Genomic DNA, 536,745 nt, shown 5'->3' with positions numbered 1-536,745 from the left:
ACGAAGAAGACACGTTGTCTAAATGTGAAATACGCGTCGTTAGAGAGTTCCATTCTGATCTTCATCAGCAGTTCCACTTCACTAAATTGCATTTTTTTGGACGACAATGCTCGATTTGTTGATGTAAAAATTTAAAATCGCTATACGAGTGTATGCCTATAAGATTTAACTTATAGGTAACACATAAAACTTATTTTTCATATCTCATGCTCTGAAAGTGGGTCGTTGTTGTTCTAAAAGGTGCGCAGAAAGTGATACGTTTATGCTCTAGCGCAGAAAAGTGGTGTATTCCTCTGCGTCCCCGTCCCACGAACAACTGCACAGACGTAGATTTGACGGATTTAGGCGGCCAAAAGTCGATTTTGCAAAAATCAACCTATTGATAAAAAAATATCACGTGGGGGTAGCCTATAGACCCAGGTATATTGTGGTACCCTCCCCACTCCTTATCGTCAAACCTGAGCCGCACAACAGGCAGTCGAACTTTAACTATCGCTCAGAGCGCACGTTTCTGTTCTCGACGCTCCTAAAAGTTACATGTTTTCCAAAGTGTATATATTTTTTTTCTGGTATTTTCATAAAGTTTTATTGATGGAATCCAGTTACTCAGGGAAGAATTTATATATTTAAATCATTTGATATTATATTTTTGACGTTTATCATATATTTTGAGCCAGTTAAATATGACCTTTCACAAAATGTTGTTTTTTTCATAGATTTGGTTTTTCAAACGTCTTTTTCTTGTACTTCAGGGTGCGTCCCTGTAGTGTATTGTATATATTTGAATAGAATGCTTATTCCTCTTTATGTTGTTTACAAAATTATCCGCAACTAGCCGCAACTTCCGGACTTAGACGCTTACAAAGAAAATTCCTTTTCGTTTAAATTGATTAAAAAAAAATATATTTTTACAGGTAGGTAAACCTAGTGCTTCGGGGAGAAAAGTTCTCACTCGAAAATATATGTTAGAGTTAATACAAGAGCAAAATTTACCTGTTTTTAATTTTTTTTTTTTTTTTAAATTGATAAAATATAATTGTCTTTAATATAAAATCACGTTTTATAATGTTTTATCTCATTTTGAACTAATATAAACCCTAAAATAATATTGGCCGCCTAAATCGGTCAAATCTACGTCTGTGAACTGGGTGGAAACAAACTGGAAAAATAGTGCCTTTATTTCCTCGCCTGGAACAATTGGTAATTGTTTAATTTTACTAATCCCACGTTGATCCTTTTTTTATAAAAAATGATGTAAGTAAATTGTTAAAAACAAATTGTTCTTGATTTCTTTCGTTGAATTCTACTTACTAGATTTCATAAGGTGGGAACCAAAAGGAATACATCAAATAGTAGATTGTAGGTACAACAAGGGCATAAAGCGACCCATTTTTACCCGAGGCAATTTTTTGGTCTGAGCGAAGCGAAGACCAAAATAGTAGACGAGGGTAAAAATGGACATTTATGCCCTTGTTGTACACTCTGCTTTTCACTTCGATTGCGAGGAAAATATACAAAAAATCAAATATTTAGGTTATTTTAACGTATTTATTCAAGACTAAAGAAAATTGTTCTTGGGCCGGTCGGAGGCGCGGGGCACGCCGATCGGGAGAGCGCCGGTCGGGGCCGCGCCGGCAGGGCTGGCAGTTTGTATGGCAGAATTTGGACTTTATTGCTAAGTCAATAAGGGTCGTAATAGATGATTTTACTTTATGCTCTAGAGCATAAAATGCGATTTTATGTCGTCTACGCACGACATAAAGGTGCACTTTTTGAGCATGAGAAGTGAAAAATATTTTTACAACCTTACACTTGCGTAAATGAGCCAAGGCAAAATCTTATACAGCCACAGTTAAACTTTGTACGATATTAAATTGGTTTTTGAAGTATTTAGCACTATATTCATGAAAATAAAATAAAATACTAGATAAAATTTTCTTATATTATTCATTAAATTGTTATTTAATATTTAAAATACTTTTATTATGTTATTACGTGGTGCGGCGCACCAAGGTGGCGGTGCGGTCCGGTAGTCTGTTGCAGCTTTTAGAACGAAAAAGTATAAAATTAAAAAGTAAGAGGCAAAATCCCGCTGATTTTCATATTATAATGAACAAATTTAATAATTTTAAAATTACTGCAGTTCGTTAAAAAATGTGTGTTTTCGTAAATATTGCAACCTTAAGACGAAACAGGAGCTGAGTTTTAAATATTTTACGTAAATATACCCGTCTCGCTAACGGAAGCGGCACCTAAAAGTAGTGCGATAAGGGCAAGGCGAAAAATCCTGCGTAAAAATCTCAAAAATCGAGGTTTCGTACTCCTCTGTTTCCTCCTCCAAAACTTAACCAATCGTAACCAAATTTGGAAATCTAAATGATTATGAAATTATCTGTGTCGGACCGTTTTGCTTTTTTGGCTAATTGATATCAGTTTTGAATGCCACGCCTCTCATTGCGGCATAGTCAATTAGGCCATTTTGGCCATTTTTGAAGGGCTCTAGCGCCTTAAAAAACAAAAATATCAAAAAAAGCAAAACGGTCCGACACAGATATTGACAATATTAATCTGTGTTGAAAAAATCATTGCTCTAGCTTCAAAAACCACGGAGGAAAACGAGGAGTACGTTTGTATGGAGAAATGACCACTCCCGTTGGCTCTTAATATTCTTAATGATTTTCGCTAGGGGTTATTAATCTTCACACATGTAAAGACCCCGATTGCAAGTAAGTCCTAAGGAAAAAAATCATGGCCGTAGGTCTATTAGGTACTTCAATTACTGATTTTGCGAAATTGCCTTGTCTTGTTTGGTTTCCTCGCATTCGATATGAAAAGTAGAGTGTTTAACTCGGGTAAAAGGCACTACCTCGACAGAAATGGGTGCCTTTCAACCCTTGGTTAACAATCTACTATTGTTTTTCATTTCCCTAACCATCAAAACGTTTTGAGAGCAAGCTCATGTCTAGTCATCATCATCATCATCATGTCAGCCATAAGACGTCCACTGCTGAACATAGGCCTCCCCCTTTGGGGGGTGTATGCCATAATCGCCACGCTTGGCAGGCGGGTTGGCGATCGCAGTCGAATACACCGAATTTGAGGGACGCTGCTGCCCGTCCACCGGTGGTCTTGGGCGTAGTTTAAGGACATACCCGGGTCCTGGACGTAGTTTAAGGACATACCCGGGTCCATGTCTAGTGCGCACATAAAAAACGACGATTAATAAAAGCATTATTGTTCTGTGCAAATAAACTTTGAAAACCATGCTGATATATATAGATAACATGAGTTGATGCCTTGAGACCCAGTCGAGGTAATAAGTAGGTACTGGTAGCAAAACATCTCTGTCACCTGTTGCAAATTGACAAAATTAACACAGGCACCGTGACGCTATCAATATTAGAGCTACATCAAAAACCATGCAGATAACATGAGTTGATGCCTTGAGATACCAGTCGATGTAAGTACTGGTAGCAAAATTAAACATCCCTGCCACCAGTTGCAAATTGACACAGGCACCGTGACGCTATCAATATTAGAGCTACATCAAAGACCATGCAGATATCATGAGTTGATGCCTTGAGATACCAGTCGAGGTAAGTAATAAGTAGGTACTGGTAGCAAAACATCCCGGCCACCAGTTGCAAATTGACACACCGTGACGCTATTAATATTAGAGCTACATCAAAGACCATGCAGATAACATGAGTCGATGCCTTGAGATACCTACCAGTCGAGGTAAGTAGTAAGTAGGTACTGATACTGATAGCAAAACATCCCTGCCACCAGTTGCAAATTGACACAGGCACCGTGACGCTATCAATATTAGAGCTACATCAAATAAGCGACGGCAAACGGCGGGATTTAATCACTCCGCGGATAACTCACGTTAATGCAATCACCATATTGCGAGAATTATTTACTGTTTGTGAGCACAAGTTTGCTTAGGATACGTTCCTACGGTCTCAATTGATCGAATTGTAGCTGTATCGGGCTTGAATGTGGTTATTTTAATGTAGTTTTCATTTGAATCCTCTCTAGTTTATTGTTGGTAAATATACTTGAAGTGAAGGTTGAATTTTGACAAAGTAGACGTTTGCTAATTATTTTCCATAACAGCAACTTAGTACCTAGTTTAGGTTAGTTAAAAACGGAAACACGGTTAACTAAATTTAATTCGCATAAGTCATGTTTTTTTTATATTTTAGCTCGATTAACAAAAAAGGACTTAATAATCTTCTTTTTCGCATGACTTAGTGACCTAGCTAAAAAAACATTACAAAAAACCATTACTTCCCTTGGGAGTAATAGAAATCAGAGTAATAGAGTCATATAATGTCAGTCGTTCTAGTTCTTTAAGACTTGCACGGTCTAAACGTCAAAGCAATAGTAGTAAAAAAATGAATAGGTACTTGTTGTAAGTAGGTACCTACCTTTAGAAAGTTACAGGTTAGTTGGAAATCTCGCTTGACCCCACAAACCAGGGGCGGATTATGAATGTTTATACTGAAAATAATGCTCGGTTGCGGTCAGCGCAAATATTTGAAGGAGTCAAAGGGTGGCTTTTTGCGAGCTTTGAGGCCGCGGTCGCGGTCAGATAACCGGATTGCGCTTTGTCAAAGAAACTGTCATTTTATTACTAACTCGGCCCCGTTACTTCGTTTGGGATGAATTCCAATGGTATTAAAATACAGTAGGTAGGTATGTATCTAATGTATCTAAATTAATTTCCTGTACTCTAAACCATTGTTATAGGAAAAGGAGTACAAAAAATAATGTGAAATATTCTTTCAGATGGTCGCATTGATCTTGTCTGATTGCTTGAAGATCTCTGGGCCAGTTCCAAATTTAGACCTTAACTTCTTACTTTTTAAATGCAAATCAATAAGCAGACAATAAACTGTATCCATGACCCAATAAATGCTTATGTGGTGCTTTAAGATAATAAAAAAAAAGCTTTTTATGTAGCAAGAGCTACATAGGGGAAAAGCTATGTCTAAGAAGACACCCAATAAAATTAGTAAGCTTCTGTCATTTGGTCTGTGTAACGTGTTTCCAAGAGCACCACCTGCTTTAAGTTTATACTTTTAAACCTCATTCTAATTAGTTTAAACGAAGGATAATCAAATAGCCAATATTTTACACTCCAACTCCCATAAACCTACCACTAAATTTCTCAACTTTAGTAGAATCTACAAGTTTATTCGAGCACACCCAAATAACGTGCTCTATTTACGACGTACTGACACTAAAATGTTGCGAATAAAATTGCTGTCCATCAAAATATCCCATGTTCCTCTCACCGGCGGTATGTACCAAGTACGCCTACGTTACACGGAACTAAAACTACTAAAGAAAAGGGCATAGCTAATGCAGCCAAGAAAAATAGATCACAGACGTCACAGCACCCCAACTGGGACAGTGTCTTCACCTTACCACAGACCACCACCATATGATAACTAATCGTAAGTACCTACTAATTTATCCCTCTAGGAACGTTACTGTTTTACTGAAGGTTCATCTTCCTTCTCGTCACTTCGTGCGGTCATAACTCATAAGCCATGTGGACTGCACGGTGCAGATTGCCGCCAGCCGACCTCTTCGCAATATATTGAATTTTTGAGTTATTGAATTATATCTGATGACGGATAAACTGACAGCTGCGATGGATCTTGCAGATGGATCTGACACAATATAATTGTAGTAGGTACCTAAGCAGCTACCTAAGTATAAGTAAGTACGTTTACTTTCATTTTACCTGGTTGCGAAGAGTATAGGATTGTTCATGATCTCTTTTAAATAGAGTATTTCTTTTTTATATCTAGATAGATCTTTTTGTGATTTCTATTTATCATTAGTACCATTGCAAATTAATTGTTTTCTCCAAGGTGTAAGGTAGGTAAGTAAAGAACGAGTTATAAATTGTATTAAAGTACCTAATTAAACCAAATTAGATTGATCTTCTCTCTTATTGTTAAGTATAAAAACTGTAATATTGTATTTTTTTTCTTTCTTTCTTATACATATTATAGATTGTATCGTACCTACAACTTTTGTTATAATAGCTTTTATTTTTTTATATTATACCACTACTGTGTAACCTTTAGCGGAGGAATCGCTGACTCCCGAGTCACAGGCTCTAACCTATGATTCGGTCAAATTGTGTTTTTTGAAAAACTAATTATAGCCAGCCTTTTATGATTGTAGTATGATACCTTAGGGTATCGTGCTTTACGCACACTAGCGTCCCTTCCCCTCCCCCTGACGCAACCCCGCCCTTTTTGCATGAAATATGTCCCGGTTCACAGTTTTTAAAATTTTTTGAGGAAAGTATACATTACAGGAAAAAAGTGTCAATGAAAGAAATAATCCTTAATAAATTCTTAATAAAAAAAGGTTATATTCATTTTTTTTATATGATGCACCATATTCATGAATTAGCTTGTCAAAATGCGAAAGTATCCCTGATCATATTTAGAGACAAAAATGTCCTATAAACTTTTTTGAAATTCGCCTAGTTTCAGAGTTAATACCAATTTAAAAAAAAACAAGTTTTTATTGTTACATAGTGCAAAACGCCTTTTTGATGGCGATGCTGCTACTATGGGATTTAGTCTAAATATCCTTATTGATAGATGTCAAAAAGTGACATGTAGCACTAAGTTTTACGAAAAAAAAAGTAAAAATCCATTTTGGGTGACAAGTTTACCAAAAGCATTTACTTTTTATGTACAAATACATTAAAAAAATTGAAAAAAAAACAAACAAAAAAAATATTTTTTGTGAAATTGACCTAAACTTTTCCCCATCCCATCTTTTCCTTCTTTTGACCTCATGTATACATTTTAGGAAACAAGTGTCAATGAAAGAAACTATCCCTTATTGAATTCTTAATAAAAAAGGTTATATTCATTTTATAACACTTATTAACTTATTATACAAGGTGTTCTCAAGAAATGCGAAAGATTTTAATTTTGAGGTCAAAAGAAGGAAAAAACGTAATATGAATTTAGGTCAATTTCGCCAAAAAAAAATTTTATTTGTTTGTTTTTTTTTCAATTTTTTGAATATATTTGTACATAAAAATTAAAGTTATTAGTAAACTTGACAGTTAAAATGGATTTTTACTTTTTTTTCGTAAAACTTAGCTTTTGCAAAGTGTTACTTGTCACTTTTTGACATATATCAATAAGGATATTTAGACAACGTCCCATAGTAGCAACATCGCCATCAAATACGCGTTCCTCAAAAAATGTAAAAAACTGTGAACCGGGACATATTTCATGCAAAAAGAGGGGGTTGCGTCAGGGGGAGGGGAAGGGACGCTAGTGTGCGTAAAGCACCATACCCTAAGGTATCATACTACATTCATAAAAGGCTGGCTATAATTAGTTTGTCTTCCCCATACATTAGAACACAATTTAACCGAATCACTAGTTCGGGAGACAAAGGCTCGACCCTGGTGAAACTGTCACAAACCTAATTATAAGCTTTCTGTTTCTGTATCTAGCATAATATCGAAACTGTACTGTGTTAGGTTTTAAAGTTAATCAAGATTTATTTATTATTTATTTATTAGTTAAGGCAGTTGAAGACATTTCACTATCGTATCTAGTTAGCAAGATCTTCGAGTGCTGACTTATTCAGAGCCCGGCAGGCTCCGCGGCTCTGCGGTTAGGTGTAACTTAACGAACCCTCTTTGAATCTTTAATATAGTTTCGTTTAATATAAGCTAGTTGCGAATAGGGCGCGTTTATTTTGAAACGCTCAGTTTTGTGTGGACCTAAAATTAGCGACCAATGCGGACGTTTGACGTTTCTAACGGTGCGGAGTTTGATGTAACAAACTTACGTTGAGGGTTGAGGGTTAGGCATATTTCATGCTTGGAATTAAGTTGGTAACATAAAATTATGCCAGAATGTAACTTTTCAATTAGGTTCACTTCTCTACTGTAGGCTTTACGTACCTTCCCCAAAATTACGAGCTATACCTGCCATAACTTTTTGACTGAATACTATTAATCCGCATAAACAGGTAATTCTTTTCAATAGGAAAGTTAGTAAACTTCAGAATGATATAAGCATTACTTTTATGCACACAAGTTATATAAGTGTTTGTCCCCTGATGTGACAACTTTCTAAGTCTTCCTTATTCTAAGGGATGCAATGTTTGCCCATAATTTAAAAACAAATTTAACTCCATCTCTAATTCAAACATACACTTACCTGGAGGCAGAGGGCTCATCAAACGAGGCACCCGTTCTTCGTAAATTAGATTTCGTATTAAGCCTATTTTAATTTGCTTCGTGCTGGTATTGACTCTGCGCCGAGCAGCGGCCAGTTGACGTTGTGAGCAAAGCAAATACCGTGCTGGCGGAGGCTGGTGCGATAATAAGCTTACCAAGGCAGCGGGCAGCGCCGCCCGCCCTATACTTCGCTATTATTAAATTCTTTTGTTGATCCGCGCCCACGGAATGCCCAGTTATTTACGTGCGGTCCGACTCAACGGGATCAACGTAAATATTCCTACCCCGTTTTGTCTTTTGAACTCGCGTAGATGAAAGGATACAAGAGGATTATTTTCATCGCTGTTTTTTCCGAACATTTGTCTTGCACGAAAATTTCTAAGCGAAATTTCTAACAATTTGATATGGAAATGTGAAAGCAGCAGGTGTGTTAAATCTCATCGACGCTACTCAGATGTACCCATCGCATGAGAGGAAGCAGTTATAAAATAAGTTGCATAAATTAAATGTTTGTGGAAATCTGCCCTCCCTCGCACGAATTTAGACGTCTAAGCTTAGGGCGCTTCATTTCGGAACATTACTCTCTGCACAACAATAAAACTCATTAAATCGCTGGCGCGGTCGCGTTTTATAAATGTTTCAGGTATTAATAAAATTAACAAAGCGCGCGTACGCGAGAGGGCTATTTTCCGACAAAGCGTTGGGGCGGAGTACAATAGAGACTAAAATAAATACGAGGAATTTAGCAAACAGGAGGTTTCACAAAGCGTTCACCTGGCGGGCTCGGCGCGCACTATTGAAAATTAAGTGGCTGCGACGGACTTCAATTACGGCCGGAGGAGGCCGAGAGCGACAGACGGCGTCCGGCGGCCTAAACATACATTATAAGACACTGGGAACCCTACTGAGACCATTATTTTAGTCTCATTAACAATCTAGATTAAAGATAAATTCGTTGCACCCATGCGCCTTCTTATCGACGTATCGTCATCCTACTTAATAATACGATTTCGTTCAGTAATCTTCTTATCTGTAGCTAAAAAAGCAGTTCAATTTGTCGTCACATACGCGAACTATCAACCCTCGTTGGTTGGCAGATCTCTATCGTGCTCCCTCGGAACACAGAAGCGTATGACGATGGACTTCGTAGGGGAATGCGGCTTTTTTCTACTGTAGTTCATTCTGTGGCCGGCGCGCTAAACCGGCGCTTATCTAGGAAATTACACAGTTTTACTCCATCCTCTCAAAAACTGCGGAAGGTTGACTTTTTGCATGGCTCAGCAATCCCCTACTATGAGTTGTGTTTTTTTATGGACGTTACACGGGAGTATTATTGAGTTAACTTTATAAGACAGAGTTAATAAATTGTTTTGTGGAATATTATAATTAGCTTAGTATTTTTGGTAATCTAATGAATGATTCAAAGTATGTATTTAAAATAGGTATTTATAATAAAAAATTAAATTCTTCATATAAATGTTTACACATCGAGCGTGCGTATAAGGGACCTTACTTAAGTATTTTAAAATGTGGGCAACTTGAAGTTATACAACTTTTTTTGCCGCCATTTTGTTTTGGCGGCAAATATGACAGATGTTTCAGAATAAACATTATGTGTAAACACGGCAAATTTCGAGCGTATTCTGATTTTAATAACAGGCCTAATTAAAAACCTGTTAATAGTTAATACATGCTTTCAAAATAATATTGTAGACTAAGCAGATATACAGCTGATATTAAACCCATTTTCAGACTACAAAAAATACTCCATTAAGTGAACATCTCAATAGTAAGCGGTTACGTGGTAAGAGCGCGGGCTGTGGGCTTAGGCGCCAATCGCCAGTTAACCCTCGGCGCGGATTTTATTGCCATTCGTATTGTCAGAGAGATTTAGCTACTTTGACATGTTGGGAATTCGATTGTTGACTCTTTGCAGCTATTCGGCCTTTTTTATCTGGTTTTATGGCTTACTTCGAAAGACTCTTTAAAAATGCGGACAGATTTTCATTACACCTTGCATCTGCATGCATATGTTATACTAGCATCAATATAGTTAATTTATCATAAGGTATAACTTTAGGTAGATGGGTGATTCTTATATTGTGTCCAAAAAAAATTTTTTTTTTATAAATGTTTTTATTTTTACATATTATATATCAAAAGTACATACAAAAAGCAATTTTTTGATTCATATGGTCAAGCTTAATACCCTCAGGAAAGGTAAATCAAATGAGTACATAAACACGGTTGTGACAAAGTGTCCCTCAGTCGAGACATTACGGCATTTTGGTGGCCAACTCGGCTATATTGATTTATATAGTTATTTTAACATAGCCTAAGTTACTCCTATGACTACGACAAACCTAATGACAGCTCAGACGTTGAAATCCGTCAAACCATAAAGGCTGTAGAGCGTGACAAAGAATTCGATACACATCATACATACATACAAGCGAAAAACATTTTTTTTTTGCTTTGGCAGTCGGGCAATAATAGCAAATAATCTGAAGCTAATAAAAATGCATTTCTGAAAAGTGCTTGTGCCTCTAAATTAATCAAACGAATTAAGAATGACACGACCACGTGTCTATATGTCACGAACGTGGACTCAAAAGTCCGTGGCGGTGACAGATTTTTGAGGCCACGGTGGTGATAATTTGGAACATGTTCGATATTACATAAACATTTCCTTTGATTTTGCAAATGTTAAATAATTAGCTTAATCTGCAATGTATGAGGTATATCTTATGTTACAAACAATAACGTGAAACTGCAACTTACTTTTAAAACTCTAACACGGCGGTGACGCGTTAAGGTTGACCGTATTTTTTTTTCAAATGAACACAAATAAATTATTTTCGACAAAACTTCTCCCTTCAGCCATTTGTAAACCTGATTTGTAAACACAGTGTTGCTGTTCTAAAAAAACTTTAATAAGGCTGCCAGTGGTAAAGATAATTTTCTAGCGAGTACCGCATGTTTATATTACCACGCGCGGTGGTGACGCGAAAACGAATCACAAAATGTATGTTGTTTAAAATTATATAAAATCGTTATAAATCCATACACATACAATTTTTAAACAGTGTTATAGAACAAGGATTAGTGTTTTATATTTGATATAAATTATTGCAAAATCACTTTATATTAAAAAAAAAAAAAAACAAATATCACAAAATCTGGGGAAGTCACACTACACGGTCCGTGACATTTCCCACTTGTAATTTTTTTTATATGTTTCTAATACTCTTAGGACAAAACAATTAGGTTGACCTAAAACTAGAGGTAAATTGCTAAGTATATTGATATAGAGTTTACTTATTTTCACAAAAATACATGCTATTCTTACGTGTTACACAAAAAATGCATAAGAATAAGAATTACCCAGGTATTCTAAGTAATTACAAAAATGAATAATGAATTTTAATGCGAGTTTCTAGCATGTGGACGAATCACAAGTACTTACCTAGAGACAGACCGTGAAAAGTCTGCAGTGATTTTGATAGCCCACGCAGTGCAAGTGTCATTTCAAACGTCAAACTTCTATGAAATTATGACGTATAAATAACACTTACACTGCGTTGGCTATCAAATCCGCTGTAGACTTTTCTTGGTGCGACTCTAACACATGTTATTGTATAGCCTATTACGAACTCTGGCGCATCCTTTAAAATTCGAAGATGGATGACATAGTAAGCATTTAAAAAAGATTCACGCCCGCCGTCATGTCACGGGTGCTTACATAACTATACAACCTAAGAATACAATTAATCTTAAAATAATTAATATGAATTGTAAATTAATCTTAAAATAATATGATTTCCGTAAATTTATATTTTTTAAGCATTTGTTTAATCATTTAACCTATGAGTGTATCAGGTGTATACGTATGTTTAGGTGTAGTTGATGTATGAGCGGCGTGATAATTAATTAGTTTTCCCCTCAGTTTAATGGCCGTGTTGCAATGCGATGTCTCAGGTAAAATGCATAGGGTAATACGTTAACAGCATTTCGAGCCTTTGTCTGCTCTCAACGAATTACGGGAAAGGCGAAAATTTAAATACCAGCCGAGCTGTTTTACATGTAAGAGATGCACTTTGCATGTAATGTGGCGACTAAATGAGGCGACAAAACGTACGGAAATGTTCCGTGAGTGCTGCATTTGCACCTTAACCACTTGCCTAGGTAAAGTCGTTGGAATACCAAATAATAATTGTGTTGGTAAGGAAATTCTGGAATCTGAGCCGTGTATATTAGGGTACAAAAGTCTTTACATGAAATAGTGATGAAGCTGATCACATTAAACTAAGCGACGTCGTGACAACAGTAAAGTAGTACCTAGTAGAGAATCGTAATAAATAAGGTATAACGTCTCAAAAAGGTTATATCAGCAAAATAAAAAGAATATAGGTGGTGCTTGGGTGGTGCCCTAAGCACCCGGTTCCCAACGGACAGAATATGATAGTGGTCAGTGACCGAGATAGTTACTATTCTGTATCATCCCATCGGTGACTGGTCAATCGCCACACAAAGATCTCACCAGCAGACTGAAATATCGAAATTCTTTGAACCATCTTTCGCAGTCGCTTCTTTAACACAAGTTTTGATGAAAATTGTTCCTAAAATTCACGAAGGCACATTTTTGCCATGGCCATGACATTTATTTGTTCAGGTAATAACAGGCTTATTCTGATTGTAATAACTGGTTATGGTATATGAATTTTTTCTTACGTTTTCTTAGGCAAATTTAAACAGTGGCTCAAGAAAAATTTAAGATACATTATGTAAAAATAATAAATATTTGAGACTTAAAAAAAAAGTTTAAACACCGTTTAATTTTTGCCCTTTTAACAGATATTTGTATTCGATGTGGCATATAAAAAATTAAATAATCGCTTAGCTGTGCCTGGAGGTTCCTCCTAAGAAGGGGGCGGGAACCCGTTGCGGCCAACGCCCGCGGGTCGGACAGTGATAACGTGATAACGACATTGCCTCCTTTTCTATTGCAGCCTGCAATCTGAGACTCCATCTGATTCTGTTTAAGACGTTTTTAACCCACTCAAAAAATCGGTCCTCAATTTGCGAAACATTTTTATAACTTTTATAGGTAAGTTTTTTATTGTCTTAAGACACACTTTTTGACATATTTTGTATGACTTGCTTTGCCACCTATTTTTGTACTAACTTGCCACTGATATCTTAAAATAGGGTTGAAGGTACAGTCAGCATCAAATAAAGTGGCGGCCAAAGTGGCCAAATATAAAGTAACACGCCTTTGTTACCATAGAAATAAGGATGTGTTCCGCTATATTTGGCCGTCGCTATTTATTTGAAGCTGACTGTACAAGGATGACAAGGTAATTTACCCTATTTAATAATCTTAAAATCTTAATCAAATATTAGCTTGTTGCATTGACGTAAACCATTCGTAACTTTCTTTAGTAGGTATCCATGGAGAAAATTACTCAGTTTGAGAAATTTTACAACTAAAAACTGGAAAAATTAATGAAATTACATGTATGTTTTCTGGTATAGATATTGGGTAAGGAACCAACGAACATAATTTTGTCGTATCATTACATAGAGTTCATATTACAAGGGCTGATTTAAATTTTTTTGTCGGATTTCCTTTTCTGTTAGATTTGGATATGGTAGCTTAGAAAAGCTTCTCATAAAATCCGAATCTGTTCCAATAGAAATGTATGAAAATTTCCACTAAGTTACGAAAATATCATACGTTTTCGTAACGCAGGGGAAGATTTTTTAGGACATATTTAACTACGCTGAAATTGTGCTTATATTGTACAGAATAGGGAACTCCACCTATCCACCAAATATAATCCAAACCTGACAAAAAAAAAATCAGCAAATAAAAATTGGCCAAACATAGAAAAGTACGAAGTATTACATACCCTAAGTAATTTGCTGACCTAAGTAAAACTACCAATAAAACACAATATTTTCAAGAGCTTAGACGTCAATTAGGAAGTAAAACCGTCGCTATCATTTATACGGCTCTAGAATCCGAAGGGGAATTTATTTAGGACCTGGTTCATTAATTGATAGGGCTCCGCGGCGGGTTTACGAGTACTGGAAAGACTGGGGTGCGCCGTAATCGACACCGAAAATTACGACATCGCTGTATTAATCGCTAATTAGACGTAGCTATGAAAACGCGAAACGTTGACAAAATGCAACTTTTTCTTTAACTTATAACAAGTTGTCACACTTATCGTTACCTAGAAGATTTATCTACATCGTAGCCTGAATAAGATGTTTGTTGATTTTGAGTTAAAAAAATGTCGTAGAACAGTGATATTGTCACTACTTTGAAAAAATCTCGTATCTCGCCACAAACTACTAAAAAGATACTATCTTGCACTGCTGCTAAGTTAAAACGCAGTAACTCTGTAGGCATCACGTACATAGTTACCACATTTTTCTTTTGATTGACAGAACAAGATACGAGTTAAACTGTAGTAAAACAGACAAATTGAGTCGGTGTTAAAATATTTGTGGAATTTTACCATACAACAATTCTCGGTAGCTTCTTAGCAAATGAGTCAGGAAAGCAGTGATACTGTAGACTGTATACCCCTGGTATACCCACTTTATTTCCGCTATCAGCTTCTGTTCGCAATTAAACACTTCTTAGGCCAATTCAGTTTACGATTGAGCCTCCGACACTTTCGCGCCACCGGCGGTTTTACGAGCTTTTTGCCAGAAATTAGCGATTTTATTGTGAGATGAATAAAAGTTATACTGCGGCAAAGTAAACGCGCCGAGAATGCTACAGAACCTATTTATGTTCTTCTCTTAGACTTATTGGTCATTTCTTTGGCTCTCTGTAGTAATTATACGAGGACAAAATTATTGAGCATTGTGTTTCTCACTAGGTAACATCATATACGATAAATGCCTTTTTTTAATATCGAAAAATTCATAGGCGTAATTAATAACTGGCGAAGTAAGTTTTCTTATCCAACAGAAATTAAAAAAAGGGTTGAACTTATTTTGGTTGTTTTAAGATTAAGCATTATGAAAGTTTCTATTTTTTTATTTTCAAGTGAATTTATACTCGTACCAGTTTCAGCGTACTCAGTTTTAAGTTAGTAGGCGTACCTACTATGTGTGAGTGTGTGTACTAATAGGTGTATCTCAGACTTGTCTTATTAGGTAGAACTATTAACGTCTAAATATTCTGAATCAAGTCTACGCAGGAATCTGTAAATGCACTCGCTACGTAATACGTATTTCTTTATGAATCTGTGTGTCTTTACATCCCTCAAGCCGGTTGTGAGTTGTGCGGGAGTTTTAATAGCGGCGTCGCGTGGCGCCGCATGTAAATCAGGAGGGAAAACCTTATTCTGATGTTCTACTTTTACTTAAACCTTTATAAAGGAGTTAATGGCATTTATAAATATTTTATTAACACTAACAAGTTAGCTTTTGTGACACACAGCCAAGTTACGCGAACACCCAGTTACCTATGTTTTAATCCTCCTACCTATAGGTAATATCACGCATCAGAAAATAACGCAAGGAATGTTACCTATGCATTCTGCACTCAAAGATTTTCTAAAACTCGCTTGCCTCGCCCGGGACTCGAACCGACTAAAAATACCAAAAAATAAACACTCGCAATTTTATTCTACTAGTCGATACAGTTAATGTTAATGATAACATTTCTCCAAGAAACATTAGGTCTTACACTCGTCTGTCATACAAAATATCCATAAAATCTATTATTTAGTATTCAAGATTTTTTTAGACAAGCCAAATTGAAGAAAAAAAGAAAAATCATTGAATGCAGTTTTGTTTCTTTTTAAAAATAAAGGAATGTCTCCTTTAAGTAAAATGAGCCAGCTTAAGGATTTAAGGTAGTTTCCCTCCAGGGCCCGACTTATCTTTCCACACTGTATATTTAAAGGACAAGTAACTGCTTAGTTTCCGATATCTGACGTTCGCTTTATGACCAAAAAGCGCAGAAGATTTCGTTTTCTACATTAAAAACTGAATCAGGCGCCGAATTTGCGTCACCTTGTTATTTATGTAGGTAATTTGCTTCATCTCTGTAATTTTCCAGAACTTTCGATTCCAAACTTTAGCACTGACAAAATTGCCCTGCTTAACAAACAATTTCGTTTTATGGCCTTCACCAACCAACGTTCACTCAGTTTTAATGTAAAGGCGACAAAGCAGGAATACAAATTAAATGCAGCTTTATTTACAAATGTATTTTTCAATCTATAATGGTTTTTTACATATAGGTACATATTTTTATTTAACATTATAAACATCGTTACAAAAATACACTTTCAACCTCGCAAAGTCAGGTACTTGGTCCTTGAAAATTGAATTGTAATTGCAAGCCAGCTTGCTGAGTGAATTATAAAAGATTCCGAAACATACACTCGTCACTTTTAACTTAAAACACATACTTAAAATTAAAATTTGTCAGCACTGGGAAATGTACACTGGGGGCCTAGCCAACATGACAATCGTTTGTAGAAAACGAAACGAAACGCTTTCATTTCCATAGATTATTTACGCTTTTCTTATCGTTTCGTTTCGTTTTGTGCAAACGACGGTCATCTCGGCTAGGCCCCCAGAACGGCCAGAGGGCCTACCGCGAACCACGTTCGACGTGTTGCCTCTCTGTCGCACTTGTAAATTCGTACGTAAGTGTCACAGGGAAGCAACACGTCGAACGTGGTTTGCGGTAGGCCTCAAGTTCTGGAAGCGACGTTTAACATTATATTGGTGCCTCCATGCCAAATGTAAAAACTTAATGACAAAAACTTAAGTACATACTAAATAATAATAAAGTAAACATTGTGCAGTACAATAATCGACACTAATAATAAACAGTGAGTTGACAAATTTAATTTGTGCATCATGTTGCAGTTAAACAAAATTTAAGTTGCAGTCAAGTGAAAATACTAAAAAAATACTGTTACGAACAATGTGATAAGTACCTAACACCCTAAAAAATAATTACACTTACTAAAATACTAAATATCTTAGTGGAGTTTATAGATTATGCTTTCGCAATATTTACCGCTTAATGAGAATTACATAATAAAATAAAATAAAAACCTAAGATGTTTCTTTTATTGTTATAATTTATCTGAAAAATAAATAATTTTATATACCTACGTAATTATATCAATATTGAATAATGTATCATCAATTATTTGTTGCAAAGGAAGAGTCCCGAGTATCCTGAAAATGATTTTATTTGGTGAGTCCTATATACCTACACAATTTCTAGATCATCAAGTCAGAAAAATTTAGGTACTTACCTAAACTTAAATAAAATAACCTTAGCACCTAAGGTACCACCAATAACGTATTAAAGGCACCAGTAACGTATTATAAAGAAAATAAGAATGCTTAACATAGCACCTTCTTAAGTACAATATATTATTATAGTTATTGTGTTTTATTAACATGAGAAAAAGGATAAACAATGTTACAAAGCTGGCCTCCATCACTAAAACAACATGAAAATTTTATTTTATAACGTAAAATAAAACGTCACCAGGGAATTAAGTAGAAACGATGTGCAGACTCAGGAAAATAATAAAAGTTCAGACTCAGAAAAAATATGTAGGTAGGTACCTATATAATAATCAAAAATCTATTTTTGATTTAATATTGATGTGATATTAAATAATTGCTGAAAACTATTTATCGTTCAAAAGTTCTATGTTGAAAAGATCGATTATTTACCTACTTACCTAGTGTTTACCCCCTTACCTATACATAAAAACGCTACAAAGTCAAATTTATTAATTAGCTAATAATCCTTTTTAGCTGTCATTTTGACTTATGTATTTGTAGGAAAGATATAAATATATATATAGATTTTTTCTGTATTGCCTGAAGGTTGACTGGTATGGAATGCCTCGTGGCATTAAGTTCGCCTTTTGTACATTAAGCTGTTTTTTTGTGCAATAAAGTTTAAATAAATAAATAAGGTAAGCACCTAACTATTTGAGACTGGTAGCGTGTCTATGAATAAAGCCTCTAGCTAGTGATTATTTTTTAATAAATTATAACACTAGGAACTATAAAATATTATCACCTTATTTCATTCAAACGGTCATAACTCATAACGGCAGACTTTTACATTACAATCGCATTCAATTACTTAATATTTACGTTGGCCCCGTTCTTTACGTTTATTAACATGGGCAAAGAGAATTTGAAATTGAATTTTAATCTTCTGTCGAAAGATGGCAGTAAATGTACTGTGGCTACATAATTTACCATGACAGTAACTCTCTATACACTCTTTTCTCTTTGACGTAGGTAAGAGTTAGTAGGCATACACCTCCTTAACATACCCGAAAGGCTAAGACGCGTGAAGTATGGAGTACAAAGTAGACGCATAAGTATTTGACTTCTGTGGTGATTTACATATAGGTTTAGGTTGTGATAGAAAATAAAGTAACTGTGCTTGAATTCTTACACAAGTATAAATTACCTACTGAAATTACATACTTAACTTAATAAAAAGTTGTCTTACACTGACAAATTCAGACCCCTCCACACCTGCGCGGAAGTATACGAGTAGCAATACTGTGAGTATAGTCAGTAGGATATACCTACAGTCAAATTCTGAATACGTCTGGGATGAGATCCAATTCATTTTACATTTCAAAAAATAAAAAAGTATACACATTTTTTAAAGTCCAGTACCTACATAAAACGCTACTTAATACTATTAATTTAATATTTTTCAGGTATCCTATGTATTTAAGTATTATTGCAAAAAAAAATTAAGAATACAATAATATTGTCTTCGGTTACCGCGATAGTTACTCATGAAATAAAATTATTGAAACGGATTATATCGCGTATATTGAATACACACTACATCCCGATCATCATCATCATCGGGTGTTTTTCCTCGGTCACCCGTTGACCACGAACGCTGTAAAGGGTTCGAAACGTCGAGATGTAGTAAGTATGTATTCAATATACGCGATATAATCCGTTTCAATAGTTTCATTTCATATGAATACAATTTTCATTTTCATTTTTCACTGGAATTGTCAGTAAGGTACAATACAAAAATGTTTAATATGTTAAAATATGAGTACAACGTACTATGTCCGTGTCCGTCCCTATCGTTCTTGTATCATATGAGTGACAGAGACGCAGACAGATAATTTCATGCTTTCGATGTTCGCGGTAGGCCTCTGTACAAACACTGGCGGTGATGAACACAGCACAGCACATTCTACAATCTTATACCACTACTAATACCACTACCACCATAGTGAGGGAAGTAGTGTCACCCAATGTATTGGAGGTGCAAATTTTGGTATCGGATGAATTCACTTGGCACAGATGTAGTATACGTAAAGCTAAGCCAATCCAGCCCGGTAGCCATCCGGCACCCCCTAGTGGGTAGGCAGGGGGGCATCCAAAGTTACACGCCGCCGCCGCGCTTTAGGTAAAAAATCATATCGGCTTCTATTTACCTACCACCTCGAGTTTGGTATCATTTCCAGATAAATTGAGCATGAGGAATTCATTTTTGAGACATTTAATGTACAGTTTAATAGAAAAAACTAAAAATATTGACGCTCAAATCAAAATCAGTTTGCAATTTTTTTTATTCAACTATTACTATTATCAGCCGAAACTACAAATGCTAGAAAGTTAAAATTTGCACACCAGGTTACATTTATAATGTGTAAAAGAGATTAAAAGCGATTTTGAAAAATTCAACCCCTAAGGGGGTTAGAAAGGGGATGAAAGTTTGTATGGGGTTCATGTTTTATTTTAAGCTAGGAATTTCAAACTTCGTTAAAAGATATATTATTGAAATACAAGAAAACTAATTTCAGCGTTTTTGAAAATTCATCCCCTAAGGTGGCGAAATAGTGGTAGCAAATTTGTATGGAGATCAACATTTTTTGGAGTGTGGGGCTTGAAACTTTTTATATGCATATATTATTAGAATACAAGAAAAGTAATTTCAGCGTCTTTAAAAATTCATCCTCTAACGGGGTTAAAAAGGAGTTGAAAGCTTGAATCCATTACAAATTACTTTGACTGCCCCCCCTGCCTACCTGCCAGGGGGTGGCGGATGTCTACCGGGCTCAATTAGCTTAGCTTTACGTATATTACATCTGTGCTAAGTGAATTAATCCGATACCAAAATTTGCACCTTATGACACTACTTCCCGTACTACCAGTAAGATTCTGAGTGCATACAGTAAAGGGCCATAAAGTTTGCACATCGGAATTTCGGCTTCGTAGAGCGTTGTCTCTTTCATTCTCGTTGCCTCCAATATTCTCTTTCTAAATACCGATGTGCAAACTTTATGGCCCTTTACTGTACCTATACAATAGGGTATTTGACTACTAATCAAATCAGTTTCTTATTTCGAACTGTCAAAACAATTTTGCTACAATGGAATATATATGAAACACTAGCATGTGATGTCACAATCAAATTACCTACTCTTTATAGTTTTATACTGGTTTTAAAATAGAAATTGTGTCTAAAGATAACTGCTGTCTACGTTTCTCTATGAATCTTCTGGTGCTTTATTTCTTGCACGGTATAAAATAATTTATTTAAAATACAATCATATACCGTATTATTACCTACCTAACCGTAATTATACCATAGAAATATTATAGTGAAGAGATATATCACACCGCACCCCTTTTCTTGGGAATACTCCGTAACAATCACAATCCGTCACAGTCACAAACACAAATTGATTCCTCAAAGTCTTGCCACGTTTAGTATATATGTTGTGGTCATAAGTTTTGTAAGCTAAAATTCAGACCTTTTAAGTTTTTTCAGAACACAGGTCATCTGCCCGATCTGCTGGCCTCCCCGTTCATCTCCTGTAAAAATAATAAATAATACGAGTTAATTCTTGCTTACGTAAATTTGCGGCAATAATTTTGACAGGCACTTTTGTTCCATTAATTTAGAATTTTAAGTTCTCTACTTGTTATAATCTGGGAGGCCAATTCAAACATATATTCTGACATCTAAATGATATTTTGATTATTATTCGTGCATTAATTTGCTCGTACTTGTCCGTACATGTATTGGCCCGAGAGACGCACGAGCGAATGACTTCATTCAGATATAGTTTTGATGTCAAAATGTAAATTTCAATTGGTTACTGGCTTTTTTTAGCTACGGCCAAAAGTGACAATGAGCTTAAATATATTTGGAATAATAATAACACCTTAGCTCCTATGGGATTCAATATGAGCGGTGCATTCGGCGCTGGCTCCACGTCTTTATCCAACATAGCGGCTCTTCGCACCTCGCCCGCTCTCTCGTGGGCCTCGGCCGGAAGGCAGCGCCATATCGCCGGCGTGAACAGCTCCTTGTCCATCACGATGGACGACTTGCTGTCCAGCAGGTAGCCCATCACGGCCCCGACGATCAGGGTTGTGAAAAGACCGAGCGGCGCGATCCAGTGGTAGGAGATGCGGAATAGGGGGAATATTGTTTCTGGGTCCTGTTGATATAATTAGTGGGTTTTTACTAAAAAATAAACACGTTACCTACATATGTACCTGAACTAAATTTTATTAAAAATGAAATGACGAATGAAATTATAAAGGGTCACATTTGTTTTACATATTTTTCTTCCTAGTGGCATAAATATGTAACTAGAAAACTTTTTGTCATGCGTCGATACTTACCAAAACATCAGAAGCAGGCACGTACGACGAATTTCTAATACACTCCATAGTGAAGTTGAGAGGTGGAGCCCTCAGGCCTTGCGCCGAGGCGGCTTGGATACCCATGGACGTGGTGCCGGCGACGATGGCGCCCGCGATGGCGCCTGCGATGGCGCCCCGGGGTCCCACCCAGGGGAACGCCATGCCGAGCGTGAAGATGCCACAGGTGGCGCTGGCGGCGATCGCTGATAGCGCGGTTGCGACACCTGTCATCAGATTTGATGTTGTATTTTATTCTAGCAATCCTATCGTAATAGTATCAAATCCTAACATATTAGTATTTTTTTTGGAATATATCTTTTTATAAAGATGCTGATTGTACGTCACATAAATCAGATCTGTTGTTCTACGTTTTTATCTTATCGCATCATTTATTTTTTGTGGGTAGACAGAAAGGTAGTATAGTCCGACAAGAAAGGATAAAAATTTACTGAGGAAGACACCTAACAATCATATAGCGGACAACATGATATACCTATACCTATTATGCTGCATTGACGTGCAACAGTATAACACAGTGATACTTCTATCTCATACTGCCGCATAAGTGCGTCCTGTAAGATGGCTGTTTATCACTGTGAATGGGGCACGTTCAAGTGGTTTCTAAGTTGTCACTGCCCTGCAAGGAGTTTACATGAAATTTAAGGGTAAGATTTATTAGTATAAATGAACCCTCATAGTACAAAAGTAATAATTATATTTTCCTTTGGTTTTTAAATTAAATATTTATTCAACGGTCATTCTTGCGAGCCACGACATCCGCGCGAGCCAAGCAAGTGTTGGCAGTTAGTGCATTTTGTGACGCAAGTGTAAATGTGATGTGCACGTGACTTACCCTTAAAACTACTGGGTATGGCTAACAAGGCAGTGACCATATAAGGACCACGTAGCACCATTAGTAACGGGCAGCGGGCATATAAAAATCACTGGGTTTTTTTATTGGATAAGTGATAATAAAAAAAGTCAAGAAATTACTTTTCTTTTAAAGCTATTACCTACCTACCCGAACCAGTAATCAAAAGTAAAAAATGAGTCAGGCCTGTTTAAGGGTTAACTACCTATTACATCACCTATTAGATTCGTTTTTTCTCACCTTTAGCCTACGAATTGCGAAGTCGGCTGCCACGTCACAGGGTTAGCCTAGGGCCACAGGATACCTATTGATATTTGTTAACAAGGTTCTTTTCAAATAAATATTATTCTTATTCTATTCTTATTCTTATGTAGGTTGGTAACAATATTTGATGGTTTTGACACATATTTGCCAAGAAATCTGGTATCTGACTGTACTTAGTGCTATTTATATATACCAATATACGATAAAAGCAGGTATCTTTTATCAGGGTTTGAAGTTCATCTTTATCCTATTGTGTATCTTATCTTAAAATCTGCTGTCTGTATAACACAATGTTTAAATGTTTAACAAACTTACGCAACATTTGACAATCTTTACGTAAACGAGTGAATACTGAATACTAATAGGTGAACGTCAACGTAAAATTGTTTTACTAAACAAATATTGGAACAAGACGATGTTTGCACGTGTTTTTGCGTGTTAGCGGATCCGCAATTTAACTTGAAACTTGAGAATCTTTGAAGATTTATCATAATATCATATAGTTATGTATATGTGCATATAGATAGAAATTAAACTTTGCATGTGACTCTATCCTCGTTTTCTACGCGTTGTTAAGCTGCCCATTCCCCTTAATATTACGCCCATACTAACCGCGTAGTGTCGGTCACTGGTCGTATATATTAGGTACCCCACCACCCACGTGATGAAGCCTTCGTGTAAGGGCTTCAAATGCCAGTGCAACCAGCCACGCAATGTCGGCTACTTACTAGTCGTATATCCCAATATTGACTCACCCAGCACTCCGCCCAGCTTCTCAATGACAATCAGCATGATGAGGGTTATGATTGCCAGCACCACGGTCACCACCCGCGCGATGATGCCTTTGTGTAAGGGCTTCAAATGCCAGTGCAACCAGCCGCGCAATGTCGGCCACTAGTCGTATATTCCAATATTAACTCACCCAGCACTCCGCCCAGCTTCTCAATGACAATCAGCATGATGAGGGAGATGATGGCGAGCACCAGTCACCACCCACGCGATGAAGCCTTCGTGTAAGGGCTTCAAATGCCAGTGCAACTAGCCGCGCAATGTCGGCCACTAGTAGTATATCCCAATATTAACTCACCCAGCACTCTGCCCAGCTTCTCAATGACACTCAGCATGATGGCGAGCACCACGGTCACCACCCGCGCGATGAAGCCTTCGTGTAAGGGCTTCAAATGCCAGTGCAACCAGCCGCGCAATGTCGGCCACTAGTAGTATATCCCAATATTAACTCACCCAGCACTCCGCCCAGCTTCTCAATGACAATCAGCATGATGAGGGAGATGATGGCCAGCACCACGGTAACCACCCGCGCGATGATACCTTCGTGTAAGGGCTTCAAATGCCAGTGCAACCAGCCGCGCAATGTCGGCCACTAGTAGTATATCCCAATATTAACTCACCCAACACTCCGCCCAGCTTCTCAATGACAATCAGCATGATGAGGGAGACGATGGCCAGCACCACGGTAACCACCCGCGCGATGATGCCTTCGTGTAAGGGCTTCAAGTGCAAGCGCAGCCAGCCGCGCATTATGTCTTCTACTGCCACCAGCGCGCAGGCGTTCAGTACCGCCGACAGCGAGCTAAGACAACGATATTATTAACAACAGAGTTCGATAATTATTATCGTCGCAATGAAGAAACTTATAGTACCAATTATAAATAGCTAATCGCCATTTGCCAAACCTTTTCTTCAGTATGCAAACATTTTCGGAAATACTTTTCTAAACATCATCATTTCTTTAGAATGATGATGCAGGCAAAAGGGTCTTAAGCGATCCGTCATGTAAAGTTTTGCACTGACTTGGCAGTGAGAATGATCTCAATTTTAATGACTACCTAATAAGACTTACTTTAAACCGGCATCGAAAACACCAACTAGGAACACCTCAGCCAAGTGTTGCTACTTGCTAATATTATTTCTGACAAATGCAAGAAAAAGGCGGTCGCCCGCCTGCACCCATTTGGCCACGCCGCTAGGCCACACCACTCAAAGTGTAACTACTATGGCAAGGCTAATTGGTAACTGCGAAGAACATGTGTAGAGAAAAGAATGAAACAACATGTATCACTTACCTCAAACCAGCGCCGAAAACACCAGCCAAAAACACTCCAGCCAATCCCGGAAGGTGTTGCAACTTGCTGATGTAAGTGACAAAAGCAGGCAGCAGGCGGTCGTCAACCAGCGGCACCCCGCCGGGGTCGCAGCCGCCCTGCACCCACGCAGCCCACGCCGCTAGGCCGCACCACACGCAGAGCGAGATGGCCAGGACAGCCCCGAAGCAGAACATGGCTAGAGCACTGTGGACATATATAAAGTGTGAGGGTCATTGTCATGCTTCTCTTGATTTTTTTTGGGTTTATTACGCTAAATATGCTGATCTGACGTTAGCGTACGTTCTTTTAGGAACGCTTAGGATTTATCGTTATTATCGTATACCTAAATCTTTTACTTTTAATGACTTTAAGTATTTTTTAAATGTACGTGGCTACTAGCCACTCACATGCTGTAGCTACCAGCTATCACCTTTATTTTATTATAATAATAGAGGTCACTGAAAAATATCAATTATGTGAGTGGTATGAATATGATCCGTAAGGTAAACAAGCCCGAATCAAATAATCTCATTATTTGCCCAAACTATTGTCAAGTTACTACACTACAGCGAATTCTAGGTATCAGTACCTGTAAGTTCTGTTGGTACTTTCTATCTACCAATAATTATTTATTAAATAGGTACCAGATTGCAATACAATAATTGCAACCTGCGATTCAAATCTGTCATGTCAGTTAATTAATGATTTATTGACGTAGGTTCTAATTCTAACGTCGACCGCCTAGTACAATACAAAGATAATAACCAACCACAATTAAATAGTCAAAGATAATTAAACGTGACTTGTGCATTATTCCATTCTAAAATGCATTGTCACTTGTTCTCGACTTAGTCATAATATGCCGATGCCAATATACAATAAAAATTGCCGATTGTGATAGAACTTGAATTTGGGTCATATTTACATTTATACCTTCCGCGTCAAAAGATGGTCACTATGACAGTTCATTTTATACGGATCTGTCACGTATGTTTGTAGACATTTTATGGAAGTTTACCACGTTAATTTATTTAGAAATGTATGATACACATACATAAGTAATAAAAATACGGTAAAAATATTTTTATTCAATTCTTTTTTCAATTAAGCCCATCGAAAAGAGACTTAACGAAGCTGTTATATGTTATATGAAAAATAAATGATAAATTATTTTGGTATCAAAAATGCTTATTACATTCTATTGTTAGACAGTCTAGGAATAGTATCCTGAGCCCTAAACTAGGTAAACCTGTCTTATAGGGATTAGGGAATAAATTATAGGGACCATCATTCGACGAGAAAGGTAGAGTCTGTGCGGAAAGAGAAGAGTCGTGGAATGTATTGGGCCCCATACAATCCACGACTCTTCTCTTTCCGCACAGACTCTATAGGTTAGGCCTTTCCTATCCCTAATGTAAGACAGAAGTGTCTCCAAATGTGTTTTGATACCAGCTAAACCTACGAGAAAATCGCTGATATCCATGTTCTTCAGACATAGACGAATGATTTTGTTTGTTATTTTTTTTATTAAATAGGTACCAGTTTGCAATACAATAATTGCAACCTGCGTTACCCTTTGGGTACGGAACCCTATTACTAAGACTCCTCTGTCCGTCTGTCTGTCACCAGGCTGTAACTCATGAACCGTGATATTGTCTAGACAATTGAAATTTTCACAGATGATTTATTTCTGTTGCCGCTATAACAACAAATACTAAAAACAAAATAAAATAAATATTTAAGTGGGACTCCCATACAACAAACGTGATTTTTTTGCAGTTTTTGCATAATGGTACGGAGTACGACTCGCACTTGGCCGGTTTTTTATAAAGTACTCACTAGATGGCCTGCCGCTTGGAGGGCAGCGCGATATACCGCTGCACCATGGTCTGGTTGACGGAGTTGAAGCAGGTCCAGTAGATCATGCCGCCGAAGACCGCACCCCACCCCGTCTGACGTTCGTACGGAGAAAAGCTCCAACTATAAAAAAAATATAAATCGATATCCTTGGTTTTTATATTAGAGCAGATCTTAGAGCATTTAGTAACTGGAAACGTCATGGCTGTCATTTTCTGTACAAAACAGTCTGCCTATTTTTGCGGGGAAGGGGACGTCAAATTACTGGGTTGGGCAAGTCAAATCAGTATGGCAATATGTTAAGTAGAATGATTTGTGTTTTTATTTTATATTTTTAATGTATTTTAATTGATTTAGATTTTAATTGTTTTATTATTTTTAATGCAATTTAATTTTAATTTAATTTATTGATTTTACAATTTATGTACTCAACTAACATATTTTAAGCACCGTGTATACTAACAGAATATGGGTCGAGAGACCTGAAATAAAGATTTTCAATTTCAGTTTCAATTTCAAAATGTATTGCTATTTCTACATGACTTGTACGTAACGTACAAATAGCCATGTCAGTCTATACAAAAGTTTGCACAAGGTCTAGGTATGGCAAAGGGGTAAGCTCTTAAAGGCGACTCCGGTTATTAAATGCTCTAAGGAGCAGATGCTCTAATATGAAGGTTGAACTAGATAGTCTGTAAGTTTAATCCACTACTTTCTAGCAGTAAGTAGGTACCTACTTATTATTGTTTGAGCAGATAGGATGAAAACAATATTGAAAATCCTAGCATTACATACCTACATACATATGTTTAAGTATACCGTCAATGCCGTCACAGCTTTTACTCAGCTGTACGGATACGATGGTCATATATGTCTACGGCAGCGAAATAATGACAGTATCTGACTTCTCTTTCAATCAAGAGATGTTAAAAAGTGTCATTTTTTTTTATCACGTGGATAAAGCCATCCTTAATACGCCTGCTGATTACATCATGCTTTAGTAAACATAACATTTTCTGATAAGAGTCATTATTATTATTTTATTACCTTTTGTTTACATAGTAAATAAAATACAGTACCATTTTTATGGTTTATTTATTAACTACTTAGCTATAAAAATGTTTAAATTCTTTATCTATTTACTACCCAAACACAGACCAGACGAAATTATACCTTACGCTACTAATTTCACAATAGTTTTTCGCACTTTATACATAGCAATAAAAGTAAAGGTTAAATAGAATAATTAAAGTACGAGTAGAAGGTTTCTAGTATCATAAGATTCGTAAGCATTGTTTTAAATTAAGTGATTAAATGTAAATGAGAGGCCGTATAAAAACTTCCCACTACAAAAAAGTCACAAACACTGCACAGGTTTCATAAGGGGACGGCTACGCGCATATGACCCCACTTGACTTGCAGGCGTCCCTGTGCTACGATATCCGCTTATCATCATATGCCTGTCTATCACCATTGTTACCAACAAGGCAAAGAAGAAGTAATACTCTTTACTCCGGCACGGAGAAATAGCCACCGACACTGACGGTGCCAGCCGCCGCCACCAGTATGACGCCGATGGACATCACGCCCGTTAGGACAACAGAATCAACCGCAGTAATGTTCTTAAAACAATCCTGGTACTCTCTTTTCTTCCTGGTACTCTCTTTTCTTCCTAGCGTTGTCCTGGCATTTTGTACGGCTAACTTAGGGAGCCTGCGACTGTTTTTTATACCACATCGGTGGCAAACAAGCATACGGCCCGCCTGATCGTAAGCAGTCACCGTAGCCTATGGACGCCTGCAACTCCACTCACTGTGTGTGTGTGTTTACTGTGTGACATTCTACTATTTAAATTTATATATTTGCTTACTTGGATAGCTGAACTCTGCCAGACTGCGTCGCCACGTCGAGCACGGAGAAGAAGCCACCGACGGCTACGGTGCCCGCCGCCGCCACCAGTATGACGCCGATGAACATCACACCGGTCTGTACAGAGTCCGTCCACACCACTGCTCTTAACCCGCCCTGTGAAAAATAAATGACATTAAAGTCTACTCTTCTTTAAGCTCTCGTGTCTCACGGACGAGATATCAGTCCACAAGGAAATTCAGAAGGATCGTACAAAAACAGAAATGTAACACCTATATATACGCTTGTTTGACGCAAATAAACATTCATTCATTCAAGATCGGGTTATGACTGCCGAATTTCAAACCCTATAGGAGCAAAGTAAATGAAAATATCCTTGATAGATTGCGATGGTGTCGTTGAAGTATTGCTGTTGCTATATTGTTGTGCAAAGCAATTGCAATCGCCATCCAAATATAACTTTTAAGCATTACTGGACAAGCGCTACTCATTTTCAAATATAAATATTAAAAATAATGCAAGCCAAACAATACAATACTCACTAATGCTGTATAAATACCACAAATGGCCACCATGATGCCGCCCACGTAAAACACGTTGAATCCCGTCACTGCAAGGGAAGCATAAAACAAAGCTTGCAAATAAAATAGAACTTAAACTTATCTACATCTATTGCCCGATAAGCTTTATTTGTCGAACAAAAGCCCTTTTTGATAGTACATACGTTGTGTAGTGACATTTTGTATGACATGATTCACATAATCCTATGAAAACAGATGATTTTCTTCGACAACTACCTACTTTTTGCGCGCTTTCAAGTTTTCAATTCAAATTACCATACAAAATCGCTTGCGAAAAATTGTAATTGCTGCCATGCAATTTTAAATTATAATTGTTGTAAGATCACCTTTAGATTACTACGTATGAATCGATTTAGGCTAGATTTGTAATCATAAGCTACATTACGAGTACATTGGGGATAGGAGTGAGTGCTATTCTTACGATTAAATAAGCAGGTAGAGTTGGCTCTATTAAGGCTACTATAGGTACCTACGTTTTATAGCGCAAATATAGTTATAAGTAAATTCTAAATAAAAAAATATAGTTATAAAAAAGTGTTCTAATAATAACGGTTAGTTCAAGAGATTGAAATATTGTAAGCTTCATTTAAAAATCAGACTACAATGTCCAGTAAATAACATTCAATTAATATGTAACATAAAATATGCAGGTGAATAAAGGACAAAATACTACCTGTAGTGTATCGAACCATACGTATTTCTTTAACCCAGTTATCAATACAAAGTTCATCATCATCATTATTCTTAAGAGCCTAGCTCTTGTCGGTGGAGTAATCGCCATTCCGTTCTTCAATACAAAGTTACAAAGTAAAAAAGTATAAAGGCCAGTATGCTGTATAGCATTCATTACAATAATACTTACATTGATTAAATGCTAATGCAGGAACATACACGACCATAGGCAGAAACAATACCTGAAATTAAATACATAAGCGATGAGCCATTTCACTTAACTTTATTCTTGATTTTTTTCTTTCGTGCTCTAACTCTAATCCAAGAAAAGAAATCCAAATCAACATAGAGTTAAGGGTCCGCCCACTGCTTAACAGTCCGCCCGGACGGTATCGGCCTGTCAGTTGTTCGGAACTGTCAAAATTTTGTTCTAACTGACAGGCTGATACCGTCCGGCGGACTGTTAATCAGTGGGCCCCTTTAGACCAAGAAAAGTTTGCAGAGATTTTGACAGCACACGCAGTGCCAGTGTTATTTATACGTCATAAAATTAATTTCATAGAAGTATGACGTTTAAAATAACACGTGCACTGCGTGTGCTGTCAAAATCTCCGTAGGTTTTTCTTGGTCTAACTCTATGAAATTAATTAAGCTGAATTTTTGATTAGGTACGGAATTTATTCAACTTTTCTATAAAATAATATCAGACAGAGTCTGCAATTACTCGGCAATATACGAAGAGCTAGCGATAGCGATGAAAAAATACATAGGATATTACTACAATTTAATTGTATGTTTACTACATTTTGATTGTATTTGTTCACCAAAACACAATCAATCTAAATTAATTTTATATTAAACAGAGCCGTTTGCTAACCAAATAACAATTTGATCAAGCTACAATCTATAGGGACGATGACCCAAATGATCTTTCCAACTTTAGTCGATGGATACATTTCCATCGGCTTTACTTCCTACTATTGTATCCTCATTGTATCATATCAACCTTAATTGAACATTGTTGATGGATTTGATTACGATGTCAACTGTCAACCAGCGTACTTCGTTCAAAGTCCGTCTTCAGACTACGGCCTTGGCCGAGAATTTTTCTGTTACGCACGTAATCTTAATTAAGCCTCAGACAAAAATAATGTAAATGTAAATATAGAGTAAATGCATGTTAGTAATTAAGTATGTAGGTAGGTAAGGTATAGTAAAATTTGCACGCCGTAAGTCGGCAGAATTGTGCTCGACTAATTTTCGATGTAACATCTGTGTTAACCATCATGATTCTAGCAAATAAATTACCAATTACAAAAAATGCATGATTCTCTATGGAAGCAAACGTAAAATTAAATAAAAAGGTAATCTTCTTACATTAAAACGTCCTATATATCTCAAATTTAGAGATATATTATTAATGTCAAATAGGTATCCGAAATCCGATACAGTCAGAAAGCAGTTTGTCTCTTAAAAATTAGTGCCGCTAATTCTCGGGAATGGGTTTTCGAACGGATGTAGACCCACCCATTCATTTATTGGTTTTGTTTAGTTAAAACTACAAACTAGATTAATGCAATAAATTCTGGGTAATGCCTAATAAATATGCTTAAAAATAGGTCCCCTGCCATGTAACCATCACTTTTTCATCTTTAGAATTATCATAACCCACTATCGGTCTATCACAAAGTACAAACCAGACGCAGTTGACATTTTGAAATGGGCACAAGTAGGCACGATGAACTGATTGCATTGTGTGTTTAATTATCATTTTACTCAAGGGACAACGGTAGCTTTATGTCAACAAACAGATATTTTAAGATTGGTAATATTATCATACTATTCATACATTACGTCAATGTATATACTCCTATATGGCTACCTTAGTTAATTTATTATCAAGAAAAAGGGATTTATAAGATAACCTTGCGTTCTCTTGGATCTCAAATGCGACTTGGACGAGATAACGTTCATTTTTCTCAAGTCTAATTTACTTGATACACATTTTATGAGATTACTGATTGAAAACAATGGAAACTAAAGTTTTGCATAGATGTACCTACAGAACGTTAAGTCGTTTATAAAACTATGCTGGCACCATCGATAAAAACCTTTGACAGCCAGCCCTATTGTTGTGAGTTCTAAATGCCGTGATATCTTGGTTTGCAATCAATAACGAGCAATAGCGGACAATTGATGTTGACGATACCAATCAATCGACACCATACCGGACCGGGCAAAGTCCGCGTGTTGCAAATAATGCGAACGACCTCTCTAACCTGTTCAAAAAATATGCATCCGTTTTGGAACTTATCTCCAGGTACTAAGACTCATAATAAACAGTATTTTAGTCTCGACCATTATGGTCAGGTTAGCTGGCTAGCTTTTTGCACGCTCGCGCAGTAATTTTCCATCCCAATTTTGGTACAGACATGGTTTAAGACTACTCTGTTATGCTTAATTACCTACTCATAACATAAGTAGGTAGGTACGTAAAATGTAGATGTTGCACTAAATTTCGATACCTAGGTACTTTAAAATATTGTTAGAACATTTTTTAGGGATCGGCGACGGATGATTAAGGAGTATATTTGTGAAATGAATACAAACTTCTTTACTAAGTACATAGGTCACCAAAATATGTACAAGAACTTCTAACGCTCTTAAAAACTAGGTATCTAACTTACTTTTATATAACTGCCTGTCTAGTGCGCGTTTCACATTATCTAGTTAACTCAATATGTATTTTTATACTGCTTTAAAACAAAGATATATCCCCAAACCTTCCTTCAATGTCACGAACTTAAGTTATATTAGCATAACCCAGTACTCCAATTTTATTGTGTCAAATTATTTAAATGTTGAAACATCAACAAATAAATGCATTTATAACATTAACGTTATATACGCATAACTCGTCTGTACGCAAGTGAAAACTGACAGTACGTCATTGGAATAAATAATTGTTACTTTATTTTGGCGTCGGATAGTTGCATTTAATACTCACCTACACATATAATATAGACTATTTTTTATCTTCAGCTAAACTAGTGGCTCTGTGAGCTGTAGACCTCGCGAGCTGAGCTTAAAACTGAGTAAATGTATGGCTTCGTTGTTTAGAAGAATTTAAAGAATCTAATTTGACAATTAAAACCTTAACTATCGAACCTGCTTACAAAATTCGGGAATTGGTTTAGAAATGCGACCAGTAGAGTAGAACAGATGGACATACGAAACAATTTTTGGCTAACAGGCCAATTCAAACGTACACTGATATCAGAATGACGTCTAACTGATGTCATTTAGTTATCGTGCATTTCGCTGGTTCTTGTCCGTACATGTATTGGCGCAAGCGAGACGCACGATGACTACTAAATAACATGATAAAAATATCATCCCGATGTCAGTGTACGGTCGATGCCCCTTAAGTATACACGTCGCCATACTAATTGTATAGAAAAGTGGATAGAGTTAGACCAAGAAAAGTCTGCAGAGATTTTGACAGCACACACAGTGCCAATGTTATTTGTGCCAGTGTCAAAATCTCTGCAGACTTTTCTTGGTCTAACTCTACTTATGTTAGGAAACCAACATTACCTTTGAATTAACCTGTAAACTGCAACTAAGAAGCTTCGTGGACTCGCGAGTGTGGCCCATAATTTCCGAAAATCATTTTTTCTTCGAGGCAATTACTCCGTTCTCATATTTTGCGTTGCCCATAATTTCCCGAAATCATTCATTCTCGGTAGCAATTATTCCGTTCCCATATTTTCCCAATGGTTTTCTTCCGCAATCGCCTATTTTTAATATTTTTAAATTAATCTTTTCTTTCTTTTAAATATCTAGGATAATATTTTCTTGTTACTGTATGTTAATAGTGTAGTAATTATATTTGTTACTTGTAGGTATTTCACATACAACAAATATCAAAAACACTAAAATTAAAGCTTAATCTAAAAAACTACAAGTAAAAAACCAAACGCTGTCAGCCAATAACTCTAACCTACCTATCTCTGGGAGCAGATTCGTTTTTAGGGTCATCAAAAAAAAATAACCCTAACCTACCTATCTCTGGGAGCAGTTTCGTTTTTAGGGTCATCAAAAAAAAATAACCCTAACCTACCTATCTCTGGGAGCAGTTTCGTTTTTAGGGTCATCAAAAAAAATAACCCTAACCTACCTAATTGAAAAAAACCTGGTTATTTTTACCACTAGCATTAAAAAAACCGGCCAAGTGCGAGTCGGACTCGCGTTCCAAGGGTTCCGTATATTACACAATTTTTAACAATCAGTGCCGGATTAAGATATTTTGATGCCCTAAGCATTTCTAGGTGCCCCCTTTCCCTAGGGTCATCAAGATTACATTGATTTTTTGGTAAATTGAGAGAAGTTCATTGCCGCATTACAGCTGAGAATGGAAATCAGTCACATCATTTTATCACGAAAATTGACAGTGCCGCAGCAGTAATGTTGCAACAGAGTACCTAATGCTGTTGCAGTCGCCACCCGAATGTCACCTTTATCATAGCGTAGAAAGTAATAGAAACGCGAGCGAAGCGAGCGCGGAAATTTTTCGATATAAAAACGCAATATGATAGACAGTTGTACATTTTTACTTTTAGTATGGAAATCAGTCACATCATTTTATCACGGAAGTTGACAGTACTGCAGCAGTAACGTTGCAACAGAGTAATGTTGCTGCAGTCGCCACCCGAATGTCACCTTTATCATATATCCTTATAAAGTAATTGAAAACGCGAGCGAAGCGAGCGCGAAAATTTTTCGATATAAAAACGCAATTTTAATTTTAGTCCCAACCAGGCGCGAATCCAGGATTTCATACAGAGAAGGGATGGGACAGTTTTCTATCAGCCTAGCTTCACATAGGGCTCGATATTTAAGGGTCTCAGCGAGGTTGTTTTCATGCATAAAATATGCAAGAAAGCAGAGAGCTTGGAATTGAATTGGCGAAGTGTGAGAAAGGCAGTAGGCCCAGCTGCGAAAGAGGAAAGCTTGGATTTGGATCCACGCCCAAGTGTAATTAAGGCAGAAGATCAACTTTGCCGTAAGGCAGAAGGCCTCGCATAAGACCTAACGCCGAACCGCAAAAGAGTGGGTTGAAATCGAATCTATGCATGTAATCACGACTCTTCTACTGCTACCGATTGTTTCCCAAAGAATTACGCGCCATTATTTTTGCAAATTAGCTTTTGGACAGCTAAAAAAATCGTGTGGTAAAAACGATGTGTCTGTCCCTAATTTTAAAATTTGTTCACCTTTTTCAACCTGGCATTTTGGTGCCCTCCCTGAACGTGGTGCCGTAAGCACGTGCTTGTTTTGCTTATTGGTTACAAAGTCTTTATTAATTCAACCATTAAAGTCGATGAGTACAAAAAACTTTAAGCTAGCTCTCAATTTAACATTTTTTTTTAACATTATTTTTAATTTGACCTTACAATTACTCGTAAGTAGGTAAGACCGTTAAATATTTAAAATGATTATCTTATCAGAAAATTATCACCAATTACTCTAAGAAAACTACTACTCTAAGTAATCCGGCACTGTTAACAATGTATTTTTTATGTGAAACGTGAGTGAAATCTCTTTAAAAAATCCGTAGGGGTCGGATTAACTGTAATTAAGTCCGACTCACGCTTGACTGTACATTTCTAATAGGTTTTCCTGTCATCTATAGGTATAGACCTATTTTATGTATTTTTTTCAAAATTTTAGACCTAGTAGTTTCGGAGATAAGGGGGGAGGGAATGGTCATTTTTTGCCTATTTTCTTGAATAACTTCTAAACTGTTGATTCGAAATTTATAAAAAAAAAAATATTTGAAATCCTTACAATAAGCTCTTTCATTTGATATGTAACATGATATAGTTTGAAAAATTTTTTTTTTCATTTTTTCATTTACCCCCCAAAAGTGGCCCCCATGTTTAAAATTCATTTGTTTACGTTACATGTCCGTATTCGGGTCACAAACTTACATATGTGTACCAAATTTCAACTTGATGATGTCGCACACACCTTTAGCCTATCCTCAGCTAGATGGCGTGACGACACCGTTTCATATTTAACAATTTTAACACATAGATATCAGTGAATGAACATGGATCAAAATGATATAAAAATAATAAAATCATTTATCCATATATATACATTATTTGATAACTTTATGCGTTTTCATTTTAAGTTTTAGTCGTGTGTCGATAGATGGCAGTAAATTTACAGTGACTACAAAACAAAGAGGATTTGAAGAAGAGAGTTACTGTCATGGTAAATTATGTAGCTACAGTTCATTTACTGCCATCTTTCGACAGAAGATTAAACCTGTTTGAACGCCATTTGACTTTGATCCTTATTCTTTAACTGATATGTGTTAACTTTTTAAATTTTAATATTCACGCCATCTACTCGAGCATAGGCTGAAGGTTGTGGCGCCATCGCTCGAAAACATGGAACCATACCTTTGGCCTATAGTCGAGTAGATGGCGTGAATATTATATTTAATAAGTTAACACATATCACTGAAAGAATAAGGATCAAAGTCAAATGGCGTTCTAACAGTTTTATGTTCTGTCGAAAGATGGCAGTAAATTTACAGTGGCTACATAATTTACTTTGACAATCTGTCTCTATAGACTTTATTCTCTTTGCTACAAAATTTACAATGACAGGACCCCTCTATACTATCTATTCTTTTTGAGCCCGGGAAAGCGCAACGTACGAGCAACCTACAGCTAGTTCCCTGAGCCCAAGGTCGACCACTACCCTAGGCAATGTTAACCCCTCCGATTTATGGATGGTGACCGCCCATGCTATAAACGTAAGTGGAAATTGACTCCTGGAACAGCCATGCCCTTGAACTAAAACCGCTAAAAAAATGTTCAAACAAAAACTCAAACGAATACGCTTACCTCGCGCTTCGCGCTCGCTTGACCAATCAGCAATACGATGTTTAAGTGCAAAAAATAAATAGAAAAAATTGCATTTACTGGGGATCGAACCGGGTACCTATCCCATATCCTTGCTTGTAAGCGTCTTTCCAACTGCCCTATGATAGCATTTAGATGAGCTGACGAAATGTGGTTACTTATTCTCGAGTAACAATTTAAATATCTAATCTAAAGAGAATAAAGTGTATAGGGGACGTGCATGAACTATAGGGGGCAGCACAGGAGTCGTCAGATCTTTGGCGCGAAGCGTAGATGAGTAGTTTATGATTCCGATGTAGCCCACGAGATGGCAGAACCTACTATGCACAAGGAAACGTACTTACGAGAACGGTAGATGGTAGCACTTGCTTTGGCAATGTACATGTGCACATATGTTTCCGATTCAGGCCACAAGATGGCAGGCCCTCCAACGCGCACGGTCCCTATAGTGGGCGTGCGTGAACTATAGGGGGTAGCATAGGAGCCGTCAGATTTTTGGCGTGAGGCGTAAATGTGACGTTTATGCTTCCGATGTAGCCCACAAGATGACAGAACCTATACTATGCACCTATGCATAAGGAAACGTACCTACAAGAACGGTAGATGGTAGAACTTGCTTTGGCAATGTACATGTTTCCGATTTAGGCCACAAGATGGCAGACCCTCCAACGCGCACGGTCCCTATAGTAGAGGGTTATTGTCATACTAAATTTTGTAGTCACTGTAAATCAGTGCTGTAAATTTACTGCCATCTTTCGATACAGGATTAAAATGAAAATGAATAAAAAATATCAATAAATGTATATATGTATGGATAAATGATTTTTTTTATTTTTAGAACGCCATATGATTTTGACCCATGTTCTTTTACTGATATGAGTAAAAATTTTTAAATATAAAATGGTGTCGCCATCTAGACGAGCATGGAGGCCAAAGGTATGGGCGCCGTATATTCAAGAATCAAATTTTCTTTAAAGCGCAAAAAGCCATCATCTCTTGCAAAAATTAAACGAATACGCTTAGCCCGCGCTTTTCAAAATAAAATAATAAAATAAAAAACAACAATTGATACGAAATTTAAGTATAAAAAAATACAAAAAGTTGTGTAGCAGCATACGATTACTGGGGATGGAACCAGGGACCTCCCGATGCAAACAAAAAAAGCGAACGTTTGCAAAATGCGTCATGATAGTTCTTACTAAAGCTGACGAAATTTAGCTACTCATTCTCAAGTAAAAACGAAATATCTAAATACCGCCAAAACCAGCGATACAAATTTTCTGAATTTTTGGACATTTAATCTGAGCTGTAGACCTCGCGAGCAGAGCTTGAAATAACATGGTGCTAAGAGCTTTAAATACACCGTGTTTTTTTTTATTTCCGTTAATTTCAAGGGTGCATTCCTGAGCTTAAATCAAGTAACTTTCTCAAAGACACCGATGTTCTAATTAAGTCCATTTCGGAGATAATCCATAATTAATTTTTTTACTATAAGGCCTCTACAAGCGTGTACACTTGCCTTAGGGCCGGCTTACATATTGATTAGTGTTTAGAATGAGTTCATACATTTGCTACTAAACTTAAGTACAATCTCGGTCGATTGATGTACGAAATGACATTGATATGTTACAGATTTCAATTGTTTGGTTGAGTTAAATGTAATGCCCGTATTACAAAAACGCTATATGCTACATTTAATTACTTTTTAAATAAAAAAAAAACAAAAAAGAAAACAAATAAAAAAATATTTTTGAAAATTAACTATGCCATTTAGTTCTTATAAACGTACTTAACTATACCCCGAAGTTAACGGAATTCAATAAAACCACGGTGTATAGTAAATTAAAGAAAAACAATACGAAATTTATGTGTAAAAAAATACAAAAAGTTATAATATCCCAGCATACAATTACTGGGGATCGAACCCAGATCCTCTGTGCAAACAGAAAAAGCGAACGTTTACAAACTGAGCCAAATATTTCTTAGATGGGTTGACGAAATTTAGCTACTCCTTCTCAAATTAAAATTAGTTAAAATTAAATATCTAAATACCGCCTAAACCAGCGATAATTTTTTTCTGCATTTTTTGCTATTAACTCTGTAAACATGTTTCAAAAAGAAAAAAAGTCTTATGATATCGATACGACTATTTGTTTAGGCGCCAGGTATCACGACTCCGCCATTTTTTTAAATTTCCAAAAACCGGATTGACAAAAAAATTTTATTTAGTCATAAAATTCGGTCACAAAATTTCACGAGAATCGGTTAAGAATTGCGACCTGTAGAGGAGAACATCCGGACATACGAAAGCAAAATGCCCGAGTCAAAACGTAGACCTTCGCTTCGCTTCGGTCAATTATGTACCTCCTCGTACCTACTATGTTTGCGTTACGGGTTACGTCATCACGTACTGTCCATAAATACCGTGAATCCCGTCATAGTACATGACTTTTAGTTCTATAATGTGTGACAAATTGACGCCGTAACAAAGTGTTAAATATCTTACCAAGAGCGTTATGAAAATAAAATACCCATAACTGCATCATTTTTTCTCAGGGAAGTGCTAATCTCAAGTCAAAATATTACCTCGTTTAACAATTAGCATTTATTTCGTTACGGAAGGAAAATTACTAATTTTTTATCTTTAAAATGTATACTAAACAGTATTAGTTACAGAATACCGACTCCTGATTTAAAATCAAGTTTCACCTAACAGCGTTATGATAAAAACATTTGCGTAGGTAACTAATTAAAAAAGGATTTATCATCACCAACGTGAAAAACTAGACGTTTTAAATATACATCAAAAGATAAGTAAGTAAAATTTTCATTAAAGATCATAATTATTCACAAACAACCTACCTATTTATCTACGAGACTAATCAGTAAATAATTGTTCACGAGGTTTATTGAGCCCAGACTACAAATACTTAAGTACATGACATGTACGGACATGTACGTTTACACCGTATTAAACGAATTGAATAGTAGAAATATAGAGTAGAAAATTGTACTCGAAAAAAAATACAAAAAGATAGAACTTAAGGTAGAGTCCGTCGTTCGTATAAGCCTAATAATGTATGTAAATTGTTTACTGATTTCGTCTATTACTCTTAAATACGTATTTCATTTTGGCAGTAGCATACGAACGTTTTAAAGAACAAAGAACTACTTAGTTGTGTTCTAATAAAAACCGTTCTAAAAATACTTGCAATTAATGCTTACTTTGTCATCAATGGCATGAGGCATGATATACCATTATAATTGCGTAACACGAAAGTCTAACATCTTCTGCTTGATACAAAGTAAACGTTTCACACTCACGTAAAATTTTGATTAAAGTATCGTAGTTCTAATTTAACTTGTGCCAAATAATGTACTAAAAAAAATCTATTTTAAGCACCTTTACAGGAGTTCATCGAATATGTTTACAACTATATTAGTTATCTAATGTATAGTAAACTACCTATTTTGTGCACGATTTGTAACTTTGACAGGCATAAACCATAAAAAATACCATAGTCATAAAATAAATAATAAGCAGACTAGATGATCCCTATTTATTTCAGATAATAATATTTGTCGTGTGTACATTGCTAAGTATATTGCTAAGATAACATGGATGTTATGATAGTTAAAACTAACTAAGCTGCAAATAATGGGTAATTACCTGGTGCTAATCAGAGGGCTTACCGTGAACCACGTTCGACGTGTTGCCTCTCTGTCGCACTTGGAAATTCGTACGTAAGTGAGACGTGGGAGGCAACACGTCGAACGAGATTCGCGGTAGACCCTCAGTAACTTACCTCGTCCAATAAGAAAAGGAGTGACGCTACGGCGCGAACGTGACGATTGAATCTAAACTCTAAATACTGAAACAAAAGAAACAATATATTATTAACGTAGTTTAAAAGAAACATAAAATGTAATTACATCGTTAAAATATGTATAAACCTATTTATCAGTATGTATTACCTATAATAAATGCACTGTTATGTTAACTAACCTAATTAAAAAAATATACATATGTATGTATCCGCTTGGCAAATCAGCAAGCTGACATAAATTCAAATTACTTTGAAAATATAATAAAATATATATATATATATATATTTTTCAAACTAAGCTAGCTCGTTGTAAACTTGTAGCCAGGTAATCTTTCTTTGCAACAGATTTTTGTCAAAATATTTTAATACATATATGTGCAGACAAGTACATATATGTCGTTCAGACAAACATTATGAACAAAATACCTGTATGGTATTTGTTGTTGGTTATCTACTCATAATATAAATTTCAGCTATAATACAATAATTCCTCAGTCGTGTACCTACTTATTCTTGATACTCTTGATACAACAAACGGACAGATTGTTTGAGTACACTACATAAGGTTTTAATCAGTTCGTCAGTGCTAAAGTGTAATTATGTTTTATCACTGCCATAACAGACATAAATCACGAGACAGCTTTTGTTTATCATTATTCAGGTACGTCATATTACATCATAATCTGAGGAATACAAAATCGTTCCTTGTGGGCCCGCCTGTATTCGCGCGCCTTATCTATATCCGCGTAGAGACTTTGTCAGCCTTTCACTACCGGATTTGATTATGACAGATTGCCTAATGCATCGATAACGTGTAACGACCCCACTCGTATCGTATCTAGACTTACGGCCTGATTCGAATTTTAAGATAGGTACATCAAAGCTAAAGAAAAATATACGATATGGATCGAACATTTATTTATTTATTATTTTATTTATTATTTAAATACATTCACACGGCATTACAGCATATGCCAATACACCGCATAATTAAACTAATTACGTATTACAAACACAATAAATATATATAAAGTAAAATACAGGTAAACATTAAAAGTCAAATGCAAGTGCTGGAAAGCCTTTCATCCATCATCTCACAAAACCTCAGACACTCCCGGCACACATTCGCCCATCTCCACGCAAACAAGTCACACTCTGGTGCTGATGTCAGGAGTGCGTTGAGCAGCGATAACGCGCGGAGGAGTGGCGAGTTTCTGTGCGATACTGTGCGCGCCGCCGGCACGGCCAACAGTGGACGCGTTCGCGGCCTCAAACAGACTCGAGGAATATCCGGGACGTACAACCTCACGACTCGAGCTATCAGTTCCGGGCAGTCCGAGTCACCGCGCAGTATGCGACAAACAGTAGTCAGTAAGATGTTGTTACGCCTTACCTCTAGAGAATTATATCCAAGGCAGCCTAGTATGAATTTTGTTGGGTACAAAAAAGGGTAGTACCCATATCTTTTTTTGTACATAAATCTCAGAAAGGCCTTTTGGATTTTCTCTAGAAGTAGGGCGTAAGAAGACTCGTACGGGTTCCAAATAATAGATGAGGCCTCAAGCTTGCTCCTCACTAAGGCGTTGAAAACCATCGCAATGGCCCCAGTGTCACGGAAATCCTTGACATTGCGGATCACGAAGCCTAGTTTACGAAAACATCCTTTGGCGAGGGTCTGCATATGCTCATGAAAAGTGAGGCGCTCATCAAAAACCACTCCAAGATCTTTGACAGAGAAAACTCTATCAATAGTCTCGGTCCCCAGTGTGTACTGAGCATGTAGAGGAGTGGAGGAACGACTGAAAGTACATACATAACACTTCGCTGTGTTAAAAAGAAGCTTGTTTGCAATACTCCAGTTGACCACCGAAGTAATATCGTCTTGCAAAGAGGCACAGTCTCCGCTACTCTTAACATCATATATAAGTTTCAAGTCGTCGGCATATAGTAAACATTTTGCATACTTGACGACCGATTCCAAGTCGTTAATCATTATCCCAAATAAGAAAGGACCCAATATCGAGCCCTGACTTACGCCAGATCTGGTATGGTACGGAGCTGAAATAAAACACCCATGTCGAACGTACTGCCTGCGATCGCGTAGATAACTGGCAAAAAAAGCTAATAATTTTGGCGAGAAGCCTAGAGCATTCAGCTTGCTCATCAACACGTCGTTGTCTACGCGATCGAAAGCCTTTTTAAAATCGAAATACACGACATCGACCTGATTACCCCTGTCGAGATACTCAGAGATAGTGTCTGTCAATATTAGGAGGTTGGTGTTAACAGAGCGATTTGCTCTGAAACCATGCTGGGAGTTGGACAAAAAGGGTTTTAACTGAACTGCTAATATTTTATGGACGATAGACTCAAATAACTTCGCCAATGTTGACAGTACAGCTATAGGTCTGTAACTGTCAACACTGTCAGTGTCACTAGTCTTCGGGATAGGCGTAACCCTTGTTGTCTTCCACAGCTTCGGATATGTTCCAGTCGAGAGTGCTAAATTATACATAAAATGAATAGGAACTTTTAGCTGGTCTATGCATCCTTTGAGTATATACGCTGGAATATTGTCAGGTCCAATAGAACTACTAGCTTTCAGTCTCTTTATACCAGCAATAACCTCCTGAATAGATATGTTTGTAATATTAATACATTGCGCCGAACCGATCTGGTTGCAATTTTGAAGCGAGTCTACATCTAGTCGAGGGCAATCACACAAAAATACGCTAGAAAAAAACTTAGAGAAAGCTTCAGCTGCTTCGACTCCAGTAAATCGCTGCCCTTCCAATACGACTTCATTAGCAAATCCACCCCTGGACTTAAGAGTATTAACATGCTGCCAGAACGAGCGAGGGTCACTTTTCACCTTACTCTGAACTTGATCGACGTAGCTATCATACGCCGAGGCAATTCTTTGTTTAATATTTTTCCTAAGCTGGGCAAACTTGTTGTATGCATCTAAATTGTTGGTAGCCTTCCAGGTCCGGTGAACACTAGCTTTCCGCGCTATGTCAGCAATTAGGTCAACTGTGTACCATACTGGGTAGCGTCTACCAGTCTTGTTTGCGCGAACCTTTCTAGGTATACAGATGTCAAAAAAACTATAAATTACCCTATAAAAGACGTCTACTGCAGTATCAACATCTTTAGCCTCAAGAACTTCTTGCCAATTCTCTGCAGACACTAATTTATACAACGATTCATAGTTTCCTTTTTTAAAATCCCAGTCTTGCCGGGAATCTAAATTACTAGCACTAATACGCTCCGAAGTCGGTCGCAGCGTAACTTCACTTAAAGGGACCAATATCTCTAACGGCGGGTGATATGCATCCCGTTTAGGTACCAATCCACCGCCTGCGATTTCAGAGACACTTACATTACGGATACGCTCTGACACCAGCACAACGTCTAATTTACCGCCATACGCATTCGTCACTTCGTTCATCTCATACAAGCCACACGTTGCTAGAAAATAAGAGTAATAACATTGAATACTTTGCGACGTATAAAGTGGATTTAGGTTTAGGTCTCCAAATATGATCACAACCCCATTTAGTTTGTCAAACATTTGTTCTACAGTTTGGAACCAACACATGTATTTATCGTCTGTAGCACTAGGAGGAATGTAAACCACACACAGGTAACAAACGACGCCGGCAAAAGTCAAAGAAATCCACAGGTCCTCCCCAGTAGGGGTCTCTAGGTCTCGACGCCTCTTCATATTGAGTCCAGGGCGTGCGGCAAACATCACACCACCTCCACGCGAACCAGTAGCACGGTCTCGACGCATTGCGCTCCACCCACCACAGGAAAGCTCAGCATCATCAACAGAATCGGTAAGAAAGGATTCAGTCACAGCGACAACGTCAACGTTTTAGTTTGAAGAAACGTCACTTTTGACACTGACTTATCCGATCCATGTCGTATCTTTAGCAAATTTTTGATGTATCTTAGAGTTCGAATCAGGTCGTTATTAGAATAGCTGAGATCTGAGATGATTGAATTTTGATTTATTAGCTGAGATAAAAATACCTACCCACTTATGTTTATATTTTTTGTTAATAAGTATTACGTTTGTATCAATATCGAATGTATTTTTCGTTTTCAGACATAGTTTTCTGTCGCAACATATGCAAACCGAAAATGAACTAGATTCTCAAGCTTATAAATTAAAAAGTCATTAGTCATTACCTACTTATCCTGTCCCGCTTTTACTTACAAATAACGGACTAGACAATATGTATTAGTTACATACATATATATCTTTGAGCTAGCTTCTGCTGCTATTTAAATGAATAGAATTTAATACAGACAACTGTTATGTTAATGAGTTATAGCTCTCTATCTATAGTATCTATGTTACTCATAGTGATTACGGGAGAAGTCTATATTACTCAATACCTGATTTATTGGTATTTTATTGTTAATCGCTTTACTACACGTGTAGTTGATGACATCAGTATAAGTTCATATAACTACATATACACGGTACAAAAACACTCACTAAAATTACATAACATTCATTCATTTTACTGCATACGTACAAATTTATGTTTTTTTCAGCTGATAAACTCCGTTTTTTTGCTGTAGATACTGTGTTATACTGTTAGGTATTGTAATATCGTCAGGTGACAACCAAAACTCACTAAATACCATCACAAGTTCATAGCCATAGTGAATCATATTGGTACTGAAGTAAGGTTGATTTTTGTTTAATTATTTTTAGTAATTAGTGAGTTTTGGTTGTCACCTGACGATATATATTACTTAGGTACTCCGGCAAAGAAACAACAATGAGACTAATCCAGTTGTTATTGCCCAAAAGTTGACTAAATAAACGTTTAAATAAGCCCAGCATATTGCCTTGTGAAATGGGTTGACTTCTACTTCACAAAACGGCAATTATAACACAACAACTGTCGATCTTCTGCACACGCATTACGCCCAAACAGAGTGCCTAAGATGATGCAGTTGAGGAGCATTCCACGGCCTGTCCCGTACTGACGCATTTTATTTCCTGGGTTGCAACTTTTTCATCGGCATTTAAAGCAGGTGATTATTTTTCTGTGCATATGTTTGACCATTTGTCATAGAAAAGGAAACTCTTATTCTTGCAAACCTTCGGAAAATTCGCGTTCGTACGGGACAACGGTAGATAATTTCATGGGATGCTCCTTGAGCGTCACGCCAGTGATCACCAGCCCGTATTACCCACTTACTTCATAAGATGACGATAGCCTCAGCGTGCAGAACACCGGCAGATAAACAGCGGCCACGATGATACAGCTGAGCGTCACACCGATAATCACCAGCCAGTACTGCGTACCGTAGTTGTAAATCTCCGCCGGCGTGCCCAATATTGTCACTCCTGACACGTAACTGTTGACAAGATTGTTATTTTAGCAAACAAGTAAATAGGTAAAGGGCACTCTAAGTGCCAGTTGCACAATCCGCACTTGACAAACTGATCAACGTCACCCGGCGCGCCGCGCCGCGGCAGTTTAATATGAAACTTTCCATACAATAAAATTTAACGAACTCTTTAACAGTTTGGTGCAACCGACCCTTAGCCTAACATATACATAACATAACTTAGCCATACTATGGCCAATGACCATACACAGATTTAGGTCCTAACTTATCTTTTTCTATTGACAAATCAGCGGCAGCCTAAAAATATATCGGGACTATTTTGGACCGATTAGTCACAATCATAAACTCCACTCCAGTATCCTTTCGGGACAGACGGGGCGAACTTAGTTTTTCTGCTGGTACAAATAAATAGGTAAAATATTAGCTGGATATAGGTAAAGCAGGATAAAAATAGTAGATCCTAACTAGCCAATCGAGCTCTACCAAAGAATATAATACTCACTAGGAGGGCTCTACATACTGCAGTAAATTACACCCTAGATGATTATTATTTTAATTACGTTCTAAGATTTCTATCACCTATAAACTGTACCGTATAGAAAAATCACAACTATTTTATACTGGTTGGAAATATTATGGAAATATTTCACTTTACGATAGGTGTATACATTTCCTACAATAGGTATGTAATGTACACTACACGTCCAAAAGTCAATATTTTAAAACTGTATCTCCGTATTTTATAAGCACCTCTCATAGACATAAGATTAACGTGAGAATTGAATCCTGATTTTGTTATTACCTACTCTCCGTGTATGATCATTTATCACCATCGGCATATTGTTTTTAAATTCCAGTTATTAGTTGTTTCTGCACATCCTTAGACATAATCAAATGAGGTTTAAAAGCACTGAATCATCAAGTTTCTAAAGATTTGTAAGTATTGATGTTAAAATGCGATAGGTACCTTAATATACATATACAATATACAGGTATCGACACCAAGTTGAGGTAACAGTATTGCTCGGAATCCAAAGCAGTTTTGGACCTATATTAAATCGCGTAGTAATTCTCATGGTATACCAAGTTCTTTAAAGTATGGTGATAGAGTGATTTCGAATGGTGCAGATATATGTAATGCATTTTCTGACTATTTTTATACAACTTTTTCTGCTCCTACCAATAGCTCAGATGTATTGTCTTACAATGGTAACTGGAACTCACCAACCGATATATTTAAGATCGAAGTTGATCCGGATTTCATCCTTCGTTTGCTTCTTACCCTTGACCCTTCTAAATCTGCAGGTCCTGATGAGCTTCCGGCTCAGTTCTTAATGAATTGTGCTAAAGGTCTATTGAAGCCTATAGAACTGTTGTTTAAACGGTCACTTAGTGAGTGTGTTGTTCCTAATGTATGGAAATCTGCGTTTATTACTCCTGTCTACAAAAAAGGGTCTCGGATAGAAATCGTTAATTACAGACCTGTGTCTAAATTATGTATTTTAGCTAAAGTGTTTGAAAAATTAGTATATGTTCAAGTTTATGATGCTATTAAACATTCTTTTAATCATAGTCAGCATGGTTTTATGCAGCGAAAATCTACGGTGTCCAACCTGGTGCTACTAAATGATTTTATTACAGGGGCAATGGATAAAGGTAATCAGGTAGATGTCATTTATACAGACTATAGTAAAGCCTTCGATCGTATTGATCATAAGTTGCTTATTGTGAAACTCCAACGCTTAGGGATAAATGGTGACCTGTTGAGGTGGTTCTCATCATATATTAATAACCGATCTCAAGCTGTTGTTATAAGTAATTATGTTTCTAGTTGGGTTAATGTCCCGAGTGGTGTCCCACAAGGATCTTTGCTCGGTCCTTTGCTTTTCAATATTTTCATTGATGATATCTCTGTATGCTTTAAGTTTTCTAGGTTGCTTTGTTTCGCAGATGATATGAAAATTATTGCTCAGATTAAATCAGTCCAAGATGTTGCTCTATTACAAGCCGATCTCGATCGTCTTGGTATGTACTGTAGAGAAAATAAGTTGGATCTTAACCCATCTAAATGTCATGTAGTTACTTTCTCACGTCAGAAATCACCGATCACTTCTGTTTATGCTATACATAATCAATATTTATTAAGAGTATCTTTTCTAAGAGATCTGGGCGTAATACACGATTCCAAATTACTATTTGACGCTCACATTGATAGCATTGTGAAGAGCGCTACTAAGTCTCTTGGGTTCATAATGCGCAGTTGTTCCGATTTTACACAGGCAAAAACTTTCAAGATCCTATATTGTTCATTTGTAAGAAGCAAACTCGAGTATGCTTCCCAGATATGGAACCCCTGTTACAACGTTTATATAGATAGGATCGAGCGGATTCAGCGAAAATTCATGAAGTTTCTCTGCTATAAATTACGTACCCCATATAACTCATCTAATTATATTAGCGTGTGCAAAAAACACCATTTGTTACCTTTGTCACAGCGACGTGAAATTGCTGACATTATATATTTCTTGAAAATTACGAATGGCACCATTGACTGTCCTGATCTTCTAGGTAGTATTATGTTCAACACTCCTAATAGAGTTAAAAGGTATTATCCCCCTATTTCTGTTCCCTTTGCATCCTCGAATTACAGACGTAACAGTTTCCTTATTCGTGCGGGTAGAACACTTAACAGTCTGTCAAGAGAGCATGATATTGATGTGTTTAATATAAATACGCAGTCTATACGACGTATTTTAACGCTTAAATTCTTTGAGTGAGCTTGACCTTTCTATCTTGTCTGTAATGATTTTTGTCCTCAATAGTTTTTATTCTTAATTTATGTATGTACTTGCTTAGTCTACGCAGAATTGTAAACTATATATACTTACTTAGCGAAGTTATCTTCTATGTAATTTCTATCTGTGAAAACCTATAATTGGCCTTCGATTTTTATACATAGTGCTAATATGTTTCATGTGCTGTTGGTTTTCCAATAAATAAATAAATAAATAAATAAATAAATAAATAAATAAATAAATAAATAAATAAATAAATAAGAACATGTCATATAATATAACGACACCGAGATTTTTACAAAACAAATATTTGTACTGATAGCACGTTCTTCAAAAAGTTTCCTCAAGGAATTTAGGTTCAATATTTTTAACTTATATCACTCATTCGTTCATTCAGTACTATAGGTATATGTGTTCTATCATTCACTCACTTAATAATTATCGAAAATTAAATTAGGCGTTGACCTTCACGCCCTTTAACGTATTCACGTATGGCGACCACCGACCATTGTTTTTCACCGCCAATGCGTGAAGCAGGTCACAATGGTAAACACAATGGTGATAGTAGATAAACCTAGCTTAACATCGTATCGCCTATAGTCATAGATTATTAAGCTGGCGTAAAACGATAAATGTCAATGTAAACTTGATACTTAGTCACATTTTTATGTAATCGACGAAGAAGGAAGGAGGTTACGAGGAAGCAAGTTGCAAGTGGGCCTTGTTATATGGGAAAATATGAACAGTAGAATAATACGCCAATTAATAATTATTTTCAAGTTGATTAAACCAAAGAAACATATATAATACGATCATACTCGCCCCGGTAGTCTCCATCATAATTGTTATTGTGCTGAAACTATTAACATTTCTGAAAAATCATAAAACAAACTAACCCTAACCTACCTACCATATTCTACACAACCTATGCAAAATATCGAAAATACTTTCTGATTCAGCTGGAGAAAAATTATGCGAAGAGTTTTATGCGTAACATTACATTAGGACAATCAATTATTATGCGACGAGATAGTCACCGGTTCCGAGTATCTGCTCACCTGGCTATAAGCGACATGGCCACCGGCGCCGTGCTCATGGCCTTGCCGCCCAGCAGATAGTTCCTGATGTCCACCAGGGTCCGCTTGCGCGAGCCCAGCGCGCTGTACCACACGCCGCCGGCGCACGACGCCGCGCACAACAGCCCGAACGCCACGTAGTCGCCGGTTCCGAGTATCTGCTCACCTGGCTATAAGCGACATGGCCACCGGCGCCGTGCTCATGGCCTTGCCGCCCAGCAGATAATCCCTGATGTCCACCAGGGTCCGCTTGCGCGAGCCCAGCGCGCTGTACCACACGCCGCCGGCGCACGACGCCGCGCACAACAGCCCGAACGCCACGTAGTCACCGGTGCCGAAGCCGCCCTCTTTCATTGTGAACGGCATGGTGCTTTATTTTTGTTTTATTGAGCTGTAACAAAGAAAATGTATACATAATAATTAAAAAAGTCAACTGACGCGCGCGGCTACAACCCAATATCAACCTTCGTGCATTCTACAAGGTTCACGATAACGCGCCGCATGGCAAGGCATGACGTTCAAAGGGTTAGTATGTATTTGTTTAGTCTAACTAATACATAGCAACCTAAGTATACCAGTCTCCAGTGCTAGGATTGTCTTACAGTAATTTGTATACATCAATTAATTCCACTACATAGTGTACAGTCAACTGTAAAAATATGGGTGTAGCCGACTTACTTATTCAAAAACATGTCCCATACATAGTTAGTCCCATGTTCGCTGACGTAAGAGCTATGAAACATATTTTTGAGATGATTTCTGCACCCATATTTTTCAGTTGACTGTACCAAAGAGTCTATCTGACTATGTTCTTACTCGTATTAAAGTATGAACGTATGCCCTAGTTATGCCCCCTAATATTTCTATAGACATTGAAATCAAAAAGTAGCTGTCGAAAATGTTTTATGGCTTCTTTTTTTCTTATTTCATGAATAGCATACCTATTTCACGACTATTTTATGCAATAATACTACCGTGTAGTCTATTCGGAAAGAGAAGAGCCGTGGAATGTATTGGGCTCCATACCAATCACGACTCTTCTCTTTCCGCACAGACTCTAGCTAATTCATCGAACGGCAAAACAAAGGCAGGTGCAATAATGTAATCTTAATCTAGATACTTTTTCCTTGGAATTAAACGGCAAATTAGAGTCTGGTGAAATAGTGTAATGTAATCTATAGTTTGTCAAAGGACTGTCTCATTTCAACCATAGACAGAGAGAATCATTATACTATCTTTGCTTAGTTTGGGGCTAGGTTGATCTGTGTAAGATGTCCTCTAATATTTATTTATTTATTTTTTTATTTTTTTAAAAGGTACCGGAATTTCACGTGTAATTTGATAAAAAAGCTTAAACGTACTTATGACCGCAATCTGCTGGAAAACACAAAGAAAAACTCAAAAGCTCTTTGGACATCGATTAAAACCATCACCAATTACAAGGCTATAAAAACAGACAATACTGAGTTACTCAAACACAAATCGGATCCCCTAGAAGCCGTCAACCAAGTTAACTGCTTCTTTACTAACATTGGGAAAAAGTTAGCTTCAGAAATCCCTACCAATGATAATGTTGCTCATATACTCACTGAAAATAGTGCTAGATGTAACAACAACTCCAATTCGTTTGTCTTAATGGAAACGGATCCCTTGGAAGTTGAAAATACCTTAATGACCTTAAAATCTGATAGCGCACCTGGCATTGATGGGATACCCACATAATTCCTAAAGACATGTAAAACTATAATATCCCCTGTGGTTAGTCATCCAGTAAATTTATGCTTCGCTCAAGGTGTCTTCCCCAAACTATTAAAAAAATCACTTGTTACGCCGGTTTACAAGAGTGGGGAGAAAACAGAGCCGAATAACTACAGGCCAATATCGGTGCTTACAGCAATGTCAAAAATTATAGAAAAAATATTAAATAAAAGGCTCATTAACTACTTTAATAAATATAACCTACTTTCAAAATTTCAATTCGGGTTCCGTCAAGAAAAATCAACTGAAGATGCCATTTTAAACCTAACATCCACAGTCTGTAAAGTAACTGAAAATGGAAGAAAATGTCTTGCTGTTTTCCTAAATTTAAAAAAGGCATTTGATACGGTATCTCTTCCCACTCTTGTAAACAAGCTTGAAGGTTATGGCATCAGGGGCAAGCCGCTAGATGTTCTGGATGACTACCTCCGGGACCGTACCCAAAGCGTCAAAATAGGAAACTACACTAGCACGGACGCAGAAGTTTGGTGTCCCTCAGGGCAGCGTCCTGGGCCCGACCCTGTTTCTTGTCTACATAAACGACTTGGCTGACAAGTTAGTCCAAGATGGACACATAATTTTGTATGCGGACGATACTGTAGTTTTGTTTGATGGACCGAACTGGGAATCGGCCTTTGACGCTGCCGAGAGGGGCCTTTACAGGATCAGCTTGTGGCTCAAAGATAATCTACTTACGCTAAATATGAGAAATATAACTATATCTGCTTCTCAAAAAATTCTAGAACTCAACCTCATAAAAATCTTAACCTAAGAATTCACGGATGTAACTATTTAAATAACACAACTTGCCACTGTACACCTCTAATTAAAGTAGCTTCTACGAAATACCTAGGTATCATCATTGACCAACGACTATCCTGGCACGAACATATAGAATACATAACTGCTCGCGTAAGAAAACTAGTATGGTTATTTAAAATCTTAAGACATGTAGCGAATACAACTCTTTTACAACAACTATATACAACGCTAGCGCAATCGATAATGTCATACTGCATACCAGTCTGGGGAGCCGCAGACAAAACTAAATACCTGGAAGTAGAGAGTGGGCAAAGGTACCTACTAAAAACTATGTACTTTAAGCCACGAAGATACCCCACTTCAGAACTGTATGCACACTGTAAGGCACTTAGTATGCGTAAGCTGTACATAACCTCTGTAACTTTAAAACTTCACAGCTCTATACCGCTTAATCTTAATCTAGTAACCCAAAGAAGGAATCACAGAGTTGTACCTGAGCCCAGATGTAAATCAGCCTTTGCAAGGAGGCAATACGAGGTACAATCTGCAATTATATATAACATGATAAATAAGGAAATTAATATACACCCGCTAAATAATTATGAATGTAAAAAAACAATAATGAAATGGATAAGTGCGCTCGACTATAAAGCCACCGAGGATATAATTCGTAAATAAAAACACACACACACACACACACACACACAGACACACACACATACTCATATACATGCTGCCTAAATAGATATATGTAAAATAATTGTAAGAATAAGTAGCTTTAAGAATATTATGTAATATTAATAAACATAATTAAAATCAAATAATGTAAAATTTGTCAACTTTGTACAATTTACCAATTTGTTAATTCATTATAGAATTTATAATGTTAACTTCATTAACTTTTCTTAGGATAGATTTTAAAAAATGTAATCTGGAAGAGCGAGGTCTCCTGATACAGGTACTTTATACCTAATAGGAGGACTCGACCACTATGTATTTACCAACTAAGATTGAAATGAAATGAAATAAATTATTATGTTAAATTATTATTTGTCCTAGCACCCAAAAGAAAAGGATGAGTATAGTTCTCCTGGTTGTTACCGACTGACAAATTGGTTTGAGCAACTATAGAAACGTTTTCTTAATATAATTTATATGGACTGTCCCAGATTCTTAAAGAATTAACGTCGACTCTGTATTTAGATACGCAGACAATTATTTTGCAATTCTTAGTAACCTTGTAGAGTTGCAGCCGCCGCGATTCAACGACCTTTAATTCTCGTTCTGTATGTCCGTATTATACAGCGATTTGTCCTTCGTCCACCGAATTCTTATAAAAAAAAATAATTAATTAAAATATACTAGTAGTTCGCCCCGAACTGAGAACTCGCGGTTTGCCAAAAATTATATAGAGCGATTGACTTTGTTGCACCTACTTACTCGTATAGTTCGACATAAAATAGTAGAAAATAATTTTCAAGAAAAAAAACCGACTTCTATGGGGACCGGTGAAAGATTATTGTACATAGATGGTGCACTATGTAGAAAAGGAGGTAAAACCACCCACTTTTCTAGTAGGTAGCATTTCGTTTCTGTAAGGATCGCAGTTTTAGCCTCACGAACCCACTTCTCTGATAGCAGTTCGGTTCTGTGAGGACTGCAGTTCGAACCTAACCAAAACTACTTTTCTAGTAGCATTTCGTTTCTGTAAGGCTCGCAGTTCTAACCTAACCTAACCCACTTTTTTCGGTTCTGTGAGGATCGCAGTTCAAACCTAACCTAACCCACTAAACGGCGCGTGCGGTGCGGTGTACGGAGGTTTGAGCGGGAGGGGCCAGTAAGTTTGGCATCATTATACTTTATACCTACATGTTATGGTAGGTAATCATAGTGGTTTATTTAGCTTAGGTATCAGTGGTTTTCCGGGTCAAGGTCCGAGTCCGGGTCCGAGTCCGGGTCCGGGTCCAGTTCCGGGTCCAGGACCAGGTCCAGGTCGAGGTCCAGGTCTAGGTCTTGGTCCAGGTTCAAGTCCAGGTTCAAGTCCGGGTCCAGGTCCGGGTTCAGGTCCAGATAAGAGCCCGGATCCGGGTCAGGTCTGGCTCCAGGGCCAGCTCCGTCAAAATCGAAATTGGAAATCGCCAAACGTGTAGTCATTGAAGAGTTCTATTCTGATCATCATCAGCAGTTCCACTTCATCAAATGCGACAGTTTTTAATGTAAATTCTTGATTTGAGGAGTTCCCTCGATTCCTCATGGATATCATCATCAGACCTCGAGTTTGACAAAAATGTGACTTAAAAACTTAACTTGCTTAACAAACATAACGAAGAGGACAAATCGCCAAACGTGAACTATGCGTCGTTGAAGAGTTCCGTTCTGATCATCATCAGCAGTTCCGCTTCATCAAATGCGACAGTTTTTAATGAAAATACTTGATTTTCTGATGAAAATACTAAAATCTCTACACGCATGCCTTTAAGATTTTAGGAGTTCCCTCGATTCCTCATGGATACCATCATCAGACCTCGAGCTTGACAAAAATGTGGCTTAAAAACTTAACTTGCTTAACAAACATAACGAAGAGGACAAATCGCCAAGCGTGAACTATGCGTCGTTGAAGAGTTCCGTTCTGATCATCATCAGCAGTTCCACTTCATCAAATGCTACAGTTTTTAATGAAAATGCTTGATTTTCTGATGAAAATACAAAAATCTCTATACGCATGCCTTTAAGATTTGAGGAGTTCCCTCGATTCCTCGTGGATACCATCATCAGAACTCGAGCTTGACAAAAATGTGCCTTAAAACTTAACTTGCTAACAAACATAACGAAGAGGACAAATCGCCAAACGTGAACTATGCTTCGTTTAAGAGTTCCGTTCTGATCATCATCAGCAGTTCCACTTCATCAAATGTCACTTTTTTTAATGTATATGCTTGATTTGTTGATAAAACACATAGATCACTACATATATGTATGCCTTTAAGATTTGTGTAGTTCCCTCGATTCCTCATGGATCCCATCATCAGAACTGGGTTTTGACAAAAACGGGACCAATCTGTATGCATATACATACAATCAAAAAAATAATTTTCAAAATCGGTCCAGTAATGACGGAGATATGGAGTAACATAAAAAAAAAACACAATCGAATCTCCTCCTTTTGAGATTTGGAAGTCGGTTAATAATTGGGGGCGCCACTTTCTACGTAGCTGTCACATTTTTGACGTATAATGCTTACACATGGCAACAATTTATAGTCTGTCATGCCAATTCCGTCAGTAGAAAAAAGCGGCTAAAAAATGTAGGCGCGAAGGGTTATCGTCCCATAGAAAATTTTAATATCGCGCTTTTTTCTACTGACAAACTTGTTTGACCGACTATAGTATGGAAATTTTAGAGTTCCATTTTATTTCTACAATTTTATGTCCCACTATCTAGCGGCAAAATGGATCAAAAATCGCGTGGATATATTACAAGGTCTGTGGAGCCCTTAACTGATACTGTATCTGTGGTAAGCCGAAATATTTCCTGTTAAATGTCAAATACCTATATTATGTTTATTTTTATCTTGCTAATTATTTCAAAATGGTAAATTTAAAAACGATATTGTAAAAGTGCCAGCCGAGCACCTTCATTTGATACCAAACTCGACCATACTTTCTTGCAAAAAGATGACCAGAATAGCAAGACCCCTCACAAATAGCTTTTTAGCCTTCTAAGCTCTTCTAGCTCAATAACCCCTGGATCGAGCCTGCTCATAATTTAATGACTAAAATATAATGCCCTCAACTACACGTTTACCCAATTTCATTTAAATTAGAAAATATTTACTTAAGTTCTTGAGTATCAAACTATCCTCTGATAGTTCAGCTTAAAAACATCGAAATGCCGGGACGTGCCCCTAGCCAGCCGCGTGTCCCAAGTCGAATGTAAGAACTTCGTTCGCTTCGCTCGCTCGTTCGAAGAACTTCGTTCGCTTCGCTCGCTCGTTCGATTATAAAAATTCAAAGAACTTAGGCTAATATTGGTATGTAATTGTCAGAATTATTTTAGAGTATTTTCTTAAGTATTTTTGAATACAAAGTAATAATTTTATGTCACCATAGAGAATAATTCATTTTTTTAGATTTTCCTATAAAGGTAGCTAAGTTAAAGAAAAGTCCTAGCTACTGGTAATTTCTAATAAATTAACAATTTAAATCTACAATTACTTTGTAAATCCTAAATATGTATAATACTCAACAAGAATGAATAAAAGATACTGCTGCCAAAAAGAGTTCCCCATTCATGCGCAACGTTCTATTAATAACCGTACTAATTTATCGTCACATCAGGAAATATTGACACGGTTCGAGTGATCACTCACATTATGCAAACTTTTCATCTATTTATAGCCAATCTGAAGGTCGAAAAAGATGTTGAATTGCTGATTGTTTTCTCCTTAAAGTAGATATAGGACTTTGTTTCATAAAATTACCTAAAATATTAGTTAGGTAAGGTTTTAGTTCAAGTCAATATTAGAAATCTAAAATAGATTAATTAAAAAAAAATCCAAACCTGCCTACATAATCGTATTTAGAGATGTTTATTGCCACTATTTCCAGTCAATGGTCAATACGATCAAAACCGTATCTACTGTTTGCCGTATTTTATAAGTTTTTTGAGACTATGTATTAGGTACGTGTTAAAACTTGTTTGCAACTTTGCAGCGCCTACTCGAAAAGGCTCATTTCATTATTTGAAACCAGTGTGCAAAGCTGCATTTTCCAATGTAGAGCTTAAAATGTTAAATACGAAATCCCAATTTGATACACAAAAAAAATAGTTTGCAGTTCAGTTACGAAAATAACATACGTTTTGGTACCTCAGAATAAGGTTTTTAGGACATTCAGTAAATTTGCGATCTCTACATATCCACCAATAAAATCTTAGTGGCTATAATATTGATTAAAATCTTGGGTCTCCTGTTATGGCTTCAAGTCACCAGAAAGATTATGACCAAGGTATAATCTCTTTAAACTCCTTCAATAAGAAATATCACATCCATATCCACAATCACTCTACCTCTACATTACAAAATAACATAAGTACACTATAAAATAATTTTTAGGGTTCCGTACCCAAAGGGTAAAAAAGGGACCCTATTACTAAGACTCCGCTGTACATCCGTCTGTCTGTCCGTTTGTCTGTCTGTCTGTCACCAGGCTGTATCTCAGGAACCGTGATAGCTAGGCAGTTTAAATTTTCACAGATGTATTTCTGTTGCCACTATGACAGACAGACAGACGGACAGACAGACGGATGGACAGTGGAGTCTTAGTAATAGGGTCCCGTTTTTACCCTTTGGGTACGGAATTCTAAAAATCACCTATTGTATGGTTAAGTGGTCATATTAAATCATAACTGTAAAAACACTTTCCCTCCTTTTCCTGATCGTCAATCACATACATTACGCAATCCGAAAAGTACAGTTTTCACAATATCAATTATGAATTCAATTCAAATTATTTGTTTAGAGTCTGTGCGGAAAGAGAAGAGTCGTGGAATGTATGGGGCCCAATACATTCCAAGACTCTTCTCTTTCCGAACAGACTCTATAAATATACCCGATGAATAGTCCGCGAGACTCAAAATAATGTCTAGTTCTTTGAAAACATCAGTGCATCTACTTTACTCACTTGATAAAAAAATCCTCAGTAAGGTATTCAACAGACAACCACACCACAGGCATTTCAGAATCACCTATGTATATTGGTAACCACATTCTAATAAATGCTTTACACTGCACGTGTAATTTTCCTTACATTTTCCCGTCTTTTCTAAACTACGATGTATCCGGTTTCAACTACATTTTACCGATCGATGAGTTAAATTTCTTGAGTTTTATGATTCATTTTATGGTCAGTACTTTTCAATTTAAAATATCGATTATCTGAACCACTTCCAAGAGAAAGATGATTTAAGAATTTTCACAATCCGCAAAACAGGCATCAATCGGTTCGATCGGATTTCAGTGTTAATCTGCACATTTACGATAGGTTAGATACCGAGACAGGTAAATAAATTTGTTTTCCGAAAACGGTCCATATTTTCAATTGTTCTGCCCAAAGGTTGACTGGTAGAGACAGTGTTATTTATTAAATCCGCCTCTGGTACTTTAGTTTGCACATTCTTATGCAATAAGATTTAAATAAATATATTTTTACACCTCACAAATTACAGGTACATCAACATTACGAAACAATTGAATAACATACCTTCTATAACAACACTTACATATTCAAACAACTTGGACAAACTGTTGTTTTTTCTCGTATTTCAACTAGAGCGACGCAAATATCTTCACAGGCTTCCAAAAATAATGTATGTCGTACCCGAATATTTATGAGAAAGCCATTGTTTACATTTCTCTAATCAAGACGCGCAAAATCACGTAACACACGATCGCATAGCAACATACGGCTCACCTCTGCAGTTAGTGTAGTAAATGAAGCAAGTTGTTGTATGGGGACCCATGCATTAATTTCTCAGTCGATGAAATTTTGCTTGGTTATTGTATAGTATGAGCCGAAACTAACATATAAATATCCAAAAAAAAAAACACTTCTAAGTTAGGTATTTATACGTAAAATACAAATCTCTTTATATATTGAACCGAGTAATTCCTCCGTCCAAAATTATATTACCAAATAAGTTATTTGTATCAGTATGTGATACTAGAAAAAAATCGAAAACTTTTGTCGAACATGAGAATATTTTTTTTACGATAATTCCTTTTTTGACGCCCATGTCATCGGAAAATTGCTCTGCCATTTTTTCCTTCTTATATGATCTTAGAATATAATTTGGCGTAATGGGTAAGAAAATCCAAAAAAAATTCATATCCAAGTTTATGTATTTTAGAACTATTAAAAACTGAGAGTGGAAAATTTCTCAGCCTGATTTCTTTTTAAATATATACTAAGTAGTCACGTATATACTTAAATCCAAAATATCCAAAAGAAATATCATCCCTTGTACACCCCGCACCCTATACACTGCTCCCGATATGTTTAGTTTTTAATACGCTCGTTATTTTTTTGGATGTTTTTATAGTTGAATGGAAAGGAAACTGTGAACTTAATTCAATAAATAAAATGGATAGAGAAATTTTCCACAGCGAGTAAAAAGGCAATTTCTGAAAAAAGTATAGTTACATGGTAACTTTTTTTAGATTTTCAATTTGTAGGTATAAATCGGCAATAAAATGGCATTCCAGTGAAAAAATTAGACTGAGCAATTTTCCGGTTCAAGACACGCCAAAAAATTACATTTTGTTAATATTGGTATTTCTGCGGGGATATTTTTTTTGATATTTCATATATTGTTGCAATACGTTACATGAATATGTCCGGAGAAGAAAGTTTAAACGGAGCCTTTTTCCGTATAAAGAAGACTTTAGGTATTTACTTAAATCCTATTATTATTATTCTTTGCAAATTTATACAATACTTTTTATTTATTGATACTTTATCATACTGTAAAGTTTTTTCTGACTGAGGAATTACTGCGGGGTCCACTACCTTTATTTACTACACTAAGGCCCACTTGCACCATCCCATAAACCCGGGGTTAAGCCATTTAACCGTCAACCCAGTGTCAATTGTACTGGTAACCATGGTAACTCCAGGTTTAACCGGTTAACCCCGGGTTAGTGGAATGGTGCAAGTGGGCCTAAGTAACCTAACGACGGGACGGGACGACTTTTTTTTAGTTATTGGATAGCTCACAATAAAATTGCATCACACTCGCCAATTTCAGAGTGTACGGGGCGGGATATTGGGAGAACTTTATGAGGAATTTTAAGGGCTCTGCCGAAAAATTACTTAAGGCACCCAAGGGTAAACACAGCACAACCAGCCTTAAAGGCTATCATGCAGTATGACTTCGATTCCCTCCTGCTGTATCTGATATGGAAATGGGTCTATCCTCAAAAAAGTATGAGGTCTACTGTTCTACACCATTAACCTCGTGTCTGTGTATGGTAAGAATTATGACCGAATTATTTGTCAAGTTTATTGCATTTTTTTCGATAACGCGTTTTTTCTGCTCTACATGTATTTAGATGTAGAGTCTGCAGACTCTACACAGCACAACCGAGGTTTGATCCACGACTATTGACAATCGTATTTGTATGAAAGGTTAATTAAAGTAGAGTAGATATGGGAAACAACGTCATAAAAAATAGCCAGATACTTTGGACAAAATTTGTGAAAGTGTAAATTTTTGGCGTTTGAATTGAATTTAAGTCACTAAAATTTACAGCTACTTGTTTAGCCCCAACAGCTTGAGCATTAATATTTACAATCTAGCCAGGGGGCCAAGATAACAATCGTTAATAGAAAACGCCAATCGAAACTTTAATATTGTATGGAACTATTGGGAATAGTCACATGACTTTTGGTAGCAGTTTCTATTCATCTCGTCATCAGTCATCTTGGTTAGGCCCCCAGAGATTGCTAATAATATCACCTGATAGAAAGCGATGGCAAAGCCTAAGATGCAGCTCAATATTTATATATTATTAATTTGTAGTACCTACAGTGGCGGATTTGTCCTAAGGCCCTCTGTTTTGACATTTTGCTGGGACATCAGTCAACCGCGACCACGACCAGTGAAACCTGTGTCGAAACGTCGGTAAATCAAGGTAATTGAATAAAATTCGCGTTAGACCCGTCTATAAATGTGAGTTAATATGTGTTCAAAACGCGAAAGTTTAAAATATTATATTACATGATCAAATAATGTAGATTAAAGTCAGGTAGTTCAGTGACGGCTCCAGGCTGTTTTGTATTTGGTTGGTTAACCAATAAATGTCTACCCAAAAATGTACATATTCTTCATCTTGCATCTTGTGATTTTCAATGTTTTGATTCAGTTCAATAGCTTGCTACGTACAGGCCGCATAGCCAACATGCCAATCGCTTACGCTCCGTAGCGATCGAAACGCAACTGTCACTTTCGCACTAATATAGAAGAGTAATAGAAAGACACAAAGCGTTTCGTTGTCGTAGCGAATAGCGATTGTCACCTTGGCTAGGCCGGCAGGTTAAAGGCGTGTCCAGACGGGGACAATTTTTCGCCAATCTGATTAAATTGTCCGATCAAATCAGGCCGAACGGACGCAAACGCAATTGCTCGCCGAATTCAACCGATTATGACCGATATTACCGATAAAATGGGGTGAGAACGCAAGAATACCAATTTGTGACGCTAGTATTCGCGTTTGGGGCCATTCTTTTAATTTAGGACGCTCAAATATTACCATAAATTTAAAATTGCTGAAAGTGGGCAAATTGGCGTTTGCGTCCGCACAACCTGATTTGATCGGATAATTTAATCAGATTACCGAAAAATTGTTCTCATCTGGACAGGTCTTTATTCACGAAAGCAGGCACGAATGGAATCAACGAAACTTTCATTGTAAGTGACACCTGGCCGCGTAGCCAAGATGCCAATCGCTTACGCTCCGTAGCGATCGAAACGCAACTGTCACTGTCACACTAATATTGAAGAGTGATAGAGAGACATAATGCTTTTCGTTGTCGAAGCGATAGCGATTGTAACCTTGGCTAGGCCGGCTGTATCGGTATACAGTCAGAGCCACAACTTTAATGTGTATACACCACCATTTGTACTTATAAAGTTTAAATAAATAAATATTTTCATTCACTCATTCATTCCATTCGTGCCAGCTCTTGTGAATCTACCTCTACTTATAGTAAATACTTACCAAATACTTACCCTTAGGTCGAGTCAAAGTACAAAAAGGTAATAGTGATTTATCATCTATGTGCCAGTTTGTAAAAACAAAACTACATTAACTTCGATTATACGTAACATAATATTATACACTACACCGTATTAAAAATATTTTTGGTAAGTACATACTTATAGTAACAGCACCAGTCATGGGACATTTAAGAGGAAATTTGGAGTATTTATGATATTTCCCTTGTACATGTAAATGGTCTTCCGCTTAGCGTGCTAAAGGATGAAAGTCCTATCCGCCTTTCATGTTTTAGGCGTGTTGTATCAAAGATACTGCAATGAATTTCCACATAATTAACAAATTAAAAATATGCTTTTTTTCTCCAGTCATGGACACCAAAGCTCCAGTAATGGGCCCCCGGTAATGGACGTGGATCCAGTAATGGGCCCCCTATTATGGACATTGCTCTATCAGTATAAAATTTTGAAATGGGGAATAAGTTCTGGCAAAAAAATAAATTTTTGGTATAAGCTTTTATCGCTGAATGTATTTTTCTTTCCACAGCCAATTATTATTGTATTAGATTCATCGAGACAATTCTAATATACCCAAACACAATTAGTTAGGGTTTATTGCGATAAAGTTCCCATGGCCACCTCCTGTCTCCATCATCAGGTCAAGTCCATGTTATCATAATATTGCATTATCATCCGATTTGCATACTTAATTACGTACTTACACAAAATTTCAACTGAGTCGGAAATCGAAAAGTGGGTCAAATTCAGCTACCAAGATTTGACCCACACTAACGTCACTAACTAACAAGGCAAGTTAAATAAAAGTTTGGAAAAACGATATTAATTTATCCTAAGTCCGAGAATACCTCCTGGTTGACATATTTCGTAACTACATTTTACTTCTGTATTGTTTAAAACATGAAATTATGGCAAGGCAAGCATCATTATGTCAATTGTCCCATCATAGGAGGTATGCAGTTTTACAGCTCCTATAATGGGATTGGGCCAAATACCACTATTTTTTTACATCTGTGGAGTCACAACATAGTGTGTTGTATACCTTATCTCATGGTAAATGCAATTAACAAAACACATTCTAGTTTTCATCAAGTATTAATCAATTAAAATTTAATAAATTAACTCACCTCTCTTAGCGAAGTTGTTAAGAATTTTTAGTGATATTTTTTTTCAGTGGCACGACAACTTTTGGGTTGACGCACATTTCTTAAAAAATAACCGAATTTAATAAAAATTCAAACATAATCAGCTCTAGGACTCTTATTTATGATAAAAATATATCCAGTGTTTATAAACTACTTTTATATACTTATTTTAGAGGAATTGTGTTTTTTTGTCCCATTACTGGTTCCGTGTCCATTATAGGGTATACTACTATACATCTCATTAAGATCGTTACTATTAAGAGCATAAACACATATATCTAAACCTTTATAATTGTATTTACTTCCATACTTACAAAGTACCTGCAAGTACTTTTCGGCTTAGATACATGTATTTGAGTTGTTACAAACAAACAACTACAATTCCGGAAGTTGAATTGCAAACACATACCTAAGTACAATGTCTTGCCAATCACACACGGGCGACCAGAACTGCTGGCAACATTACTGCCGCTCCATAACCGCATCTCAAGCAACTTTCACTCTACAAACTCCGAGAACAAACACTAAATTAGACGTGGGACACTACATTCTTTACAAAACTTCACTCGAAATTCCCGCTCACCGAACGTCAATGTCATAATACAGTGCGCACAGCACACGTTACAGCAATTTCAGGAGGTTATTATTTCACACGCGATTTTTAATAATAATGGTCCGATAATGTCGGCAGATGTATACAGTTCGCATCCACCGCGGCGGAGGCCAGCTACATTATGAATCGAGTCGGCGTTCATACGGCAGAATGTATTCGTTTTCTACAAGACAACGTGCACTTTGACCGCTGTCGTGTGTCGCGAATAAACACACCTACTCCCGCGCCATCTAGTTTAGTTTCGACGAACCACTAGCGACGCACTGTTTTACCGACAGGGAAATCCATGGAAAATGGAAAATCAACATTGACACTGCTGAAAGTTTTCTTACATGTATCACGTTGTTTTTTATTTATACGGATTGAATAAGAACATTTTAATTGCGATTTTTTTTTAATTGTCGAATATTTAGCCCCGTCAACAATATGGATAGGAAAATGCCGCCAAAAGAACCGGTAAAAAAATCTCTAGCGCCGATTGTACGTCAACCAATAAGTGACTCAAGTCTTATTTTTTTACCCGATGGTGTTTTAGAAGGTATTGCAATACACTTATAATTATAATTTTGTTTTCCCTACTGCTAACATATTTTTAGAATTGACTTTTTTATTCTCACGCGCACAAAAGGTAATAAATAAAACTTAAATGTCAAGATGTCATTTCAGGGGATCTCAAAGCACCGGTCAGGAATAGGTACGGAATAAATGAGTATAAAGTTTTCATTTCGTTCGAACTGTGACATTGCATATATTGAAATAAAAAATAAAATCACACCAATTTGTAAAACGGAGCCAATTCGTATGTATTTATTTTATATTAAACTTAAGGAAAAATCGATATCAAGCAATACGAGAATGACATCAAACGGGCCCTGGCTTTATCACCTAGGTGTATGGGGAACGTGATAGCCTCATGGTGATAGCAAGTGGATAGCAATCCAATGCATCATACAAAATAATATTGTCTTTTAATATGTGAAGCAAATTAAATCAGGATCTCTTTTATCCAGATGGAAACCGCTTTTTTATAAATATGTATACAAAGTCGATTTTATTTAAATACTAGACGGGCCCGCAGCTCCGCTCGCGTAAATAAAATAAAGAATGTGTCAACCCTGCCAGGGTTCATAACGGTGATAGGGATTTCTTATTTGTACCCGTTATTTGGATAACTTAATACGCAAAACATCTGAAAAAAATTATGTGATTTGATAAAAGGCAAAATTATACTTTTTCATCTACGTAGTTAATTACATAAAACTCGTTTCAACATAAAATTATTATTTATTTTTATAAGCCTAATTGCAAAAACGTTCATTAGATTAATTTCCGCCTTAAGACGAATATGGACGTCCACCGCCCATAAATCGCCTTTTGGTACAAACGTACGTACTCCCGATTTCCCTTTCTGAATACTAACATTACTTACCACGGTTATGTGAATCCTGGCCTCCGAGAAAAGACAAAACAAAACACACCATGTTTCTCGGTCTTGCGATAGCTTTCGCCAGTCCCCATGGCCGAGGATAAGCAGATCTCGAGCAACTACGTCGTTCCAGCGGTAGGTACCTATGACGTCCAATTGGGCGTCTCCCATTTCGTTGTCCCAAGTACGCTCTCGTCACGGCACGATCCTCTCCCATTCTCTCTAAATGTCCGAGCCAATGTAAGCTTAGCCACTTTTGTCTCTCAGTATTCCGCCAGTATATCGGAACACATCCTTATTTCTATAGCAACAGAGTTATATTACGATATTTGGCCGACTGCTGACTGTACGTTTGCTTATTTTCACCAGGTCGTTTCGCTCAAAAATATCTGAACATCCACTTAAATTTTATCTACCTACATTATAACTTGCTATCAACTTTGTATTTTTGGCCCATCTCGGCAGCCCGGTCCCCGGACGAATTTGTTTGCCGAAGCTGTGAAAGTAAATCTGAATAACATAACTCAAAAAGAAATTTAAAACAACAAAATACAAATTACTATTGATATTGATAAGTCATTATCAGTCATTATATGGCATGTCACTCGTGTGACGTCCAGGCTCCGTTGTGTACTGGGTGATCAAATGAAACAACTGTTATCACTCGTGCACTCCGCCAGCTACCCACTCGCCATGACCTTCTCCACGGAGTGAAGCTAGCGGGTAGTTGCGTCGTACTGTTTATTGTGTAATCGTCACATCTCTCCCTTTTTATAATGATTTATTTATTTTACTTTATATATTTATCATGCAACAATAGTTCAGTTTATCGTATTATCTTATACTCGCTAGGTTAATTTATTTTTCCAATCTAGGTATACTACCACCGGTTCGGAAAGGTTAACCTCAGACCCGAGAAGAACCGGCGTAAGAAACTCGGCGAGGTGTGGATGTATTCATTTTACAACAGTTAAATAATAAATATTTTCCAACACTAGCAAGCCTTTAAATCTGTAAAACTATTATTTTACTTTTACAATTTCTTCTTAGGTGTCAGTCCCTCTCCTTCTCCTATTTGCAGTTTTGAGTTTTTTATTCAATTGCTTATAACTCAAAGATTTACTTTTCCTTTTGATGCTTACACATTTCCAGGTATTTTCATTAGCATACAATATAATATTTGCCTAATTAATACCTATTTCATGATTTAGGTACAATAACATTGTAAGCTTGCCAAGCGTCTTGGACATTAGTTACTTATTGGCAATAACTGATTGACTCTGTTTTACTAGTCTTGTATGATGTTAATATATATAATGCAATTTAAAATAGTTGAAGATAATCCAAGGTCAAATAAAGTAGGAATGTTACATTCGTTGTAGAGGTACCACGTCAAGTATGATTAGTTTTACTTATGAATAGGTTAAGCAAACAATAATCTATATAAATAGATTTATATATTATTAATTTGTTAGGTACCTACTAAGATTTACCTGCCTATTTGACCATTATTATTATTAATTGCATTGCATACATATCTAATTATCGTTCTTTAATTATAATACTTGAATAATATAATCTTGACATCAATTAATCCAAATATTTATTTTATTAATTTTATTGCTCAAAAAGTAACACAGCAAATATAATATCGAATGTAATATTATTCTAGCAACTTACTTATGCGAAGAATCATAATTACAATTTATGTTATGAAAATAACGTAGGTAACACTTTACTAATTGAAAGCTGATTTTTCAATTGAATTGTGACCAGTAAGTATTGTATTATTATTTCCACAATAATTACTGGCAGACTGTCACATAAATATTATTATTTGTACTTGTACACTTTTTCTTCGGTTTATTTCAATTACTTGCAACATATTTTATAAACCTGAAACATAGGTATACACCTTGTATGTCTGCTTCCTATATCCTGCCATTGGTAAGTATGTCATTTAATTTCAATAAACATCTTCCAACGAACCAATGGAATTCCATTATTCTAACCATGATCCCATGAAATACTGAGTACACCAGAGTACAGTTCGAATGTTTAGGTCCTTTACCATTTTATCGTTACGTTTAACATTTCTAAATGATAAGACCTAGGTTTTTGGTCTTTTGAGTCTTAGTGCTCAATTAGTACAATAAATGTGTACTCTTGGGTAGATCAATGAAGTGGTTCAAGCTACAACTTTAATCTACTAGTTTTTCTTAATTAGTTAGCCTCAACAAATTAAACATCAGGCAAACTGTCATTGAGAGCGATCAAAATCACGGTTAATTCGAATACTTATTGTTTTTATTTTATAATGTGTAGGTACGTACACACAGTATTTAGTTATTTGTTTCTGTTTTGATTTAATGTATCGGTGCTGAGACTATGTATAATTTCTAATGTATGTATTGTCTCAACCGCATACCTAAGCGTTTTGGCATCCTTAATTATTGTAAGTTTATGCATGTGACTGAAATAAGGAAATATATTTTCCGGTAAAGTGCCTTTTTTAATTACACTTAATTATAATTAGTCATCACATCACACACATCACTCATCTTCATCTGAGTAGGTGTACCTACTACCTAGGTAGTTAAAAAGGAACTTCGTCATCTACACTGTTAACCGACAAAAGTCGTATGTCTATTTACAAGACATTAGGTTAACTGCTGGTCACTAGAGTTTTTTCTGTTAGTACCTTAGTCATGGTTGCCTTGGGTATAGTTTCGTAGTTTAGTTAAGTAAGCAGTGCTTCCTCACCGTGTAAGGCTCCCCGCATCGCCACTTCAGTTTTTACAGCATTGACTTTAGGTACTGCATGACATGATGTATTATGACAGGCCCAGCGTCTATTTACGTACCTGTTGTACTTGGGTTTGTAATTGAGCTTTGCCCTGATTATTATTCTACAGAATCATGTATTCCGGCTCTAAAATAGATTGGAATTGGGATTTATTATATGAAATCTGGGTCATATACGATTTTGAAGAATTGTATATCCTCATCTATTTATAGGTTTTATTTGGGCAGTTTAGGCATGCCTCTGTGTTCCACAATTTCCACGGCTACTTACGCAGAATGCATTATTACTCTTATCCTGGTCACCTGCTTGTTTCTCTTAAACTATAATTTAACCTGTCTTCTAACTGTTCCAACAGGATTGCTACAACAATCTTTAACCGGAATACCGTCTAAGTAGTCGTATAATATATTTAAGCTGATACATTAAGTTCTTACCCATACGAACATCTGCAAAATGCAGTAAATTTATGATACGGGTATAGGTTAGAAGAAGGTTAAATTGTAATACTTTACAGGAAATGTTTTCCAACTGCCGTATTTTTTTTTTGTATAATTGAAATCTATCCTGAATCTACATTAGTAGATATGCCTATTCCCGAGGCCATCCATCTATACCTACGCCTTAAGTTAACTGGAACAGTAGGCAGAGGCACTAAACTGCTTATTATATAATTCCGAATTCAATAAATACATTACATAATAGGAGGTCACTCTATACTAACATAATGTCAGTTTATGACTATTTTGCCTCCCTATTAAGTTTTGGTGGGCCAAAGAATCCATCTAATGGTGGTATCTAGGACATTTTGGATGACCTAAAACAAGATACTATCGTTAGTACCAACCAACACTATATCGCGTCAGTTTACTTTTAAGTACTATGTTGTACTAATTTGGACGACCTATAACAAAAGGTCCTATCGTTAGTACCAACCACCACTATCGCGTCTACTAGACTAGTTACTAGGTACATTTGACTCTTTTGGTTTGTTAGTACCAGTCCAACATTCAACTTACTAATTATTCTCTGTTTGTATCGCAGGTAAGTGTTATGATTTCGCTTATCATTTCTTTTGTTTTGCTAGTACTAGTTGAACATTCAACCTACTACTTATTTATTTTGCTAGTACCAGTTGAAAGTTCCAACCTACTAATTATTTGTTTTGCTAGTACCAGTTGAAAATTCCAACCTACTAATTATTTGTTTTGCTAGTACCAGTTGAAAGTTCCAACCTACTAATTATTTGTTTTGCTAGCAACAGTTGAACAATCAACCTACTAATTATTTGTTTTGCTAGTACCAGTTGAACATTCAACCTACTACTTATTTATTTTGCTAGTACCAGTTGAACGTTTCAACCTACTAATTATTTGTTTTGCTAGTACCAGTTGAACGTTTCAACCTACTAATTATTTGTTTTGCTAGTACCGGTTGAAAGTTTCAACCTACTAACTATTTGTTTTGCTAGTACCAGTTGAAAGTGTCAACCTACTAATTATTTGTTTTGCTAGTACCGGTTGAAAGTTTCAACCTACTAATTATTTGTTTTGCTAGTACCGGTTGAAAGTTTCAACCTACTAATTATTTGTTTTGCTAGTACCGGTTGAAAGTTTCAACCTACTAATTATTTGTTTTGCTAGTACCAGTTGAAAGTTTCAACCTACTAATTATTTGTTTTGCTAGTACCAGTTGAACGTTTCAACCTACTAATTATTTGTTTTGCTAGTACCAGTTGAACGTTTCAACCTACTAATTATTTGTTTTGCTAGTACCAGTTGAACGTTTCAACCTACTAATTATTTGTTTTGCTAGTACCAGTTGAACATTTCAACCTACTAATTATTTGTTTTGCTAGTACCGGTTTAACATTTCAACCTACTAATTATTTATTTTGCTAGTACCGGTTGAAAGTTTCAACCTACTAATTATTTGTTTTGCTAGTACCGGTTGAAAGTTTCAACCCACTAACTATTTGTTTTGCTAGTACCAGTTGAAAGTTTCAACCTACTAATTATTTGTTTTGCTAGTACCAGTTGAACATTTCAACCCACTAATTATTTGTTTTGCTAGTACCGGTTGAAAGTTTCAACCTACCAATTATTTGTTTTGCTAGTACCGGTTGAAAGTTTCAACCTACTAATTATTTGTTTTGCTAGTACCTGTTGAAAGTTTCAACCTACTAATTATTTGCTTTGCTAGTACCGGTTGAAAGTTTCAACCTACTAATTATTTGTTTTGCTAGTACCGGTTGAAAGTTTCAACCCACTAATTATTTGTTTTGCTAGTACCGGTTGAAAGTTTCAACCTACTAATTATCTGTTTTGCTAGTACCGGTTGAAAGTTGCAACCTACTAATTATTTGTTTTGCTAGTACCAGTTGAACATTTCAACCTACTAATTATTTGTTTTGCTAGTACCGGTTGAAAGTTTCAACCTACTAATTATTTGTTTTGCTAGTACCGGTTGAAAGCTTCAACCTACTAACTATTTGTTTTGCTAGTACCAGTTGAACGTTTCAACCTACTAATTATTACTTATACCAACTGCAGCATAGATGTGATGTACAGTTTACTTCTTGCAATTTATTTTTCTTGTTAGTCCGACTCCGACTTACTAATCAATTCATTTGATGCTGAGTTTACGTGTCTACTCCTACAGTAAAACAATAACAAAGCCCTCGGCATTCATCAGTCTAAGTACGCTATCTATAGTTCTTGACTCACTTGACATCGTAACGGTCCTTGATAATTTAACTGGTCCGTTACCTGTTAGCATTGTTTATTATCATAAACAGCACATACCTATGTATATATGAATACATGTTAAATCGACACCAAGTTAACATCGATTCATACCCATATCGTGCTATAAATAGCATTTCAATTGATTATAACTGGTTATTTTAACCGAACAATATTTCTTTTAGGACATAAGGTCCATAAAATGTATACAACTATACCGACTTGATATGCAGGTTTCTCTATACGTTCCCTCATGTAAAAATATCTTAGTATTTAATTACACGACTAAATAGGTCGGTATATTTTAAGTATGAACGGTAAATACACAACTCATAATAATCATGATTTCCGCGAAGGTAGTTTGATTATTTACCCTTTATATCATATGAATTCTAATATACGATTTTGAGTCAGAAAATAAACCATGTACCATCTGTATTTGTAACACGCAAACCATTAGCATATTCGTTTCTGTCATTTCATGGAAAAATTCATGGCTAATACGTCGGTGCCACATCATAGGAATAATGTAACATGAGTACATTATTTTTTGTAGTGACCCCAATTATTGATCTATCTTGCATTGATTACACTTTTGGATTTACATTTGGTAACCAGGCTCACGCACAGTAGCCATTGTCAAAGAGTTAGTGTAATAAGCACGCGTATATTTCTTCTTTGCTTAGTAAACATTCCTCCCGAGCTACGTATCATCTATTATTTACTCAATAATAGTTGTAAAGTTAACCACTGTTCTTATGTAAACAGTCGACAAAATCAACTGTGCATATACATAATTGTTTTTATTAACATTGATTGTAAACAAAACTATAAAATTAGGTATAGGTACTAGATCTACGTTTTTACAGTAATATTTAAATTCTGCATTAGTTTCTTTAATACTCCTCTTACGTGAGTTTGGAATTTCATAACCTACTTACGTAAGTACCGCCTAACAAAATCGTTGCAGTTTTAATATTTTCGTATTATGTACAACCGTACGTCAATCGTTACACAGAATATCACCTCGCCCAAAATTTTGTATTACCTGAATACAATCGGCAGCTCGGGAGGAAATGGACAAATACGGTAGCTATTAGGTTAGGATTTCCATACCTTAGATTTGTTTTTTTTTTATTCCGCCACCGTTACCTTTCCTTTCCGTAATTTTTTGTAATATTTTACCCTCGTCGCCATCTGTGACGTCCAGGCTCCGTTGTGTACTGGGTGATCAAATGAAACAACTGTTATCACTCGTGCACTCCGCCAGCTACCCACTCGCCATGACCTTCTCCACGGAGTGAAGCTAGCGGGTAGTTGCGTCGTACTGTTTATTGTGTAATCGTCACAACTCGTATGGGCATAAACTAAGGTAAAAGATTGAGGTTGACAGCACTTTTTATTTTACTTCGAGTAAAAAAGGCCGAAATCACTGCATACCAACATAACAAACATAATTTTGGTTATTTGAAGTTCGAAGCGAAACCAACCGAGAGTTTCCGAAAATAGCCGATCGGAAGCGATAGTTTTTAAGCTCTAGTTCTATTCCCATATGTAGATAATTGATTTGAACAGGTTTTTCTTATCATACGTGCGTCGTATTCGAGAAACGTGTCAAAAACTTTTTTAGAAATTTGTAAGGCGCCATCTCGCTTCTTCCCTCGTTTTTTATCTCGTTCTGGTTTTTCAATTTTATATATATGATGATGATGATGATGATGATACCGTAATAGAGTTTCGTATCTTCGATTGGATTTTGACACTTTTCCTAAAAAATCTCTCAAATTTGAAAGCATTTTAATCCGTTAAGACGAAAAAAATTTTTTTAGTACTCCCAACTATCAGTATAGACCACTAAAACTTAGAATTTCATTGGTTAAGTTGGTCATAAATGGCCCCAAAGGCAATAAGCGATGTTTGGGTATTTTTCCCAATCTTCGCCTATGGCATGCCTTGCCGCTAATACTTACTTTTCTGTGACTTACACATGTTAAGTCGTATCTCCTTGGAATGTACTAATATACTATGAACCTTAACTACACCAGACTAGGCATATTTTTAAAAAACGGGGTAGTAGGCGAAGTTTGGTAACAGTCTGAAGTTGTTTTCATACATTTTCTATAATGAAACTAGGGCTGCCAAAAATTAACCAACATGCCAAATAAAGGGGAGTAATGGTTTATAATTTTATTTTATTTTTATTTTTAACGAAATTGTATAATTGTTGCAAAATTATTGTTATTATCGTAATTGACAGCAAATCAACCTTATTTACATAAAGTGAGACATAAAAATACCTATTTGGTACCTACTCAACATCGGTAAGAGTAGAAATAAACATTTGCATGTATAGCGTAAACTAAAATAACCAAACATAAGATAATATTTAAATTTGGAAACAAGTAATGTCATCCACCAATGAATGTGGTACATAAAATTTGTCAACCCTAGGGGTAGGCGAAATTTGGCAACAAGATGGACGCAAAGTACCCTCGCCAATGTTTTATCCAATTAAGTATGACTTCTAAACGTAAGCTAGCCGTTAAATAATAGTTTCATATGAAAAAAAAGAAAAAAAAAGAAATAGTTATAGGATATAATCATGTAAAAAGTTTATCATTACCGGGTCCAAATCACCGTTTAAAACTGAAGTTAAAACACTGGTTCAAAAAAACGTGTGGTCGGTGTCACGAAAAAACCTCACTAAAGGTCAACTGTGTGAAGTTAGCCGCAGATTGTTCGAAGAATGTTGACACCCGTGAAAAATACTTTGTATTTAGCAGTTTTATGTAAGGCTTACATAAGAAATATTTTGTTAATGGCAACTTATGTCAAACTAGGCGAAAATAGGTAGCGCAGGCAAAGATACGAAACTCTACGGTATGCTTTTTGTTAACAGTAACACTTTTGATTACGTTATTTTGGGAATAAAAAAGTATATTTTATCGGCCTCCATGGCCGCCCTCCGGAGACGCCCTTGCGTAGATTTATGCATAGATAAAATTTAGATCTAATTTTATAAAACAGTCGTAATAAACTTCAGAATAGTAATAAAAGTTCTTTAATGTAATGGAATAAAGTATACTTACTTACATACTTATTCGATTTCAAATACCTTCCCCACTACCCACTTTTTTGGTCGTAACCCTAATTCTTCTTCCAAGGATTCCAAGAACGAATTGAAACGGGTATCGACTGGACACTCGAAGCACTAGCTCGAAGGTTTCATCGGTCAAAATGCCTAATTGAGGATATACCTACAGTACCCTTCAGTGAAGGCCTTCAGAACAGAATTCAGAAAAGTATCCTCAGCGGATTTCTAGACGAAAACTCACCTATTAGCCTTCAGGACCAATGGGAGATACTTTTACCCTTAACTCAATGGGATATAAGTAGAAGTAATGAAGAAGGGAAGGTTTGCTTCCGCAGTGTCAACTGTATCACCGATAATGTTGAGAAACTTATAAAGAGAGCAGTGAAAGCTGGAGATCGTGCCCTTTTGAGGAAAGACTTAAAGGAGGTTCCGATGCTGAGAATTTTAGACTCAGAGGTAACTAGACCTATTAGTAAGCTTAAATTTTATCACGTTAGTGGCAAATAAGCATATAACCTGCCGGACGCTTTTACCTCCAAGGACACTCGTAAAAAACCGGGCAAGTGCAAGTCGGACTCGCGCACAAAGGGTTCCGTACCATAATGCAAAAAACGGCAAAAAAACGGTCACCCATCCAAGTACTGACCCCGCCCGACGTTGCTTAACTTCGCTCAAAAATCACGTTTGTTGTATGGGAGCCCCACTTAAATCTTTATTTTATTCTGTTTTTAGTATTTGTTGTTATAGCGGCAACAGAAATATATCATCTGTGAAAATTTCAACTGTCTAACTATCATGGTTCGTGAGATACAGCCTATATGTAGCGTTTGTAAAGTTTTGTGATACAATAAATTGTAGACTTGTCGATACAATTTACATATTTGTATGAATTTTCCACTACAAATTTGTTACTTGTATATTTTGTGGTACGCACATTTGTATTATTACAAATTTGTAACTTGACACTTGTAAAATTGTAATTGTAAGTTTTGTGGGATAGGCCACTGGTGGCAGACGGACGGACGGACGGACAGCGGAGTCTTAGTAATAGGGTCCCGTTTTACTCTTTGGGTACGGAACCCTAAAAAAAGAAAACCATGCCCTACTCCTGCGATTTAATTTTGTCAGAGATAGTCTTACCGTCGGTTGTACTTGTATAGGTATCTAAAATCTTAAAGTAATAATACTAATAATCAATCCATCGAATAGGTAACTACGTTAAACAAATGACTATTTATTTTTATAGATAACCAACTTAGACAGCAGCCTCACCGAATTCACCAAACTGGTAACATTGAATCTGTGCGGCAATTACATTGGTGACATCGACACCGCCTTCCTACCTCCAGGGCTGAAACTACTAGAGCTCCAAGCTAATCGGATATCGAGAACTGAAACGTTCGCGGAACACCTGCCGCCGACCTTGCTGTATTTGGGCTTGGCTAAGAATTTATTGACAAACGGTAATCCAATTAGATAAATATGGTAGTCATTGCTAACACACATAGCAAAAAAACTTGAGTCTTCTTTTTACATCACCGTAATTGGTTACCAAAAATGATTGATATATGTTCTAAAGGCAGTTTCGATGTGATGAGGTGAAACAATTCTATGCTACATACCCTAAATTTAGTAATATCTAGACAAACATGAAGTAGTAGGTACCTATTCCAATGCTAGGTAGTAGGCTATTGTTTGAAGTAAGTAGGTATGTATATTTTTTCAGAAAGTCTTCAAGGATTACCAAGACTACCACGCGTTATCACAACTTTGGATTTGTCTGATAACGACATCTATAATCTTCAAACGGTACTAAATGGCCTGGGTTCGCTGCCGTATCTCAAGGCATTATCGCTTGCCGGCAACCCGTGTTCAGTAAGCTACCAAATTCACTTGCTTCGTAGTTAAAGTGTTTTCGGAAAGATGGCGCTGGTAGTCTTAAAATATACTATAATTTTCCTGTTATTTTGTCCGAGATTATGAAAAATATTAAAAACCATCAAGCAGAAGTACTTGGATTGTTATATTATATTCCAGCTTATGAGAGCGTGATAAATGGTGGAGTCACTAGCAAACTAAATAAGTATTTCGTCTTAGTTCTCAAATTGAGCAATACCTCCAAAGATTTAGGCGCACACAGATTCTGGGGGACCAACGGAATACCATTATGCTCATTTTATTGGTCTGATCGCTAACTAAAAGAAAAAAATCTGTATCACATCTTTCCAGGTATGTATGGGCTACAGCTCCATAATTTCCATGAGACTACCGCAACTACAATGGCTAGACTCTCGAGAGATCCTACCCACGGATAGACCCGACGAAGATTTCTGGGACCCACACCCTGATGACTACCGGTCCAATTACTTCAACTTTACTATACTGAGAATCATGTCTATACCTCAGCCACCAAAACCTGATAAGGTATAATAAAAAAACGCTAAAAAAGTAGAACTGTACCCTTAGCCTTATTACCAGTGATCGGGGATTTCTATGCGACTTGGGGTGAATGACCTCAATCATTATGCTAGTATGGATATGCCGCGGGATTCCGGGATTCGTGTGCGATATAGGAGAGTGTTTTGGCATATTACTGTTAATCAATTAATCATGTATTGCGTTTATTATTATTAATAATTGAAAATTTGATTACATATCAATTGAATATATCAATAAAACCACTAAGCTCGCGTTACCTTATCAGTTTTGCATTGCCTTTCAACGACCGACCCATGTTGCAGGTAGTAAACGCGTAAAAATAAATGTCAGTAGAACGATACATTGGTTACGCGTTGGTTTACTTTTAATAAAAAACGCACTGCAGCTGCTTTTTGCACTCATTATACAGTGAAACCTGGATAAGTGAGACTTCAAGGGACGAGCAGATTTGTCTCACTTAAAGAGGTATTCCACTTACCCAGGCTCTCAGTTAGCCAGGTACAAATAAATGTCTGTCTCATTTACAGAGGGTTCCATTAATAGAGGTGAGAATAGAATATATTTCAGTTAGAGATGTGGTTAATAAGGTATTTTGTAATTATCTTTAAAAATAAATAAGGTAAAATAATCCTTGTCCCTAAATATTTTTAAGTCTGTTTAAATATTTCTTTGAATTTATTTTGAATGATTCTCTAAAGGATAGATGTATTAAAATTAAATTATATTTGATACGGACTTCATTGCGTCTTAGAAATGTATTAAATGAAAATTTGTTTATTCGTGTTACTTATCAAGATTCAGCTTTCATTTCGATAGTCTTAACTATATAAAGTAATAAATCAAACTTGAAGTCGTTTAGATACAATTAAGCAATAATAGACTAAGAGTTAGTGAGAATACGGAAATTGATCAATAAAGTCCAAGTTAGAGAGGTCATAGATTGACGTTATCTCAGATACAGAGGTCAATTCCTATAAAATTCTAAAAAACAATTAGGAAAATGTAATCTTATAAATATAATCTCAGTAAAAGAGGTAAAATACACTCTCTGTCTCAATTATAGAGGTAAATGTGACTGTAAAATCACAACAACTAATCCCAGTTATAGAGGTTCTTTTTATCTCACTAACAGAGGTAATTCAGTGCTAAAGTGTCGGGACCGCACCATGAGTCCCAGCTATAGAGGTTTCTCACTTATCCAGGTCCCACTTAACCAGGTTTCACTGTATTATTAAGTGCAAAAATACCACGTGTCTTAATGACAAACTACATCCCGACATAACTGTTAAAATAGAAATACGTACGTACACATGTACGGTTCTTTAAAAATGTTTTACTTAAATTATTATATGTACTTATAAGAATATTTTTGTATAACTTTTTTTGAATAACATTTTTTCTTTAAACCAACACTGTTTTTTTAGTCCTTTTTGTTTTATAAACGAATTACCAACACCGAAATAGCGTTAACTTTTCTAACAGTTTTGTTCCTATCGCGGGCCAAGCGGCGTATCCATATTACCATTTCGACTTGATGTCCCGCGGTGTGGCATAGAAATCCCCGATCACTGCTTATTACCCATCCCGTATCCCGTATTTTAAATGGGGACCTGTAACCTAAACCCAAACCAAAACTCATGGTGTTTAGCGACTGACATCATACTTTTCAGTACGTATCAATAGAATTAAGAATATTCTCTTTGCAGTAAGGTAGACTTAGAATCTAATATACTTACTAAGAAAAAGCCTGCTGTTATTTGAAAATATTTTATAAAATAATTTGATGTATTCCCTAGTTGTACGCAATATTATCGTATAGACTTAACGTTGTTCGATTAGGTACCAGTAGAGAGGTAGAGTCTTTACCATATTTAAGAGCCCATCAACGTGCACACTAGCACCACAGCTAAATAATCGTGATTATTTAAATTTAACGAAAGATATTGAAAAAAGGGGGCCGCTACGTACTGTACTGTGTTTTTAAATCTTTTGAATACATCAAACTAGTTTTTATGTTGCTGGTTTCGTCGATCTAGGAACTCAAAACAAAAGCGGCCGTTTTAACTTTGGATGCATAGATTGACGAATCCAGCAACATAAAAACTAGTTTGATGTATTCACAAGGTACTTAAATACACAGTACAGTACGTAGCGGCCCCCTTTTTTCAATATCTTTCGTTAAATTTAAATAATCACGATTATTTCGCTGTGGCGCTAGTGTGCACGTTGAGGGGCTCTTAAGATATAAAAAATGATATTGCTCATAGGGCGCTACGACGACGTTCCACGTGGAACTAGAGCTGCCCCTCTTGGACTCAAAGAGAAGGAATTTCCTGATGTTCAGACGCAACGAATCTTTGAGAGAGATGCTGCCGCAGCCTGAATACGATTCCGAAGTGTTATTGGGAGGAAAAACGCAGCCGTCATCGCTCGCGGAGCCCAGTAAAGCAGACTTAGGTATCGGCATAGAGAAATAAGTTTTTGGCAAACATTTCATTTTTGGTACAAGCTTTTATCGCTGACTGTACTTTTCTTACGACATACAACTAATACTCATCGACATAATTCTAAAAACCAGGTAAAGTACTACCCAACTAGCCTTCTCTCTTCTATACTCTAACATTTAATCTTTCACTTCTACCTATCTCTTTCACACTCCTTTCACTCTTGGCAGTGCCGCGGCCCTTCAGGCCGCAGCACTGACCCCACTCACACCATAAGCTGTTACTGGCCCCTGGCGAGGCCAAACAGTAAAAGCCATGAATAAAAAAAAAAAAACTACCCAACTAGCAAAACAGTCGTATAAGAATTGATTTACTCAGCCTGTAATCGTATAACAGCCGAGTTACGATTGTTGAAACACCAATATATCGTATAATAGCGGTTATCTCGACTATTTAGTGATTTTCGCTAATTAGTGCTATAATCACGTCGTATAAACGTTTATAGCACTATCTTTTAGCACTTTTATTCAACCTTTTAACAAATGCCGAGTTAACGCTACTAAATCACCTTTATTCAGCGTAATTGTTATATAACAATCATATAACAGCTATTGAATAGCTAATTGCCTGAATCATCATCATCATCATCATCATCATCATCATCATCATCAGCCTACTCTCGTCCACTGCTGGACATAGGCCTCTCCTATTGCACGCCATTGAGCACGATTTGCGGCAACTCTGATCCAGCTCTTGCCAGCCGCCTTGCGAAGGTCATCGCTCCATCTAGTCTGAGGGCGTCCTACGCTACGTTTGCCGATGCACGGTCTTCACTTGAGAACTCGTCTACCCCAACGGTTATCGGTTCTACGGCTAATATGACTGGCCCACTGCCACTTCAGCTTGCTAATCCGGTGGGCTATGTCGACGACTTTAGTTCGATCCCTCAGAGAGACTCCGAGCATAACCCTTTCCATAGCTCGCTGAGCGACTTTGAATTTATGGACCAGTCCTACCGTGAGTGTCCACGTTTCGGCTCCGTATGTCATCACGGGTAGGACGCACTGATTGAAGACTTTTGTCTTCAGACTCTGTGGGATTGACGACGTGAAGACTCGACGCAGCTTCCCATATGCTGCCCAGCCCAGCTGTATCCTTCTATTCGACTCTTTCTCGAAGTTGTTCCTTCCTAACTGCAGTATTTGCCCGAGGTAGACGTATTCCTGAACAACCTCGAGAACAGCCCCTTGTACTGCAATAGGTCCCGGAGCAACACGTTCGTTGAACATAACTTTCGTTTTGTCCAAGTTAATCCGGAGACCTATGCGTTGAGAAGAATCAGCTAGACCGGTCAGCATATGCTCTAGATCCTGCAACGTCTCAGCCATGATGACGATGTCGTCCGCAAATCGCAAGTATGAGATGTATTCGCCATTAATGTTAATACCATGTTCCTTCCAGTCGAGCGTTTTAAACATATCCTCCAATGCATTTGTGAACAATTTGGCGGAAATCACATACCCTTGTCTCACACCACGATGCATGGGGATAGGCTTAATCTGCTGGTTTTGGACTTGGACGGCCATTGGTAGCTGCGTTGTACAGACATCTCAACACTTGGATATATCGCCAGTCGACTTGGCATCGCTGCAGGGAATCCAGAACAGCCCAGACTTCAATGGAGTCATAGGCTTTCTCATAGTTCACAAATGCTAAGCACAGGAGCCGATTATACTCTTCAATCTTCTGTATAATCTGCCGCACTGTGAAGATGTGGTCTATGGTGCCGTATCCTCCTCGAAATCCGGCCTGCTCCGGTGGCTGAAATTCGTCGAGTCTTCGTGCTAGGCGGTTCGTGATGACCCTCGAAAACAGCTTGTAGATGTGGCTTAGGAGCGAAATGGGTCGGTAGTTCTTCAATAGGGCCTTATTTCCCTTTTTGGAGAACAGCACGACAACACTCCTACTCCACACCTCTGGAGTTCTCCCATCGAAGAGAACGGCGTTAAAGATGTTCTGGAGCTCCTTCTGTGCAGGTTTGCCTCCCGCTTTCAGAAGCTCAGTTGTAACGCCGTCCTCGCCTGGGGCTCTTCCATTTTTAAGCTGCCTGAACATCAAATAATTGAAATATAATCGCTTACCTGAGATCGTTTTTAGCACATATTAGTTGAATAATAGTTATTTGTACAACAAGAGATCAAAGTTTGATATTTCTTCGAGTGCTTATTTTGAGTCCCGTGCAAGCGAAAGATTCTATAATAGATTCACGAGCGTAGCGAGTGAATCTAATTTAGAATCTTGAGCGTAGTAAGGGATTCAAAAGCGCACGAGATGTAAATAAGTTTGATCTCGTGTAGTACACAAAATTTTTCACCCTAAGCAGTGAGAACATACCTAGAGGGACAGAGAAAATAGAACCCAAGTATATCGAACTTGTATTAGACCCCGCATGTTGAAATGACATTTGACTATAAAGGTCACTTGAATGTCATTTTGTCTCACTCAGTGAGCAAAATCGCATTTTGCTCACTGTTTTTAAGAAGCAAAGTACCCTTGTTTGAGCTGCTGAGGTGAAAAAGAATTTACTGCACTCTTATACATTAAAAATGCCGAGTAAAAGCAATTCGGCTACTTTTACGAAACATTCTTGCTGAGAAAAAGCAATACGGCTGCTTTTATAGAACACTTTCACTGAGTAATAGTTGCTAATGTTTATAGAACAAATAATCGAATAAAAGCACTATCGTTGCTATTAAAACACTAGAAGCACTTTTATCCACTTTTACTCAACTCTTACAGCATCGATTTGCTTCTTATACAGCACTTACTCTATTTTTATAACACTTTTAGTCTGTATAAGTGCGCCTTTTTCGCGTTGAGTAAACGTTTACAAGACTTTTATTCGAGTGTTTATAGCACCAAAAAGCGAAAATAAAAACGTGCTCTCAACTTTTATAGCACATAGATTTGCTAGTTGGGTATTTAGTGTATTTTTTTCAAAATTTTAGGCTCAGGGGGCCGATTTTTGAAATTCGATCGCTCGATTTCGTCACTCGAAAATCGGTGGAAAACGGCGAAATGCTAATTTTTGAAATACGAGGGATCGAAATTTGGAATCTATTGGTATTGACGACTCGATTTCAATTCTATTAGTAGAATTTAAATGCCTAGTAGTGGAGATATTATTTAATGAAATACGCGAAATCGAGTAGTCGAAATTCAAAAATCGGCCCCCAGTAGTTTCAGAGATAAAGCGCGGGGGGGAATGGTCGGACAGACAGACAGACGCACGAGTGATCCTATAAGGAGTATAAGGGTTCCGTTTTTTCCTTTTGAGGTACGGAACCCTAAAAAGTACATAAAGTTCTCACTCCATATATCAGTTTTGGTACCAAGATTAGGGTGTTGCTTATTTCGTCGAAGTTAAAATTTTCTATTTGTCATGTGTCAGACGCTGGATGCGGGTCGCTTCCAACGGGTGCGTATGGAGGTCCACGGGGGAGGCCTATGTTCAGCAGTGGACGTCTTATGGCTGAGATGATGATGATGATGTCTCACCCGCTTAATTTATTATATTTGACTAAGAAACAAATGTGGATTTTTCCAGAATTTTCAATTACGTTTTAGGGGTTGCTACGAGGTTGCTACCGAATTTTGAAAATTTGAACCCTCCATACAAGATTAAGTTTTTTTTTTTTATGAGACCACAGGGTGTATTAATGTGCAGTTTAACATAAAATAATACCACTATTTTTTTAAAGCTTATTATGCGTGTTTTAGGCGTTCTAAATATTGATTCAGCAGTGCGCACTCCTAAAACAGGAATAATAATTATTTAAAAATATATATTAACTATACCTAGTATTGAATTACATATAAATAGCTTCCATATACTTTGACTCACTGTCTCACTAAAAAAAAATAAAAAAAAAATCATCATGTATGAAGGATCCAAATTTTCTAAATTCGGTAGCGACCCCTAAAACGAAATTAAAAATTCTGAAATAAATCCACATTTGTTTTTTAGTGAAAGAGAACAATTTAAGGGGGTGAGACATAGACAATTTCAATTTCGACGAAATAAGCAACACCCTAACCAAGATTACTATTATTTTCGTAGTCGACATCTAGCATCGAGTAGCGGAATTATCAGTAGGTACTGCTACTTGTCAATAGATGTTGCGGCGACCGAAAAGTCTAATGCTCAACAATTTTCAGTTAATGTTATAACCGGATTAACCGGAACTCTATATTCAACTCGTTCTGCTTTTAATATTAGTTGTAAATTGTTGATCATTACAATTTTCGAGAGTCGCCACACGAGAGAGCGGAATTATCAGTATACCGCTACTCGATGCTAGATGTCGACTACGAAAATAATAGTCGTTTTGGTACCAAAACGGATGTACGGAGTGAGCACTCTATTCTTACTATATTTTTCTATCGTATCCATATTATAATACATTTCCTATTAAAACAAATGTAATTATGTATTATAAATTAAAACACTGCGTAAATTTAATTAAAAATGGATTAGTTTCAAAATAATATACCGCAACAAATAGAATTTGTCTAGTTATGCATAAAGTTTGATGTTTGTGTTGTGTAGGCTGCATCCTACACTATGCATTTAAGGGTTAAATGCAATTAGTAGTACAGCATTTATATAATGCAAAAATATCGACAGAACCTGAAACCAGTTCACATGAATCCGATATCTACGCCCGCCTGGTACCCAAGGAGTCCCGGGAAATCCTCAACTACACCGTCTTTGAGAGCAACAAAGTGCAGTGGAACAAGATGATGAATTTCCAAGAGCCGACCGTCAGGATCTTCTGTCCGGATCTAGTTGCTCTGAGAGACACCTTTCAGACTGTGGTCACTATAAGACTGGTGTATACATTGGTAAGTTATGTGCTACTGCTCGTTTTAGGTTCGACTAGAGCAGAATCTAGTCGTATAATAATTCGTTTCTTTCAAGCAATATTTTCCGATTGATATAAATGCATATTTCTCATCAGTTTTTGAACAATCAAGAGAGCCTTTACCAGCTGATGTAGTGAAAATATATTTATTTCAGGTAATGGGGAAACCAGGTAAACCAGAAAAGAGCCGGAAAAGCACTACAACGATCAAGCAATCGCCAGGCGAATCCCGTGTAGTCCTCGCCACCATACGCTGCGCCTTGAAGAACCCGGACTGGAGCCAGCGCTCCCAGCACTTTCATTGGGACGACTCGCTCGGCACCAATGATGCGATACATTGGGGCGACGGGGACCTTGCGGTAATATATAAAGATTAGCCTCTAAAGCCTGCATCATGAATCCAGAGTATTTCTCGCCACTATCCGCTGCGTTTTGAAGAACCCAGACTGGAGCCAGCCCTTTCAGCACTTTCGCTCGCTCGGTAACAATGACGCGAAACATTGGGGCGATGGGGACTTTCCGATAATATTCTAAAATATAAATTAGCACACCCTTGTTCTTGTTCCTGCTTATGAGGATTATTTGGCGAATCGCATCGCGCTCAACAATAGTACAAATAATCATACTTATAAATTAAAAAATATAGCTTGACGCGTTTGCTGACAGTACGATAGGCGGGCTGTTTGTGGACTTAACAACACTTAACTGCAGTACTGTCACCCTGTCAGCGAAAGTGTTAAGATACCTTTATTACTTTTTTCTTTCTTTGAATTTCATAATTTCCTTAATTATTAGTTTATTAGATTAGTTTCTTCTTAACCTTTTGCTTACAAATTGAAAACTCGGCTGCCACGTCACAGGCATAGCCTAGTGTGTATTGTCAACAAGGTTATTTCAAATAAATATTAAGCTTATTCATATATGATTCTTACTTCAAAGATTTTGATTGAGAAATTCAATAAGCACTTTTCATATTCAGATTCTCCAGTATTCCAACGCTCCGACAAAATCCGTTAAAGGAAAACCAGAAGCAGACCTGTCCAAGCAACCGATTCCTGATAATCTGACGTGCCAGTTCAGCTTCGGAATTGATGCCATCCGGTTCTAAAAAACAAGGAAGCAAACCTTATAAAATAAACCGTTGTCAATTCAATTTGTATATCCTTTATTAGGACCTACCAGTACCCAACAACTCATTATCCTATTGACTTGAATACGATTTGTAATCTCTCTTGACTCAGTGTCGCGAGGACCCCTATCGTTTGCGTTGGGACGTGACTGGTCAGTTGCTAAAAAAAGAATCTGGGTTAGTAAACAAAAAATATCAAAGCAGTGCAAATATTGTTATCAGTGTTTTCAACAATCTTACGAGAACAAATGACGGGGGCGCCTCGTGAACGCTGGGGCAGCCAGATCGAGTATTTGTTATCATGTTTAGGGTACGCGGTTGGCATTGGGAACGTCTGGAGATTTCCTTATCTATGCTATAGGAATGGTGGAGGTAAATATTTACCGCTAAATCAGCAGATCAACGCTGATCATTCCTCGATTAAGGATTTATGAATAAGACTGTATATCAATACCTACATATCATAGGTATCAACCTGTGCTAAAAAACATATTGCAAGTGGGATTTCTCCTCAACTATCGATAAACACTTATTGCCTGAATTCAAAGGATCCTAGACATGTGGTTATGAAGCAAACTTAGAGGAAAAATATCCTCATTATTGATAATTAACATCAGCATTTTAGTATGATTTATTGATTTATATCGGTCCCTATTTTAATCAAAATGAGGTAAGTACATTAAAGCTATACAATAAGTCAGAATTTAGAATTAAAGTCGGTCGGTCTTACTTCTAGCCAGCTTCTAGCTGAGAACGCCTCGTACTAAATGAAATTATGTGACGATACAGGGCTAAGTAGATACCTTACTTGGCTGGCGCGATGACCCAAAATGAGTCATGGCCTCCAACACAAGATCACGCCACCTTCCTCGGTCCTGAGCGGTATCACGCCAGCTCTTGCTGACGCCGAGCTCACGGAGATCTGCCTCCACTCTATCTGCCCAACGATATTTAGGATGACCAACAGGACGGCGTCCAGTTGGTGGTTGGTTGTGAAATTTTGGAATGTTGTTGTTGGTAACTCGACTGTACATCAGTACATGTTATTTTAAATAAAATGCTGTTAAACTAAAACGACATATGCGTCATATCATAGCTTCTATTGTCATTATTTGCAGGCGCATTCCTCGTGCCATATTTCCTCACCCTGTTCGTTTGCGGGATTCCGCTGGTTTACCTGGAAACGACACTCGGACAGTTCGCCAGTGCAGGATGCATTTCCGTATTCAACATGAACCCTTTGCTCAAAGGTAATATAAAAAGAATTTCTAAGAAGTACTTGTTTAATTACAAAAAAAATACAATTGACTTGCTGTTCGCTTGGATTTTTAAACTTAATCCTATTATATATAAAACGTTAAAACGGTTCACCTTTCAGTCCTTTTAAAAAATATGTATTTGTGTGTATTTGTGGCATTGTAGCTCTTGAACAGTCATAGCTATGTGAACATATATATGTATTATTTAATTAATGCTTTGTATTTTAATGTTTTTTTTCCCTGATAAGTAAATCTCTTCCTGTAATAAGTAGGTAGAAGATATATGTAATATCTCATATAAGTGTGACATAAAATAGTAGAAATTAAATAAAATGGAACTAAAAAAAAACATACTAAATTGTTGCCATGTTTAAGCATTTTACGACAAAAATGTGACAGTTACGTAGGAAGTGGCGCCCTCAATAATTTTCTACAATTTCGTGTCAGTGTAAATTTATTTACAGGGGCCGGATATGCTGTTGTAGTTCTAAACGTGATAGCCATAGTTTATTTCTCCACCATTCTGGCATACCCGATCCTGTTCATCTACCATTCGTTCACCTCGCCGCTGCCGTGGCAGCACTGCGGGAATCCCTGGAACACTGACAAATGTGTTGAGGTAAATGTAACGTCCACTGTTATCGTGAGGGGGCTTGCTCAGTAAAACACAAGGTTTAGTTCCGTTCACGTGCGATACGTCCACCGTCTGCGCGACCTACCCTCAGTCTGACGCGACAGCGGGCGCTTCGCCGTGTACATTTATTTATGTATACATTACATCTCTTCCTTTTTATAATGATTTATTTATTTTACTTTATGTGTTGGCCATGCAACAATAGTTCAGTTTTGTTTATATTATAAGTGCTAGGTTAATTTATTGTTTAAATCTTACATACTACTACCGGTTCGGAAATGTTAACCTCAGACCCGAGAAGAACCGGCGTAAGAAACTCGGCGAGGGGTGGATCTATTCATTTATAATAGTTAAAACAATAAACATTTTCCAACACTATCAAACTTTGGAATGTGTACAACTATTCCTAGCATCTATCTCAGTTGCTTAACGGTTAACTGGAAGAGATCCCTTGAAGGAACAAGCTCGACCTTGTATACATTTATTATAATTCTCTCTTCGTTACGTACTTGCTTTGTGCAATAAAGTTTTTACTCTCTCTTCCTCTTTCTTCCTCAGCGAGCATGCGTCCACTGTTGGCCATACGCCTCTCCAAATCTCCTCCAAGCAGCCCGATTTGCTACTTCTCTCCTCCAGAGTGGGCGTGCAATCTTTTTAATATCATCCTCTAATCTTGTTGGAGGTCTGTGATCTGGTCTTTTTGAACGAGGCCTCCACGCTAGGACACGCTTGCTCCATCTCCTATCATCTTTACGACATATGTGCCCGGCCCGGGCCCATTTTAGAGTAGCAATCCGTCGGCCGATGTCTACTACTTTGGTCCGTCGCCGGATCTCCTCGTTTCGGATTCTATCGCAGAGAGATAAACTGCCGTATTCGAACTTCAAGATATTCACAAGAGACGACACGTACTAGATCCATTCTAGATACGTTATAGTTTAGATATCAACTAGTTCTCTTTTGCAGCGCAATTCGGGCAACCAATGTTGCTGTTACGTTAGATAGCGTAAGATATCTATTAGATGTGAATTGGATCTCCAACTCATATCCTGAGGAAATCGTTCAAGAGAAGATCTCTAGAATCGCGCAAATGTCATATTTGACAGGTTAGATCTTAAACATATCGTTATCGTATCTTGGTGATGTCTAAAAGATATCTAATAGATGTCTATTTCAAAATCCGAATCGAGCCCATACCGAGCATACTGCGTTGGTGCGTTCCATCGCTCTTTGTGCAACTTTGAGCCTCTTTATTCCGCACATCGTTAGTGTTTTACTACTATTTTTTTTTTTACAATTTGTTAGGTTCCTCTCCATTACCGTTTTCGCGGTTTTGAATCAGTTTCCTTTTATTCTAATTGTTAATAGAGTCTGGCTACTGAAATTTTACACAAATGTTTGAAATGAAATGTAGTATAAATAAGACCTAGCTCGATAATACCGTAATATTAATCCATCACCAAAAAAATACATAAGTACTATGCCAAATATGCTAAATGCTAAGTATCAAAATATTTATAGAGCACCAACCTCCGAATTTGTTTACATTTGTTCAGGAGTTGTAAACATTGCAGTTTTTCGTTATACAACGCTACACCTCGACTTCGCACATTGTCGTAATTATTTACCAGCTTAAATAATAGTTTGCGAACCTCACTCAGTATAGACATTATTAATATTATTTAAAATAAATCCATTATAAGCCGCAAACAATTTGAATGAATGACATAAATTGACAACTGACTTTTAGCTTTTTTTTTAAATCATAGACAATTGGTGATACAACAACGAAATATTTGTCAACAATTTTTGGCTAGCCAGACTCTAACTCGGTTTATCTTTTAACCTTACTTGGTACATATTTTCTTTTGATGCATACACATTTCTAGGTATTGTCATTAGCATTGGTACAAGCTATGTACATACAAGTTTCACAAAATTAAACCTATTTTGTGAATTAACAATAAAATTTGTAACCCAACAGGTTGTTTCGTCGCAATTACGCCTTGTACTTACATGTACATTACTTATTGGCAACAACCTGATTGCCTTAGTTTTACTTGACTTGTTTGATAATACCGTATATATAGATATGATGCAATTTATAATACTCATACATAGTCCAATGTTAAGTTAGGTAGGAATGTCATACTATTTGTTACAGTAGATACCACAACAAGTTGCTGTTTTACTTGTGTATAGATATATAAGATAAGGTAAGTTATTTTAGCAAACACTGTTGTATATAAATAATAATATTTTTACTATTCAGGTTTTTAGGAATGTACTTATAATGATGTTCCTACCTAATTGACCGTTATTATTATAAATAACTTGCATTGGATATACTATTTGATTATCATTTTTAATTAGAATACTTGCTGAATACAATATTGACATATTCAAATAAGGTATATCGGCTGTAATGTTCAGGGGCCTTATTCGAGATGTACAACTATCAGACTTTGCATCTACATCAAATGTTTAGTTCCGTTCACGTGCGATACGTCCACCGTCTGCGCGACCTACCCTCAGTCTGACGCGACAGCGGGCGCTTCGCCGTGTACATTTATTTATGTATACATTACAGTAAATATAGTAAACAACTTAATTACTATAGCATGTTACAGACGTTAAGGCCCATGTACATATTGGGCCAGCGTGGGCCAGTCTGGGGGACGCATTTATGCGTTATAGGGAGCAAGTGATATTGCTATCTCATTCTACCGCATGGCTGCGTCCCTTGGACTGGCCGGCGTTGGCCCAATATGTACAGGGGCCTTTAGAGCGTTTTGGGTAAAACATGTCTAGACCAACAGTCTGATTCATATTTTACTCGTACAACTTGATACGGTTTTGATATGACTTTGACGGGCGTCTTGGTGTTTAGCGCGCATCTCACGCACAACTTTCATTCAACTTTGTATGCACAAATAAGCGTACATGCGAACTTATAGGTCATAGGTTGCATCAAAAATATCAAAATCGTTACAAGTTTTAAAATCTGAATCGGGCTCCAAGTTACCCGACGTCGCGAACTGTTTTAGAGCCTGGCCAGCGTTTTTTTTGTGCAGTCGTGGCACAAAAAAAACGCGGGAATTTCAATAAAAACCGCACCTGACAATAAAATTACTATGAAATTAAATGACAGCTTGAAACTGACAGCTTATTTGATAGATAAAAAAGTTGCCATATGAAGAATTTAAAAAAATAGCTTGTGACACGAGTCGCTGGCCAGAGTCTAAAACCAAAACGAAAGTTCACAAAAAAATAAGTTTTACAATATCACAAAGTTAGAACACGGAGGTATTTGAGCAAAAAACATACATAGGTATTCAGTATTCATAGATGCACGCGCTATCTATTACATAACTCGCTTCTTCAGCTCATCTCAAACAAGTTGTCTCCGTGGAAACAATTAAAAGTATAATATTTTATTTGCAGATAACGAGTAATTCGAGCATATTTACCAGCAATGGATCTTTTACAACTCCTGAAGACGAATTCTATCAGTAAAAGCAATGTTTTTATTTAATTTAAAATATCGAATAAGTAAAAGAAATCCTTTTCACGGATAAATCACAATCATAAATTTACACGGTTGTTTAGGTACCTACTTATTTTTCATTCTCAACAACTCAAATAAATTGAAATAATACTTCAAGAATGATTAATCATTATTAATAACTGATGATTTTCGCAAAGGTCGATGATTATTAATCGGCATAATGATTAACAGCATATGGCTATGTAAAAAGAATTCTCTTGTTGTTCCAGCATACGTTTGTTGCGAATGTCGTCAGGCATACACGAAATCGGCGGCATGGTGTGGCCTGTCTTCTGGTGCAACTTGATAGGCTACGTGCTCGTATACCTGTCCATCTGCAACGGTGTCAAAAGTGTTGGTAAGGTGAGTCGATTAACAACAATTCTCAGGTTGATTGTGGCCTCGAATGTCCACTTCCCCGAATGTCCAGTCCCTGTACGTCAAATTCCCCAAACATCCAATCCCTTTACGTCCAATTCCCCGAATGTATAGTCGCTGTACGTCCAATTTCCCGAATGTCCAATCGTTGTACGTACGTCGATTGGGAAATCTTTTCACCACCCCATGCTCTCTTTGTTTTTCAAAAACTGATGAGTTGTTTTGCCTCCTCGCAACGCTAAAGATTCCATACGAGTATTTGAATTTTGTACTTTCCCTTGCTCGAGTAGGTAACAATATTAGCGCAATTTAAATGAAAACCGGGTCACTTTGTCAACTTCCCAAAAATACTCAAAGCTTACTTAGCAATGTGCATCAGACTTCAACCCGCACTTGGTGTCGGACCAATGGAAGGTTCTGTACGATACGATATAAAAAGCAATACCTCACAGCAATAGGGTGTATATCTTCCCGGCATTTGCGTCTTTTTAATAAGAAGAAAAGGGTTTTTTAAAAACTCAACAATGGGTCAACCATCATATTTAAAATAATTTTCTTGCCATCCTCTTCCTCGCGTTGTTCCGGTTTTTTTAACACAGCTCATGAGAGCCTGGGGTCCGCTTAGCAAGTAATCCCAAAAATTGGCGTGTGATCCAAATTTTAAACAAATGTACGTTATAGATTTTGAGATAAATGGCTGTGACATACGGACAGACGGACGGCCGGACAGACGGACATGACGAAACCACCGGCTTTCGTTTTTGCCATTCTGACTACGGAACCCTAAAAAACGATGGTAAGGTGAGTCAACCTGGCACGCTGCCACTGTCACTCACAAAACTTTCTGAAAAACTTTTTTTACTTGTTTATTTGGGTTGCATTTATTTTGGTCATGAAAATTTTACTGCTGTACATAAATTAATTCTAAATTACTGTTGCCAAATCTGTAATATTGTGATCACTATTATTTTTAGTGTGTTAACTATAAAAAAAATAGGCTGCAGATCCAAGACATTTAAAATACTTGTCAAGGGAGAGGTATTTATCAACAGTTCCATTACACCAAATAGCAATGTTTACGCAAATGCTTGGTTTTCACCTAAAAATAAAAAAACGCTTTGCTTATATCTACAGCACTGGATTTTGAATAAATGGGACCAAATTTGTAAGTACCTATACAAACTCAAACAAAAACTAATAATATTCAAATCGCTTGAAAAATGACGGAATTCTGAGGCAGCAAACATTAAAAATAATTATAAAAACACATACAACCGACTTGAGAACCTCCTCCATCAATTAAAATATAAAGCCTGACCAGGAATATATGATCAGGATCACTCGCCATGATGCGGAATTTCACTTGAACTATTTTTTCATACCTACTATATTGAACTATCACCCTACACATGAGAATAACAGCGCCCTCTTGACAATTATCATATATTACCGGTCAGACTTTAAAACTTTAAAGTTGGTTAAAAAACATGAGTTCCTTGCTCTATGTATTGAGTACTGATCCCTCTTGTCACATATGACCTTTCAAAGAGACTCAGGGACGCAACTGGGGACCCAAGAGCTGGCAGTTACCTCGCTCAACGCTTCAGTCTGGCAGTTCAGCGGGGTAACGCAGCCAGCATCTTGGGGACCTTGCCACGGGAGCCTTTTTTAGATTTAGTTTAGTTTAGTTTTATTTTATTTTAGAATAGTTTTTATTTAGTTTAATTGTAATTTTAAGTTATTTTTATTTATTGTTTTTTGACTTGTTTTTGTACCATATATATGAATAAATGACATATATTATGTGTTTATTCGCAGATCGTGTACTTCACAGTGGTATTCCCCTACGTGGTATTATGCGTATTGTTCATTCGCGGCATTACGCTGCCTGGCGCTTGGCAGGGCATTATTTTCTACGTGTGGCCTGACTGGCAGAAACTGGCGAATTCAAAGGTACAATCTAATATGTAATAGGATGTAAATCATGCATCCTATTGGGATAGCGTGGGGACTATAGTATAATCCAAACCACATGAATCATGAAGTATATTTAATATATGAGGGAAAGCCTATAGGTACTCTGCAGCGCCTCGGATATCTACCTATAAAGCTTGTATAACGATCCGCTTACAGAAGGTCGGTAGATCAGAAGGAGTAAAGCTCTTCCTCTCTGACTATGTCTAAGCGACCTACGTATACAAATAAGAGAGTTCTTGATAACTATTTTCCCCACAATAACTTTTATATGTCAGTCTTTCTCACATTGACCTTCCTTACTTAGTAACTTAACCGCACAGAACAACTCCTATTAACTTTACCGCACAGACCAAATCCTCTAGACAAATAGACAGAGCTTATAGGACGACTCGCGGTCTGCGGTCTGCGGTATGGTGTATACAGGGCTATACCCGCGAAAATCGAAGTTCGCAAATTGCGGGCATCTTTCTCTGTCACTCTAATTACGCCTTCATTGGAGTAAAAGAGAAAGATCCCCGCAATTTGCGAATTTCGGTTTTCGCGGTAGCCCCCCTGGTGTTATATTATAAAATATCGCACGCGCGCGGCTCCGAGCAGATGCGCCCAAACTTGCGACCTGTTAGCTGTGTGTCTAAAAAAAAAAACAACGGGTTGCACTCCGGGAGTGCCGGCAGAAGTGAAAACTCAATGACATTGCACAGCGCCGCTAAAGAAGTTTTAACTATGTATAATTGAGGTTAACGCCATCTAGCGTTATTTCGTCGCATTACTTGAAACCCCTAAGCACATCACTGTTAATACTCGAGTTATATTAGTACCAGTTAGAGGGAAACTCACTAGATGGCATTTAAATCAATAAAGAAAAACTCAATGACACGTGACGTCACGTCTTACGAATCTTAAGCTCTCGCGAGTTTAACATTTTTTCCCTATCACAAAAAGTGCACAGCGCCGCTAAAGAAGTTTTCACTTCAATAAATCGTAAACTATTGTATTCAAAATCATGGGATATTGCAGCGTAAAATGATGTGGTTTTCGGTTTTCTGTGCACAACCGTCAACCGTGTATATTTTACTTAGGTATTTAGTTAGGTATTTACCGAGTAAGTTATTTTCAGGTTTGGGCAGACGCCGCTATGCAACTGTTCTATTCGCTTGGACCTGGTTGGGGAGGATTAGTCAGTATGGCGAGTTTCAATCAATTTCATTACAAAAATTTAAGGTTAGTAACGCTTTAAAAACCTCTAGTAATTTGACCGAGCGTGAAAGAAGGTCTCCGTTCAGCTTGGGCAATATGCTTTAAATTGTCTGTTCGGCTGTTCTCGCTACCATCACTAAATGTCGCATTTTTCAACTAGGTACTATTTTGTTTTTGGATATTTTTCAAAGTGGTGAAACCGTTGGGATTCTCGAGGTGCTCACAGAGTCTCTAGCACAGTACACTAAGAACAGTAGTGAATCTAAGGCCGCTCGGCAAGTTATTTGCCTACTCTTGCGTTGGCGCTTAGGGTTGTCACTTTTATTTTTAGTTAAATATTATTTGCGTATTATGAGTAGCACTGCGTTTCTATTTATTATAATATAATGAAATGTTCTATCAATTCATAAATGAAGTATAAATAAAACGCTTTTTAAATATTAACATTAGGAAATGGCAGTTATTAAAAAAATTATAAATTCGATACAAAAAAAAATCCTCCGGTTTCTGCATGTTCGGAACGCTTTATTGTTAGCGGTTAAAGTAAAGTAAATTCTCATCCTTACGTATAAATTTAGTAAAAAGGTTTTAGGGAAGCATGGTCAAGTAGGTATTATGAAGAATGACAAGTCCGGGTTTGAGGAGTCGTTATTGAGACACTATATTTTTTTCTACTGTACGACTGTAATTTTTGAATTAAGATTTCTTATACCAAACTGCAAATGGGTATTTTTAATGTACGGGCTCCCAACTCAACTATAATATTCATTTCGATACAGTTTAGTCAACTATAATGAAAATGACCAATTACAGCTCGCCGCGGTCAAGAGGGCGAAACAAAACCATAGCTCAAATTAATTATTAATTTTAGGTTGTATAGTAGAAACAATTGGTTCATAAATCAGAAACGCGCATGTGACACCCTTAATATAGCAACATCCATAGACTACGAAAACCACTTAGTGTTGCTTGTTAGTCTCCATAGGCTACGGTGGCCAAAATCGAGAAAACAACTGTCTAAAAATTGAATTTAGCGCGGAGCAAGTACCAGGGCCTCATGAGTTACGAGAAGGTGTCATTGACCAACCAACGCGGCGGCCGGGGCGCGTACCAGTATTATGAAGGTATCGCGGCTGCTCCCGTATCTTAGCTGTATACTTTTGGTTTGGTTTGTTTGTATGATTCTACTAGTTTAAAGTATTATTTTTGTTGATTCGTAGAAAAAGTATTGTATACAATAGTGATATAATCAAGCTTTTCAATCTAGTACCTTACTTATACTATTGCCTCTGTTCATAGTCATGATCAAAAAAATTAAAGCGTACCGTCAGAGCAGACAAATGCGAGCGGGCGGGTAGCGTACTCGAATGCGCGCGATCACAGTCGTCGCGGTACGGCCCACACTGCCGCCACCGTATTCCCCCGTATATTATGCTAATGTGTGCGTGGCAGCGCGTGCGTACACGGCGCCCGGCGCGCACGCACACATTCAAGCCGGCAGCGGCACATTTCTATGAAGATTCACTACTGTTCTTATACTGTGTCTCTAGTTTGCTTATGTAAATTAATTTTACGCAACCATACTTCGGTTATAAGTTCTAACTTAATAACATTAACTAAACTAAAGTCTTCATTTTATTTCAGATCATCTATATTAATTCCCCTAATCAACAGTGGAACCAGTATCTGGGCAGGTTTCGTAGTGTTCTCCGTGCTAGGGTTCGCCGCAGAACGGGCAGGGGTCCCCATAGACAAAGTGGCTACTGCGGGTCCGGGGCTCGCGTTTGTCACATACCCTGCCGCTGTGTCCATGATGCCCGCATCCAACTTCTGGGCCCTCACATTCTTTGTAATGCTGTTCCTCTTGGGCATCGATACTATGGTAAGTAAAATCATTTCCTGGGCCTATCTACCTGGCCTGGATAGAAAACTTCAAACTTAAATGATGTATCTATTTGAATAACAATGTGGGCAGGATTCCAATCCAATACACAGTATAATCGAAAATTCAATTCCATTCCGTGTCAATTTCTCTCACGATATGATAAAACCCAATATTGTTTCAGTTCGTGACAATAGAAGCCATAATCGCTGGCTTTATGGACGAGTTTTCGAAATTACGGGCTTATAAACGATTGATAACATTACTAACGTGTGTTGTGCTCTTCCTTTCGGGCATCATTTGTAATACAGAGGTAAGCGGTAAACAATATTACATTACGTCCGAGAAAGTCGACTACGCGGACGTGGAATTATAAACGCTATAACGACATACTTTGTGGGGATGATTTAGTCAAGTATTTGCCCGAATACGGCGTTGGCTTTCTTTTATTTTTCTATACTAAGAAAATAGATGTAACACGAATATTTATGCAAACAACTCCAAAATGATTTTATAGCTTTAAGTATAATTAATTAATTATGCATCTGTAAACTGCAAAGTATGGTGCGATGCGATAGTGGATAACATGGCATTAGTAACCTAGTTTTATCTAGCAAACATAGTTCAAAAAGACCTAGGCATGTTGCGTGACTCTGGCTTTCGCATAGTTTCACGACTTTCACGATAACCACGAGTCTCAGTGTAGCTTTAAATTGCGACTATAACTTTGTATGTAACGACACATTACATTTTTGCTTTATGTGCTTTTGTCAAGCAAGGTCGTGCTTAACAGGTAAAGCCTGACAACAGTTTATTTGACCCTCGCCATTTTGCGGATTTTCAATGTTACTAATTTATTTTACTGGCAACAAGTACTCTTTGACAACGAACGATGGATGTCATCGAATGTCACCGATGTAAACAAACGGAAAATATCTACGAATATATTCAAATATTATTACAAAAACGGTTTTATTACAAAAATGCCAAAAAATTACCAATTTGCGAAAAAAATTGTAGTCAATGCAATCAAATACTTACAGCTTAAAAAAGACGAAGGATTACATAGCAACTGCGATCATATATAACCATGGATACCGCCTTTAGGAACATTACCGTTCAAATTCTCGGGCCAAATTAGCACACATACACAATTACGCCTACATTCAAATAAGACGACGCGTTTACAGAGCCTGTAATCAAAGCTGGTAAACAAAATAAGAGTCATCTTTATTACACTAATGGTACATAGCTAAGTGTAGATGAAATGCATATAATGTCAATAACTACCAATCAGCGACATTAATCCGCTAATAACCTTCTTGCTGTACGTACTGGCCGCTGAGAGTTCGCGGTTCATATTTGATTAGAATATGACTTGGACAGGGATAGGTTTATGCCATACAGTGAAGAACCAGTCAAATAATTCACGTATAATAATTTAATGCAGATTAAAAGATAACTAGTTAAAATGTTGTTATGACACGACAGACTAACTCAACATAAGTAAATATATCATTGTTGTGTAAATGTATTCCGCTATAATAAGTATTTTGTATATTTTATTATCAATCTGCATGGCAGTGCGAAGTCACGTTCAGGTATAGTCTGTCCATTTTTCTAAGGTCAAGTACGCCATAGTAAATGTATGGCGAACTTGATCTTAGAAATCGGACTGGCTATACAGTCTGCAAAATTTACATGGGTACACGAATCGGGTCAAAAATATTTGAACAGGCGGAGTCACAATAAATCCCCACTTTCAGTTCAGAATATTTTATATGTATATAGCCGGTCAAGCAAGTTTGTCAGTAGAAAAAGGTGCAAAATTAAAATGTTGTATAGGACCACAGCCGTTCGCGTGCTTACATTTTCTAAATTTGCCGCTCTTATAATATTTTAAACTTTTGCATTTTGAACACATATTAACTCACATTATACGAAACGAAACTGATTTACGTCGGTAAATCAAGGTAATTGAATATACTTCGCGTTAGACCCGTCTATAATGTGAGTTAATATGTTTGCCGCTCTTTTCTACTGACGGAAATGGCTTGAGAGAGAACCTACATATATGTGACAGTAGAGGGTGGATTCAAATGATCAACATTTTCAGATAATGTGTGTATTTGTTAAATTAATTCAGTGAAAGCATGATAGGAAAAATGTATCTACATATAGGAGATCGGGTATGATTATCTCACGGGTTATATCTCATGAATGAACATATTCTAGATATCTTGCCAGGCATCCACTCAATTTCATGTCTCTCTAATTGGACAGCTTTTTTCCATAGTTCTCTGCGAATAGCATCTTGTGGGAATCTGAATGGAAAGTAATGTAAAATGACAATACCAAATTTGATTATTAATTTGAAATAACTAGGTAGTTTTTTTATAGCTCCATCTCATGAAATAAAAAATTGGCCAAGTGCGAGTCGGACTCGCACACGAAGGGTTCCGTACCATTATCTATAAAAACGGTCACCCATCCAAGTACTGACCCCGCCCGACGTTGCTTAACTTCGGTCAAAAATCACGTTTGTTGTATGGGAGCCCCACTTAAGTCTTTATTTTATTCTGTTTTTAGTATTTGTTGTTATAGCGGCAACGGAAATACATCATCTGTGAAAATTTCAGCTGTCTAGCTATCACAGATCACGAGATACAGCCTGGTGACAGACGGACGGATGGACGGACGGACGGACGGACGGACGGACAGCGGAGTCTTAGTAATAGGGTCCCGTTTTACCCTTTGGGTACGGAACCCTAAAAAGGAAAATACAAATCTGTAAGAAGGAATTTATTACTACATTTATAATTATATAGAAAATACCTAAACCAAACACAAGTTAATAAAATAGTCTACTCCATTTAGCATAACACCATCCCTATTATCCTCGCAATTTAAAAAGTCGTATGTTGTTATGAAAGTCGTATGCAGTTGTTACGTTTTAGCTTAGCACGGTAGTATTGAAAACAAATCGTCATGTTTTTTCCAATTTCTACTGAAGTTATCTGTTTAGTACAAGTGAAAAGTGATTCCACTGTCCTTGGTATGAACTAAAATAACTTCTGCACCACTTCACGACACATGAATATATTTTTAATTACAAAAAAACGTTGTTTTTGTAAATCAATTTAGCCATTTGTCACTGACTGTCATCTCGGTGGTACTGAGATTGCCAATCGAGCAGTTTGTAAGTACCGCCTATCGCGGGGTAGTTTGCGTTGGGTCATAATTGAGCGGACAGAATACTTCCATGTATAGCATTTCGCTGCATAGCAATCCAATCTGCGATCATATATAACCATGGATACCGCCTTTAGGAACATTACCGTTCAAATTCTCGGGCCAAATTAGCACACATACACAATTACGCCTACATTCAAATAAGACGACGCGTTTACAGAGCGTGTGATCAAAGCTGGTAAACAAAATAAGAGTCATCTTTATTACACTAATGGTACATAGCTAAGTGTAGATGAAATGCATATAATGTCAATAACTACCAATCAGCGACATTAATCCGCTAATAACCTTCTTACTGTGCGTACTGGCCGCTGAGAGTTCGCGGTTCATATTTGATTAGAATATGACTTGGACAGGGATAGGTTTATGTCATACAGTGAAGAACCAGTCAAATAATTCACGTATAATAATTTAATGCAGATTAAAAGATAACTAGTTAAAATGTTGTTATGACATGACAGACTAACTCAACATAAGTAAATATATCATTGTTGTATAAATGTATTCCGCTATAATAAGTATTTTGTATATTTTATTATCAATCTGCATGGCAGTGCGAAGTCACGTTCAGGTATATAGTCTGTCCGTTTTTCTAAGATCAAGTACGCCATAGTAAATTTATGGCGAAATTGATCTTAGAAATCGGACTGGCTATACAGTCTGCAAAATTTACATGGGTACACGAATCGGGTCAAAAATATTTGAACAGGCGGAGTCATAATAAATCCCCACTTTCAGTTCAGAATATTTTATATGTATATAGCCGGTCAAGCAAGTTTGTCAGTAGAAAAAGGTGCAAAATTAAAATGTTGTATAGGACCACAGCCGTTCGCGTGCTTACATTTTCTAAATTTGCCGCTCTTATAATATTTTAAACTTTCGCGTTTTGAACACATATTAACTCACATTATACGAAACGAAACTGATTTACGTCGGTAAATCAAGGTAATTGAATATAATTTGCGTTAGACCCGTCTATAATGTGAGTTAATATGTTTGCCGCTCTTTTCTACTGACGGAAATGGCTTGAGAGAGAACCTACATATATGTGACAGTAGAGGGTGGATTCAAATGATCAACATTTTCAGATAATGTGTGTATTTGTTAAATTAATTCAGTGAAAGCATGATAGGAAAAATGTATCTACATATAGGAGACCGGGTATGATTATCTCACGGGTTATATCTCATGAATAGAACATATTCTAGATATCTTGCCAGGCATCCACTCAATTTCATGTCTCTCTAATTGGACAGCTTTTTTCCATAGTTCTCTGCGAATAGCATCTTGTGGGAATCTGAATGGAAAGTAATGTAAAATGGCAATACCAAATTTCCAAATTTGATTATTAATTTGAAATAACTAGGTACTTTTTTTATAGCTCCATCTCATGAAATAAAAAAGGAAAATACAAATCTGTACGAAGGAATTTATTACTACATTTATAATTATATAGAAAATACGTAAACCAAACACAAGTTAATAAAATAGTCTACTTCATTTAGCATAACACCATCCCTATTATCCTCGCAATTTAAAAAGTCGTATGTTGTTATGAAAGTCGTATGCAGTTGTTACGTTTTAGCTTAGCACGGTAGTATTGAAAACAAATCGTCGTGTTTTTTCCAAATTCTACTGAAGTTATCTGTTTAGTAAACAGAGTTTACTACAAGTGAAAAGTGATTCCACTGTCCTTGGTATGAACTAAAATAACTTCTGCACCACTTCACGACACATGAATATATTTTTAATTACAAAAAAACGTTGTTTTTATAAATCAATTTAGCCATTTATCACTGACTGTCATCTCGGTGGTACTGAGATTGCCAATCGAGCAGTTTGTAAGTACCGCCTATCGCGGGGTAGTTTGCGTTGGGCAGCGAAATGCTATACATGGAAGTATTCTGTCCGCTCAATTATGACCCAACGCAAACTACCCCGCGATAGGCGGTACTTACAAACTGCTCGATTGGCAATCTCAGTACCACCGAGATGACAGTCAGTGACAAATGGCTAAATTGATTTATAAAAACAACGTTTTTTTGTAATTAAAAATATATTCATGTGTCGTGAAGTGGTGCACAAGTTATTTTAGTTCATACCAAGGACAGTGGAATCACTTTTCACTTGGAGTAAACAGATAACTTCAGTAGAATTTGGAAAAAACATGACGATTTGTTTTCAATACTACCGTGCTAAGCTAAAACGTAACAACTGCATACGACTTTCATAACAACATACGACTTTTTAAATTGCGAGGATAATAGGGATGGTGTTATGCTAAATGAAGTAGACTATTTTATTAACTTGTGTTTTCTATATAATTATAAATGTAGTAATAAATTCCTTCTTACAGATTTGTATTTTCCTTTTTTATTTCATAATATGGAGCTATAAAAAAACTACCTAGTTATTTCAAATTAATAATCAAATTTGGTATTGTCATTTTACATTACTTTCCATTCAGATTCCCACAAGATGCTATTCGCAGAGAACTATGGAAAAAAGCTGTCCAATTAGAGAGACATGAAATTGAGTGGATGCCTGGCAAGATATCTAGAATATGTTCTATTCATGAGATATAACCCGTGAGATAATCATACCCGATCTCCTATATGTAGATACATTTTTCCTATCATGCTTTCACTGAATTAATTTAACAAATACACACATTATCTGAAAATGCTGATCATTTGAAATTTTGAATCCACCCTCTACTGTCACATATATGTAGGTTCTCTCTCAAGCCATTTCCGTCAGTAGAAAAGAGCGGCAAACATATTAACTCACATTATAGACGGGTCTTACGCGAATTATATTCAATTACCTTGATTTACCGACGTAAATCAGTTTCGTTTCGTATAATGTGAGTTAATATGTGTTCAAAATGCGAAAGTTTAAAATATTATAAGAGCGGCAAATTTAGAAAATGTAAGCGCGCGAACGGCTGTGGTCCTATACAAAATTTTAATTTTGCACCTTTTTCTACTGACAAACTTGCTTGACCGGCTATATACATATAAAATATTCTGAACTGAAAGTGGGGATTTATTGTGACTCCGCCTGTTCAAATATTTTTGACTCGATTCGTGTACCCATGTAAATTTTGCAGACTGTATAGCCAGTCCGATTTCTAAGATCAAGTTCGCCATACATTTACTATGGCGTACTTGATCTTAGAAAAACGGACAGACTATACCTGAACGTGACTTCGCACTGCCATGCAGATTGATAATAAAATATACAAAATACTTATTATAGCGGAATACATTTATACAACAATGATATATTTACTTATGTTGAGTTAGTCTGTCATGTCATAACAACATTTTAACTACATAGTTATATTTTAATCTGCATTAAATTATTATACGTGAATTATTTGACTGGTTCTTCACTGTATGGCATGAACCTATCCCTGTCCAAGTCATATTCTAATCAAATATGAACCGCGAACTCTCAGCGGCCAGTACGTACAAGAAGGTTATTAGCGGATTAATGTCACTGATTGGTAGTTATTGACATTATATGCATTTCATCTACACTTAGCTATGTACCATTAGTGTAATAAAGATGACTCTTATTTTGTTTACCAGCTTTGATTACAGGCTCTGTAAACGCGTCGTCTTATTTGAATGTAGGCGTAATTGTGTATGTGTGCTAATTTGGCCCGAGAATTTGAACGGTAATGTTCCTAAAGGCGGTATCCATGGTTATATATGATCGCAGGCGTTGGGTCATAATTGAGCGGACAGAATACTTCCATGTATAGGCATTTCGCTGAATCCAATAAACAATGTTTTAAAGTTGGTTGTTGACATGACCGGTATTGACATTTTATAGTGCGGTTTTATTGAACTGGTTAGTTGTTTGGTTTAAACTTTAATATTTCATTTAAGGTTTATGCAGATCGACGATAAAAATCCTATAGGTAATCGAATTGGAGACTGAACATTTTATAATCGAGGTTGGTGGTCCTGAAAGCGACACAACATCTGATGAAAATCAGACTTCGTCAGAGTCAGAAAACGAAGAATATATAAATATTGAATATTTAGAATGAGATTTTGACGAATAGATAAATTGAAAGAACCGAATTCTCTGTAAGCAATGTTTTGACATTATACGAGTATCAACATGAAGCCAATGCCCACTACCCCGACTATACATGACGTACGCACATTATTGCCATACGTGAGCTGTTTGCAGCGACACTATCTCAGGGTTAAATAAACTGTTGTCAGGCTTTAGTTTGACTTAATTTTAAAGTCGGGCAAAATCTTTGACTTAGACTCATTTGAGACAAGGTTAATTATAATATTCTAGTGTACGTATGTGTATGGTCTCTGTCAAAATTTCTTTGATATGTTCGTAGGAAAAGCCAATTAAAAGGGAGACATTTTTTTAGACTTTCATTAATTTTACATATTTGATAATTATATTCCATATCGAAGACTTCGTAACAGATAGCGTCTTTTTTTAGGATTCCGTACCTCAAAAGGAAAAAGCGGAACCCTTATAGGATCACTTTGTTGTCCGTCCGTCTGTCTGGCTGTCCGTCAAGTATTGTACTTTATTGTTTGTACCTTCGAGCAACACGGAAGGGAGGCGGCATTCGCACTATTTCCCCTCTGCCGAGGTACAAGATTAGCGCGTCAATCTAATCTAGCGCGGGTAATAAAACTAGTTGCACTTGGATTTTTCACTAGACCGAGTCCAGACGCGCGCGTGAACACTGCTGCACAAAAATGCCTGTTTGCTCGGTTTTTTGTTATAAAAAGAGGTCGGGGACATCAAATTTACAAAAAGAAAGTGTTACATTTCACATGTAATATTTTTTTTTACATATCATACGTTTAATTACATTCAAACACAATTATTATATTTTAGTCTCATGTAATTGTTGGATTTATCGATTTTGCTCGCTCAGTACAAATTGTGGATCGGTCGAGCGACAAATCCGACTTCTCATCTCTCAGAATACAATAACATACTTCAACGAAAATGTGTTAGTGTGCGTGTTGTGACACTTGTCACTCGTCCGTACACAAAAAGAGATCGAGGTTTGCAAGATTTGTCTTTGACGTGTGTCATTTTCTATGTATTTGTGTCGTCATTACAGATTGGATTTTGTATGTAAGTGTGTGAGAAGTGCGACTGTGTGCACCTTTCCCCCCGCGAAAAATGGCAGAAAGATTTGTACGGTGAGATATCGCTTGGGCCCCTCCCTTCCGATGTGTCGGAAGCCGGTGTTGCTCGAAGGTTTGTACCTATCGTCGTCGTAAATTTAAGAGTTAGACTCTTGTCGGTGTAGCTCTCTCCATTTGACTCTATCCAGGGCCGCCTCCTTGATTTCCTTATAAGACATTACAGCTACCTATAGCTATGATTTATTTCACAGATAAGCTATGAGCAATTTAGAGTTAGGTATGTTTTCATTGGCTTTAAAAGAACTTCGACCAGTGCAAAAAGCTTCACATCAACAATAATAAAACCTCTTTTCAGGGAGGCCTCCACGTCATTGGCCTCCTAGATGCACACGTGGCCATCGCCGCCGCACCGGTGGTGTGCCTGATGGAGCTCATAGCCGCGGTGTACACGTACGGCGCCTCAAACCTGAGTCTGGATGTACGCTTCATGACAGGGCGACCGCTGAGACCGTTCTGGCTTTTTGTGTGGCGTTATATAGTGCCACCTTTCTTATTGGTAAGTGTATGGCATTTATAGCTTGTGGTCATCGCTGCGGCACCGGTAGTGTACTCGATGGAACTCATAGCCGCGGTGTACACGTACGGCGCCTCAAACCTGAGTCTGGATGTACGCTTCATGATAGGACGACCGCTGAGACCGTTCTGGCTTTTTGTGTGGCGGTATACACGGTGTAACATGAGGAAACCGAATAATTTTAACAGCGTATTCCTGATCATATTTATTTAGAGACAAAAATGTCCTATAAACTTTTTTGAAATTCGCCTAGTTTAGAGATAATATTAATTTTATAAAAAACAAGTTTTTATTGTTACATAGTGTAAAAGGCCTATTTGATGGTGATGTTGCTGCTATGGGACGTAGTCTAAATGTCCTTATTGATAGATATCTTTGCAAAACTTCGCAAAACCAAAAAAATACATAAAAATCAATTTTAAGTGACAAGTTTACCTATAATATTTATTTTTTATGTACAAATACATTAAAAAAATTGAAAAAACAAAACCAAAAAAAAATATCTTGAAATTGACCTAAACTCATATTATATTTTTTTCCTTCTTTTGACCTCAGAAATGCGTGGTTAAAATTATTCGGTTTCCTCATGTTACACCGTGTATAGTGCCACCTTTCTTATTGGTAAGTGTATCTTTTACAGCTAGTGTAGGGTTGCCATACGTCCCGGTACGCCGGGACATGTCCCGGTTTGAAGCATGGAGTCCCGGTGTCCCGGCCGATAAGAAAATTGTCCCGGTTTAAAGATCATAGTTACTTAGTAGGGGGCTGGACTTGGTAAATATATACCAACAGTCCAACAATAAACACGACTAACTAGCTAGGCTAATCGTACGTGGATAGAACGATGTAAGCGCTGACACTTGTCCGTTCACTATTTACGAATTTACGTCAACAGTGTCAACACATTTAGTCTACTCGAGAAACTGAAAACGGTGAAAAATAGAGATACTACTCCTAAAAATACGTGTGATACCTCATTAGATTCATAATGTTGTCTAGAAAAATGTATTGGAAGCGTTTATTAGCACACAAAAAATATCAGAAGTAATAAACAAAAAAAGGGGGAAAAGGTAGATATTTCTTATTTCCCCAATATCTCAAAAAGTATTCATATTTAAGAAACCAAATTAATATTATAAAAGTGGAGGATATTTCCTATAAAAAAAGTCTATACTTGCAGAACTCTATCTCCATTATTTATACTTTTTATTCAACGCTGAACACAGCCCTCCGCGCCTCATTTTTGGGAAACGCGCCGGGGTGAAAAAGCGAGTAAGTACGTAACATTAAATATCATTTTAAAGGTATTAAATGTTCATTAAAAAATTAGAAAAAAATGGTGTAAGTATTTTAAATATGTCAGAAAATGTACTACTTGTAGAAATTTCATCATCATCTCAGCCATAAGACGTCCACTGCTGAACATAGGCCTCCCCCTTGGACCTCCATACGTGCCGGTTGGAAGCGACCCGCATCCAGCGTCTTCCGGCGACCTTAACAAGATCGTCTGTCCATCTTGTGGGTGGACGTCCTACGCTGCGCTTGCTAGTCCGTGGTCTCCACTCGAGCACTTTTCGACCCCATCGGCCATCTTCTCTGCGTGCAATGTGGCCTGCCCATTGCCACTTCAGCTTGCTAATCCGGTGGGCTATGTCGGTGACTTTAGTTCGTCTACGGATCTCCTCATTTCTGATTCGATCACGTAGAGAAACTCCGAGCATAGCCCTCTCCATAGCTCGTTGAGCGACTTTAAGTTTTGAGATGAGGCCGATAGTGAAAGACCACGTTTCGGAGCCGTAAGTCATCACTGGTAACACACATTGATTAAAGACTTTCGTCTTGAGGCACTGAGGTATGTCGGACGAAAAGACATTACGTAGTTTCCCGAACGCTGCCCAACCGAGTTGGATTCGGCGGTTGACCTCTTTCTCGAAGTTGGACCTACCTAATTGGACTACTTGTCCTAGGTAGATGTACGAGTCAACAACTTCGAGTACCGAGTTCCCAACAGAGACTGGGATGGGCACAACATTGGCATTTGACATAAGTTTCGTCTTGTCCATGTTCATTTTCAAGCCCACCCGTTGTGAAACTCGGTTGAGGTCATCGAGCATCATGCTGAGTTCCTCCATCGACTTTGCCATGACTACGATATCGTCGGCAAACCGAAGGTGAGTGATGTATTCGCCGTTGATGTTGATGCCAAGTCCTTCCCATTCCAGGAGCTTGAAGGCGTCTTCCATTACGGCAGTAAACAGTTTCGGAGAGATAACGTCTCCCTGCCTTACGCCTCTTCGCAATGGAATCGCCCTCGTGCTCTGCTCCTGTACTCGGACCGACATGGTGGCGTTACTATACAAACACTTCAACACTTCGATGTACCGATAGTCAATATGGCATCGCTGAAGAGACTCAAGCACCGCCCATGTTTCCACCGAATCGAAGGCTTTCTCATAGTCCACAAACGCTAAGCATAATGGCAAGTTATACTCTTCGGTCTTCTGTATAACTTGCCGCAGCGTATGGATGTGGTCTATGGTACTATAGCCTTTTCGGAAACCGGCTTGTTCGGGAGGCTGGAAGTCATCAAGTCTGTGTTCGAGACGGTTCGTGATGACCCTTGAAAACAGCTTATAGACATGGCTCAGAAGCGTGATGGGTCTGTAGTTCTTCAATAGGTTGTTATCACCTTTTTTGAAGAACAGCACCACCTCGCCTCTATTCCATGTTTCAGGCGTTATGCCCTCGGACAAGACGGAATTAAAGAGCTTCTGGAGGACTTTAAGTACCGGTGTTCCACCCGCTCTCAGAAGCTCTGAAGTGATTCCGTCTTTGCCCGGCGCCTTGTTGTTCTTAAGCTGCTTCAGGGCCATCCTAATCTCGTACAGACTGATGTCCGGGATATCTTCGGTATAATGTCGGGACAGCTTGGCTCTTGGATCTCCTACCAAGCTGTCAACGGGCTTTGCGATCGAAGTGTATAACTGTCCATAGAACCTCTCGATCTCACCTAAAACCTCCGCTTTGCTCGACGCTATGCTGCCATCTTCCCGTTTCAGCTTTGTCAGCTGGCTTTGCCCAATAGACTTGTCCTTTGCGAACACTTTGGAGCCTTGGTTTCGCTCAATAGTCTCTTTAATACGGTTAGTATTAAAGAGACGCAGATCATGTCGCAAGGACTTAGATATACGTCTATTGAGCTGCCTATATGACTCCGCGTCATCGGGAGACTGCAACTGTAGCGAGCGTCGTTCAGCCATGAGGTTTAAGGTTTGCTCGGTCAATTTCTGAGGTCTATCTTTACGGCGGGATCTAAAAAACTTAGACCCTACTGTGTGGACAGTTTCCACTAGCCCGTCGTTGATTTCGTCCACTGAAGCCAAGTTCTCTAGGCAAGCAAAGCGGTTAGAGAGCTCGAGTTGAAAGCTTTCGGGGTTTTGAACATAGGCTCGAGTAGGTCGGAGCGTAGACTTCATCAGGCTGGACCTTTCAAGTTTAATATTGATATTCAGTGTGCCTCTTACGATTCGGTGATCACTACCGGTCTTTACCCTGTTGATCACAGAGACATCACTGAATATCCGTTTCTTGTCGGTCATGATGAAGTCTATCTCGTTTCTCGTGGAACCGTCAGGGCTCATCCAGGTCCATTTCCTGTGAGGCGGCTTCTGGAAGAAAGAGTTCATCATGAAGAGTTCCTCTCTCTCCAGAAAGTCGGCCAGCCTCTGACCCCTAGGGTTCCGTTGCCCATACCCAAATTGCCCCACTCTCAACTCATCCCCGCTTCTCTTGCCCAACTTTGCGTTGAAGTCCCCCATAACAACAGTAAAGTAGGTTTTAGAAGTATGTATGGCCCTACTTACGTCCTCATACATAGCTTCTACTTCATCATCGGAGTGCGACGAGGTCGGTGCGTATACCTGAATGACCTTCAGCGAATATCTTTTGGATATTCTGAGTATTAGGTATACCACCCTGCTCGACACACTGTCGATGGTTATTATGTTGTTTACGAGGGACTTGTGAACGAGAAACCCGACACCACCTTGGGACTGTTGGTCGCCCTCCCGGTGGTAGAGCAAGTTACCAGACTTCAGGGTTGTCGTGTCCTCCCCCTCTCTACGGACTTCGCATAACCCTACAATGTCCCAGTGTAACCTGCTCAGTTCCTCTTCCAGCTCGCAGATCTTTTCGTCAGTCCTCATAGTGCGTATGTTGTGTGTTACCAGGGCCAGTCGTCGTCGGGGCGGGTAGCCGGATCTTTGCCGGAGATTCTTAGCACCCCTGACCCCGCTAATGCCCTGACCGCTACCATAGCCAGAGCACCGGGGGTCGCCGGAACCTCGGGGCCGTGGTTCTATTGTGCTCATCATGATGGGGGGTGAATGCCATAATCGCCACGCTTGGCAGGCGGGTTGGCGATCGCAGTCGAGTACACCGAATTTGAGGGACGCTGCTGCCCGTCCACCGGTGGTCTTGGACGTAGTTTAAGGACATACCCGGGTCTATGATATATAGAAATTTATCTTAAGTTATTTTTTTAACAAGTTAGGCAATTGTTAAGTAACAAAATTTTCTCGTACTTCCTTCTTTATTGAAAACTAAACAAAAATGGTAAAATAACTATCGTATTTTTTTTTACTTTTTAAAGTCCTTCTCAGATACATGCGAAGTTTTAGAATAACATTGAAAATCAACAAAAACGAAAAATCAAGGTAAAATATAAAACAATATAACGTGCATTTTCCGCTTTGTAGCGAAAAGCGACTACAAACAGAGAACCCGACTGGCGGGTTGCTGGCATTGAATGACCGTGTTAAAAGTTGAGTTGTGTTTAGGCAAGGGCTAAACCTTTTAAGTTACCTATTGTAGTAATAAAAGTTCCTTTTTTTCTATTTTTAGGGTTTCGTAGTCACCTAGAAACCCTTATAGTTTCGCCATGTCTGTCTGTCTGTCTGTCCGAGGCTTTGCTCCGTGGTCGTTAGTACTAGAAAGCTGCAATTTGGCAAGGCATGGATACATAATTCATGCATTGTGATTGTGACAGAATGGTAAAAGAAAAACTACCTATAAAAAAAAATTTGATGCTTTTTTTTTAATGTTTATTGCTTTGTCCCAATAGTGTGGGGTATCGTTGGATAGGTCTTTCAAAACGAATAAGATTCTCCAAAAACCATTTTTTGATATTGTAAATATTTTCGAAAATAATCGCCCCGAAAGAAAAAAGAAATGTGTCGTCGTCCCCCCCCCTCTAACGTTTGAACCATGGGTCCAAAAAATATAAAAAAAATCGTGAAACAGAAGCATAATAAATACTTTCCATGAAAACTATAGCGAACATGATCGGTCCAGTCGGTTTTGAGTTATTGCAAAAAATCTTCTTTTCTTAGTAAAAGTACTCCCTTACATGCTTCCATAATATACATAATATCAAAAAGAATACATAGTATAGAGGGGTCCTGTCATTGTAAGTTTTGTAGTCACTGTAAATTTACTGCCATCTATCGACACACGACTAAAACTCAAATTGAAAACGTATAAAGTTATCAAAAAATGTATATATATGGATAAATGACTTTATTATTTTTATATCATTTTGATCCATGTTCATTCACTGATATCTATGTGTTAAAATTGTTAAATATGAAACGGTGTCGTCACGCCATCTAGCCGAGGATAGGCTAAAGGTGTGTGCGGCATCTATTCGAGAATGACTTTTACTTGAATTCCGAGGCACGTTTTTTCCTTAGACTTTATTCGTCTTATACGAAGTTACATATTATTATGTCTTTGATAATATACATTACAATAAATGTACTTACATAATACTTACCTACTATTAGCCCCCATTTGGCCTATTTTGACAGAATGGAAACTACGAAACCCTACGCTGAGCATGGCCCGACATGCTCTTGGCCGATTATTCTTTAAATATCCCGGTCTGAGTCCCCACACTTATGGCAACCCTAAGCTAGTGGCTATCGCCGCCATAGCAATGTAAGTGCAATATTACGAGGCATGAAAAATTCATATCGATTATACAAGCCTCAGAATTCCCATAGCAATGCTAATTCAAAACAGTTTTGGACTGGTGTTAGGAAAACTTACTTCGGGAACCAACCCCGAAAACGCGGAAAAAAAAATTGGATGTTTCATACATTTTGCTGGTCTGATGTTGAAATTTCCTATGGGAGAGTCAATTTTTTCTCCGCGTTTTCGGGGTTGGTCCCATAGTAAAAGTTGCTCAGTATGACCTAAACATTAATGGGTCTCTTTCTTTGCCTTTCGTTCTGATACATACTGTATTCATACAGGTAATCATCGTGTATGGGATGCGAGACACTACAGGCGTTGCGGGGTTGTGTATCGCCTTGTGCTCCGTCCTGTGCATACCGTTATACGCCATCAGGGTCCTGTATCTATCCAGAGGTCCTCTGATGCAGGTAATTATTAAATATGATCTTATTTCTTATTCTTAGACGCTATGAAATTGTTATTTTTTCCAAATTTTGTATAACAAATCTCCACATAATGCCTCATGTTGCTGGAAGAGCGTTAATTTAGTCCTTAACGTTCGTCACAAAACTGTCAAATGCCATATTTTATCTATCACAAAGTAAAGTCAGACGTAACTGAAATAAAAATTAGACCTAATCTTAATTTAGGTTACAATTTAAACTATTTTAAACCAAGTTAAAATAATAATGCCCTTAAATAATATTTCCATAATTTTTCTCTGGAAAATTACTAATTCAAGTAGTAAGCAGACATAAAATCCCCTATGTACGTTATTAAAAATTGTTTCAAAACATAATGCATTTTTGTATAAAATTTGGTGGTGTCACATTTGATTTGATTTTTCAGATATTATTTTTTCTATAATATCAAATAGTTTGAGCACGGTGACAGCTGTTATCTACGTAGAGTTAGACCAAGAAAAGTTGCAGCGATTTTGATAGCCCACGCAGTGCAAATGTTATTTATACCTACGTCATCATTTCATAGACGTTTGACGTTTAAAATAACACTTGCACTGCGTAGGCTATCAAAATCGCTACAGACTTTTCTTGGTCTAACTTTACCTACATTGGTATAATAATAAACCTAAAACGCAAAATTGTATTGAGATGACAGCGGCTATCTGAAAATATGACAAATTGTTTTCATTACATAATCAAAATCACTTATAAAAGTTTTAAATTATGGCACTTAAAAAAGGCACAGCGATGTCAAGAAAAGTGGCATGTACTCTCAGAGGCAAGATTTATAAGTTAATTCAGAACAAGGTCGTATATTATTTATTCATGAATTCAGGCAGGCCGTAAAACACTCAAAAATAACTTTATTTATCCATACTGTATACTGCTAGCTGGCGGTATAAATCGCGACAGTAAAGAATAGATGTGAGCTCCATTTCATACAGGTTTAGGAACAAAAATATGTTGACCTATTGATTAATAGTCCTTCGGGGGGCTGATTTTTGAATTTCGATCGCTTGTTTTCGTCACTCGAAACTCGGTGGAAAACGGCGAAATGCTAATTTTTGAAATGTGAGCGATCGCAAGTTGTAATCTAGTGGTATTGTAGAATTTAAATGCCTAGTAGTGGAGATATTATTGAACTAAATACTCGAAATCGAGCGGTCGAAATTCAAAAATCGGCCCCAATACATCATTTTAAAGTTGTTGCCATACAAAATTTCAAATCGTTTTTGTCCCGCTGCGGGACTTTGTCACGCGAATGAATATGCCATACGTCGATTTTTCCTTTTTTTTACTTTTAGAAATATGATATGGAGTCCTTCCTAAAATATTGTTTTTATTTTTTCTTTTATGTTTTAAATTTCATTAAAATATACCTTATAGTTTTTGAGTAAAATAGTAGTGACACATGGACCAGACCAGACGGACATCACGAATCTATAAAGGGTCCGATCTTGTCATTTCGGCTACGGAATCTGAATAACATGATTAACTCTTTTCGTCCTGGTACTCCTGGTGGTCATCTATACCAACCACCTATTTACATACATCCCCTTCAAAATTGTCAAAAAATTGTTTTTCCCTTATTTTAGTCATCATAAGCCATACACTACTGCACGCTTGTTTTACTAAAAATTGTATAATTAATAAAAATTTGTGACACAAAGGGTTAAATTATCGTTTCACATTTCAGCGAATCCGTAAAAATTGCCACCCGAGTAAGGAATGGGGTCCTGTAGACCCAGATTTGCGACTAAGCTGGCTCGCGGCGCGGAAGCATGAGCGGACCAAGCGGCAAGCCATCGGCGCGATCGAGTGTTTCGGGCATGAGCAGGCCGTGTGACAAAGTCAATTAAACTGTGTACATTTATAGCCTTGCGTTTTAATGTTTTACCCCAACTTGACATCTTAGCGTTTTCACAGTAGCACCCCACGGCCTTGGGTCCGCTCGGCATTTAATCCTTCGGTAATCTGCAGACACTTATTTTTATAAAAGCAACTGCTATATTATATGATCTTCGAACTTAGAGAAAACTAGGCCTTATTGGTATTAGTCCCTTTTGCCTGGACTATATTGCAAAAAACTTTTATCCAGTGGCTTCTAACTTTTAACATTTGTTCAGCAGTGGACATTTTTTGACCGACATAATGATGGTGATGAGTTCGCTACTTATATTTATACTTACTTCATTCTTTGTGTTCGCTATTTGCTTTATTTGTCATATACTGTTCAGTTTTATCTTCTTCTCTTTCGTATTAGCTAACTTTTAGTTTTTATTACTTCCTCGAGTCACGCATTTTGCTCTAGAATATTATTGAACCTTGTTGCTATGTAACCTTCGTATACAAACTCATTCGATACCGGCTAGACAACACATGAACAAAACTGTTTTTTCGATAACGTGACACAAGTCATGTCAACCCACTTATGGCGTAACCACCTAAATTTCCGTGTTTTTATTTGGACTTAAATTAAAAATTTGGTATAGGTTTCAAAATTTTTGTATTAAATATACATTTTAAAGTGTAAACTACAAAATTGTAAAGTGTTAAAGAAGTGCCAACAAAATGCCTGAACAAAATGAAACCACAGGTGCCGATAAAGATAAAAGAGTAAAAATCAATGTAAGTACCTAAAATATTATCTGTACGTTTAAAATTTTACTACCTGACTGATGAAAAAAGGGGAAAGTTTCTCTAGAATAACTTGTATGGATTGTATGTGTGTCAACAGGGAGTATTACTGCAATGTTCTGCCGCCAGAGTGCAGCACTAATTTGTTTAGTAAACCATAGAGTAACTTATACATACTAGTACGGTTACCATCAGTTTGTCACTGACATAAACGCCGTCGAGAACGTAATTTACTTTCTATACATCCCGTTTGCACTAATATGCGAGTGCGAGCGAGATGTATAGAAAGTAAATTACGTTCTCGACGGCGTTTATGTCAGTGACAAACTGATGGTAACCGTATAGGCCTTAAACAGTTTTTTGACAAGTTTTCACTATGACATTGATTCACCAAGGCGGTTTGTTTACAGGTGGCCTGCCGCGAAACACAAAAATCTAAAATTCTTTATCTGCGTCTCTATCGATCGAATTAGCAAGAGTGATAGAGAGGCAGAAACCGAACTTTCGATTGTCGTGTTTCACGTAGGCTATGTGATTGGCCTAGTGACGCATGATGTGTCATCGATGATGTCAATGAGGTTTGTTTACTGTATGTGCTAGTGGTGCCACCAACGCAGAGCTTTGCCTAATATTCCCTATTTCTGTGGAAAGCACCTACAACCCATTAAAGAACTCTGATTTTAACATGTCATATGAAAGTAGTGCAAAGTCCAGTAATCACTTGCCTACAATTTAGTTTAAAATACGAAGAGGGTAGAGCAACAACTCGATTTTTCAGAGCACATTATGTGTACAAGTACTTTAGATACTACATTCATGTGAGGAGATGTTCAAAGCTTCATTGACATTGATAAATTACACTAGCTCCATATTATTCACGCAAACCGAGACAATCTTCAATCTTAAGAAGACGATATTTACACATGAACATTAGTTATCATTACTCCCTCCGAACAAAAAGTGACAATAAAATCGGAGCACTTAAATAGTAGTTTGTTAACCAAGGGATGAAAGGCACTCAATTCTGTCGAGGTAGTTTGGCGCTCGAACGCAGTGAGAGCGCCAATAGTCCGAGGCTGATATGATGCCTTTCAACCGAGTTAAACACTCTACTTTTCATTTCGAATACGAGGAAAGTAAAATGCATGTTTTTTATTAACAAAAGAAAGTAGACATTTTTATAGTAAATCTAGAGGGTACTTTCAATTAACAATTTAGGCAAAAGTATCGTTATTTATGGAATGGGGAGATAAATATCAGAATGGAAATTGTATAACAAATCTATTTAAACCCATATTTCAATTGCTTCTCGTAAAAAAATATAGTCGTACTTGGAACGTAAAATGCACACCTTTTAGAACAACAATGACCCTCTTTCAGAGCATGAGAAATGAAAAAGAACTTAAATGGGTGTATCAAGAACTGAGATAATATACCTATATACACAGTATACACTTAAATAATAAATATACAAAAAAAACACTCTTCAGACTCGGGTAAATGAATCATAGGGCTGTGCATCGAAACTTATAATATTTAAAATGTTATAAATAACTAGAAGCAGTGGCGGATTTGCCCTAAAGCCAAGTAGGTCCGGGTCTAGGGCGGCAAAATTTTTGGGGGCGGCAAATTGTGACAAGAAATTCGCTGATGATAACAAGAAATAACTCAAAGTGTGGTCAATATGATGGGTGCTGAGAAAGGGACGGCCACAGGGCCTGGGGCCTAGGGCGGCAAAGACTGCAAATCCGCCACTGACTAGAAGTATGGTTATTACTAATCACTATAGTGATGACTGTCTTTATGTGTGTTTGTTTGTAAATTTATTTTGAGATTATATTGTAATAACTTTCACCTTCAGGTTGAAGGCGAAGATGAAGTCGGCGAAGGCGAGATGGGCCGTAAGAAGATGAAGCGGTTCGTGATGCCCAACGTGCCGAGATGGTGGCAGCTCAAGATCATACAATATGCGTAAGTGATTAATCTGTTAAATATTTGTCAAACAGAGGCAATACCGCGCTATGCTTGACTGCGAACAAGACTTGATGATATTGCTAGAGTCTCACCATGTTGAACAAGGTATTTTCCTTTTTCATACAACGCTATTCGTTATTTCCTCGCTATGGCTATAATCGTATTGACACAATTTTCGCTCGCATTAGGTACCTCCGTATTTTATATTCGGAATACATCTTGATCACAAAACAAGGTTAAGTTTAGCGAAAGTACCTAATCGGCTAATGTATATATTTTACGATCACACATTTTATAGGTACCTACCTAGTATTTTAAAACGTATTCAGCGGATCACGGATGACTTACCTACTAGACGAAGTACTAATTTATTTTAGTTGTATTCATCATCACTACAAACACCGGCAAAAAATTGAGTCTTAGGTAGGAGTAAGAAATGGTTTAGGATGGAATTATAGTCTGTTCGAGAAACGGAAAACGGTGAAAAATAGAGATAATACTCCTAAAAATACGTGTGATACCTCATTAGATTCGTAATGATGTCTAGAAAAATGTAATCGAAGCGTGTATTAGCACACAAAAAGTTACAAAAGTTATTAACAAAAAAAGGGAGAAAAAAGTATATTTTTCTTATTTTCCAAATATCTCAAAAAGTATTAATATTTAAGAAACCAAAATTAATATTATAAAAGAGGAGGATATTTCCAATCAAACATTCCATACTTCCAGAACTGTATCTCCATTATTTATACTTTTTATTCAACGCTGAACACAGCCCTCCGCGCCTCATATTCGGGAAACGCGCACGGCGTGAAAAAGCGATTACGTAACATCAAATATAATTTTTCAATGAATATTTAATACATTTAAAATTATATATAATGTTACGTAATCGCTTTTTCACGCCGCGCGCGTTTCCCTAATATGAGGCGCGGAGGGCTGTGTTCAGCGTTGAATAAAAAGTATAAATAATGGAGATACAGTTCTGCAAGTATGGAATGTTTGATTGGAAATATCCTCCTCTTTTATAATATTAATTTTGGTTTCTTAAATATTAATACTTTTTGAGATATTAGGGAAATAAAAAATATCTACTTTTTTCCCCCTTTTTTTGTTTATAACTTTTGATATTTTTTGTGTGCTAATACACGCTTCGAATACATTTTTCTAGACATCATTACGAATCGAATGAGGTATCACACGTATTTCTAGGAGTATTATCTCTATTTTTCACCGTTTTCCGTTTCTCGAACAGACTATTAAGTAAGTAGTGAGAAGTCGTAACGTCTATCTGAATCTGAACGTAGTGTTTTAAAAGTGAAAAAGCAATCTGGTGACGCTTACCTTTTGATTTAAAAATCATAATAAAAAAATATCTGGCACGAGGCGTGGGCGTGGCATTAGATATAGTCCTGTTTATGTTAAGTATTTACAGTTAATCACGATACAAATGATTTTTCATCATGTTTTTACATAATATTTTGTTATCTTGTAATGATAACAAAATATATAAAAGTCTCATTGTATGACATGACTGTGGCTAATTGACCCCTAGTTCAAATTGTGAATAATTCAACAAACAAAGATATGCTGATAAAGATGTTTTTACAGCCTGTTACTTTCTGCGATCAAAAAATCCACCACAACCCGAATTCGAAATATCTAGGGATCACGTTGGATCGATCACTTACATATAAGCTACATATGGAGAACCTAAGCCAAAAGGTAAAGACACGGGGTGAACCTCATAAATAAGCTGGCCGGAACTTCGTGGTGCTCGAACTGACGTGCTGCGAACATCTTCTATAGCCCTTGAATATTCTCCGGCGGAATACTGTGCACCAGTGTGGTATAAAAGCGCTCGTACCAGCACGGTAGATGACTAGACGTTCAGCTGGACCGAGTGATGCGAACGATATGCCCACCAGCTGGCTCCCCGGACATCAGGAATAGAATTTAGCCGACGGCAGTCTGTGACCCGGCCCATTCAAACAATTCCTCACATCGTAGAAAAATGTCCCAAGAGGCGATTTGCCGGAGGCATGCAGGACCTGTTAGCACTCACACCAAAAGCAAGGGCTTGGCTACTCAATTTAGATATACCTACTTAAAATTATAATCATATTTATATATATTTACTTTTTGTGTTAGTAAAATTGTAAATGATGATGATGATGATGATGCTCTCCTGACCGATTTCGGCCACAGCGACTGTGTGCTCTGGAGTAGGCAATTTTTAACTCGTGTTAAATTGTAAATATTCAGGAATAAAACCATACGATATGATAGTAATAATAAGATGTTTTTACATTGATAGCACAAATAAAAATAGCCTTATGAAGGATACACAGATAATTAACTGTTCCTTTTAGTTACATCGATAATATTAACGAAACAGAAAGCAGGAAATGGGTTTAATATAAATAATAAATAATCGATGTTCAGTTACGTCCCAAAGTGATAACTGTAACTGTAATAAATAGCTATTTAGGTTCTGTGCCAGTGCGTACCTAGTAAGTAGTACGTAACATTAAACATCTACCGTCAAATTTCTTTGTCGATTCGAAGATGGATAATAATCGTTGCCAATATTTTTCTTCTACTTCCTCGTGTAAAAGAAATGAACCGTAAGTGTCGCCGCAATGTAACCGTAATTACATTATACATTACAAGGTCGGCTGATGGCATCCGGCTGACCCGGTCGCGACGTTGGCGCCATCCAGGTCACCCCCACCTCACAGGAATTACTGCACCTAGGCCTATCATATTTAGTCAGCTAGCGAAGGTGCAGCAGCATTTACCATTCCAAAATTAAGCATAAACTGATATTGATTAGTCGGATTTAGCTTGACGGTAGTTCAATCAAAACACCAATTTTTGAAACCAAAGAAGCAATCAACCACCAATTAAAAGAACTAAACATAGCCAATTCAAACTTTAAGTGTCGATAGTCGATACCATAGACTCCAGTGAAAGCGCGGCAAATTACCTGTGAAAGGTGTCAGGGCGAGATTAATGTTCGCGTGTGAACACGTGGGGTGTTAAGGGTGGTAGGGACAACGCCGACAGTCATTGCACCTTCGACCGCGGGACCAGTAGCATGCAGTGAGCCATTCAGCCAGTCATGCAGCGACAAGCGTCTGGGCCTCCAAGCGAGGGGTCGTTCTGGACGACCATCGAGCTGCTGGCCGGGAGGGACAGGCGGCGGTCGGCAGGAGATGCGGAATGCACGGTGGAGCTCCCGCTGCCACCGAGGACAACGTCCTCTCTCAGGTGCTTTACCAACACATATCCAGCAATACGAAATGACTAAACTTGATTTGCACTCTGATTATTTAAGCTGTGTCACACCTCATGAAATAAAACAATTAAAACGGATTATTTCGCTTGTAATGAATTTAAAATACATCCCGACCTTTTAAACGTGATAATTATTTTATTTTTTAATAACAAAACATTCCGTGAGACACAGACATATTAAATATATTAAAAACAGGTCACTCACATATTTTAAGTCGAAAAACGCTCGACATGTTTCACTCCGTACCGAGGAGTGTCATCAGGAGCTTGCGTTTACGGTGACGGACCGGCGCAGACTGCGTGAGTGACCTGTTCTTAACACATTCAACACCAAGAACCCGACTGTCGGGTACACTGTTCGTAGCGACTACGCGCTACATACGACGAAACTGTGGCTACGCGCTACGAGCGTAACCCGTAGCACTTAGTGGTATTGAATGTGTTAATATATTTAAAAATTATTTTATTTCATGAATATTGCTAACTGAAGGCAATATTACGTGTCACATCTCATGAAATATATGGGATTTGATAAAAAAGCTTAGAAATATTCAATTAGACACATATTGAAGCTTCGTTTCAGTTGTATACACGCATGTTTTAATTATATTATATTTACACGCACCGAAACCACTTAACCTCTTTTTTAAATACGAGTAGCATGTTTAATCGAGCATATTTAAAAACTATTGGCGCTGTTATCAGTTATAAATTACTGTAATACCGTTTGATATCTTATAGTCACATGTTTGTCCTAAATATCGAGTACCATTGATAAAAGAATACGACTTTTCAGGCCATTAGTGGTAAACCCAACTTCTTTTTGTTAAGTTTGTGTTATGGTTCACTGAAGGGCGCCATGAATAATGGTAACGTACATGGCAGGGGGGGTGTTAGCCATTTTGAGGTCAAAAAGACACCATCTAAAACAGGCTAAGGGCCACTAACCCGGGGTTAACCGGTTAAACCTGGAGTTACCATGGTTACCAGTACAATTTGACACTGGGTTAACGGTTTAGTGGGATGTTGCAAGTGGCGCTAAGTAACTTTGGTTTACAAATAAAATTAATGTAATATACACGATGATTTTTAATCGGTGATCAGGAGTAGAAAAATATTAATATCTAGCCCAAATTAAACTTATTAGGCCAGGTCTCACGCAATTATCTCATTGTTTAATTAATTTAAAGTTAAAACATAATTAAAACTAATAACCACTAAATACATGGTTATCCTACATGAAGTAACTACGATAAGTCAAGTGCCATCGACATGGCGGGAAATTTGACGGATCTATGACTTTGTTCATGGTATAATAATATACTCCGCCTGGTACTCCATTCCCGTCTTTTCTAGGTCACCTAACTGACACGGGTCTACGTCATCATGCGACAGCGCTATATGATAATATGCGATAGCGCTATATATAGCGGCCATGTTGTTGTGACGTAGGCCCGTGTCACTCTGGGAATGGAAGACCATGTTTTATTAGACTATGACTTTGTTTATGAATTATGACAATGACAATGACAAGTTATTACTCATACATTATCAATTGCCATTAAGTTTGTAAAGAGGCTAACGCATAGATACCGATTAGTAGTGACAAGGGTCTTAAGATAAAATTGATCTCAAAATTAAAATTATGATGAAAAAAAAACAAGTTAATTTCCATGTAATTACGACTTCAACGTGATCTAATACATCAATTACTGAATCAGAAAAAAATGTTCCTGATCACCGATTAAAAATCATCGTGTATATTTGATTGCTTTACATCTTACTACTATGGTACTATGTATTACATTCTGGTATACGTCATTACACGTGATATTTTTTTACCACTGATAAATACCTATAAGTATAATATTTTGATTAAGATTTTAACAGTACAGCGATAACTTATTGAACTGTGATAAACTGTAACACACAACACACAAGCAAGCAAGTATTCTAGATCATTCATTTAAATAATCTGACATCATATTCGTAAAATTTAACCGCCATGTTTAATCGTTGTTACCAAGAGATAACGTGAACGCGTAGGTAGGTATACAATAGTAATCATCATCCAACAATAAAAAAAAATATTTTCTTTATTAAGATACATTTAATCAAATCAGGTTACAAAAATCAAGTCATATAGTTGAATTATCGAGAAGATGGAATTGCATTTGTAGTGGTTGTATTTCAAATATAGAATGCCTGTAAACAAACAATACTAGGTACTACATATGCAATTCCACGCTCTCGATGATACGACTATACTTACCTACGCATTTCCTTCTTAAAATAAAACAAATATGTGACTTCTACAATTGTAACAAAGCTAAATAATAAACACATCTCATAACTCATTTCTATAGGTACAATCATTTATGTTTTCTGCTTACTATATGTGTACTCACCTTTTACAGGATTTCACCAGCATTCTTATAACTAAGAGTACAAAAGTGGTTCGATGATAAAAGATTAAGTGTACGTAACAGCGTGTAATATTAACAATTTTGCGTCATTCACACCACAGTATATTCGTTTAACATAAATATTTGGCAAATTCGCTGCTGGTGGCCGTTATCATCGATACCAGACGTTACTTCTCGGACACTGCAATAAAATTGATAACTAGAGTACATTTTTGTTTGCCTCGGTTTTAGCGAGGTTTTGAGATCCAAGATGTCATAGTTGTACCTATTCACAATTTTTAGATCAATAACTAAGTACTTACCTACTTAAATCACAAATCATGCGTGATACAAGATGAAGAATGATAGGAATATTTTGAATTATATAGAGTAAATTATTAATATTACAGTAATTTAAAAACAACCTTCGTGAAAATAATACGCAATACATAATATTCAAAATATAATAAATTAACGCGTTATGGAACTTTTGTTTAATCAGATATGTAACCGCGTTGTCGTATAAATAAATCATTCACTATTTTACAAATGAACGTAACCTAGTAACGGTTCTCTGAACGGTTTAAACTCCCATCTCATTTATATTTTGACAAATAGACTGGTCATATTTTTGTAAAAATCGATTTCGACTGGCAAATCATACCTATTACTTTTTGGCAACCGGGTTTTTTAACCTAATTAGACCCCGCTGAATCCGAATTGCCGGTTGCTTGATCGAAATCCTGACCGAAAGTGAGATATTTGATATTAAAGGTCCCGTTTTTTAATTTTTCGTGAATAACTCTTAAACGGTGGCCCATAGCAAAATAGGTTTGTATGAATAAATAATCTACATAAAATTTTCTACAGTTTAAACGTCAAACTTCTATGAAATTATGACTAACTCTATCAATTTATTCTATTTCTAGGTACCACTTAATTTTCAGAAAATAACATTTATGTGTTTAAACTGATTATATTTACCAGTTTCCGTTAAACTTCACATAGTCAACAACTCAGTCATACCCCTGAGGACTTAACTTAAAGACTTTAAAGTGACAGACTTTGAAACCTGCTTTAGCTGCAGTCTGACTTTTGTGTTTATATATATGTATAATTGTTGAGTCATGCATGATTCTCTTGAATTAAATGAGCCTTCACAAGTTATTTGATGTAAATATTTACGAATCAAATATCGTGACTTTTAAATTATTTTAATTGAGTCATGGACGTTGAAAAATAACATCTGTTATCTTTATCAAATTTCTCGCTAAAAATTTGAGAAAACGCGCTAAAATAAATATATTATCATAAACATTTTATTACTTGTTCGATGAATGCCAATGGTTATTCAGATACTCACGTAAATAACACATACAGGCCTATTCGGATTTCGAGATAATCACAAGATCTTGAGACGATTTAGAGATCAACTAGATCTACATTAGATATCGACTAGATGTGACTTGGATATCTAAGTCATAACTTGTCGAAATCGTTCAAGAGGACCTCCAGAATCGCGGAAACGTCAAATTTGACATATCTATCTTACAAATATCTTTAAATTATCCGTATCGTAACTTGTTGAAGTCTAGTAGAAATCTAATTCATTTTCCGAATCGAGCCGATACATTTCTTTATACTGTTATTTTATTACCTACATGGAGTTTAGATTTTATTGCTTGCCTATAAACTAATGTTTGGTTGCTCTGGATGTATGGTTGTGATAGAGTAATATAGGAAAAGGAAACATAACAAATTTTAAGAGAGCATGTTGATGGATCACCATTTCCTGCTAAATCGAGTCAATCGTGTGCTAATTTCAAACTTGGGTATCTGTTTTTTTATGAATGGCTGCACAGTTGAGGAGACCAATTATTTTGTATCTATTAATGTTAATTGTAACTAAAATAATTGTATCTATTTAATTTTACTTGTAATTATTTTAAATAATTGTTTACCTAGCCTATATACCTAGATAATGCCTAGATACCTACTGATATATTTATATGTTATCTTATTGTGATTTTAGTACCTTTTGTATTGAATAGATATCGTATACCTTTAAACGAGCAGTTCTTGTATATTTATTATATATATTTCGGGGATCTCGTAAACGGCTCTAACGATTTCGGTGAAATTTGCTGTATGGGGGTTTTCGGGGGCGAAACATCGATCTAGTTAGATCTTATCTCTGGGAAAACGCGCATTTTTTAGTTTTTATATGTTTTTCGAGCAAAGCTCGGTCTCCCAGATATTAAGTACCTAATGGAGACGTTAAAAAAGCAAATCACGCAAGGGCTTCGATACTTAAATCAACCGTGTGAATTAAGCCAGTGACAAATTTCAATTAATCACAATAAACACCGACCCAACGTCATCGACCTTTCTAAATTCCTTTGAATCACGGCATGCCTCACCACTCACCACCCTTATATGCTTGTATGAAGCTTTGCAGTCTTTGCACCAATATTCTCATTGCTAATTCAACTGCATCACCTCAGGATAAACTGACCCCGATATCCGTAACAGCTACCCGAAATCATAGATCACACTTAAATCGGTTCTAGAGAAGCGATCGTTATGTAGGCGACGGTAGAAGCCCTGGCATGACAAGTCATCGTTCATGGTAATACAGTTCTCCAATATTTACGAGGTGACAGCTGAAAATTGAAAGAAGACGATTCCAAGCATTTTCAATGGTATTGGCTCATGCAAACAGGATTTGAATAATACAATCGAGTTACATAATTGCGTGGTAAGAAGTGTAACCGCAAAGTGATTTTTTTCAACGACACGCGATCTGTTCAATTATTGGTATCAAATAGGTATATCAATCAGTGTTTAAAGGGGTGCTGTCCTTTTAGAATATTTAAATAGGTATTCCACTTCCATACGTATCCTTGGCTACACTGACTTAATATTAGAAATAGACACACAGAGCGGAACAAAAATGTCAACAAAATGTGGATCAGAATGACATTAGCTGCAAATTTGCATTGATGATAAAAACGCTTACGTAAATTTTGAGTCAAGATAAATGTTTTGTACGGAAAAGAACTTACTATCGTAAGCATTAAGTGTCAAATTTGTAAACATTATTACCAACACTGTTAAAACTTTAAGTCCGATGGCACTAAACGTAACTTCACCTTTGTATTTACGTCAAACAACGTCAAACGAGAATAATGAACGAATGGAGTCCCTTTGGTACATTTTAATAGGTATTACTGTACAGAAAAACCGAAGTAATAAATGAAACGAATTTAATTTGATCGGGAGTTCAAATAAAATTAATTCATGGTAACAACCCGTGTAAGTTATCATAAAATAAATTTATAAATTTATTATATTTTCCTTGAAATAAATTCAACTTATTAAATAACTGTGTATTTTAGATCTACATAATACTCTTCGCACTTTCGTTCTTTGCAATATAGTGCACGGGGACATTCAGGTCGCTACTGGTACTGATTGGTTATGGTCTTTATCAAAAAAATCCTGTGGTTGTCACTGTGTTCAGACAGGTTTAACATTTACAGTTAGTCGATGTAAGCCCTTATTGGTCATGTATATGTCGGAAACAGGGAAATGCGCCGAACACACAAGTGCCGTTTTGCCTTGTTTAAAACTGCATCACCCCTATCTCTTGCTATAATAGCAGTCCACTCTGCACGTCGCATAGGTTTTCTTGGAAATCTTGAATTTAAACATAATATTATATCTTACGAATTCCATATAAAAATAAAAAAGTATTGGCCTCACATCGACTCATTAGATTTTTGTTCCTTCACATCCCTTCTTTGGTACTAACAAAATAATTTATTCAAAATCATGAAATTACCACCAGATTACATAAATTATGTAATGCTATCCAAAGAACTAACCGAAAGAAATACATTCCATGCTTTTTCCTCGTTTTATCATTGTTGTTTTTGCATATTTTTACGACCATTTTACGACATTGTTGACAACTTCACATTTGAGCGGTCCATACAAGACTAAACGAAAAAGTAACGCGTGATCTGTTTTAACGTTACTTTTGCGGGGCCATTTTTTGCGGCTGATTGGGTATCCAGTTCTTATTCTATATCAATGCTTGGCTATAATATCAGCCAGTGCCCATTGTTGATCGTTTGGCTCTCTTCCGGACAGTCGGCAATTTTCGAACGTCGTCAAACTGTTGAAATGGTTAGTGCTATACTTGTGCTTGAAAACGGCGATCGCGGTGGCAGCATGGTTCCATTTTTATCGCCTGTCACTTATTGCATGTCACTTTCGTACTTACATACCTACTTGTTAGAACGTGACAGGCATGGTGACAGATGATAAAATTTAATGTCCACTTTGCTGTTTTTTTCACCTTGCCTAACAGCACTGTCTAGCCCATTTGACTGGGTTTAGTTTGTTATTTACCCATCTAACTCAGCATGATGATTGATGACTATATGTAGATAGGTTGGTTTCATTAAAAAAAATGCCTACTGTATATGGCAGTTATAAAATAGTTAAAAGAAAGCTTTCAAATTAAACGTTTTTTAGGTTTTTCACTTTATCATAAGAAAACGATAAAATCCATTGAAGTTCCAAATTGTTTGCAATTTTATAAACAAACAAAGCCGCAACTCTCGTTTACCAAATTCTTGAATATTTTAGTGGTATTTTTACGATATTTTAACGGCCGAGTAAATGTGCACAAACCTTTTCGTTATTTATTGCTCGTGATTTACCGCCACTTCGACAAATATTTCGGCAGCGTTTGTAGTTTTATAAGCGTTTATTTTTCACGTATAAAATCAATTTTTGTGTTGCTTAAGGGGCCTGTTGATTTCCAGTTAGCCGGACGATATCAGCCTGTCAGTAAAGGGGCCCACTGATTAACAGTCCGCCGGACGGTATCGGCCTGTCAGTTGTTCAGAACTGTCAAAATTTTGTTCTAACTGACAGGCCGATACCGTCCGGCGGACTGTTAATCAGTGGGCCCCTTTAAACGTACAATTTGACAGCTCCGAACAACTGACAGGCTAATATCGTCCGGCGAACTGATAATCTGTGGGCCCCTTTAAAGAACAAGACTAAGTTGATCACTAGAATATTATGTACGAGTATAAATGTACTAAGTGTTACGAGTTATTGTGATAATACTGACCGACTGTTAAGAACGCGTCAGTAAACTCAGTAAACGAGTCGACTCACTCATGAACATTTAATTTTTATTTTGGATTTGGGGCACGTATTCCGCACACTGCGTCACACGTTGCGTAGGGAGTACTGTCGTCATGTGTAATTTAATTCGGGAACGATGTAAACACGCGCGCTACTCACGCGACTTCGTAAATTTTGTAACGGGGAGTCATCGTACTCGGCCACCCATTGTCTAATAGTTTTTTTTTTTCGTTTAATAATTTCCATAATATTTTTTTAATAATATTTATCTGGACTTTATCTAGAGTTACGCCCAATCTTTATCTAATGTTACGCCCAGTCACATTCCCAACGTGAAATAGGCGTTTGCGAAGATCAAAACTATACGAGTACATTGTCTTGGCATTTTTTGCAGGTGGGTAGGTCCTGCAGGATACTATACAGTTTTCCAAATACGGTCCCAATTATACCGTCCGTCCGGTAACCAATTAGATACTGTCTGAGCATCACTAAGTTGCACTGTTGCACTCTTGTGTCTACAATTTTTACTTAGATTATTTGGACTACCTACAAATATTCCAATACGGATGTTAAAATTCATATGCAGGAATTGACCCACTGGTTTCATGATAGGTATTTGATGTCCAATAATTATCAGTTTAAATTTTTACTAGGCAATGATAAGAAGTGAGAATTATTAATGCAAACGTTTATAACAGTCTTTATGTTCTGAATCGCTAAATATTCCCTGGATGGCGTGTTTTCTGGCCGTTACGGCGGCGGTTGTCGTTTTTGAGACGAGCCAACAGGTTGAGTGAGCGGCACGCGAACAACTTACTTATTCTGAATTTTTAGCCAGCAAATACATGTTGAATTTTTAAGGATTTATAACCTATTTAGATTTAATGCTGGACTCTGTTTTTTTCTCTTTTATTATTTTAATCCTATTTGCTAGTGCTTTCGCGCCATACATTCCAAAAATTCCAAAACATACCCAGGGAAGCCCTCAGTAGTTATCTGAGCCACCTTTCTCAGGCAAGCGTCAGAAACGTCCCACCTATTTCCATATTTATGAACAGATACTTACCTATTAAAATAAATTATGTAATTTCTTAGAAGTGGTCGAGGTTATGCTTATCCATTCGAGTTATATATGTACCTATACTACTAATTGCAAAAATGTAGTGAATGAAGGAATCTCTGAATGTGATTGAAATGTACATAATTTAAACCAAATATCTTGGATCAGGCTTGGCAAGAGCGTGGGACTTTCAATCCGGAGGTCGCGGGTTCAAACCCCGGCTCGTACCAATGAGTTTTTCGGAACTTATGTAGGTATACGAAATATCATTTGATATTTACCAGTTGCTTTTCGGTGAAGGAAAACATCGTGAGGAAACCGGACTAATCCCAATAAGGCCTAGTTTCCCCTCTGGGTTGGAAGGTCAGATTGGCAGTCGCTTTCGTAAAAACTAGTGCCTACGTCAATTCTTGGGTTTAGTTGTCAAGCGGACCCCATCAGGCTCCCATGAGCCGTGGCAAAATGCCGGGATAACGCGAGGAAGAAGAAGATCTTGGATCAGGTTTAAAATTGGCTGTTGATTTTGATATGGATACGAAAATAAGCAACTAAGTAATTTCAAAATCATATCATTAGTGTAAGCATTGTTTTGAGTCGATTTACAAGAACATACAAATAATGGGTAGTTGTGAACAAATTAAGTAAAATTACCTTCGTTTTATTGAATATTTTATCGGGTAGATGTAAATTAAGCAATGTGATTCTACCTTCCTTTAGTATTATTTTCTATCGGTCACCGGGGTATAAATACAGCCAGTCATTCTGAAGGAGGCCACTTCTAGTTCGGAGTTCAACGAGTTAACAAGGTAACTCTGTTATCGTATTTTGTAATTAAATATATTTGTTATTCTCAGTTGTTGAAAATAAAAGGTAATTATGTTAAATTGAGTATGATTTATTTCCTATTCTTGAATATATGCTTTTAGTTCAGAAGTGGGATTTTACAAGCCCACACACCATTCGGTCACAGTTTTAATGTAATTTAAAATTATTTAATAACATTTTTAATAGTGTGTAGACTAATCTAGTATTTTTAAAAGTCATTGTTTTAACTGATAAATATAAAAATAACATAAAAAAAGTGTTAAGGTTATTTTTAGCTAATGGATGGTTTGTTTGAAACAGGAAGGATTATGTCGGAGGAACATGCCGATGACGATATGAGCGAGGGTTCAGTTGTCCTGGGCGTGACAGCACGGCGCCGTGAGGAGCTGCCGGAACGAGGACGACATGTCACGCGGCAACGGAGTGAACGACGCAGCAGGACCCGGTCCCGGCCGCGAGGCAAGCGACCATCGAGGCTGCGTTCACGGTCGCCAAGGGAGCGTTCACGGACGCTTAGAAAGCGTTCACGGACACCGTTCAAGCGCTCTCGGGCGCTAAGGGAACGGTCACCTTCATCCTGTGAACGTGCACGATCGTCGAGGAAGCGTTTGCGTTCGCCGGGCAGCAGCGAGCGGACCAGGCGCCGCCGATACAACACGCCGTCTACAAGTCGACGGGAAAGACGACGCGAGTACCGGTCAACCGTGAGTGCTTCCAGTTCTTGTACAGACGATATGATTAGGAGTTGCCGAAGTAGTAGTAGTAAACATAGTTTAAATAGGAACGCTAATACATTTACCTTGCAAGATGTCATGGATCTGATGAAATCGTTGCCCTCATCTACATCTCAGCATCAGAATCATTTTTCAATGAATACCAACGCGGTCCCGGAATTTGATCCGGCCAGCAAAGAGCAAACAATAGACGCGTGGATTAGGAAAGTAGAGGAGTGTTCGACTTTGTACAAATGGACGGAAACTCAATTGATTCATTATGCCTTGCCTAAATTGGGTGGTGTTGCAAAAGTCTGGTACCAAGGGTTAACTTCACTTAACTACACTTGGCCAGAATGGAAAGAAAAGTTAACTAAAACATTTCCCACCGTTCAAAATTACGCGCAACTTTTACATGAAATGTTGGACAGAAAAGTAAGGCATAATGAATCACTTGAGCAATACTTTTATCATAAAATTAATTTACTTAATAGATGTGGAATAACTGACAAACGAGCTGTAGATTGTATCATATACGGGTTAGACGATAAAGGTATTAGGTTAGGAGCCCAGGCTGGTAAATTTAATGAACCAGAAGAGTTGTTAGCATACCTAAAGTCTATAAAAATTGAGGATTCAAAGGATAGGCGTTTCCCGTTCATCAAGAAATCGAGTGAACCACAAAAAGATAATGCGCGATCTAGTACTATTAAATGTTTTAATTGCAATGAGGTTGGTCACCCGAGTTTTAAATGTTCAAAACCCTTGATAACGTGTACTATATGCAAACGATTAGGACATCAGAGTATTAATTGCAGGCGGTTAGCCAAGACAAACAACGATAGCAATAAAAATAGTCAGGCAGAACAGTCGGTGTTAGAAGTTAAATTTGCCGGAGAAGTAGACAAGAAGTTTGTTCTTCCTATATTAGTTAACAACAAACCGAAGACGTGCTATGTAGATTTAGGGTGTCAACCTACCTTGATTAGACATAGTGATTTTCTAGAATTGGGTATAAGTCATTCCACGGACAATTTGAAGTTTTTAAAAGGATTTGGCGATGGCTATATAAAGCCTATAGGTAAATGCACTTTACAATTGCAAGTACAGTCGGTTAAAGCCTCGATTGAAGTATTGATAGTGTCAGATCATTTGTTAAAGCATCCTATATTACTCGGACATACTTTTACGGAGCGAGATGGTTTAATAATCATCAAAACGCATGAAAATTTAATTTTACAACAATTACCTTCGATGAAACAAGATATTGAAGAAATTAAATTGAAATTAAATGTAAGCTCTGAAGTAATTATTAAGTGTATGGATATGGTACCTATCGAGGCTGAGTCTGATCTTACTTGCAAGGTGTATGTGAACGAATCTATAAGAAATATTGGCACGAATAAATATTGTATTTTACCTGGTCTCTATTCTTTGGTAAATGGAAAGGGGTGTGTAATGGTGGTGAATTTAAACTCTTTACCGGTTGCTTTTTGTAAAGGGCAGTTATTGACGAGAGCTTATGTTTTTCAAGAAAATAATTGCGCTGAAGTTAATAAAATAGATGTAGAGGAAAATAAAAATATAACAGATACTTTGCAGACAGAATTAAATTTGGAAAATCACAATAAATTAGAGCTGTTATTGCAAAAATACAAGGATTGTTTTTCATTCAGTTTGAAGGATTTAGGTTTGACTAATTTAAATGAAATGACAATTACGCTTAAAGATAATACTCCTGTGGTTTATAGACCTTATAGATTAGCATATTCAGAAAAAGACAAAGTAAAACAAATGATCAAAGAAATGTTGGATTGTGGCATCATAACTGAATCCACTTCATCTTATGCTAGTCCTATATTATTAGTACAAAAGAAAACAGGTGACCAGCGACTTTGTGTAGATTATAGAGCCTTAAATTCAAAAACCATTAAAGAACACTACCCTTTGCCAAGAATAGAGGACCAGATAGATCAGTTAGGAGGATATGAATATTTTATTACCCTCGATCTTGCATCAGGGTATTACCAAATACCAATCGCTCCAGGCTCACAGGATAAGACTTCGTTTGTCACCCCTGACGGTCAGTACCAATTTACGCGTATGCCGTTTGGGTTGGCAAATGCGCCGTCAGTGTTCCAAAAAACTATAAATACTATGCTCAAGGACCTCAAAAATAAAGAAGCTTTTGCATTTATGGACGACATAATTATTCCAGCTCATAGTGTAGAACAGGGAATGGAGCGATTGGAAATGGTTTTGAAATTGATTAGAGAGGCGGGTTTAACATTAAAGTTATCAAAATGTAAGTTCTTTTGTAGGACGATTGATTACTTAGGATTTGAGATAAACAAAAAAGGTGTACGGCCAGGATTAAGAAAAACTGATGCTGTACAGAATTTCAAGCGACCAGTAAATCAACATGAAGTTCGACAATTCATAGGCTTGGCGAGCTTTTTCCGCCGTTTCGTTAAGAACTTTGCCATAATTGCCAACCCCTTAACTAGTTTATTAAAAAAAGATAGCAAATGGGAGTGGGGTACGGAGCAAGAAAATGCGTTTAATTCACTGAAGACAGAACTAATTAAAAGACCTATCCTTGCTCTTTACAATCCTAAAGCTAATACTCAAATTCACACTGATGCTTGTAAGACTGGTATCGCAGGGATTTTGTTGCAACAGGACGACCAAGGTAGATGGCGTGCAGTGTCGTATTATAGTAGACAAACTACCCCAGAAGAACAGAAATATCATTCTTTCGAATTAGAGACCCTGGCAGTGATCGCATCTTTGAATAGGTTTAGAGTATATGTGTTAGGTATTCAATTTACCATAGTAACGGACTGTAGTGCATTGCGCACTACCTTATCGAAGAGAGATATGATACCTCGTATTAGCAGATGGTGGTTACAGTTACAGGAATACGACTGTACTATCGAATACAGGCCAGGGAATCGCATGAGTCATGTTGACGCATTAAGTCGCAATGCTGTTCCAATGTTAGAAGAGCCCGAGCCTGTGTTCGATGTACTATTAGTAGAGACTGAAGATTGGTTGACCACAATGCAAGGAACTGACGAGGAAGTTAAGCGAATTAAGCGCACTTTAGAAGACCCTGAATCTCCCAAAGTGGTAGACATTCATAAGAACTATCAAATAAAAAATGGAAAGGTGTATAGAGTCATAGACGGTCAATTGAAATGGTTAGTCCCTAAAGGGGTTAGGTGGCAATTACTTAAGAAAAACCATGACGAACTTGGTCATTTTGGAGTTGAAAAGACTCTAGATAAGATAAAAGCTCTATACTGGTTTCCCAAAATGAACAAGTTCGTCAAAAAGTATGTACAGTCATGTCTAGAGTGCTCTTATTACAAAACCCCAGCAGGCAAGCGACAGGGAATGCTTCACCCAATACCAAAAGTAGATCAGCCCTTTCACACGGTACACTTAGATCACCTGGGACCATTTATTAAAAGCAAGTCTAAAAACGCTTATCTCTTAGTTTTGGTTGATGCTTATACTAAATATTCATGTTTATATGCGGTAAGGAATACCAAAACGCGAACGACCATAAAGGTTCTTAATCATTTTATGAGCTATTTTGGTATACCTAGCCGTTTGATTAGTGACAGGGGAACTTCATTCACAAGCAAAGGGTTCAAGCAGTTCGTATCATCATTAGGTATAAGACATGTTTTGAATGCAGTGGCTACACCGAGAGCGAACGGTCAAGTTGAAAGGTACAACCGAACCATATTGGCGTCGCTCTCGGTAAAGAACCACGATCATAACGAGAATGAATGGGATAAGCATCTAGAAGAAATACAGCTAGGACTTAATACCACATTAAATAAGGCAATAGGCAAAAGTCCGGCTGAGGTACTTTTTGGAACTAGACTGAGAACAAAGGGTGATGGATTAGTAGCTTCATTAATTGATCAAGAGAATTCGAGCCAACGTTCAATCGATGATGTGCGGTGCGAGGTTAACATGAAAATTCAAGAAGAGCAACAAAAGAATAAGGAAAGATTTGACAGGGTTAGAAAAATAGCAAAAAAATATGAGGTAGGGGATCTTGTTAGAATAGAAAGAGATATTAATAGCAATAACGGCAAATCAAAAAAACTCCTACCTAAATTACAAGGACCTTATAAAATAGCTAAAGTGTTAGATATGGATAGATATTTAGTAGAAGACACGCCAATAACCCGAAAGCGGAATCGAAAGTACGAAGCAGTTATTGCGGTTGATAAAATACACCCATGGTTAACATTTACGCAAGATGTTATTGATTCAGGTAGCGAGAGCAGTGATACTGATGTAGACATGAGGGGAGTAGGAGATGACATTGCAAATGAATCACAGGGCGAGGATAATTTGGAATAAATATGAGTTATATGATGATTGTGATGTTGATTATGACTATGAATACCTTAACAATGATATGATGATGACGATATAATGAGTAGGATTTTGATTCCGAATTGACACACATATGAGTCGTAAGACATTTGGGAGTGTGATCAGTTTGGCATGTAGACTTCTTGGGTTGACACACAAAGGAGTCTTAAGGACAATTTGGAGTGTGTTCAATCCAAGACAATGAAGGCAGGAATTGACACACAAATGAGTCGTAAGACAATTGGTAGTGTGCTCAATTCTTCCCTATGAAAATAGCTCAAGAAAGGCTTTAAGTTATATAGCTGTAGCTTAAATGTTATTGGTCATATATTTCCCACAAGTATTCTAATGGTCGAGGGTAATAGGTACTTGACATAATACTTGTATAGTACGAAATTTCCATATTGTAATCGAAAGAGACTTGTGAAAAATATATTAGTGTTTAGGGCTGATTTTTAAGTCTTAAATATCTTTTGAATATTTACTATTGTGCGTATAAATAATTCAATTAATTAGTAAAATAAAATAAAAAACATTTAAACTTACGATTTTACCTAAATGTCTGCCCTAATGATTGTAAATATTGTACGTAATTGATGGAACAATTACTTTGGTAAGATGGCCGAACGAATTAGAAAAAAAAAAATTAAATTATATATTTTATTTTACTTTTCATAATTTTGTTTTCTAGAAATGTATGTTAGTATCAGACATAATATGTATTAGTGTTTTTGTAAGTCTAGACACAAATATGAATTTATTTGTTAATTAATGGAGTCGAATTATAAGCTTGATATCTTGTAATAATGCTATAACGAGAGGACTTCGTTTTTTTCAGAATGGCCGACTGTAAGCATTGTTTTGAGTCGATTTACAAGAACATACAAATAATGGGTAGTTGTGAACAAATTAAGTAAAATTACCTTCGTTTTATTGAATATTTTATCGGGTAGATGTAAATTAAGCAATGTGATTCTACCTTCCTTTAGTATTATTTTCTATCGGTCACCGGGGTATAAATACAGCCAGTCATTCTGAAGGAGGCCACTTCTAGTTCGGAGTTCAACGAGTTAACAAGGTAACTCTGTTATCGTATTTTGTAATTAAATATATTTGTTATTCTCAGTTGTTGAAAATAAAAGGTAATTATGTTAAATTGAGTATGATTTATTTCCTATTCTTGAATATATGCTTTTATTAGAATATGCCTCGATCATTCTCATCAATCCAACTGCAGCTCTCTTTATTTTAAACACATGCTGAAACATATAACAATTGAAAGGTTCATCAAATCAAATCAAAAACTCATTTATTTCGAACAAAGTCCATAATGTTAACACATGCTAATACTTAAATCTAGGGTTAGTAAAAATAACATTAAAACAAAATTTTACATAATGGGGCATGTTAACTGCACCCAGTGCTCATGCAGGTCACGGTGAGTACCACCGGTCGGCCAACGTGCACAGGCTGGTATTGGAGCCGGCACATAAAACACAATGTATACAATGTATTCCCTACCTATTAAGTAGCAGGAAGTAGTAAATGCCGGAATTGTGAGACATAAAGAGAATACGCCCCGACAGTCCCCGCCCTGTATGTTACGCCACGAAGGTTGCTTATATAATGCGGCGTCTCACTGGAGCTCGTTTATTGCTAGTTTGACTGTTCAATAGCATTAACTAATCCGAAACCGGGACACACAGCAATATATCTAGTTAATATTCATAAACCATTATATCTTGTGATTGTCGTATAAACCTTCTATGATCGCGAGAACTAGGGGACCATGCAGATTGCAGACTCGCGGTTAAGTTAAAGTCATATGCATGTTAAAGTTCAACAATATTGATTTTTTAACAAAATCATACCTACAAATTGGTTAAACAAAAGTATTGTGTTCGATACGCGATATCGATGCAATATGATGTAATAATTATTGTAAGTTGCTAGTAGATTATTATACTTATTTGAAGATTCAATGCGTGAAGTAGGTAAGGTGCAGGGGTCAATATTGACTGCCCCCCTGCACAATAAGATCAATAAGCGTGAATAATATCAAGATTTATGACACCTACTTGGTGCGGTTTAATTCCATTCTAAAGTCCCATATGAAATGGACATCTCGTTTTTTATTTTTCACTCAATAAGTCAAGAGCAATGAACGACGATTGTAGAGGCCTATTGAGATCTAGATCCGTGATATAGACGGATATACTCGTAGATTCGTTGCCTTATTCTTGAGTGTATGTATATCTACACTTGCATTCGCATTGCCTGGAACACAAGAACTTGGTCACGTATTGTCTATTTCTTATTAAATAAGCGGCCAAGAGCATGTCGGGCCATGCTCAGTGTAGGGTTTCGTAGTTACCATTTTGTCGAAATAGGCCAAACGGGGGCTATTAGTAAGTATCATGTTCATTACAAGCATAAGGGAGTACCTTTGCAGCGCTTTGTACGTCTTTTTACTAAGAAAATAATATTTTTGCAATAACTCAAAAACGATTAGACCGATAATGTTCGCTATAGTTTTCATTGAAAGTATTTATTAAGCTTTAGTTTCACGATTTTTTTTCATAATTTTCGGACCCATGGTTCAAAAGTTAGAGGGGGGGGGGCACATATATTTTTTTCTTTCAGATCGATTATTTCCGAAAATATTAACTTTATCAAAAAATGTTTGTTGATGACCCTTATTCGTTTTGTAAGACCTTTCCAACGATACCCCACACTGTAGGGCTGAAGCGAAAAAAAAAATACACCCCCACTTTTTTGGAGGGGAGGTACCTTAAAAAAATGTTTGTTTTTACATTTTATTATATGACTTTGCCGGATTTATTGGTTTATATAACCGTGCCAAATCGCAGCTTTCTAACACTAACGATCACGGAGCAAAGCCTCGGACAGACAGACAGACAGACAGACAGACATGGGAAACTATAAGGGTTTCTAGTTGACTACGAAACCCTAAAAAGGCCGACCCTAGCAGCAATAATAGCTTAATATCGTCAATGAGGTTCTTCGCGTCTTCGCGTAGGAACCATGTCCAGGAATGGGCGAAATGGAAGCAAAATAAAATTATAGGGATAACGGTATTTATAGGTAAATATTAAATTACTACCATATTACAACACTATCGTCCTTATACATAAATCATCCCCAAAATGTTTAATCATCTTGACATTATATTCGTTTTTTTATCCTTTCATATAAATTTTCGAAGTCATTAAATATTAACCTAACCACTTTACAACCATTAACGGTAATGTCATTTTTTATTGCTTTTGACGTTGAACCTATTGTACTTCAGTAATTTAACCCAGTACTGCGAAAGAACCTAGGCAAATATATTATCTTTATCGACCACTTAGCAATCTAATATGAATACGTCTTTACACAAAAATGTGGTGTAGCTGTATGTGTATGTGATGTCGGAGGGGGTCGTGCCATACCGTGCCAGTCTCGCGCGCTAAGGTCTCAACTATGACACTGGCAGCTCGCGTCAAAACTACTAAAATTGTGCGGTGAGGGCGAGACGCCGCGGTCGCGGCCGACTCTCCGCGGCAATTAAAATCGTTCAAGACGAACCGCAACATACAAAGTGATCGCGCGGGCTGGTAAGTGAATAACATGGCACTTGTGTCTCATTCATGATTAGGATTTGAGTAGAAATTTATATAACTGCGCGTTGGGGTACTTCCGCTGCAAAAAAGGTCATTGCGTTCCGTCACATGCTTGGTAGGTGAGAAACTGAGAGCACATATGCACTTATCATGGATTAAAATAATAAGCAATATTGTAATAGCTCTTTGCAGATAGGTATCTATGACCCGTATGCGTACTCGTAGAAGGTGCAAAATCTGGTCAGAAGTTAGTGGGCATTTACTCTTTCTCTTTGATAATGGCATCATCTTCCACCAACTATCAAATGTCTCTAACCGGTAAGTCGTATTTTTTTCACATTGCCTGAAATTACCTAATTAGTATTGAACAGCAGTGGCTCATATGATAAAGCTGACAGTAACAGCAATAAACAACATGCAGCTTTGCCACTGCGCGATAAACAGGTAGACGAAATTTTATGTCTGGACTTGCTCAGGTTGCAGGATTCTCAGCCCTTGTTCCGTTTCTCACTACTTAGTTAATTTTAAAAATTTTAAGCCAGATTTACCTGTGATGATACTTGACGCTAAGACTAAGGGTCGGTTGCACCAAACCGTCTGTCACCGTTAAAGCGTTCGCTAAATTTTATTGTATGGGAAGTTACATACTATACTGCTGATTAACGTTAATCAGTTCGTTAAATGTGGTTGGTGCAACTGGCGCTAAGCCAGCGGGGAATTAACGGTCATTTTTTTTCCACAGCTTCGCCCACCCGCACGTCCGGGCGCGGCTCGAGAAGCACATGGGCTCCAACCTGGTGCTGCTGACAGACAAGGCCTACATGACCCAGCTGGAGGACCGCATCCGCGAAGTCAACGAGGAGAACCTCAACAAGAGGATCTCCTCCCGAGTCGTAAGTACCTTCAGGAGCACATGGGCTCCAACCTTGTGCGGCTGACAGACTAGTCTCGTCAACCTCGCTATTGCACCTATCGACCAGAAACACTATTATATCTAAATATGAGGTTTAATATCTAATTATCTAAATATGTCAAAGTTTCTTCCTTTACTTCAAAGAAGACTCGATTGGCGAATAGAGACTGGAGCATTATTTATTTAAATTTGAAATGCTCGCTATTTGTTTCAAATGCCATGATGCCGCTGGAGTGGCAGCGATCACGTGAAAATTATATGACGATGAATGTTAAAGTTTGATAGTTTATATCAATATTTTTTATTAAACAAAACATTTTACCCGTGGTATGAGACTATAGCATTTTACACGGTCGTTTTCATTTGTTACACAAAAGGACATGTGTAAAACAATAATAACACGATATCCTGTGCAATTAAATTAAGAGATTATAGGTAATATCAAATAGGTATTGCAGTAAAACAAATGTAATTTACTGAACACGTATAATTTGATAACTTTTTATTTAAAAAATCAATTTCCGGTAACACCCTGTATAAAAAATTATTATTCACAAATTTCACTAAAAACCACTGATTTGATCGTTTTAAACTAATTGTCTGCGTTCCGCATAGGTGGTAAACATGAAAGGTAAAAAAAGGAATACGGCTAAGAATTTAGCTGGAAAGGAAAAAAAATGTATTAATGTGGCGAATATTATGGACGATGATGGTTGACAAGTTGGCGAATGACACCTAAATTTTGAGGCGCTTGTTTAACCCGCCCGTCAAACGAGGCTTTTTGAATTTTGAGGATTTGTAAGAAGAAGAAGAAGAGGTAGGTATGCGACTATGCGGATCACAGATCAAATGGCGAAACAAAAATATGGCACAAAAATACAAAACAAATAATTAGGTGGTTATAAAAATCAGAATTGGAAAACTAACGCTAAAATTTTCAAATATTTCGGTCTTGAAGTACAGGGGGAAAAAAGGTAAATGGGACAAATGTGGAGGCACACTTAAGGGTGCCGGCAGCCGGTAGGAAATTTACTTGTACAGCACAGATAGCGCACAAGATGGGAGGCACACGCAAGGGTGCCGGCAGCCGGTAGGAAATTTACTTGTACAGCACAGATAGCGCACAAGATGGGAGGCACACGCAAGGGTGCCGGCAGCCAGTAGGAAATTTACTTGTACAGCACAGATAGCGCACAAGATGGGAGGCACACGCAAGGGTGCCGGCAGCCAGTAGGAAATTTACTTGTACAGCACAGATAGCGCACAAGATGGGAGGCACACGCAAGGGTGCCGGCAGCCAGTAGGAAATTTACTTGTACAGCACAGATAGCGCACAAGATGGGAGGCACACGCAAGGGTGCCGGCAGCCGGTAGGAAATTTACTTGTACAGCACAGATAGCGCACAAGGTGGTGTCTTCAAGCAGGCCGACGAGGTAAGCGACTCGCATCCTGGCGAGCGCGTATGGCAGCAGACCGGACGATAACGATGAGGTTTCTTCACTCCACCAGTGCTTGGCGCCGACCTACGCACGGCTTTGGTGGCCAGCAGTTTACGAGGAGCCACTCCTCTCCGGACGCCGACTCACGCACGGCTTAGGTGGCCAGCTGTCTACGAGGAGCCTTTCCTCTCGTCGATTAACGCGCACTTTCGACACTTCGTATTAATTATCAAACTGGGTAAACGTTAAACGTAGCAAATCTAGTCTAAAAAAGAGCCCGGATCACCAACGACTTTTTGACACGAAATCCACCAACCATCTGCCAAAAAACAAATTCAATCGTTTCTTTCTCGAACATTCTATCAAAATTTGAATTCAAAATAATCGCAAATATGCATTTTATTTTTTTACAAACGGCCAGTAGCGTTTCGCTACAGCATGTATAAATATACTTTCTCGTAGTACGAATGTGTTTGTATCTTATAATCTGTGATAATAGCTTATCCTTGCTGCAATACATTAAAGTATAATTTATTAAGTAGGCTTTTCTTAAAGCATTTCACCATAGCTCTTTATGGTCGGCATGAGTAGTGTATTTGTCTCTCCCTGAACTGAAGTCTTGCATGGTATCTAATCTACTCATCGAGGTGTTTCGCTACCGCAAGCGAAGGAAACAACTATGTATTTACATATTTATGTTACGGAGAACAATTTAAGCTGAGCTTGTCAACATAAACAGGCCACGTTTTTCGTTCCTATCTCGCAATTAACTATATACAGGGTGGAACATTTATAGAGACAGAGCTGAAAGGATAATGTTATCTAAGTGATCTACAATCGAGTTATTATAATCGTAAAGCTGAAGTAACAAGTAAAACAAAATCACTAAAATGAAATATTTTTATATCAGTGACAACCCTACAAAGATATTTACATTTTAAATTGACACATGTCATGTCATACAATAGGATCTACTTGCTAGGGTTGTAACATACAGATTTATGCACTAATGTTTAACAAACTGTATCTCTAAAACGGTTATAAATATTAACGTGATTAAAAAGTGAAAAATAAAGTACGGTGCCTAAACAATTCCCCATTTGCGTAAAAGTCCTTCGTTCTGTTCCACCCGATATAATTAATAGGCCCGACAACCTGCATATATCTGCGAAGAAATTCAAAGGTGTATGTGAAGTCTCCAATCCGCATTGGGCCAGCGTGAGGACTATAGCTCATGCCCTCTCGCGGGTGAGAGGAGACCTGTACCCAGCAGTGGGACGTATATAGGCTGAATTATTTATTTATTTTAATACGCCCGTCATAATAGATAATAGGTACATTAGATATACGCAACTGAACTGATGTTTCTGTTATTTCTGTACACGGTATAGCCGTCCTACTTACTCCAGTATCATGTCTAGGTATAACACCACATACACATAGCAATACTCAGAATCGTTTACAAAGGCCGACATTGAGGATCGGTTTCGCGTACCGCGTACAGCATTATCCCGTCAAAAGTTGAGCGACATTAAGCGATTAGCTGCCAATCACACACCGACTACACGTGTGTTACACATGTATGCGCGGTACCCAGCCATTAGGTAGCGCGTGTTTATTAATTCGTCTAGTAACTTGCATGAAGTGCGAATGCCTATTGATAAATGTTTATATTTGCAAAGGTGGCGCTAACCAGTTATATTGATGTCATAGGTCAGACTAGAAACTCTTGAAACATGTGTGCACATGATAACACATAATGATTACACAATATATATAAGTATAAAAGCAATTTCATTACATATTGGTAAACATTCTGATATATTAATTCATTTTCATCACACGTGCTCGTCAAGGATATTATTCCAAGCAGACGTAACACCTGATACTCGTATTACTTCCTAGGGAGTAACAGATTACTTTTATCTCCTTAAATTTATCATAAGTAATACCTAATATATCTTGAAATATGAAAGAACTCTTATACCTTTCGTCACGTCAAAAATTTACAAAATGGCAGAGCTTAAGGGCAGACTAATAAAATATGTTTATGAAAGTTTAATTCGGCTTAAAATCATATTTTTTCTGGTAAGTCTAATGAAAATTGTAAGCGATAAACTATCACCTATAAATATACTTTCTTTAAGTATCTCAGTTGTAACAGTACGTTGAACCATTGTTGTTCAATGTAGGTATTATTATTACTTATTAACATTGACTCGCAACTCGAAAACAGAAACTGGCATCCTCCAAAGAATAGTGGTCATATTCATAAGCTAGGTAAATTCTAGTGAGATAAAAGCATTAAAGAGGGCAGTTTATCAGGTTTTGAAATTACCTAGCTTTAACTTTTTTTTTTATTAGCCTATGTGTGTGTGTCCCACTGCTGGGCAAAGGCCTCCCCTCTTCCTTTCCAATCCTCCCTGTGCTGAGCAAAATCCCGCCAATCCCGCTGGAATGCATCCAGGTCGTCCCGCCATCCCCCATCATCGTAGCTTTAACTATGAGTATTAATTTTTATTATTTTCACAACGTAATAGCTCGACGAAATGGAGCGGCTGAAACGGCTAATCCTCGTCGGGAAGACTCCACTGAAGGAGTGCCCCCCTGAGCTCTACCACCACCCCGTCTTCGTGTTTTGGAGGATGGTCAATAAGGAGGTCCAGAGGGCGTCGAAGAAACGGGCTGATGCGTTTCTCAGGAAACTGAAGGCGGCACAAAAGACTATTCAAGTAGGTTCTATTATTTTTTTACGAATATAACTTAAACGTGTTAATCACGAGCTTTTAAATTCCGTCAAAGCTCTAAATTCAGCGAAAAATTTGCGTGTCAAACCTTGAACTTTGGACACTATACGCGTGACGCCAACATGCTGCCCAAAACGTAAGGAACTGAGAAGGTGAAACATACCTAACTTGTAAATTTTTCAGACTGCCGACGAAGACCTGGAAACGGTGGAGGAAGAAACAGAAAACGAGCAGTTGACGCCCCAGCAGCTGCTCGACAAAGTCAACCAGGAGCTGGAGCAGCAAAAAGCAGCCGACATCGAGAAGGGTGTCCGTTTCACCGACGACCAGTATGCGCTCATCAAGTATGAGACGCCGGATGTTAAGACTCTCAAAACTCTTACGGTGAGTACGTTTGTTGTATTCTATATGACTATAGGCTATAAAAAAATACCAACGAATAGGGTATTCTCGTACTAGTCAAATCAGTTTCTGTTTTATTTTAGAACTGTCAAAAAGATTTGCCAATATGGAATTTATATGAAGACTGCTATAGTGACTTCACGATCAAATCACCTATTTTTTGTTTTAGTTCTATCCGATTTATTAAATTGAAATTGTGTCAAAATATACGTGCTTTCTATGTTTTTATAATAATTATCTGGTGCTTTACTTTCGTGCGTGGTGTGAAATCATTTACTTTAAATACAGGAAACATAAAACATTATAATAATATAGGAATATTATTTCGACGATCCTACTAATGTGAAAATTAAACGCATGACGCACAACCTGTCATTATATTGTCACTAGCGAATTCGCCCAGGGCCTTTTTTTCGAAGCGTCCGGGTCAGAGTCGAAATAATTATTGTACTAGAGCAAGGACCGGAAAACCCCTCTTTACGCTTAATCCTATCCATTCGGTAACCCAATCGATTCGGTTACCGTATCATTCGGTAACCCTATCATGCTGTTACCTGATTGTAATGGTAAGCTTATTGAAACGGTAACCCTAACCTTTAACCGAGTTAATCTCAAAACCCCATCGCGATAGGGTTTTTGTTAGGGGTTTTTAACAGGTTTTTATTCAGTTATGGTAACCTTACAAAATAAACAAAATTAAATTAAATTATCATATTAAATTATCGGTTGCTTATAGGTTTGCTACATCCGTATTTAGTGATGTGCCGTCAGTAAAATACAAAAAAAAATAGTTAATTTATTAATTGTTAACTTTGTTAATTTTCTTAATTTAGTTTTTTTTTACTTTTTTATTTATTTACTATAATTCATTTATTTTATTAATATTATTTATTTTATTAATGTTATTTATTTTATCAATAATATTCATTTTATTAATGTAGTTTATTTGATTAATAATATTCATTTTATTAATGTTATTTACATTATTTATTTTGTTTATTTTGTTATTTTGTTTATTTTGTTATTTTGTTTTTTTTTTTTTTTTTTTTTTTTTTTTTTTTTTTTTTTTTTTTGTTTATTTTGTTTTTTTTGTTTATTTTGTTTATTTTGTTTATTTTGTTTATTTTGTTTATTTTGTTTATTTTGTTTATTTTGTTTATTTTGTTTATTTTGTTTATTTTGTTTATTTTGTTTATTTTGTTTATTTTGTTTATTTTGTTTATTTTGTTTATTTTGTTTATTTTGTTTATTTTGTTTATTTTGTTTATTTTGTTTATTTTGTTTATTTTGTTTATTTTGTTTATTTTGTTTATTTTGTTTATTTTGTTTATTTTGTTTATTTTGTTTATTTTGTTTATTTTGTTTATTTTGTTTATTTTGTTTATTTTGTTTATTTTGTTTATTTTGTTTATTTTGTTTATTTTGTTTATTTTGTTTATTTTGTTTATTTTGTTTATTTTGTTTATTTTGTTTATTTTGTTTATTTTGTTTATTTTGTTTATTTTGTTTATTTTGTTTATTTTGTTTATTTTGTTTATTTTGTTTATTTTGTTTATTTTGTTTATTTTGTTTATTTTGTTTATTTTGTTTATTTTGTTTATTTTGTTTATTTTGTTTATTTTGTTTATTTTGTTTATTTTGTTTATTTTGTTTATTTTGTTTATTTTGTTTATTTTGTTTATTTTGTTTATTTTGTTTATTTTGTTTATTTTGTTTATTTTGTTTATTTTGTTTATTTTGTTTATTTTGTTTATTTTGTTTATTTTGTTTATTTTGTTTATTTTGTTTATTTTGTTTATTTTGTTTATTTTGTTTATTTTGTTTATTTTGTTTATTTTGTTTATTTTGTTTATTTTGTTTATTTTGTTTATTTTGTTTATTTTGTTTATTTTGTTTATTTTGTTTATTTTGTTTATTTTGTTTATTTTGTTTATTTTGTTTATTTTGTTTATTTTGTTTATTTTGTTTATTTTGTTTATTTTGTTTATTTTGTTTATTTTGTTTATTTTGTTTATTTTGTTTATTTTGTTTATTTTGTTTATTTTGTTTATTTTGTTTATTTTGTTTATTTTGTTTATTTTGTTTATTTTGTTTATTTTGTTTATTTTGTTTATTTTGTTTATTTTGTTTATTTTGTTTATTTTGTTTATTTTGTTTATTTTGTTTATTTTGTTTATTTTGTTTATTTTGTTTATTTTGTTTATTTTGTTTATTTTGTTTATTTTGTTTATTTTGTTTATTTTGTTTATTTTGTTTATTTTGTTTATTTTGTTTATTTTGTTTATTTTGTTTATTTTGTTTATTTTGTTTATTTTGTTTATTTTGTTTATTTTGTTTATTTTGTTTATTTTGTTTATTTTGTTTATTTTGTTTATTTTGTTTATTTTGTTTATTTTGTTTATTTTGTTTATTTTGTTTATTTTGTTTATTTTGTTTATTTTGTTTATTTTGTTTATTTTGTTTATTTTGTTTATTTTGTTTATTTTGTTTATTTTGTTTATTTTGTTTATTTTGTTTATTTTGTTTATTTTTTTATTTTGTTTATTTTGTTTAGGGGTCATCCATTAATTACGTCACACGAATTTCTAGGTTTTTTGACCCCTCCCCCCTAGTGTGACGTCACATTTTTTCTACGAAATCGCCAAATCGAATTAAGTAAGTACCTAAGTATTATTAATATTTTATCAAAATATTTTTGACGATATAAATATTAGTAATTTTATAACCCAAAACTGCTTAGGAAAGAAAATTAAAAGAATAAAAACGATCATCGTTTTAAAAACTTGTTATTTAAATGTACAGAGAATAAAATAATTAAAAAAAAAAATTCGGTTACTGATGAAGTTAAAGTGACGTCACAAAGTTTGTGTCTCCCCCCTCCCCCATGTCACATTTTCTTGACCCCCTCCCTCCCCCTAAACGTGTGACGTAATTAATGGATGACCCCTTATTTTGTTTATTTTGTTTCTTTTATTTATTTTATTTATTTTGTTTATTTTATTTTTTATTTTTTTAATATATATTTTTTTATTTAATATATTTATTATATTCTGTTTTTAGTATTTGTTGTAACAGCAGCAACAGAAATACATAATCTATGAAAATTTCAACTGCCTAGCTATCACGGTTCATGAGATACAGCCTGGTGACAGACAGACGGACAGCGGAGTCTAAAAAAATACTACATACATTACTACCTACTACTACCTATTTCCTTTTACTCTTTCGGGTTTAAAAAAAATCCCGTGAATTGTAGAAGAAAGTTTTGTTGGAATGTAGAAAGCATACTAAGTTGGGCTAAAATTTACTTGAATACGAAGAAGAATAAACACAGAAATTTTATTCTTAATCCAATAGATTTGAATTAGAATAATTCTTGCACTCGTTATTTTAGAATAAAATGAAAGGTAATAAATCATGTCACTTTTATTTAAATGAAAAATAAAAAACGGAATATTTATTCCTAATGTAGGATTATTCTAAATAACGTCTTATTAAATTAGAATGTTATACTCAATTAATTTAACTTTTGTAGTACAATGTATAAAGTTAGTAAAATGAAATTCACCCCTCTTTTCAACGGTCGGATTGATTTGAATTTTTTTTAGCGTAAAAGATTATATTGTGATAGATATGTAAATTTTTTTGGAGCCTTCGAAACGGCGATGATAATTTGATAATGAAACTACATATAAAGTAAACTGCGAAATTATAATTATGATGGTTCCATGTATATTCCTTTGCCAATTAAGTATGTATTTTGTTTATTATTCTTATCAGCCTTGAGGTCTTACGTATGCTATCTCTTTCACACCTACGGAAAGTGAATGAGATAGCAAATTACAGCAGGTAAGAAAATAGTCCTACGCTTATCACTAGATTTGCAGTATGTCGCAGATCGCAGCATGAATTGTATTGTATTATTTGCTGTGTTTCCACTTGAGACCGTCATTTATTACTCATTGGCAATAACAATAAAATTAAGTCGTGGCGTGGTGAATTTTTTGTCAGCATTTGCTAAACACGTGCGGTAGGCGGTGTGTCAAACGATAATAATACCTATTCATTTCCGTCTAATAATGAGTACAAATTTTAAATATCAGCTGAACTTTTAAAAACACAATGAGTCTCGGTAGTAACTCGGACACTGAAACTACATACTAAACATAATTCGAAAACAAAAGATCATGAATACTTTCCCCATTTGTTCCTGCCCAACGTGACCGCCGCGATACATGAGGTGGGGACATATGGGAATGATTTTTAGAAACATATTTTTTAGGGTTCCTTACCCAAAGGGTAAAAACGGGATCCTATTACTAAGACTCGGCTGTCCGTCTGCCTGTCACTAAGCTGTATCTCATGAAGCGTGATAGCTAGGCAGTTGACATTTTCACAGATTATGTATTGCTGTTGCCCCTATTACAACAAATACTAAAAACAGAATATTATAAATATATAAGTTGGGCTCCCATACAACAAACATGATTTATTTGCTGTTTTTTGCGTAATGGTACAGAACCCTTCCTGCGCGAGTCCAACTCTCACTTGGCCGGTATTTTATTTTTTTACATTAAATTAGGCACAGTAAGCCATTGAAGTGTTTCGCTATCCACCATCCGAGCAGATCAGCTGAATTGTACCTGATGATTTAGTTATCAGATTAAAAGCAATACGGGTATCGACCAATACAAAGACAATGCGGCAGTAAATTATATTCTTAAGATTTTATTGAATAAAATTAGGTATAAATTAGACAACTATTATTATTTACTTCTACCTATACGGCACCCAGACTACATTTTAATCCAGGAATATTATTAAGAATATAAAATCATGATTATATTTACTTGATTAAGAATGAGATTATTCTTATTAAATTTTTTATTTGAATAATTTTGACGGGAATAAATCAACATGATTTTATTCTTAGGAATTCTTATTCAAATAATGATTTTATTCTTGAATACCCAACACTGCTTACTAAGTACGTATCTATTTAATTTAATCAAAATTATTTCACCTTTCCAATGTTACAGATACTTAATAAATATAATGAATTCTGGTATTAATGAAAGATTTGAAGTATTAAAATAAGGTTATCACTGCTATAGATAATATATATATTTTCTGCTCGCTGCATTAAGCAAAACAAGGTAAATTACGACTTTTAGCTGACACAACTTACCGCATCTGAAAACGTTTAAAAGTAATTGCTTATTATAAAATAAGCTGATAATAACTAGGTATTATGTCATTTGTCAACAATGGTTAAATATCTACCACACTACCACAATCCGCTAACGCATGTATCTTTATCACAACGTGATTTTTTTAATCACTCTATCTAAAGATAAACTATAACTACCAGTAAAATTACTAGTTAGGTTATTTTTTTTCCTTAAATCAGTCTTTAATCTGTAGGTACATACCAAGTTTGAACACGAAAATAGAAAAATAATATCTAAGTAGCATTAAAAATATTACTAAACAATAACAGATATTGCTAGGATAGGATGGTGTTTACTTGCAGGAAGCCCTTTTCTAAAAATTCCAAACTAAAATTGCTCCGAAATGAACAAAAACAATAGGAACACACAGGTATAAAAGTATAAAGATAAACAAAGGAATGGCCGCGCTGCGGCTGTCGCTCCAAAATAATACTGTAATCGCCCAATAATGTTTTCAATTTTAGCTTAAGGAGTCAAAGTACAATATTGTTTGAATTGACAATAAGCGAAGTTACCGACAAAGAAACATGTTTGTACTGGAGACTCAATAGACCGCCCATGCCAACCACGGTTATTCAATAATAAGTTCAATTTAAGTGTGCGTAAAGATTACAATCGTTTGAACTGGTTCAAAACCTTATTATGAGGTAACTGAATCGACTGGGTTTTTATTTCGGTTACCGGTAACCGAGGTTAACTCGATCTGATACGGTTACCGAATCAAAGTGTTACCTTATCAGACGGTTACCGTTATGGTAGGGGTTTTTATAACCACTTCTAAAATAACCCTATGAAAAACCCCGGTTAAGGTAACCGGTTCCGGTCCCTGTACTAGAGTTCACCGGAAAAAGTGTCGACTAAATAGTATTGTTCTAGTTGACGTCCTCACATTCACACAGAATGCACATCGGTATGGCGTGAAAAACCAAACTGTTATACTAATTAATTATATATTAAATTGTTATTAATGTTATTATGGTAGGACTCGTAGGAGTCGTCGACATTAGCATGGTATTATAATTTACAGTTGTTCAGCGAAAATTTGCATGTCTACGATCTTATCAAGTTTGACTTCTCCTGCTTAAAAGCAATAATTTGAACTCATGCTAATCAGTTCAGCTTATACCTTTTGATCTTTTTATAAATTGGGAAATGATTTAACTGAGACATAACAAATTATGCAAAGACGTACAAACGAATGCACCGTATTGTCTCCGAATCCGATATCAATACGGTTCGATGTACTAAGTGTACTAACTGGCTGGATCTATCGCACGTAAACAAACGGGCTCGTGTCAAACCGGTCTGCACTAGATATCGGAGATCGAAACTGAACTAGCGACCTCTGACAGCTGAACACATATTCTAATAGCTAATGAAGCGCAAGCTAGTCGAATGCTCAAAAGAACTCGTGTAACTTGTAATCACATTGGGCTGTAAGAACATTGTATAAGGGAGACATTTTTATATTGGTCTCCGTAAGAATGTAGATCGCCTGCACTCTGTTAGCAATAGAAAATAGACGAACTGATCTGTGGACTCTCTTATCGATGTAGCTAACTCATCACGAGTCTGAATGACTATGAGCAGACTTTCTGGAAAGGCCAGATTCAGTCATCTGGTAAGAATTATTACCTACATACATTAGGTACTTACATATATAGTTTTTCCTAAGAAGTTCTATTATTATCCGAGTCCCCAGATTCCTATACTTACAACACCAGTAATATGCTGTTGCAGATAAACATTAAGACATTCTCGTACACCGCTTATATAGGTACTTTCTTCCTACACGTGTACTGGTTTTCTCACGATATTTTCCTTAATTTACATAAAAGTTAATGAATCATCAATGAAATTCCTTAGTTTCCGCTGGCTCCACAGAAAACCAGCGCCGTTGACCACGCTAGTCGTGCCAACTGCATTGCTGAGTGGAGACCATTTCGGCTTCACATCTCTATTTTGTTTATCTTTGCCCTGTACTTGTACATATATGTGTTATTTGTATTGATGTGTTGTCTGAATAAATGATTTCTATTCTATTATATTCTAAATTGATAGATACGAGGAAGGATTTGAAAACCAGATAAAATAAAACATTAACGCCACTTTTTGTGACAAGTACCTATATGTTGAATTGAGCATAATTATCAAATTATTTCGAAAGCACAGACAGTATCGACTTTTATCGTGTTTACAATATCTGTCCGAATCCGGTTTGGGGCGAACATTAATCTGTAAGTCGTTATAGACCCCTAGCCAACAAAACAGATTTTTACGTCATGACCAAGCTCTTATCAGGTAATAACTTTTTCAGAGAGCTGCATTATGAAGCCAATATCAGATAAATATGTATAATACTTTTTTTTAAATATAAATAATAATGTTAGCTGGCTGTGTCTTTGTGGCAATATTGTAAGCTGAAGGCTAGCTTTAATTTGTAGAATTATCAATAGAGGAAAAATATACTGTTAGAAGCGTACACATCTCGACCCACCCACGTAACCGCAATAGGGATGATGACACATGTTGAATTTTACAACAAAATCTAGTAAAATAGATAGCAAATGAGCAATTTATCACAATATTGTGGATATTAAAAAAAATGGAAATAATACAAAAGTACAGCACCTGAAAGTTTCAAAATTTTAGTTTTTTTTTTCAACTTCCAAAAACGACAAAAATAAGGATACCATTCGATTCCTCACATTTTATCCAAAAAAAGAGAGAGAAACTATATACATAAACGCAATATTTCACCGACAAAATCGCAATTTTCTTGTTTTGTTCATACCACTCATACTTCAAGATGGACTCTCTGTGACCTTGACGTCACGGTCACATATCGTTTTGTTCGGGGCGTTTCGCGAGTGAAGTACGACTGTCGGACTTTGACTATCATTTCTGACTTTTGTATTGCTTTAATGCAAGGGGTCCCATATAGACATTTGATCCTAAAATTAAACCTGATCGATTGATACCATAAATGAAAATTAGTAATCTAGCCAATTGACTTTCACGGTTCTTCTTAACAGAATTGTACGATAAACTACGAAATATGTCGTATTCGTCGCTATATATGATCAATTGGAAAGTTCTAACAGACTTGTGGGGCTTCCGCCATGGCGCTCCCCTTGAAAGTCTCGCTACAAAGTGCTACGCTGTATCCCGTAGCCAGTACAGTACCTATTGTCTCATGTGGACGTATGTAACGTAAAATTATGCTAAATACGCGCGCACGTCACACTTGCGTCATGTGCAATCAAACTAGACAAAACTACGTACGAATGTGTGTGTGTGTATGTGTGTGTGTGTGTTTCTATGACTAAAATGCTCTTTTGTTATTTCCAGACCGTGGAAGAGCTGTACGCATTGGCCGACAAGATTATTGGAACAAAACGCATTTGAGCTATTTTGTAAAAATGATTGGTAAAGAAACTATTTTAACTTAAAAAAAATGGTAGAACGAACAGTATAATTGAAATTGGAATTACACTGGTAGAGCTCGGAATAGGATAAACCCCGCCAGTATACACTAGGTCCACATATTATGTAGTAATCTTTTGAGAACTACCTATAATCGAAAGGGTCTAACGGTTCTGGTATCGACTCTATTCCAACTCTGTTCGAGATATTTATTGATAGTGATACCCGCTTGAATGATAATAGGTATCAAATAGGTAACATTTTGTAGTAATTGTTTTCTAATAACTTAATCATTAGTATCAGTAGTGAGAAGCATTTTTAGTGAATATTTCATTGCCATAAGCCTTATCACTTTAGTTATTGAGTCAACTTTGAAAAATGAGTAAGTAACAATAGATTTACAGACAGTAGATTTATTGATCCCGACATAAAGGTTGTCGCACTGTTTATCAAATTAGTGTGTAAAAGATTGCTTAAGTTAAACAATAAAATAAAAATAGAAATCAAATTGACCCCTAGTCAATGTTAAATGTGTAAGTGTTTACAACGTGTATAAGCAAGCAACTGTGATTTTGTAATAAATTGTGTCGTAATACAGCTTGTTTTACTATTATTTATTCCTTGAATTGATGCAATTTTGTTAATGCTAAAATTGTGTTTTCTTAGTTTCCATTTTATTTCTTTTTGAAGAAGGTCACTAAGTAACTCACATTTATTTCTTTAGGAAACAAAAAACTTTCCAACGTTGTAAAGTATTATAAAATGAATATAAAACTAAAATTAACTACAATTAAGATAATTAAAGCTAACAAATTTAAAATACCTATCAAACTTTTGCGCCCTTGGTTGGGTGCCCATCACGCAGGCAGCGTTCCCGCGCTGGATTGCTATGGCCAATCTTTGCGCGAGAAAGCTGCCTGCGCGAGGTTTACCTGTGGCCTTTGCTGAGCGCCTTGTGTAGCCCTACCCCCTACCTACCCTACCCCACGGACCTAGTCTAGGTTTGTTTTTGTTCAGATCATATAATTATAATATTTAATTCCAGCTGAAATTAGCTTTACCTATGCCTTTAATTTGACTTTTAACATTAAAATGGAACGAAATAACTAATTATTCATCATCAATGAAAGAAATAACATAAAAATGCTTAAAAATATTTATTTGTACTTCATACAGGGACTAACAAACATTACAAGAGAGAAAAGAAACATTACTTAATACTAGAATATACCTAATTACCACATTGTCAACAAATGAATACAATTGCACTTTACAAAATCCAAATAACTTGAATTTTCTCAATTAACATAGTTAACAATAACATTCATATACAAAAAAATATATATATACCGATTACCGATGTCTAAAACCTTTTTTTTATTTTACATATTATAAGAGCTTTTTTTGCAGAGCCACTTTTAATATATCGTTCAAAATGTTGGTTTTAATAAATACATGTATATAGTACCTAGTTTTAACATTACGTGACTTAAGGGTGCATAACAAATATTATGTTTCAGATAACGTTCCCTATCTGAAATATAATATTCGACAAACCCAAATGGCGACGTGATTTCTGAGCTAAATACACATACATTACGTATATTACATTATTACATAAATTACGTATAGTGCGACATAAAATAGTAGAAATTAAATAAACTGGTACTAAAAAAATTTCATACTAATTTGTTATCATGTTAAGCATTTTACGTCAAAAATGTGACAGGTACGTAGGATCCTCCTCAATAATTTTCTACGATTTCTTGTCGGACTATAATCCTTCTTATATAAAGTAGGAACAGAACTGTTATCGTGTGACAAAAGAGGCAACAAGTGCAAAACAGTTAAACGACAGACGTGCCAACAGGCAGTAGTGATAAGGTTGCATCGTAGCGGGCTCTACGCCGCTACACGTCTACGTTGCGTCACAAGTGGCTTTTTGGCTTGCGCCGTAGCTGTGCGTAAATGAGGCCCGCGGGTTTGTCTATGGGCTGGTAGATGTGGTGTCGGGGGTCGCCTTTCGTCACGTTGGCAGGGAACTTCGACATGTCTATGTTCAGGTAATGCTTGTTCGGCATCGTCATCTTGATCCATGAGATCTGCAATGAAAGAATCAGGTTAATATTTGTTCCAGATTAATCCAAATCCTAGTTTTGTGACACCATAGCAAGCAGCTACATCTATCTATCTTATAGAGTATAGTTTAACCGCGTATATAGTCAAATTGATAGCGTACTCGTTGCCAAACGATTACATAATTAAAGATAATGAATAGTTAATTGCCGTATATTAGATGATCAATCGCAGTAATGTATTTCGGTTAAACAAGATAGGGAACGCTGTGGGAACGCTTAAAGTATGATACTCTTTAGACCTCTTTGACAATGCATTATGATGACGCTATTTTTAACTTAATGCACGAAACATAGGAATTATCTTGTCGGTGATTAATGCAACAAAAAATATGTATAGGTACCTAAAATGTATAATTAACTTTTTAAGTTTTTACATACGCCGTACGCAATATTCCAACAAAAAATTTAAATATTGCATGATATTAGTTTTTCTCGTGAACACGTAATTTTCGGTTTCGGTTTCGGTCGGGTTTTCGTTTTAAATTGATTAATGTAGCAAATTGAATTTTGTTGGGAATGGAAGTTGTTTAGTTTCATATAGAACATTTTTATTATTAGTTCTACACGGAAAGATTCGCAGGCGTAAGTAATCATTCCACTTATTTTAGAATAAAGGGTTTTCGAAGTGAAAACTTCTTTAGCGGCGCTGTGCACTTTTTGAAGTGGGGAAAAAATGATAAACTCGAGCCAGCGTAAGGCGTAACGCGTAAGGCGTAACGCGTAAGGCGTCTCTCCTCTCTTTCTACCGCACGGCGAAAATGTATGCCTGAGCCTGCTGTTTCATGTAGGCGGCGCAGGGCCCTTGCGTGACTTATGTTATGTGTGACGGACAATGTCATTGTTTTTTTATTTAAATGCTATCTAGTGAGTTTCCCTCAAACTGGTATTAATATAACGGTAGTACCAGTAGTAATCACAGTGATGTGCTTAGGGGTTTCAAGTAATGCGACGATACAACGCTAGATGGCGTTAACCTCAATTATACATAGTGCTGCAGACATTTTGCACTATATGGCCCTGTTATTAATATTTTGAGTTACAATGTCGTTGAGTTTTCACTTCTGCCGGCACTCCCGGAGTGCAACCCGTTGTTTTTTTTTTTAGCTTTAAGTTTGCATGCCATATTTGGATAAACATGTGATACTAAATTAATTTACTTTTGACATCTGTACGCATTTACCACGTTTAAGCAAATAATATTTCTATTTCTAATAATTGGAACGATAGACAAACTAGAATCATGTAGTTATCGGTCTTTAAACTCACACGATTTTACTATCAAACCGGCAGTAGACCAGTTTAAACAGAATACCTAATTAGATTAATTACTGCAATAACAATATTTTGTTTACTTGATTTATGGATACATACTCGTCTGAGAGAGATATGAAGCCAGTGGCTTGAAGCCACATGACCAAGATGATACGCTGGACTGTTTAGATATACATACTTATTATTGTCCAACTTGAGCGAAATTAATTGACTTTATTCATTATCTTTGCTGATAAAATCGCGTCATGTCGAGGCATTGGCCGCGGTCACTAAGTTTCTGAATATCCTTCAGTAACATATGTATAAGGAAGAAAATAACACGACTAGTACCTACTTGGGTACATTCGTACACGTTTTTTCGCTTTAAGTGATATGTATGTTACCAAAGATCAATACCGGCGCAATTTCAACACGTGTTTTAATGGAGTTTTTAAAATTATCAAACTTACCTCAACTACTTTCTCCAGCACAGTTTTCTCAGCTTGATACAGGGTGTGCTGGACCGACGGCGAATAGACGCCGACGTCTGGTGGCCCAGCGAACTTGTCAAGAATGGCGTCCTTGACTGTCAGCCAAGCGTTGTCGAAGTCCGCTGAACGCATACTGTCATATGTCCACTCTGCCTCCACTACCGTACTGTATGAGAAAATTTAACATTATTTCGGACCTAAGTAAATCAATATTTATGACCTTCGACCAGATGAAAGCCTATTTCTTACTATTGCAAGTGGCAGTCCATTTCTTACTACTTTAGCGACTCTCTTAGGAGAACAATTGATGGAAAAAACTATATTGTGTCATGAACAAAAAAAAATCAAATCAACGAAGATGATATGATGTTAAGTCTTACCTGAAAATTCTTTCAGCGGCGTCTGCTAGCGTGGTATACTCGTCTTGAACAAAGTCTACGAAAGCCGATTGGGTTGTCTTCAATACTCGCAGACCGCTTAAACCAGACTTCACCACCACAGCTTCTGTATTACAAAAGACACACTAACTTAACATCACTTTCACAAAAACAGGTAAAAACTAACATATTTTTTTGTAATTTTTAAATCGTATTAAAATCTGCTATTTAGATGAATTAATGAACTCACCATGTCGAACTTGTGATACTAAAGACCATCTAGTTGCAGTTGGTGAAAACACAAATGCGTGATTATGGGGCGCTCCTGCTTGAAGCCTCTCCCATGGGTACTCGACCACGCGGCACCTCGCCTCAACAATCTGCCGGTAGGTATACAAGAAATGGTTGACCACCACTGCTCCAAATTCTTCAGGTGTTTTAACTCCATGCTTTTTGGCTAGGAGGTACACCGTGTTCTTCTGGGAGTCAGTGGCGACGACTTCTTTGTTGTCTCCGATAACGTAAGCAGATTCTGAGGAGAGCTTGAGCTCCGTGGAGACTTCGAACTCGCGGATGGTGTGGTAGTCGCCATCGCGATGGACGTGGAGAAGTTTGACGGAGCCCTTGCCGTAGCCGTGATCGCTGAACTCGAAGCGGCCGCCGCTGTCCGCCGCGGCCGTCAGTGCGGGCTTCGCCCCGCTCTGACTCAACAGCGGGCCTTCACCTCCGCTGGTGTTCGAGGGTTTCGCATAGATTCTAAAACAAGTAGATTAATTAATAAGCTGCCAATAATCTATGAGGGCTAACGAAGACAGCCTGGAATACATAATATGTTTGTTAATTCACTAAGCAGCTGTGACATCTACATATGTAGTGTAAAGGTTTTTGGTGGAAACAGATCTTACGAAATTTGACACGTATGCGTTTTGAAGTGAGACCACTTGTTAAAATATAAATAAATGCTTTACTAATGAAGGGTAAGAAAAAGATTCCAGTAAAGTTTTTGAAATATATAAGTGGCTGGTAGAAGCAAATTAATTTTATATAAAAAAATATATTATTAGGTGCTAATTTCAACCAAAATTGTACCTGTTAGTGCTCGTCCACGGCATCTTGGAGGGAAAAATAATCACTTGATTTTGAGAGTGTGTAAAAAACTGCGTCGTCGCATTTAGTGCGAAGCGAAACGGAATGTGACAAGACGCCCACGCACCCGGCTATTATAGCGGTGACCTGTGACCAGAGATAAGGGTAGGCACGCGACAACGGCGCGATACGACTATCATAACAATAACAATCAAATAGGCAAGCATTAACAACGTGGCAGACTGGATATGGTTCCGCGAAGTGTTGATGTGTACACGAACGTTTCCGCGAGTCAACAGTTCAAGAGATGAAACGGCGACGAAATTTTCGTAATAGATATATTATGCATGTAGTAGAAACGTGGTGGAAACCTTCGTGTTGATAAGAATTGTGAGTACGTAATTCGCCTGTCGATCACCTTACTGATTATTAATTTATTAAATAATAAATTATTATTCCGTTTATAATATTAAAGTTAGTTAAGTAGCTCGGCCTTTACAAGTAGTGAGAAATGCAGTAAGTAGGTATTTAATGAATATTGTAAAATTTGTTATACATTTTGGTGGAACTCTTGCAAAGGCTGTTTATAGCTCTAGACACTGTAACTTGGTAACTAAGTAATTAGTCCTAAAAATATACATTAACATTATTAATGCTTATCAAGTTTCCTCTAAATAACAGTGAACGACAGGCTATGACAGCGTGCAGATATATGTGACACGAGCCAAATGATTCACATACCGCGTGACTGTTCTCTCCATATAGTAGAAAAGCTTGTAAGTAATACCTACCTACATAATTTGTCGTTATCTTATCCTTACTATGTCGTCTCACTCTCAGCATATTTGTGTCCAGTGTCCACCAGTGACATAGGTCATAGGTAGGTGTAGGTATACCTCTTTCATGATTTTCATTGAGTATTCTGACTGGAGCTGCCCTAGTTTGAGTCTACCGTAGCGTCTTCTTGATGTTGCTACCTAGCGACCGCTTAGAGCAGCGCTTGCTATACGATCTTCATCCCTGCGACAAATATGAGAATGCCCATTTCAATAACGCAACTTTTTTGCCAATTTCCGTGATATTGATGTTTTGGTACGGTTTACCACTTTGAGCCGGTAAATCCTTTTAGCAGTCCACGTTTCACGAAATGGTTGTAAACAAGCCCTAGTTTTCAGTGACGGAACATTTTAACCCTTTATAAGGCAGAGACGATTTGGAAACCACTTAGTTAATAAACATTTACGGAGAAGAACATCCTCTTTTTTATTTAACTATAATGGTATTATATAGCGAGTATATCAGACTTTCTTTCCTCATTCATACTTTTTCGGTCAGTATTTAATTTTAGTGTAATTAATTAATTTATAGTATATGGTCAATTTATGCACTATGCCTGTCAAGGGAAGCAAGCTGTCGTCATTGTTTCCATTATACTATTAAAAATATACACGTCGCTGTATCTAATAATTTGAAATTATAGCTCTTGCAATAGGCCTGATGACAAATTTTGAAAACACTTGTATTAGTTCCGAAAAACACTATATTTCAGTTATACTCATAAGATTTAACATAGATAATTGCATTTTATTATAGCTAGTTTAAACTTCGCGCGAAAACGCCTCGCATGCCATTTGTGACGTCATCATTTAGTTGGTGGTAGGGTGGTAGACATTGTTTACATACTTACAGTTACGAATTTCCCTTGAATCCGAATAATATTGTTAATTCAGCACCATATATTACGATTAGGGATGATAAATTCATTACAAAAATTTATCACAATAACTCATTTTACACAAAAACTCTCACACGGTTGCAGTTTAAGATGAATTATTTAGATACATGTAAGTTTTGAGTGAAAATCACCGAGCGCCGGTTTTACTTTTTAATTTTTCATTTTTTCTATAGTTCGTTTTTTTTAGCATTAGAAATAAGGTAAACAATCTTGATGTGTCTTTTAATTGAAAAACACATTTTAAAAATATAACAATTATGAATCTAATACGATCATTTATATTCTTCTGCTTTCATAAGTAATAGTTCCTGATTTTTAAAAAGCGTTTTTCAAATAAAAGACATGTCAAGATCGCTTACCTTCTTTCAAGTTCTCTCTAATGCTAAAAAAAACGAACTATAGTTACGACAGCCAACATGGCAATGATAGTTCCATTCAGCCAAATAATTAAAAAAGTTTGTTGTTGAAATATCGTATTATTTAGCATTTTATTTAAATAATAACAAATAGATATCTACTTTATATCGTGCAATAATATTTTTTGGACGTAATAAATGTTTAGTGGCGAAATAATATTTTTTTTGCACCTTTCGAACTCTTTGGTGAGGACGTATAGATTTCGGTCAATGAGGTTGGTTATGTTGCTCTAAGAAATATGTTATGGATTGATGACGTCACTGTTTAGAACGCTTCTGATTGGCGTTTCAGTAAAAATGGCCGATTGGAAAATTTTGCACTTTTATTTTATTGAATATATTAATAATCCTTCAGTTTATACTGATATTGGGCCATTTTTTAGAATCATATTAACATATATGTTTCGTTGAAACCATTATTTCCATGATTCTTTGTTACTTGCAACAGGCCTATTCACGATGGCGAGTGGCGAGACTCTTATCGAACGAGCGAGCGAAGCGAAGCGAAGCGAAGTTCTTACATTCGACTTGGATCACGCGGCTGGCTAGCGGCACGTCCCGGCATTTCGATGTTTTTAAGCTGAACTGTCAGAAGATAGTTTGATAGTCAAGAACTTAAGTAAATTTGTTCTAATTTAAATGAAATTGGGTAAACGTGTAGTTGATGGCATTATATTTTAGTGATTAAATTATGAGCAGGCTCGATTAAGGGATTATTGAGGTAGAAGAGTTTAGAAGGCCAAAAAGCTGTTTGTGAGAGGCCTAGCTATTCTGGTCATTTTATTTGCAAAAAACATGGTCGAATTTAGTATCAAATGAAAGTGCTCGGTTTGCACTTTTATAATATCGTTTTTAAATTTACCTTTTTGAAATAATTAGCAAGATAAAAATAAAATAATAATTATAAACATAATATAGGTATTTGACATTTGACAGGAAATATTTCGGCTTAGCACAGATACAGTTTATTTTAATCTCTATGATTTCTATGATGACTTAAATCCAGGGGAGGGACAGTCGTATATAAAGCACTTTATTCGAAAAAATAGCGACATCTATATTACTTAAAGCTAAACTTTTTTTTAATATGGCTTTACTTAATTCGTCAGAACGTCTTAAAAGTCTTGTATCTAAGGCATGGATCAAACAAAAAAACATCTGTTAGAACATATTATTTATGGATATCGTTGCCATGGAGGCGATTGTCACAAAAAACAACTTTGTCAAATAAAACTCAAAATATTATAACAGCCCATTTATTAAATACGGGTCACTCACGGAAGTTTTGTTATTAAAACACCCCATTTATTGTCTGTACTACGACATAATTCAGATAAATAAAAATACTTTCAGTTTTACAATGTTAAAAGAAACAAAGTTTTCATACGCCATCACAGTTGCTGAGAACTTTATTACCAAAAAATTTAGAAAAATTATGGCGGGTAGATTCACAACCTGCTGCGTGTAATTGTGTTTCGTGGTCAATTGTGTGTTATTCCAGCCGTGTATGATAGGTAATTTATTTACATCAACAGTCAAGTTAAAAGTATCTAATCTGTTTTCGTGTATTAATAAGTATCCTGAAGCCTTTCTTCAAAGTCAAAGTTTTTTACGTTCGCAACATACTTAGACGCTATTTATGCCTCTCCCCCCCCCCCCCCTGATATTGACGTTGATATTTCTGGTTAAGAATTACAGATGGCACTTCAAAATGGATGCAAAGTTCCACGAGAGGGCTCTCTTTGTCCTATATATTATACATACTACTCTTTGCTTAAATCTATCAGTCAAGGGCTCCACAGACTTTGCAATTAATCCAGGCGATTTTTGATCCATTGCAGCCTATAGTGCGACATGAAATAGTAGAAATTGAATAAAATGGAACTCGAAAATGTCCATACTGTGTGCTTACACATGACAACAATTTAGTATGGACATTTTACTACGTAACTGTCACAATTTTACGTCAAAAATGTGACAGTTACGTAGAAAGTGGTGCTCTCATTTTAGCGATAGCGGTACACCCTGAAATTCGGGAATCAGCTGCAAATGGTGTTAAAGATATGAAAATCGGCACGATTAATCTTTAGGCCATTTGAATCAATTTGACCCGTAGCACCAAAAACAAAAAACAAACGGAAAGGAGTTATGACGTCATCTTTTTTTGTATGGGAAAAAAAAAATTTTTGTTCAGAAACTTATCTTGTGTGATATTAAATGAAAGGGAATTTTGAGCCGGTTCTAAAAATATATCACATTATTATATTTCCGTCACTTGCGTTGAATTAAAATAAAAATAATTTTCAAAACATACCAAGCTTGGGCTCCTCCAGATACGAAACCGTTGCATTATTTTTTGTAAAATATACCTCAAGTAATACCCAATATCCTCATATCTAACCCCAAGAAATTAATTGTGAAAATATTTAGTTTTAGTATTTTTTTTTAATTTTCTATTATTACAAATTGTGATCTATCAATCTATCAATGAAACGGCCTCCTAGCCTAGTCGATAGTGACCCTGCCTATGAAGGAGGAGGTCCCAGGTTCGAATCCTGGTAAGGGCATTTATTTGTGTGTTCATCATCATCATGGTTCCCATATAACGACGATATATATAATATACACATATATACAAGCCCTGATAAGAGCATTTATTTGTGTGATGATGATGATGAACACACAAATAAATGCCCTCACCAGGATTCGAACCTGGGACCTCCTGCTTCATAGGCAGGGTCACTATCGACTAGGCTAGGAGGCCGTTTCATTGATAAATTGATAGATCACAATTTGTAATAATAAAAAATAAAAAAAAGTACTAAAACTAAATATTTTCGAAATTAATTTCTTGGGGTTAGATATGAGGATATTGGGTATTACTTGAGGTATATTTTACTTAAAATAATTCAACGGTTTCGTATCTGGAGGAGATCTTGGTATGTTTTGAAAATAATTTTTATTTTAATTCAATGCAAGTGACGGAAATATGATAATGTGATATATTTTTAGAACCGGCTCAAAATTCCCTTTCATTTAATACCACACACGATAGGTTTCTGAACACAATTTTTTTTTATTCCATACAATTAAAAAATGACGTCATAACCCAACTAGCAAAATAGTCGTATAAGAATTGATTTACTCAGCCTGTAATCGTATAACAGCCGAGTTACGGTTGTTGAAACACCAATATATCGTATAATAGCGGTTAACTCGACTATTTAGCAATTTTCGCTAATTAGTGCTATAATCATGTCGTATAAACGTTTATAGCACTATCTTTTAGCACTTTTATTCCACCTTTTAATAAATGCTGAGTTAGCGCTACTAAATCACTTTTATTCAGCATAATTGTTCTATTAAAATCATATAACAGCTATAGAATAGCTAATTGTCTGAATAAGGCGCTTTAATACAACTGTTACTCAATTCTCTTCTCTGTTGCTATAAAAGCTTATTAAAAGCAATCCAATAACCATTTGGCAACAATGCTGCTGTAACAGCGCGCTTATATCATAATTCGGGTAATGGGGTTCAAACCGCTGTTATAGGAGCTGAAGTGTATTTACAGGTTTTATTCAAAATGTATTCAGCTTAGAGTACTTTTAAAGAGTTTTGAACTACATTAACAGCACAAGTCAGCCATGTTGTCGTTTCAATATAGTCCGGTGGCCAACTGCATGAAACCCTACCTGATAAAAAAATAGAAAAATCCTACTCTGTAGGGGTAGCTGACTTTTAGTAGCATCAACTGCTCTTGGTCGGCCGCGGCTTAATTTGGCAAATTTTGCGCAAATGGCAAAATAGTGGCACAAAAATTCATCAAAAAAAAACCCCATCGTATAATAGAATTGAGGACAGCAAAACAAAAGTGGTCAGCTACATCCTGTGTTGGCAGGTTCCTGTGTCCTACCGAATTTGTGGTACAACGTGACAGCTACAATTTACCTCATCGAAAAATAGAATGAAAAAAACTGATTGTAATACCTACATTAAATTTGTTGACGTATGTCTTGGTCGGTCTCACCTTAGCCTGGCAGCTTTTGCAGTCCGTCCGCATTAAAAAAAATGTCAATGGCAGCTATCCTACCATACAAGTGACATTCTATTTTTCGATGAGGTAAATTGTAGCTCACTTGGTACCACAAATTCGGTCGGACACAGGAACCAGCCAACACAGGATGTAGCTGACCACTTTTGTTTTTTAATGAATATTTGTACCACTTTTTTGCCACTTGCGCAAAATTTGCCAAGTTAAGCCACGGCCGTCCAAGAGCAGTTGAAGCTGCTAAAAGTCAGCTACCCCTACAGAGTAGGATTTTTCTATTTTTTTATCAGGTAGGGTTTCATGCAGTCGGCCACCGGACTATAAATCCATAAACATGGCGACATCATGTGCTATAAGTGTAGCAGTAAACGCAGTTACTCGACTTATAGTCGAATTAATGAGATATAAGAGAAACTAGATCGTGTAAGCAAATTTTTACTTATTTTAATTAATATTTTTTTATTGAAATTTAAGAAAATAGACGGCCCATGAATATGTATGAACCAGTGCCTTTGGTTTTATCAATAAAGTATTTTTCGCGCTAGGTTTTACTGTATTACGTGTACTTACAGACAGTAAAAAAGTTATGTACACAATCACGGTAAAAATAAATGTCATGGAAGACAGCAGTAAAAAAATACATTAAGTACCTTTTTGTTTTATTAGACACGTGAAGACGATTAGGCCTCAAACATAATAAAATAATTGTAATATAATCGCTTACCTGAGATCGTTTTTAGCACATATTAGTTGAATAAAAGCATTCACTGCACTCTTACACGTTTAAAATGCCGAGTAAAAGCAATTCGGCTACTTTTACGACACATTTTTGCTGAGAAAAAGCAGTGCGGCTGCTTTTATAGAACACTTTCACTGAGTAATAGTAAATTGCTAATGTTTATAGAACAAATAGTCGAATAAAAGCACTATCGTTGCTATTAAAACACTAGAAGCGCTTTTATCCACTTTTACTCAACTCTTGCAGCATCGATTTGCTTCTTATACAGCGCTTACTCGATTTTTATAACACTTTTAGTCTGTATAAGTGCGCCTTTTCGCGTTGAGTAAACGCTTACAGGACTTTTATTCGACTGTTTTTACACCTTTTAAAGCACCAAAAAGCGAAAATAAAAACGTGCTCTCAACTTTTATAGCACATAGATTTGCTAGTTGGGAACTCCTTTCCGTTAGTTTTTTTTTTTTGGTGCTTCGAGTCAAATTGATTCAAATGGCCTAAAGATTAATCGTGCCGATTTTCATACCTTAACACCATTTGCAGCTGATTTTGGTCAACCGCTAGTACTATTGATTTTCTACTATTTTATGACGCACTATACGATACCTAAGTAGGTGCAACAAAGTCAATCGCTCTATAATAATTTTTGGTTAGCTGCGAGTTCTCAGTTCGGGGCAAACTACTAGTTGGTATGATGACAAGGTCTAATTTTGATAAATCCACTCTCCATCGTGAATTGCAATAACTGTACTACGTTGTTTGTAGTGTCAGGAAAGTGTATCATTTGCCACTTAAGATTAATAAAATTATAAAAGGTTACATGCTATATCGATAAGTATTGTAATTAGAACTTTTTGCGGAAGTCTCTTTCTAACTCCTTGATAGAAAGAGACTTCCGCTTGTAAATTGTGTCGTGAAACGGGCCACAGATTATAATTTTTTCAGTGATATTCGTATATTAATCCTACCCCCTACAAGATACACAATAATGTTCAATTTACCGTATGTAGTCAATTAAACGCCAGTCTGTGCAGAGCACGTTATGTTTGTTATGTCAATGTCAATGATAGGTGTATTGGAAACAGATAATCTATAAAAAAATAATTATCAAAATCGAACTACTCTGTAAAAAGTTATGCGTGGTCATACATAAAAATATATATACATATATATATATACGCGTCGACTTGAGAACCTCCTCCGTTTTTTTCGTCGGTTGAAAAACTCAAGTACACTAACAGGCTGAGTGCATATATTGACCACATGTTTTTCTTAATGATTTCGTTTTTTTTTTGCCGTAGATGTGTTCCCCTGTGCATTACAAACATGGTAGTGTATTTAACTTTCACGTAGCATATCTGTATAACTGGGGCCTTATAAAGGGTTAAAACACCTGAGAACGTCTAGCTTGCTTGTAAATAGATCTGAACAGAAAAAAAATAAGTGCTAAGCGGAAGATAAATTCGATTACAGATGTAGTGCATAATTGTTTTCCTTCGTATTTTCACGGAAACGTACGAACGTGTCTTGCTATTTCAGTCAGTCTAATTACAAAAAGTACTGAGGTTGACTGAAGTAGCATGACAAAACAAACGTTTCCGAGAAAATACGATGGAAAACAATTACGCACTACATCTTGTATTGGGTCCTTACCTATGAAATTGGCGTTTTTGTTCATAGATATAAGTCTGATCCTAGTTTTTTTTTTTTTTACTAAAGTACATACACAATTACAATAAAACTACAGTGCACTCAATAAACAACGATTTTACATACAATTAATTGTTATTTTTTATTGTTAAGTGTTCAGAATTAAGCCTTGAAAATAGGTCTTTTCATGTGCTGTCGGTTCGAGTATTAAAATTACTTATATTTTTCTAATGGTACCAATTTTCAAGAAATGGAGATATTGAAAACATACCTTAAAGGTGTCAAAAATTACTGGAAAAATTTTGTTTGGTTTGAATTAGCCATCAAAAAAATATCCGCAAAATTAATTGTATGGAAATTCGTGTTTCGTTGAAATTCTCCGAACAAAACGCCAATTTCATAGGTAATGACCTAATATCTTATTATTCCGGGCGTTTGACCTAAGAACCTTATTCAGAAGGTAGGCATGGGCGCTATCGGGCCTAATGATACGATTCCAAAGTTTAATGATTTAAAAACTTATCAACTATGTAACAGTCTAGCTTACTTACACGTGAAGTCATTTCCACATTATTTTGAACTTGAACTTTTTATACTTATTATAAATGCCTGGCCTATATGACAATCGTTTAACGAAAAACGTCATTTGAAAGGATAATGATATTCCATTGATATGAAAGGATAATGATATCCGCCTCATAATGATATCATCTATCTATCTAGATCTATCTATCTATCAAAGTTCGCGAGCGGTCTCCCAGATATTATACACCGTGTTTTTATTGAATTCCGTTAACTTCGGGGTATGGTTACGTATGTTTAAGAGAACTAAATGGCATAGTTAATTTTCAAAAAAGAAACATTCTTTTACTTAAAAAAAGAAGGTTAAAAGTAATTAAATGTAGCATATAGCGTTGCTGTAACACGGGTATTACGTTTAACTCAACCAAACAATTGAAATCTGTGACATATCAATGTCATTTCGAACATCGATCGAGATTGTACTTAAGTTTAGTAGCAAATGTATGAACTCATTCTAAACACTAATCAATATGTAAACCGGCCCTAAGGCAAGTGTACAGGCCTTGTAGGAAAAAAATTAATGATTGATTATCTCCGAAATGGAGTTACATAATTAGAACATCGGTGTCTTTGAGAAATTTACTTGATTTAAGCTCAGGAATGCACCCTTGATATTAACGGAAATAAAATAAAACACGGTGTATATAAACGATTGTCACTTAGCCGCTTCTGTGCCAATTTGACTACCTAATAGTCGTTTGGCTAATTAGCTAATTTACCTAATACCAATCTATTCTCCGGTGATATCGGGCTTGAGAAAACTGGTCATATGGTAACAATGTCGAAAACAGTCATTAAAACATGCCTCATCTAACGAGACATAATTATTCAGCACAGATTTTGATACAATGGCTGAAAACATTGACGTAGGCAACATTATATCTTAAAGTCCAACAAAAAAGGTCAGGTTACTTGGAAACTAATAAGTATTACGTTAACTAGCGAACAATCGCTGACGTCAACACAAACGAGATAACTTGATGTGTACACTACCTCCCCTGGACTTCGCATTATGAAGCTTTTACAGACTCGTCGCGGTCGCCAGTGACCACACATTAGAGATGGGCGAAATGTGTCAGTAGAGGGAAAAGATTGATATATATCTTTTTACCACTGGGATATGTATCACTCTTTTATATCTTTATATCCGTGTGTATCAGTTGTCCCGCTCGTAACTGTATCGACGCTTACTGACTTTGCGTCATCTTATGAATGAGAGAGAGACAGAATTGTTATTATAACGTGGCGACATTTTCATTTTGTATCATGATGGATATAGATTGGTACATTCACAAGGAAGCTTGATTTGGTTCGTATTGTCATGCGCAAGAATATATTTGCCTAATAAAATACCTTATTGCTTTTTGTTTACATTTTATTAGATACAATGCAATTTAACTCATTAACCGAATTAATAACTCATCATTGCAATTTGCATTGCATCCTGCGCGAGCGAGAAATACTATACTATAGTATCTACTTCTCGTTCCCGCGGAATAGCGAATGACGCGTCCGAATCCGCCTGAACGACCGCTGTCGCTCGTTCGTGTTACTTCGGTCGACGCGCGACCGAGTCATCGCTTTCGCTTTAGTAAATCGTTGCCGAGGGAGTGAGCGGTACGGATATACTGATACATTCGGATTCGTAAAGACAAGAAGAGTGATTCATGAAACGAGAAAGATATATATCTTTTTTATCTATCACTCCTGAGTTACCCATCTCTACCACACATACCTAATTATACAGAGGTCTGATACTTGTCCTACGTCGCGAGTCATGCTCCGCTCCTCCGTTGCATCCCACTCCATTTTATAAGAATATAAGCTATGACATTTCTAGAGCTTGACCATAAGCGCAGCAGAAATGAGAGGTTGCACTGTCATAGATATAATATGTACGTTCTTGTAGGATAAGAAAGATTTTCTAAAACACACGATATGTAATAAAATGTTGAAATAAAATACGCTTGGCAACTAATTCCAATCGCGTGCTTACTTCTGTGGAGTTCTTTCTAATCCTGAATGTAATTCATGCAAAAAAGTAGTATAATTACTCAACAGGTACAGTTAGCATATGCGTCAATAGTATCTACCATTCTTTAATAGTTTAACAAAAAGAGACATGTAGAATAATTAGACTATAGAAAATATTATTGACCGAGAACTGTAGAGATCTAATTTATCTCTACTTATTTGGAAAAATATTCGATGGTGGCAGAAACTTTAGTGCGTTGTTTCATCCACTACTATTGATACTGACTGTACATACATAAAGACTTAAACTAATAAAAACTTTTACAAAAAAAAAGAAAACCGACTTCAAAAAGGATAAAATAAAATATTATCAGTTTTTAAGTATATGCGTTACCAACTGATATGTTTGAAGTCGGTGCCAAGCCAAATTTGAAGCATACCATGATTTTAGGGCGATTCGATAACAATGTGGCTATATGTATGTACGTTGGATTGCCTTACACGACAGCAATGATCATACTTTCTGTAGATACCTAAGAACCCACTGTCCATTTAATCCACCTTGGCGCAGCCCGTACCATGTTTGTCGGTACTAGTATAAAACGTATGCAATTGTCGACATGTTTTTAAAGAGCAATTTTTACAAATTTTCGAACTGTCCATAGTACTCAGGTGTGGGATTGGGACTGAGTTATTTTCCGCCTTTTATCCAGAGAACTTGATTTCAAAATATAAAACAATTCAACAACCATCTACAGGGCTTTAACTTTTTAACTGCATGGCAAATTTCACCAGTTTACATGGCAGTTGTTTAGCTGAAAAGGTGACAAAGAGACAGACAGAATTACGTTCACCATTATTATACCTATTAGTACAGTTGTAATGTGATTTATAGACATAAAGCTGATTATTTTTGACCGGTATTGTTACTATTTGTCTTGGCACCTACTTCAAACATATCAGTTGGTAACGCATATACTTAAAAACTGATAATATTTTATTTTATCCTTTTTGAAGTCGGTTTTCTTTTTTTTTGTAAAAGTTTTTATTTTTCCATTTTTAATTGTAAGGCATTGTTCACAGCTTATGAGTGACGCGTGAGGATGAAAAGAATATTGATGCGTATCACTAAATTCGTAATCATTCCTATCACTAATACAGTGTACAAACACAAAATCCAACCTCCACCCCGCCACTGACCCAATCTCTCAACCCCCAGATCACTCAACCTCACAGCACATCAACCCCTGTTCACGGAACCCCTCGACCCTGAAGCCTGAACCACCAACCCTTCAATCGCCATCTCCCGACTCCTCAGTAGCCTTACCATAAGTCTAACACTGACATATTTGCTAGCGTGTGCGTAACTTACTTTCTATGCGTCTCGCTCGTACTGGCATCCTATTAGTGCGAGCGAGATGTATAGAAAGTAAGTTACGAAAGACGTTAGCGAATATGTAGTGTCTAACTCGTGGTAAGGCCACAGCTGCACTTCATCAAATGGGTTATTTTCGGGAGGAAATGATTGAGTTACTATAAAAAACAACGAAATCGCCATACTCGTACCTTTAAAAATTGAGGAGTTCCCTCATTTCCTTATGAATTCCGTCATCAGATTAGAACCAACAATATCATGGAAACACCTTGGAGGTAACTTCGTTCAAACAAAAAAAGAATTACTCAAATCGGACCACGGTTTCCAGAGTAATCTACATTTATAAAATCATCATCATTATCATCAACAATCATCATCATCAGGTCCACTTCATAAAATTAGTGGTTTTCAAGAGGAAATGCTTGATTTGCTTAAGACAATACCCAAATCACCATACATGTGCCTTTAAAAATTGAGGAGTTCCCTCAATTCTTCACGGATCCCATCATCAGAACAGCACCAGATTAATATAGGACGCTCTTGGAGGCAGTTCCCGTCAAACAAAAAAAGAATTGCTCAAATCGGAACATGGGTCTCGGAATAATCGCTGAATGTCGTACATTTTAAGAAATCGACATGATCATCATCAAACCAATCATCATTATCAGGTCCACTTCATCAAATTGGTGGTTTTCGAGAGAAAATGCTCGAGTTGCTTAAGAAAACACCCAAATCACCATACATGTGCATTTAAAAATTGAGGAGTTCCCTCAATTCCTCATGGATCCCATCATCAGAACAGCACTAGATTAATGTGGGACCACCTTGGAAATACCTTCTTTCGAACAAAAAAAGAATTACTCAAATCGGCCCACGGGTCTCGGAGTAATCGATGAACATACATAAAAAAAAATAAAGAAAATAAAAAAAAACATAGCCACAGCCGAATACAGAACCTCCTCCTTCTATGAAATTGAAGTCGGTTAATAACATAAAGAGCGCTAGCAACATATCGTCTAATGCTCCTTCGAGTGGGTGAGTGATCTGTGCGTGTTGCTAACTATCTCACTTTGAATGTTATCGTCTTGATTAGTTGAATTATTAACATCTAACGAGCAATTACGCAAGACAGTTGAGTTTAGATAGGTACCTAAATATAAAGTAGCGCGAGACTAGGTCGATCTTTATTTTCAGTTGAAGCGTTTCAGGTCTTAAAGAATAACGTAATTGATATAAAGACTTAAAATCAGTACTAATTAATGATTACCAAAAACGATTGATGATCTACAAAAAAGGCGCTTTTATCAGCAAGATACTAGTAGGTATGTATCTACTTACAAGTGTGGCACTAACTAATGAGTTAGTGCATTTTGTTCATTTGCTGGGGTTTGTACTAGCTGAAAAGACAAGTTTGTTACAATCAAAAATAAAAAGATATACGTATCAAGCTCTTCCCAAAAGTGCTACTCCTTTGCATAAGTCTTGTTCAATTCAAGTTACTTTTAACACTTCGTTCGCGTAGAGCTGCCGTAGCTACCTATACATACTCTTTACTATGCTTGTTTATCTGAGAAATATGTATGTTGTAGGTACGTTAAATGAAAAGTATATACAATTTAGTATGAGTATCTGTACTGATTTTTACGAGCTATAAAACTTCTTCAAACGCGCTTTCAGAAGCATTATTCGTAGACGGATAGTGTGTAAGTTGCGAAAGCGGGCGGTGCGCAGGCGCGACAGGGCGGGCGCCGCCGTGACGCCATGCCCGCTCAGCTGACGCCGCGCCGCGTGACGCGCTGTACGCATCGATCCTGCGATGCTCGCTATCGCTAGTTACTCTCGCTGATTCGTGATGATGGTTCGACGCAGCGGCAGGTACACCACCTGGCGTGGATTTAAAGATTTCGCGCTTGGAAAACCACCGGACGAAGGTAAGCCGGAAAATAAACCCTCTGCACTGCTGTATTGAGCCGTTTTGTTGCGAATTACGGGATAACCTCAAAGCGGAGTGTTGTGTTGCTTTTCCGCGAAATTTCTTGGTCAGTAAAAACGTTTGTACCTATTACCGGCATTATGACAAACTCAAATGCGTGTGTGTAGTTATAAATGTATAGGTAATATTTTATTTATCCTTTTATACATGAGTTCTAAACATAACAAACAGCTTAACTGTCCATAAATCTTCCTTTTACTACCAATGTATATATCTTGCCATGATCATAAATATAAATGTTTGATAGGCACTACCTACGTAGAAATAAATTTCTTCGCCTTATATTTTAATCTAGACACATATATTTACAGTAATCCCATTAGCTGAGCTTCTAGCCAGAGAATTCTGAAAGTTGTTTAAAATTTACTTACATATTTGGTATGAACTTTTAAAGAAACATTCTACTCTCTGGCTAGTTTGACTCCGTTATGTATTTTCGGATGTAAAAAGAAGAGGAGAGGGTAAAAATAAAAGGGGTTAAGATCTTATTAAGTGCTGATCTATGGAGAAAAGTAAAATCTTAGCTGCACTGCCGCAGTAGCAGTGTTCATCAAAAGTAATCAAAACGTACGAGAACCGACCAATCTTTTAAGTACAGTCGACGTTAAAGATATATTTAGGTAAATTTTTCGCCTTATTACAAAGGAGTAAGGTGCAAAAGCACGGGCGTAGCCAGGGGGGGGGGGGTTGGGGGTTCAAACCCCCCCCCCCCCCCCCCCCCCCGAAAAGTTCATAATATTAACATTCATAGAATTAAAATAAGAACAGGCGTGCGGCATATTTCATTGATTACTAACTATTACCTATTATAGTATACGGTGGTTTGGATTTTGGATTTCTCCGCCATCGTCGATTATCGGATCGCATCAATTACTTTCTAAGATATGATAAAGGTGACATTCGGGTAGCGACTGCAGCAGCATTATTTTGTTGCAATGTTACTGCTGCAGCACTGTCAATTTTCGTGATAAAATGATGTGTCTGATTTCCATACTAAAAGTAAAAATGTGAAACTGTCTATCAAATTGCGTTTTTTATATCGATAAATTTTCGCGCTCGCTTCGCTCGCGTTTTCAATTACTTTCTAAGATATGACAAAGGTGACTTTCGGGTGACGACTGCAGCAGCATTATTTTGTTGCAATGTTACTGCTGCAGCACTGTCAATTTTCGTGATAAAATGATGTGTCTGATTTCCATACTAAAAATAAAAATGTAAAACTGTCTATCAAATTGCGTTTTTTATATCGATAAATTTTCGCGCTCGCTTCGTTCGCGTTTTCAATTACTTTCTAAGATATGACAAAGGTGACAATCGGGTGGCGACTGCAGCAGCATTACTCTGTTGCTACGTTACTGCTGCAGCACTGTCAATTTTCGTGATAAAATTATGTGACTGATTTCCATACTAAAAAGTAAAAATGTACAACTGTCTATCAAATTGCGTTTTTATATCGAAAAATTTTCGTTTTTAATTACATTCTAAGATATGGCGACTACAGCAGCATTAGGTACTCTGTTGCAAAGTTACTGCCGCGGCACTGTCAATTTTCGTGATAAAATGATGTGACTTATTTCCATTCTCAGCTGTAATGCGGCAATGAACGTCACTCAATTTACCAAAAAAATTCAATGTAATCTTCATGACCCTAGGGAGAGGGGGCACCATGGTCTAGAAATGCTTAGGGCATCAAAATATCTTAATCCGGCACTGGTCGTTTGCGGAGTCAAACGATTTGGGACTCGCATTTTATACACATTTCCATGCCTTCCCGAAAAAAATCGAATCATTCGCGAAAGTCTCGCAACGCATTGAGGTTACAAACGGCACGCGGTCTTCCTCAGGAGTCTGAAGAAGACCACGGTGAGTGGCGCTCTAGCCAGGCAGGCCGCTTCGCTTTCGCTCGCGTGCGTATACCTTACTGTATCGTCCGATATACACCTACTCTGTCGTTAAAATCACGTGTAAAATTATAATAAGGGCGAAAAAAACTATTGATTTTGGAGTGTAGTTTTATTTAGTGGTACCTAAAATATTTTATCTGGACTACTGTCCTCTAGCATATCCATCTGTCAACTTTACTTCAAGTTCCGCCTCCAGGGGAGAGGGAGAGAAATTAGGATTAGAAATTAGCCGCTTACTGACACAGACAGAATTCCACGCGGGCGGAGCCGCGGGCACAGCTACTCTCTAATATTTTTCTTGTGTAAGGGTTATTTTATGTACTTTTAGTCGTTTTATTTTCTTGAACCCCCTTGAAAAGTGGTGTACTCATCTGCGTCCCCGTCCCACGAACAACTGGGTGGAAACAAAATGGAAAAATAGTGTCTTTATTTCCTCGCCTGGAACAATTGGTAATTGTTTAATTTTACTAATCCCACGTTGATCCTTTTTTTATAAAAAATATGTAAGTAAATTGTTAAAAACAAATTATTCTTGGTTTCTTTCGTTGAATTCTATTTACTCGATTTCATAAGGCGGGAACCAAAAGGAATACACCAAAAATATTTTTTTAAACCTTACACTTGCGTAAATGAGCAAAGGCAGAATCTTATACAGCCACAGTTAAACGTTTGTACGATATTCAATTGGTTTTTAAAGTTATTTAGCACTATATTCATGAAAATAAAATAAAGTACAAGATAAAAAATATTATATTATTAATTAAATTGTTATTTAATATTTAAAATACTTTTATTATGTTATTACGTGGTGCGTCGCACCAAGGTCGCGGTGCGGTCCGGTAGTCTGTTGCGGCTTTTAGAACGAAAAAGTATAAAATTAAAAAGTAAGGGGCAATCCCGCTGATTTTCATATTATAATGAATGAACAAATAATTTTAAAATTACTGCAGTTTGTTAAAAATGTGTGTTTTTGTAAATATTGCAATCTAATCTTCACACATGTAAAGTCTCCGATTGCAAGTAAGTCCTAAGGAAAAAAATGATGCTACGGCCGTCTATTAGGTAAGTACTTCAATTACTGATTTTGCGAAATTGCCTTGTCTTGTTTGGCTTCCTCGCATTCGATATGAAAAGTAGAGTGTTTAACTCGGGTGAAAGGCACCATTTCCGTCTCGGACTATTGGCGCTCTCACTGCGTTCGAGCGCCAAACTACCTCGACAGAAATGGGTGCCTTTCAGCCCTTGGTTAACAATCTACTATTGACGTCGACTGTACTTACATAGGAATCAATAGGTACAGTCACCTGCAATAATATGTTACACAATGAAGGCCGCAAAAATATCTGACACGATCTTATTTGTAGAGCCATAAGTGCGTGTCACATATTTTTGCGGCATTCGAAGAGTAACATATTATTGCAGGTGACTGTACATTATGAGAAACTAAACTGCATGAAGTGTGCTATAGTTCGTTTTTTCAGCATTAGAAAAAGACTACGCGATCTTGACGTGTCTTTTAATTGAAAACGCTTTTTATAAATCAGTAACTATTACTTATGAAATCAAGAGAATGTAAATAATCGTATATGATTATGATTCATAAGTAATTGTTACATATTTCCGTGACTTATTTTTCAATAAAAATACACGTCAAGATTGTTAACCTTTTTTCTAATGGTAAAAAAACGAACTACATTTCTCACAAAACAAAGAAGCGCTCATTCCTTCTTCCGTGGTGTTACTTTTCCTTTGTTAAAACAATTTACGTCACGCTTGACACTCTTGTACGGCTACCACCAGTTTTGACATTGACATAACGCTCACGTTTAAGTAACTTACTTTCTATGCATCTCGCTCGTACTCGCATATGCGAGCAATAGTGGAAGCGAGATGTACAGAAAGTAAATTACGTAGACGTGAGCGTTATGTCAATGTTAAAACTGATGGTAGAGGCTTTGAATTAAAGATTTATTTACGGAGCTGATGTATGGAGCTTAACCGGGGTTATTTATACAAATAACCTGTATAAAAAGTCACCGAAAAGACAGTTTACTACTCTTACTATGTTATGCATCCTTTCTCTCTTTTTAACGCCTTTTAACACCTGTCTAAATTTATTTCCTTTTTACACGTAGCATTTTAGACGACTAAAACATGCGTTGATATTTTTTATCCAAAAAGTACCACATTGTTGGTTGTTCATGAGATTGGGTGATTTGTAAAAAGCTTATTTACAAAAACTCATACCTATTGCATTTTACAACCGTCAATGGTGTCACCTTTTGCCTGAAAACAGCACATTTCAAGACAAGTCAAGTAAACTAGGTAAACTCGTACATTCAAAGACCAGATTGGAATTTTCCCAGGGTTTGCTACTTCTTAATATTCCACGGATCATAACAGACCGTACTATCGGCGATCGTCCCAAAATTCATGCTACACGCTACCCCAAACATTCCGAAAATAAGAAACCTTTTCTCTTCACATCAGAGTCTAAAATCATTTGAAGATAGTGAGAACTCCATTGTAAACGTAAAGGTAAACCCATACATACTCCTATAGGATGGACACGCAAGTTTTCTTGGGTTAGCATTCCCATCGCATCAGAACAACCAAAATAAATGTAACCTCAAAATCCATTGGAACCATACTTGTCTGGAGTTCACTATTATCCGTTGGCTTGAGGCTACAGTACCTAAACGATTAGTAGGTATAATAGCCGTGATTATGCTGACACGGCTAATGATGTTTGACACGAATTTACGAGTTTGTTTGTATTGCTGTGAAAGTTGTAACCTGAAAAAAAGGATTTGTCTCTACTGAAGTTGAGAATGATTGTGAACTGTATACCGTACTCGTAAGGTTCATTTTAAAATTCCTACCTGAAAATGTTAATTGAGTCATTTTTATTGCGAGGTTCGTTAATGTCATGGCCTAATGGAGGGTAATTAAGCGATATTGTAAAGAAGGGTTACATGTGGACATAAAGACAGACAGGCTTTAGTGGCCTATAGGTACCTATCTAAACAGGTCGTTTAATCCAAAAAGGACCATAGAGGAAAATGCAACGCGTATGTAAAGCCTACCGTATGATTATTGCTACGGACATGATATTTAAATATATGTATATATATACTTAGGTACATATATTTTCTATTATTCAATTACCGAATCCTATTTACCCCACCGTGGGTTGAAGGTAAATCTCGGTCGTCTAGTCTGGAGTACATTGTAGGCAATAAATAACATGTGAGGGTGAGGAAAATTATGATTCCATTTTTTTCGTTTTATCTCCGTACCTACACCACGGGTCCGAAAGTTCAACGTTAGAGCGTTTTCACATTGTCCGATCCGATATCGGATGCCGGAAGGAAGTAAAATGTAAGATATATGTGTTTATCTGTATTTTTTTATGCATTGAATAAATCATTATTCCAAAAAAACGATAAATAACGCAAAAAAGGCGTACTTAATGCCAATGGCATTCTCCTGCAGATGTTTTTGTCATAGGCACCTTCCGCCATCCGATATCGGAAAGGCGCTTCCGATAAATTCAGCAATGTCGGAGACCCCGTCAGCTGTCGGACCGATAATATTTGTTGTAGTGTGCGTGACTGCTAAAGACGGCGCCCGGGCAAGCCCCCGCGGCCTGACTAAGCGAAGATCTGCGAAATCGACTCCACACTCGCGTTCGGGGCTTCGCGCCGCGATTCGCGCACGAGTGTGGAGAGGGCTATAAAATGCCCTTGCTTCATTCGGCCCTTTATATCACACTCGGCAAGTCCCTACTTCCTGGCCTTTACAGTAATGTGCTATTCCTTTTCATTTTTAGAAAAAGAAAAGCCAAAACCAGAGGACGACCTATCGAACCATGACGAAATATTCTTGAAAAGTATCGTTGAAAGTCCGGATTTCGGGCGAAAAAGTGAGGTAAGTACCTAATTCGGTTGTTTATTTTATATTGTACATATAGTCCAATGTGCGATAAAATAGAAGATGTTCACCATGTGTTGATGGAATGTGTCCGTAATGAGGCGCTGAGGAATGACATGACATTTATTAAATCTACCAACATAGGTAGTTGCAACATCGTCCTGGCATCGCCACTATCAGACGAGGCCAGGTTGATGTGCAAACTATACTTATATGTGATGTAGTGGTGTAGGTAATACTTCACTACTACATCATTATTACTATTAGATCTCATTACGGGGGTGACATTGTCACTGCGTGACAAAACCCCTTAAAAAAAAAAGGATTTAAAAAAAAAAAAAAAAAACATATAGTCAGCATCTAATCGGAGGAACACGTCTTAACCCTTGTGGAGCCAGCGAAAATGCGAATAGTAGTCAAGTGGCGCCGCGAATTTGCGCAAAAGCAGTCACGTGGCGGGGCCCCGATGGGTGGTCAGCGCAGATTAAAAGAATTTTACCAAATCGTCGATTTAAGTTTTTCTATGTTTGAAATTATATTAAATCACATATCGTTATAATCAGCGTTAAATACCTACGCTATTTGAATATAACAATTAAATTATTATAATGTTTATTTATACATTTGGCCAGACCTAATCAAACTTCGGAATGACAGTTTTCCAGTTTCCTTGTTAAAAATTAATACCACCATAAAACAAATTGATGATTGGAGGTGATTGCTATTTAATTATCAAATTAAGATTTTGATTTTTAAGTTTATATCATTAAAAGGGATCTAACATACTAACTTTTAAAAATCAAGACTGAACTCGGACTAGGCGGTCGTTCCCGAATGAATGGTCCTCACTAATAAATTGTATACCAAGTGTATTCGTGTTTCTTACGGTATGCTATCCTTGTCCAACTCGCTACCTAATTTTGGGCGCTAGAAGAGCGTAACTATACTTAAATGAGTCCAAGTTTACCTCTAAATAAGGCAACGCCTCATTAACCACTCACTGGTGGCCGACAGTTTACTGATTTCGCATCGACCCGTGAGTGGTGGGCCGCCAGTTTACTGCTTTTCGATCCGACCATTAACGGGTTGACCGGCACTTAAAGGGTTAATTGAAGTACTAAAATAAGAGATGTGTTATAATACCTATATTTGATCAAAGTAGGTGCATACCTCCGAAATGTATATATATATATATATATATATATATATATATATATATAAACAAGACTTGCTCGTTTAAGGGTTTAAAGCCTTTACGTTAACTTAACGTTATGATTCGGTTAAGTTGTGTTCTAATGTATGGGGAAGACAAACAAATTATAGCCAGCCTTTTATGAATGTAGTATTATACCTTTGGGTATGGTGCTTTACACACGCTAGCGTCCCCTTCCCTCCCTCCCCAATTTAAAAAAAAAATTGAAAACATGATTTTTTTTTAAAAATTAACAAAACTGTGAACCGGGACATAACATAAAAAATTGAAAACATGATTTTTTTTTTAAATTAACAAAACTGTGAACCGGGACATATTTCATGCAAAAAGGGGGGGTTGCGGCAGGGGGAGGGAAGAGGACGCTAGCGTGTGTAAAGCACCATACCCAAAGGTATAATACTACATTCATAAAAGGCTGACTATAATTAGTTTTTCAAAAAACACAATTTGACCGAATCATTAATACGTATATATCTATGGACTGGCCTCGGGCACTAAAAATGGTACTAGTTCAGCGGTGTTACTCACGAATTATAGCCAATTGTGCATTCTAACTTGATTCTAACGCAACTAGTTGCGACCAATAGCGCGCGTGATGCGAACTCATCAACCAATCGCGTTGTAGCGGTGTCACACCGCTGTACTGGCCCCGGTCATGCATGCCTCATTATTATTGCCCGTAAAGCCAGTCCCTAGATATCTATGTCAATGTTTAAAGGTTTGTATTTTATTTCAGAAATAGGTAAGGTTGCTTTTTGTTTTACTTGTACGTATAAAAAGTATTAATACACTTATTCTAGCACGAGGAATTTCGTATATTAACCCGCCTGTTCGTCAGTCCATACATGTGGTTGACATGTGGTTGACCATTGGCCGCCTATTTTCGACAGAGGGGAACGCCTGTTAATGACCACTCCGAAGGAAAGGAAGGATTTAAATGTGATAAAAATCTGAGGGTTCCGTTTTTGGCTACGGAACCCTAAAAAGCGGAAAAGGCCCATTCCTAAAGCAATGCAACATGGCAACATTTCTTCTGACAAGTCTCGTATACTATTTTATCTTATCTGTATTCAGTTGTGTACTGTGTGGGGTAGTGAAACGGCGGGTATGTTTTCCGCGTCTAACAGATTTCTCATGATTTACTGCAGAATATTTTCCTTATGACTTATAAATTAGTTAATTAACAACAGTTTTATGTAATATTGGTAATTAAGTAATCAATCAACATGACTTAATTACTTTTCATTCATTAAAACCAAGTGCCACGCCTACGTAGATTGTTGTTTTGGAAGTTCCATTGTGAATCTTGTTAGATTTATATGAAGTGTTAGTGTTATTTTATTATTGCAGCCCATCGAATCAGAGGAGGACCTGGTCGTAAAACCCGTATCGTTGGATAACGTAAACATAATACGGTTGCTGAGCGAGTATCGTGGCACCAACATCAGAACTATTGAGCAAGCGGAACTCGCTATATTGCTATCCAGAATACATTTTAAGGTATGTTTAGATGCAGAATCACTTCCAAACAATATTTTATTACCTTGGTGCTATTTCGGCTCGCCTACTGTATCATGAAGTGTTGATAAAATAGCTAAGCGTACTTGTTACGTTCATTTAATTTACTCTTATGTGATTTTACTGACTGCTAGTTATATGATTGAGAGCGTTATTCAGCGGTATAGATACTTTTAATCACTAAAATCGTTAAAACTGTCCCAAGTTTAAGTTCTGTGATAAAAATCAATTTGCCTACTGTTTAGGAGCAAGTACTGTTATGTACTTTCTCCAAACCGGTTTACGTCATATTTTTGATCCTTGTACTGCTAAAGCCCTACATTTAATTTTGTACCTGATGAAACAGTGGAACTTTTTGATTATTTTACTTTTAATTTATATTTTCAGGCTTTAATAGATGCTCATGATGCAATAGGTGCCTTGTGGCTTCAAAGAGGATCTGGCATTGAAGAGCCACCTGCTAAACAGGACAAAGACACTGCAGAAGGTGTGGAAACTAGCCCGGAGGAGAACGGAGACATGCCTGTGGAGACAGTCAAAGTTGTAGGCCTTAGGAAAGTGCCTGGACAACCTTTAGGGTTAACGGTATGTTAAAGAATATTCAGTTATTAGTATGTACTAACTACTACATCATTATTTTCCATCGTATTTTCATGGAAACTTATGAACGTGTCTTGCTATTTCAGTCAGTCTTGGTACAAAAAGTCTGATCTAGCGTGACAAATATGAATGTTTCTGAGAAAATACAATGGAAAACAATTATGCACTACATCTGTGACTCATATTTTGTCCAAATAATCTGTATATTGCAACTTATAGGGTTTAGATCTGTTTTGACTATCACTGTCTTATCCTTACAAGGCTCACCATACAAAATATTCCTATTTTTAATTTTAACCTTGTTGTATAGTAAATTGGGGTAAATTTCGTTTGTTTGGGAAACCAATGAAACAAAAATATGATTCTTTATTTGGTTTATGAAGGGTTCCATTTAGATTGAAATGGAGTGGACATTGTAATGCACTTTGGACCTTATGAGGGTATGATATACAGTGGAAACTCCATATAACGTCACTCTATATAACGTTTCACTCCCTATAATGTCAACATTTTTGCCTCTAGTTGGTTTACTTTAATTTTAATATGAATTACTCTCTATTTAACAAAAACTATAACGCCAAAAAGTGTCTGGTCCCTTGAGTGTTGCTATATAGAGTTTACACTGTAGTTATATTGTTCTTACAGCATTGTTCTTATGAGTTTGGTAATAGAAATTCAAGCCTATTTTACTACACCTTAAGAATGGGGTTTTTCTACCAAATATTATTTATTCAAATTGGAACTAATTGGAAGTATTTCATACCATAAAAAAAATTGAATTCAATAACATGTTCACTGTCGTATGGGGCTGTTTAGACCCCATACAAGTATGTTTAACTTCTAATATCCAATTGTTGCAGTAAAGGTGTTAATATGCTTTCTTACATTATTAGTTTTTTGTAAGTTTCTTCAAAAAATAATTTATTTTCTATTAATTCATGCATGCAACATACTTTCTAAAAAAGCTATGAGAAAAAAGACAATCACTCATTTCAATAGTCTTTTGTTATCTATATGAACCTTGAGCTAAATATTCAAAACTCAAACAATGAGCGTCATTGTGAATAGCTATTCAATTGTATCGAAAAAAGTAAATACATACTCATTTACTTAAGTTTCATCAAATGTTTTCACCATATGTGAAAATGATTCATTGTTTACATTCTAATCAGTAATAATTCCAGTAAGATCATCACATTTTTGCACGTGAATTGCATGCTGTTTAGAATTATGTTACGATGTTACATTAATTTTGTATGAGTCATGTTGGAACATTATGCAAGTTTAATTGATTGAATTTAAACTTCATTTACTAATGGTTCTCATGAGGACAGTTAAGTCTAACTACTAAATTAATTTTAAAGAGTCCAAACCAAAAGCAAGATTAGCTCAACTTCCTTTTACTTTTTCAATGTAGTGTTTGATTCTAAACACTTTAATTTTTCTTTCAGGTCACAACAGATGAGCATGGCCAACTCATAGTAGCTAGAATATTAGCCGGCAGTGCCGCAGCCAAGCAAGCCTTACTCTCCATAGGAGACGTCCTGCTAGAAGTAGACGGAGTACAAGTAGATACTGAAGAGCAGCTAAAAGAGGCAGTGTCCAAGCCTAATGATAGAGTCACCTTAAAAGTGGGGCCTAACCTTAAGGAGAAAAGTTCCCAGTTAACGAATAAGCTTAGTGTGAGTAAATCAATTAAGGAGTGACTATGTTAATTGAGTTAGTAATTATCTAATTAGTTCCTGTTGCTACGGTCTGTGCGCACGGTTAACCACGGCGCATTCCCTATTTAAATGATGTCCCTTACTGAATAAAGTAAAATTTGGGAGCTGTATTGCGTATATGACACCTCTGGGGTTGCAGGTGTCCGTAGGCTGCAATAACCGCTTCATCAGGCGGGCTGCTTGCTTGCCATCAATGTGGTATAAAAAAGGAACATAGACCCATCAAATGCGGCTGAGCTAAGTCAAACCTTAAAATTGGAGCATCATCATCATCTTCCTCGCGTTGTCCCGGCATTTTGCCACGGCTCATGGGAGCCTGGGGTCCGCTTGGCAACTAATGCCAAGAATTGGCGTAGGCATTACTTTTTACGAAAGCGACTGCCATCTGACCTTCCAACCCTGAGGGTAAACTAGGCCTTATTGAGATTAGTCAGGTTTCCTCACGATGTTTTCCTTCAACGAAATGCGACTGGTAAATATCAGATGATATTTCGTACTTAAGTTCCGAAAAACTCATTGGTACGAGCCGGGGTTTGAACCCGCGTCCTCCGGATTGAAAGTTACACGCTCTTACCGCTAGGCCACCAGCGCTTAAACCTTTAAATTGGAGCATTAGTGACACATACTCGAAAATTCTTATTTATAACTTTTAAACAATTTAAAAAAGTAGTTGATATTACCTGGCGCCGAGTGCCTCCACGGTCCTTGCTGCAAACCTTAAAAATGCTGTATACAATATTATTACTATTTGTAACCTCTGTTTTTAATTTATATGTTTCTATTGCAGTGCTACATGAGAGCTCTGTTTGACTATAATCCGAAGGAGGACACGCTATTACCATGTAAAGAAATTGGACTGGAATTCAAAAAGTGTGATATTTTACAAGTAAGTAAAAATTAATTCAGCTGTGTAGATTTTAACCCAAGAGAGATTTTGATTCTCATAGGTCTCATTTGCCTACCTACTAACAAGAAACATGGTTCTTTGATAATAATTAATAATCAATTTGTATATTTTTTTTAACACTTTCAGTTGTGCAAATTATGGAAAATTTTCATAAAGTTGCAAAAGTTTTCGAAAGTTTCTGAAGAATTTCACAAGGAATAATAAAAGGACATTTTCATTTTTGAAATGGAAATTTTACTTGGGGGTCATCCATTAATTACGTCACACGAATTTCTAGGTTTTTTGACCCCCCCCCCCCCCTTGTCACATTTGGTCACATTTGGCAAACCCCTCCCCCTAGTGTGACGTCACATTTTTTCTACGAAATCGCCAAATCGAATTAAGTAAGTACCTAAGTATTATTAATATTTTATCAAAATATTTTTGACGATATAAATATTAGTAATTTTATAACCCAAAACTGCTTAGGAAAGAAAATTAAAAGAATAAAAACGATTATCGTTTTAAAAACTTGTTATTTAAATGTACAGCGAATAAAATAATTTAAAAAAAAATTTCGGTTACTGATGAAGTTAAAGTGACGTCACAAAGTTTGTGTCTCCCCCCTCCCCCATGTCACAATATGTCACATTTTCTTGACCCCCTCCCTCCCCCTAAACGTGTGACGTAATTAATGGATGACCCCTTGTTTGAGAAATTTCCGAAATTTTTGTGATACGATGTGTAAATTTTACGTCGTCATATCAGTACAGTCAGCAGCAGAATTTGCTATGCGGGCGAGGTGTTCAAAATGATCTTGACGCGACGTTATTATTAACAGAATAAGAGCGTGTCAAGGTAATTTTGAACATATCGCCGCTTAGCTTTCGAACACTTCGCCCGCTTAGCAACTTCTGCTGCTAACTGTACAAATCATTCACGCCCAATCAAAAAAATCATGTTTCATTATCGTTAAATTGCATTGACATTAATTACATTATTCCAGGTGTCAGACAGAAAAGACCCCAACTGGTGGCAAGCGAGTCATGTAGAAAACCCTGATGTAGTAGGTCTAATACCCTCTCCGGAATTGGAGGAAAGAAGAAAAGCGTATGTGCCGCCTGAAGCGGACTTCGTTCATAAAATTAGCATATGTGGAGCTAGGGTATGTACATTATGTAATGTTTAAACATACAACTTATGGTAATGATAGCTAATAGGTATATATCTTCTTATTTGTTTCCTCAAATTTTTCTCAAATCTGATTCCTATGAATACATTCGTAATTTCACTCCCTAAAAACTGTGTTAAGTCATTCCAATATGTATTGTCTTCTTACTCTATTCAACTCAAAGACTAAAATACCAATCAAGATATGCGTTTTCGTCTCCGTTTAGCCCGTCCAAGTCGACACCGACTCCAAGTTTCTTAATTTGATTTACTTCGCAGATATCTAAAAAGAAGAAAAAGTTCGTATACGAGTCCCGCTCAAGCGTACAGCTGGAAGGCGCGGAATTAGCGCTGTATGAAGAAGTAGCGCGGACTCCGCCGTTCCTACGGCGGGTGTTAGCGCTAGTGGGCACGCACGGCGTGGGCCGGCGCACGCTCAAGAATCGCATGCTCCACGAACATCCCGACCGCTTTGGAGCCGTTGTACCACGTAAGTGTCTGAGTATGATGATATAGGCACCGTGTTGGTGCTGTATGTAGAAGTAGCGCGTACTCCGCCGTTCCTACGGCGGGTGTTAGCACTAGTGGGCACGCACGGCGTGGGCCGGCGCACGCTCAAGAATCGCATGCTCCACGAACATCCCGACCGCTTTGGAGCCGTTGTACCACGTAACTATGATGATTGATAAACATTACATCGTGACGTCACGGTCAACTCACCTACTTTTTATATTTCTATCCGATTTATTAAATAGAACTTGTGTTTAAAAATTACTCTTATCTGTGTTATTCTAATAATTATCTGGTGCTTTATTTCATGCATGGTGTAAAATAATTTATTTGAATAACAGTATAATACCCTATTCACTGTGGTCCATTTGACTTACCCTAAAAAATAACATAGCCATTAAAATCAAAGCCAAAAAGGAGGGCTTACCTTACACATTTCCAATTTCCAGATACTTCCCGGCCTCCCCGACCGCTAGAAGAGAACGGCACGTCATACTGGTTTGTGTCGCGCGAGGAGATGGAGCGAGACGCGCACGCGGGTCGTTTCCTCGAGTATGGAGAGCATAATGGGCATCTTTACGGGACCCATTTGGATTCTATCCGGGCCGTCATCAAAGAGGGTGAGTTATATCGGTTAATATAAATTTGAAAGGTTATTAAGTGGAATGTTTCATTCATATATTTTCATTGAAACGTTTTACATCCACTTTTAACTTTTCTCTTCTATCTGTCCTTTTCTTCTTGTTATTTTCTTTAACCTGTCAGTTTTTGTGACAAACTACTCAATGTATTTGCCAGTCAAAACACTACCTTTAATTTCTAAATTTAGAATATAGTTTAGAGGCTCTTTGCTGATATAATGTCGAGTCTGTGAGATTTGATTCGTAACCCATCGAATTACTCCTACAGACGTTTTGACGGAAAGTTTAAAAAATTCTGAGAATTTCAAAGAACTTTATTTATTTCTTGTGAAAATGTGTAGAAGTTTACGAGGACTTTCCGCAACATGAACTCTGTAGAACCGTATGCCATCTGAAGTCCAGAATCTGTCTAAAATGGTAACACTTTGCAAAAGCCTTCACATCATCAAACACTATCTGTCACACAGCAATGTTGCCAATTTAAACTTGTAACGGTTACATGAAACGTTCGTATTTGTAATGCTACTTCAGTCAACCTCGGTACTTTTTGTACCCAGACTGACTGAAATAGCAAGACACGTTCGTGCGTTTCCGTGAAAATACGACGGAAAACAATTATGCACTACACCTCTATTGACCCTATATTGGATGACAGGCAAGATGTGCATCCTGGACTGCGCGCCGGCGTCGCTGAAGCTGCTGCACAACAGCAGCGAGTTCCTGCCCTACGTGGTGCTGGTGGCCGCGCCTGGCATCGAGCAGCTCCGGAACCTCACCTTCGCCTCCAACCGCAATCTGACGGTATCTCTTATCCCTATCGAATATTCTTTATTTTATTCTTGATACAAAGATCAACTAAATGCCTTGTTTCATAAGCAGACATCGTACATTTTATAGCAATTTTGGAGCAGCGGAGTGGTGTTAACGGAATTATCTATACGAATTCCGTTAACACCAATCCGCTGCACCAAAAATGCTATAAAATTTACGATGTCTGTTCATAAGTTATGAATCATAAGTGTAATCTGAACGCAAACGCTTGGCATCCTTTTTTTTGTTATGAAACTTTTTATGACAACAGTTCAGAATATTTTTAAGAAAAAAATACTTTTCTATATTCGTAGAAAATAAAAAAATTAAAACTATATTATGGCTAACCATAGGACCGATTGGGAAATTTTCATCGTACTCTGACTAAAAAAAGTTGTTCATTCTAAAAAAAAACGATCTTTGTATCAATGCTACGAGTATGTATGTTAGTGTGCTATTATGCCAACTATGTTCATTGTGCCCAAGCTTTAAGCTAAATGTGATGAACTTAGATTTTAAAACCCTTTAAATTCCATAATCGAAACGTTATGTGATGACTGTGATGTAGAATATGTAGATTATCGTATTTATTTTAGATAATAGATCCCCTATGCCTGACTCCAAAAAATGGAACAGTACTCGTACTGATAGATTTAATTCATTCATATATTTCCAGAATGCAAGTTCATAGTATTAACCTTTTATGTAATGTTTATTATAGTTTCTATTTACACTTAACAGCTATTAGAACGTGTTACATTGTAAGGAAAAGTTCATAGAAAATGACGCGTTTTCATTGCTGTCAATTGTTTTTGCTGCTGACGATAGTTTAGTGCGGCTATATACCGCAAATAACTGGTTAATTAAATATAGCCGTATGAACATTACGTGAAAAGGTTTTAAGTTTAAGTTCCCCTAGTTTCTAGATTTCAGTTATAAGTTGAATACCTATCCCTATGCAGTTACACAAACGTATTATTGCCAGTCAGAATGTCAATTCATCTAAAAAAAGTACCTATTAAACCTTTTGAACGCCACAGACGGCAATTGACGTCAACGCAAAATCGTGACAACGACGCCAAAGACGGCATTTGACGTCGGTCGTTTTTAGGGTTCCGTACCTCAAAAGGGAAAAAACGGAACCCTTATAGGATCACTCGTGCGTCTGTCTGTCTGTCTGTCTGTCTGTCTGTCTGTCTGTCTGTCCGTCTGTCACAGCCGATTTTCTCCGGAACTACTGGACCAATCAAGTTGAAATTTGGTACACATATGTAAGTTTGTGACCCGAATACGGACATGTAACGTAAACAAATGAATTTTAAACATGGGGGCCACTTTTGGGGGGTAAATGAAAAAATGAAAAAAATTTTTTTTCAAACTATATCATGTTACATATCAAATGAAAGAGCTTATTGTAAGGATTTCAAATAATTTTATTTTATAATTTTCGAATCAACAGTTTAGAAGTTATTCAAGAAAATAGGCAAAAAATGACCATTCCCCCCCCCCCCCCCCTTATCTCCGAAACTACTAGGTCTAAAATTTTGAAAAAAATACATAAAATAGGTCTATACCTATAGATGACAGGAAAACCTATTAGAAATGTACAGTCAAGCGTGAGTCGGACTTAATTACAGTTTTTAATCCGACCCCTACGGATTTTTTAAAGAGATTTCACTCACGTTTCACATAAAAAATACATTGTTAACAGTGCCGGATTACTTAGAGTAGTAGTTTTCTTAGAGTAATTGGTGATAATTTTCTGATAAGATAATCATTTTAAATATTTAACGGTCTTACCTACTTACGAGTAATTGTAAGGTCAAATTAAAAATAATGTTTAAAAAAAATGTTAAATTGAGAGCTAGCTTAAAGTTTTTTGTACTCGTCGACTTTAATGGTTGAATTAATAAAGACTTTGTAACCAATAAGCAAAACAAGCACGTGCTTACGGCACCACAGGGAGGGCACCAAAATGCCAGGTTGAAAAAGGTGAACAAATTTTAAAATTAGGGACAGACACATCGTTTTTACCACACGATTTTTTTAGCTGTCCAAAAGCTAATTTGCAAAAATAATGGCGCGTAATTCTTTGGGAAACAATCGGTAGCAGTAGAAGAGTCGTGATTACATGCATAGATTCGATTTCAACCCACTCTTTTGCGGTTCGGCGTTAGGTCTTATGCGAGGCCTTCTGCCTTACGGCAAAGTTGATCTTCTGCCTTAATTACACTTGGGCGTGGATCCAAATCCAAGCTTTCCTCTTTCGCAGCTGGGCCTACTGCCTTTCTCACACTTCGCCAATTCAATTCCAAGCTCTCTGCTTTCTTGCATATTTTATGCATGAAAACAACCTCGCTGAGACCCTTAAATATCGAGCCCTATGTGAAGCTAGGCTGATAGAAAACTGTCCCATCCCTTCTCTGTATGAAATCCTGGATTCGCGCCTGGTTGGGACTAAAACTAAAATTGCGTTTTTATATCGAAAAAATTTCGCGCTCGCTTCGCTCGCGTTTTCAATTACTTTATAAGGATATATGATAAAGGTGACATTCGGGTGGCGACTGCAGCAACATTACTCTGTTGCAACGTTACTGCTGCAGTACTGTCAACTTCCGTGATAAAATGATGTGACTGATTTCCATACTAAAAGTAAAAATGTACAACTGTCTATCATATTGCGTTTTTATATCGAAAAATTCCCGCGCTCGCTTCGCTCGCGTTTCTATTACTTTCTACGCTATGATAAAGGTGACATTCGGGTGGCGACTGCAACAGCATTAGGTACTCTGTTGCAACATTACTGCTGCGGCACTGTCAATTTTCGTGATAAAATGATGTGACTGATTTCCATTCTCAGCTGTAATGCGGCAATGAACTTCTCTCAATTTACCAAAAAATCAATGTAATCTTGATGACCCTAGGGAGAGGGGGCACCTAGAAATGCTTAGGGCATCAAAATATCTTAATCCGGCACTGATTGTTAAAAATTGTGTAATATACGGAACCCTTGGAACGCGAGTCCGACTCGCACTTGGCCGGTTTTTTTGATGAAAATCTACTGAAAAACACCCCACTTTTAGGTTGGCATTATTGATTCCAAAACTAAATTTTACCCCCGTGGCGTCAGTGGCACGGCAATTGGATGCGCCGTTTGGCGTTCAAAAGGTTAAAATAATAAAACAAAAAGTGTCTACAATAATCTACGGCTCAAGAACGTTTGTATAGCTGTGTGTTAGCAGTTAGCATGCCAGTGCTCATGTTTGATATATTATTCCGTGTTGTGCGCATGTCTAGTTCGACCGGCAGAGCTCCATTCGCTTTAGCTCGCGCCGCGCGCGCACGCTAGAGTCCCTCGCTTCGCTATACGAGGTAAGTTTTTTTTTTTCAAAGATATTTGCTTAGGGTATATTCAGGTATAATTCCGAAAATCAGATGAAAACACCCAAAATTGCATCACAATACAATTAGAGTCCCTTTTCGGAATTATCCGGCAATTTTCGACATTCGGAATTACCCGAATACACATACATAATTTACATAATACATTAACTACTAACCTATAACCTACAAAATTACAAATTAAGTAGAAATAGTATGCTTGAAATGCAAGATTGTAATACTATCAAATTTTTGAATGTTGATGTTGTATTCGTGTGCACGATAGATAGAAATTACGTAATGAAGTAAATCAAAATGTTTGTATCTCATATTATGTATGGTTATTTCGTATCACACTTAAAACAATAACATACATTATATTTTAACAAAATAAACTGATATTAATACGTCACTAACCCTTTTTACCTCTTTTATATATTCCTCCTAAATAAAACCCTTGCGTGTGAAACAGGAAGAAGACATGAAGCAAACGCTAGAAGAGAGCGCCCGGATACAGCGCCAGAACGAGAAGTATATAGATCTCGTGATCACCAATCACAACAACGACACCACGTACTCGCGCATCATGGACGCGCTACACACGCTCTCCACCGACCACCAGTGGGTGCCCGTCAGCTGGATATACTAACACACTTCGCTGTCCGATCGAACACGAAGTGTACGTTAGACCTTACTGTTCAGCAAACGTTAGAAGAGAGCGGATACAGCGCCAGAACGAGAAGTACATCGACCTGGTCATCATCATCACCAATCACAAGAACGACACCACGTACTCGAGCATCATGGACGCGCTGCACACGCTCTCCACCGACCACCAGCGGGTGCCCGTCAGCTGGATATACTAACACACTCCGCTGTACGATCGAACACGATGTGTCCGCTAGACCTTACTGTTCAGCAAACGTTAGAAGAGAGCGGATACAGCGCCAGAACGAGAAGTACATAGACCTGGTCATCACCAATCACAACAACGACACCACGTACTCGCGCATCGTGGACGCGCTGCACACGCTCTCTACCGACCACCAGTGGGGCCCGTCAGCTGGATATACTAACAAGGGTGACACTTCGCTGTGTTCGTCAAAGATAATGTTTACATTTTTCGCCTTATTAGCTTATTATTATTACAAAGAAAGGTGCAAAAGGTAAACATTTGACGTCGCCTGTTAGAATAACTTGATGTTTATGTCAATAGTACCAAAGATTCATTGATCGTATAAAGTCTAGAAAAATTTGTACTACTTTTCACGGCGCTTGTCAATTTCGCCGGCCGCGCGGCCGGTTTGACAATTCGGTCACCACAAAACATATATCTGGCGCCGTACAGCGCCGTCTACTTCAGCTTTCAAACTTGGGGCACTATTTTTACTTAGACTTGGTACTAATCTTATACAATCAATGAATTTTTGATAGTACTTTCCCATAAATAGTGTTATAGATAAAAGTCAAATTGCCATCGCCTGGCACATTATTTAAATGGGTCGCTTATTCACTTACCATAAAGCACACATCTTCTGGTTTCTTTAACGACACCGACTAACAGCCCAATAATGCAAGCTGTCTGATTAATTACGAGAATGTTCGTCTTCGAAACTTCAAGGATGATAAAATACATGTCGTATACACCATCAATGCGACGTAATAACCGTACCTAGTATAATTAATGGGGGTTTAGTCAAACACTCAAAATGGCTTAAATATTATGTTGTAATCGTAATTATGAAAGATGGCTTGCCAATCGGGCTAAATAGGTTTATAAATTTACATACCAGTGCCCTGTTTATCAAAAGCTTGTAACTTGTAATACATAAAACACCACAAAACATATATCTGGCGCCGTACAGCGCCGTCTACTTCAGCTTTCAAACTTGGGCACTATTTTTACTTAGACTTGGTACTAATCTTATACAATCAATGAATTTTCGATAGTACTTTCCCATAAATAGTGTTATAGATAAAAGTCAAATTGCCATCGCCTGGCACATTATTTAAATGGGTCGCTTATTCACTTACCATACAGCACACATCTTCTGGTTTCTTTAACGACCCCGACTAACAGCCCAATAATGCAAGCTGTCTGATTAATTACGAGAATGTTCGTCTTCGAAACTTCAAGGATGATAAAATACATGTCGTATACACCATCAATGCGACGTAATAACCGTACCTAGTATAATTAATGGGGGTTTAGTCAAACACTCAAAATGGCTTAAATATTATGTTGTAATCGTAATTATGAAAGATGGCTTGCCAATCGGGCTAAATAGGTTTATAAATTTACATACCAGTGCCCTGTTTATCAAAAGCTTGTAACTTGTAATACAAGTGGAAGTCCCTTTTTGACAGCTTTTGTTAGAAAGGGACCACTTGTATTACAAGTTACAAGCTTTTGATAAACAGGGCACAGGTCTTTCCGCTTTAATCCGCCAGTTCTCCTTATACCTTAACGATTTATAAAAGTATTTAGGCACGGTGGTACTTGAAGGGTATAATGGAAACTAGGCAAGTTTTATACTTTTGCTTTTATATTGATTATTTACTCTTTTTATTTAATCGAATTATGCTTTTTAGAATGAAATTAGAATAGTATAAAATGAATTTGTATTAGGTTAAGTCATACCTACATCACAGGTTGTATGTAGAGTTATATTTTAAGGATGAAATCTCGATTTTAACTAAGTTTTAAGAAGTAGGGTAATTCGCCAGTAACTGGCCGCCCTAAACTAAAAATGAATTGTATTCACCTATAAACAGAATTCATTTTAGTATAAGGTTTCAATAACTGGCCACCTTATACTAAAATTAATTATATTTATAGGTGAATAGAATTCATTTTTGGTTTGGGGTGGCCAGTTACTGGCGAATTACCCTATATTTAATTATACGCTCGTATGTTCTTTTTCCATAAAGAATATCAAACCAGTATTCTGTAAAATGTATTATTTTATCGAATATATTATACCGTTACTTAAAACGTGGGTATTTACCATGAAATCTTAGAAAACTTAATTGAATTCGCACTGCAGACTTAGCGCAGTTATAATCTATTTAATTTTGTAATAACTACTTCAAATACAAGGTGATAAAGCTCTGTCACCTATTTGTGCCACACGTTAACTTTTTAATTCTAAAATATATTAAGTCATTCCAGCGATCTACAATCCTCTTTACTAACACATAATGTTACCACATGCTAAACACCTAAATATGCTGTAATACTTCTGAACTTTTTCCTTCCATAGCCTCACCATTGAAAGTGTTCAAAATTAAATGTCCCACCTAACAAGCATACTTTAATTTGTATTCTAAAAAAGAGATATCTTAAGTCTAGACGTAGTTTAAATTCTAATTTACAATGCTCTAATAATAAGTTTCGCATAAAAATGCATTTAAACACAAGTATTCTTCAAGTATTGATTGAGTTAGAAGTAACAACTTACAAAGACAACATCACAAGGACACGTCCGCATAATGTTTGTACGAAGAGAATGTGGTTTGTAACGAACGGTATTTTCGAGGCCTAATTCAAACCTGAGATGAAGGTTTCGACCAATTTTACTGACGCATTGAACAAAAAATCGTCAACCTTGAGCACACCATGGTTATCTTGGATTTTAAACGTCTCTATCAAGCAGTGTAGTGTGCATGAAGGACATAATCCCTAAGCGACACGGTATGTGTTGCTAGCACTGTATCGTTGCTGCAACATCTTTACCGGCATACACGAAACTAAAACGCATTTATACCGAAATATTGGTATAATATTATAATACTTCTAGTGATTGACAGATGACTTGTACACACTCGACTTTCTTCTTTAACAGAAACTTCCGTTTTGTTCCCCACTTAGAACTTATTGCGCGATAATTGCATGTGTGTTATTACTATTTTGGTTGGCATTGTCAACGTGTCCTAACTTTGGTCACAACTTCTATCATGTTTGACCTCGGCCTAACATGAGTTTTATAATAATATATATGTACCTACTTTTATATCACATACTTAAATATAAGCTTACATTTATATATAACTAGCTGATACTTCATTTAGAATCTCACATTCCGTCCATTTTTGTTTTGTTATTTAGCTATAAATTTTATTGTATCAAGATTTATTCAATATACATTATGTAATTTGCTTGGCTTGTTTTATTTGTTTGGCTGGCCAATAAAAGAAGAAATACATTTTATTATGTTTTATTGGATTGTATTAAAGTCAGCTCTGTTATCTTTTACCATAAATAATTGAACTATTAAACCACTTTCAGTCTTGCAAGATGCTATTTGCTGCTAAATATAGATAGAATAATTTATAGATGTTACCATCTCACTCTAGCAGACAGCTTTCTCCCCCTCTTACAGGATCGAGATTACCAGGGCCCAGTTTTATAAAGTTACAAGTTACAAGTTTACAGGCGTTTACTGGCAACACTTGCTCCGTTTTTTACAATTTGCGTTTTATAAAAGTACTGTGTTACAATTTTACAGGTTACAGGTACAAGTGCCTGTAGCTCAACCATAGACGAAAATATGGGAGTTTAATAGTTTTAAACTCATAATCGAACAAGCGTTTTATAAAAATATTGTAAATTACAAGTGTAGATTGGTACACTTGTAACAAAAACTGACATACGTCTTGAGTCCTGTAATTCTTAATTTTTAATTCAAAATTATTCGTTTTCTGAGCAATTTTAAACTTTACTCTTTATTGTTAGGCACCAACGCCAACGATTTTGCCAGGGCATGCATATTTTTCCATGCACTGACCTCATCAGTTTTTGTTAATGTATCTGAAGTATATAGTAAATAGGAAATAAAGTGACAATATGTTTGATATTGATTTTATTGATATATCGTTTTATTTTATCTACTAGGAAACGGAAAAGGATTGGTGCCGATATTTGTCGTTGATTTATTAGCATTCGTCTCTTTATTTAAGTATAGTGCATTCACATTATGGTAAAGTGTACTATTCATAATTTTCGATACACAGCGTACTTATGTTTGAGCCGCTACCGAAGCGATACATTTTATAATGTAATGTGAAACAGTATTTATTTACTTATTAGGTAAATATTTCATGAAATCTAACTTAATCTGAATCTGAAAACGGCCCGAAAAGTATATCCTTGGCATCGAACACCGCTCTCAACCACTCGATTTTTCATTTTAATTTCTGGGCATTTTTCCAATAATTAATATTTTACAGCAAACAATAACACAGCTTACACAGCATTTAGTAGAGCACAGAGTATCTATGACAGACGTTTTTTTAAATAGTGATGTCCTTCACACCTGTAGATTTCACATGTAATCGAGATTGACCGTGGTTCTTTACAACTGTAATTATCTATGTGCATTTATAAAACACCTGTAGCCGTTCACAGTGCATTACAGGTGCCTGTAGCCTGTACTCTTGTAACCTGTAACTTGTAACTTTATAAAACTGGGCCCAGGTAGACGCGCATGGTCAAAGAAATAATCATGTAAAAATAGAAGACGCTAGATGGCGCTATATAATTCATAGTACTTGACTGTCAAACAAGTTACCTTTTGACAGGCAATGGCAAGCTTAATAAAGGGGCCCATTGATTAACAGTCCGCCGGACGGTATCGACCTGTCAGTTAGAACAAAATTTTGACAGTTCCGAATAACTGACAGGCCGATACCGTCCGGCGGACTGTTAATCAGTGGGCCCCTAAGCTAAAAACATGCGGATATTGACCTTTTAGACATGTAAAACCGTTAACCGATTGTTGGCGTTAAATATGGCGGCGGCAGCTCTAACCATAGAGTACTAGCTGGCAAACTTTACATAAAACCTAACTTTGAAGGACTGTTATTTGCAACCGGCGCTAGCCCCCTCCACACTCGTGCGCGAATCGCGGCGCGAAGCACCGAACACGAGTGTGGAGCCGATTTCGCAGATCAGCGAATTCGAATCCACACTCGCGTTCGCGGCTTCGCACCGCGATTCGCGCATGAGTGTGGAGCGGGCTTAACGTTGACCATGCTCGTCTATTTCTTCAATGGGGTTGGCCGTAAATTGCGTTAGCATAGGTTTTACCTGTTAGTCCTACGAATAGTGTCAAATTCTTGTATTTTTCTATGGCCTAGCCTTTAAAGCCTAATTTCATAGAGCAAAACTCGTAAAACCTATACAAACTTTTGACAGTTGCCAACCCCATAGCCTGGTTCTACGCATTGGTCTGCCTGGGTGCGTTCTTGTGCTGCCTCGCGGAGGCCTTGAAGATGTTTGAGTCGATGTGGTTGAGACTGGCCTCGGACGAGGATGCAGCCACGGGCTTTTCGTCTACTTTTTCCAACAAATGCGGCGCCAGCAGAAGGAACAGTTGCTGTGAATCACGGAGTGAAATTTGAGATTTAACCTCTCGAATGGCCGAACGTGGATCCGCGCAGTAAGTACTGAATTCTAATTAATCGCCGGGTCCACACAGAGCCAGCAATTTCCTTGCGCACAAAACGGCAAGTGTAGACGTGCATCGCGCGCGCCGCCTCGGCCGAGGCCTTGCCGAGGCACGTCTTCACTGGCCGTTCTTCAGATCGTTCGTGGATGTCGTGGATCCGCGTTCGCATTCGAGAGGTTAAGAAGGTCATGGTAGGTATTTAAGTATCTTAATCGATGCCGAACACGGGTTATTTTGCTGCCCATTTAAAAAAGATGCACTAATGTGTAATATAATGTATTTTAATTGGTATCAAGATTTGCTGATTTGATACCTATACAAAGTATAATAATTTTATTTGTTCTACGTGCAACCTAACCTCCATTGTGTTTACAAGCTTTTACGTGGGGAACACCAGAGGTTCGAGGGTTTCTTAGGGGACTGCAGTTCTCAAAAAAAGTAGTATACAGTTTTCTAGAGGGTCAGCAACGCGCATGTGAGTCCTCAGGAATTACAGGTGTCCATAGTAAGGTAACCGTTACAGTTGACCGTAGGTATGCTTGTTCGCCACCGATGAAGTATAAAAACTCTACTTAACGCATTGACTGCCTGCAACCCGCCTGGCTCGCGCGCTCGCTGTGCGCTACATACAGGTTATGACATGTTATCGGCTACGTTCGTAGCGCGTAGCACTCAATGGCACTGAATGTGTTATAGTAAAGTTATGAGTACCCAACCGTTTTTAGATAATTACCTCGGCCCAGGGTATTGGTGGCAGGCCCGCGAAGGCGGCCTGCCAGCCGGGCAGCCCGAAGTGCACCAGCGCCATCCTGAAGTACTGCGTGAAGGAGTCTGCCAGCCACCCCCACGCGCCCGAACGGGTGCCCAGCCACACCGACCACGAGCCTCCAGTGTACACCAGGCATACCTATAGTTGTATATAGGGCACATCATCAGATTTGATTGTGTATGGTGTATATTAGGACATATTATTTGAATACCAAATAAAAGTATATACCATCGGCGTTCCGGGGACAAATACACGCTAGCATAGCATTCGTCAGTGTACTTTATCTAATTCTGGACACGCGTTACGAATGTAGTAAACGGTTAGGAATTAACTTATTAAAACCCGGTAGGCCCGTAATTCGTAGGCATGTTCATAAGATATTAACTGAAAGAAGTTGACTGAAGAATATGTGCTGTTAAAATAGCAGTTAATTTACCGAATGGCAGACACGGCGTCTAATAGAAAGCTTTACAAAATGTGTGGCGCCCTCTAGTGGAGTAGTTATTACAAAGCAACAGCCATTGGAAAAACAGATTGAATTTAGAATTTATTGCGCGAGAATACAATTCGCGCGGTAACCAAATTGCTCTCAGTCATTCAGACTCACCTTGCCAATTGTTCTACAAGAATCTAGTTCAAACACTTTGCTCTTGTTGTTCAGAACCGGCCGTGGCCCAGTGTTCGGTCGAGTTAAAGAGAAGTCGAGCAGATCCTTCAAAGCTGGGGAAAGAACCAGTTCGTTCAAGGAGTTGACTCGAATGGAACCAACGGGCAGTACCTGGTCAGCTGAAATAAATTAAATAGGTACTTAATTAAAGATCTTTGATTTTAGTACCTATACAGCGGCAAAACATTGTGGGTTTCACCAGTTCCCCGGCCTTTGCCCAAATACAACAACCAATTGTGTACCTATAGTCAGGGGAACCCCTGACTACACATAGTATACAAGATAGTTGATTGCACTTGGAGCATGCAGCTTTGGCACTAATGGGTCTTTGGGCGGTTATCACACTGATACTGTGACTGGCTGCGCTACTGTGACAACCGCTTTATAAAATAATGTAAGCTTGTATTTTTTTCCTGGGCATAAGCGAGTAACCGCTTTATAAAGCTATACCTACTGCTCGTCCAAGTAACCTGCGCCTTTGTTTGCAAGCACTATTACTTACCTGAATACTTGTAGTGCCAAGTAAGTGAAAATCCATCACATGAGGCATAGAAATTTCGAAGATCCTCGGGTAATGCAGCAGAATGTCGTTGTTCCCAAGTAGAGAGGGCGACGCGGTCGCAAGGAATCCGGCGCTCCACATTCACATTGCAAATCCGAGGGTCGGACTCTGAAACCAATATCCTTGTCCTCCATGTGTTTGAATTATTTTAGTTACAGTAAAACTATAAAAAAAAATAGTGTAGCTAGCTTTAGAAACAGAAACACGTGTGTTTGACATTGACACTTGACAGTTGTATAGGGCAATCTTATTAATAACCTCGCTTCGGCAATCTGATTAATAACCTCAGTATTAATAATAATATATCGATTTCTCTTTTAAACTGGTGTGTTACAGAGCTATTTAGTAACATGGCTAATCCAAATGCCGGCGTGTGTGTTATTAAAGAGGAATTTGTTGTTAAAAATTCAGAGAAAAATGCTGAAAATATAAAAGACCCGAACTCTTGTGAGAAACGCAAATTAGACGAAGCCCCCGACGGTAGCAATATAGATAATAAGAAGGCTAAAACTGGTGATAACAAGGAACAACCACAAAAACCAAGGGAAAGGAAAAGGGGGCAGAATAAAGCAAGACCAAAGACCTATCAAGATGACAAACAAAATAAGCCATGCACTAGTATCATCAATATAAAATCGGCGGCTGACTCACAAACTTGTAAGTATACTAACTGTAAATTTATCCACAACCCCCTGGATTATTTAAAGAATAAGCCTAAGGATTTAGGGGACCGGTGTCACCTGTTTGAACTTCGTGGTGAATGCCCGCGGGGCATTGCCTGCCGGTTTGGGTCAAGCCACCTCACGCCAGAAGGCTATAATGTGGTGAATGAAATTAAAGCCAAAGAATGGAAAAATGACATAAAAAATACTCTTCAAACTGAACTTCAAATAAGCTTACAAAAAAGAACCTACAATTTTGATCTATCTGAAAAACTAGTGAAGGTTTTGGACAAAAGAAAAACAGATTCAAAACCTTTATCAGATGAATCAAAACCAGATCAAGAATCGATTAAGAAAGAAAATACTAAAAGTGGGGCAATTACTGATGAAGATTTGATCAAACTTTTACCTAGAGAAATAAAGACTATTGATTGGCAGGATAAACTATATCTCAGCCCTCTTACAACTGTTGGTAATTTGCCATTTAGGAGAATATGCAAGGAGTATGGGGCAGACATAACTTGTGGAGAAATGGCTCTGTGCGAGTCTCTCCTCAAAGGAATGAAACAGGAGTGGGCTCTAGTCAAAAGACATGAATCAGAGGACTTGTTTGGGGCACAAATATGCGGAACCAATGTTTGGCAAATCACAAAAGTGGCTCAGTTACTCCAAGAAAAAACAGAACTTGATTTCATAGATTTAAATCTGGGTTGCCCTATAGATTTAATTTATAAAAAAGGAGGTGGCAGTGGAATGATGCACAGGTTGCCAACTTTAGAAGCTTCAGTTACCTGCGCTTCAAAGCTATTAAGCATACCATTTACTGCAAAAATTAGGACAGGAGTTTACCAGGACAAGAAAATTGCTCATACTATTGTGCCCAAACTGGCTGAATGTGGTGCCTCCCTTATTACATTACATGGAAGGTCCAGGGAAGCCAGATACACAAGATCAGCTGACTGGGAGTACATTGAAACCTGTGCTCAAGCAGCTAACCCTTGCCCCGTCTTTGGCAATGGTGATATCATGAGCTATGAGGATTATACCCAAAGAAGAGAAATAGCTCCCACTGTTAAAGGTGTAATGATTGGACGGGGTGCTCTTATCAAACCTTGGCTGTTCACTGAGATTAAAGAACAAAAACTCTGGGATATCAGCAGTAGTGAAAGATTTGACATCATAAAGAAATATACAAACTATGGCCTTGAACATTGGGGCTCGGATACCCAGGGTGTAGAAAACACACGGAGATTCCTACTAGAGTGGTTATCATTTTTGTATCGCTATGTGCCAGTAGGCCTTCTTGAAAGACCACCACAGAAAATAAATGAGAGACCTCCCATTTATTTTGGTAGAAATGACTTGGAAACGTTAATGGCCTCTGGAAACTGCCAAGATTGGATCAAGATTAGTGAAATGCTTTTAGGGCCTGTACCTGATGGGTTCCAATTCCTACCTAAGCATAAAACTAATTCTTATTAGGTTTTACTATTTAGATACTATTATTGTTTAGCCTACATACAAATAAATATATGTTTTCATAATACATTGGATGTTTGTTTACTGACCTAAAATTTTAGTTACACCCAAAGTAATATTTTCATAAAAAGAATCTTCTGAAACTAAATCCACACAAAAACTCATTTTGCTACAAAAAGAGTCACTGTAATTATGATTTATTTTAGACAACACATTATTATTTGCAGAGTGAATGAAATGACTATGAGCATGAGTAGGTGCTGTCAACAAAATAATAACCATGGAAACACCCAGTCAGATACATTGACATTTGATTGATAGGCCAGTTATTTTAAGCCTAAAAAGGGGATCAATCTCGGAATGAGAGATAATAAACTGGAAACTCGTATACACCTTCGAAATGACGTATTAAAGGTTCTCCTAAAAGTCAACGCGTATATCGTGTGCGCGTCGGAAGTTATTCAAGGTCAAAGATCATGAAAATCGGTTTTTCGCGAATATCAAGATTTCTATAGCTCCAATGCTGTTTACATATAAGTAAGAGCTGTAGATCATAAAATTTGACACAAGCTGGGTATCAATCATTTTTTCATGGGATCAGCCGTTTTCAAGATATAGGGCACAGAAAGCGCAGTGATCAGACATACGTACTATTTGTTAATGTGACCTCTATGGCGCATTCGTTTAAAAAACCACGCTCTACTACTTTTGAATTAAGAAGTCTGTCAATCTATCAAATACAAGAAAGATGTTTACTGACATCTGACATGTAAATATAAATAATTTAAAATAATATAGTTCTCGATAATAGTTCTTCTGAGTGTTAATAAAATTGTGTTATCCACCCACTGTGTGAAAACGCGCTCTACTTTAATAGGTTATACGGCTCAGCTTCAGCCATGGAAATTATCACGAACAAATATTCGATCGGCAACCTGGAAGGGAAGACAAACTGGACGACGTGGAAATACAAAATATGTATACTACTCATAGATATAAGTAAATTGAGGTAGATATGGTACCAGGCGCACGATCGTGAGCCATTAAATATAGGTTCCGGAACCTATATTTAGTTAGTCGTATGGGTGACGCCAACCTGTCAAGTTGTCAAAATCGTTGGATCAAATTTTAGTTTTGTCAACTATGAACGTCACACGTCTACATAAATAAAAGGTCATTGATACTACTACGTAGCACCGCAGACGCAACGGACGTTTTGGAGGGCAAACTGAAAAAACCAGAAGCTCTTGAAGACGTAGCGGGTGACGCAGCAGCGGTTGCAAGGAACAGTGCGGCATTAGCAAGGTACACGAAGGCAAATTGCGCCGCTCTTCTCATTCTGACGACGAATATGACGGATGACACATTACAGAAGATAATGCGATTTGAGACAGCGTATGAAGTCTGGCAGGAGTTACATCGCTTATTCGATGGTCAGACGGAGGACAGGTCATACCATTTATGCATGGAATTCTTTAACTTTAAACGAAACCCATCCGATGACGTTTCGTCACACATGTCGAAACTGAAGAATATATGGAACAATTTAAATGTTGAGATTACTAAAGCAGATGGAACAGGCCAACTCCCAGATCTGTTACTAATAATATGCAAGATATTAGAGACTCTTGACGAAAGATTCTTTGCGTTCAATCAGTTACTTCTGAATAAGACCGATAGAACTATCGAGAACTTGACAACTCAACTGTGTTCCTATGAGAAAGCTTTGGAGAACAAAGAAGGGACTACTAGTCAAGAAACGCTAGTAATCCAACAAGCCCAAGAGTTGAAAAAGAAGAAAGATGCGAAGGTCAAGTGCAACTATTGTTCACAAATGGGACATAGAGTAAGGAACTGCAAAAAATGGATAAAGGATGGAAAACCACCAAAGCCAAGCAGCTCGGCACCAACCTCATCGTCTAAGCAAGTACAAAGCATGACGCTAATGGCAGTCAACGCCTGTTCAAAGGCGGCAGACCAAGATAGAGAAAATTGGTATATTGACAATGGAGCAACCATGCACATAACCATTAGAAAAGACATATTTCAAGAGTTCGAGCCATTTGATTCTGATGACCAATCTGTGAAGACGGCAGACGGAACAATGAATCCTGCAGTAGGGAAAGGCATTGTCCTGGTGGAATCAATCATAGGCAACAAGAAGGAAACCATAAGATTGAAAGATGTCTGGCTTGTACCAACGCTGACGAAAAATCTATTCTCGACTTTAGCAGCTCAAGACAACGCGCGGAATAGCTTATTCACTTCTACCGCGACAAGTTGTCAGCTAGATATTGATGGAGATACAAGGATTGTAGGCAAAAGAGAACCTGGAGGGGGTTTATATAAACTGCAACTGAAGACAATCACTCCTTCAAAAATATCTAACTCAATCGAAGTGAATGCAATCACAGGCACCAATATGCTGCAAGTTTATCATGAACGCTTTGCTCACCAAGACAAGAGACACGTCAAGGCTCTAGTCAAGAGAGAGTTCGGGATTAATTTACCTGAGGATAATGGTAAATGCGAGGCATGCATATTCGGGAAGGCTCATAGATTACCATTTGGGAAAAGAGAAAGAGCAACAACTCCTGGTGAGTTAATACATACGGACGTATGCGGACCATTCGAACATCCCAGTGGACAGAAATTCAGATACTTCGTGCTCTTCAAGGATGACTTCTCTTCATACCGCCTAGTTTACTTCATGCGTCACAAGTCAGAAGTCAAAGACAAATTGAAATTGATGCTCAATGAAACCAAGACTAGCGGCCACTCTATCAAATTTTTATTGAGTGACAACGGAGGAGAGTTCGATAACGAAGAAGTCAGAAAGATATTAATTGCACACGGGATCCAGCAGCGTTTTACCATGCCGTACACACCAGAGCAAAATGGTTGTAGCGAGCGCGAGAACCGCAACTTAGTCGAAGCCGCAAGGACCTGGCTGCACGCCAGAGGTGATCTCCCGCAAAAACTTTGGGCTGAACTTATAAACACAGCAGCCTACGTTCTGAACAGGACGGGACCCACCAAAGTCAAAGATAAAGTTCCGTATGAGCTATGGTTTGGAAAAAAGCCTAAAATTTCTCATCTACGAGTCATAGGGAGTCAGTGCTATGCTCATATTCCCAAGCAATGCAGAAAAAAACTCAACAAAAAGGTCATTAAAGGAATTCTCATCGGCTATGAAAACAATGACGGTTACCGTATTTGGGACGGAACGAAAACCAACCGCTCTCGAGACATCACGTTTGCGAGCGAAGTGGAGTTTAAGATATCGATTGGCTCAGAAACAGAGGGAGCATCAATCATTAATGAACGTCAGATACCGGAACAAACTGTAATCCATCCCGAGGAACGAATGGATCAAGCTCAAGCCGAGCCAGTTCAATACGAATACGAGACTGAGAATGTACCTGACATCCTAGCCAACCCTAACCATGATCTAGAGGGAGAGTGCACATGAGACCAAGGCCAGGAAGATCGTGAAAAGGAAGCCCATGATCAGGCAGAATACGACCGAGGTGAATCTGAGTTTTACGATGCAGAAGAGAATGAATCGATCATTATAGAAGAACCAACATTGAGGGACCGTAACTTGATAAAAAAACCTGAGAGATTTGACGACTTCATCTGCTCAGTTATATCAGAAAATTTTCCGACAAGTTACAAGGATGCTGTGTCAAGAAAAGACAGACAGCTGTGGATTGATGCCATGAGGAGTGAAATGGCCTCTTTAGAACAAAACAATGTCTGGACATTGTGCGACTTGCCGCCTAACCGCAAGGCACTTCCATACAAATGGGTATATCGGATCAAAACAAACCCAGACGGATCCATAGACAAATATAAAGCTCGTCTTGTAGTAAAAGGATTTAAACAAAGAAAGGGAGAAGACTACGACCAGACGTTCAGCCCAGTAGCCAAGATGGCGACAGTGAGAGCCGTGCTATCTATAGCGGCTAGTGAAGGCTTGAAGCTAAGTCAGTTCGATGTCTCTACAGCTTTTCTTTATGGTTCTCTATCTGACGAAGAGATATTCATGAAACAGCCCGAAGGATATGACGACGGTACAGCCGAGTTTGCCTATTAAAGAAAAGCCTTTACGATCTTAAGCAAGCTCCTCGTTGCTGGAATCGAACGATTCTAGACTTCTTTATGGAAATTGGTCTCGAAGTCAATGAGGCTGATCCCTGCCTATTTTAAGAGAATGAGAGAGGAAAGCTAATCGTGGCTCTCTACGTTGACGATGGACTCATCGCTGGGTCAAATGAGGACGTAATTAAGGAATTTCTAGAGCAAATAAGAAGAAAATTCAAAATTACTTCAAACCCTATTTCACACTTCTTGGGAATAGAAGTAGAAACTAGAGAAGGTGGTGATGTAAGGATACATCAGACAGCTTATGCAAGGAAGATTCTGCAGAGATTCGGAATGCAAGACTGCAGACCTGTCACCACTCCAATAGTAAAAGATGATGTCACTATACCACAGACTAATCAAAAAGCAGAGAATGCTGAAGATTATTTCCTAACCAATTACAGACAGGTGGTCGGAACACTAGATGTCTTGAAAACCCTACACAACAAGATTGCGTTAGATTGAAACGTATACTACGCTATCTGAAGTATGCTCCAGATATGGGCATTATTTACAAAAAGAATTATAAAAAGGGCCAAATATAATGCTATAGTGACGCCGATCATGGTGGAGACACTACAACTGGAAGATCGACATCTGGCGTTCTATGTCTTTATGCTGGCGGGGCAGTATCGTGGCTCAGCCAGAGACAGCCAAGCGTGGCAATTTCAACTACAGAGGCTGAAATAGTCGCAGCCAGCGAGGCAGCAAGAGAGAGTGTTTGGCTGACTCGCCTTATCGGTGATTTAGTGAAGACTGAAGGCCTCCCAGTACTTTACGTGGATAATGAGGCAGCTGTGCGCCTAGCTGAAAACCCAGAGTTTCATCGCAGAACTAAGCACATACGCATACGCCATTTCTTTGTCCGAGAACTAGTAGCGAACGGAAGCTTAAACGTGCAGAGGATAAGCACTGAGCTACAGCTAGCGGACATATTCACGAAGCCGCTTGCTAGACCAAGACTTCAACAGCTGATTAGCGAGCTAGGTCTATTCAACGAGAGAAGGTGTTAATGTGACCTTCATGGCGCATTCGTTTAAAAAACCACGCTCTACTACTTTTGAATTAAGAAGTCTGTCAATCTATCAAATACAAGAAAGATGTTTACTGACATGTAAATATAAATAATTTAATAATATAGTTCTCGATAATAGATCTTCTGAGTGTTAATTGTGTTATCCATCCACTGTGTGAAAACGCGCTCTACTTTAAAACTATTAGCTGGTTTTATAGTGCACGACATCTTGCATTTTGTGACTATGCGCTGAAACTTGGCTCAGTTGATTATTAGCTGGTCTTGAGTAGATTCAGACCGGGAGCCATCGAGAGCCACGGCACATTTAGTGGGAGTAGGGGGGGAAGTTCGACGCTGCCGCGCTTCAATTGAAGCATAATTTCTCTAAAGCTGTACAGTCGCCATCAGATATATCGGAGCGGTCAAGGTGTTCACAATATCTGACCACGCGCTCTAACGCCCTGACAATAGAGGCGTGTTCCGATATTTGTGAGCACCTTGGCCGCTCCGATATATCTGATGGCGACTGTACATATTAGGGCATGTGATACATCATTTTCGGATAAATTAAGGATGGGGAATCTATTTTTAAAACAAAAACAATGCATTTTCTAACAAAAAAAAATAATAAAGTAGAAAAGACTAAAACCTTTTTTTGTTTCTTTTATAATTACCAATTTTTTTTATAAAACAAAATGCACTTGCACCATCTCACTAACCCGGGGTTAACTGGCTAAACCTGGAGTTACCTACCATGGTTACCAGTACAATTTCACACTGGGTTAACGGTTTAAATGCTGGTATAAAGCAGCTTTGGCCGGTGGGATGTGGTCTATTTGCCGGTCTGTCTTGGTAAAAACTCATTAACTGAAGTACACAGATTTAATAGGATCTCAAGGCTTACACCAGAATATTGTGTGTCATAATAATTATTTCAGATCAGCTTCGTGTACTTTAGTTAATGAGTGCCGTAAATATCTTTTTACTAAGAGAGATAGAACACATCCCACTGACCAAAGCAGTTTTATATCAGCATTTTTAAGAGCCCTATAATCAAGGGGTGCATGTTTGGGGTCAGTTAGCACAAGCTCAAAATCTACCGCCCGCCTACTTGGGGTTGCACGAAGGTCAACAACAACTGCATGGGAGCCTACATGGACGGACTTGCCTGTTGCTGCAGAAGCAGGTCTAGAAACTTTGGATATATCTGATGGCGACTGTACATATTAGGGCATGTGATACATCATTTTCGGATAAATTAAGGATGGGGAATCTATTTTTAAAACAAAAACAATGCATTTTCTAACAAAAAAAAATAATAAAGTAGAAAAGACTAAAACCTTTTTTTGTTTCTTTTATAATTACCAATTTTTTTTATAAAACAAAATGCACTTGCACCATCTCACTAACCCGGGGTTAACTGGCTAAACCTGGAGTTACCTACCATGGTTACCAGTACAATTTCACACTGGGTTAACGGTTTAAATGCTGGTATAAAGCAGCTTTGGCCGGTGGGATGTGGTCTATTTGCCGGTCTGTCTTGGTAAAAACTCATTAACTGAAGTACACAGATTTAATAGGATCTCAAGGCTTACACCAGAATATTGTGTGTCATAATAATTATTTCAGATCAGCTTCGTGTACTTTAGTTAATGAGTGCCGTAAATATCTTTTTACTAAGAGAGATAGAACACATCCCACTGACCAAAGCAGTTTTATATCAGCATTTTTAAGAGCCCTATAATCAAGGGGTGCATGTTTGGGGTCAGTTAGCACAAGCTCAAAATCTACCGCCCGCCTACTTGGGGTTGCACGAAGGTCAACAACAACTGCATGGGAGCCTACATGGACGGACTTGCCTGTTGCTGCAGAAGCAGGTCTAGAAAATGTCAGGTGCAAATGCAAAGAACAGTGCCGCGGCTGGTGCAATCGTAAAAACAGGCAGGCAGCTTAAATACCTCTGTCTGTGCAGTAGATCTTGTAATATATAAAAGAAATGTACATTGCGTTGTTTCATTTAAAATACTAAGCGCCACTTGCACCATCCCACTGACCCGGGGTTAAGCGGTTAAACCGTTAACCCAGTGTCAAATTGTACTGGTAACCATGGTAGGTAACTCCAGGTTTAGCCGGTGAACCCTGGGTTAGTGGGATGGTGCAAGTGGCGGAGACTAAAACAATAAAAAATATATTCATGTGTTTAAAACAGTACCGCCGTATTTTTCGATGGAACCCTACTTCACGGACGATCATGCATTGAGATTACCTGACCCACGCTTAATATTATTTTTTATCTCCCATGTATCAACAGATTTATGTAAATAAATATGTCGAATACCGATGGTCCTAAATGCGGTGGGCGCGTGGGGGTAGTACCTAGATGTATTACTTCACAGCTAAACCAGTATACTACCATTGCTACCAGTGCATGAAACAAACAAACAAACAAACAAACAAAATTTACTTTATTCATGTAGGCCTAGCAACAAGCTCTTATGAATCGTAATTAATCTTAATCTAATTATCAGAGCAATTTATTGATGTTAATATTATTCCATAATAAAATTGGATTATTATACATATCAAATTTAACACTAAAAATTTCACAAAAGGATCGTCAAACATTAAAAAGATTGTATAAAAAAATACTAGTCTAGAATTTCTAGAATAAAATCTAAATGTCAAAAAAAAAGCATAAGTAACAAAAGAAGTAGATAGTATTACATCGGAATATCCATTTCCTCATCAATAATCAAATATACCTAATAAATAAATAATCATTTCGAATAACAATTAAATAAACATTAGGACTCGTTAACCATACTAGTGCCTACCATATTTTAGTACTAAATTAAAAAAAAAGAACTAATGGCTATAAGGAGGTTATCTGATTAAAAATTGAAAATAAAAAGATCACATGAAACCGTTTACATCTTTATTCAATTCAAACTAGGCCGGCTCCAACCCTACGCCTCTAACATGAGAAGATTTAGCCCTATATGGGACCGGCAACAAACTCAGAGGGACAAATCTTTTCAAAACAAGTTAAAACAACACATAACACATCATTTCTTTATTTCACAAAAGTAAGCTTCTAATGAAACATAAGAAATCAAAATAACACTTGAAATAAAACACTTAGCTAAATGGTTAAAGAACGCGGGATTCTATAAGCTATCAGAATAATCCTTCAGGTATAAACCTTCAGGAACGTAGCGAGTTAGGCACGAGGTTGGCTAACGAGTACGTCCGATCTCTAGCGCGGGCCGATCAAGAAGAACTACCAGTGGCGGAGCCTCTCTGCTCCCGCCTCAAAGTCAAGTTGGCAAACCTGCTCGACCAGTCTACCAACATACCGACAAAAATGCCAACTCGTGCCTACGCTCACTCGAGCTCGAGAGAAACCTCTCGACGTTCCAAAGCCTTCTACCTGTCATCTCATTTCAACAACACGCCAATAGATGGCGTTACTCTCTACGCAACTTTATTTCGGCTACAAATATAATGACCACCAAAAAATACTTTGGTACCCTAAATAAAAAACTCATGCTTACCAAAAAAAATTACTGAACACCAAAAAAATAAGGCCTAAAAATACAAAAGTACCACCACTTTAATTACGACTGCACTTCAAATTGTATTCAAATACCAAATATATTGAATGATCACCAAAAATCATTAATGATCACCAAATCTTGAAGACCAAATTAATGCGATATTTTCACCTAAATAAACCACTATGATTACCAAAAAATTTATACATATTACCAAATAAAGTAAACTGATGCCAAAATTACTAGCCCCTCCCGCTCAACCCCCCGTTGCCCGCACCGCATACCTACCTAACCTAATCTACTTTTCCTAGTAGCATTTCGTTATGCTACTAGAAAAGTAAGTTAAACTGCTATCAGTTAAGTGGGTTAGGTTAGGTTAGCACTGCGACCCTTACAGAAACGAAATGGTACTAGAAAAGTAGGTTAGGTTAAGTTTCAACTGCTACCCATACAGATACGAAACGCTACTAGAAAAGTGGGTTAGGTTAGGTTTGAACTGCGACCCTTACAGAAAAGAAATGCTACTAGAAAAGTGGGTTAGGTTAGGTTTGAACTGCGACCCATACAGAAACGAAATGCTACTAGAAAAGTGGGTTAGGTTAGGTTTGAACTGCGACCCTTGCAGAAAAGAAATGCTACTAGAAAAGTGGGTTAGGTTAGGTTTGAACTGCGACCCTTACAGAAACAAAATGCTACTAGAAAAGTGGGTTAGGTTAGGTTAGAACTGCGACTGTTACAGAAATATAATGCTACTAGAAAAAGGTGACGAAGTGGATTAATTAATTTAATAGGATAACGATATATTAAATGTTTGCACATTTTTAATTAAAATGTGGTTACAATTTTGTGATCATTTACTATTTTTGCGTTTACAATGATTATTTTGGAGCCATTTGCTTTAATAGGATAGCAAGATTTAAAAATTTGGTTATCATTTTACATTAAAATGGAGTTCTAATTTTGGTGGTCATTTACTATTTTTGGGTTTACAATGATTATTTTGGTGTCATTTTCTTTAATAGGATAGCAAGATGTAAAAAATTGGTTATCATTTCACATTAAAATGGGGATTGAAATTTGGTAATCATTGACTATTTTTGGGTTAATAATGATTATGTTGGTGTCATTTCCTTTAAAAGGATAGTAAAATGTAATAAAATTGGTAATCATTTCACATTAAAATGGTGTTATAATTTTGGTGATCATTCATGATTTTAGGGTGGTAAAATAGATTTTTTTGGTATTAAATTTTACTAAATCTGGTGATCAGTTAAATAGCAGCCCTTTATTTCAACAATGCGCCAATAGACGGAGTTACTCTCTACACAACTTTATTTATTTTGTTACAACCAAATAATACGTAGCTCAACATTGCTAATCGATTTTATACAGGCGTCTAAAATAATGAACTATAACGCTGCAATACGTCTTTCTGGTGTCAGGGTCCGACAAATATATATTTTTTAAAGTAAATAAATGTAGCTTTACGACTATGTTTTTTATTATGAGATTTGTTATATTAAAAAAAAATGGTAATTATATATAAAAGAAACAAAAATTCGTTTTTTAGTCTTTTCTACTTTATTCATTTTTTTTGTTAGAAAGTGCATTGTTTTTATTCTAAAAATAGATTCCCCATCCTTAATTTATCCGAAAATGATGTATCACATGCCCTAATATGTAAAGCTTTAGAGAAATGATGCTTCAATTGAAGCGCGGCAGCGTCGAACTTAACCACCCCCCCCCCCCCCCCCCACTAAATGTGCCGTGGTTCTCGATGGCTCCCGGTCTGAATCTACTCAAACCAGCTAAGAATCAACTGTGCCATGTTTCAGCGGATAGTCACAAAATGCAAGGTGTCGTGCACTATCAAACCAGCTAATAGTACGTATCATGAAAAAATGTTTAATACCTAACTTGTTGCAAATTTTATGCTCTATAATTTTTACCTGCATGTAAACAACATTGAAGCTATAGAAATGTTGATATCCGCGAAAATCCGATTTTTATGACCCTTGACCTTGAATAACTTCTGACGCGCACACGATATATTATATGCGTTGACTTTTAAGAGAACCTTTAATACGTCATACCGAAGGTGTATACGAATTTCCAGCTTATTATCTCTCATTCCGAGATGAAACCCTTAATTTAACTGTTCTATGACATCATTTATATCTTAAGGCCCCTGTCATGAATCTAGTATTAAAACTGGATCTGCCATGAGTGTTGGAGCCAACTGACAGAACGGGATAGTCTTATCCATGGTATAATAATATACTCCGCCTGGTACTCCATTCCGAGATTCGCGTATGACCTAACTGACACGCGCCTACGTCATCATGCTGTTTACAGGTTCTCAAACTTTGAAATGTGGGAGAATTTTAACCAACGGTGAAAATTATTTTAACGGCATTAATTTTAAGTTATTCATGCAGAAACATAGTAAAATAAAACAAATCTAATGTATTAAATTAAACTTTATTTATCTATACAAGACAAACGTTTGAAAAACTAATTCACAGTTAATCAATAAACGGTGTTCGACACTTTAAGCAATTTTCGTTTTAATTTCTTAGGGGGGCTGCTTGCGTTAACAAGCAAACATAGAACATAAAATTTTATCATTAATAGTAATTATTGTCGATAATTACGTATACATACCATTTTTACATATTGTTTTCAGTCCACAATAGCGAAGCCATTCATTGGCTACGGATTCATTATTCGGAAACGTATAAAATCTGATTATACTGCCCTTTTTACTCCTACTCTTACAGTTCCGAATAGAACAGCCAACCATTTTCGTAACAAAACATTAATTACCAAGCTTACGACGTGAAAAGTTTGGAAAACTCTGCGACTGCTGACACTGAGCGAGAAGGAAATAACAATTAACACGCGTTCGACAAGGATGACGGTCGGGCATGAAGTTATCTAGATCCGAATTGTCAAATGTCCTCAGCGCTATCCTGTGTTGCCAGTAGTATAAACAGAATTACCCGAAAGTCTGAAATTTCTTTCGTGAATCGGAAGATATTGCTAACGAGTAATTAAAAATGACGTGTTATTGTAAAATTTAAGCTAAAATACATATAAATGAAAATTATAAAATTATAAAGAAATATTTTAACTTATTAACCATAGGTATAATGTACCCATGTAACATGTTATGTTGAAATAAAGTGGCAATGTTATTGTGACGTAATCGCGTGTCACTCTGGGAATGGAAGACCATGTTTTATTAGACCATGGTCTTATCTTATGTAACTTTCAGTAGGAGTAGCAGCGAAAGCGTTATTATTGTTTGTCCTTGTCACAGTCCATGAATCTAGGATATACCTGGATCTGGCATGAGTGGTGGGGGTAACTGACAGAACGGGATAGTCTTATGTATCTTTCAGTAGGAGTAGCAGAGAAAGCGGTATTATTGCTTGTCCTTGTCACAGTCTCACTTTTTGTTTGTTCCCCACCTTTTTATTAGTATGGAGAATGGTGGGCAACAAATGAATTCGACCAATCACAGTGTCGCATTTGCGTATGTTTTGTTCCTCACGGAGGCACGCGTATACCACTTCTATGCGATCCTACCTTCTATGTCACAGTCTCACTTTTTTTTTATTCCCCACCATGTATTATGGCGGGCAACAAATAAATTCGACCAATCATAGTGTCGCATTGCGTATGTTTTCTCCCTCACGGAGGTACACCACTTCTACAGGATCCTACCTTCTATGGCGCCAAGGGGTTGTGCACAAATCACGCGAGGTGTTTTCGGCTACTTTTTGACCCCCCCTTCCCGCTTGGTGATATTTGGTGAGGTTTTTGGATACCCCCTTCCCCCTCACAACCTCACGTGTATTTTTTTGCATTTTTTTTCTTTCGACCTAATTTTAAGATAATATAAATAGTATTGTGTGTAGAAAATCTTGTTTATTTTTCTATTTTCGTTAAATAGACTCGCTATTTTGAAGTGCAGAGTGAAGATTTATGTTTAACGAAACCGAGAAAAGTATCTACTCATGTGGTAGGTTTTTTTTGACCAAACGTGATTTTTGACCAAAGTTAAGCAACGTCGGGCGTGGTCAGTACTTGGATGGGTGACCGTTTTCTTTTTGCATTTTTTCCGTTTTTTTTTTTGCATTATGGTACGGAACCCTTCGTGCGCGAGTCCGACTCGCACTTGCCCGGTTTTTATGTCACTGTCACATCTGTCAGTGCATGAGTGCAGTCAGTGAGTGGCTCATTATCAGTACAGCATCATTAGTTTGTTTATTATTCATTTTATGTTTATCATGTTTCGAAATTTCAATTCTTGACCTCAGGTATAAGTTTTTTGAATCAGTGCAATTTCCAAATAAGTACTTACTTCGTTAATAGCCATGGGAAGGGGAAAGGCAATAAGTAATGAGGTGCGTAATGTGTTATACAAAGTTTTGACTTACTTTGAAATGGAGAAAAGAAACAAATATATTTTGTTACCATTACATCGAGCCTTGAAACGCACTGCTTTAGCTACAGGTGTACCGGAGCGCACAATCAGAAATATAAAAAAAGAAGCAATGAAAATCAAAGCAGCTGCATTAGTTGATGGATCTTCAGACACAGACACAATTAATTTCACAATAACTCGAAAACGAAAGAGCCCTAAAAAGAGATTAGATATAGATGATAATATGATAGAAGGAATAAGAAGAATTATCCACAGATTTCAAACCGAGAATAAAGAAGTCCTAACTGTAAAGAAAATCTTAATTGCTGCCAGAAATGAATATAATTTTCCAGGACAAATCGACACATTGCGTAGACTTTTAAAAGATAAACTGGGGTGCAAGTTCAAAAAATGTGACAATGGTCGCTGGGAACTCATAATAGGAAAGCCCCAAGATCTTGGACAGGATATGCGGGTATCCAATAAACCTTCTGGAGATTTTGAACACATATTAGTACCTGGGCAGCCAGTAAGCTTCAATATAGCGTTAACTTGATGTATTTATTGTTTTAAAAATAAACTTAACAAATAAGTTGAATAATTTGATTTATTCAATTTTGATCCATACCTCGACAAATTTCAAGGCTAACATGCACATACATGGTGTGAAAAATATGTTGAGTTTTTTTTACAGCAGCATATTGTTGGTAATTTTAACAAACATTTGGGTTTGTGTATCTAAGTTTAAGGATATATTTTGAAGAAAATAAGTTTTGTTTTAGTTTAATGATTATAGTGATAATTTTATATTTTGTAAAAGTAAGAAAATAATTCCTGAGAATTCTTTGTCAATGTATTTTTGGGCCACCAGTCTTATTCAATTTACTTTGGGACTTGTGCAAAATTACAATATGACCTGCACACACTTATCCCCGCCTAAAAAAATTGTATTTAGATGTTTTACCTAGTCCGCTCAGAAACTTCTATTGTTGGGCAGTACATTAATTAAATAGGTATTGTATTATATAAAAAAATAAAAACAACCATTTGCAGTGCAAATATTTATTTACGCTCACGTAATTATACAGAGATGTATATGAAAAATGGAATTACAGGATTGATTAATGACTTAACCTAAGTTATACAGCCATTATTTTATAAGACCATACATTACATAATGTATGTATAAACTGTATACCTAATCTGTTAAGAGATGATTACAATACGATGAGCTTCACTTCTATGCAGTGTGCTCTCTCCATTCACATTTTTATGTACTTGTCCACTATGTAACAATAAAATCAAATTATCTCACAACATACAATTACAATCCGCCACTATCTATAGGCATTACAAATTTAATAGTGTTAACAAATTACAAATATGTATTAGAGCAACAACCAACAATTTTTTGTACAATAACTATTTTAACCCTTGCAATCCAAAGAAAAAATACCAAAATCGTCCTCTCTCGGTAGTAACCCAGTAAAAACTATATTATTACACTACGAAATTTTGCTTACACAATTGTTTTATTGCCAACATGGTAATTTGTTTTACAAATTTTGTAATAAAAATTAGAAATCACTCTAATACATGTTTGTACCTAGGCCAAATGGGATTGCAGATGATTACAAGGTATCTGAAGCCCCGCAAAATAACCTTGAATCCTATTCTCCACGATACACTAAGTCTAATCTTTAACCTAGACTAATTGAAATGATGTTTCTCAATAAGATTCTTAAACACAGGTCATTATATTCTTACGTCAAACATATTATTGAAGCTTGCTTTAAATACTGGTATTGAGAAGAGCAAAGTGATCCCTAATACAATGGAATGGAATACTACAAATATAGTGAAATGTTTGTAATTATTTTTGTTCTCATTTTAATGATACTACTTATATTAAAATTAGGATTTAAGCATATGCAAAGAAGGAAATATATACGGATAGCGTAACTGCACTATGTCACTGAAAGATTCAGTCAATATTACTTCTTTGTAGAGGTTTGGCCGCGTTCTATCTTCTTCTGCGACGTCGCGAATCCCCATTGTGTCCGTTTTCTGCAATAAAATATAAATTAGTATAAAACAATAACATGAAAATAGTGAAGATACAAGCACAAAGTTTACAATTATTAGAGGTGTTGAATGATGAACCAACCATAAAAAAACTTTCATCATTATGAATAATCAATAATAGCACTAGAGCGTCGAGAACACGAGGAATCTCTGCGGGGTCAACAATAACATTATACTTATAGTTGGCACATCAAGAAAACAGTGATTGTTACGCATGGAGGTGAGTTTGCATTTGGTTTGAAGGTAACAAACCTCAAGAATTTCACCGTCGTTGGCGATTCCTCTGGCGGTCATTGTTGTACCCCATAGAGCCACCAGCCTGCGCATTGCCTGGACCATTATGATTTGGAAACATACCAAAACCTTGCGGTCTGCCCGGGCCCATGTCTTGTGGGCCGTAACCATTATTATATGGAGCTCCATTATACTGATTAGAATCATTCTGGTACTGTTCGTTTTGCTGTCTCTTGTTGGATTTTTGACCATAGGACCCAAACGCTGTAAAGTTAGCCTGCGGCCCGACGATCTCTCCGCCATTCTGAGGAAGCATGCGCGGCAGCAGGCTCCCATGGGGTACGTCGGGACCGCCAGAGGGATACCCGTAGCCGGGGACGGACCCGGGGCCCCCGCCGAGGCCGCCGGATCCCAAGGGCTCGGCATTGTCCGAACCGAGACCGCCGCCACCCGAAGTTTCGTTAAAATCGTTGCTATCGCGTCCTCTTCCACGTCGGCGGGGCCGGTCGCGGCCACCGCGGGCGCGCTGCCCGCCGCCGCCGTCGGAGCCGAGGCCCCCGCCCGAGCCTAGGCCGCCGCGAGGGTCGGCGCCGAGGCCGCCGCGGGGGTCGGCGCCGAGGCCGCCGCGGGGGTCGGCGCCGAGGCCGCCGCGGGGGTCGGCGCCCAAGCCGCCGCGGGGGTCGGCGCCGAGGCCGCCGCGGGGGTCAGCGCCCAGGCCTCCGCGAGGGTCAGCTCCGAGACCACCGCGCGAGGCGCCCTGGTCCGAGCCGCCGGGCCCGCCTTTGCGAGGTCCTCGCTTCCTGGAATCTGGCTCGAGGTTGCTCTCTCCCGAGCCGTGTGGTCCGTAATTAAAGTTGTCGTAAGCGTTGCCTGCTGACGGGGCGGAGGAAGGGGGAGGGGGAGGCGGCGGCGGGGGCGGGTGGCCCCAGCCGCCGGGGACCATGGCGCCTGCGCCGGGGGGAAACGGTGGCATCATCACACCGTACTGGTCGGCTGGGAAAAAGGGAGGCATGACGAACCCTTGGCCGTTCATGGGGGGCATACACATGTTCATAGGATTCAGGCCCATTAGTGGTGGCACTTGATTCGGAGGTGGCGCCTGCATCTGTTGCATGTAATTTGAGTTGTCATTATTTGTATTCCTAACTTCATTATTTGTTCGAGGGGCGTCCTTGCGAACGGGAAGCGTCGCTGGACCTTTGCCGTTGGGTTGGTCAGCAGGGTTTGGCGGCAACTGGGGACCGATAGTGGGAGTCGGAAGGAGAGGTTTCGGCGTCGGCAGCAGAGCTTGGGGTGCGGCCTGCGGCCCGGCAGTAGGAGCGTCCTTGTGTGGGCTGCACTTGCCTGAGCGGGAGCGGCTACGCGAGCGCGAGCGGGAACGCGAACGGCTTCTGGATGATCTTGAGGACTTGCTTCGCGAAGAACGGGATGAGCTGTGGCGGCGGCGGCGGCGATCGCGGGAGCGCGAGCGAGAGCGGCGGCGGCGGTCGCGAGAGCGGGAGCGCGAACGGGTCCGCGAGCGACGCCCGCCGCGGCGATATCTGCCGCCACGGCCGCGGTGACCTGCACAAACATTTACACGAGTTATAATATATATAATTTAAAGACAGCGAAATATTATGACTATGACTTATACATATTCTATTCAATCTACTTACGTCTGCCACCCCCACCCCCGCGTTCGGCTAATTCCTGCAGCTTGGGATTAACGACTTGTTTGGCTTCCTTCAGCACGGACACGAGATCGGCCGCCTTAGCTGCGTTTGAGGGAGTGAAGAACGTGTAAGCCGTTCCGGTCTTATTGGTACGCCCTGTCCTACCGATGCGATGGACGTAGTCTTCAGAATTGCTGGGATAATCGAAGTTTATGACGAATTTAACATCATCCACATCTGTCAAAACAAAGGAAACATATTAATACCCCAAGAAAAATCCCAATTGAAGTTCAACTAATAGAATAGGTTTTTACAGAATCTTACATACCTAAGCCACGAGCGGCTACATCCGTAGCTACTAAAATAGGTGCTTTACCACTTCGAAAATCTGTAAAAAATTGTTGGTAATATTAGTACAAGACTCTAAGTATGCTCCGTATGCAAACTTAGTGTAGCGTGAATCTGCGCTTCTTACATTCCTTTCTACAACTCTTTATTTCATTCACAACTGCACTAGCAAGCATACGGAGTTCACCTATGAAATCCAAGTAAAACCCATTATGTATACATTACCCAAGCCTGTAGTCAAATGTTTTGTAGAAAGTGGTTTCAATTAATGGTATGTATAAGAAATGCTTTGAATGTTTCACCAGAATACCTCTAGAACATTGTTCCATTTTCCATTTGCTCTGCCCTCTTTTCCATAATTAATTTGAATGTATGATCAGTAAATATGGTAAGGGAGAAAATAATAAGTAATGAAAATAATAGGGAAATAAATAAATCATGTTGTTGCAGAGTACTTCTAAAAAATACAGAGACCACAAGTACGTAAATGCAAGTCAGTGTTGCAGGTTTTAATGGGTATAACATTCCATAACTTCTCGAATAAACTTACTAATTGTACTGTCTCCTCGGTATATCATAGGACAATACACGCAAAAGAATAATCGAGAACGAATGGCGTGACCGGCGGCGAGCGAGCCGATCGGCTCGACGGCGCACTAGGGCGCCAGACGGCTGGCGGCGACAGCCGTGAGCCGGGACGTCGGGGACGCCGCACGCGAGCGGCGCGGCCGACGAGCCTCGCCGGACGCTCGAGAAGCGGCTCAGACTGGCCGCGGCACCGCGGCGCGGCAGTGCAGTGCGAGGGTGGCAGAGTTACTGCACAGGGCTAGCTACTAGCCCCGACAACTAGCGGCGGCGCGGCCCGGCGTGCCGCGGGGGTCGCGGTCGCGGGGCCGCCCGGGTCGCCGCGCGGCCGCATCGCCCCAGCCTGCACATGCAGACACGAGTCAGATACGGAGCGCTTCACACACAGCCTGCGCTGCCCCACTCCCACACCGCCCTGCGGCAGCGATGCCACGGCGATCGCCTGAGAATCTCAATCCGACACCGCTTCTCGAATCCATGTTATTCTTTTATTATAATTAGTATTGGGCGAATTTTTAGTGCAAATCATTCTATTTTATAGATTTTAAGTAACAAATATCAAATCTCAATACAGGTTGATTCTGTTGATATAACCATAAAACAAAAGGAAATCAATATTCATTTATGCATAATACCTTGTTCACGTCTTACCTTGCAGTACCCAGTCTCTTTCGCTCTGAGATTTGTCACCATGAATACAGACTGCAGGCCACCTACATAAAAAAAACACAGTTAAGTATCTACTAACTATTTCATATGAATTCAAAAATTTGTAAACAGTTAACTTACCCATCACGCTTCATTTTTCGGGTGATGTCATCTACACGGCGCTTAGTCTCAATAAATATAATAGTTTTATTTTCTTTCTCTGCCATGATCTCTTTGAGGAGAGTGCTCAATTTCGTCTCTTTTTCATACTCCATGCACACATCAATAATTTGAAGAATATTGTGATTAGCTGCCAATGACAAGGAACCCACATTGATCTGTAGGTAATCTTTCAAAAATTCTGATGCCAAACTCTGTACTTCCTTAGGCCATGTTGCGGACCACATTAGGGTTTGTCTGTCAGGTCTGATTTGCTCAATGATTTTCCGGATTTGGGGTTCAAAACCCATGTCCAACATTCTGTCAGCCTCATCAAGCACTAAATATGTTGTGCGTTTTAGATTAGTTCTTCCACTTTCCAGGAAATCAAGCAAACGGCCAGGAGTTGCAATTACTATTTCCACACCGGCATCCAAATCTCTTGCTTGAGGGCCCTTGGGAGCACCACCAAATAGACAAGTGTTATGAATTTTGGAAGTGTTTGCAAATTTGTCACATACTTCTTGAATTTGTTGTGCTAATTCTCTGGTAGGAGCCAATACAAGAGCAATGGGGCCATCACCTCGGCTAGATTTTGGCTGATTATTGATGTGTACTATTGCCGGTAAAATATATGACAGAGTTTTTCCAGAACCAGTTGAAGCAATGCCGACCATGTCATAACCACTGAGAGCAATGGGCCAGCCTTGTGCCTGAATGGGTGTTGGTCTTGAAAATCCCATTTTATCTATTTCATCCATCACATAATCCGGGAAACTTGCCTCATCAAAGGTTAGCGTCGGTTTCGGGATGTTGCGGCCTTTCAATGTAATCTCATTTTCGCTCCTCCATGCTTCTACTTCTGAATCGGATCTGTTCTCAACATCTGCGTGTGGAACATAAAAATCTTTTTTGAAAGGTTTAAGTCTGTTCAAGTCCCATTTTGGTTTACGCAAATTAGCGCCCGGGTTGTTACGGCGTCCGCCGCCTCCTCCGCCATAACCGCCACCGCCACCGCCACCTCCACCGTAACCGCCGCCCGATCCAAGCCCATAGCGAGGACTGCGACTGCGGCTTCGACTCCTACTCCGGCTTCGGCTGCGTCGCCTATCACGACTACGATCCCTAAAAATCATTATAAAACATTTTAAGAAAAGCTGTACATGACGCATCCAATTATAAAATTAACATAAAAACGTGCCCTTACCTTCCTCGTCCCATAGTACTTCTTGAAACTAATACACTTCACTAGCAATATTAAATATATTTTACAAACAATTATACCACACTATATTTATTTTTCTGAATAATTACCACAAAATCTATACAATTCAATGGCCACAATCACATTACAACTCTCGAAAGAAACAAGATGGCCGCACATAGCCGCACAACCGCGCTGTAACTAACCACAGACTAGCGATGTTACGATTCGACTTCACAAATCGGTTCAAACCGATTTAGGTCTGAAGTCGACTAAATAGACGTCAGTGTTCCGTAAATCGACTTAAGATACGTTCAATGGAGCCGCCATTAACAGGCGTTCCCCTCTGTCGAAAATAGGCGGCCAATGGTCAACCATATGTATGGACTGACGTTTATCTGACATGACGTACCTATACATTTGATGTGCCCCTCCCCCGCAAAAAACGGCAGACTATTTTGTACCGAAAATTTTAGACATGGCGTCTCCATTGGTTATATCCTCTAAGCGTTCACCCATTCCGATTTGTTGCTGGGTCACTTTCGTTTGACATATTGAGGAATAAAATGTCCGCGAATCGACTTCAAACTACGAAGAAAAATGTTGCCATGCACATTGCCGCCATTATTGAGTCAAGTCGAAACTATGTATCTTCAGGTAAAGTAAAATTAAGCTTATTGTTTAAGAGGTAAGGTTCAATTTCGCATGGGCTTAAAGAGATCGATTTGGCGGTATACTTGGATCGGTTTGGCAGTTTTGCGCCGCGTCGATTTGCTAACTGAACGAATTCGCGGCAATGACTCACGGAATCGCACGAGACCGCACGCTCTTTCCTGCTTGCTCGTATAGTGCTTTCCCGTGTACGCTTTAGCAATTAATGAAATTGTAATAAACGCGCATCGGAAAGTAAAAAAATATTACAAAAGTTTTTGCTGTCGTGTTACTACTAAGGATTCTACGGGTCGAACGAACCGTAAAATTGACAATTCGATTTCCTCAAGTCAAAACCAAGTGACTACGGAGCGGTTTGAACTACTGATACCTACTTAAAAACTTGAAGTTAAATCGACTTGGCCAAATCGGTTTGCAAACCGATTTGGGTATAAATCGGAGTCGACTTATTCGGTTTGAAAATTTTTCTATTTGACCCATCACTACCACAGACTGTATAGAGTCGTGAATGAATGAAACAAGATCGAGATACAAAAGTGAAATTTAAAATAATTTTGCATAGTAGTTGTAGCCGTGTACCCATAGTCTTATAATTGTTGCTTTTTACAAAGTTTTAAATAAGCTTTATAAAAAATCATATTCGGTAAACTGTCTTCCCCTTAAAGTATTTTGTTATGTGAACGCGACTTATTGGACGGAATCCATTTTCCTTGGTGTTGTTGTGACATTTTGCTCTGCTCTTGTCCTTAGAAAAAGGAAATACTAGTGAATAAAATTGTATTAATCCTGAGAAATTCAACGACATAAATGTGTTATGCTTTATCTTAAAGCTAAATACATCTTAGAAGAGAACTGTGTACAGTGGAAACGAATGCACGATGGGTTGAAATTGTGACTGTTGTCGGCATAAATACATTATTTTAATTTCAAGACTGCTCACGCTCTACCTTAGATATAAGAATATTAAACGCATACTTCCACAATGGAGCTTGATGTATCTCCTGCAAATGTAGAGGAGAACGATATGGAATTCTCCGACAATTCGTCAGAGAGTAAATACTTATCCTGTAATATCAGTGAGCAGTATTCCGTCGTACGCATTCCAGAAGACGGTGAAGCACCTGAACCAAAATCGAGCAAGCACTCGTCGCGGAAACAGTCAAAAAGAAGAAAAAAGAGTTCTAATCATTCAAGGCCTCTACCAAGGATTATAGTAAAGCCTTTACCACCTCCTCCACCACCAGAGGCCAGGGAATGGACGGCAGCTACAACTTACACGGAGACAAATACTAGTTCTAATAAACTGTCTACAATGCGCGAGGTACTTGCCAGTATACCAGGATTCTGTCTCAAGCCTCGCAAACGAAGTGGGAAGAAGTTATCTACTGCTGCACAGTTGCAGCAAACTAGAGAAGGCTGCATAGATTTAGAGACCCCTGATTCGATATTAGTTAACACTAACATTAGAGCACTACTAAACAAACATACATTCTCATTACTTCCGCCTCTGTACCAGTACAAGCTTGGGCAGCTGCTTCCAAGTGTGGATCGCCCTAGCCCTTCTGGTCGTCTAAGTTCTTCTAGTCTAAATAATGAATTCTTTGCCCGAGCCTGTCTAGAGTGGCAGGAGAGTCTATCGGGTGGTGAATTTACACCTGAAAATCAGCAGAAAATAAAGTCGGAAGTAGAGAAAGAAAAAAGCAAAATTGACCCATGGAAGTTAAAGCATTTTGAACCCTTTTGGGGTGATAAATTTAGAAGAGAAAAATCTTCTCTTAATTTAAATTCAGAAAGGCCTTCATTAAAAACAACTATTAAATTGAGACCCACAGCATCCATTACAAGCACTAGTACTGTTCCAAAGATTAAGAAAAGTAAATCATCCAGTAATAGTAAAAGATTAAGGAATGTCGGGGCAGTGACCAGGTCATCCGCCAAAGCAGATGATGTAGTAGAGGAACCTCCTATCAATGCAAAGTCATCAGCACCAGTCCCGGATTTACTCCCTCTCAAACATGCCAAGTCTCAAAGGGGCTATGTGGAATGCCAAGTTGACTTTAATTTTTCTGACTCTCCATCTGCACCTAGGTTGGATGACTCTGTTCCTTCCACACCTGTGGATCCCTTGTTGCTACCGGATGCAGAAGCAGAAAGAAGTGAAGTTAAACAAGAGTTAGACCTTAATGTTGTAAAAATCGAAGAGTCAAGTGCATCTAAAGAAAATGAAACAAATAAAACTGACACAGAAGCTTTCTTTTCTGAAACTGCTAAGAGACTAAGTGATGACAATGACAATGAAAATTGTAGTATAGCAAAGAGAATCAGGTATGAAGATGAAGAAGTATATAATTATTTAGGTTTTTTAACACAGAATGTAGAAGAGCCAGGAAGCAATAACTGTTCCGATGGTGAAACAAATGATCCCAATGATCAGATTTGTCCAAGTGATGAACACACATACCCTGAACAAGACCAGGTGGACACAAATAGTGAAGACAGCAAGGCAACCGCTTCTGTGTATGAATATGATGAAAGAAGTGTATCCTCACTATCAAGTTTGAAAATTGATAACAATGTCAGTAACATTGGAACAGGTGAAGATGTTAATGTCAACAATGATAATCTGCAATGTGAGAATTCAGTCACAGAAATGGAGGAGAGCCCTTGCAATGTTAAAGAAGAAACTAAACACTCTCCAGCTCCTGTTTCACCTCGAGCCTTTATACCAGAACAGTTTCCTACAGAAGATAAAAATGTTTCTAATTTTAACATTGCTTCTCCACAAAACACTGCAACTGAAGATGTTAAGAAAGAATCATATCACAATCAAGAAATAAACAGTCAAAATGTTCCAGTCCATGATGAACAACCTAATGAAAAAGAGAATGAGGATAGTTGTGATAAATTTGAAAAACTTAGATCAACTGAAAATATTGTACATAATTACTATGATGAACACTTCAAGGATGCAGAGTCCTTTATTTTGGAGACGGGAGGACTGTCAATACTGGCTTCTCGTAAGTCTGAATAGCATAATTATCATTCATGTAGATTTGTAATAAATGATTTTAGTACTGATCATGATTATTTATTTTTCAGAATGTGAAGATGTAAAGTATGCATCACATCCCAATTTAATGGAATTATCATCATACATGAGTGAGACAAGTAAGTTTACATTATTTATATTTTTTAATACTATGGCTAAAATACCTAGAAGTCAAGTTGAATTAATTAATACAATATTTTTATAATGAGGGTATTTCATAAAATCTATTTCCTTTGCTGTCTGTTAAAGTTGTCAAATGGGATTAATATGTGATTGATTACGTACTGATTTCTTTGTTTTTAGATGTTACTGCTGTTGTGACCATGCCTATGCCTCAGAATTCATCAATTCCTATCATGGAAGTAACCAACACATCTGTACGTACAACTACAATAACACATTTTAATGATAAAACTACATAAAAATCAGTACATTTCCTAATCACTTTTTCTTGCAGATGGTGTCATATCCTGATGACAACATGCAGGACCCAGCAAAACCAAAAACTTCAGCAGTATCATGGAAAACTGAGAACAATTTGACAAACGATGTCATCACATTACACAATTTCTCAAACGCAAGCATAGAAAATTCAAAATATCTCAGTGAAGATTCAAAAACAAGCATGGAGGACACAAACATGAATGAGGATTGTATGTATAAAGAAGATAGAGATGCAAATTTTAATATGGAGTCATCAAATTCGTCAGAAAGTTGTCAGTCAATGAAAGATGCTTCTGTAAAGCTAGAGTGTGAACCGGCTACTAGTCTGGTTTCTAGTACTACGGCTACTAACCCACCTGTGAGTTCAACTACTATGACTAATATTGTGAGGCCATCAGGGAAAAAATCAAAATCGGGAAAGGAATCAAACAGGTAATTAAAGTTTCATTAATTATGTTTAATGAAATAGCTGTCATCAATATCAAATTCTATGGGTCACAATGCCTTTTTCTTTTGTGCAATAAAGTTTAAATAGGTACTTAAATAATGTAATTTTTTCCAAAACATTTTTCATAATGATTCAGTGCAAAACACTTTTTTATTGTGATTTTGTCACTGGATTTTGACAGTTATCAAAACTTATCCTAAGTAAAAATTTAATTTAAAGTATACTGCAAAACGTAATTCAAGACCAAAAAAAGTAAGACAATGTTGCTACTTTTTACTAGCGCGTCTTGTATTTATGTAAAAATAAGTAAATAAAAGTACTTTTTTTAAATTGTAGGAGTAAAATTACTAATAAATAAATTATCTTTGAGTGATTATTTATCAAAAGGAATTTACTATTTTACAAAACAAATTATTGCAGTGGCAACATTGTCTTACTTTTTTTGGTCTTGAATTACGTTTTGCAGTTTAGTAGTTTTATAAAGAATTTATTTCTATTAAAATAATAAATAAATAAATATACATATAGTACATACATTTTTACAAAAAACAAAACAAAATAAATATCAAGTCTTAGGATTTTTTCCTAACATCCTGTATAAATGTAGGTGCCCGAAAAGTCAGTCCGGATGTAAATATGCAGTACCGTGTAACAATACTTGCATCTCTGTCTAGGATCAACAACAGAAATGACCTTACTGAACACGCTCACACGTCTAATATGGACTTTGATAATCATTACTGTATCTCATGCTCCACCCCATTCCAGAAGCCGCAGCTCGAACAAAGTCCCCCCCGGCGCCGTGAACCTCGAGCGCAGCTACCAGATCTGCCAGGCCGTGATCCAGAACAGCCCCAACCGCGACGCGCTGCGCGGCCAGCTGCGCCCGCCGCCCGCGCTGCTCACCCGCGCCCCGCGCGCGCCGCGCCCGCCTCCCCCGCCTCCCCCGCCCGTCGCGCCTCCCCCGCCACCCCCGCCGCCGCCGCCGCCGCCCGTGCTGCTCAGACAGCTGCCTGTCTCTGTCATGCCGCATAATGAGGTATCTAGTCAACAAGTCAATTTATCCAGTCAGCTGCGGCCGCCGCCCGCTCCCCCTGTGCCACCACCCCCGCCAACGGTGCTGCTGAGACAGCTACCCGTCTCTGTCATGTCGCACAATGAGGTACATTAACATATGAAATATGAACAACGAAAGCATAAAATGATCCACTCGGTTATTAAGCTTAATACTAATTACTTCAAAGAAATGCAACCATATTTCATACACTATTGATTTCAAGTTTAACTGCAATTTTTTCTTGTATGATGGACCTTGCTAAACAATTTTATCGATCTTTTCCGCTAGGGCTATATGATGTATCGGTATCCGTCGACGGCGACAGCCGAACAAATCAGTATCAAGTATTCGGTAAAGCCTGACGTGCATGGGCTCGAACGTGCCTTGCGAAACCGAAACCTAGGGCTATAAAAGTCACTCCCGGCACCCACACGTGATGTACATTTTACTGTCACCTATGTATCGATCGAATAAATTAACTTAAACTAAACTTGAGGTCGAAAAAATCATTCTCGATTTATTCACAAACATGGCTAATAGCAAAGAGTTCTTGATAGTAAAAGAAATGTAAAGTTTATGAAAAAATTGCGCCTCCTAGTTTTACAGCTGATGAACATGGCACACTTCTGCCTACACAGCCCTATGTACATAAGTTAATAGGGAATATTACCCGAAACTCCGCGTAGGAGGCGCCACTACCACTATCCGTCACAGTCTGGGGGTCTACCGCGAAACAAGAAAATCGAAATTTTGTTATCTAACATCTCTATCACTCTTGCTTATTCGAGCGATAAAGAGGCAGATAACTAAATTTCTATCTTCGCGTTTCCCGATAGGCCAGTGGTTCCTAACCTTTTCAGTCCGGTCACCCCTATGACTAATTAGAGAACCTGATTTTACCCCTCCTCCCAATGGTAATAAAATATAAAACGTGTACGTTTGTTGTATTGTTATATTAGGTTAGCTTATTACCCCCGTAATATACCAGTTTTACCCCCACGGGGGTAATTACCCCCAGGTTAGGAACCACTGCGATAGGCCCTTGTTAACAAACTGCCTTGATGCATCAATGTCTTATTTTATTGTCTGTGAAAACTTGTCAAAAAACAGTTTAAGACACAGTGTGTATAAGTTAATCTATGGTTTACTAGAGGAGCTAGTGCTGCACTCTGGCGGCAGAACATTGCAGTAATACTCCCTAATCGAAACATGGTATGTTACAGTTTATGACCTTTTTACGAAGTAAAATATTTCTGCTTACAGATAAATGATAACAGAGCCAACAACATGGGACAGTACATTCTCGTCCAGCGGACTCCCAACGTAGCACCAAGGGCATCCAGCGCTCCGCCAGCCAATCAAAACACCAATGTTGTAAGTACACCTATTTTGCTTCTTCTTCCTTGCGTTATCCCGGCATTTTGCCACGGCTCATGGGAGCTGGTGGGGTCCGCTTGACAACTAGTCCCATGATTTGACGTAGGCACTAGTTTTTACGAAAGCGACTGCCACCTGACCTTCCAACCCAGAGGGGAAACTAGGCCTTATTGGGATTAGTCCGGTTTCCTCACGATGTTTTCCTTCACCGAAAAGCGACTGGCAAATATCGAATGATATTTCGTACATAAGTTCCGAAAACTCATTGGTACGAGCCGGGGTTTGAACCCGCGACCTCCGGATTGAAAGTCGCACGCTATACCGCTAGGCCACCAGCGCTTCTAAGTACACCTATTTTGCTATTCTAGGTATTTCATTATGCTTTTTGTAACTATGCTGTTCCACTTTTTTAATGAAGACACATCATCAAGTCTCTATTGGACATAAAGTCTTTGCCTTGTTTTATGTTGGTGTACTGAGAAGGTCTAAAGGGGCCCGCTGATTAATAGTCCGCCGGACGGTAATGGCCTGTCAGTTGTTCGGAACTGTCAAAATTTTGTTCTAACTGACGATACCGTCCGGCGGACTGTTAATCAGTGGGCCCCTTTAGGCTTAGGACGCACTGCGATTAATTTTTTGGGGTTTCAGAACCGCAACAAAAAGCGTAACGTACGGCATGCTTCATAAGCGCACGCACTTAAAAGACTGAAACCGCAAGAAATTAATCGTAGTGCGTTCTAAGGCTAAATCAGATCTGTTTCGTTTCCAGAGCGTGACGCGATGCCGCAGCGTGGGCGCGGACGACGCGTGCGTGTGCAACCTGCGCGCCATGATCCTCTGCAAGAAGTGCGGCGCCTTCTGCCACGACGACTGCATCGGCTCGGCCGAGCTCTGCCTCACCTGTCTCATACGCTGACACGAAGCGGCGCCGAACGCGCTCAGCCCCAAGTCTTTAAAAACTCTTGTGTGAAGTGTGTCGACAGCGGGGCCTCGCGTCAAATGACACGACTATCTCGCGCTTGACCCGGCGAGCGCCCAAGAAAGTGTTTGTACTGTGAAAGTAAAGTTCAGCTCAGAGAAGTGCCCTGTCTCACACGCGGACGTGACTCGCTACTCAGTGAATTCTCTCACAAACTCTCGTGATTTGGCTTTGTAAAGTGTTTGGACATGTGTGGAATGTGGTTTTCAGATGTGGTGCTATCATTTTGAAGAGTGAGAGTCGCACGTGTAGAGTAGATGACGCTGGTATCAACTAGCATTGTATTCACTAAAGTAGCTTAATGATTGTCCCAGATAATTCACGCTAATATAATCGAAATCTTCAGACGAGGGTGCAGCTTAACTAAACGTCATAAAATAGGGTCTTTTTCCATTTAAGTATTAATTATTTATCGACAATAGAAATATTTTTACACTGTTAAGCAAAACAAGAGAGATGATTAGTAATTTCGTAAATAGATTTACACATCACATTATTAGATTTCAATGTTCATTTTGCACACCTATGCCATTTTTTAAGGCTCATTAATCTTATTATATTATTTATTTGATGGAACTGATGTGAAATTTTTCATTTGATTATTTCTCTACTAAGAGTCTTACTGCTGTAATTTAATCATTTGTTAATTTTTATTGAAAATAAGGATCATAGTTCTTCATAAGAGTACATACGAGGAAAATTAGAATTTAAGCTAGGTATAGATATGATTTTGCCATTATATTTTTAATATCTGATTATCATCACAAGTAAGTATTGTTTTTAGTTTGTATAGTTTTTTAGCCGAGCGTGAGGCTCGCTCTCAGGGGCCGCGTCGGCAGAGATGCGGATCCTTCCTAGTTGTATGTCTTAATTAGGGACATGTACAGATATTTATTGACGAAAGATAGCATGGTCGCGTGTTACAGAAGACTTGTAACCTATAGTCGCTGTTTGCCTCTCTTTCTAACAAATATGGTTGTTAGAAATAGAGGCATGAGTACATTGCAGGTTACGAACCTTATAAAACGCGACCCTAGTGGTTAAAACATCGGGTCGAATTGTAATAATACAATGGAGGGTTCTATACATTTGTATAAGTATTTACTATATTACTTGTTATATTTAAGTTTTTCATTATGGCGTGTACACTAATACGACACTAAGTTATGCAATATATTTATAGCTGTCTATCATATTTTTGTAAGGACATTTTACAAATGAATATTGCTTTTGCCAATTTAATACTTGGTTTGAAATTAACATGATCCATGTAATCTCAGAACGATCTCTTGATTTTACATGGCCTGTTGTACCACACGTAACATTAGCATGTAACGAACGTAACATTTAGCGCAGTAACGATATTGTAACGAAATAACTGAAATATGAAAAAGTAACTGATTCAATATAATTATGTTGATTAGATAGCGACCATATAATGGCTATGCCTAGATTGTTCACATAGCAATGCCTTAAGTGATGATTTCTAGACGCCCTATCTCATCAAAGGATGTTACAATTATAATAATAAGCAATCTTAACATATATTATATAGGCATTTAATATAACGTATTGCTCACTCTGTTTCAATCAGAAAATATATAATACATATATCACACATTAATAACTGTTAACATTGTTTTACATGTATACATAGTGTCACAAAATACTATTATTTAGATGTTAACAAATGCCTGCAACATACATATTGAGAATCAAGCATGCTACTTTTTTTATTAAATATGCCCTAGCATAGTACGATCTATCGCCGATTTCAACCATTTATTGTCTCTTTTTTAGCAAGTATGTAACTACCAATTGAATGAATGGTTTAATTTGGTTATAAATCATACTATGGTAGGCGGGCCGGTAGAGATATTTAGTGGTATAAATATTTCAGCAAAACTCGCAAATTTGAGTTGTGAAACCTTATATATCACAAAAAATGTCTAAGAAGTAGAATAAAATTGTAATAAAAGTAACTGTTCATTTGGAATGGCTGAAACTTGTGAGCTTTGAGATATGTCAGAAATATGTCACCATCCATATTCAATGTAGGTTCATGCATTACATTTTACATCACATACGTTAAGTATGTACAGTGGCGTTCAAAAGTGCATGGAGATGTTCAACCGTAATATTAAGGCATTACGGTCGACACCTATCCATGCACTTTTGAACGCCACTGTACATATACTAAAGTAAGGACTCTTAAGCACGAAGAATTTCGCACATTAACCCGCCTGTTCGCCTATCTCTATCGCACGCCTATAATTATATTGTTGTCTCGCTCGCACAGTGGCATGATCCTCTGTGGCATCATAGGCGGTACAGCAATATACAGCTTGGCAAAGAGTAGAAATTAAAAAGTGGCAAAACTAGTGTCGTCCCTTTCAAACCAATTTGTATAAGAAAACGGGACGACACTACAGTGTTGCCACTTTTTAATTTCTACTCTTTTTTGCCAAGCCGTAATTATGCTCGTGCCATAGACATAGGAAATGGAGGTCAATGTACGATTTTCTTCGTCCTTAGCGTTCTTACTTTAACACTAAGCATGTCTTTGTGTTAATTAAGGTATACAACTGTATGTAATGTGTATGTATGGACTTGGATATACTGTAGCTCCATGTGCGAACCTACACCAACAACTGATTTTCATAAATAGTGACCAGATAAAATTTTTTTTGCAACAAAGTTTAAGCATCTAACTTATTCAACCATTTGTGTGTACCTTCATATAAATAGCGTATTCCATTATGCTCATTTTATTAACCAAACTATTTAGTGGAGTATACACAACTGCGCTCAAATTTATTTAGGTACAAATGACCTGCAAAAGTGCATGCACACTTTATGAATGGAATGGAAGTGGGTATTCACTTTTGAAGCTGGATGTACTCAGAAATGTTGTCTACTGTGCTGGTTCTAATTATTAAGTGTATCACTAAACAATAGTTTTTGAACACCAACACACTTAAATAAACCTTTTTAGACCTTAACTCGCTGCAATAAGATTTAAGATCATTTAACTGTATTGACGATGGTACTGTATTTTTTTTGTTTTTTGATTAAAGTATGTAGTGCATAATCCTTTACAGTCGTATTTTCACGGAAACGCACGAACGTGTTATGCTATTTCATGACATGTACGACCGTTTCCGAGAAAATACGATAGCAAAGTTTATGCTATATACATCTTTACTATAGTTAATTATATAATTAGAGTTAGACCAAGAAAAGTCTGCAGCGATTTTGATAGTCCACGCAGCGCCAGTGTTATTTTAAACGTCAAACTTCTATGAAATGATGACGTATAAATAACACTTGCACTGCGTAGGCTATCAAAATCGCTGCAGACTTTTCTTGGTCTAACTCTAAGAGTGCATGTAAACACTGCATTGTTTAGATCTCTGGTAGTGGATAGACAACATGACTATCATACTGGTGAGGTCTCTGCAGTGCAACGGGACATCGTTATGCGCATGCATGCGCTGTCCCGCTTCCACACCAGCGAGCCGTGTGATTGCAGTCTGGTCATATGTTGTGTAGTTATGAAAATCAGTTGCAACTAAATCCCAAGAGTTACTGAAACAGCATGCCTTAGCCACCATCAGCATTGTTTGTTTAATATTGGACTTAATGATATTAACGGAATTAAATTAGATATCTTTTATTTTTCATTTGGCTCCCTACTTTATAGACACTGAACTCTACTTTGTTATATTGATAGTAATATAGGTACTATTACAATTTGTGTACCTACTTCATAATGTTTTTAATAGTGATGAAACATTCGCATTGTTTTTTATTGGTAAATACATGATTATTTTAGACATGAACGTTCTTCTCGAATAAATTTATGTTCTAAATCTATTTGAGTGTTTTAACTTGTGCAGCTAAAACCTATAATTTCCCTATAAATCTATAATATTAGGTTTAATTTTTACATACATTTAACAGACAAAAAAAAACATTACGGACTGCCAAAAGCATAGTTGCAGTATCCCCATAGTCGCTCTCGTGTCGGAGCGGCTAAGGTGCTCACCTATCTAAAGGCCCCAGTACACAATGGGCCTTCGCCGGCCACTCCAAGGGACGCAGCCATGCGCTAGAATGAGATAGCAATACCACTTGCTCCCTCTAACGCATAAATGCGTCCCTTGGAGTGGCCGGCGATGGTCCATTGTGTACTGGGGCCTTAACGGCTCGGCCACGACATTGAGCGACTTGCGACGACGGCAGCAACAACCATAGGTGGGAATGAAAGATCCGAATGCTGTGTCTCGCTCCAATCTATGGCTATCGCTGCCGCCGTCGCAAGTCGCTCAATGTCGTGGCCGACCCGTAAAGACGTTATGCAACACTCACTTCGTGGTTTGCTATTGAGTTCCATCGCTATATAATAAGGAAAGAGAACTAGCGCTACTCGATAATAAACCAAGAAGTAAATTCAGTGTGGCCGAAATGGGTTTAGAACGCTGCATGTTCAGATATTTTTGAGCACAATAGTCGCTCCTTTACATGTGATGCCGGTCACGGTCTCACGGTGCCCCCTACGCCAGGTACATCGTATTGTATGCTGACTGTACAAATGTTACAAGAGTCAAGAAAAAAAATATTTGGGTATTACTAAATGCTTCAAATTTCATTGCTAGTTTTTAGTCAATATTTTTATCTGATGAATATATTTTTATATAATTTTTTTTTTTTGAAGGAATCATGATTAGGGTTTTTTCCTATTTTTCGTGTCAATATTCTGACGTTAAACTACGCTTATTAAATTTTAGCGAATATTTCTCGATCAAATAACCAACCGGCAACACTGAGGTTGTCAACAATTTCACGCTGGCCAATCGTAGATCGTTTCCAATCGTTCCATTGTCAAACAAAATTGAACTCAACTCAGTTGTCATTTTGTCGTGGCGGCGAAGGGAGGCCTCATGGCCTAGTTATACTACTATTTTCATGATCTTAATCGCTGTAGTGAACTTATTAGCTAAAAGTATGTTTTAAAATATAAAACTGTGTACCAGACGACCTGAAAAATGTCTACAGTACTTCTAGCTGTTGTGGCTGTTATATTATGTGTACTATTTCGTATACTAAATGTTAACAGCCAGCCACAGAAACCCGTAATTTACGGGAGGGATCGAAGTTTTATAGAGAATATCTTATTCGTTTCACCTTTCCTTTACGAACCGTAAGTAAAAAACAGTGTTATACTTTTATAAAACTGTAACATTTTGTTGTTACGCTTTCATGAGTTTGAAGCGTGCATGATGATGTCATAATATTTTTGGAGCAAACGTTGTTAAGCCGTGAAATGATAAGCTTGCAGATGGAATTATTTGTGTACTACGGATTGGTAAAACGAAGACTGACTTGATTGATTATTCAGGGTCTCATGTTGCTCTCTCAACATGCTTGACCAATCAGCTGCTAAATATGAGGCAATATCTTAATTTGAAATCAAATACGAGTCGGTACTATTTTACTGAGTAATAGCAAATGTAATACGTGCATAGGTGTAAATGATATTTTCTTAAAATGACCTAGAATATGTACTTTATGTGTTAGAAAAAGAATCTCAATGTGATGACAATGAATGATCTAGAAAAAGCCTGAAGGCCACAGCAGTAAATCTTACTTTTTATATGAAAGTATATAAACAACTGACCCAAATTAGAAGAGCATTAATTGTAATATTTTGACTATAGCTCATCTTATCTTATATAAGTTAGGTATGTTATTAATATTTGCATATGTTGGTAGGTATGTACTAAAAGAAAATATCTAATGTATAATGCTGGTGACATTGACTTAGATATCTAGGGACTGGCTTAACGGGCAATAATAATGAGGCATGACAGGGGCCAATATAGCAGTGTGAAACCGATACAACGTGATTGGTTGATGAGTTCGCGTCACGTGCGCGATTGGTTGACGAGTTTGCATTATGCGTGCTATTGGTCGCAATTAGTTATGTTGGACTGCACGATTGGCTGGAATTTGTGAGTAACACCGCTGAACTAGTACCATGTTTTGTGCCCCATTAGCTCGTCCTTAGATATTATATGTCAATGGCTGGTGACCTTTCAATGGCCTCTTTGATTTTCATTCTGATAACATTGTAATCAGTGTTGCAACTCCTCATTTGCATTTCTTACCAAAAGTCACAACAAATATATCTTTAATTAATTCTTAGGCAGCCTCTATAAAATGCATTTAGAAAATAAATGGTTTTTGACCTCATAAATTAATACTCAAGGTGTTAATGAACCCATAAACACGAAAAATAACAATAATTAAATAATATTGTAGTGTCAAGCCTACAGATCATAATTATACATGAACTGAATTAACTAAGATAAAACAACACATAGGTATAATTAAGTTCCTTGAACTATTGACTTTCAGTTTTTCCACTACAGGTTATGTCAATAAATTAGTTGATAATAATGTAATATGCTTTTGCTTAAAGATCAGGTCACTTTTCCCTGTAGTGATAAGGATGAAGATAAAATTAATTATTATAACCATATGACATTTTTCATCTTAACATAACTTAGCTTTTTTCCATAACACTGCTCTCTGCTCTCTCCGCTAGATACTTATCTAATATTATTGTTCTTCAATTTGTTATCTTTTCTTATCTCTATCTTATATTAGTGAGGGAAGTAGTGTCACCCAATGTATGGGACGTGCAAATTTTGGTAGCTTTACGTATATTACATCTGTGCTAAGTGAATTCATCCAATACCAAAATTTGCACCTTATGACACTACTTCGCGGGCTATATTAGGTGATCCCGGTGGCGGATTTGCAGTCTTTGCCGCCCTAGGCCCCAGTCCCCGTAGCCGCCTCTTTCTCAGCATCCATCACATTGACTACATTTTGAGTTATTTTTTGTTATCATCAGCGATTTTTTGAGACTATTTGCCACCCCTAATATTTTCCGCCCTAGGTCCTGGCCTACTGGGCCTTAGGGCAAATCCGCAACTGGGTGATCCTGTGCAAAAATGGCAAGTTCGTAACAAATGTCTGGCTATGCAAACTCTACATAAGATAATATGTGTGCCAATGGTCTTGTAAACAAGAATACCATGCCAAGTGTAGGAGAAAAGTCGGAAAGGAGACCCTGGGCTCTGTAGCAGTAGCTGTCAATTTGATTGGAGTCAACACCAACGTCCTGGCCACTATATTGCACGACTGACTTCGACTATGGCGAAAACCATAGGTGGAAAAGAAAGATCCGATTGCTGTGTCTCACTCCAACCTATGGTTGTCGCCTTAGCCAAAACCAGACGCGAAATGTTGTAGCCAAGACGTAAGGTAAGAACTATTCTGATGAAGATGCTAACCACAAGTTTTATTTACAGATACATCCCAACACGATTGTGGGGCTTCAGTGGCCATGTGCAGACTATCTTGCACAGTCTCATCGGCCGGGTCCGCTGTCCCTGGCCCATTGGTGCTCGGATATCCCTAGTGCTACCCGATAAATCGACGCTCACCTACGATCTGTACGAACCTATGGGATCTGAACATGAAGGTATGTCCTATGTTTAAGATGAGGATCCATAAACATACATTATTGTATTGACATTATCTGGAAATCTGGACATAAAACTAATTACTCAACCACCTTATCTGTACATAATATTAAGCAAATAAACGCATTTCATTCATTTCATAAAAACTGTTCAATCCATCGGAACCCATGTAGATAGTTTATTTCTATGAATTTGTACGTGACTTTTGTGTAGGTATGATACTTTGTAAACTGTGGCATATTTTCACGCCAAGTTGAGGTGAACAAGAGACCATTAAATAATAAAGTTTTCCAATTTGTGACATGCATTGCATACAAAGTATATTGAGTCATACCTAGTACGTCTTTAATTTCCTCCTGCGAAATTTCCGGCTTTGGATTGAGTGAGGTCATTTCCTAGGTTTTCCGTAGGAACTATAGTATGTACTGTATGTAGTTCCGCAAGATATTTAAGTTTGTAAACGCATGGTAACGCACACATGGCACCATGAAAGCTGCAAACTAAAAAAAACGTTTTTACGATAAGCCATGTAAAATATAATGAAAATCTTTATCACACATTGATACTGTTCCGGAGCAACGTAGCTATCAATCGTCCCGCGCGCCGAAGCATCCTCAGTGTACTGTGTGGTAGTACCAATTTTTTAAAACAAAAGTAAGTGTATACATCAGTCGTCAGTCAAACAAGTTGTTTTATTAACAGACTGATGTATATACTTGCATACATTCGCTCCCCTCTGCTCACTGCAGTCAGCGAAGCAGATCGCTTTGACGGCATTATCTGCAGTGTGTGAATCGCCTATTTCTATTTCTATGCAACGCAACTTATTCGACTCTGGCGTTGACAAACACCTACCTACGCAAAATCGTCTAATATTTACTAATACTGGACCATCACGTTCGAAGCAGCTTAGGTAGGGGCAACGTCTAAATCTAAATGTACAATATACCTAATACCAGAACACCGCTATGACATCATAAGCATGAATCACCGTTGCCTTACACGTGCTCATCATGAATGGAGGTGACATCTTATCGCCTGTGACGATGTATGATAGTTATGTCAGCATTATCACTATTATCAGAGTGCCTACCACTAACATAAAAAAAAACCAAAGATGTTATCTGCTTCTGTCACTAATGACACTAATATGTAGAATAAGCAAGAGCGATAGTGATTCGGTCAAGTTATGTTCTAATGTACTATGGGGAAGACAATAACAAATTATAGCCAGCATTCAATGAATGTAGTATGATATACCTTTGGGTATGGTGCTTTACGGGGGAAGGGGAGGGGGGGAGTTGCGTCAGGGGGAGGGGATGAGACACTAGTGTGTGTAAAGCACCATACCCAAAGGTATATCATACTATATACATTCATTGAATGCTGGCTATAATTTGTTTTTCAAAAAACACAATTTGACCGAATCATAAGTAGTGGCAGATAACGATTTTTGAATTTTCTGTTGGTGGTAGACCCTCAGAGCTCTCGAGTGTATCTAGTACCTACTACTCTACTGTGAATGTGGATCTAAACCAAGTAGAAAATATGTAGAGATTTGATTGATTTAAAGTTTTCAGCGGTTGGATGTTGACGTAAGGTTGACTACCTAACTTTACTTGATATTTGATGGGTTGGTAGGTATTTGGTAAGCTTTATGATGTAGGTGTGGCTAATATTCGAGTGGGTCATATAAACATTCCGGGAAACGGGCGTCTTTCAGTTTCCAGTCGACAGTACAATAGTTGACGATTTTGGTTCTTATTACTAGGGCTTTCATCATACAGCTTTTAAGATGTAGATGGTTTGTCTAGCAAGAAAATTTAGCTTGGCATTACGCTCTTACTAAAAAAATAGTTGGGTACGTTAGCGAGTGCTATTTTTCTGAAGAATTAAATCCAGCTAGATCGATTTATAGCTCTTGTACTGAAGTCCAGAATATTGAACAATTGGGGGTGGATTTCATCACCAAAAATTTCACCATACAAAAAAATATTTTTTTTAAATGTTTAATTTAACACGATTCTAGCTGGGTAAAGTAATAGGGGGCTGTATATTGAGGATATTTATGGTATTTATACAATCATTTGTGGCTTATATTTGAAGTTATCGCTTTCGGAAAATAAAAACGCAAGACGGTGATGACAATCATGGTATGGTAATGACTCTTTTATAGACGGTAATGACACTGCATGTACGGTAATGACGATTTGGGAACTAATTTATATATGAATTAAAAACGTATTAAAAAAACAAAAACTTTTTTTAATTGTAAGGCTTTAGAACTTTAATAAACATTACAAATAACATGTTTTTGAACATAAGACTAGCTACATAAATTATTTTTAGAAAATTATAAAAAATACATTTTATTCATATAAATAAATATATAACAAGTATTTTTATTGTATAATTTTAAATAATTTATATTCCGAAATAGGCAATTTATGTATTCATTTATTTTTTTGGGTTTTTTCAATGTTAAATCATATTAACAATATTGTACTCTTATTATCAGTTTAAACCCGCATCTTCTTTTATCTACTGCATAATTTGGTATTTATATCATATTATAAAATTGCTGGCTTACCAGTGAGCTTAATTTTTATGATATATTACTTTTTTTTTGATAATTTGATTCATTGCATAAGTTTGTATTTTTGTTGTTTTATAAATTAACTTTAAAAATAGCTATAATGATTTAAATCCATATATATATTGTTTAATAGCTAAACATTAATATATAATCAGTGTTTTATAAGTTGCAAGACCCCTACTTGTAATGCATGTCATAAGTTACAAAATGTTAGGTATTGGGTCCGGTGACTACCCAATGGTATAATTATTAATTGCTGTAATTATATACATCAATTAATATAATATTATCAAAAAACATAAGGCCATTACGATAGTGAGCCAGTACCGTAGCCTATGGTCGCTTAAAACTTAATATATGTTGCTTGTTTAAATACTTTGTTTTAACACGACTAACATGCAATTACAGACTCTAAGTTGCACGATTTACATTATTAGATAATAAAAAATAAACATTTGTATGTTCTAAGTTCTAAGTGACCTAAATTTTGCCTACTTCAGTCAAAATGTTATTTAAAACTAACCATCCTCTTGTGTGAAAAAAATAGTCATATCTTCTTCTACATTTATAAGGTAGACATTATATAGAAGACATAGAGAACGTTTTTCAAACATACAGCTTAATTTCATAATGAATTATAGCAAAATAACTAGAAAAGTTTCTGAGAACCGTCATCACCATACACATGAAATCATCACCGGTCGTCAGTTTTTCCCGGTGATGACGGGTATGGTGTTGACGATTTGAGAGTTTCTTGTTTTTATTTCTAGAATACGAATAATAGTAGTTAATGTCTATGCTACACAATAAACTTCATGTAGTATGCCATTCATTTCAATAATTATTTTTAATATATCATTTGTATCTTTTTTAAACCAAAGCATAACGGTGATGATGCTCTGTTGTGACAAACTACGTTTTACAAATTTGTTCGTAATATTTCTCACGATTCAATGATGTGACTTTATAGTGAAATCATTTTTGGCATTCTATATTAAAGTGAAAAATAGGGCAAGGACCTTTAGCGGTATTTCGTTGTTCATACACGGAGATAAGCTCACATTGACATTACCATGACGGTGTTGACGAATATTCGTGACAAAATTTTAAATATTTTTAAATGTACTTTCTCGGTGAAGGAATTATTGCATATTTTCCCATGTGTTAAACAACAACATGGAAAAGATATAAGTAAAAGAAAAATCGCAATCGTACGATAGGTATGCTATAATTTTCACTGCAAACAATAAGGTTCAGATTTTTCCGGTAGACGGTGATGATTTTAGACGCATAAAACATTTTATATAAAATAAACTATTAAGTTATTGGAGATGGTAATTGAAGGAACATGAAGATAATAGTTCTTAAAAACATATAAAAAAAGTTGCAACTCGCACAACCTACTAGTTTTTTTTATAAAGACCGAACCATAAGTTTTCGCAGGATTTTGAAATCCACCCTTGGACATCAATCGTTTCCAAGAACTGATTTTCAAAATTCATTACTACTTAAATGTTATTTTGATGTTTCTTATTCTTAGGTTTGTTTTGTACTATGAAAACGAAGTATTCTGCATTTTCCGTTCTCGACTTGACTGACTGAAATAACACATAGCGTTCATAACAATAACAAATAGCGGGAACTAAAATAACACGATGCCGCACTTGCGAAGGAAGTCAAACACTTTCTTGCACGGAACTACCGTCTTGATAAACAAGGGTCCATTCAATTTAATAAGAAATATATTGTATTTATAACGACTGCTTCTCTTTACATCAGTCTTTCGCCTCACGTTTGCTTCTTTGCCATGATAAAAGTACGTCAGGACTGTCAGGAGTCCCATTTATATTTGGCATGATATATCTTGTTAAAAATCATTACATGTTAGAAAGTTAACATTTCAAAACACAGGTCTCGACGAGTTCACTAGCATTCAATTCTTTGTTGTGTTCCTTATGAAAAGGGTCCTTTGTATACGAAAAGGTAAAGAAAAGATAATTTGAAAGGTTACTACACTTACTACAAACAGAACAGAGAATAGAGATACTCATTCAAAGAAAGTTCATTGTTCAAACCTGGTGCCTCATGAGAAAGTAGCGAATAGCGGAATCATGTCTCTACCCGTGTCTTAATACTTGGCTTACAGTTACTATTATAACATGTTTATCTATGCCCCCAAGATGGATATAGGTACGGTCTCATCTACACTAAGTGTGGAATGGAACCTTGGTAATTTACATATCTAGAATACAAATGCAGGTGATCCTCCTCATCGGAAAGTTCCAGTTTCCCAGTGTTTCTGTTTCCAAATTTTCCTTGTTTATTTGTAACCCGCAGAACATTCAAATACTTTCCTTGTCCACAGACGACGTGACAGTAGCAATATGCCCTGGCATCGGCAACACATCGGAGAGCGTGTACATTCGAACCTATGTCCACTACTCGCAATGGCATGGCTACCGCTGCGCCGTGCTCAACCACATAGGCGCGCTTAACAGCGTGCCCGTTACCGGCGCTCGAATATTCTCTTACGGTGAGTATGTTCGTCACACCTAATTTAAACAACGTACCCATTTGAACAGGTACTTCAACTTTTTCTCTTTACAGTCCAAGCCGAAAAGGTCACCTGATATTAGCTCTATTAAGTATGTGGCCCTTTAAAACTGGTCATAGGTTATTTATCTGAAAGTATCCCTTGGGAGGTCTTTGTCGTACCACGAACGTAGAACGTAACTTGACAATGGTTTAAATCAAAGCAATTTATCTGTGATAATGAGTACCTAGACGATATATGAACTGATGCTATCAGAGCAACGCCCCAAGCGATACATCATACAACACAGCAGGTGGGTCGATATACGAAGAATTATACAGCGAGCAAAAAATATGTGGGTAATTTTCTTAAGGCATGTACGATTATTGACAGTTATGTGTTTTTTTTGTCAATAGAATGTATGCTATGGTTTCTCTAATCGATGAGTAATAACGTCGGGAATTTGCAACTTCCGATTAGCAAGCGAAGCGATTGCTTCCCATCCTGAGAGATGATGTTGCAAGTGTCCCCATAAGCGTGAGCGGCGGAAATCTATTTCCTACAATTCTACCGCCTGTCCATGAGTTAGTTTGGCTAACATCGGTTACCTGCGGGATAGGACTTGTCCAGCTTAACCTCTAAGCTCTAGATACCATACCTGTAACTCGTTCAAATATTTTTGGACTAAACACAATTAGTCAACACCAAAGGGTGCCAGGGCGAGTCGCAAGAGAGCTATGATTATTGTTATACAAATGTTATTCTGTCAAAAGACCCGTCTGCGAATCGTTGTCTGCAAAACGAATATAGGACGACCGGTCTGGCCTAGTGGGTAGTGACTCTGCCTGCGAAGCCGATGGTCTTAGGTTCGAATCCCAGTAAGGGCATTTATTTGTGTGATAATACAGATATTTGTTCCTGCGTCATGGCTGTAATCTTTGTATATAAGTATGTATTTATCTATATACTCGTAAGTATGTATACCGTCGCCTAGCACCCATAGTACAAGCTTTGCTTAGTTTGGGGCTAGGTTGATCTGCGTAAGATGATCCCTAATATTTACTTATATTTAAGAATAAAAATAAGAAATATTTATTAGCACAAAAATAATATAATACATTAATTCATTTAGACGAACAGAACATAATTGTGGTATTATCTATGAAAAGGGACCTTATTGTCGATGGCGCTTACGACACTAACATCGATGAGCACAAAACGTAGTAGTTTAAAATTGGGGATTCTGGCCCATTTTAGTTATTTTGATTTCCAATTTAGCAATTAAGTTTCTTTGATTACTGGAACATTCAATGTTGCTGTCTATCCAATGCGGAGGTCAATTTATGTTATGTGACGCTGATGAACTTATCAGTCATCGGGTTTAAAGGTCCCTTTGTAGTTTTTTATAAATAACTCGTAAACGGTGACCTGTAGCAAAAATGTTCTGATACATAAGTAATCTGCGTAAAATTGTCTACATTAAATATGCTATACACTTTTTCGCTAGGATCAGTATTTAAAAAAATATTTAAGGTAAAAAGTTAAATATGATCAATTGTTAATATTTTTTGTAAATAACTCGTAAACGGTGGCCTGTACCAAAAAATGTTCTGATACATAAGTAATCTACTTAAAATCTACTCACACCAGAGGATGCTGAAGACCGGACGCTTAGCTAAAACGCTAGGTTGAAGGAGAAGAAGATTGATCCTAGCGAAAAAGTGTATAGAATATTTAAGGCGCTCTTATACTCGAGTTTTACGTTTTCAAGGGGGTGAAGCAGACGAGTGGTAGAACGGGCAGGCGGGCGCCCCGCGCGGCGCACCGCACCATTCCCGCGCAGCACGTCTACGTCCTTATTCTGACGACATCGGTATTCTGAATCGTCAGTTCCGGGATTTTTAGTTCGGCAATTAATATTGAAAAAGATTTATTAGTACATTCGAATTTTGATGAGTACTTAATGAAATTAAAAACCGGACAAGCGCGAGTCGGACTCGCCCACTGAGCCCACCGAGGGTTCCGTACTTTTTAGTATTTGTTGTTATAGCGGCAACAGAAATACATCATCTGTGAAAATTTCAACTGTCTAGCTATCACGGTTCGTGAGATACAGCCTGCTGACAGACGGACGGACGAACGGACGGACAGCGGAGTCTTACTAATAGGGTTCCGTTTTACCCTTTGGGTAGGGAACCCTAAAAATGGTAGGTAAGACGGTGAGGTCGGTGAGTGTACCTAAATAATTATTAATTATATGTATACAATATGAGTGTATACTTGACTGATCATGTTTTTGTAAAAATCGATTTCGACTGGCAAAACATATTATTTTTTGGCAACCGGGTTTTTTAACCTAATTAGACCCCGCTGAATCCGAAATTGCCGGTTGATTGATCGAATTCTTGACTGGAAGTGAGATAGTTGATATTAAAGGTCCCTTTTTTTTAGTTTTTCGTAACTAACTCTTAAACGGTGGCGCATAGCAAAAATTTTCTTAAACATAAGTAATCTGCATAAAATTGCCTACAAGAAAGATTCCGTACAATTTTTCGCTAGGATCAATATTCAAAGAGATATTAAGGCGGGAAAGTTAATTATAATCACTTTTTGAAGGTCTCTTTTTTTAGGTTTTCGTAAATAACTCGTAAACGGTGGCCAATATAAAAAAAATTGTTAAACGTTAATAATCGACACAACATTTTCAATAAAAAAAGATTTTGTACATTTTTAGCAGGGATCAATATTTAAAAAGATAATAAAGAGGGAAAGTTAATTATAATAAATTCTAAGGTTCCTTGTTTTTATTTTTTCGTTAATAATTTGAAAAGTATGACTCATAGCAAAAACAAATTTTACACAAATAATAAACATAAAATTTCCTACAAGAAACATGTAGAACGCTTTTCGCTAGGATCAATATTTAAAAAGACAAAGCATCCGGTAAGTCAATTATAATCAATTTTAAAGTCCCTTTTTAGTTTTTTGTAAATAACTCGTAAACGGTGTCCCATAGCACAATAGGTTTTTATGAATAAATAATCTCCATAAAATTTTCTGCAAAAAACATCTGAACACTTTTCTCTAGGATCAATATTTAAAACGATATTAAAGGAAGAAAGTTAATCACAATCAGTTCACAGGTCGCTTTTTTTCGTAAATAACTCGTAAACGGTTGCAACGGGGGCAGTTGCAAAAAATATTATACATAAATACTGAACATAAAATTGTTCACAAAAAAGGTTTTGTACACTTTTTCGCTACGATCAATATTTAATGAGGTATTAAAGGGGGTAAGTTAATTATAATCAATTTCCAGGTCCCTATTTTAAGTTTTTCGTAAATGACTCGTAAACGGTGGCCCATAGCAAAATAGGTTCTTAATGTTAACTAACCCCCCTTGGCTAAAAAGTGGCCTCCATGTTTAAAATTCATTTGTTTACGTAAGATGTCCGTCTTTGGGTCACGAATTTACATGTGTGTACCAAATTTCAACTTAATTGGTCCAGTACTTTTGAAGAAAATGGGCTGTGACAGACGGACAGACAGACAGACAGTCGCACGAGTGATCCTATAAGGGTTCCGTTTTTTCCTTTTGAGGTACGGGACCCTAAAAACTAAAAAAAGTGACATGTGAATTGATTGTAATGAACTTTCTTCCTTTAATATCGTTTTAAATATTGATCCTAGAGAAAAGTGTTCAGATGTTTTTTGCAGGAAATTTTATGAAGATTATTTATTCATAAAACCTATTTTGCTATGGGACACCGTTTACGAGTTATTTACAAAAAACTAAAAAGGGACTTTAAAATTGATTGTTATTAACTTACCGGCTGCTTTGTCTTTTTAAATATTGATCCTAGCGAAAAGTGTTCTACATGTTTCTTGTAGGAAATTTTATGTTTATTATTTATGTGTGATCAACAGGGTAAAGACCGGTAGTGATCACCGAATCGTAAGAGGCACACTGAATATCAATATTAAACTTGAAAGGTCCAGCCTGATGAAGTCTACGCTCCGACCTACTCGAGCCCATATTCAAAACCCCGAAAGCTTTCAACTCGAGCTCTCTAACCGCTTTGCTTGCCTAGAGAACTTGGCTTCAGTGGACGAAATCAACGACGGGCTAGTGGAAACTGTCCACACAGTAGGGTCTAAGTTTTTTAGACCCCGCCGTAAAGATAGACCTCAGAAATTGACCGAGCAAACCTTAAACCTCATGGCTGAACGACGCTCGCTACAGTTGCAGTCTCCCGATGACGCGGAGTCATATAGGCAGCTCAATAGACGTATATCTAAGTCCTTGAGACATGATCTGCGTCTCTTTAATACTAACCGTATTAAAGAGACTATTGAGCGAAACCAAGGCTCCAAAGTGTTCGCAAAGGACAAAGCAACGCAAGCAAAGCAAGGGTCTATTGGGCAAAGCCAGCTGACAAAGCTGAAACGGGAAGATGGCAGCATAGCGTCGAGCAAAGCGGAGGTTTTAGGTGAGATCGAGAGGTTCTATGGACAGTTATACACTTCGATCGCAAAGCCCGTTGACAGCTTGGTAGGAGATCCAAGAGCCAAGCTGTCCCGACATTATACCGAAGATATCCCGGACATCAGTCTGTACGAGATTAGGATGGCCCTGAAGCAGCTTAAGAACAACAAGGCGCCGGGCAAAGACGAAATCACTTCAGAGCTTCTGAGAGCGGGTGGAACACCGGTACTTAAAGTCCTCCAGAAGCTCTTTAATTCCGCCTTGTCCGAGGGCATAACGCCTGAAACATGGAATAGAGGCGAGGTGGTGCTGTTCTTCAAAAAAGGTGATAACAACCTATTGAAGAACTACAGACCCATCACGCTTCTGAGCCATGTCTATAAGCTGTTTTCAAGGGTCATCACGAACCGTCTCGAACACAGACTTGATGACTTCCAGCCTCCCGAACAAGCCGGTTTCCGAAAAGGCTATAGTACCATAGACCACATCCATACGCTGCGGCAAGTTATACAGAAGACCTAAGAGTATAACTTGCCATTATGCTTAGCGTTTGTGGACTATGAGAAAGCCTTCGATTCGGTGGAAACATGGGCGGTGCTTGAGTCTCTTCAGCGATGCCATATTGACTATCGGTACATCGAAGTGTTGAAGTGTTTGTATAATAACGCCACCATGTCGGTCCGAGTACAGGAGCAGAGCACGAGGGCGATTCCATTGCAAAGAGGCGTAAGGCAGGGAGACGTTATCTCTCCGAAACTGTTTACTGCCGTAATGGAAGACGCCTTCAAGCTCCTGGAATGGGAAGGACTTGGCATTAGACATGTGTAAGTAATGCTCGTAATATCACAAATGAGATATCTCTCGAACGCGTACTATGGCATCACGTATCACTTCGCGAAATCAACCAGTACTTCAAACATCACGCATCACGCGAGCCGCGCGAGCGCCAACGACCGGCCCGGCCGAAGCGCGCGAAATAGATTCAATTCCACACAGATTGACGCGCCGATATGAATAGTCAGTTCAAGTCTACTCACAGAGCGCGTAATGTGTAATGCCACTTGTGATAGTGTCATGTTTGTTCGCCATGCCTTCATTGCTTTGTTATCTCGCTCGCACTCGCACTCAGTGCTCGCTCGCTCTCGCTCTGCGATGCTTTCGGCTATCTTCGGAATAATTCGGATCGGTCCGCTCGGCCGATCGCCGCGGTGCGTTTAAGTTGTCGTTGTCGCAAATTTCACTAATATTCTTACGAATAAGATTTGCTGCATCTGCAATAGATTTAAAACTCTAATGCGTCCACGTAGAGCTTAAAATGTTTTCTTATAGTACGAGAAGGACGTGGCTAAATCGAGTAATTTATTTGAGATTTTGAATTTGACGAAAACAAAACCGTTCTTTATTATTGTTGTGAAATGTTTGGTTGACTTTCGCGGTTCGCGGTAAACGTAGTACGAGTTATTACTTATTTATCCCGTAATTTAATTGTGATTGAGACTGAGTGTAGATATTCGATTTGTGTAGGTATATAGTGTACATATAATGTAAATTGTAGAAAAAGAAACATGTAAATATTGTAAATAATGTATTATATAAATCAAGTTGATTTCTAAATACACCAAACTTCGCATTTAGTTTACGTATATAATAGACGTATATTTTATTCTACTTTTAATTCATATTTCTTAAATAATTATCGAAGTTCGGCAGTCCTAAGCCTGGAATTCCATTTTGTTTTGGTAAAGTATGAAGGGAAATCAATTTGAATGCAGGTATATCTAGATATCTACCTCCGAATCAAAGACATATGTAACTTCGTATAAGACGAATAAAGTCTAAGGAAAAAACGTGCCTCGGAATTCAAGTAAAAGTCATTCTCGAATAGATGCCGCACACACCTTTAGCCTATCCTCAGCTAGATGGCGTGACGACACCGTTTCATATTTAACAATTTTAACACATAGATATCAGTGAATGAACATGGATCAAAATGATATAAAAATAATAAAATCATTTATCCATATATATACATTTTTTGATAACTTTATACGTTTTAATTTTGAGTTTTAGCCGTGTGTCGATAGATGGCAGTAAATTTACAGTGACTACAAAATTTACAATGACAGGACTAGGGCTTGCAATTCGAATATTCGAATATTCGAATATGTCGAATATTCGACCTGTTTTGATATTCGAATATTCGGCCGCTCAGGTTTCGAATATTCGAATATTTTTTATTACTAGGTAAAATCTATTTTCATCCGTTATAGTTACAGTTTCTGTGTATTTTGCCGGGTATTAACAGTGAATGAGGAACCGTATGTACCCAAAGGTACCCAAATGCGAAGGAAATAATGTTTTTACTGTATTCCTCTCAATAGGCTTCATGAATACAGTTAAACCTAAGAACCTAACTCAATTTCAAAGGAAACGAAATCAAAAAGTATGTTTTATTACGGTGCGGCTAATGCTTTTTCTAGGTACAAGTAACTTTACGTAAGTTTTAAGATAAAGGGTCATTTTCTTTATTGAGTAAAAGCGTACCTTAAGCGAATATTCGAAGTCTAAACCTTGCAATTTATCGCAATTCACAAATTTGATCATACCAAACCTACCGAACTATGCACCTTTAGCTAACGAATAATCCAACCCGTAGTCAGCCAACTTTTTCCCTTAAATATTCCAATACCAATTATATAACAGCCGACCATTAGGAATCAAAACTAAACTTGCCAAGACTAATAAAGTCAATAAAGATTCAAAATACAATGGAATTAAAGGCCATTTTACAGGCTTCTTAACGACAAGAAGTTAATTTAAATCAGAAAATGATTAGTGATTACCTCCTAAAATGTTTTCTCTCTTACATTCGTGTTTGGATGGTTAAAGTTATATTAATTCACGCAACGACGCATTTATAATAAAAAGTTTTATCAAGAAATATTGAAATTGTCTAATTTTTGCGTTTTAGGTACTTACTTGCTTTTATAAACGTGGGTATTTCAGAGTAGGATGATAAAATCTAGTCAATAAGTGGATTTCTGCAAAATATCATTAATTTTAGCAATATGTGAAAAAAGCTTTTGAATAAAACGATAATAAACCGATTATTCGTTCCTTTTCTTATTTTTTTAAAATATTCGAATAATTATTCGAATACCTGAAAGTTTCGAATATTTGCAAGCCCTAGACAGGACCCCTCTATACTATCTATTCTTTTTGCTCCGAATCTTACATACATAATTAGTAATTACATTATTTATGATTTTTAAGAATTAACAAACAATCTTTCACATAGCGGTGACAAAACGCAACACGTAATTAATAGATCGATCGCCGATACGGATACGAGACGCCCTAGAATCACTAGAGTGCTGTAGATGCGCTGCGTAATGTAGGAGATAGCTGTAATGTGGCCATCTCGCGCGCGCCAGCGCGCTGTTTCACGTTCGGGTCATGTTTCGAGTGATGAGTGATGTGATATCTCAGTGTAATATTACGTGTTCGGAAAAGTGATGTGATATAGCATTTCTTTTTGAAGCACTGTTTCGCGCATGTCTACTTGGCATCAACATCAACGGCGAATACATCACTCACCTTCGGTTTGCCGACGATATCGTAGTCATGGCAAAGTCGATGGAGGAACTCAGCATGATGCTCGATGACCTCAACCGAGTTTCACAACGGGTGGGCTTGAAAATGAACATGGACAAGACGAAACTTATGTCAAATGCCAATGTTGTGCCCATCCCAGTCTCTGTTGGGAACTCGGTACTCGAAGTTGTTGACTCGTACATCTACCTAGGACAAGTAGTCCAATTAGGTACGTCCAACTTCGAGAAAGAGGTCAACCGCCGAATCCAACTCGGTTGGGCAGCGTTCGGGAAACTACGTAATGTCTTTTCGTCCGACATACCTCAGTGCCTCAAGACGAAAGTCTTTACTCAATGTGTGCTACCAGTGATGACTTACGGCTCCGAAACGTGGTCTTTCACTATCGGCCTCATCTCAAAACTCAAAGTCGCTCAACGAGCTATGGAGAGGGCTATGCTCGGAGTTTCTCTACGTGATCGAATCAGAAATGAGGAGATCCGTAGACGAACTAAAGTCACCGACATAGCCCACCGGATTAGCAAGCTGAAGTGGCAATGGGCAGGCCACATTGCACGCAGAGAAGATGGCCGATGGGGTCGAAATGTGCTCGAGTAGAGACCACGGACTAGCAAGCGCAGCGTAGGACGTCCACCCACAAGATGGACAGACGATCTTCTTAAGGTCGCCGGAAGACGCTGGATGCGGGTCGCTTCCAACCGGCACGTATGGAGGTCCAAGGGGGAGGCCTATTTTCAGCAGTGGACGTCTTATGGCTGAGATGATGATGATGATGATGATTTATGTGTAAGATTTGTTTTTGCTATGAGTCATACTTTTCAAATTATTAACGAAAAAATAAAAACAAGGAACCTTAGAATTTATTATAATTAACTTTCCCTCTTTATTATCTTTTTAAATATTGATCCCTGCTAAAAATGTACTGAATCTTTTTTATTGAAAATTTTGTGTAGATTATTAGTTCATTTTTTTTATATTGGCCACCGTTTACGAGTTATTTACGAAAAACTAAAAAAAGGGACCTTTAATATCACATATCTCACTTCCAGTCAAGAATTCGATCAAGCAACCGGCAAATTCGGATTCAGCGGGGTCTAATTAGGTTAAAAAACCCGGTTGCCAAAAAGTAATATGTTTTGCCAGTAGAAATCGATTTTTACAAAAATGTGACCAGTCTAAATTATTCAATTTGATTAATTTTATAGCCTTTTAAAATATGTTTACACAATTTATCAATCGTGACTGAATTCCGGATTGGTTAGATGGGTGTGTGCCTTTGCTGCCCAACTTGTTATAAAATGACAATTTGACGGACGAATGTCTGAAATGTCACCGTATTTAAGAATTATTTTGCTTTTCTTCGTAAGTATGTTGAAAAACATTGTGTGTATAACATATTTGCATATTTATACTGTGATTACCCATTTTATGAAACGTCCGCTAAACTAGCACAGGTCCGACGCTGACAGTGGTCACGGGCGTACTGGCGTGAGGAATAGGCGCAAGGTATTGCCGCGTAGGGTGTAATTTAGTAGGCAAAATGTTGAATTCATCAAATGATGAATGAAAAAATTAACGTATCGATAAAAGGACAAGCAATAATGAAGATTTACTTAAAAGCTATCGACTGAAGTAAGTTTCATATACATTTTCGTCCTAGTACTTCTAACATAAGGAAATAAAGACAGTGTTAGGCATGTTTTCAACTTAAGATTCTATCGAGAAAATAATGAGCCGTCGTGTTTCTGACAAGCAATAACGTAGTTCAAGGACTGAAGTTATATATACTAGAAAATAATGCATGAAATCCTTGTAAAAGTCTGTAAATATGGTGGTGGTAATCAAAGAAACTTAATTGCTAAATTGGAAATCAAAATAACTAAAATGGGCCAGAATCACCAATTTTAAACTACTACGTTTAGTGCTCTTCGATGTTAGTGTCGTAAGCGCCATCGACAATAAGGTCCCTTTTCATAGATAATACCACAATTGTGTTAAAAGGTCCTCACTCAGCTATATCGGCGTAATTAGGGTTCCGTACCCAAAAGGTAAAACGGGACCCTATTACTAAGACTTCGCTGTCCGTCCGTCCGTCCGTCCGTCCGTCTGTCTGTCACCAGGCTGTATCTCACGAACCGTGATAGCTAGACAGTTGAAATTTTCACAGATGATGTATTTCTGTTGCCGCTATAACAACAAATACTAAAAACAGAATAAAATAAAGATTTAAATGGGGCTCCCATACAACAAATGTGATTTTTGACCAAAGTTAAGCAACGTCGGGCGTGGTCAGTACTTGGATGGGTGACCGTATTTTTTTGCATTTTTTCCCGTTTTTTTTTCATTATGGTACGGAACCCTTCGTGCGCGAGTCCGACTCGCACTTGCCCGGTTTTTTTTTACTCGACTAATCAATAGGGCACCGCTATGTGCGCTTAGTCTAATAGCCTTCGTAATTCATAACAGAAAGAGTAATGTAAAACCAACTTACATATTAAATGAGGGAATAACTTTTGTAAACAACATACTTTGTAGAATTTGAAAATTCTTCGAAACTTCCCATGCCCGTTTCACATTATCTACTTTGCTTAATTGTTGAAAGAGAAAGGGTAAAATATGCGACTTAATGAGTTTCTCTTGTTCATTTACTTCTTGTTTGAATGTTGTTTTGTCTGGACCAGTTTCAGGGCTTAGGAATCCAAAACATTAAAACACTGGAAATGTAATAAGTTAATATGAATTGTCACAATAGATGTTATCGACGTCAGTTCTTGTAATAACATTTCCTTTCATTTAATTAGAGTAGGGGTAGTACCTAATTACATAATTAAGTGATTTTTTTTTCAAGCAGAGATCTGCTAGTGAAGTTGTACATTTTGAATTAAAAGAAAAATGAAAAAAAAAAAACCTATAGTGAAATATCCTTGAGTGAAATTCTCACGTTTCAGAAAACCTATAGAATCTGTGCCGTGCATACTAGAAATGTTGGACAGATTCACACGCTTTAACTTCGGGATTTAAGCTTCTGGGTAGCTCAGTAGGGGGATCTTACTCCTATGTAGCTGAGAGAACCGCCGGAACCGTTCAAAGTTCGCTCAAGGAGGTGAATTTCCATTCGAATTCACATTCATTTAAATTGGTTGTTAAATTTATTACCATAGTAGCGTACTTAAGGTTATCTCGATAACTGAACCATTTAATGGATCTCGTGGCGCCACGCCCTATGTGCGCGCTTGCCCTTATTGTGAAACAGCGGTAACAGCACCTAATAAATGCCCAAACTGACCCATAGGCATAGACTAGGAATCCTCTAGACCAGCGGTTCTCAATCTTTTTTTTGACGGAACCCTTTTGGAAAGCGAAATACTTGATGGAACCCTACAATAAAACGATAGTTTTTAGAAGTGTGTTTTTTGCATAGTAAAATTTTTCGAGGCTACTAAAGCATAGTGTTCAACATTCTTGCGGAACCCCTGCAGGGGTGTCGCGGAACACACTTAGAGAATGGCTGCTCTAGACGGCGTTTAGAGCAATTATTTCATGAAACTGATGCTGCCAAAAATACGTCAGGGGTGCCGGGGACGAGGTAAGCTAGGTTCCGTGCCGTGATTGGTCCGTTCAAAGACACGGACGTCACACAAAGACACTTTCGACTCGAAAATGGAGTAAAACTACCGTATTTGTGGCAGAGGGGGTAGAGCTACTATGCTCAGTCTGGAGGATGTCTTGTCTGTGCCTATAGGTATGCATATAATTATTGCACAATATTTAAATGAAAAACTAATTGGTTTCGATAAAGTTCAATGGCCTTCACCGCATTGTTTCTAATCTTCGGTTTTCTAAATCGTTTTCACTATAAAAACGTTGTCGCTTATTTTAAAGCGGTGGCTATTTTCTTACAAAAATAGCGGCCAGTATCAAATATATAGCTGTAGCCAAAGTGTCCAAATCCCTACTATACCATACTAATATTATTAATATAATGCGAAAGCGGAAGTACCTAACTGTCTGTCTTTTTAAATCTATTACCTCTTCAGAACCGATTTAGATGAAATTTGATAGCGAGTAGGGATAGTTTGAGGCCCGAGAAAGGGCGAAGAATAGTTTTTAATGTTTTTATCAATCATCATCCCACGCAGACGAAGTCGCGGGTAGATACTAGTATAGCATATAGGTATTTGGTATAGGTAGGTTAGGTAGGTACATACTAGCTTTTGCCCTCTCTTCTGTCTGTTAAACTTGTTAAGCATGTATGTGAAGCTCTAATGAGTACAAATTACAGAAACAAAGATCGACATTGTTTTCGAAACAAAGAGCTCCTATTATGGTATTACCTATTTAACTACAATGTTTTTTGTTACTCCAATGGTAATTATGAGTCGATTAAGTTAATTTTCCAAACCATGTAGTCGTGGGTGTAAGACTGCGGTGATTGGAAGAACGTTTATACTTTATAGGTCTCTAAAGGTCGTCAGGCCGTAATTTTAGATACTAAATGAATGATGGTTAGGTTAGTGTAATTTAAGTACTTCAGTAGGTTAATGTTACTGTGTTCTTTTTGGCGGCTCGATTTAAATATTTTATTTCTAATTGCGTGGAGAGATTTTAATTAATAATATAATTAGAATAATTTCCTCATACGGGTTAAACTTATTGAATATTATAAGGGGTGGGCCACAGGGCATAATGTAATCGCTGCCGTTTATGCCGTTTCAATACCTAATTATTACCTAAGTATCGATTTAAAATGTGTGAATGGTTTGAATGAATAAATATATAATTAGTAGCCAACCGTGATGTAGTCACAAGGTCAGCTTGACTCACCGTCTTTCGGAGTTTCGGACATACCTAATCGGCTGGTGATTCAATTTGATTAAATATTCAAATGTTTTAAGCATATTTACCTCTTTTGTTTGTTTGTTTACTGTGTAGTATAATAATTATGTAGATAGGTAAAAGCTTCTAAAAAAGTTGACATTTCGTTGACAAAGTTAACTTTCATGTTTACGTTTTGTTTTAATTATTATTTTACTAACAATACCTATTTACTATTGTAGATTAATTTTTATACTTAAGATTTTATCGAGTATCTATTTTCTTATAGAAATGTGGAAAATCCAAGGACCTGTCCAATATGTCAGTTCAAAAATGATAAGGTTCTACTATTTAAAGTGATCAGCAATCGAAATTTAAAGTCTTAATACAGTTCTCTTTGTTGCACAATTTGCACACCTAACATACCTAATTCAAATAGAGACAGACAATATAATTACCTCTATAATTACTAAATAAACACCGCCTTGATCGTATGCTTACTTTCGTGTATCTAACCGCCGCACCTTTACAATTATTCACTTTCCTTGATTAGAACTAGCTAGGTTGAAGAAGAATATCCTAAGTAGCTACTTGAATATCTTAAAATTGGAGGCGAAATATAATTCGAAACTTTTAATGTAAAATATTGTGATATCAAGTATATTTCAGCCGCTAAAACGATAAAACATGTCAATGGTTTAATGTACTTTATTGCTTCTTTAACAATTTTTACATACCATTAAAATTTTCATAATAAAACAATGGTTATAGTTTATCGATAGGGATTGATAAGGCGAACTGTTTTTAAACAACTTTCATGCAAATTACTTATGCTTTTTATCACGAATGTTATCAACAGGTCATGAAACAAATTAATTTAGATTCAGTTATTAGTCGGTTACCAAAGTTACGCTAACTGAAATATTCAATAATTTCATCATCAGTCTCAGTCACCTATACATCTGTGGTTCTTTGATGAAGGACACAAGATCAGTTTGTATGATTATTTCTTTAACCTCTGTGCTTATAAGCAGAGGGGACAAATTCGTCTGTTCGTGTAGCGTTTTATTACATACCAGATAAGCTGTCTTAATTTAGATTTGAAATTATAAAATATTCGTGACAAACGTAGATTTTTGTAATTAGAGTTAAGATTACATATCTACTGGATTAACCGTATCTGTAACATTTCTACTTATTTCTTTTTGCAATGACTTTAGTTAAAATAAGTAAGTATACATATACACCGTTTTGGCGGTATTGGCATCACTTAAGGAGCCCACTGATTAACAGTCCGCCGGACGGTATCGGCCTGTCAGTTGTTCGGAACTGTCAAAATTTTGTTCTAACTGACAGGCCGATACCGTCCGACTGTTAATCAGTGGGCCCCTTTAGCCAGTATTTATAGTTTGTTTTTTTTTAGCATTAGAAAGAACTTGAAAGAAGGTAAGCGATTTTGACATGTCTTTTAATTGAAAAACGCTTTTTAAAAATCAATAACTATTACTTATGAAAGCAGAAGAATATAAATGATCGTATTAGATTCATAATTGTTACATATTTGCCGTAACTTATTTTAAAATGTGTTTTTCAATTAAAAGACACATCAAGATTGTTTACCTTATTTCTAATGCTAAAAAAGACGAACTATAGCATACAACATTTTGATTCTATTGCATGGATGCGCATGTTATGATTGTTCTGATGTTCATTAATAACAAAATTCTAAAACAAACCCTTACAGTATTTCGGAAAAGAATATAGTTAGAATTCACTGTAGTTTGTATGCAGGGATGCACAACAAATCTGGGGGCACGGCAGTGCCCCCGCCAAGTCGAGCAACACAAAGACGCGCGGCCGTACCATCCTTTTCCCGAAGCGATTCAGGCGATAGATTTGTCTGTAAACGTGCTAATACTTACCTTTTTGACATCACTCCAGTGACCTTGACAGCAAATGAGATTCTATTTGATAATTGTCTCAAACATATATACTTACAAAGATCCAATAACGTTCCATTCTAACATTTTTGTCCCACCTGTGACCTTGTCACGAATTCCTGTTTATGGGTCACATGCGTTTTATAACTTTTGCCTTATGAGTATGAGTTATATATGACTCAACAAGTATATTTAGGAACATCATTCAGAATACAGACGTAAGAGACGGATTTCAATCAGTGTTGGCCGAAAGTTAATGCGAATTGAAAATGTTGGCCAATAACCATTATAAATTGAACCTTAAACCGTAACGGACGATTACAGTTTACGATTCAATTTATAATGGTTAATGGCCAGCATTTTCAATTTGCATTAACTTTCGGCCAACACTGGTTTCAATCGCAACTACAACAGACTTGCATGGTTTACATAAGCCTCAGGATATAGCACCCTATCAGTAAATCGTATACGCAACTTATAGGTTTACGTAATAGACGTCGAGTTCCTTATTAAATCGTCAGATTTCAGATTATAAACCTATCTCTTAACTAAGACTGCTCGTGGTTAGTAGTAGTAAAAGATGTGGTAATCATGCATTACTTATTTATTGGTCTGAGTCAAATCACTACCGGTCATGAAAGCGATCCACCACTCACCAGTAGAACCGGTATGGCAAAATCAGCAATGTCTCAGCTGGAAAGGATATGGAAAGACAGGAATATTCTCAACAAAACCAAAATCACAATAATTAGGACCCTTGGCGTTCCCATATTTCGCCACGGAGCGGAAACCTGGACACTGAAAGCGGATCTTCGGAAAAAAGTCGATGCCTTTGAGATGTGGGTGTGGTGCTCCGAATACCCTGGACGGCACGCCGTACTAATGTATCCATATTAGCGCAGCTCAAATTGGAAAAGGAACCCAGACTATCCACCATCTGTCTTCAACGAGTACTGAGATACTTCGGTCACATAGCTCGCAGAGACCCTGACAACTTGGAGAGACTTGTGGTGATGGGAAAGGTGGACGGCAGAGGGCCTAGATGACCTAGAGTCCAACGAGATGGTCTGACCAAATATCCACCCAGATGGACATCACTTTAAGCAACGTTTTCCACGAAATAACCGACAGGGAGAAGTGGAGAGCTACCATAAGGAAAATTAGTATGCGGAGTCACGATCCTCAGCAGTGAGGGGCCGACTTAGAAGAGAAGATGTATATTGAACTATAATCTCCACGCTAACGGATAACCCCTTTTAATATGTTTTACTGATAGTCCTATTACAGAAGTTTATAGGTAACCAAAAATGCATATTATAAAACTTTGTTTTTTGTTGCAGGTCACACCGACGACTACGCTTACATGATAGACAATCTAACAGAACGCTATCCTAACACTAAGCTAATCCTAGTCGGATTCAGCCTCGGCGGCAACTTGATCACGAAATACTTGGGCGAGGAGCGGAGCAGGCCCACCAACATCATAGGTGGCATCTCCATATGTCAGGGATACAACGCCATTGAGTAAGTAATGCTCAAATATACCTCTCGCATTGAATGACGGACTGTATGACAGTTTATTTTTATATGGAGAAGCTGTCACGTAAACATGTTTGTAGAGAATTTTTGGACGTTTACCACATTATTTTCTACTTAGAGTCTTATAGAGTATATAAGTAAAAAAAATAGACTTAAAACATATTTCTTCGGTTATTTTTAAATTAAGCCCAACCAAAAGCAACTTCAAGGTTTTTTCATAGGGACAATCATTCGGCGCGAGAAGTATAAGACAACTTGTACCATCGTCCACCCTCTTGACTACCAATCCGCAAACCTTATCGCAAGGTGATGGTATGAGCGCTTTACTAACGCGAAACGCGAAGCTGTTCTAGTCCTGGTCAAATTCAGCCTTAATTGCTAAAATTGTTTACGAAATATTTAGATGGCTTCGGCCGTGCCTCTTTGTTTTGCTCGACTCGGCCGTGCCCCGAGACGAGGAACGAACGGAAGACCTTTGTTTAACAATAGAAGGCATCTCCATAAGTCAGGGATAGGAACTAGGAAGGATCTCCATATGTCAGGGATGCGAGACAATAATACACACGGACAATGCATGGCATTGATAACTGTATCAACAAACTGAAACAAACTATTGTTTAATTTATAGAATTGGATGTTTTGCATTGCTAATTATCTTATTCGATACCTTTTCCACATAAATTACTCAGTCTGATAACAATTGACTTTTTTACTGTATACCTATGTTTATTACTAGTCCATATCTTACATGAAATACGTAATACGAATATGTTATTTCATCTTGGTAGGTACAGATAAAACTGTATGGAATATTCTCGTCACTACCCTACACTTAGTTATTTCCTTTTTGCCCGTGGCAGTAAAGAAAAAAGTTATAATTTCATGAATATAAAGCTTCCTGTATCATGCGGACGGACTGACGGGCATTAATAAATTGATAAAAGTTCTGATTTTCCCTGTTTGTATAGGTATTCATTCGCAAGTTGCTCAGCTTAGTTTATTTTCTCTTTTATTGCTTAGACATACCTATAATCAATAAATCTGCAACACATTTGTTAATTCCATAAAATTACCTACTGCAATAGGCCCCCCTAAAACCAGTTATTGGCACTTTTGGCTAGTAAAACAGGATTGTCACCGCCAGGTCAGTAATAAGATTGAACGTGTCAATGACTGGAGGGGGACTAGCAAACTACAGTTTAACCTAAATTGCTACTAGAGATTATTAGTTTTATTCAAACTTTTATGTACCAACGTGTTTTGAACTTCGCATTAAAGTTGTCAACATCACTTGCTTTAATATAAATGGATTGTTCTACAAAAACCATTGGTATGTTCCCAACCACACAGTTGATTACTTTCTCACACCGATCAATGTAGTTTTTTAGCCACATATGTCAGCTAATTCCTTTTTCCCAACTTAAAACATACTCTTTAGAAGGTCACTTTACTCTGTAGTAGTTCTACGTCATATCATCACCATCCTTAGCTTTGCTCTGGCGCCAGGGATCCTGTGGTCGCCTCGGCGATCTAATAAATATTAATATCAAGGATTAGTTTTTACGAAAGCGATTGCCATCTGATTGATCTGACCATCCAACCCAGAAAGGAAAATAGCCATTGCTGAGATAAGTCGGGATTCCTCAGTTCCTCACGATGTTCACCTTTACTGAAAAGCGACTCGTAATTTGATATTCCGTAAGTACATAAGTTCCAAAACCTGGATAGGAGCCCGCGACCTCTGGTTTGGAAGTCCCAAGCCTTACCCCGGGCCGCCAACTTACCTATCATTAGGATAAGTATCTGTGACCTGGGACAAAAATAGTCATTAAACAAAGAACGTCAAAACGAAAATGACTGGACAAATGTCAAGTTCTAGGTCACGTAGGTAATATTATGTCCGAATAAAAAGCGTCTCGCCGGGTGTGAATTCCTTTGACACTGTCAGGTGAATGATTGAATCGATCGATAACCTTGTGGCTATCCATTATCACCATCTACAATGTCACTAATGGCGACATTATGACATGCACGTGCATTGACAGGTGCATTCCCCTCTATCGTTCAAATCGTATATAATTTATCGGCACTTGATGTTTATCAAACGGCATGTACGTATTGAACAATCCGTCCGAAAAAAAAAAGAATTTCATTTTTTTCTGAGATATGATGATATTATTGAAGATATTACAAATACTAAGAAATCTAATAATGAATGATGCAAGCTTTAATTTGAATTATAAATCTCGAGTAACTAATTCAAACTCGGTAGTGAATTCAAACTTTCGACGCTCATTAAACTCCTGATTCGTCCTCTAAATATCGTGCGTAACTAGTGAATAGGTACTTTAATTTATTTTTGTTATCTACCTACTTACAGTAATATAGCTATAACCTCCTAGTTACGAGTGTTTAAAGTTAAACTCAGTCAAAAAACCATGTACATAATAACAACAACTTGTTGTTCCAGCTCTCTAGTGTACTTGCTCCAGTGGCAGAACTTCCGTCGCTTCTACCTATACGTGATGACCGACAACTATCGCAACATCATCACGCGGCACAAGCGCAACCTGCTCAGCCCCGACCTCAAGAGCAAGTACGGCCTCGACGAGAACACGATCGTGTCCGCCGGCACCCTGCCCGACCTGGACGAGGCCTATTCTAGGTAAGGACCTGCATTAATAGGTACTTGCAACAATGGACATTAAGAGCAACCTGCTCAGCCCCGAGCTCAAGAGCAAGTACGGCCTCGCCGAGAACACGATCGTCTCCGCCGGTATCCTGCCCGACCTGGACGAGGCCCTATTCTAGGTAAGAACCTGCACTCTAAATTACAATAGCAGAGCATCTACATATATAAGACGGCCGACAAATAACATGACATTTTAATGACCATGTGACCTGGTCTTTGCATCTGGACAAGGCACAGTACATGGCCCATTAATTATATTGTTATTAACCAGTTGTTGGCAGTGCCTATTTAGGAAAAAAACTAGGCCCATTACATAGTCTAATAAAACATGGTCTTCTATTCCCAGAGTGACACAGGCCTACGTCACAACAACATGGCCGCTATATATAGCGCTATCGCATATTATCATATAGCGCTGTCGCATGATGACGTAGGCTTGTGTCAGTTAGGTGACCTAGAAAAGACGGGAATGGAGTACCAGGCGGAGTATATTATTATACCATGGCCCATTACACATTGATTCAATACACAAAAACTAGAATAAAAGGGTTTGGGAAGGTTGCAATTATGTTGCTGCTATGGTTGCCGCTTGCGCCAAATCCGGTTACGTCAAGAAATTACAAAGACAATTAAAGAGGGTTACTCAAGCTTGCTATATTGCTTATGCTCAAGCTTGCTATTACATTTGCGCAGTGTCAAAAGCGCCACGTCTAATAGGGTATTTTCCTACTAGTCGAATCAGCCGGCCTAGCCAAGGTTACAATCGCTATCGCTTCGACAACGAAAAGCATTATGTCTCTCTATCACTCTTCCATATTAGTGCGACAGTGACAGTTGCGTTTCGATCGCTACGAAGCGTAAGCGATCGGCATCTTGGCTACGCGGCCTGTTACTTTTTTTGAACTGTCAAAACGATTTGCTAATATGGAATTTATATGAAAGAATGTAATGACATCGTGACGATGAAACTTTCCATACATAAAAATTTAGCGAACTCTTTAACGATACGAACAGTTTGGTGCTACCGACCCTAAGTGTAGCGCCGATGTTATAAGAGTAAATGCCCGTCTCTATATATATCTCGTTCCGTGTCTGCAATACTGCCACTCGGCCACCAATTTTTTTTTTTAAAAGAAACTTAACTTTATTATTTCTAATTGGTTTAATCTCCAATAATCATAATTTTGAAATGTGGCCGTATAGCAGACAGGGGACGATCTATGCGGGGGCACTTGCAATCAAAACTTTGCATAAAAAAGACGGTTTGAAGGAATCTGTCATCAGCCTACCTCTAGTAGTTAAATCAGTATGAAATGTCCCGACATGACACGCAAGTTACTGGTTCAATAGTTGTGTTTATTGAATCATAATGTTGCTGCTGTTTGTATTAACTAATGCGTTGCTTTATAGAGCAGAAAATGTAGTAAGCAAGGGTTCTTCGTAACACCATTTATATTAGAAGGACGATTTCTTTTAAGGATTTGGGAAGGTGATATCACATTAGTATTTCATTATACTCTGGTAATCCAGCTTTGTATTGACAAATAAAGGTACCTAGGCGCGAAGGATTAATCTCCTATACAAATTTTGAAATCCGCGCCTTTTTCTACTTACAAAGTTGGCCTATACTCCAGTAAAGATACGGTTACGTTAAACATTAATTAGTAATAGGCAATTCTTTTTTTATTCCTGTTCTTTAGATCATTTTAAGATACTTTATTTTCGAATCCAACCAACTTTCTGTCCGGAAGTAGGTAAAAAAAAATAGTTAAAAAAAAGAGCCGTTCTTGTTTGTTAAAAATAGTAATAGTATTTTTAGTTCGTAAACGTGACGAAAATAATATTTATAATGAGTCGACAATGGAATCAGTCAAAATATTAACACGGAAAATAACTCATTCAATAAATGGCGGGGCCTCACGGATATACGTCGTAACTTGATATAAAAAAAAAGTAATAATTAGGTCTTTGATTGAATTACCATAAAACTACCTCATTAAGCTATTTATCCGAGAATCCGACATCAATATTATTTGTATCACTTGTATATATATTTACGCCTTAAACATGCTAGAAAAAATGGTTATAGATATAATTTCTTGCAGACTTTGTTCTGATAACGTTCAAAGTGATATTCAATACATAATCACACAAAAATATGGTCAATGTAATAAATATGTGCATTTTAACAAATTCGCTAAATGAAACTACCAAATTTGAACTCTTTGCGCTAATGCTAAGGATTACATTTCCTTGCGGCGCGCGGGGACAGTTTCAATGCGGGCGGTGGCGGGAGTTCGTGCCAAGGACGCGTGGATAGTATGTACTTACCTACAAGTTGCTACAAGTGACAGGCCAATTCGAACGTGCGCGGGCGTCTCGCTCGCACCAAATATTTGTGCGGCCAAGTCTGAGCAAAATGAACGCGCGCGTGAATGATAGCTGATTAAAAATAACTGATATCATTTCCAATATTATTTTAATATTGGTTGATGTTCAAATTATATTCGTAATTATATACGTCAATTATGACCTAATACAAAAATAAAAATTGCGAATGACTATCTATCATCTTATTTAATTTCAGAATGGCATAGTGTGGAGTGGCATTATAAAAGGAATACTTATTATCGTAGTCATTTGACAGTTTTGGTGACACTTTCACATTCTGTCACAGCGAAGTGTGTAGGCCCACTCTTTCATTTGATATTAACGTCTATCCAACAACTTTGTCAGTAGAAAAAGGCGCGAAATTCAAATTTTCTATGAGACAATAACCCTTCGCGCCTAAGCGTCTGTAGACTTTTTTTTTCAACAAACGTATTATATTGACTATTTCGTGCTCTTTCTATTCATAGTTTATGTTCCTAAGTTCCATAATAAGTATAACATAGCATAATAAGAGTCGACGTCAAATATATGTTTACACTTTTGCACCTTACTCCTTGCACCATATTCGGAACCTAAGAATAAATAATATTGAGAGTGGCAACACTGTCGTAGGGGGCTATTAATAAATTTAAGTCATTTCAAATTTTGGGGGGGGGGGGGGCGGGTCTGGACATTGGATGATTGTAGCATGACGCAGGAGGAAACGGTGTCATTCGAAGCATGATTTTTGGATGATTTTAGGGGGGGGGGGGGACAAAAATCGTCAAAAATAGATGACGTCATGTATGGACAGCCCCTAGGTCGTATTGTCTTTTTCTAGCATATACGTCCCTCTCTCCCCCACACTCCTACCGCACAGGCAGGTTGCTTTGTCAGTTATACAAGACAAATTTTCAAGTCATTGTCTCAAAATTATACATACATATTTGCACCATGCAGGATTAAAACTTTAGGTTCCGAATAGAGATGCACCGGATATTCGGTTACTATCCGGTATCCTATCTCGCCCTTATTTTAATATCCGGCCGGATACCGGATAGTAACTATATGCTTGATATCGGAATATAATCGTACTCGATTATTATTTTAAAACAATTTAAACGTTCCATTCACTAGCTCGCGCACTAATTTCGTACCTAGTGATAGACCTATATGAGTCCGCGCGAAAGTTCATTACGAAACAGGTCAAAACTTCCACAATGCGCACCTGAAAAACCGGAATGTAGGTATATTTCCGCCGGCCGAATATTCGGCGGCTGAATACCGAATATTCGGCCTATGGTCAGGCCGTACATCCGGTATCCTGAGGGCCTACCGCGAACCACGTCCGAAGTGTTGCCTCTTTGTCGCACTTATAAATTCGTACGTAAGTGTGACAGGGAGGCAACACGTTAAACGTGGTTCGCGGTAGGCCCTCTGTATGCGGCCAAACAACTATCCGTTGCATTTGTAGTTCCGGATATGATAAGTTATTTAATTAGCGTTTTATTTTTGTGTAAATGCTGTCATTAAACAGCTGTACCGATATTCGGAACCTACGAATAATATTGAAACATGTTTGTTATCGCCTGGTGGTGGGAAGACGCCAAACCAATGTGATTATACATAATATGTATAGGATATTATCCTATGATATACTTATTATGTGTATGTAATATAAAATTATATTATGAGTGTTTAATTAATTATGTAGTACGTACACCCTTTCTTGTAACACCTGTGAGGAGAGAGATATTTAGTAAAGTATACAATTTGATAGGTACATTTTGTAAAATTAACATTTATTGTATTTATTTCAAATAACAAATTGCACCTTACAGCTAATGCCAAAACGGCACAATTTGGAACACATTAACAACATAAAGCATTTTTAACATTATTTATAACAATACAATATACAGCTAAGACACATGTATTCATTATGGTATGGTACTCTTAGGCATCTCTCTTTGTAATATCCTCTTGCACTTTCACATCACTATTCCGGATCGTTTTTATTTGCTAGATAATTTAACGGACAACTATAGTACATTGTAGGAGACGACGTAAAACCGCTAAAAGATGGACGAGTGAGTTTGAGGGCCGACACGTTGGTGGAGGCCCTCGAATAATACGACTCCATCTTTAGCGTTTCCGGCCGAGGCATTACATAGTGCTTTTCACGACTACTGCGAGGAAATAAGGAAACATTTGCATAACTATAAGTACTAGCCCGCGATTTCTCTGGTAGCAAATTACTAGCCACTGCCTGTGCTGTCTCTTGAATTTCGGTAGGCGTCAGCGTAAGAATATCATTTTCTTCACTAGAAGAACTCATTTTTATAGCGAGCGTAGATACGTGTTTCTTATATTTTATAGTACTATCCAATTCAGTGAGAATTTTCCGATCCCGCCTTTTTTCTTTTTTATCACATTTAAGAGGCGTTTTTCTGTTGTTTGCTTCAAACCGACTCTAAACTTAGAAGCGTTTTTGCTAAAAAACCACAAACAGCTACAAAAGTAAAAAACGCCTTAAGCGTGAATCGAATGAACTGACTGAATGAATTAATAGTTTGACATTTCTTTTTTTTTTAACAAGATATTGGTCCTATAAATAACCTAAATTTATTTTTGAAGGAAAAAGTAGCGCCAAAAAAGACCTTTTATTGATTTTTATGTTTTAAATTATACTCATTGCTGTAGCGAACTGTCACCAATGACAGATGATGATAACAATGAAACATTGTAGTAGTGGTGGTTCAGGTGCTACAGCTATTGCCTACTTTCCAGCTTGGTTTTAGACCATCTATTGCCACATTTCCGAACAGTGGCGTGAAAAATTTAATTATTTATTTCGAGCGGCATAAGCCGTTAGAAACTGTTTTTCACCACACCAGCTCGGAAAGGCTTACTTTGCGCTTCAAAAACTGAGAGCAAAGTTTCATTTTATTCACAAGTGAGGCAAAGGAATCAAATGCAAATTTTGAGTTGTTTTCTTATATTTGCTGGTAGAATTGACTTTTAAATCATAAATATTTAATAACATTCATTTGTATTTGATTTTGTATGATATTTTTACATTTAATATTTGCTTCGGGTTGGTATGGTGAAACATTTTGTGTTTCACTTGGGGCAAATTTTGTTTAACCCTCGTGCTTTGAAACCCTCGCAACGCTCAAGATTCCATGTTTCGAATGTTTTACTTGCTCAAGTATCAATATTAGCACGAGCGGTTAAACAACAACTTTGCCCCCTTGTAAAATAAATAACTATTTCAATATAGTCAGCTAAACTGAGGTACAAATTCAAAAACTCACCAGCAGTTTAGCTTCACGACCTTCCAGATGGAAAAACAGCAAGCCAATGACTTGAAAATTTGCCTTGTATAACTGACAAATCAACCTGGCTGTGTGGTGGGAGTGTAGGAGCGAGGGACGTATATGCTAGAAAAGGGCAATACGACCTACGACAGTGTTGCCACTCTCAATTAGAGATGCAAATGATGCAATGGATAGTTGTTTGGTCAGATACCGGATATTCGGCCTGACCGTCGGCCAAATATTCGGTATCCGACCGCCGAATCTTCGGCCGGCGGAACAATAAAATAAAAAAAAATCATTTATTTCAGACCTTGGTTCATACACTTACACCAAAAAACTAATTAACTACAAACTAAATTTAACAATATCTACATTTCGGTTTTTAGGTGCGCATTGTGCAGGTTTTAACCTGTTTCTTGGTGAACGTTGGCGCGGACTCATTTCTATGTTCGAAATGAGTAGGTACCTACGCGTGCAAGTGAGTGGATGTTTAAATTGTTTTGAAATAATAAACGAGTAATGTACAATATGACAGTGACTGTTTCTTAAATCCAATTTGTTTACTCTGAAATCAAGCAAAGTTACTATCCGGTATCCGGCCGGGTATATTATTCTGAGGTTCCAAATATCGGTACAGTTGTTTAATTGTTGCTTAATTTGGAGATTGACCCCAATTTCATTTCTGATCAAATCGGTCGATTTGATCATCCCGTCTGGACTTCACTTAACAGCCGTAACACATTACCGCGCCGTTCAGGGTCACGGTGCGCCAAAGCCTGATGTCATGTATAATGTACTTAGTCCAAAATTATGTTATTTACTAATTATGTTATTTATATGCATTAAACGTTAAATCTGAACCAATTCGATTACTATTCTATAGTGAAACACATTCAGCTTGACTAGAAAAAGCGCGGCAAATTTAAAACATGTATAAGTAAAAAGCATTTAATGTTTCAATAGCGCTCAGAGACCTGACTTTTATCTCGATAGCGTAATTTTCTAGCGACAAATCCATTATCTATACAAAACTGTCGCAAAAATGTTATCGCTTGTATATCGTGGTACAGGATAGGATGGAGCCATATACTTTACTACTTGCTTACAAGTATCGTAATTAAACAGTGCTAAGTAGTTAAATACGCGCAATGTATTTTTATGTCATAAATAATGTATTTATTTAATGTTAATTTAGTATTAATTATAGTATGTATATTGTTTTATCCACAAATATGAATAATTGTAGTTAATTTACCAATAAAACATAATTTATACGGCCACAAATAAAATATTAAATGCTTCTAAAGTCTGTTTGGTTATTTCTACATGGAAACGAAGTCATTTCAAATTATAAAAACATTAACTGAACACCTTATTGCCGCCTGCAGTCATCGCTCGCCGCTCAGCTATCCGCTGACGTTAATACCACGGCCTTACGTTTTGTGACACTGAGTCGCGTCAGGGGAGCGACACGGTTCGGTGCGCTTGCGTTCAGTCGAGTTTTGGAATATTACTGCAAATTTTTGTTGTTTGTTAATTTGTTGGTTATTGTTGTTTGTTAATTTGTTGGTTATGGTGTCGACTTTTATTGCCCTAGTCGCCAAATGATGTTACTAGTGAAATTTTAACCGACACCACACGACGGTAAAAATAAGTTTAACAATAATTACTCAATTAATAATCGACTAAAAACGGTATTTCTAATACATAACTTATATTTTTTGCTATTCAATTAAAGAGTACTAACAAAATCCTAACTCAATTAATTAGTGCAAATATTTTAAGGTTTGCGATTCCTGCTCGGCCTTGCGTCGCAAGGTGCCCGGTACCACTGTATTGCAGCAATAACTAGAAATGCTTACTTTAGGGAACATTAGCAACTGTCGTTTTTGATAATTACATTTTAGTGGTGAGGGGTGGTACTTAAATGACCGCTATTGAACCTTAAATGGTTTAAACTTATAGGCGCGAAGATTTGATTTCCCTAAGAAAATTTTAATTTCGCGTCTTTTTCTGCTATCAAATTGGGTGTGTGTCAGTATAATAGCCCTATATAATTGGCCTATTATTGTATTAAATTTAACGCGCACGCAAAGACGGAAAGCCTGCAATTAGGTAAAATTTACTTTCTTATTTAAAGCACTCTTGCCCAGATTAAAGCTGATAATTAGTTCGGATATAGTCTCCCATATTTTTTACGTTCACTGGTACATATATTTTGACCGAGTAAATAGCAAATATACTAAATACTTTTTTAAATATTCGCGCTCGGGGCGATGGAAGTTTCATCGTTCCGTCGCCCCGCTCCATGCAACGACCAATCGCGTCAGCTCGCTGGCTCGTGCGCGGCAACTTTAAAGCAACGATAATGTTTTTGATGGTTTTTTGTGTTACGAATCATATTTCAAGTCGATTTTTACAGTATTCGACGAAAGAGAACTCATAATGAAAATCCCATATGATATTGATCTATTACCATTTTTAACCAGGCAATTAATGCACAACCCCATAAAACCCACCATACGGTATTATTAAGTGTACGATTAAATTGCAACGCTTGTACTTATTGTAATTTGGAAATAATGAGAGAAAAAATAGCCTATTACCATTTTTGAGGACGGAAATATACTGAATTTAATAATAACCGTAGGTTACTTACTTTAAATGTAGGATACAGAGTTATTTTTTGTGTGATTCATGCTTAATGTCATAAAGCAAATATTTATCTATGAGTATAATTTAAAAAAATGTTATTAATATTTTTTACAAATTTTCTGTGATTTTTTATATTTTTACATTTTTTTTTAAATACCTAAATGTAATATATTTATTTGGATTATGTGTCGACGTAATCACTAGATTTATTATCTGTCCCGTACACCGAAAATTTCAGCTATTACTAATTATTTCCATTCCGCCATACTAGCCGAGCGTACCTTTCTTGGCCTACTACCAGAGTATGTACCTAACAAAAGAGCCCATGCATATTAGTGGTTGGTTGGTTCCAGAGATTGCGGAAGCAACCAACTGTACAACTATGTCTTGACTCACCCACTCGTGGGTATTTTATCATAAATTTGTTTCTCATTCTTAAAGATGGGTTTCCGAGCTTCGCGACCTTGGTGTAAAGGGTCGTAGGTACCTGAGAAAACAATCATCAAGATAGGAAGATAACGCCGCAATAGAACCGCAGCATTTAGTCATGCACTGAGCCGTCTGTATCGCAAAATGGCAAAGAACTATTAGAAAAACAGAAACAATGCTATACTGCGATAACCTACGGCTTAGTTTTTAAAAACAAAAAACCGGGCAAGTGCGAGTCGGACTCGCGCACGAAGGGTTCCGTACCATAATGAAAAAGAAACGGAAAAAAAAATGCAAAAAAAAAACGGTCACCCATCCAAGTACTGACCACGCCCGACGTTGCTTAACTTTGGTCAAAAATCACGTTTGTTGTATGGGAGCCCCATTTAAATCTTTATTTTATTCTGTTTTTAGTATTTGTTGTTATAGCGGCAACAGAAATACATCATCTGTGAAAATTTCAACGGTTCGTGAGATACAGCCTGGTGACAGACAGACGGACGGACGGACGGACGGACAGCGAAGTCTTAGTAATAGGGTCCCGTTTTACCTTTTGGGTACGGAACCCTAAAAACCAATTAAATCGATATACTAGTAGGTACCTACAATAAAAGTCAATTAAGGTGAACTATGTATAACATTGTATCCAATACTAATATTTGATGGCTGCACGTGTAGTAGTCGATAATGTTGTTATGTACTTATTATTGGTATGGCGTCAGAGATATTTCGGTATCTGCTTTGCTGTTACATTTTTAAGGAAGTAAACAAAAATACATACACGCAACCCAATACAATTGTATAAATTATTAAGGACGCAATTAGCGCAGTCGTTAGCACTGCCTATGAAGCTAGAGGTTCTGGTTTTGAATCCCGGTTTAGTATAGACAATTATACATATGTTAGCCTATACTTATACATATGATACCTTTCACACGACTGCACACCAGTACTCTCAAATTGTCCATTCCCGGACACTCCTCAATATTTTTTTTATCTTTTGCACCTGGCTGCGACTTATTTGCCGACCAGAGTCATTAACTTTATAAGGAATGTTTACGTTTTTGCGAATCAACATAGGGAGCTTATTAATTACTGTCATATTTATCTTATAATTTTAGTACCTATAGCTTTTTTATGACTTACTTAATTTTACAGCGCATTGGCGCCTCTTAGCTGAAATGCTGTAAAATTTTATTTCAATAAATATCAAATGATAAGCAAGATTCTTAAGGATATTTTATATATGTTTATAAGAAGTTATCTAAATATTTATTAGTAGGTAAAATCTAGACAAACAGCTGGCAAGGTGATAAGAGACATAAATGGTTGTCTCTTGTCACCTTGTCAGCTTTTAATACAGAAGTACCTATTTATAACGTTCATGCAGCGATGGCCATGTATGGTATTATGTGCACGTAACGGCAGTCAAGAAAAGTAATCACCTACCTAATGACCATTCAGTGCAATCTAGCATTTCCATTACCCACACATTACCTACATTACGTTCATGCAGACATTCCCATCCTTTTTCCACGATTAGGTACGGTTTCTCTTTTACACTACGGAGAAAACATGGCGAGCGACAGAGAGAGCCACCCGGGCTGTTATTACTATCGCTTACAGAGCAAGACAGGCAGAGACAAGGCGAATGGTCTGCGTACTAGTATAAGGCCGTTTGTATACATCCGTTGGACAACAAATCGTGTCTGTATACTTAGTTGAAAATTTTTAAGCTGACCGTTTAGGACTATAAGAGCTCATGCATAGTTCTAAACGGTCAACTTTAAAAATTACAGCTATACTACGTCCAGTTTTATGTAGCTACCGGCAGCTACACCCAAGAAAATAAGACATCGTCGACTAACATACAAGTAGACAATGATTATCCGGTGAAAAAACAGACGTCTTAAAAACTCGCTACTATGCATAGTCAAGACCAAGTCACATCGTGTGATATTGTACTGATGAATGACCATTCGTAAACCTTATTGCTAAGATATTAAGGTCTAATGATGCTCAGTGAAGTATGCTATTATTACAGCACAGCCGTTTGCCTGAGCTTTCGACTCGCTGTCGCTTGGTAACCAATACGAATATGTACACAGTACTCTCTCGCGCGGTGAAAGTAGCCTTTATCAAACATATGATTTTTCATGTGGGTAATTCCGTTTTTTCTAGAACGCATTACCAGTAATGTCAATATGACAATTTGTTTGCAATTTGCTGTGAGCGATGAAATGGAAGATATCACATAATGGGTAATGGGACTAATGGGTTGACGTAACTTGTGCAAATTAATATAACACGCGTCGTTTACTCTGACAAGACAACAATAGCATTTACAAACATGTAACAATGCATACAGAATTAGTATTATTAAGTACTATTAAATGTGCAGATTTATTTTGTCTCGATACCTCGAGATAACGCGTAAAAATGAAATGTAAGCCTTACGATTTCACAACACAAATCATCCCCCGCCGCGTCTGTCTGTTTGTGTGTTTGTCCGCGATAAACTTAAAAACTACTGAACGGATTTTCATGCGGTTTTCGCCTATCAATAGAGTGATTCTTGAGGAAGGCTTAGGTGTATAATTTGTTAACTTGTGCGAAGCCGGGGCGGGTCGCTAGTTTATGATATTCTCACAAGCGCTAATGGGGTATTGAAATTGGATGGGAAATGTGGTTCGCATTCGGACTTGAATTCCAATTCATACATGTTTGTAGACTATAGTAGATTGTTAACCAAGGGTTGAAAGGCACCCATTTCTGTCGAGGTAGTTTGGCGCTCGAACGCAGTGAGAGCGCCAATAGTCCGAGACGGAAATGGTGCCTTTCACCCGAGTTAAACACTCTACTTTTCATATCGAATGCGAGGAAACCAAACAAGACCAGACAATTTTGCAAAATCAGTAATTCAACTAGGTACTTACCGAATAGACTTACGGCCATGATTTTTTCCTTAGGACTTACTTGCAATCGGACACTTTACATGTGTGTAGATAAATAACCCCTAGCGAAAAATATTTAGATTGCAATATTTACGAAAAAACACATATTTTAACAAACTGCAGTATTTTAAAATGATTTGTTCATTATTAATATGTAGTATGAAAATCAGCGGGATTGCCTCTTACTTTTTAATTTTTTACTTTTTCGTTCTAAAAGCCGTAACACACTACCGCACTAAAAATATTTTAAGAATTTAAATATGTTTTAAATAACAATTGATGAGTGAAATAAGCCATTTTTATCTTGTAAGTATTTTAATTTTATTTTCCTGAATATAGCGCTAAATAACTTTAAAACCCTATTTAATAACGTAAGTACAAACGTTTAACTGTGGCTGTATAAGATTCTGCCTTTGCTCATTTACGCAAGTGTACGGTTTAAATAGTAGATTGTTAACCAAGGGTTGAAAGGCACCCATTTCTGTCGAGGTAGTTTGGCGCTCGAACGCAGTGAGAGCGCCAATAGTCCGAGACGGAAATGGTGCCTTTCACCCGAGTTAAACACTCTACTTTTCATATCGAATGCGAGGAAACCAAACAAGACAAGGCAATTTCGCAAAATCAGTAATTGAAGTACCCAATATACCTACGGCCATGATTTTTTTCCTTAGGACTTACTTGCAATCGGAGACTTTACATGTGTGAAGATTAATAAACCCTAGCGAAAATCATTCAGATTGCATATTTACGAAAACACACATTTTTTAACTAACTGCAGTAATTTTAAAATGATTTGTTCATTATAGTGTGAAAATCAGCGGGATTGCCTCATACTTTTTAATTTTATACTTTTTCGTTCTAAAAGCCGCCACAGACTACCGGACCGCACCGCGACCTTGGTACGCCGCACCACGCAATAACATAATAAAAGTATTTTAAATATTAAATAACAATGTAATTAATAATATAAGAAATTTTTATCTTGTATTTTATTTTATTTTTATGAATATAGTGCTAAATAACTTTAAAAACCAATTTAATATCGTACAAACGTTTAACTGTGGCTGTATAAGATTCTGCCTTTGCTCATTTACGCAAGTGTAAGGTTTAAAAAAATATTTTTGGTGTATTCCTTTTGGTTCGAGTCTTATGAAATCGAGTAAATAGAATTCAACGAAAGAAATTAAGAATAATTTGTTTTTAACAATTTACTTTCATCGTTTTTTATAAAAAAAAGGATCAACGTGGGATTAGTAAAATTAAACAATTACCAATTGTTACAGGCGAGGAAATAAAGACACTATTTTTCCATTTTGTTTCCACCCAGTTGTTCGTGGGACGGGGACGCAGAGGAGTACACCACTTTTCTGCGCTAGAGCATAAACGTATCACTTTCTGCGCACCTTTTAGAACAACAACGACCCACTTTCAGAGCATGAGATATGAAAACATTATTTTTGGTGTATTCCTTTTCGTTCCCGCCTTATGTTATCGAGGAAATACAATTCAACATAAGAAATCACCAATAATTTTATTTTAATAATTTACTTACATCATTTTCGTTGAAAAAAAATTAATACGGGATTAGTAAAATTGAACAATTATCAATTGTTCCAAGCGGGGAAATACAGACTATTTTTCCATTTTGTTTCCACCCAGTTGCTCGTGGGACGGGGACGCAGAGGAGTACACCACTTTTCTGCGCTAGAGCAGGAACGTATCACTTTCTGCGCACTTTTTAGAACAACAACGACCCACTTTCAGAGCATGAGATATGAAAAAACTATTTATCACGCAATGACTTTATTGTAAGTTTCCACTTTAACTACTTAACACCTACACTGTGAGCGATGGTTCATATAATTTAATTGATTTACATATACCTGCCTCACACGGCGACACAACTACAGGAGTAATATTTAGGTCAATCGGAATACATATATTTTCTGAAGAATTGCGCATCTTGGCCGCCCCTAATTATAACTAGGGACTGAAAATGTATTAAGTGACCTTAAATTAATAGATTATCGAACTTATAATAAGTACCTACGAGTTGTACTGCGGCTCTAAATCTCGAAGAGTCTAAGCGTTACATGTATATGCATAATTATCTATTGTATTAATTATAATATATTCTAGCCTTTCACTAACATATCTCCACCGTTTATTACAGAAAAGTGCACGGATTCGAGTCCGTAGCGGAACTCTACAAGTGGAGTTCATCGGCCTTCTACTTACATAATATTAAAGCCCCAATGGTGTTCGTCAACGCGCGCGACGACCCCATAGTACCTGAACCCCTGTTACCTCTCATCAGAGAATTTGCTAGTAAGTATTTCTAATGTACTAATTATTCTTGTGAACTAAATAATCATCCGGGATAGCCGCCTTCAGGAGCAGATATATTGTCAGGATCTCATAGTATACTAGGCACACCTTTTACCTACCATAATATAATCCAGACGGTCGATTCGTCATCGGTCCAGATTAGTCGTTTTTATCTCTTTTGGTCATTATCACATCATATAACGCGGCGGTCGGCAACAAGCGGCCCGCGAACCTCTCGCTTGCGGCCCGCGAGCCTCTCTAGCTATTTTGTACAGTCACCTGCAATAATATGTTACTCTTCGAAGGCCGCAAAAATATGTGACACGCTCTTATGTCTCTACAAATAAGATCGTGTCAGATATTTTTGCGGCCTTCGTTGTGTAACATATTATTGCAAACGAAAATGTCCGCTAAAGTCATAAATATTACCAATGTGCGGCCCGCGTCAACTTCGTTAACTACTATATGGCCCTTGGCTGCTAAAAGGTTGCCGACCGCTGATATAAAGTATAAGTGACTCAACGGTTAGGTACGTATTAGTCATCGAACAAACTAGGTATTCTAGGTATTTTGAGTCATCGATAAAGTGCCGAATATGCTAAACAAACGGATTTTTAAACAGTGACAGTGTCGAAATATAGCAATAACAAAGATTCAATTTATTTTGTTTTGACTATTAGTTTATTTTGATATTTAACCCCTTTCACCGATATAATAAAAATTGGACGAATTGACACCCGTCACCACTCTTTGCATCCGTTTACGTTTATGGGCTGTGTACTCTACACAATTGTTATTATTTCAAATTTCCTAAGCTGAATATCACTGAAGGGGTAATAAAATAACGCTTTATCCTATCCTACCAATAATACTAACTTAACCCTTGAAACGCCACGTTATTGAGTGCTGTGCGGCGCGATTTTGCCGGCCTAGCCAATAGGGAATGCAATAAGGGGTCATCCATTAATTACATCACACGTTTAGGGGGAGGGAGGGGGTCAAGAAAATGTGACATATTGTGACATGGGGGAGGGGGGAGACACAAACTTTGTGACGTCACTTTAACTTCATCAGTAACCGAAATTGTTTTTTAAATTATTTTATTCTCTGTACATTTAAATAACAAGTAATTAAAACGATAATCGTTTTTATTCTTTTAATTTTCTTTCCTAAGCAGTTTTGGGTTATAAAATTACTAATATTTATATCGTCAAAAATATTTTGATAAAATATTAATAATACTTAGGTACTTACTTAATTCGATTTGGCGATTTCGTAGAAAAAATGTGACGTCACACTAGGGGGGAGGGGTTTGCCAAATGTGACCAAATGTGACAAGGGGGGGGGAGGGGTCAAAAAACCTAGAAATTCGTGTGACGTAATTAATGGATGACCCCTAACCGGCCAAACTTCATAACCGGTTTCGGTTACGGTTATGCCCGAAAAATAACCGAATATCGGTTATAATCGGTTACGGTTATTTTAGACGAAAAATAATAAATTTACAATGAAGTAATTAAAAAAATACAAAAATCTTTGTTTTAGTACCTACAGTATTAGGGAACGTGAGTAAAAGTCTTCGTTTTTTAATAAAACACACCAAATACAGTAAAAGTAAAATATGACCTTGAACGTGATACAATATTCAATAAAAATATTTCATTAATAAGGGAAGTAAATTTGGTATATTTTTGTTATTAAAGTCCACGAATGACAAAAATTATAGTCACAGGCGTCACAGCCAAAAATGGCAGGATTTTGTAGTCATTTGATGATAAAAACATACAATTTAAGTCATAAATAAATAACCGAAAATAACCGTAACCGGTTATTCGAGTTTCCAATATTCGGTTATGAAATTTTGTCAAAATATTCGGTTATAACCGAATATTTCGGTTTCGGTTATAACCGATTTGCATTCCCTACTAGCCAATGTGACAATGGGGTTGGCAACTGTCAAAGGTTTGCCTAGATGGCGCCATCATAGCTTGCCCCTTTTTCTATGAAAATTGGCTTAAAGGACTGGCATCCAGGGTATTAAAAAAACAAAAATTTGACACAATTCTAGGGATTGACAGGGCAAGCTATGATGGCGCCATCTGCTAAAAACTTCCACCGGCCAACCCCATTGCTATCGCTATGACAACGAAACGCTTTGTGTTTCTCTATCGCTCTTCCATATTAGTGCAACAGTGACAGTTGCGTTTCGAATGCTACGGAGCGTAGGTAAGCGATTGGTATGTCGGCTACTCGGCTTGAACTGTAGCCACGCGCGTCATGTCTTTGGCGATGGCGGTCAAAGGATTAAGAACAATAAGTAACAAAAACCTTATTTTCCCCAGGTTCCCAGGACAAAACAATGTTCCTAGAGCTTGCCCACGGCGGGCACCTGGGCTTCTACGAGGGCGGACTGATATACGCCAACCCCGTCACGTGGCTCGACCGCGCGCTGGTCGGGCTCGCCGGCGGCCTGCTCATGGCGCACAACAAGTGCTCCTCCAAGGAATCCATCCCCGATAACATCTCTGACGATGAACCTGACCTCATAAAGTCAGCTACCATCGTCTATAGGGACCCTTTGGATAAAACACCCGTGAAATCATAGAATACAATTATTCCAAGACAATTTGGCTCGTAGCCAAGCTCAGGTTTTCGATGTGTTACGTCACGCCAACTATCAATTGTTTTAGGCGTGCGAGTGAGAAGCTTTTTGAAGGTATTTACTGTCTAAAGATAGGTTAGGATAAGTTGCCATGGACCAAGTAAACAGAAGCGTGATATTATATCAGCATTCAGTAGCTTTAGCGAGCCTAAAATTGGCGAATGTTTTATGTCGAGAATAACTAGAACAGTATGTATATTTCTTTTTTTCGGAACCGTTTAGAAATGAGATAAGATGCCTATAAGAAATCTACAGTCACTAACTCACTATAAGAGAAGATTATTATTATCTCACTGAAGGCTGTAGTCACTACAAACTACGAGACCCATATATAAAAATAAAATTCTAAGATATTCTGTACCATTTACGTATACGAAGTTACTGTTTACTTGGTCCATGGAATTTTGTACGCTAGGTCCGTGCAATATGTACAGGGATGAAACCTGACATTAGGGTAGTTCTACCAGGGTTTCAAACCACTCTCAGTTCCTAGTCGAATGACCTGTTGTTTCGGATTACCATTTTTTTAGAGTCCAGACTTTTTACGAAAACAAGTGAAAACGGTAATCGTAACCTACAGGATATGGTTAATAATGCGACCAGGAAACTAAAAGCGGTTGAAACCCGGGCAGAAGTACGTGATAGGTAACCAAATAACCACATAGAAATTACTAAAATAAACGAGTCGAATGAAATTGTGAGTGTGATAAACGTGTACCAGTTATCGTCAAAGTATTGATAAATTCCATGTAATGGCATTTTGCTGAATAATCTCAAATAACCCATTCCATACAAATCGAACTGCAGCGGTTAGCTTGGTTTTCAATATTGTGATATTTTATATATAGATGTAGTCAAGGAAATTTGCAAGTATATTATTAGTGGAGGAATAATGATGCGATTTTTTATACATAGATATACTTTCAAATACAATGTGGTGTGCAATGCAATGAATTATATTTATGTTGAGTGTTAGTCTTTTATAAACGTTTTAACAAAATTAATATGCACAACTTTATTTGCGCTAGGTACTTACAAATGAGATTTTTTAGAGCTTATTTCTAGCGATGAGTTTAATTTTCCGAGTAGGTTTAGGAATTGACACTTATCAAATGGCTGGAAATTAATACTGAGTTAATATTATTTCTTATTGTCACCCAACTCAAAATAATTATGTATAATGATTTAACTATGCACATAGTAATAGTAATGTATTTAAAGCACAAATACTACAACGCAGTTTGCAGAAAATAAAGAGTTAATATCGTTCACAACTCCCGCGTTGATTGCAAATGTAAAATATACTCGTATTAACAGTAAATAGAATCAATAACCTGTAAAAAAAAAACTGGAAATGTAAACTAAATTAGCATCCAGTATAGCAGGGGCAGATTCTATGTCAGGATGGCCCAGATGTGTAATTTTCTTGTGAGGTCAAGTCAAATAAAACGTCTCAAAAATGGCCTATGATGTAAAATTTAATTAAACCAATTTTGAATCCGGCCTTGAATAAAAAAATCAATTGGGGTAGTAGAATATGTGTTCATATTTGCAGTGTAATTTTACATACCTATATAGGTTATTATTTTATAGCTGGATGTGTTTCGAGTGTGTAAGAAGGGTGAAATCACATTTCCACATTCTATTTTATTAATGATAACAGTGAGACTGTTACCATTAATAAAATCTATAAGTAATTAGTGTTAATCAGTTAATGTGGATTCTGATCGATGTTTTTTTTATGTTCAATTGTTCATGTCATAAGAATCACTTCAATTACGAAAATGAGTTAACTAAAACTGCCCCTTTTGACCGCCACGACTGTTTTAAGTATATAACACGCAATAGTAAACTTTATTAGAATGTACTAAGGTTCATTTTGTACTAGCCTTTGTCGGTTATGGCAGACTGTGGCGGTCACAGGGTTAAAAATGTTGCATAAATGCCTGCTCATTTTAGCGCTTTCCCGATTCCTTCCCAAAGGAGCCAGGGCTTCGTTACCAAATAGTGGAATAAATGCTTTCAAGTTTTGCGACCGTTGATTAGACATGTTGTGATCCCAAACATCTGATCTCAGAAACCAAGAGTCAAGTGAGTTATGGTACTTAGAGAGCCCACACTAGCGTCGTTTGAGCGTGGACGTCTAGTCAGCGCTATGGAAAATGGCAGCTGCGGCGTCAACGTTGCGTCGAGCAGCAGCAATAGATTTGAGTAGACACCGACGCTCTGGAGACGCTAGTGTGGGGTGGCCTTTATGGTATGTGTGACACATCTAACATGTTAGGAAAAACCAACCTTAGAATGGCTAGTTTATGTATGACACTTGGGTTATATAAAGTACAATTAGGAGCTGTGTTATGATTATGACGTATGGTTTTCTAACGTTCAGGCCAAGGGTGTAATATGATTATAATAACTGCAAATGAACTTTATCGTATTACACATTGTCATTATGATTAATTGTGTAGGCTTACAGCTTTAGAAAATTATAGTTATAAAATAAACAAACAATAATGTATGTAGGTGATATTATTTCTTTTTTCAATAAATATGAGTGTCTTAAATGATTGAAAATCAATAAATTGTTCGTATGGAAAAGCTTCTGCTGGTGCTTTTATAAAACAATATGCTGTTTATAGAAATATGTAGGTATATATTTTGTAATGTTTATGCGTTGTTACCGTTTTAATTAATAATATCAACAAAAGGATTCATTGCTTTTAATTTTTCCTACTTACGTAGAGGATCTACTAGGGCCGATTTTTTCGTCTGAACAACTGCTCATTTCGAACCAACGACTAACATACATGTATCAGATTTATCGGTTAAAGTTTAACCGTTTAACCTTTTCGCCGCCATTGACTTAATATAAAGTCAGTAGGTACATTTCGTGTCTCACACGCCACGACTTCATATCAAGTCGTGGTTTTGGTCAGGTTTGTTTACATGCAATTTTCGACATGGCGTTGATGACACTTTATTACTTCATTGACGTGGCGGCGAAAAGGTTAAAAGGCCAGATGCACCCTATTGAATTTAGTAACTGATGACCGGGACGCAGCAATATATCGAAATGGGATGGAGATATCTTTCACCGTCTCTCACGTATTGCGGCGTCAGATACAAAATATAGTGTCAGAAATTATGCAAAATTGAACCGTATCACTAATTGAAACAAAGTTCAAAATCGGATGGGAAATATAATCACTCTGCCTTATAAAGGCTAAACCTAACACTGCACCGACTTGGCAAGCGACAGAATGTAGAAGCACCACCATAAACGTCGAATTAGTACCTATGAACATAAATGACCGCCATAGTGTGACGTATTGTTTTTAAAATCGCCAAGCCTGGAGGTAATGTCGAGTTGTCGACACGGACAAATTGCTCATAATATGTATAGACGATCTTATTGTCTATACATTATGGGAGTGTGTTCATGATTTTAGAAGAACTTTGACCGTGTATCTAGTGTCCCTACTTAACCTTCAAGTAATTTAGTTTATTTTATTTTCTCGATCTCTAGTCGACGAATGTAGAAAATCCGAGAGCACAATAGTGTGTCGGAACATTCTGAACTTGACTGAAATTATCGGCCCTTGGAGACGTTACGTAGGTATACAAATATGTTATGTAAAATTGTTATTGAGCTAGTCTCCCTAGATTCATGAATTTTAAAGAGATAAGCCTCCAAAAAAGTCAAATGTATGGAGGATATGTATACCATGGTTCAATAGAAAATGGTGAACATGTAAACATTGTTTCTGCGTACTCACGTAGTTTTAAAGTTTCTAGTGTCATACTTGTTTACTATTTTGCCGTTTCTATTGATGCCATTATAGGTAGGTGATGATGTCGCTAGTGTCGCTACTTAGCACCAATAAAGATGTGTCGTTTTCGGATGAAAGATACTACTTTATTAGTTGTTATAAAGGCACCCAGGACAATTAAAAATCGACAGCCAATATGGACAGTCAACATAGTGGCACCTTTTACTCGAAAATGACACAAAATATATTTGCCTTATGTGACTTATTTATTTATATGGTGTAAGGAGACAAGGTACAGTCAGCACCAAAAGTTACTTAGCGGGCTAGGTGTTAAAAAATGTCATAATGAACTGAACACAACTTTAATGTTTAGAGAATAAAAATGTGTGTAGGTCATTTTAAACACCTCACCCGCTTAGCAACATCTGCTGCTGAATGTACAAGTTAGGTATATCTACTTGTGAATTTATTGGAATAGGCAACTTGTTAAGAATAAAAACCGTTCAAATAACGATTTTAATGTCTACGCTAGAAGGTTTAATTTGTAATAGCAAGGTAGCCCCGAGACAAAAAAGTACAATAACAATAGGAAATAAATAACAGTCAGATAATTTCATACCTAATATTGTACACTTTATTTTTATGTATGAGAGCCATCTCTTGTTGAAGAAAAATTTGAGAATTTTAATAATTATGACATGCACAATAATTGTTTAGATTTTGCCTTCTACGTTGTAATTGATGGAGCTTACTGTGTTCAGACACGAAAGTGGTTTGTAACAAATGTTTATTTATTTGTGTGTTTTGAATGTGAATATTACAACAGTATTGAACTCGTGACTTTTATTTATTGGTTTACCCTGACATGACCGGATTGCTGTGACCAGCCATTCAATCAATGGAGCGCAGTAGAGTTAGTAGACCAAGATAACCCTGCAACGATTTTGATAGCACAGACTGCAAGTGTTATTTATACGTCATCATTTTAATCAAAATCGCTGCAGGCTTATTTTGGTCGAACTCTAGCAACCTATATGTTTTCCCACGAGATCGATTTATGAAACCGGGTTAGTAAGATTATAAAGGTGAGTTTGTAGGTTTGACCCCTTATGGTGCTGATGTAATACTTGAATTACTCCTATAAGGGGTCGCAAGGGTTGGATTCAATGACAGACAACAGTTTTGATAAATAAGTATATTTCTAGGTCAATAATATCAAAACTTTAAGAGACGGTATCCTCCTAAAAAGTTACATCTAGATAATACTTCTAACTTAAAATATTTTGTAAATGGAATATTATAATTTAATTACGTCATCTGCTTGTTTTTTTTAAAGGTGTCCCGAAAAAAGAAACATTTAATTGAGCAAACAATAAATGAGATCAAGCTAAATCATGGATGGATTTTTAGTTTCTAGATAAGTAGGTATCGAGTAAGGTTTAGTATTTATTTTATGAAGTACCTAATTTTCAAATATACATCTTGATCCACCCTACGACATAGAAGGTCTTAAACCTTGAATCCTCGCAATCAAATAAGGAACATTTAATACTTGAAATAGCGATAAATGACGACACAATTTCATTATCCAAGTCGTATTTTACTGTCTGAACTGCTTTTATCAATCTAGTCTCAATTTTAAAGAGGTTACCAGTTAGGTATCTACAGCACAATTAAATACTCATATTACCAACTACAAAGGGGTAACTGATAATGTTTTATCAATATTCCAAATACAAATATCACAACATTTCCCTAACTTAAAACTTAACTCTCTTTACAGATACACCTAAGCATAATACATCAAATATTTTGAGATAAATACACACTCAGTTTTTAATATAAAAATTGATCGAGGTACAGTGCCAGATCTATAAAAAAGAATCAAGGTCTTTATTTCTACTATAGAATAGAGAGCAATTTATTGTTACTATTTTGAGTATCTAGACAATACCTAAATTATAAAAATAGCATGGACACTAAAGTATGGCCGCTGGGAGAGTAAATGCGTAACATTCACCAATAATAATAAAAGTGACACTTTGACATTACAAAACTTTGAGAAGGAATTATTGTAATAGATATATCCTTAACATAATTTAAGTATTTTATATTATCCACTGAAAAAAATATTTTCATATAAACCTTCCTAACTAGATTTAATCAAACTGATATTTTACAGTCTTTTTACACATCTGTTTTAGATCTGAGTATTTTCAGAATAAATTAAAGCTTTTTTTTTACAAAATAGTTATGTATAAATAAAATTATGTAAATGCAATTAAATCATCACTTAAGGTATCATATAGTCAGCATATAGACGTAGGGTCACCTTCCATTGTGCACGCTACATTATCTAATTTATGAGCTAAGTGCATTTTGTTACAAAGTGGATCCATTTCTAGTCCTAATATAATTTGTTCTCTATATTTACTGACATAAATGTATAACTCTTTCAAGGCCGAGAGCGTATCAAACTCGTTTAATTGTTGCACTGAAAGCTGTTGCATAGAGGTGCTGAGTTCCTGATCTGTTACTTGAGGTAATTGGGAAACTGCCTGATAAAATTGTATCACCATATCTCTGTACGTGGGAAGGTCTTTAGCAAATAACAGTTTATTTGACGGAGAATCTTTGCAAAGTCGGTGCTCTGTCAACGAGCAGGCATCCATAAACGTCTGGGCTATAACAGACAAGGACGAGTCTACGGTAGCCGTTTTGTTTATATCGAATATGAAATCGGGATTCTTGATAAGATTAACCCAAAATCGGAGCGGCAAACTGTTCGATTTCCAAGCATGAACAACCTCGGGGTTCATGATGCCATGAGTCCTGGCTGCCTCATCAAACAGATCGAAAAGCCACTTGACTGCCGGCGGCAACACTTCGTTGACTGTTAAGATAGTACTGAAGAAATCGTCGACAAACTTATGGACGGTTCCTTTCGTCGACAAAAGCCTCGTCAAAAAGATCTCTGGTATAGCCTTGTGACTGTGTTCGGATGTTTTGTTAATTATATTATGGTATTCAATAGGTCGCACCAAGTGGTAGAAATGTACATTGTGATCTAGGTCATTGTTGTCGACTCTAATGTGGGAGTTAGTACAGTAAATACCGGTGCAATTTTTGCACGGAATTTTATACGGGGTGTTAAAACTGTCGTTTTGTCGTGATATTAAGGACATTATCGCGGATTCCTTAACACCGTAATGAGCCAATGTGTTAAGCTTACGCCAACTGTTGACTGTTTTCGTTGTGACATCTTCGTCTTGGAGAGTCACGTGTCCTCCTCTCCCATGTCGCCATTCGAGATCAACTTCGTGGACGGACGGTCGCATTGAAAACGGGGTATTTTTAAACAACGCGTCAAGTATTTTTGCTTTCACTTGCGAAATGCTATCGCAATCTAAAACCTTGCACTGGACCTTTTCGTCGAAATCATCCTGAACAATATGCAGCGTCACGATTTGGTAATCAATCTGTTCTTTCAAAAGTTTTTCCTCTGATAAAGAATAGCGAGCCTCGTGCGTAATGGCATCAACCACACCCTTTTCGATTTGATGTTTTATTGCTTTAAACAACAAGAAAAGTGACGAACCGGCATAATCCTTGAGGTAATAATACATACACAATGCCATCCAATTTGTAAGCATTTTTTCGACAACACTTTCCGTCCTCCTGAGCATTAGTTGGGGGTGTTTATTACAGACGGATTTGTCAATAAGACGCAGAAGAAGCGACTTCAGTATGTCGGTAGCATATTCCATCTTTCCCATTAAAATTATCATTAATAAGGAAGCCACATTAACTTTATCCCGAATGTTAAATGATTTTTGTGCTTCCAAAGTGTCTATAAATGACAGAAGGAAACATTTATTATTCAAAAGCTGTTCAAATTGAATCATAGCTGCGTCATAATTAGTACGCGGTGTATTAATAAATTGACGTTGAACGTTCAAAATTGGGTGATCCGAAACGCCTGGGAAAAATACTTTCATTACATAATTTACATGATCCAATGTTGGGATACCTGAATGTTCCAAATCAGCTGCCAAGTCTGACATATCGGTCTGTAATTCTGCAAAAGCCAACTTGCACTCTAGTCTTACGTTACTTTCTAATGTATCCATCTGTATTTGAATTCGCTTATATTCTCTTTCAGCTTTAGTACTTCTACGTCGATACATAACCAAGACGATCATGAAAATAAGCACTAAAAAGAACGTGCCGGCTGCAATGCCTGCTATTGCTTCGGGTGGAAAATTGTAATTACGTAGCAATTCGTAATGAAGATACCCAATCGGAAATCTTAAATTTTTCCCTATTTTTACTACAACCATGGGCAAATTTATGTCTGTGTTTTGCACGCCGTTTTCGTCTGTATTCATTGGTTGAATTTCCGGCGGGGTGCATAGAAGCTGTTGCATAGTGAGACTGGTAACATTACATGGTTGAGTACCTATAGTAACTACCACATCTGACTCATCACTTGCTCGTATTAGATTCTCTCCTTCTATGACAAGAGGGTCTCCTTTATACGATTTTATTTTATTCGGAAAATGATAAACGTGAGGATCTTCCACGAAAATCATATGAGTTCGCGGAGGGTTGAAATATTTCTCTAAATCGTGCATTGTTTCCACATAGTCCATAACAAAACCAACTTTCATAGCTATCTGAGGTGTACTTGTTTGAGATGCAGTTGCCTGTAAAATCTCGTTATACTTTTTGTTGATTGCAGGGCTGGGGCACTCCATTTGATTGGAATTCAGTACAACACAAGCGGTGTAGTTAACCGGCTCTAACTCTTTAGCATGATAGAGTTTCATTAGTGGTTTTTGGATAGTGTTCAAATTAGTACCATGGACTGTTATCATTCTTCCTCCTGACACGAAGCTTTTTAAAGGTTTAATCTCCATTATGGTTGGGTCTGCTGTATAATTATACAGGTCGCCCATTAGCGTTCGATTAGCATTGTCGATAGCAACGGTGATCGTATGAATCACGCGCGGCATATTGGCCTTCGGAGTTATGCAAATAAGCCTGCTATTGGATGTTTGGGTTTTATTTACGGAGCAGGGCAGTTCATCTAGGTATGCAGAAATGGCTGATCCGATGTTTAAATGCTGCCCTCCAATCGCTAGTTGCGTTCCGCCAGAAACAGGTCCGAGAGCAGGATATATACCTTGCAATTTAATGTTTTTGTAACTAAACAAAACTGAGGACTCAGTGTAACCAGCGTCATTTTCAACAATCACTGGCGCCACTGAAGAACCGTTAGATGGTCCAGTGCGACATGTGATGCTAACCGACACCTCGAAATCGACTATTTCGCACGGCACTTCGCCAATGCGTATCTTTCCGGTTACTTCTTCAACTCGTAAACCGAGATTGCTGCCTTCTATAGTTACTATGGTTCCACCTTCTACAGGACCACTCAGAGGTTTGATCATATCTATTCTGGGTTTGGGACATTCAGTGACTGGGTTATCAAGACAAGATTCACTATAAGAACAGGAATTTCCACACCATGTGCACTGATAAACGGAGTTACGAGTTATGCACAAGGAACAATCTGCATGCTCCCTGTGTGAACCAAGAATTTCACACTTGTACAAAGTGATATTTATGGTGTCTATGTAATGTTTGTGATTCCATACCACTTTTACGCTAACATTATATTCTCCAACATATTCTTCATAGGAATATGTTGTTTTGTCACAAACTATAAAATGATTAGATTCAACTCTAGCAGGCACAATCATGTTAGCTTGCTCAATGCTAACAATGCATTGGAAACCAGTGTGGCCAGGCTGCAAATGGGGTAAGTTTTCAACCTCAAGTTCTAGCTCCTTAGGCACATTATTGGGCAGTAGAATTTGGTGCTTGTGCTGTCTAATTCGAGGACAATGTCCAATACCATGGTTAAGTAATTTAGTTGGGTTACTTTCTCCACTAATGATAGTCCTCTGGCAAACAGAGGTGTCATGTGTGCATCGGTTATCATAAATGCACCAATTGCATGCCCATTCACTCAGTATACAGGACTGACAAGTTGTATGCCTGGAGCAGTCGTAGAACGCAAAGTTTCTTGAGACAAAATCTTTATTTGTTTCTGATGAATGTACTGAGAGTGGCACATATGCGTGGTCCTGATTGGGCAATATTTTAGGCCTATGTTTGAGATCCGGGGTAGGGCATGCTAGGCCACTTGTTGTCACAGCAGCATCTATAGGAGGAGCATTGCCAAATACACATTTGTATGTATCACCAAAAGGTAGTTCAGGCAAAGTCCTAATGACAAGTTGCACTGTAGTTACCTCATTCATGGATATTTTGTCTGGCATAATTTGTTCAAAGTCAATGCACTGTTGACCTGTGTACCGGGATAGCCATCTGGGAGCACTCTGTGTACCTTTTTGGCACATGCTCTGCACAGTGCACCGTTTTTCTAAAGAACACCAGCCGCAATGAGGGTCATTGGATTCAAGACATGAAGAGCAGTCACTGTGTTCTGTACACTTCTCTGTAGGAATTTGGACTATTGTGTTTCTTGCTAATACATAGAGAGATCTTTGAAATGGTGATAAAGTAGTATCCGGCAGTATCCTTTGCCCAGGCAGGAGCTCATCACTAGCATATTGTATTGCCCTATCTGCATCTATTAGAACCTTTTTCAACTTTCCTTTGTTTGTCCCCAAAAAAGCTACAGTGTGTAACCCTGTCACTGACATAGTTACAGAGGTTACAAGAGTATCATTCCAGTAAATTACAGGTGAAGTTCTTATAGGATACAAACCACTTATCTTAAGCCCCACTTCACAAAAATTAAGTATGTTGCCCACAGATCCCACACTGGGACATTTTCCATCTGATATCATGCCTGATATGTATCCCATATTACGAGATTTAGTACTACCATTGAAACACATGTGAACATTCTCATTAAACTTAATTTCTATCTCTTGCAAGGAAAATACACAAATTGCTGACTTAGCTACAGGTTCATTAGTGATACTTTTAGATGGGCTAAAAGATGTGACCAGTATGGAGTCTCCGGGTTCAATGCCCAGCTGCGTGGCCAGGGTAGCCCCCGCCCTAGCGATTTTAGCATCTTGAACTAAATTGTAATTGACATCTTCAATCTTACCGTTGTTTTCTTCCCGAACATTACACTCCAGGGTAACCTCAGTGTAGCTGTTGTAGTTGTCATCATTAACGCAAGTCCGGGCCAGCCGCGACACGTATCCCAGCTCCTCGTTGCCCGCGAGATGGGAATGTTTTTGAATTATCAGAAAATAAGCATAATCACTAGCATTAAAACCATACACATATTGCACCAAAAAATTGTCCCTATACTTGACATCTATTTGAATGGAGCTTTGCTTGGAGAATGTAGACTGGGCGAGGCGGAGAGTTATGAGATCGCGGCTGGATATGGCTGGGACATCGTGTCTGTAGTCGCCGATGTTGGTGAATGTCGTGCCGACGTAGAGGACGTTGGATCGGTCCCAAGACATGTACCGCTCGGGCCCGATGAAGGCGTAAGTGGAGGCTTCAGCATCGTTAGCAGCTACGCTCTCAGCAAGAAACTCGGGCTCCGCGGAAATGTCACCCAGCTTGTATTTGTAACACGAACCTTGCGCAACGGAGCCACACGCAATTAGTAAGCGAGATTCTTGGTCGATCACTAATATTTTGTTCACATTGTCCACTAACGATGTTTTTATTTCTGAATCACAGCCGCTGGCATGGCACATAGGATTATCGGGTTTCGGCCCAGTCCGGATTACATGTATTGGTTTCAAATCGGATTTCAGCTGATGCAGCGCGTTTAAGGATCCCGCATACACTTGTCCACTAACTTTATCAATAGCGAGGTGATAGAATTGGAATGTCTCATTTTGTTGATTGGGGTATTGTGATATGAAGTCGTATCCGTATACTATTGTGCTGCAAAGCCAGAATATTATGACTAACACTGTCCTGAAAGCAGCCATGATTACATTCTATGCTGCTTTCCCATAAATATATTGCACTTTGTCACAAACACTACGATGTTTTCATTACATCTTCAACCCATTTTATTATCTTACAAAAATAATGTAAAAGCATCCATCGATGCCGATGACATGGAATAAACAATATATAGAATTTGGCATAAACAAGATAGCATAGTACAATGTTACCATACTATAATATTAAATATCATGCTAGGCTGACCATAAAGCTAAAGCCGTAACAGACTACCGCACCGCACGGCGACCTTGGTGCGCCGCAGGTTAAGTTGGCAGAATGCAATATTGTTACGTTTGCACGACGTTGCAGGCTGACGCAACTAGGAACAAAAAAAAGTTTTGTATGGAAAATAGTGACCTAACCATAGCCAATAAAGCAAAACAAAACGTCAGTGCTATTTAGCTGTCAAGTCAACTTAGTCAACTGTCAGCCATATTGCTTTGCTTGTCATGGCGCCTTGCATGTATTACTCGCGTATTTCTTGGAGTTTAATTTTCAAAATCCTTTACCATTTTTAAATACAATCAAATGTGATAAAAACATATAGTGACTTCATAGATTTTGTGTAAATGCCACCGAAAATCAGAGCCTTTAAATGCGAAATATGTGGCAATCTCTACACTCGCGATGTTCCCGAAAAAAGGAAATTCATGGCGAAATTCCCGTTGGATGAAGACCGGTAAGTATTGCTTTAGATACTTTTAGCTTTATTTTGGTGTAAACACACCAAAACACATCGAAAATTTGATATTTCATATCCTTTTCATTGTCAACTAGGGATGTACTACAAGTATCGATAACTTCAGCTTTGTTTGTTTATCAATGTAAATAATATAGTAAGATGAGTGAAATTTCCTGTTAGAATTTGACCAAGAAAAGTCTGCAGCGACTTTGATAGCCCACGCGGTGCAAGTGTTATTTCTACGTCATAATTTCAAAGACGTTTGACGTTTAAAATAAACACATGCACTGCGTGGGCAAGGTATCAAAATCGCTGCAGACTTTTCATGGTCTAGCTCTATCTTGCATGCGATATGACTATAATGAATTCTCCGAAAATTTTCCCAGATCTATATCTTCCTTACAGAAACAGAAACAGCCACATAACTTCCCATTTTACAAGCTTTTATTTGCCTTCACCTGTCCCGTAGTCTGTCAAATCTTCGAGCTGATCTGATGATGGAGACAGGAGGTGGCCATAGGAACTATGTGATGAAACAACGCAACCTAATTGTGTTAGGGGTTTTTAGAATTGTCTCGATGAGTATTAGTTGTCTGTCGTAAGAAAAGTACAGTCAGCGATAAAAGCTTGTACCAAAAATGAAATTTTTGCCAAAAACTTATTTAGAATCTTCCTTTCACGCTACATTTTGCTTGCAAACTGTAATTATATAACACATTTAAATGTTTTCAGGTGCAAGCAGTGGGTCAAATTAATTGGGAACAAAGACCTGGTATATCTTCCCATAGAAAAGTTACATGAATTAAAATTTGTATGCGCAGACCATTTCGAAAAAAAGCTTTTAATAAAAAAAACAATCAACTTAAAACGATGAAATCCTGATGAAATGCTGCTTAATTTTCCTTGTCATGTTTATTCGAAAAGGAACATTCCTACGAATCTCGACCCTCTGGCGATCGGTGACAATGAAGTTTATTCACTACCCCAAGTAGAAGCCATCGCTGGGCCTAGTAACTCGGGTAAGTTTTAAAACTTTATTTGACAGTTATACCTACCTCTTTTAGATGAGATGAGTGATTTTAATTATATTTTTACACTAATTTTTACAGAATCATTCATGTCTGGACAGCAGCTGCCATCTCAAGCCATACCATTAAAAAAGCTTGAAGCTATTCCAATCGCTGATGAAACTCTGCTGAATTTTTCCAATAATGCTTATTCAACATTGTTGATAAAAGGAATGACAATGAAGTTTCACTACCTCAAGTAGAAGCTATCGCTGGGCCTAGTAACTCGGGTAATTTTTAAACCTTTATTTGACAGTTATAACTTATACCTCTTTTGGATGAGTAAAGGATTTTTATTATATTTTTACACTTTTAATATTTACAGATTCATTCATGCCTGGACAGCAGCTGCCATCTCAAGCCATGCCATTACAAAAGCTTGAAGCTATTCCAATCACTGATGAAACTCAGCTGATTTTTTCCAATAATGCTTATTCAAACATTGTTGATAAAAGGAATGACAATGAAGTTTCACTACCTCAAGTAGAAGCTATCGCTGGGCCTAGTAACTCGGGTAAGTTTTAGCTTGTATTTGACAGCTAAATCTCTTGAAACGTTTTCCATTAACATATATCTAAGGACGGGCCTTAGGGCACTATGAATGATGCTAGTGCTAGTTCAGCGGTGTGCCTCACGAATTATAGCCAATAGTGCAGTCTAACGCAACTAGTTGCAACCAATCGCGCGCGCTTGATGCGAACTCATCAACCAATCGCAGTTGGTTGATTGTTGACTGCACGATTGGCTCGAATTCGTGTCCGTGACACAGCTGTACTGGTGGCACATTCTTATTGCCCGTAAGGCCTATCCTACGTTTTCAGTAGAGTCTGGCTACTGAAATATTACACAAAGTTTTGGCGGGAAATTCATGTTCTTGTTAATAATTTCTAATTAATTAATTGTGTCTTCGTAAACTAAAAGAATCTTGTTTTATAGGTAACTGCATAAGCGCACGTGGAACAAGTTTAAATGTTTGAATAAATATACAGCTTTTGTTCGCGTGCGTGATGCCGTCACGGTTTCTGGTATGGGGCTGTCCATAAATTACGTCATCGATTTTTGACGATTTTGGACCCCCCCCCCCCCTATAATCATCCAAAAATCATGCATCAAATGACCCCATTTCCTCCTACTTCATGCTACCGTCATCCGATGTCCAGACCCCCCCCCCCCTAATTTGAAATGACGTAATTTATGAATAGCCCCTATATCATATGATAGTAGAGATTTTAAAACGTGTGTAGCGTGTGTACAGGGTAAGGCAAGTAGGGTCCCCTTTCCTAAGAAATCTCTCAACAGGGCTAAAGAGGTCCTGGGTTTAAGTACATGCAGACGTCTGTGGGCCGCTACCATCTCCCTCATTCAGCGGTGCGAGGTATTTCTTGCTTTTCATAGATGACTATTCTAGAAAGAAGTTTGTGTACTTTTTAACTAAAAAAGGTGAAGTATTTGATAGGTTCAAAGCTTTAGTGGAGAACCAGACAGGTAAAAAGATAAAATCGCTACGTAGCGACAATGGAGGAGAATTCACAAGTTCTGCTTTTCAGGCGTATCTCAAGAGCAATGGCATCGTGCATCAAACCACTGTTCCTGGCTCCGCTGCTCAGAACGGGGTCGCAGCAGAACGCGCGAACAGGACCGTGATGCAGGCTGCAAGATGCGGGCCTAAGCAACGAATTCTGGGCGGAGGCCGTTAACACGCGTCAAAAACCGCTGTCCTACGAAAGCTGTACTGGGGAGCACTCCCGAGGAAAAGTGGAGTGGGAAAAAGGTATCTCTAAGTCATTTACGTATCTTTGGTTCTGTGGCTTATGCGATGACTTTGATGCGTTCAAAATTAGATCCGAAAGGCAAAAAGTACATTTTTGTTGGGTATTGTCAGCATACAAAGGGTTATTATAATAGTGACGGAAATATAATAATGTGATATATTTTTAGAACCGGCTCTGAATGCCCTTTCATTTAATACCACACACGATTGGTTTCTGAACAAAAAAGTTTTTTTTTCCATACAAAAAAAGATGACGTCATAACTCTTCTACTTTTTTTTCTTTTGGTGCTACGGGTCAAATTGATTCAAATGGTCTAAAGATAAATCGTACCGATTTTCATACCTTTAACACCATTTGCAGCTAATTCCCGAATTTCAGGCTGTACCGCTAACACTATTAGTGAGTGGTAAATCATAAATCATTTATTTGTCGTGATAAACTTATTTTACATACAAAAGTAACAATGATAAGGTTAGACATAGGTACATAATTACATATTGTTTACCATGAAATGGGCTCGCCTCAGCATAATGCCGACCCGAGAGTCGGCGCTGGTCTTCCGGCGAGTCCATTTTTGTGGGCCACGATCACAGCTGTGGTACGTCTGATGATGCCAATTTGACATAAAATTCTCAGAGTACGAGCCATCGAACGAGTACGGTCATAATACATGATTCGTCTAGCTCAGGTGAATGTGATGATCCGGCCGATGCAACTTATATTCCAGAGGAGGAGAGTACGGATACTTCGGACAGTTCAACGGGTTCTCCACATTTTGGATTCCTAGCGGGCACGTCCAATCCAGATGCTCCACGGACTATACAAGAAGCACTGAGTGGTCCAGACGCTGACAATTGGAGGGAAGCAATGTCTTGTGAGTACAACTCATTATAAAAAAAAACATTTTATTTTTCTTCTCATTTTTTAAATACTTTTCGCGGAGGTACACCTACAAAAAAAATATGCATGAGTAGCCACTAATACCCACTACATACACATATAAAAATATTTGCATAAATCTTCGTAGTGCGTCATGTCAAAAAATAACCTCCGCGAAAAGTATAAAAAAAACGAGAAGAAAAATAAAATGTTTTTTTTTTATAATGAAGTATAAGGACATGATGCAGGTTAAACATATCCATTTTGTAGTCTATTTTATTGTTGTCAAATATAATTTTGTTTGGTTTATCTAACTTGAACAGTTTACAAAATATGACACTTTCAATGATACACTGATTATTTTACATTATCTTGAATAACTCGAAAACAAAAGAAGATCGAGGACTGATATTAAGCATAGAGTGTTCTTAGGACCTGCCAGTACACCACCTGAAAGAATGACCAAATCCGTTGTTGGGGGCACTTCTTGTTCGCTTAGCCTGCTAGACCCTTTGAAGCTTGTGGGTATGCTAGAAGTATCTTAGAATTATGATGATCGGTGAGCGAGCGAGTGAGTGAGTGAGTGTGTCAGTGTCGAAATTAAGGAACTTTGACGTACAATAATTCTTAAACTACAAGTTCAAATTGAATGTTTTTGAGATTATATGTAAAGCATGTTAAGCCCTATATGTCACTGAAAATTTAGGGTTCTAGCTTTAGCCAGCACAAAATTACAGGATGTCGAATACTCCCATGGAAACAGGACTTAATTTACCTAGGGGCAATCAAAGAGATGATACCTATGATTATAGAGGTCTTGTAGGTTCTCTTATGTATATTGCTATCTGTACCCGACAGACATCGCATACGCAGTTAGCTACTTGAGTCAATTTAATGAATCATTTACTTACAGAGACCCACTGGAAAGCAGCCAAAAGAGTCTTGCGCTACTTGAAAGGTACCTTGGATCTCCGTTTGACTTTTAAGAAAAGCAAGCAGCAGCTGGATATCACTGGATATGCGGATGCAGACTGGGGCAGTGACGACGTAGACCGCCGGTCGTACACGGGCTACGTCTTTAAAATAGGTGAGTCAGTAGTTACTTGGGAAAGTCGCAAGCAAAAAACAGTTAGCCTTAGCTCTACCGAAGCCGAATACTACTCTTTGTCAAATTCTTGCAAAGAGGGTTTGTTTATTAGTACATTTCTGAAAGAAATTATAAATAAAGAAATTGTACCGACAATTTTCAATGACAATTAGTCAGCGCTAAAATTGTGTAGAAGCTCTTTACATCATGCTAGGACCAAACATATCGATATACGGCATCATTTTATTAGAGAACTTGTAAATAGTAATAAGATTACTATTGAGTATCTGAATACTAATGATATGTTGGCAGATATACTGACAAAAGCGTTGTGTAAAGTTAAACACAGTAAGTTTGTGAGACAACTCACATTACTGTCATAGGTAAATGCATATAACTATGTATTATATGTAATAATTGTGTTCTTAATATAATTACCATCATGGTTATTTGTTGGTTTAGTCAAACATGATAGTGATTACATGAAATTAAAAGACTCGTTTATTTTATAAACATTTATTGAATTACAATTCATAATGTGGATAACTGAACTTTGTTGATACGGTGTAGCGAAAGTTCAGTGCATATGTTTTTGTTAATTTACTTTTTTATTTATTAGAAGTGTCGGTCACTACTTAAGTTTTTTGTTTGTGTGTTTAAACAAGATTGCTTTGGTTTAAGGGCCAGTGTTGGAAAGTGTCTTCGTAAACTAAAAGCATCTTGTTTTATAGGTTACTGCATAAACGCACGTGGAACAAGTCACAGAGTAAATAATAGTACTAGGTACAGAAGACTCACTCTCTAACAAAACGCGTCTGTTACGATCAGCACAGATATGGCCGCTAGGTGGCGATGGCGACAGCGCCACGCGCGGCTTATGGCTTTCCCCAAAATTGGGGCGGAACGGATGCACTTTTAACTACCTGTAGCAAAGCGACGAAATCGCGAAGTGAGCCACGTCTGAACAAGTTTAAATGTTTGAATAAATATACAGCTTTTGTTTGCGTGCGTGATGCCGTCACATTCGTTTCGACCTTTCTGCTGAACAGCCTAAATTTGTAATAAGTGCTTATTCCTCGACAATATACATCTTCATATGGACTTATCATAGTTTCCTTTACGCCCAGGTTTAAAAATTCAAAAGATCTTGGGCTGGTCACACTTTGTGTAGTAAGAATTAGTTTTGATACTAGAAAATATTTTTGATTTTCTGTGCACACATAAGGTACCTAAGGAAATAAATTAAATATACGTTGACGTGTACTCAAAGTCAGCGCACATAATTTCTACCACTATGTAAAGTACAGTCAACGACAAACAGACATGTTTACGATCCAATGTTTTGATTTTATTGATATTTTCCAGAACTTCTAGTTTATCCGTTTCTTTACACACTTATCCTGTTTATGAGATTATGGTATTAATAAATTCACATACTTAATCAAAGTTATAGGCAAATGTTAGAACTAGCACTTAAAGTATCAAAATATATAGAGCACCAACCTACTACATTTTTTACGCTTGTAAACATTGCAGTTTTTCGTTATACAACGCTTCACGTCGACTTCGCACATCATCGTAATTGTTTACGAGCTTAAATAGTAGTTTGCGGACCTCACTCGGTATAGTAATTATTAATATTATTTAAAATAAACCCCTTATAAACCGCAAACAATTTGAATGAATGACATAAATTGACAACTGACTTTTAGCTTTTTTTTTAAATGATAGACAATTGGTGATACAACAAAGAAATATCTGTCAACAATATTTGGCTGGCCAGACTCTATTTAGATTATAATTATATGCTTTGAATATTTACAGAATCATATATGCTCGAGCAACAGCTGTCAGGTCAAAGATTAAGTCACAAATAAATATCCCAATCACGTAAAAGGAAACGGTGACACAGTTCAGGTAAATAGAGTTAATAATGTTAATATACTTGGTCAAGCAAATCTTATCAGTAGAAAAAGGCGGAAACACAAATTTTCTATGGGCCGATAACCCTTCGCGCCTACATTTTTAAATTTGCCGCCCTTTTCTACTGACAATATTTGCTTGACCATCTATATATGATGCACCAGTCACCTGCAATAATTTACAGGGTGAATATAATAGGTCCTACTCAGCAACATTTAATATGGGACCAACCCCGAAATAGCGCAATATAATTGACGCTCCCATACAAAATATCAACAAAATGTTAAATTGGTATTTTCGTGTAAGCAATACATGTAGACAGCAAGACCTGCCGTAGTCGAGTAAAAATATTAAAATGATATAGGTAGACCCTTATTGGCCCATGGCCTGGCACTAGAAATATTAGAAAAATGTAAAGTTACATACCAGTACAGTGAGCTGCGAAAATGCATGGAGAAATTATGAATGAAGTCATTGATAAAGTCGCCATACACTTTTACGGATACAGTACTTCTTAATAATTATCAACATTTTACAGTACATTATGGCCCTTTAAACTTTCGACATAACTATGAACGTGTTGTGCCAATTACTGCACTAATGATTTTTTAATTTACAGACCCACCTACATCAAGACAGTCGCATTTACTGGATCATGATTATTGTAAAAAAAACAAGAGCAGCTTCCAATCACCTAAAAGAAAAAAGTTATCTGCTGCAGGTAAACTCTGCTTGTGTTTCTGTTTTCTTTTGCGTTGTTTCCTTTTATTGAGGTGTGTAATATAGTATTTGTATTGTATTGTCAAGTTTGAGTCCTGATGATGAGATCCATCAGGAATCGAATGGACTCCTTAAATATTACAGGCATATATAGGTATTGTGATTTTAGTTTCACTTCAACAAATCAAGCATAATATATAATATGTTTAAAAAAACCGGCCAAGTGCGAGTCGGACTCGCGTTTCTAGGGTTCCGTACATAAGTCCGACTCACGCTTGACTGCACATTTCTAATAGGTTTTCCTGCCATCTGTAGGTAAAGAACTGTTTTGTGTATTTTTTTCAAAATTTTAGACCCAGTTTCGGAGATAAAGGGGAGGGGAATGGTGATTTTATGGCTATTTTCTTAAATAGCTTCGAACCTATGTATTTTAAAATTATAAAAAAAAAACATGTCCCTCTTTGGGTCACTAATTTACATATGTGTACCAAATTTCAAATTGGTCCAGTAGTTTCCGAGAAAATAGGCTGTGACAGACGGACAGACAGACAGACGCACGAGTGATCCTAAAAAACGGAACTTTTTCCTTTTGAGGTACGGAACCCTAAAACGTGGCATTTGATGACGTGGAACTGCTGATGATGATCAGATTGAAATTCTTCAACGACGCCTAGTTCACGTTAGGTTTTTAGCAAACATCTTAGAGATGGTAACTCCTTATTACCAAATGTAATAAAATATTTTATTCATAATTACAGAGCCATCTACATCGAGACAGTCGCATTTACTAGACCATGATTATTCTAAAAAAAAGAAGAGCATCCTCCAATCACCTAAAAGAAGAAAGTTATCTGCCAAAGGTAAACAGCACTGTGTATTTACATAAAGATTTCAGAATCAGAAGGATCCTTCCCTTGTTTTTCAGGGTTCCGCACCCAAAGGGTAAAAACGGAACCCTATTACTAAGACTCCTCTGTCCTTCTGGCATCAGACTATATCTCATGAACCGTGATAGCTAGACAGTTGAAATGTTCACAGATGATGTATAATTTCTGTTTAGCTGGTTTGTTAGTGCACGACACCTTGCATTTTGAGACTATGCGTTGAAACTTGGCACAGTTGATTCTTAGCTGGTATTGAGCAGATACAGACCGGGAGCCGTCGAGAGAAAGAGAATTTTCGCAGATGATGTATTTCTGTTGCTGCTATAACAACAAATACTAATTAAAAATAAGTTCAAAAACTAAAACCCGACTACTACTGCTAATCGCGCTGTAAAAAGTATGAAATGAAGAAGAAACCTTTTTCAGACGAGTTCCTAGTTACTATAATAAACATCTCTCCGAAATAGATTGCTTTCAAAATTCGATGTCTAGATTGTCTAGTCTAAAAACCATAGTTAAACGTAAGTTGTTTTAGTACCTAAGTACTGATAGCAGTTTTTTCTATCTGATATTAATATGCAGTAGTTATAATTGTACTTATACAGTTAACATAATTTATAATTTATGAACCTCCAGGTCTTTTTTTTATTGTATCTTTTGTTGCAGTACATCTTTTGTATTGTATTTTTGATATGTTTATATGACTGTTTGGTTTTCTAAAAAAATAAAAATAAAAGATAGAATTCTTATCTAAAAATATAATACAGGAAATATAGGACTATAGCCCAGCAAGCCCTCTCGATGAGAGGAGGCCTGTGCCCAGCAGTGGGACGCTTATAGGCTGATTTTTTTTTTAATTCATCATTCTTCTTAGGCTAGGGTTTTTATAATATGAATATAAAAGTAAAATATAAAAACGCTTACAAAATAATAAAAAATACATATAAACACATTATAAAAAACCTAACCTAGGGTGCCGCCAGCAGCGGGGCAAGGCCCAAGCTACCGGTGGTCAGGGCTGCAGAGAGAGGAACCGACGTACTATCCGCGCCGTGTCCAAGATCACCGCCTTCTGCATCTGTCCCTTGTTCCAACCACCTAGCGAGAGTCTCTCAAGATGTAGGACTCTTCGCTATTTAATTAAACCGTTCACTGAAACAACTAGCGGGACAATGGCCGTCGAATCAACAAACATACAAATTATTATTATGTCTGTCTTTTACAATTTCTCGGAACCATGGGGTCCCGGGCATTTGGAAGGCGTGCGTGGGGCCGAAGCCAACACGTAGAGGCCCCTTGTAATAAGACAATTTACTCTAAATGTAATGTGACACCAACCGACGATTATCCCTGTTTGCACTATAGTAGTGCACCCAAGGACAAGCCCCGGTTAGTGTAAGACTATTGTAAGAAAAGGTACAAAAATAAACCGGGCTATTGAGTTGAGTTGCTAGTGGGCTAGTAACCGGAACTATGGAGGAGACTATGGCACCTGCCCTGCTCATATGTTAAAAAACATGAAAAAATGGGCCAGGTGGTGACTCGCCAACTCACAATATGGGTCCCCGAAAACGGCCGCTCGCACGGAGCGACAAGGGGACAACATCACGTGAGCGGCTCAGGGCGTGGAGAGGTGTGCAACGCTTTCTACCCAGTGGCTGTTATAACAGCCACTGTGCCAACTCGCGTCTTATGCATCTTTCACTTCCACCCCTGGAGCATATAGCTAGCGACTCCTCTCTGGACGGCCAATGAAGGCCAGAGCTGAGAGTCCTGCGGGTCCCCTTGGGGTCCACTCCGACCGACGAAGACACGCCGGAGACGGAGATCCTGACCGACTCTCAGGAGCACTCGGGTCCGTGGGGTCGTTACTCCCCAACAGCTCGCCACAAGCTGCCCTGCGGGCTTATTATTATATTATTATAATTTTTTAAATTAAAAAATACCACTTAATATAATTTACTATTTTCTTTATATATTTACAGAGATTCAAAGGATCGCCGTGGTCGTATGCCACGCAATTATAAACTTTAAGGTAACGTGGCATACGACCACGGCTATCCTCTGAATCTCTGTAAATTTATAAAAAAAAATAGTAAATTATATAACGTTATATTTTTTAGTTTAAAAATGATAACATTAATAATATTTCCAGTATGATATTTTCAGAATTCTATCTTGTTTTATACTTTTTAGAGCGCGATTTACAGTAGTAGTCGGCTAGTCGTGTTTTAGTTTTAGAACTTATTTTTAATTTAATTAATTTTGGGGTCATGATTTCGTACTGATGACTATTTGAAGCATAGACTAGGAATCCTCTAGACCGAGTTTAGAGCAATTATTTCATGCAACCGATGATGCCAAAAATGCGGGGGTGCGCGGGACGAGGTGAGCGAAGTCCCGTGTCGTGATTGGTCCGTTCAAAGACACGGACGTCACACAAAGACACATTCGACTGGAACATGGAGTAATGCGTGGCAGAGGGGGTAGTGCGACTACGCTCAGTCTGGAGGATGTTTCGTTTGTGATTTGAAGTCACTTTATATTACTTTTGCGAGGGCGTCGTCAATACAGAAATACACACAGAGCGCCGCATATATCGGACTACGCCCGACTCCTTTGGCTTTGGGACGCGTACACCGCGCCACGTACGTTGGGCTACGCCCGACTCTTTTAGTATATGACGCTCATAGTACATAATATATTTATATTAACGTTCGTGATGACTTTATGACCTCTAGAGGGCGCCGTGTTAAACCAGCGGACGACTAAGGGCCAGTTGCACCAACCACATTTGACAGGCTGATCAACGTCAGCCCCAGCGCTTTACTATGAAACTTTCCATACATAAAAATTTAGCGAACTCTTTAACGATAGGTACCTATCGGTTTGGTGCAACCGACCCTAAGACGATTCGAATGACATGTCGTTTGTCAAATTATAATGAGTACTTTAGAAGTTATGAGGGAACAGATGAACGTACATATATACGAGTACATACCCACATACATACCGGTAAAAATCATAACCCTCCTTTTGCGTTACCGTAGTCGGGTAAAAAGTACAGAACCCTTGGTGGGCGAGTCCGACTCGCACTTGTCTATGTTTGTTACTCTCTACGGCAAAGTGCGAGTCGGACGCGCGCACGACGTGCTCCGTACCATTACGGCAAAAAAATCACATTTTTTGTATGGGAGCGACACTTATATATTTATTTTATTCTGTTTTTAGTACTTGTTGTTATAGCCTCAACAGAAATACACTGTGAAAACTTCAACTGTCACGGTTCATGAGATGTATCTCATCGCTGGCGTGGCGGCTGGCTGGCTGGCATTTCCATCTCCATGTAGCCTCGACAGCGATATATATTTTTTTAATTATCTGCATTTAAATAGTGGTAGGTATTTGTTGAAATTGAACTGCTCATGAAAACTATGAATGAAAATCCTCTAAGGCAGCGGTCGGCAACCTGCGGCCCGCGGGCCGCATGCGGCTCGTGAACCTGTTACTTGCGGCCCGAGAGCCGCCTTGGCTATTTTGTATGTAATAGTGACAAACGACAATGTCTCATAAAGTCATAAATATTAACAAAGTACGGCCCGCGTCACCTCCGTTAACTACTATTTGGCTCTTGGCTGCTAAAAGGTTCCCGACCGCTGCTCCAAGGCATAAGATTTTTGAAAGTCTTGATGCACTATGGTTGAAAATAATTTAAATGGCATTGAAAATTATTTATTTCAATTTATATTTTATCAGAAATAAAGAAGTATTGTGGTATTATTATATTATGGAAATGAACTATTTGATCTTTACTTTTATGTTTTTCGTTGAAATAACTCGGTTAAATAAGATATATATTTTATTTTTACAGATTTACAAGTGACACCACGAAAAACAAAATTATTAAAAAAAATTGATTTCTACAAGCAGAAAATAACAACATTGCGTGAAGGAAATGTATTGCCGCGCATTAAATCATTAGCTCTGAAGACCTTAATCACTGCGTATTTACGCAACAACCGTAGAAATGCGCGAGGTAAGAGATGGAGTCCAATTGAAAAAGCATTGGCAATAGCAATTTACAAGAAATCTCCCAGGACATATCGTCATTTGTTACAACTGGTGGCCTTGCCCAGCATTAGAACATTGCAAAGAGAACTACAAAAAATGAAATTAGAGCCGGGCATCAGCCCGATTATATTAAATCATTTAAAAAATAAAGCCACAGCAATACCTGAAAAAGATAGGCTGGTCGCGTTACTTTTTGATGAGATTGCTTTGAAAAAGCGTCTGATTCTAAACACCAGATCAGATAAAGTTGAAGGATTTACGGATTTAGGAGAAACTCGATACAGAAGTGCAGAAGTGGCAGATCACGCCTTAGTTTTCATGGTACAAGGCTTACATAAAAAACTGAAGCAACCGATAGCCTACTATTTTGTTAAGGGGACGATATCAGCGCAAAACCTTGCTGGTATTATTAAAGACATAATAAAGGCACTTGCTGATATTGGTTACACGGTGGTTACCACAGTATGTGACCAAGGACACACTAATATTGGCAGTTTGAATTTACTCAAAAGGTGGCGTGGCGCTACTACCAATTATTTCATATTGGATGATAAGAGAGTTTATATAATGTTTGATATTCCGCATTTACTGAAATCGGTAAGAAACAATTTTCATAATGGAGGAGAAATTGTAATAAACGGGAGAAAAGGAAAGTGGTCTCACCTACGAGAAGTGGCAGAAAAAAATAAAAGTACCTTACATTTCAAAAAACTAACAGCCCTACACGTGAATCCTACATTTCGGTCGAAAATGAAAATAAAACTAGCTGCTCAAGTGCTCAGTAATACCGTCGCTGCTATTTTAAAACTCATGGCTGAGAAGCACGGTGATGATGATGTTGAGAAAGCTCAGGAAATCTCGGATACTGCCCATATCATAGAAGATCTTGATAGGCTTTTTGATTGCACAAATGGTCCCTCGTCCAGAAAAGACATTATCAAGGGCCGACGAGAGAATGTTTCCAAGAAAACTAACCACGTCGAATTGTGGAGACATTATAAAAAAGTCATGAGTACTATGTATTTCCTAAAGACTGATAGTTTTTTAAGACTGAAGAACGTCCGATGCGTACAGGGATACATTACCTCCTTATCATCACTGGAAGACATTTGGAAGTATGTTGAATCGAAAGGATTCAAGTACTTAAATCTTCGGCAGCTAAACCAAGATAGCTTAGAAAACCTTTTCGGAATGATTAGGCAACATTGTCCCACAAGTCGAAACCCAACGTGCCATCATTTCACAGCCGCCTTAAAGTCAAATATATTGACAAAATTAAGCACGCCAGTAGGTAGAGCAGCAAATTGTGAAGAAGATGATAATGAAGCTATTATAGATTTTGAAGATTTCTTCAAAAGTGTCAAAATGACTGAAGAAATGGTAATACCTGAAGATGTTCAAGCTCCTGTACACTTACCAGAAGAAGCTGAAGCGCCAGTTTTACATTTACCTGATGCTTTTGACTTTCCTGAAGACGATGCAGGATTTCTGCAAATTGAAAGCAGTCTTTTCGAATCGTTCGACAAACAGCCTACCGTATATGTCGCGGGATATTTAGCCTCAGTGGTTTTTAAAAATATACGATGGGAATGTGAGAACTGTACGCGAAGCTTAAAAACTGAAGAGAAGGAACAATGTGATTCAGCAATGTATAGTTATATTAAACTTCGGGAGTGGTAGCCAGAGAAAACAAGTCTTACGTATCCAACATTAAATCTTTGCGTATAAGTAGATACATTTACCTCATATTTTGAAGCTGAAATCAAACCGATTCTTCATGAGAGACATATTACTGAAAAAAGCTGTCATGGTGATGCTGACGAAATGTGATAATATGCTATGGATATGTAATGATCACAAAGCTCGTCTTCTCCGTGTACTGTTAGTTCGTCTTAGTCATCTTTTAATCCGAAACGAATGCCATAGAGCAAATCTAGCTTTCGTTAAATCTGAAGAACCAACTGCTGACATTATCAAAAGGTCACAGCAACAATATACATCAAAATAATAAAACAATAAAAACAGCTTGTCATGGATAAAGCCAATCACTTAGAGTTAGTCCAAAAGTTCTGTCAAAAAGGTTTTTACTGATAAAAAGGTTATAGGTAGATTAGGTAGGTACCTACAGTTTCCTTATTATTCGTACATATACGTATAATTAAAACATTTATTAATGGTGAATTCATTCCAATATATTTTTTCTACTCGTCGACTGCAATTCTTTAATTAAGATTTCGTATACCAAATTGCAATTGGGTACTTTTAATGTACGGGCTCCCAACTCAACTATAATATTCATTTCGAAAAAAGCCATACCTTAAATTCATTATTTATTTTAGGTTGTATAGTAGAAACAACTTCTTCGTAAGTTAGAAACGCGCATGCTACACCATTAATATAGCAACATCCATAGACTACGAAAACCGCTTAGCGTTTCTTGTTAGTTTCCATAGGTTACGGTGGCAAAATTGAGAACAAAAACTGTCTAAAAATTGAATTTAACAAGGAGCAAGTACCAGGGCCTCATGGGTTACGAGAAGGTGTCGTTGACCAACCCGCCGAGACGCGTTCGTGTATGAAGGTATCGCAGCTGCTCGAAGGGTAACTTAGCTGTATACCTTTGGTTTGTTTAACTATATGATTCTACTAGTTTAAAGTGCAATTTTTGTTGAATCATAGAAATATACAATAGTGATACGAGTATAATCAATCTTTTCAATCTCGTACCTCGCTTAGACAATTCTCTATTATATCACGATTGTATTGTACTATTAACGTAATTTTCTTTCGCAGTTTTGGAGCGCGCTGGTGGCCTAGTGGTAAAAGCGTGCGACTTTCAATCCAGACGTCGCGGGTTCAAACCCCGGCTCGTTTCAATGAGTTTTTAGGAACTTATGTACTAAATATCATTTGATATTTACCAGTCGCGGTAAAGGAAAACATCGTGAGGACACCGGACTATTTCCCATAAGGCCTAGTTTCCCCTCTGGGTTGGAAGGTCAGATGGCAGTCGCTTTCGTAAAAACTAGTACCTACGCCAATTCTTGGACCCAAGGCTCCTATGAACCGTGGCAATGTGCTGGGATAATGCGAGGAAGATGAATTCGCTTCCGCAGGTTTGCATAATTCGCACAAATTTCGTTTTATGACAGAGCGTTAGCGAAGGTCTCCAGTCAGATTTTCCGGATGTTCTCCTCTGCAGGTCGTATTTTTTAATCGATTTTCGTCTGATTTTCGTGAAATTTTGTGAGCCGGTTTGGTAATTAAGTAGATTTTTTTTCGTTAGTAAGTACTAAGAAAATTATAAGTATAGGTATTATGGGTATTATTAACCCTACCTTTGGTTACTAGAACTAGCGTAAAACAAAGACAGTATGATTCTCTCTGTCTATGTTTGAAATGTGACAGTCCCGTGCCATATTATTAAAATAGGACATTCTATATCCACTAGACTATTTATTAATTACCCATTTACCCGTTGACTGTCTGAGGGATTTACTTTCAAAGTTTTTATTGTACATAAGAATCATATTTTAATAATTATACGCAATAAAATTCGATTACATATTTTTATTTCATAATTCAAATTCAAAATGGCATATTTACAGCGCGGGCGTACATTGAATCCTGAACGAAACAGGATTCTAAAATAGAATCTTGAGCGTAGTAAGGGATTCAAGTGTTTATGCCCAAGATGGAAATAATGTTGCTACCTATGGCACATACAACTTTTAACATCACCAATGAGGAAATTATTATATTCTAAAATGTGACGTTCCATGGTAAAAGGCACCTTATGGTGGCTGGCGCTTACGTCACATAGCGCCGCAATAATATTGGAGCGGGGTAAATAATAGCGTAAGCGCCAACCGCCATAAGGTACCTTTACCGTGAGACGTCACAAATATTATATGTATAACCTTAGAAAATATGCTCCTGCTCCCAGCAGGGAAGAAAAGTGCCACTTTGATCCCTCCTAGCGAGAAAAAAAGCCCTTTTCACATCCACTATTCGAAAAAGGGGGTTTTTCTTCTCTGCTAGGAGGGATCAAAGTGTTACTTTTCTTCCCTGCTAGGAGAGATCAAAGAAACACTTTAGTTCTATAGGACGTTTATTTTTTTGCATAGATTTTTAGCTTAAATCATACTTTGAATTCTTCGCTTCGTTCATATTTCTATGTACGCCCTCGCCGTAAATAATATGTCATTTTGCTCCATCCTCCAAAATATTTCTGGTCCACATTTAAGTCCAACCATGTACCTATTAGTCCACTCAAAGAACACTTTAAGAGCGCTCTTACAAGAAAAGTCGAAATAATGCAAAATTGATGATACTAGTCGACGAAATTCAGGACTTTGCGCTCATTATTAGAAACAATGAGTACTTGTTCCAGTAAAAGCGTCTTCTTATCTTTATAAATATCGTTGTAAATATTAGAAAAAGGACTTATTAAATTAGTAATGATTTTTTTTCTGATGGTCGTTTCCGAAAAACCCCGTGAAGCACTGAATGGCGAGCTCTTATTTGGAAATGTTGAGAATTTTACTCTGCTAAACCTGGCTATTTTGTATTACTAATACCCTGTACTTTAGGCATATCAAACTATATTTTTCCTACATACCTTTGAGAAAGAGAAAATCAAAGTAAAACGAACTCGATTTTCTCTCCGAAACAAGTGTCAATTCCTACGAAAATCTACTTAATATCGAAGTCATTTTCATACTCAAGCAATCTGCAACGTTTGCTTATACTGTTGGTATACATTAGTGTTTATGAAATTCTACTATATTTTTTTGGCAATTTTTTGAAAACTACTCTATATTACCGATGACGCGCGCTGCGCCAGCTCAGTGCCGCGGCAGAGCTTGTAGAGGCAGGACGTGTGTCGGTCGGCTCCGCACATTTTCTACGGCGACGACGAGGTTTTTTATCATTGTGTGCGGCGGGCGCCGTGTAAAACGCTATACTGTGTGCGTGTAAACCGCAACGAGAGACTTTGATCCTAGCACCGTTTTTATAGTATTATAATTTATAATGGTACAGTTTAATAAACTACCGGACAGGATTAAAAATATTTGAAACGACCTGACATTCTATATGTATTTATTTGACTCAAGATAGTACTCAGGGTCTGATGATGGAGCCGGAAGGTGGTCACCGGTACCAATCAACCATGCAACTAAACCACTTCGTGTTTAGGCTCGTTTTATTCATCTCAACAAGATCTTTGACACAAGATAGTACTCAGGGTCTGATGATGGAGCCGGAAGGTGGTCACCGGTACCAATCAACCATGCAACTAAACCACTTCGTGTTTGGGCTCGTTTGATTCGGCTCAACAAGATCTTTGACTTAAGATAGTACTCAGGGTCTGATGATGGAGCCGGAAGGTGGTCACCAGTACCAATCAACAATGCAACTAAACCACTTCGTGTTTAGGCTCGTTTTATTCGTCTCAACAAGATCTTTGACTTAAGATAGTACTCAGGGTCTGATGATGGAGCCGGAAGGTGGTCACCGGTACCAATCAACCATGCAACTAAACCACTTCGTGTTTGGGCTCGTTTGATTCGTCTCAACAAGATCTTTGGCACAAGATAATACTCAGGGTCTGATGATGGAGCCGGAAGGTGGTCACCGGTACCAATCAACCATGCAACTAAACCACTTCGTGTTTAGGCTCGTTTGATTCGTCTCAACAAGATCTTTGACACAAGATAGTACTCAGGGTCTGATGATGGAGCCGGCAGGTGGTCACCGGTACCAATCAACCATGCCACTAAACCACTTCGTGTTTAGGCTCGTTTTATTCGTCTCAACAAGATCTTTGACTTAAGATAGTACTCAGGGTCTGATGATGGAGCCGGAAGGTGGTCACCGGTACCAATCAACCATGCAACTAAACCACTTCGTGTTTGGGCTCGTTTGATTCGTCTCAACAAGATCTTTGGCACAAGATAATACTCAGGGTCTGATGATGGAGCCGGAAGGTGGTCACCGGTACCAATCAACCATGCAACTAAACCACTTCGTGTTTAGGCTCGTTTGATTCGTCTCAACAAGATATTTGACACAAGATAGTACTCAGGGTCTGATGATGGAGCCGGCAGGTGGTCACCGGTACCAATCAACCATGCCACTAAACCACTTCGTGTTTAGGCTCGTTTTATTCGTTTCTATAAGATCTTTGGCACAAGATAGTACTCAGGGTCTGATGTTGGAGCCGGGAGGTGGTCACCGGTACCAATCAACCATGCAACTAAACCACTTCGTGTTTAGGCTCGTTTGATTCGTCTCAACAAGACCTTGGACACAAGATAGTACTCAGGATCTGATGATGGAGCTGGAAGGTGGCCACGGGTACCAGTCTACCATGTAACTGAACCACTTCGTGTTTGGGCTCGTTTGATTTGTCGCAACAAGATCTTTGACACAAGGTAGTACTGAGGGTCTGATGATGGATCCGGAAGGTGGTGACCGGTACCAATCAACCATGCAACTAAACCACTTCGTGTTTGGCTTCGTTCGATTCGTCGCAACAAGATCTTTGACACAAGTTAGTACTCAGGGTCTGATGATGGAGCTGGACTGTGGCCACGGGTACCAGTCTACCATGTAACTGAACCACTTCGTGTTTGGGCTCGTTTGATTTGTCGCAACAAGATCTTTGACACAAGGTAGTACTGAGGGTCTGATGATGGATCCGGAAGGTGGTCACCGGTACCAATCAACCATGCAACTAAACCACTTCGTGTTTGGCTTCGTTCGATTCGTCGCAACAAGATCTTTGACACAAGTTAGTACTCAGGGTCTGATGATGGAGCTGGACTGTGGCCACGGGTACCAGTCTACCATGTAACTGAACCACTTCGTGTTTGGGCTCGTTTGATTCGTCGCAATAAGATGTTTGACACAAGATACTACTCAGGGTCTGATGATGGAGCTGATGATGACAGACAGGTACCCGTCGCCACCTTCGCGCTCCATCATCAGACCCTGAGTACTAGCTTGTGTCAAAGATCTTGTTGAGATGAATAAAACGAGCCTAAACACGAAATGGTTTAGTTGCATGGTTGATTGGTACCGGTGACCACCTTCCAGCTCCATCATCAGACTGAGTATCACCTAGTGTCAAAGATCTTGTTGAGACGAATCAAACGATCCTAAACACGATGTGGTTTAGTTGCATGGTTGATTGGTAATGGTACCTTCCAGCTCCATCATCAGACCCTGAGTACTGTCTTGTGTCAAAGATCTTGTTGAGACGAATCAAACGAGCCCAAACACGAAGTTGTTTAGTTACATGATAGACTGGTACCCGTGGCCACCTTCCAGCTCCATCATCAGACCCTGTGTATCTTCAGTGTCAAAGATCTTGTTGAGACGAATCAAACGAGCCTAATCATGTTACTACATGGTTGATTGGTATCCGTGACCACCTTAATCATCATCAGATCCTCAGTACCAGTTCGTTTTTAAACCCTCGTTGATACAAACTTTACAACCTATAGGTACCAAATGCAATGACGAAACATGTAAATAAGCGAGTAGGTACCTATAATTTCTTTCGAGTAATATACCTTCATAAGTACAAGTATGGGGCTATTCATAAATTACGTCGTTTTAAATGGGAGGAGTGGGGGGGGTCTGGACATCGGATGATGGTAACATGACGTAGGAGGAAACAGATTCATCCGGAGCTTGATTTTTGGATGATTTGAGGGGTGGGGGGGGTCAAAAATCGTCAAAAATAGATGACGTAATTTATGAACAGCCCCTATGTACATTTGCACTGCATTTAGTATTTTCGTACTTACCAAATAACAGTTATAGAACTTTAAAAGTTAAGTACAGTTAGTGTTGTTATGGTTGATTTCAATATGCTTCGCGAAGGATCAAGAATGTTTAATCCATCATTGTAGTGCGAGTGTGGTAGAAGGGATCGGCGTACTGAGCTCGCACGGCCTGCCGCAGCGCGTAAAATACCTAAACTCGCTCAACGCCGAAATGTAATAGCGCTCTTAAATAACGTACGACTTAAATGTGGACTCGATCCTAACCTGAGTACGAAATTTGTTGACAAGGAGCCTATGTTTCAACCATACCCATTTTATCGATATCGATAACATTATCGATATCGATAAAATACGCAAGCGTGTAGGTTACTACACTATGTAAGTCTGTTATGTTGGTACTATTGTTCTTTGACAGTTCTTTGTCGTACATGTTGGTAATGATTGGATAACCAAACATACACACAGACTAATCAAATCGCTAGTATGGAAGTCCCGTCTCTTAAAACGTAGTGATTATATTCTCTTTGGACGTTGTTAAGTTTGCAATGTAGGCAATGCACATCGCAATCATTTAAGTTATCGTTATCTGTGCACAGCATTAAAAAAAAATTGGCTAGGCAAAACTTGTGGAGTTTATGTTTTTATTATTCATTATTTATTAAAATTTAGTGGTAAACATTAAATAAATTGTGTTTTCATATTAATTTCCATCACTACTAACTCAGTGTTAGCTACATACTTTAGGATGTAGACTGTTAAAAGACTGATTTAGCCGCGCTAGTGCAGAAAGGCCATGCCGACTAAATAGTTTTTAGGAAGACTGTAGTTTGGACTTTAGTGAGCTTCACGATGATGGCCTCAATGTCTACCGGAGGTCCGGGGGACCCGCATACCCAGATGAACACGTACAGGAGCTACGTGACCATGTTGGCGGACCCCGGCGCCAAGGATGAGATCAAGCTGAAAGCTGCGCAAGAGCTCAGTGAAAATTTCGAGGTGAGTTTTGAATTGTAAAGGCTTACAACTAGTGTTATTTAGAGGTGTGAGCCACAGAAGACTTGAGTAGATGGAACCCTAAGGATTTAGGCCTGGCAAACATATTCTTAAAAGGTTTAGGCTTTGTAGTCTCAAAAATTAGGTTTGGTGCTTTGTAGCCCACAGCACTATTGGATCAATTTAAGGTTGATATTAATTAATAGTTAAGTAAGTTAAATTATTTGATATCTAACAATGCATAATTAAAATTATTTTTTTCATGTTTACATTCAACTCCCTGAATATAAAGTATGAATCTCAAAAATCTTATCTTGAACAGTTCATAAAAAGCTCATGTCTTTCAGGCTTTACATTTCAAAAGATTCTAATTATAATTATTGTAAGTCTTTAAGCTACAAGATGCATGATGGTAATGAATTAATCTTTACTATTTAATTTTAGGTGATACTGAGCTCTCCTCAATACCCGCAATTCCTCGCTCACTCATTGAACATATTCCTTAAGATATTAAGAGAAGGCGAACCTCACTTCATAGCCGAGTACAACATTCAGCAAGTCCGGAAGCTGATTCTAGAAATGATTCACCGTCTGCCCATCAGTGAGACGCTGAAGCAATACGTGAATGACATCCTGATACTCATGCTAAAGCTGATGGAGATTGAGAATGAGGAGAATGTGTTGGTGTGCTTGAAAATATTTATGGAGCTCCATAAACAGTATAGGCCACCATACAATACTGAAGTTGATGTGAGTATGATCAGGCATTTTTTATACAGAGTAACATGTGGTTTGATGGTATCCTATTATCCCTCATCCCTCCCTCATCAGGGACATAGGACTCTCAGAAGGGATTTCCATTCTTCACTTTCAACTTTTGACATCATAAATCCTAATTTTAATTATAAATTCTAACTATTACTTAATTATGACATGTAAATTTTGTCATTATATATTCTAATTTTTACCTAATTTTGACATGTAAACTTATGACATTATAAATTCTAATTTTTACTTCATTTTAACATGTAATCTTTTTACATAGGTAAGTAAGAAAATTAGATTTAACTATAATAGTTTGATGAACTTATGTGCTGAATTTGATTGACTTACTGACTGTAGATTGAGGCTTGAAACTTGATGTATGTATTTAATAATTTAAATTTTGATAATATTTTAGTAAACCTGACATTTTTGTAACGTATTTTCCTTTGACATGCATGAAATATGTCAATACAAATAATTTTCACATGCCATAAGGGTGAACATATCATGGGTCAATATGTAAACTTAATAATATCTACTGTACCATATGTTCTTCTGAATAAACTTTCATTTCATTTCACTGTCCAGCGCTGCCTCCTCCAGCTCCGCTCAGCCAAGGCCAGCTGATGCAGCCTCCTTTTCCACTGTGTGCCTCCAGGTGGCACATGGGCGATCTTGACCCCTTTTCTGGGAATTTTCCAAGTCGGCCCTTGCTTGGATACATGGTTGTTTGGCCTTCGTAAAACATGTCCTATCCAGCGCCATTTTTTTTTCACACGGGAGGGCAAGTACAAGTGTAGCTCTTTGCTCCCCTTCTCTGGTGACCCTGGCAGTTTGGATGATAATATTTTTGTTTTACCTCCCAATACAAAAATATCTGAATATGCTGAATAACTTATCATCATGTATTCATATTATTTTAGATTCACAAGTTCCTTCAATGGGTGAAAGGTATATACTCTGATTTGCCAAACCACTTGCCCAAAATATTTGAGCCGAAGCCTACAATCAGAGTGAAGGACTTGTCGGAGGTGAACATTGAACAGTTACTGCAGGAGACGTACACCACTACCCCTATACACACAGAAAAGAAGTTACTTGATGGAAGTGTAGTCACAGTAAGTGCCTGTAGTATAAGTTTACTGAACTAACATTCTTGCAAAGTACATGCAACCTACATAGTGAACTAAATAAAGGAATGCTATCTTTAAATTTGTTTACTTTTTATAGGACTAAATGCTAGTGCCATATGGCTTAGTGTCAGATTCTAGGTCTTATGTAAAATATCGTGGTTTTATTTTATTTCAATGATTTCAATAACACAATAAAAGGTTCTGACGAGTTTACTATACCTCTTCCTATTTTTTAGGGGGGGTGGGTTATAAAATAAATAAGCAATGTATATTTGTAATAAAAGTCTCTTTTGATTTTCAAAGTTCAAAATCATAATTAATTTAATTTAATCATTTATTTGTTACACTAGTTATCTCATAAAAAATGTACTATTTTTTAAATCTATAATGTAAAATACCATACTTATACACAGTTCTTTCCCTTTCTACCTGTTGCCTGATCTGATCAACATTTCCATTTCCAGTACAACCTCATACCAAGGTCTATGCTGTCACTGAAAGTAATCCAAGAGCTGCCCATCATAGTGGTGCTGATGTATCAGTTGTACAAGCAGAATGTGCATCAGGAAGTCAGCAACTTCATACCACTCATTATGGAGACTATCACTTTGCAACCTGCGGCCGCACATAGGTACATATATTATTGTTTTAAAAGGAATGAAAGCTACCATATATAGTATATAAATTAAGTGCATGCACTGTATATGTATTCAAGTGGATAAATCATTCTTTCAACATTTTTTTGTTAGAATTTATTTCATAATACCATATCGCCGCTATACTTACTCAACCTCGTATCTGCAACACTCATTTGATGACAAAAACACCCGTATTCCGGATGAAAGAAAAGCGACATTTCCATCAAATGATTGTTGCAGATATGAGGTTGAGTAAGTATAGCGACGATATTTTATACATTATCTTATTAAGACCCATTTAGACGGCTTAAGAACTTACATGCGATTTTCGTTTCGTTGCGATATTTGGTTGATCAACCGAATTCATTGTAGGTACTCTGTAGTTAGCAATTTATTGAATATTGCATGCAAGTTCTTGAACCATCTAAATGGAGTTTTATGTACAGTCGCCATCAGATACAGTGAAACCTGGTTAAGTGGGACTTGGATAAGTGAGAAACCTCTATAGCTGGGACTCATGGTGCGGTCCCGACACTTTAGCACTGAATTACCTCTGTTAGTGAGATAAAACGAACCTCTATAACTGGGATTAGTTGTTGTAATTTTATAGTCACATTTACCTCTATAATTGAAACAGATAGTGTATTTTACCTCTTTTACTGAGACTATATTTATAAGATTACATTTTCCTAATTGTTTTTTAGAATTTTATACGAATTACCTCTGTATCTGAGATAAGGTCAATCTATGACCTCTCTAACTTGGACTTTATTGATCTATTTCCGTATTCTTACTAACTCTTAGTCTATCCACAACTTCCGCATTTGCTTAATTGTGTCTAAACGACTTCAAGTTTCATTTAGTTACTTTATGTAAGTAGTTACAACTATCGAAACGAAAGCTGAAATCTTGATAAGTAACAAGAATAAACAAATTTTCATTTAATACATTTCTAAGACGCAATGAAGTCCGTGTTGATTGAAAAAATCTATCCCTTGGAAAATCATACAAAATAAATTCAAAGAAATATTTAAACAGACTTAAAAAATATTTAGGGACAAGGATTATTTTACCTAAACATTTAAAGATAATTACAAAATACCTTATTAACCACCTCTATAACTGAGATATATCCTCTATTCTCACCTCTATTAATGGGACCCTCTGTAAATGAGACAGAAATTTATTTGGACCTGGCTAACTGAGAGCCTGGGTAAGTGGAATACCTCTTTAAGTGAGACAAATCTGCTCGTCCCTTGAAGTCTCACTTATCCAGGTTTCACTGTATATCGGAGCGGCCAAGGTGCTCACAAATATCGGAACACGCCTCTGTTTTCAAGGCGCTAGAGTGCGTGTTCAGATATTTTTGACCACCTTGGCAGCTCCGATATATTTGATGGCGACTGTACCTAGTATTTTTTTTTTGTCAAGAGCAACAAATACCAATCAATTTGTATGTCTTGTTGGTTTGTATGTCGTTTTTCATATGAATGTTTATATGGATATTTCCTTAGAAATTGGATCATTTCTATTGCTCTTACAAGTGTATATTTTTAAAGATATTATTTTAAGTGATTTAATACAAATGAGACATTTGGAGTTGGCTACTGTTACCAAGCTTTATTTTTTTATTTTTAGGCAATCTGCATCATTCAACAAAGAAGTTTTTGTGGACTTCATGGGCGCTCAGATAAAAACGCTCGCGTTTCTAGCTTACATAATTAGGATATACCAGGACACTATTGCTAATCATGCCAATCTTATGGTCAAAGGCATTATAGGCCTGTTGACGCTGTGCCCACCTGAAGTGGCGCATTTAAGGAAGGAGTTGGTGATAGCAACTAGACATATTCTTGCTACAGATTTGAGACTGAGTGAGTGTGCTTTCTTCTAAATACTATAGAGATAAACTGAAATAAACATCATATACTAAGAAAAGGTGACCAAGTCGTCCAGTGCCCCAGGCTGGAATCGACCCAGCGTCCTCTGTTATCGCGGCAGGTGCTACAGAGATACATAGAAGCTCCTGTATGCTTCTTAATCTTTTTGCAATTCAATCCCTTATGAAATTTATTTCCATGATGATGCAAAATTAATGAGCTGGCGCGGGACTCACAGCATATTCTATTGGTTTGCTTCAGGAATCATAATTAGTAAATATATGCTCAGGCACTGGTAGATTCGCGAGGCTTTTAGCATATGACATGATATTTTGATATGATATTTTTAAATATGACGATGTACAATTAATACAAATAAAATATATTCTATTCTATGTTATATCTGCTACTAGGCTAATCATTGTCTCAAGGTTCCTCAAAGCATACAAAGAATATAGACTTTTCAGTAAGTATCAACATCTGATCAAAATACTGGTAATTTTCAGAATTTGTTCCCTACATGGAGCGTTTGTTCGACGAGGACGTGTTACTCGGGGGCGGCTGGACGGTTCACGAGTCGCTCCGGCCTTTAGCGTACTCTACACTTGCGGATTTGGTGCATCATGTTAGACAGCACCTGCCTTTGACTGACTTGGCGATAGCTGCGCATCTCTTCTCTAAAAATGTTCATGACGAATCGTTGCCCACTAGGTGAGTGAGATACAGGACTATTTGGTGATACTTATGAACTTGGCTAGTCAGGGAATTGCCGCAAAAAACAGATTATAAATAAAAATGTATGTTTTTTTATTGTAACTTGTTCAATGTAACGCTTCCGATGCATTGACATAGATATCTAGGGACTGGCTTTAAGGGCAATAATAATGACGCATGACAGGGGCCAGTACAGCGGTGTGACACCGCTACAACGCGATTGGTTGATGAGTTCGCATTACGCGCGCTATTGGTCGGAACTAGTTGCGTTAGACTGCACAATTGGCTGGATTTCGTGAGTAATACCGCTGAACTAGTACCATTTTTAGTGCCCGTAAGGCCCGTCCTTAGATATTATACGTCAATGTTCCTATGACTTTTATGGTCTATCATAATTGTGGGATTTTAGTGCTATTACCCCCTTGACGATTAAAATTCCGTTAATACCTTAAATATCCGTTTTATTAGGCACACACGTGCCTAAGAATTGAAATATACGGTTTTAAATCTGAAGAGTCATTTTATTAGTCAATTTTCATAGGCCGCAATGAATTAAATTATTATTATTATAATTAATCTTAAATTATACTTCTTAATAACCAATTGGATTGGAGCGGTGGTGGCCGAGTGGATATGACGTCCGACTTTCAATCCGGAGGTCGCGGGTTCAAATCCTGGCTCGTACCAATGAGTTTTTCGGAACTTATGTACGAAATATCATTTGATGTTTACCACTAGCTTTTCGGTGAAGGAAAACATCGTGAGGAAACCTGCATACATCTGCGAAGAAATTCAAAGGTGTATGTGAAGTCCCCAATCCGCATTGGGCTAGCGTGGGGACTATAGCCCAAGCCCTCTCGCGCATGAGAGGAGGCCTGTGCCCAGCAGTGGGACGTATATAGGCTGAAATGATGAATAACCAATTAATTACTTATACTTCCACCAATATTATGTTAAATTAGTAAGCGACTAGTTTTAGCATACAATTAAATAAATAAGGGGTTAATCTGTCTAATATGATCTGTTTGACTTCTAGGCTAATCTGTATTTATCTTTCAGCATTCAAACGATGTCATGCAAGCTCCTCCTGAACCTGGTGGACTGCATCCGTCAGCGCTCGGAGAGCGAGGCGGCGCCCGGCGCCGGCGCGCAGCCTCAAGGCCGGCAACTGCTCATGCGGATACTTGAGGTCTTCGTGCTCAAGTTCAAAACTATCTCCAAATTACAGCTCCCTGCGCTCATGGCCAAGTGGTATGTTATATAGCGTTTGAGCCGTAGCTATTTCAATAAGTACAGATGTGGTGCATAATTGTTTTCCTTCGTATTTTCTCGGAAACGTTCGTATTTGTCAAGGTACTTCAGTCAACCTCAGTACTTTTTGTACCGAGACTGACTGAAATAGCAAGACACGTTCGTACGTTTCCGTGTGAAAAGATGAAGGAATATAATTATGCACTAAATCTGTAACAAAGTTGATTTTACTAGACAAGTGACCAGTTTAATAGTCATTCATAGGTTACGGAAATTAATTGAAATAAGTAGCAGACCTTCTCATGTCTATGAATAAATCTAAATGCTTCTAAGATTATATACCTAAGTTAAGGTTCAACCGTTCAAACTTTTACGATGTACCTACATCTACATATTATTACGCTACACTACAGATTGTGCATCGACTGAAATTGTTTTTTGTTTAGCAAACAAATGACCCCGCCCAATGGCGGAGCCGCCGGCACCACACCGAACACCCCCACCACACCGGCACCCTCAACCTCCACCGATATCAAAGTTGAAGAGGAAAAACCTGCCCCAGACTTCCTAGACAGCCTATCGAAGCCTGAAGAAAAGTCTAAGATAGGCTTCCCGAGTTCACAAATGAATAATCTGAATGTGGGCGACTATAGGACGCTAGTGAAAACGTTGGTGTGTGGCGTTAAGACTATTACGTGGGGATGTGCTTCGTGTAAAGTGAGTAGTACAGTTTCATATTGTTTTATAAGTTACATAGAATGAAGTCAAGTATGTAATGATTTTTAATTAATCACTCGGGACTAGGGGTCACAAAACCGTGCGTATTTTAGAAAACCGGTTTTTCGGTTTTTGTGAAACTGCAAAACCGGGTTTCTGGTTTTTTCGGTGATTTCGATTTTAAGTATAATTTGTAAAATAAGCAAGTATTTTTAGGATCAATGCTTTGATATTAAGTCTTCCACGACATTTATATTTACTTTATCATTACCAAGACCATATCAATAAATCAATCCAAATCCATCAATAAAGTTTTTAACTAAGTCAGCAATTCTAAAACGGAATGCCTAAGCAAAATATTATATGACAACGGTGTTGACACAGTCCTCCTTCTGGAAATACACCGCTGATGATGCGCAACTCGCTAAACGAAGTAATAATATACCGGGATTGGATTTGGTAGCGGCATTATACCATAACAATATAGAACTGATATACGGCCGGTCTTCTCTTACTACCTTGGTCAACCTGATTTCAAATAACATCGATGGCAACAACATCGCCACCACAATTATTGAAATATCGGTGATACGCGGATATGCAACATATATAAGCCTCCACTCAGCTGCTGCTGACCTACTCCACGCCTTCCTTATTTGGAACATCTATCCCTTTACATTTGAGACTTGAATAGCTACCATACCAGCTGGGGTATATAGGAAATCTGACGCCAACGAGGAGGCGATCATGGACTGGGCAGATAGAAACAACACTGTTTTAGTCGTTTCTAACAAAGGCAAAGGAACGTTCAAATCAGCTCGATGGAGAAGTGACCACAACACGGACCTAGTCATCACAACAAGAGCAATAGACGTTCCCCAGTGACCGCCGAGCTGTAAGTGCTAGCGGATTTTCCACACTCTCAACACCGCCTAGTATTAGTTGTCATAGGTCTGAAAATACCGATGGTTGAGTCATATCCTGCCTAACACCACATCGCGGAAGTTTGTATATACTGATGACCTGCCACAAAAATACCGCTTGGAAATGGAACAAAATACCCTGGAAAAGGACCTGGATCTATTAGATGACTATTTCTCTCGGTGGCGTTTGTGCCCCAGCACTTTCAAGACCGAGGTGTCCTGCTTTCACCAGTGCAACAAACTAGCCAACAAGGAGCTGAGAGTAAAATTCAGGGGCAATCTTTTGCGACACAACTTCCTTCCTAAATATCTCCGAAGCATCCTGGATTGAAGGCTTAACTTCAAGGAGCACCTAAGCAGCCTAACTGCAAAACTGGACAAATAGATATAACGTGTATATAAAACTAAAATTGAAAAACTCGAAAAAGCCGGTTTTATTAAAGTGAAAACCCGGTTTTTGCAATTGGCTGTAAACCCGGTTTTTCCGGTTTTTTCGATTTCGGTGAAACCGGGTTTGTGACGCCTACTCGGGACATTCATAATTAGTATCAAACTTATTTATTTATTTTTTAGTTAAACTTTATCGTACAAATTTACACTAAAACAATACAAATGACGGACTTAACTCCTTGAGGCATCTCTACCAGTCAACCATTGGGATAAACAGACACAGTTAGTTTGATGCAGGATTGTAAATAGTGGATATGAAAATATACACAAGTCGAGACTACTATGATACCATACTTACTTACACAAATATACATTAAACAACTTTTAGCGTTTTTGTATTTTTTTTTGTTAATTGGTTGAACACCACCTTAAAGTTGTTCATATCATGACAATTAAGTAAGACATCTACTTTTTGACATACGTGTCTCATTACGATCGTCAATGAACTTCTAGTGGAATTGGAATGGAATTATAAGTTAACTATTGTTGTAGAGCACAACAACAACCGAAGGCACAGCATCGACCACCATTGCGGGCCAGAAGCAGTTCACAGCCCGCGAGACGCTGGTGTTCATCCGCCTGGTGCGCTGGGGGCTGCAGTCGCTGGACATCTACACGCTGGCGGCGCCGCGCGCGCCCGCGCAGCCCCCCGCGCAGCCGCACGTGCGCTCCAAGGAGGAGAAGGAGGTGCTCGAGCACTTCAGCGGGGTGGTGAGTGTCCAGACACAAACAGCAGTCATCTGCAACAAAAAATCTGTAAAAGAAAAGGACCGCTTTTCGAACTCTCAAGCTAAATGTTTATCCTCTCACTTGCACCCAAAAATTTCTTAATTCGTGGCCACTCGTGATATCTTGTGAATGATCCAAATGAATCGTTCTTAAAACCTTACTCTTACGCGGTACAGTACTCACTACATTTTTTTTATTGAGTATTCAAAAACGTGTTTATTCAAACCTATTAGGAACTCTTGTAACAAAAAATAATTTGTTTTTTTTTTTTTCAGTTTTCAATGATGAACCCGCAAACATTCCAAGAAATATTTACGGCGACGATCTCACACATGGTTGAGAGAATCAATAAAAACATGACGTTGCAAATAATTGCAAACACTTTTCTATCAAACCCGGCGACATCGCCGATATTCGCGACGGTACTAGTCGAGTACCTTCTCAAACGTATGGAGGAAATGGGGACCAACATTGAAAGGTCTAACTTGTACCTGAGATTATTCAAGCTGGTGTTCGGCTCAGTCAGCTTATTCCCGACGGAGAACGAACAAATGTTGCGACCCCATCTTCATAGTATCGTCAATAAGGCAATGGATTACGCCATGACCGCGAAGGAGCCCTACAACTACTTCCTGCTCTTGCGAGCCCTGTTCCGCTCGATCGGCGGCGGCAGTCACGACCTGCTCTACCAAGAGTTTCTTCCGCTTCTCCCCAATTTGTTAGAAGGCCTCAACCGCCTTCAGAGTGGCCTCCACAAACAACACATGAAAGATCTTTTTGTAGAGTTGTGTTTAACTGTCCCCGTTCGGTTGAGTAGCCTATTGCCTTATTTACCAATGTTGATGGATCCATTGGTGTCCGCACTGAACGGTTCACACACTTTGATATCTCAGGGTCTGCGCACGCTGGAGCTGTGCGTGGACAATTTACAGCCGGACTTCTTGTACGAGCATATTCAGCCGGTCCGTGCAGACTTGATGCAAGCGCTGTGGAGGACGCTGCAGAACAATGAAGTGGCCAGAATAGCCTTTAGAGTTCTAGGCAAGTTTGGCGGCGGCAACCGCAAGATGATGATTGAGCCGCAGCGCTTGGAGTACCGAGAAACTGACGCGCCGCCGCCCGCGGTACAGGCTTACTTCCAAGATCAACCGAAACCGATAGATTTCGAGGTCGATAAAGTCATCGATACGGCCTTTGCCGCTTTGAAATCGAGTACAACTGATCCCTTCTACCGTCGCCAGTGTTGGGAAGTGCTGAGGTGCTACCTGGCCGCTTCGCTCAACCTGGACGACACTAAACCGACGCTGCAGAAACTTTTCAATCATCCTGCATTCCTCGAAGGAAAGATTCAGAGTCAAAACGGACCGTACTACAAATGCACCAACTCCATCGTGAGAAACACGCACCGTACTGCCCTGACGGGAATGTTTGTAGCCGCAGCGATCAAGGAGCTCCGTCATCATGTCTTGCCAACTATGATATCGCTCGTGCGTCACTACACTTTAGTAGCGATAGCTCAGGAAGCAGGGCCATTCGCAGGCGCCAGTCACCCGAAAGAAGGTCTCGACGCTTTAGTTCTCGTCGACGCTATAGCCGTGGTTATGGGCCATGAGGAGAAAGAACTGTGCAAGCCTGGACACTTAGCGCTTGTGCTGATGATTGAGACTGCAGCGACCGTGCTCGGAAGCAAAGAACGTGCATGCCGGCTGCCTCTGATGGAATATCTCGCTGAGCGTATGTCAGCGTTGTGTTATGAGCGCGCATGGTACGCTAAACTGGGTGGCTGCATCGCCGTGAAGTTTATGTTTGAGAAAATGGCGCCCGAATGGGTTTACAAGCACGTATTCACGTTCCTCAAAGCTGTATTGTTCGTCATGATGGATCTTACAGGGGAAGTGTCTTCAGGAGCTATTGACATGGCGACGATGAACCTGGAGCGGCTGGTGCGGGTGTGCGTGGTGTCGGGCGTGGAGCCCGAGGGCGAGGTGGCGGCGGCGAAGGCGCGCGCCTTGCACGATGTGCTGCAGGAATTGGTACTGCAAGTTACCAGTCCACATCTGCTAGTCAGACAACAGGTAATTTATCTCTCTTTAATTCTTGACAACGTGTCCCGTTTCCTAAAGAAACAGGCTCACTCTGAAAATGTTTTCGTATCCTCCAATGCGAAATATGAGGAGTTCTATGTGTGCCGACTTAAAATGTCTGTCCGTCGTAAAGCGTAAACTAATTTTAGCACACTAACTCAACTTTGATTCTTCATTTTAGGGTTCCGTACCTACAAAAGGAAAAAACGGAACCCTTATAGAATCACTCGTGCGTCTGTCTGTCTGTCCGTCTGTCACAGGCTATTTTCTCGGAAACTACTGGACCAATTAAGTTGAAATTTGGTACACATATGTAAATTAGTGACCCAAAGATGGACACGTTTTTTATAATTTTAAAATACATAGGTTCGAAGTTATTTAAGAAAATAGCCAAAAAATGACCATTCCCCCCCTTTATCTCCGAAACTACTGGGTCTAAAATTTTGAAAAAAATACACAAATTAGTTCTTTACCTATAGATTAGTATAGATGACAGGAAAACCTATTACAAATGTGCAGTCAAGCGTGAGTCGGACTTATGTACGGAACCCTAGTAATGCGAGTCCTACTCGCACTTGGCCGGTTTTTTGCGCTTTAAGTTTAGCTTTATTCTTCTAGTTCTCATAATAAATTGTATTTGCAGGCAATGAAATCCCTCGAATTGATAGCGGAGCTACAAGGCAAGACCGTAACAGAAGTAATGGATCCGCACCGCGAGGTTCTTGCAGATATAATCCCTCCGAAGAAACATCTACTTCGGCACCAGCCGGCGAACGCTCAAATGGGCCTCATGGATGGCACCACCTTCTGTACTACGTTGAAGCCCAGGCTGTTTACTATAGGTTAGTCAATTTAATTTTAGTTTCAACTTGACTACGTGAAGGTCTCTTCATTATCATGCCACTGATCTGCATAACAATCATTTAAAATTTCTAGTGATCCCTTAAATATCATCTCAAGAACAGGTGCCGTATTGGACCATCTGCTAACTTGATTACATTGATCAAGTGTTCTGCCTGTCGGATCTTTATTAGGGGAAATAATAAGTCCATATTTGAAACCACGGCGCTGCGCCTGATCAATGAGAGTCAAGTAAAACACAAAGCAAATTTTAAAGTCAGTAAGATTTTTATCAGTTTAGTGGTATCTATTACCCTTTTATGCATTTTGTGTACATAATTCATAAGAGCCCGGGTTTCCAATCCATACTTGTGCGCAAGCAGGATGCTTTAGTGCAGAATCGTTTTTAGGTACTGTAGAAGTGGGGTATAAAACAAATAATTTTACTAATTTTTTTCAGACCTAAACATAAACGAGCATAAAGTGTTCTTCCGCGAGCTGCTCTCCCTGTGCGAAGCGGAGGACGCGGTCCTCGGCAAGCTGCCGTGCTACAAGGGCGTGAACCTGGTTCCTCTCCGCGCCTCCGCCCTCAGGGCGCTGGCCGCCTGCCACTACATACAGGAGAAACACTGCCGCGAGAAGATCTTCCAAGTGCTTTATAAGTCGTTGGAGAAAAACGACCAGGAGCTACAACAAGTAAGTGGTTACCCTCTTAGGGCTCATTTAGACGATTGCGAGTTTCATTACATTGCGGTTTTTGATCGGTCGCTTGAATTGGACGTAACCAACAGTCCGCATTGTAACTAAAATCGCATGCGACTTCGCGCGCCGTCTAAATCAGCCCTTACTCGGTAAGCTGCCGTGCTATAAGGGCGTAAACCTCGCCTCCGCCCTCAGGGCGCTGGCCGCCTGCCACTACATACAGGAGAAACACTGCCGAGAGAAGATCTTCCAAGTGCTTTATAAGTCGTTAGAGAAAAACGACCAGGAGCTGCAACAAGTAAGTGATCACAATATTAACTCCACAATACAAAAACGATCAAAAAAGTGTGCAAATTTGTGGTTTTATGAAATAACACACAGACCTACAAAAGGCCACTATTCTAAGAAAATATTTATTTATTTATTTTATTTTATTTATTAGGAAAACTTACAGCTTGAGTAACAAGTTAGGTAATAACATAGAAACAAGTTTCCACATATTGAGTCATATTAGTAGCAGAATTGTATTTGTTTTATGTTTCTCGCTTTTGGAAGTCCTCCTCCTTGCCGTATCCGGCAATGGCGACTCCATCAACAATTCTTATCCGGATTATGAAATGCCCTAATATGGCTCGCAAAACCAAACTTTGTCTTGAAGATGCGGTCACACGATGCGCAATGGAGTTGTCCAGTCGAGTTGCGGGTATGTGTAGGAGGGCTTAGGTCCCGTCTTGCGGATATGACGCTTAAAAGCATCTAGGTCTTCCAGACGCTGCTGCTCAAATTTATCTACTTTTTTATGAACACTAGAACGCCATTCCGATCTTTGCAACCGAAGAAAACAAAAAAAAAGAAAGCAGTAAAGAAGCCTATTATGGAATGATGAAAGGAAGGAAAAACTTACTTACTTCAGAAATTGACAAACAATGAGTGCAGGCTATCCATTTAAGTCGTGATACTCGTGATAAATACTGTTAGAATTTGTTTGATGTCCGAATGTTACCTAAGAGCTCATCTTGCCATTCGAACATCTTTAACAAAACGAACTATAGCAACATTGTGTTTGTATTACTTACAGGCTGGCTTCGAATGTATGCAGAAGTTCCTGTCCGGGTTCCAAATCGACATGGAAATGGTGCACCCCGTGATGCGACCGCTGCTCCTGACGCTGGGCGACCACCGCAACCTGAGCGTCAACGGCGCCAAGCGGCTCTCGTACTTAACGCAGCTCTTCCCGTCTACGTTTAGTGAGAAACTGTGCGAACAGTTGTTGCAGCTGCTGAAGAAGCTGTTGGATTACTCTATACAAACGAATAGAGGTATGTTCCAAATGTAGTTAAGTCAAAATCATGTCTCGCTTAAGGAATTCGAAAAAAAGGTGCAATCACGTGTTACCTGCCGTTAGAGTATGGTCAAAGGCGCCTAGCCTCTCAAAGATTGCATATACTCGCGAAATTCTGACAGGTTTTGCCGGGATCCTATGGTCTAGAGGTTATTTCGCTAGCCACGAAAGGTCAAAACCCTGGTACGAATCCAAACTTGGCCACTGGAGGGCTTGGTAAATTTTTCTTTAGCATATGACATCTATTTCAGTACATAGCTGTTCTGATGTTCATCTGTTCGAGGTATTCTACAACATTTTTTTGCTTCCAGGTGGCAATTTCCTACAAAGCGTATCAAAGAACATGGAAAACGAGCAAAAGATCATAATCCTGATCGGCATCTTCCACCAAATCCCGGCCGCGTCGCCGCGCTTCATCGACGTGCTGTGCCGACTTATATTCCATACTGAGAAGTCGCTCATGATCGAGGCTGGCTCGCCGTTTAGGGAACCGCTTGTCAAGTTCCTTTTGAGGTGAGTACAGTTGTAAAATAGTGCTTTGGAAACGTCAATGGGAGCAAATAATTTTCTTTTTCAAGTTTAGGAATTGGGTATACATACTCACAGGACCACATGCTACTGACTAACCATTGATATTAGGGTAAATCATTAATTGCTTTGATTGACCGAGCGAGAGCGAATCCTTTCGTCCGGATGTTCTCTACAGGTCGCATTGGTTAACCAATTTTCGTGAAATTTGTTGCTTGTTGTTTATTTAGTTTTTTGGAAGTTTTCATAATGGTAGACCGAAGTTTAAAGGTCACAGACAGAGCTCGTAAGTAGGCGGGAGATATGACCCGTTCCTCTTAAGATAAAGTAATGATAATCTAAACGTTATTTTTCCACCTAGATACCCTAAAGAAACACTCGACCTAGTGATGAGCGACAACAACATAAAGGACCAGCAATGGAGCCGTTTCCTCATCTACCTCGTGAAGCACCCTGAAGCCGGCGCAGCCTACCGCGAAGCTCTCCAGACCTCCAAGAAAGTCCGGCTCATGCAACTACTAGCTGCCAACACGGGCGCTGCCAGCGCGACCATCCCTCAGGCGGATAAGGCGGAGATGCAATTCCAGGCGATTAGAGTTATTTCGCTGTTGATCAAGTATGATGACCAGTGGTTGTCGACGCAGCATGACTTGATTGAGCTGTTGAAGAGGATTTGGTGCAGTGATCAATATCATGTAAGTTTTATGAAGCTTTTTCCAATGTAGGCGGTCTTCACATTGGATACAGATCCACACGCCGGTCCTTTGTGCGACCAGGATATAGCTCCTTATTGTGACAGAACGGTGCGCTGAATCGCATCAGTGTGATAACTGCTTTAGGCAGTTTTTGGGTGCATGAAACTGTCGTAAAATATTTCCAAATGGGACAAATAAAATTTAGGCCTAAATATTCCTTTTCTAGAGTGTCCTTCTTAAACTTCGAATCATGTTTTAGGAAACCCACAAGAAGGTGGAAAACGTGGATTGCACTCACTGGAAGGAGCCGAAGTTGATCGTGAAGATATTGCTGCATTACTTCTGCCACCATCCTGATAAAATCAACTTGCTATTCCAACTGCTGAGAGCGTTGTGTGATCGCTTCATTCCTGATTTCCAGGTAACATTTCCTCATATTTTGTGATAATTTTTCACACTTCTAAGTATATCCTCATGATGATCAGATCGCGGGTAGCACTACCAATGATAACAACGTCGGTTGGCAGTGGCCCAAACAATAATTGATTTCTTTGATTTTAACGACCGGAACTATGTGAAATATATTCTGAGTTTTACTTGAGAACATAAAGCTCCATTTACAATAAAAAGTTTTTGTGACAGTGTTGTGATTTAAGTGCAATTTGAGGATAAATGCAATCAGTGTTAAGTGCAATAAGTGAACGTACCCCCCAATAACCGTTGTTATTCACACTAATTTCATATAAAATAACTGACTTGTACGTACGCCTCTAGTGACTCTATATTTTGCCTGCCTACGTCATCGCTACCGTAGTGCTATGCGCAACAACTTAGCTGCAAAACGGAGGCCGTCGGTTCAAACCCAGGATTTGCCAAAAAAAAAATTTTTTTAATTTTAATTTTTTTAATTTGTATCAGTAATAAAAATGGCGAATTGCTTCTGTTGCAAAGAGCCAGTACTCGTCACACAAAAGCGCATCAAGTGCTCTAATGGCGGCTGTAGCTATGTTTACCACCTCGACTGCGTGAAATGTAACGACTCTCCCGCAGCGCGCAATAAATGGATCTGCCCGGCTTGCGTCGCAGCACTCCCCAAAGGCGGGGACAACTCAAATACTCCCGTGGGAAAGAACCAGAAGTCATCGTCTGAAAATAAGCTTGTTCCCGCGGGGCCCCAAATTTTGGCAAGCAACTCCAGCGAGGCCTCGAATAGCAGCAGCCAGGGTGCTACGCCGTCGTTTACACTTGAGGACGTCAAACAACTTTTACAAGTAGAGTTAGGCAAGATGAGAGTGGACTTCGCCGCCATGATTCAAAAAGAACTCGCTCCACTAAAAGCGGAAGTTGATAAGGTCAAGGATTCGGTTGACTTTGTTGATGCTAAATGTAACAGCTTAAACAAGAGGGTGGACGACTTAGAGAAGAAGCTTGCCGCTCTAGGACCTTCAAAAGCGGATTTAAAAGAAGTCAAGACAACTATTGCAAAAATTGACTGGGAATTGAATTCCAAAGAGCAGTGGGCAAGGCGCTCTAACATTGAAATCCAGGGCATACCTGAGGCCAAAAATGAAAATCTTCTCGACATTTTCAGTAGTCTAACAAAGATGGCAGGATTTTCCAATAACGTGGATACTGACATTGATTTCATTACACGGGTAGCCCCAATGTCGTCTGATACAAAAAAAATCAAAGCCATCGTAGTGCGGTTTCTAGCCCGATACAAAAAAGACGATTGTCTAAATCGGTTGAGGAAGCTTAGGGATCTCAAGGCGTGCGATGTTGGATTTGCAGGAAATAACTCACCGATTTATTTTAACGATCATCTCACAAAGGTCAATAAGCTACTACTGAAAGACGCTAAGAGGATCGCTCGTGACAACGGCTATAAGTGGGTGTGGGTTAGACATTGTAGTATCATGGTGCGGCGAAACGACACTAGTGCTGTAATAAATATCTTAAGTAGCGAAGATTTAAAAAAAAACAAATAAGAATCTTGTATTTGAGTTTTGCCTACTTTAAGACTGGTTCTGTCTCTGTCTTTATATATTTGTGTTGGTTGAGGGAGAATATATATATTATTACCATACGCATTACGTCTCTAAGTTGTGTCGAGTTCAAGCGGAGTCAATTAATTCGTATTTTTTTATTTTTTTATTATTCTTATGAAATTATTTTGGGAGTTTATTTAATAAAAGTATTTTTCATATATTATATAGTATATTATAGACATCGTGAATATTGACTTGACAGTTTACTATCAAAATGTGCGCGGGCTCCGTACGAAAACCAATATTTTCTTTAATAATTTACTTACCATGAACGTTGATATAATTTGTTTGACTGAGACTTGGTTACTTCCGGGTATTCTTGACTCTGAGCTTTTTGACTCACGATATAATGTATATAGAAAAGATCGCGATTACTCAGCTAGAGGTGAAACCATGGGGGGAGGAGTTTTGATTGCTGTCCGTAGTGGGCTATTGATCGAGAATATCACGCATCTGCCGTCGCGCAACTTTTCAGCCGATCTATTAAGGATATCAGTTTCCACAACCACAGGAATGCGAAAAGCTCAGTGTCATTTTTTCTGTTGTTATTTTCCACCCTGTTCGGATTTGTTAGACGCTGAAGCAGAGTTTTTCGAATCAGTATCCGATTTTATGATTGAAAATGTAGATGACGCTTTTTTTATTGTGGGTGACTTTAATGTTAGTCAGGCGCAATGGACGACTATCTCATCTAACTCAGAACCTTACGTGAAACTGGTAACCGGCTCCACTAGCAACAAAACTGCGCTTGTTGAAATGCTTAGTGCTTTTCTGTCATTCAATGATTTACATCAATTTAATTGTATATTGAATGAAAATGGCAAGCTGTTGGACCTAGTAATGGCGAACATGATGTGTGAAACTTCACGATGTTTTTCACCTCTTGTTCCTGAGGATAAGCACCATCCTGCCTTTCAAATTAAAATTAAAAATATAAGCTTTTCTGAACTAAGGCCACCACCCCGGAAGGTACGCCTATTCCAAGCTGCGGACTATGATTCTATTAATTCTGCGCTTGCAGAGGTCAATTGGAACAGCTGCCTCGACTCCGATGACATGGACCAATGTGTAAAACGGTTCTACGATATCTTAGAAAGTACTATATCTAATTATGTACCTTTAAAAGTTGTATATTGTAATAATAAATATCCGGTTTGGTATTCTAAAGCATTAATAAAAATTATATCAGAAAAATTAAAATTTCATAAAAGATGGAAAGTTTATGGTCGCTTGGATGATTACGATACTTTCTCAATGCTTCGTAACAGGCAAAAACTTGTGCAGCAGTTATGTTATCAAAAGTACCATAACTGCTGCAGAATCAAAAATAAAAATGAACAGTAAATACTTTTGGCGTTTCGTAAAATCAAAGAGTGACCGCTCGGGTATACCGGACACGATGCATCTTGGAACTGGTTGTACAGCTACAACAGGGAATAGTATTTGCAATCTTTTTAATTAGTACTTTCAATCAGTTTTCGAGTCCCCTACGTCACCATTAGCTAACTCACAGTCAACCGGCTCTGTTGCCAGAAGCGTGGTAAATTTAAGTAATGTCAACTTAAACCATGATGTAGTTTGCAAGTACCTGAGAAAACTCGATACTAAGAAAGGAGCCGGCCCTGATGGAATACCTCCAATTTTTTGGCGACTCTGTCGGAGCCAGCTTTCTACACCTATTGCTGCGCTTTTTAACATGTCATTGCGTTCTGGTGTTATGCCAAAGCTGTGGAAGCAGTCATTTGTTACTCCTGTTTTCAAATGCGGAAATAAGCATGATGTACAGAACTATAAGCCCATTTCTAAACTTAACACAGTGCCTAAATTGTTTGAGAAAATCATTTATGATCAGATTTTTCCTGTTCTCAGACCCCTGTTAGTACAAGAACAGCATGGATTTATTGATAAGAAGTCCACCGAAACTAATCTTTGCGAATACGTCGATAGAATCTTGTCTGGCATGAATGATGGTTACCAGGTAGATGTTGTGTATACCGATTACTCTAAAGCCTTTGACAAAATATCTCATCCTATACTTTTACAAAAACTAGAGTTAGTCGGAGTGCATGGCGATCTCCTACGGTGGGTTACCTCGTATCTGCGGGACCGATCTCAGGCTGTAGCTATTAAGGGTTTCAGTTCTAGTTTTGTCCCTATCAGTTCAGGCGTTCCTCAAGGATCTCATTTGGGACCCCTGTTCTTTAATGTTTTTATAAATGACGTGACTTCCCATCTAAAATCTTCAACCTGCCTTTTATACGCCGACGATAAAAAGATACTGAAACTTGTTAAGAGCATTAGTGATTGTCAAGCTCTACCTTCCTGTAGAACTTAACCCGACTTCATACATATTGTCAATTAAATCGTTTGCACTTAAATATAAATAAGTGTAATATAATTACCTTCAGTAGAAAAAAACAAATTATTTACTACGACTACCATATAAATAACGTGTCATTATGTAGAGTTTCTACCATTAAAGACTTAGGTATTCATTTGGATAGCAAATTATTATTCAGCGACCACACTGAGAGCATAATAAATAGGGCCTTCAGTTTACTTGGGTTCATCTTGAGAACTTGTAAAGAATTCAAAGAAGCTATCACCTTACTCACACTCTTCAACTCGCTAGTCAGGCCAATTCTAGAATATGGATCTACAGTATGGAACCCTAACTATAAATGTTATATTCATAGTATTGAAGGAATTCAAAAGAAGCTCATCAAACATTTAAAGTATAAAAACCTTCGGTCAACCCAATCGTTTAACCTGGATAAACTGGTGTCGCTCGAAAGCCGGCGCACATTAAAAGATCAAATATTTTTGTATAAAGTATTAAGAAATTTAATTGACTCCCCTTATTTGCTAAGTAGACTTAGCTTTAAAACCCCCCGCTTGAACACACGACGTAGCAATAAATTATTCCATATTCCCTTCACTAAAAAGAAATACAAATCAAACTCCTTTCTGATAAGAGCTTGTAGATTCCACAATGATTTTTTCTCAAAAATTGATATATTTAATGACTCCTTGACTAAATTCAAACATCAAGTACTTCTGGTTTTAAATGAACGATCGAATTAAAGACACTGTAACTTTACACTTTAATTGTATATTTAATGTATAAAAATAGTTATATCTTTATTAATTAAGCCCTTGTCCTAATTTGACTGTTGTTGTTAATTTTTAATTTTAGTTATCCCGTATTTTGTTTTTCTTTAATGAGCTAATAAGTGGTGGCAACCGTATTGGTTTATAAAGTTTGTATAGACATTAGTTATAAGAAACATGTACCGTTTGTGCCCAAATAAACATTAAAACATTAAAACATTATCTGACTCGCAAAAGCGCCCTGCTGTACACATGCAGAGTAGGTATGTTCTTTATTTTAATCTGTTCTTGTGACACATTATGTGTGACAATATTATTAGCATTGTTATGTAGCAGCCATAGAACTTGTTTTGTGCCTGACTCTAGGAAGAATCGAGTGTAAAATATGATATTTTATGAGCTTATTTAATCCATAATATGTTCCATAATAATACCTAGAATACCAATTTTTTTTCTAAGATATTACTAGAAGAAAGATATTACCACTAAGGGTGTCTCCTGTCCTGTGTTAGCAGGAGTAAATCTGCAACCCAGAAATCAGGCCTTCACCAGCTTTTTCACCTTACCTTCTTCCCACACAGTTCCTCCGCGACTTCCTCGAGAACACCGTAGCTCAGAATTACACCGCCGACTGGAAGCGCCTGGCCTTCTTCCACTTCGTCGAGCACTTCTCCACCGACTCCATGTCGCAAGAGCTCAAGGCCAAAGTGCTGCAGATGATCCTCATACCGTGCTTCGCGGTCAGCTTCGAGAAGGGCCAGAAGATCGTCGGCGGACCGCCGGCGCCTTATCAGGATAACTCGGATAATGTTGTCTCGGTGTTCATCAATAACGTAAGTGACGATATATACTATAACCTGCAAAATTAAGCATTATGAAATTTCAAAACGCTTCACGATAGGAATTGTTCCGTAAAGAGCGGTACACAACAATATTATTTAATTCCTCAACTTCCAGGGGTCTAACTTTGCCGTGTAAAACGATCTTGAAGTTTGAAATGTAGAATTGAATATGCATGAAAGTAATTAAGACGATTTTCTCGAAGTATAGTTCTCTTGTAACATGTGAAATTCTCTGTATACCACAGGTGATAGACCCAGAGAACCCGTTCGCGTGTTCGGACGCAGTTCGCATCTCGCTGCTACAGTTCGCTTGCTTGCTGTTAGAGCAGGCGTCGGCTCACATCCACGACGCCAACAACAAGAAGCAGGGCAACAAGCTGCGGCGGCTGATGACCTTCGCCTGGCCGTGCCTGCTGGGCAAGAACTACGTGGACCCGGCGACAAGGTGAGTGTACCATGAGAACAGTTCGCTTGCCTGCTATTAGAGCAGGCGTCGGCTCACATCCTCGACGCCAACAACAAGAAGCAGGGCAACAAGCTGCGGCGGCTGATGACCTTCGCCTGGCCGTGCCTGCTTGGCAAGAACTACGTGGACCCGGCGACTAGGTTAGTGTACCATGAGAACAGTTCGCTTGCCTGCTGTTAGAGCAGGCGTCGGCTCACATCCACGACGCCAGCAACAAGAAGGGCGGGAATGTCATCATAAATGTCAAATATGTATCTATGAAACTATGATGTTTATATCTCTCTCTCTCTCTTCCGTCGTTCCCTCATTCCTGAGGATCGTGATCACTAGGTTTCACATCCTTGATCAGCTGTCTCCATCGGTCTCGATCCATTGTTGCCCTCACTGCTTGATGGAATTTGCTCAAGGAAGTGGCTTCTCTAATTTGGTCAGTCCACCTGGTTGGCGAGCGACCGCGACATCTCTTGCCTTCCCTTGATGTTTATATAACACCCCCACAATTCGTTGTGTTAAAGTCGGTGCAGAGTACTATCTAAGACAGACTCTATAAAGAGTTTTTCTACTGATAACTTTGGTAACTGTCGTACTTTCGTATAGTGGCGTGTCGTTTTAACATAATAAAAAAAATCTTGTGCGATCTATTTCAATTTGTTCTTTTATTACAGGTATCATGGGCATCTGTTGCTCAGTCACATCATTGCCAAATTCGCTATACACAAGCGAATCGTGTTACAAGGTATTTGTTATTATTTGTTACTTCTTATATTTTAATTAGAGTTTCTTGGGTTTTTTTTCTAATTCGTCACATTATTTCAGTGTTCCACAGTCTTCTAAAAGCTCACGCAGTAGAAGCAAGATCAGTAGTTCGACAGGCGCTTGAAATATTGACTCCGGCGATGCCACAGCGTATGGAGGACGGCAACACAATGCTGACGCACTGGACGAAGAAAATCATAGTCGAAGACGGACATTCGGTGCAGCAGCTGTTCCATATACTTCAGTTGGTTGTGAAACATTATAAGGTAAACAACATTAACAATTTTAGGCGTAATTTCGTTGATGGTGAGTTTTAGAACTTCTGTTACTAGCTTGAGAAATGGTATAGTACTCTGTCTTATACATGATAACTAAAACGGCAACAAATATGTTCTATTAGCTAACAATACTTATTCAAATACAAATACTAGTAAAATCTTTGCTTGTCTGACGGTACTACGGCCAGATGAATCCAACCTTTTCTAATCGTGATTTCGTTCGTTAAAAATGCATAATAAAGGAAGGTTCAATACTCTACGGAGTTACAATTTTGAATGCGTTACAATTTTCCTGTATGTTAGTGCGTTAGTAGGGCAGCTTTTTTTTTTTTCTCAACTTAAATCTGCAATCGGCTGTTCTAGCCATAATCTGATGGTTTTTTTTAAGTTACTATTTAGGATGGTGTTCCACTGAGCACCATAACCAGTTTACGTGGGGGCTTATTGTCTCTGGTCTAGCCCTAGAATGTGCCATCTTTTTAGCTTCGTTCTAGTAGGGTAACTTGTTGTTTGTTACCAGGTGTACTACCCCGTCCGGCACGCGCTCGTCGTCCACATGGTGGGCGCCATGCAGCGGCTCGGGCTGTCCGCCACCGCGTCCCTGGAGCACCGGCGCCTGGCCGTCGACCTGGCCGAGGTGGCACTCAAGTGGGAGCTGCAGCGCATTCGCGACCACACGCATGATGATGTGGTAAAGTGACACATTCTTCAACCCAACATAAGGGCATGGATGCGATATTTATTTATTTAAACCTTTGGGAAACAAACAGGCAAAATCAACACATTTAGTAAATCAGATAACACATTCACAAGCCACACAGTTTCCACTAATGAATAATAACAATTATGTTGCTCAGAAACTAACATTAATACAATTTAAATTTAATTTATCATATTGGGTCAGCAATGCCCATAAAAACTCAATTCTAAATTTATAATCTCATAGTTGTCTTGGATGGCTTATTTAGATCCCGGGGACTCAAGGGATTTATGGTTGTGATACATTAATTTTCCGTTCTTAGTAATCTTTTTTTTTTCTATCCTGACTTTCTTTAAGGTCCATTTGGAGGGCTCAAGTAGCACGATTCTTCGTGAGACCATTTTTGTTGATGTTGGCCTTCATGAAATTTCGTCGCTCAGTCATGTCGTTTTAGACCTAGTGTTTTTAGCGCAGCGGCAAAGCAAGCGAGCAAGTGCATGATAATTTTTAATTATAGAGATAAAATTTAAAAGCAAACTGTACCAACTTAGTACATACTACTACTTATATACATTTTGTAGTAACATGGCTCGTGAGATGTAACTGTAGCGTCCTGAAACTTTTGTCTGACTCTGTACTATAGTTTGTCAAAGGACTGTCTCATTTCAATTATAGACAGAGAGAATCATGCTATTTTTGTCTTACACTAGTACTAGCACCCAAAAGAAAAGGATGAGTATAGTTTTCCTGGTTCTTACTGACTGACAAATTGGTTTGACCAACTATATTTGTAAACAGGTGGCGACATCACCCAGCGGCGCGGTAAAGCGCGGCTCATCAGAGGACATGGCGGGCGAGGCGCGCAAGGCGCTCAACACGGGCTGGGCGAGCCCGCAGGCCAGCGCAAGGCCCGAGCCTGACGCGGCGAAACCGCTCAACCGCCAACACGTGGATGTGGTCGTCAACCTTCTGCTGCGGCTGGCCTGTCAGGTTTGTATCACGAAGGATGTAGCAAGGCAGTCGAACACGGGCTGGGCAAGTCCGCAAGCCAGCGCACGGTCCTAGTCAGACGTAGTGAAACCGTTGAATCGCCAACATGTGTCAACGATCTCCTGCGGCTGGCCTGCTAGGTTTGTGACAAGAGACACGTCAGGCGTTCGAGACAGTTCAATACAGGACTCTAATTTAAATACTCTTAAGGAATATCCGAACCGAAACCAATTAACCGAAAGAGGTTTTATGTGTTGCGCCCCAGTCGATACCGGAAAATCTCTGGTGATCGCAACTGGGCATAGTCTTGCAAATCATGTAGGTTTAGGTAGCTCGTGACTCTCCTTGTCGCGCGTGTAGCTTGTGTTATTCCATCCAACGTAATGCAGTCCGTATTACAACACGATTAGAGAGCTAGAATTGTAACCAAAGGTTAAAATTTAATAGTACATTATTGTCGAGGCTCGGAAGTAGCTACTTGCAGGCTGAGGATTCGTTTTAAACGGACGACCTTGGGAGTCCGTTTAATTGAATCCGAAGCCAGCAAGTAGCCTTCCAGCCGAGTCATATATAGTGCTTTTCTCAAAAATGGTGCAACAAATATAAATATATACTTGGTCAAGCAGATCTTGTCAGTAGAAAAAGGCGGCAAATTTGAAAAATGTAGGGGCGAAGGGATATCGTCTCATAGAAAATTTGAATTTCGCGCCTTTTTCTACTGACAAGATTTGCTTGACCATCTATAATAGGAATATTTTACAGAAGCAACGTTCTTACATATATATTTTCACAGAAAAAAGTAGAAACAATTGAAAAAGTTTGCTTTGCCGCCTTTTTATTTTTTAAATTTTAAAATAGAAGTGTATTTTTCTGCCGAAAATACGCCAAGCTATTTGAGGCAGCTAAATAGTCGCGATACCAACATTATAATAATTATTACTAATCATCTGTTTGGCTGTTTAATGGGCCTGTGCCTTCATTTGATATGGCCATTTAAACTTTTAAAAAGTTTGGAACTCGACAAATAATGGAATTTGTATGCAACATTGCAGTCCCAAAATCGAGACTGCAATGTTTTTAACTTTTTAATTTTTGACTGACCATAAACTCCGCACTTCGCGACCAAATTTTTATACGGCAACGTCGACTTTGCCGTCCATTTTTGAGAAAAGGAACTTTTATAAACCATAACATTTTGTTCAGGTGAACGAAGGCAGCGTGGCAGCGGGTGCAGCGGGCGGGTCGCCGGGCGAGCAGCTGTCGCGGCGCTGCGTGCAGCTGCTCAAGGCGGCGCTGAAGCCCGACGTGTGGCCGCACCACTGCGAGCCTAAACTGGCCTGGCTAGACAAGGTATGTACATCCTTGATCTTACACATCAAAACTTTTCTAATGTTGAACATCCATACTTCTAAATGCGAAAGCAACTCTATTTCTCTGTCTGTTACCACTTCCCGCTTAAAACGCGAAACGGATTAAGATGAAATTTGTTATGGAGATTTCGAAATTTTAAATTTGGATTACTACTGATTTTGTTTTTCCTTTTACAGGTGTTCGCCACCGCCGACAGCAATGCAGCGGCCTGCGCGAACGCGTGTACCGCCCTCGAGCTCCTCGCGTTCTTACTGGGCGTCCTCCGACGAGAACAAACTTTAGCCGCCCTCAAACCGCTGCAGCGCGGGCTGGCGGCTTGTGTGGCGTCTACAAACGCCAAGATTGTGCGATTGACGCACAATTTACTGGCTAAGCTGACCGCCCTCTTCCCAACTGAGCCGACGGGCGCAGCGCAAGCTTCAAAAGTGAGTTCTTTGATAATTAACTATTGGTCTCGTTGCGGCGGCTGCACACGACGATCACTCCGAATCCACCACATAATAACGGGCCAAAAAGTTGCCTATTTATATTAGCCACTACAGTTTTTGACGCCAAAATAAATAAATAAATAAATAAACTCTGTGTAAACTGTGTGTAATTTATTTTTCGACTTATTTTATGTTTCTTTCCTTTATGTTTCTTTTTTTGTCTGTTACCTTCCGTGATTATTTCTCACTTGATGGTCTCATCGGAAGATCAGCGCAGGAAGTCGCCAGCAACATGCTGAGATGGGGCCATTTCGTGACACTTTATTTTTCACTATGTTTTTTCTATGTATGTCTATTGTCTGTGTGTTTACGAATAAAAAAAAAAATATATATAGGACATTTTTACACAAATTGACTAAGCCCCACAGTACGCTCAAGAAGGCTTGGGTTGTAGGTACTCAGACAACGATATATATAATATATAAATACTTAAATACATAGAAAACAACCATGACTCAGGAACAAATATCTGTATCACCATACAAATAAATGCCCTTACTAGGATTCTTACAGGATTTTACATTAATAAAAACCGTTTTTCCATATTATGTACAACCTTATTTCTCCCCAGTACGAAGAGCTGGAAACCCTGTACTCCTGTGTCAGCAAATACGCGTTCGAAGGACTCGCGACATACGAGAAGTCGGCGGCCGGCGGCGGCGCGGGCGCGCTGCTCGGGCCGCTGATGATGTTGAAGGCGTGCTGCGCGTCCAACCCCGCCTACATCGACCGCTTGTTGCTGCCGCTTATGAGGGTGTTGCAGCGAATGGCGCGCGACCACGTGGCGCCTAATCCGGATGCCTCCACCTCCGACTTGTTGGTGAGTCTCAAAATTATTAATAACTTAACAGAGTGTAGATTGTGCTACATACACACCACTTAACATTATCACACCACACATGTCTAACTAAACTGTAAGTATATGAGAATAGTATTACTCTCGACTAATTAGAGGGAGCTGGCGCCCTGCTTGGGCCGCTGATGATGCTAAAAGCGTGCAGCTCCAATAGTAATAGGATAGTATAACACTATCACACCGTTTAATTAAATAGTGTATAAGTTGTTTTATGTTAAAATAAAGCTGTATCAGTATGTGCCATTGTAGCAATGAACATTGTTTTGATACTGCTTTTTTTTCAGATATTGGCGCTAGATTTACTCAAAGCCCGTGTATCCGTAATGCCCGGTGACACAAGGAAGACTTTCATCGGAAGCGTACTTGTCGGACTTATCGAGAAAACTACTGATGCTAAGGTAACTAACTATCTTGAATTGGACTAAATCCATTTATACATATAAAACGGTCCCATTATATTGATATTGAGGAACGAGGCCTTGAAATTTGAAACATATTATACACAATGAAATATTTTGACATTTAAAACATAAGCGTGTGAAAAAGAGGTTGAATTTTGTTTATGACTTCTACACTTATACATAATGACAAGCCCTTGTTATGTTTTAGGTGATGAAAGCCATAACTCGCATGGTGGAGGAGTGGGTGAAGTGCCGCGCGCCGGCGGCGGGGGTGGGGGTGGGGGCGGGCGCGGGCGCGGCGCCGTCGCTGCGCGAGAAGTCCATCCTGCTCGCCAAGCTCATGCTCTACGTCGAGAAACGCTTCCCCGAGGACTTGGAGCTCAATGCGCACTTCCTGGAGCTCATCAACTACGTGTACAGGTGAGTGGTACACCAGAGATATAGGGAACTAAACTATTTTCAATATTTTATTAAAGGTGTGAGTTAAGTTTATCTCACATCTTACATGGCACAAAACCGATGGGTCGCAGGCCAACATTCAGCGTGCGAAGAATTGAGGCCACTCAAACTACTATAATGTTTAGTATATTTTAGTAGGATTAGATACGTGATAAATTTACGGTCCACAACTTCTCGAGAAAAGTGATAAACTAAAGGTTTCTGTTTGTCCCAAAAATGTCTGTAAGAGATCACCTTGAGGCATTAAGTAATCTCTTTCTATTTTTTTGTATTTTTATCAATAAAGTAATAAAAGTGATCTCCCCATATGGGCTCAATGGTTTTAAGTACCGACTCACCAGTCCAGTCAGTGACTTGCAACTAACTGGCAAAATCCTGTTTCATTAGAGACGACCAGCTGAAGATGACCGAGCTCTCCATGAAGCTAGAGCCGGCCTTCCTCGCGGGCCTGCGCTGCCCGCAGCCGCACATCCGCGCCAAGTTTTTCGAGGTGTACGACCAGAGCGTCCGCCGCCGCGTCTTCGACCGCCTCCTCTACATCATCTGTTCTCAGAACTGGGAGCACATCGGCCAGCACTTCTGGATCAAGCAGTGTCTGGAACTGCTGCTTGTTACTTGTGTGTCCAGTGAGTTCTTACTAATATCAAAGATACATCCAATATGTTTCTGTACTATGTCATTGAATATGTATTTATTGTCTCTCTTAATGTGCATGAAAGGGACAAATTAATATTTCGTTAAAAATATTTTTCAACACTCGTTTGGCCAGTAAAATTGTAAATACAAATTTCCGCTAGAGTGTTATATTGTAACTAGCAAAAACATTGTGCTCTATCAGGGTGTCATGTACCGAGCACCTGCAACATTTTTTTTTCATTTACATAATGTAATCCATAATCGACAACATATAATTTTCTCAATCTATTATTTTAGATACCCAAATCCGCCTCTCAAACACCAAATACCTCCTGCCAAGCATATCGGCCGTCATCAACTGGGCAGACAGCGAAGAACGCAAGTCGTTCGTGATACTCAGCGCAATTAAAGAGGAATCGAGCGATGGTTATGGAGACAGTTCGCTAGATCCTGACAAGGAGGACGTGTTAGATATGGACTTGGATTCTAGTTCCAATCAGAAGGAGGATGTCAAGAATGCGCCTAACAGGTAAGACTGAATCCCATAAGGCTCAGCCTAATCTCCAATTTTATATGAATCGTGTCGGGCGAGATTCCATTGCTCTTCATCGGTTTTGGACATGAATCTAGTATTAAACTGGATTGGGCATGAGTTGTGGGGATAACTGATAGAACGGGATAGTCTTATGTATCTTTCAGTAGGAGTAGCAGCGAAAGCGCTATTATTGTTTGTCCTTGTCACAGTCTCACATATTTTTTGTTCCCCACCGTTAATTTAGTATGGATTATGGTGGGCAACAAATAAATTCGACCAATCATAGTGTCGCATTGCGTATGTTTTGTCCCTCACGGAGGCACGCGTATACCACTTCTATAGGATGCTACCTTCTATTGTTTTGGATGAACAGCCTGCCCTCGCCCGTTGCTGCGTTTGTCCTGTCTTTCCGGACGCAGCACCTCTTGATCACCCGACATCATGCTAACGCGGTGTGATTCCCTATATCACGTTCTATGTGGGTTTGCAGCACTAGACTTTCGGGGCTTTAGGCTCGGGTCGTAATTATATAGCTTCTGTATATGCAATTATACTTGCGTCAGTCGCCGCTCGTTCACTTCTCGCTACTAAAACTCACATTTATTTCAGACAACGCTCCCTAAACCAAATAGTGGCCAAGCAGTCCGAGTTCCTCGAACTGGCTCGGCGCGTGCGCACGGAGCAGCTAGTGGTTGCGTGCGCGCAGCTGTGCCACATGGACGACGCGCTGGCGCATCACACTTGGCTGCGGCTCTTCCCCGCGCTGTGGAGCGCACTCGACTCCACACAACTGCCGGTTAGTCCCACAACTTTCAGGCACTAGTCCCACCAAGGGGAGTGAGCTATAAGCTATCGACTATTTTCTTGCTCAAGAAACAAACAAAAGATAGAGATTCCGTGTCGGTAAAAAAGGGCTATTCACGCTGCCGGCGAGGACTCTTTTTACACTCTTTACTCGCAGCGATAAAAGCTATCAACGACAAAATCGGTACTCGCTCATCGTTCTTGGTGGGACCGGTGCCTCAAATAGAAAATATTTCTTGTTATTTAGGGTAATTCGCCAGTAACTGGCCGCCCTAAACTAAAAAGGAATTCTATTCACCTATAAACAGATTTTTTTTTAGTATAAGGCAGCTAGTTATTGAAGGCTGGCCAGTTATTGAAACCTTATACTAAAGTTAACTCTGTTAACAGGTGAATAGAATTCATTTGGTGGCCAATTACTAATACCGGCCAGTTACTGGCGAATTACCTTATAATATTTTTTTTTACTTTTCCTCATTTTCATTTAAATCTGATATTTTATATTAAGATATGTTTCATGTTTCAGACAATAATTAATGAGATTGTCCCATTCATAATCTCTGGCATCCACGTGACTCAAAGGGACCAGCCACTGAGCGCACTTAACACATTTATAGAAGCTCTTGCAAGGTGCAACCCACCCGTCAGTATTAAACCGTAAGTAACTCAATAATTACTCCAACTTGTAATGTTTTAACAAAATCTATGGTATCGAACATTTTAAAGGGTTCAATTAATTTTTTGCTTGCTTTGATTATTTGCGAAATACTATTTATTAGGTTGTTGCATAATTCTTTTCCCACTTTGGAATAAAACAATTTTTTTTTGTAATAATTATTTATTGAAACAATTAATCGACAATATAATCACCATCATTATCTAGAACATGTAACCATCTGCTAGGCAAAGTTTCAATACCCTTAGCCCAGAATGAAAGTGGCTGAGAGACAAAGAAGTTGGCAAGGTCATTTTTTAGGTCGCCGGAATTTTCGAATTTCTTTTTACGAAGATGCTGTTTCAGAGCCCGAAAAAGACGTTAGTCGGAAAGTGCTGCTAGATCAGGGCTATAAGGTGGATGAGGTTTTGTTGTCCAACCGAGCTCCTCTAGAAATTTACAGGTCATTTTCGTCGTATGTGGTCTTGCATTATCATGAAGTAATGATACTTCGAGTCGTTTTGGCTTTTTTTATTTAACAGCGTTCGCCAACTTCTGTAGTTGATTCACGTAGGCTTCGGCATTGATAGTCTGATGGTCGTCCAGTAACTTCCACAACAACATTCCTTGCGAATCCCAGAAAACTGACAGGAGAAGTTTCTGGCCATGCGGACTGTTTTTCGGCTGTGTTGGTGGCCGTTTATCGGAAGGCATCCAAAAGGCTTTTCATGTAACGTTCTCGTACAAGACCCAGGACTCCTCTCCAGTGAAGATCGACTCCAGGAAGCTCTTTGTTTGGGGGCGCAACAACAGACTTTCACAAATGTTGACTCGTAATGCACGTTGAGCATCGGTCAAAGCATGAGGCGTCCATCTTGGCAAAACTTTACGGTAACCCATCGACTGCAGATGGCGATCTATGATACTGTAGTGATATTTAAAAATTTTCTCTAAATCCCTGGTAGTGAAATCCGGATGCAACTCAAGCTCGCGCCGCAATGCTTCTTCGTCAAACGTGACCGGGCGACCAGTATGAGGAATGTCTTTTAGACTTGTGTCTCCTTCATTAAAGCTCTGGAACCAATTTCGTACTGTGCGATCGGTAGTAGTGTTTGGGCTAAAAGCAGTGTTAATCTTATTTGCTGTTTCCCTCGAACTGGTTCCCGATTGGTGTTCGTATAAGTAAATCACTCGAAGATGTTGTTGGTCCATTTTTTCGATTTAAACTAAATCCCTGTAACAAGCCCGCGCTTATATACCCTACGTGAAAGATTCGAGAACATTCTACTATACACTAGATTTATTTTAGAATATTCCCGAGACTACTGAAAATATCAAGAAAATTTTGAAGTGGGAAAAAAATTATGCAACAACCTAATATATGGTACAGGAAATAAGTGACTAAATTTGTTTTCAGGCCCATGATGAAATACCTAGGCAAAACTCATAATTTATGGCACCGCATGACTCTCAACTTGGAGCAAATGGCGATCGACCAAGCTGCCGGTCGCGTACCCAAGGAACAGTTGGAAATCTATGACTACGAGGTTGAAAGTACTACCCCTACCGTGAGTATTATAGGCCAATCACAACTCGAAGAATTCATTTCCCTGCATAAAATATCCGGTAACAAGGGTAGATTCCAATTTTATGTCGATATTTTTACCCCAACTTTACCAATTTCTCTAAAATACTACTATTGCTAGAGTCAGACCAAGACAAGTCTGCAACAATTTTGATAGCACACGCAATGCAAGTGTTATATGTCATAATTTTATAGAAGTTTGACGTTTAAAATAACACTTGCACCGCGTGTACTATCAAAATCGTCTTCGACTTGTCTTGGTATAACTCAAAAAATTTATTGCAACAAAGATTAGGGGTCATCCATTAATTACATCACACGTTTAGGGGGGGAAGGGGGTCAAGAAAATGTGACATGTTGTGACAGGGGGGAGGGGGGAGTCTCAAACTTTGTGATGTCACTTTAACTTATTTAAATTATTTAATTCGCTGTACAGTTAAATAACAAATTTTTGGAACGATAATCATTTTTATTCGTTTAATTTTCTTTCCTAATCAGTTTTGGGTTATAAAATTACTAATATTTCTTTTTTCAAAAATATTTTGATATAAAACATTAATAATAGGTGCAACCTACTTGATTCCATTTGCCGAATTCGTTGAAAAAATGTGACGTCACACCAGGAGGGAAGGGGTTTGCCAAATGTGACCAAGTGTGACAATGAGGGGGGGAGGGGTCAAAAAACCTTGAAATTCGTGTGATGTAATTAATGGATGACCCCTTACAGACATTTACAGAGCTAAATATAAGAAAATGAAAATGATTTCACAAATTGAATAAATAAAGCTACTGAATTTATAAAGAGTCGTAAATGCCTAAAGAGTCGTTCCCCTGCAGGAAATACTGGATTCCCTGAGCGACATGTACGAGCTGCTGCAAGAAGAAGACATGTGGTCCGGTTTGTGGCAGAAGCACGCTCGGTACCGCGAGACCAACTTGGCCATCGCCTACGAGCAGCAAGGGTTCTACGAACTGGCACAGGTGCGTATTCATAAATCATCTTGGCATTATAGTCCTAATAGGGTATTTGACTACTAGTCAAAGCAGTTTCTTTTTTCGAACTGTCAAAACGATTTTGCTCCTATGGAATTTATATGAAACACTAGCATGTGACGTCACAATTATATTACCTACTCTTTATAGTTTTATACGGGTTTATAAATATAAATTGTGTCTAAAAATAACTGCAGTCCGCATTTTTCTATTAATCTTCTGGTGCTTTATTTCATGCATGGTGCATGGCAATTTATTTTAAATACAGTCAAATACCCTATTGTATCTTCGATTCGATATAGTTTTTAGTTATACATATTTGTTTTTATTCCTTGATATTGAGTAGGCAAACCGCATTGGGCTAGCGTGGGGACTATAGCCCAATTACTCTCGCGCATGAGAGGAGGCCTGTGTCCAGCAGTGGGACGTGGCTGAAATTATTATATATTATTATTCAGTGGGCAAATTAATGTTAGAAAACTGTTACTAACGCTAATTATGTTCAGTGTCACCGATAGACAAAGTCTATTTCATATAGTAATAAGAATGTATAAGAATATACTCAGGAAGAAGGGGCGATTACTTCAGTGATCAGGCGGTCGGCCACGACGCTAAGATGCTAGTTCGACTCCGATCCCATATCTTTTACGAAGTAAACCTGTCTAGTCGAAAAACTCGTAGATGTGTTTTTGTGTTAAATTACAATTTCTGCAATCTACAGGGCGCATACGACACCGCGATGAGCAAGCTAAAACAAGAGTATGCCGCAAACCCATCCTCATACAACATGCACAAGGAGTGTACCCTATGGACACAGCACTGGATCAAATGTGCCAAGGAGTTAAACCAGTGGGACTCTCTCCTGGAGCTGGGGTTGACCCGCAGCGTCCGGGATCCATTCCTTATATTAGAGAGCGCGTGGAGGAATCCCAACTGGACGACTATGAAAGATGCGCTTGCTGAAGTGGAGTACAACTGTCCGAAAGAATTGGGTAAGTAAAATTGACAAACAATAACGTGTGTACTAAATACCATGATAATGACCCGCGGAGGGTTTAATGAAAGCTTGTAACTTGTAAAACTAGCGCAAGTCGTTATGAAATATATTTAAAAAAAAGGACATCCGCTTGTTTTACAGATTGCATGTTTTTGAAATGGGTTGTGGTAGCGGTAGCTTTCATGGCGACGGACTGCGGTAAAAATTAACCCTCTTGTTCATAAAACTTTACGGGTCTGCGGGCTCAGCACGGTTCCATTTTTATCGACTATCACTATGCGCGTCCCTTTCGCACTTACATACTTGTTAGAACGTGACAGGCATGGTGACAAGGGATAAAAACGCGACCGTGCTAAGCCGCCTGATTTAGTTAAATTATGTTTTATCCCTTTCTTACAAATATATAAGTCTAAATGATTAAAATGACAGATAAAGACAAACGATTATTAGCTAATTGAGGTTTGTAGCGTGTTTATGAATAAGGGGGTTAGTCTAGTGTCCTTTACAGTCAGCAGTTGACAGTTTGTAATGTAACTCATATATGCAAATAAATACCATTCGGTTTTGCTACTTCGATAAGTTAATGGGAAAAGGCAAAAGTGTCCCTAGACCTTTAACCCATTCATGGCCACGAACCGCTGAGCGTACACAATACGCCGGGCCACCATACAAACCGTTTTTAGCTAAAACGTATGACTCAGCTTATGGGTCTCGAGCCTGGCGCGTACGGTAAATAAATCGCCGCTTATGAAGCCGGCCAGTTGAACAGCATTATGCAACATTTTTACTAACCACCGTTTTTCTGTGCCTATAAAAAAAACTAATTATTGCAGTTTGGTTAGGCGGGTTCAAATTCCGGTAATCCATAGCCATGGTCACAAAATACGAAATCACTAAACAGCACAGGAGGAGTATAAAGTCGCCCACGAATAAATCGTGACTAAATAATATTTCCCATGTTACTCCAAAATACATCTCTAATAGGGGAGATGGGATGAATCACTTCCTGAACTCTTGTGACAAATACCACATGAAAGATAATACCGCCGCCGCCGCTCGGATACATTCCTTGTTTATTGTCCAAGTGTGTCCGATAAGCTTACACCTGGGGCCGATTGCATAACAAACTACAACTAATATTACAAGCGGAACTCCTTTCCTAATTTCACTTATTAAATAAGGAGTTCCGCTTGTAATATTAGTTGTAGTTTGTTATGCAATCGGCCCCTGGTCGGTCATTTATCTTTGTTTTGGTAAACGCCATTATATTAGTAACAATAGAGAACTTAAAATGTATTATAGTACTTACTTTCTAATCTGCCGTAGAAACCACGATGTTTTTAAAGAACTTGTAAATATTTGTCACAAACTATTTGCAATCAATGACCTTTTATTTATTTACTTACATCTATGTTTGTAATACAATACATATTAGTTAGTGATGACTGTTTCAACCGCCTTGTTTTATATTGAAATGAAAAAAAAAATAACCTTAACATCAAATTGTTAGTAGCTAATTGCCTAAGGTACAATACAACGATCACCAAATATTATGACATAAAAGTACAGTGGGAGAAAATCCTAGTTGCCTTACCCCTCATACAAAACAAAATATTTTTATACTACGGTTTGGTTCCTACAAAATGTGGCTTACCATCATCCAAACAGTAATCGGTTGTAAAATGGTACAATATCAAACAGCTTCAACATGAAATAAGCTTTAAAACCAGCCAATAAAGTTTATTTTAGCCTGCTACGGAAACATTAGTAGTTTTTACAAGTAGCGCCAGGCCACGGTGACCCATACCTTGAGCCGTGGCAATAACTTCTGAAATGTATATATTGTTTATATTTTTTAAATATGGATTTTTCTGTTTGCTTGCATCGCATATGTATCTAGAATTTCAGTATATTTACTATATTGCACTGATAGTAAACCAAACTTGAATATTCTAGACCCTGTTTTCATTAAAAAATACGTGTTTATAATTTTTTAACCTAATATACCTTATAGAAATGGTTGTTAGCTTATATGATACTTACGTTATTACATCAAATTACGTTTCGTTTAAGTTTAAATCAGAATTTATTCAAGACTCACATGTGAGTCACTGGCCCTGCGGAACTGTTTGATCATGACCCATACGCTGAGTCGCTGGCCCTGAATGGGTTAAATCAAAAGCGCAAATAATTGGAAACGTTTATTATATTTTGACACATTTTTGTAGCCTGGCTGGTGAACCTGTACCGCGGCTACCTCTGCATCTGCGCGGGCGTGGAGCAGCAGCTGAGCGGCGTGGAGCGGCACGCGGAGGCCGCGGCCGCGCAGTGCCTGCGCGAGTGGCGCCGCCTACCGCGCATCGTGTCGCACGCGCACTTGCCCCTGCTGCGGGCCGCGCAGCAACTCATGGAGCTGAGCGAGGCCGCACAGATACACACAGTGAGTGCATATAGGGACCGTACGCGTTGGAGGGTCCCCCATCTGGTAGCCTGAATCGGAAACATATGTGCACATGTACATTGCCAAAGCAAGTGGTACCATCTACCTTTCTCGTCGGTACGTTTCCTTGTGCATAGTAGGTTCTGCCATCTTGTGGGCTACATCGGAAGCATAAACTACACATTTACGCCTCGCGCCAAAAATCTGACGGCTCCTATGCTGCCCCCTATAGTTCATGCACGAGGCCTATTCTGTTAGCTGTCTGTTCGTACGTCGTTGTTATGAACGCAGCGGGAAAAGGTTAAAAAATGTGTCGCATCGGTTGAGTGGGCATCAAGTAACAGCGATTTGATTAGGTATACGGCTCCAAAGACGAAGCTCACTCGCTCAGTAATAACCTGTTCACTCTTAATTAAACATTGATGCTTGTTCACAGGGTCTCGTCCACAGCCGACCCACGTCCCTCCACGACATGAAAGCCATCGTGAAAACGTGGCGCAACCGTCTCCCTGTCGTCGCAGACCCGCTGTCCCACTGGGGCGCCATCTTCACGTGGCGACAACACCATTACCAGTTCATAGCTTCTCACTACGACTCGCAGACTGACCATGCGAGCAATCACAGTATGCTAGGCGTACATGCTAGTGCACAGGTTAGTAAAATATTATGGTCGTGCTAAACCCGCGACAGTTTTACCTTTCATAGCTTTATAATATATATACTCATTGTTATTATATACCCAATTTAACCTGGGATATAGTCTCGAACTACTTCGTCATTTGCTCGTCTATTTACCTCTATATCGCTCGAATATATAAGAATGAAATGACGATTTTCGATTATCGCGATCGGAATTCCTGATTCCAAAAGCTAGATTGATTCTTTGATTATAGTACGGTCAAATTATACATGCAATATTCCTTGACTTTACTTTTTTAATTTTTCTAGGCAATAATCCACTTCGCAAAAATAGCAAGAAAGCACAGTCTATCCGGCGTGTGTCTCGATTCGCTGCACCGCATCTACACAATCCCGAGCGTCCCGATAGTCGATTGCTTCCAGAAAATCAGGCAGCAAGTCAAATGCCACATACAAATGTCGTGGACCGAGGGCAAGGACGAACTACAAGAGGGCTTGGACATGATCGAGTCGACTAACTTCAAATATTTCACGAAGGAAATGACCGCTGAGTTCTACGCGTTCAAAGGATTGCTGTTAGCTCAGTTAGGGCGTTCTGAGGATGCTAACAAAGCGTTTGCGGCCGCAGTGCAACTCCACGACACGTTGGTGAAAGCTTGGGCGTTGTGGGGAGATTACTTGGAGCAGATATTCATTAGAGACCCGCGGCAGATCCAAGTGGGAGTGTCGGCTATGACGTGCTTCTTACACGCTTGCCGGCATCAAAATGAATCAAAGTCGAGGAAGTACTGCGCTAAGGTAATATTTTTGGTTCATTCGATTGCTTGATTTTTAAATATTGACGCCTGTTTCACTTCTAGATTATAGTCGAACTCTTCAACGTTTTGGAACACCTCAATCGATGATGATTGTACCATAACAATTCGATGTCGCGTTAAAATTCAGGAGTCAGAATGCAAAGAGTCTTTGCTGGCTTGAAAAAACTCAAAATATGAAGCGATATTATATAACGCCTATAATTCCAGGTCCTATGGATGCTTAGCTACGACGACGAGAAGAACAGTCTAGCCGAAGCACTTGACAAGTACTCAGTAGGCGTGCCACCCGTACAGTGGCTGCCGTGGATCCCGCAGCTGCTCGCCTGCCTGGTGCAGTACGACGGCAACGTCATCCTCAACCTGCTCAGCCACGTCAGTATACAGTATAATGGCTGATTTAGAAGGCGTGCGAACTCGCATGCGATTTTAGTTACATTGCGGACTGTTGGTTACGTCCAATTCAACCGACCGATCAAAAACCGCAATGTAATGAAACTCGCATGCGAGTTCTCGCATCGTCTAAATAGGGCTTAATGCAGGTTCTGTACATGTGGAGCAACATCAGAGCGTGACCGAGGCACTGGACAATTACAGTGGCGTTTATGCGGAAAACCGCGTCATCGACTACGAACGTAACACGTAGCTCGCCCTGGTAGTGAAGGCGTTAAACTATTACGCTGCTAAAGAAAAGTTACCACAGTGGAACTCATCTCAAAAAATAACCTTATGTATGGACGTAAACTCATAGAAGTATTTGTATGTTTGTGCAGGTTGGACGCTTGTACCCGCAGGCTGTGTATTTCCCTATTCGGACCCTGTACCTGACATTGAAGATAGAACAACGCGAGAGGCACAAAACAGCGGAAAATTTGGCCTCGAATCTACCACACCAGTCTGCCGCTGTAAGTACCAAGTAGGATTAATAAGCCTACTGACGAGCGTTACTGATTGACGTTAGTGTTTAGGTAGCCAACTAGTATTCTACCCGAAAATATTTCAGAGAAAAACTGGGTTATGTGCAGCATGAGGTCTTGGAATGTAAAGCGAGCTGTCAAAGTCAACAAATCATACAATTTTGAACTCACTGAAACCCCTGTTTTGCCACTAACATTCGTTCTGATACCCATTTCATTAAACTCTAGTCTAGTAAAAAACAAGTTTAAAAAAGGCTTGAAATATAAATAACTTCTTCTCTTGGTCGCTAATATTCACGTGTTGCGGTCCCCACCAACTTCCCTAATACCTCTGGCGACTCCCAGCCTCATTTCGGCGAGAAGTGGTGCCGAAGACAACACGATAAATCTACAGATAACACGATAACCCCCTTCCTTTACACAAGACCTCACGATAAGCACTCTTACTACTTGACTGGCAATCTCTATTTTTCCAGCCCCTGTAATGATGTACTACTAAGTTAAATTGCATTGTTTCAGCCTGGAAGGACGGCAGAGCAAGGCGCATCGTCTTCCAGCGGCGGTCCCACGGGCGAGACCGGCCCCATCAAGGCCACGCTGCCCATGTGGCGCTGCTCGAAGATCATGCAGCTGCAGCGCGAGATACATCCCACCGTGCTCTCCTCGCTGGAGGGCATCGTCGATCAGGTATATACTACTAGTGTAGCATTATGTGCGTCACACCTACCGGCTAGAGTTTAGACCGGCCCCATCAAGGCCACGCTGCCCATGTGGCGCTGCTCGAAGATCATGCAGCTGCAGCGCGAGATACATCCCACCGTGCTCTCCTCGCTGGAGGGCATCGTCGATCAGGTATATACTACTAGTGTAGCATTATGTGCGTCACACCTACCGGCTAGAGTTTAGACCGGCCCCATCAAGGCCACGCTGCCCATGTGGCGCTGCTCGAAGATCATGCAGCTGCAGCGCGAGATACATCCCACCGTGCTCTCCTCGCTGGAGGGCATCGTCGATCAGGTATATACTACTAGTGTAGCATTATGTGCGTCACACCTACCGGCTAGAGTTTAGACCGGCCCCATCAAGGCCACGCTGCCCATGTGGCGCTGCTCGAAGATCATGCAGCTGCAGCGCGAGATACATCCCACCGTGCTCTCCTCGCTGGAGGGCATCGTCGATCAGGTATATACTACTAGTGTAGCATTATGTGCGTCACACCTACCGGCTAGAGTTTAGACCGGCCCCATCAAGGCCACGCTGCCCATGTGGCGCTGCTCGAAGATCATGCAGCTGCAGCGCGAGATACATCCCACCGTGCTCTCCTCGCTGGAGGGCATCGTCGATCAGGTATACTAGAGCTAGGGGAGCGTCGTACTATTCACACCAATTTACCGGAGTTTGGGCCTAGATACAGATCTAGGGCTGCCATCTCTAAATTCGTCGAACCCGGACAAAGACTTGAAAGAACCCGGACATTCGGCGTAAATGCAGTTTTTCCCCGGACGTGTATTTATCCGGACGGGTTTTTACCTACTTTGTACACAATAATACCGGTAAATAATTAAATTCAATAAGGTGTTTCCTCACATAAAAAGTGTCCGGACGCTTTTTGAAAACCCCTCCGGACGGCCTCCAAACTAGGACAAATCTGTGGAAACCCGGCAGCTCCATCTTACTAAGTTTTAAACGGTCGGGCGAAACAGATCCTGGTTTGATGAGTGGGACTAATTGTGAAGTTCAGCGGTCCAGAATTAAAACTTCCTCTTTTTTGGTGTATCTAAAGAAATAGGAGCGTCATTAGTCGTAAACGGGTGAGCCTGAACCCAGTGCGATACTACCAATTTAAAAAATTAAACAACTGTACCGATATTCGAAACCTAAGAATAATATTGAGAATGGCAACATTGTGTTGTCGGTCGTATTGTCCTTTTCTAGCATATACGTCCCTCTCTCTCTATCACATTCCCACCACAGAGCAGTTGGTTTTGACAGGTGTTTGACAGTTACCGCCAAAACAAATTTCCAAGTCATTGGCTTGCTGTTTTTCCATCTGGAAGGTCGTGAAGCTAAACTGCTGGTGAGTTTTTGAATTTGTACCCCAGTTTAGCTGACTATATTGAAAAACAGTTTCTAACGGCTTTTGCCGTTCGAAATAAATATTTAAATTTAGTTGTCCGTTAAACTATCTAGCAAATAAAAACTATCCGGAATAGTGATGTGCAAGTGTTTTCAAAGGCTGCCTGCGCGCACCGTGGCTATGCCAATGAAAATACTAAAACACATGTTAGAAAACACATCGAGCTGGTAAAGCGTGCACGTGTCACCAATATAATTTAATTTTATACCTACATTAAGTCTCTTCAGAGTCTTGTTAGTTTAAATATTTGTGTGTGTGTATAATAACGGTTGAAATTATAATACTTAAATGGTGATCTGTGGAGGCATACCCTTCAGTTTTCAAGTGATTTGTGTTTTCGAATACGAAAGAATCGGATAGTTAATACGTGTTACGTAGAACCTACGTATGAAGGTAGAAGCTTATAGACGTGTAGGTTTTATCTGTCCAAGTATCTATCAGCAATTTGTCTTTTTATCCCGTTCCGGGTTAATATAATATTTATTGCAAAATTAATTTTTTGGTAATAAACTTGCTGATAAATAATGTGTACCCGCTTAGGAGTCGACGAAGCTCCGCTTCGCGGAGCTTCTATTTCCGCTCTGAGGGACGCAAGGTAACGAACAAACCTACATCGCAAACATTGCATTTATTTTTGTGGAAACTGAGTACTTCGGCAGTACATAAACTTAAATCTGACTAGACATTACAGAGACACTAGAGAGAGATTAGCATGGCTCTGCGCAAGAATGACATGCGAAATCGTGAAGTATTTCACTCTTTATCTACCAACTTATATCTCTCCAACTAGATCTTTGATAAAAAAAAAAAAAATGGTTAAAATGTAGGTAGGTACCTACTTAAATAAATAACTTAGCAGGTACTTACAGCCTAAAAAGGTTAAGGAAAGAACTCTTGCATGTAGTTGCTATATGTGCTTGTGTTATTTTGGATTTGAATAATTTGATTATTAATTCTATACGTAACTACATACAAGAGGGTCAATTCTTAAGCCTACCTACCTACCTACATAAATAGTACACTTGTAAACGTTTCAAATAAAATCGGAAGCCTGTGATTTGGAAAGGCATTAACGATACGGGAATCTTTAGATTGATTCATTGACGAAGACGCATGGTTTGGTTCATATTGTCAAATTATATTAGTTAACTGTACAGTTAAAGTTTAGTTTTGGCAAATCTGCGCGTCACCGTGAATGACACTCTCTAAAAGTGCCTGTTAAAGCCTGCTTAAAGCCTTTCACCTTGTCGAGCAAGGAACCCGCAACTAAGGGAATATTACCCACAGGGTATTTGATTTGAATGATATTCTTAAACCTAAGTCTGTTATGGTTCCACCTGCGTGAGGTGTGCCTAAGAGAATCTTTTATTCGTTCACAAACTAACGTCATGTTATTTGTGATAAAACCAATATATTATGTACCTATCTAAGCCTGCGCAAGGCTGCCATGTTTCCACCTGCGTAAGGTGTGCCAAAGAATCTTTGATTCGTTCACAAACTGACGTCAAGTTATTGATGATGATATTATAACCTATGTAAGCCTGCGCAAGGCATGTCAGACATATAAATGATATGGTTATAACACAAGCGAGCGAGTAGGCCACAATCAGAAAAATATTACAAAGATGAATTTGTAAATATCTCCTCTTAGAGAAAGTAAAAAGGGTTTAAAATAATGTTTTGGGTAAAAATCAGTCGAAATAGGCAAGGCTTCGTTATTAGAGTTTTCATTTCTGTTTACCAATCTATTCTAAGGGTCCCGAACACCCTGTTGGCTAAACCCAAAATTGGGTTAATTAACTGTGGTAAAAGTGAAAACTACTTACTATTTACAATAACATTTCTAAAATCATAAAAGGTAAAAAATAACCTAAGATTCCAGGCCTATTTCGACTCATTTTTATTTTAAAGATGATAAAATCTTTGCAACCTAATATAGAAATAAAATTGTGGTCTGGAGACGCTAAGCCTCATAACTTGGGCGGCATAGATAATACTAAGAAATTTAGTCGCTGAATTTCGACTATAAGCCCAGGAAGAATATTGATAATTAGAATAAGGAGTGGTCAATCCTCCAAGGTCCAGATAATCTGTGGACTCTAATTAAATCAGGCTCGGTAAGCTCACGACACGACAGAGCTTACGATTCCATTCTGAAATAAGCTATGTTTACAATACATATTACTCATAGTGTGAAACAAACAGCCTGCTCAAGGTGTACAAAAGGTCCGTTTAATGGCACTATGAATATCTAAAAACCTTTGAAGTCTAGGCCTGCTAAGGCAGACTAGAAATAAATACATATGATCCCAATGTAAGAGCAGCTCACAGTTGCATAAATTATATTTGCCTCGAGAGCACTAGTCTTTCAGTTAACATGTTTACGAGTACCTACCTATGTACACGATATGACCAAGGTTACCTACCTATTTAATTATTATATCCCTGACTGCCATGGTATGGGAAATTATTATGTGCTGGCGGTGCTGCACAAGCATGTTTGAAATAAAATATACAAAACTGGCCTAACGGGCGTTTATGAATTATGTATTTTACACCCTTATGTCTGTATTGTGACCCTGGAAGTTTTAAACCAGTAAGTGCTCCCACGGATTAAGTTTATTATAAACTACCCATGCCCTAACCTCAAGGGCAAGTGCTTCTATGCACGGACCAGATACTGTTACCACTTAATTCACTTATCATGACTTGTCATAGTTTGATACTACACGTTTAACAAATTTAAGAACGTGGAATGTACCCACTACAAAAGGTTTTTAAAAACAGTGACTGAATGGTTTGCACGAAAGGTTCTAGCACAACTTCTGGGCGGTCACGCCTAGGGCATGACCCTCTAGTTCTCAATTTATACAAAATTATAGCATTGTGATACTGTTCGCTTGCACAATAAAATAGAGAAACAGGAGCACGCCTTGCGAAAAGGCGAAGCTATTTTGAAACGCCAAACTTTCAAAAATGGATTGAAATATATAAATATGTCTTTGGTGTGGAACATGTACACCCAAACAAATGCAGTCATTTATTATATGTTGGCAAAACTCTGCCAAAGTGTTAGTCTGTCTGAACAGCGTTACCTGAAGGCATCAATGCACATGAATCTCTTGAAACATGGTGGATTAATCAATTTACACCCCGCCTGTGTCTTGCTCTTACCAAATCCACAAGTTAAGGACCTCAACCTATCTAGGTACCCTTCTTGCCCGAGACCTGAAAAAATGTTCACTATAATCTCATGCAGTCAAGTGTCGGAAAACTAGGTCCACACACTTAGCACTACTGTGAATATATATCTAAAAAGTCTGTAGACTGCCTTCCAGGAGGCGGGATGCTAATAGATTAGCCTATATAGTAGGCCAGAGATATAGTATTCAAAAGCACACTGATCCAAATCCAGTAATATTATATGTATTTCAAAATATAAAATAATTGACAATTCGGCGTATATTTGATATCAAAAAGTTACAATTATCCTTAGTTCATAAGGAGGATAAGTATACATAAATATCAAATAGATTCGACAAAGTGTTGACTCTAGCATTGGATGAAATAGGTCCCTCTTAAAGGGCCTCTGCGCTGTTGGCTTTGGGCCCACGGGTGCCCGGCAAAAGGTCGGGGACCCCATGGTCCGCACAATTATTGCAAATAATGTATGATCACTAAATAAACACACAAATTTGCATTTTGGTTAAAAACACATATGCGATGAGCTAAGGTTTCGAATTAAGTACCTTATTCTTAATAATTTACACACTGGAAAGAGGAAACTGAATATTCTGAATTAAGCAATGCTATGAATGGTTTACATAAATTAAACCACTTTAGCGTTCAGAACCAATCAAGCTTATGCCTACTAGTAGGCACCAGATAAGGTAAACTACTCTTACTGCATATATAGAAATTAATGAGTACAATTAAGGTCACTTGATGATAGCTAAACATGAATATAAGCAGAATGAGCCTGCACCTTTACAAATATAATTGATAAGGTTCTGTGGCATTTCTATATTAACCATTTGAACGCCAAGAGCACCAAAAAGCGTCATAACTAGGCGTGCCCACATGAGTGTTATGTTATGGCTTAAGCTCTCAAAGTAACCTTCACAATTTTAAGTAAGGTTTGTTTAGGTACATTAGCTCGCGTTCGCGTTAGTAAAGCGTACAAAGGATTAAATGCATTTTATAGCTATAACCAAGTATATAGCTCACACTGACTCACAGTCATTAAAGGAATTCAGTAATTCCCTATGACATTTTAGTAAGTAGGTACCCAATATTAACTTTGTGGGTAGTGATAGTGAATTATAACGAATATTTAAAATATTCGTCTACTTAATCCCGAGGGATTCTGGAAATAAGAAAGGTCTTGTCCTTGTTATATTCCTGCAACTGCTTGCTTTACTAGATAATTATTATCAAATTTGTTAATAATTGGGAGTTATAAAATAATAAAAACTACTCGAGTACTTTATGATTTTATTCTTTTCATACTTGAATTACATCACTCCTTATCACAGATGTTGTATGCTCCTTGAAGAGTAGACTGACTTATCTCATCTTCTTTTACCTAGTTTTCACATACATATAATTAAGTATAGCACCATTGTGGTGACTCATTTTTTCTCTTTGAACATTTATAAGTACATTAAGTACGTATATGAAATGCAAAGTTAGTAACATAATATAATGGTATATCAAATTGTATGCTTTACATAATACCTCTCTCCTCACAGGTGTTAAAATAAAGGGTGTACTACATAATTAATTAAACACTCATAATATAATAATATTACATATACATAATAAGTACATGTATAATCACATTGGCTTGGCGTCTTCCCACCACCAGGCGATAACAAACACGTCTCAATATTATTCTTAGGTTTCGAATATCGGTACAGTTGTTTAATGACAGCGTTTTACACAAAAATAAAACGCTAATTAAATAACTTACCATATTCGAAACCTAAAGTTTTAATCCTGCCTGGTGTAAATATGTATAATTTTGAGACAATGACTTGGAAATTTGTTTTGGCGGTAACTGTCAAACACCTGTCAAAACCAACTGCTCTGTGGTGGGAATGTGATAGAGAGAGAGGGACGTATATGCTAGAAAAGGACAATACGACCGACAACACAATGTTGCCATTCTCAATATTATTCTTAGGTTTCGAATATGGTAAGTTATTTAATTAGCGTTTTATTTTTGTGTAAAACGCTGTCATTAAAATAAAAACTTTTTGTATGGGAGGTACACCTAAATTTTTTTTTTTGTACTTTTTATTTTACTGTTCTGTCGCAATGCATGATTTATGTATCCATGCCAAATTGCAGCTTTCTATCACTAACGATCACGGAGCAAACCCTCGGACAGACAGACAGACAGACAGACATGGCGAAACTATAAGGGTTTCTAGGTGACAACGAAACCCTAAAAAAAGAATGTGATTCATATGAGGTTCAAATTCTCTTCAAGACTAAGAGACAACAAACTCTGGTAACTAATTATGACTTCTGTTTGGTGAGTGGTTTATTGAGAACATGGTTGTAACGTGGTATTGTTTTACTAGATGGTGTGGTTCCGCGAGAACTGGTACGAGGAGGTGCTGCGTCAGCTGCGCGCGGGGCTGGCCAAGTGCCACGTGGTGGCGTTCCACCACCGCGCCGCCGTGGCCGACGCCACCGTCACGCCGCACACGCTCAACTTCATCAAGAAGGTCGTCTCCACCTTCGGCATCTGCATAGGCATCGGCATCAGTCAGTATTTATATCATATAGTCTAACCCCCTTATTCATAAGACTTTACGGGCCTGATTTAACTAAATTATATTTTATCCCTTTCTTACAAATACTAAGTCAAAATGTCAGATAAAGAACGATTCATAGCTAATATAGGCCTGTAGTGCGTTTATGAAAAATGCCAATATTCTTTACTGCTCACAAAACAACGCACGAAATACTCGTCCAAGGCGACATTTAAGTAAGGGTGGTATTCCATCTATCCAATATCTTGGTCCAATGTGTATTTGTATTTCACATCTTGCTTAGATAGAGAGTGAGATGCAATGACCACATAATAGAGATAACGCAAAAAAAATACGAATTTACTTGAGCGTTCACTTTGCTATCTTTGAAGTAGAAATTTCAAAAACACTAGTATTGACACGTGAAAGTGTTTAAAATAAATACAAACTACAGAGCTGTATAGCACGAATTTGTCCCAGAATTTATACGTCTTATACAATCAATGAATCTTTAACCCTTTGAACGTCACGTCATCCTGCGCTGCGCGTCATTGTGAACCTTGACGGATTGCACAAACGTTGATATTATGCTGTAACCGCGTGCGTCAGTAAGCGGTCAAAGGGTCAATATAACTTACTGCAATGCGATGGCCATTCAATAATAATACAAAATAACTTTCTTTACAGAAGTAAATCTGGTCTAGTATGCATGTTAAACTTAATCATACCTGGCATCAGCGAATGCGTGTTTCATACAAGTAGTATATTTTGTATGTCGACAGAAAATGTTTCAAGTAGTGTAAGTGGTGCATTCTCTTCAGCCGCCTCCGAGAGCCTGGCGCGGCGCGCGCAGGCCACGGTGCAGGACCCCGTGTTCCAGAAGATGAAGACGCAGTTCACCAGCGACTTCGACTTCACGCAGCCCAACGCCATGAAGCTGCAGAACCTCATACAGAAGCTGAGGAAGTGGGTCAAGATATTGGAGGCGAAGACTAAGGTTTTGCCCAAGTGAGTGTGGCACTGAAAAGTGTAAATGACGTCATTTTGTGTATAGTCTGTGCGGAAAGAGAAGAGTCGTGGAATGTATGGGGCCTAATACATTCCCCGACTCTTCACTTTCCGAACAGACTCTAGGAGGCCGTAATCCATGCAACCGGCGAGGGTTCCTTTTAGAATTAAGCACGTAGTTTTATTGTGGTTTTATTATTATTACAAGTTCTTACCCTAATCATTTTAACATCCAATTTTTCATTTACTTTCAATTTGTTTGTTTGTGCTGTAGTCGCAATTATGTGAGAGCATTTTATAATGAAGCTGAACTATTATTTTTCTCAAAAATGGACGGCAAAGTCGACGTTGCCGTTTAAAAAATAGGTTGCGAAGCGCGTAGTTTATGGTCAGTCAAAAATTAAAAAGTTAAAAACATTGCAGTCTCGATTTTGGGACTGCAATGTTGCATACAAATTCCATTATTTGTCGAGTTCCAAACTTTTTAAAAGTTGAAATGGCCATATCAAATGAAGGCACAGGCCCATTAAACAGCCAAACAGATGATTAGTACCGCGACTATTTAGCTGTCTCAAATAGGTTGGCGTATTTTTGGCAGAAAAATACACTTCTATTTAATAAAAAGGCGGCAAAGCTAATTTTTTCAATTGTTTCTACTTTTTTCTGTGAAAATATATACTTAAGGGGCCGGTATATGACGTTTTCGATTTAGACCTCACTTTGTAACCATAATTTGTTCAATAAATGTTTAATAATTGCATTAAATTACACGTAAATTTGTTCACGAAGAAACCGTGTACCGACTCTTCATGCCATTGTATTTTTAATTTGCTGTTATTCTCTACAAATCGACACTAAAAGTATCAAAAAATCGAAATATGGAGTTCCGTTTGAGACGGAAGCAAAACAATTTTGTCTTTGACAGTAATTGAATTATTGTATGATTCTGAAAGCTAGATAATCCAGCTACCAATTTATTATCGATTTATATTTTTACTCACAAAGACAACACAGAAATTCAATCTCAAATGTAAACTTTCGAACAATTTCCATACATTGACGACATCACTCAAAATTCTTCTTCAAGTCAGATGCCCGTTGGGGCTACACCGGAGCACACGTGTACTTCTTCAAATGAAAATGACAGCTTGATTTTCTTGCTTTTGACAATTATATTGACATTAAATCATATACGCACACGAGAAAGTATACCAGTAGATAAACTGTATTTCAAAAAATAGGGTACATAAATATCAGCTCGCGTCTCATTTAAATTTGATTTGCTGTTATAATGGTTGAAAACCGCAGTAAACTATCTTAAAACAATACGATTACAGTCGAATTTAAGTATTATGTTCCTTCAAAACTCGCTTAAAATGAAAAAAGTTTAAAGACTCATCTTTACTGATTGGGATCAATTTTTATTATGCTGGTATCATTTTGCGTCAGTTTAAAAACGTATTTGACTTCTGTACGTCAATGAATTTTGATGACAATTGTAATCTTGTATTATATTATAGAACTTTTATCTTAAAATAATGCCTATTAACAGGAAGAGTTATGTAATTCGTATAAGTAATACCTGAAAGTCTTGTACCTAGATCTCTAATACCATGGATTGCGACGAATAAATGATAATGATTATGCGGTTCGTTCCGTCTATATGTATAATGCGTGTACGTGCTGTTCTCTGAAAATCTTCAAGAAAAAATAACGGCTAGACCAGCACTAAGTACTAGCGAGTTTTTGCGGCTTTGGAGACCGAGATGAAGCTTACAGGCCAATAGCGCTCTAGTTATTGTTATGTATACCTATGTATCGAATGTTTTATAAATTACCTATAAAAAGCAATGTTTTATTTCTATTAGGTCTACATTTTGTGCATATTGCATATCTGAAGTATTTTCGTACTAAACTTGAAACTTTCGTTGAAACTAAATAAAATAATTATTCCAAATGTACAGTCGCCTGCAATTTATGTTACACAACGAAGGCCGCAAAAATATCTGACACGATCTTATTTGTAGAACCATAAGACCATATCACATATTTTTGCGGCCTTCGAAGAGTAGGTACCGTCATTATCACCAACTTTGCCCGCTTATTTTTTAAAACGAATTTCTCAAAAAACATCACATCATATGACTTTTTTTGCTCAGCACGTCCATTGTGATCAAACGCATCAGTTTATTTGAAAATAAAATATTTTTTATCGTGTTTTTACTAATTTTTTTGCGTTTTAGAGGGCGGGCAAAGATATCCGGGGTTTTCGCCAACATTGCCCACGTCAATTTGGTATTCAAATACAGCTCGTATGATGATGATGTCTAAGGATCACTTAAAGGTTTTGGGCAATCCTACCATTCCATGTTAATAACTTAGCGATAAGTGTAAAAACTTTAAAATAAATTTGCTAGGCAATGTTGCCTACCCGTTTTTGCCCATTTCCAAATAAGGCTCGCCTAAGCATTTTACAAAGGCTAGGATTGTCACTTTTGAGAAAATCTGTTACAATAGTTTAATGGCCAAAAATATGATTTTTGTTGTGTTTTTCATTCGTTAACGGGATAAAACATCTAAATAAAGGATAATAAGACAAATTAAATACAGTATATATTTATAAATTTATTTTAGTGTACAAACATAACCTTCTTTTACTTGCGAAGTTGGGTAAATTAGATGAAAGTGACAACCCTAATCCGTTTTTGGTGGTGGGCAATGTTGGTATAGATGCCAAATTACCGGATTACTTTGCCCACCGCTAAAACTTTTGTGTATTTAGGCCTTTTATAGTTTAAATCTCAATAGACATAATCTATGCTTCATGTGTTATAACTCAAACCCGGAAATATTTGTCAAAGGTTTCTCAATTTTTTCTACTTGCATTCATTATTTATCAATTTTTTGCCCGCCGAAATATACCCTATATTAGACAACTCGCTCAAACTCTAAATTCCCAAGTCAAGTTATGCACAAGTTTGGTATATAGTTTTGTCAGAAATATAACCTATTTTCTACTAAAAATAGCAGGGTGGCCATAACTATTATAATTTTTTCTACATTAACGAATTTGTTTAAAATTGTCGTTTTGGGCAAAGTTTCCCTGGAGGCAAAGTTGGCGCTAATGACGTAACATAATTATTATTGCAGGTGACTGTAAATAAATGTTTCGGTCGTTTTGAGATTATTTTTCAGGTTAGTTTACTAACAATCAAGTTATGCAGATACCGATTTCGTGAACGTATAAGTAGTAAGGTACCGCTATTGTTTAGCGATACCGATTATTTTTGAAGGCAAAACTATACCGTTGAAATATAAAGATATTAAAATTACAGCAGGGACAACCATTTTTTATAGGTGTACCTAAACCATCATTGGCCGAGCGTTAGCAAAGGTCTCCGTTTCAGCTTGGGCAAAAATGCTTTTGTATGTTCTCCTTTGCAGATCACATTTCTCAACTGATTCTCGTGAAAATTTGTAAGCAGGTTCGATAGAACTATTCTGTTTCGCTTTATCCGCCAAAATGGAATTGCCACCCTGCTGAAACTTTATTTATTTAAATTCCTATTGAATGGATTTTGCACCTTATGAAAAACCGTATAGAGTAGTAAATAACATTTTACATCTGACTTAATGACATCTTGTTTTATTCGCTTTAATTGTACAAAACGCGTATCTCGACAAAGCAATATTAGGTAGTAAAACAGTCAACAATCAAATTAATTAAATATGTAAGTACGTCACGTGTGACATGAACAGACAAGGAAAGCAAGATTAAATGCATTGTTTCTCTTTCATCTTTCAATGGAACGCTTTTACCCTCAAAGGAGGCTAGTGGTCAATACTAAACTAAAAGTCCAATCTTTAAAAAAAACATGATGGGTCACTGACCTGTCCCAGTAAAGTGAGGTAGTGTGCGTGAAGTGCGCTTGTGTGTGAAATGGGGTAAATTGACAGAATCTGAAATTTTACCCACCGCTACCGTCGCCTTAAGAAAGTTGCTTTTGTAAAATATTTCTATGATATTTATATTTCTTGCACCATTTTTGAGAAAAGCACTATATATGACTCGGCTGGAAGGCTACTTGCTGGCTTCGGATTCAATTAAACGGACTCCCAAGGTCGTCCGTTTAAAACGAATCCTCAGCCTGCAAGTAGCTACTTCCGAGCCTCGACAATAATGTACTATTATTAAACACTTGTGTAGCCGTGCCGTGCTGTTATTTTGTCTGATAACACAGGTGTAATTACAGTAATTGTGGCGATACAATTTCTTAGAAAAAATAATGATTATGTTGGAACAGTATGTCTAAAACAAATGTATGTTTTCAGGTCATTCCTTATAGAAGAAAAATGCCGATTCCTATCCAACTTCAGCCTAAAGACGGCCGAGGTCGAACTGCCGGGCGAGTTCCTGCTCCCCAAACACTCGCACTACCACGTCCGCATCGCGCGCTTCATGCCGCGAGTCGAGATCGTGCAGAAACACAACACCTCCGCGCGCAGGCTTTACATCCGCGGACACAACGGGAAGATATACCCGTACCTGGTCGTGAATGATTCCGGCCTAGGGGACGCTCGGCGCGAGGAGCGCGTGCTACAGCTACTCCGCATGCTCAACCACTACTTGGGCAAGCAGAAGGAAACATCCAGAAGATTCCTGCACTTCACAGTACCGCGTGTCGTTTCGGTGTCACCGCAGATGCGTCTCGTAGAAGACAATCCCAGCTCGATATCGCTGTTGGATATTTACCGCACCGAGTGCGCCAATAGGTATTTAATTTTTTTTTATTGTTTATTTTACCCATAGCAAAGATATATGTAACTCCGTATAAGATAAATAAAGTCTAAGAAAAAAACGTGCCTCGGAAATCATGAAAAAGTCATTCTCGAATAGATGGCGCCATACCTTTGGCCTATTCTCGGCTAGATGGCGTCGACGACACCGTTTGATATTTAACAAATTTAACACATATCAGTGAAAGAACATGGCTCAGAATGGAACAATAAAAATGAAAAATCATTTATCCGTATACACATTTTGATTAATTTATACACTTTTATTTTATTTTAAGTTTTAATCGTGTGTCGATAGATGGCAGTAAATGTACCGTGACTACAAAATTTACTATGGCAATAGCCCTCTATACTATCTATTCTCTTTGCCCATAGCAATGACTTCTCATTCTTCTAGACCTCATCTTTGCGGATAAGTATAGGCTACATAAAATAGTTTTTAATTTTTAAGATCTTATTGTCTTAGCAATAGGACCCACAGCCACAAAGGGCGAATCGTTTGCAAACAATGGTCATAAGCACAGCTCAAAAATGGAGCGCAAAAGTAGCAAATGATGTCCGTCTGATTTATGTTCACGCGTGCCCGATATAGTTCTCTCAGTCGTAGCTGCAGTAATTTAAAGTTTGAAGAGATATCTGCCAAGATCCTCGGGGTTCTCTTGATCGTGTATTGTTTTGTAGGGGCGTGGAGTACGACGCGCCAGTGGCGCGCTACTACGAGCGGCTGGCCGCCGTGCAGGCGCGCGGCTCGCAGGCCTCGCACCAGGTGCTGCGGGACATTCTACGGGAGGTACGTGATCACTTGTTAAGGGTTCGTCACTTTGCAAGGGGATCTCGATGCACTTGCATCTAGGCGAGGCGGTGCACGGTGCCTGTATGCACTTTGGAAAGGACAGTAGACGACCTACAGCTCTAGCGGAGAGACTAGTCGGTTTCTGAGATAAAGACCTAAAGTGGCCCACTGATTAACAGTCCGCCGGACGGTATCGGCCTGTCAGTTAGAACAAAATTTTGACAGTTCCGAACAACTGACAGGCCGATACCGTCCGGCGGACTGTTAATCAGTGGGCCTCTTAAGGCCAGAATAGACTGAAGAACTGATGGTTTACCCACCATTCGAACAACGGAGACAACTAGGACGTTTTAGTATATTCCGTCTCAGAAAATTTCATTGGAGATGGGGTAATGGGATATCCTGGCATCTTGAGCATTTAAGAAGAATAGTTGAGTGTGCTCAAAGCATAAAAAGGTCAACCACGGCGTTGCATGAAGAAGAGATTTCCTTTGGCAGGATTGGTTCTTAGGACCCAAGGATGGATTTAAGAAGTGGAGCCACCCAGATTTTTGATGCAGGTGGGGGGTGGGGGGGTTTTTAAGCGTCTGCGACGGCTGAGGTTAATAATTCTTTGAGTTTAGGTTCTAAGTCAAGTTTAGTATCATTTTCAACTAAATCAAAGATGTAGACATAGATTTCATGCAAATCGGTTCAGCGTTTATTGATTTCCCATACAATCCTACACCTTACCTTTCATATTTACAGGGATTTTTTTTGGAATAAAAACTATCCTATGTTCTTCCCCGGGACTCAAACTATCTCTATACCAAATTTTATCTAAATCGGTTCAGCGGTTATTGAATCCCCATACAAATTTCCACCTCCTTTTTCACACCCTTAAAGGATGATTTTTGAGATTTAAAGTAGGCTATGTTATTCCATGGAACTCAAACTATCTCTGTACCAAATTTTAACTAAATTGGTTTAGCGGTTTAAGCGTGAAGAGGAATTAAAAAAAAGTATTTTTTTCACTTACTTACTTCGGTATAGTGTCATTATGATATCAGAAATGAATTCGGCATCCCCGATTTATGCGAAATAGATACCAAACTTGGCCTAGTAGCTTAAATGATATAGATATAAAGATCAAGTTGAGAGCCCCCCCCCCCCCCCCCTAAAAATTTACATCAAAAATCTCGGTGGCTCCACTTCTTAAATCCATCCTTGGGTCCTAAGGACCAATCCTGACAAAGGAAATGTCTTGTTCACGCAACGCCGTATTTTAGGCCCAGCACCATCCGCTAGAAGAAGAAGAAAGAAGAAACACATTTATTTTAACGCCACAACATAGTACATGAAAAAAGAAAGGCATGCAGACATAAAAGACATTTCGACGCTAAAATAGGGTCCCCACTCAGCATATTAATGCCGCGACAAACCGTGGCGCTGGTTTTCTGTGGGTCATTTCCTATTTCTATTGGTTTAAATTTTTATCAATCACTTATTTCGTTTCATCAAAGACATATGTAACTTCGTATAAGATGAATAAAGTCTAAGGAAAAAACGTGCCTCGGAAATCAAGAAAAAGTCATTCTCGGATAGATGGCGCACACACCTTTGGCCTATGGTCGGCTAGATGGCGTGACGACACCGTTTCATATTTAACAATTTTAACACATATATATCAGTGAATGAACATGGGTCAAAATGATATAAAAATAATCTAATCATTTATCCATATATATATTTTTTTTTGATAATTTTATACGTTTTCATTTTGAGTTTTAGTCGTGTGTCGATAGATGGCAGTAAATTTACTGTGACTACAAAATTTACTATGACAGGATCCCTCTATACTATCTATTCTCTTTGGTTTCATGTTGTTCAGTGAAAGTATTATTATAAGTGAAAGTATTATAACTTATAAGTGTTCAATCGTTCCCCAGGTGCAATCTACGATGGTGCCAAAAGGCATGCTCCGCGAGTGGGCGGCGGCGACGTTCGCCGCGCCCACCGACTACTGGACGTTCAGGAAGATGCTCACTCTTCAGCTGTCGCTCGCCGGCCTCGCCGAGTACGTGCTGCACCTCACGCGCCTCAACCCCGACATGATGTACGTGCACCAGGACTCGGGCCTGCTCAACGTCTCCTACTTCAAGTTTGACGTCGACGACACTACAGGTATCAGCTTGCGGACGGGGTCCCTTTGTTTGACATCATTATTGAAAGTCATTATGATTGTCAGATTATCATTAGTCATAATTCTGAAACCGTTAACTTTTCAGGATTTTCGTAGGTTAGGTTAGGTTTGTTTTATGGCAATCCTGAAAAGTTACGTGTTTCTGAGAAAAAACAAATTATGACTAACGAAAATGTGGACAAACAATACATTATGACTTAAAACTTTATGGGAAACAATAGAGACCCGCTTGCGGACTTACTACGGATCCGCACAACGCTTCGTGCATATCGCTGTCTCGCTCGCAGACCGGAGCGGCGTGAGGATCCGTATCGATGTAATCGCATAAATATCCAATTTCTATACAGTATACAGCTAGTGTAAAATGGATGCCTAAGGGTGGTATTCCTGTCCAATATCTTGGTCCAATGTCATTGCGTCTCACTCTCTCATTAAGCAAAATGTGAGACAAAATACACATTGGACAAAGAAATTGGACAGGTGGAATACCACCCTAAGTTAGGGAACTTACCTTGCGGATTTATTTACCATAGCTGGCGTGAATTTATCAAATAAGTAAAATAATAAGTGAAAGTATGCGTGTACCTGATTTATAATATACAGTTCACGCGTGAATCACAAGACAGCGAATTTAAACCCGCTGCTTGGGTCCCCCGCCTCCGTGCTAGTTGCCCGGCTGCGGGTCACACCCTCCAGCTTCCTCAGTCCCTGAATTTACGTATTCGTGCGCGAACTGTACCGTCTGTGCCTACAGATTGGCAGGACAATAATCCAATGAATAATGATAGATGTCGTCTTTTATTTCATTTTTGCGCTATAGTTCATTTTTTTAGCATTAGAAAAAAGGTAAACAATCTTGAGGTGTCTTTTTATTGAAAATAACTTTTGAAAAATGAGATACGGCAAATATGTAATAATTATGAATCGTATACAATTATTTACAATCTTTTGCTTTCATGTATATACAAGTATATCCAAGTATGTAATAGTACTGATTTTTAAAAAGCCTTTTTTAATAGGGGATATTACTGCAATGTTCTGCCGCCAGAGTGCAGCACTACCGACTGAGTAAATTCATAGACTAACTTATACATACTGTGCCTTAAACTGTTTTTTGACAAGTTTTCACAGACAATAAAATATGACATTGATGCATCAAGGCGGTTTGTTAACAGGGGCCTACCCGGTAAACGCGAAAATCGAAATTTAGTTATCTGCCTCTTTATCGCTCGAATATGCAAGAGTGATAGAGAGATTAGATAATGAAATTTCGATTTTCTTGTTTCGCGGTAGGCCATGTGATTGACGTGACGTGTGATGTGTCAATGTGGTTAGTTTGTGGTTTGTGTGGTGTGTATGTGCCACAAAGGTGCCACCTACGCAGAGCTTTGCCTAATTTGCTTTGACACGTCAAGATCGCGTAGTCTTTTTCTAATGCTAAAAAAACGAACTATAGATTTGGTGAATTTAATATACTTGTGATTTATGGTTTATGGTGGTAGGGAGGTATTCCACCTGTCCAATTTTTTTGTCCAATGTGTATTTTGTCTCACATTTTGCTTAATGAAAGAGTTAGGTGCAATGACATTGGACCAAGATATTGGACAGATAGAATACCACCCTTATGCATGAGTGCTAGATAATATGGGCTCATTTGTTTGCTGTTTTTCTTGGAACTAATATGCACGTCGGGTTTATTTTCTATACTTGTTTAACATTACAAAACTACGTATTCTGTCTCACCCCTCTACTTATGCGTCATGTCATGTAGGTTTTTTGTAGCTTGCCAAGCGTGGAAATACAATTACAAGTCTTAAGCAGTTAAATTCTCTCTTCCTTACTTATCACTATGACTTTGTGTTTATTAGAACGAGACAAAATATATTTTAATTGGTAGAGGGTTGTTAAGATTTATGAATAAGGGAGTATATGAAATCTCGCCTGCTAAGGCCCACAATACAAGAAAACTGTTAGTGGGATTCGAAAATAGTCTAGGAAATAATATGGTTGAATTTCTTTTGTTTTGAAATCGAATGAAATAATAAATTCAGTTTCAATAGGGAATATTAGGCAAAGCTCTGCGTAGATGGCACCTTTGTGGCACATACAGTAAACAAACCACATTGACACATGGCCTACCGCGAAACAAGAAAATAGAAATTTCGTTATCTAATCTCTCTATCACTCTTGCATATTCGAGCGATAAAGAGGCAGATAACTAAATTTCGATTTTCGCGTTTACCGGTCTGCCCTTGTTAACAAACCGCCTTGATGCATCAATGACATATTTTATTGTCTGTGAAAACTTGTCAAAAAACAGTTTAAGGCACAGTATGTATAAGTTAGTCTATGAATTTACTGCTGCACTCTGGCGGCAGAACATTGCAGTAATATCCCCTATTGAAAATGGTTTAAATTACATTGAAGTAATTTAATTAGTACTATGGGTAGGCCCGTGGGTCTTAGGATGATAGTCGATTGTAGCTCCAGTCAACTCGGTTGCATATTATATTAATATTCATAATTATTAAATTTGTAACTCTAAACAGGTAGGTCCAATGTGTTTTCGTGGTATGGTATTTGCACATTCCAATAAAAAATAGCACATATATTTTTTTAGGGTTCCGTACCCAAAGGGTAAAACGGGACCCTATTACTAAGACTTCGCTGTCCGTCCGTCCGTCCGTCCGTCCGTCCGTCCGTCCGTCCGTCCGTCCGTCCGTCCGTCTGTCACCAGGCTGTATCTCACGAACCGTGATAGCTAGACAGTTGAAATTTTCACAGATGATGTATTTCTGTTGCCGCTATAACAACAAATACTAAAAACAGAATAAAATAAAGATTTAAATGGGGCTCCCATACAACAAACGTGATTTTTGACCAAAGTTAAGCAACGTCGGGAGTGGTCAGTATTTAGATGGGTGACCGTTTTTTTTTGCTTTTTTTTTGTTTTTTTTTTTTGCATTATGGTACGGAACCCTTCGTGCGCGAGTCCGACTCGCACTTGCCCGGTTTTTTTATCTATTATTTCAATTGACAAAATAATGCTTGTTTTGCTTAATAAATAATATTGCATGCGTTTCAATTTCACACGTCAATTTATTGCCTAAACACCCTTTCCACACTAGCTTGTGAATGGTGTTATATCACGCACGCAAACTGCACTGCATCGGCTAATTTACGTTTATGGTTTGTAATGTTTTTCATTTATTTGACTTGGAGCTTCTGAAAAACTAATTTAATTCCATTTTTACCATCCTTTTGCACTAAATGTTGCATGTAGTTGGCTTGGTTTGCTTCACCTGCTTCTTTTTTCCTCATCCTATCCTACTATGATTGTCAATAAGGCGCAATTTCCATATAGCTTCAATTTGAAATCAACCTTATCGATAACCGACAATGTGGTAACTTTTGGTTGAAAACGTCACATTTATTTATTTTACTCCTTAAGTATGAACGTAGATCTAAGTAGTGGTTATTGCGCAGGCGAACTAGACGGGAACCGTCCGGTGCCGTTCCGGCTGACGCCCAACATCTCGGAGCTGCTCACCACCATCGGCATCACGGGGCCTCTGACGGCCTCCGCCATCTCCGTCGCGCGCTGCCTCGTCACGCCAAACTTCAAGGTAATTGTTAATAGGTTATTATTTTTACTGGCCTACTGCTGCTGTTCAATGTATGAAGTTAAACGACTTTGATATAATTATCTGACGCTTTTATTCCTATTTGCTTTGGCAACCAAATTTTGATATGTGTCCCCAGGTTCTAAGTTCTAACCCAATCATAATTTTCAGATACAATCGATCCTTCGCACGATTCTGCGGGACGAGATGGTGACCGGCTACAGGAAGCGTTTGGAAGACAAGTCCGGCCTCGCCGCCGCCGCCGGCACCTCCGCGGAAAACAAACCAATGGAAATGGACAACGAGACCATCATCAACATGGTCAGCAAGGCCGTGACGGCCATAACCGGCCGTCTGACCTTCTTGGCCCAGTTCGATGGCCCGGACAGCAAGGTGGCCACCCTGGTCACCGCCGCCGCCAGCCACGACAACCTCTGCCGCATGGACCCGGCCTGGCATCCATGGCTGTAAACAGCTAAAAACATTTTTGGTCCTTCGAGCCGGATTGCGTAAAATTAATTGGTTGTACACAATCTTGCTATTTAATTTGTGTTAGGCAATAAACTTTTGTGATAACATAATTTGGTCCTTCGGGCTGAATGAATCCCCTTAGATTGAATAGAATCAGTTGATTTTACACTTTCATTATGTTTAAGTCTATTGTAAAAACAAGTACAATTTATTAGATATATGAAAAAATGTGTATAAGGTTTTTGCTATTTTTACTCGGTAAAGTGACAATTCTGTCAGGATTTAAAATAAATTACTCGTACGTTCTCGCGTAGGTACCTGTTTATTGTCATTATGTTTATACAAGTATAAAAAGGTATTTGTTTCTGTGTTTACTGAAGTCTTTTTGGATTAGTTTTATATTTTAAGGGTCTCATTTAGAAGTAAGAAATACCAACGAATTAGAATTCATATACAGACTAGCCCAACTTAAAGGTAACAAATGTATTCATACCGCATGTGTCATAAAACCTGACGAGAAACTTCTCTTGCATTCAAGAGCAATAAAATGTAAAAATAATGTATAGTTTTATTTTCCACTTCTTATCCACACATTCCAATTCAATTTATTATAGGATTCGATTAATCGGCATCGAAAACGAGTTTAATTAAAACCGGATCTGCATGGCTGGAGCTACAAAGTTTATCATAACTTATGTTTGCTTTATAGCGATCATGTCCAGCGTGCAAACGCAAGATTAATGAATACGGGGCACTTTAAATGGAAATTTCCACTCCGTTACATAGCATAAGAGGGCTTATGCTTTTTGTCCTTTATGAAGACTGGCATACTATTGGAGCGGTTCTATTTTTTTAGATCGTCGCAAAAATTGATAGATACTATAAGGTTAAACTACAGACTCCTCAGTTTCGCGCTTAGACGTGTTTCTATGATGATTCCGATGCCAAATCGTACCATCGCCCACACTGTTAACTGTACATCGGTGGACCTTATGCCTTTTGTAATAAGGTCTACCGATGTGCAGTTAGGAGTGTTGCTGTTTGTACTTAATTATTTCGGCTTAGATGAGTATTTGTTTTTTTTTTTTACATTTGACTACGTACCCCGTACGTATCGTCGGAAAGTTTTCGAAATTGCGAAAGTTCCACTTGGAAAAATTTCGGAAACTTCATATATTTTCATTTCCGAAAACATTTCTAACTTAAACTTTCCGAGACTTACACAGCTGCCGGTGATAGGGTTGCCAGATGGTCGGGATTTGGCGGGATTCTCCCGATTTTTAGCATGTGTTCCCGATTCCCGACGAAGTGAAAACTGTCCCGAAAAACAGCTTCACGTTATAAAACAATAATTTCATGTTCCGAACTGTCGTCGAGCGAGCGAGCGACCCGCGTCGAGCGCGTAGCTAAAGTAGTGCCAATAATGTAAAATACCGTTGTTTTTAATACAATTACTTTAATTTGAATGGTTTTTTTTCCCGACTTAAGTCCCAAAATCCCGAAAAATTTATATTTTTTCCCGATAATAGCGCCTTTTGATCTGGCAACCCTAGCCGGTGATCCGAGCTCTTATTTCCTTTGGTCATGTCAGGCACCTACAAGAAGTTAGTCAGAAAAAAAAAACAAAATTTGAAAAGAGCGACAGCAAATACAGCTTCCCCATAACAACTGCAAATGATACGATATGAATATGACACTTCACATCACGACAACAATTAACTTCCATCGCGCTTTCATTTTAGTATGTACAGATGTAGTGCATAATTGTTTTCTTCGTATTTTCTCGGAAACGTTCGTATTTGTCATGCTACTTCAGTCAACCTCGGTACTTTTTGCACCGAGACTGACTGAAATAGCAAGACACGTTCGTACATTTCCGTGAAAATACGAAGGAAATATTTACGCACTACATCTGTAAGACCTTCCTGTTTAAGAACGCAAAGTTAGAAATCACAGGCAAATTAGTAGCCTTACCGCGAATGCCTAAGCACTGCCTAACTGGCATTCGTTAACATCCTCATAACTTACTTTAAACTCGCTCGTACTTATTAAGTGTGTATATGTCAGTGCCTAACTGTTGGTAGCCTGTAATTTGGCAAGCGTTACACTACAATTGGAGGCAGCAAAGCCTCTAAATGTGCCTGTGATTCTAGTGGTGTACCTATATTTGTCCTGTCGCTATCAAAAATATGTTAGATACAGGCTGCACAAAACCACCTGTAATTGTACTTTAATGCCTTGAAAATAGAGTCGTGCTTATGTTTGTTAAAACCATGTTCACTCAGAATTATCCGATATCAAGATTACAAATCAGATAAACTATAATGGCTCCTCTTCACGTTGGGCCAACGCCAACGCCAACGAGGGACGCATTAATGAGCGGCCTCTAGAGTGAGTAAGTCAATTGGAAAGCGTAACAAGCGTAAGCAGGTGACTGGCTGGAACAAACATGTAAAAGAATCTCATGCGTTTGCTAGACTCAAATTTCAGCAATGGGTTGTGTGTGGAAAACCATCCTCGGGACCTATTTTTCAAGACATGTGCGCTTCTCGGAGGCTTGGTTATTTTGACACCACTTAAGCTTGTGCTTGAAACAAGCTTAAGTGGTGTCAAAATAACCAAGATCGGATTAAAATGGATATCTTAGCCACTCACCATAAAGCCAAAGACTTCAGCAGTTTCTGGAAGTGCACAGGTAAAATAGGTCCTAAATCCGGTCTCCCTGCAAGTGTGGATGGCGTTTGCGAGCTGGTGCATATAACTAATTCGTTTATGGACCGGTTTAGGGTTCAAAGTCCACTGGGAGATGAGTCACGGGTGCTCAATGCTGAGGTTATTTCGAATGAGGTGCCTGTCCAGTTCACTTTTAAAGAGGTTAACCGTGTGTTACAGTCGATGACGAGAGGGAAGTCACCGGGACACGATGGTCTCAGCATTGAGCATCTGCAGCATGCAGGTGGTCACCTACCACGGGTACTCAAAATGTTCTTCAACTTATGCATGAGCCATTGTTACCTTCCCGATGATCTCATGAGGACTATTGTGGTGCCTATTGCCAAAAATAAAACTGGAGATGCTTCTGACGGATCCAACTACAGGCCAATATCTCTAGCAACGGTATCCGCTAAAGTGCTGGACGGACTGCTTGATAACCTGCTGTCAAAACATGTCCAATCGCACGATGCACAGTTTGGCTTTAAACCTAATGTATCAACGGAGAGTGCGATTCTCTGTTTTAAGCATACCGTCCAGTACTACAACGATGATAAAACGCCTATATTTGCCTGTTTTTTGGATCTGTCAAAAGCGTTTGACATGGTCTCCTATGCCATTTTATGGGACAAACTTGAGAGCTGTACGAGTACTCCGAGGGGGGTGGTTAACCTCTTCCGTTATTGGTACGGGAACCAAACCAACCAGGTCAGATGGGCGGGAGCGTTTTCAGACGTGTACAGGTTAACGTGTGGTGTGAGACAAGGTGGTCTCAGCTCACCCAGGTTGTTTAACTTGTACATGGATGAGTTGATCGCTAGGCTCAGCAGCACAGGTATTGGATGCTCAATTGGCGGTACCATTGTTAACAATATCAGCTATGCAGATGATATGGTGCTGCTGTGCCCGGCGATCAGCGCTCTTGTCAAACTGTTGAAGATCTGTGAGGAGTATGCGGTGACCCATGGCCTGATGTACAACACCAAGAAGAGCGAACTACTCGTTTTCAAGGCAGGCAAAAAGGAGTATACGTCAGTTCCTGCCGTATATTTATGTGGTGTTCCTCTAAATAGAGTTTCACGGTTCAAGTACCTCGGGCACTGGGTCACCGAGGACCTCCAGGATGATGCTGACATAGAAAGGGAGCGCAGGGCATTGTCAGTAAGGTGCAACATGCTGTCACGTAGGTTTGCACGGTGTGACAGGGATGTCAAAAAGACCCTTTTTAGGGCTTTTTGCCAGTCCTTTTATGCGTGCAGCCTATGGACAAATTACACAAAAAAGACCCTCAATGCCCTGCGTGTCCAATACAATAATGGTTTCCGCATGCTGATGGGACTGCCACGTTACTGTAGCGCCTCGGGGATGTTTGCGGAGGCTAGAGTGGACGCGTTCATTGCGATAATCCGTAAACGCACCGCCTCCCTAATGCGCCGAGTACGTGACAGTTCCAACAGTCTGCTTCAGCTCATTCCTGGAGATCCTGCTGGTTCACTCTGGAGGCACTGGAATGACCTACATATGGGATCCAGAGCCACAGTATATAATTTAATGTAAATATGTAGATTTTAATTTAATTTTAATGTAATTGTTGTTGACATGTATTTTTAAGTTTATTTTTAATTTTAATTTTAATATGATAATATTTTTAATTGTAATTATTTTAATTTTAATATTTTTGTATGGGTATATTTTTATGCCTGAAATAAAATTTGATTGATTGATTGATTGATTAATGCGTTAGAGGGAGCAAGTGATATTGCTATCTCAGTCTACCGCATGGCTGCGTCCCTCGTTGGCGTTGGCGTTGGCCCAACGTGAAGAGGAGCCATAAGAGAGAGATAAATGTTTGAATTTATCTTCTGTTTGGCTCTCGTAGAAGAGGGAAGTCGAAAAAATGCTAGTGCCGTAAAGGATGACATCGGAATTAGTGCGCAGTGAAAATTAATTGATTGGAAAAAGAAATAAATATAGACAGATCTGATGAAAGCAGGGCTTAAGAGTCGATCACCAATCTGTGCATGGGAATTGCATGAACATTATAAATTGAAAAAATTAATTATTAATTACTTATAATTTGAAAAACTATTAGAATAGTTTGAATAAATGGCGTCAGCGTGTGAATGAGTTATTGGTTGCATGTGCAAGTGACAGCTATGCGAGTACCTGCGTAGGTGAAAGTACCCGCGGCAAGTGCACTAACGAGCCCCCACCAGTCGGCGCATTCGCTAATCTCGCTCAATCACTGGAGACGTTTGATTTAATCGCACCAACAATGGGAAAGAAAGTGCAATTGTAAGACGGCCAGGAAACGGCTGGCTAAGATACTCCCGACTAACTGAGGCGTGTTTATGTTTGTAGCAATCTTCTTTCCTCAGCGATGCAATTGGAAAGTGGGTACATTCTTTTCCAGTCAACTTTAGGTTGAGCAGGGAATTGACAGTCTGTCGCCTCATGATAAATTGATGAAAACAGAATCCGAATGAACATACAAGACTATGTGTAGCTGTGTGTATGAGCGCTTATTGCGTTATTATACTTATTATCTGCTAAACTTCGTTGTTGCGTACATTCCTTCGTTTAAATTGATATGTACATCTGTGGGTCAGGTATGAGCACTTAGTTACATGGTCCATCGTTGTACCTACTTATTTAAGCATTCACAAGGACTTCTTTAATATTATCATGATTTTTTTAAGCCCATGGAGAGTAGTTGCTACGTCGGAGTCGCGACAGCCACGTCGTTGTCGGCGCGGCGCGCCGGCCAATATAGCGCGCGACACCGCCCGCCCGCCACCCCCGCTGGCGCCCGCGAGCCCAGTCCCGTCCGCGCCGCCGAGCCGCGCGCTAGTGCCGCGCCATCATCTTGTTCGCACTGCAAGTCTCTGACCACTGAAACCGACCGTTTATGACATTCGACAACCGCGCCCTGTGTCAGTGCATTTTCCCGAGACGCATAGCGTTTCGAACACGAGAGAGCGCTGCTCCAAACCGAACCGTGTTGGGATTTGTGGCTGCGTTTATTTATGTTGTCGTTTTGGTGTGGTGAATATTGTGTTATACGGACGAAAACCGTATTATCTGTGCTATAGTTTGTGGATATTTTTAACAATCGGTGGCATATTCACGAAGGTGAGTCAAAAACTTGTTTACTTCGTACCCACATAACGAAAATTCGCCGCGACGTGGCAAGCGAATCGTATCCAAACGATATTAAAGCGCAAGATAACTCGCGCATATAAACAATCGGTAACTAATAAGCCTGCCCGATACACCACTTTTTCTTGTTTTGCTCTTCGTACTCTGGGATTTGTCAAAAGAGCAGTTCCTCGTTCGCAGTTGTTGTATACATTATGACGTCATCTAATCAATTGATTGATACGGAGTTTACAAGGGACCAAAATACCAGTTTTCGATTGGAGTATTATGCTGATTAGATTCTTATTGGATTCGGTCCTATCCCACTATCCCATATGGTGGCCGGAAGCGAGTGGATAAGAAAACATGGAGGAGAGAGGCGGCGTCGGCGCGGGGCGGTGCGCGGCCGGCGACCGCATTCCATATGGAATGCCGGATTAAACGCAATGTCAGTGTGACGGGGTTCACCGCGGGCCGCGCTATGCACAGCCCGTTGCAAATTCACAACAATGTAACCTGAGAGAACCACTACAAAGGCTTCTGTTGGGTTGGGATACATTCCTGTAAACATTTTCTTAGCACTTACGTGCGCAAAATCCCACTCCCACTTAATAAAAAGTACCCTACGCTAAAGTATTATCCACAATGTTTTAAACGGCCACCTGTTGTGGTCTTGTTTTCTAATGATAAGCTTTTTTCCAACCACTTCACTGTAGATAATAAGTTTACAATAGATTGCGATTCGTAGCGCTTTTTATTGACGCAAGCATTCCATTTAGCATCTTTGCACTCTATGTAATTTTGCAATACCTACAGCTAAACAAAATATAAATTATACGCATAGAAGTAGCATCCTATAGAAGTGGTGTGCGCGTGCCTCCGTGAGGGACAAAACATACGCAATGCGACAATATTAAAAACACGTTTTAACATTCCTGACAATATACCAAAAACAATCTACGTAATTCGGTCGGGTTATTTGTTGCCCACCATAGCCCATACTAACAAAAAGGTGGGGAACAAACAAAAAGTGAGACTGTGACAAGGACAAGCAATAGTACCGCTTTCTCTGCTACTCCTACTGAAAGTTCTATAAGTGTATCTCGTTCGGTCATTTGGCCCCTCCCCCGTGTCTTCTCTATATTATTGTACCTCTATGATTATACGAGATAATACTCAGATAATAGGTATTTATTGCAATCTTTACAACTGTCAGGATTGTCAGGAATGGAAAACCCGAACGAGTGCAAGTCGGACTCGCCCACCGAGGGTTCCGTACTTTTTAGTATTTGTTGTTATAGCTGCAACAGAAATACATCATCTATGAAAATTTCAACTGTCTAGCTATCACGGTTCATGAGATACAGCCTGGTGACAGACAGACGGACAGTGGAGTCTTAGTAATAGTCTTTTTACTCTTTGGGTACGGAACCCTAAAAATAGGAACAATTGTATTTTATTCCGAGAGTATTTCGCAAATGTATGTGTAGCAAAACCCACATTACATCCGCATATACATAGATCATTAGATACAACTGTAATCAAAAAATCCCGGTTATATCGATATTTCTGGTATATGATATAATATTGAAATGCCTAGACCAACCTAGACTGAACCTATTCAATTATATATTATTGTAAACAAGTTATTTGCAACGAGCTAACGACGATACTCTGCGACATTGTGCTCAAGATACGTCAGGGGCCTCAGAAAATTCTTCGCGGCATAGGATTATCTTATTAAGGCCCTTACAAATACTTCGACCCAGAAGGATCTATTGTGTGTGTATTCACACTTATTTAAATGAGTGTAAGTACCTATGACACAACGGTGGGCCTTAAAATCTTTGACCCCAAATAGGTACGTACTTAGTTATTGTTTCTTCTAAAGTCCTTCAATCGCAATCTAAGCAGACACAATCTATTAATAGGTAGGCTTCATCGTTGCTTCAACACACCTGCAACAATCAACGTTGTCGAACATTATTAAACTAAAACGGGTCATACTGGCATATATAATATAACAAATTGGAAATGACCTTTGATATTTCGTATGCTGCGCCACCCGTGGTACCGGAAAATGATTTGTCAAAGCCATTAAATATTCTAGCTGCCGGGGTTTTCAAACAATCCGCACTCGTCCCCTTTTATTCACTTGCTCCCAAGTCCATGAAATACGTGAGGCGTGTTTGTGGAACCTCTCGTTCCTTGTGACATGTTCTGAGATTTGCCTCAATTCCCTCCCCTTCCCCCAATCTCACGTGTGATCTTTCAAAATGTGTATTTATGTATAAATACACATTTTGAAAGTTGGATGGAACGTTGGATCACACACGCGTGACTTTAATGGGTTAATATGCATATTGCATATAGGCGGATTGTATCAGATATCGCCATATTTTAGTTTAGAAACATGTTTTACTTGGATTTAATCCAATTTCCTTGCATTTTACCAGATATGTTTTGCCAAAAAATTACCCCGATATTTGGTTGAGATTCGGCTTGAAACTTGCTTGAAACCCGTTGTCACGTCAGGTGGGGTTAAGGTTAAGGTTAACCTTAAGGTTTAAATCTATTGTCAAACTTTTAAAATCAGCTTTTCATTAGCGATCAGAACATCTTCCAAATAAAACTTCTACTAATCCCAAGTAATTTTTCCAGTTTCCCAATGTATTTTGATCTAGTTGGCCTTAACCTCTTTTGTCTTAAAAACCTATAACTAGGAGCTAAAAATCTCAGGGAGCCATAAGGCAGGCATAATATATGCTCTCCGATACTGTTATGCCGTTATTCATAAGATCATAGGTAAATGGTGATTGCCAGTAGTTCAGACTGATCTTACAAATAACACTTTGACCCGATTCTAGCATAGTTGCAAAATGCAGATTTGCGTCAATATTCTATTTGTAAACTGGACTACAGATTGATGATTTACTATGAATTAGGTACCTACAACTTTTCGATGAAATAACAATTTCAATTACTTATCTATTGAATGTCAGCCTGCCAGGCCGGTTGCTTCAAATTTAAAGTTTGTAAAGTCTTTATTTCCATTATTTTCGCTTTTATTTTCGCTTTTTGTGCTATTTTATGCAATAAAGTCGAAACCCCTGTCTCAAACTGCGAAATTCATGTACAGTTTTTTTGATGTCTAGTAACACTTATTGAAACTCTGTAATGTAGAGGCCCAACGGAGCCGACATATCTCATTGAAAAAGGCTTCTTTTATATACATATGTAGATAAAAAAAAAGTCTAAATGATACACATAATGATTTTGAGCAAATAAACAAAATACGTTTGAAGAATGTGCCATTATGAGTCCTCCATTAATAATTGTTATCGATACGTTTAAAATGAGAACGTGAGTGAGTCGTTTGTTTCTTAAATAATTAGTATAACATTTGTTTTTCTGTTTAAGGCGTACGTTTTAATTTACATAGACTGAGTAGTTTTATTCTTAAATTTTAAAATAAATTCTTTTTATCTATTTCTTCCGGAAAGCCCCGGTTCAACTTTGTGGTAGTGCGCTTGATATTGCATCTCTATCTCCTATGTCTTCCGTCAGTCGATGTGTGAGCACCCCATACACATGTTGTTGCAAAATAACTGGCTGTCCCACAGAAAATATCGACTTCTGCTCAGCCAAAATGTATACTGTACATAATGTAACAGCAAATTCTTTTCGTGCTTTCTGATTTGGTTAGTCACTCTGACCTACCATCTCTCCACAATCCGCACAGAGTATGGTTCCTTCCTTCTCGTGTAGATTTTTTGCACTAATCATATGCGTGACGCTGTTAACCATTCTTAAATGAAAACAGTTGCATATTAGGTAACAGCTGCTAAACATGTATAAAACGAATCTACTGTTAATACTTGTTTACAGTCAGTCATCATACATTCGGAAACAGAAATATCTAAATAAATAAATATTATAGGACAATTTTACACAGAGTTGCAGTTAGTTGTATTTTATAAAATTGTTGATGTATTGTTATTATTTTTGCTTGTATGTAAATTCAATGTTGACCTGTAAAATAGCAGGAGATCTAAGGTCCCGTTTTCTAAGGGGACCTTGCATTTTGGAGACAAAGCAAACCGCTTGGAACAGGTGTTCCTGGGGGTGACCTGAGCTGATTAAGCCCGGTTGCCAAGAGGTTCCCCCCAGCAGGTGGGCAGGGGAGGGGGGGGGGGGGGGGCAAAAGTGCCTCCGGCGCGCCTCACTCTAAGCTTTATATCTGCATACATCTCGCAACTATATCAAGTTTGGTATCATTTTCGTATAATTCGACGATGAAGAATTCATTTCTGTGACTAAATTTTCACTCACCCATACAAAAATTCGAAAAATTCAAAATTAAAAAAAAAACATCTAATTTTTTTTACGAAAATCCTCTACAAAATTTATACTATGAGGATTTGCTCTAGAAAAAAAATACCTGTGAATAGCCCAGTTATCCTACTATACAGAATAGTAAACTTGTCAAACATTTTTTTTCATAACTCTGTTAAAAAAAATGTTTTGTGTCGCGCGGCGTACCTGCATTGGACCAGCCCCAGTCAGCAGGGCATGGTTGTTGCTGAGGGCCTATAATCTGTCCCCAAACATAGACCAAATCCTACACCGGAACATGCGACACAACTGGAAACCGCCGTGTCGCCGAAATAATTTCTGCACCTTGTCAACCTGGTTGACAAGGTGCAGAAAACCCTAGAGGAATAGCAAACCGCTCTATGTGCGTTCCTTGATGTTGAAGGTGCTTTCGACAATACGCCCACGGAGACCATACTCAATGGTATGAAATCAAAGGGAGTAGACGAAACCACCAGATGGGTACATAGCATGCTCTCGAACAGAGTAGCCACTCTGACCATCAATACTATATATAGAGCATGAATTTTATACCACTAAAGGGTGCCTACAAGGAGGCGTTTTATCCCCACTATTATGGACCCTAGTAGTGGACCAACTTCTTGCAATCATGTCTGGCCAAGACTTTGATACACAAGGATATGCCGACGACCTTGTAGTCATCGTCAAAGGCCCTTGCCTCAACACAATATCCAACCTAATGCAAGGAGCTCTAAACACAATATTCAAATGGTGTAGAGAAAATGACTTGTCCATTAATCCGAGCAAGACTGTAATAGCCATTTAACCATTCACAAGGAAACGGAAGCTCGATTAACTCACAAAACCAAGACTTAATGGTTAATTAAATAATACCGTTCTCGGCAGAGGTCAAGTATCTAGGGGTCACCTTCGACCAAAAGTTAACTTGGAACCCTCACCTGAGAAACATTAAGTAGCTAACACACTATCGCACCGCACCAAGGTCATTGTGGGACGCACCCATAAGTAAGAGGGAGAAAGCGATATCTCTTTCTCCCTCTTACTTATGGGTGCGTCCCACTATGACCTTGGTGCGGTGCGATAGTGTGTTAGCTACTTTATACAAAAAGCGAAAATGGCCATGTGGTCATGCTGTCGAATGGCAGGAGCAAGATGGGGCTTAAGACCCAAATTGCTATGTGGTTATACACAGCGGTAGTGAGGCCAATTGTTACCTACGCCTCCGCAGTCTGGTGTAACAAAACCAGCCAAAAGACAGCAATAGACACTCTAAACAGCCTGCAACGCACGGCTTGTTTAACAGTAACAGGCGCCTACTCCTCGACACCGGGAGCGGCCCTAGATGCACTGCTGGACATCATACCACTCCACTTGCAGGTGCAAAAGGAGGCCAAGCAGTGCGTCTACAGAATATGCACGCTAAAAGGCCAAAATGGCGCTCTCAGGCATTAACCAATCTAAAGGCCTGGGTTTTTGCGAATAGAACCCTTAGCATGCCCACTGATGACACGCACACCGAATGTCATCTCACCAACTGTACAGAGTAGAAAATCCTCCTAGAGACAAATGGATCAACAACCAAATGTACGTCGAAGAGGGAAGCCACATCTGGTATACAGATGGTTCCAAGAAAGGCAATGATGTAGGATGCGGGATCTATGGTGAGAGACCTAAGCTCAGAGCTAGCGTCAGCATGGGCACACTGGCCTCAATCTTCCAGGCAGAAGTCTTCGCCATCAACAAATGTGCGGAGATCAACCTGGATAGAAACCTAAGACACCAGCATATCTACATCAACTCAGACAGCCAGGCTGCTCCGCTGGCACTAGAATCCCTTGAGTCAAACTCAAAACTAGTCCAGAACTGTAAAACTAACCTAAATGCACTGGCTTACTCCAACAAAGTTACACTTAGATGGGTACCAGGGCACTCCCACATTAACGGAAACGAAGAAGCGGACGAACTTGCTAGAAAGGGCGCAGACACACCCCTGGTCGGCCCAGAACCGTTCTGTGGAAGCACAAAACGAGATGCATATTCTCTGCTTAGCAACTTAGAAAAAACGAGAGCAATCGATTGGTGGAAGTTCGTTAACCCCTGGAGCGCCCCAGAATTACCGTAGTATGGAACTCCTATACTAGTTACCAGCACACGTGTCTGTTTAGGGCGCTCCACGGGTTAAAGGACAAGAACACTCGAAAGCTCTGATCAAAGGGTTCAACAGCAAAACTGCTAAGGAGCTTTTAGGACTCAAAAGGCACAAAACCTGCGCGGTGACCAGAATACTGACTGGACACTGCAAGTTGAACAAACATATGTTTCAAATTGGTAAGAAACAAGATGCGACATGCAGGTTCTGTCAGGAGTCAGAGGAGACTGCAATGCACATGCTCTGTTCTTGTGGACCACTAATGTCAAAAAGAAGTACCTACCTAGGGCGACACGTAGTGCAACCCAACCCAAGTGCAAACATTACGGCCCAAAGAATCTGGAACTTTCTGGATGCAACGGGCATTAGTAATGAACTTAAGGCCGTCATAATAGATCAATGCTGGTCAATGCAACACTCAAAGGCCCACAACACCACAATAATAATAATAATGTCCCGCGGGGGCCGCTTGTGGCGAGCTGACGGTGAGTGGCGACACCGCGGACCCCTATTCCAGAGGGCCCTGTCATCTGGCCCTCGCCTCTGTGCTTGCCTTGATTGGCCGGCCAGAATGGAGTCGCAAGAGCGGGACCTATGCTCCAGGTTGGAAGTGTAAAATGTCATAATGCCGGCGGCCTGCTGAACGGATTACCGGGATCTGGCTACCGCCGACTCACCTCTCGACAACCTCACAGCCACTCCAAAGTGTTGCCCTGTTGTCGCACTGTGCGTGCGGCCATTGCGGGGCCCACTTAATGAGTTGGCGAGTCACCACCTGTCATTTACAATTTTGAGACTGATTGTCACGGCAGGTGTCCGCTAGTCTCTCCCATAGCCCATTATCCAGTCCATCCAACTTTCTAATCTATAGCCCATGACCTTAGTCCCCATCGCAGCACAAAAGTGCTACACTGCAATAGTCTTTGCACCTGGCGGGGACCATCTCCGGATGTATCACATTGTGCGTTCGGGGATAGTATCCACCACATGTATCCCTTGCTTTTAGATTAAAGTGCCTTAAAGGGCCTCTGCGCTGTTGGCTTCGGCCCCATGTACGCCTCCCAAAGGTTCGGGACCCCATGGTCCCGAGATATGGAAAAGACATACAAATAATAATGTTAATTTTATCACATTTATAATACTTAATCCTGTTGGCGAAAGTTTTCCCAACATCTTTATTTATATATTTAATTTATATTTGTATATATGTCACGTCCAGAAGTAATTTATTAATGTAATCTACAACCAGAAGAATAACAACTTATTAGAAATCATCTAAACATACTTAAAAATCCTAAACGCTGCATACCGCTCTTACAATGCAGGTACGCCGCGCGACACAAAACATTTTTTTTAAACAGAGTTATAAAAAAAAATGTTTGAAAAGTTTACTATTCTGTATAGAAGGATAACTGGGCTATTCACAGGTATTTTTTTTTAGAGCAAATCCTCATAGTTTTAATTTTTAGAGGATTTACGAAAAAAAAAATTAAAAGATTTTTTTTGAATTTTGAATTTCTCGAATTTTTTGTATGGGTGAGTGAAAATTTAGCCACAGAAATGAATTCTTCATCCTCGAATTACACGAAAAAGACACCAAACTTGATATAGTTGCGAGATGTATGCAGATATAAAGCTTAGAGTGAGGCGCGCCGGAGGCACTTTTCCCCCCCTCCCCTACCCACCTGCTGGGGGGAACCTCTTGGCAACCGGGCTTAATCAGCTCAGATCACCCCCAGAAACACCTGTTCCAAGCGGTTTGCTTTGTCTCCAAAATGCAAGGTAGTGGACCTTAGATCTCCTGCTAAAAGTGCCCTTGTGGCCTATTTGCTGAATAAATGTTAAAGTTGAGATTGACCTAGTCCCACAGTAAGCTCAATAAGGCTTGTGTTGTGGGTACTGGACGACGATATATATAATATACACATACCGGGTGTGGCCTGTAACATGAGCAAATAATTAAAACATAGATTGTACTCCTCAAACGGTGACACTTTTGTTCAACAACTTTTAAAAATTATGAAGTATTTAGACTCCCTATTTTTCATACAAAATAAATATTATCTTCAATGGACGCCATCGCCATGCCATATCATTGTGATTGACGTTGCTTGTCACGCCTCAAACATAACAAAATTCGCAATACATTGCGTCTTAGAATAAATTTTAAAGTGTATTAAAAATTAAACCCCAAGTTATTTTTAAAAGTCGCTGAACAAATGTTGGTCAGTATAAGGAGTACAGCCTATAGTTTAATTTTTTGCTCATGTTACAGGCCACACCCGGTATATATAAATACATATACTTACATAGAAAACATCCATAATTCAGGAACTAATATTTGTGATGAACTCACAAATAAATGCCCTTACCAGGATTCGATCTAATGTACTATAAATATCTTTTATATTGATTATTAAATTTGATACAGGTGTTTTTGAGCGCGTGGGTAGATAATTGCGTCAGTTTACCGTCCAGTGTCAGTTTCCGTCCACTTGACGGATTAGCAAATAATACATTTCATTTTTAATTTGCTACTTGCGAAATATAATTTTTATGTAGATAGAAGGTTTATATTCAAATTTTGTCAAGTGGACGAAACTAGAGCCGGACGAAAACTAGCGCAATGACCCTATGTTTTTTTTAAGTAGTCGCTCTACTATATATTAAAAATTATAAACTGAAATACCGTACACTAAAGAAAAAGTGACTAAGTCCAGTGGCCGAGGCGGGAATCGAACCCGCGTCTTCAGCTTACGCGGCTAACGTCTTATCTAGGTAGCGGCGGGTAGTGGATGGTATCATTGGTATCTATTTCAGTTTATAATTACCCCTTCGGCCGCGTACGCAACCGGAGCTTTGTAACCAGTTCCGATCGAAAACTTTTTCGTTTATCATTGTTCATGAGGCATACACCTAGGTACATGTTGCAAACTTATTTGGGACGTCAATGGCTAAAATCAGATAAGCGTAGCGCTTTTATGCTAAACTGCTATCCGATTACACGATATCGATTCAAATGAGTTGTCCCAAAAGCGGAGTTCACAACTGAGAATGTAAGTAGTATAAAATATAACGTATTCGTCTGTTCTAGTGCTTGCATACTTATACAAGATCCTTTTGAATACGTACCTACGTTATATGTTGATACCCATCCATTTGCATAAAAAATAGATACTATAAAGATATACATGATTGTCTGACAGTGGTACACTTCTATTATAGTGGCATTACTCTTTTAACGTGTGTAGATACGTTTTCTGATTACCACATGCTACTTACTTAGTACCGCGTGAAGTATTTGTGAATCGATAGTGCGTGCCACATTCGAAAACTCGACCGCGGCCGCTTCCGTCTCGTCGCCACGTTTATTATGATATCTGTTTCGGGCATTGCCTTCCTAATGTTATGTATAATCACAAATGTTATCATAAATGCTTAGGCACATTCTTACTAAACTTTTTATCAAACGAGATCCGGGTGTTAGGTCAAACTTACACAATCTATGCGACCTTTGTCTTGTTTCAGATATTCCTCTTAGAATTCTCAGAACTGGAATCATATCTCAATGTTTATTTCACTGTTTCTCGTCAACAGTAGTTAATCAAGTTATTATTGTTTGATCCACTTTGCGAAAGAGGTTACTGATTAAGGATTGCTTTGTTTCCAGGGTTCATAAATTCAGTTCATCCTCGTTAATTCATTGAATACTAAGAAGATGTGCTTTAAGAGATCTGTAAGATTGATTTTATGTAGGTAATAAATGTAATATTGTTTCATAACATCTTAAGCCTCAATTAGGTAAGATATAGCTGATATAAACTAAAGCCTCCATTAAAAGACGTGTACTTAATTCTACCAATAAATGTTGATTGTACATTGAGTCGCATTCAATTACCGATACTGAATTGAACTAAATGGGTAGGTATACTTAGGTCTGGACGTGAGTTGTTTTGTATCACGATGGCATCAAACCAGCTAAGGCAGGTAGATTGAAAATAAAATTGAGTGAATTGGGAAGTTAAATTTTGTTTTAAAAAACATTAAGGGTTTTAGTTGGCATTTTCCTCATTCTGCCCCAACACTTCAAACAGTCAACGATGATAAACAATAAGCAAGTACAGATTGTGCAATTCGTGTTTACTGCATTGTATCATGTGTAACAGTCGCTATATTTCACATACTACATGATTTTGTCTCACTTTAATCTGATGTTTAAGTTTAGTAATATGTGGATGTTGCACACAGCTTTTGCACTTCGATATAATAGTACAAATCGGATTTGCTTCAAGGCAAGGATATTTGAAAAGTTCTTTTGATAAATGTTTCGAGATGATTACTTCTGTAAGTTTGCTAATAGACATTGCGTTAGACATTCTGTAAAGCGAATGACGAGACGCTCGTCTGTTCTAGTGATGAAATCTTAAAGAGATATAATCGCATTCCGCGGTGAGTCTCCCCTCTTTCTTGCGGCGTCTATTGCATGCCGCCGTGCGGGCGAGTGGTTCTTTAAGTGGGTTTTGCACTTACCTTCACTAAGGTGCTGATGCGGGAGACTCTGCTGATTTCGCACTTTATCAATTACGCATGACCCATGGCTACTAGCTATGCATAGGTATAGCTTCTATAGACACATGAAACCTTTACTCGAATATTCAGTTACTTCCTTGCTAGCTCGGTTAACATGATTCGAATTAGTCTTGTGTATTTGGTGATTTGGCGGTAATAGGGCGGTAGATGAGGCAGCTATCGAGCATAGCGGGGTAACGGTTCCCTCGTGTTTGCAGAGGCACTGCTGAGCCGTGTGTGCGTGCGCCACTCACGCCCAAACACAGACGCAAGCGCTCACGCCATAGCTCGGCCGTTGAACCGAATGCTCGAGGAATTTCTCCAGCGCTCGCTCCGTTTGTAGACGAAGAAGGAAATTACGGCTGTTGGAGGGGTGTCAGTCAGGGATGAGGATGAGTTAACGCCGTAAGCGATGTCGCGACCCCGGAGCGAGTCTTGACCATGTCGAAATGATTTTACTTTTAACTTATTTTGTAACAAACTTGGGAAGTAGTAGGTATTTGTAGGTAGTGATTTGTCGCAGGCACGTGTGCGAATGCTCTCGCAATCGCCCGCATACCAGTCCAGGGTGCGGGCTAATGTTTCAAATCGCCAATAAATTAGTCGTGCTGTATTGACGTCATTTATATACGGTATATACCACTGTCGGATTTCGGGTCTTTATTTTCATACATAATCGATGAGTCACCGGAACATCGATGTTGATTGATGCAGTTAAATATCTCATGTCCCTGCACTGTGGATGTGTTGTGTTTTTGGGACATCGTGGGGACAACAGATTTTAAGTCAAGAATAAAATTAATCCTGGTGTTAATATTAATATAATGATAATACACGGTCTAACTCTAGGGATTGATGTTATATTTTAGCATAACTTGCCTTTAATTATCATAAAACAACAATGAACTACCTATTCAGAATGAAGAAAAAGCGTTGTTTTCTTGTAGGCTTAATAGGTAGGTACTTGTAACTCTTGTAAGTACCTAATTAATCCGGAATGTCTTGTACCTAATAAATTTGCATATAGCATGTATGTGTATTAATTGAAAGGTCGTATAGGAACAAGTTATTTGGATATTTCGTGGTTGCATAAAATGTCACGTTTAGGAAAGTTCTTCAAAAAAGTTTTTATAGTTTTTCATCGCGGTCTATTAATTTTAGTCATAATAAAAGTTTGCATCACTAGCGTTCACTTTCAGAGTTTCGACACTGCGCATGAGCTGCATGCACGTTGCACAAACATCCGGCTCGAAGTACCAGCGAAGTTTAAAGATAACAATCGGCGCTTTTCAAGGGTTCAAAGTGACAAACTGACTAATTGAACTTATAGTTTCATGCCAATCTTACCTTAAGTATTCTAGGAATTGGCGTTTGTAGCTCGATTACAGCGGCTGTTCTATTTGTCGTTGATTGTGATAAGAGGCTAGGTGTTTTGTATAAGGTATTTAATTTGTGATACCCTTAGGTGGTGACGGTGGTGCAGTGGCGAGTGAACGCGGCGACCTTGGGCCTGCGCCGGCGCGGACGTTCGTTGAACGCACCCCGCACCCCGCCACTTGCACCCGCGCCCCATGCCCAACTCAACTCGTTTGCGTCTCGATAATCTTAATTGAAATAGAAATAAACGCATTCTCTTAACAGTTCAACAAGCTTTTGTTGAAGGCAATACTTTATGTTGATAAAGCTGATTTTTTTCATTAGTCACGGATCACGGATTTCAGGGTAGAAATATAATATCTATCAGTTGTAATACGCGTAATGTAAATGATTTGAAACTCAACGTGAAAGTGAAATAAGATACCTAACTACATATAAATACCTATATGTTTGTTGACTATGTTTAAATAATGCGAAAATTAATCTTTCCAGTAATGAAGTCGTACTTAATATTTAATGGATATGATTGTTTCGTTACTTCTCAGTAATTTGTCATAAATATAAAATCACCGCTGACGTGTAGGTATCGATAACTTATAATTACTATCGATAGTTTCGTTATTTATTCGCGCTATCGATACGTGGGCGGCGAATGTTTTAATGACACGCACGCATTCGGCCCAGTCAGGGCCAGTCTTTAAACGTCTCTCCTATTTCCCTTTGTAGAGACTCATTAAAATAATGACTTCTAAAAAAGGCTGTCCGTCTTTTGTCTAAACGTGCATAATTTGCCTGAATATCGCCAAAACAAACGAGTGTCGAATGCTGTATTATTTTTGCCATAGTGGGTACCTGAGGCCCGCCGGGCGGCCGGCGCCACAGCGAGCAATGACTCCTGACGTACTCCGTCATAAAGAATTATTTTTAATATACAATTTGCAAAATTATATGAAACTCTATACAAGGTGACATTTTATTCATCTTGTGCTACTCGAGTAATATCCGAAACAAACATGATGTCATTTGGACATAAAGATTTGCATTTTGATATGGTCAATTATTTATTGTTATTTACTTATCTGAGGTTGCCTTTCCTTAGAAACACGTTGCATACAAACAAGATGCGTTAAGGATTTTCCTTGTTGGCCGCCGGCTCAGCAACACGTACATTATTAATGGCAAGGTATCTCTAGCTCGTAAGCGATGCGTGCTGTGCTGTGTGCGGTTATTTTTATCTTCGTTATTACCACAATATTCAAATGTGTTGCTTCAAGTCTAGTATTATTATTGGATTAACGTTTATTACAATCGTCATTGTCAGAATAATAGGTGTATGTATATATATAATTACCATTTTCACCACTTGGATGGTTGGCAGTACTCAACTGTGAGTTTCTCCAGAAACTTCCTGCCTCGCACAGCTAAACTATGGAATGAACTGTCGCCTGCGGTATTTCCGGACCTTCAAACCTTCAAGAAAATAACGTACCTACTCCTATCTTAAAGGCGGGCAACGCACTTACAACAGTTACAACCCTTCTGGTGTTACGGGTGTCCAAAGGTAATCGCTTACCATCAGGTGATAAGTCTGCTCGTTTGCCTCCTATATCTTAAAAAAATACATATAATGATGAGCACAGGCCCGTCACCTCGTAAGATCTAAGAGTCAAAGTTTTTATAATCTGTCTAGTCTGTTTATTACGCTAGCTTGGTGCAGATTAGGCTATCCTGATCCTGAAAAAAGATGAAAATCCTAAATAATTTTCATCTTTTTTTCTTCACTAACGTATTTGCACAGGTTTACTTACATCTGAATACTTACTGGTGGTAAATATCAAATGAATTTTCTTGCGTAATTACAAGAAGTCAAGATTAGATTTAGCCGGTCTAACTTCACTAACACCTTATAACAGACCCCATGCATCCGCGATTCCGCGACTGTCTGTTTGTGTATGGATGTTTGCGATAAACTCAAAAACTACTGAACGGATATTCATGCGGGTTTCACCTTTCAATAGAGTGATTCTTGAAGAAGGTTTTGAAGTGTATAATTTGTTAAGATTTTGTGTAACCCGTGCGAAGCCGGGGCGGGTCGCTAGTTATTACTAAACTATGACTTTATTATCTTGAATATGCAATTACGAAAAATCTAAACCATAAAAAACGTTTTGTCTTATTTAATTCTTGGTGATGATTCATGTTAATTCGACGACAGGGCACACCTGTTAAGCTGTTGGACAAACCTGTTTTAGTGTTAAAAATACATATTTTGGCTTACAGCATTGTTATCACTCCTAACTACTTTGTATACCTTTTAATACCCAAATTTTACTAAGTTTCATTAAAATTACGACCATTGGATAAAACATTTGTCAAGGTTTTATGAATCTTACATAGGTATGTAGATTTCTAATGATACTGGTTACTAATGAAGTCATTCAACTACATTTGAAGCAAAAGGCAATTTGTAATATGTACCTAATTTCCATATTAGGTGTTTGAAGGTAACGTTCAAAATGTCATACATGTAACATGATTCATTCGAAACAACCATTCAGATACAATGTCGTCACGCATTGACAATTAAAAGTTTCAGAGCAATACAGTTAATGTTCGTAGTATTTCATTCATGCAAAACACACTTCGTTTCTATTCGTCCGCCAGACACCATATTGTCACGCAACGCTATCCAACATCGGAGTTTATCCAAGAGCACTTTCTCTCTTCGTGGTCGCAATCAAATCTAACAACTTTAATGAAGAGATATCAAGCCTGTCGTCCGGTTGTGCACCTATTCGATCGTTGCTTTATGTAATCTCTCGGATAGTTTGCATGTCGACAGCAAAGGCTTTTATGGAGTCCATAGTAGGAAACTTTTGAGACAGTTTTTAGGATTACCTTATTTCAATTTCTGCCACACCTGCATTGCTGCTACCACACCGCTGTCAAGAAAAGTTATAACACATTGTAGAACAAACCTAGTCCTAGTGAAAAGGGGTACTCTCGAAGCTAAAGTCTCGCGCAGCTTAGGTGTAAAAGGGCATAACTGTTACGTGGAACTTTCACCCTTTGACACCTGCGCTGCCTGAGACTTGTACCCTTATTCACTAGGGCCACATTAATATAACATTGAATAACACTTAGATACCAAAAAGAGTTCTCTCCGTCTAGATGTCAGTGCCACTAATTCATTACGCGTGTAACAATAATTTATAAAAATAAATTTAATAAATTTCATCTCGCTCGCAGTATTGTACGAACAAATTTTCAGGCGCTTTTCGTTTACAAAATAAGCGCTCCATATCGCGACCTGTTTCTTTATCAGCGTTTTCACGACCTCGCTCTTGCCAACAATCAACATTGCGCAATAAGCGGGTGTAATGTACCTACAGTACCTACACTGATGCGACCTATTAATCCTCTGTTTTGGAAGTAGAGATTAGAGATTATATAAGTTAGCAATACTAGTTACAATGTTCTTTCCTTAATATATTAAGGAAATTAATAAAATTTCCAATTTTATGAAAGTTAATTAACGTGGCTCTTTGGAGAAATAATTTAGTTTTTAGTTACGTGTTAGTAAGCAGAAAAAGTCAGGGATATATTCCGTAAAAAATACTTCTTTGTATCCTGATACCTACACTATAAGTACATAACCATGTCTTGCAGATACTATATGTTATAATATGTAGTTGCAGTGGCGGGTCGCCGGGAGTCGACGGCACTCGTTATCGGAAAAGATAAGTTGGAAGCCGCCAGATTACTTCAACCACTTTCGTTTATCAAATCAAACGATACCGTTTGCAAACAAGTTTCCCGGGTCCGTGTAGATTGCCTTATTACCAGCCCTGCAAATTTGCAGGATGCACAACGGAGACCTCGTTACAGCTTTTTAATATCAAGCCGTGCTGAAAGATGAAAAATTATGGCATGCTTTCTAAACAGTTCTTTTTTATGTTTGCAGTATTCAAAAACTTTAAGAGCGAAAAAAATGTCGGAGTTATTGAACAAATATTCTACGTAAAACCTCGTGTACATTAATTATCTATAATAGTAGTACTTATTCATTCTTTATGTTTTGAAAAAATACTAAGGAAAAAAGTAAAGTGATCATCAAAGCAATGAGTGCGGGTTTTCTTCACATCCAATCTAGTTAATTGCTAAGTATATACACTCGCAGGCCTCCTCCCAGGATCTCCACAACAACCGGTTGAGTAATTCAGTGCCACCGTGACCACGTCTTGCGATAGTATTGAATATTATGTTCAGTTACAAGATTTGGCTTAAAATTGATTGAGAGAAGTTACATTATACATATACATAGTTAACCTCAAACTACGTGGCATTCTTAATGTTTTCTTAAATGTATATGACGTGTAACAGGAACAGACAATTAACAAATCTACGCCTCAATTAATTAGAGACGTCGCACGCAGTGCACCGGCACCAGGATTTCGAGATGCGACTTAACGGCGATCAATAAGGGGGGCTGCGGGCGCCCCCGCCCACGGACTCCTTGCCACGACAGCGTATCCATCATGTTCTGCTACACATACTGTACTGTACAAAGTCCTGCTTAGCTATTACTGGCTATTGAACGGTTCATGGTATAGTCACTAGGTGTAATAGGGGATATTACTGCAATGTTCTGCCGCCAGAGTGCAGCACTACAGACTCAGTAAATTCATAGACTAACTTATACATACTGTGTCTTAAACTGTTTTTTGACAAGTTTTCACAGGCAATAAAATATGACATTGATGCATCAAGGCGGTTTGTTAACAAGGGCCTACCGGTAAACGCGAAAATCGAAATTTAGTTATCTGCCTCTTTATCGCTCGAATATGCAAGAGTGATAGAGAGATTAGATAACGAAATTTCGATTTTCTTGTTTCGCGGTAGGCCATGTGTCAATGTGGTTTGTTTACTGTATGTGCCACGAAGGTGCCACCTACGCAGAGCTTTGCCTAGTATTCCCTATTCCGCGGTAAATTATGTATATACGAGATATTGAAATAGGATAGCGTTGTTGTTGTTTATTATGCTTTGAATAAAGTAAAGCAGTTACCTATGTACAATCTCTATACGTATGGCAATACCGGATACGTAGTTTATATTAGGAATGCGGTTGCAAGAAACCGTTCTAGTATTGACAATAGGTACTTTTTTTGTCCTTCTTAAAAATGTTCATGACCTGCCTGAACATTAATTTAAAACACCTTTTCATATCTCATGCTCTGAAAGTGGGTCGTTGTTGTTCTAAAAGGTGCGCAGAAAGTGATACGTTTATGCTCTAGCGCAGAAAAGTGGTGTACTCCTCTGCGTCCCCGTCCCACGAACAACTGGGTGGAAACAAAATGGAAAAATAGTGTCTTTATTTCCTCGCCTGGAACAATTGGTAATTGTTTAATTTTACTAATCCCACGTTGATCCTTTTTTTTTTTTTAAATTATGTAAGTAAATTGTTAAAAACAAATTATTCTTGATTTCTTTCGTTGAATTCTATTTACTCGATTTCATAAGGCGGGAACCAAAAGGAATACACCAAAAATATTTTTTTAAACCTTACACTTGCGTAAATGAGCAAAGGCAGAATCTTATACAGCCACAGTTAAACGTTTGTACGATATTAAATTGGTTTTTAAAGTTATTTAACACTATATTCATGAAAATAAAATAAAATACAAGATAAAAATTTCTTATATTATTAATTAAATTGTTATTTAATATACTTTTATTATGTTATTACGTGGTGCGGCGCACCAAGGTCGCGGTGCGGTCCGGTAGTCTGTTGCGGCTTTTAGAACGAAAAAGTATAAAATTAAAAAGTAAGAGGCAATCCCGCTGATTTTCATACTATAATGAACAAATCATTTTAAAATGACTGCAGTTTGTTAAAAAATGTGTGTTTTCGTAAATATTGCAATCTAAATGATTTTCGCTAGGGGTTATTAATCTTCACACATGTAAAGTCTCCGATTGCAAGTAAGTCCTAAGGAAAAAAATCATGGCCGTAGGTCTATTGGGTACTTCAATTACTGATTTTGCGAAATTGCCTTGTATTGAATGTAGAGTGTAATGAAAAGTAGAGTGTTTAACTCGGGTGAAAGGCACCATTTCCGTCTCGGACTATTGGCGCTCTCACTGCGTTCGAGCGCCAATCTACCTCGACAGGAATGGGTGCCTTTCAACCCTTGGTTAACAATCTACTATTTAGCCCAAGAAAAGTCCGCAACGATTTTGATAGCACACGCAGTGCAAGTGTTTTTTAAACGTCAAACTTCTATGAATTATGACGTAAAAATAGCACTTGCACTGCGTATGCTATTAAAATCGTTGCTGGCTTAAAATCTTGGTCTAAATTCTATTCTGCCACACACTAATAGGGCATATTAGGCAAAGCTCTGCGTAGGTGGCACATACAGTAAACAAACCACATTGACACATCACACGTCACGTTAATCACATGGCCTACCGCGAAACAAGAAAATCGAAATTTCGTTATCTAATCTCTCTATCACTCTTGCATATTCGAGCGATAAAGAGGCAGATAACTAAATTTCCATTTTCGCGTTTACCGGTAGGCCCTTGTTAACAAACCGCCTTGATGCATCAATGTCATATTTTATTGTCTGTGAAAAGTTGTCAAAAAACAGTTTAAGGCACAGTATGTATAAGTTAGTCTATGAATTTATTGAGTCGGTAGTGCTGCACTCTGGCGGCAGAACATTGCAGTAATATCCCCTATTATTATTTACGTATTAAATAATTTTATTTTCGCAGGTACGTATCGATAAAATGGGTGTGTATTGGAAGCCATCTTGTTGTATGTTAATGTGGGTACGATTGAAATGTCTCGGCTGTTTAAAAAACCTCATTGTTCCCGCGCGCCGGCGCATCATACACCGTTCATGTTTTCCTGTGTCTCGCACAATGTCGACAAATAACCATCGTACGTTACCTCCAGTTAATTCAATCATCATACATTATCTGCCGCTTATAAGTATGTATCGGTTAACTGCAATTTATATAATTTACAATTTATTTTCCGAGCATTCGGTGGCTATTTCCATAAACTTTCATCTAGAAATGAAAAAAAAAGGGACTTGGCAAATCTGTATTTGGAATGAAATTAAAATATACATATAATCATAGATTATGCATATAATGATTTCAGGGCGGCATTTTACGAAGATCGTCGAAAATACGCTTATTGTCTTCGGGTATCATAGACTTGTAGTAAATACGTGTATGACTGCCCATTATTATTTAATTCCTTCATTGTTAACGGGAAATTTAAAGTTGCGAGATAATTTGTGCGTCTTGATAGTTTTAGTGAAACTTATAAAAAGAATAACAGTTAAGAACCTAACAAAACCCTTAGGAAATATTTGCGTCTTATTACGTTGCGTTTTTGTGTTTTTTTCTCGTTTTGATAACAACGTGCATGTAATGAATCACTTCTACGGCATTTCATATATAAGTACTTTGTTCATATTCATAGTGGCTGATAGTGGACATGTGCAGGCCACGTGTGTGTGACCTATTATCATTCTGATGTACTAGTTTATAACCTTGTTGCTTGGGATTTCCATATATATCGCAAAGATTGTTCTTCAATAATCTTTCCTGGAATGCGGCAAAGTCAAGATTACTTTCCAAGATATTGCGCGATTTGTATTTTCTGCATAGGTTAGATGGGTTGATTCGAGGATGGTTCAATTTGCAAGTTTTCTGGTCATCACACCAACATTTGTCTTAAAGAAATGTGGACTCAGGAGTGCCAGGTGAATCGTCGCCAGTCACAAGCTAGTTTCATTCGGTGTTTTAGGTACCTAGGTACTTACTCTTCACACACAGACGATCATTCTTAAAAATAAATGACAACTGTTTATAATTATTAGTGTAGGTACCCATGTATTGTAAAATACGATGCCAGGGGCCCAAGAGGTAGTACAACAGCAGGGTTGGAACATTCACGGACTTCACGGTATGCGTGGGTGGTTTAAGTACATAGGGTACATTGTATCGTATCGAGCGCCAGCCATTCAATGACTGCGTGACTTGATGGAGATTCGTGAACAATCTCACTGCTGCTGCGATCGCGGTTTCTAATTTGTAATTGGAGCGTTCTGGAAAAATCTGGAATTGTAGATCAGTGAAATAGTTAATCTATCATTACTTTTCTTAATTGCTTGCTTAATTTCGTTCTCCGTTATGTTGTTAATAGAATCTAAATTGTATTGCGAGACAGGTAATTCCAAATTCCTACAAAAATTACTGGAATTCAGTCTTATACATAGGTTTCCAGAAAAGTCTGCGTAAGATATTTATGGCCATAATTTTATTTTGTCACTTCAAAAAATAAAATATAAATACCTATTGACATCGAGACGGTACACCCCCTTGGTCAGGTCATGCTACTATTTTTAATAGTTTTGCTGTTAGCCCTCCACAGATAACAGACAACTCCTGAAAGCTACTTCCTCGCACGGATATTTTTCAAACGACCGAATAGGGGTCGTTTAATGCGATTATAGCGTCGAGCGAGTGTGCATAAATAAACATACATGAATAAACTGTAGTAATTGGCTCACCAAATCTTTTTCACCATTTTTTAATCTGTACATTTGTGCCTACCGAGAAAGGATTATACTTAGTCTTGAAGCTATTTAAATGAAGATTGCATTATTAGATAAAATGGTGGAATTAACGTGCATTGTTGCAAGCAAGTAGGCTTGATATTATTAAGCTCATTGCGAGTAGTTCGTGACTCGTCGTCGGCGGTCGGATGCGGAGTCTTTCCTCTCAGCTCAAGTCTTTATTCTTCACAATTCTTCACCACTGCATTTCATTTTAATTTTGTTTGACTGGTAACAATTCTCTTGGATTGACAACACTTGCACTGGTTGTTTTCGCTCGTCAGTCTGTCAGTCATGTTATCATTTAAATTTTAATGGATGGCCACTTAGAAGAATTACAAATATGTACTTCGCTTTTATGAACAGATCGCGTCGTTATTGCCATTTATTGGTCATACGTATGAACGTTTTCTGAGTGAAACGAGCTGAACGATTACTTGAGTCCATTGACCTTACATTATACCTCTCACGACTGTCGATAATAAACAATAGACACTATTTCGTTTCAGCACCTAATCATTGTGGGCAATGTTCTCCTAACTAGCGCAACGACTGTCTGCTTTGACTTGGAAACGTTTTGCATCGTCCATATTATTAACGTCGAGGTCGCTCACATCGTCAAGTGTTCATGTGACTGTCAAAACACGAAGTTGCCTGGATGAACGTAACAGCTGAGCATCAGCTGGCTGCTATACACATAAGTCGTATAGGCGGGCATCGCGTTGAGCTCATCGCTTAAACGATCCACAGTGGAGCACAGTGCAGTGCGGCCATTGGAGCTCCCGGGTAGCGCGAGCGCGGCCACACCAGACGTGCGCGAGCGCACGACAATTGAGGGGCCACGTCGATTGAAGATCGCCTTTACAACGTCTGCTATTGCGCATAACCTAATGAAAGTCTTTTAGAATGGTTTAATCTCGACCGTCGTCGTGCAATCAAATACCTTGTGTGGTTTGTAAGATAGGTACGAGTAGTGCAGACGATACGGAGGTTATCATAAATGTTTCTTATTTTGGAATGCTACATACGATATTGCTCCTAAATGTATATACAGATGTAGGGTTTAAATTTAATAACTGAATAGTTCGTCCTCGACGTTAAAGCGATGATGCGATCAGACCGTGGGAATCTTTATTTTATAGTCCTTTAAAGGATCATGTTATGTTAATCATTACGAATACCATAGACACAGACTCACTGTATTTATTGTAGCATCCTTATAGGTACTCTGAAAGTAACTAGACATTCAAGTAGGTAACGCAATTTGACTTTATCTAATATCCAAGTATGTATGTCAGTTATATTTCAAACATGGGTAGGCGTAGACTTCCTTGCTTTTGCATGTATGTGGTCGTATGGAGTATTTAACTTGAAACATTATGAAATGTCGTAAGGGCACTTGACTATGTCGGTATGTGAGTGACGCATGCGAAAAAGTGAGTAATTAAAAGGTTGACAACGAAGGCCGCCAGTTCCGTGTGGTTTCGCAAGCGCGGCGCGGGCGCGCGGCCGCTCACCTCGCCGTCTGCGGGTCACGCGCAGCTTCGATTCCTTTCTAATGTACTTTCTATACCTATCTTAACTACACACCCCACGTTTGCATCTCCTCGTCTTTCCTTCACGCTTCTTTGACATTCTCAATTTTCAGTCGGATCAAATAACACTGCTCTGATTTCCATGCGGATGTTAAACCCTGGCACCGCGGTCTAATTATCCACGAGCGATGTGCGCTGCGAGTGCTGCGACTGCATTTTACATCAACATTCCGATAGCGGCGCGTCATCCTTGATTGTACTTCGATGCTTAGTACAAGAGCTCAATAGAAATGCGTCTACATTGCGGTCATTTGGAAGTTGCCTTAGAATCTTGCATTCTACACAATGATGATTTCTTGTCTAGAATTGGTAAATGTAATATCTAAGATAACTGTATAAATGAAATGGAAAGTAAGGCGATGCGGCGCATTGCACAACTCCATTGTCCTCACCATAGATGCGGCTCCCACATGAGTGGTACCTAATGGCGGCATGTAATTCATCGGAGCGTTCGAGCGCGGTATCAACTCCCGTTGGACGGACACTTTAATTAGAGCCGATGTCGATATAAATCCTGTAGTACGTCGTCACTGTTAGAAAGTAAAGTGATGCAACAATGCGGCGCAAGCAGCTCCAGATCGTGACTGATCTGTTTGTTAGCTAGCTCTCGTTCGTTAGTTATCTTTGTTTATTGTGCCACGTCCGGTTAGTGTTACTTCTTTAATGTGTTCGCACACCTAATACGTAGTTTTAAGCGTTATCAGGTTACCACATAAATAGTATTCCGTGGTTATCCCCATTCATTATTAATTTTCCTGATGGTACAGGCAGGTACCTAACTATCCGGTAAGGTTATGTCGATAGAACACCCAATTTTAAGTACCTTGACCTGTACTTCGTGTGTTTGATTTTCAACGGCATTTCAATTTTAACGCATTAAAAACCAATTATCAATATTGTCTAATTGGATTTTGTTTGTTTGTTTGCGATTTGTGTAAACTTCCTTTATAGAAACACAATCCGCGTGAGGTTGTTTCATTTTGTTTTTTCAAATGTGGATATTTTTTTGCCGGATGGCTGGCCTCGATAAGTTATTTGGTGTATGATATCGTTAGACAAGTTTGCCGACGGCATTGCATAGGTATTGGGAAAGGGTGCGGCAAGCGATTTTTCTTTCTGGCACGAATCCGAATGGTGAACTGTAGATTTTATGATAGCCAAGTTAGAAAATTGACTAGCGTGTCTAAGGCTAAGAGAGTCATCGGTATAGACATAGACATAGAAAAACTTTATTTAACATCACAAACATCACATTAATGGTAAGTACATTTGAACATAGATCTAATGTATTTAGTCTAAGCATTTAAACATAAAATCTTAAAAACTTTTAAAACAAATTAAATTTATGTTTACATATAATCAAAACAGCGTGATGTTAAAAAGGGGTTCGACTCAGCATGATGTTGCAGTAAAATTAACTGCAGCGCTGGTTTTCAGTCGAGTATGGTATACCTTTAAGAGCGCTATTACATTTCGGCGTTGAGCGAGTTTAGGTATTTTACGCGCTGCGGCAGGCCGTGCGAGCTCAGTATGCCGATCCCTTCTACCACACTCGCACTACAATGATGGATTAAACATTCTTGATCCTTCGCGAAGCATATTGAAATCAACCATAACAACACTAACTGTACTTAACTTTTAAAGTTCTAAAACTGTTATTTGGTAAGTACGAAAATACTAAATGCAGTGCAAATGTACATAGGGGCTGTTCATAAATTACGTCATCTATTTTTGACGATTTTTGACCCCCCCCCCCCCCCTCAAATCATCCAAAAATCAAGCTTAGGATGAATCTGTTTCCTCCTACGTCATGTTACCATCATCCGATGTCCAGACCCCCCCCCCCCCCACTCCTCCCATTTGAAACGACGTAATTTATGAATAGCCCCATACTCGTACTTATGAAGGTATATTACTCGAAAGAAATTATAGGTACCTACTCGCTTATTTACATGTTTCGTCATTGCATTTGGTAGGTTGTAAAGTTTGTATCAACGAGGGTTTAAAAACGAACTGGTACTGAGGATCTGATGATGATTAAGGTGGTCACGGATACCAATCAACCATGTAGTAACATGATTAGGCTCGTTTGATTCGTCTCAACAAGATCTTTGACACTGAAGATACACAGGGTCTGATGATGGAGCTGGAAGGTGGCCACGGGTACCAGTCTATCATGTAACTAAACAACTTCGTGTTTGGGCTCGTTTGATTCGTCTCAACAAGATCTTTGGCACAAGATAATACTCAGGGTCTGATGATGGAGCCGGAAGGTGGTCACCGGTACCAATCAACCATGCAACTAAACCACTTCGTGTTTAGGCTCGTTTGATTCGTCTCAACAAGATCTTTGACACAAGATAGTACTCAGGGTCTGATGATGGAGCCGGCAGGTGGTCACCGGTACCGATCAACCATGCCACTAAACCACTTCGTGTTTAGGCACGTTTTATTCATCTCAACAAGATCTTTGACACAAGGTAGTACTCAGGGTCTGATGATGGAGCGCGAAGGTGGCGACGGGTACCTGTCTATCATCATCAGCTCCATCATCAGACCCTGAGTAGTATCTTGTGTCAAACATCTTATTGCGACGAATCAAACGAGCCCAAACACGAAGTGGTTCAGTTACATGGTAGACTGGTACCCGTGGCCACAGTCCAGCTCCATCACCAGACCCTGAGTACTAACTTGTGTCAAAGATCTTGTTGCGACGAATCGAACGAAGCCAAACACGAAGTGGTGTAGTTGCATGGTTGATTGGTACCGGTGACCACCTTCCGGATCCATCATCATACCCTCAGTACTACCTTGTGTCAAAGATGTTGTTGCGACAAATTAAACGAGCCCAAACACGAAGTGGTTCAGTTACATGGTAGACTGGTACCCGTGGCCACAGTCCAGCTCCATCATCAGACCCTGAGTACTATCTTGTGTCCAAGGTCTTGTTGAGACGAATCAAACAAGCCTAAACACGAAGTGGTTTAGTTGCATGGTTGATTAGTACCGGTGACCACCTTCCGGCTCCAACATCAGACCCTGAGTACTATCTTGTGTCAAAGATCTTATAGAAACGAATAAAACGAGCCTAAACACGAAGTGGTTTAGTGGCATGGTTGATTGGTACCGGTGACCACCTGCCGGCTCCATCATCAGACCCTGAGTACTATCTTGTGTCAAAGATCTTGTTGAGACGAATCAAACGAGCCTAAACACGAAGTGGTTTAGTTGCATGGTTGATTGGTACCGGTGACCACCTTCCGGCTCCATCACCAGACCCTGAGTATTATCTTGTGCCAAAGATCTTGTTGAGACGAATCAAACGAGCCCAAACACGAAGTGGTTTAGTTGCATTGTTGATTGGTACCGGTGACCACCTTCCAGCTCCATCATCAGACCCTGAGTACTATCTTAAGTCAAAGATCTTGTTGAGACGAATAAAACGAGCCTAAACACGAAGTGGTTTAGTTGCATTGTTGATTGGTACTGGTGACCACCTTCCGGCTCCATCATCAGACCCTGAGTACTATCTTAAGTCAAAGATCTTGTTGAGACGAATAAAACGAGCCTAAACACGAAGTGGTTTAGTTGCATTGTTGATTGGTACTGGTGACCACCTTCCGGCTCCATCATCAGACCCTGAGTACTATCTTAAGTCAAAGATCTTGTTGAGCCGAATCAAACGAGCCCAAACACGAAGTGGTTTAGTTGCATGGTTGATTGGTACCGGTGACCACCTTCCGGCTCCATCATCAGACCCTGAGTACTATCTTGTGTCAAAGATCTTGTTGAGATGAATAAAACGAGCCTAAACACGAAGTGGTTTAGTTGCATGGTTGATTGGTACCGGTGACCACCTTCCGGCTCCATCATCAGACCCTGAGTACTATCTTGAGTCAAATAAATACATATAGAATGTCAGGTCGTTTCAAATATTTTTAATCCTGTCCGGTAGTTTATTAAACTGTACCATTATAAATTATAATACTATAAAAACAGTGCTAGGATCAAAGTCTCTCGTTGCGGTTTACACGCACACAGTATAGCGTTTTACACGGCGCCCGCCGCACACAATGATAAAAAACCTCGTCGTCGCCGTTGAAAATGTGCGGAGCCGACCGACACACGTCCTGCCTCTACAAGCTCTGCCGCGGCACTGAGCTGGCGCAGCGCGCGTCATCGGTAATATAGAGTAGTTTTCAAAAAATTGCCAAAAAATTATAGTAGAATTTCATAAACACTAATGTATACCAACAGTATAAGCAAACGTTGCAGATTGCTTGAGTATGAAAATGACTTCGATATTAAGTAGATTTTCGTAGGAATTGACACTTGTTTCGAAGAGAAAATCGAGTTCGTTTTATTTTGATTTTCTCTTTCTCAAAGGTATGTAGGAAAAATATAGTTTGATATGCCTAAAGTACAGGGTATTAGTAATACAAAATAGCCAGGTTTAGCAGAGTAAAATTCTCAACATTTCCAAATAAGAGCTCGCCATTCAGTGCTTCACGGGGTTTTTCGGAAACGACCATCAGAAAAAAAATCATTACTAATTTAATAAGTCCTTTTTCTAATATTTACAACGATATTTATAAAGATAAGAAGACGCTTTTACTGGAACAAGTACTCATTGTTTCTAATAATGAGCGCAAAGTCCTGAATTTCGTCGACTAGTATCATCAATTTTGCATTATTTCGACTTTTCTTGTAAGAGCGCTCTTAACTGTTTATAAATTAACTGATTCTTTAGGTGCGATGACGCAAAATTTCAGCTTAACTAAAAGCTGCAATTTTTCGTTTATAAAGTCAAAACCTACATACCTACCTTCAAAGGGCTTTAATTCCGTGTCACCGCAAGTGTGACAGATTGACAAGAATTTTCTACAACACCACCATATAAATAACTAATAATGAACCGGTATTAAAGTTCAATCAATTCAAATTAACTGCCAACACTTTAATACCGTGTACCAATCTTTAAGTAGCGTTATAAATAAATAAAAATTAAGTTTCGGCGTAGACGCCATTAATTGTCTTTATGTCGCTTTCAATCAAACTGGCTAGGGACTCGCTTTGTGCTAACTGGTTTATTGACATTCATTCAGTGTGACTAGCATGGAGTCGGACAAATCTTTTTGTTGCTTTTGCTCTGTTTTAATGAACATTAAAGCATCCAACTAGATGACATATACATTGAGCAAGATATCATCGAGTCAACCTTCACTTAACCTAGAAACGAAAAGAAAACACGTCAACTTGGAATGAAAATGCTTTTCTCTTTTAGAGGTCTCATAGATGACGTAATGCTCTTAGGTCTATGAATAAAACAGCAGACAAGTTGGATATCTATTATGTTATGTGTGAAATTCAAATGAGTTTCGGCTCGCTGCAGCCACATTACTTATAGCTACTTGTTTGCTGCCGTGGAGTTTTATCTCTTCATCTTTCACAGGCCCTGTCCCGACCCGACTCGACTGGATAAAAACAATATGTTATATCTTGTAACTTAATTTTCTTTGCAAATCAAAGTTTTGTATCATTTCAATATTAGTCTTTCCGGGCACGCATCGGGAAGACAATCCACTAATAATTTAAATTTAAGATTTTAACTTAAATCAATTGTCAATTACGACAATTAAGGTAAACGGCCCCAAGTTCGTGTTAGTACGTTATTTCGTTAGTTTTGTTTCTGGCGCAAATAATAAGGAATTCAATTATTTTTTATTCTAATTATACATATGAAAAAAATCTGTATTATTTAATCTCTTCAATAAAGTAATAACCAATATTTTAGTAATTAAACTGAGATTAATACGACGGTCGAAACTGTCAGAGGGCCGCGAACAGCTGTGTTGTATGCGTGCACTTTTTTTAGGCGTAAGGTGCGCGCTCTCACTTGTTAAGCTTATAGGAAGGAAAAGCTAAACCCATTCGAATAAAAGTTTTTGGGAGTGTTTCTGTGGGTTCCTTAGTAATTGATTTGATAAGAAAAAAGATTGAATATATGCATAGAAATAACTTAAAATTGCAATAAATCGACTCACGAAATAGCGGTCATTTTATTTTTCGTGTGTCTCCTATTTCGTGCCACTAACGAATCAAGGATTTTCTAGATACATTTTGAGTGCTTGTTTTTAAATATAACAACGAAGATAATTAAAAAAATAAATTAGTAAACAATTAATGTATTTCATGAAGTTTCGTATGAGCGAAATTCGGTATATGTTTTTTTCACTAGAATTCTCATAAAACGAGTTTGAATGTGACCCGAGTTAAAATTTTTAAGGTATATTCCACGTATATTCTCATATTAACTACTAGCACAATTTTATTTATTATTCAATTTATTTGATTTATTTTTGTATATGTTTATATTTAACGTATAAGATAGTAAATTATTTTTTGTAAATAATTTTTATTTTTTAATTTATTTTAATTTTAATTTTTATTTAATTATTTAAATAGTTTGGCTCTTAATCACGTATTAAAGTACCCATATGGTTTACAAAGTCTTAATTCAAGCATTAAAGACGACGAGTACAAATAACTTTAAGCTAGCTCTCAATTTTTTTTTTTATATTATTTTTAATTTGACCATACAATTATTCGTAAGTAGGTAAGACCGTTAAATATACTTAAATGATTATCAGCAAATTATCACCAATTACTCTAAGAAAACTTTATGCCGAAACAGGGGACACGAATTCACGAACTTAGGAGCTGACCTAAATTTGTATCACGAAATGGGAGCCAAATAAGAGGTTCACGACAAAATTCATATAAAATAAAGTTTCAACTAAAACCCTACAGTTTATACATTAAATTATCAACAAAGAACTAATATAACTTATTCAAAAGCTTTCAATATGCTTAGTAATATTTAAAAAAATATACAAACTCTCAACTCACTCTCAAGAGCCTTAACCTGCCGAAACAGGGGCCCTTTACCTTACCGTACCTGCCGTACCTACTTTAACATAATTGATAAAACAAGAGTTATGAAGTGTGTATTTGAAAAACGATTTGTTATATTTTGTAGTCCAATTATTATACTATAAAGTTCAAATAGTTCAAATTTACAGAGCAAAGTAGGTGGAAAACCGAGCGAGTAGAGCGTGTCGAAGGTCATTGTCGGACGGTTCCTGCGCGACCCTACACTTTACCGTGGCAATTAACCCCTGATTGCTCACACTCACACTACCTACCACACAAGTGAATTTACTCGTAAAGGTTCCGTAGCGAGACTAGGTAAAAACATTCGTTTCTACTGGTGCCGTTATACTGTGCGACTTGTGCAAGAGGCAATTACAATCAACGTCATGAGTTTGTGTCCGAAGTCCTCTGTCCTCTGTCCTCTGTTTATCTTAAATCTTAATATGTAATGTAATAAAAAAAACGATGAGTCATTCTACTCATTCTTGATATTGATAGTGATGTTCTAGGACTTAACGTAATAAGAGATTAAAATGTTGTTTTTTTTTTAAAGTTGAACGTATTTTTTCCATTTTAATAATGTAATCGATGAAGTAATTAATTGACGTCAATTGTTAATATAAAATTACCTCTTTGCCTTGTTTCTAAAGCGATCAGGAAAACCACAAATCTGTCTGGATATAAAATTAATTAGTCATCGTGCGGTTATTGTGAGGTAACAAATGTTACGATATGTGGCTAATCTTTGTAGGTACTTTACCTAGGTATGTTTCATTCATTTGCTTAGTGAGTATAAGGAGATAAGGGAGGAAGTTCCCTCACAGTGGCAGCCACCAAGTTTTTCAGGAAAACAGTACTTATTCCTATTTATTCTCCTCTATTAAACCGCCTCGTCTATTAAAAATATCTTACGAAGTGTCCCCAATCCAATCTAACAAAGTCCCGAATCCCAACCCTAACATAGTATTTAGCACGGTATTTAGGTCCAGTAAGGTATTTTTCTAAATATTTGGCATTAGGGCTTGCAATATCGGATGGTTTCCAATTCCGGAACTGATTTTCGATATTGGACTCCAATTCCGGAATTCCGGAACTGGTTCCGGAATTAGGGTTTATCATATTTTTATTCGATTTTTTAGTAAAAAACAACAAAAAATGTGAAATTCTGATACTTAACGTTTATTAAGGTTAGTATTGTTTAAGAGAAATTGAATTTGAAGTACGTTTTTTTTTTTCACCTCTTATTTTATCACCTTATTAAAATGGTACCACTTATCCACTTCTATTATAGGTACGGGGAACAAATTGGGGAAACTATAGTTGCTAGCAAACCATTCGATGCATAATTTTATATAATAATTACATAAAATAGCTTCCTACTCTTCCTAACCTAGTATTCTCTCTGAATCGAAGATAATAAATAAATAAATAAAATAAAAAATAAAAATAAAAAAAGCCTCTTTATTTCCTTAATCTTACATACATGCATCATTCCATAATTATAGTTTGGTGAACAATGTTATAATTTGAATTTAAATGTCGGGTGAGAGTACTTAACTCTAGTTTGATAATTTGAAAACAATTCATGTCCTAAGCATAATTAAAAATAATAATTAGAATTAAGTAATATGAATAAACATGTCACACAAAAATACATAATTCATTTTTTTTTTTTTTTTCATTAAATTATTATTATGAATAAGTTGATGTGATTACATCAACTTATATTTAATTTATTTATTTATTTTGGTTTAATTACTCTTAACGAGTAAAGGCCTCCTCCAAATTTTTCCATGCCTCTCGGTCGTTTGCCTTTTTCGTCCAGTCTTTGCCTGCTACTTGTAAATCTCGTCGCTCCATCGTTGTTTTGATCTCCCTTGACCTCTGTTACTGATAGGTCCTGCCCAGGTTGTTATTTTCCTAGTCCATTTTGTACTGTTCATTCGTATTATATGGCCAAATAACAACTAAAATCACCAGTATAGTGTAGTTTCTTAACAATTTTCAATAATAAACGTATTAAAACCTAAAAAAAAGTACTTAAATCCAATTCCGGAATTTTCGATATTCAGTTGTATCAATTCCGGAATTGTAATATCGGAAAATTTGTCCGAGATTCCGGAATTTCGAAATTCCGGAATTCCGCAATGCAAGCCCTATTTGGCATCGCGTAGTATGAATAGAGAGTTCCTATAACATAAAGATATGAGAGCAAATTTCCCTTTCTTTAAAGTATACAGCCACAAAGTACCTTTATCACTATCAGATTCGTTGAAAATCGGAAATATCCCTTTCAAGGACATAATATAATTTATACATACATCGATTCAGTATCGGGGACGCTCGCCCACGCTCACGTCCACTGGGGTAATTTTAAATGTTTGCAACGTGTGGGTATTAAGTATTAATAATTCCACATACACTCCATTCATGATTGCGACGCACTGCTTGGAAACAAAACAGCATAAGAGGCATTGTTTAAGATTTGCAATCGCTACGGGATAAAAAAATACATGTATATATTTTAGATTTAACGATAAAGAAGACAACTGAAGACACTGATCAATGTCAGAATGGATTACAGTTTTATATATTCTTGAAAACACTTGCTGTAATTTTCTAATTTTAATGTGATAAAACTATACATATAGCGATTATTTTGACTTTGGTATAGACAGCCAAAAATGAGAGATAAGATTGGTTCTTTTTGGCCAGTAAGTATGTAAGTAATATAGCTACCCATGCATGATATTATGCTCCATTAAGAGTTTATGATTTCTTCACCGCCGAAGAAGTGTAAATTCTTGAATTTACACTTCTCTTTATATCTCCTCACATGTCGAAGCGCGTGTCTAATATAATAGATATTCATATTGTAATATATTTGTCGATGATATGTCACTTATGACGTATTAATGTTCCAGCATGACGGGTCGCGTGAATGGGGTCCATTAGGGCGCTAATTGAGCGGCTGTCACAACGCAGGGCTAATACTCCCATCGTTTGACTTAACACTCGCCCCAAACAAACCAGTATAATTGTGATCTCCGATTACGTATAGTTTTCGTTGGACCGAGAGCTAATACTTATGCTAGCTAAATCTAAGGCGAATGCTGAATGGGCGACAGGAGTAGCATTTCGGGGCGCTATTGTGAGCCATACTCGGATTGCCGCGAACTATGCCATGCTCAACAGTTCCTGTATAGTGCAATTTCATTCACCTGTCGACTACGCGAGTGTCATAATGTTTGACGTTTCTCGGAATAAATGAGGACAATAGTTTTATCAGTCCACTGACCATCGTTTTCGCAGCAGCGTAGCAACTGCGTTAGCCTTGTCGAAAAGGTATTCGTGTACCTAAGTGCTATTCGTCAGCGAGCTGCAAAATTGCATGGATACATAAGAATGGAATTCATTCATATAGTGGTCAAACATGTTGCAGCTGGGTGTACATACCTACACTATACCTAGAGTAAAGTACATACTATATTTCATGCCTTATTCCTTGGCAGAGTACCTATTTGAAATAAATTTTAGTATTACTCAATGCGCAGTTAGCAATAATATGTATTTTCGTCGAACTATTTATTCTACAATGTTACAGAAATGTACAATCATTAATAAAGTATTGTATGTCAATTTATAAATTGTTTCATTTAAAAGTTACTCGTTATTAAAATTTATATTCAATTAGAGTGCAATGACATGAGATCTAATTTCGCTCATGAATGGAGTTTTTATAAATAATATATAAGTATGTCACATACTTATTCGTTTTTACGTAGGTGTCATAAAATTGTAACAGCGAGTGTTTTATACTATATTTTATATATTACTTAATAGGTTTAAAAAATTTATAAACAACTATACCTACACGTGTATTGTAACACTTGATATGTAGAGTCTGTGCAGAAAGAGAAGAGTCGTGGAATGTACGGGGCCCAAGAAAGTCCACGACTCTTCTCTTTCCGCACAGACTCTATCTTTGACCTTAGAATTTAAAAGAGTGAAACGAGGTTATATTTTTTTTAAAGAAGACGTATTGAATATTTAGGTCGGTACATACCCTACATAACTTAAAAGCAAGTTGAACAACAAAATATCTAAAGTAATCGACCCTTCTTTGTATGTGTAGTTGGGGGCCTTTTAAGACTGTTTATCTTTCAGATAAACATCTCTTTTTTATAGTATAAAGGTGCTCATGCTGTTTACGTTCAAATTTGCAATTACGCAGTAGGTATGTGTTTGTGTACTAAATAAATGTATTGTTAAATGTTTATGCTTATAGTAATAAGTAATTTAGATATTTTTCAAACATATCCTTTACGTGTCGATTTTTTACACCAGCCAAAAGGTAACGCAGTGGATATGTTCCAATTGAAAATAGTTTATATTACATTGAAGTAATTAAGTATTCGAACTATGGCTAAGACCGTGAGCCTTGGGAGGGTATAGGTGGGCGTGAGTGCAAAGCTAGTGAGTGCAAGGCTGCACAAGATTTAGTATTTTACTATGCCGCGCAAAATGAAATTGCGAATAGGTACCATTACCAAATTACATTGTGATAAATATGATAGCATGTTGTGGCTAAGCTACAATGCATTAGCACCGCCTGTCGTTTCGATTTTTGCGAGTACAAAACGGACTATGGGAGGGGGGGGGGCGTAGGTGGCGCTATCGCCGGAAGAGGCGCCCGTATCCTGCGGATGATAGCGCTCAGCCTCATCTCTGTGACACCACCGCGCTCAATCGGCGCTCGATTGTTTTTACAATCGTCGTTAAACAGTCGCAGTGGCGACGCGGTAACCGCGACATGCTGGCTGCAAGGAATATTGAATGGCGCTTGTATTGGTGAACTGATTGAAATATATTGTATTTATAGCCTGATTATTTTTGTGTAGCGTCAGCGTCTCTTGGAGTAGGTATGCCTGAATGGCCAAAGGGTATATGAAACTTATTAGCGGGTAACTCTATCTATACAATCATATAAGGCATTATAACATATTGTTCTTTCATTGCCTATCCAGGATCCGGACCGATTTTGTGACAAGCCTGCCGTTTGTGCACCTCGCCCTTAGTATAAATTTTCACGTCCCTTATAAATTGCATTTTGAGAAAATAAATAGAAAATATAACCAAGTATTTTCTAGTTTTTACAGGAATTTCTTTAGTGGGTGAATATTCCGCGCCCCCCTTGTATAATCGCTTAGCCGCCCCATGTTTATCTCCTTTGTGAACATTCAATTCTGTCATTCATGTCTTTAAGTATATCAATGTACGTAATGCAAGAAATTCTTTAAGAACAAGTTACTTACATATTTTAAGGGACATCGCTAGTCTGAGCCATCATATTATCATCTCAATCAGCACCACATCTGTTTTTACAATGCGTAGACATAACATTCATGACAATGTGGACTTGTAGTCAGTTAAATCACATACCCATCCTGTCATTGCAATTTGCAACATAGCATATAACATGTTAGACTATAACGATCGAAATTGCTAAAAATTACACACCGGTCTCTACTAATCTCTCCCTCACCTTAGGATTATAGGCATGAGTGTAGGCGTACTCAACATTGAGTCCACACGCCATTTCCGTTTATAACAAAGTAACACATCAAGCGTATAGCGAAACCACGGAAATAAGGCATATGTGTAAGTCCTTAAAGCGTGGAGAAAATGTCTATTTTCGCTTGTTTTATACGCTAAGTAGTTGGCTTTCAGCGTGTACCTAGTTATCATTCGAAATTAAAGCGATTTCAAAACTTATATGTCGAGCATGTCAGTTTTAAAACTGGGTTTAATGCTAATGACATTTTTTAGTCGGCTCCATGTGGTTGCAGTGCGCATTCCGGCGTGCATTGTGGGTAATGTATGCGCAGTTTGCGCTCTATTTCAGTTATCACGATGGTTAGCTACTTGTTTGTTATTTACGACGTGACCGGGATTTCCGATTGTATGTTTTCGTTTGACATTAACGGTGTTATTTTTATTTAGCATCTTGTCTTGTACCTATGTTAATGTTGTTATTAATATTTGGAGAATCCAGGGGAAAACCTTACAAAGCGATTAATGACAGTGTTGCTGCACTTTTATTAATAACAAAATATTTATAGGTTTTGAGAATTTTACTACTAGCATATTTATATTGATTGCGATGATTCAAAATAGAATTATATTTAGTAGATATTGTTAATGCTTATGATTTTTGTCTGAAATGTCGTGGGTCCCACGTAACTGTTGCCCTGTAATCGACTGCTTCATTGAGGAAGTGTTATTGATCGCTTAACTAAAGTATTAATTAAGTAATGATTCACCGGGAGCGACCGTTACGGCGTCTGAAGGTGAGCATTGAGTGATGTGGCATTCGCTTGCTTATTATTCAGATCAGCTATGGGACGTGCTGTCTTTGGCTATCATTCACAAAGCTTCTAGACCGCTTCGCTTGTGCCAGTATAAATGTGAACTCTAGTTGTGTATTGCAGTTACGTTTGTTCATATCAAGTTGTACTAGGGACGAGATCACAGTGAACTAAATATTTTGTGAAACTTGTGAAGTTGGTAGTGCCGTGGATACTGGGACTATCGTGCGATGATTCGGGGGTCGACGGACGCCCCCACGCTATCGAGTCCATGTTCAACCTCCGTAACAAACTAGAGATACGATTAACCATAACAACTTTTATAACAATAACAGTCGCTGGTTTACTAATAACCCACGGCTACATTTGTTGGATCGCGATTTTGAACACGATAATGGCGAAATATTGAGAGTGAAAAAGTTTGTCTATAATCTTTATTGCATTGACACTTAAAAAAAGTTCAAACATTGACATAGATATCTAGGAACTGGCTTTACGGGCAATAATAATGAGGCATGACAGGAGCCAGTACAGCGGTGTGAAACCGCTACAACGCGATTGGTTGATGAGTTCGCATCACGCACGCGATTGGTTGACGAGTTCTCATTACGCGCGCTATTGGTCGCAACTAGTTGCGTTAGACTGCACGATTGGCTGGAATTCGTGAGTAACACCGCTGAACTAGTACCATTTCAGTGCCCCATTAGCCCGTCCTTAGATATGATACGTCAATGAGTTCAAATCATTTAATCAATCTCGGCTGTCGGCTCCTTTGATACACACGAAAGAACAATAAACATACATGGAATAATCGGTAAAGATTAGGTGAAAAATTTACTTATTGTGTATTGTGTGTTATTGTGTAAGTACACTAATATTTGTTCCTGAGTCATGGTTGTTTTCTATGTATATAAGTATGTATTTATCTATACAAGTATGTATATCGTCGCCTAGTACCCATAGTACAAGCTTTGCTTAGTTTGGGGCTAGGTTTGATCTGTGTAAGATGTCCCCTAATATTTATTTATTTATTTTATTTTATATCCATTATTTCATTTTATTTATTTACAATGCTATATCGACTAGTTATGACTGCGGATGGACGTGGATTATGAACACCTTTTATGTACGTTCAAATAAAAGAAATCTCCAGTATGTACGTAGCTGGCGGAGCCAAGGAATGATTCACCCGTGTTTAGACACCGATGCAAGTTAGTCATGTTTTCAGTGGTGTCGCACGAGGTTGGTCAATGATGCCTTTATCGCCGCCCCACTGACCCTGCGCGGGCGCTTCGTTCATTCACTGCTTTACATTATTGTTATCTCGTCTAATTATTATTAGAATACGACGCACGTTGACTTTTGGACTTAATGCTTATATCAGTTACTCATTGCGGCACAGATAGTTTTGAATTTTTTCTACCGATACCAAGTTTATATCAAACTTAAACATATAATATGAATCTGAAAATGTAACCCCTGCTCCCATTTTTCTAGAATGCTATTCAATTCAATTCAATTCAATTATTTATTTCAAATCCAGAGATCCATAATATTGTTAGTAGGTACAACAAATCTTAAAATTAATTAAGGTTAGTGACATTAATTACAAAATATTAATAATAAACCTATCTACATACTAAAAAATAAATGTAACTAGGCAACCTAAATGCACCACTTCTCAGCATCTATCATAGCGGAAACAAAATAAACTGATATTCACATAAAAAAAAAGATAAGTACTTCTAGTGTTTTAATTTGCAACGCTAATTAATATCAAGTTATAAACAAAAATATTAAAGGGTGACTGACCATCGGACCTTTGACGTCATTACTAAATTACTTACCTACAGCCTTAGGTCTTAAAATGCTGTTCGAATCACTCGGGCAAGTATCAGCATATTTTATTTATATTCTGCGAACAAGTTTCCCAAGTGTACACACTAGTTCGTGTGCCTTTAGTTTCAGTCTACCAAACTCATTATTTATAATCGTAAACCCGCCACAGAATGCACCGCGGTATTTTGGATTTCCCCGCCGGCAGATTTGTCGAGCACAGCCTTGGGGACGGGTTCCGTGAGGACCGTGAGGCAGCCATTTCGCTGCATAAACATGCCTTGGCTGGTGTTCTTGTTAGTGCAAGAACTCAGGAGATTCTAGTTTTTAGGAGAACCACTGACTCATGACCTCAACATTCGTACAACTACCTAGGTATACGTAATCAGTGAGATAGTGGTTCTTCTGAGTCTACAATTCGCCCATACTTGGCAAGCGACTGAAATTGCACCCCTGTTTGTGTAAATGGTCACAAATATGCTCAAGCATGTCAGCGGAAATGCAAGTTTGCACGTCTTTTGAGGATCCTTACTTAAACGGTGCAAACGTAACTTTACGAACTTGTGATGTGTTTCTCAGTAAGTACGTTTTCTTTGTTCCAACTTCGTACCCTTCTTAATCCTTTACTTTTACTAGATACTAGATAAACATGGTATGTACCACAATAAGTACCTAGTTATTGGTTATTTATTCGAAATTTCAAATGTCATATTGGTTCTGTCAATAGATACGGATTTACGATAAAGTAGGTGTTTTAGTTTGCGGTACCTAATTCTAGCATTCACGGAACTATAGCCGTTACCTGGAAACTAATATTTTAATAAATAAGTCAATAAAGTTACAAGTAAATACGTTAGCGTAAAAATGCGTAATAATAGGCAGGTTTACGCACCTACCTGGTAATTTTACATATAGCAATGAATGAACGGTAATTTCATTACTAGAAACAAAGCTCGGAATATAGATAGCTAGCGGTCTTGGTTCCTGCTATGACATTACGAAGGTTTCATGCTTTGCTGGTTAGGTTAATTTGTATTTTTTGCACGGAAGGCGACATCGTCCTTTAGTAGACCGTTCTAAACACAGTAAGAAATAAAAGTGTACCTTCTAATATTTTAGAAATTTTATGATGTTACCATTTAAAGACTTCCCAAAAGTCACAAATATTTTTTTATCACGCACAAGGTATATAACAAAAGGAATGGAAAAATAATAACTTCTTTTTATATATTTGAGTCGATTCTGAGCAGCCTGATAAAATAACCTACCAAAAGAATAAAAGTTAGCGCTAGAAGTTTTCCACGACACTCAAGGAGCAAACAATATAATATCTACAATTCTTTCATTGCGATACAGCGAGGAAATGCCGCCAGCATCCTTGGTACAATGCCTCAAGGGCCTATTTTAGATTTAAGCTAGTTATTAATTTAGTTTAGTAGTACCACTGTATATATATTGTATGTAAATAAATGATTAAAAAAATTCTTTCAGTTTGTTCAATATGTAATTTGATATGGTATAACCTATTACACGTAGACTCGTGATGTCTCCAGGGTGCCTAAGGTAGGCCGTGGGCGGGAGCAGCCTCCGCCCAGCGGCGCCCGGGCGGGCAGCGCCCACGCAGTGACGCACCTACCTATCAAATCAAACCTTCATTCATAAAAACTGTATGTGATTAAATAACGTTCTATTTTCATGCGTAACCTTTAGCACAAAGACCGGATATTTAATATCTTGCTCTTTCAAGTTTCGACAGTTAATCTCTTCATGTTTCTTGTCGCTCTTATGTCATACTCGGCGCGATTCGGGAAATGAATTAGAGATTCACTAGATATGAAATAGTCACATATCTTTACTTTTTTATATCTAGTGACTCTCTAATTCATTTCCCGAATCGCGCCGCCTATCAGTTCCAAGATCAGTTCAATCGTCAATGGTGGTGGTTAATATGTGAAAGTAAAACTACGAGATGGAGTTTGTTAGTAAAGTTATAATGATATTGTAAATGGTTGCGGTTGGCCGCTTTACCAGCGATCAGAATGAAATATTTACTACAAGCAACCGCGACGGGAATAAAACAAATTAACATAGTGGAACAAAGTTGTATCTCACAACGAAGTTAATAGTAAGTTGTGACTTTGTTCTATCAATTGTAGCTATATTACGGAGGCCGGAAACGACGTACACTTGAACTGCGAAGAGTGGTCCTGTGTATTATTCACAAAACATTTAGTCTCGACTGCGAGTACTCTCTTAAAATAACTTTACTCCAAGACCCTCAACAAGTATGCCCGATCGGAGTTCAGGTTTATGCTGGTCAGTTGTGAAGGGGCATGTGTGGTGTGAATGGCAGTCCTGGATTGGGGCCAATACCAGTCCAAGCTCATTCATCGCCAAGGAGGCGCCATCGACCGACTTTAAAAATATAAAAAAGAAGTTGGCCCCTTTCACAGTGATGCAACGTACCAAAAAATATAGATTTATCACCATATAAACAAGCGTTACCTTCTTCGTAACACAACAATACTTTACAATTCATTATTATACGCATCCTGTGTACGCTTCATGTAGGCTTATTTTAACCATGGTTAAAAATATGTTGCCAGTGTTGCCACTCTTTAGCGTGCATATTACGCAAGTTGCTTAAGAATAAATTTGTGTCATTGACGATATGTGTTCAGATTATTCTACGTCTACACATCATCACCCGTTTATCGACTTCTTGCAACTAACTAAAATAACATACCTATTAGACGTGCGCGCCGCCGCGGCGCGCCGCCGCCATAAGGAGTCAGCGCGCCGCCGCCGCCGCCGCCGGTAGTTTAAAATTCGCGCCGAATATTTATTTATAAGACAGTATTAAGTATGCAGCGTTAAAATATGTAATAGGTTATAGTCCGATAAGAAATAGTTGAAAATTATTGCTGGCGTGACTTCCGACTAGGGTTACCAGATGACAGGAATTTTCCTGACATGTCAGGAATTTCAGCCTTTTGTAAGGAATGGGGACGGAACACGAAAATGTCAGGAATTTTTTGAATTGATAGATTTTTTTATAAAGTACATTATTATTTACTGAAATTAATCCAAAAACATTGTAAAAACATATTAAATGAGATATAACTTCGTAATTATTAAGTAACAAATCTAAAATGAATGTCAGGAAAAATATTCGGAAATCAGGAATTTTGTCAGGAAATTCTAAATTTGTATCTGGTAACCCTACTTCCGACGTACTCGTAACTCTCACATTTTTGACGTAGAATACTAACTTAAACATGGCAATAATTTAGTACGGAAAGTTTTTGGTTATATAATTTAATTTCTACTATTTTATGTCGCACCAACACCATACTAACTATTTCTTATGTGGCAGTATGATTTACATAAAAATGTGTTGTATGTATGGGTAAAACAATAATTAATTATAAATAATATAATGTCCAGTGTTTTAACCGTTGTCGATTACACGGCACTTTTGCTAAGTCCAGTATGTTGGACATTGCCAAGTATGCGAAGAGTAAAATTATCAAATTTTCTGGTAGTTTTTATAGTAAATAAATTAAACAGAGGGATGTTAGGTGTTTCAAAACGTTTTAAAAAGCCATTACTTGTCGTATTACAACGTAATGAATCAAATAGATAAAACAATATATTTACGGTTTTTTTTCCTGTGCGTTGATCAAGACATCAAGAGACAGACCCGATTTCATTTGAGAAATTTCTTCCGAAAATATTGATAAATTTGCCTGCATTATTGTAAAAACCATTGCTCAGATGTTGCTGCATCCTACGATACCCCGCCAAGTTTGATTTAATGTTTAATAAATGAAGTCAATGACTGGTAAAATGTTGTCACCTACGATCTATAAAGTTTTTGGAAAAATATAAAAATAATAGGGTTTACTTTAATTCATAAGTTGTCATTATCAGTAAGTGTATTTGTAATAAAAAAATGCAATTATTGTATTAAATATACACTAATTGCATTATTTAAAAAAAACATGAATTTGACAAAAAAAAACCTTATGCACATAAAGTGCTGTATGTATACTCGGCAACGTCCAAAATACTGGACGTCTTTTCATTATTCGGCGTATCTTTTTATTAACACCGAACCTGGCAATATCCAACATGATTTTTGATTTTTCTATAATAAACGACCACATAATAAGATAATAACACCAAAAACATTATACTAACACAGTTTTTTGAGATTTTTTTTCCTTGTCGATTTAAGGGGTAAGCGTGGCTTTTCATTATACGTCTTAGGGCTTGTGCACAAATAACGCGAGGTTAGATAGGAGGTGGGGGTCACGAAAAAATCACGACAGATCAAGTTGGGGGAGGGGGGTATCCTCACGTGTATTTTTCTACAGTGAACGAAACTAAGAAAAAATACCTACCACATGAGTAGATTTTTCTTTTTCTCGGTTTCGTTAAACATAAGTAAATTTTCACTCCGCACTTCAAAATAGCGAGTCTATTTTCCGAAATTTTGAAGCGCGTGGCTTTAACCAGTCGGATAGAAAAACTTCAAAAAAATACACGTGAGGTTATGTGGGGGAGAGGGGTAGCCAAAAACCTCACCAAATATCACCAAGGGGGAGGGGGGGTCAAAAATTAGCCGAAAACACCTCGCGTGATTTGTGCACAACCCCTTAATATTGAAAAGTTGAAAAATCCCACGCCGCCGGCGTTACGCCGCCGGCGTTACGCCGCCGCCGTGGATTTTTTCGTGGCGCGCCGCCGCCCGATTTTTTTCGACCGGCGCGCACGTCTAATACCTATCCCCAAAAAAATGTTTTGCACAAGTAACGTAACTTATCATAATCCACGGTCAAAAAAACTAAACGTAAATGTTTTATTAAAGACTATATGTTCATTAAATCTTCCTATTTTTCCTGTTGATATTGACGTGAAGCTGGCAGAAATCTCTAAAGCGATCGCCATAATTTAAAAAAAAAACACTATATTCTAATTAATTATTAAGTTATCTATTTTTAATGTACATATTAACTATCGACGCGGTTAAGCTATAAAACTACCCAATGAAAATTGTGACCAACCTTTTTAAATGACAACACGAATAGATAGTGCGAACGATTATAGGTTTTTGTCGTTGGTAACAATTAACCTCTACAATTCCTATGTAAATGAGTTCTCGGAACTGACCTCTCGACGTCGGAGCTCATTTGACTCGGGTAATCTTCCTTTTGCCTTAGGTTCCGGCTGGGATTTCCAGTGGCAATCGATGTTGTCTACTCGTGACTACGATTAAACATGTTTTGACAGCGATCGAAATAAAAATCGCATTTATCAAAGTCAAATATAAAAAGTAATTCAGCTTTATGTAAAATGTATGTAAGTAATTGTGTAATGGACCCCATTTACTATCTAATGCGAATTTAAGTCGAACATCTTGAGCATTGTTATAAATCATTATTATACATTGTTTGTATCGTATACATTATCAACCTCAAAGTACTTTTATTGGTTATACACTTATACAGTATTTATAATCCTTAAACGATGTAAATTGTTTTACGAGAAAATTAATAATCAAAGTGCATCTTAAATAATAAATGGGCAATGGGCACGTTTTTTTTTCCGGCTTAAAAGTTATAAATTAGTTTTGTATTCATTGCTGCTTTTCCGAATATCACACGCACGAGTAATGGCTGGATGGAATTATTTAGGTTTATTAAGTGGTAGTACCTATAGCCCATAGCCTCTGGGCGACACAAAATTTATGCATGTAGCGAATAATTTTCTATACCTATTATTGTTTCTATCGAAAACCGAAGTGACGTGATTTCGCTCACGTGCGTCAGTGGCGAGATTGGTATTTCAATTACCCAACAGCCGATATGAAAATCGTAAAAACATATTCGTTTAATTGACTGGCCCGTGTAATCGCTAAACCGGAGATTTTATTCACATCACTTGCATCACTAACCGATCACCCGCGGTTCGGAAAACCAGTAGAATTGATCTTTGACTACACATAGTTAAAATACATCTCGAAGTTACACGTATATTCTAGTCTTTAGGGATAACAAACTCAAGTCTTTGGACATTTTTTATTTTTTTTTTTTTTTATTTCAAAAATGTTTACATGACCTTACTAGTAGAAGCGCCGGCCGCAAAATTTCTAACCGACTTGATACCACGATGAAATCCACAATGGTTTCCCATAAAAGTGATGCTAAGTCCGAATTCGATAGTCTGCCACGGCGGAACTTGCCGAAAGTACGAAAAAGAAGGCCACTTCCGGTGCGAAAAAAGGGGCTGATTTAACCCATCTGATACCGAAATAATAGTTATGGCAGCAGTTAGAAATTTACATGTAGACACAGAAAAGCGAAATCTGCCAGTATTTATTTTGCCGGAAGTGCTTGGAACCACATCTCGAAGTTACACGTATATTCTAGTCTTTAGGAATAACAAACTCAAGTCTTTGGACATTTTTTTTTTTATTTTTTTTTTTCAAAAATGTTTACATGACCTTACAGACAGATCCAATGCGCCATGAAACTTAACATTAACATATACCAAAGGTACATATAACAATCAGGTACAAACAAACAATTACAAATAACACAATAGCTTTACCCCTTTTGGTATAGCTTTACCCCTTTTAGTGTGGAAACACTCGGCCCATGGGGTCCCAGTGCCCTGAAATTTTTCGGAGCGATATCAAAGAGGCTGGTGGATGTGACTGGGGACCGTAGGGCTGGCAGCTTCCTCGCACAGCGCATAAGCATTGCAATTCAGCGTGGTAATGCTGCCAGCGTCTACGGGACCTTGCCGAGGGGTGATTTTTTATTGTAGTTTAGGTTTAGGGATGTTTTATTTTTATTAATTTAGAATAGTTAGATACTTTTAGTTTATAAGTTTTTATACAATATTTATATTTATTTGTTTGATGGTTCAATATCTAATAAATTCAATAACACAATTACAAATAACACAATTACAAATCACTAGTCCCTTATCACATCCACAATCATAGTCCTCTCAAAGAAGCTCTGCATTATGAAACAGGACTTTGAAAGTTTGAATACATGAAGACTCGCGTCGCTAGTTGCCCATAGCCGCTCTTACCTATGAAACTATCGCACAATGCTAAACCAGGACGCAACTTACATGAGCGGTCGTGCTGATATGGGAGCACCGGGAGATCAATACAGTCATGGCCAGCGCGAGTTGTTCTACATGATCTACGAGTATCTAGTGGGTTGGTGATCTCTAGAGTCTAGACAACGGACGTCTTTCGTTCGTCGAGATGGCCCCTCGATGAGCTGTGGGCGTGTAATATGAGATTAAAATCGATATATTTTACCAAATGCTCGCGTAGGTGGATTGATGCCCACTGTGCCGTCGATACGCAGAGCGCAGGTGTGTCCCATAAATTGCTAATTGACGGAATTGAGTCAATCTACAATATAGTAAAACAATATTTTTCTAAAAATAAGAAGCTACAATCTGCATGGGAAAACGTGTTTTATTCGTACGAATGCTTATTCCTATACCTATATACACAGAATCAGCAATTCAAATGTCCAAAAGTGGAAGTTTTAGGCTAATTTGGCTTAGGTATATGACAATAATGATTACATAATTGCTGACATAATACGGTGAGTTTTCGTTCTAGCATGGAGACCAGGACCCAATAGTGGATCACTCGGTGTCGGTGATGACAATGATGATGATAGGTTGTCTACGTAAATTATACTCCGACTTTTTAGAGTTTCGTACCATAAAAGGAAAAAAAATGGAAATCTTAAGGGATCACTCGTATGTCTGTTTGGTTGTACTTCTGTCACAGCTGATTTGTTCCGAATCTACTGGACCGATTGAATTGAAATTATGTATAGTCAACATATGAAAAGTCGGTGTAAATGAATTCTATACTTGGCCATGATTTTTGGGAGGATTTTTAGTTCGAAAATTCATAATTTGCACTTGAGATGATTTCAATTTTGTTTGAAGATATTAAGAAAATAGGCAAAAACCAACCAATGAAATAAATACTAATATACTTAAATGGAAGTTCAAAATGGATATTTAAGGATCGGAATTCGGTTCTCCGAAACAGTCCGGTCACCTATTACGATACGATTAAGAATCAGGAAGCCTCGGCGTTTTAGTTGAGCTTGATATTTACATAACAACATAGAATCCGGCTTTAATAGCAAACTCCACGCCAACTGCGTGTTTATTCAATTGAACATGATCGAGTGCGATGAATAACCGTCTCGAGGGTCCATTCCAATCCTTGGTTGCTATTCGTGACACCAAACGAGTGCGTCGCCTCGCCTCAGATGGCCTCAGCTACCTATACCACGTCTAACGGCTAACAGCCGTACAGATTCAGTGCATAATTGCTTTCCATCGTATTTTCTCGGAAACGATCGTATTTGTCATGCTACTTCAGTCAACCTCAGTACTTTTTGTAGTAGAAGTAGCAAGACACGTTCGTACGTTTCCGTGAAAATATGATGGAAATAGTTATTTGTACAACAAGAGATCAAAGTTTGATATTTCTTCGAGTGCTTAAAATTTGAGTCCCGTTCAAGCGAAAGATTCTATAATAGATTCACGAGCGTAGCGAGTGAATCTAATTTAGAATCTTGAGCGTAGTAAGGGATTCAAAAGCGCACGAGATGTAAATAACTTTGATCTCGTGTAGTACACAAAATTTTTCACCCTAAGCAGTGAGAACATACCTAGAGGGACAGAGATAATAGAACCCAAGTATATCGAACTTGTATTAGACCCCGCATGTTGAAATGACATTTGACTATAAAGGTCACTTGAATGTCATTTTGTCTCACTCAGTGAGCAAAATCGCATTTTGCTCACTGAGTGAGACACACTCAGTGATCAAAATGCGATTTTGCTCACTGAGTGAGACAAAATGACTCAGTGAGCAAAATCGCATTTTGCTCACTGTTTTTAAGAAGCAAAGTACCCTTGTTCGAGCTGCTGAGGTGAAAATAATTATGCACTACATCTGTAACAGCATGCAACAGCCATTGAAACTAGTTGAAATTAGGAATTTTTTGCTCGATATTCGGGAAAATACGATAAACAATTGAATGAGTTTTTCGTTGGCTGTTATGTATGCAAACTACGTAATCTAATCAGATAAAAATGTGAAAACCGACCATATCTACTTACTAAAACAAAAAAACACTCTGCATCCTACTGGAGTATTTACCCAGTCAGTCCCGTACAGATGCGAATATTGGGAAATTTTAGTCATATGAGTTCCTTTTCAGTAGGTAACAAAGACATTAATTACGTTTAATAAAGCGGACGAAAAAATGCCTTAGCTACAAGCTTCTGCAATGTTTACCAAAGGCTGGTATTATATTTGTTTTGTGTAAATTCGACGACTACTTAAATGTTGGAAAGACTTGATCTAGGATAGAATTCCCCTCGTTTATCTAGCGCATCGCCTCAAATGAACCTGTTCAAAGCTTTAAATATATGGCGTTACGCAAAATTACTACTGATAGTACCTACTGATCGCGAGGCCGACCTGTAACGTATACCTAAGTACTTACTTATACTATGAAGTATTTGAACAAATTAAATTATTTTTCAGAAAATATTTTAATTTGTTTTTATCAAGTAGAAACACTACTATATAAATTATAAACTGAAATAAATGTCATATACTAAGAAAAAGTGACCAAGGCCTCCAGTGCCCCAGGCTGGAATCGAACCAGCGTCCTCTGCTATCGCGGCAGGTGCCTGAACCACTCGGCCACCGGGCCACAGCGACATTAGTCAAATTTTCCAAGTATATGCACTTCCTACTGAAGGCTTGTGGCGCCCCCTGGCCATCTCTAAGGTAGAACAGTATGGTTCGAACCTTCTATCTGGATCATTCTCATGATGATACCGAGCTAGCGAGAGAGATGGCGCTGCCAATCAATACTATGAAGTATTTGAACAAATTAAATTATTTTTCAGAAAATATTTTAATTTGTTTTTATCAAGTAGAAACACTACTATATAAATTATAAACTGAAATAAATGTCATATACTAAGAAAAAGTGACCAAGGCCTCCAGTGCCCCAGGCTGGAATCGAACCAGCGTCCTCTGCTATCGCGGCAGGTGCCTGAACCACTCGGCCACCGGGCCACAGCGACATTAGTCAAATTTTCCAAGTATATGCACTTCCTACTGAAGGCTTGTGGCGCCCCCTGGCCATCTCTAAGGTAGAACAGTATGGTTCGAACCTTCTATCTGGATCATTCTCATGATGATACCGAGCTAGCGAGAGAGATGGCGCTGCCAATCAATACTATGAAGTATTTGAACAAATTAAATTATTTTTCAGAAAATATTTTAATTTGTTTTTATCAAGTAGAAACACTACTATATAAATTATAAACTGAAATAAATGTCATATACTAAGAAAAAGTGACCAAGGCCTCCAGTGCCCCAGGCTGGAATCGAACCAGCGTCCTCTGCTATCGCGGCAGGTGCCTGAACCACTCGGCCACCGGGCCACAGCGACATTAGTCAAATTTTCCAAGTATATGCACTTCCTACTGAAGGCTTGTGGCGCCCCCTGGCCATCTCTAAGGTAGAACAGTATGGTTCGAACCTTCTATCTGGATCATTCTCATGATGATACCGAGCTAGCGAGAGAGATGGCGCTGCCAATCAATACTATGAAGTATTTGAACAAATTAAATTATTTTTCAGAAAATATTTTAATTTGTTTTTATCAAGTAGAAACACTACTATATAAATTATAAACTGAAATAAATGTCATATACTAAGAAAAAGTGACCAAGGCCTCCAGTGCCCCAGGCTGGAATCGAACCAGCGTCCTCTGCTATCGCGGCAGGTGCCTGAACCACTCGGCCACCGGGCCACAGCGACATTATTCAAATTTTCCAAGTATATGCACTTCCTACTGAAGGCTTGTGGCGCCCCCTGGCCATCTCTAAGGTAGAACAGTATGGTTCGAACCTTCTATCTGGATCATTCTCATGATGATACCGAGCTAGCGAGAGAGATGGCGCTGCCAATCAATACTATGAAGTATTTGAACAAATTAAATTATTTTTCAGAAAATATTTTAATTTGTTTTTATCAAGTAGAAACACTACTATATAAATTATAAACTGAAATAAATGTCATATACTAAGAAAAAGTGACCAAGGCCTCCAGTGCCCCAGGCTGGAATCGAACCAGCGTCCTCTGCTATCGCGGCAGGTGCCTGAACCACTCGGCCACCGGGCCACAGCGACATTAGTCAAATTTTCCAAGTATATGCACTTCCTACTGAAGGCTTGTGGCGCCCCCTGGCCATCTCTAAGGTAGAACAGTATGGTTCGAACCTTCTATCTGGATCATTCTCATGATGATACCGAGCTAGCGAGAGAGATGGCGCTGCCAATCAATACTATGAAGTATTTGAACAAATTAAATTATTTTTCAGAAAATATTTTAATTTGTTTTTATCAAGTAGAAACACTACTATATAAATTATAAACTGAAATAAATGTCATATACTAAGAAAAAGTGACCAAGGCCTCCAGTGCCCCAGGCTGGAATCGAACCAGCGTCCTCTGCTATCGCGGCAGGTGCCTGAACCACTCGGCCACCGGGCCACAGCGACATTAGTCAAATTTTCCAAGTATATGCACTTCCTACTGAAGGCTTGTGGCGCCCCCTGGCCATCTCTAAGGTAGAACAGTATGGTTCGAACCTTCTATCTGGATCATTCTCATGATGATACCGAGCTAGCGAGAGAGATGGCGCTGCCAATCAATACTATGAAGTATTTGAACAAATTAAATTATTTTTCAGAAAATATTTTAATTTGTTTTTATCAAGTAGAAACACTACTATATAAATTATAAACTGAAATAAATGTCATATACTAAGAAAAAGTGACCAAGGCCTCCAGTGCCCCAGGCTGGAATCGAACCAGCGTCCTCTGCTATCGCGGCAGGTGCCTGAACCACTCGGCCACCGGGCCACAGCGACATTAGTCAAATTTTCCAAGTATATGCACTTCCTACTGAAGGCTTGTGGCGCCCCCTGGCCATCTCTAAGGTAGAACAGTATGGTTCGAACCTTCTATCTGGATCATTCTCATGATGATACCGAGCTAGCGAGAGAGATGGCGCTGCCAATCAATACTATGAAGTATTTGAACAAATTAAATTATTTTTCAGAAAATATTTTAATTTGTTTTTATCAAGTAGAAACACTACTATATAAATTATAAACTGAAATAAATGTCATATACTAAGAAAAAGTGACCAAGGCCTCCAGTGCCCCAGGCTGGAATCGAACCAGCGTCCTCTGCTATCGCGGCAGGTGCCTGAACCACTCGGCCACCGGGCCACAGCGACATTAGTCAAATTTTCCAAGTATATGCACTTCCTACTGAAGGCTTGTGGCGCCCCCCAGATAGAAGGTTCGAACCATACTGTTCTACCTTAGAGATGGCCAGGGGGCGCCACAAGCCTTCAGTAGGAAGTGCATATACTTGGAAAATTTGACTAATGTCGCTGTGGCCCGGTGGCCGAGTGGTTCAGGCACCTGCCGCGATAGCAGAGGACGCTGGTTCGATTCCAGCCTGGGGCACTGGAGGCCTTGGTCACTTTTTCTTAGTATATGACATTTATTTCAGTTTATAATTTATATAGTAGTGTTTCTACTTGATAAAAACAAATTAAAATATTTTCTGAAAAATAATTTAATTTGTTCAAATACTTCATAGTATTGATTGGCAGCGCCATCTCTCTCGCTAGCTCGGTATCATCATGAGAATGATCCAGATAGAAGGTTCGAACCATACTGTTCTACCTTAGAGATGGCCAGGGGGCGCCACAAGCCTTCAGTAGGAAGTGCATATACTTGGAAAATTTGACTAATGTCGCTGTGGCCCGGTGGCCGAGTGGTTCAGGCACCTGCCGCGATAGCAGAGGACGCTGGTTCGATTCCAGCCTGGGGCACTGGAGGCCTTGGTCACTTTTTCTTAGTATATGACATTTATTTCAGTTTATAATTTATATAGTAGTGTTTCTACTTGATAAAAACAAATTAAAATATTTTCTGAAAAATAATTTAATTTGTTCAAATACTTCATAGTATTGATTGGCAGCGCCATCTCTCTCGCTAGCTCGGTATCATCATGAGAATGATCCAGATAGAAGGTTCGAACCATACTGTTCTACCTTAGAGATGGCCAGGGGGCGCCACAAGCCTTCAGTAGGAAGTGCATATACTTGGAAAATTTGACTAATGTCGCTGTGGCCCGGTGGCCGAGTGGTTCAGGCACCTGCCGCGATAGCAGAGGACGCTGGTTCGATTCCAGCCTGGGGCACTGGAGGCCTTGGTCACTTTTTCTTAGTATATGACATTTATTTCAGTTTATAATTTATATAGTAGTGTTTCTACTTGATAAAAACAAATTAAAATATTTTCTGAAAAATAATTTAATTTGTTCAAATACTTCATAGTATTGATTGGCAGCGCCATCTCTCTCGCTAGCTCGGTATCATCATGAGAATGATCCAGATAGAAGGTTCGAACCATACTGTTCTACCTTAGAGATGGCCAGGGGGCGCCACAAGCCTTCAGTAGGAAGTGCATATACTTGGAAAATTTGACTAATGTCGCTGTGGCCCGGTGGCCGAGTGGTTCAGGCACCTGCCGCGATAGCAGAGGACGCTGGTTCGATTCCAGCCTGGGGCACTGGAGGCCTTGGTCACTTTTTCTTAGTATATGACATTTATTTCAGTTTATAATTTATATAGTAGTGTTTCTACTTGATAAAAACAAATTAAAATATTTTCTGAAAAATAATTTAATTTGTTCAAATACTTCATAGTATTGATTGGCAGCGCCATCTCTCTCGCTAGCTCGGTATCATCATGAGAATGATCCAGATAGAAGGTTCGAACCATACTGTTCTACCTTAGAGATGGCCAGGGGGCGCCACAAGCCTTCAGTAGGAAGTGCATATACTTGGAAAATTTGACTAATGTCGCTGTGGCCCGGTGGCCGAGTGGTTCAGGCACCTGCCGCGATAGCAGAGGACGCTGGTTCGATTCCAGCCTGGGGCACTGGAGGCCTTGGTCACTTTTTCTTAGTATATGACATTTATTTCAGTTTATACTTACTTATAGTTTTTTTAGGTAATGTACGAATCGTTGAAAGAGCTCTTGAGTTACACTTTAGAAAATCCAACTACCCAGCAACAGCCAGAGAAAATATAACCACTATACTACGTTTTATTTGCGACGAGGAGGCCAAAATCTCAAACCAATTCAAGACAAGTGCTTCTGAGAAAAACTGCTAGATATAGAATACCTATACTCGTACCACACATCTATGGAAATAATCAATGCAATTCAGAGAAGATAAATATTTATACAGTACGTACTTTATATTGCATTTGTTATTATTATTATGCATAATATGCAAGGTTTGTTGAACTTGATGGATTTATTATATACCTATTCTTTTTCATTACTTTAGGTATAAAGATAAAAATGTACACGATGATGGGACATTGTAAATACTGAGCTCTAAATGAAAATGAAATCTGTCCATCAATTTAATTAAATTTGTCTGTAGGTATACTATATTGAATAGTATTGGGAGACTATCCTCACAAGCGCAAACGATTGAAATCGTCTTGGAACGTAAGTAGAAGTAGTGTCCATGTAATAAGTATGTTTGAAATGAAGTTGTATTTAATTCGACTTGTTGTCGAATGCAGGCTCTGTTGCCGGCACGTAACAAAGTTATCTGTGACTCGCTCCTACCTAAATGATCTCCAATTCTTTGAAGTAAGCATACTGGGTATTTAGTTTGTAGACATCATAGCGCGGTACCATAAATAGACTGCAATTATTACATTAGGTACATATACGCGTGTGCAACTCATTTTACGACATTGTGTAACTGTAATTTATAGGTACATACCTACTTAATTTAATTAGTGAAACTATTTACCTATCTACTTTAGTCAATATTTTTTCCGACTGACGCATTTCGTGATAATTCTTTCAAGTTACAACACTTTACTGATGCAACGGGGATTCCCCGATGAATATCTATGGTCTTACACGGCAAATAAACGCACCACTTAGATAAGAAAAATATGTAACTGATATGATAACACTACGAAACTAACGAAGCTTTTAAAGATAAGAATAAAGTCCTCAAATAAGTTAAGCGTTATAGAGACGTTTATAATTAGCGAGTTTTAATTCTTTAAAGCTAACCGGTATCGTACCGCTAGGACTCAGACCCTGACCTTTACATTCTCTGGCTATTAACATTTTTTTGTACATGCCGGCGCCATTTTCGTAACGCCGCGGCGTTGCCACGTACGCTTTCTTAACGAGTAGAAGAGCTGTGCTCCTTGGAAATTACTGACACGGATTGCGGGCTCATCCACGCAGAACTCGTGAGCCGCCGTGACAGCACCCCATTTAAAAGGCAAATGCGGTCACGATGCTCTGACGCGGATATGTCATGCAGATATCGACGAGGCTTCAAGCTTGTGCAACATCAGGAGTGTTGCTCCAATCGCTTCGAATCGAACCTCCAAGCGAACCAGTATAAATGCGCTTTCTGATCATGTAAGGATTGTATAGTATATTAGGGTCTTAATTATACAGGTTTTCTCAGTGTTCGAATAATCTTTCGATTAAGTACTACACACCAGCAGCCAAGAAGCTCTCTCTTCGCGACGGGCGGTCTAATATTTGGCTGCTCTGGCGTGTAGACACTTAATATTTGAAGGCCACGAAAGCTAGTACGTATAAGTATGATGTTCTCAATCGATATATCGCGGTATTAAAAGAGCCGAAGTTACGAAATAGTTTGTAGACGACCTGGGAAACTTGCGGTACCTATAAAATTACGACCGTAGAAACTTCTTCAAACTTTACGAAATTCTTCTTGGCTTATAATTAGAGTAGAGAGAAACAAACTTGGTTTGTTAGAAATTAAATGTGTAATACGAGATTTTGTTAGATGCATGCATTGTTTAAGATTAAAAAAAAATGATGCAATTAAGTCCCCATAATTATACTGTTTTTGTACTTTTAACAACCGAGTTCCTGCATACAAGTGACTATACCTATACCTACTAAATTTTGTACATAATATTTAGTTAAAGTGCTGGTCTAGGCAAATTTGCCCATTGTTTTCATTGCTAGCCGGAACAACGTTCAAAGATCTCTCTTTTTCATCATTCTTAGAGCGTTTTCTCCATTCTCGTAACTAAGTACTTAACCAAGCAATAACAAATGAGGCGCTAAAGATTTTCTCTGCCAGTATATACAAATCTACTGTTCCAGGTAGCTGTGGTAGCTAGTAGCCACCCATATTAACGTTACATGGTGTGACTTGTTCTTTTCGTTACGAGTAATTAGATAAACAAAGCTTTAACTCACTACAACGTTTTATGGAGTCGACTTGAGTCGAGTAACACGCGTAAGGGGCGTTTACAGTTCAGTCAACAGCTCTGTGCTCAAAGTACGGGGTTGTCCACAACACAATTGACTTAGTGATGGTACTTCAAGACAAACACACATATTTTGATCAACACCTACTTGCTGTAATGAAGAACAAGAATTTATTTTCTTACTATTATAAAAGAAATTTTAATCTGCAACTAGGGAAGAAACCAAATTATTTAATGAAATATTTCGATGCATGTTTTTTGATTCTGCCGTGAATGCAGAAGACGTCGGTTTCATTCCATCCAAAATCGCACTATACCTAGACCTTGGTCAAATTTTCTTTTATATAAGACATCTGTTTATTTTTTTATTAGGGCGAGCGAAGCGAGCCCTATCACTCTTCGACAAACTATGCATTCTTGTGGTACACTTTACGGAAAAACCATCGCACTGTTAGGTTTGAGATTTAACATAGTAATTTAAATTCATGTCTAGATGTGTTATCAAACATAAAAATATCATTTTATAAACCTAAAAAAAATAAGTTAAATAAAGTAATAACACTTTGTATTACTACTAGCGCCATGTGTTGGCAAAATAATGAATTAACATTCGTGCTAATGACGATTATTTATTTCTCTAATTTAGTAGTTAGTAGTAAATAAATAAATATTGGACATTCTTATACAAATTGACTAAGCCCCACAGTAAGCACAAGAATAAGGCTTGTGTTGTGGATACTCAGACAATACAATACCTATGTGGTGTTTACAATTTCAATAATGTCGATGGCGCTTACGCCATTAACAACGATAAATACAAACGGGGGTTAAAATTTTGGATTCAACCCACCTCGCTTCGCTTGGTTTGATTCCCAATTTAGCAATTAAGTTTCTGTGAATACCTACTTGAACAATCATAGTATATTCACTGCGGAGGTCAATTTACTCGTATGTTCTGTGACGCTGATGAACTGATCAGTCATGTTGTGTTAGCAAACTTAAATCGGGTATTTTCAGTTCGAGAAACAGTTTTGGCGCCATTCATTTATTACGTAAGTCGATTTTGGGGTTGAGGGGGTTGAACAAGGGGGCGGGAGGGGATTTTCATAGTTCTTACGTAAGATCACAAAGATGCGATATTTTTTTAATTTCTATGAAATTATGACGTTTAAAATAATACTTCGACACTCTATACACTATCAAACACGGTGCAGACTGCAGAGTTAAGGCGTATCCAGATTAATCAATTTTTCGCCAATCTGATTCAATTGCCTGATCGAATCAGGAGGTGCGGATGCAAATACCATTCATTTTCTGATTAAATCAACCGATTTGATCAGTCCCGTCTGGATACCACTTTAGCTTAAACGAGCTCAAGTACCTTTGTACAGGTACAAATAAACATTCATAAAAATATTTTTTGAAGTGGCAGGGGGAGGGGGTCAGCCTATTCTTATTATTTTTTACATAGGGGTGGGAGGGGGTCAAAAACTGGCAAAAATTGATTGTCTTACGTAATTAATGAAAGGCGCCTTTAGTGTTACTATAATATTGCTTGGAAATGGTAAATTATAAATAAAGATACGAGTAAGCATATTAATACAAACTTCAGTGACTTAGGGCCGATACAGAAGGACTACAACCCGACTTCAACTTGTATGGGAACTGCACGCCGACTGCACGCCAATTGCAACGTCGGCGTGTAGTTCAGCAAAATGACCCAGAACCCTACCAGTACCTAGTGGAACTCAGGTTTGGTGTAACAAAGACACATTATGGATTGGTCATCCGACTCATCTTGATGAGCACTTAGGAGAGTAGTACCCAAGATAGAGCTGATGCCGAACCCTGGCAGTACCTAGTGGAGCTCGGGTTTGGTGCAACATACATAGACACACGCTGTTTTGGACATCCGACTCGTCATGATGATCACTGGGTAGACCAGTACCCAAGACAGCTGATGCTGAACCCTGACAGTGCCTAATGGAGCTCGGGTTTTATACAACATACGCACACGCTGTTTTGGTCATGCAACTCGTCTTGATGATTACTTAGGAAAGTAGTACCCAAGATAGAGCTGATGCTGAACCCTGGCTGTACCTAGTGGAACTCAGGTTTGGTGCAACATAGGCACACGCTGTTTTGGACATCCGACACGTCATGATGTGCACTTGGAAGAGCAGTACCCAAGATAGAGCTGATGCTGAACCCTGGCAGTACCTAGTGGAACTCAGATTTGTTGTAACATAGGCACACGCTGTTTTGGTCATCCGACTCGTCTTGATGAGCACTTAGGAGAGTAGTATCCTAGATAAAGTTGATGTTGAACCCTGGCTGTACCTAGTGGAACTCAGGTTTGGTGCAACATAGGCACACGCTGTTTTAGTTATCCGACTCGTCTTGATGAGCACTTGGAAGAACTGGCTGTACCTAGTGGAACTGTGTGTGTTTGTTTATGTGCGAAGTGCTCAATTGTGTGGAGTGGACGCAAAAATAAATTCAAGGACATTGGCTCGCTGACCCAACATTATGTAGGAAAGCCAGTTGGCTTCCTTACAAAAAGTACTGGGCGACCGTGTAGGATGTAATAAGCACTTATGAAATTGTATATTACGTGTGGATGATATTGGCAATTTGATTTTGTCGTCTGGACACGTTTTCAATGGACTAAGTAAAAGCTGTAACACTAACAGACAGGCGTACCGGACAGCAACCGGGGTCCGGTTAGTAGGTATATTTCTTTCTTGCTCTCACTTATAGCTGCGTTATTACGTACCCTCTCGATCGAACATGAAACAAGCCTCGGATTGGATCAAAATGGCGGCCCGGTACGTTTCACTTTCACGTTAAAAACTCCGCGAGCCCTTACAAAGCTCTGCTTTTTGCTAGTTTTAATTGATTTTTTTCTCCTATTCCAGAGTTAGTGGTGCGCGGTTCCGGATGGTCCGGCGCGCGATGCGCTGCTAGTCACGATGGTGGGCGTGGGCGTCGCGGAGGGCGGCGGCGGGCCCGGTCCCGCGGAGCCCTACTACGGCGAGTACGGCTACCCGGAGCCGTACTACGTGCCCGAGATGTGCCCGCACCCGCAGCATCCGCAGCACGCGCATATGTGCACCGTGCACGCCGAATACGGTTAGTACAAGAGTTCACCTATACTATACCCTAAGACTTGAAGACACCGTAAGACCCAGGCCCAGGACTATATATAGTTGGGTACAGGTCGATACACAAGAGCTAGCACAAATGGATGGAATGAATGAAAATGTGTGCGTACTGTGCGTAATATCATATTAACCTCTCTGACTGTATACCGGTGTCACTCGTCCCATGAAAGTTTCGTTCATTTCATTCGTGCCAGCTTTCGTGACACAGTTCAGCTACAGACACAGAAAAATTCAAAAAACTTTCATCAAAATATTACTGACCATAATAACGAGACTAAAAGATTTCAAACAAAATGGGACACACGCTCTTTTAAGAGATATGGTGGCATCCGTTTTATGGCGAAACATATAACATTTTCCTAAGGACGCAAACCCATAGGTTTAGTTAAATTTAATACCTAAATTAATTCGTCTGAGTTAGGAAACATCGAGTTCCTGAATGCTCTTGAAACACGAGCGACGAGTGCCCCACGAACAGCAGACGGTGATAATCTCAAACACGAGTAGAGAATGTAGAGATTCGATATTTGGAGAATCGAATCAGTATTGTCTATCGATCGTTAATCGATTGATTTATGAAGTATAATTGATTGCAGCTGCAATTGAATGTCCGCTAAAGCATTGTTAGTTGTAGTTAATACCTACTACTTAATTAGAATATAATATTTCTGAGCAGCAGTTAAGCTTAAGCCCAGTGCGGCTTAACTATTTGTTCACTGGCATGCTTTATTAAGTTTATCTAAAACCTATATGAATTTTATTTATTTATTTAAACTTTATTGCACAAAACATAAAAATAATGTACGAATGGCGTTCTTAATGCCTAAAATTGTGAGTTTTGTTACTATAAAATAAATAAATAAAGTATCTTATTTATATCACAATTTCATAGAAGTTTGACGTTTAAAATAACACTTGCACAGTCTGTGCTATTAAAATCGCTGCCAACTTAGTTTGGTCTAACTCTACTAGAGTAATTTATTTCCCTATTACTTAATTCGTGATTTTGTTTTGATTTCGTAATGTTGATAAGATTTATTTCTACGACATTTATCATAAATTCCGAAAGAAATGCAGTGGAAAAATCCAATCCAACTACAAATACAATGTACCTACTCGTATGTTTGCATGTATTGTGCTTATATGATGAATTAATTGGCTGTTTTTTTTCTAATTACATACATATACGCAGCAATAACATTTAATTTTGCAGTGGTTTTGCGACGCAAAGATTGTTCATGACATAGGTTACATAGGTATTTTTGTTTAGCATGCAACAAGGCATAATACGAGTATGTATATAATAGTATGCACACACGTAGGTATTTTACTAATTGCGCTGTTGTTAGTTTTACGACTTTCGTAACTCAGCCTATCATTAATTCTAATGACTTCTAGGACAATAGCTAGGCATATTAGGTACTATACATTATTAGGCATGTATTATGTAAGTATAGGTAGTTACATACTTTTAATGAGGTTTGAGTTTGGCACAGCGAGTTTGTGAAAGTCCTATTTGACTTATTTAACGAAGATATAAATTTAAAAGTAGGTTGAAGCGAAAGTTTTTTGTAATGTAAATATTCGATATTTAACAATACAACAAATAACTTTAGCCTAGCCACAAAAAGAAGTAGGCCTACCCTACATTATTATCTTAACACATCAGCAATAGCGAATTAAGTACATTACAGTTATGATTACAACGCTTTAGCGTTAGCGTGCAAAAAACGGCCGCCATAGATATGAAATGAAATAACGGAACCACTTCTCGGATCTGCATTCATCCAATTAACTTTTTGTTTTTTTTCGACATTGACACGGCGCCCCCGTTCCGGGCGGTGGCGTGGCGCTGCGCTTTATGAATGAACGTGTTTTGGATGTTCGTAGAAATCCGTCTGCGGCCTCGGATAATGTCTCTTTGTGGGATCATCCACTTTTGTTCGCGCCGCTGCCGCCGGTTCGGAAACGCGCCGCATAGTTAAGATCGGGGGTGGCATTCTACCAACCAAGCACTGGCGAGTCAAAAGGCATAAGGTGAACCAGTGAACAATAAAGGCGCGTCATACTACGTGTTCATTTGAGCCCTGTCTTCAGGAACAGCGGAGCGTAGGCAAATAATAGTTCCTGAATCGATGGTACAATGTTCCTCGGTCAGCGTCAGACAGGCAGTGATTCCTAGCTCTAGTCGAGAGAACACATTATTGATTTCTACATCAGGCTACGCTGGTTCGCTTAAGAACTCGACTCCCCGTGCTTGCGTATTCATTCAGAATCCACGGCCAGCAATGCAACTCACTCAACCGCAGGCTCTTGAGCAACGCCACGGGAATCCCGCGACAGCCTTGACGTGCTTTGTTTCTCGAGTAAAAGGATCTTTTTTATTTCGCCATTAATTTGAATACAGCCCTGCTATATTGCATGCGTTATTTAACGTCCACGCAGCTGTACCTAGTTTTGCGCGCTTCATAAAATTATTAAGGTCACTCAGCTGGCATTTACACCAAGCACGAACGCTTATTATTACGATCGAGTCAATTTTATCACTTACATTGTTGAAATGTATTCATATTGCTCAAACGCAGATAGATAGCTTTCTAATATATTTTTTTTTTGCCTCTAATAATCAGTACGCTTGATGCATACCTACGTCATTGAAGCAGTACAAATAGATACAATAAACGCAAGATTTTAGTTTAAACAATATTCGCGAACACGATTTCAAAGTCTCATATTTATTCAGAGGTATGTAGGTAGGTATATTAAATTAAATTTAATTCAACTATCATCGATCATTAATCTGCTCGCGTCAGCCTTTAACTTCTATAGGCGATTGGAACGCCACGTCTGAAATCTGAATGAACGATAGAACCCACAAACGCAGCCACCGTGACCGTCCGCGGCCGTAAAGGCCCATGAATTGTAAGAAACACTGTTTAATTTTGTACCTACATACTCGCTAATTCATCATTTCTATTATCTAGTGCAAAATTAGAGAGTGACATCAGTATATTGAAAACCTAAACATGTAAATAATAAACAATACTGCACTTTGCACGATAACGGCCGGCACACATGGGCTTAAAATAGAGTGGTAGGTTAGTTCTGAAAGCAGCGTCCTATAATTAGCATGTACTTAGGTAAATATCTACATACCTATTTCAGTTAAACTCATCTGATATCTTAGACTTAGAGAGTACAGTGGTAGATAGAGTTAACCGACGTTACTATATATTTATCTATGCTATAATAATACATACCTACTTAAGTACTTATATTAAATTTAATTAAAAGCCTCCTCTTATGACACCTATAAAAACGGTTATATATGCATGCAAGTGTGAATGTAAACAATTTTCGAACAAGTGATTTTGTAAGACATGCTGTAATCGAACGAGCGAGCGAAGCGAACGAAGTTCTTACATTCGACTTGGGACACGCGGCTGGCTAGGGGCACGTCCCGGCATTTCGATGATTTTAAGCTGACCTATCAGATGATAGTTTGATACTCAAGAACTTAAGTAAATTTGTTCTAATTTAAATGAAATTGGGTAAACGTGTAGTTAGGCTCGATCAAGGGGTTATTGAGCTAGAAGAGCTTAGAAGGCTAAAAAACTATTTGTGAGGGGTCTTGCTATTCTGGTCATCTTTTTGCAAGAAAGTATGGTCGAGCTTGGTATCAAATAAAAGTGCTCGGCTTGCACTTTTATAATATCGTTTTTAAATTTACCATTTTGAAATAATTAGCAAGATAAAAATAAACATAATATAGGTATCAAAGAGCATATAATCACTACGTTCTAAGAGGCGGAACTCCATAGTACGTTTTTGTCAAACGGTTCGTTTTGACAGGACTTGACTGATGTATGACTGATGAGCATCTATTCATACCAACATAAGGAAAATTGTTTATAGCACAGATAAAGAAATATATTATCTATATATTTATCTATGGTTTACAGAAAGCAGTGCTGTGAAAAATCGATAATAGTGAGTTCTCGAAACGATAATAACCGACATGATAGAAAGTAGTGCTGCGAAAAATCGATAATAGTGACTTCCTAAACCGATAAAAACCGCCCTAAACTCATTCAAATTTTTTATCTTAGAAAATAAAACACCTGTGAGTTTATTACAAACTTTATTAATTTCTTAAGTTGATACTTGGTATATACAAAAACTCATTTATTATAAACAATAAGTGTTCTAAAATTAATATAAAACTAAAATTAACTACAATTAAGATAACTGAAGCTAAACATTTTGCGCCCTTGGTAGGGTGCCCATCACGCAGGCAGCGTTCCCGCGCTGGATTGCTATGGCCAATCTTTGCGCGAGAAAGCTGCCTGCGCGAGGATCACCTGTGGCCTCCCTTAGGAATTTACTGAGCACCTTGTGGAGTCCCCGAGCCCCCCTACCCCATGGACCTAGTGTCTCGACGCCAAAGGCTACATATTCGTAGTATGCGCCGAGACAACTATATTTATTTGCCTTGAAGAGTTCTCGGACGTCAGCCGCCGCCCCGGCCTGTTGTAGTAGGACACCGCCAGCGTATCTGCGCAGGTGGCGTCCCACACCAGCGCCCGGCCCATCCGCCAGGGGATCAACGACATCCCGTCGGGGCGTTTGCCGTCATCCCTTGCGATCTGGGGCTCCAGAGCCGCAGGGACGTCGGCGCTGACGAGCGCTCTCCTCAGGATGTCGTTGAGCGCGGCATGACGGGATAGGCGGCCGGCGCCCGAGGAGCAGGCGAGTCCGTGGTGGCCAAGGCGATCAACAGGGGCCCCACTAGAGGCACAGCTGTGGTCCACGCATACATCGGCCCCGACCCGGAGTCCGATAGCAATTCTGAGTGTTTGGCTCGATGAAAGTGCCGTTGTTGGGTGATGGATAGGCGTGCAGCCATAAAATTAGTAAAATAAAATAATTTATTTACCAATAAACTATGGTTTACATATTTACCAGGGGCCCCCGCACTAGGTGAGACCTGCGGGCTCAGCACGGTTCCATTTTTATCGACTATCACTATGCGCGTCCCTTTCGCACTTACATACTTGTTAGAACGTGACAGGCATGGTGACAAGGGATAAAAACGCGACCGTGCTAAGCCGCCTGGGCTATAACCGCGAAAATCGAAGTTCGCAAATTGCGGGCATTTTTCTCTGTCACTCTAATTACGCCTTCATTGGAGTAAAAGAGAAAGATCCCCGCAATTTGCGAATTTCGGTTTTCGCGGTAGTCCCTCTGTATCGCGGGGAACCATTTAAGGCCCCTGTACACAATGGGCCAGCGTGGGCCATTCTGGGGGCCGCATTTATGCGTTAAAGGGAGCAAGTGATATTGCTATCTCATTCTACCGCATGGCTGCGTCCCTTGGACTGGCCGGCGCTGGCCCATTGTGTACAGGGGCCTTTAGATTTAGTTACTTAATAGGTATAGCATGCAAGTTACAAAATTACTAAAAATGACACTTAAATATTTGCGTACATTATAAAATATTACTTAGTATAGCTTCTAGCTGTTTCCACGTAGTTAAGTGATTGAAGAAGAGTGTAGGTAAGCTTTTTGGCCTCAATAACTGATCTGTCTTTGATTTGAGATAACAATGCTTTAGCATGGCACTGTAGGTTGAAGCCTTAAGGTGGTCCCCAAATCGTTTACCGAAGGCGGAGAAGACTTTTGGAACAGGTAGGTTAAAGATTCGCTTTTTGAGAAGCGAGACGTAACAAGTCATGAGTGTAGACGATTTGTGTGTAAGCAAAACGATACTGTTCAAAAATAACTGCCGAACAGTCAGGCCCATAGCTTCAGCGTAGAGTTCAGAAGTTGGAAATCGAAAGGGTCAATGTCCAGAGTCTGGTCTGGACACAGCTAGGGGGCTGTCCATAAATTACGTCATCGATTTTTGTCGATTTTTGACCCCCCCCCCTATAATCATCCAAAAATCATGCTTCAAATGACCCCATTTCCTCCTACTTCATGCTACCGTCATCCGATGTCCAGACCCCCCCCCCCTAATTTGAAATGACGTAATTTATGAATAGCCCCTAGGAGCCTTGCGTGGTCCCTTCCCGACGAAGTGTCAATTGGGGATTATAGAACGGCAGTGGGGGCTAAGTTGTCCCAGGCCCTTTGCCTCTCGGGTCTAGGTGGCACATCTGGCAGTTTAGCTAGCCAGGCTTTCTTGGCCTCATCCAAGCACGCGATCTCGCAGTTTGTTATTTTAAGGATTTTACCTGCGAGATCAGACGTGCTATGGATTGAGGACAAGAATGCCGGCAGAGCAATACTCGATATTTTGCGTGTTCCTAAACCGCCAAATCTAATGGGCAAAGAATCTTGGGTCCAAGCCGGTTCATTAAAACGGACATTCAAAATCGATTCCAATTGTGACTTAAGGAGACTATCGATAGGTTGGACTAAACTAGCGACTCTCCAGATAGGGCAGCAACGGAGCCAGTACGTAAATTTGGGAACCAACAAACAATATTTTAAAATAAATAAGGCCGAATGGCTACTAATTTTGACTAAACGATCTGAATTAACATAAAATTTAGAAATCGATTTGGCCAAAACAGACGGAATAGCTTCATCGAAAATGAGGGAGCCGAGAAGGTGGAGATTATCCTTTGATAAGATTTTAATGTTTGGGGCTAAACTCGAAACACTTTGAAGTAGGTACCTGGGCTGCTAAAGAGGGTTCTAAGTTTTCGGAAATGTACAATTCACATTTGTCGAAATTAAGTTTCAAGTCAATGGCGCTAAATTTCTGTATAACTATTAGGGATAAGTCACGTCGCTCTCCGGATAGCCTGGAAAGAGTAATAATGACGGGAAAAGTTGAAGGCACGACACCTCAGGGCCCTCCTCCTACTAGATGGTGTGCTCAAATTACGGCACCAAACATGCAGTATGAACGTGAGACTATGAATAGCTGAATTAATGGCCAGACTGAATATATGGTATATATATATATATATATATATATATATATATATATATATATATATATATATATATATATGCTGTACCTATGTTTTTAAACACTGAACTGTACAAAATATATTCTGGTAGAATTTACAAACGGATACACTGTACTCGTTACAAAATCTAACATGTTTGTCTAAAGATTTTTCAAAAACTAATCTTAGAATTAATATATTTAAATAGGATAAGGTAAACACAAATATAACTGTAAAAAGGAAGTAGGAACTAACTGAAATTACCGTCACACACTCAACTCAACAGTCGAAATTATATATACCTAGGTATAACTTTAAGTCGTATCTGCTTTGGGCTGTGTGTGATAGTGTGTGTGTTAATTATTACGCTATGAGCTGATCCTCATTAACCCCTGACGCAGAATGGCTACAGAATCACAATCTCCAAGTTAATACGCATAAAATAAAACTCATTCAGTTAAGACCCTACCAAAACGAACCCATAGATCTAACTTTAACCAAAATAATAAGTTTATGGCAAAAGAAATATTTTTGGTGCAAGCTTTTATCGCTGACTGTACTTTTATTCCACGGGCAACTAATACTCATCGAGACAATTCTATAAACCCCAAACACAATTAGGTTTCGTTGTTTTATCACAGAGTTCCTATGGCCACCTCCTGTCTCGCCTTACTTATGTATATGTCGCAGTCGGATCGTATAATCCGCCGTATTACATTACGGCTAGCCGTTTTCAAAAACAGGGGCGTTTTGAAATGCGGCGGTTTAACGATTAGCCGGATTGAATGCGGCTGAATGAGAATCCGCCGGAATGTATTCGGCGCCATACGTTCTTCAACACGGCTAGCCGTAATGTAATACAGCGAGTCATTAGCCGCCGCTTTGACAGTTTTTAGTTCCCATTTTTAACACCCGTGGCGCTACCTGACAAACGCTGGGGTGTCCATCAAATCTGGAGTTCGTCGGACTGTTTCTTTTCAAAAAACATTCCCTTCGCAACTCTCCTCCTATTTCTGAGCGGTTTGCCCTTCGGGCATCTGAAGCTACCTAACGAACCTAACCTACCTACCTATTGATTTAGTGAGACGTCCGTGAAAACATTACACTTTGGGGAAAAAAGCGTAGGTAGGTAAGTAGGTTATTAGGTTCGTTAGGTAGCTTCAGATGCCCGAAGGGTAAACCGCCCAGAATCCGTCTATTTAAGTTGTGAAGGAAATGTTTTGGAAAAGAAACACATGTAGTGCGGTGGGACCATGGTAAAAATAAATTAAATTGCAAACATTGTCAAACTCCGGTTACGTAGGCGACCGAAAGAACTGGTCACTCTACAATCTAAAATAGTAGTACGATGCGGCTAAACGTAGGCCGCCTTAATGAAGAACGTATCGCAATGACAATCCGGCTAATCGTCGAACCGCCGCATTTCAAAACGCCCCTGTTTTTGAAAACGGCTAGCCGTAATGTAATACGGCGGATTATACGATCCGACTACGACATATACAAATTTCCAGCTTCATTGGAAGTCGGGAAGTGGGTCAAATTTAACTTGCAAGATTTGACCCGTACAAACATAGTTACATAGTCTGTACTAAATATGGTGTGTGCATTGATACCATCATTACCATCAATGAAAATAGAGTGTATAGAGGCGGATTGTCAAAGTAAATTATGTAGCCACTGTAAATTTACTGCCAATATCTTTCGACAGAAAATTAAAACTGTTAGAACGCCATTTGACTTTGATCCATAAGGCTGATTAAGACGGCGCGCGAAGCGTATGCGATTTTAGCTACATTGCGGACTGTTGGTTAAGTCCAATTCAACCGACCGATCAAAAACCGCAATGTAATGAAACTCGCATGCGAGTTCTCGCATCGACTAAATGAGCCCTTTTATTCTTTCACTGATATGTGTAAATTTGTTAAATATTGAAATTAACGACATCTACTCGATTGTAGGCCAAAGGTTATGGCGCCATCGCTCGAAAAGATTGCACCATACCTTTGGCCTACTCTCGAGTAGATGGTGTTAATATTAATATTGAACAAGTTTATACATATCAAATAACTATTACTCAAATTCCATAAGTACAGGGGTCTCGGCCCCGAGTATATTTTTATGCCATTTGGGGTTGAGACCCTTGGCCCGTGGGGTCCTAATGCCCTACAACTTTTTAAAGACCTTTCAAAAAGGCTTATCGATTTCACTGGTGACCGAAGAGCTGGCAGCTTTCTCGCTCAACGTATTAGCTTCGCAATACAGCGGGGAAATGCTGCCAGCGTCCTCGGCACCATGCCAAAGGGGCCCAATTTCTTAGACGTATTTTAATTTTATTTAGTACTTATTAGTTTTAGTTTTAATTTAGTTTTATTTTATAGATAAGTTAGTTTATTTTATTTTTAATGTTTGTATCTACCTTATAAATAAACGTTATACTTTACTATTACTTATTCTGTGATATCAGTGAAAGAATAATGATCAAAGTCAAATGGCGTTCTAACAGGTTTAATCTTCTGTCGAAAGATGGCAGTAAATGTAGGTACTGTAGCTACATAATTTACCATGACAGTAACTCTCTATTTAAAATTCTCTTTGATACCATGTTTTAAAGATGGATTTAAAAAACAATTTATCTGGTTAAAGTCCTAATAAGCTACCTATTAGGCAGACTCTTAATAAAGTAAACTCGATTTCACTTTCATGAGCTTCTTCAGCAATTCTTTCTTCGTTGTATTGTAATCTGTAACAAGTAAAATTAATTTAAATGAAACTCCGTAGAAATCTTTGGTCTCTTAAATGCATTCGTACAATGCAAACATAAGTACATTGGCGGAAAAATTAAAAGATGTATGAGAACCTTTTACCAAGTGGATGAAATTAGGCTTGTTTTAAGCAATGGTATGTATGCAGGCAGAGATTAAAAAGTATTATTTGGTTATATTCCACCGTATACATCCTTTAAAACGAAGATGAGATAATAATATGCTGTGCGTAAATATTAACCAATAACTTTGGAATTAATGTTTCAAACTGCTGAGAGATAAACATATTTTTTTAATACGAGTAATAATACCATATTCACTTACCTAGTCTTTTGATTTGCTCGCTGCGTTTTTCGATTATCAGAAGCAAGAACTAGAGTATCCCTAGATCCGCCAGGTTGTTTGTCAGCAAAGCGGGGGCGTTTCGCTGGTATTGACGCTGAAATCAAATAATCCGCATAATTATAGAGGTACTAGCTGCTCGCCTCTTTATTAGTAGTATTAGTACCTACCTAATACTTAAAAATGGAGACCTATAAGCTCTAGAAACCACGGACCGGAAGACGCAGCGTGGGAAGGCTGACAAGATGGAGTTGTATGGGGTCGGCGCGTGACCGGCCGCTGTGGAGATCGTTGAGGGAGTTCTTTGGCCATAAGTGGACGTCTTTGGGCTGATATGATGGTTATGATGATGATGAAGCTTTCGGAAACCCGTCGCGCGAGTGACTAAAAATACGTAAATGCTCTACCCATCCATGCAGTATCATACCATGACCGTGCTGTCGTGAACGTATCAAGCATGGAATGTAATGCGATACGGACTAGGTAAGTACTAGGGTGGAGCGTTGTTGTATACAAAATATAAATTTGATTTTCAATGCGGAACCGGTACAAAAGTTGCAGTTTGTCATGTACCTAAATTATAGTGATTATATCAAATATCTACCCAGCCGCTAAAGAAATTAATAAACGTAAATTTTCATCAAGTAATTATTTATTTAAATATACTATTTCACTAATATCACTAATATGTATGCATTTTATTGAAATTATACAATTAGACTGGTCATATTTTTCATAAAATCGATTTCGACTGGAAAATCATATTACTTTTTGGCAACCGGGTTTTTTAACCTAATTAGACCCCGCTGAATCCGAATTTGCCGGTTGCTTGATCGAATTCTTGACCGGAAGTGAGAAATTTGATATTAAAGGTCCCTTTTTTTAGTTTTTCGTAAATAACCCTCAAACGGTGGCGCATAGCAAAAAATGTTCTATTACATAAGTAATCTGCATAAAATTGCCTACAAGAATACTTCAGTACAACTTTTCGCTAGGATCAATATTCGAACAGATATTAACGCGGGAAATTTAATTATAATCACTTCTAAGGTCCTTTTTTTTAGTTTTTCGTAAATAACTCGTAAACGGTGGCCAATATCAAAAATTGTTGTTAAACGTTAATAATCTACACAAAATTTTGTACAAAAAAAATTCAGTACACTTTTCGCAGGGATCAATATTTAATAAAATAATAAAGAGGGAAAGTTACTTATAATAAATTCTAAGGTTCCTTGTTTTTAGTTCTTCGTTAATAATTTGAAAAGTATGACTCATAGCACAATAAATCTTATACATAAATAATAAACATAAAATTTCCTACAAGAAACATATAGAACACTTTTCGTTAGGATCAATATTTAAAAAGACAAAGCAGCGGGTAAGTTAATTATAGTCAATTTTAAAGTAGCTTTTTAGTTTTTTGTAAATAACTCATAAACGGTGGCCAATATCAAAAATTGTTGTTAAAATATTTAAAAAAAGATAATAACCAAACCAAACTAACGATGTTATTGATTACGAAAAGTATCATTTTATTGCAAAAAGAGGGTTAGTACTTATATGTTTACTTAGGGTCGTGAAGCTGGAATCTCGACACAGTGTGAATTTTAATTAATTTGTGCTGAGCGTTCCGACTGAATATCTAGCGACCTTCACCAAAGAGGAGTTTTGGCCGAAGAGTGTCAAGTTCCGGCGGTTCCTTATCCAATGTTACCAGGTATCTTACCATCACTACTAGAAATATTACCGCCTGTTTTGACAGACGCTGCGGGGGAGTTTGTTTTATAAGGTGTAGTGATAAATAAGAGCTCGTCAACATAGGTAGAGTTTTTTTGATACTCCTACAGTCAGCAGCAGATGTTGCTAAGCGGACGAGGTGTTCAAAATTACCTTGATACCATCTTGATACGGACTTATTCTCTTAACAATAAAAATCGCGTTAAGATCATTTTGAACACCTGGCCCTTATAGTAAATAACCTTATAATCGGTCAAGTCCTATAAATTAAATACCTTTGTATTTAAATTACATACTTCACTGCAGGCTTCACTTATACGGACTCTACTTGTCTGGTCTAATGTATGGTTTTGAACCATAACCATTTCTTGTTCGGTGGACAAGTCGCATGCTCAATAGGCAATAGCATTAATTGAGCCAATAACATTTTTTTTTCTCAATTCTAGGCTTACCTTTATCCGGTCGAATGCTTATTCCAGATTGCAGACAAGCTTGGCCTGTACTCGTAGATATGCAGTAGCTGAAGTTTGTGCTGGAACATTTCACACGTTAAAATAAGTTTTAAAAATAAATTACAAACATAGGTACCAACGTAAAACATTAATAGTAAAACCTTCACTTATTTTTATTTGTCAGTCGTAGTTAGCTGTTAACCAAGCAGGTAAGACTTAGACCGTTTAAATACCTTACTTTTGAACTTCTTATCTGTTTTATACCGATCTATGTTTTACCTAGTAATAGCTGATACTAATGACCTGCTTGAAGACATGCATATCGGCATCCACGTGAGAGCAAATCTCGCATACTACCGAATACCTAGTAGGTAAAGAATCCTCAAGTAAACTATTAAAGAGCATGCGAAGACCATCTCCGTATAAATCCTTAAGCGGACGCACACATTTAACCGGTTTCGATGAAACTTGCATGGGGTATGAACTTTAAGATGTTTTGCCCCGTTTCTTCCCAATGATACCACACTCGTAGTTCGTACCTATCAATAAGCGAGATTATCATATACTAATACGTACACGTACATTAGAACGTTATTGATACACCGGTTTTGATAAAACGTCCACTGAATAACCTACTAAGTTGAGGTAAATGTACCTATGCCAAAAATAATATTTAATAGAAAAAAACCGACTTCTCAAAACAGTCTGAAATGCCATATATGTAAATTATTGGCTGGCATTTAACTGATCCCTGATAGTAATCCACTTCGTCACCTTTTTCTAGTAGCATTTCGTTTCTGTAAGGGTCGCAGTTCTTACCTAACCTAATATTAACCTTACCCACTTTTATAGTAGCATTTCGTTTCTCTAAGAAGCGCTAGTGGCCTAGCGGTAAGAGCGTGCGACTTGCAATCCGGAGGTTCGTGGGTTCAAACTCGGCTCGTACCTACCAATGAGTTTTTCGGAACTTATGTACGAAATATCATTTGTGACGTTCCACGGGAAAAGGTACCTTATGAGGGTTTCTAGTTTCGGAGATATTAAATGTTTTGTAAAGAGGTGAAAAAATGCTCAATTTTTTTTTATTGTGTGATCTGAAACCTTAATGCGTAACGTTTGTTTACCTGTTTTTATTTTTGTTATAAGTTAGTTATAAGCCTAGTAATGTCGTCTCAGAGTTTAGTAGAAAAGGTACCTTATGGAAAAAAGATTGAAAATTCCCAAAAAAACTAGTCAATACGGGAAAAGAAGTTTGGTAGAGAACTGTATTAGCATTCTGCAAAACTAATTTGATAATTTCAGTTCTGGTTGGGGCGCCTCGCAAATATTATAACCGTACATAGACCGACATCACAAATCCAAGTAGACTGCTATTATACCAAAGTTACTCTCGTCAAGTCTTTCTTAACTAGAATAATCTTCATTTGGTTTGGTCGCATGCAGTAAATCAGCCATTGGTTTGCTGAAAAATGCCAATACCCGACGCATTACCTTATGGAATATCTGAGGTCATTGAACCTCAATGCCGCTTATCTTCAATAGCAACCGAAATATATTATTGATAAGAAATAGACGATTTATACCATCTTAACCCCAAAATATTATTAGTTTATCCTAACTGTTCCATCATCATCATGCCTCATCATGTAACTTGACCACAAGGTACCTTTTCATTACATACAAATTATTGGTCTTTTTTAAGATTATTATGACGAAGAACTAATTAAATTGGGGGCAGTTTAATGTAAATTTATATTATCTATTCATAAAAGATAAACTATAATATGATTGATATTTTGTAGTGATGTATTATTAGATTTATTTCCATAAGGTACCTTTTCGTAAATGTATGGAGCAAATACTGTTATTGTTATGTAAGTTTAAAGTGGCATAAGGGGTTAAATATAGTATTTAGTTGGGGTTTTAGGATTTATTTCATTTGAATGACAGAATTTCTTTCATATGTGCTCAGAAAAATTGATTGTGTGTCACATTAAAAGTAAAAATATTCAATTTTGTGATTTTATATGAAAAAGTCAGAAAATACATTTTCACCTCTAAATCGGTATTGTTTTTTGCTTAAACTGTCTGTCAGTGTCGTTTTCTAATAGATAAAATTTAAATCTTGAGAGCTCATTGCAATCAATCGTGAAAATGAAATAAAACTTTATTTTCAAGAGATTGGTTAGTATACACATAAATCAGTCGATATCAAAAGTTTCTATTTGCATTACAGAACAAGTCGCAATATTTTTTTAATCTCAGATATATAAGGCATTATTATTTGTAGTCAACTATGTAACTTACTTCAGGAACATAGTTTTTTAGGCGGCTAAACTTAAAACTTCTCTATCGTAAAGTTGCTCATTTCACAACATTATTTTCAAAAAATCATATCTCTGTAACTACGCAACCTAGAAGGTTGATCTTTTGTGTTATCGATAGCTTATTTATTGTAGATTACTGGGGTATGCATAACTCCATACCCGCCATAAGGTACCTTTGACCGTGGGACGTCACATTTGATATTTACCAGTCGCTTTTAGGTGAAGGAAAAAATCGTGAGGAATCCGAACTAATCCCAATAAGGCCTCGTTTACCCTCTGAGTTCGAAGATCAAATGGCAGTCGCTTTCGTAGAAACTAGTGCCTACGCCAATTCTTGGGATTAGTTGCCAAGCGGACCCCAGGCTCCCATGAGCCATGGCAAAATTCCGGGACAACGCGAGGAAGATGATGATGATAATGATGATTTCGTTTCTCTAAGGGTCACAGTTTTATCCTACCTAACCTAACCCACAAATCGAAATCGCCAAATGTGTACTATGCGTCGTTGAAGAGTTCTGTTCTGATAATCATCAGCAGTTCCACTTCATCAAATGTGACAGTTTTTAATGTAAATGCTTGATTTTCTGATTAAAATACATAAATCTCTGTACGTATGCCTTTAAAATTTGAGGAGTTCTCTCGATTCCTCATGGATCCCATGTTCAGAACTCGAGCTTGACATAAATGTGGCTAAAAAACGTGAGCTATGCGTCGATGAAGAGTTCCGTTCTTGACCATCATCAGCAGTTCTACTTCATCAATTGTCACTTTTTTCAATGTAAATGCTTGATTTGTTGATAAAAACACAAAACTCACGATATGTATGCCTTTAATTAAAGATTTGAGGAGTTCCCTCGATTCCTCATGGATCCCATCATCAGTAGGTACTCGAGCTTAACAAAAATGTGGCTTTAAACCTTAACTTGCTTAATAGTAATTTTGAAGACCTATCGAATGATGTGCTTATGTTGATATTTCTCAATAAAAAAACAATTTTAGTTTCATACGACGACGACCGGTCTGGCCTAGTAAGTAGTGACCCTGCCTGTGAAACCGATCGGATCCCGGTAAGGGCATTGTATGATGAACACAAATATTTGTTCCTGAGTCATGGGTGTTTTCTATGTATATAAATAAGTATGTATTTATCTGTATAAGTATGTAATGTATATCGTCGCCTAGCACCCATAGTACAAGCTTTGCTTAGTTTTGGGCTAGGTTGATCTGTGGAAGATGTCCCCTAATATTTATTATTTATTTATTTACCTACCCATGGAGTGTATTTTAAACTACGTACCGAAGCGTAAAGTACATCAACACCACTTAATTAACGTCCATTAATGGACGGCTGGCAGTCCTCAACTATGAGTTTCTCCAGAAACTTCCTACCTCGCACAGACAAACTGTCGAATGAACTGCCGCGTGCGGTATTTCCGGACCGTTTCGACCTTCAAACCTTCAAGAAAAGAGGCCAGCATCGAAATTACAACCCCTAATACGGTGTTGCGACTGTAATGTTGCGAGTATCCATGGGCGACGGTAATCTTATCATCAGGTGATTCGTGTGCTCGTTTGCCTCCTATATCATATAAGTAAGACACATATAAAAACACATGTTTAAAATTTTATTAAATTAAATTAAATTAAATATTCCTTTATTTCAGACCTGTGGCCCATAAAAGTTGTTAGTAACAATGCCTTATTCTATGTTAGTATACAAAAAAGTAAAAACTAATAACAATTAAAATAACAACTAAATAAATTAATATCTATATTTTACACAAGCCCCAGCATTGTTTGCCTCCATTTGTTATAAATGGGGCAGTCAAACCTATACGCAAACAGTCCCAGGATGCTGTTGCTGCTGCTTCGAACGCGACTGAGCAAGGACGCCACTTTCTTGCGGATGATGGCGTGGAACCCGTCCGTGTGCACCCTTATACTTATCTTATAGTTTTGGAGTAAAATTACTGTATAAGTGTTTTTTTTTGCTATTTTGGCTACGGAACCCTAAAAACGTTCACAAATCGGACTATCGGTTTCGAAGAGAAACGTGGATAAACTACTTGAGATCTGGGGGACGATTTTTGAAATTCGATCGCTCGATTTCGTCACTCGAAAATCGGTGGAAAACTCGTGGAAAACGGCGAAATGCTAATTTTTGAAATACGAGCGATAGAAATTTGGAATCTAGTGGTATTGACCACTCGTTTTCAATTCTATTAGTAGAATTTAAATGCCTAGGAGTGGAAATATTATTCAACAAAATACACGAAATCGAGCGGTCGAATTTCAAAAATCGGCCTCCTGTGTGAAAACTAAAATACTTTTACCTAAAAGCAAAACTAGCATAAGTAATTACCATTTTCACTGTTTGATGTTGACAGAGGTACTCTGGCATGTGTAGATCTGATCTGAATCTGGTTTGCAGCTGAAATTTTAAATTATTGTAAAAGAAATAAGGTAGAAGTACTAGTGCTCGACATGGGCACTTTATGTCAAAGTAATATACGTTAAATTTGAACGGCGAAGATTTTTCTGTATTCAAATTTAATATTGTCACTTTGACATAAAGTGCCCATGTCGAATACTAGTGCAGCGTCGAGCACTAGTACTTCTACCTTAAGTTAACATTTTTAGATTAAATAAGTACTATTAGGTAACTCCATACGCCGTGCACCGCAATAACGCGGTTGGGAGCGGCAATTTATCTAGAAAAAAAAGATCTTCATGGACTTTCCATGTGCGGCGGTAATCGCTTATTTACCATCAGTGGCCTATTTTATAAAGCTACAAGTTACAATTTACAAGCGGAAGTCTCGTTCTAACACATAGGGTTAGAAAGAGACTTCCGCTTGTAAATTGTAACTTGTAGCTTTATAAAATAGGCCACAGGTGATTCGTGTCCTCGTTTGCCTCCTATATAACTTATATAGAAAAGCCTATGTTTATTTTAATATCCTTATATCTTATAGTTCTTGAGTAAAATGGCTGTGATCTACGGACGGACGGACGGGCGGACTGACCGACGGACATGACGAAACTATAACGGTTTCATTTGCCATTTTGGCTACGGACGGAACCCTGAAAACGATCACAATTCGGACTAACCAATTCGAAGAGAAACGTGGGTAAACTGAGGGCCTATCGCAAAACACGTTCGCCGTGTTACTTCTCTGTCGCACTTACGTACGAATTTACAAGTGCGACAGAGAGGCAACACGTCGAACGTGGTTCGCGGTAGGCCCTCTGAAGTCTGTGTGAAAATACAGATAACTAGCATAATTTAATTACCATTTACCTTCACTGTTCGATGTCGATGGTCTGGCATGTAAAGATGCATGGATTTGGTTTGCAGCTGAAATTTAAAATTCTGGTGAAAAATTATATTAATATTTTTAGATGATCTATTTTTTATGGGTAATCAAATATACCTACTGATGTTACTGTCTGTCTTTCGGGGCCCCCTGAGGATGGGGGCCCTGGGCACGAGCCCCGTGTGCCTTTATGGGAAAGTCGTACTGACTATAAACCACTTATTCATAAAACTTAGCATCTACCTGTGTTAAATTTGTCCCTTTCTAACAAACACAAATGACAAAATGACGGATAAAGATAATCGATTATCAAGGGCTTAAAAGCGTTTATGAATAATGTCATAAGAATACTGTTGTTGAAATTTAAATAAGTACCTTCAATTCAATCTCTCATAGCATAGCATACTTAGTACCTATTGATTGAAGTTTCTTGTTAGATGGACATTGTTTCCATCAAAAAATAGGTAGGTTATACTAATAAGTAATTAAAAATAATGAAATAGCTGTAAGTACCTACTCTGGACTGGAATAACCGTGATGTGCACAAAAACAGGCCAATTCGAACATACACTGAAATCAGAATAATAATTTATTTTAATCATCATCATGCATTCATTCTTAAATTTAGTCATCGTGCGTCTTGCCCGCACCAATACATGTACGGAAAAGTACGATATTTGAATGACATTAGTTAGATGTCATTATGATCCAACCTCACAAACACCCAATTATATGACAAATAAAATTGTTTACAGTACCTATATTAGGTACTCAGTAAAATTCCTCCTCCTTAGAAGGTAGGTAGTGTATGCCGTTTATACATGTTTTAGGGTTCCGTATTACCCAAAGGGTAAAAGCGGGACCCTAATATTACTAAGACTCCGCTGTCCGTCCGTCTGTCTGTCTGTCTATCACCAGGCTGTAACTCATGAACCGTGATAGCTAGACAGTTGAAGTTTTCAAAGATGATGTATTTCTGTTGACGCTATAACAAGGAATACTAAAAACAAAATAAAATAAATATTTAGTTTAGGGCTCCCATATAACAAACGTGATTTTTTTGCCGTTTTTTGCATATGGGCACGGAACCCTTCGTGCGCGAGTCCGATTTGCCCTTGGCCGGTTTTTTAAATTATAATATTAGGTCTTGGTTCAAAGTTTGTTTGGGGTTAGCTGGAAGGGATAACTTCATCTTTATAATTTAAAATGTATCTGTTGCTGTGCTGGACTGTTTTAAACTTACCTACGATAAAATGTTTATTACTTACCTAATCACTTAGTGCTACTTGCACCATACCACTAACCCGGGGTTAACCGGTTAAACCATTAACCTAGTGTCAAATTGTACTGGTAACCATGGTTACTCTAGGTTGAATCAGTTAACCCCGGGTTAGTGAATGGTGCAAGTGGCCCTTAGTGGGCTACAACTAAGGCTAATTACAGTAATTACTAATTATGGCTAATAGAAAGTTACCTTGTCTACTTGCAGCATGTTGAGGAAATTCTCATAATAAATGGTATTCCGACAGTGCATGGAGGTGCGGAAAGATTTAACTTTGGATAGGCTCTTTTTAGGGTTTTGTAGTCACCTAGAAACCGTTATAGTTTCGCCATGTCTGTATGTCCGAGGCTTTGCTCCGTGATGGTTAGTGTTAGAAAGTTGCAATTTGGCATGGGTATACATTACATATATCATGCATTGCGGCAGAACGATAAAATAAAAACTATCAAAAAATTTTTTTGTTCCAATAGCGTGGGGTACCGTTGGATAGGTCTTTCAAAACGAATAAGGAGACCCTTCTTTGATATAGTTAATTTTTTTGAAAGAAAAAAAATATGTGCCCACCTCTCTAACTTTTGAACCATGGGTCCAAAAAGTATGACAAAAATCGTGAAACAAAAGCTTAATAAATAATTTCAATGAAAACTATAGCAAACATGATCGGTCCAGTCGTTTTTGAGTTATTGCTAAAAATCTCCTTTTTCTTAGTAAAAAGACGTATACAAAGCGCTGCAAATAGGTACTCCCTGTAATTTATAATGTACCTACATGATACTTACGAATATCCCCCGTTTGGCCTATTTTGACAGAATCGTAACTACGAAACTCTACACTGATCATGGCTCGCCATTTAGCTTATTTCCTGTCTTGCCAAAGTCTCTCCGTTCAAAATGATCGCCACAAACGTGACGAATCTCCTGCAACTTTTCTATGGGTAAATGAACGAGATCTTCTTTTCCAGTCTAGCTTGTCTAACCCAAGTTATGCACCTGTAAGCAAAGTGGTTTTGGCTTCCTTTTCATTGTGTACTGTAAACATAATATTGAGGGACACAAATGATGCAAATTAAATCAATAAGTATTGCAAACATAAGAGGAAGATAGTAGTAGTAAGTATGTGCTTTAAAGTGATTGCGACATTTGGGTTCATGCAGGACTACTTTCAGATAACTAAAATATGAAATTGAATAACACGTAAGCTTTTATAGTAATAAAAGGTCATATTTGAAAAGAAATGGAGATTATAGAGATTCGATGATGATAAACAAAGTGGGTTGTGTCGGTCTAATAAGTACCTACCCTGTGCCCTAACTATTAGAAGAGACTTACAGGTAGCAAACATAGCAAATTCAAATAATACACCGCATAAGTAGCAAATAACATTTTTAGGAATTTATAAATTGAAATAGACGTCATCTTTGAATGCCTGGGAAGTATTTGACCAACAACTTTGATAACTAGAGACTGATGACCCCACAGTCAAACTCATTGTTGAGTTTTGCTGGGCTATGACTATTTTTAAGAATACCTCTGTATTTTACTAAATAAATAATAAATTAATAAATAACATTTAGGGCGAGCAATACGTGCTTGATCCTCCTATTACGGAGTACGGCGGAGACCGGATTCGAACCGGCGTCTCTGTCGGTCTTTAGCTTGTTACGCGGCTGATAAATCAAAATGTTTGATAAAATAATTTGATTTGTTCCCTGGTGGTTGTATTTCGGAACTTGTAGACTTACCGCTGTTCATCCTTGAGAAATCTGGCAAAGAATCCTCCTCGAGTGATTTCTCAGACACCGCATATTTCACAATATCGGTTTTTGCCGGCCATTGTACTATTTTACAACAGTATGGGTTTCTGTTTCAAATCACCACAAAACTCAGGAGAAGCAAACTCAACTTTAGAAAACTGTTATTATTTTGCAAAATTTGCTCACGAATTATGTCAATTTTGTATTTCAAAATGGTTGCCGCTCGTATACGCATAATGTCAAGTTGGCATTTCAACAGTGCTGCCGCCAATGCCACGCCGCTGAACTAATTATGACAAATATCTTTGCTATACGTTTGTTCGTAGTAAGAGAGTTTCTCGCCACTGATAGGTATTTGACATTTGACAGGAAATATTTCGGCTTACCACAGATACAGTATCAGTTAAGGGCTCTACAGACCTTGTAATATATCCACGCGATTTTTGATCCATTGCCGCCTATAGTGGGACATAAAATAGTAGAAATTAAATGAAATGGAACTCTAAACTTTCCATACTATATTTGGTCAAACAAGTTTGTCAGTAGAAAAAGGCGCGATATTCAAATTTCCTATGGGACGATAACCCTTCGCGCCTACATTTTTTAGCCGCGTTTTTCTACTGACGGAAATGGCTTGACAGACTATAAATTGTTGCCATGTGTAAGCATTTACGTCAAAAATGTGACATGGACGTAGAAAGTGGCGCCCTCATTTATTAACCGACTTCCAAATCTCAAAACGAGGAGATTCGATTGTGATTTTTTTAAATATTTTTTCCTCTATATCTCCGTCATTACTGGACCGATTTTGAAAATTATTTTTTTGATTGTATGTATATGCATACAGATTGGTCCCGTTTTTGTCAAAACCCAGTTCTGATGATGGGATCCATGAGGAATCGAGGGAACTCCTCAAATCTTAAAGGCATACATATAGTGATTTATGTGTTTTATCAACAACTCAAGCATATACATTCAAAAAAGTGACCCTTGATGAAGTGGAACTGCTGATGATGATCAGAACGGAACTTTTCAACGACGCATAGTTCACGTTTGGCGATTTGTCCTCTTCGTTATGTTTGTTAAGCAAGTTAAGTTTTTAAGCCACATTTTTGTCAAGCTCGAGGTCTGATGATGGTATCCATGAGGAATCGAGGGAACTCCTCAAATCTTAAAGGCATGCGTATAGAGATTTGTGTATTTTCATCAGAAAATCAAGAATTTACATTAAAAAATGTCGCATTTGATGAAGTGGAACTGCTGATGATGATCAGAACAGAACTCTTCAATGACTACACGTTTGGCGATTTCGAATTTCGATTTTGACGGAGCTGGCCCTGGAGCCAGACCTGACCCGGATCCGGGCTTTTATCTGGACCTGAACCCGGACCTGGACCCGGAATTGGATGGACCAAGACCTAGACCTGGACCTCGACCTGGACCTGGTCCTAGACCCGGAACTGGACCCGGACCCGGACTCGGACCCGGACTCGGACCTTGACCCGCAAAACCACTGATACCTAAGCTAAATAAACCACTATGATTACCTACCATAAAATGTAGGTATAAAGTATAATGATGCCAAACTTACTAGCCCCTCCCGCTCAAACCCCCGTACACCGCACCGCACGCGCCGTTAAGTGGGTTAGGTTAATAGGTTTGAACTGCGATCCTCACAGAACCGAAAAAAAGTGGGTTAGGTTAGGTTAGAACTGTGAGCCTTACAGAAACGAAATGCTACTAGAAAAGTGGTTTTGGTTAGGTTCGAACTGCAATCCTCACAGAACCGAACTGCTATCAGAGAAGTGGGTTCGTGAGGCTAAAACTGCGACCCTTACAGAAACGAAGTGCTACCTACTAGAAAAGTGGGTGGTTTTACCTCCTTTTCTACATAGTGCACCATCTATGTACAATAATCTTTCACCGGCCCCCATATAATTCAGTATATTTTTCTTGAAAATTATTTTCTACTATTTTATGTCGAAATATACGAGTAAGTAGGTGCAACTACAAAGTCAATCGCTCTATATAATTTTTGGCAAACCGCGAGTTCTCAGTTCGGGGCGAACTACTAGTTTAATTTAATTTTACTCAGACAAGATGTGAATGAAAAAATGCTATCTATCTACTTATGACATTATTGCGGGTACACAACATACTATTACTCTAATATGAAGGTTGGTTAATGGCAAAATAATGAGGGTTATCCATTTTCTTTGTAGCAACAAGTATAACCCAATGGAAGAGGTCTTACTATGTAACATGTGTTGTATAAGTATTATTACTTCGCCACCTACATTGTAAGCTGCGAATAGGGCAGAAAGGGTGCAGCTAGGTTAGTGGTTGCTTTATGTAGTCACGGTCGGTAATGATAATAGTAACTAGAACACTTGATAGTGGAGCAACATTGCAAAATGTCAGTAACCCCTACTTCCATAGTCAAGAGTAGGTACATAGTAAATATAGCTAGGCTACTAATGACAGTCATAGCCGTGATAGTTTACATTTCTAGTTGAAAATGTTACGATATGGTAATATATGTTACGATCTTACGATGCATAACGAGAACGATTTCTTTCAACAATTTCAGCCTCTCAGCAATTTCAGGCTTTTTACACCTCCCGATGTAGAAGTTAGACCAAGAAAAGTCTGCAGTGATTTTGATAGCCCACACGCACTGCAAGTGTTATTTATACGTCACAAAACTTCATAAACTAACACATCAAAATCCTTGGAGCCGCCATTAACAGGCGTTATCCTCTGTCGAAAATAGGCGGCCAATGGTCAACCACATGTCAACCATATGTATGGACTGACGTTTATCTGACATGACGTACCTATACATTTGATGTGCCCCTCCCCCGCAAAAAACGGCAGACTATTTTGTACCGAAAATTTTAGACATGGCGTCTCCGTTGGTTATATCCTCTAAGTCAAAATCGCTGCAGACTTTACTCGGTCTAACCTATTAATGTTATATAAATAAGTAAATAACTGGTAGGTAATGCAGAGTCTTTCAGTGACGAAACATCACTAATTCAGATCTGTCACTTTGACAGCTAATAGAAATAGATTTCATCTGAAAATGGGAACAGCGTTAAATTGTAAGTTAAATCTGAATATATGTGAAAGTTGATAAATACGACAACTGTGGTTTTAAATATCGAGTGGTTTAATTGAGAATTCGTACAGGTTACATAGAGAGGGTGCATGAAAGGCGGCAGCACAGGAGCTCCCTGTTTCCTAGCGCGATCTGTCAAAATATTTTTGAGGGTTAGTACTTGTTAGAGTCTGTGCGGAAAGAGAAGAGTCGTGAAATGTATGGGACCCTACGACTCTTCTCTTTGGCACAGACTACTAGTGAAAACTAGTTTTCACGGAAATTTTCTTTCAGAGTCTAAAGGTAGGTGCGACGACGAGCGAAGCGAGGAGGAACGTGTCAGTTTAACCATGACCAAACAGAACAGACCTTATTGTATTATATACTACTTATATACCTAATGTAAAAAAAAACTTTTACAGTACATATAGTCTTACTTGTGCGGGAAAGAGCACTTTCCATGCGTAGGTATGTCAAAAGTTAAACGGCCATATCCTCCTGAGTCCCCCTTGTCATTATTGCAGTTTTGAAAATGGAACCTTCTTGTATTCCATTTTAATTCAAAATTAAATTTGGATTAAATCCTTTATAAAGGCCTCAGGGACTCAGGAGGTTATGTATGTACTGTAAAACGTTGTACGATTACACGTGCGAATAGGTAATTCACAACTCGTGTCGATTTTCCTCTTTTCCGCACTTGTATCGTAAATAACTATATTGTGTTATATGTGTGCATCAAGGCACTTTGCGAAAACTAGTTTAGACTGAAAAATCCTTGTAGTTTTCACCGAGGCCTTACGGTATACTAGTTTTAACTAGTGGAAATGCGTTTTCACTGAGGCGACACGGAAAACTAGTTGTAATTAGGGAAAACGTGAATTGACAAAAAATGGGTTTTTTACGGTAATAAGGTAACAACGTATGTATTAGCACAGAATAATTAATAGTACTACCGTACAGAAAGGAAACTTCCTACAAAAACGAAGTTTGACAGCGGTTCAGGGTCGAATAATGCTGTCCCTTTCTAATAGATGGCACTATCCCTTTCGGCTATTTAGGGTTGTCAAAAATCAAGTGATTATCTTATCTGTGGTCGTGCACGCAAAAGGAAGTCAAGTGGTGCCAACCCTAATAATTGCTCGGAGCAATGCTGAGCCGAGCGGAGCCGAGTTTGACCGAAGTCAGGAGTTTCGCACCCCTGGTATTAGGCTATATAAGATGTGCTAATGATTACGTAGGTAGGTACCTACATAGAATACATATTTGAAAGCGCTGCATGTTATTCACAAAGTTAATGTTCTCGTTGTTTAGGCCTGTTAGGTACAAGTAGGTAAATTAAAGTTAATAATATACATATAAGCAAACATATTACATAGATAGCACAACAATGCCCCGCAAAAACAAGATTTACTTTCCTTCAGCAGTCGGATAAATTCCCGCGTAGTCCTAAGGCTGTTGAATGTTAAGCAAAACTCGTTGTCTAAATATATTTATTACATGTTTTTATTATATGATCGTTGATCTTTATCATCGGTAATAATTGGCTTCCTGTATCTACTATAATTTCTATATGAATGTCATAGCTGTTGGATCTTCAAATTAATAAAATAAAATAAATAAATAAATAATATGTCAGTCGTAAAATAACTGCTGCTGCTGCTGCTGCTGCTGGACAAAGCCTTGCTTTAGAAGCTCTACAAAGGTCTAGCGATTCCCGGCGACCACAATGGACTCTCTTCTAGTAGGCCTATGTACAGTCACACATGGGATTATTATACCATTTAGGGTTCTTTCTAAATTGAAAATTCTATAGCGTAAGTATTGAACAACCAATTTAGCTAGGACCCTAAATGGCGCAACAATCGCGGAGCGTGATGGTACCTACAATAAGTGTCGAGGTTTCTTCTTACATTAACATCACATTTATGGTGTTCCAGGCGGGATGCCGGTGGTGACGTCGGCGACGATGATGCCGCCCATGCTGCCGCCGGTGTTGGACGAGAACATGCGCCACTACCTGGTCCACCAGCACCAGCACCCACACCAGCACCCGCACCACCAGCCCCACCACCAGCCTCACCACCAGCCGCACCATCAGCCGCCGCCGCATTACGTCAGTATAATAACCAAAATATTATTTTAAACTTCATTGCACATTAAATAAAGTACAATAAGTGGACTTAAGGCCTCTTCTTCTTCCTCGTTCCCTCAATGCTGAGGATCGCAGCCATAAGGCCTCTAGGCTTCAGTCTACCATAGGGCGAAACATAAATGCGTCCAAGAGGGTGCAGTGAGAAAAAAGTGCCTATGTATTTAAATTAGGTATGATCGCGACTTGCGACTGGTTATTGGGTACGTTTCAAAAAATGGTCTCGTCGTAGACATTTCGTGTTGCTGTGTCGGCATGTATATTATATACCTAATAATTATATCTATATTAATTAGTGGGCTCATATAGTAGGTAGTTAGTAGATCTTCGATTCGATTTCATCCAACCTACTCACAACGAATGACTTTTAATGGCGCAGGTAATTTTTAAACCAGAACAAGACAGTGGTATCACTCCAAAAGTACCTATATAATAAATAAATAAATAAATAATGCATTACTTACAGTTTGTACTCTTTACTTCTATCAGGCATGTGATTAGACTTGGCTATCCGGATGCGCTTTTGCACCAGCATTTAAAAGAAGCGTTTCAACCAAAGTGGCAAATTAGCCAGAAATTTTATCCAAGGACTTATGGTACGAAAAGCGTCATTTCCACGAATTATACGCAACAGTAATTAATCTAGAATTGCACGTGAGTTTAATAGGTTGCCTAATTTGTATGCCTTTGAGGGTACCCTGCACTCAGTGCACCGCGTATGAATCATTCATTACCGAAGCTGTGTCGTACAGTGAATGAATTGGGTCCTTTGTAGAATCAACTGTACCCTACGTTTCGGTAGAATGACAGCAACTCAATAAAGGCTGATATGGGTACATGTTACGGGTTAATTTTTATGCCTAATGTACCGTAACTGCGGGTTACTTGGACCAAAAATAATCAGACTTTTTGCAAACGCGTCTGTCATTTCTACGGTTATTGATATATTAGAACGAGATCAAGTTTAATAGTAACTTAAGGATATATTCAATAACTTTACCCATATCAAAATAAAAATACACACGTATAAATATATTTTTTTATTTTTTATTATTTTGGGCCAATGTTGTTAATAAGGGAGGGCTATTATGGTCCAAAATGATATGGTCGTAGAAATAGCATATTGTGTGTATATTTGGGCCAATGAAAGTACAACGTAGGGGTATTAAAAATATAATAAGAATTTTGTGGTACTAATCAGAGTTTTTTTTATTGAAAAAATAACAAAATTTTGACTTCTAATTTTAGACAAATATACTTATCAACAATTTTTTTTTTTTTACATTGTGATAAACACCTTTTTTAAAGTAACACAAAGAAAATATGAATGGAAATAATCAAGCTACTTCTAAGTAACATTTATTACTTAACTTAGATGGTATAGGTTTTTTTTCTGTCAGCCTTGGTAGGAGATCAACGTAATCATATAAATTTCGCTTATTCGTAATTCAGTCTCATTAAAATATAGCCTTTATTTCAACTTTTTGAGACTGCTTTTGCTTTTATGACTTTTTTCTGCAAACCTGATGGTGCTGCGTCTGTCAGTGATGAAGCACTAAGGGAGACCTCGGCAGGCACATTCAGTTTTTTCTTCTTAACGTTTATTCTCGTTTCTACGCTTGTGTCAAATCGAGAATGGTGCAGTTTTTGAATAAAAACCTCAGATATAAGATCATTGTTAATGACTCGGTCCTGGTTTGGCAATCTATCTAGCGGTTCTTGTTTGTGTGGAGGATATATTGCAGTATTGGCCCAGGGTCAATGTTAACCGTAAAGCGGGATAAAGTATACCTTCTTTTAATTTTGACAAATATCACTACTCAAAGTTAATAAATCTTTGTGATCTTAACATGGTTATATTACTAAACACATAAATGACTTCAAAAAATATATATTATACAGTGTACTTACCAAGAAACAAAGTTCTAACAGAAAGTTTGCAGAGGTATTTTTGCCTAAACTCACGTGTCCACACTTCGAGTATGACTGACAGGACAGGTATGAACACGATTGCGAGACCAACCAAGCAGTGCTCAATCGGGAGTAGGGATTGCAAATATTCGAAACTTTCAGGTATCCGAATATTCGACTTTTTCTGACGACATATTCGAATATTCGAATAATTATTCGAATATTATAAAAAATAAGGAAAAGAACGAGAACTCGGTTTATTATCGTTTTATTCAAAAGCCTTTTTCACATATTGCTAAAACTAATGATATTTTGCAGAAATCCACTTAATTAACTAGATTTTATCATCCCATAGATTTATAAGGCATAGATCGAGTGTTCGTACATCCCTAGTGAAGCCATTTCAAGTGCGACGTCACGTCGCACTCGTGTCACCGTATTCTAACGGCCCTGGCAGTACTCAAGGTCACGTCGGTTTCAAAAACACAGGAAAAATGGTTGTTTATGCATTGAATGGATGTCACAACGCATCATATCATAAAAACAAACCGACTTACATTACATTTCACGCGTAAGTATAGAGTTTAATGTGATATTTTTACGTAATCGTAACTACAAAAATCCAATGTTTCGTCAGCCGCCATTTCTTCTAAATGTTGCCAGTGTAGTGAATATTTTTTCCTCCAAATGGGACATGACGTCTACATTTTAAAATAAATACGCTCAATTGAATTTCATTGTACAATTAGGGAAAATTATAATTAAGTTAATTATTTAGGTATTTAGTTTTTTTCTTATTTTTATTATGTGTAATGTTCGTTTCAGTTTTCTGACTGATCTGCTTCTGTCTGCGAGATGGAAGAAAATAATTAGACTAAATCGGAATGACGCAATATGGAAACATTGGAAACCGACTAAACACAGTCGAATATGCTTTGTCATATTTAAATTTATTCTTATTATTTTATGCACATTTATTTTGTTGAATAAAAAAAAATTGTAAAAACTTATCAGCTATTTATTTAAACCTTATTTCACAAAGTACAGAAATGCAATAAATCCCAAAAGCTAAACACACACACAGTTAGTTTAGCTGTGGGAAAACTTACTATTTAATAAACCCGGATGCATAATTGTTTGGAATTGTATCTATCTATCTATAAATCCCAAAATAAACAAAAAGCTTTTGTTACAAAATCGAATCTACACACTTCCAAATTATTAATAACCAAGGGTGGATGTTGTTAAAATTCCCCTACTTTGAGAGATGTAAATGAATACTGGCAACATATTTTGTATATATGTGTGTGTTTGCTGAGCGTAAAACACGAGCGTCGCACGCACACATCCATCGTGTTTCGGCTTCACTTTTGGCAGGTTCACCGTATGGGAACTATCTGTCTATGCGTTATTAGTTTAAGTTATCATCCTATATACTATGAGATGCCCACATTTATAAAAACAAGTAAAACGCCAAAATAAGACGTATTCAATATTTCTAGATAAAACTTTTATTATAAATGCGTCGTTGCGTGAAATAATATACTTAACTTTAACCATCCAAACACCTAGGTATGTAAGATATCTTTTTTAGTAGGTAATTATTTTCTGATTTAAATTAACTTGTAGTCACTCAGAGGCCTGTAAAAAGGCATTTAATTCCATTGTATTTGGAATCTTTATTGACTTTATTTGTTTTGGCACGTTTTTATTCCTAATGGTCGACTTATTTATATAATATTGGAATATTTAAGGGAAAAAGTTAGTTGACTACTGGGTGGATTATTCGTCAGCTAAAGGTGCATAGTTAGATTCTCTAGTTGGGCAGGTTTGGTATTATCAAATTTGAGAATTGCGATAAGTGCGGGCAAGGTTTTGCCTTCAAAAAATCGCTTAACGTACGCTTGCACTGAATAAACAGAATGACCCTTTAACTTAAAACTTACGCACCGTCAAAATAACATACTTTTTGATTTCGTTTTCTTTCAAATTGAGTTAAGTTTCACTGTATTCACGAAGTCTATCGAGAGGGTATTTGGGTACCTACCGTTCCTCATTCACTGTAAATACCCGGAAACACACACAGAAACTGTAACTACAGGGGTTGAAATAGATTTTTTATAGTAATAAAAAATATTCGAATATTCGAAAACTGAGCGGCCGAATATTCGAATATCAAAACAGGTCGAATATTCGACAAATTCGAATATTCGAATTGCAAGCCCTAATCGGGAGCTTACATTGCCATCTACGATTTTGGGCTAGAACTCTTACGATTGACCGATAGACTATGACATGGTGGCAAGTAGAAACATTTTTTTGGTTTGGGTTAATGTTATCCCCTAGTAGTAGGAGATCCCCCATATAGCCGACCTTCACCAATCTGTCTGACGGATGAAACTATTAAAATATGAAAGAAAATATGTTCCAGAACATAAATAAATAGGGTTGCCTAAAGAAATATGGTCAAGGCTTGAAGCGAAAGGGTTGAAGCGAAAAAAATGGTCACATACATTTTTTTTTTCGTTTGATACCTATGTCATAAGATGTCATTTGATATTAATTTTAAAATAAATAGGGTTCTTCAAAAAAACATTTTTTGATAAAGTGAATATTTTAGGAGATAGTCGCCTCGAAAGAAACAATATGTACGTGAGAATTTTTTTTCGTGTCAACCCTATGGTGTGGGATGTTGTTGGAAAGGTCTTTCAAAATGAATAGGGGTTTTAGAAGAATTTTTTTGATAAAGTGAATATTTTCGAAAATAATCGCTTTGAAAGAAACAAAATGTGTGTGACAATTTTTTTATCTTTTCAACCTCATAGTGTGGGGTATCGTTGGATAGGCCTTTAAAAATGAATAGGGTTCTTTAAACAACATTTCTTGATAAAGTGAATCATTTCGGAAATAATCGTTTAGAAAGAAAAAATAAAGGTTTTTCCTTCCAACTTTTGAAACATCTGTCCAAAAAATATGAAAAAAATCATGAAAATAGTGTTTAAAAAACTCAATCAAATAAAATTATTAAACTTGATCAGTTCAGCCGTTTATGAGTTATCGCTAAAGGTCTTCCCTTCTTATTTTAGTTAAAGCCTGGCAACCCTCATTTGTGACCGGATTTTCGCAGGCAACCCTATGCCATTGTATTTGCAATAAAATTACATTTTGATGTATAATTCAAGCGTCAGACAGATGAGTACAATTATCGATATAAAATCACCTCTTTAAACACGGCAACCACATAATAGTGACCGGAAAAAGATAGGCAACCTAGATGATTTATGTTGTACAAGTTGTATACTTTCCATTGAAACTTATTTCGATCGTCAGACAAATCGATGAAATTTGCCGAAAAAATTTTTTTTCAAAAATTTATTAAAAATAGCCTTGACCATATTTCTTTAGGCAACCCTATTTATTTATGTCCTGGAACATATTTTCTTTCATATTTTCATAGTTTCAGCCGTCAGACAGATTGGTGAAGGTCGACCATATATGTGGGATCTTAGACCATAGGACTAATGTAGCCCGCAGTTACGGTACATACAGCCTAGCAAAAAAGATTAGAAATTAAAAAGTGGCAACACTGTAGTGTCGTCCCTTTCAAATTAATTAATCTAAAGGGCCCATTACACAATGGGCCATTGCCGGCCACTCCAAGGGACGCAGCCATGCGGTAGAATGAGATAGCAATATCACTTGCTCCCTCTAAGGCATAAATGCGTCCCTTGGAATGGCCGGCGATGGCCCATTGTGTACTGTAGGGCTACCGCCAATACCGAAAATCGTCAATTGCGGGCATTTTTCTCTGTCACTCTAATTACGCCTTCATTGGAGTAAAAGAGTAAGATCCCCGCAATTTGCGAATTTCGGTTTTCGCGGTAGCCCCTCTGGGCCTTAAGAGAACGGGACGACACTACAGTGTTGCCACTTTTTAATTTCTACTCTTTTTTGCCAGGCTGTACATGATGATAAGCACTGAATCGAATGATTTAAGATTTAACTATCGTCTTGCTAATTGTTTTTTTACACACAGTGACGCGATGCCCCAATATTTGATAGTAGATTAATTTGCTACGAACTGGATCTCGTTATGGTATGAAGTAGATAGGCGCCATCAAGAGTAATAGCGCTGTGATAAAACCTACAGGTTTAATTATAAATTGTAAACCATGACCGAGCCACGAGAACGCACCTACAGCATTCTAGATTCACGTCGAGATTGCTATCTCGAATAAATATATGGTTATGCGGTTTGCATTGTAAAACAAGTACCGTCAACCGGGGTGACTACGGATGGCTAGGGTGAATAGGGACAAAAGTTAAAAAGTGATTTACCTGACAATTTCTTAATAACTCTCTACACAAATTGTATCATACAAAATCTACTACAGATGTTACATAAGTTACATAACTAATAGTGCATAATTGTTTTCCATCGTGTTTTCACGGAAACGCACGTTCGTACGTTCAGTTCTTGCTATTTCAGTCAGTCTCAGTACAAAACAAGATACTGAGGTTGACTGAAGTAACATGACAAATACGAACGTTTCCGAAAAAATGCGATGAAAAACAATTATGTCATTTTTAATCGAATAAGACACTTTGTGTGGGTATTTTTTAAGAAATTGTCGGTAAATCACATTCTTAGTTTTGTCCCCATTCACCCCGGCCATCCCTATTCACCCCGGTCGAGTAGATTTCTCATGCAAAAACCATTTAGCGGGTTTCTCGGCAAAGTTGAGCCCTAAAGCTGTCATTTAGCCGCGTCGGTAGCTAAGCTGGCGGCGGATATTCTCGTCGGCTGCCATGCTTAAGTTCACTGGCCTAGCAAGGTCGGGGTAGATTACTATTTTTTTTACAATCATTTCACTTAGTACTGATAATAGAGATCAGCTCGTTATATAGAGGATAATCACAGGACACCGGCTCCGCGCATCACAATACTTAATTAACGTAGGCCGATTTATGGCATTATATGATGCGGGCGCCAATTTAATGTTAAGCATAATTACTACATCTTTGTCTGCTTTGCCCCTTGCTAAATAATTATAAAAGTTACCACGGGAATGGGGAGAAATTATGTCTGGTCTAAAGGCCGTAACACACTATCGCACCGCACCAAGGTCATTGTGCGACGCATCAATAAGTAAGAGCGAGAAAGAGATATCGCTTTCTCGCTCTTACTTATGGGTGCGTCGCACAATGACCTTGGTGCGGTGCGATAGTGTGTTACCACTATAAGGATGGTATTTCATCTGTCCAATATCTTGGTCCAATGTGTATTTGCGTCTCACATTTTGCTTAATGAGAGATTATCTATAATAATATATTCTATAAGAAGAAGAAAAACTATACTCATCCTTTTTTTGGTGCTAGTACTAGCGTAAAACAAAGACAGTATGATTTTCTCTATCTATGTTTGAAATGAATATTATTATAATTATCAATTCATTTCTTTCTCCAAAGAAAAAACATGAATCTAGTAATTCTAGTATATAATTGGATGCATGAATGGAAGTGACCGAACAGGATAGTAGGAGTAACAGCGAAAGAGCTATTATTGTTTGTCCTTGTCACAGTCTCACATTTTATATGTTCCCCACCGTAAATTTAGTATGGTAATCCATACTAATGGTGGGCAACAAATAAATTCGACCAATCATAGTATACCACTTCTATAGGATCCTACCTTCTATGAGAAAAATAAGCACTTTACAAGCTGACATTGACATTTTGTAACAACGTCACTCTGACATTGACAGGACTAAAGTCGTAAAGCGCTTGGTTTGGGTTGGGGTTGTTGATATGGAATCGATTTAGAATACATATCAAACTTACTCCCCTGTTGATAGTGTAGACATTCGTGCTTAACTTGATTTCTCACCGTCGTCTTATATTGCACTTACTTTGAATTGAAATATCTATTTATGTTTTGTGAAGCAGTTCACGCTATACTGTTAAATACTAATATTTTTCGGTTCTACTTATTAAAGTATTGCACTGTGTTATTTTCAAACAGACAAAAATGATATGAACACCGGGACAAAGTTGACGCTAAAAATGAATACGTGTTCACCTTCTGTGTAAACAAATTCCATTGATTTGTCATTTCGCGTGTAATTCAAACACAAGCAGCGCGGCAGTGTTGTGTTAAATTCTGTTCATGCATTTACGATTACGGTGGAATAATCCTGACATTTTTAGTGTACTGTACAATGCAGACTGTGTTAGTGAGGTTGGTGATGTACTTATCGTAGTTATGTTATACCTATTGGCGGATTGCGATAAAGCAGTTGGGAAGTTGAACGTTATCGCCGGCGAGCGCCGATCGGCGGATACGTGGCGCTGACGTCCACCAAAATATAAAATACGTATATAATTTAGATAGCATGACAAATCCAGAAGAATCTCAAGATCCCTCTAAAACAAAGGTTAGTTTAGTGCATTGTTATTGTTTGGTAACCATTTTCTATGTTCAATTTGCACCATATGTCAAGGTGCAAAACATGTTTGTTACTTATTATTGTTTTTGATAAGATTGGAATTTTAGGCTGTTGGATTGTACTTGAGGAAATTGTGATGTAAAATGTGAAGTCTTTTATAATCAAATTAAACATAAATCTAATACTCTGTCTAAATGGGACCTTTAAAGCCACTGTTATGACAGTTAATGTAAATGTCTCTATCATGTTATTTACTTTTGAAGATAAATTTATATGTAACACTAACATAGTAGAATAAATGTTAACTAGCTATTTTTATGATTACAGGGTCCGGCAAATGGTGCTGGTGGTCCCCAGCATTTCTACGGGCCTGGCTACCCTGCTCACTTCCACCATGTCCCACCGCACCACATGCAGCACTCCCCGCCTCCGCCTGTCTACCAGAAAGATGAACGAACACAGAGAATGCACTCCAAGCTCAAACAAAAACTGGAGCGCAAACAGACCAATAGAAATAATGGAATAGGTAAGTTCATTTCATATAACTGAAATACATTTTATATTTATTAGATCTATCTATCTATCTAGCCCCTTTGTTCTGAGTTAGAGTATATCTCTAAGCTTAGTGTGCCGCTTGGCAAAGGCCTCCTCTAGCTCTTTCCATTGAGGTCTGTCGTGGGCCACTCTTCTCCAGTTCGGGCCCGCTGTGAGTTTGAGTTCATCCTCCCATCTTGTTCGAGGCGAGAGACAGGCGGGATAAATGGAGTAAGATTGTAATGGATTGGTACCCAAGAGGCTGTACACGGAGCCAGAGGAGACCTTGAACAAGATATTTATTAGATACTGGTTTCAAAATAATTTGTACAATGATATAATTTGTTATTCTCTTTATGAAGTTAGGCATACTTCTGTCACAACTTTAGCAAATTTTTATGTTTTTATGTTGTACTTGCTTCTGTTTGCCTGAACTTAAGGAATGAGACTTTTATTCTGATGTTTTTACGTAATATACAAAATTTAAATTTATAATTTCTAATAAGTTACATTTGGTAAAACAAAAAAAACCAAACCTTTTTTTGAAATGGCTGTCAATTAGTATATATTGCATTAGTATATTAGTATTATATTTGATAATGATTTGAATGATTCATGTTGTGTTATGGAATAATGTGATCCATAAATTATTTTATTATTATAAACACAAATGTTAACGTAATGGAACGCAAATGGAACAAATTATTTTGAACAATTTACAGAAGTCAGCTATAGTATTTTTCACATAGCTTGGGTATGGTGAAGCTATCATCTCCATACAATTTATAACCTTAAAATGACAATATGTACTAATGTGTGTATGTATGGTGTTGCTGTCACTGTAACCACAGTATAATAAATAGTACTAACGTACAGTATGGACACTCCCTGCCTCCCGTTGAAAGTGCCGCCCACCCGCTCTCGGTTACCTCTCAGTTACCGGCTGGCAAGGATGCGACGACGCGGTGCGCAGAGCGGAGGCCACGTAAAATATTAAACAAATATTTACAAAACCTTTTGTAATGGGCGTGTGTTGTGCTGTGTACGGTTGTTTAAGCCCTATAAACGACAAAACTAAAAGAAAGTTCCACAGATTCCCATTGTATGAATCAAGGCAAGTACATACCCAGTTATTTTTAAAGTATTTTATGTTTTAGTAGAATACGAACTTACAATAAGTACTTATGTTTAGTATTTCTTTTACCCTATCTGTTTTAGACCTAAACCTATCAGATCACACTGAAAACAACACAATACCTATATGAACAAAAAATCATGTTTTCAACTTACGTAATATTTTGGTGGCCTGAATTTCCTTACAAAAATTTTGTTACTTCGTTTATACTGATTCAAAATAGGAAACTATTGTATAAATCGAGCTTAGATACCCACCTTACAGCATAATATGATACTTATTTCTTCCTAATTCGCGCAATGAGTTTTGGGTCATTGAGGTCATCGAACTTGTCAACAAAATGGCGGGAACCCTAGCACGTCTTATCTCACTCACACAAGCATGGTACGCGTTCACCTACACGAGCTTAGACTGTGTGCGTAGGTACGCGTTTGTTTCATACATTTGATCGCCAGTGTCCGGGGTGTGCTGTAACCAAGCTATTTGAAAAATACTATAACAGAAGTTTATGGCCAATGTCATTTGTATAGCTAGGAAATGAATCAAGTAATTTTATTCAACATTTCGATTTGTATTCGTAGCGTATCGTCTTGTCGTCCATATCAGTTTATAACGGCATTCGTGTTCAGTTCCAGAAGCGAACTCGGGCGGCAGCACGCCGTCGCTGTCACCGCGCAAGGAGCTGAACGGACTTGGCGGCGGCGCGGGCAGCGGCGGCAGCGGCGGCGCCTCCTCCGGCGCCTGGTCCGAGGGCGAGGGCTCCTCCGCCGGCGCCTCCGTGCAGGGCGACGACGACGACACGCAGGCGCTGCTCGACCTGCTGTCCGCCACGCGCACGCCGCAGGTATCAATAACGAAACCTAATGCAGCTAATGTTACGCACGCAAATGTTTCTCAGATGCGTTACATAACTTTGTGTTTTGTCAGGTCAGCGACATGACCCCAACGAGCGCGCTAGTGCAATGGAACTCGCCGCTCCCGGAGGGCGTGACGCTGCCCAACGTGGAGCTCACCTACGACCTGCTGCTGGGCGACCGCGGCCGCTACAAGGCCATCTACAGCGGGCCCTCTCTCTCCTGCCGGTTGGTAGCTTGTATACGACAATACTACCTTTTTCCATCTACATTTTGTATAAATAAATATGAACAGTGTTCAGTATTATTTGACAAATTATGTTTGTTCAGCGTGCGCGATCTGCGGCCGGGCTGCGAGTACTCGGTGTGCCTGCAGATCCGCGCCGGGCAGGCCACGGGTGGCGCCAGCGACGCCGTCACCTTCCGCGCGCCCGCCGCGCCGCCCGAGCGGCCGCCGCAGCCCCGCGCCACCCAACGCGCCAGGACCTCGCTGCTGCTGCGCTGGCAGCAGGCGCAGGTATGTCCAACCTACAGATTAACGAGGACGGTGGGAAAATGCATGGTCGTTTTCTAATAAAAGTTGTTTGGGGTATCAAAAACAGACCTGTATAGTTTTCTAATTAAGCTCGGTTTCAATGCATTTTCTGTTCGCAGGACAACGGCGCTCGGCTGACGCATTACATCCTGGAGATGGACGACGGGCAGGGCTGGCGCGAGGTGTCGCGGCCGCGCACGCGACAGCACACGGCCGGCAACCTGCGGCCGCAGACGCGCTACGCCTTCCGCGTCGCCGCCGTCAACGAGTGCGGCCGCGGCGACTACAGCGACGAGTGCGTCGCCTGGACCGCCGGCGCGCCGCCGCCTGCGCCCGCGCCGCCCGCGCTCGCCGCCGCCGCCGCGCACCAGCTCGCGCTCGCCTGGGAGCCCCGCAAGGGCGACGAGATCTTCACGCTCCAGGTCGACGACCCCGCGCAGGGCTACGGCTTCCGGCCCGCCTACCACGGCGAGAACAACGAGCACACGTGCACCGAGCTGCGTCGCGCGACCGAGTACCGCTTCCGACTGAGCGCGCAGACCGACGACGGCCAGGGGCCCTGGTCGCCCGAGGTCGCGTACCGCACGCTCGCCGAGCGGCCCGCGGCGCCGGGCCGGCCGCAGCCGCGCGGGAAGGTCCTGCCGCGCACCTTCCGGCTGCGCTGGGAGCCCCCGACCGACGACGGCGGCGCGCCCGTCTCCTCCTACACGCTCGAGCTCGACGGCGGCGACGGCTACCGGCGCGCCTACTGCGGGCCCGAGCGCGAGGCGCACTGCGACCGCCTGCAGCCCGGCACGCCCTACCGCGCGCGCGTGTGCTGCGCCACCGAGGCCGGCGCCAGCGAGTGGTCCGCGGCCGAGACCGTCACCACCGAGGCCACGCCGCCCGGCGCGCCCGCCGCGCCCGAGCCGGCCGGCGCCGCGCGCGCCACGGCGCTGGCCGTGCGGTGGCGCGCGCCCGACTGCACCGGCGGCGCGGCGCTCACCGAGTACCGCGCCGAGCTGGCCGCGCCCGACGGCGTGCGCCGAGCCTACTGCGGCGCCCGGCCCGAGTGCGACGTGCGCGACTTGGCGCCCGGCTGCGCCTACAGGCTCACAGTCACCGCCGTGAACCGCGTGGGCGCCGGCCCGCCGTCGGCGCCGCTCGACTTCACCACCGCGGCCGCACCGCCCGACGCCCCGGATACGCCGACGGCCGAAATCCTCTCGGCGCGTTCCGCTCGCCTCGAATGGACCGCGCCGCGCGACAACGGCGCTCCCGTGCTCGACTACCGATTAGAGATGAGCGCGGCGAGCGCCGACGAAGCGGCGTACGCGGAAGTGTACCGCGGCCCCGACACGAGCTGCGTCGTGGACTCGCTGGTGCCGTTCTCGCCGTACCTGTTCCGCGTGTGCGCGACCAACGCGGCCGGGCGCGGCTTGTGGTCGGCGCCGCGGGACGCGCTGACGCCGCGCGCGCCGCCCGGGCCGCCCGGCACGCCGCGGCACGAGGCCGGCGCCGACAGCCTGCGCCTGCACTGGCGGCCGCCCGCCGACCACGGCGCGCCCGTGCTGCGGTACCGCGTGCAGGTGGACGACGACGCGTTCGAGACCGACGGGCCGGCGGCCGAGCGGCTGGTGGAAGGTCTCACCCCCGACACGGTCTACCGCGTGCGCGTCGCAGCGCTCAACGAACTCGGGCTCGGCGAGTGGAGCGAGGAGGCCCGCGCCGGCACGCGACCTCCGCCGCCCGACCCGCCCGCGCTGCGTTTGGCCCAAGCCGCGCACAACTACCTGCGGCTCGAGTGGGCGCCGAGCGGCGGCGAGGGCGCGCACTACTGCGTGGAGATGCGCGCGGCGGACGCGCGCGAGTTCCGCCCGGTGTACCGCGGCTCGGCGCGCAGCTGCAAAGTGAAGAAGCTGAAGGAGGCGAGCGAGTACTGGTTCCGGATCCGCTGCTCGGACTCGCGCGGCGGGCGCGGCGGGTGCGGCGCGGCGCTGGCGGCGCGCACGCCGGCCGCGCCGCCGCCCGCGCCGCGCGCGCCCGCGCTGTCGCTGCCCCAGCCGCGCCAGGCGCTGGCCGTGTGGGACGCGCTCGACGACGCCGTACCCACCACCTACGTGCTGCAGTGTGCGAGGGGGAAGGATGCCATATTCAAAGAGGTGAGGCTTTGTTGTTCATTTTTTTATCATTATTATCTTGCAAAATAAAATTGTTTATCCAAATTTTGATGTTTCGGATCTATAATAAGTAATTTTCCATTATTAATTGGTACAAAATACACGCCATCGGTACAAAAAACCGTTTTATCGCTCGGACAGGTGTACTCGGGCTGCGAGCCGCAGTTCCAGCTGGAAGCGCTGGAGTACGGCGGCGAGTACTCGGTGCGCGTGTGCTGCGTGCGCGGCGGGCTGGCCAGCGCGTGGTCGCCGCCGGCGCGCCTGGCCGTGCCCGCGCCGCCGCCGCCGCAGCGCCCGCGCCGCGCCCGACCAACGCGCGCCTTCTCATCCCGCCAGGTGACTACATTTTTTTTGTTTTATTGAGAATATTGTTTTACATACCACATTAACAGTTTGCCGGGGCTACATTTCGTTTATATACACTCACTTGTACCTATATTATGTTGTGTGGTACTATACAGCACGTCCACGGATGATTTTATTATTTCTTTTGCGGTACATATTCATGAAAAGAAATGTACTTTTATGTACTTATGTTTTTTAAAAATGTACTCGCACGGTTTTGGCATAGAAACATACAGGTCGTGGTCGTGCTGAGTAGATACTCCCTGGCACGACCACACTATATTTATGGTTAATTTAATGGTCAAATGAATACAAAACAAATGTACTCAAATTGTACTATCTACAAGCACATCAAAATGTGACAGTGGTACTGCAAAAATCTCTGTCATGATTAAAGAAGGTGAACGTAAGGGCTGATTTAGACGGCGCGCGAACTCGCATGCGACTTTCATTACATTGCGGGTTTTGATCGGCTGGTTGAAATGCACGTAACCAACAGTTCGCAATGTAACTTAAATCGCATGAGAGTGCGCGCGCGCGTGATGTCTAAATGGGGGATCATCTATGTAAAGGGACCTTATTGTCGATGGCGCTTCCGCCGCAGCGTTGTATGTGCCGATCAAAACCCGCAATGTAATGAAAGTCGCATGCGAGTTCGCGCGCCGTCTAAATCAGCCCTTACGTTCACCTTTTTTAATCATGACAGCGATTTTTGCAGTACCACTGTCACATTTTGATGTGGTTGTAGATAGTACAATTTGAGTACATTTGTTTTGTATTCATTTGACCATTAAATTAACCATAAATATAGTGTGGTCGTGCCAGGGAGTATCTACTCAGCACGACCACGACCTGTATGTTTCTATGCCAAAACCGTGCGAGTACATTTTTAAAAAACATAAGTACATAAAAGTACATTTCTTTTCATGAATATGTACCGCAAAAGAAATAATAAAATCATCCGTGGACGTGCTGTATAGTACCACACTATTATGTTAGCGATGAGTGTAATTTTTTGCCTTCAACATCCTAAGTTCCAGTATTTAAATTGCAACTTATATTTTATATTCCACTGGTTACGCCACAAAGTTCCCAGATGCTAATAAGTAATAAATAATGTGTTTGTGTTAGGTGGCGTGGCTGATGGCGGGCGCGTTCCTGCTGCTGGGCGTGCTGGTGGCGGTGCTGGTGCAGCAGCTGGTGGAGCCGCGGCCGTGACGCGCGCTGGCGGCGGCGCCGACCCGCGCGCTCGCCACCATCTAACGTGCGGTGTGGCCGTACCCGCGCCACACCCGCACTGCGACCACTGTGCAATTATCCGCCAATATTTTATCGAGAGACGAGACGTTGTAGTTGAATTCCGAATTGTTTATTATGTAAATGACTCGCCCGGGCCTAAGTATTCGGCCTAGCGACTCGCGGTTCGCCCGCTCTGTGGCTTCACGAGTGTATAAAATATTTTATGCGTAAATGTTGCAATCACCGACTTGTATAATTTTAATGGCAGCGTATCATGATATCATAATTGTCTCTTGTATGTTGTAATTGTAAACTTTCACAAACTCTATATCTAGTCTATGCTTCGACCTTGCTGTTTATGTTTATCGTTCTTGTCTGAGAAGGCGATGTTCTATATAGTAACTGATATCTATTTTATCACGTTTCAATATACATGTAGTAAAATATTCTTTTAAATATTGAATGAAATGTACTTCCAATATTTACTAGTCTTCTGACTGTAATTATGTTTTCCAAATATTTAATGATATTTTTATAAAATATTAAATCGGTCTGTTGCATGTTTTATCAGATTTAGTATAGCGACCAAGGTGCTCTATTATTATTAACATTCTGTTGAGAGGGACATGGCCCCTCGCTCTGCAACGAGTTTCCAGTGTGTGTGCTGTGATCACTTCCTTATGCGAATGAGACTGATTTTAAATAAATGCTTTCTTTCTATAGACACGTTTTGAATGATGGCTTTCATAATATCGGTCCCTAGCCGCATCCGCGCCCGCGTTGAGGCCGGACAGCGTACGGTGCTCGACTGCGGACGACGCCCAATCACCCCGACGCGGCCGTGACGTCACAGTCCGATCATGTACTCCGAATGCTTATTTGATAACATTCATATAATCGTATTGTATCGACGATAGTTAATTTTAACATTTTATATCATAGGACATGAACTTTTATTAATCATTAATTCATTATATTATGTAATTTAGAGTTATTTGTATAATTTTTAATTTAGAGATTACGAATTATTGAGATTGTTACCACCCGGTATAATGGAATGGGGAGTTGTTAAATTCGACCTAATTTGTAGGAATTTAAGTTCCAAATATGACAAAGAAATAATTATGTAATCATCACTAAATATTGATGTTTTTGCTACTAATTGTTCATTACAGTATTAGAGAATTTTTTAAGCTATTTTACTATGATGTCTTCGATCGATGATTTCTTGTAGATATGCGAAATATATCTTTTATTGTATTGAGTCGTTCAGAAACGTTACAATTAAAATTAATAGTGCATTATGAATTGACATGTTTATACTTGGATGTTTCTTAGTATCATTGTTCACTATTGATGTTATCAGAAATGGGCTTCTCCACGGACTATCGGCTATTCTTATACATGACATTCGTTAGGCTGTTGTCCGATGGGCAGCGAGTAAGCGATTATCTTCTCGCACAAGAAACGTACTACGTTACGTCCAGTTTGAATATAAGAGATGCATATATTAATTGTTGAACGCTGACTGCTGACACTGGCTGCGAGTTGCTTTATGTAAAAACACTCGCCTGCGAAGAAAATTAACTTGGTTATCGCTGATGGCCGCCGGTCGGACAGCCGCCAGTGTCAGCGGCAGCGACCGCTTGCACTCGTTTGTAAGAACTTTACCGTGACGCACCAATAGGCTTAAACATAAATATAATATTTCGTAAATATATGATATTTACCTCTTCTGTGATTAGCGTATCTTTTCTTGTTAAATCTTCGTTGTTATCCGATACATTCCTATATTTTACTTTCAGTTTCATAGACGATGTCGGCGATGAATATTCACTTGTGCCTCATTTTGTAAGGCGTTGTTTGAAAGGTAAGCACAGCTTACGACATTATAAAAAATATATTAATTTTTGAAATGTTTATCATAATAGTGTGCAATTAACTATTTATTTATTCTGTATCGCTTAATATAATATTTATTTTTTAGAAATTATATAGAGTTTCTACATATAGTGTGGTCTAATTACGGAGGGAAAATTCGATGTTCCTAAATAAGTCAACATTTGCACAATATCCGTGTATTGTGTTAACTGTGTTCTCGGCTAAACTGTGTACAAGCATTCCAAGTTGATTCCACTTGTAAATAGGCCTAATGAACTCTCGTCTTGTATGATTGTACATCGCGCTTTAGTTGTCAAATGTAAATAAATCTGATGTTATGAATCATGAGCTTCATATAAGGGCATGTTTAGATACTGAACATGTATGCCAATGGAAATTACTACACTGTATTGAGACTAAACGTTTTAAAATAATGAAATGAATATATTAAATTAAATAACGGGGATAACATCTCATATTGTATTTGTGTTTGAATTAGTAACGTATAACGAAATGTATATGTTTATAATGTAATATTTGATGACGTTATGTATACAATTTATTAAACATGAATATATCAATAAAACTATATTTTGTGTACGATGAATGTTTAATTTCATTATTTAACTTAAATCACCTTAATTTTAGATCACTACAAAATAACTACCTCATGCTAATTATTTTTGAACATTACTATTCGAACTGAGCTAAGACTACGGTATGAGCAAACGCATGATCGTTAAGTACCTATTTATGAGTGATTTTCAAGAAAATGGCATCGACAGGTTAAACTTAAAAAAAAAAAAATTGTATTTTTTTTACTTATAAAAATGAAAAATATGTTTTAATACTTCAAGTACCCCAAATTTTCAAAAGGGAACGGAAAATGAAGTTATTTTCAAGACTTACAATAACCTATACATTGAACACAGGTTAAAGTTAAGCAGGTTACAGTGAAAAATACATTCATTTTTATTTTTTCCCTCGAACGGATACGAATGTCTCACTCTTAGCATAGATGAATAAAACTTCATACAATATTAAAATGATATTATTACATTAGGCCCCATACCAAATTCTTAAAATAATCAAGACAAGTTAAAGTTAACATTCCGTTACAAAACCCCAGATGTCTGCCTTTAACCACTTGTCTCTACGAAACTACGACACTTGGGTCATGATGGTACCCTACGGTGGTTAGCTTGATACTTACCTAATATTTTGCCATAGTTATGATCTAAAAAAAATTTCTGTGTATGAGTCAGATGCAATACCGCGCATGTACAGGTTGGTACAGGTTAACAGTGAAAATATCCTTGGACAAACTTCGTGCGTGAATATTGTTGTAAAAAATATATATATAAGGCCTGTGCAAAGTACATTTTAAAAGGTATTGTTTATGTTATTATACAGGGTGATTTCGGGGTCGTGGAGCAAGAGAGCCAGACATCATACAGAATCCAAAGATGAGCCTAATGATGTTGTTAATTATTGTTTATCACCAATAATGATGATTATTTTCCAGATGACAAGTAGGAAAAAACATTTTTGCATACAATTTGGTGACCCTACTCAATGTGACGTCTTGTCGCTTTCCATACAGCGTATGTCAAAAGTCATAGGGTGACCATAATTACTTAGTATAACATTAATTTTACTTGAAAAATAAGAATAAGTAATTCAAGTAATTATCTTTTAATCAAATACTACCATATGATAATGTGGATCATTTACAGGGTCAGAAAAAGTGGTTCTGGATCACGACCCCGAAATCACCCTGTATAGCATGATATTTCATGATATTTGATGCTTATAAAATCTAAAGAACTAAAACTGGAATAGCGATGCTTTTGGACAAGACAGGTTACAGTGAAAAGTGCTACTCTTTATTTTTTATAAATATAAGTATTAAATTTAAATAAAAATAATGACTTGGCCTCGATAAACATTGTTTTAGTTTATCTAGATACATTTTTGTTTCATATGAAAAAGAGCAAATAAAGATCATTAATTCAAAAACTCGATGACAGGTTAAGATGCCACTATTTTGAGAATCACTCTTATCAAAGTTTTCTTATTCCCTATCCGCGTAGTATATATTAGCTCAGTTGTCAACAGAATTAATATAAATTGTTGGTCATTACGGTACATGTGTTAAAAATCATAACTAACTAATACTACTTAAAAATAAAGAATATCAAATTACAATTCATTGTAACATATCTTAAAAAGACAACGAAGGTAAACACGCTTCTTTGGTCCTATTCGAAGACTAGAAATTTTGTACTATAATGAGTATTTTTCTTATTATTATTATATTATTCTACTCTAAAAGTCTACCTACACACATGCAACAAACCTGATGAACGTGTTAAAAAGGCACTGAGTAGAAATACACATATAAATTGCGTTCTAATTCTTTGGGGGCTTTTTTCCAAACATACTACCATGTTCACAGTGCGTTATCAATTTATCATGTTATTCGAAAATCAAACCAAGGTTCAATAGTACCAGACTTCATGAATAAAAATTGTGCCTGTGTTTATTTAGTAAACTTGATTTGCAAAACAGTAGGTAAGGTACCTACTACGTAACCTACGTTGAAGTGATGATCAACAGTTACCTATATATTAACAGATAACTGCTCTGTATTTTGCACTGTGAACCATTGTTAGTTTTTAAATCTTTATATACCTCAGTATATATATACCTTATAACAAGGTAAATGATGTAAACCGGCATATACAATTGAAGTGTACATGTTTATGTTTAGCTAGATTTTTGCCACACGATATATGTATATTTTTCACTTAAACTTATTCTAATTCTTTTAAAGACTCATTGGAAGATTAAACAAAACTGACCAGCAAATATAACATGACACCCTCACTTCTGATTCACGCGGAGGGGAATAATTGGCACGATTTAATGTTTTCACTATATATTTCATTGTAATCGATCAAATATGATTCTTCTTTAGTAGCTATGTTGTCTATGCAGCCTTTGAAATTGTGCGGGAACGCTTTCTTGCCTATTGCACTATCCTCTTCGTTAATACCACCTGTAATAACAAAATAAAACAAGTATGTGCAATGTAATCAGAATAATATAATGTATCCGGCTCGAAAGACCATAAGAACCCTAAGATTCACGGTCCCTAATCAAATGTGTCCGGCTCGAAGGACCATAAACTTAATAGGAATGTTGTAAATGAGCCAGTGCAGGTCGAGTGCGTGGGAACACTAATATTATATAGTTGAATTAATCAACGACTTTGTGCAATGTTAGTCTATATGTCGGCGGCAGATCGTAAAACCGGGCATATCGAGATATTCCTAGGCATATCATGAAACGCCGCCATTTCATGATCTGACTAAGATTTGCCCAGGCATATCACGATCTGCCTTATAAAAGAGGCGGCAGATCGATCAGAGCAATGCATTCGTTGATATTCCTAGCTTCATACCGGGCGCATCGTAATATAATTGCATTTTTTGCCACTGGTGGCGCTGCATTCTATGTGGCATTTTAAGCAGCATGCGTAGGTGGTACTCCTACCTACGCATGCTGCTATTAAAATATTTTTATTTTAGTAAAAATCGTACGCTGCCCAAAAACGTACTATAGCTACTATGTATATTATTATGTAGTCTGTCAAGCCATTTCAATAGTAGTAGTAGTAGTAGTAATCACTTTATTGTACAGTCACCTGCAATAATATGTTACTCTTCGAAGGCCGCAAAAATATGTGACACGCTCTTATGGCTCTACAAATAAGATCGTGTCAGATATTTTTGCGGCCTTCGTTGTGTAACATATTATTGCAGGTGACTGTACACAACACAGGTTTACAAAAATAAATTACAGTAATGGAAGTACAAAGGCGAACTAAAAAATGCCGGCGATTCATGATCTGCCTAGGAATATCATCCCTTGAGGTTTGCACGATATGGCTGGTGTTCGCTATATCATGAAATAGCAAACTCCAGCCATATCGTGCAAACCTCAAGGGGTGATATTCCTAGGCAGATCATGAAACGCCGGCATTTCATGATCTGCCTAGCGAACACCAGCCATATCGTGCAAACCTCACGGGGTGATTTTCCTAGGCAGATCATGAAATGCCGGCGTTTCATGATATGCCTAGGAATATCACACCCTACTTATTTGATATGCCGTAAACCGGGGTTACTTTGATTTGCGGGTCGACTTTGATAGCAACTTCTCTCCGCTACTAAAGTCCTTGTTTTAACGAGTTGAAAAATAATTTTGCAGTTATTTTTTCTTTATTGGCAACACTGATAGTTGTTTCACCGCGCAGTAAGCGGATGCGAGTGTAATATTATTATTTCGTCTAGAAAAAAAATATTAATGGCGAGTACGCTTTTCGTCCTGGTTTAATTGGTTGAAAAACTTTGACTGTATTTGTGTCAATAATTAATACATGTAAATTTTATAGTGTCTTAGGTCAATCAGTGTTTATTCGCGAGTTTATAAAAAAATACCTGAATTCGACAACCTCCACATGCGCACGTAACCGGGGAATCCATGGGTCGGGGTGTATTTGATCACTTATACGTGGTGAAATTGATCAAAAGATTAAAGTAACACCATGAATTATTTTGGCAGCTTACGATTTTTTTATGTATTTTTTCAGTAGTTATATAACAAATAGGTATCGTTTGAGTCAGTGAAAGAGGTAGAGGTTGTAGAATTATAAGTTTGTAGGTATTGTAGGAGTTGATCTCCGGAACTGCTCATCTGATTTTAAACATTCTTTTACCAGTTTCTATTGTATGGAATTAACTTTCTGGGTGGAAATTGGCTATAATGTATCCTGCGGCTTTGCTTTAGGTATTTTATTATACGTGCGTAAGGCCACCAGCCCAGGGTATTAATTCTACAATAAATAAATATGCATTGTTTTTTTTTTATAGAAATAATGCCAGAGATTACAAATAATATCGGGTAACGAGACTACAAAAATACCAAGAAGACCAACACTCACAAACATGGGCACAAAATCTATTTATGCCGTATCGAAAGCATACAATATTTTTATAGAACTTCATACAATAAGTACCTACCTATAAAGGCAACATATCATCAAAAACCCGGGTGTACAGACCAAATTTACTGAAACGGAAAGGCTTGCAATTCAAAAATCTGTTGCTAAGTGCAATGATAAGTTAAATCCGTACGTTATATAAATAGTAAATAATCTAATTAGCGCTTAATTTTTTTAATTTGTATCTGTTGGTATGGTATCAAAGTAACCCCACACGTTAAAGATACTTTGTGCAATGTTAGTCTATATGTCGGCGGCAGATCGTAAAACCGGGCATATCGAGATATTCCTAGGCATATCATGAAACGCCGCCATTTCATGATCTGACTAAGATTTGCCCAGGCATATCACGATCTGCCTTATAAAAGAGGCGGCAGATCGATCAGAGCAATGCATTCGTTGATATTCCTAGCTTCATACCGGGCGCATCGTAATATAATTGCATTTTTTGCCACTGGTGGCGCTGCATTCTATGTGGCATTTTAAGCAGCATGCGTAGGTGGTACTCCTACCTACGCATGCTGCTATTAAAATATTTTTATTTTAGTAAAAATCGTACGCTGCCCAAAAACGTACTATAGCTACTATGTATATTATTATGTAGTCTGTCAAGCCATTTCAATAGTAGTAGTAGTAGTAGTAATCACTTTATTGTACAGTCACCTGCAATAATATGTTACTCTTCGAAGGCCGCAAAAATATGTGACACGCTCTTATGGCTCTACAAATAAGATCGTGTCAGATATTTTTGCGGCCTTCGTTGTGTAACATATTATTGCAGGTGACTGTACACAACACAGGTTTACAAAAATAAATTACAGTAATGGAAGTACAAAGGCGAACTAAAAAATGCCGGCGATTCATGATCTGCCTAGGAATATCATCCCTTGAGGTTTGCACGATATGGCTGGTGTTCGCTATATCATGAAATAGCAAACTCCAGCCATATCGTGCAAACCTCACGGAGTGTTATTCCTAGGCAGATCATGAAACGCCGGCATTTCATGATCTGCCTAGCGAACACCAGCCATATCGTGCAAACCTCACGGGGTGATTTTCCTAGGCAGATCATGAAATGCCGGCGTTTCATGATATGCCTAGGAATATCACACCCTACTTATTTGATATGCCGTAAACCGGGGTTACTTTGATTTGCGGGTCGACTTTGATAGCAACTTCTCTCCGCTACTAAAGTCCTTGTTTTAACGAGTTGAAAAATAATTTTGCAGTTATTTTTTCTTTATTGGCAACACTGATAGTTGTTTCACCGCGCAGTAAGCGGATGCGAGTGTAATATTATTATTTCGTCTAGAAAAAAAATATTAATGGCGAGTACGCTTTTCGTCCTGGTTTAATTGGTTGAAAAACTTTGACTGTATTTGTGTCAATAATTAATACATGTAAATTTTATAGTGTCTTAGGTCAATCAGTGTTTATTCGCGAGTTTATAAAAAAATACCTGAATTCGACAACCTCCACATGCGCACGTAACCGGGGAATCCATGGGTCGGGGTGTATTTGATCACTTATACGTGGTGAAATTGATCAAAAGATTAAAGTAACACCATGAATTATTTTGGCAGCTTACGATTTTTTTATGTATTTTTTCAGTAGTTATATAACAAATAGGTATCGTTTGAGTCAGTGAAAGAGGTAGAGGTTGTAGAATTATAAGTTTGTAGGTATTGTAGGAGTTGATCTCCGGAACTGCTCATCTGATTTTAAACATTCTTTTACCAGTTTCTATTGTATGGAATTAACTTTCTGGGTGGAAATTGGCTATAATGTATCCTGCGGCTTTGCTTTAGGTATTTTATTATACGTGCGTAAGGCCACCAGCCCAGGGTATTAATTCTACAATAAATAAATATGCATTGTTTTTTTTTTATAGAAATAATGCCAGAGATTACAAATAATATCGGGTAACGAGACTACAAAAATACCAAGAAGACCAACACTCACAAACATGGGCACAAAATCTATTTATGCCGTATCGAAAGCATACAATATTTTTATAGAACTTCATACAATAAGTACCTACCTATAAAGGCAACATATCATCAAAAACCCGGGTGTACAGACCAAATTTACTGAAACGGAAAGGCTTGCAATTCAAAAATCTGTTGCTAAGTGCAATGATAAGTTAAATCCGTACGTTATATAAATAGTAAATAATCTAATTAGCGCTTAATTTTTTTAATTTGTATCTGTTGGTATGGTATCAAAGTAACCCCACACGTTAAAGATATAAATAACTTAAAAAGTACTTAACCGATTTTATTTTTTTTATTTTTTACAGGCTTTTTAGCGGGTCTACTTTAAATTGTCAGCAAAAAAATTAGTGGTTTCAAAGTAACCCCATTCTCAATATAACTTTGATCGCGTTGTTTTTATTTATTTCTGAAAAAAATATAAGTCCTGATTTTTTTTTATGTGGCAGGCGGAAAGAAGAGAAAAAAACGATTATTATATTTTTATTTCATATTTTTACGTATATTAGGAACGTCGAAAAATGGTGCCAAACTCTAAAATTGATCAAAGTATCCCCGGTTTACGGTGCCTAAACGTCGCCAGGCAAATCGTCAAACGTTGAGGTTTGACCGATATGGCTGGTACTCGTTAGTCAGATCTTGAAATGGCGGCGTTTCATGATATGCCTAGGAATATCTCGATATGCCCGATTTTACGATCTGCCGCCGACATATACACCTTATTCAAACACACGACTACTTATTCCTCTTATATACCCTTAATTCTGTGGTTGAAGCAAAGGAGAAGGTACAAAAGTCAAAAATGTTTTGTCCACATTGTTTAACACCTTGACGGCATGTATCTAATCATATAAAACCTAAAGCAACTTGCCTATAAACAACTCCACGTCACCATAACTAGACTCGTTCAGAGCCAGCTCATCATTGTACACCAAATTCTGATCCACAACGACGGACATATTGGTTTTATCCAACTTTAGCACCAAGACATGCCATTCCCCGTCAGCAAGGAAACCAGCTCTGGGCAGCAACTTGGACTGTATTTGCAGCGGTTTGGGGAGCCGCCATTCTTCTGTGGCGGATTGCGTGAGGTCTTCGCGGGGGCTGGACCAGGCCAGCTTGAGGTAGCCGTGCTCCAGACCGAAGCCTAGATATTCGGTGTCCTGTTGAACAAGGAACGGAGTTTTCGTATCTATGATTTGAAGAGGAAGAAAACATCGGAAGAATATCTCAGATTCGGTATTTCTTACTTAGCCAAAGAAATTGATAATAGACTCCGACCACGTTAAGTTTGCATCGACTAGGAAGTGATAATGATAAATTGATAATACATCCTAATACTATCTCATAGGAGCACCATCTTGACGTAGCACTTAGCATGAAAATTCTCCGTGTTCGACGGCCTACTATGGCCTAAACCAGCGGTCGGCAACAGGCGGCCCGCGAACCTTACACTTGCGGCCCGCGAGCCTCCCTTGCTATTTTGTATGTAATAAATATTGACAAACGACAATGTCTGATAAAGTTATACATGTTATAATAATTAACAAAGTGCCTGCGTCAACTTTGTTACCTAACTACTATTTGGCCCTTGGCTGCTAAAAGGTTGCCGACCGCCGGCCTACACCATTATGTAATGGCTCCTCTACACGAATGGCCAACGCCGGCCAATCCAAGGGACGCAGCCATGCGGTAGACTGAGATAGCAATATCACTTGCTCCCTTTAATGCATAAATGCGTTCGTTGGATTGGCCGGCGTTGGCCATTCGTGTAGAGGAGCCGAGACAATCGTGTCGCTGTCAGAATCAGGTACCTGTCTACATTTATTTATCTTCATTTCGTGGCTAGGCCGAGCTGTAGACTGAGAATGCCAAAACCTTTCAGCGAAGGTCCTTAATTATTTGATTGATTTGCTCACCATTATAACAGAAAGTAGCAGGCCCGCCGGTTCGGCCGTGGTGAAGTTGAGCGTGACGTACTGCGGTGGGAACTTCGAGCCGGTGCTTAATCGTTGCTCACTGACGCGGGGCGTAGCCGTCCTCCGGCCGAGTGACAGGAGGGAATCGCCCGCGAATTGGGGAATCGTCACGTTTACTCCTGCGAAATAAAAACATGTACTTAATAGTAATGTGGTGTAATAGAGTGAAATAAGTATTAAGATTAATTAGTTTATTTATATAGGTGGTAATTAAATCTTGGCAACTCACGTTAAAATTGGGCTACCCTGAACAAAGCGTTATAAGTAGGTATTCAATGACGCGAGACGCGAGTAGGTATGGAAGGATAGTCAAGTAAAATATTGACGTCACCTTGCTACTATCATTTATATTCAGTGTATCTGGCACACAGTTAATTATGCTTATGCACAACCTGTCTCCTGAGAAGTGAATTTGCTAGCGAGTAGTTAGCAATTTTTCGCTGCACGTTTTGCCCGCGCACACGCTTCAACACTCGCAGTCCTAAATGATCCAATCCTCTGCTATAAAAAATCACTTACTGAGCTGACAATCAAGTCCCGCGTATCCAGCAGCACAGACACACTTGTTCCCCCTACAGGCGCCGGCGGGCGGGCGGCAGTGGTCCTGGCCGCAGGCGGCGTGGCGGCGGCAGCGGCCGCCCGCGGCGCCGGCGCACACGCAGCGCGCGCGCCCCTCCTCCACCACGCACGAGCTGCCCGCGCACGCCTCGGCGCCGCACGGCGTGCCGTCGCAGTCGCCCAGGTTCTGACCGGCTGCGAGGAGAAAGAAAGAATGTCAGGCCTAATCATAAAATACATAGTACATGAGTAGTTGCTGTATTGTAAAATTTAGGTCGCTTAAACTTTAATTATTAAATAAACTTCATAAATACAGTACCTACTTGCTCTGACGAGCTTGAGTCTGATAAAATAAATCAAAATGAAAAGCTTGCAATCACGCTAATAGATAATTAGAAAGAGTAGGTTTTAGAAGTTTCTATATGCGGCGAGTTTCCTGATCTAATGAAACATAGTAAAGTAATTCCTTTATTTAAATCTGGTAGCAGCTCTGACCCCACTAACTTTAGACCGATATCTGTGCTACCAACATTTAGCAAGATTTTTGAAAAATTAGTTCTTTCTCAATTAGTACGACATTTTAACATTAATAATTTGATGCATAATAAGCAGTTTGGTTTTACACGGGGTCGCTCAACAACCGATGCTGGTGTTGAGCTAATTAAGCATATTTTCGATGCCTGGGAGGAGTCACGAGATGCTTTAGGTGTCTTCTGTGATTTATCTAAGGCCTTCGACTGTGTTTGTCATGAAACATTAATCAGGAAACTTCATTATTACGGAGTTAGAGGATCGGCACTGAATTTACTTAAGTCCTACTTAAATGGTAGAATACAAAGGGTCGATGTGAATGGACAGCGATCACCTGGGTCATTGGTCTCTATGGGTGTACCACAGGGGTCAATATTGGGGCCTTTCCTGTTCCTTATCTACATAAATGACTTGCCATTCCTTGTTAAGACCCACCATGATATAGTATTGTTTGCAGACGACACCTCACTTATTTTCAAAGTCAAACGTCAGCAACAAGCTTACAATGATGTAAACAATGCTATTTCAAAAGTAGTAAATTGGTTCAATGTTAATAATTTACTGTTAAATGAGAAAAAGACTAAATGTATTAAGTTTGTCACTAGTAGTAACGTAAGGCATGTACAAACAAGTGTCATTGTGAAGGATGAGTTTTTCTTGGTATAACTTTAGATTCTAAACTCCAGTGGGGTCCCCATATTGCTACTCTTTCGAATAGACTGAGCTCTGCAGCTTTTGCAGTGAGCAAAATCCGTCAGTTAACTGATGTGAAAACAGCTCGATTAGTATATTTTAGTTACTTCCATAGCATTATGGCATATGGTATTTTACTGTGGGGCGGTGCTTCAGAGATAAATACCATTTTTGTTCTACAGAAGAGGGCTATTCGAGCAATATACAAAATTAACCATAGAGACTCACTTAGAGATAAATTTAAGGAAATTGACATAATGACAGTGCACTGTCAATACATTTATGAGAATATTCTGTATGTACATAAAAATATTGTAAATTTTAGGAAAAATTGTGAAATTCATAATATTAATACTAGAAATAAACATAAGCTCGCAGTGCCCTTCACTCGGCTCCATAAAATTAAAAAATCATTCATGGGTAATTGTGTAAGATTTTATAATAAACTTCCAAACCATATTACTGAATTATCTATTAATAAATTTAAGAATTATGTAAAGCGTAAACTTATTTCTAAAGCTTATTATACCACACAAGACTACATGAATGATATTACAACGTGGGATTAATTGTTATTCGAAATGATTATTTATTTATTAGGTATATTTGATTATTGATGAGGAAATGGATATTCCGATGTAATACTATCTACTTCTTTTAATTGTTACTTATGCTTTTTTTTGACATTTAGATTTTATTCTAGAAATTCTAGACTAGTCTTTTTTTATACAATCTTTTTAATGTTTGACGATCCTTTTGTGAAATTTTTAGTGTTAAATTTGATATGTAGAATAATCCAATTTTATTATGGAATAATACTAACATCAATAAATTGCTCTGATAATTAGATTAAGATTAATTACGATTCATAAGAACTTGTTGCTAGGCCTACATGAATAAAGTAAATTTTGTTTGTTGTTTGTTTGTTTATACTGATGAAGTAGAAAAAAACAAATTTAACAGAAGTTACCTACTTAACCACCTAATATTACACCGTCACTCATTATCATTATCTACCTAGAATATTTTGACTTTCGAGCGGCAGGAGAACGTTGTTGACATGGAGATTTCTAATGCAGCCGGTGAAGGGTTCAGGGGGGCCGGACATCACGTCGAAAGGCAGCGTCGCAAGGTCTTCTGCGCCCCCTATAAAATAAACAAGTTCAAGAGAAAAACATTGGATTTATTCTGGGTGGATTCGTGGTGTCTTTGCTAATTCGTAGTATACCAAGTAATACCAAGAAGTGGTCTCGAATCCGATGTGTTGCGGAATGAAGCAAAATTTACGTTCAATCAGCGTCACCACCGTCCCTGTGACGTCACAGACAGTCGATCCTATATTAAAGCTGGTCTACAGTAACTGACCGAGCAGCACGCTGGCCTGGTGCGCGGTGTGGGGGTAGGCGTGCGCCAGCAGCGGCTCGGTGGCGAGCGCGCCGTCGGCCCACACGTACAGGCGGCTGCCGTAGCGGCCCGCCTTCACCGAGTGCCACGCGTTCAGCGCCACCACCGTCCCACTGCGGACCAGTGACGTTACGCCGGATAGTCGATCTGCAAACAACAAAGCGGTTAGCTCAATGGACACGACCACATTCCCATGACCAATTGCCTCCCAGGCGATAACTCGTATAGTGGTTAACGTCTATGTATGATGAACCCTCGTGGACGTCAGCTGCCGCTCCGTTGGTGGATTGAGGAATGGCAGCCACCGAAACACGTAAAAAATTTTTCACCTCAGCAGCTCGAACAAGGGTACTTTGCTCCTTAAAAATAGTGAGCAAAATGCGATTTTGCTCACTGAGTGAGACAAAATGACATTCAAGTGACCTTTATAGTCAAATGTCATTTCAACATGCGGGGTCTAATACAAGTTCGATATACTTGGGTTCTATTATCTCTGTCCCTCTAGGTATGTTCTCACTGCTTAGGGTGAAAAATTTTGTGTACTACACGAGATCAAAGTTATTTACATCTCGTGCGCTTTTGAATCCCTTACTACGCTCAAGATTCTAAATTAGATTCACTCGCTACGCTCGTGAATCTATTATAGAATCTTTCGCTTGCACGGGACTCAAAATAAGCACTCGAAGAAATATCAAATTTTGATCTCTTGTTGTACAAATAACTATTGTCATCGCATCCCGTTTGATACTTGGTCAGATGATAGTTTAGATGCTGTTGTGAATAAAAAAAATCGTCAGCTGGTTGTATCGTGGTGGAAAAAACGTCAGCTGGTTACATGAACATGTAAAATAAGCCGCTTTATATAGAATCTTTATAAGAGAATCATATTTTATGTATCTACATACAATCAAGTACATCAAGCGATACATGTAAAAATCAGTACAAATATTTCTAAAGCGAAGTTGAGAATATGATTGTAGTAAACCTGTCCATCGATATTCCAGTAGTCCTCCCTGCAATGAGAGCGCGGTGTAGAAGTGAGGTGTCTCCACGAACGCAATGAGGCCCCGTTCCTGGTTCGGCTTGATCTCTGCTTCGAGAGCCAAGCTCACGCTGGAAACGGCTTGAGGCTTCAGCTTCACGTACGACCTGGTACCGGTGAAGTACACGTCCGTTGGGATGAGATCTGGAAGACATTGCAAAGAATTATACGCTAGAATAAACATTTTAAGACCCTGTGTACTATATTTTGTACATATTCCACAATCTATTTTGAATTTTCGTTATGTAACTAATAACTAAGGGAAGGGTCGGTACACGCCGATTGCACGTCAACTACAACGTTGGCGTGCAGTTCCCAAACAAGTTGCAGTCCGCCCGTATCGGCCCTAAGGATTCCAAATTCGAAAACGAAATAACTGCATCTGGGTCTCAGGAGGTTGGATGTGAAGTATTTTATAAATATTACTGGTAGGAATATTTTATATGACAAACTTTGACTTTGAACTTAGTTTCTAAACAGATGTTAGAAGGCATTTGCGGCAGCATCAGTCGCACTGCGCTTTCTCTGCTGTAAGCACGCACTTGGTGACGGATGTAGGGTTGAACCTTACCTTTATCACAGTACGTGCCGGTCTTCCCATACGGACAGTCGCACTCGGCCCGGTCTGCCGTGAACACGCACTTTCCTTGGCACTGGCTGACAGCGCGGTCGCAGGGGCTGCGAGACGACGCACATGTGGCACCGAACCAGCCTTCATTGCAGATGCACCTGTGCGGTTTAATTTAGAAGTAAAGTGTCGTATACCTAATATTTTTACAGGGTGTTTACAGGGTAGTAGGGCTACAAAAACTGAAGTTTCATGTACGTTGTACAATGACGCAGTGATAAATCAAATTTGACCTGCGACCTTCGAAGTAGGTAGGTTAGTCCTACATCACGCGATAATATATATCATCATTGTCTAAATTAATAGGACTATTAAAATAATGCTATTAAACCTATTTATTCATACCAGCAAACCTCATTCATAATAAGTAGCCGGGTCGGATGAATACACACGCCTGTCGGCCTGTTGCCAGACTTGGCAGTGCACTGTGCTACGCCGCACTAGCCCACGCCGCAGTATACCACCTTACCTGCGCCCATAGTCTGCCCAGAGAACTCCCAGCGCAGCCTTATCCTACCGACTGCGCCAATTAATGTTAGCTGGATAAAAGATCGAGAACCATAGCAGACTGGTTTACCTAAATGTTGCAATTACCGACATACTTCTACCATACATAACACATGTACGTAGCCGGCGAGTGAATACACAAGCCTCTGGCCCAAGCCGGGATACAGCGCTTTGTCGAGACCTTCCTAGATATTTACAGCCTTAAGGTAAGCGTCGGCAAGAGGCTGCCGCGACCCGGCAGCCGCTGCCCGGCAGTCGCCGCACTGCTTTATAGGGATTTGTATGACACACCGTCCGATGCAGGCGGCAGAGCGGCGCGGCCGGGGGGCGTGGCCTGTGCGCGACCTCGGCCGCGCCGCCGAGCCGCTCCCTTAGCGGTATGGCAGCGCTGCCCGTTCGTGTCGGTCGCAAAAATGGCGTCTTGCGAAGAAAACGACGAGTATTTAGTGGAGCCGTTTTATCAGGATCTGATAACTGCCTTCATCAGCTCTGGACGTATACAATGAATCGATTCTACTCCTCTTTGATGAAAGTAAAATCATCATTATTTCATCATTTTCTTCATCGTCCTGAAGCAGTTGCTCCACAAGTTTTCGTTTTCGTATATTTAAATTGTCAGACATCGTTATTTTAAATAATACGCAACCGAATCGCACAACTGCTAGCGCTGACTCCTGTGTGACTACTGCACGTGGCAGTCGGCAGTCGCTGCCCGGTCGCGCCTATCCGAATGCTTACGGCAGCGCTGCCCAGCTGTCACGTTCGGTGGCGGTGGTCGGTCGCGGCCGCCGGGCCGCGGCAGCGTCTTGCCGAATGCTATCTTTACCCGTATGTAGCCGGCGAGTGGATGCACACGCCCCGTGGCGCGTTGCACGACTTGGCGGTGCACTGCGCCACGCCGCACTGCCCCACGCCGCGGCCGCCCAGCGCCTTGCCCACGCCCACGGCCTGGCCAGAGACCTCCCAGATGCAGCCGCGCCAGCCGCCGTGCAGTGGTAAGTCGTGGGGGAGGTTGCGGAAGCCCGGGGAGGGGTGGCCACCTAAAAAAAATCGTAATTCCCGGTTTCATATCAGACAATTTGTTGTCAAATATTCTGTGCAAGTAATAGAATCCAGCGTCCCGTACTTGAACCTAATTCAACCTGTACAAATGTCATTTTATGTGCGTTCAAATAAGTATTTTGGTACTGAAGGAAGTTAAGTAGGTAGTACACATCACTCACCGATGTACACGTACGGCTGCACAGTCATCTTCGCGTCATGCGCGGGCGCGTTGCCCGTGGCGTTGTGGCGGCCGTCCACGCTGAGGCCGGCGGCGCGCCCGCGGCGCCACACGCGGACCACGTGTCCGCCGCGCCGCGGGCTCAGAGCGCGCGCCGTGAATACACGCCGTGGCCCTGGTGGATACAACGTGTCTTCTTAAGTTCCCACTTACTTCGAAATACTAAGTCGGGTGTAGTTTCATTTGAAGAAAAAGTTGACATAAACGTAAAAGTTAATAGTGTCAGAAAACTGAGCCACACTGAATAAACTTAATCAATTTAGTACCTAAGAAATATTCTTTATTAGTAAATAATTAACCTGATGATTTGAAAGTTAGAAAAAAAATACAAACCACCTCCCATATTCCAAGTCAACATAACATATCCCTTCACAAACGTCAGCGCCAAGTGGTGACTATGCGCGTCATGCCTTCCCCCCTGTCCCACAAACGCGAGCACCGCTATCTGTTCCATGTCCGTCGTTTGGAACCGCAGGCGCAGGTCGAAACGCTCCGAGCTCGCCTGCGCCAGCGGGTAGATGAGGTAAGATGATATCTCGCTGCTGATTGGAGCCAGCGACGGACGGGTTATTTCAACATCTGAAAACATTTTTGTTTAATAAGTCTTATCAGAAATTCAGTTATAAACAGACAATATCTCGCCAGTCTACATTAAATGATTCAAGCTATGGGGTATGATAGAACTGAGACTGAAAACATGGAATGGAGGTAAGTATAAAAGATTTGATAATGTACCTAGTTAAATATGAGAAAAAGTTATATATTTACGATTCTATACCAGTAAATATCCTTGCAGAGTAGAGTCTTGACAGTTAAGTATAAAAAGAAGATACCAATTTAAGGCGTTTGGCGTTGGCTCTAGGCCTCTTGCATTTAGGATTTCATTATCACCCAGATTATCTTGAAGGCCATATATCAGCTCGGCCTGACATTGACTATACAATCAACCAGAAGTGGCCTCCAATTGTCTCTAACCAATAGATTGCTAGATTAAATAAACAGTGACTCTTTAAATGCTGCACCGGGGATAAGGTTCACCAAAGCTTAGTAGGTAGGTATATAAAAAGAAGGTAAGTAAGTAAGTAAGTAATCAAGCATAAAATTAAAAATTAAATGAAAAAAAAATATTGAATTAGTTTATTTTGCAAATAACTGCAATAAATAAAACAAAAAACAAATACAACATTAAAAATATCTATGTAAAAAACGTCTGTCTGACTTCAGTTGGTATATGTAGGTAGTATAGGAAGTACTGACTGTATTCGCAGAAGATGCCGTGCTTCCCGTAGGGGCAGAGGCAGAGGAAGCCGCTGCCGGGGTGCGGCACGCAGCTCCCGCCCGAGCGGCACGGGTTGTGCGCGCACACCGACATCTCGCAGTGCGGGCCCAGCCACCTTTAACAACAATAATTTAATATATTTCATAGGTTTACAGGTTACAATGTGTTCCGTTCTACGTCCGAGATCTTGATTGAGAGCGTAACACCTCCGGTGACCGATAGATGTCGCTAGCGTCTATGTAGTCGCTCCGCCCCACGCAGTGACGTAGTTCCGCTTCCCCTCCCTGCAAACAGTTACTCCCTTCCTGCGACTCGCCGCCGCCATGTCATTGTTTCGTCGACCGTCTTGACCGATGATCCGCAAAATTTATTTGCGTACATTTTTGCATCATGGTGCTTTATAAGTAATTTCCGATCCAAAGCTTGTTCGATTAAATAGCGAGATATAGCCAGAGATCGCTATTATTAGTCTTTTGGCGGTCTCGCAATCGAACAGTGCTTTTCTCGGTCACATCACTTCTGTATTTGCCGAAACCGGATAGGATACTTAGAACTTACCCATTGGCACAGGAGCAAGTGTAGCCCTCGCCCTGGTCGCTGCAGGAGCCTCCGTTCAGACACGGCCCGGACAAACACGCCAAGGAAGAACACTCGGTCACATCGCTCGCTTCCATTGCTTCGCCGAATACTTCGCGCTTCTCACCGTTGACCTGCATTAGAAATGAATCAAGGTGTGAAGATTAGTAGAAAGAAAAATCTGGGGACTTATTGAAAATAGATTCTATTGAGGAGCATACTTTGTTGCCAAAGTACAGATAGTTGTTATTCTTATTGTCTATAATAGCCACGCGAGCGTCCTGCAGCTGCTCATTGAAATACATTCCGCTAAATACACCATCAAGTCCCATACATGCTTACGAAGGGCATCATGTCGTTGGCGTGGAACATGTTGCCAAAGTACATGATGTTGCTGTCGAGCGCCGCCACGCGGCCGTCCTGCCCGCCGCTCATTGAACTAATTTCGTTAAATACACCATCATATCCCAGATGCATCCTACAAAGGGCATGGTGTCGTTGCCGTGGGGCATGTTGCCAAAGTACAGCATTGTGTTGTTGTCGAGTTCTGTCACGCGGGCGACCTGCCCGCTGCTCATTGAACTAATTCCGTTAAACACACCATCTGTAGGCGACAGTTCCTTATTTCATGTATAATTTAAGTTTAGGTATAATCATGCTCATTTAAAATATGTAAACTTATTTCTAGTATTAAGAAAGCCAAAGATTTCTTTATAATGTAAACTAAAGTATCAAAAATCCCTGGCTACTCATTATGTTATTGTATTAGTCGTAATTTTAATTAATAAGGTTTATTTCGTGCATACTAACTCCATCTATTGAGCCTAACACACTTAATTGTGAATATTTAAAATAAAGTCACAGAGGGCGCTGGCGTGTATACTTAACCTAAAATATATTGCGAATTTACCGTTACCTATCTGCTCACCACGCGACACGCGAGCACTCTCTTATATTTTCACTTCAAAATCCTAGTTTTTATCCATCTTCCACCTGCGTATCCTACAATAAGCTGGTCTTCAAACCGGATCTCATGTGAACAGTGCCAATTAATGTTTACTACGCCACCAAAGATGGTAATAACTCGACGGCAAAAGGAAATGGCCGAAGCGAAGGCGAACTCGGAACCGCCGCCTACAGCCGACGTGTTACCTGGTACTTCCAACTCCAAAAAAGAAGTTAAGACCGCAGCACCTTCGGTTGCAAGCAGTAGAAGATCTACAGCATCCTCCATAGCAAGGCGTAAACAGCTGGAGTTGCAAGCAGCCGAGGAAAAGGCTCGAATCCAGATGGAGTTGATCGATAAACGCCTGGAAGCTGACCTTGCCGCCGCCGAGGCCGAGGATGAAGAAAAGTCAGACGTTGCTAGTTTAAGTGAAGTGAATCAAGATCTAGTGTCGGACTGGTTGACCCAGCAACATCATGCTAACGAGTACCGCCCACCTGTGCCCCCCGAGCCGGTCGCGCAAGTTTCCGATCGTGCAGCACCAGCACAGCATGTGGACACCGCTAGCAGCATCATGGAGTTGGCGAACGCCCTAAAGGACATGATGGGCCAATCATCGTCGCATCGCGAGGAACGTCTACTCAGCCGTTTGGCCACTCCGCGCGACCTACCTATATTTAGCGGAGACAGTCTAGAATGGCTGCATTTTAAAAATGCCTACGATGAATCATTAGCGTCGTGCAAATACTCAGAATACGAAACTCTGTCCAGACTTCGACGAGCACTGCGAGGCGAAGCCAAAGAAGCTGTCACCGACCTACTGATTGGCAATACCTCGTCCAAGGATATCATGGATGCTCTCGAACTTAAATATGGACGAGCAGAGACCATTATTTGCAACATAACTGCACAATTACGTAAGTTGCACCCATTACCTACGCATTATCAGCAAGATTTAGTTAACTTTGCTACAAAAGTAAACAACTGCGTTGCAACTATACGTGCATTAAAACAAAGTGATCATTTACGCAATCCCGAGCTTGCGTCCGCTATCACAAGCAAATTACCGAGCACACTTTTGGGAAAGTGGACTGAATATGCTTACGAAAAGATCCTAGCAGGAGAATCCAAACTAGAATTGCTGGCGCAATTTCTGAAGAAAGAAGCCAACATGACCCTGGTCACCGGAGCTGTGCAGCCGCGAGAAGTCAAAAAGCCAGCGCCGACCGAGCCCCATTTGAAACGCGACAAAAACGAAGACAAAAGTCGTTATACGCACCACGTACTTGCTACTAGTACACGAACTAATCATATTACGTGCTCATTTTGTAAGAAAGGCGTACATTCACTCCCAGACTGTCGCGTATTTAAACGTGCGATGCGCAGAGATAAATGGAAATTTGTTAAAACACAAAGATTGTGTTTTAAATGTTTAACCGCACGCCACGATATAAACACCTGTGATGCACCTGACTGTGACACAGAGGAATGCGGACTAAAACATCACCGCTTACTTCATTGGAAACAAGCTACATCTTCTACGAGTACATTATCATCGGACCCCGCGACTCCCGTGAGTAACGAGCAACCGAGCACGCCGCTCCCGCCGGACCCGCCGCTTGCTCAACCGCGCCGCGCTGCCAGTGATGCTGCCGATGCTACGATCGCTCACGTCGCGACGCCTAACGATGTGACGGACGACTCGAATGAGAACGTGTTATTAAAAGTAGTTCCAGTGAAATTGTATGGACCCCGTGGTGAAATACAGACTTATGCGTTACTTGACGATTGTGCTGCCGTTTCCGTGTTGGACTCTGATCTAGCCGATGAACTTGGTCTACAAAGTGAGCGTCCGAGTGCCGTAAGATTCGTAGACGCGTTCGGCCTTGAAGTGTATCAATCTGACGCGCCCAAAGTTCGCGCCAAAATATCTGGACAGGACAATACCTTTTACGATATAAGTTTACGTAAGAGTTCTAAGTTAAAATTACCACCGCAAAATTTATCCGCCATTAATCAAATTTCATGCAACAAGTTATCTAAAATAAAAAATGTTGTTTGTAAAAAACGTGTAGTGCCTCGCTTGCTTATAGGTGAAGATAATTATTATTTGATGGCACCGCTCGAGATCATTCATGGTGGCAAAAATGCTCCATATGGAACCCGCTGTCGGCTGGGATGGTGCATCCACGGCTACTGCAGTCGCGCTCACTCCTCCGCGTCTCAGGTAAGTCACAGTGTTTGCCATCTCGCTCACTCTTATGATGGGATCGACAGTACTACTGATCTTGATACCAGTGCACTTAATGACCTAATTAAGCAATCGTATTGCCTAGACTCCATAGGAGTTTCGACCTTATGTCGCGAGAATAAGGCACATCTGCGTGCTATACAGATTTTAGACGAAACTGCACGTTTGATTGATAACCGATGGGAAGTAGGTTTGCCATTTAAACAGGATAATTTTACTATGCCCGATACTTATAACTATGCATTATCTCGCATGCAATCTTTGTTGCGTAAATTCGATTATGACCCTATTTACGCGAATAGATATGCTCAGGAAATAAATAAGTTACTATCCGAGGGGTATGCGCGTGAGTTACAGGAAAACGAGCTCTCAGTCAATCATGTATGGTATATTTCACATTTTGGCGTACAAAATGTAAATAAACCCGGTAAATTAAGATTGGTCTTTGATTCAAGCGCACGCGCTAGGAATAACATGTGTTTGAATGATTATCTATTGACCGGGCCTGATTTATATAACTCGCTTTTAGGTATAATGTTGAGATTACGCGAGAAGGAGTTCATCATTATTGGTGATATTAAGGACATGTTTTTACGTATTAAAATTCGTCCAGAAGATCAACATGTCTTTCGATTTCTATGGCAGGCGTCAGCTACTGATCCGATTAAAACATATGTGATGCAAAGCCTTATTTTCGGTGCAAATTGCGCGCCTTTTATCGCGCAACATATAAAAAATAAAAATGCACTTAAATACGAAGACCAGTATCCCGAAGCTGTTCAAGTGATTATAAACTCGCATTACATGGACGATTGTTATTATTCTACAGATAGTGAGGAAAATGCTATTCAATTAATTAAAGATATTACGTACATACATAGCATGGGCGGCTTCGAGATACGTGGTTGGTCTAGCAACAGCAAAACGGTTTTGAATGCGTTACCGGCCACAGCGCTGGCTCAATCAGCTGTTCAGTTCAAGGACGGAGCTACGAATATGACTGAGCGCGCTCTCGGTTTAATGTGGCATCCTGCTGACGACACCTTTAGCGTAAAAGTGTCGACTGGGCAGATCTCGCCCGAGATTTCAAATGGAAGCGTTCCGCCTACAAAGGCTAAAATGCTAAGCATTATTATGTCAATTTATGACTTACATGGTTTTCTCACTCCGTTTGTTATAAAAGCTAAAATTTTATTTCAAGACGTACATCGAAGCGGAGTCGACTGGAAGTGCCACATCCGGCCTGAAGAACATACTCGTTGGAAGGTTTGGCTCGACGAGTTGAAACAGCTGGAGTCGCTGCGTATACCGCGCTGGTACCTGCGGGCCGGCGCCTGGACGCCGTGCTATGACTCACCGTCTACGTCTACGTCTTGCGAGAAGATAATGGATATACAGATGCACATTTTTTGTGACGCATCTATTAAAGCCTACGCTACGGTAATATATTGGCGTTTTACGCGTGCTGATGGTTTCGTACTCGTTTGTTTGGCTGCTAGTAAAAGCCGCGTAAGTCCTTTACGTCCAATTTCGGTCCCAAGACTCGAATTGCAAGGATGTCTTCTTGGGACACGGTTGGCAAAGACTATTGCCACTGAGCAAAAGAATCTGGTGCCCAGTAAGCGATATTTTTGGACAGATTCCAGTACTGTCTTACAATGGATAAGAAGTGACCCCAGGAGCTACAAGCCTTACGTTGCTCATAGGCTTGGGGAGATCGATGAGCTGACTAAGGTCAATGAATGGCATTACGTGCCATCTCGTTTGAACATAGCTGACATTGCTACCAAGACGGATAGTCCTCCGCTGAAGTACAGTGACGCGTGGTTTCAAGGTCCAGCATTCCTGCGTCAACCCGAAGATCAGTGGCCAAAAGACTTGAGGAATGCGAAGATCGTCGACGAGGCTACCTGTGAAAAAAGAAGTGTTAATGTGGTTAGTACACTTGAAATACACTCACCTGTACCCGATGAAGGACGCTTCTCCAACTGGATCCGACTTGTACGCACTGCTGCAAGAGTTTTATGTTTTATAAAAATATGTAGACAAAAGTGTCATGAAAGAAAATTAAATCAAAGAAGAAAGAAGAATGAAAAGAATAAAGACACATTACAGCTCGATTCTGCAATGATGAAGAGGGCAGAAAAACACATAATAAAAAAGTGTCAAAGTGATACCTTTGCTGCCGAGATTGCCTGTGTTACGCAAGGCAAACCACTGCCGTCAAACAGTCGTCTACTAAAAGTGACTCCATATTTAGACGACGATGGAATCCTTCGTGTTGGCGGTCGCATAGATCAAACTGCAGGGGTAGAACTGTCAACTACACGTCCACCGATCTTGGATGGAAAACACAGAACCACTCGGTTGTTAGTTGAATACTACCACCGACGTGCCATGCACGTGGCGAATGAACATGTTGTCAATGAATTACGCCAGTCGTATTGGATCGTGAATCTGCGTCCGACTGTACGCAGCGTCGCCGCGCAGTGTTTGTTTTGCCGCTACCGACGCGCTCGGCCGCAGCCTCAGAGAATGGGTGATTTACCTGCCGCGCGCTTACAGTACAGTCGGTTCAGGCGGAGTATGTCACTTTCTTAGGACGTCACATTCTGAGGATGTCACATTCTGAGTTCGTCACTTTCTGAGTACGTCACTTTCTGAGAACGCCACTTTCTGAGGACGTCACTTTCTGAGTTCGTCACTTTCTGAGTACGTCACTTTCTGAGAACGCCACTTTCTGAGTACGTCACTTTCTGAGTACGTCACTTTCTGAGAACGCCACTTTCTGAGTACGTTACTTTCTGAGGACGTCACTTTCTGAGAACGCCACTTTCTGAGGACGTCACTTTCTGAGTACGTCGCGTTTTTTAGCATAGGTACGATTTAACAGTATAATATACCTGCACGAAAAATGTATACTGCCAGCAACCAGATTAGCTGTTCGACATACGGTCGCTTTTATATCTTACATACCAATACCAATCTCTGTTTGCCTTACGCCCGACTGGTAGAGAATTCCATTTGGCAAAACGTCCTATGTTTCGTGCAATAAAGTGAAAATAGAGAAATAAATAATATAAAAACAATCTAATTATGTTTAAATCATTATTTAATTCAGAATACTTAGAAACTACAAGCACCAAAACATTTAGCCACAGATTGGAGTTAGGCCGGCAACAGCTTCGATTCAATACACATAAATGTTTCGCACAGTAGGAACCATGATTTTATCATTCGCCGCTGTGATTAGCTGGTGAAGGTATCACGGCAAGCTCGCTGACACCAGTAGAAGGTCATTCCCACATATTTACATTTAAACGGACTGCCGCTCCTTTCGTGACAACATATTCTTCAACATACCGCGTCTTCTGTCATGTCTCCATAAACTCACGTCTTTTTTTCAGATGATGGTGTAAATTTTGGATATCTGCGTATAAAAATCAGCTCTTGCAGTTTTGGTTCAGACAATATTTCTTCTCGTGTCACCTGTGGAGAATAGGCGTCAAAGGATTTTTTCTTCATATCGGCAACGGCATATTCAGAATATATGTTCAGCCATCAATCACTTCTGCGTATGGATCACTCCCATACTCTCATAGTTCTCATGTTCTGCATATATTTAATGTAATTTATTTGTTTGTTTTCTTCCTATATAGGTTACACGATGAATTTTTAAATTAATATTACATTGTACTTTTAGCCTGACAATAAAAATCTATCATGTCGCCGATTTGACATCGCTGATTTTTTTCTATTTAAAATCCGAAACTACAAAAAGGTTATAAAGTTTGTCAAAGGACTGTCTCATTTCAAAAGTAGACAGAGATAAACATACTATCTTTGTCTTACACTAGTACTAGCACCCAAAAGAAAAGGATGAGTGTAGTTTTTATTGTTATTATTTAATGACAAATTTGTTTGGCCACTTACAGTCCGTTAACTCTCAGAATGAACTTCGTTTTTCGGGTAAAATCGGACGTATTCGCGTAATAGAAAATGACAGCGTCGTACTGATTTAGTTGCAACTTGCAATCCAACACTCAAAACTATACAGGTTGGTCTATACCACGACGTCCAAAATTTTTTTTAGATTCCTTAATTCAATTATAGAATATGTATGTTAGCCGGTTTTTCGTAGTTTACGGGTTATGAATTTTTGAACTTTTAACTTTTGTTAAGAAATTCCGGGCCGAACCAATTAATTTATTTAAAAAAACTATTGAACTTTTTTAAATGTTTCTTTTTATAACATAATTCTTTACAAACGACGCAGTTGCTAAAAAAATCAGCATCCTCACTTGGCTGCGAGTTGGAAAAAAAAAGTCAAAGTTTTACGTTCAAGCAGGTCAAGTTTAGATTTTACCTAATTAAAAAAAAACAAGCGAGTTCAACGACTTTTGGTTATTTTAGAAACTGCTAGTCCTTAAGCTTTTTTTAAAGGTTAAAAAAAAGTGACAATAGTCATAATTTGACAGAGTCATCGGTCAAAGGAATCGAGGTGGAAAGTTCCCAAATTAGTAATCTGATAGCCCACGTAGTGAAGAATCTAAAAAAAAAACAACGGGTTGCACTCCGGGAGTGCCGGCAGAAGTGAAAACTCAATGACATTGTAACAGTTTTTCGATCAGGCCACGTGTCCGTCTTACGTCTTACGAATCTTACGGTCACGTGACCTGTCGCGAGTTTAACATTTTTTCCCCATCACAAAAAGTGGACAGCGCCGCTAAAGAAGTTTTCACTTAAAATTTTGGACATCGAGGTTTGTACCACCCTGTATAGAGTAGTTAATACCACCATAACTAGTAGGTAAATATTTAAATTCATATTAAAATATGTGACTTTTAAGTACTGTGTAATTATTTACAAATTAAATTTAAAATTTTTGTTTTAATTTATTTTTTTATGTTAAAGTAAATTTTAATTAAAACTAGAGATAAAATAAAAAACACAAACTATAAAAAATATACTTACCTACAATAAAATATGTGACTGTTATTATTACCACTCTGTATAATTTCAGCCAGAAGTTGTAAATGACGGTGTGACGTTCTGCTTTCAAATTCTGATTCTATTTTATTTAGATTATGACAAAAAGTCAAATCGCAATATAGTCATCAACCAAATATTAAGCATAACGTCATTAAATTAGGGCTTGTTTTACATTGAGACAATAGGTATCCCTAACTTTTGGCGAATGAGTAAGAAAGCAGAACAGCAGTATCACCTTCGCGTGTTACCGCCGATACCCGATGTATCTTTCTAAAATCCGAAGGTCATTCTGAGAGTTAACGGACTGTAAATAATATATTGAGCTAGCTTCGACCCGCTACCTTCATCTGCTTGGAAATATGATGATGATGATGATATCGTACCTATGCTAAAAAACGTGACGTACTCAGAAAGTGACGTCCTCAGAAAGTGGCGCTCTCAGAAAGTGACGTCCTCAGAAAGTGACGTACTCAGAAAGTGGCGTTCTCAGAAAGTGACGTACTCAGAAAGTGACGAACTCAGAAAGTGACGTACTCAGAAAGTGACGAACTCAGAAAGTGACGTCCTCAGAAAGTGGTGTTCTCATAAAGTGACGTACTCAGAAAGTGACGAACTCAGAATGTGACGTCCTCAGAATGTGACGTCCTAAGAAAGTGACATGCTCCGCCTGAACCGTACAGTCGAAGGCCATTTTCATACACAGGAGTTGACTTTTTCGGCCCTATGGAGACGACCATTGGTCGAGGAAGACAGAAAAGATATGGCATGCTCTTTACATGTCTCACCGTGCGAGCCATTCACATCGAGATCACAGAATCACTGAGTACGGACTCTGCAATTATGGCGCTCATACGTATGTCTGCTCGCCGTGGCACTCCGCTGGTTCTATTTTCAGATAATGGTACAAATCTGCGAGGAGCCGACAACGAGCTGAAGATGAGTCTTCAGCAACTGAACGTAGACAAACTGCGTGAAGATGGAGCCGTCCGTGGGATTGAATGGCGATTTATCCCTCCCGGAGCCCCCGAAATGGGCGGCGCATGGGAGCGCATGGTCCGCACAGTTAAGACGGCGCTCAAGGTCGTCATGAAGGAGCGCGCACCACATCCTGAAACCCTATCCACGTTGATGGCAGAAGTGGAGGCTCTCGTAAACAGCCGTCCTATCACACACGTGTCGACGGATCCCGGTTACCCCGAAGCGTTAACGCCTAACCATTTTTTAATTGGTAGTTCATCTACTGGAGCTCCTATAGGTAAGTACGACGATTCTGACCTTTGCCTTCGCAAAAGGTGGCGCGTAGCTCAACGACTTACAGATATGTTTTGGGCTAGGTGGATTAAAGAATACTTACCTACACTTCTCCCTCGTCAAAAATGGACTAGGGAATCTAGATCGTTAAAAGTAGGAGATTATGTAGTACTGGTCGATCCCAATTTAGAGCGCGGCTCCTGGCGACATGGTGTAGTGAGCGCGGCGCACGCTGGCCGTGACGGCCGTATTCGAGTGGTAGATGTGCGCACACGCTCAGGTCAGCTGCGCAGACCTGCCACACGCGTCGCATTACTGTCCCCAGTTGATGGCTAGTGCTTATCAGCACTAAGGGGCGGGGATGTAGGCGACAGTTCCTTATTTCATGTATAATTTAAGTTTAGGTATAATCATGCTCATTTAAAATATGTAAACTTATTTCTAGTATTAAGAAAGCCAAAGATTTCTTTATAATGTAAACTAAAGTATCAAAAATCCCTGGCTACTCATTATGTTATTGTATTAGTCGTAATTTTAATTAATAAGGTTTATTTCGTGCATACTAACTCCATCTATTGAGCCTAACACACTTAATTGTGAATATTTAAAATAAAGTCACAGAGGGCGCTGGCGTGTATACTTAACCTAAAATATATTGCGAATTTACCGTTACCTATCTGCTCACCACGCGACACGCGAGCACTCTCTTATATTTTCACTTCAAAATCCTAGTTTTTATCCATCTTCCACCTGCGTATCCTACACCATCAAATCCCAGATGTATCCTACAAAGGGCATGGTGTCGTTGCCGTGGGGCATGTTACCAAAGTACAGCATTGTGTTGTTGTCGAGTTCTGTCACGCGGGCGACCTGCCCGCTGCTCATTGAACTAATTCCGTTAAACACACCATCAAATCCCAGATGTATCCTAAAAAGGACATGGTGCCGTTGCTGTGCGGCATGTTGCCAAAGTACAGCATAGTGTTGTTGTCGAGCCCCACCACGCGGGCGTCCTGCCCGCTGCTCATTGGACTAATTCCGTTATACACACCATCAAATCCCAGATGCATCCTATAAAAGGCATGGTGTCGTTGCCGTGGGGCATGTTGCCAAAGTACAGCATTGTGTTGTTGTCGAGTCCCACCACGCGGGCGACCTGCCCGCCGCTCATTGCCACCGTGTCGTTGAGGCGGAGCGTGGCGTTACAGTGTTGTGCTGCGGGAAACAGGTCCAGCCTGAAACGCAGGTAAAACCAAATAATAGTAACAGTTTTGAGAGGAAAGCTAGCTAGTTGAGTTGGAAAAACCTAAGCCAACTGAAGTTGTCCGGTTATTTTTGAAGTTTGACTTCAAGGCGGAAGAATGATCATTAGGCCAGTTCACGACTGGAAACCTATATAGACCAAACCTGAAATAATGATAAATGCTAAATTGAGATCCATCTTAGTGCGACAATATATACATATAGAAAACTTGCCTGGCTTCAATCTTCATAGGGTATCCCTTATTGACGTACGTTTTCAGCTCACTGAGAAGCATAGTCTGATAACCGCAGGAGAACTTAAACTTCAGAAGCCCAGAGTTCATATACAGCTGAACGTATACCCCCTTCGCCATATCTACATGCATGAGTTGCCCATCTGTTATCAGAGTCTTGGAGTTGAACTCTATGCTTATAGATGTAGTATTTCGTAGCTTATGAGCAACGAAGGAATTTCCACTGAAGGCTGCTGAAGTTATTGAGATCTTTTCTTCGCAAAACCTTCCGCCGTAGTTGAAGGGACAGTGACACTGAAATGGAACAGAATATAAAAATCATTTTATAAGCATGATCCAGTATTAACATTTACAAGACGGACACTTTCATAAGTACAAAATTCATACCCGAATTCCTTGAGGAGTGTTTACACAAATTCCTTGATTGATGCAGATAGATTCGCTGCACTCTGATTGTACAGTCGTATATGCAAACGTGCTATTGTCAAAGAATGTAGTAATTTCCATCGGTTCGGTAGTAGCTGAAGACGTAGCCAACTCTGTCACGGGGTGTTCAGTTGGAGTGTCAGTGAATATCTTTACAGTGGTCGTATCCATTTCTGGCACAGTTGTCACTTCTACAACTTCTGTTACTCTGGATTCCGTCGTCATGGTTTCAGTAGTAGTAGCAAGATCTGTTATTACTTTTGTAGTTCTTTCAGTACTTGTAACTGTTGTAATAAATTCAGTTGGTTCCTTATCCGTTGTTTCAGCAGTAGTACCCTCTGTTTTGGAGTCCTCATATTCTATGGTTTGTTTGATCTCTGTGGCTGATGTAACATAAACGTCTGTTTCAGTTGGGGTGTATGTGTCATCAATATCAAGAGTAGTTTCTGTTGTGTCTTGGGTTGTAACTTCTTCAGTTCCAGTATCTACGCTTTCAATAGTAGTGGTTATATCAGGTAACACAGTTGTCGTAGTACTATAATCCCATATTGTAGATGCATCAGAATCAGTAGTAGTATCGGTTTGGACATCAGTAGTTGTGATATACGTGGATTGGGGTATTGGAGTTGGGCTGACATATTCGCAGTCTAAGGTATCATTGTCAAGGATTAGACATTCGCAGAAGGACCCAGTGAGACGGGGTGGGCAGGAACAAGTGAAATTGTCAATGCCATCAATACAGGTGCCTCCGTTCATACATCTGAAAAACGTTTTATGTGCAACAATGGTACCTACAATTTGATAGGAATAGTGGAAGTAAAAGTTTCATTCATTGGCATACAAAATTGACTGACTCTTGAACAATTAGATAGCTATTTGCAAAATTACTAAGTACCGGTCCTAAACAAAAAATCTTTAAGTAGGTATATAGGTATATATACCTGGGCCCGAGTTCGCATTCGTCATACTGCAGTTCACATCGTTCCCCGTGGTAATCCGGAACGCAGTAGCAGACCCTGAAGCCGTCCTCGACAACGCATAGCGCGTTGTTGCTGCACGAATTGTCATCGCAGAATTCTATTTGAGTTTCGCAACTTTTACCGGTGAATCCTGGAGTTAACAAAAAAATTTATATAGTGCAGCAGAATCGATGAATTAAAAATAACATAGGCACGGAAGGTACCTATGGCGACTATTTAGGGATCAACGAAATAAATATTGAATTGAATATTAAAAGAGAAGACGAATATCTTGCGGGGAAGAGAGAAAAACGCTTTTCATATTAAACATGATTAGCCGTCGGAGAAGCATGTCATAATCCCGAAACATTTATTTTTTTACGCTACCTATACCTACCTACACTACCTATGTAGAAACGTGTTAAAACGATTGCTCTTACCGTAAGCGCAGGCGCACATGTAGTCTGCGTGAACGTCGATGCATATGCCGCCGTTCTGGCACGGGTTAGATTCGCACTCGTCGATCTGAAACTCGCATCTCGGTCCCGCCCAACCTGACAAATTAGAATAATAAATTACTTATTGGAAAACTACAAAACGCTGCGAAGCTAAACCCGACATTGGAAATGCGCAAGAGCGGCAAATGCGACAAGACCGTCTGTCGTTTTCAGTCTCTATACTTATAATATGTGACGTTCCAAGGGAAAAGGTACCTATGGCGGCTGGCGCTAACGTCGCATAGTACCGCAATAATATGGGAGCGGCGTTAATAATAGCGCAAGCGCCAACCGCCATAAGGTACCTTTACCCGTGGGACGTCACATATAAGGAATCCCTTATGCTCTGGTTTCCAAGGATAGCGGTGCCGTCATATAGCGGCCAGGGGCGTATTTACCCTAGGGTCATCCGGGCCATGGCCCGGGGCGCCAACCCCCAGGAGCGGCATGGGGCGACATATGCCGCCCCTAGCGGATTGCATTTTGTTTTTCTTTCTTGACTTCTGGGGCGGCGAAACGTATTGGCCCGGGGCGCCAAATTTCAAAATACGCCCCTGCATAGCGGCCGTCTCCATACAAATACGACGACATCCATATTTAGCCGTATTATTTAGTATGGAGACGGCCGCTATTAGACGGCACCGCTATCCTAGGAAAACCGATCTTTACCGGCAGTGCAGGTACAGTAGAACTTAAACCCGGGCCCCTCTCTGCAATGGCCGCCGTTGTAGCAGCGCGCCTCGTCGCTGGAGTTGCACACGGCCACATCCAGCTCGCAGTGCTCGCCGGCGAAGCCCGGGCCGCACGCGCACAGGTACCCGCCGTCCAGGTCGATGCAGGTGCCGTTGTTAAGGCAAGGGTTGGATTCGCATTCGTTGAAGTTGGTCTCGCAATTGTCGCCTGCAAAATAAATGTGGGTGTTCTCGTTTTTAGTGTGATAATGAGATTTTTTTACCAATCGTTGCAGGTCAAGTTTGGGGAACATATTGCAGTATTTAATACAATAGTTACGGCGACCTCGGTACGAGTAATTAAGGAGAGGCAGGTTAGTTAACCTGCCTCGAGAGTTAAAACTCGAGCTCGAGTAGGGTTGCCATACGTCCGGATTTGTCCGGACATGTCAGGATTTTTGACCCTTTGTCCGGATTGCGGCCGGACTTGGCAAGTGTCCGGATTTTTAGGAATAACCTTATAAAAAAAATGTTTACGTGATATATTTATTACAAAGTTTACACACCCCTACGCCAAATCTCTGTTACAATAAATGCCCGGATTTTTAGGGTGATGTCAGGATTTTTATCAGGACATTTAATTCTTCCATATGGCAACCCTAAGCTCGAGGCTAATAAATATATGGAGCATCCTACCGCAAAAATCGAATATAAAAATTACGTTTTCTGCGTCGCTATTGCTCAAATACAAGAATGACAGAGAGGCAGATAACGAAATTTCGATTATCGATTTTCGCGGCAGACCCTCAGAAATGACGAAGTGGGGACATTTACTTAATACATGAGTTTCTCCATAATCTCCATCCATCTACATAGGTAGACTATATACCTTAATGTGTAAAATTAGATTTGGTACTTATATTGACATGCATGTAAACTAGGTAAATGGCTAATTGCCTTTTTACCCCAAATATCAGTATCAGTATCCATGCAAGTATATAGGTAACTGAAAATTTTAATCACATTTACTTCTGATTGGAATGGTGCAACCGCTAGCAACGAACGATTAATTTTATTATTGGGTGATTGATTACTTTTCCTTTATGCCAATGGTACGATGTCCCCGATCTGACCCAATCGATCAGTTCTGACACAATTGCGTGACTAGATATAATTAGGTAGGTATATCTAATATATCTACTATATAAGTACTAACTGATAATGTCCTTCCAGGTTTCGAGTTCATTTTAGATCGGAGTTTATATGCACACAGTTTATAGCGGGGCATAATTGTTAGTAAAATTCTATAGGTGATGGGCCCAGCAGGCCAGCATGCACAATGAAGCTCCAATCAGTACGATAAAATTGCGAATTTGATAAAATCAAGCAATCATATTTTTGAAATTTACACAAAACGGATTGGCTGCCAGCAGCTATGTTTATAGATAGACCAACACTCATCCCAGGGCCCGTAGCCAAATTACATTCGCTCCTTATCGATTCGATCTCTACGATCGCGAGCGACTGGTCGATAATGTTTATAATAACCTAGCCAAGAGGCAATCTTTTTAGTTAACGCTCATTCTACGCGCCAAGTCGGTAAAAATTAATTTTTGTCTGTGGTTCTCGTTCAAAACCGTCAAGAAACATCATCTGTCAGCTGTCAAGAGTATCAAGTGAACAGCGAATCTAATTTTGGAGAAAATAATTGTTTTATCGGTAAGCAAATTAAATATTTTGGTATTTGTTTAACTTAGTTTATCACAATTTCGTGATAAAATAACTCTATATAGTGTAATATTTGAAGAGTGCGTTGTTAATTGCATATAATTTTGACCTAAAGTTTAACAATTTCAGACAGCCGTCGTCCCCGCAGCCCCAACCACGGCGGCGACGCAGCCAGAGCGGGCAAGAGCGGCTCCGCGGGCTCTTCTTCCACGCTGAGAAGTTCTCGCCAAGTTGGCACGTACAGTCAGAGCTGCCGCTGCAATGACGCCTTCATGGCAGTTACCAGTGCTAAGGACGTGCACTGCTGGCTTACTTGACCAGAAGAGACAATACTTTAAGCGTTAGTATTGATTCAAACCGTGAAGTGATATTGTGGACAGGTTTGCCCAAATCAGTGTAACCTCAGTGAACTCATTTACTTCATAGACTTCAAACATTTTCGAAATTATCAAAAGTCAAGCGGACATTGAATACATAGATGTTATGCATTAGATTTATCTATTAAGATCGCCGAGGACAGGAACACTTGGAAAAGCATGGTACATCGCGCAGGAAACTCTTCAAACTAGACACGACCTTCAGCAATGAAGACGCCGACTAAGAAGATGCATTAGATAAGATAAAAGCTGCCTGTGAAACCAAAACTAATAAATCATAGTGTTACTTAATATTATTTTTTTATTACCTACCTGTCTTTGATTTTTGTTTACTCAGTAATAGAAATACCTAAGTGAGTGAGGCGTTGAAAATGAATTAAACACATCTTTATTATTTATAGTCAATGGAAATTTGGGAAGGTAATCTCACCCGCTAAGCTACTGGCTGTTCATATTTAACCTTTTGTATGCTCCTGTCAAAAATTTGTAATTTATATATCAATCATAATTGAATAAAATAAAATAAATAAATAAATATTGGGGACATCTTACACAGATCAACCTAGCCCCAAACTAACCAAAGCTTGTACTATGGGTGCTAGGCGACGATACACATACTTATATAGACAAATACAAACTTATATACATAGAAAACACCCATGACTCAGGAACAAATATTAGTGTTCATCACACAAATAAATGCCCTTACTGGGATTCGAACCCAGGACCATCGGCTTAGCAGGCAGGGTCACTACCCACTAGGCCAGACCGGTCGTTTTACAAAGACAACTTTTAAAAATTATTGCATTTTTTAAAGTTGAATATAGGTAAGTACATGGGAGCAGATCTGCTCCTAAGCATACCATAAGTTAAGGTGGTAACCACCATAAATAAATGCCATAAATAAATGAAACAATGATTGGGTTAAAAAGTTAAATTATATTTATTTTATTGAAAATCTATTAATGAAAGATGCAGCAGGTATTTTTTTCCAGCAGCATGAAATCAGTAGCCAAGCATTCTTTTCTTGTTTGTACATATATTATGTACAGTGTTTTAAAATAGTAAAACAACACTCAATATATTTTTGTGGTTGTACATGTGACATAGTTTCTTCCCTTGACCCTGGCTTTGGAGCACCATAAAGTATTGGTTCATATGCCAAGGCTGCAATGAATATCCAAGTCACCTGAAACAAAATGAATGCTTAGTTTTTCAACAAACTCTGTAACATTTGGTTATAATACTTATTCTCTACCAGTCATATGACAAAAAAAAAACTAAATGTTTTGTGTAAGTACATGTTATGATTATTTTTATATAGGGTGTAAGTACAGTCAGCTGCAGAGAAAAGGTACCACCACTACATAGAAGTTTGTATGCAGGGGTGGGACCTTTTCTCTGCAGCTGACTGTATCTGCGCCTGCCAAAAGAAGTCATATACAATGTTTCATAATATGAAAAAGTTTCATTAATATGGTTGATAATGTATATGTATGACAACAGCCCGTCTGGCCTAGTTGGTAGTGACTAGTGACCCTGCCGGTTAAGCTGATAATCCTGAGTTTGAATCCCCGGTAAGGAAATTTGTTTGTGTAATGAGCACAGATATTTTGTACCTGAGTCATGGGTGTTGTCTATGTATTTAAGTATAGTTTGTCAAAGGACTGTCTCATTTCAAACAAAGACAGAGAGAATCATACTAGCTTTGTCATATACCAGTACTAGCACCCAAAAGATAAGTATGAGTATAGTTTTCCTGGTTCTTACTGACTGACAAATTGGTTTGACCATCTATATATAGTTATCTAAGTACCCTAAGTACCCACAACACAAGTCTTCTTGAGCTTACTGTAGAGCCCGACTAGAAATTGTAGAAATTAAAAAGTAGCAACACTGTAGTCTCATCCCTTTCAAATCAATTTAAGAAAATGGGATGACACTACAATATTGCTAGTTGTTAGTGACCTTGCCTATGAAGGTGATGGTTTTGCTTCCCGGGAAGGGCATTTATTTGTGTGAAGAACTTTTGTTCCCGAGTCTTTATCTATATTTGTATAGCCTTTACCTATATACCTTTGCCTTTACACATTCAATTCACTTTCCTATTGAAAAACAAGTGCTTGCCATTGCGCATATGGGTACCAAATTTAATCTACACCGTTCATCGGTTTATATTTGATGACGTAACAGGAACACATTAGTTATTTTAGCATTAATAACATATTTTATATACTTATTAGTAGGTATAGTAGGGATAAGTTATTGACTCACTCTTACCTTTGTAGGGACATTGTTTCGTGTTGCATTAGTGGGTGCATAATCCATTTTTCCATGACACTGTCACTATAGATAGGTATATTCAGCGCCTCGGTCACATTGGATCCTTTGGGTGAAATGCTGCGTACGGCCCACAATCCTTTGATCGTAGCATACATGATAAGATCACCAGCTAAGGGCAGTCCTTTCCTAAGCAGTTTCAAGTTTCAATAGAGGCGATTTTTCAGACGGCGCCTGCGTCTAAGCGACACTTCCGCGTTGTTCGCCGCCCACAATAATGTTGAAGTAGGTATGCTTTTTATTACAAATTCTAATTTACAAACACTATTATTCGGTATTTTCTTGTGCTTCGGTAAGTTATCTGCAAGGGGATAGCTCGCGCTAGATATCGACACCTAGGAGGCGATAACGATTTGATTTCGCTTGTCAAAAGTGTCACTTGGCTAGACAATGTATGGCAGATATCGAATTTTGGTAACGAATGTTTTGCGTTTCGTTACAACATTGCAACTTGGCTAACATTTTTGTATTCGTTAATATTTTTCGACAGACTCATCTACGGTACCTGTCATTCCCATACATTTTTTATCGATTCGTTAGCGATATCTTTTTTCGAAATGCGTTTCGGCTAGGCCCCCACAGTGGCACTTAACGCCCATGTGTATCTATTCACGCAGCATCAGGTGATACTTACCAATGAAACCGTCTGGGCACGAACAGTTGTAAGAGGCTATGCCGTCGAGGCATGTCCCACCGTTCTGGCACGGCGCTGACCAGCACCCGTCCTAGTTAGTCTGGCACTGGACGCCCGTGTATTGTGTACCTACTCACGCAGCGTGAGGTGAGGAGATACTTACCGATGAAGCCGTCTGGGCACGAACAGTTGTAAGAGGCTATGCCGTCGAGGCATGTCCCACCGTTCTGGCACGGCGCTGACCAGCACTCGTCCTAGTTAGTCTAGCACTGGACGCCCGTGTATTGTGTACCTACTCACGCAGCGTGAGGTGAGGAGATACTTACCGATGAAGCCGTCTGGGCACGAACAGTTGTAAGAGGCTATGCCGTCGAGGCATGTCCCACCGTTCTGGCACGGCGCTGACCAGCACTCGTCCCAGTTAGTCTGGCACTGGACGCCCGTGTATCCATCCACACAGTAGCATGAATATGTACTGAATAAAAAAATAGGTAGGTACAATTCATTTTACTTAATCATTAGGGTTATTAAGTAGTAACGCATATTTTAATGACAACGAAAAGTACAAAGCTGTTTGGATTCGTCGACAGATTTATTAGGTACTTGTGTTTTAATTTTCTTAAGTAATAAAATATGTTTAGAACCACTTTATAGGTATATTCACCTGTTAACATCATCGATGCAAATGCCATGCAAGCACGGATTTCCAAGGCAGGCGATACCACCAGTCACCAAATGAGTAGAAAATACAACGAGGGTCACCACTTGCACTGCCCTACTTACAATTCCAAACATAATGCCTTTGTTACTTTAACAGGGCATTGTCTAAAAGTTTTCACCGAACACACAACTTGCACAAAAAGTAAAAACGTATAATGATGTCATATAGTAGTAGCACTTTTATATTTAAAAAAACATTTAATAAATAACGAGAAAACCTCGTTGCCTCGTGCTGCGGGTGTGGTAGAGTTGTTTCCATAGCGACCGGTAAACATACAATAGAGATGCCTTCACCTCTTTTATTGACAAAATTTCGACGTCACGGATGATAAAATGTCGAGGACTTATTTTATTAATTTACTCACTTTCAGGCAATGAAAATGATTAATTTTAAGTTACGCGTGGTTACGCTTAGTATATTAAAGTTTTATTTCCATTTCTTTCCCAAATATTACCAACAAATTATTTAATACTTGGATGCTGTCTTTTTTTTCTTGATATTGTTATTATAATGTGAAATAATTTCCAATTAAAGACTTAAGTTGATATTAATTAAAATACTTTTATTCTCAGTCAATATGTATCGATACATGTAGGTAACATGAAAATTCCAAGATCAATCGTGAAAAAGCTTCAGTCTAACTTTTTAAACATTCCGAATTGGCGCCAAAGCAAACTTACTTTTAAAAAGTTAAACAGTTCTCGCTGGCAATAAAATAGCATAAGAAATAACAAACTTATAATAAAATTAAATCAACTGAAATAATAATATTAACAGTATTTTGTACATTCTAATATTTATATCTATATTATTTAGTCAATCAATTAAATATTTGCAATTGTAACTTTTTTTTAAAAGTCATACCATTATTGGCATAGACCAGAATATTGATATTCTGCCAAAAAACATTGATCTCTATTTCCATGACATTTAGGTTGTTTTCACTTTGGTAACTATAATGCTGTAATAAGTTGGTTGTTACTCGAATATAATATTAATTATATATATTTAATTGACAAAACATACATCAAAAACATAAATTGCACCAACTTTTAACATATTATTTTTATGAATCTTACAGTTCGCCCATCCTGATGAAAATATCACGCCCTCGTGATATAACTTAGTTGTCTAGTAGAGATAACTAATATTTCTAAACAAGTACTTCAGAGAAAATCAACATACCCCATTTAGTATATTATTAACAGTAACTTTACTGCGCTGTTAGCTTATTATACACTGCACTTTACAGTACAATAATGAACTAAACTATACACGTACGCGTCTCTGACCGCCGTGCCTGAAAATAGATATGCTTATACACGTACACGTCTCTGACGGCCGTGCCTGATAATAGATATACACGTACACGTCTCTGACGGCCGTGCCTGATAATATATATACACGTACACGTCTCTGACGGCCGTGCCTCATAAAATACATACATATATATACACGTACACGTCTCTGACGGCCGTGCCTGATAATAGATATACACGTACACGTCTCTGGCGGCCGTGCCTGATAATATATATACACGTACGCGTCTCTGACTGCCGTGCCTGAAAATAGATATGCTTATACATACATACATATACACGTACACGTCTCTGACGGCCGTGCCTGATAATAGATCTACACGTACACGTCTCTGACGGCCGTGCCTGATAATAGATATACACGTACACGTCTCTGACGGGCGTGTCTACTATTACATACTTAGGTATACATTTTGTTTAAAATAACATTGTATTGTTTACTATTGCATTATTTTCTATGCATAAGGAAATATAACATACAATTAACTGAAAAATTAATAAAAAATGTTTTTAGTCTGTAAACTGCTCATTATCACTCTCATTTGAGTCCGAACCTTCTGAAATATTTTTATAACATAGCCAGGGAAAAATTTTATCTACGGCAAAAACCCCTTTGTATGTGGTTGATCCTTTTTTAGTTACAGGTGTGTCCGTCACTTCATATCGATCATTGTCAAATACATTCGTAACCCTGTATGGACCTGATAACTTAGCAAGAAGTTTTTTACTCTTTCCCGTTACGTGCGAAGCTCTCTCAACACGAACTAAATCTCCTACTTGATATTTGGGGGCATCTTTCCTTTTTTTATCAAACTGATCTTTTTGCTTATGTTGCATTCTAACAACGTGCGCGTCTACTTCACTTCTAATATTTTCCAGATTGTTAGAAACGTCTAGTTGCGCATCGTTCTCTGCAATATCTGGATATATTTCTGATATTAATGGACCCTCATTAATGCCCGTTAGAGTAAGACCGAAAAGAATCTCTGAAGGAGATTTACCTGTTCCTTTGTTTAAGGTGTTATTTAATCCCCATTGCACCTGAGAAAGTTTTTCGTCCCAGAGTCTTTCATCATTCCCGTGATTCTGCGCTGCAAGAGAAGCTAATATTGTCCGATTATATCTCTCCACCTGGCCATTGGCACGTGGAGAGGCTACGGCGTTTAAAATATGTTTCACTCCTTTTCTTTTCATAAAGTCTTTAAAACTAGCACTAGTAAATGAGCTCCCTCTGTCACTTATTAATCTAAACGGTGGACAGAAAAATGTGCACACTCGAGACAGGCGTTAACATATTTCTTAATAAACTGACGCATGCGAGCAAACCAGTAGTGCTGTTTTATTCTTTCAAATGTCTTTTCAAAACCAAGGTGTCCAATATCATCATGATTCTTTTGCATAATTTGCCATCGGCAACCTTTTGGCACAACCCATCTTAATCCTTCATCTGTATTTCTAAACACACGATCTCGCTTCACTGTGAAATTTTTACGAATATCTACTACATCATCATAGTCCTTATTTGTTAGTATATCCTTAATTCTACGTATTTCGGTATCATCATATTGAACCGTTGCCAACCAGTCATTATCAATGTTCATGACGTCATACGCTTCTATGGTTTTAACCACTCCACGGTCATTTGAAATTGGGTTGCGGCTTAGAGCGTCAGCATGCAACATTCCTTGCCCAGATCGGTATGTTATATCGCAGTCATATTCCTGAATTAGGCTCCACCACCTAGCCACTCGAGGTATCATGTCACGCTTCAAAAATGTTGCCCTCAAAGAGTTACAATCAGTTACTATTGTAAAGTTTAATCCTAGGACATAGGGGCGAAATTTGACCAATGACGCAATCACTGCTAGTGTCTCCAACTCATACGATGAGAAGTGTGATTCCTCTGGAGATGTCTGGCGGCTGTAATATGCTATTGGTCGAAATAGCCCATCGTCTTGTTTTTGAAGTAATACGCTACCAATGCCTGACTTACTAGCGTCAGTATGAATCTGAGTCTCGGCTTTAGGGTTATACAAAGCTAATACTGGTCTTGACGTAAGGGCACTTTTTAACTTATTAAATGCATTTTCCTGATCATTACCCCATATCCATTTAGATTCTTTTTTTAATAACATTGTCAATGGTCTGGCAATCTCTGCAAATCCTTTTATAAATCTTCGGAAAAAACTTGCTAGACCTATAAATTGCCTTACGTTGTGAACATCTTTAGGAGTAGGGAAATTTGAAACGGCTTCTGACTTTCTACAGCCAGGCCTAATACCTTCTCCTGAAATTTCAAAACCCATATAATCAACCTGTTTTTGAAAAAAGAAACACTTTTGAGGTTTAAGTGTTAAGTTAGCTGATCTTAGTTTTTCAAATACCAACTTCAATCTTTTTACGCCTTCGTCGAAATTAGATGATGGTACTAGTATATCGTCCATGTATGCTAACGCAGTATCAAATCGTAAATTTCCTAATATTAAGTTTATTGCTCGTTGGAATACCGCCGGTGCGTTAGCCAGACCGAAGGGCATTCTGTTAAACTCAAACTGTCCGTCGGGTGTGACAAATGAACTTTTAGGCTTTGCGTCCTCTGAAAGAGGAATCTGGTAATATCCGGACGCTAAATCTAAAGCACAGAAAAATTTATTTCCGGCTAATCGATCAATCTGGTCTTCAATTCTAGGCAGTGGATAATGTTGTTTAACAGTTTTTTTATTTAAAGCTCTATAATCGACACATAATCTCTTATCACCAGTTTTCTTTTTCACGACAATTATAGGACTAGCGTACGGTGATGTTGACGGTCTTATTATATCATACTGTAATAATTCATCAACCATATTTTTCACTTCTAATCGTTCCATTTGACTTAGTCTATAAGGGCGATAAACTACTGGTTCTGTATCCTTAAGTACAATATCCATTTCTGTAACATGAGTTTGTCCTAGTTCCGATAAATCCTTTGCAAAACAGTCTCTGTATTCATTAACTAACTTTAGTAACACAATTTTCTGCTTTTCATCAAGTTCTAATCCTATATTTAATTCATCCAAAGTAATCGAACTCTTTTCAATTTTTCTTACGTCAATAATTTGTGCTTGAGTCACTTTTAGATTTACGTCTATACAAGTTCGCAGTAAAAGTTCATCCTTTATAAATTTTGTAATTTCATTCCGTGTATTTATGATAGTAACGTAACCTAAACCATTCACTACCTTAATTGACCCTATTTGGAGCTTATAATTTAAACGATGGCCTGTTTCAATAAATATACTACCCGTAAAATTATTTCCAACATAAACTTTGATTGACGCGTCTCCAAATATGGTTACTTCTGACGCGCATTTAACTATTAGCTTATCAATTTCACAGGAATTGGTAGATTGTATCAGTAGCTCCTTATATGTTTTATAAACTTCCACGTGTGGCTGTTCAGTGGTAGTTTGCCCTATTAATATTTCATAGTCTAAATAACAATCCGGCACTATAAATAATTCAACCTCTAAATCGGCTTTATCAACTTTTAAATTAACTGTATACTTTCCTATTGCTCTTATAAGTTTACTGCCAAATCCCCGTAAGAAAGGTAGACTATCAAATGCCCATTCTATTGGATTTTTAACTTTACGAGCCGCCGATTCCTGTATTAAAGTGCCTTGGCAACCGAAATCAATATAACCGTTTAATTGTAAACCATTTATTAGGATTGGTTTTCTGAATTTCTGATCGGCTTGTTCAACGTTAGTTTGATTCAGTCATAATGTTTTTACGTCTAAAACCTTCGTTTTCTTTAAAATTTCTAATGTACAACTTGGATCATCGTGACCATAACGCAAACATTTCTGGCATTTTATTTTTGGTTTCTTACACTGGGGTATAGTATGACCCGTTTCATTGCAGTTGTAACATTTTAAAAGGAATCTTTGATTTTTCCGTGTTAAATCTATACTTGTTTTAAATAAATTTCGTTTATTAAATTTATTATTCCGTTCGTGCTTGACAGTTTTAAGATACCCCAACAATTTGTCAGTAGTATCGAAGCTAGCAGCCTCACAACCATACCTAACTGACCTGTCCTCTATACCATAAACAATACAATCTACGGCATTTCTGTTTGCAATAAGACAACGATTAAGCGCATTTAACTTCTCATAAAAATATTCCTCTAAATTATCACCAAATTTAGCCGTTATGTTCATCATCTCATTTATTAAGTGTCCATAATTTTCATTAGACGGAAAAGCTAATTTCAATTTCTCTTCCCAAATTTCCCATGAGTGTAAAACCGTTGGTTGCCCTTCGTACCATCGTTTTGCAGTACCAGTAAGTTTTGGGAGAGCGTAATGTGCAGTTTGTTGACTATTCCAACCGTATATCTGTGCACATTCTTTAACTTTATTGAGCCAGTTAATAATAGTTTGGTGCTTTACGTTTGGGTCAAACTCTGGTACAACGTTTAGATTAGTAAATTTTCCTTTAGAATGTGACATAGATGCGACAGTTGTCATAGTTTCCAGTGTTTTATTAAGGGTTTCTAATAACTGGTTGTTTGTCAAAGAAGAACATTGCTCCATCTCATTAACCGACACAGCTGCCATTGATCCCGTTCCAGTAACTGCAACCTCTTTACTTTCATTTAAACTTGCATCAATTTTACCTAAATGTGCGTTGTTCTCTGGAACTGGACTTGGCACCCGTGAAGTATATTTAATTTGAGGCATAGAAGATGAATGATTATTTTGCATGTTACATTCAGAACGCTTGTGATGCCCTTGATTACTATTACGTGCACATCTAGAGTAACTTCTACCACGCGAATATAAAACAGATCTCGAATAATTAAATCGACGTGACGCAGTACGTCTCGTGCTGCGTGACTTCAATTTTGAGCGTTCAGTCGATCGAGAACATCGTACTCGCGATCTAGATCGTGTTACACTACGGTCAATACTCTTATATTTGTTTGTCATACGTGAAGCACGACTTCTCGACCGACTTGAATACCTTTTTCGGTTTGCATGCGAACGCCGCCGCGTTGTTGATCTGGAAGCTCTGTCGCGCTTATTCTCGCTCTCGCGCCGCTCAGACTGCGACCGCTTGCGCTGACTCCGATGTGAGTGCGACCGCTGGCGCCGACTTCGACGTGACTGCGACAGCTCGCATCGCCTTTGTTCCGTCAGCGTTCTTTCTCCACGGCGCTGCTCCGACTGCAACTGCTCGCGCCGGCTTCGCTCCGACGGTGTCCGCTTGCCACGGCGTCGCTCCGACCGCGAAGGCGTCCTCAGGCTTCGATCCGGCCGTGAACGTTCGGACTGCGAACGCCCCTGCCTCGACCGCCCGCGATGTTGCCTCTCAGACCTCGAACGTGTCCGTCTTACACGCCTTTGCCTGGTCCTTGACCGGGAGCGCGAAGACAGTCGATCACGCTGCTCACGCATCTTGTCAAAATATTATTCTGAAATCAACGTCCATTTCATTAACATATGTTGTTTAAAAACTTGTAATGTCATGGGTCTGTTAAATACCTATTTAATTTCATAATAGGGCAAAATATTACGTTTGTCAACACACACACGCATATAGGTACATATAGTATTGATAAAACAAAACGAAAAGGAATGCTTTTTTTAAAATAGCCTTTTGAAGACGCTAATTAATCTAATTATTCATTAACAAAGAGCTCAAATAACTTCGTCATTCAATATTCTCGTAATACAAAATATAGGCAACAACTTGGTTTAATTCACATTTTCATATGTAAATATATATTTACAAGCAATTAATATATATTTATTTGATATAATACACTGACAAAAACTCAGCTACAGTTGTAAACAAAAAATAACTCACCTTTTAATCAATTCACCAAAGTTTTACCTTTACCTTACTTAGGTCATGGAACTCACGGACCTTGATGAATTTGGTGTTTATTCCTTAAAAAGATGGCTCCAGCCTTTGAAAACCGCACGTAGTGTTCCCGCTTCGGAATTTGAAATAATTTCCAATTAAAGACTTAAGTTGATATTAATTAAAATACTTTTATTCTCAGTCAATATGTATCGATACATGTAGGTAACATGAAAATTCCAAGATCAATCGTGAAAAAGCTTCAGTCTAACTTTTTAAACATTCCGAATTGGCGCCAAAGCAAACTTACTTTTAAAAAGTTAAACAGTTCTCGCTGGCAATAAAATAGCATAAGAAATAACAAACTTATAATAAAATTAAATCAACTGAAATAATAATATTAACAGTATTTTGTACATTCTAATATTTATATCTATATTATTTAGTCAATCAATTAAATATTTGCAATTGTAACTTTTTTTTAAAAGTCATACCATTATTGGCATAGACCAGAATATTGATATTCTGCCAAAAAACATTGATCTCTATTTCCATGACATTTAGGTTGTTTTCACTTTGGTAACTATAATGCTGTAATAAGTTGGTTGTTACTCGAATATAATATTAATTATATATATTTAATTGACAAAACATACATCAAAAACATAAATTGCACCAACTTTTAACATATTATTTTTATGAATCTTACAAATGCTTCGAGGTTATTACCTTAAACCTGCCTTAAACTAATACGTTTAACAATTAATACTTAATTCAATAAATAGCTAAATTAGCTAAGTTCAAAAACATCAGCATTAATCATTCTAATATTTAAATTTCCCGGGTTTTATTTTTATTAATTTAAGCATAGACTAATGTTATTTATTTTTTAAATACAAACAATATAAAAAACAGTGCTGCCAATATGACAAAAAATAAAAAGCGTGGTGTATACACCCGCTGCACAAGTGAGGATTTCACTAAATGTCAAAAATCATTAGAATAATTTCTTATCTATGCATGCCAATGACGGAAAAGAAAAAGTGCAAAATGTGAATTGTGGAAAGTGTTACATCGAGTATTTTGCTTCCTTGATTATTTAATCAGCTATAATTTATAGTTTTCTTTTGCCCAAGCGGTCTTTACTTAATCACGATCAACTGGAGACCATAAATAGTTACGGTTTCATTGAATATACTATTAGATTCGGTTGTGAAAGATGGATCCGGGGATCCTTTGTTTCCACCATTGTGCCCACAAAGTTTTCTGCACAATTATTCCGGAACAATGTCCGGTTTGTGAGCAGAAACTAGACCGATATGACTACAATTTGTTACCATTCAGGTAAGTGTATTTAGAGCTGTCGTGACTGATGAAATCGATGGCTAATTGGCACAGGTTGCTAAGCACCAAGTTTCACTTTCAGGGTACCGTATCCATTCGTCAAGGCATCTCAGCACCCGAGAGCTATAGTCATGAAGCCTACTCACGGAGATTTTCTCAAGTAAGTTAACAGATGCATTTTTTCTTTGTTTACTTAAGTGTCAATCTCAATTCAAAGGTAGTTAAAATGAGTCACAAAATTCCGTTTAAAGTCGCTTACGTAGCCGTTCATTTTTCAGCGATTATTATAACTCCAAAGACTTGCACATAGGGGTGACTAACTCGCATGGGTGTGTTGTGGAGTTCAGTGAAGGTGGTGTGAATGGTGTGGACACTTTGACCAAAAAATGGAGCACTTGTGATGCAAGCTCTGACTGGGACCAGTGCCTCCTACTAGAACAATTTGATGAATTATGGAATGAGATTTGGGATAGTGTACTTATGAAGGTAACTGCATGTAAAAAATTACTTATAAATTTATATCAAAGTTGTTTTAACATTTTCTAATAATTATTTTTCTCTTCTAGGTGAGCCTCAGTCCACTTTGGGAAGCAGATAGATATAATGAGGAGAGACACAATTGCTTTACATTTGTACTGGCTTTCCTGAGAGCTCTGGACTGTGGAGAACTCTCTGACAAGGCACGAGACCCCAAACTCTTCTGCAAACAATATGTAGTCCCTAGAACCTCTGCAGCCGGGAAGTACATCTCCCTGTACCGGCAGCTCAAGCGACAGGACTACTTCATACAGAGCCAATGATACCATGACTTTGTCTAATTACTATTTATTATTTATAATTTTACTCAGTATTAACTGTGATGTTAAATGTTTAGGTATTAAATATCTGGAAATGTGGTGCATTTAAGTTAGACCAAATCATAACTTTAATTCCATATTTATAATGCTTTGTCTTCTTGCCTTTATATGAATTTGTATTATATTTAAGTTGCCTATTATGATGTAATCATTATTTAGTATAGGTTTTTGTTGGAAATATAGACTGAGCACTATGAATCTTAATTCTTTTCCGTGGATAGGTTCATAAAAGAATTGATGTACTTAGTATTTGATGTAGGTGCCTCTGAAATCTGTACTGCCCACAACTTCCATTAATAATGGTTTGAAGGTGACACATCCTGTATAAGTTTAATTAAATAAAGGATAATAAGTAATTGATTAATGACAATAATTGATACTGATTAAAATTTATCCTAAACTTAGTTAATCAAATCTTTAATTTTCTTTGTTATATAGATAGTTAATTGGAATACCAAATATATTGTCTAGTTCGATTAATACTTATACCTGTTTATAATTTTAGATGGTGCATCAATTACTTTTGGTTGTATTGGAATACCTAATTTTGTCACTGATTTTTTTATTATAAATGAACTGGCAGTAGTCATCTTCAAATCTTGATAACATTATTACACAAAACAAAACCTTATGCTGTTTAGATAGGTATATTAAGAAGCAAACATTTAAAAAGTAGTGTTCAAATATTAATGATAAAACTATATTGCTCATAAGAATGTGTATGCACTACCTATGCTTATTCAAATGAATGTATCTGTATGTAGCATCTCATATCATCTTCCACTACCATGAGTTGATTTACACAACATATTTCTAGTTGTAATATAGTCCATATAACAATATAATAGTTAAAGAGTGTTTTCAAGTAAATAGAAATTGAACAACCACAATCTTTACAAGTTAATTAAATCCGATTGCATTCGTTGCGTAACAAACTGTGTACTATTACTATCCATTAATCCATGTTAAGTTAACATGGATTAATGTTAAAATTGTTAACATTTAGGATCAATAAAATGTTAAAAGTATGCCTGGAGAGTGAACTTTACCTAGGTACTAAGCTTGTCCAAATAATCATTAGGTGTGTCTGTAGTATGTGAAATGTGAATATCATTGCATATCTTGTCTGACTTGTAGCCATTCATTATGACCATTTTATAACTTATTTTCAGTTCCTACGTTATCTAAAAGACTCGTTTGTACACGGAGAGGATCTCAAAGACAAAAATTCTAGGTGCTACATTTTTGAAATAAAGGATTTGTTAAAATTCTAATACGTATTTTATTTCAATTTTCATAATTCTTCATTCTAGTAGATGCCCAAAAGTAGTCAGCGCGAAATTATTGTTTTTCTCGACTTCACGACTGCATTACGAAAATAATAGGTATATAGTATTAGTATATAGAGTCAACAATATTAATATACTGATTTATATAGAAATTAACAGGTATGTCAAATTTTTATTCCGATAAATAGGTTAAGGGGTGTCACTTTCTGCATTAAAACTCATGTTATAGTAAATAAATGTATTTTGTACATGGAAGTAGCAATTAAAATATCCTGTGTCTTTAATTACAGATCTATTACAGGTAACAGTTCACATGTTTTAAGTATTTTGGAAATGTTCAAACATATTTTTTTTATTAACTTTAAATTGGTTTAGCGATTAAAAGTATAATACTTGTACTTAAAACATAGGTAAGTACTAATAGTACTATAACTTAAGCAGTAACTTTGACGGGGGCCGATTCGACTCCCACCCAGAACACGGCTCCGTTGTGTGCGATAGTGGCTCTGAAAAAAAAAATTAATGAGCTCTCCTTGGTCGTAACATGTTATAAATTATTATTGTTATCTTATATTTAACAGCCATATTCTCAGTGTTTCAGTTACAATACCGATGTACAAAAAATGTGTTTCATTTTCATTGGGTGTAAGGTCAATGTGGCTAATCCGTCATAGGAGGGGGACTATTCCGTCCACGAGCGTATATTTCTTTGATTTTCAATCGTATTAGGAAAAAAACCCCTTTTGCTTTTGATTGCTGAAACTAAAGGCAATCGCTGCTTTGTCGACGAAATTATCAATGTTATTTCGTTGTTCGAGAAAAACGCTAGTGGACGGAATAGTCCCTATGACGGAATTAGCCACAGTGACCTTATGTAGACATCTTAATATATCTAATCTATCATGTGCTATGTTTATACGTGCTTAGTAGGTATCTAAATAATGTACTATTTTTAAAGCAAAGCGTGTTACTCATACATAAATTCGCGTGACGATAGGATATTTACATGAGCTCAATTGGCTAAGGGTATTAGTACCTACCTAACATACAACATATTTTTTTTCTATGTTTTCACAAGGTTATTAAATTGTTGCTAAGCAAACGTACACCCAGCTGCAAAAGAGCATGGCCAATTTATGAATGAATTCCATTCATAACGTGTCCGTGAACTTTTGCGGCTCACTGTACAATGCACTGTCGCCATCAGATATATCGGAGCGGCCAAGGAATTCACAATATCAAACAAGCACTCTAACGCCTTGACAATAGAGGCGTGCTCAGATATTTGTGAGCACCTTGCCCGTTCCGATATATCTGATGCCGACTGTACAATGCACTAAACCCCATCAAGAGTGCTGCTGGAAATACGAACAGTTACAAGGAAAATTGAACACTAAACAAATCCTGAATACATTGTTTTGTAGTTTTTTCTTGCTCATTGCATAGGTAAGATAATACCAAATACGTAAGATTGTTGTTATTACGTAAATGCCTACTATTTGCAAGTCACCGTCCACCACTTTACGTTGACTACTTCGCTTTACTTTGAAGCGAATTAACTTCTATAAGTATACCATATCTGGGAGACCGAGCTTTACTCGGAAAACATATAAAAACTCAAATATGCACGTTTTCACAGAGAACCCCTATTTAGTTAGTTAGTATCGAAATCTTTAGAGCCGTTTCCGATATCTCCGAAATATATATATACATATATATAAATACACAAGAATTGCTCGTTTAAAGGTAAAAAATGGGATAACTTTACAAATTGTATCTACCTATTTAAAGTAGTAATCAGTACAGTCACCTGCAATAGTATGTTACACACCGAAAGCCCCAAAAATATCTGACACGGTCTTATTTGTAGAGACATAAGAGCGTGCCACATATTTTTGCGGACTTCGAAGAGTAACATATTATTGCAGGTGACTGTACCTAAGTATCTACTGCGTTATTCAGCGAATTTTGAAACGTTTCGATTACTCCACATTGAAGGCTGGACGTCGTGACAGCGGACATGGAAGAAAACAATCTCACACCTGAGGATGCCGAAGACCGGGCAAAGTGGAGAAGATTGAGCAGGAAAGCGGACCCTGGCGCTAAGCCGGGAAAACGCTAGTTTGAAGAAGAAGAAGAAGGTATATTAAGTACCTGAATTTGATCTCGTCATTGAAGCCAGCCGGTGGCGTCCAGGTGTAGGTGACGGTGTGCTGGTCGTCCTTCTCGTCGTGTTTCTTGTGGCTCACGGCGTTCTGAAACAATACAGATCGAGTACCTATTAATATCCAGATCAATCTTGGGACTATACTTAACGCAATACCAACTGGCAATGGCAACTGAGGTCATAATGCTCTTTCACTCTTAGTTGGTCTTAAAAAAGGTAAAGGAGATAGCATTATTGGATCATAAGATCTCAGTCGCCAGTTAGTATTACGATATGTAGGTATATTGCCAGTTGCCTTTTATGAGCCGTGACAAAAAGCTGCTGGACAGCGCATCAAGGAAGATGATGAATTTACCAGAACAGCTCTTTGTTTATCGATTGGTAGCGCTATTCTCTTTCTTCATACTCGTACAGTTATGAAGTCAGAAAATCTTTCTCACAAACGACATGCGATGTTAGAGCTGCTATGAGAGTCTCCTTATTCGAAAGCGGTATTAATATAATATTCTAAAAATAAATGTAGCCAAACGTTTCGCAATACGTATTACTAACTTAGCTTGTAATTTAACACACAAAATTAAATGGTAGCATAATCGTAACGTTGGCTTAGAAGTGTTTAAAATACATAGGATCAATCTCTCGGACACCATACCTTAACCTCTACCGATCAGCAAATGCTACTTCCTAGATATAGATTTACAAATCTGTGTATGCACCTTTATTACCTATATACAGCCGTAACAAGTGAGTGGTATGAACGGAAGGCAGTTCGGAACCTCTGGTCGAGGCAACTAGCCCTGTCTAAGTGTCGGTATGCTGCATTGGGCATAAATTGTAAATTACTTAATATGCAGCTTCTCACGCACTATTATTATGGGACCTTCTATCTACCGTGCGTACCTAGTGCCTCTTAACAAGTGCGTGTTAATTTCTGTTATTAAGGGTTCTGTTTGTAGACGCCGCCGTCCTTTAGGTACTTCATTTTTAGGGTTCCGTAACCATAGGGTAAAAACGGGACCCTATTGCTAAGACGACTCCGCTGTCCGTCTGTCTGTCACCAGGCTGTATCTCATGAACAGTGGTCGTTAATTTTCCAGCAATTTTGGTGCAGCATAGTAAAAATAAAGGATTTTCTTCAATTTTTTTCTAGGGAGAGGATTGGTTAAGGTTAATATTCCTGTTATTAACCCTAATTATCTATTTCACCTAGAGTAGGGCATACAGATTAACTTTTAACCAACAATGCTCCACCAAAATTGCTGGAAAATTAACGATCACTGCTCATGAACCGTGAATGAATGATAGCTATAGACAGTTGAAATTTTCACAGATGATGTATTTTGTTGCCGCTATAACAATAAATACTAAAAAGTACGGAACCCTTCGGTGGGCGAGTCCGACTCGCACTTGTCCAGTTTTTATTGTCAATGTCGAGACTCACAATGATGTGGGAACTTGAAATTATGTCTTTCAGCCATAAATTTGACTGGTCTTTATATCGCCTCGTGACATGCCATTTCAGCTACTTTTAATGAAAAGCGTAGTACTTACGTTTTTATTAAAACTAGGAGAATGACTTAATATGCAGCTTCTCACGCACTATTATTATGGGACCTTCTATCTACCGTGCGTACCTAGTGCCTCTTAACAAGTGCGTGTTAATTTCTGTTATTAAGGGTTCTGTTTGTAGACGCCGCCGTCCTTTAGGTACTTCATTTTTAGGGTTCCGTAACCATAGGGTAAAAACGGGACCCTATTGCTAAGACGACTCCGCTGTCCGTCTGTCTGTCACCAGGCTGTATCTCATGAACAGTGGTCGTTAATTTTCCAGCAATTTTGGTGCAGCATAGTAAAAATAAAGGATTTTCTTCAATTTTTTTCTAGGGAGAGGATTGGTTAAGGTTAATATTCCTGTTATTAACCCTAATTATCTATTTCACCTAGAGTAGGGCATACAGATTAACTTTTAACCAACAATGCTCCACCAAAATTGCTGGAAAATTAACGATCACTGCTCATGAACCGTGAATGAATGATAGCTATAGACAGTTGAAATTTTCACAGATGATGTATTTTGTTGCCGCTATAACAATAAATACTAAAAAGTACGGAACCCTTCGGTGGGCGAGTCCGACTCGCACTTGTCCAGTTTTTATTGTCAATGTCGAGACTCACAATGATGTGGGAACTTGAAATTATGTCTTTCAGCCATAAATTTGACTGGTCTTTATATCGCCTCGTGATATTATGCCATTTCAGCTACTTTTAATGAAAAGCGTAGTACTTACGTTTTTATTAAAACTAGGAGAATGAGCTCATAAAAAGGATTTTCATATCGCAAAAACCTGATAAGCAGTTATATGACAACAAGTTCCTAACATTTTTAAAGCTTTATTTTAGCCGCGTAGATATACTTGAACGACTATTGACTGAATAAATTAATTGATCAGAGAAAAAATGCTTTACTTTTTCTTTACGGTCATTTCTTACTATACTTTTATCTCAATACGACAAATATGAGCAAAAAGTGGTCGCGTTAGGGTTTTTGCCAGTTTTTGCGCTGTCATGCACTGGTATAGCGATAGTAGTATAGGAGGATAGTAGGTAGGATATGGGATAGCGATCTAAATAGGTATGTAAAATACTACACATAGATAGGTCTAAACTAAATGATCTGAATCTGGCATGCTCGTTTTAAGAAAAGAGTCGTGCAACTTAATTTAATTAATTAATTTCAACATTTGTTTTCTAAGCTTCTTTTTGCGGCTGCTTGTTTTTATTAATGACGGACCTATTAACATTTCGAAGCGTAGGTAATTTGCATGATAAATATACGTATAAGAGAACAGTGCTATCGACTATCATTAATCACAGACAAGACGCGATGCGACCTCTTGCAATACAAACCATAGCCTTGAGGAAACAAGCTAGTGTTATGAAATCCATACTACATCCATAGGCATAGGCCTTCTGTACGGGTATACCCTAGTAAATATTTTAGTAATTGTAAGCGCTAGTAATAGCTAAGTAGGTACCTACTCAAATACTACCACTACTACCAGAGAACATTTATTTAACCTACTACTCAAGTCACCAAGTGTAACAGAAGATACAAATCAAAATATGGTATTTAACTTATTATATACTGTTTGCATGTGTTTAGTTTTTTTTATACAAATTTAAAAAACGAAACACAAACAGTAGGTTTTGATTTATTATCTTTACAAGGGATTCCGGATTTGTCCTATTGAAATGTTCAAAAGTCACAATAGTGCACCTTTCTCAACGCTCTACTAATATAGTCTAATAATAGTATACTTTATTGCACAATTACGAGTGTTGTTGTTTTTAGCAAGTACCCTAAATGGCATAACAATCTCGTGTGGTGACTGTACATTTTTTTTATGTGTTTCATGGGAATTTTGTAATGTTTATGTTTTTTAAACCAATCTCAACAGACTTCACTAACAATGGCATTTTTTGTTACCTTGCAACATAATAGCGCTTTTTAAGGAAGTTCCTGAATTAAGTCGTAGATACGTTATGAACAGTCAAATGGCGCATAGTTACCAAGGCAATTCACTTAACCTAGAGATTGTATATGCAGGTTTTTTTTATTCATAAAACCCGTTGTTGAGTTATATTATAGGTGAACTTCTTAAGACCTTAAATAGAAACATGAGGGAACATAGACACATTAGGTACTCGTAAGGTGTACAGGGTGCATTACACATTTGTAGAGGGTTTTCCACTTCCCATAATTTATTTAGTTACCTGCTGATGCAAGCAATCATTACTATCTTTGTGCTAGTAGACTGATAAGCATTAAGTAATAAGTTGTCCCTTGCCCGCGCGATCACTGCCAAGGGTGTCAGCTATAACAACAATAACATTATAATGGAATTACTATAAACATGTCACTTACTCCTGGCTGGCCGCAGTTCATGAGCTGCGCGAAGGGGTCGTTGGGCTTGAGGGTGAACTTGCCCACGATCTCGTCCCCCTTGCGCGCCTGCAGCAGCAGCCCCCGCATGGTGTTCTTGGGGCCCTTGCCCGTGATCACCACCTCCATGGGGGTGCCGGCTTTCACCACCTGTTGATAATATTAACACCGTTAGAAAATATACATTCGTAGACTCCAAAATTATTTGTTATTCTGAATCAACTTAATTCATTACCATAAATTGAAATTTAAAACTTTGCAGTTAATAAGTTATTAACAGACATTCATTCCATACATTAAAATTAAATGAAAAGTAATCTAAGCGTCAGTGATTAATTTGCTATAATCTCGTCAACAGAAAAAAAAATACAACAAACTTACCACCCGACAACTACTACATTATTATGGGTATGCAATTGTTTGTAGACTAATAGCTAGCTAGATCGTTCCAGACAGAAAACCATAAAGAGTCAAGCATTTTAGCATAGTCATCGGGTAACTACTGGGAGTTTTTTTTCCACCTTTTACCACTGGTAACCTACCCCCTAACCTATTAGTCATCGCATCGTGTATCTATTCAATGAAATTGAGCAATTTTTATTAGCCACTAATTACAATAAAATATTCACAGAGACCATAACATTTAATAAATTTACAATCTTATTCGATCATAATTGTAGAGCTGATAAAGATTTCAATACAAACCTAGTGCGTCGTATTTCGTACCTAGCCTGAATTGTTGCCTACGTGAATAAATACCTACATAATTACAGTTTATACCTACCTACTTAAGTATCGGCGTCTCTAGGCAGGTACTTACATATTTATATAGACTTGAGCATAGCTTTTATTTAGATTTATTTTGTTATACCTACCTATTTCAAACGATCGTCAATTAATGTAGACCCCGATACTTAGCGCTTATGGAGATATAGAGTTAATTATAAGTACTACTCTTTGGAGTGAGACCAAGAAAAGTCTGCAAGGATTTTGATATCATACGCAGTGCAAGTGTTTTTTTTTATACGTCATATTGCGTGTGGTGTGCTATCAAAATCGTTGCAGACTTGTCTTAGTCTAACTGTAGATATTTTAAATAGGGTATATTACTGCAATGTTCTGCCGCCTATCTCTGGGAAAATGCGCATTTTTGGGTTTTTATATCTTTCCCAGATAGGTCTCCCAGATATTTATTTATTATACATATCCTCTTTTCAAATTCTGTCACTGATTTGACGACAAAAATCAAATGTCAACTTAGAGTAACTTTTAACATATTGGCAGTTTTGTATTTAAACAAAATATTGAAGTTATTTGGGCTTCCGGTTCGAGCGCCATCTTGATGGTCACGCGTCGGGATCAATTGCTTTGTTTTTTGCTCATTAATATTGTTTAAAGTGTAATATCGATAGCCTATTATACAGTAAACTAATGTGGTAGTGTGCAGTGAATGGAGAATTTATCTTGAAGCACGTTTAACCATCATTTTGGAGTCAACGGCCGGTTGTCTACGTGTTTCTTTTCGCTTTACAAGAGCTAAATCACCGTACACTGTCGTGTACTAACCGTACAATTTCAATCGTTTGACCCTGCTACTACGACCTTGACACTGGCGAAGAAATAGCCCCAATGGGCTGATATTGAAAGTCAGTGCCTCTTATATCCTGTGGATGGCTTCACAAGGTGACTTTTTTAGATGTTTTCTACATCGCAATATCTCAATTATAAGTGAATGTTGGTCTACATAGGCATTAGCGGAATATTTGATTTATTGCAATTAATGTGTTTTGTAATTTATAATTATGTATAAGTAAGTAGGTATTTCCGAGTTTTCCAATATTGCACATTGTTGAGTCGGAAGTTTGAAGTACCTACGTGGATGCAATTATACCAATTACACTAGATTACTTACACTATAAAATAGCTTTGTTTACCTTAGTGCTGGTGGTGATGGTGTACGGAGCCGGGGACTTCTGCGGCGAGACTGGGTGCCGAGGGATCATGTCCTTGCAGGCGCCTTCGGGGGCGCCGCTGGAGTACGCGTCCGCGTACGCCGCCACGGAGACAGCCACCAACACGTAAGAGAACCACATCTTTGATATCCTGATTAGAAGAGCAATTTTTAGAACGCAGTTATGGTAGATACCATCACAAGGTCTAGATAGGCAAAGTTGGATGTCAAATTGCGGAAAATGGCCAGAAAAACTAAATAAATTGCTCATGACGTGAGGGTAAGAGTCACCCCACACTAGCGTCTCCCGAGCGTCGGTCTAGTCAACTCTATGCAAAATGGCGTCGCTGCGTAGTTGCGCCGACGTTGCGTCGAGCAGCAGCCATGGTTGCAGGGCTCGGAAACCGTTTTATTTTTCAAACCGGTTTCGTTCATTCACCCAGGAATGAAAAGGATTTCGTTTCTGTTTGCGGTTACCGGTTAAAGAACTGTTCTATTAAGATAATGATTTATGCCTAATTCGTTTGCTTTCCGTTTTTGTGGAACGAAATTAACCGGTTAAATCGAAAATATCGAAGCGAGATAGAGCGAGTAAGTATTGCTATCTCTTTCACGTATGACAACGAGTTTAACCGAGAGTCTCCGAAAGCCAAGAGTAACCGGTATTATATTGTTCCCTGCGAATCATAAAGTTCCGTTCCCTCTTCTTACCGTTTAGGAGAGAGAACGTAATTTTTTAGTTCACGTTCCACCAATTAACCGGTTTATTAATGAACGAAATAATATACCGGCTTTGGAACGATATTAACAGGTATTTCAATACCGGTTCCGAGCCCTGCATGGTTGACTAGACGCCGACGCTCGGGAGACGCTAGTTGGGGTGGACCCACACCTTCAATATCGCGCGTCTTTCGTATCTTAACATAACCTTTCGTCTGTGTATGACAAGGATCGTGACCGAATTTTTCAGTCAAGTTTTTAATTTTTTTCAAGAATATTTATATATTTTCTCCCCACCATATACGACGTTAACTAACGTCTGCGGGCGTTGATATATTTCGTGATAATATCGCGTAGGTAAACTATACCTACTTGCAGAATACATTCTCTATCATATTATTAGTACACAAAATAAATGCCTGAATATAAATGATTATTCAAACTGCTGTTAGTTCATCTAATGATAATAGGGTATGAGTGTAGAGCTCCCTACAGATCTATTCGCTGGGTTCAACGATAAGCTTTTGTTTCAGTCACAAATCTAAAATGACGATTAGGTACGCTTATTAAGTTTGTCTTTTGTTTTTCGTTAAGAGCTCCGCACAAAAATGTTCGCGGAACTCTTATGAGATCACTTCGCTCTTTTTCTTTTTTGATAGGTACCTGGCTGGTGACGCGATTAATCGTATAAAATATTAAAGGTCAATAATATAGTAAAATATCACTAACAATATTTGAATATATTCAATCAATCTATATGTACGAAAGCGGGTCACGGTCCTTTCTGTTCTTCAGATCTCGAGTTCTCGCAAAGCTACTCGTTTAGGCGACAGGTTCTATATGTGTTGTAATGTCAACTTATTGACAAACCTTTGCACATGACGTTAACATATACAGAGTGGCTAAAAAATAACTGCATTCCCGTTGCCAGGGAGGTTTTGAGATTATATTACTATGGGACCAGCCCCGAAATCTAGAAAAGAAAATTTGGCTGTTTCATACATTTAGGCTGGTCCATTTTCTATGGGAAGGTAATTTTTTTTTTCCAGATTTCGGCGTTGTTCCCATAGTAAAAGTTGCTCAGTATAATTTCAAAACCTCCCTGGTAACAGGGATGCAGTAATTTTTTAGCCACTTTATAAATAAAAAAGTGATATTATTTAAGAAAATTGTACCTACATAAATAACGTCGCCTAAACATATTATTTGAGCTTATTAAAAATTAAAATTTTGATCGAAGAGATAATAACTTAATAAGTTCGTATTAAGTACTTAAACAGAGCCGGTTACACAAACCATAAAGTACCTAACTTACTTAACGTAGATCTCATACAAATCTGTCAATATAGGTCTAAGTATTTACTTGTCAAATATCCATATGGATATTGATATTTCACAAGTATATACAATAAAATTTTAGCGAATGTAATTAATTACGATTACAGAACACTTGATATACAACCGGCCTTAGTAAGGCAAATCATTGGCATAATTATTTGTTTATGAATGGTATTGAGTACTTTAGGAAGTACTGTTAAGGCACGATTGCCTTAGCAGGAAATTCGCATTAAGATTAAAATACATTAATCAATGCAAATCTCAGATCCATTGCAAAATTATATTCATGTAGTTAGGAAACTGATTAACTTCTGAATAACTTGCAACTCACAAGTCTCACAACTGTAAATGGAGTGCTTTGTTTACCTATATCAAAATCTTGTTTAACTTTTAAATGGCACTTTTTCAAACAACATTCAGGTAATATTTATATGTTTCTATAATTCGAACATTATTTTAGCTAATTTTGAAGTAGTACCTAATTATCAATTAGTAATTATAGGTACTCAGATAGTTTATAAATTATAATTACCTATGGAGGTACGTGATAATTATAATCCGTTTTTAAATTTAAATATCTTTATTTATAATGTTTCAAAAACAAATAATTTTTTTATTCTGATTTTCTTTTTAAAATATCTGGCTTAATTGTTATTTCACAATAAATAAATTCGTAATGGCAAGTTTGTTTACCTCGAGTAGTTGGCGTAGTAGAGCGGCCGCACTGAAGCTGGTGGTGTCGAGCGAGTGTGGCGACCTCGCCGCCTCGGCGGTATATATCGGCTCTTCGGCTGAGCTGGGAGGGCTAAAGGCCACAGATGACACACGCAAATAAATCCCTAGCTTTTTCAATTCCATTGTATGGCTCTTCATCATTTTAGCGTTGCCTAGGCTTCTGTCATGAGAACGCTGGGGTTCGCTTAGGGTTGCCAGATGGTCGGGATTTGGCGGGATTCTCCCGATTTTTAGCATATGTTCCCGATTCCCGACAAAGTGATAACTGTCCCGAAAAACAGCTTCACGTTATAAAACAATAATTTCAAGTTCCGAACTGTCGTCGAGCGACCCGCGTCGAGCCACTCGCCGCAATTTTTTTTGTTTGTTTAAGATCTCAAAGAATATTATATAAAAACGTCTATGGGCAGAGCAGCTGACGTAGTGCCAATAATGTATAATATCGTTGTTTTAAATACAATTACATACTTTAATTTGAATGTTTTTTTCCCCGACTAAAGTCCCAAAATCCCGAGAAATTTATATTTTTTCCCGATAATAGCGCCTTTCGATCTGGCAACCCTAGGTTCGCTTGACAAGCTAGCAAGAATTGGCACAGGCACTAGTTTTTATGAAAGCGGCTGCCACCCGACCTTCCCCATAGGGGACACTAGGCCTTATTGGGATGGTCCGGCCGGTACAACATTTAATGTCTACTATTTCAAGAAACATGACTACCCTTAACCCAAACGATATAGCCATACAATTTTAACTAGGTATTAAGTCAATGCGTGACTTCATTCATTCAAGCTTACACTCGATTAGCTTTAGCTATCTACACTATCCATCTCCTGGCTTTCAGCTCATCAGGATGACTAGCCAAACGAACGAAACGAACCAAATTTCATATGTTTATGTTTAATAGATTTTGAATTACACAGGAGTTAAAAGTGGCTCCAAATGGTTCGTGTAATGTAACACGGCCGCTGCGTCGCCAGTTCTCTTCTTTTGAACTTCATCTAGAATCTACTTTAAGATTTTGCTCTCCGAATACTACACATAGGTACCTAACATATTGTTTTTAGGGTTCCGTACCCAAAGGGTAA

General features: G+C 38.4%; 17 protein-coding genes and 2 long non-coding RNA genes across 23 annotated transcripts; 11 read left to right on the top strand and 8 right to left on the bottom strand.

Annotated features, from left to right (window-relative positions):
• Positions 1-20,718: 20,718 nt before the first annotated feature.
• On the bottom strand, positions 20,719-50,592 carry LOC134791023 (sodium-dependent multivitamin transporter-like). Its single transcript, XM_063762072.1, has 12 exons — positions 50,368-50,592; positions 46,177-46,336; positions 40,931-40,996; positions 30,374-30,425; positions 29,473-29,540; positions 28,932-29,086; positions 27,044-27,184; positions 25,184-25,408; positions 24,509-24,690; positions 21,944-22,188; positions 21,478-21,756; positions 20,719-21,124 (listed from the first exon to the last, which is right to left on the bottom strand). Exons 1-12 carry the CDS (start codon positions 50,565-50,567, stop codon positions 21,089-21,091), a joined length of 1,809 nt encoding a protein of 602 aa, XP_063618142.1. The 5' UTR covers positions 50,568-50,592; the 3' UTR covers positions 20,719-21,088.
• A 14,079-nt stretch (positions 50,593-64,671) lies between these two features.
• Positions 64,672-85,296, top strand: LOC134790929 (uncharacterized). The gene is made up of 9 exons (XM_063761942.1): positions 64,672-64,806; positions 74,406-74,791; positions 75,582-75,798; positions 76,062-76,210; positions 76,565-76,759; positions 79,042-79,231; positions 83,906-84,123; positions 84,299-84,502; positions 85,123-85,296. Exons 1-9 carry the CDS (start codon positions 64,695-64,697, stop codon positions 85,249-85,251), a joined length of 1,800 nt encoding a protein of 599 aa, XP_063618012.1. The 5' UTR covers positions 64,672-64,694; the 3' UTR covers positions 85,252-85,296.
• Positions 85,297-85,431: 135 nt separating this feature from the next.
• On the top strand, positions 85,432-113,476 carry LOC134790936 (sodium- and chloride-dependent glycine transporter 1-like). Its single transcript, XM_063761949.1, has 12 exons — positions 85,432-85,644; positions 86,391-86,522; positions 86,996-87,150; positions 90,610-90,677; positions 90,943-91,075; positions 92,909-93,043; positions 94,185-94,288; positions 95,909-96,146; positions 96,331-96,459; positions 104,904-105,104; positions 111,437-111,565; positions 113,298-113,476. The coding sequence occupies exons 1-12, from the start codon at positions 85,521-85,523 to the stop codon at positions 113,445-113,447; spliced, it is 1,698 nt and encodes a 565-aa protein (XP_063618019.1). The 5' UTR covers positions 85,432-85,520; the 3' UTR covers positions 113,448-113,476.
• Positions 113,477-114,018: 542 nt separating this feature from the next.
• LOC134790983 (uncharacterized) lies at positions 114,019-152,464 on the top strand. 3 transcript variants are annotated; one of them, XM_063762024.1, is made up of 7 exons: positions 114,079-114,229; positions 114,649-114,816; positions 116,100-116,209; positions 138,451-138,601; positions 142,602-142,793; positions 142,992-143,192; positions 151,793-152,464. In XM_063762024.1, exons 3-7 carry the CDS (start codon positions 116,133-116,135, stop codon positions 151,847-151,849), a joined length of 678 nt encoding a protein of 225 aa, XP_063618094.1. In that variant the 5' UTR covers positions 114,079-114,229; positions 114,649-114,816; positions 116,100-116,132; the 3' UTR covers positions 151,850-152,464. The 3 variants fall into 3 exon arrangements, with proteins under 3 accessions (XP_063618091.1, XP_063618094.1, XP_063618092.1); XM_063762021.1 differs by lacking the exon at positions 114,649-114,816 and having other exon boundaries at positions 114,019-114,229; XM_063762022.1 differs by lacking the exons at positions 114,079-114,229; positions 114,649-114,816; positions 116,100-116,209 and adding an exon at positions 119,250-119,485.
• Positions 152,465-152,995: 531 nt separating this feature from the next.
• Positions 152,996-157,493, bottom strand: LOC134790850 (uricase). The gene is made up of 5 exons (XM_063761821.1): positions 157,214-157,493; positions 156,375-156,880; positions 156,128-156,251; positions 155,727-155,913; positions 152,996-153,969 (listed from the first exon to the last, which is right to left on the bottom strand). Exons 1-5 carry the CDS (start codon positions 157,234-157,236, stop codon positions 153,796-153,798), a joined length of 1,014 nt encoding a protein of 337 aa, XP_063617891.1. The 5' UTR covers positions 157,237-157,493; the 3' UTR covers positions 152,996-153,795.
• Positions 157,494-171,503: 14,010 nt separating this feature from the next.
• LOC134790930 (protein PALS2) lies at positions 171,504-191,799 on the top strand. Of its 3 annotated transcripts, XM_063761943.1 has the most exons (12): positions 171,504-171,660; positions 177,459-177,556; positions 180,123-180,272; positions 180,678-180,875; positions 182,342-182,572; positions 183,402-183,500; positions 184,507-184,665; positions 184,950-185,160; positions 185,630-185,800; positions 186,477-186,622; positions 189,929-190,003; positions 190,485-191,799. In XM_063761943.1, the coding sequence occupies exons 1-12, from the start codon at positions 171,582-171,584 to the stop codon at positions 190,659-190,661; spliced, it is 1,794 nt and encodes a 597-aa protein (XP_063618013.1). In that variant the 5' UTR covers positions 171,504-171,581; the 3' UTR covers positions 190,662-191,799. The 3 variants fall into 3 exon arrangements, with proteins under 3 accessions (XP_063618013.1, XP_063618014.1, XP_063618015.1); XM_063761944.1 differs by lacking the exon at positions 189,929-190,003; XM_063761945.1 differs by lacking the exons at positions 171,504-171,660; positions 177,459-177,556 and adding an exon at positions 179,847-179,877.
• A 3,916-nt stretch (positions 191,800-195,715) lies between these two features.
• On the bottom strand, positions 195,716-200,857 carry LOC134790986 (tubulin polyglutamylase complex subunit 2). Its single transcript, XM_063762027.1, has 5 exons — positions 200,690-200,857; positions 198,400-198,567; positions 197,838-198,016; positions 197,195-197,368; positions 195,716-196,389 (listed from the first exon to the last, which is right to left on the bottom strand). The coding sequence occupies exons 1-5, from the start codon at positions 200,763-200,765 to the stop codon at positions 196,231-196,233; spliced, it is 756 nt and encodes a 251-aa protein (XP_063618097.1). The 5' UTR covers positions 200,766-200,857; the 3' UTR covers positions 195,716-196,230.
• LOC134790931 (tRNA-dihydrouridine(47) synthase [NAD(P)(+)]-like) lies at positions 198,722-200,669 on the top strand. The gene has a single exon (XM_063761946.1). The coding sequence runs from the start codon at positions 198,810-198,812 to the stop codon at positions 200,601-200,603; it is 1,794 nt and encodes a 597-aa protein (XP_063618016.1). The 5' UTR covers positions 198,722-198,809; the 3' UTR covers positions 200,604-200,669.
• Positions 200,858-214,793: 13,936 nt separating the features above from the next.
• On the bottom strand, positions 214,794-220,843 carry LOC134790911 (uncharacterized). Its single transcript, XM_063761910.1, has 7 exons — positions 220,669-220,843; positions 219,444-220,586; positions 219,306-219,367; positions 218,050-218,109; positions 217,725-217,958; positions 216,085-217,629; positions 214,794-215,814 (listed from the first exon to the last, which is right to left on the bottom strand). Exons 1-6 carry the CDS (start codon positions 220,680-220,682, stop codon positions 216,095-216,097), a joined length of 3,048 nt encoding a protein of 1,015 aa, XP_063617980.1. The 5' UTR covers positions 220,683-220,843; the 3' UTR covers positions 214,794-215,814; positions 216,085-216,094.
• A 1,181-nt stretch (positions 220,844-222,024) lies between these two features.
• LOC134790910 (polycomb protein Asx-like) lies at positions 222,025-230,780 on the top strand. Its single transcript, XM_063761909.1, has 7 exons — positions 222,025-224,354; positions 224,437-224,505; positions 224,690-224,763; positions 224,844-225,262; positions 226,047-226,317; positions 227,599-227,709; positions 228,482-230,780. Exons 1-7 carry the CDS (start codon positions 222,320-222,322, stop codon positions 228,626-228,628), a joined length of 3,126 nt encoding a protein of 1,041 aa, XP_063617979.1. The 5' UTR covers positions 222,025-222,319; the 3' UTR covers positions 228,629-230,780.
• A 2,814-nt stretch (positions 230,781-233,594) lies between these two features.
• Positions 233,595-281,781, top strand: LOC134790952 (abhydrolase domain-containing protein 2). Its single transcript, XM_063761975.1, has 7 exons — positions 233,595-233,894; positions 236,074-236,246; positions 241,209-241,376; positions 257,570-257,753; positions 260,239-260,433; positions 274,362-274,516; positions 276,859-281,781. Exons 1-7 carry the CDS (start codon positions 233,740-233,742, stop codon positions 277,119-277,121), a joined length of 1,293 nt encoding a protein of 430 aa, XP_063618045.1. The 5' UTR covers positions 233,595-233,739; the 3' UTR covers positions 277,122-281,781.
• A 347-nt stretch (positions 281,782-282,128) lies between these two features.
• Positions 282,129-289,112, bottom strand: LOC134790849 (plexin-B). Its single transcript, XM_063761819.1, has one exon. The coding sequence runs from the start codon at positions 288,946-288,948 to the stop codon at positions 283,258-283,260; it is 5,691 nt and encodes a 1,896-aa protein (XP_063617889.1). The 5' UTR covers positions 288,949-289,112; the 3' UTR covers positions 282,129-283,257.
• A 4,069-nt stretch (positions 289,113-293,181) lies between these two features.
• LOC134791038 (uncharacterized) lies at positions 293,182-297,098 on the top strand. The gene is made up of 4 exons (XR_010144236.1): positions 293,182-293,362; positions 294,281-294,454; positions 296,279-296,371; positions 296,997-297,098. It is a non-coding gene; the product is annotated as an uncharacterized LOC134791038 (long non-coding RNA).
• A 13,372-nt stretch (positions 297,099-310,470) lies between these two features.
• Positions 310,471-371,346, top strand: LOC134791012 (transcription-associated protein 1). The gene is made up of 47 exons (XM_063762063.1): positions 310,471-310,844; positions 311,286-311,591; positions 312,530-312,724; positions 313,204-313,370; positions 315,016-315,251; positions 315,764-315,968; positions 317,031-317,222; positions 317,669-317,939; positions 319,805-320,023; positions 320,317-322,116; positions 322,769-322,967; positions 323,426-323,661; positions 324,746-324,986; positions 325,321-325,522; positions 325,899-326,232; positions 326,492-326,653; positions 331,973-332,224; positions 332,479-332,678; positions 333,365-333,435; positions 333,516-333,721; positions 334,254-334,424; positions 335,232-335,423; positions 336,627-336,773; positions 336,971-337,219; positions 337,854-338,102; positions 338,423-338,536; positions 338,748-338,959; positions 339,386-339,624; positions 339,932-340,163; positions 340,779-340,965; positions 341,500-341,630; positions 343,046-343,196; positions 344,051-344,194; positions 344,928-345,198; positions 347,432-347,643; positions 348,080-348,295; positions 348,592-349,080; positions 349,308-349,472; positions 349,871-350,002; positions 350,534-350,701; positions 357,740-357,926; positions 358,696-358,921; positions 363,254-363,694; positions 364,400-364,508; positions 366,440-366,674; positions 370,180-370,319; positions 370,488-371,346. Exons 1-47 carry the CDS (start codon positions 310,698-310,700, stop codon positions 370,785-370,787), a joined length of 11,550 nt encoding a protein of 3,849 aa, XP_063618133.1. The 5' UTR covers positions 310,471-310,697; the 3' UTR covers positions 370,788-371,346.
• A 4,884-nt stretch (positions 371,347-376,230) lies between these two features.
• On the top strand, positions 376,231-475,557 carry LOC134790848 (fibronectin type-III domain-containing protein 3a). The gene is made up of 10 exons (XM_063761818.1): positions 376,231-376,631; positions 433,850-434,063; positions 460,067-460,242; positions 468,963-469,161; positions 470,934-471,148; positions 471,232-471,386; positions 471,489-471,675; positions 471,813-473,834; positions 473,994-474,188; positions 475,329-475,557. The coding sequence occupies exons 2-10, from the start codon at positions 433,904-433,906 to the stop codon at positions 475,413-475,415; spliced, it is 3,396 nt and encodes a 1,131-aa protein (XP_063617888.1). The 5' UTR covers positions 376,231-376,631; positions 433,850-433,903; the 3' UTR covers positions 475,416-475,557.
• LOC134791136 (uncharacterized) lies at positions 443,707-446,430 on the bottom strand. The gene is made up of 3 exons (XR_010144270.1): positions 446,351-446,430; positions 444,144-444,258; positions 443,707-443,797 (listed from the first exon to the last, which is right to left on the bottom strand). It is a non-coding gene; the product is annotated as an uncharacterized LOC134791136 (long non-coding RNA).
• Positions 475,558-489,146: 13,589 nt separating the features above from the next.
• LOC134790847 (protein eyes shut) lies at positions 489,147-514,402 on the bottom strand. Its single transcript, XM_063761817.1, has 17 exons — positions 514,088-514,402; positions 513,750-513,898; positions 508,343-508,573; positions 507,617-507,730; positions 507,159-507,327; positions 506,179-506,977; positions 505,772-506,085; positions 505,347-505,530; positions 494,838-494,989; positions 494,258-494,394; positions 493,334-493,579; positions 492,942-493,115; positions 492,545-492,758; positions 491,155-491,312; positions 490,527-490,727; positions 489,503-489,688; positions 489,147-489,283 (listed from the first exon to the last, which is right to left on the bottom strand). Exons 1-17 carry the CDS (start codon positions 514,216-514,218, stop codon positions 489,147-489,149), a joined length of 3,696 nt encoding a protein of 1,231 aa, XP_063617887.1. The 5' UTR covers positions 514,219-514,402.
• Positions 514,403-522,341: 7,939 nt separating this feature from the next.
• LOC134790845 (MKRN2 opposite strand protein) lies at positions 522,342-523,715 on the top strand. The gene is made up of 4 exons (XM_063761816.1): positions 522,342-522,660; positions 522,743-522,820; positions 522,939-523,146; positions 523,227-523,715. Exons 1-4 carry the CDS (start codon positions 522,536-522,538, stop codon positions 523,458-523,460), a joined length of 645 nt encoding a protein of 214 aa, XP_063617886.1. The 5' UTR covers positions 522,342-522,535; the 3' UTR covers positions 523,461-523,715.
• Positions 523,716-525,029: 1,314 nt separating this feature from the next.
• Positions 525,030-535,758, bottom strand: LOC134791135 (putative defense protein Hdd11). The gene is made up of 5 exons (XM_063762155.1): positions 535,619-535,758; positions 532,851-533,019; positions 530,899-531,066; positions 526,961-527,061; positions 525,030-525,312 (listed from the first exon to the last, which is right to left on the bottom strand). Exons 2-5 carry the CDS (start codon positions 533,007-533,009, stop codon positions 525,240-525,242), a joined length of 501 nt encoding a protein of 166 aa, XP_063618225.1. The 5' UTR covers positions 533,010-533,019; positions 535,619-535,758; the 3' UTR covers positions 525,030-525,239.
• Positions 535,759-536,745: the final 987 nt, after the last annotated feature.

Source organism: Cydia splendana, chromosome 5 (genome assembly GCF_910591565.1).
Source record: "Cydia splendana chromosome 5, ilCydSple1.2, whole genome shotgun sequence".
NCBI lineage: Eukaryota > Metazoa > Arthropoda > Insecta > Lepidoptera > Tortricidae > Cydia > Cydia splendana.
This window is presented reverse-complemented; position numbering and strand designations above follow the sequence as displayed.

Coding starts and splice junctions, on each gene's coding strand:
- LOC134791135 (XM_063762155.1), bottom strand. CDS start 533,009: ATGTGGTTCTCTTACGTGTTGGTGGCTGTCTCCGTGGCGGCGTACGCG. Junction 527,062..530,898: donor TGAACTGCGGCCAGCCAGGA/GTAAGTGACATG, acceptor GTATTGTTTCAG/AACGCCGTGAGCCACAAGAA. Junction 525,313..526,960: donor AATGACGAGATCAAATTCAG/GTACTTAATATA, acceptor TTTTTTTTTCAG/AGCCACTATCGCACACAACG.
- LOC134790849 (XM_063761819.1), bottom strand. CDS start 288,948: ATGGCTGCTTTCAGGACAGTGTTAGTCATAATATTCTGGCTTTGCAGC.
- LOC134790986 (XM_063762027.1), bottom strand. CDS start 200,765: ATGAGTTTTTGTGTGGATTTAGTTTCAGAAGATTCTTTTTATGAAAAT. Junction 198,568..200,689: donor GGGTGTAACTAAAATTTTAG/GTCAGTAAACAA, acceptor TATTGGTTTCAG/AGTCCGACCCTCGGATTTGC. Junction 197,369..197,837: donor CTTGTAGAACAATTGGCAAG/GTGAGTCTGAAT, acceptor ATACAACTATAG/GTATGCCTGGTGTACACTGG.
- LOC134791012 (XM_063762063.1), top strand. CDS start 310,698: ATGATGGCCTCAATGTCTACCGGAGGTCCGGGGGACCCGCATACCCAG. Junction 326,233..326,491: donor GGTGCAGTGATCAATATCAT/GTAAGTTTTATG, acceptor ATCATGTTTTAG/GAAACCCACAAGAAGGTGGA. Junction 340,164..340,778: donor GTCAAGAATGCGCCTAACAG/GTAAGACTGAAT, acceptor CATTTATTTCAG/ACAACGCTCCCTAAACCAAA.
- LOC134790931 (XM_063761946.1), top strand. CDS start 198,810: ATGGCTAATCCAAATGCCGGCGTGTGTGTTATTAAAGAGGAATTTGTT.
- LOC134790952 (XM_063761975.1), top strand. CDS start 233,740: ATGTCTACAGTACTTCTAGCTGTTGTGGCTGTTATATTATGTGTACTA. Junction 236,247..241,208: donor TATGGGATCTGAACATGAAG/GTATGTCCTATG, acceptor CCTTGTCCACAG/ACGACGTGACAGTAGCAATA. Junction 274,517..276,858: donor TCTCATCAGAGAATTTGCTA/GTAAGTATTTCT, acceptor TATTTTCCCCAG/GTTCCCAGGACAAAACAATG.
- LOC134791023 (XM_063762072.1), bottom strand. CDS start 50,567: ATGCCGTTCACAATGAAAGAGGGCGGCTTCGGCACCGGTGACTACGTG. Junction 40,997..46,176: donor GGCTATCGTCATCTTATGAA/GTAAGTGGGTAA, acceptor CTTTTGTTTCAG/TATTTAGAGTTTAGATTCAA. Junction 29,087..29,472: donor GTGGTATTTATACAGCATTA/GTGAGTATTGTA, acceptor TATTTTTCACAG/GGCGGGTTAAGAGCAGTGGT.
- LOC134790911 (XM_063761910.1), bottom strand. Junction 217,959..218,049: donor TGTAGCCGCTCGTGGCTTAG/GTATGTAAGATT, acceptor TTGTTTTGACAG/ATGTGGATGATGTTAAATTC. Junction 217,630..217,724: donor CGGGGGTGGGGGTGGCAGAC/GTAAGTAGATTG, acceptor ATGTTTGTGCAG/GTCACCGCGGCCGTGGCGGC.
- LOC134790910 (XM_063761909.1), top strand. CDS start 222,320: ATGGAGCTTGATGTATCTCCTGCAAATGTAGAGGAGAACGATATGGAA. Junction 224,506..224,689: donor ATCATACATGAGTGAGACAA/GTAAGTTTACAT, acceptor CTTTGTTTTTAG/ATGTTACTGCTGTTGTGACC. Junction 226,318..227,598: donor CTGTCATGCCGCATAATGAG/GTATCTAGTCAA, acceptor TTCTGCTTACAG/ATAAATGATAACAGAGCCAA.
- LOC134790929 (XM_063761942.1), top strand. CDS start 64,695: ATGGATAGGAAAATGCCGCCAAAAGAACCGGTAAAAAAATCTCTAGCG. Junction 76,760..79,041: donor AGCCACCAAAACCTGATAAG/GTATAATAAAAA, acceptor TATTGCTCATAG/GGCGCTACGACGACGTTCCA. Junction 84,124..84,298: donor TAAGACTGGTGTATACATTG/GTAAGTTATGTG, acceptor TATTTATTTCAG/GTAATGGGGAAACCAGGTAA.
- LOC134790936 (XM_063761949.1), top strand. CDS start 85,521: ATGACGGGGGCGCCTCGTGAACGCTGGGGCAGCCAGATCGAGTATTTG. Junction 87,151..90,609: donor ACACTGACAAATGTGTTGAG/GTAAATGTAACG, acceptor TTTTATTTGCAG/ATAACGAGTAATTCGAGCAT. Junction 94,289..95,908: donor TTTCATTACAAAAATTTAAG/GTTAGTAACGCT, acceptor ATTTTATTTCAG/ATCATCTATATTAATTCCCC.
- LOC134790850 (XM_063761821.1), bottom strand. CDS start 157,236: ATGCCGTGGACGAGCACTAACAG. Junction 156,881..157,213: donor CCGTGGACGAGCACTAACAG/GTACAATTTTGG, acceptor TACTTGTTTTAG/AATCTATGCGAAACCCTCGA. Junction 155,914..156,127: donor GCCGCTGAAAGAATTTTCAG/GTAAGACTTAAC, acceptor TTTCTCATACAG/TACGGTAGTGGAGGCAGAGT.
- LOC134790845 (XM_063761816.1), top strand. CDS start 522,536: ATGGATCCGGGGATCCTTTGTTTCCACCATTGTGCCCACAAAGTTTTC. Junction 522,821..522,938: donor ACTCACGGAGATTTTCTCAA/GTAAGTTAACAG, acceptor TTCATTTTTCAG/CGATTATTATAACTCCAAAG. Junction 523,147..523,226: donor GGGATAGTGTACTTATGAAG/GTAACTGCATGT, acceptor TTTCTCTTCTAG/GTGAGCCTCAGTCCACTTTG.
- LOC134790847 (XM_063761817.1), bottom strand. CDS start 514,218: ATGTTTGGAATTGTAAGTAGGGCAGTGCAAGTGGTGACCCTCGTTGTA. Junction 507,731..508,342: donor CTACTGTACCTGCACTGCCG/GTAAAGATCGGT, acceptor CTAATTTGTCAG/GTTGGGCGGGACCGAGATGC. Junction 506,978..507,158: donor GAATGCGAACTCGGGCCCAG/GTATATATACCT, acceptor AACGTTTTTCAG/ATGTATGAACGGAGGCACCT.
- LOC134790848 (XM_063761818.1), top strand. CDS start 433,904: ATGGTGGGCGTGGGCGTCGCGGAGGGCGGCGGCGGGCCCGGTCCCGCG. Junction 469,162..470,933: donor CAATAGAAATAATGGAATAG/GTAAGTTCATTT, acceptor ATTCGTGTTCAG/TTCCAGAAGCGAACTCGGGC. Junction 471,149..471,231: donor CCGCCACGCGCACGCCGCAG/GTATCAATAACG, acceptor GTGTTTTGTCAG/GTCAGCGACATGACCCCAAC.
- LOC134790983 (XM_063762021.1), top strand. CDS start 114,173: ATGCCTGAACAAAATGAAACCACAGGTGCCGATAAAGATAAAAGAGTA. Junction 114,230..116,099: donor ATAAAAGAGTAAAAATCAAT/GTAAGTACCTAA, acceptor TTTCACCTTCAG/GTTGAAGGCGAAGATGAAGT. Junction 142,794..142,991: donor CGGCACAAAAGACTATTCAA/GTAGGTTCTATT, acceptor TAAATTTTTCAG/ACTGCCGACGAAGACCTGGA.
- LOC134790930 (XM_063761943.1), top strand. CDS start 171,582: ATGATGGTTCGACGCAGCGGCAGGTACACCACCTGGCGTGGATTTAAA. Junction 171,661..177,458: donor TGGAAAACCACCGGACGAAG/GTAAGCCGGAAA, acceptor TTTCATTTTTAG/AAAAAGAAAAGCCAAAACCA. Junction 185,801..186,476: donor CCGGGCCGTCATCAAAGAGG/GTGAGTTATATC, acceptor ATTGGATGACAG/GCAAGATGTGCATCCTGGAC.